This window comes from Calonectris borealis, chromosome 4 (assembly GCF_964195595.1).
Source record: "Calonectris borealis chromosome 4, bCalBor7.hap1.2, whole genome shotgun sequence".
Taxonomy (NCBI): Eukaryota; Metazoa; Chordata; class Aves; order Procellariiformes; family Procellariidae; genus Calonectris; species Calonectris borealis.
This window is the reverse complement of record NC_134315.1, coordinates 65,837,941-66,414,656: the sequence shown is the minus strand read 5'-3', so window position 1 is coordinate 66,414,656 and position 576,716 is coordinate 65,837,941. Positions and strand designations below refer to the sequence as shown.

At 43.1% G+C, this 576,716-nt stretch overlaps 13 protein-coding genes and 1 long non-coding RNA gene across 22 annotated transcripts; 5 read left to right on the top strand and 9 right to left on the bottom strand.

The window, feature by feature from the left end:
- The first annotated feature begins 8,687 nt into the window (after window positions 1-8,687).
- Window positions 8,688-31,712, top strand: ABCG2 (ATP binding cassette subfamily G member 2 (JR blood group)). 8 transcript variants are annotated; one of them, XM_075149938.1, is made up of 19 exons: window positions 8,689-8,930; window positions 9,239-9,362; window positions 9,452-9,602; window positions 13,567-13,674; window positions 14,774-14,986; window positions 16,913-16,972; window positions 17,453-17,567; window positions 18,735-18,887; window positions 19,534-19,691; window positions 20,441-20,592; window positions 21,059-21,163; window positions 22,618-22,868; window positions 25,347-25,429; window positions 26,543-26,632; window positions 27,259-27,383; window positions 28,528-28,682; window positions 29,612-29,701; window positions 30,379-30,476; window positions 30,962-31,712. In XM_075149938.1, the coding sequence occupies exons 5-19, from the start codon at window positions 14,781-14,783 to the stop codon at window positions 31,110-31,112; spliced, it is 1,992 nt and encodes a 663-aa protein (XP_075006039.1). In that variant the 5' UTR covers window positions 8,689-8,930; window positions 9,239-9,362; window positions 9,452-9,602; window positions 13,567-13,674; window positions 14,774-14,780; the 3' UTR covers window positions 31,113-31,712. The 8 variants fall into 8 exon arrangements, 7 of the variants coding, with proteins under 7 accessions (XP_075006041.1, XP_075006039.1, XP_075006037.1 ...); XM_075149936.1 differs by lacking the exon at window positions 13,567-13,674; XM_075149937.1 differs by lacking the exons at window positions 9,239-9,362; window positions 13,567-13,674.
- Window positions 31,713-60,268: 28,556 nt separating this feature from the next.
- Window positions 60,269-86,466, bottom strand: PKD2 (polycystin 2, transient receptor potential cation channel). The gene is made up of 15 exons (XM_075149934.1): window positions 86,058-86,466; window positions 79,240-79,353; window positions 76,227-76,360; window positions 75,619-75,869; window positions 74,644-74,868; window positions 73,811-74,039; window positions 71,847-72,017; window positions 70,498-70,679; window positions 69,279-69,399; window positions 66,756-66,854; window positions 65,695-65,816; window positions 64,770-64,887; window positions 64,352-64,515; window positions 63,412-63,559; window positions 60,269-62,395 (listed from the first exon to the last, which is right to left on the bottom strand). The coding sequence occupies exons 1-15, from the start codon at window positions 86,464-86,466 to the stop codon at window positions 62,162-62,164; spliced, it is 2,721 nt and encodes a 906-aa protein (XP_075006035.1). The 3' UTR covers window positions 60,269-62,161.
- A 502-nt stretch (window positions 86,467-86,968) lies between these two features.
- SPP1 (secreted phosphoprotein 1) lies at window positions 86,969-91,526 on the bottom strand. The gene is made up of 7 exons (XM_075150618.1): window positions 91,414-91,526; window positions 90,086-90,152; window positions 89,931-89,981; window positions 88,919-89,023; window positions 88,723-88,767; window positions 88,211-88,456; window positions 86,969-87,720 (listed from the first exon to the last, which is right to left on the bottom strand). The coding sequence occupies exons 2-7, from the start codon at window positions 90,137-90,139 to the stop codon at window positions 87,313-87,315; spliced, it is 909 nt and encodes a 302-aa protein (XP_075006719.1). The 5' UTR covers window positions 90,140-90,152; window positions 91,414-91,526; the 3' UTR covers window positions 86,969-87,312.
- A 23,955-nt stretch (window positions 91,527-115,481) lies between these two features.
- MEPE (matrix extracellular phosphoglycoprotein) lies at window positions 115,482-120,150 on the bottom strand. Its single transcript, XM_075150617.1, has 4 exons — window positions 120,073-120,150; window positions 118,437-118,490; window positions 117,575-117,667; window positions 115,482-117,464 (listed from the first exon to the last, which is right to left on the bottom strand). The coding sequence occupies exons 1-4, from the start codon at window positions 120,130-120,132 to the stop codon at window positions 115,482-115,484; spliced, it is 2,190 nt and encodes a 729-aa protein (XP_075006718.1). The 5' UTR covers window positions 120,133-120,150.
- Window positions 120,151-123,066: 2,916 nt separating this feature from the next.
- IBSP (integrin binding sialoprotein) lies at window positions 123,067-127,102 on the bottom strand. Its single transcript, XM_075150616.1, has 6 exons — window positions 126,851-127,102; window positions 126,720-126,770; window positions 126,521-126,592; window positions 126,275-126,331; window positions 124,160-124,261; window positions 123,067-123,845 (listed from the first exon to the last, which is right to left on the bottom strand). Exons 1-6 carry the CDS (start codon window positions 126,902-126,904, stop codon window positions 123,252-123,254), a joined length of 930 nt encoding a protein of 309 aa, XP_075006717.1. The 5' UTR covers window positions 126,905-127,102; the 3' UTR covers window positions 123,067-123,251.
- Window positions 127,103-136,217: 9,115 nt separating this feature from the next.
- Window positions 136,218-140,606, bottom strand: DMP1 (dentin matrix acidic phosphoprotein 1). Its single transcript, XM_075150478.1, is given in 7 exon segments — window positions 136,218-138,152; window positions 138,312-138,566; window positions 139,042-139,089; window positions 139,190-139,263; window positions 140,023-140,043; window positions 140,046-140,460; window positions 140,463-140,606. Coding segments are annotated over 7 exon segments (2,262 nt in total). The 3' UTR covers window positions 136,218-136,847.
- A 25,911-nt stretch (window positions 140,607-166,517) lies between these two features.
- Window positions 166,518-178,744, top strand: SPARCL1 (SPARC like 1). The gene is made up of 10 exons (XM_075150615.1): window positions 166,518-166,629; window positions 166,758-166,811; window positions 169,591-170,760; window positions 171,886-171,955; window positions 172,606-172,724; window positions 173,329-173,449; window positions 174,224-174,360; window positions 176,087-176,235; window positions 177,145-177,293; window positions 178,716-178,744. Exons 1-10 carry the CDS (start codon window positions 166,576-166,578, stop codon window positions 178,742-178,744), a joined length of 2,052 nt encoding a protein of 683 aa, XP_075006716.1. The 5' UTR covers window positions 166,518-166,575.
- A 17,259-nt stretch (window positions 178,745-196,003) lies between these two features.
- Window positions 196,004-209,636, bottom strand: NUDT9 (nudix hydrolase 9). Of its 2 annotated transcripts, none has more exons than XM_075149932.1 (8): window positions 209,505-209,636; window positions 207,159-207,395; window positions 201,232-201,327; window positions 200,362-200,448; window positions 198,959-199,070; window positions 198,388-198,534; window positions 198,058-198,142; window positions 196,004-196,635 (listed from the first exon to the last, which is right to left on the bottom strand). In XM_075149932.1, exons 2-8 carry the CDS (start codon window positions 207,350-207,352, stop codon window positions 196,466-196,468), a joined length of 891 nt encoding a protein of 296 aa, XP_075006033.1. In that variant the 5' UTR covers window positions 207,353-207,395; window positions 209,505-209,636; the 3' UTR covers window positions 196,004-196,465. The 2 variants fall into 2 exon arrangements, with proteins under 2 accessions (XP_075006033.1, XP_075006031.1); XM_075149930.1 differs by having other exon boundaries at window positions 209,117-209,512.
- Window positions 209,637-209,841: 205 nt separating this feature from the next.
- LOC142082136 (estradiol 17-beta-dehydrogenase 11-like) lies at window positions 209,842-218,128 on the top strand. The gene is made up of 7 exons (XM_075149933.1): window positions 209,842-210,150; window positions 212,220-212,327; window positions 212,972-213,103; window positions 213,949-214,055; window positions 215,381-215,518; window positions 215,793-215,909; window positions 217,441-218,128. Exons 1-7 carry the CDS (start codon window positions 209,941-209,943, stop codon window positions 217,526-217,528), a joined length of 900 nt encoding a protein of 299 aa, XP_075006034.1. The 5' UTR covers window positions 209,842-209,940; the 3' UTR covers window positions 217,529-218,128.
- Window positions 218,129-223,927: 5,799 nt separating this feature from the next.
- LOC142082134 (estradiol 17-beta-dehydrogenase 11-like) lies at window positions 223,928-231,987 on the top strand. Its single transcript, XM_075149929.1, has 7 exons — window positions 223,928-224,477; window positions 226,548-226,655; window positions 227,301-227,432; window positions 228,277-228,383; window positions 229,715-229,852; window positions 230,127-230,243; window positions 231,353-231,987. The coding sequence occupies exons 1-7, from the start codon at window positions 224,268-224,270 to the stop codon at window positions 231,438-231,440; spliced, it is 900 nt and encodes a 299-aa protein (XP_075006030.1). The 5' UTR covers window positions 223,928-224,267; the 3' UTR covers window positions 231,441-231,987.
- A 10,514-nt stretch (window positions 231,988-242,501) lies between these two features.
- Window positions 242,502-266,569, top strand: KLHL8 (kelch like family member 8). The gene is made up of 10 exons (XM_075149928.1): window positions 242,502-242,556; window positions 251,505-251,821; window positions 255,047-255,595; window positions 258,138-258,324; window positions 259,015-259,158; window positions 260,366-260,477; window positions 262,559-262,727; window positions 263,315-263,474; window positions 264,478-264,679; window positions 265,108-266,569. Exons 2-10 carry the CDS (start codon window positions 251,612-251,614, stop codon window positions 265,229-265,231), a joined length of 1,857 nt encoding a protein of 618 aa, XP_075006029.1. The 5' UTR covers window positions 242,502-242,556; window positions 251,505-251,611; the 3' UTR covers window positions 265,232-266,569.
- LOC142082133 (uncharacterized) lies at window positions 255,408-265,412 on the bottom strand. Its single transcript, XR_012673584.1, has 7 exons — window positions 265,077-265,412; window positions 259,931-260,033; window positions 258,814-259,110; window positions 257,128-257,527; window positions 256,122-256,182; window positions 255,607-255,720; window positions 255,408-255,493 (listed from the first exon to the last, which is right to left on the bottom strand). It is a non-coding gene; the product is annotated as an uncharacterized LOC142082133 (long non-coding RNA).
- Window positions 266,570-275,705: 9,136 nt separating the features above from the next.
- Window positions 275,706-404,886, bottom strand: AFF1 (ALF transcription elongation factor 1). The gene is made up of 23 exons (XM_075149927.1): window positions 404,720-404,886; window positions 398,792-398,854; window positions 381,990-387,137; window positions 346,141-346,261; window positions 344,674-345,585; window positions 311,639-311,683; window positions 308,838-308,924; window positions 308,007-308,043; window positions 307,578-307,629; window positions 302,459-302,513; window positions 302,290-302,327; window positions 300,688-300,844; window positions 297,144-298,061; window positions 293,012-293,109; window positions 289,172-289,418; window positions 288,057-288,148; window positions 286,978-287,041; window positions 285,995-286,131; window positions 284,565-284,636; window positions 283,860-283,953; window positions 283,717-283,760; window positions 282,099-282,328; window positions 275,706-279,353 (listed from the first exon to the last, which is right to left on the bottom strand). Exons 3-23 carry the CDS (start codon window positions 382,004-382,006, stop codon window positions 279,232-279,234), a joined length of 3,639 nt encoding a protein of 1,212 aa, XP_075006028.1. The 5' UTR covers window positions 382,007-387,137; window positions 398,792-398,854; window positions 404,720-404,886; the 3' UTR covers window positions 275,706-279,231.
- Window positions 404,887-426,525: 21,639 nt separating this feature from the next.
- On the bottom strand, window positions 426,526-525,628 carry PTPN13 (protein tyrosine phosphatase non-receptor type 13). The gene is made up of 47 exons (XM_075149926.1): window positions 525,514-525,628; window positions 515,898-516,067; window positions 509,420-509,485; window positions 506,742-506,927; window positions 503,907-504,000; window positions 488,446-489,006; window positions 479,159-479,254; window positions 477,236-477,335; window positions 470,514-470,733; window positions 468,964-469,038; window positions 468,680-468,854; window positions 467,523-467,676; window positions 467,229-467,367; window positions 466,659-466,811; window positions 465,061-465,243; window positions 463,709-463,871; window positions 460,480-460,903; window positions 460,210-460,307; window positions 457,753-457,809; window positions 456,437-456,529; window positions 455,002-455,109; window positions 454,121-454,252; window positions 453,249-453,715; window positions 452,102-452,245; window positions 450,125-450,218; window positions 449,221-449,306; window positions 448,187-448,349; window positions 447,039-447,253; window positions 446,851-446,949; window positions 444,991-445,349; window positions 444,621-444,795; window positions 443,149-443,307; window positions 441,184-441,355; window positions 440,869-441,079; window positions 439,860-439,930; window positions 438,208-438,269; window positions 437,354-437,510; window positions 436,815-436,991; window positions 435,408-435,487; window positions 434,132-434,187; window positions 432,896-432,999; window positions 431,617-431,765; window positions 430,956-431,046; window positions 429,903-430,240; window positions 429,132-429,347; window positions 427,964-428,026; window positions 426,526-426,928 (listed from the first exon to the last, which is right to left on the bottom strand). The coding sequence occupies exons 1-47, from the start codon at window positions 525,626-525,628 to the stop codon at window positions 426,848-426,850; spliced, it is 7,551 nt and encodes a 2,516-aa protein (XP_075006027.1). The 3' UTR covers window positions 426,526-426,847.
- Window positions 525,629-576,716: the final 51,088 nt, after the last annotated feature.

Sequence of the window (576,716 nt, the reverse complement as noted above, 5' to 3'; positions counted from 1 at the left end):
ACAAGGAGGTCTCAGCTCCCTACTGAGCTCATCAGGGATGCCCGGGGCTCCCAGCTCAGCAGTTGTCCCTCTTGGCCAGTCCATTACTGGGTCACCTCTGTGGCAGCTCCCACAGCTGGGCTGAGGGTCCCTCTTCGCTGTGGCCAGGGGCTTAAGGTGCAGTGAGAGCTATTGGGGTCCAGCCCAACAGTGGCCGGGGGCTCCCTGGGCAGAGGGTTAGGCCCTGGGTACCAGCAGCAAAGGAGGGTGGTGGGTGAGCACTTGATCCTCTCTGGGGGCTGGCTGGGCTGTGGGGCTGCCCCTGCTGCCTCTCTTGACACTGTATGAACACAGGTGTGGGGCAAACAATGCCCAAGGTGGGTCAGTGCCGTGTGGGGAGCTGCCAGAGCACTGCCACAGCCCCCCAGACCCAAGCTCCTCCCAGGAGGTTTGTGCCTTGCATTTGGGGGGCTGGGAGCTGCAAAGGGAGTTCAGAGAAGGTGGAGCAAGAACTGTTGGGGTCTGACCCAGCTGCACCCCATTGGCAGCTGTGCTGTGCGAGGCCGGGAACAGCCCATTCTCTGTGCTCTGCTGAAATGCACCCCGCTTAGCAGAGGGGTTTGAGCAAGATGCTCTTTCTTGCCTGCCCTTCTAGGGAGAAATGTGACTCTTCCGGCTGCAGAGGGCGACAGGCATCTCCTGTGGGGTCTTTCGGGCTGTGCACCCAGCAGCTCTGACTGACCGGTTTCTCTCCCTTTTTGCAGGTGCAGAGGAGACACCACTGCCTTGTGCTGCTGCCTCACCTGTACCCTCTCACAGCAGGGCTGCCCTGGGAGATCTGGGGTGACCCCCACCTCACTTCTGCCCTTGGCAACTGGACTGAGAGAGACCCTCCACACAGCACATGGATTTAATCTCCAAGAGAAGAGGCCAGGCTCCCTGCTGGGAAGAGCTCCTTGTAGGGGACAGCCCTGCCTGTGCCTGCCTGGCTCCTGGCTGACAGACCCCCTGGCTTGTTACAGCTCCAGCTGATAGACGCTCCAGCTACTGGACACTCTGGATTAGAGACACTCCTGGTTCTCACAGCTCTGGCCAACAGATGCTTCAGCTTCTTACAGTTCAAGGTATTTGAAGCTCCAAGCTATTTCAGCTCCTGGTTCTTACAGCTCAAACTCACAGTTCTGGCTACTGTACAGCTGGGATACGAGATGCTCCTGCTGACGGACGCTCCTGCCCTTATAACAGCTCGGGTTATGGACACTTGGGCTTCTCTTGAGTTTCAGGTAATTCCATCTCCAGCTCCTGGACATGAAATGCTTGTTACAGGCAATAGATGTTCTAGCTCAGGTTATCTGAAGCCCTGCGTTATTTCAGCTCCAGCACACTCCGGAAAAGAGATGCTCTTACTGCTTCCAGAAGCTGCTTCTTGGTACAAGCTAATTGAAGCTCCAGCTATTCGCAGCAGCCTGGGCTTTTGGAAAAGTTGTAAATCAATCACTGTCATAACTTGAACATGAACTGTCATAATTGTATGTTGTCTAAATATTGGCTAATTATTTAATAACTATTCCAGTCATTGTACAAACCTTGAATAAAGAGTTGGAGAACAGCACCTTTCCCCCCAGTCTCAGACACTGAGTTCGGCCTGGTGCATGCCAGCCTCCCTAACTTTGAAGACCAATGCAAGCAGATCCTCACCTCTGATAGGGATCCACGCACCCTGCCCTCCCAAAGTTCCCCCCAAGTCTCTGTTTCCACATCCCAAAAATGCAGCATTTGGGTTTTTTCTGAGTTCCAGAAATGCAGGACTTAGTCTTTCTCTGAGCTTCAGAAACAGGGCTCTGCTTTTGAGACCTGAAAACACATGGCTTAGTCTTTTTCTGAGCCTCAAACGCAGCACCAAACTTCTGTTTTCTGCCCCTGTGTGCGATGTGATGCAGGGCCCCACAGCCCAGGACCTCACATGCAGTTTTAGAGAATGCTTGGGACCTGGGGTGGGAGCAGCCCTCTCTCTTGGGAGGGCCCAGCCCTGTAACCCCTGCATTAGCTGGTGGTGAAGGCAAGCGGTCACCAGGCTCTAGCCTTTCAGACTTTATTTGCTCTCTGCCAACAGTGACCATCCCATAGAGCAAATCCAAGGGCAGCAGCAGCTTCTCCCCCCTCTACAGGGAGCTATGCTGGTTGGGCCCCTCACACCATAGGGGGTCCTTGAGGGGGCGAGGAACATTCAGGAACATCTGCTGCTCCTGAGGTTTGGGAAGAAGTTCCTCTGCTTCCTCAGCTAAACAGCCAGGCAGGGATCAGGGTGCAGGGCAGGGGGCTCCCCCTGGTCCCCCTAACCCAGACACAAACCCCAGCTGTACCAGGATCAGGAACCCCTCCAGGATGCCTTGGGGTGGCTCACAGCCAGCCCTGCAGACTGCTCCCCACAGGGCAAGCCACAGCAGGCTTTCCCCGTGTGGTTTCTCTATGGCCTCCCAGGCCAGGGCTACAGCCAGAGCAACCTGCTGCCCCCCGACCTGTGCATCCTCCGGGGCCGGGCTGTGCCAGGACTGCCGCTGGCAGCCCTCTGGACACGGGGGGACACACAAGTTACAGTACCAGCTCTCTGCCCTGAGCCGCTTGTACCCCTCCGATACCTGCACTAGCCCGCAGCTGCATTTCCCCGGGGGGGCCCCAAGCCCCCCACAAGCCCGTGGGCTCCTGCCCCACCTGGGAAGGGAAGAAAAAAAGGTTTCACACAGGGAGCCCGGCTCTCCCCTCCACCGGCACCTCCCCAGCTGGGCACAGCCCGGCTGTGCTGGAGCCGCCCTGCGGGGCCCGGGAGCGGGGCCCGGGGAGACCCCGGCCCTGGTACGGGTACCCCGCTGGAAGCCGTGCGCCGCCCCCGCACCCCGCCTGACACCCGCTACAGCCCGGAGGGGGGCCCGCTGCCCCGGCCCGCAGCCCCCGCGCTGGGGGACTCCCGTCCCGCCGCGCACAGCTTGAATAAGAGCCGGCCACCGACGGCCGCCGCCCGCGGGAGGCAGCCGGGCCCCGGACACACCGGGCCCGCCGCACACCGAGCCGCTGCAGCAGCTCCCGCTCCGCAGCCCTCCTTGGGGCGGGTAGGAAAAGAAGGACAGGCAAGGCCCTGCGGTCGATACTCACCTCCCGCCCGGCAGAGGCAGCCCGGCCCATGGGAGCAACCACGCTCCCCGGCACCACTCCCTAACCGGGTCCCGCCTGGCCGCCCCCGCCCGACTGAGTGCCCGCCCCCGCCCGCCGTGCCTGCGCCTTGGGGCCGCCCCGCCCGCGGCAGGTGCCCGGCGTAACGGATCGGGGGGGTGGGGCCGGGCGGGGTCACGCCACCTGCCGGGGGGGAGCGATTCACCACAAACACGGCCGTTAACACCGGCTGAGCAGCGGGAGCCTGACACCATCCCCCACCACATCCCGCCCGGGGACCGGGAGCCACCGCCAGCCCGGCCCGCCGTGCCGCTGTCCCTCCGCGAGCAGCGGCGGGGCCCGGTCCGGGTCCTGCGCGCCGCGTACCCCCTCAGCCCCGCCAGCCTCCCGCCTCTGCTGCCGACCAAAGCCAGCGACAAATACATGACTGCTTCCCCCCCAGCAGTGTCCCCCCTCCATGTTCCCAGGCAGGTCGAAGCACACACAGGTCTGACTGACAGTGACTCGTCCCCGACACCAGAAATTAAGTCTGGGGGCTGTTTGCAAACAATCTGAGGGGCTCCCAGAAACGGGAGAGGGCCTGCCAGTTGGGTGCTCCGGCCACTCACAAAGCACATGGTGAGGGGGCGGCTAGCTGGTCCGGGAGGCTGCGGCGGCGTTAAGAGCCCGGCTGTACACGCAGGGCCTCCTGTGCAGCTGGGGGGGAACCTGGAAGCATCACCCTATACGTTGTGTGCTTGCACGCACAGCCTGTACTGTGCTGCTGGCACTGCCCTGCTCGCCTGAAGCTGGCAAAGCATCAGTAAGAGCACACAGAGATGCTACGCACGTCTGGAAAGGCTCTGTTTCAGACAGGCGAGTTGCATACAGCGACTCACAAGCTCACCCAGGAGCCCTGGAGAGCAGCTGCACGCACACAAACACACAGAGCCACTGCACAGAAGGGGATTTTCTAGGTAGTGCCGCAGGAAAAGCCTCATCAGGCACCCGAGGCAGGAGTGCTGCAGCTTACGATGCAGCAGCTTAGCCAGGGCGCAGGCAAGAGGTGCCCCCGTGCAGGCAGAGCGGCCGGCAGAAGGCGAGCAACCTGCCTCAGGGCACACCACCTTTCCCACGGGTACGTGGGAGGCTGCAAGGCACGACCCCGAGCAGCAGCTCAGGCTCAGTTCTGTTGAGGTGGTCTCTTAATTAAAGGCTAATGCACCGTGACTGTTAATATGCTGATGGTGGCAAAAGCGCTGCTAATGCAAGCCCCTCCCTAAGAAGTTTTCCTACTTTTCCAGAGTGCTTCCCTAGACTTTCAAGAAGCATTTTTGCCATATGTTTGTTTTTGTTTCACCTGGGGCAAAGCAGTGGTGGTGTGCCTGCTTGACGTACAGGAAACTAAACCAGGCCGCCCAGTTTCACATCCCACGCTCTTACTAATGGACAAAGTCGATACTACTTATTTTCATCCCCTGGGCTTGGCCTCTAAGCAGCTCTGTAGTTTAGAAATCCTCTATGCAGAATGTGCCGGGAGAGCAGAGTGTCGGTCACTAGAGGGCATCACTTGCTTCTCTGCTTAATAGTCCAGCATACGGGAGAGAAAGAGTTCTCCAGAAATGCCCTCCTGCTGCTGCTGCTGCTGTTTGCCCAAAGGCAATTCCCTCATGACAGGACATTTCCGTACAGGCACAAGGTCACGGCAATTTAACAGTGGGAAGGAAACATGTCAGTCCCTGGTGCATCTTAGAACAGCAATGAACAGATGTAAAAACTCTGAGTGTATCTATCAAGTTCTCTTTGCCCCTCTACTCGCTTGTGTTTGTGACATTTCACAGTCGGTGCAGTGCTTGCCACCTATTGTGCTTCAACTCCCTCCCTGGGACTTGCTGTCTCAAAGAAATCAGACAGCTGGGAGGCAAAGTATGACCGCAGACACGGAGCAGGGTTATTAGAAGGAGCCTGTGGGAGAGACCGCTCTGATAAAGGAGCAGCATTTTTACACAGAACAACAGATAGAGCAACTTCTTCTGGTGCTCATATTGTCCGCTTCACCATTTCCAGTGTGGCTAGCAAACTGGATTACATATGCATTGGGCCCTTCGGCACCTCTTTTCTCTCCTCAGCTGTGGACAATTCCTGGACAACTGTTTTCTCCACGGAGTGGTGGGAATGCACGTCACTGAGTGAGCACGAGGGAACCACAGTCTGCCGGAGGCACAGTTCTGCGACACACTCATCCTCCCCAAGTGCCACCACAACCAGCATGCTGGGGCTGGCACGGCCGACAGGGTGGTCAGGTGCAATTTCACCGGCATGGGTGGTAGTAGCTCTAGGGACTGTTGAGTTCACTGATAGGAAACAGAGGTCTTAAATATTTCCTAGGTATGTTAATTTTCAAGTATGCAAGGCTTTGGTCTAAAAAGCGAAGTGGACACAAGACACTTGTAAGACAAAGGACGGCAGGCCTGCGGAGGAGTATAGCTCCGAGCCTAAATTCAGGAGGACGGAACATATCAGTGAAATGCAGCCCACTCCCAGCAGCAGGGAACCTGCTGGGAAACCTGCCACTCAAGTAAAATGTGTGATGTTAACATTGTGATGATTTAACTGGTACTTTTCCGGGATGGATGGATGGATGGATGGATGGATGGAATAATTCGATGTGTGAGATAACAGTATTTTTGCATCTATTTGGTCCACGAAGGATGAGGAAAAGGCTGAGGTACTTAATGCCTTCTTTGCCTCAGTCTTTAATAGTCAGACCAGTTATCCTCAGAGTATTCTGCCCCCTGAGCAGGAAGACAGGGACGGCGAGCAGGATAAACCCCCCATAATCCAAGAGGAAGCAGTTAACGACCTGCTACGACACCTGGATGCTCACAAGTCTATGGGGCCGGATGGGATCCACCTGAGAGTATTGAGGGAGCTGGCAGAGGAGCTTGCCAAGCCACTCTCCATCATTTGTCAGCAGTCCTGGTTAACTGGGGAGGTCCCGGATGACTGGAGGCTCGCCAATGTGATGCCCATCTACAAGAAGGGCCAGAAGGAGGATCCAGGGAACTGCAGGCCGGTCAGCCTGACCTTGGTGCCAGGGAAGATTATGGAGCAGTTCATCTTGAGGGTGCTCACAAGCCATGTGCAGGACAACCAGGGGATCAGGCCCAGCCAGCACGGGTTCATGGAAGGCAGGTCCTGCTTGACCAACCTGATCTCTTTCCATGACCAGGTGACCCACCTCGTGGATGAGGGAAAGGCTGTGGATGTGGTCTACCTGGACTTCAGTAAAGCCTTTGACACTGTCTCCCACAGCATTCTCCTAGAGAAGCTGGCGGCTCACGGCCTAGACAGGTGCACTCTTCGCTGGGTAAAAAACTGGCTGGACGGCCGGGCCCAGAGAGTTGTGGTGAACGGAGTTAAATCCAGTTGGCGGCCGGTCACGAGCGGTGTTCCCCAGGGCTGAGTTTTGGGGCTGGTCTTGTTCAATACCTTTATCAATGATCTGGATGGGAGGATTGAGTGCTCCCTCAGTGAGTTTGCAGATGACACCAAGTTGGGCGGGAGTGTTGATCTACTCGAGGGTAGGAAGGCTCTGCAGAGGGACCTGGACAGGCTGGATCGATGGGCCGAGGCCAACTGCATGAGGTTCAACAAGGCCAAGTGCCGGGTCCTGCACTTCGGCCACAACAACCCCAGGCAACGCTACAGGCGTGGGGAAGAGTGGCTGGAAAGCTGCCCAGAGGAAAAGGACCTGGGGGTGCTGGTTGACAGCTGGCTGAACACGAGTCAGCAGTGTGCCCAGGTGGCCAAGAAGGCCAACGGCATCCTGGCCTGTATCAGAAATAGTGTGGCCAGCAGGAGCAGGGAGGTGATCGTGCCCCTGTACTCGGCACTGGTGAGGCCGCACCTCGAATCCTGTGTTCAGTTTTGGGCCCCTCACTACAAGAAGGACATGGAGGTGCTGGAGCGTGTCCAGAGGAGGGCAACGAAGCTGGTGAAGGGTCTGGAGCACAAGTCTTATGAGGAGCGGCTGAGGGAACTGGGACTGTTTAGTGTGGAGAAGAGGAGGCTGAGGGGAGACCTCATCGCTCTCTACAATTACCTGAAAGGAGGTTGTAGCGAGGTGGGTGTTGGTCTCTTCTCCCAAGTAACTAGCAATAGGACGAGAGGAAATGGCCTCAAGTTGCGCCAAGGGAGGTTTAGATTGGACATTAGGAGAAATTTCTTTACTGGAAGAGTGGTCAGGCCTTGGAACAAGCTGCCCAGCGAAGTGGTTGAGTCACCATCCCTGGAGGTATTTAAAAGACGTGTAGATGTGGTGCTTAGGGACATGGTTTATTGGTCATGGTGGTGTTGGTTGACAGTTGGACTCGATGATCTTAGAGGTCTTTTCCAACCTTAATGTTTCTATGATTCTATGGTCATATGTGCACCTTCTCAAATGCCATAGACTATGCAATGGTCTTCACTAGCTGCTAGGATGCTTATAAGTCTCATATAAATACAGTACAGTTAATGATGATAAAATTAGTGATAAAGGAAGGAACAAGGTCCCAGGAACGTGATTCCTAAACGGTGAGATACTTACCCATCCCAGGTACAGCCAGCTAAAAAAGCTGGCCATGCGATGTTCTGACCTGGACAGCTCTTACAGGCAGCCTTGGTGTTTACTAATTAGTCATGAGTCTTGCTAGGAATAGGAGAGCATAAAGGTCATGCTTTTAACTGGAAACCACCTGTAACGTGTGCTCTTCTGTGTCCCTCTGCCAAGAACGACTGCGACCACATGGGTTCGTGCTCTTGTCAAAGCGCTGGCAGAGCCCTCCCACAGGATGGTGCCTGGGACGCTGGCCAAGCGCAGGCAGCCCAGCTGAACTGAAGGAGTTCCTTCAGTGTCCCAGAGAGCCTGGCTGACCTCATCTTCGGGATTACTGGACTCAGAAGCTACAGCTGTCCTGGCAAGCAAAACCGTGTCAGGGAGCAAATGGGAGAAGTGGTGTGCCCATCATTGGTGCCGCTCCAGATGTTAGCGCAGCTCCTGGAAAGCTGTGGCCTGCGCTGCCCAGCAGGCCCAGCCAGGCAGACAGCATGTGCCAGGGACCAATGCCCCTACCTCATATAGCAAAGGCTGCCTCAGCTTTGGTTCCCTCCATAGCATCAATTACATGCCCACATATAATCCTGTGAAAACCCCACTCTGATGGGCTCAGTACAGCCTTTGTATTATTGCAGGTATTTTGAACTGAAGGAAAACATACCAAGGTAGTACCCGTCTGCAGGCCACTGGGGGAGAAGACTTCACAACCAGCTGTGCCTCCTCTGACACACCATGCTGGCATTGATCACGCCCTGCCAGCTCTGCCAGACTCGGCCATCGCTGTGAGCCTCTGGCAGGTGGAGAGGCTGTACTCGGCTACCGAGGCGGTTGGTTTGGGGCGGCTCCCGATGAGGTGCTGCACTGCAGCTCGCTTACGACTTGTTCAGCTAAAAGAAAAAAAAGTGAAAGTTGTAGCTTATCCTGGCCCTGCCCTCCCCACGAAGCCCTCTGGCTTCCCCAGCGCATAGGGAGAGGGTGGAGACTCCCCGGGGTGACGGAGCGCGGGGAACCCAGCTGTCGGCTCACCGCTGTTTTGCAGCAGATGTGATGACACGGGTGGAAGAGCCCTGCCCTGCAAGCTGAGCAAGCCGTCGGGGCTACGTTCCTATACACCACGCTTTTCTCTTCGCTGGCTCCTGCGTCCTTTCCACCGCCTCTGCCACCTCCTCAGCAGCCCTGCAGCACGGACCCAGACCTGCTGCTGGTGAGTGAGTTGTTAGCAGCAGTTCAGGCCTTTGATTGAGATAGATTTAATGCGGTGTAGCGGCTTGCTTCCTTGTCCATGAATTGCTTACTCTGCCATTGCTAAGGAATTAGATTCAGCAGCTGTTTTTCTCCAACAGCCAAGGAAAACACAGTGAAACGATTGCCTACCTTTTCCCAGCTTTTCAAGGGATTTTACTGACAAATTTGGGAAGAAATTAATGAAAATTTGTTTTATAAATGAGGGACAAAATCTTCAAGGCTTAAAGTAAAACCAGTAAAAAGGTGAAAAGTTAGAATATTTTGCAGAAACTACCATACCTGGAGTTTGCCCACGCATGTTAATGCACTGCAGATAACACATGTGCAAATGCCTGCACACACAGAGCACTGCTTACTCGGTCCCCAACACACAGGGCTCTTTTCACAAAAGGTAGGTTACAAATCCCTAGTAAATTGGTTGGTAATTAACTTATAGATTGCCTGAATCGCATTATCCTTATTTACTCAATTTACTTACAGGTTTTAATTTCCTACATGTGTTCCTGAGAAAGAGGACCGTACGGTCCTGGGCTGGCAGTACTAGGCTGTACTGCCCTCTTTGTGTGCCCGCATCCATTCTCTGGCCAGTCTACACCCCTGTAAATTCATGCGACTAAAGAGGGGAAAAAAGGTATACTTAGAACTTCTGTGAATTTATATGTATCCAAAGTCTGAAATGCACATTTGTAGTACCTACTGTACTGTTTCAGCTTGCATGTTGCAAGACTAAACTTTGTACCCATTAAAAACAAGAAAAATAATGGCTCATTTAATTGTGGTTTCTCTGGCAGGTTCAAGTATTCAGAAAAAAGAAAACAGGCTATTTTTTTAAAGCGTTTGAGCCAGCTTCCTTTAGAAAACTCTGCTGAAAGCTGCTTGTGTCTCTAAAACTCTTCCTCCTTAAGTAATTTCAACGCTTATTCTCTATAGAGATAAAATACTTTGAATAACTGCCTGGATTTTAAAAAATCAATTAAAATACACTTCCGAATTTTGCCATCCAAAATTTTACTACCACTCCTATAGTATTGTTTTTTCTATTTGAACTGCAAATCCTTCCAGTGCCAAAAACTCTTCAGGAAGACTGGCAGGAATTTATGTTACATAGCTTTTTATATAGACACTATGTCTTAAGGCATACAAATAGGTTTATTGAAATTGCTTGAAAGAGCCCAGGTATGGTATTGCTGTGTTTCAAGTAGGGTTAAGTCAATGGAACTTTGTAGTACATTTTGTTGTTGTTTTATGTTTTTGTTTAGTGCCCCTGTGTATGTAGGGAAAATGAGACTTTGTACTTTAGGAGTCTCAGAAGAATACACGGGAAAGTGACCGTACTGAGTGTTTCCTTTTCTGTGCATCGAAACAGTAGGCAAAGAGATTTCATGATAGTTTTTAAGAAAGCAGTTTAATTTTGCCATTAATAAAAGGTTAAATCTCAAGATCCAGTACTTTGCCTCCTGACAAAATTTTCTGAGACTAAATATCTCTGAAGAAAAGGTTTTTCTATTAGGCTTGAACTGAAATTGATGCTGAAATCAGTGGCAATATTTTAGAAAGATTTGGGAAAACAAATGAAATTTGTAAAATTCCCCAAAAGTTCATACATTTTATACTTAGCTGATGCAAAAATGATGTATTATACCCAGAGCTGATATGATGAGGATATGAAACACTTTATCATATTAACGAATATTTCTGAATACAGCAGGCAGTACATATTATCATTGAATCTCCTGCTCATTTCTGATCTAAAGTAGATATTTGTAAGCCATTGGCAATGAATTCTAGGAAACTTCATTTAAAGAATTTTAGTTTGCATAGAAATTGATTTGATTAACATTCATCATGGTTGTTTCTTTGTTCCGCACATGCTCTGACTTAAAATGTTTCATGGCTGTGTGTCACATTAAATGCAATAAATAATTTTTTAAACAAGGCCTAAAGCAATATTTTAAAAAATCCATTCCTAAGGAGCAATTGCAAACAGATGACAATTATATTAGCTGTAAAGGAGCATGCCCCTGTATTCCTATGTTGAAGTTTATTGCTAGATCAGAAATGGGAAGGTTGGTTTGTAAAATACCAAACTGTTTCTCTCACTGCAAGTACTTACCCCACAGTGAAAAAAAGGTCTCCAAAAAAGAAAAGCAAATCAAAAGCCTAACTCTAGCACACAGGCATTATCTCCACTGTTAGCACTTCATCTTCTCTCAGCACACTGTTAGTCGAGATCCAAATAGCCGCTCTCAGAGATTTCCATGAGTTACTCAGGCAAAGCCACGGCTGCCCTGACCTCATATTGGCAACAGCCCTGCTCAGAGCAAGAAGCTGGGTTATGGGACTTACCCAAGGCCCCTTCCCACCAGCATGTCCAGAACTCTGTCATTTTGTCATCCCAAGGAGCTGCTGTGACGGAGTCCTTGCAACGGTTACGTTCCTTTGAGAAGAGAGACTGCTAACACAAATTTCATAGAGCAACTGATAAATAACCATTCAAGTTTTAAGCGAATGAGTACTCTGCAGTTTCTTTCTGCAATAAATTCTAGTAGCTCTGAAAGTGTAAAATGCTATTTTCAGTATTAACCTAACATCTGAAATAGAATTTTTTTACTTTGATAAATGGTGTATGCCCACAAATACACCTTTCCCTGAAGGGGCAACCATCAGGAGGAATGGCACACAGACAAATCTGTTTCTTCCACCTACAGCATCCCACCCTGTCGCTGTAAGCAGCACAAGCACACTGCAGCCATGAAGGGCCATACCGATTTAACACCAGATAGATTCAGGTAGACTGAGTCTATCTGTTCAGGTCTACTCAGATAGACCTGCATTCAGCCTCTACTCATAGCTGCCAGTAACCAATGACTTCGCAAGGGACAATATCAAAGAACACTATTTTTCTCTGGCAGATTTGGGCAATCAGTGGGTTCAGGCCTTCCTGAACTGGAGGTTTCCTGCCAACAGCTGCATTAAATAGCCATTGAGGGACTGTCTGCTATGGATATGTCTAATCCTTCTCGTAGCTGATTTATTTATCTAGCATCTGTAATGTTCTTTGCAAAGATGTGTACAATCTAGTCATAAATCAACTGGTAAATTAAATTTAACTTTGACGTATTGTCTGTTCTTAAGAGCGACTCTGTGAAAGTAACGTGATCCTGTATTTATGAAAGTAGTTTCTGATCCTGTGCTTATTGTCTGCCAGTCAAGTTCAGTCTGGAAGATTGAATCTGTTTGTTTTCTAAAGAGCATTTCTGAAATTTCAATGCAAGTGCTGAGTTAGGTTTTTATGCTGGTCTTTGGAAAAAAATTCAACAAACCCAAATGAAACAAAGAAGAATTTAGCTATTCTGTTGATAATGTCCGAGGTCAGACTCCACCTCACTCTCCCCCATTTGCTTATAACATTATATCAGAAATAGTGGAACATTAAGCTGAGAAAAAAAGCTGATCAAGTAAAATACTGATCTAGATACCTTATAGATGCAGTGATATATCAAGGTCAGAGTCACACAGTCTTCTGAAGAATTCTGCACTCACATCATGCTGCTGGTTATGCAACAGTTCAAGGGATTTTGTGATGTCTACCTGTGGTGTTGACCCTGTGGTTCAGTGTTCGGTACCTTGCTCGGCATGCTAGCAAACATCTGCTCAGCATATGGCAAGACTTTAAGTGAAAAGTTCCCACTGCAGTTCCGAATGCACATCTCTACTTTACCAAAGCATCCTTTCAAATGACAATAATTGATGTCCAGCCAGATTAGCCCAGAAACTACTATATAAACAGCCTTATAAAATTAGCTGCTCTCCTGCAGGTAGATAAGTCTTCTCCTGCACAAGTAGAGAAGAGTGTAGGCAGTTTATCAATAAAAGGCCTCCAGACTTTAAATGTTGCACATGTAATTGATGTTCAACTTCTTACTCAAAATCCATTTTAGCTTAAATTAAAGCTACTCCCATTATAATTATATTTGGAACACAGTTTCTTTTCATTGTAGGAAAATTGGGCCAAGATTACTGATTACTAAAATATTGAAACCTTATATTTTTGCCAGCACAGAAGACTGCAGTTTTGTCAGAAGAGGCAACCTTGGGCTAGATTTGGGATAGCATCGTTGGAAGACATATGAACCAGCCTTTACATGCAGATAGGCCTGTTGCTGAAAGTAGGGCTTCCAATGGTTTCACTGCACTGATAAGCCACAAAGGAGAGTTCCCCTGTCTGTCAAGCAACCTTAGCAAACCGACAAGATAAGGGCTTGGTTTTTTATGTGACCATATGACTATGTTAGATTAAACGGCATTTTTTGCGAGGCTCATTTTATTAACTGCTCTCAAATTCATTCAGCATGTCTGAAACAGTCTCATAATTTGCCTTCTTCCTTTCTGCAAGCAGTGTAACTATGCTATGGTATGGGACTGATCATCCCAGAGCTCCTAGCTGCTCATCTCCCCTCTCAGTTCCCATGAACTACTGCATTACTAACATTTCCCCTAATGACAATTAAAGTAATTAGACTCTGATGAGTCAATATGATAGATTAAGAGAGGCCAGATCCTGCCTCCCACCTAAATAACCCTGTGCCACTTAGGAAGCACAAAGGGGACAAAAGTCTGCATGCACAAGGGACAGCTGGGGATGCCCCCACGGTGCGGGTGCGGGTGATGGCTCACAGGCAGGAGCCTGGCTGACAATGGAGGTGAGATAACTTTATTTATTCCACAATTACCTTCTAGTTTTCACATGGAAAGTAAATCCAAGGAAGATAATTACTTGGCAGCAGTGTCAGTTTCCACGTTCCTATACCCTTGGCAAAATTATTTTGATTAAAAAAAAACCTAACAATTTTTAGATTTTGTTACCATTGCGCAGGAGTGCTAGAGGTAGGAGGAGTATCTTTACTTTCAAACCACCCCTTTAAGAAAGTATCTAATGGGCAAACTCTAAGCACATTCAAAACTAGAAAGAAGTCTGACAAAGTGGACAGACAAAAGGCCAGGTCCTTTTGGACCTCAATAATTTTAAGCCAATCTTTCGGTGAGTCCCCTGTTGTACCTGTGGTTTCCAACAAGCGAGCAGTTTATGTACAGACCTCTCTGCCAGGAGCAGCCCTCCAGAAAGATCATGATGTCCTGCTGGTGCCCGCTGTGAGAGGTACCTACTTCCTCGTACCAGCAGAACAGATGCAGTTGGTGCCCGTGGCCAGGTGCTGCCACAGGGGGTTTGCCAAGGGGGCCTCTGTGAGAAAGGACCCGGGGTTGCCCTGTGCCAGACAGAGCCGCCTCCAGCCGGTGCCTGCAGACCTGCCGGTGGCCAAAGCTGAGCATGTCAGCAATGCTGGTAGCACCTCTCTGAAAACCTATTTAAGAAAGGGTAAAACACGCTGTGCAGCAGCTGTGAGAGAGGAGTGAGAAAATGTGGGAGAAACAGCCCTGCAGACACCAAGGCCAGTGAAGAAGGAGGGGGAGGAGGTGCTCCAGGCAGTGGAGCAGAGGACAGCTGGGTGGGCATCGTGGTGGCCAGCCAAGGTCAACCCACCACGACCGACCATCAGGGTGGAGGAAGGCTCTTCTATCTCCCTAACACCGCATGTGGTCTGAAGCAATATGGCAGACCCACCTCCCCACCAGCTCCGTGTCATCTCAAGGTCTGAACCCACAGGACCCAAACTTCCTATCTGAAAGAGAGAGGCCTAGACGCACATCTGCAAGCCCCCCCCAGTGCCGAACACTGGGCCCAACAGACACATCTTTCCATACCTAATAAAATCTTCCCCCTTCCTGTTTATTCATTTATAGAGGAAAAATGGCAGAAGGCCAGCCACACCTAAGTATTCAGATGTCAGACTCGAATACAAATGGCATCCCCAGCAGAAAGCAGTCCTCTCCAGACTTAGCCGGCAGGGGAGGAAGCATACTAACTTTCCACAACATCTGCTACCATGTGAAGATGAAGACTGGGTTCCTGTGTTGTCAAAAAACAGCCAATAAAGAAGTTTTGAGAGATGTCAAGTACGTATTTAAACATCTTTTTAGAGTATGTGTATGTTTTTATTCTGTCCGGACAGTTGAGTCCACTCATGTCACTGAGCCACTAAGCACAATATACAGAATTTGATCGAGATTTAGAAAACTTATATGTATGTATGGTTGTTTCGTGTTTGCTATCAACTCTGCTTAAGCTTCCTGCTAGGCCCTAGTGGTCCTCAGTCATTAGAGCTGAGCCTGTACAGCAGAGAGCTCATGCTGCTGGGCGCCATTTCCCCCTGGCCCCAGGGAGGGACTGCCTTCCTGGCTGCTATCATCATGGGGGCACACGAGCCAGCCGTGGTCGTTTTACACTACCTGGCAAATCTCCCACTGCGCCGTGGTGTTTAACTGAGATACCAACAGCCTGTCCTCAATGTTTGCGTCTCCTTCCCTAAGGTGGCCTTTGGGAAGGTTAATTTGGGGGGTTTTAACTTAAAATGTTTAAGACAGTAATATAAACGAGGGTAAGGTTAACTTTGAAGAGATGAAAAGTTTTCTCTTTTTTTTGTTTTTTTTTTTTTTCAACATTGAGCACTACTGCAGTAAAGGAATCACGTCGTTATGACCTTTGTTCAATAATCTATTCATAAAGTTTGCCCATTCACAGTTCAGTAGTTAATCTAAGTGGCAAGTACTCATACAACATGCCATTCCAAGTCACCTGTGACTTTCAGCTCCCTAACTCCAATTTCTATCATAAATACTCACCTTTTTGTGTAGCGCTCTCTGTCCTGCTCTGTGCCCATGTAACTTCCACACCTCCTAAACATGAGCTCTTAAAATCTTTCCTACTCTCTTCAAGAGCCATACATTACGGTAACTCAATTGACTGACATTGGTCATTTGCAACAATGTGAGCAGAAGGCCCCTCTTGTGGCTTATTATAAAAGACCAACGTTTAACACACATTACGCTTTTCCCTTTTAGAAAAAGCAACACCTGCATTTGTTTTGTTACATGTTGGGGTTTTGTGTTAAAATCACATATAATGTAACATAACGTATGTATAATGTGTATGCTTCTTAATGTGTGGAACCATAAATTTCCATAATAAGAAATTGAAGAAAACAAATATGCATCCGGAAAAGCAAAACCTAGCCTCCTAGGTTGCATGTCATTAGACCCTAAGAACAGCTGTACTGGGCCAGACCCACAGCCAAGTACTCAGATCGCTGATACCTGGATTGCTGATAACAACCAGTACCAAAGTGCAGTTCAAGATAAACCTGGTATCATAACATACAGACAGGCATTTTTATGTACAGCATGATTCTTGTGTACACCAAAGCTTGTTGGGCGCCGATTTTAAGGGCTAGTCAGGAAAAATAGCAGCGACGCCTTCACATGCTCCAGCAAAAAGACAAAAAAAAGGCGGCAGTATTTCTATATACTGTATCATTTCTATAGGGTCTTTTCCCCAAATACTTAAAAACATTTTCTATCTGGTTTTTGAGTTTCATGTGGCTTAAAATCAGATACAGAGAAACTATCAACTGCAGTTTCTGTAAGCACAGACAAATCCCTAGTATGTTCTGTCTAGAGGGACCATTATTCTCTCTGCTAAGAGAATAGTACCTTTAGAACTGAATGTGGTTAAAGCAAGTGTGTGCTTCACTTCTAGAGATCCATGGGGGAAAAGCATGCATACAGGTTTTGCTACATTTTACTCATGTTTCTGTGTTGTCTTCATTATATGAAGATTAGTTCTCCTTGAATTAAGAATGAAAATTAAGGTGGAGTTTGACTGATCATAAATATTGTTTGTGATCAGGCAGCTTCATTAATTCAAAAAGTAATAGGATGCAGAAGGTGGTTCTACAGATAATTTACACTAGCCCACCAGATGAAACAGTAAGAGAGACAAAAAAACCCTATCTATTTGTAAAACCTATCTGTTTTGTCTTACAGTGGCATCATGAGACCAGGACTGAATGCAATTTTGGGACCCACTGGCAGTGGTAAATCTTCGTGAGTGCCCTCTTTGCCCTATGCAGAAATTACACCGAAGAGAAAATGAACCTGCATATATTTAGCAGTTATGAACAATACTTTCAGGGAAAGATTTTGTTTTCATTTAGGTCTGTGAAAATCTCAATGGTTTCTGAAAAATACCTGAATTCAAAAAAGACAATCAGCTTACATGAAAAAGATGTAATTCAATCTTAGTTCACACTTTCCTGATACACGATCTTTATGTATCATTCTAGGTTAAGCTCATATTATTCAACAAATAGACACAAATGCATTATGAAATTGCACAGATCTCATCTCCTTAGGAAACCAGGACAAAAGAAACTCAGCCCTTGAAAGTTGCTGGGGGTTTTCCAAATAGCAAATGTTTAACATGGGATGCTTTTATGTAGCTGTTTGTTCCATGAACTGGGTTTGTGGTGCAGAGAGCTTACCTCCTGCACACTCATCTGACAAAGTAACCAACTTTTCTCCTAGTCTACTCGACATTTTGGCGGCAAGGAAGGATCCCCATGGGCTTTCTGGCAACATTTTGATCAATGGAGCTCCCCAGCCTGCCAACTTTAAATGTACTTCTGGATATGTAGTACAGGTAAGAATTTTTTATCACTCTATGGATTTTATTGTCCCCTTCTGACTGCAGTTGTAAGAAGTTGCAGCTGTGTTGCAAGTACCTTGCCTTGATCCAAGAATAGAGGCTGGTGCAGTACCAACTCTCCACACGTCCACCCTTGCTGGGAATGAGACTCTGCTTTGTATTTGAGTCTCTTTCCTTAATGCTCTACAGTCAACGGGAGCAGACGCTTTGGATCCCTCCTTGTTCTCCATTTGAGGGAACAGCTGTAGGCTACTAATAGGCATGGAGTATTTTCCAAGTATGATGTTTTCTGGTAATATACAGCTTGTACCTCCTTTTGCCCAGGGACAATGTCACTAAGTCCCGTTCTAAGAAAACCTTTGCCCTGCCAGGGTGGGCTGGGGAGAAAGACATGTGAAGGACAAAAGAAGGAAAACCAGATCAATCTTTTCATTTCCGTCCCCTCCCCACCACCCATGCTCAGTAGCATGCTTGCAGTTTATCAAGACATGAAGAGGTGCATCTATAAAACCTCTTGTAAATGTATGGTCAGCATGTTACAGAAAGGTAGTCTCTCAAAATACACATAACTCTCTGAACTTCTCATATCTGACAGATTCCTTTTGCAAGAGACAAGCAGCTAATATATAACAAACCTACCCTCCTTCCTCCTTTGCTGAAACAAGCTCGGAAAACCTTTACTCTACCTCACATGGACCCAACCTCTCTTTTCCTTCCTTCTCTTCTCCCTGATCTTACCTGTGGTGGGCTGAGGCTGCATTAACAAACGCACAGTGATGGTGACCTGAGCTGTAGCTGCTCCTTAGGTCCCTTTAGCCCTTCAGTGTCTCACTCAACACCTCCAAAAAACTGAGTAAGTAAGAATACATGAGGGATAATTTTGCATACGTTGCTATTCATGCATTTTGATATCATGCATGATGGAGGATGTTCCTATACTGCATTGCTTTATGAATAAGGTAAATATAATTACGTGGATGAAATCAACTCTCTGCGATGACACAGTTATTGAAGATGCACCTTACCGCGTATTCTGGTGGTTGCTGCTGTCCCTCTGCATGCACAGACAACACAAAACACAGGTAGATGCAGTTCTCGGGAAAAAATAGAAATTGCTAAGCCACCACCAAGTATCTACTTTTTTTTTTTTTTTAAATGAAGGATGATGTGGTGATGGGAACTCTGACTGTAAGAGAAAATTTGAAGTTCTCAGCAGCACTCCGTTTGCCAAAGTCAGTGAAGGAACAGGAAAAAAATGAACGAGTGAATCAGATCATCAAGGAACTGGGTTTGAGCAAAGTGGCAGATTCCAAGGTAAGGCGTGTAAATATGGTGCTTAAATCATGAACAAATATTAAGTGATTTATTTAATTAACCTAATGGCTCAGCATGGCAGATTAAAAAAAAGTAAAATTAAACAGACTATTTCAGTAATACAATAATTAATAACATTTCTGTATGGCGATCTGTACAGACTCTGCGCTGATACTGCCATATGCTATTACATTGGGAGGAAGGGGAAAGGTAGTCTGTGGTTAGAGAAAAAGAGAACACTTCAAGTAATACTAACGTTAAGAAACGGCCTATTTGTGAGGTAACATCTACATTTGTACCTGAGAGTAGGGTCAAATTTTCTTAGAACTCTTCCCAAATGCTGCCATTTCATAGAATCATAGAATCATTAAAGTTGGAAAAGACCTCTAAGATCATCGAGTCCAACCGTCAACCCAACACCACCGTACCCGCTACACCATGTCCCTAAGGGCCTCACCTACACGTCTTTTAAATACTTCCAGGGATGGTGACTCCACCACTTCCCTGGGCAGCCTGTTCCAAGGCCTGACCACTCTTTTAGTAAAGAAATTTCTCCTAATGTCCAGGAGTTGGATTTTGGTAGGATGTTGTTCACTCATGTATTTGTTATCAGGCCAAATGAGACAAATTTCTTCTTTTGTGGCAGGTTGGCACGCAGTTTATTCGTGGGGTGTCTGGAGGAGAGCGGAAAAGGACCAATATTGGGATGGAGCTTATCACAGATCCTGCCATCTTGTTTTTGGATGAGCCAACTACGGGACTCGATGCCAGCACTGCTAACGCTGTCCTACTGCTACTGAAAAGGTGATGGCCTTAGAAACAGCTTCCTGTTTTCACCACTCAACTCTGCTACATTTCAGTTGTATTTGACTTAAATTACAGTTAGAATGAGGGAAATCAGACACGTAATTGTTTACCAGCGAGCCAAGGCTGCAAGGTAGGAAAAAGGCTATATGAATTCTCACACTCCAAAGCAGCTGCTCACAGCAGTTCACAAAGCGCCTTGCACAAAGCGTGTGCATGCCGGGACTGCAATTTGTCCGTGATAACTGTCACAGACAGCTTCATTTATTTTCATATATTTTCTGCCTGGGCCAGAAAAGTGATAAAAACGCCTGTTGTGCAGTCTGGTGAGGTGATGCATGGACAGTAGTTAGAACACAGCTAGCTGTTTCCCCATCACAAAATCTGAGGCCTATCTTTGGGAAAATAAGCACAATACACTATTTGCAAATTTTACATCATTTTGCATTTACTACAAGCAAAGAGGACTCAAACGCCTCTCTCCAGAGCTTTCTGTTTGCATCAAAATCTTCCCAGGATCTTCCCCTCCAACAACATTCGTGTGAGAGGGAACCTTGTTTTCTCACACAGACACTATAAATATGACCTAAATATTTTCTTTTTCTTTTTTTTTCCTTCCCCCTCCCCTCTCTGGCACGCCAAGTTAATAAAATTTAACCAAGGCTTAACTGAACTTGCAAATTCTCTTATCTAAACGCTGAATAGACTTGCAAAGCTAACACCTCTGTCATTCTTCACTTCACATTCAGGATGGCAAAACAAGGAAAAACAATAATCTTCTCCATCCACCAGCCTCGGTACTCCATATTCCGACTGTTTGACAACCTGACGCTGCTGGCTGCGGGAAGAGTGCTGTACCACGGGCCTGCTCAGCATGCCATCGAGTACTTCCAGTCTATTGGTGAGCACAACTCACAGCAGGGCCAACTGCAGCCACATCTTTAGTTTGCACTAACTTGAATAAAATGCCTATAGCGCTTGATCAGAATTGGACATAGTGTGTATTAGCAAGCCCGGGATTTTAACAGGCTAAGCATTTCTCTTAGTGTTTCACCTCTTGACCCATATGTGGGTTTGGATGAGAGTGTTGACCTCTAATCAACTGTTCCTGGGCACATCTTAATTAGACAAAGCCCAGGCTAGGGTTGAGAAGGGCGCATTGCCAGCTGTCGCCTTGCTTTCACTGATAGAGCTGTCTGGCAGTGCCGTTCATCTCTCGGGTAAGCATGGACCTTTTGAAGCCCGAAATGCTTATAGTGCAGGCTGCTCAACGGGGCACAATGGTGTGGCTGTGTTCGTGATGGCCATCCACAGCCTTCTGCTAGTCACACAACCACCGCTTAGGGCTTGTCATGCTGTCACCACAGGCTACGAGTGTGAGCCATACAACAACCCTGCCGACTTTTTCCTGGACATCATTAATGGAGACTCCACTGCAGTGGCAATGAGCAAGACTGATGAAACTAATACAGGTACGAAACCCAGAGCTGCGTGAAATTATCATAACATGTATTTTGCCAGAAGGTGTCCAGCACAACACAGAAAAATCACTTACAGGTGTCAAACAATCAATAACCGTGTTGTACAAGCGAACAGTTATTTGTATGCATGACAGCATTACGTACTGCTGATGTGTCACTTTAAAGAAAAAAAAACCCCACACTGTTCCTAAATCCTTTTTGTTTATACATGGAAAATAATTAGCATAAGCTGAAATAAGTACCAAATTCACATACAGCCCTACTATATAAAATATTTCTGTCTATGCAAGAATAGTTTGCCTCTCATAAATAGGTATTTAGTAATTTATCATTGCTATCCATTTCTTCATAAACTGACCTGTATGCTTTTGTGTGACACTCAAATTACAAGATATTAAAGGTGAAATAATATTTTCCTGTGTTGAAGTTATAATGTCTGGAAATATAAGAAACTGTTTTGTTACCTCTCAACACAGAGGAAGAGCTTATTTCATCTTCGAGGCAAACCAACTGAAGTCCTGCAGAAACAGAGACAATAAACCAGGACAATTGTCCAGTTAGGGACATAATTTGATGCAGTTATGACTTGTATTTTTTACCTAATGGAATGGTTTATCTGTTATGAAATTACTGTTTTCCTTCCTCTGAGTAGGGTGGGAAGCGGGCGTAGAGATAGGGGACCAGTGTTCTCCTGATGCTTCCCTGAAGTTGTGGTAAGGCAGAAATTATCCCCAAACTAACAAATCAAATCTCACCTATGTTCAGTAGCATGCTTTTTCATCCTGTCTGTTGCTACTCATTAATAGCATACTCTCTTTTCACATGAATGAAAAGAGTAATTAAATAATGAATATGCTATGTGCCCAAACACACAGTTTCACTATATCATTACCAAAGAAGCAACCACGATTTTACAAAAATGCTGACTGTGTTCAGGGTCTGACTAATATTGTAGCTGGCAACACACATTGTATTTGTCATTGGAAAAGCCCACACTGGATTACAGTCGAGAAAAAAAGGAACTCCATTTCTTTATGACAGACTCAAAAGTTTGACTAAGATAGACACATGCAGGATTACCTGGATCTAAAAGTCTGGGAAGCAGACTGTGAAACAGATCACTTACAGAAACCTGGGGGCGGAAAAAAATCACTTTTTGATTAAAACTCAGATCGATGCCAGTTTGAAACTTCATCAGCAGACAAGGGTTTACCTAGTGGGACAGGTTGCACAGACAAACACAGAGGTTTGGTCTTATTTATTCCAACTCTTTTGAATTGCATGCTATGAGACTAAGTGCAATGAATCACTGGAACTAAATGTGCATATTAATTCTTCTGGTTCGTTAGTAACTCTCCTACCCCAACATAACTCTCCTGGCTTAACTCCTAAACAATCTTCCCATCCCTTACAGAAACGGTCATATTTCTTTTTGATCTTTTCAGCAGAGGGCACTGAAGAACGCACTGAACATGATAAAACCTTGGCTGAGAAGTTAGCAGAAGAATACTGCAACTCTGCCTACTACCGAGAAACAAAAGCAGTATTACAGAATATTTCTTCGGGAAATAAAAAGAAAACAAAAGCAGTTTTACGACAAATCACATATGCCAATTCCTTCCTTCATCAGCTGAAATGGGTGTCCAAGCGCACATTTAAAAATCTGGTAGGAAACCCTCAAGCTTCCATAGCTCAGGTAATGCTATTTGTATCTATGCTTTTGTGGTATACGTTGAATTTATTCCACTCCTGTATTAGATAAGTCATTGGGACGGTTTTGCCTCTTGATATTTTGACTGCAGTAAGCATCTGAAAAAAGAGTGTTCCAAGGACTGGAAATCTGATTCACTAGAAGGTGTCCTGAATGCTCTCAAATGAGGGACTGTTCAGTAATTAATTCTGGACTACTGAAAGACTTTGGGAGGCAAGATCTTTTCCAGCAGGGTATTCTGCTGCTCCCAGCCAGGAGCAGATTATCTCCCAAGTAGTTTCACACATTTGCTCAAGGACATTCTTCAGATTCTACTCTAATTGTCCAGGCTTGGCATTGTGGGGTTTGGCCTCAAATCATCTCCCCCACCAGGGAAAGTTAACAGACTACACTTGCATACTTAATTAAACTTCAGCACACAGTGAAGTCCTGGCAGTTGGCTTAAGCGTAAAAATATTTTCAGTCTCTCGTAATGTGTGTGTCGTTTGGTCATTTGAATGTTCATAATGGTGATGATGTCTTCTGGAGAAGATGTGATGAAGACCACAATAGGGTCTAACACCTGCCACGAAAGAGGAACATGATCTACATGAATGGCCCCGTTAGTGCTGCTTTTTCAGAAGAGTCAACACCAAAAGTGTTGATTTCTTCAAAGCTGCACATTGCCTTCAAAAATAAAGAATGCCTGGCTAACCTCTACAGAACGACTAATCCTCAGGAATCCCCTAATTCACAAGCCAAACTCTGCAGTCCCAGCACCAGCAAAACTCCCACTGCAATGCTCAGCAATTCTAGAGGAGCCAATAGAAAATCGATCTCGAGCCAGGGGTATAAATTATCTTCATCATGGTTTATATAACGAGTGAACAAACGGCCTGTGTGGAGGGGAAATGAGTCCAGAATCCCCGAGGTTAAAAGGCTTTGAGTACGTGTGTTTGTCTGTATGTTGATACTATGGAGATCCTTAATAATTGCTTTGTAAAAGCTTGGCCTTGTGACAAGAATTAGACTCTCAAGGATCTCTTAATACCCCAAGGTTAATGGTCCTGACTTGTTTCTCACAATCTTTTCTATCTCCCCACCCTCATTAGGGATGGATTTTACAAGCATTCCTTTAGGGGTACATGGTTCATTAAGCCTTTTTTCATTAATCTGCTCCAAATTGGTCTTGATATGATCCCTGCTTTCCACTGCAATTGGCTTAGGAGCTGAATTACCCCTGACATTTGCTCCTTTCGGCAGAATCTTAGTGATAGGGTACCATGGATCAAGGGGTTTATGGTATTATGATTCATGCATTGCTCACACTTAAAAATGACAGAACTGCCTGATACCATCAGTTTTGCTGAGATTTTTGTCATTTGCATTTAGTATTAAAAAAGTGTGATGTACACACTTCAGTCTTTTAAATTATATCCTCAAGGCAGCTGGTATCTTTGCTATTTAAATTGTGTTACAGACTGCAAGTATTAGCACACCTATAGCCTGATCGTAGTATCTTGCTCATGTTAAGAGCAATTCCATGAGTAAGATATGTGATAGCGCCCAGCAATTACACACTCTGGAGCATGAAAGTAAACTGTCATCCCCAACCCGGCAGTCAGGAAAGACTGCTTTCGGTCATTGGTTGCCAAGCTCAAAGTAGCATTGAGATGGCTCCAGAGAAACCCCCGCAGAAGCACTGCACTGAAGAGCAGTGGTCAGCCCTAGAGCTGAAGTTACCCTTGTCGCTGACAGCAAATGGGGAGTCACCGACTGTCCCAAGGAGGATGAATGGTGGAGAGTATCAGTAGGGAGAGAGGAGAGATGTTGCAATACATCACCAATTAATGTAATCACGACATCCAAGAATGGCTGAAACAGTGGTGGAGGAAAGGAACTCGGCTGAGGTGCACGTGATGCTGGGGTTCCTCTGGGGAAAGGTGTTATTCCCTCCTTCTAACCTGCCCCACCAAGCCCCTGCTATCATCCTCCTCCCATCGCTGGTGCTAGCATCCTCCCAGCACTCCCAGAGCAGTTCCCTCAGGTCATAGATCTGGCCTGGCAGGAGGTCAGGGAAAAGCTGTGATACCGCTTTTCAGGAATATGCCTCCTGCCAGTGCCACCACAGAAGAGCGGGCAGCAGCTGAAGCTCCTGTACTGTCCCTCCTTTCTAGCTGTCCCAGTGCCCTGCCCGCGTGAGGCAGCAGTGGCTGGCCACCGCCGAGGGCAGGTGGCACTGGGGAGCTGCTGTGTCTCACAGACACCTCTTGAAGGACACCGTGGCGCAAGACTCAAAGTACTGCTGTGCTGCAGGTTGCTAACCGCCCCATCGGCTCCCTTCCCAGCTTGAATAGCTTTTCTCCTTTCTGAAAACACTTCCTGTCAATCTACACTCACCTGCTACATATTTCAAAAAAACTACTGAAGCTTTGAAAGCAATGAGAATAAGACTTTTCCTCTTCTTTTCTTTTTTACATTTAGCTGTGTGTTACAGCTTTCCTGGGACTGGTGGTAGGTGCCATTTTCTTTGGACTTAAAGAGGATTCCGCTGGACTACAGAACAGGTTAGTCAGTTTAGGTAAAGGATATCTAAAAATTTGATAAATTTTTGTGATAGGATAACGAACAGCTTGGAGGCTGAGAAGGAACCCGCAAGCTCTTTATGAAATGTATCTACCTCTTTAAAGCAAATGCTTCCCTTCAGATCAGGAGGTAAGGCCAAGCCCATGTTAGTGACTTCGAAGTGAGGATGATGTTCTGCCTCAGGGAAGGTCCCTGCAGAATTGAGAGGGGGATGCAGTTCTGCCCTGCCATGCTGTAACCTGGACAAGCAGTCCAAATGAAGTGAGTAACGCTACTTCTGTAGGATGACATTTTTCAGTGCCAGTCAGGTTGCTGAAAACGCTGAACAGCAGTCATCATATTAAAAAGGCTTAATTCAGCATGGCAGCATTTTAACTTCTTTGCAGAAAAGATTTCCCCAAGATAAAAAGATTAAAGATTGAAATATACAGACTTGGCTACATAAACCTAGGTAACTAAAGCTTTGATCTTGCAACTCTTTCTATATACACACTTGAGTTTACCTGCAGTAAGTCAGAAGGTGCATCTAAAGCTAGATTTTAAAGTTATTCTGGTCTATGTATCATTTTGACAGCTGTATGTACATGACCTGACAAATGGGTTTGCAACTAAGAAAGCTCTGGGTTCTTAGTCTTGAAACACTTCATAGTATTTACTTAAAAATGGCCCAGTTTTAAATTGGATATGAAAGTAAAGCCTTAAATTTTAGTGGAAAAGGTGAAAACAACTTCTCACGTTGCTTATTCAGTTCCTCACAGTTTGCATCAGACAAATGCCTCACAGACTGAGAATTTTTAATGTGTCAGGAAATTACATTAAAAAAAAAAAAGGAAAATCAGTTCATTTTCTATCCTTTGACTGCATCGAAGAACATACTATCCTTGCATGCGAATAACAAATACTGCCTGTACCACATCTACTTCAGGCTTGTTACGGACTCAGAGTTGTTGCCAAGCTTTTTCCCATGGAATTCGGAATGGGAAGTCACATACTACTGAGCTCAAGGCACTATGGCTGGATTTACATATGCTGTAGTGGAAACACTACATTTACATCATATTTTTAATAACAGCTTGCTGGTTTGCTTTTTGTAGAGTGGGTGCAATGTTCTTTCTGACCACCAACCAGTGTTTCAGCAGCATCTCAGCTATTGAACTCTTTGTTGTGGAAAAAAAGATATTTACGTAAGTAAAACATACAAAAAAGTTACGAGGGACTACTGTTAGAGAGTTAGTTTGTTTGCCCTGCTGTAGCTAATTTAAGTACACCTAGTGCAGAGTTTTCAAATTATTTCACTGTTAGTGCTCATTGCAAATGTACTCTTTTAGCCTGTTAGTGTGTTGTCTGCAAATCTCCCAAACGGTACCTATGATTGCAAACAGCTCAGAGTTTAAAATTAGTAACATATGTAGGAAAAAAACCTTGAATACTCAATTTAGGTATTGATTACTAAGTTTGTGACTTGCTAGTGAAGACAGTAAATACTATCTAACTGGATTCTTTAAAGCTATGCAAATTACACTATACAGAAAAGGAAAATTATTTAAGCTTTACCCTCTCTCTCTGTTTTGATGACACGACACATACATTTACTAAAAATTATGTGCACAAGTATCCATATTCATCTGCATATGAAAATGCCACCATTACTATAGTGTGTGGCTTACTGGACATTTGCATTACTGCCCAACCATGAAAGAACTCTTTTTTTCCACTTTGAGCTAGAATTCATTTGTCTCCAGGTGCAAATAATCTTATTGTTTTTTCGTGATTAAATTTGTAATATGCTGTATATATCTCTGTGTTCCAGCCATGAATATATCAGTGGGTACTACAGAATATCTGCATATTTCATCTCAAAGCTAATGGCTGATTTAATACCCATGAGGACTATACCAAGCATCATCTTCAGCTGTATAATTTACTTCATGTTAGGCAAGTATGGTGTCCTACAGTCCCATCACAACCCCCTCAATAAATCAACAAGGCACTCGCATTTTATATACGTGCATGTATACACATGTATTTATATAGGCTAAAGCAATACATCGGCATGGCAGTGGTTACTGTGCTTGCTTTTAGCACACTATGCTGTTTACAGAAAAGACACACTTTCAAAGATTTAAGTATTCATGTCAGAATCTGTGACATGTCTCATCTCCACCGTCCCTAGAAGGAAGCGTGCCATAACCATTACTACATAGGTTTGATTTATTCCTTTTCATTTATGGCTGTCTTAGCTTCCGGTGACTTTTACAAGATACTTTTTCCATCCTTGCAAGAACACCTATCAAAGAAAAAGTTTTGGTTTAAGAACTTAATATTGTGTGAATTAATATCAGCTTGTTCTTTTTGGTGAAATGCCTCCTGGTTAGTGAGCAAACTTTGAAAATTGCTGGCAGACTTTTACAACCCTAGAACATCTTTAAACGTCATCCTCAAAACATGTCCCAAGCAGACCATTTTCCTAGGGTAAGGTTTCAGATCACGACATCCTTTTGGGATGTCCCAAAAGCTTGAAAATGCAAACAAAATTTAAAAATAATCACTTTCGCTTTGGTCTGAGTTTTCTCCCTAAGGAATAAGAAACAAGGTCGCATCAGCAAGAGGCTCTCAGACTGTGAAACTGGAGTGAGATAGACCTTTCTACCAAATCCATAGCCACCCAAAGGCCACTAAGTCCATGAGGAGAGGTCTCTGCTGGAAACAAGTGAAGTGCTGTACAACCGCCCATGGAAGTGCACTACAATTTTCACCTTTGATAGACAACTTGAAGCCATAGTGAAGACTTCACCTTAGACTGTGTGGAGTACAGTACTGTAACTTCTACCCATTCTGCTATTTCCAGTGTTACTGCAGTTACAGGCATACTACTTATTCATCCTGTCCTCCGTTGACAGGGCATACACATGCAGGCTGTCACAAGTCCCACTGCAGTCTTGGGTCTCAGTGACATAGCCTATGTTGTCAGCCAAAATGTATTCTGTAAGCAGGATACACTACCTGAAGGATAGTATTCAGGTTATGGTAGAGCTTTTGGCAGGATCATACTGAAACCCTTCTTGTTTTCATCTTTAAGGTTTGAAACCAACAGTAGAAGCCTTCTTTACAATGATGTTTACCCTTATGATGGTGTCGTACACAGCCACTTCTATGGCACTAGCCATTGCAGCAGGACAGAGCGTGGTCGCTGTAGCAAACCTGCTCATGACTATCACATTTGTTTTTATGATTGTGAGTAGCACTATTCAGTTTTATAGACTGAACCCTGAAATCCTAGAAATGCTGAAATCTAGAAATCCTACCAGCACAGTGTTCAGCTGAATTCTGCAAAAAGACTGTGGGGTCGAGCATGTTGAATATCCTGATTTGTCTGATTTGAATATTCTGATACTGTGGTGTTGAATATTCTGATTTGTCCTTTTAACTAACAAGAAGCGGGGGGCCAGGGGCCTAGGTGTGAGGGAGAGGGAGAGCGGTTCCTCTGCCCTCTTCTCTGTGGCTCTGGCAGCCAGCGTACTGCCTGGAAAGCAGAAAAGTGGCCTAGAGCTACATTTCGTTCACTCTCCTTTAGCTTTGCCAAAGACAAATTTGGCTGGCTGAGGACATGACTCACAGCCTCCTGCTCTCTGAGACCACTACTGTAGTTGCCCTCCTCAGCTGCAGAGCCAACCATCGGGCATGTTAGAACTGGACAACACACAAACAGCTACAGTTAGAAGACAGGCACCATAAACAATGAGGCAGCACTGAACCAACGGCCACAGCCCACATTGCCTCAGACTCAGGGCACAGGCAAAACGGAGTGCACACCTCCAGCAGCTCCACACACCCGAGTAACAGCAGTTCATGTGAACCCATGAGGGACCCACAGACGGGAGGCATCTGGGTTTAATGCACTGGTTTTAAAGCGTACCCCGTTCCTCATTTCGGGAGAATGACCACATGGGTTATGGGCCAAAGCTGGGTAACAGAAATTATTCCTTCCCTCTCCCCTGTTCTTCCACTGGAAGACTTTCTTCTTCTAGAAATGCCTTCCCACTTGTTTTTAATCTGAAGAAGCAGAGTCAAGCGCTAAGGAAGAACACATGGTAACAGCATGTAATTTGTGATTTGCTTTTTTGTTGTTGTTGTTGTGGCTTTTTTGTAATCCTTGCCTCCAGCTTTTCTCTGGGTTGCTGGTGAATCTCACAAGCATCATGTCCTGGCTCTCCTGGCTCAAATATTTTAGCATCCCTCGATACGGAATGACAGTAAGTGCTGTATTTTCCTGTATACAGACTTGGAAAAGATTTGCTAGAAAGGAATCTCTTTACTCAAGATAAAGAAAACTCCAAACTTTATGGGCTAATGAGCAAAAGGTAAGCTAATTTAATACAGCAACCTGAGAAGGTAGTGCAGTATCTTGAAACAAGAAGGGCTTCTCATCAACTAGCAGCCACTGCTGTTTAGAAGAGCTCATTTCTGTAACTTGGAAACACCTCATATGAGAAAGGCACTAAAGAACTACATCCACTGGAATGCAGTTGGACAAAAACGATACAGAGTAAAGAACAACGTTATCCCTAAAAAACAATTCTTCTCTTTTCCATCAATCAGACAAAACTTGTCAAGCCAAAACTTTTCTCCTAATTTTTGATAATTTACACCAGGGTGATGTTTCACAGAGAAATCTGGGCTTTAATATGCTGTGCAGAAATAGTCTAGCCTGGGGGAGGTGTTAAAGCCTGGTGTGGACTGCATACATTCCTTTTTTAAAAGAAAAAGAACCGTACTGCTCAGTTAAAAAAATGGGGATTTGGCCAAAATAATAAATAGTGATACCATCACGTTTTTAGAATAAATTTGAACTGAATTATCTCTCATCTTGTTAATGTATCATTCCTTTACCTACTAATTTCTGTTGTCATTGTTTCTTTTATTTTAAAAGGCTTTACAAATCAATGAATTGACTGGTCTGAACTTTTGCAGCAGCAGTAACAACACAAATTTAACCAGCAATGATAACTATCGACAGATAAACCAGCCGTAAGTATTTTGGTACATTGAAATGAATCCCACCACCAGTGACTTACGAAGTCCTACAGCATTAGTCTGTTTGTGAGATACTCACTGATGACCAGCAGCATCGGTGAGTTTTTATATGGAAAATGAAGTTTTGACTGGGTTTTTGCATTCTGTCTGCAGAAAATACTCTGCTTATTGTCATATTTAATATTTATAACACTAGAAATATCTGGCATTATGCTTCTCACTTTTCTTTAAACTGCGTTTACTGAAACACATACACACACACTACAATTACACAGCCTCACAAAATCCATTTCAGCTTCCTATAGGAAACTGATTGTAGCTACAAGAAAAACAAATTTACAAATAGAAAATAAAATAGTAACATATAGCTGGTGTTTGCCTGGCCTACTATAGACATGAAATCACACTACAACTTCTAGGGATCTTCCTAGATACTTCAAACTGACTAAGTTTATAAATGTGTGTGTATTTATCTGTAGGTGGTGTACCGGAGATGAATATCTGAAAAATCAAGGCATTGTTGCGAGTAGCTGGGGCCTGTGGCAGAACCACCTGGCTCTTGCGTGCATGTCAGTAATATTCCTTACCATTGCATACCTGAAACTGCACTTCATGAAGAAGTTCTCTTAAAACCAGAATGAAAAATGCAATTCCCACTGTTCAGTAGTTTGATAAACTGACTGTGCAACTAACTTGATTCTTTTTTGAGACCTTAGTTTGTACTTCTGTTTATGACTACACAAGTCAACAACGTGATGCCATCCTTGTATGTTGAATACTTAGTATTGGTGTACTTTGCTGAAATGTCTAGCATGCCTCAGTTCTCTTTGCCATAAAAAGTATACAACTATTCATTTCTTCAAGAGACTACTCAGTCTTTCTGCATGTTCTACCTATGAATTTGTTAAACAATGAAACTAATATTTAATGGCATAACCTGAAAAAAAAAGGTAACATATTTAATTAGCACCTCCATTCACTGGCAAGTAATTCAGTCCAAAGGGATGCTTATCAGGACACCAATGCAGTCTCAACTGCTGATGTGGTCACAGCTATGTGAGACAGCGACAAAAACATCCTCTCCATTCCAGTGCATGTCTCATGCCCTTTTCTATTTGGGAATCATTACTGCTCTAGAGTGTACTTGATTGATGCCATCAAGTGTTTTCTTACCAAGCTTAAGTGGTAGAAACACTATTTTTTAAATAAAGATGACTGTGTACTTTCTTACTCTGCCAGTTTGCATAATCCTTGTACGGAAATTTGCATTTTCTCTGCGTAACTGCAAGTCATCTTCACTGTCCTGTTATTGCTGCTCTTGTGAGTTCTTAGTCTTTTTTATGGTGACCAATCCCAAGTGTACAGCTATGGTACCACATGTGGTACCACACTTGTAAGAATCCGTATATTACAGTAACTGTTTTCTAACAGGCCAGCTTTTCCCCTGGCCATACGCAGCAATGGTAGTTCATATCCTTCCACTTAGTACAGATGCAGCAGCACTTCCAACAAGGATCTCTGCCCTTATCACTCCTCATTATTATTTAATGCAATAAAATTTGCTCTATTTTAAAGACCTGTTGCTTAATTTTGGCTGTGGCCTATGGACTCTCCTGGACACTCACAAGTCTATGGGGCTGGATGGGATACACCCGAGAGTACTGAGGGAGCTGGCAGAGGAGCTTGCCAAGCCACTCTCCATCATTTACCAGCAGTCCTGGTTAACTGGGGAGGTCCCGGATGACTGGAGGCTCGCCAATGTGACGCCCATCTACAGGAAGGGCCGGAAGGAGGATCCGGGGAACTACAGGCCGGTCAGCCTGACCTCGGTGCCGGGGAAGATTATGGAGTGGTTCATCTTGAGGGTGCTCACAAGCCATGTGCAGGACAACCAGGGGATCAGGCCCAGCCAGCGCGGGTTCATGGAAGGCAGGTCCTGCTTGACCAACCTGATCTCCTATGACCAGGTGACCTGCCTAGTGGATAAGGGAAAGGCTGTGGATGTGGTCTGCCTGGACTTCAGCAAAGCCTTTGACACTGTCTCCCACGGCATTCTCCTAGAGAAGCTGGCGGCTCACGGCTTAGACAGGTGCACTCTTGGCTGGGTAAAAAACTGGCTGGACGGCCGAGCCCAGAGAGTTGTGGTGAACGGAGTTAAATCCAGTTGGCGGCCGGTCACGAGCGGTGTTCCCCAGGGCTCAGTTTTGGGGCTGGTCTTGTTCAATATCTTTATCAATATCAATATCAACGATCTGGATGAGGGGATCAAGTGCTCCCTCAGTAAGTTTGCAGACGACACCAAGCTGGGCGGGAGTGTTGATCTGCTCGAGGGTAGGAAGGCTCTGCAGAGGGACCTGGACAGGCTGGATCGATGGGCTGAGGCCAACTGTATGAGGTTCAACAAGGCCAAGTGCCGGGTCCTGCACTTTGGCCACAACAACCCCATGCAACGCTACAGGCTTGGGGAAGAGTGGCTGGAAAGCTGCCCAGAGGAAAAGGACCTGGGGGTGCTGATTGACAGCCGGCTGAACATGAGCTGGCAATGTGCCCAGGTGGCCAAGAAGGCCAACAGCATCCTGGCCTGTATCAGAAATAGTGTGGCCAGCAGGAGCAGGGAGGTGATCGTGCCCCTGTACTCAGCACTGGTGAGACCGCACCTCGAATCCTGTGTTCAGTGTTGGGCCCCTCACTACAAGAAGGACATGGAGGTGCTGGAGCGTGTACAGAGAAGGGCAACGAAGCTGGTGAAGGGTCTGGAGCACAAGTCTTATGAGGAGTGGCTGAGGGAACTGGGACTGTTTAGTGTGGAGAAGAGGAGGCTGAGGGGAGACCTCATCGCACTCTACAACTACCTGAAAGGAGGTTGTAGTGAGGTGGGTGTTGGTCTCTTCTCCCAAGTAACTAGCGATAGGAGAGAAAATGGCCTCAAGTTGCGCCAAGGGAGGTTTAGATTGGACATTAGGAAAAATTTCTTCACTCAAGAGAGGTCAAGGCTTGGAACAGGCTTCCCAGGGAAGTGGTTGAGTCACCATCCCTGGAAGTATACAAAAGATGTTCAGATGTGGGACATGGTTTAGTGGGAATGGTGGTGTTGGGTTGACGGTTGGACTCGATGAGCTTAGAGGTCTTTTCCAACCTTAATGATTCTATGATTCTATGATTCTATTCTATGACTCTCACCAGTCGTCCCTCCTCTTGAGTTTATTTAGGAAGCGCACGTGCAGTACAGTAACAGCATGGGGGAACACTTGCCTAGCTCTACTACTTCACCAGTGTACCTGCCATCTTCCACGAAAAATCCACACGCACGGCTTACCCTCTATGTTGTAGCTGACCCGCTTTTCTCCTTGTATGCAGCCTGTGCGTTGCAGTCAAACTACATGAGCGACCCCTAGCCGAGGTTTTGCCGTGTGAGACGAGGGAGAAGGGGATGAGGCGTGGCGTGCCGCCCTGCAGTGCCCCCTCCTCCGCCCACACCTTCCCCTCGTTCTCGGTTACAACGCGGTAGCCAAGGGCCGAGATGCGTTAGCACGCGGCCAGCCCTTAACCGTTAACCGGCAGTCGCGCACCGCCCTCCCGCCCCGCAACCAATCACCACCGGTCCGCCCGCCCCCCGCCCCCACCCGCCAAGGACGCTCCGCTCCGCCCACCTCCTGCCGCTGCCGCCCTGGCCGCTGCCGCCGGGCTGGGGGGCGCCCGCCGCGCCCGCTCCTCCGGGGAGGAGGGGAGGGGAGGAAGGTGCCCTCGCGGCCGGGCCGGGGTGGGGGGCGCAGGCGCAGATGGCAGGGCGCGCCCGCGAGCGCTGGGCGGCGAGGCGAGGGGCAACTGGAGCGATCGGGCTAGCGCCGAGCCCCGCAGAGCCGGCCGGCAGGTCCCTAGGTGCCGCCCGGGCAAACGCTCGCTGTGATCTCTGAACGCAGGTACTGGGCATAGCGGTTCCCTGTCCGAGACGTTTTCAGTTGTCATCTGATATAGAATCATAGAATCATAGAATCATTAAGGTTGGAAAAGACCTCTAAGCTCATCGAGTCCAACCATCAACCCAACACCACCATGCCCACTAAACCATGTCCTTACGCGCCTCATCTACACGTCTTTTAAATACCTCCAGGGATGGTGACTCCACCACTTCCCTGGGCAGCCTGTTCCAAGGCCTGACCACTCTTTCAGTAAAGAAGTTTTTCCTAATGTCCAACCTAAACCTCCCTTGGCGCAACTTGAGGCCATTTCCTCTCGTCCTATCGCTAGTTACTTGGGAGAAGAGACCAACACCCACCTCACTGCAACCTCCTTCCAGGTGGTTGTAGAGGCACAATTTCTCACAAAAGCTGGAGGGGAGAATAAATGCAGAAGTGGAATGCCAGTTCTGTTTTTTCTTTTACATTCAGGATGTCGAGGCAAGGGAGGAAAATCATCTTTTCCATTCATCCGCCTCTCTATTCCGTATTCAGAGTGTTTGATAGCAGGCCGGGTGTACCATGGCCGTGCTCATAATGGAGTTCTTCAGATAGATTGGTGAGCTTTCAACAATTGGGGGTTCTGGTCACAGTGACAGGCACTGACTAAAACAGACTTAAAACTTTCACCTTGCACTATGTTGATTGTGTTTGTAAAGAAAAATACTGAATTTTCATTAGAGTCCATGTGGTTATACAAGATAAATATTACTTAAATGAGCTGTAGCTCCCTCTTACGGTAAGATTTGAGATGTTACACTGCTGTGTGAAATGCCTATCCCCAAGACAAGAGCTTGCCATACAGCTTATGAGGAGTTGCTGCTTTCATTAAAATGTGACAGTACTCTGTAATTAAATGACAACACACTTTCTGTTCATTTAATTCAGATACTCCAGCTCTATTATGAAATGGTTTGCAGGAAACAATTTACCTAAATATTCTGGTACTCGTTCACTAATTCCTGGGATTGGAAAGGTTCGGTGAATAGTGCTTTGCAGTCAGAATGCCCCACCTCCATCTTCAAGGTTTAGTAGGATCCTACTTAGAATTAGGTGCCAAAGCACCTAAATGAGTTGCAGCTATTGGGAACAGATATATACAGGTATGTTATTCATTGTATTGATAGTTCAGTGTCTGAGTTTAGGGCTTATTTTAACATTACTTTCTGAAATATATGGGGAGCATATCATCTCCATTCATATCTGAATTTGGTAATAACTGAACTGTCATCTTTCTAACTTTCCATCTTTCTAATGGAATGAACCAACATGCTGAAACTATTCATGAACTTTAGATCCAATCCTGACCTGAAGTCTTTGGTTCTTTGCTATTTCTGGCAGTGCCGGGGCTTTTCTGGTTTGTTATCAATAGTACCTGTGTTACTGCTCTTTTAAGACTTTTCATAGCATTAGTCTTAGAGCATTTTGTACCCTTTTATTAAATCTTATCTTAGTCATTTTTGATGCCCAGTATTGTTTCAGGTTTTTTGCAGGTTACAAATGTGAGCCATACAACAATCCTGGTTTTTTTCTGAGTATTACTACTGAAAACTCAACTGCTGTGGCATTGAACAATGCACATGTGACAGTCCTTCCGGTATGACAAGATGGTTCCTTTGTGACAAAAGAACATTTCACAGCTTGAGGATAAGCAACAATAATACATTATTTGCAAGATGGTAATCTACTTCCAATAGAATGACAATAATCAATATTTTGTTAAAAATTTCTGAGGCTAGATTATTAGTTTTAATGCAAATTTAGAGGATACTTCTAAAACTCTGTATGAGATTTATATAGACAGCTGTAAACAAACTGTTAGGCAGGTATCTCACCATAAAGAGGTGAGACCCATTATAGAATTCTTTTTGAAGATTTCTCTTCTCCTTTATGTTTGCAAGTGTTTAAAAGCCTTTCAGCATGTCAGCTTCTGCTTTGTCATGAAAAAAGAAAAAAATTGCATTTGAGATTTGAAATTTTTGACATTTTGTATTTGTATTGTCTTCAAAACCCCAACATTTTTGTTAAAAAATTTGAAAAAATCTTTACATTGCTATTCCAGTATTCCACTGAAATACTGCACAATATTTCAATATATTAAAACATGATGACTAATTCAAGAATTGGGTCAGTCATTATTAAAAGAATTAAACTGAAGCAGATACTCAAACTTATATTCACAACTTGCATCCATGAGTACTTGTGGATACAATTAAGGCTTGACTGCTTGGCTCAGAGCTGCTAAGACTGTAACATAATATTGTATTTTAACCTCCTAAAGAATTCAGGGGAACTTTTTCACATCCTGAACATAAGAAGTCCTTTGTTAAATTTTTGAAAGCTGAATCACAGTGTTCATCCTATCAACTATGTCCAACATCATTACAGATGATACCCAAGAGAAATATGTGCTGTGTTAAATAAAAACACTTCAATTCTTACCGGTGAAGTTTCCTTGATAGTTGGAATAATCACAAATCGCTGAGGCATACAGAGAAGGTAATGTGGCTTTATGAATACTTTATTCCTGCCTCATTTAAGTCTCTGTCTCATGGAATCGCCCCAGTATGAATTTCTCCTTTGATTCCTTCCTTTGTGCAGAAAGCTACAGAGATGCAAATCAAGAAAGATAACAGAGCTTTCAGGAGTACAATCATCCATCGTGACTGTTTTCTTGAGAATGGAATTAGTCAAAATTTCTGGTTTGATGCTGAAACATGTACCTCCGAGAATGCACCATCATTCTTGGTGGTAAAATTCTGATCGTAAAATATAAATCTGTTCAACTCTTTCAGCTGTGTTTTGTATTTACAGATTTGGTTGATCTTCGATTTCAGTTCAGATTTTATCTTTCCAGAACATTCAGGGCTGGGATGCCACTTATAAGTAAATGAAAGGATCTAAGCTTTTGGACAGCTCGCAGTATGTTCTAAACTTAACATTTTGATACATATGAATTCGGGATTCTTGCTGACCTAATCCCTAATTATCGTATTGCTTTGATGGTAAGATATAGTGCTGCTGGGGAAAATGAAAGCTTCAGAGTACAAAAATTGGCAGAAAGTGTTCTGTACCTTTAGTTTACTTACACATTTTTCCTTTTTAAGCAGAAGGAAACAGTGAGGAGATAACAGTGATGTGGTTGTTGCAAAGAAATCGGCAGAAAAAGTACTCCAGGTCCTTGTACTACACAGAAATGAAAGTGGAATTAGAGAAGCTGTCTTTGGAGAAAAAAATCCATCAGCTCAGATTTAAAACTGTAAAAATCTACAGCCCAGGTAGTTGTAGCTGGTCCTTAACATTTAAATATTTAGAGAGCTATAAATGTGATCACACAGACTGTGTTCCAATCTGAAAAAATAAATTTCAGTATACAACAGTGGCTTCTGAGAAAGGAAATAATCAAATTAAGTTAAACTACTCACATTTTGAACAGACTTTGACACAGTATTGGACAGATAGTATTTACCAAGAAACTCTTTAACTTTTCTTGCTTTATACTACTCATTTTAGCCGTTGGCCATGTATAAGAACATATTTACGCAGAACAAATGTTTCTTCCTGCACAGTCCAATACTTAACTCTGTATTTCACTCTGCGGAGAAGTTAAAATACTGCTGGTATGATTTCATTTCCATTGAAGTGGCCCATGTGACCAGAGCAAATCCCAGAACTGCTGCCCAGGAAGAATTCCTATTCATCTCAATGAAAGGACAGACTCTGCTACTCCTAAGTGCATCGCTTTTTAGCTTATTTGTTCCCAGTGATTTTAATGAGAATGTCCGCACAATAATGAACTGTGTGTTCAGCAGCACAATCTAGCCGTCAAACTGTTAGCTGAGCTCTGCAACTCCGTAATGAGATTTATAGAATTCTATACCTTAGTTACATGAGCAGAAATTACAGTAGTAGTCATGTCAGACTTCACTGTCACACTATAGGCTTTAAATTAAGATTACCTTTTTTTCTTTTTATCCATCATTCTACTTTCCATATGTATCTGGATCAGAAGAAGATAGGACTAATAAATTGCTTGAAGTTGATCATTTACGGCAGACTATTTTCTTGTACTTTGGAAAAAGTCAAATTGGCAGTGGGCACTAATGCCAACCTGTCCTCATTCAAGATCAAAGTTAGAACAGCAGGCCCACTATGGCAGAGAGGTAAGAGTTTTCCTTTCTTTCTTCATTCCAACAGAGAGGCACACAAATCAAGCTGAGAGAAAGGCAGAAGTGAAATAATAAATAAAACCTTGGTTCTCCCCTTTTGTTTTGGCACTGACTAGTACAATTAGATCACTTGCACAAGCCAGGAGATAGATACATCATCTGTATGGGTACTATAACATGTACCTTTATGAATAAGGAAAGCAGGGAAAAAAAAGTGATTAGTAAGGAGAAGGGAAATGAGTCCAGAATCCCCGAGGTTAAAAGGCTTTGAGTACGTGTGTGTGTCTGTATGTTGATACTATGGAGATCCTTAATAATTGCTTTGTAAAAGCTTGGCCTTGTGACAAGAATTAGACTCTCAAGGATCTCTTAATACCCCAAGGTTAATGGTCCTGACTTGTTTCTCACAATCTTTTCTATCTCCCCACCCTCATTAACGATGGATTTTACAAGCATTCTTTTAGGGGTACATGGTTCATTAAGCCTTTTTTCATTAATCTGCTCCAAATTGGTCTTGATATGATCCCTGCTTTCCACTGCAATTGGCTTAGGAGCTGAATTATCCCTGACATTTGCTCCTTTCGGCAGGATCTTAGCAACAGGGTACCATGGATCAAGGGGTTTATAGTGTTAAGACTCATGCATTGCATGGGCTTAAAAATGACAGAACCATTGTTTTCCTGAGATTTTTGTCATTTGAACTTAGTCTTAAACAATTGTGATGTACAGAATTTAATAATTCTGATTATATCACTAACTCGATTGAAAATGTGTTTTTGTGTATGAAAATTCCTGTTTCAGTTTGCTTACATTTAACAGTAAGTGATTTAATCTGGACTCTAGGAAACTTTAAAAGACATACTTATGTTTAGCTTTTATGTGAAATTATTCAGTCTGGTTGAAGATTTTTCTTTTAAATCCTTCATCTGAACTACTTTAAAATAATTTAAAATAAATCACAAGCTGAAGCTTGTTACTTTCTAAAGAGGTGCTATAATTTGTTTGAATTGATTAGTTTGAACGAAGCTTTATGATAACAATAATCTTACAAGCTACTGCTTCTAAATTTTCTTGCTTTCAGTACAGAAAATAAGGTTTTTATATTTTCAGTGCCAGTAACTGAAAGTAATTCCTTGTTCTTTGTAATGAATGCTCTATTTGCTGTAATTAATAGCATAGCTATTTAGCTATTGCTAAATAGGAGGGGGTTTATGTTTTTACTAACCCTTGTTCCTCCTCAGCAAACCAGGGATCCAGTGGGAAGTGTTTTTCCCCTAAATACCTGCATATGTCATGTGAGGTACTAATTTCTGACTTGCTCAGTATGAGCATTCTTTTCGTTCATTGCCTAAATTACAACTTTTCCATCTGTTTTATCAGCTGTTACAATCTCCCAGCCATAAATTCTGTTACTAGCAAGCACCTAATGTTATTGCTACATAACAGCCAAGAACAGCCAGATATTAAACTGGCTAGGTACAGCTAATACTTCCAGGCATGCATGCTGCCCCAGTGCTGCTTGGGAAGCAACTTCCTCCTCTTTGACTTATTTTACAACAAGTAATTGACTGAAATCCAGTTTTCAAAGTGATAAATAATATAGAAAAGACATCTGATTCCAATTAGGATTTTTTTTGTGAATTGAAAACTACATCTTTTCAAGTGAATTCGAAGTACTTTTGACAAATGTATGAGTTTATCCATAAAGATGAGTTCAATATACTAAGACTTCTATCAGAGTTCTTACTTCTATCACAGGCCTTGTTGCGGTTAAAGAATAGGTGCAATTACAGCACCTAATAAATAGATTACAAGAGACAGATATGACACATGGTTCTCAACAGAATTATCATTTGATTTCATAGGGATCTAGTCTTGCCACTCACTCATCAGAAGATGTAAATGGCCTTAATAATCCTTAAGACCATTTACAGAATAAATTTACCGTGAATTTACATTTACAGTACCTCAAAAATGGAACTGTTAGTCAGTGTTAGCATACATCATCCAATTCAAGTGTTCACGTTTTAGGAAGAATATTTAAAACTTTTACAGGTTCCGAATGCCTCACTTCGGAGAAGCCTGAAAAACCTCTATGTTTGTTTATCAAGAAGAGGAAAAAAGTAAAAGGTGACCTGAGTGCTGATAGCAGCCTAAGGAGAAAACCTGTGTTAATGGAGAGCTTTTAATATGCAGAAGGCTACTGACAAAACTGAAATCATTGGTATCCAGTTTGGAAATAAATGCAGTTTAAAAAAAAAAATAACAAAAATTAAAACTAACTACAATCATTATACAAGTAACTAAAGTTCTGGTGGATTTCCCATTATCCTGAAATTTACACATCAAATTTGCATATGTTTCTGAAACAACCACATTTTGTTTATAACTGTCGTGGTTTAACCTGGCAGGCAGCCAAATACCACGCAGCTGCTCGCTCACTCCCTCCCCCCGCCCCATGGGACAGGGAGAAAATCTGAAGGGTAAGAGTGAAAAAAAATTGTGGGTTGAGACAAAGACAGTTTAATAGAACAGAAAAGGGAAGGGGAAAAAAAAAAGATAGAATATACAAAATGAGTGATGCACAATGCAATTGATCACCACCCGTGCTGACCGATAACCAAGTAGCGATCGCTACTTCCTGGAACACGCTTATCATTCATATACTGAGCATGACATCACATGGTATGGAATACCCCGTTGGCTAGCTGGGCTAGCTGTCCTGGCTATGCTTCCTCCCAATGCTTGTGGTTTTTTTGTTTGTTTGTTTTTAAGCTGAATGTCCTTGACTACAGGGTACTTAGCAACAACTGAAACATCAGTGTGTTATCAGCATTCTTCTCATCTTAAATCCAAAACATAGCACTAGAAAGAAATTTAACTCTATCCCAGCCGAAACCAGGACAATAACACATTAGCGAACTTTATTAAGGATTTACCATGTTGTAGCCTATGGTTAATGCTGTGTAGAAGTTCACACTGAGTTATCACAATTAAAACTTAGGAAATACATGAAACTTCAAAACATTACAATACAGAAAACAAAGTGCCTAACAACACTTACTGTGTACTTTTTTTTTGTTTTGTTACAAAGGAAGGAAGCTTATGAATTTGAAAGCACTTTGTGCTAATTACAAATAATGAAATAGAGACAAATAGCCTTTACTGACTATGCAAATCATCTGTGTCTGTAAGACTCATTGAAGAGTGACTTACCTTAAGATTACACTGTTATGATACTAATTAACCTCCAAGGTTGAAAAAATCTGGAATTTCATAATCCCTTTTTGTTGTTTGTTAGCTTTATTTGTATTTATGTTTGTCTTATATTGTGGTTATTATACCTTTGAACAAGATATTTCCTTTAACAAAACCCACATTTCTTACTTTTTTAGCTACTTCTCTGTAGCTAAAAAATATTTAATAATCAACAATATCAATTGTTGGAGCAATTTTGCTGCAATAAAGAATTATTCCAGTGGAATTTGAAGTACTTTAGTAAGCCTGGCAGTAGAACAATCTGAATGGCTTTTGATGAAGCAAGCAGAAGACTAGACTATAGAAAGCAAATTTCATTTTCAGAATTGGTGCCTTGTTTTCAAAACTGATGTTAGCAAGTGAGTTATTTAATTCATACTGTAAAATATTTACATGTAGTTGGGCAACTACATAGAATCATAGAACCGTTTAGGTTGGAAAAGACCTTTAAAGATCATCAAGTCCAACCGTTAACCTAGCACTGCCAAGTCCACCACTACACCATGTCCCTAAGCACCACATCTACATGTCTTTTAAATACCTCCAGGGATGGTGACTCAACCACTTCCCTGGGCAGCCTGTTCCAATGCTTGACAACCCTTTCGGTGAAGAAATGTTTGCTAATGTCCAATCTAAACCTCTCTTGGCGCAACTTGAGGCCATTTTCTCTTGTCCTATCGCTTGTTACTTGGGAGAAGAGACCGACACCCACCTCACTGTACAGTTGTAGAGAGCAATAAGGTCTCCCCTGAGCCTCCTTTTCTCCAGGCTGAAAAAAACCAGTTCCCTCAGTCGCTCCTCATGTTCTCTAGACCCTTCACCAGCTTCGTGGCCCTTCTTTGGACAAAAGGATGAGGAAAAGGCTGAGGTACTTAATGCCTTCTTTGCCTCAGTCTTTAATAGTCAGACCAGTTGTTCTCTGCTACCCGGAGAGAGCAGAATGAAGCCCCCATAATCCAAGGGGAAATGGTTAGCGACCTGCTATACCACTTAGACACACACAAGTCTATGGGGCCAGTTGGGATCCCCCCAAGGGTACTGAGGGAGCTGGCAGAGGAGCTTGCCAAGCCACTTTCAATCATTTATCCGTAGTCCTGGTTAACAGGGGAGGTCCCAGTTGACTGGAGGTTAGCAAATGTGACACCCATTTACAAGAAGGGCCAGAAGGAAGATCTGGGCAACTACAGGCCTGTCAGTCTGACCTTGGTGCCGGGGAACGTTGTGGAGCAGGTCATCTTGAGTGCCATCACACAGCACATACAGGACAACCAGGTGATCAGGCCAAGTCAGCAGGGGTTTATGAAAGGCAGGTCCTGCTTGACCAAGCTGATCTCCTTCTATGACAATGTGACCCGCTTAGCAGATGAGGGAGAGGCTGTGGATGTTGTCTATCTAGACTATGTTTACCTATAGTAAAGCCTTTGACACCGTTTCCCACAGCATTCTCCTGGAGAAACTGGCTGCATATAGCCTGGATGGGTGTACTCTTTGCTGTGTAAAAAACTGGCTGGACGGCCGAGCCCAGAGAGCTGTGGTGAACGGAGTTAAATCCAGCTGGCAGCCGGTCACGAGCGGTGTTCCCCAGGGCTCAGTACTGGGGCCAGTCCTGTTCAATATCTTTATCAATGATCTGGACAAGGGGACCGAGTGCTCCGTCAGGAAGTTTGCAGATGACACCAAGCTGGGTGGGAGTGTTGATCTGCTCGATGGGAGGAAGGCTCTGCAGAGGGACCTGGACAGGCTGGATCGATGGGCTGGGGCCAATTCTATGAGGTACATGATATACACTATTGACTTTTCAAATCACCCGTCTAAAAGCCCCATGAGTTACACTGACTCAGGAACTGGGCCTGTTATTTTTCACAGTGTACATAGGCACTTGTTAAATCTTTGCTTGAACCAATACAATTTATAAAGCCTAAGTGACTCAGTAGTTCTTGTTACGGACTTTACGTGTTTTGCTGATGAAGTCGCTACTCCTGGCTGGCTGCTTTGGGCTGCGCAAGAAGCGTCATCTTCCTTCTTGACTTCTGTGCTGGTAGATACATAAAAACCTTATAGGCCATATATTCACTACCTGTGAGGAAAGACATTTGTTTAATTTGGGTTTTCCGGGAGGCATCAAGGGAATTGTACTTGTAGAGTAGCATCCTACTGAGGCAGAGAATGGCAACCCATTCCGCAAGGAATCTGGAGTATGAGGAAGTGTAAACCACTAGTTCAAAGGTACAGAACTAGTTAGCTGGCTCCTGTCTGGTTTCAGGATAGAGACACATTTTTACCACAAGACAAAAAGATCTTTTTGTTATTACCAGTACAGTTGCCTCTTATATTTTATCCTACTGTAAACATGGCCCATTGCAATATCTTCTGCCTCAGTAACTAAAAAAAACCTGCAAAACTAATTTGTGGCTTTTAATTGTTCTTTCTTTAGAATCAGTGCTTTATTCTTTCTTACTACCAGTGAGTGCATGCTTATTAAAAAAAAAAAAAATCAATAAAGAGATTCGCAATTCAGGAGGTTGTTCCAGCACAGAAGAAGGATTTAAAAAAAAAAATCATAAAAGCCACGAAGAATTTATGTCAGGTAGACACTTGATGTTGACAGCCAATAAAGATAATTAATACATCTACTAGAGAATAAAGAAAGAATAGAATTAATTAAGACAGCAACATCACAAAAAAAATTAAATAACATGTCTATCTCTTTTCATCACAGAGACTAAATAGTTACAGATTAAGAGCTCAAAACGACACAGTTTCTTTACATAATGGGAACAGATGGATAAATTCAAGGGCAGCAAGTAGTCTCCACTAGATATTGTCAGGCAAGTATTTTGAAATACAGAATGTATGGACTACTATCAAAAGCCAAGAAGAAGAGTCAGATAATGGAGACGCACAGATATCTAAACCAGAAGTTACACAATTTCTTGAAATGACAGATCAGTGAAACTTTTCTTCAACTGAATGAATGTAATATGCTCTAGAGTCTAAAACATTAGTAAGTCCAAACCACCCTTGTAGAGGAAAAGCATCTCTGTCCATTTCTTCAGAATTCCTTAACCATGGGTCCCTTCCAACCCAGACTTTTCTGTGATTCTCTAATTTTGTATCAACAAATTCTTGGCTTGAAAGATCAGTTGAAATTACTTGAAAATCCCTTGAAAATTCAAGGAATTCCACAGAAGGTTACAAGGGAAATTAGAAATTGTAAAAAGGCAATGCAGTGCCTCAACAGATGGCTAAAGGAAGCAGGACTGAAAACAAATACACAGTTTCAACAGTGCAAGAGCAACAACAATAGAATTTGAGGCATGGAAAGGCTATGACATATACTAATAGACTGAACAGACTGGGATGATTTAGTCCCAATGTATTTATTAATCAGTATTGGGAACATAAATTGATTTTTATACTTACTTGGTAGGATTAGTTTCAGCAGTTCTTTTAACAAGTTTTTAATATAGTTACTGCAATTTAAAAAATGTTTTAGGATTCAAATGATTCTGTTTCTTTGAGAATCACTGTCCTTGTCTCTATAGTACACTTACTTTGCTACTAAAAATGATCCGAACATATGATACATAAGTATATATGTGGATATTACAGAGTGGCTGCTTATTTCTTCTCTGAGATACTGGATGATTAATACCCAGCAGGACTTTGCCAAGCATCATCTTGGACTTCAGCAAAGCCTTTGACACTGTCTCCCACAGCATTTCCCTAAAGAAGCTGGCGGCTCACAGCTCAGACAGGTGCACTCTTCGCTGGGTAAAAAACTGGCTGGACGGCCGAGCCCAGAGAGTTGTGGTCGATGGAGTTAAATCCAGTTGGCGGCCGGTCACGAGCGGTGTTCCCCAGGGCTGAGTTTTGGGGCCAGTTCTGTTCAATATCTTTATCAATGATCTGGACGAGGGGATCGAGTGCTCCCTCAGGAAGTTTGCAGATGACACCAAGTTGGGCGGGAGTGTTGGTCTGCTCGAGGGTAGGAAGGCTCTGCAGAGGGACCTGGACAGGCCGGATCGATGGGCCGAGGCCAACTGTATGAGGTTCAACAAGGCCAAGTGCCAGGTCCTGCACTTCGGCCACAACAACCCCAGGCAACGCTACAGGCTTGGGGAAGAGTGGCTGGAAAGCTGCCTGGAGGAAAAGAACCTGGGGGTGCTGATTGACAGCCGGCTGAACATGAGCCGGCAGTATACCCAGGTGGCCAAGAAGGCCAACGGCATCCTGGCCTGTATCAGCAATGGTGTGGCCAGCAGGAGCAGGGAGGTGATCGTGCCCCTGTACTCGGCACTGGTGAGGCCACAGCTCGAATCCTGTGTTCAGTTTTGGGCCCCTCACTACAAGAAGGACATGGAGGTGCTGGAGCGTGTCCAGAGAAGGGCAACGAAGCTGGTGAAGGAGCACAAGTCTTATGAGGAGCGGCTGAGGGAACTGGGACTGTTTGGTGTGGAGAAGAGGAGGCTGAGGGGAGACCTCATCGCGCTCTACAACTACCTGAAAGGAGGTTGTAGTGAGGTGGGTGTTGGTCTCTTCTCCCAAGTAACTAGCGATAGGACAAGAGGAAATGGCCTCAAGTTGCGCCAAGGGAGGTTTAGGCTGGACATTAGGAGAAATTTCTTTACTGAAAGAGTGGTCAGGCCTTGGAACAGGCTGCCCAGGGAAGTGGTGGAGTCACCATCCCTGGAGGTATTTAAAAGACGTGTAGATGAGGCGCTTAGGGACATGGTTTAATAGGCATGGTGGTGTTGGGTTGACAGTTGGACTCGATGAGCTTAGAGGTCTTTTCCAACCTTAATGGTTCAATGATTCTATGATTCTATGATTCAGATAGATAAATTATTTCACAATAGACAAGTACTCTGCAAAAGTAAAATGCATCAATATAATCCTTACCTATCCAGCAGACAGTTTTGGGCAATCACACGCTGTTCTAATTACTGTTCCTTACACAGAAGCAGTCCTCCCATTTTTATCTTGTCTCTCAACAAGCTTCAATTATAAAGAACTTTCTGAGTTGAAACAACAGCAACACTGCCAGCCAAACCAGAAAGCTCTGGCCTGGTGAAAGACCAACTAATGTTTTTATTTTAAAGGTTTCAAGCCAAAGCTGCGGCCTTCTTCGCCATGGCGATTACTCTCATCCTAGCACCTATACAGCCTATACATGGCTCTAGCAAAAGCAACTGGACAAAATGTGGTGAGCGTTGCTCATCTCCTGATAAACATTTACTTTGTTTTTATGATTGTGAGTGCTAAAAGATTTTTCAGTTTCTTCCCCTATATCTTTGATATCTCACACAACTAGATTACTTGAAAAAATAATTTCTAACATACACTTTAAAACAACTAGTGCAATCCCCTGGAAATTTGTAGTATGTTTATAATATTATTTGGAACAATGTCTGACAATGCTGTTTTTACTACATTTTCTACACTGCAAACCTGATGCCCATAATACTTGAAAAAGAGCATGTCAAAAGGGCAAAGGTGCCTTGTGCAGGAGAAAACTTATATTTGATGCTCAGGCCTAGTTACTGCCTCTGTATTCTCTGTTATTTTACACTTAGGTCTTTGATGGAAGCACTTCACAACCACATCACCAGGGCTGCGCAATTTCTGAAGTGCTGTTGTACTCTTGAAAACCATCCTTATCCAAAAAGATAGAAGCATTACATGGAATTGAAATAATCACAAAACAAGGGTAAAAGAAGTCATCAGACATACAGATTAATCCACACAGCTCATGAACCCAAGAACAGGCAGGTCAAAATGTGTTCATAGACCCAGACACTTTCCATCAGTTCTTGCCCCCATTTTTGACTACATCCCTGCTGCAGAAATCCAAACGTCACTAATGCCTAACCTGGCCTGTTAAAATAAGTAAGTAAATCATGCTTCTCCAGTCTCATGTATTGCCTTCATATTTTGAGAGAAATAATCTTTGCCTCCGTAGTGTTTTGAGTCATGCTGGCTAAGCAGACCATTTCATTCTCAAGAAAGCTGCCTTGCCAATATTCTAGGCACCCTTCTTCAAAGAATAAAACACTGCAATTATTCTCTCATTCTCCAGTGTTATGAAATAGCCACCTGCCTCCTGTAAGGCATTGCTTATACTTCCATTGACCTAGTGGGCACAGAGTCAAGTGCTTAGGATGCAATACCCTGCTCTGTATGACTGCAGACAGGCACCTCAGGTAACGTGACGAAAACTGTTTCTGGACACGCACTGGCATCAGGCCAAGGTGAGTCAAACCTCTTCAAACAATCCCTGTTATGGATTTGTAGTTGTATATTTTCTGTTTGCAGATTTTCTCTGGGATGCTGATAAGTATTACAAGTATTCAAATTTTTCTTTCAGTACTCGTTACAGCCTAGTGCTAGGTTTTCTGCACATTTTATTCAAACAATCTTCCAAAAGAGACCATCATTTAATTTAGAAAAAAAAAGGGAATGGTTTTCTGATATTAACTGGTAAACTTAGTGTTTAGCTGTGTATTTTTACACAAAAGATACAGCACAGAACGAGAGAGTACAATCTGATAATGTAAATAGCAGCAATGCCAACAAAGACTCCTGGAGTTGCTCCCCTGGATCTTCCATGCGACACACTTCTATTTTCTAAATAATCTGTGTCTCTGTGATTATGGTTCTTACAGACATAAACAACTTCTTTCAATCTAAATATTCCTCTCCTTTTTTAATGAGTTCTCCTTCTGTCAGATAGAGCTTACATTCATCTCACTGCTAGCTATCAAAAAAAGGGAAAAGACTTCTGAACATAACATAAGTGCTTTTTCTCTCCCGGCCTGAGTCTGCCTCCTATTACTTGCTGGGCATGAATTAACAGCCAGTTAAACAATTAAAAACCTTGTCAAACATGTTTCTTCACTTAATTGTTTTAAATGACTACGCCAGGAAACCCAACTGGCCTTTACTACACAGCTCTAACATCATAAGAACATTTTAAGAAATGGAAATTTCTTACCAGGAGAAATGCATGACTCATGCAAGGATTCCTTCCCTGCTTTCTGGGGGTCGCAATGACAAAGCAATAATTTTTCCAAAATGGAAGTTGGAGGTTCTTGCAAGGGGACTTGCTGCCTGTTTAGAAAAAGCGGGAAAAGTGTCACAAATTTTAGGCAAATTACCTGTGCTCAAGTTTCTAAAGCCATGCCTCAGTAAATCCACCCTGGTCCTTGATAAGCATTACTATGATGAAATGGGTCATACTGGGAAAGGAATTCCTGCTAAAGGAAGGACATTTACCCGGCTCAGCAGGACTAATTGGCCAAGCACGGCTAGTATCTTTACGGTAACAGTATTCAAAGCTCAGTAACATATAATAGTTTTAAAATCAAAACAGCTGCATGCCTTTTCTATGTGATAAATATGAAAACCTACTCAGCCAAGAGCTTTTCAGATCTGGGGCTGCCTCCTCCTGTGTCGGGAGATGGTTGGGAGGGAGCGAAGAGGCTGGGTGCTGCCAGCTGGGGAAGCAGACTGCCCGGGAAGCCCCGGCCGTGACGCTCACTGGAGTCGGCTGTTCCTCTGGGTCTGCAGCGGTGACCCCTGGCAGCTTACAGCTAAATGCTGCGTGTCTCCAACGCTCGCCAGGTCTGCCTTCCCGCAGCTTAAGGTTTCTCACAACTGCATCTCTCGGCATACAGCCATCTGTAACCGGGGAGTTAGGGAACGCGGTCTGTCCGTCTCAGCTGCAGGAAAAGCTGATAGCAGTACAGAAGTGTGCTTACCTCAGATGTTGGAATGAACAGGTAGTTGCAAGTTTAGCCTGAAAGGAGTGGTTTTTTGTTTTGAGTGTGTGTCTCAGAGTTTTCGTCATACCATTCTCCATGCACCAGTGAAAAGCAGCAGCCTGTGCAGGCACACACAGGCATTTCTGGCAGTCAAGGCACTGTTAAAGAGTATTTCGAAAATACTTTAGATGTGACTCACCTGAAAACAAAGCTCAACTCTTCTCAGTGGAAGGTTTTTTTTCAAAAGTAGAAGTCTCAAAATCTGGACAGCAGTTAAACAAATTCTAGTGCATTGTCAAAATGTCACCAGCAAATCTGCGGCTGATGTCACCATCAGTCCATTGGCAATCTAAGTATTGTATTTATTACTAATAACTTCTTGAGAGCCACACAAACTCTGGGTCTCAAAAAACTTCTTGCTCTCTTCCTAGCATCCCACTGCTGGTAGGCCTGCTCCAAAATACCTGAACACCTGGCTGCAGGAAAGGTGCTCTCACACTAAGTCCCAGTTCAGGTCTGTTACAAAAGGCACAAGTTTGCTGCCTTCAGGCCTGCTCTTTGCTTCCTGGGATGCAGTTTCAGTCTCCCTGAGTATTCCTTAGAGTAGAAGCAAAGCAGAAGAGCTGCCAGAAATCTCCAGTCCAAGGAAAACTTGCTTGTGATCCCACTGCTGTTTTAGCATTACTGACACTTAAGCACCAGCATGTTTGTAAGTCCTTTGAACCAAGCTGGGACCAGGTGAATTTGTGTGTTAACGGATGAGGGCGAGGCGACACATATGAAAGAGAGACAACTCTTGAATGTCAGTCTACCACTCGAACCATTAAGCTGTCCTTCCGCCTTTCTGTACCTATTTTGCATGATCAGTGCTGGCACAGGAGGTACACAGACTTACTGTGAAATCAGAATCAGAAGTCTTCTAATGCACTCCTATGTTCCCGAAAACAAGTCAGAACCCAAACTGCTATATTTGTTAGGATTGCACAATGGGAAAAAAGTTTCTGACAGTTTTTTTGCATTTCTCCATTGTAGAAGACTGGTTTGTTTTGCAAACTACTTATTTTCTTTTGAAATATAATGTATCTTTTCTGGAATATGAACTAAACTGTTACGGAAGGGGTATATAGCAGTAATGTTTTCTTCTATTTAGCATGCTTTAGTAAATAATATTTCATCATTTGTTTGCTAGCAATTGAGAACCAATTTTTCTTCCAGCATGTTTCAGGTAAAAACAGGGCATAAACTGAGTTACTACTAAAAAACGTTTTTAGCAAAATAGCAGACAACTTGTGCTTCTGAATTAATTCAGTTTGTGTGTAGAAAGGAAAGAATGGTATGCGAGCATCAGGATTTCAGCAATTCAGTTCAGAAAAAGACTGACACGACTTAAGCGTCTCTGGAATGTTAGGCTCTGCCTTCCCTCTTGAAAGCACTGCTGCTTATGTATCTTCTCACCACTAATTACTTGTGTTTCCTAGAGGGCTTGTCGCTGCCCTGGGGACCCCAGCAGGGCCAGAGATGCTGTATGGGGAAGGGCCAGGGACACAAACAGCATAAACCTTCTCCTGAAGGAGTGCTTGCGGAATAGAGTTTGGAGAAGGACTCCTCCACTTCCAATTGCTATCCTTTTCACTCACGCTGCACATTTTATAAGCAGGGAACCAAAAAAGCCCCAATGGTGCCTAAATATACAAGTAACAATTGCTTGGAGACGTTTTATCATAACATTAACTTTTTTCCCTTTTTCTCAGTTTTTTTTCTGGTTTAGATTTACTGGAGAAGAGTATTTGAATACGCAAGGCATCCAAGTGATGCCCTCGGGATATGGAAGAATTATGTGGCTCTTATTCCAAACATGCATCTCAAACTGCACTTCCTGAAAAAATTTTCAAAAGTCAGCAGCACTATACCATACACACAGTATTAAATAGAAAAAAAGGTTCCCACTTCCCACACACTGTGACTTTTATAGCGCGCTGACTAAAGGCTTAATATACTTAATAAACTCAGTATGTATTTATGTTATTAAAGACTGGGACGGATTCACATTAAGCATTCAATTTTCATTAATATGGTATACTTTTGACCTGGTGAGACAGCTGCCCAGACAGAACTATGGGGCTTATATGCGAGCCTGGGATTTCCAAGGACCATTCAACCCTCCAGATGCTGTAGGATTCCCTGCAACAAAGGCAAAAAGTAAAGGGGAATAGAGAAAAAGAGAAGAGAAGTTAACTTACACAGCAACTGTGAAGTAATAAAGCGACAGAGTTACTAGCAGTTGGAGCTGTTACCTGAAATAGCAGAAGATAGACCTGTGCATTTGCACAAATGCAAATGTGAAATAAAGTGTTAAAAAAAGTGCTGTTTGGGCAATGAAGCAGTACGATCAGCCCAGTCCTCTGTTCATTTACACCCTGTAGTCCCTTTTTACATTATTAGGTAATCTGAGAATAAGGTATGAAATAGAGGTAACACACACAAATAAAAAGGAGGATTCTTAACATTCTGTTATAAACAAACCAAGTGTATCACACAATGTTTGCTTTATAGATTATAGAAAACGTTTATTAGGAAGTAAAGTGCTCAGTTTTAGAGATCAATACATTCTTGATCACTGTAGACTTGCATAATTAACAGCTTCCTAATAAGAACAAACACTGTACATTACTATGCAAAAACCTTACCTTTGTAATAAGTGACAAATGATATTATAATCTAAAGTTGCAAAATGAAATAATAAAATGTTTGTAACATTTCTCAAGTGGCTATGCACTCACTGCAAGGCCCACTGTCAACACACACGGGTACCCCATGAAAACTTACTGCACTTCAAGATGAAGTTTGTTATTAAGTAACGACACGTTACAGAAATACACCTCAACAAATACAGCTATGAATGCAAACATTTTCATTTTCATAATAAACATATACTACAAATAACAGATGAACTGCGTGACTGAATTTACATTTTGAAAGCTACATTTTTACAGGAAACCTATTTAAAACCATACTGATAGGTTTAGTTTTGCTTTCTTTCCCCCCAGGAAGGCCCTCCATCACCAACAGATGACCACTAGATCACTTCTGCACACTTCTCAGTCCCTGCTGCCAGAAGCCTCAGCGTGCCACATGCTTTACAGGCCACAGGCACAAACGTTAACACCAGGGATTCTCAGTAAAGTTCCAGCTGCTTGCTGGAGAACTCAAGTTGGGTCATTTGACCAAAGTAATTGATTTTAAGTTTTACTGGTTTTGGCTGGGATAGAGTTAATTTTCTTTCAAGTAGCTGGTGTGGTGCTATGTTTTGGGTTTGGTAGGAGGGGAATGTTGATGGCACATTGATGCTTTAGTTGTTGCTAAGTAGTGCTTATCCTGGTCAAGGACTTTACATCTTCCCATGCTCTGCCGGGTAGACGAGAAGCTAAGAGGAAGCATAGCCAGCCATAACCCAACTGGCCAACGGGGTATTCCATATGATATGATGTCATGCTCAGTATATAAAATATATATAGGAGGCATGGACCAGGAAGGGGGATTCATGGCTCGGGGGTGGGCTAGGCATCGGTTGGCGGGTGGTGAGCCGTTGCATTGTGCATTGCCTGCTTTGTATATTCTATTGTTGTTGTTGTTATTATTACTACTACTGTTCTACTTTGGTTTTTTTTCAATTATTAAACTTTTTATCTCAATCCATGAGTTCTCCCACTTTTGCTCTACCGATTCTCTCCCCCATCCTACCGGAGGTGGGGGGTGAGCGAGCGGCTGTGTGGTTCTAGTTGCAGGCTGGGGTTAAATCACAACAGTCCTTTTTGGCACCCCATGTGGGGCTCGAAGGGTTTGAGATAACAACAGATTAACTAGAGTGTACTAAGGAATCTATATCTGTTAAGAGTTGTCAGTCGCAATATTGATTCATCTGTTCTCGTTATTAGTTTATCTGATCTGCACCATGCTCTTGTTTTTACTGTACCTGTTAAAGATTGGTATTGGTTTTTGCAGTCTGCTGTGCTCTGCAGTGATTAGTGATGTTTTGCCTGGGAGATTTGTTATTAAAACACTGGCATTGGGGGTTATTTGGTATTTGGGATTTGTAATGAAGCCATTACTGTACTTTGGGTACCACCTCATGGAGATAATTAGCAATTATACCTCTTCCTCTGCGAGGTTTTTTATGGAGGAAAACCAGAATGGCCTCTTCCCTACCTTCCTCTATGTTGTTTTCTCCTTTGTTACAATAACTTGTCAGTATCTTGAACATCCTGGTGTAGTTAAGACACATGTATTGGTATTTCTTGGGAATATTGTTTCAGTTCTGTCCAAGGTTAACAAGCAATTTAAGAATATCATCCAGAGATTTGCCACAAGGCTGGATAGTTATGAGTGGCAGGGTGAGTGGGATAGCATGGGCAAATGCCTAGATCGGTGGGTACCCCCAGTGTTTTGGAACTTCACCCTTGAACAAGTGCAGAATCCCGAAAAATTAGTAGAATATTTGGAAAAAGTATGCTGTCACCCTGGCCATTCTAGGGAGACACAAATCACTGCAATGTCCTGGGGCCTGGCCCATGCCTACCGAGCCCTGTTCAACACTATTCAGAACCCTCAAGGAGAAGAAAAGGTCTCTGGATCTGACGACAAAACAATAGGCACTGCGGCTACCCCAACCCTTGCGACAGAGAACCAACTCGTGCCGGTATCAGTCGCTCCTATACAAAAGAGGAAATACACAAGAAAATCAGCTCATTTAGTAAGGGATGAAAATGAACCAGGGCCATCAAGAGAACAGGAGGAAGAAGAGGCAGAACCCGTAAATGAGATGGTAACCACCCGATCCCTATCTCTGGGTGAGCTGCGAGATATGTGAAAAGACTTCAGCCGTCGTCCAGGCGAGCACATTGTCACCTGGCTGCTCCGATGCTGGGATAACGCGGCCAGTAGCCTGGAATTCGAGGGTAGGGAAGCCAAGCAGCTGGGATCCCTTTCTAGGGAAGGGGGCATTGACAAAGCAATTGGACAAGCGGCACAAGCCCTCAGCCTCTGGAGGAGACTCCTGTCAGGCGTGAAGGAAAGGTATCCCTTCAAGGAAGATGTTATATGCCACCCAGGCAAGTGGACCACCATGGAGAGAGGTATCCAGTACCTGAGGGAATTAGCCATGCTGGAAGTGATTTATGATGACCTGAACAACGAGCAGTTACCCAAAGACCCAGATGAAGTCAAATGCACCCGACCCACATGGCGGAAGTTTGTGCGGAGCACACCAGCATCGCATGCAAACTCATTGGTGGTAATGACCTGGAAAGATGGAGAGGAACAAACGGTGGATGAACTGGCTGGCCAACTCCGGCAATACAAAGAAAGTCTCTCTTCCTCCCTACAGGCCTGTGTCTCTGCTGTGGAGAAACTGTCTCGGGAGGCCCAGCAACTCAAAGAGGAGATGTTCTGCTCCCCACCTGCACGGGCCAGTATCTCAGCCATTAGGAATAAGCGTCCCTCTGCTCAAGAGAGGAGATACCGTGGGTACACACCCCAGGGCACCCTGTGGTTTTACCTGCGTGACCACGGAGAGGACATGAGGAAGTGGGATGGAAAATCCACCTCGACCCTACAGGCACAGGTACATGAGTTGCAAGGAAAAACAACCACAAAAGGGGATTCTTCCAGGAAAGCTGCTACTCCAGTCTCCAGTGAGCAGTTCCCCTGACAGAGTAGAAGGGCTGATTCCACTTCCAACCTTAATAAAGGGACTTCTGACTCATACTTACAAGAAGTGGGTAGCGAATACGATGACCAGGACTAGAGGGGCCCTGCCTCCAGCCAGGTGGAGGAAAGGGACAATTGGGTTTACTGGACTGTGTGGATTCGATGGCCTGGCACATCAGACCCACAGGAGTGTAAGGCTCTCGTAGACAGCGGTGCACAGTGTACCCTGATGCCATCAAGCTATAGAGGGGCAGAACCCATTTGTATTTCTGGAGTGACAGGGGGATCCCAAGAGTTAACTGTGTTGGAGGCCGAAGTGAGCCTAACTGGGAATGAATGGCAAAACCCCATTGTGACTGGCCCAGAGGCTCCATCTATGGAGCGCACCAGCATTGCATGCAAACTCATTGGCGGTAATGACCTGGAAAGATGGAGAAGAACAAACAGTGGATGAATTGGCTGGCCATCTCCGGCAATATGAAGAAAGTCTCTCTTCCTCCCTACGGGCCTGCATCTCTGCTGAGGCGAAACTGTCTCGGAAGGTCCACAGACTACCTTGGCATAGACTACCTCAGGAGAGGGAATTTCAAGGACCCAAAAGGGTACCGGTTGGCTTTTGGTGTAGCTGCCTTGGAGACAGAGGAAATTAAACAGCTGTCCACCTTGCCAGGTCTCTCAGAGGACCCTTCTGTTGTGGGGTTGCTGAGAATCAAAGAACAACAAGTGCTGGAAGCAATATCGCACCGAGACTCCCTGCTTCCCATCCATAAGCTGATTCGTCGACTGGAGACCATGGAGTGATTAGCAAGACTCGCTGACCCTTTAACAGTCCCATATGGCCAGTGAGAAAGTCCAATGGAGAGTGGAGACTAACAGTAGACTACCGTGGCCTGAACGAAGTCACGCCGCCACTGAGTGCTGCCGTGCCGGACATGCTAGAACTCCAACACGAACTGGAGTCAAAGGCAGCCAAGTGGTACGCCGCAACTGATATTGCTAATGCGTTCTTCTCAATCCCCTTGGCAGCAGAGTGCAGGCCACAGTTTGCTTTCACTTGGAGGGGCGTCCAGTACCCCTGGAACCGACTGCCCCAGGGGTGGAAGCACGGCCCTACCATTTGCCATGGACTGATCCACACCGCACTGGAACAGGGTGAGGCTCCAGAACCTGCAATACATTGATGACATCATCATTTTTGAGAAAGGGGAGAGAATAGTCCAAATCCTTCTGAAGGCCGGCTTTGCCATAAAACAAAGTAAGGTCAAGGGACCTGCACAGAAGATCCAGTTTTTAGGAATAAAATGGCAAGATGGACGTCGTCAGATCCCAATGGATGTGATCAATAAAATAACAGCCATGTCTCCACCAACTAACAAAAAGGAAACACAAGCTTTCTTAGGCGTTGTGGGTTTTTGGAGAATGCATATTCCAAATTACAGTCAGATCGTAAGTCCTCTCTAACACGTGACCAGGAAGAAGAACGACTTCAAATGGGGCCCTGAGCAACGACAAGCCTTTGAACAAATTAAACAGGAGATAGTTCAGGCAGTAGCCCTTGTGCCAGTCCGGGCAGGACAAGATGTAAAGAATGTGCTCTGCACCGCAGCCGGGGAGAATGGCCCCACCTGGAGCCTCTGGCAGAAAGCACCAGGGGAGACTCGAGGTCGACCCCTAGGATTTTGGAGCCGGGGATACAGAGGATCCGAGGCCCGCTACACTCCAACTGAGAAGGAGATATTGGCAGCATATGAAGGGGTTCGAGCTGCTTCAGAAGTGGTTGGCACTGAAGCACAGCTCCTCCTGGCACCCCGACTGCCGGTGCTGGGTTGGATGTTCAAAGGGAGGGTCCCCTCTACACATCATGCAACCGATGCTACGTGGAGTAAGTGGGTCGCACTGATCACACAACGGGCCCGAATAGGAAACCCCAGTCGCCCAGGAATCTTGGAGGTGATCACAAACTGGCCAGAAGGCAAAGATTTTGGAATATCCCCAGAGGAGGAGGTGACATGTGCTGAAGAGGCCCCACTGTATAATAAACTACCAGAAAGCGAGAAGCAATATGCCCTGTTCACTGATGGGTCCTGTTGTCTTGTGGGAAAGCATCGGAGGTGGAAGGGTGCGGTATGGAGTCCTATAGGACAAGTTGCAGAAACTGCTAAAGGAGAAGGAGAATCGAGCCAGTCTGCTGAGGTGAAAGCCATCCAGCTGGCCTTGGACATTGCTGAACGAGAAAAATGGCCAGTACTTTATCTCTATACTGACTCATGGATGGCGGCAAATGCCCTGTGGGGGTGGTTGCAGCAATGGAAGCAGAACAACTGGCAGCGCAGAGGTAAACCCATCTGGGCTGCCGCGTTGTGGCAAGATATTGCTGCCCGGGTAGAGAACCTGACTGTAAAAGTACATCACGTAGATGCTCACGTACCCAAGAGTCGGGCCAGTGAAGAGCACCAAAACAACCAGCAGGTGGATCAGGCTGCCAAGATTGAAGTGGCTCAGGTGGATCTGGACTGGCAACATAAGGGTGAATTATTTACACCTCAGTGGGTCCACGACACTTCAGGCCATCAAGGAAGAGATGCAACATATAGATGGGCTCATGATCGAGGGGTGGACTTGACCATGGACAGTATTGCCGAGGTTACCCATGAACATGAAACATGCGCTGCAATCAAGCAAGCCAAGCGAGTAAAGCCTCTTTGGTATGGAGGACGATGGTTGAAATATAAATACGGGGAGGCCTGGCAGATTGATTATATCATGGTCCCACAAACCCGCCAAGACAAGCGCTATGTGCTCACCATGAGGGAAGCAACCACTGGCTGGTTGGAAACATATCCTGTGCCCCATGCCACCGCCAGGAACACATCCTGGGCCTTGAAAAGCAAGTCCTATGGCGACATGGCACCCCAGAAAGAATTGAGTCAGACAACGGGACTCATTTCCGAAACACCCTCATAGACACCTGGGCCAAAGAGCATGACATTGAGTGGGTCTATCGCATCCCCTACCATGCACCGGCCTCCGGGAAAATTGAACGATACAATGGACTGCTAAAGACTACGCTGAGAGCAATGGGGTGTGGGACATTCGAGCACTGGGATGCACATTTAGCAAAAGCCACCTCGTTAGTCAACCCGAGGGGATCTGTCACTCGAGCTGGGCCTGCCCAGTCAAAACTTTTGTGTGCTGTAGAGGGGGACAAAGTCCCTGTCGTGCACATAAGAAATATGCTGGGGAAGACAGTCTGGGTCACTTCTGCCTCTGGCAAGGGAAAACCCATTTGTGGGATTGCTTTTGCTCAAGGACCTGGGTGCACTTGGTGGGTAATGTCAAAGGATGGGGAAGTCCAATGTGTACCTCAAGGGGATTTGATGTTGGGTGAAAATAGCTGATGAACTGAATTGTATGATGTTAATTGCTATATAATACTGTATGTCATCACTTCTGTGGTTGCTATATGTTGTATCAAGGGTATTGCAGTAAGAATCACCCCGATTAATGACAAATGAACTCTGATGAAACCGAGCAAAGTGCAATGATGATAGAACGGGATGAACGCAGCGATAATGGAACCAGAATTGACTTCAGCATGCAACAATCCAACATCACACACCATCTCTCCTGCCCTGAAAGGCTGTTATGACAGATGGAGCCCACAGTCATGGACTAAATGAACTCAAGGGACTTTTTAGAGGGATGGCCCACAAAATAAGGGAATGATATCCGTGTCTACGTATCAAAAGGCAGGAAAAATGGTGATGGTTATTTGGAATGTATTGGAAAAATGTGAGACCTGGGTATGACATAGATGGTATAGAGTAAGTGGTGGATACTGTCCTGATTTCAGCTGGGGCAGAGTTAACTTACTTTCTACTAGCTGATGTGGTGCTGTGTTTTGGGTTTGATATGAGAGGAATGTTGATGGCCCATTGATGCTTTAGTTGTTGCTAAGTAGTGCTTACATGGTCAAGGACTTTTCGGCTTCCCACGCTCTGCTGGGTGCACAAGAAGCTGGGAGGGAGCATAGCCAGGACAGCTAACCCAGCTGGCCAACGGGGTATTCCATACCCTATGATGTCACGCTCAGTATATAAACTAGGAAGCGTGGTCCAGGAAGGGGGATTTGCAGCTCAGGGCTGGACTGGGCATTGGTCGGCGGGTAGTGAGCAGCTGCATTGTGCATCACCTGCTTTGTATATTCTATTATTGTTCTTATTATTGTTATTATTACTATTGTTATTATTATTATTATTACTACTATTGTTCTACTTTGGTTTTTTTTTTTTCAATTATTAAACCGTTTTTATTTCAACTCACGAGTTTTCCCACTTTTGCCCTCCTAGTTCTCTCCCCCATGCGATCACAGGTGGGGGGTGAGCAAGCGGCTGTGTGGTGTTTAGTTGCTGGCTATGGTTAAACCACGACATAAGTACATGATTATTTAAATACTATCTTACCATTTAGGTAACCCTTGACCCTAGAAACCCAACATCAATTACATGTTACACACATGTAATTAGTTAGCATGCCTCAAAGTTTAAGCTGTAAATCATGTCAGATACTAACACGGTAGACATTTTGGATATGAATATAAAGACAATCCTATGTATATTTAAATTGTTTTGTATTGTATTTTCTATTTTCCTTGCACACTAGCTGGCCATGTGTACAGCTAGTGGTTTTTTGGTTTGTTTGTTTAAAGTCAGAAATGCCAGTTCAACACAGAAAAGCTTTTCTCAGGAAGGTTTCTAAGGTCCAAAAACTTTCAATCAAGGCAAGACAGAGCTTAATCTGAGTGTCTCTCATTTCATACAAATGCCCTAACCACTGTGCTGTCTGCTGTTTTGGGAAGCTGACGGGGTCTCTTGTGAAAGAGTATGAATTTCTTCCTAGTACCGGACAAAATAACCCACAGAAAGAAAAAATACTTCACAAGAATCACAACCTGTTTTCCCACGTCATTCTGTTCTAGAGTCAAAGCTACTAAGAAATTCCCATCTCCACACTGAACTTCCTCCTGCTCCACCTTACATTAATTAAGTTTCTGTGCATTTGGTTTCTTGTAAACTTAAAAATAGGGAAAGGCATGAAATCTATTTAGTTACCCAAGTTCTCTGATTAGACAGAAGGCATTCTGAGTCATTGTACGTCCAGGCAATGCAGTTGTAAGAACATATGCAACATGTAAGCTTTGCCTAAGCAGTACTACCACAAGAATGAGGCGCTAACTCCTGGCAACAACTGCTTTTTGAAATAAAAAGCACCAACATAACATATACGTGCTACTTATAGTTTGTTAAATAGGCATTTTTTCCTCTATATATCCTACTAATAGCTAATATGTGTTTGATTATGTCGTTTTCCATTTTCCTTTACACCAACTCTAAGTCTTTAAATACAAGACAACTGCCATCTTCAGGAAAAAAGCACATTTGACAACCTCCCTCCTGAACCAGCATTCCACATATAGAAACATGTTGCTAGGCAAAACTGCAAACGCAATGCCTCAATGCTTTCTATAGGAAACCAACGTAACTTCAGTGTTGCATCTCTTTTCAAAAACAAAGCTTCTATGACACTGAAAGCAGAGCAAATGAAATACTAAAAATCAGTGATTATACTACAAACACCTTTCCAAAGGAATCATGTGCTGCACCTCAGCAGAAAAGCATATCCAGAAATATACCTAATAATTTTAAAAGCAGTTCTGTTAAACGTAAATACAGACTTCATAGTTGAGACGCAATTAGAACGTAACAGAGCACGAGGTTGGATTTTCCCAACTGTCAGCATCTTTTCTGCCCCCCTCCCTGTCACACCCAAGGAAGAGTTAGTGTTTTCAATTTTATGTGCTTTTAAATAATATATTTTCTGCAAAGAAACCATATTCACCTAAGAACCTGTGGAATGTTTATCCCGGGAACACTTAGATCATGAAAACATAGCATTAAAAAATGGGCACTTTGCAACAATGCTGAAAATGATTACGTTAGTTGGGTGTGAAGAGGCAGGTCTCAAATATTACTTTTGAAATGCTAATGAAATGCGAAAACATGTAATGCATACAGTTTCTATTATGGAATAATGTGATTTACAGTTGTACAAACTAAGTGCACTTCCTTCTGTTTATAGAAACAGTATTTCTCAAAAACAGTAAAAAAATGAACATTTTAAGTTAAAATGTTATGTATGATTTTTAAATGCTTTTAAAAGGAATTTTTAAAAGAAGATGGCATCAGTTTATTGTCTCATTCATAGTTTCTACCTATTTTTCTGAGTTATTCTTGGTGTACTAACATCTTAAGTTAATTACACCAAGTTAAAAACTTGGTGTTTAAAGTGTCAGCTGTTATAATGAATGTGACAATAAACTGATACCATCTTCTTTTAAAAATCGCTTTTAAAAGCATTTAAAAATCGTATTTTCCAATAGAAAGCAGAAAACTCACAGCCTTTCATTTGAGTGTTTTAGCCACAGCACATTATTTTGTCTGAAGCTTGCTGCCCTCGTGAAAGTGTTCCCCATACCTGTATGGAACAAAATTCTGTCCAGGTAGATTTTCTCACACCTGGTTTCCACTCTGCCTCCTGCATTTTCATTTCCAAGGCTGACAGTCTCACTGCTGGTAACTTGAACGTGACACATGGCTTACATATGTCTGAAAATGCCTTATGAAGAGAACATTTACTTTTGCCCACCAGTGAAAATTGTCCTTAGTGGTCTGAGCAGGATGATCACCTCATGCTGGGAAACAGTGTAGTAGTGTATTTGCTGGCTTAATACTGACCTGAAACATTTAGAATCACCTACAAAGTTAATCCTACACATGGATGTTATTCCCCCCACTTCCTCCTCCCCCATCAATACCATCCGACTGGGAGGAAGATGGCCGAGAGTTCCTCGAACGAGGCTGGCCATTCAGCCCAAGTGGTGTTCCCAACCGATGGCTCATTTGGGATGCTGCATCATCTGATTCCCATCGCTCCAACTCCTCTCGCACAAGTCGCTCCATTTGTTCCCTGTGGATTTCATTGTCACGACCCAGTCTTTCATCCTAAACAGATCAAAAGATACAAACTGGAAGCACAGCTTCCAAACTCTAGTCTAAGCAAAACCCTATACAAACTTGCTGGGAAATTCTTATATCACTCAAGTATTTCCATAAGCTAGTGGAGAAACACAGCTAGTGCAGTAAATTGTTTTCTTTCCAGTGATGTAACACCCAGGTTGCCACCTTCACTTATGAAAGCACAATTTGTATTACAGTTTCTAATATTTAAATCCACCTCCAGAAATGTAAAATATACTGAGGAGAGCACACCCACAAGGAAGCCCCATCTCAAGAATCAAGCAGAATTATTGGCTGGAACAACAGTAACAGCCAGGAACACTGTATCTGTGACAGGGCAGCTAGAAGTCTGACCTACATAATCCACCAAGACAGTCCATCTCGCCCACCCCTTAACAGCCCTATTCAGGCTGTTCTTGCCCCATCAGGAAGCCAACAGGTTTTAGCATCCACGGAAATAACACGTTTGCCCCACTGGCCACTTTCAAAGGGCCCTCAAAAAGGGAAGGTGGGAGGGGAGGCAATAGAAGCTAGATAACCCTGCTTCCACCTGCCACACACAATCCCAGAAGCAACATAGGAGAAGAGCAGGCTGTACAGGCCTGCTGGGCTAGATCCCCCAGACTCTAACAGATTAGTCCATAAAAGCTTTGTATTAATCCCAACAGACACCAAGGGGTGAACAAGCTGCTTCAGCAACTACCGAACACCACTGCTGTCCAGTTCAGGGGTTTAAATGGTGCTCTGTTGCCTCAGTGTGACACAGGCCTGCCTGTAAGATGGGTTGTCATATCTGAAACTTGCATCATGTCCCTAACATTTCATGTTTTAAACTTCATGTTTTCCTAACACAAAACTGAAATCACTTGGCCACTGCCAAAGCACCCACCTCGTCTTTTACACCACTCCCTCAACCCTCCCAAGCCAAGCAGTAGGAAGAAGTGCTAACAGTAAGCAAGCCATGCAGGTTGTGACCAGACAGGAGAGAGTGGATTTCTTACCTCTGTCACTCCATCTAACAGTCTTCCCAACACATCTCTCCTTTTTAGTTTGGCTCTCTCCATTGCTTCGAGCTTCACAATAACCGCATCAATCTTGGAGACAATACTGCCAATAGAATGCTCCATGCGATCGACCCGCCTCATGAGTCTGAGGGCAACAAGCATGAGCTTCAGTGGCTCTGACATTTCTGCGTCAGTATCATTCTAGTATGTCAACACACAGAGCAGATAAGGATGACACAGCATTTTAATTCAAGCACGCATCTGACTTTCCACAAATGAGTCCTACTGTCCAGGAAGGGACAAGGTACACAAAAGCAAGAAGATAACACAGGGGTAAAGCAGATGGGAAAAAATTACATATTCCACTCTGTTTTCCCTGCTTTTAGGGCAATCTCGTCAAAATTTGTTGGTCCTAGTTACTCAAATTCTTTATTCAGCTAGTGTTGTTATAATTAATGAATATGGAGATCTACCATTTTAGGCAAAATACACACTCACAAATTAACTTAATCTTATTAAAAACAACAGCTGAAGTTCTCACTGAACCTAAAACAACCTCAAGGTTTTACTACTAAAGAAGTCAGAAAAGTCTTCATTATTGTAGCATGACCATTTTTTCTGTCTTTTCAATGACTAGGTTTTAAGGACAGGGTTATTTTTGTTGTGGTTTTTTTGTTTGTTTGTTTTGATTTGGTTTTGGTTTTCTAACTGATTCCCATGAGCCTCTCTAAAGTAATTCCAGTTCAGATATTACTTGAAAGCTACTAAAAGGAGTGACTTAAGCACCTTAAAAACATAACATTTACTGTTATGATTAATTTGATTAATATTCAGAGTTATAGGAGAGACTACTATATAAGTGAAAGAAGAAAACCCACAAGGAAAAAAAAATACCAAACACCACACAGATTCGCCCGCCTCAGAAGCATAAACTTACACTTGGAACTCTTCATAGGAAACCCCACTAGAGCTGCTGCCCCTCCTCCTGGAGCTGTGTCCACTGTCTTCATCCTCATCCTCCTCAGAGTCGTCCACGCTCCGGGGGAAGCTGCGGCTGCTCAGAGGACGTGGCAGAGAGCTCCTATCCAGGTCCAGATCCTCCTTTGTGAAAACACAAGCCACAGGCAGAGAAGATGTAAAGCCTTTCACCTGTACACAGGGGATGGAGGTGTCAAGCTCAAAGACCTCCTGCCCTCCATCAGCTCCCCCTTGCCTTTTTACAGTTCTGCTCAGACAGCCAGGGATGAGAGCAAATGTGAAGGGAAACAAGAGGATTCTTCTGGGGCAACAAACCAGCACGGGGAGAAGACGAGCAGACAGTGCTGGTGGCATACCACTCCTAACGCTGAGCTCACCCTCTCTTTCTCCAGGTCATCTCTCATCTGCTGATGTTCATGCTCTGTCAATTCCTGGTCCCCATCCTGGTCATATTTGGTAAATATTGCTTCAATCTCTGCATCCGTGTGCCCCTTCCTGAAAAGGCAGTAAAAACAGTTCCCTTACTTCCCATTTTTCAGATGCTGAATGAACTTCAAGTATTAGCAAAACATCTCACTCCAGACAGACTTTCATCCCCAAGCCAAAGACATGACTGATCCCAGTGCTGCCTATAAATTCACAACACTGATAGCAAAAAGCTCAGCCCTCTCCTTTCATTAGTTAATAGCACAAATCTCCCCTAGACTGCACCCTGCTCCTTCACAACCATCCCTTTTATACCTCCTTAATTTGTTCCCTTTCCTTGGACTCCTGCCTGTTCACAAACTCCCGCAGTGGCTCTGATAGAAACATTACCGTTTCCTCAAAGGCCTTAGATGTCTGCTTCCTCAGACCCTTTCTCCCCAACAACACAGCAACTCAAGGAGGCTGGGCCCCAGAACACCTGCAGCAACACCAGCCATTGTGCAGCCTCCAGGGGTCAGAGGTCAGCAGACTTCCTTAGCTAAGACTTCCCTTCCACCTCAAACTGACCATTCTTTTCCCACTCCTCTTCTCTCTTCTTCTGCAGTGCCATGCCACAGTTTGAATTTTCCTTTATGCAATGCCTGCAGACTCATATGCAAAGATTGTTTACCTGTACACATCTGTTTGTTTACACAAACCTCCCACCAGATACAGGAAAAGCACATTCTTTATTACCCACTGACCAAAAGAAAAGTACGCTGCTGTGTTTCCTTTATTCACATTAGCGTACTGTTAGAAAAGAAATTCGCATCAAAGACTTAACATCCCATGTCTCTGGGGATACTACTCAAGGTAAGAAGTAACAAACTTCCTTACCCTTTTAGATCTTGCCGGAGTTCATCAAAATTTAGTTTTCCCCCACCTTGTCTCAGACTTTCCGAAATGTCATCAACAGTAGTTTTCTTCAATTTAAGTTTGATCATGGCTTTGTTGTAACCCTAAAAGAAAAAGTGAAATTTCATGTTTTACTTGTCATGAAATGTTAACACTTGATTTCTAATAACAAAAATCAGCTAGTGTACACCATCCTTCAGTGTGTTCCAAAAGCGCTGCAAGAATCTGTCTTTTCCTCCAGTTTATCCATCTTTTATTTCAGCGTTTAAATGAGCAATTTATAAATACCTTCACAGTTAGAGGTAAGGCTTTCATCATTCAATTTGCACTGCAGGGCAGTAGGAATGGAGTATTTTGTCCCAGTAAGACACCTTTGGCAGTAACTGACAGTTAAGTGACAGTTTTAAATAATGCTGACAAAACAGGTACAACTTTCTGCGGTCATTTTGCTTATCTCTCATTCTTCAGTTGTAGGAATGACTTTTAAAAAAAGTCCTCATCCCAACAAAGTAGCACTTTTCATTTTTCTCTGCTCTGTTTTAATAACCAGTTTCCAAGTTTTAAACTCTGAGTTACTGGTCACGCTGAGTATACGTTTAGACATTTTTGACCACGGTACCACATCCATGCCAGAGCGCATGCACGTGCACATGTTTTTCCCAAACTGGGATTCAGGTCAAGCTCTTAACTTTGTATTCAACAACCTTACTGGCAGCTGCCCCTAGGAGCTGCCAACACATTATCCAAATAGCAGTTTAGCTTCATCAGTTCAGTATTTCTGTATGTACCTAGACAGACAAATCCTGTGTCATATTCAGTAGGCTGATCATTCAACGCAAAGTCTCAGATGACTAAAATACCTTGTGACAGAAAGTTTTCATTCATTTAATTTACACTTAGCTGTAAATTCATTTATTTTAACTAAGAGATGTGTATTTTCATCAGCTGCTGCCAGCTTGACTTTGTACGGTTTATATAGCATTTTATGGAGTAAGTTCAGATGTGAGGAATGAGACGTCAAATAAACAAAATGTTACTTTTACCTTTCTAATAAGGTCAGACAGTTCCATTTCTGCCTTCTGTTGTGCCATATCTGATTTGACTTCGGAGTATGTATCATTGATAATGGCCAAAAACATGTTCTGTTCATGAGAAAAATAAAAAAGCCCACTTAAAAATTTCAACAAGTCTGAGCCCTACTACTCCTATGACCTTCATGTGCAGACCTATACATGAGTTTTTTTAAAAAGGGCCAGGAGAAAATGGTACGCTGTTTAAAAAGCACTAACATCAAGAGCTTGAGATATTGAAGTATGATGCACTGCAGTATAACAACTTTTAATCAAGACTACTGGTTATTAACATACTGGAGAATTACATTTCAGAGAGGGTTCATGCCTACACACAGCAGTGGCAATATACATATGACATTAAACAGGCATGGTTTAAGTTTGGCGTTCTACCTGCAAGGCCAAACTTATACAGATAACAACTGTGAATTAATCTATGCAACACAGCTAGCAACAAAAGTGCCTGACCAATCAAGTTAACTATTCATCCCGTAATAACCAGCACAAACACGAGGTTCTTATCTAGTTACAGCTCTGCTTGCATTTCAGATTAAAAATAAAAACAAAAGAGCTTAAAATCAGACACTTGGCATGTATGCCACCAACTCTGAAAAGAGTTTGGTCGCTTGTTCAGACAAAAGAGAAAAAATTGGTCTCACTAACCCTGTGCCAAGCATATAATTTTCTTGAACCATGCTGTCATTACTGAAAGGGTCCTGCTGAACACAGAGTAAATATGACTGAATTGCAAGCTGGACATTCAAGTCCAAAAAGAATTACTCAATTTACTGGCACATTGAATGTCCCACTCTCATGCAGAAAGGCAGTGTTAACCTCTATCTCCTCATGGACTTAAAAAAATGCTTTCAAAGAACAATCTTTCAATGCTGTATCTTTATGCATTTTGCCCTACACCAGACTACTGCCTATTTTGCTTTCAGCTGCCCAATGTTAAAAGTTGGTACTTTCTGCCCATCTTCTCTAACTTAGTTTCCAGGTCTCAGACTGGTCTCAAGGAGCTTACAGCAACATTTCACTCCAGCCAAATGACAGGATGTGCAGATATTAATAAGCACACAAACTATAGTGAGTATTTTGGATAACCTGCCATGCCTTCACACTCCAGTGATTTTCTGCTACCCCTTAGAAAAAAATATTTCTTTGCCTTGCTGGACACTAGCCTCTGCTCCTCTGGATTTTGTGAGGTGCTTCAAAGCAAATATGAAACCCGCTTCATGTGCTTCTTTGGCCAGAGCGACTCATCCGTTATTTTCCGACTAGTCCATCTCAAAGAACACCTAAGATTCTCCACTTTCTTACTAACAGCCAAGATGAAGTCTTCTCCCACAAGTGAATGCCATTTCTCCTCATCTCAAAGAATAATAAAAAGCCTCATTAAGTACAAGGGTCATTAAATAACTCTAAAAGTTATGATGATACAGGACTGCTGTACCGTTTTAAGGTTAGTAAATTCCTTCTTTTATGCTTGCCACCTTATCGATCACCAAAAGACACACAGTTTGGGGAATAATCTGAGGATTTCTTGCTCACATAACAGCTTTCGTCTGGTGATATCATCAGAAACAAAATTACTATTATTAATGTTAGTACCAAACTAACTGAAAACTACATCCAGGTAGAAGATACTGGGGTTCTTCACTTGTATCAACATTTAAAAAAAAGAATTTACTTGGTCTCCTAGGCTTCTAAGAGAGAGATCTCCTCCCCTCTTCCTCGGCTTTTTGTTATAAAAATTATTAGTAAAACTGTAATATGGATTCAATACTAGTATTAACAGAGAGTATACAAAAAATGAGTACTCACAATATACTCACTGTTTGAATTTGTCACATAATCATGTCTACGTACTACCTCTCAGATAAGCTGAGTTGCTTATAAGACAGTCAAAAAGTATACAGGTAATTTGCACTGGGAAGGTGAGAAAGACAGAGCCCAACTCTGCCCTGGAGAAGGAAAAAAGGATAGAAAAGAGGCCTTTGCAGGCAAACCTGCGTATCTGAAAGCTGCTGCACTGCTGATGAATTAGGCTCTTCTAGCAGACAAGCTGTGTTTTGCATGCATGAACTAGGCTGTTGTAAACACAGCCAGCCATGCATTACAGCACTTTATAAACTAAGAGCCTGTATGGAACATTACAGTTACTTTTCACCAAAAGATACGGGCTTGCTGTGTATGCCAACCAGGCACTATTCCGACTTTAAAAATAAAAAATTCTTTATAATAAAAAAAAGATATAAATTAAAAAAACACAATGTGGAGCACTACATGGGAATGACAACAAACACACAATGCGAATCTATTTTAAATGAAGAAAAAAATGAAAGTGTGTAGTGACTGGCCATGTAACAGTCAGGCCCCTACATGGACTGCACACTCACCATTATCAAAAAAAGCCCCAAGTAGCAGTAGGAATCAAAGAACAAGAGATGCAAAAATGGCCACCTACCCACCCCGCATAAACAAAGGCGTACATACCAAAAGAATGAAGAACATAAAGAACACAAATGTAGTGAAATAGATTGGTCCCAAAATTCGATTAGCTTCTTCAACCTCTGTGAAGTTGAAGTCTCCCAAAATGATGCGGAACTGAGTAAATCTTAAAAAACAAAACATATCCAGGAGTTGAAAAAAAAACACTTTTGGAGCTGTGCAAGAATTCTCAATCTTTTCTCTATTTTACCCTAGCAGTCTGACTGAAAGGCAGCAGAGGTCTGCACTACTGTAATACTTCATCAGGCACTGCAATAGTCAATTCTTCAAGCCCATCTCTAGGCAACACCAAACTCACAGTCAGATGCCACACACACAGAACAAAACTAGGGTGGTCACTTCTGGCTTTCAGTCCCAACCGATAATGGGGGCAACAGGTAGCAGAGCAAACCAATGATTACTGTTGTGAAGCTTTACGACCCGCTCCCGTCCCTCTCCTATCCCTTCTGCCTCTCGCATACATACAACCCCAACCCTCTTCCTGTAAAGCTGTCTGTACAGTGCCAAGGCTGGAAGAGGCTTGGCACTGTACAGCACCACAAGCATATTTCAAGTTCCTCTGCTTCTCTACAAGAAACTTTTTGCAACACTGTCCCAATGTAAGGGGGCAGCGGAAAATCAATAACTGAACAACCTGGTAATTACATCCGTTAGAATCAGGTTATGTTGTACCAAATCAATAAAAGAAAAAACGATTAACAACCCTATATTAAGTCCTATCTCTCTCCTGGATTCCAGCAGATACTTACAAATTTACTAGTTCGCTGTCTAAGATGGGACTCCGTTTGTGAGTCAACCAACTACACATACTATCAGGAACACAGCATTATTATGTATACAACATTTCAGTAAGTATTACAAACATAAGTAAGCATATAACCATTCAACTGCTGAAGACAGAGTTATTGCTTTGTCTAGGAATGTGACCAACTGTTACAAAAACTATATCACTTCCACCAACCAAAACCTGCCATTTTTAGCTCACTGATCTAACTATAGTATATTTTTAATCTCACAAAGACAGTTTTGGAACTAAAAATGTTATAAAAAAATGCATTTGCTACTGAGCTACATCAACAGCGATAAGTCTGCAGCTTATCTGTTTAGATGGACATCATAGGATTTGTTTGGTCTCTTATGAGGCAACCAAATCCATTTACCAATATACTGAGAAATTATTTGCATTTTTTATTCTTGTACTTACATGCAATCCTGGAAAGTGCTGAAGTCATCAATTTGAGTGCCAAAGACAAGATAGGCCAACTGAGCATATGCTAAGAAAATAATAAAAAACATAATGGCAAAGCCAATGACATCTTTGACACAGCGAGACATGGTGGTGGATAACTGACTCATTGTTCTGTTGAAGTTAACAAATTTGAAAAGCTGTTAAAAAAAAAAAAAACAACACCTGTAAAGACAAGGAAGACAACAATTTTTTAACACAATCGACCTCCAGCCTATTACACATGAGATGTCTTACTGAATTTGACTGGAGACAAAGTCAGTTAATTTACATTTAGAAACACATCACTTCCTAAAAACACTGAGGCTTGAAATGTGAAGAAAATTCTGTGAGAACACCAACTTCTTGTTTGGGTGTGGGGTTTTGTTTGTTTGTTTGTTTTTTCACTCATCTATTTGGCACCCTGGCTTCAGAGCAGTGTTACCAAAATTCCATTTTGGTAAAAGCCCATTCATTTATCTTTACCTTCAATGAAGATGTTAGCTAAGAAGTAGTAAAATGTGAGAAAAGAAGCTCTCACAGCTGACTGCTCTTGGTTGGACTAGAGACTTCCCGAGGTCTCCTCCAACCTGCATTATTCTGTTACTCTGCAGTTTACCATTATTTCTTATAATGAGCCACTTTATTTCTTAAACCATCATGCAAAAATTAGATGCAACTTTGTCTTATAAAACAGTAAGAGATTAGCTAACTTGCTTGATAAACCTAAGTATCAGTTTGGAGTATCAGAGTGGAAATTCACTTATCATTGGTCTTGCATCCTCCCCTGTTAGAAGTTTATTCACTAAATGTTCCTCTGCAACTTTATACATACAGAGGACAGGAAAATGGGTATGGACATGAAAAGAAGTATCACTAGAAAGGAGGCAGTAAAACAGAGAAATTGAGTTTAACTAAAGTAATGTATCTAGTTTTCAAATAAATTGGACTAGCTTTACCAACCTTTGTAACGATTCAGAAGTTTTGAATAGATAAAATGGGCACAGTTAAACCACGCTAGGAAAAAGCAAGACCCAGTAAGAATTACTGACTTATCAATTCAGGAATAATAAAAATATTTCTTTACATGTCTGCTGTGATGAAGCACTAGCACTAACTACATCTTCTAGACTTAAACAAGGGCTGACTAAACCCGTGGCAAATTACAACCTTGCTTTTAATCTGCAAGAAGCTACCCCTGTGCTCTGACTTTCTCGCATGATCAATTTTAGGAGAAACACGACTAAACCTCAAATAATGTATCACGCAAAACTCAGAATACTGCTTACATTCTAATGTTAGAATAAGGATGTGTGTCTTGGAGTTACCTTAATCCAGACAAAAAACACAGTGACTGCAGCAATGTTGTTGAATTGCATTTGCCAGTATGCCAAAGGTTCAAAATTGGGGAACGAGTTCTGATCTTCCAGCAGCTTCTTCAAGAGCATATCAACAGTTGATGTCCTATAGATGCTAATTCCTATAGCTATCACAGAGAGCTGAGTACAAAAGAAACATACAAACATACGAAAGGTGATTAGGGTTTTAAAACAACTTGTTTTAGCCACATACGTCAGATAGTTAAGATATGAGGAACTTCATGTTATTTATAGCACCACCATAATGTGCGCTTTAAGTAAAAGCAAATATATTGTTTTCAAGGTGTCCTGACTAAAAGCTAAAGTTTCAAACAGGAAAGTAACAGCTAGGGATTGCACAGAGCCTAGGAAAAAAAAAAATATCACTGATAAAAGCTTCTCGCAGCCCTTCAGGGTCAACCCCACTGGTCACTGACCACATTAGTGCTTAGGGCCAGGCAGTTGCGGGGGCTGGAGGGGGCCAGGTTTCACCACCTTTCACTCAGGAGCAATTTAACAGCCCAATCGCTGCTATTTGAGATAGGATCCAAACTAGAGTTTCTGGACATTATAAGGAAATGCGTTTCACGACAAAACCATTAATAGTCCTAGACTACAGACAAATAGCCCGGGAATAAGAAGATTTAGAAATCTTTTCCTTGCCACAGTTGAAGAACAAAATGACGGTGAAGCGCAGAAAAATGAAGCTGTCACAGAGAAGGAAATATAGGGAAAGAAAGATGACAACTCAAAAAGACAAAGGTAAAAAAGAGTAAAGAGCAGAAAGACAGCAGTACCAAAAAAGGTACTAGAGTTTCTCCGGAGTACGGACTGACCAGTATTGCCCAGAACAAGCAACAGCAGAGAAGCTGTAGTTTACCATACAGCTTTTTATTAGAGACACTTCACTGTGTATACAGAGTCATAAAGTACATAATCCTAAATTTAAACGATGTCCCTCAGACAAGGTATAAATATAGAATTTGACCCTTTGTGCGAACTGAATTTTACACTCACACTTGAATACACTTCACTGACTATAACAGCAATAACTGTACGCCCCCCCGCCATTAAGTATAACAAACGGCATTCAATACATGTAAACATCCTCAGATATGGTCCTTCATTTACAAAGCACTGTGATGCAAGTATGATTTATCTAGATTACAGATACTAACTTCGAGACTTAAACCTTTGATTCGTCCAAGCCTGAAGATACAAAACAAGTGTGGGACTGGAATTGTTTCAGCACTGCTGGCTTTGTATACTTTTGGTAAATACAGCTTGATGTAAGTCCAGAGAGAATTATATTATGTAGCTTTAAAGCTCACATTTTCTGCTACACCAAAATTACTGATGTGCAACACTGTCCACTTAACGAAGAAAGCAGCCCTGACAGCTGCTAGCACTCTACAATTTTCAGACACTTCTTCAAACTTGGTATTAGTTGGTGAGTATTTTAATACCACATTAAATCTCTTTGTGGTTCTTTGCAAACATATTCAAATCCCAGTCCCATTCCTCCAAATGCAAATCGCTACTTTTAAAGCAGACGATTTTCTCACTTGAAAGCTACTGCAATAGTCTGTATCAGATATGTAGAAGAGAAATGAGGGCAAGTTTGTTACCTCCCATAATGGCTGTGCCTTTATACACAAAAACTGTGAAAAAGCATACTGGACAAATACTCTAAACTTCTCACCAGGACGTGAAGGTTGAAACCACCGAAGACAGAACAAGCAAGTTTGCAAGACACACCAACATTACAACACAGACTAAAATTGTCTTATTCAGACTGAATAGTCCAATAGTCTGTAAGTATCCTTCCTAATGATGTCCCTATTCCTTAAACCCACAATAGGAATACTGAGTCATTGACATCTCCCACAAAGTGCATTTCAGAAAGCAATTTTAGCCTTATAAAGATTACTTACCACAATGATAAGGATATCAAGGCAATTCCAGAGACTTCTGAAGTAGTGCAGTCTATGAATGTGAATTTCTAAGATCTCTTCCACCATATAATAAAGAACAAAAAGACAAAATGCCATTTCACAGGCTGCCAGAAAAAAATCGAAAGTGGAGATATAGTGAATCAGCCTCACTGGCTGAAACTGCCAAGATGTAACAAGGCCTCCAGTCGCTGGAAACTCCACTAACAACCTGCATTTAAAAAAAGGCAAAGAAAAAAAAATTTCATTTACACAGTGTTAACAAAAAGCACTACTAGAAGACACATGGTTTTGTTTTTTTATATATATTTATATTTTTATATATATATAAAAAATTATTTAAATAATGGAAACAGGCAAAAGCCCACATATGATTCAGAGAAGACACTACACAGAACAGAAGGTGTAAACCTGACCACACTCAATTTTGACTAAAACCCAAAGCATTTCAGGAACAGTGAGAAAACAGACACAGAAAGACCTGTCTTCATCTGTTTCATGCTGTCTAAACTAAAGACTGATGTTGTATATCCACGTATTTACTTTAACAAGCCAACTCACTAGAGAAGTCACTTGCAAACTACACCCAAGCCGTTGCAGGAAAGTCAGGAAAGTCAGAAGCACCTCCAGATGGTGAGCGCAGCCGCCATGTGGAGTCCTACTTCTTTGACAGGGAGGCATGCCACTTCAGTTATCTGCCTCCTTTATATAAAACATACGCTTACCCATGTCCTCAAAACAAAGTAATCACAAGAAAACCCCAAGTCTACAACCTATACTGTGCAGTTTGAACACTGTCATGGTTCTGTTCATACCTGACAACGCAGAATAGGTTGATGTTTGCATTGTATACGGAGAAATCAATGAAAGCTGCTCTGGTCCCTCTGTCCAGCCACAGGTTCTGCTTAAGGCTAGCAATCTGCACAGCTGTCACTTCTCTGGTCCTTGAGAGGTCTTGGTAATAACCAGCCCCACTGTATGTGGCAATCAAGCCCCAGTGGCTGCTCCCATTCAAATCCTTCTCATTGGTGTATGTCCAACTAGTTCAGAAGTAAGTGAAACAGAGCACGTTAGTCTTTCCACTTTCAACTTACAATTAACAAAACAGACATCAACAAAACCTGACCAAAAAAAAGGTATCAGTTACTTAAAGCTGCTTTCATTTAAGAGGTACTTGTAGAAAGTTTTGATGCTTGTACCCTGGAGAAAGAGCTTACAAAGTTCCTTTGACTAATACAACAAAATTAAGATAGAAAGGTGAGTCACAAGTATATTAATTGGGAAAAGGGAACACATCAATCCTCTCACACAGAACTTCTATCCTCAGGGAAAGAAAGAAAATTGGCATTTACATAGTTATGTTCCACCTCCAAAACCTTTTACAGTTAACTCACACATCATCCTCCAAGAGAGGCAGTGCTATTCCCATTTTTCGCCAGGGAAGACAACTCGGTGAAACCCACTGCAGTAATACAATCTGGAATTACAGAACAGGTGCTCATGAGTTGCACTGCTGCACTCAGACCACAGCGTGTCTCCCATGCATAATAGCTACCAATGGCACAATGACAGCACCTAAACTCATGTGGATGAAGACCACAGTCCTCTCCAAGTCTGGCAAGGTTTCTCCATGAGCAGAACTGGCAGCTGCTCTGGATTTAACAGGCTTTACAGACAGAACATACAGCAAATGCAGAGTTGCCTCTGCCAAGAGACTTATTGTGTAATTCAGCATAACCCAGGTCAGGGAAAAAAAAAAGAAAAAAGGTGTCTACAGGAATACTACGTACGCTGTTCCATTTCGAAGTCCAAAAGGAGCAGTATCTTCATTAGCTACAGAATAGACATCATAGCAGTCTTTGATTTCATCCTTTAAATCTTCAGGTATTGAGCACGAACCATTTCTTACTTTCAGCTGCCGAATGCGAGGCACCCCTAGGAGCAGGTTCTCATAATAAATGAAGCTTTTGTTTTCTGCCATGGTTTTGTTGTTGTACCACATCTCCCAGTAAAGACCATCCAGCAACGGGCCTTCTGTGAACTGGGGAGGAAGACAGAATTTTAGTTTGTGTGTTGCCAGCACTGTTTTTATAGATATTCGTTCCGTGGATGTGTTAGAATTGCAGTTGATAATTTTTCTGACATAAGGTCTTACTGTTACCTGTCCTTCAAAGACATTCCGCAACCTTGCCCTACCCTGCCCCACTAGAATTACCTAGGTTCTAAACTTTCACATATTAAAGGCCTACTTTGTTCCATAGCTTTGACATTGTGCACAGAGGTCTTCATGCACAACCCCCACCCCATTAGAAAAAAGATCCTGCAGATTAAATTTACAGGCCATGACAGGACAAGCAAATCACAGCAACAGAGAGATAAAAAATTGGTTTTGGATTACCTTCCAGAAGTCATCCATTGTGGACAAAGTTTTGAAATCAGTTTTCTCCATTTTCGATACAGGTGTTTCCAGGAAGAGCTGCGACATAATCCTTGTGTAATAGTACATACTGGAACTCACTGTCCCGTAAGTCACTGCAAAAGATTTGGTAAGGAGTGAGAGGTAAAGGCGTGGGGGAAATAGAAGAGAAAAAAAGAAAAAAAAAAAAAGAAGGAAAAAAAGAGTACTTTGCTTGTTTTGTTTTGAATACATCAGTTTGTATTTGTATAGATTTTCCACTGAAAAGTTTAAGCTTCAGAACAAAACAAAATCTACACCAAGCAGCATTTGTCTGTCAACTGTGATTAAAATACAAAAAGCAGTGAACAGACTGATCAATCAGTTTAAAATACTCAGTCCTCCTTCCCACACCTCATTCTATTATTAATGCTTCTACAAAAGCTAACTTCAAGAAAATAGCACGATTTAGCAGCCTGAAGGGAGGCAGCTACTGCCTTTTTAGGTGACTTGTGCTATCCAAGGCATCCATAGAGAGCTTGCATAGATGGCACAAGACCTCAGGAGAACTATGCCCTGCTTAAGCAGATAATGATGGTCAACCAGGATATCACAGGGCACTGCGAATTACACTAGCTGCCTATGGCTAGACAATGAAACTCCACCCGAGATGTGCCATGCTTCTAAGAGAATCTCCCCACAGAGAAAAAATGATTGTGTGTTACTACTTTTCCTCACACTGGGCCAAGCATTTGGCTGAGGACCACAGAGCATAAATTATAAAATGACATACAAAGCCAAGATAGCTTGAGAGAACAGTCTTTGGCACTGATACTGTTACTGCCTATAAATACTTAAAACCATTTTATGGCTAAAACTCAGAGAAGCCTGAAAGATTAAGTCTACACTGAACAATCTCCATCAGTTTTGACAATTTTATAAAAATATTTTATCATAGGGAAGAAAATGTGTTTTCTTTAGCAACTGGAGAACAAGTACTATTTTTAATAGACTTTTGCTGTGGCACATGGAATGTATCACATGACTGTCCAATACCTGGATTCTCTCTAAATACGTACTCTCAAAAATACAAAAGTACAAGAAATGCCCATAGCATTTAGCCTGCACTGGAAAGCGCTCTCCCAGGGCATGCCAAGCCACAGATGAGTCTCTCCCATAGTTATTGCTTACATGTAAAATTAAAAAGGATAGTACTTGAAAAAATACTAGTGAGTTAGCAATATCTGTAGATATTTAACACACTACACTTCTCCTTTTTTCTCTTACCAAAAATCTTTTTCTATAGCAAAACAAATTGTCAACAGCCTGCAGTCAAACTTTTCCCACTGAAACCAATTTCAGTTTAATTCCAGTCCCTCACTGCTACACCTGGTACAGCATACCAGCCACAAGCAGTCTCACACTACTTTGTCCATAAACCCGCACCAAGCATTCCTAAAGGTCTCAGAAAGGAGAAAACGCATGATATTTAGTATATAACCATGCTTGCAGCACAACACCAAACCAGTTGAGTTGATAGTATAAAGTTTGGGGTTTGGGGGTTTTTTAGTAATTCTACTCCAGACAAGCAAGGCAGACTTGCTCTCAGAGCCAGTCCACCAATGCAATTTTGCATTTTCTTTTCACTCCAAGATTCTCTCTCACAAAAAATAAAAACATCACCTTGTCCTATTACAACTGATCATAAACAACAACTTAAGTGTCACTGACATTTCAGGCATTTAGAACAGAACTGCCCTAAAAACTGGTGGCTTGAAACATATCGGCTTTCCAAACATATATGAACTTAATGCATACAGATTTTGTTGTTATTCTCTCTAGTAACCAAATAAAACATCTATTTCCCAACTCCATAGTAAGTTCTATTTGGCATTGTCTTGCTAATTTTTATGCAAATATATGAACATGCCTTGCTTTGACTTTTAACTTAAAAAACCCTAGAAATCTTGAAATAGAATTGTATAAAGGCTTCATGTTCCCAAGGCCAGAAAAGACGACCACTCTCAGAACCTTTACATTATACCGGCCACAACTGTTCACGATGCTGTGTGAGGCCTGTGATAAACATCCTGTACTATCTGTACTCCAGCATCACTAAGGTTCTTCACCCTGAGAAAAAAACAGCAAACTCAGTTCAAGCTGCTTTCTTACACTCCATTTGGGTCCAGGAATATTGTGTATAAAGTTGGAGATCCATCAAGCTCCTCACTTCTGTATTAAGTCTGTATTTAGTAGAATCTGCTAATATTATCTTCAGTGTTGATTCTAGAGCACCTACCTCAAAGCAGTCACCTACTTAAAAGCCAAATTTAAAAAAAAAAAAAAAAAGTAGGTTGAATGTCACTCTGTTCTGTGTTCTATAGTGTTATGGTACTTCATATCATATCATAGACAACAAAACAAATGACACACTTAAATCATGGAAGTCTCCAGCTGTGATCCATATCCACTTGAGTATACATAGGCTGCAGATGCATTTAAAACGTCCAGCATCACGCAAACCCAGATTATCAGATATTTCTAAGTAGCTAACGTGATCTCTGCCTTTCCAGCTACTATCAAGGATTTTTATTCTCAGAATGATCTGTACATAAGCTTGGTGAGAAATTTGAAACTCTGTGATCTAATTTAATTTTTTGTCCTAGATGACTAACACTTCACATTTTACAGTTCTGTTCATTTCACAATGCGTAGCAGAAGCATTACACTGCAATGTGATATTACATTAAAAAAAAACTCCCTAAAAACAAAGAATAAGTATATTATCATCCTGCTTAAAGGTTCAAAACTTGTTAAGGCACGGAAAGTTGCAGTATTTTCAATCTCAAGCAACAATCCAAGCGCAGAAACAAAACAAAGATTTAATTCCAAATATTTGCCTACACACCTGCCCATTAATTCTTCTCCCACATCACTGAAACAACCTTCATTCTGGAATCACAGATAGCAAGCAGATAGTACAGAACTGGATGCATTAATGCTGAACGGTACTTACGGACACACAAGACCACAAGGAAAATCATGTACGTAACCAACTCCCGTAAAATACTTTTCAGATATCGCTCTCTGCTGGTGTTGCTTTCTTCCATGAGTCTTGTCCCCCACAGACCTTAAAAGTAAAACATATATAATGATATACACAGATGTCTGATACTAGATACACAAGTGACATAATAAGTTAAGTGGTTTTGAAAACTTAACCTATGTCATGTCTGCTGCAGGTTCTTCTATGGTTTTTAAACTGATCTAAGTTCAAGCAAGAACAACTTCTTTGGGTTGCCCTTCCATAGGCTGAATGGGGCCCAAGGCAGTATTAGCTATTCACAAGATACCGTAATAATTTAGTAACAGCTCAGCAGAACTCTAACAGAATCTGCTGAAGATTTGCCAGAAGTGCTGTCACTTAAAACCACGTGGTATGAAAATAGATACCAGTATACAAAGACACGCACAGACAGCCATCCTTCAAGAAATGCAGTGCAGTGTGGGTTTGTTTTTTTTTTTAATATGAAAAGCATTGTTAGATGACTGAAAATGCACATTCAGTATCGACTCTTTATTAGCAGTCTTAAAGAACTTTCTACCTGAAAGGAGGATACGTCAGTCAAACATATTTTTAAAGAAAACAAATCGTAACCTTCCTCTCCCAAACAGGCAAGGCATATCCAACAGAGACAGCAGCAGGGATCTTGGTGAGTATTTCTACATGTTTTCTTTCCCTGCACAACAAACAGTTATCATGGAAACATTAGTAGTGGCCTAAATGAGCAACTGCTGTCTAGCTGTCAAACTGGGCAACTGCATTAGCTGAACTATTTCCGCCTATTACTAGCTTCATACTATACTTGCCATTCTCAAGACGACAGTGTAAGAGAACTTATTGAACTTCAGAGATCCCTTCCAAAAGGGTAACAGAAAACCAAAAGGATCTTTTAAATGGAGTCACTAGAAGAAACAACCATCTGAGAACAGAAAGCAGTTAGTAACCACCGTACTTACTTCCTGTGCCTAATACAGAACAGAAAAAAAGCTGGGAAGAGCTGCTGATGCTCAGACCAGAACTGCTACCTTCAAGGAACTTCTCTTCATTTAAGCCTAAATAAAGCAAGGCGATCTGACCTTAGTTTATGGTAGGAGAGAAAGCACATAAAAATAAAAATTCACCCTTACAAAAGTGCACCAAACTTCTACCTTTTTCCTTTTCAGGTATTTTAAACGGCCAACCCTTTAAAACATCCTTTACGTTCCCAGTAGATGGAAATGAAGTAACCTCAAACTCCCTAGGAAAAAATCTTGGATCCATCAAACATACCACAGTAATTTGAAGTCAAATGCAACAGCAACAAGGGATAGCCAAAACATGTTATAAAGCTGATAATGAAGCAAGAGTTGAGTTGCTTTGCAACCACTGCTGTAAGACTAAAACAGACAAAGGGCTAATCTGCCTGCTGCAGAACTTCATTTGCTAACAAAGAGATGTGAATAGGGAAGCTCTTCCCTCTACCTGCAAATACAAGGTTTATTCGGGGAAAAAATAATGTGTTAGATGTTTTTAGAAGCCTTTCAGCTACCACATTTTTAAGTTGTGACCTAACCACAAAGTCAACCAGGAAACTTCTCTGCATAGGCACAGAAAGCACTAATAGTCTTACATTAACCTCTGTTCACACTCCTTAATTAGTAACTTATAACCTTCACTAGTGTCAGCTCCCAAAACAAGAGAGCTTTTTCAAAGCTGTTTTTTAAGGCTAAGTCTGAAAATTTACAGATAAAGACTGCAGCTTTACTACACAGAATGCCAAATCCTCACCATTAGGTCATTTTTGAAGACAGAAACACAAACCCAAGAACCTTTACAGAGTCACTAATAATAAAGAACTCAAATTCAGCCTCTAACACAGCACTACGTTGCACTAGCAACCCTCATAATAAAGGCAGGAAAACATTACGGAAGAGAGGAAGAAAAGGCTGGAACAGCCAGTGAGCTAAGCTGGCAAGAGACCCGAGCCCCGGCTGTCAGCACATTACTCACCAATAAGAAATGTGGTGAGCAGAAAGCTTGCAAGCTCAAATTCTGTCATATTAGAATACTGTTAGCAGTCAGCAAGGAACAGAAAGTTACACGTGAAGAAAAAAAACCCAGCACCAGAGATCACACAATGATCTTTGTGTTAAATGAACTCTGGATTTGCCCGTCAGCTAGCTTGAAGCTTTCATTAGTTGCCACGTTTTTGGAAGATACATACATTATTCCCCTTTTTGCCTTATTAGAATATTGGTTTAGATGCATCAAGAATAGTGGCGGTAAGCAGTGCAGGATTTAAGTTGACGTCTATTACAAGCACCAAAAACATTTCGTTTCTAGCCTCAATTAATCATTTTCAGTTCATTCCTTATACGAATTTGCTATTCATCTCCTTTTTCACAGAATCTATGTACTCTTTCACTTATCAGACAAATCTGCAACTAATAATTCTCTCATTCTGTAGCCCAAATGGCTTACCCAAAAAGTATATCAACTTAGAAGAGTTGTCAAAAAATAATGATCAAATGCAAATAAAAAAATAGATGAAATCTCATCCTACAATGAAAAGTCTAGTTTGTTAGGTAACACAGGAAATAAAAATCTTTCTGTTTACACATATATAAAATGTTATATACGTGTAATATATATAATGTATATACCTACATAATCATAAAGCAAAGTTTATAAGGTACAGAACATACCTTATACATAGTATAAGTATATCTGAAGTAATTCAGATTTATATGAAAGTCTTAATTTCTGAAAGTACTCAAGCCAGGTTACATACCACTAACTAATCTGCCTACACAGAAATTCAGATGCAGGGGAAAGAATGGGGCTGGGGGAAGGAGAGGAAAGTGACCCTCAGGCAAAGATGCTTTGTCCCAAAACAACAACAAAACACAGTCTCACAAGCTTTAGTTCACATTCCTTAGGAAGGTACAATCGGAGCCTGCACTAGTTCAACTCAGTAAAAATGTCACGATGCATTCTTCGTGAAGGTACAATTAATCAGTGACTGGAAATGATATTTGATACTTCCATTTAACAATAACTAAGAAAATCTTTCAAGAAATACCCCACATACACTCCTTAGTATTGACGCACATGAGGACACAGCACTGGGTGTGCTTTGAGGGGCAGATTACCTTTCCAGCCTGGCCCTGGAAATGGACTTTGCTCTTACCCATCAAAACTTTTGATGACTTTCTCCTTAACAGAGTTGAATAGTCATCCCCTCCTCTCCCCTCAGCATCTGGGATGTTTGCTGAAGAATCTGCAAAACTAGAGGACTAAAGCTACTTCAGAGACTCACGTTAGGATCTGAAAAGAATCCACAAAAAGAAGAATCTAAAATACAGATAGTCTGAAATAGTTGACTTTCTGTTCACTTAGTAACTCCTGTTACATTCTCCCCGATAGTTGCAATTACCAAAATCCCATTACCTTAAATCTGCTCTGCATTTTTATTTCACAACTGACAGCAAATAAAGTGTAAGCTGTCATTCAATATCCCTCCGTTGATGCGTGGCAACTTGTTTAGCCATGGTAACACTATCACCTTTGATATCCAAAGGATTAATCCCTCTTGTTGAATTCTGGCTAGTGAAATGGAATTTCATTAAATAAATCTATGCAAACTTTCCTCTAATCACCTCGAAATAAAACCGAGTACTGAGTATGCCGTTTTCCAGTCTTCAAAGGCCCTCACAGTTATCCACGAAATGTCAAAAGAACTATTGAGTGCTCTTTCCAGTATTAAAACCTCAGTTATCCTTCAAGTGCCCTATATTAATTTTAGGTTTGATATCAGCCCTTTCGCTGCGTAGCCTGCAGCGATCACATTCTTCAGAGAAGGTTAGTTACCTATGCAGCAGGCAAGTACAGCACCCTGCAGCACCACCCCAGCACGGAAGTCATGCCTCGCCATTTACTGTGCCTATGAATTAATGGCAACATTCTCATGAAAGAGTCAGAAAAGGATCTGTCTACTACAGTAACTTTAGCTACACTTGTCTATAAACACAAAATGTACGCAGGTCAGATATCAACAGAAACCGTGGGTAATAACCACAGGGATAAATCTACTCCAAATATTCCTAGAATATGAAACCAAGTCTTTTCATTTTACAGCTAAAAATAGAATACTACCAGTGTACACTGACTGTCTCGAACAACAAAAGGCAGCTTTGTCCACGGCCATTACTGAAAATATTTTTCTTTTCTCGCACTGCAAGAAGATGTAACTTTGCACCATTCTCCACACAGCGCACTGTTGATTAATAGGCTCACACCCAGTAGTGTAAAGAGAACCCCGCCAGTCAAAAGGATGCATAATGTTACCACATCAAAGGCAGTCCTCATCTTTCAGCCTAAAAGCAGAAATTAAAAGTTCAAGCCACAGACATGCATCAGCTCCCAAACTGGTTATTCTAGCCCAAGATACATTGCTTTTAGGCAGCAGGACATGCAAGGGATCTGTCTATCAGAGCAGGGCCAGAACACCTTCTCTGGCAACATCTGCCCGATGCTGATGCCGCTGAAGGCTCATTCTGCCCAGCACAGCATGCGGCTTCACCAAAAGCCAATTCCTCTTGGTTCTATTGCTTGCTCAGCTGAACAAGGTGAAAATACATATATAGGCTTAAAAACAAAAAAACTGCTAGAAAAAAGCATACTATAAATAAGCAACCTTCCTCCACCAAAAACCAACCCTAAGCTGTAGATGCAGATGAACTATAGATGATTCAACAAAGCATTTTACCAAGCCTTCGTTAGCCTCCCTCATGGTGGGAGGAGACAGGGAGGAAAAAAAAGGTCTAATGGACTTACTTTCCATCTGCAAATACTCTGACCTTACACAAATCACATGTTATTAAGCTCTGCCTTCAGGGTCAAAATGGCTCAGAAACTAGCACCAAAATGAGTCCTAACGTGGATAATCTGTTTTGAGTATTACTGCAGAAACCATGATGGAGATGAAACAGTAGCAACTCATGCCAGGTCATCACGAAGTCACTCTCACACTCACCTCATGTTCAAACACGACTATTTTGCACCACAGTTAAAAGCATATACAGGAGGTTCCTTCTCGGCAACAACTAGTACGAAGGGAGCATCTGAACAGTCTACTTAGATAAGAATTTGTATAAATGGACTTCACTTTCTCCATGTGAAGCAGCTTCTTTCCTAGGCATTTACGTGTATCAGCAACAGACTAAACTAAACACACCATTGAAGACTCCAAACAGAGCACTGACAGTTCATGCACAACACATAATTATCACTGATATTTTTTCCTGGCCATTCTGGTCTCTTGTTACAAAGTGACTTAGTTCATTGAACACTCTCCCAATAAAATCTGCTGAAAAGAAAACATGCTCTATTCCATAATCGCTGCAAGTCTGACTTGCATCCAAGTAAAACACTGCAACGATCAAGAGGGATTCATTTTGGTGCAAGACAGCTGAAGTCACAGAAATCACTATAGCAAATGATTTTTGAATGCACACAAAAATCAAAGTGAAGACATACAGGACATAAAATAGCCTGATTTACAAGTTCCTGCTTAAAATTGAGTTTGTTTTGCCACCTCTGCTGATGCTGTGCCAGCCAGCAACAGTACTATCTATCACTTCAGAATATTCACATTTTAGAATCATAGAATCGTTTAAGTTGGAAAAGACCCTTAAGATTATCAAGTCCAACCGTAAACCTACAGTTGGACTGCAAAGTCCACCACTAGGTTTCTTTTTCTAAAAGAAGAATATTTTCTAATATTCTCTAAATATTAGAAGTATTTCTAATATTTTCTAAATATGGTTTACTTTTATTGCAGCTTTATAACTGTAAAGATTTTGTTGGACGCTTAAACAAATCCTACATTTAAAATCCTCATGACTTGATGCTGACATTTTAAGCTTCTCTGAAAAGGAAGGGGGGTTTCTCACATGTGCTCGCACAACCTTGAATCCAAAGAACTCCCCATCCACCATTTTCTCTGCTGTGTCAAATCAACCCTGTTCAGGGCCAGCTCAGCACAATTAACGCAGTAAGCTTAGAACGACACTCCAAATGCTCATTTGATGTGCTCCTGCTTATGCTTCAAACTACGTCCCTGGTCACCAGCTGTGTGTCAACAGGCAGCTCTCAACAATCGCGGGCAGCTTCAAGGCACTGCACAATATTGCAGAAAAGCAAAAATGAATAAAACACCCTCCCAGCAACCCCAGTCTAAGCACAAATGCTATCCTAACCACCTCTTTTATAGGACAGAGGATGCTGAAAAAGAGATAAAGACAATTATTCTGCTCCAACTCTCCAAAGACCTGGTGTTGGGTCAGAAAAGCCACATGTATCGAAAAACTGCTCAGAATTTCTTACATTGAAAGCAGCCACGACTAAGACCTGGGGGGCAGAGAGCTCTATGCTCCAGAGGAAAGGAAGGAGAGGGGTGTGCGTGCATTGGTCTGTGCTGGGGGGCATAACCAGGTCAGAGATGAGAATATGGATGTGCATGAAGAGGTGGGGACACAGACAGGGGCAAGCACGGATGGACAGACGGGAGATGGGAAAAGAACACGAGTAGATGACAAAGAGGACAGGTAGCAAAGGGGTGGGTGGAAGAAAAGGCAAAAAGGACCACAAACAACTCATAAACGTTCCTCTCGGCGACAGTCTGCAGGAAAAGGCAGCCGAGCTATAGGAACCCAGAGAGACTCGGAGCCCAGCTCCAGCAGGAGGGGCCAAGGCAGGAGGGTGGAGGGGAGGGGGGTGGAGGCTCTCACCTCGCAGTCGCCGCGCCAAGCGCTTGGCCCAGGCCGCTCGGTGGGGTGCGGCGCCGTCGGGCGGCACCTGGTGGCGGCTCGGCACCTCCGCCCCGCCGCACCCCACGGGGAGCCGTCGCTGCCGCCGCCCGACGGCGCCGCCGCCTTGACCCGCCGCGCCGCTGCCCAACGACGACGAAGCGCCAGCCGCGGGGCTGCCCCACTCCACATCCATCTCCAGCACCGGCCCTGCCGCCACCGCCGCCCCCTCCTCCTCGGGCTCGAAGCCCGGGTTGTCCCGGCTCCAGGCCTGCCGCGAGCAGGCGGAGAGCGGCGGCGACGGCGGGCAGGAGCCGGCCCGCGCCGCCTCGCCCAGCCGCTCCAGCTCCAGCTGCTCCCGCCCGCGCTGGCAGCCCCCGCGGCCCGCCATCAGCCCGCCGCCGCCGCCCGGGGCGGGGCGTCGCCGTCTCCGCCCCTTCCCCGCCCTCCGGCGCCGGTCCGGAAACCCCGGGGTACGGAGGGAGATGTAGTTGCCCTGCCTCCCAGCGGGAGCGGCGGCCGGGACCTCCCTCCCTCCCCCTGCCCTCAGAGAGGGGCGCGGCCGTTGGGGCGGCCGTTAGGGCCGCGCGCCCGGCGCGTGCCTCGCCCCCCCCCCCCCGCAAGGCTTGAAGCCCCGAGCCGAGCAGTGAGGCGGGAAGCCCTGGGGCGCGTCTGTGGTAGAGATGTAGGGGCCCGCACCGGGTATTTCAGGCCCGCTCGCCGCTCACCCTGGGTAAAAGCAGAAGGCGGCCCCGCAGAGGAGTTTTACCCACTTAATAAATTGCAGGGTAACACATAATTTTAAGAAGGAGAGGTATTAAAGCTCCTCACACAGCCAGAAAGCTCCCCCCCCCCCCCGCCCCAACCCAGCAAACAGCAATGCAGCCCACAGGTACAGGGTTTTGTGTTTTTATTTTAAGTCCAGTTACAGCAAAACACAGGCTGGCAGTACAGAGAGCAGCACGCCGGAGGGAACGCGCACTCGGTGCGTGTGACACCATTCCTCTCGCTTCCTCGCACCTCTGCCGACTGCACCCTGCGCGGCCGGCGTGACGTGTCGCGCGGAGGGCTGGCGCTGCTGGCAGCCGCGGAGGAGGCCGCCGGGTAAAGAAGCTGCCCCAAACCCGAAAAGTCACCACGCGCTCTACATTTACAAACAGTTACCCGAAATGAAGCTACTCCCTCCTCCCCTTAGGTAGGAATTGAACAAGGAGGGAAACGTTACGTATGTCTCCCTTTAAAGGGTGACTTCATTACTTTCGATGCTGTGATGATCTTGAGCATCCTCGGCACTCTCCAACGTTTGATTGCTGTTATCATCAGGGATCTCAGCTGAAACGTGGACCTGACTCTCCCTGCTTTCCATGCTCTGGTGGCTATCCCCTCTGACACCAGCCTTACTGTCATCTCCTTCCGCCTCACGGCTATCAAATTTCTGCCGGCTGTCGTTTTCCATGCTCCGGTCACGCTGCTTGCTGTCCAGCTCGCTGCTGTCCTGCCCGTGGCTCTTGTCAGCCCATTCCCCGCTGATGGCATGCTTCCCCAGGGAGTGGTGGGCAGCAGGATCCTCCTGGGAGAGCCCTGCTTGCTGGCTGTCTGCATCCAGCGCACTTTCATCCTCTTCAGTGGCATCATACACGGCAAGCTGTGTTAGAGGGCAAAACAAGAAAGAGCCGTTGTCACTCCTGAGGAACTGGATCTGTCAACAGGTGCTGCGGTACTGCACAAAAGCAAGCGGCGTAGGCTGCGGGGACACTCAAATCCTGCATGATACATCTTTGCCTGGAGACACTGTGGTCTTTTGTGGAGTTACATGAACCTTTCATATTACGAGAAACTCAAGTTTGATCCTAGCCTCAGATTTCATGTGTGCAAGTACATCATTATAGCGCAAATTGCAGTATTGCATAGCTTGCAGCAGCAGGCTACACTCCTGCCTCAGCACATCAACAGCCCTCTGGCCATCGATACTCCCTGATTTGGGGTATCCAGAGAAAGGAAATACATCCCTTCACTTATGCCTATTTTCCCCTCACCAATGCTTTTCAAAACTGACTCCCATAAAGTAACAAGTCCATTTTCAAGTTCACCACCCTTTTCCAAAAACCTGGGTACCACTGCTCATCGCTATTTACCTTTTTCGCAGCTTTGTTGAGTTTGCTAGACTTCACCACTGTGGCTTTTGCCCTTGCTCTGTAGGCCACGCTGTCACCTCTGCCGGCGTTGTCTCCCCGGGTGAAAGGAGGAAAGGGTACCGTTACTGGAATATCTGTGGGAAAACTCGTGACAACCTCATCAGATTCATCCGTGTCATTGGAATCATTATCATCGTCGTCATCATCCACATCTTCATGGCTCTTGCTTGATACGTCAGGAAAGTGCTGGAAAACATTTATTATGCATCAGGCAAATGAACATACATGTGTGATGTGCAGACTGGTATCTGTCCTGCTCACCTAGGGCTTATGCACTGTTGAGGAGCTACGTGCACGAATTGCTCCAAATTTGCCTCACCCTGCTTGAAGCTTTGTTTTACTTAGGAAGAGATGTTACCACAATAACCACATTTGACTGAGCAAAATGAGTGCTGCTACACACTGGCTGCCCTGCAGCACTCAACTTACATTTTGCTGTTCAAAACACTTACCGGTTGTACTGGGACATCCATGCTTTCTTCTGAAGAGTAAAGAGTCTGAAAACAACATAAAACTCACTATTAGCACACAAAGGCATATACAGTAGAGCTGATCAGCATGTTGACTATTCTTTAAGCACTTAATCTTAACTTGCAAATCCTGGCATTGAAAGAGGCTCTGCTTTCTCTTCCAGTTAGTTGCCCATACCTGCTGAGGTGACGCCAGGTCATTCTGTGGGTGCAGATTCTCCCAAGACTGAGAATTCATGTGGTGGTGGTGGTGATATCTGTATGAGTGACGGCCCCTGGGGTCCTTCAAGAGAAAAAAAAAAAGGGGGGTTTAATCCTCAAAGGAACATACAGGAGCAGGCAAAATTGCCTGCATCACAACCTCTGTTTTCAGGCAGATGTGGTATCTGCAATACATACTCCTTTTGTACAGGATGTGTCTTCAGCAATTCACTGCAATAGGAAGAGGACTCAGAACAAGCTGTGATCCCAGATGAACATTATACCCAAACAATATAATAGAGAAGATGTGCCTCTCCCACTGGCAGAGCCTGGGGAATTTCAGATCAGTTTCTCCAGCTTGTTTTTGAGTGAAATTTGGAGTTATATCTAACGACCATCATTTCTGCTAATTCTCAGGTCCTTTTCTCAAGAGCGATTTATCTCCCACATCATGAAGACTCTAAACTAAATGCAGTAGCTGACTCTCAGAGCAAAGAATTGATTTTACATGGGTAGTAGCTGGCAATGGAGTATAAATCAAATAGCTATATACAAGACTAATACCATTCACTCACACCACTCCAAAAAATCATGGGAATTGGATTAAAGTGCTCTTCTAACACCAAATATTGTCATCTGATTCACACTAATGAATGTGGGTTATAGTAGTTGTGTTATGCTACAGTCCTTTTCTGTTTTTAACTGACAGCTTACACATTTTTCATTACGAAAAAAGGTTTCCAGTGCTAGTCCAGAGATACAACTAATGAAAGTCCGCAACCAGGACGCCTAACATGGCAAAAGTCTACTGACGTCAGTGGCTCTCTGCTGTGGCTACCTGAGAAACTGGCTCATAACAGCCAGGTGAAGACATCTTCTGCAAGCAGCTACAATCATAAAACAAGTATCAGACACTGTGTATTAGAGAAAAAAAAAAAATCAAAAAGGATTTATTAAAGAAAATGAATAGACAGACAAAAGAATCTTACATATTTTTCTTCAGAGCTGGCAGAAATGGCATGCTGCTTGGATTTACTCACCTTGAAGAGAGAAAATAGAAAAAGCATTTGTCAGTATTAATTTCTTGCTAATATGCAAAGAAAACATGCAAGTGATTGCTGATATGCATTTGTGATTTACTCACTGGCCATGCCACAGTGACGCTGATAAGGCATAAACACAGAACTGCCACCTTCATTGTGATGTTTTACCTAGAAAATATTTTGGAATGGTGAGTCAACAAGGTAAAATACCACAAAAATGTCATAGGCTTTTTCCTTCTCCTGGTGTACTTCACCATGCCAAGGCCAGCTCTCTGCTAAGGATTCAACCTGCCCATATCAATCTTTTTGCTCTATCCTCCGTTACCACCCCACACCCAGCTGGTTTTGTAATGACTTAGCAACTCAAAAGCTACAAGAATTTTAAAACCAGGTACTGAAAAGTGCTGAGCAGTGGTGAGACCAGCCACACTGAGAAGGCGAGCAGACTCCTGCTGTCATCTACTGACTTGCACTGACAAAGGAAAAGCGTGTGAAAAACAAAGTGCTATAAAGATCAGCTTTGGTTTCTTTGTTCATTTAACATCATTTTGTCAGAAGAGACAGGACAATACAAACTCAGCTTGCATTCTCTTTTTAGTTATTTTAAAACTAGTTTTCATGGTTATTAACTGGAGTCGCTGTGAAAAACTCAGTTTATATGAACATAAACTGCTTTTATTGATAGACCTATATTTCCCCCTCCAGAAGTTTGAACAGAGTAACCTGTGTTTCCAAGCAAGAGATGAAGTGAGGTATTTGCTCACATTGCAGTTTTAGCAATTTAATAAATGAGTGATTCCTGCTGAAATTAGGAGAGTGCTAAGCTACAGTAAATTTTGGTGCTGACAGACCAATTCCCAGGATAAGGAACATCCCTGAGAAATTAAACCGATTTACTGATGAACAAGAGGCATTTAAAACTTCAGTAAATCATAGAGGAAAGAAAGGCTACTAAGGGCACATTTAAAATACATTAGTAAGGCTGGCCCTGAGACAGGACCCTCTAATAGAGGTACTGCAATTTCAAGAGTTACACAGAGAAGGGTGCATGTCCCATCCATTCAGTAGCATGCAGCACAAACTGCAAGCCTGCCAGGAGAAACAGGGACACTGCCAGGCAGTGGTTACACGAGGGAGGAAGCTTTCTGTGTTCAAGGACCCGCTTTCAGTTTTTAGTACTTGATTCAGTGGCAGGGTTTTCAGTAACCTCCTCCCAACATCTATCAGCACACAGGTTTAAAATTGTGATTATGTATAATACCTTGCATCGTAAAGCAACCTTGCTCCTATAAAAGCACACCTTTTTCCACAGAGAAACATCAAACGTCCCTGTCCAGTGAAGCAGTTTTCAAAGATCTCCTGCCCAACGCTTCCTTGACTAAAGCTGCAGACAGAATGGCACATGTCAGGTAAAAAAGCAAAAAATTACCTTTTCTGGTGCTGGAGAAGTCGGCTGCGACAAGAGCGCTCTTAGTGATCCCAGCAGCAGCTCCAGCCAGTTGGCTCCCAGCAGCTCTGGCTTTCTCCCCTCGTCCCCTGACTGCCTGACATCTCCGACCTTGGGGAATTTAAACCCTGTCCCAGGCACAGCCACCAATCCCCATGTAGCGGAAAAAGATGAGGTCATGAGGCTCCTGGCCACCATCCTGCCCACATTCTCCTACACTTCCTCTTTGGCTTGTGGCTTTTGAAGCAAACAAAAGCTACTGTATGGTTAAAACATTACTTATGGGCAAGATCATTAACCAGCAGGTCTGTTGAATGCACAGCATTTGGTATCGTGTAGGAGGACTTCAGGGCACGTCTGTCCTCCTTTTGCGAAAAGGCAGAGCCCAGTTTCCCAGAAATTTTTCATTTTTACCCCCCTACAGAACAGGGCATATGTAACGCGTGCAGGAAGAAAGAGATCTGAACATAAAACTTCCCAAAAAGGTGTTAACACTTCCACAAAGTTGTATATTGCTTTCCAGGGTATATATGTTGCAAAGAGAATCGCAAAGACAGGATGCCTTTTTGGTCTGAACTGGGTCAAAAAAAAAAAAAAAACAACAATATGAGTGTGTCTCAATAGGCATTCTGCATCCAGAAACTTGTTTGTAAAGGTATGCAAGAGCCACTGACAGTCTAATGAAAAAGGGTTTGTGCAACATTATCAGAAATTCTGACTCCTTTTCTATTCATTTGTATCCCTTCTGGATCCTTTCTAGTTTCATTGACTCTCTTAGGTGGTTCGGTTGAGTCACCTGTTACAGCTGTCTGCTGCACCAAACCTGCTCCAGAACCCTTTTCAGGGACCAGATGCCAGATATTTTTCAAGCTAAAAAAAGAAAAAGGAGAAAAAGAAAAAGCAGCTATAGCTCCAGTATGAGGAGTGCCATGACTAGCACTGGGAAGCAAGGAACATCATGGAATGAAATTCAATATCTGCTACGGAGCAGTGCATCGGCCCTGCTGATGGGCAACGGATCCATTCTGGCAGCGCCTTGCTTGGACGGCCATAGCTTTGGATAGATTCTGCCTCGTCTGTGATGTGCTGTAAGACTCTCAGACCCTTTTCCATTCAGTGTTTCTTTAAAATGACAATAAGGTGTCATTCAAACACAGGAAAACATTCCAAACAGCCCTTTTAGAAGGCAGAATATTTATAACTGTTTCAAAGTGGTTATCTTTCTCCTCATTTCTGATACCCAGCTAATGTTTGATGTGTCCTTCATTGCTGCTTGACTAAAGACACACCTTGTTGTCCCAGTCCATGTTACCAATTATCCTGTGCTTACTAACACTTCTGTGGCATGTTTAGAAACACTATAAGAAACATACCCAAGTTAGCTCAGCAACTGCCCATCACATCATCACACAGACCTATCTAATTACATTTTTGACCTGACCGCAGCAACAGCTAGAAATGTAACTTAGTCTGCTTAATAGAGTATTCTATACCCTAGGAGGAGAATTGCATAAAAATATAGTATATCATTAATAGTTCTGCATGTCCATAAACCCGTGTATGCATCCACCTAAATGAGGACTATCCTAGCTTTTATTTTTGGAGGTATGTAACCATTAATATTTACTTACTCAGGAAAGGCTTTTCAAGCAAAAAAACCTTCAGTAACTAGGATTTTAACAGTGTAATCTTCTGCAGATTTAGATAGCTTATATCATCTCCCATCATATCTGCAGCTCAGTGCTTCTAGAAACCAGTTTACTGAAGCCCTTGAATGCAGATGTAGGACTCGAGCTGTAAGTGGAAGTTTCAGCTTGAGCATTATGTAGTAGCTGATACACCCAGATTATAATACTATTACTTAGTAACTAGGACTGCTTCAAAAGACCACTGTTGTTGACGCCAGGGAACCCCAAACCAGGTCCTTAGGTAGCGGAGTACCTTTGATCCCAAACACCGATACAAATGAACAGTGCATCTTGCAGCTCCCCTGACTGGTAAGAAAAAACTACTTCCATCTGACAGAGTGAGAAACTGAGACAGAGAGAAGCTCGGTGGCTCACACCACTGAATGTGGGACTGGGTATGCTGCGTCCTGCTCTCCTGTCCACATACACTGGATCAAATTTTAAGCCTGCAAAAAGCTACTTTCTCTACCAATCATTCATCAAGAGACCCGGAACTGAAAACCAATATTATACTGAAAAATCCCCTAGAGCTGTTGTCTGGCCAAAACAAGAACCTTCCAGCACCTGCAATCTGCATAATGCCACATTACTGTCTATCAGACTTTCAGGAAAATACACATTATGTCAGGACATGCAAACAACCTGTTTCACCAAGTTCAGCCACAGTTGTTAGTCATGCTGATGGAGAAGCGCAGAGCAATTAGAAACACAGTCTTCCTGCAGTTTGTTAAAGACCTTCCTGTACAGGCCAGTTATCACTGTGGCTTTTCAAGGCAAATGTTTTGTGAGTACCTGGAACACTTGTCTCCCAGCAGAGACACTATGTGACCCCCAGGGAATTGTTTCTGGCAAACAACTGGTATTTCCAGTGTGCTGGGAAATGGCAGAGTTTCTGAATACCGTTTCCAAAGCTATATGGTTGATTTTGTAAGAACTGAGGAACAACAGTGATGTTTTGCAGTAATCCAGAAGCAGGACGTGAAGTGACAGTTATTACTAAATGGCTTCATTTTATGCAAGATCAGCCAGTACAGAGCTGTAGTAAATTTAGCACTTCTCTCATGCCCGTCATTATGTGGTTATTCATCCTGTAAATCATTTCGTCTGGCTGAGAAATCCTTTGCCTTGGTAAGACATAGTGCTTCTCGTCCTCTCAGAGGTAAGGAACAAGCAAGGCAGGAAGGGGGGAACTTTCACCATTTTCACTTCCCACGTTAAAATGCCAGCACTTGGCTGGGAGTGGCACAGCAGAAGCAACTTGCTTGAATTTGTACAAGTGGGAGGGTACATGATTTCGGCTTCCAAGAACTGTCAGGGTCTGTGCGGAGCACAACCGTGACAGGCTGTAATTTGTTGCATGTAGGTGACATTTTCTTCTTGGCTATGCTGTCAAACAAAGCTTTTGACTACAGTTTCTTCCACCTTGGGCTATGTTAGGAACACGTGGTTAGGCTGCCATTTCGTGTCATTGAGAAGCACTATCAGTGCCCCCCTGTGCAACCTCCAACACATACCCAAGATCCTGAGCTAAGACATCAGCACGATGCCTGCTGATGTCTCTGGCTGGCGTGGGAAACTCCACCCTGCCTGCAGTGACTTGTAATACCCAGTCTTTCAGGAGAACTGGCTTTTGTTTAGATTTGTTCACCAAAAAACAAGTCTTGGGGGAGATCAGAGCAGCATCTTCTAGGTGGCAAAGACTAAGACTGGGAGAGAGAGATTAATTTCTTCAGCAGCATTAAGAATGCTATCAAATAAAAGCCCCAAGAAACCCCAACTTGGCAGTGTTCTTAGAAACAACTGCAATTAGAATGTCCCAAAGAAAAGCAGACTCAGTAAATAGTGGTTTCTGTGAAAAACAGATGAAAACCAAAACTTTCTTGCATTGCTACCATAAAATACTCCTGAAGAGTACCTTGGAAACTCAGCATGTCAGCCAATATAATATATCCCCCAAAGCCCTTAAATTTTCCCAATTAAAGCTTCAAAAGTGGAGAAAAGCTCACATTCAGCAATTGGTAGGCTTCAAAAAACCTTCTGCCTCAAATAGACTACACAGACCACCATGGTGTTTGTGTCCAGGCCTAGGAGAATACTTGGTATGCAGAAGGGATACGGCTGTCAGATCTCTTCGATAAAGAAATTACAACAGAGATTTGCTCCTTGGATGTGTGAGCAGGGCGCCCAATAACGCACGCTGTGCAGCACAACTGTGTATCTTTTGCTTTGCACCACTTAGAGCATTTCCAAAACAGAACAGCAACCAAACAAGCAGCAGCAAGTTTCTCCCAACTCCGTCTCTCCCCACCTCTTGTGGAGTGATAAGGCAGTGCAGAACAACGTGGGGTCCATGACTTTCCAGTCTCCCTGCCACTTCTGGTCTGCAACGCAGCTCAGATGACTAGTTGGCAAGGTGAGCTCTATTTAACCCTCATTCAGGCAATAAAGGGGGTTATGGTATCTTACTTTCCCCAGAGTTGGCCCTACTGTTCCTGGGGGGGTTGCAGAACTAGGCACAACACTGACCTAGAGCTGCATTAGGTGATTAATTGGGACAGAACAGAGACTTTCTGGGAAACAACCCTACCATAAGCAGCCAGCATATTGGAAAGTACCAGTGTTTCACAGGTAGCCCAGTCTTTTGGCCTGTCCTTACCTCCCTTTGCATAAAGAGAGCCCACTCGCTTGTCTCCTCTGACTTCTGAGACTAGTTGCTACCTGTTACACATTTTCAAATGCCTTTTTAGGAACAGCTTTGGAAACTGAAATAAAAAATAAATATTTGAGAAACTGCCATATAGCTGTGGCCCACAAATCCTGGAGGCTGAACAGCCTCAGTCAGATCCCGGCTTTCACAGAGCCCAGTGGCTGCTCCTACTACAGCATAAATACAGTCCAGCTGTCTGTAGCTTCCTACAATAGAGCCCTACTGACATTCCCTCCCTTGACTTTTACAGCCAGCTAGAAAAAACAAATTTTCCAGCTCTTTTTTCCTGTTGAAATTCATGTATTTTAATACTGAATTCCATGGAGCAGCATCAGCAGGAATTAAAACAGCACAGAAACATTATATTATTTTCAGGTCATCATAGTTACCAGGGCGAAGAGCAAAAGACCAGATATTCCAGTGCTGTTTTTATGGCTGTGTTCCAGCTCTGAATTGACAGAAAAAGAATTGCATTTGGTTCAACTGGAAAATTTAATAAGCACAATAATAGTCTGAACTACTATTAGAAACAAAAGCAACCAGTGAAAGTATATATGGTGTACATCATGTTTTCATGACTATGCCATTTTGTGATGTACGTAACCTTCAAAAAGCATTTGTTTGAGAACAGGAGACTGAGACTTTCAGCGTCTCAATGGGAGCTGAGCTCAATCTGCTCTCTTAAGATGCTGGCTCTGACGCCTGAACACTGCTTCAGAGATAACGCTCCAGGATGAAGGAAAGCACGCAAGGTGCATGTGCTTAAATCCTCTGTATGCTCATAAGAAAGTAACCATCAGTTTGCCAGCTCAGGGCTCACAGTCTGAGTCCTGAGGGGAATTTGATAGTAGGAAATAGCTTCACAGACTTTGGACAAGCATTGCAAAACCTTTGTGACAAGTTGTTTCCCTCTCTCTCCCCCCTGCTATCTCAGTTCCCTGTTTCCTATCCTACTGCAAAATTCTCTCCTCCCAGCGAGAAAGGACACTAATGGAAACGTCTGAATATGCAGAATGGGTATGGAAAGAACAGCATCTTCTTGCTCTACATTGTGAAACTGTTGGAAAGTCACAAGGTGCCTGTTCCACTAGTGCAGGGACTTTTGGCAGGGCTCCACAGGAATGATTCTGCACACCCAGCACCCCTCCGCTTGCATCTTCACTAAGCTCCGCTGGCAAAGCATGAAGAGCCATCCCTTTGCTGCAAGAAACAGAAGAGATCATGACAGAGAAGAGGTGGATAGGGAAGATGATGGGCCAACAACTCCTCTGCAGTCACCCACACACTGCTGCTGTGCATAACTGAGGTGAGCGCTGCAACCCTATACTGCACGACAGAGGGAGAGTCCTAACTGTGCCCTGGTAATCCTTATCAAGCAGCCTTGATTTTGCATTCCACATATACTATGTTGAGCTCATGTCATGTTTTCACACACAACCACACAAGGCTCACAGCATGAGGAGCAGAGAGTCCAAAAAAGGTTGCTACCAATCCCAGAGACAAACCTTTTACAAGACACACTCCTGGAAGGGGCCAGTGCAAAACAGATAATTTGGAGGGGTGCCGGGCATTACGCAATGCAGGATAGCAGCCTGCATATCTGTGGTTATCTGTACACAAGGCGTCTTTTCTGCAGCCTGCCCTGACTTTTCTATTTCTAGAAGGTCTGGGGAAGGTGAAGCATGTGCTGCACAAGCAGTGCAGGACTGCTAGGACACGTTGTGACCCTGTCAGTAAACCTGACCTCAGACCCAGGCTGGGCTACACATCAGAAACCTTTCAGATTTCACGTGGCTTCAGGTTTTGTTGTGAGTAGTTTTCTTAACTCTCAGTCTAGGGCTGCTGTGGTCTGAGGTAGGACGGATGCAGAACTGAGTCAGTGTGAAAGCAAACATCTCCCAGGCACTGCGTGCCGGGGTGTGGAGCCCCTGCCGGTGGAGTGGGAGGAAAAACCCATCTGTGGGCCTGATGAAGGGAAATTAAAGAGTTGGGGACTGGAGTTGGGGAGGAAGTTGTTTGGCCGAGAAGCTGATTTGATTTTGTGGGGGAACCAAAAACCAGCAGGCTAGGGTTAAGGCCTCTGCCATCCTGGCTGAGTCACAGAGAGATTCCCCACAGCTTGCCCAAGCTCAGAGGTGATGAGGCTGTTTTCCCTCAAAGCCCATCCGGGCAGGAGCTCTGCAGGAACCAGGCTTCACTGCAGCAATAGATCATTTTGGTTCTGGCTTGGAAAGCTGGGACATCTCCTGCATGTCAGGGTACTTCAACTTAATTGGTATTGGGGTAGCCACCTCTTGTACAACAAGCAATCAATGTGCCAATAGAGAACATCACTCAGACCCAGCAATTTCTCCTTGTGTTTTGCGTATTAAAATTGTACTAATCCTTTCAATTTTTAAAAATTGGGGGTTTTTTGGATGGACTGGGAAGTAGTAACTCACACCTGACAGGTTACTATCAGCAAGTCAAAGGAGATGTTATTTTTCCTAATTGTATAATTTTTCAAGTAAATAGGATACTTAATAGTTCAGATGATGGGTAATACAAGTGTCTGGGAGAAAAAAGTAAAAAGGTTTCTTTTAATTAGTAAGGTACCTTCCCCTCCCCTCCCCACCCTCCCGGGGCCCCCTGCTCCTCTCTTGTTCAGTCAGTTTTCTTTTCCTTCCCAGCCTCCCTTTTAGCAGGACTGGAACGCAAAAATATTTTGTTTTGGAAAGTACCTGTGTACTATCTGCTGAACTGGCAGCCCATGTACGTGGGCAGGTACCCTTACCCCCCAGATTTGTCACCTCTTGAACCAGCCAGTCCCTGACCCTGCCCAGCACGGAGAACCAGGAGCCCAGCAGCCTGCAATAGAAGGGAACTGCACGAGGCACACTGAGCTTGGCTAGCCAGGAGGACAGACGGCCTGCTAGGTATGGGAGCACAGCAGCACAAACACTTTTGGCAAGCCCCTGCTCTCCTTCCTTGCTTACCAGCTCTCTTTGGAAGGGAGGTGCTTTTTTGGAAATACACAGTTGAGAGATAATTACATCCAGATTTAGGAAATAACATTTTGCACATAATTCATACTGGCTACCTAGACAGATTATTGGTTGAGCATATAGCTATAAATTTGGCAGAATAAATGGCAAACTGTGGTTGGCATATGGATGCAAAGCAGGAAGCAAACTGCAGCTATACATTAACCAGAGGAAAGGAAAGCCTAAGAAACTGGGTTAATCAGCAGCCTCTGAAGCAAACAATAAGAAGGGGCAGCTGACGGGGCAACTAACTCTTGAGGAGCATATGCTGCATCCGGGCTCTTTGCATTAGGAAGAACATTACCAGTCAATAAATAACAAGCCATAACTGCTATTTTGCTCACTGAGTCTTGTTTATCACAAAGAAGTCAAATGACTTCTCCTCACCCACGGAAAATGTGAACACAGAGGATGACAAGCAATTTTGGGAAGCAACATCCGTTCTGTATGGAGAAACTTGATCTGCTATACCAAAATAACTGATGTTGAAACACAGACTAAATCTCATCTAAGCAATTGATTAGAAAAAATGAGGAAGCACAACTGCTTGTTGGAACTGTGTTGGTCTCACCTCAGGCAGCAGGGCAGTAACAGGGCAGAGACACGTGGGCTGAGCCAGACTGGAAATCGCAGATCTAAGGAGGCAGGTTGTCAACGGCTGAAAATCATTTATTATGGCACCCAGTCCCTGAAGGAAGCACTATAGAAACTCTGGCACTTGCACCTTCATTGACACTGACACAGTTGCAGCCCACGGGAATCTCTTTGTCTGAGCCCTGTAGGACTGCGCTGTTGCCCGCATCCCTGACACTTACTACTCCTGCACTACCCTAATAGTGCAGGCAACTGCGTATCGACTCAGCTACACTACCTGGGCTCCCTGGGCGTGCTAATCAGAGAAAAGAAATAGTGTGGTGGCTACAGCAAAAAACAGAGCTGGCTGTAGGTCAGCATTCAGCTAGGAAAGCTGCTTTGATAAATGACTTCTGCAGAATAGGTTCTTCTATATTCACCTTTTGCAAAAAGAAGCTAACTTCCCCCGGGATAGGCGCTGGTACAGAGAGACATCCCTGTGTTTGCCTCCATGCACAAGGTGGCTAGAATTTTATGATTGAAAATCAGAGGCATAATTACATCCCAGGCTGAAAGTCTGATCAGAACAGGCTTCCTGCAGCACTGCTTCACTTTCACAGAAATACACACACACAGATGCACATATATACTAACATACATATGCACATACAGTTAATATTTACCACTTTCTGGACCAAATTAAATTCTGGAGTTCTGAGTCACATGGAAGTAACGCAAAATACCAAAAATCAACAGCAAAAGAGAGTGCTGGACCACAACAAGTCCCAGTGAGACTAGTCCGAGCCCCCGTTTCAGGCTTGCGTAAAGATGGAAAGAGGAGGGCTTAATTTCAGCAAATATTCACTGCCATGCATGTCTCCTTTGCCTCTGCCCCAGGCAAAGAAGCCAGGCTAACACACTGGGCATTTTTAGGTATATCTTCCAGATCAATCGATTCATTCATCCTACCTCTTTGCTAGGTGGCTGCTACCATGAGAGGGAGCAGTGTAACACAGCGGCAGTCCCATTTGACACAGATTCCTACAAGAGGAAATGCAGGACCAAGTCAGAGCCAAGGGCAAGAGGAGGTGGGCTGTCCAGGGAACACTCAACATGGCTTTTTTTTGGCAAGTGCCATGACTGTCATTGCTGGGATATAACTGCTGCTTTTACAGGCAACTTACAAGGCATGCTTACTGGCTTGTCTGGTGTCTTAAAGTGATAGGAATAATGTAGATTTTCCAATGATAACTAAAAAAAACGGTAGCATCAAAATATTAAGAAGTGCAAACTACCATGGCAAGATTTTTTTTGAAGTAGCCTTTCATTTAATTTCATGTCTACCATACCTGCCCTTCCCACGCTGATGTTATAGCACGACTTAAATAATTTTCAGCAAAAATAATATTTATTATGGCTCTGATCTTTCAAAGCTACTGTATGGGCACAAGCTTTCTCTTGTTGATTATACAGTTATCTGGTCCAGTTATTGGGCAAAGACAATAAATATATTTTAAAAAAGGGGGCAACTATAAGACTTGATGCGATAATAATTTGCCCGTTTTGTTTATCAGCCCCCGGCTCGATACTGCCCGCACATCAGACAAGGCATAGATGCCCGAGAGATACTAAAAATCTCACTCTGAACTCACAATTATGCTAGCATTTGTCTTAACACATTGATTTCCCATCATTATCGTGATGGAAAGCAAAGAACAATACAGAGGCAAAATAGCAAAAAAAAAAAAAAAATTAACCTGGCCAAGTAATTGGATTCTCTGGCTGTAGGTTTTAAATATCTTTCTTTAACATGAAGTCTTCCCCATAGACTCCAGTGGAAAACAGCTACGTTTGTACATACGCAGATTGCGCATTGGAGGCAGGGAAAGAGGGCGGCTTTTTTTACTACGTGGGCTAAACAGACACTGCCAATTGAAGCTTAAGACAACAGGGCTGCTCCTGTTTCACCATAATATGGCCTGCCGACAATTAGCGTGTCTGCTTGGGCTGCTCTTCTTCCCTATCCCATCCCTGCATAGCAATTAACGGGGGTGAAAGCAAGCCTGTGCTCTCCCTTGTTATATGTTGCAGCAGCTGCTTGGGCTATCCAGGGGGTCCAGGTCAATACCCAGAAAATCTTTCCTGGAAAGTCGACGACTCTTCCAGGCTGTGAATTTGTAATACAGCCAGACTAAGACAGTAAATTACCACAGTGTACAGATGATACATACCAGAAGGTGAGGATTTGTGGATTTTTAAAGCTAAAACAGACCATCTTCTACTTTGACCCCCTGCACAAATCAGACTGAAGGACCAACTCTAGATACTACTGAGCCTAACAGCTTGTATTTGGCCAAAGCAATTATTCCTCTTGAATTGGGGTTATTCTGTGTTAAAGCCATTTTCCATAAAGTCACATCAATGAGCGCTAACTACACTGCCCATCCATAACTCTAAGAATTAAATTATGCACAGGCTTTCCCATTGTGTTTTGTGGGCGAGAGATTATTCATGCCATTTACACAATTCAGCCGTGCATAAACACAGCAGCCTGGCTCACAATTACCAGTTGTATTCCAGCCCCTCCAGTACTGGTATTAACAAGTTATATTCTGCTTTTAACAGAGATAACCCTGACTGCAATGCTGGTGAGGTTTTTCCAGCACCCTTCTGCTCACAGCTGAGAAATCCTCCCCAGAGCACTGGCTTCTCACCCTGCCCTAGTTTCAGACTTTGCTGCCCAAGTCGTCTTTGTTTTACTGTTTGGCCAACAGGTCTCTATGTGCCCTCTAGGGAAAGAGGAGCTCCCCTAACTCCATCAGGCTGCATGCACATCTCCTGGCTTTCTGGAAATAAGATTTCTCCTCCCAGTGATCAGCTCTGAAAGACAGCAAGATGGTCAGAGTAGCTGAGCCACTGATGGAAAAGGGATTAGAAACACACAGCTGCTAAAAAAACTAGAAATTAGTTCTGGAAGTGACCAGTGACAGTATCTCTCCATTCCTCTCTCAATGCAACACCAGGAGTTCACTGATGTTCACTGTCTTTTTATCCCACTCCAAGTTTTTGTTATAGAAATCCAGAGGAATAACTTCTGGATTCAAGGGAATTAAAGCAGAAGTGTGGGGAAAATCTCTAAGTGGAAGATCCTTCCTGCCTGACACCTGTTCAGCATCTCTGTACACAGGAAACAATGTCACAGCTTTTCAGGTTACTCGGCATGGTCTAACCCGACCGCTCTATGCAAGGTGCCCTCCTCAGTGGGGTCTCACCCATGTATACACTCCCACTCGGTGAGGGCCTGGTAGGGTCAGCGTCTGTCATGCTGGGTCTACCAACACTTCTGTATGTTGCCATCATGCAGGGCCTGTGCCCAGCAGGAGCAATCCTTTGTGCAGCTTATTCAGCTATTACTCTCCAGGAAATCTCTTCATCAGCATAGGCTCTACTCTAATGAGCAGCAAGGTGGAAATTAGTCTCTCCAATGAAAACAGTTAATGGTTTATTTGTTTTTGGTTTTTTGGGGTTTTTTTGTTTTTTTTTTTTCATTTCAACGTAGTAATCTCCCTACAGAACGTTCTAGGAAAGCACAAGAGACGTGTTTCTTCTATGAAATGTAATTAACATAGTTTTCTTCCTGTTGCAAAGTATAAGTGCAAATATAAACCAAAGCACAAGAATGGAGTTATTTTGGGTGATGGTTTGTGCATTTCAAAATACTGTGACGAGTTTGGTTTGTCAAACTGAAGACAGGGCAGACGTCTCTCTCCCTTCCTGTTTAAGCCAGTGGTCTGGGAAGGGCTGCTGTAACCTATAATGATGGTTAGCTCGCCGAAAGCAACTTGTTTCCCCCCAATCTATAAATGCAGTTTTCCAAAGATTGAACATATGCCACAACATGCACATGCTTTGTGATCCTGTTTGACATGGCAAACACTGTTCCAATCTCAAGTAATATTAAAACTTACATAGAAATACTCAGTTCTAACAGATCTGATACGTATACCTTACCATACACAGCTCACATGAAGATACGGAATATTCCTTCAAAGTCAAACTTCTCTCTGGAAAAGCGTTTCCTAGCCATGGAAGAACTTGACCAAACATGGGACCATTTTCATGTTTCACTGTGTATTTGCAATTGCTCTTGAGGTGGCAAAGCATTTAAACACATGTACGGCTGAGCCCCAGGAGCTGCTGAGAGAAGCGAAGTGGAGGGCAGCATGACGTGGCTGCGCGGTCGCAGCCTAGGAAAGCAGTGGTAAGACACCTCCTGGCCAAAGGTCATTTTACCCAGATGGGTAATTCCCTGCAATGTGTCCCCACATGCAAAACCAAGATATAAACCAAGATGGAAACAGAGGACTGAAATAACAAATGGTTTATTTTCCCCTGCTCCCTAAACAAGGTCAATCATTAAACAAAAATGGAAAATTACATTCTGTCAGTGAAAAGCCTCACTAGTATAAGTAGGTATACTTACTGAACTTGTTTGTATCTGGGCTCAATAGTCAGTACTATAGATCTTCCTGAGCCAACGTACCTTGAAAAAAAAAAAAAAATCAGCTGCTTCCTATCTTATTTTCTTCAGTCACTGCAGGAATTTGCAAGTAAATACTCTGGTCTTCATCCATAAGAAAAGACACTGCAGCACAAGTGGCACGGCTGAATAAACCACTGGGCAAAAGCAGGCAACAACATCGCACAAAAACTCCTGACATTGTACATAGCTCAGGTAAAGTGAAACAAGGCTGGTCTGGCAGGGACCACATGGGAGCAATACCCATTTGCCTGAGAGCTGCTCTCCCTGACGCTTCGACACAGGAGAGCACTGCTGTGGCCCTGTCCTCTCTCTGCAGAGCCTGTCTGGGCGTCCCTCTGTGCTGTCAGGGGCCAGGTGCTCCGGGTGGACTTGCACATCTTGGCGAGAAGTGTGCTGAACCTTCAGCAGCAGCATCGCCGCCACTGCCCAGGGAGGTGGCAAAACGACCTAGGGACATTGAGGGATGCTTCTCCCAACAGTCAAGGCTTGTGTTAGAAGGCTATAGGAGTGCACATGACTAAGCGGAAGTAGTATATGCACATAGCATATATTTTTAAATTAATTTTCTAGATATCAGAAGATATCTAGATATCTACCAGAAGGTATTCCCATGCTACCTAGGAGGTTTTTGTTAAGATCTAAACCACATTTTCCAAAACAAGAGGAGCAACGCAGAAAAAGAAGGGAAGCTGGAAAGAAGACTAAATATTTTGATTTCCAGGAGTTGCACAAAGGCCACTGGACAAAACCTGAAGAGCTTCTTGAATCAAATTCCTGCTGAAAGCCAGGAACCTGAAAGGTGTCCCCTCATATGTGTTTTACAAGGTTTTAGCCCATTCAGTCTGTCGACTTACTCTGTCACAACATTGACAGCTATGGCTCAAGAAGGGTTTTCCCAGAGACCTGACACTTTGGTGCAAGCAAGCATTTAGTATCGGATTACTCTTCTAGCTCTGTTTGTGGAGCCTGTGACAGGTCTAGCCTTGCATCAGGAGCAGATGCCAAGGACAGAGATACTGAGACTGTTTCTCTCCGCAGCCAGTGCACACCCCTATCCCCCGGAAACACCATCAGCGTGCTGCTGTGAGCCGCTGCCCTCCTGCCCACTCCAATTCTGGCCACCTACGTCTGGGCAAGTGCCAGCGAGCTGCACACAGCCTGAGGCATCAGACGCATTTCACTCTTGCCTGCCAACACAAACCTGCAAGGAAAATCCAATCACAAGCACATAAGTCACTTCCTTCCTTAGCCACGCGTGTGAGGCACCAAATCCTAAACCAGCCCCATTACTCGGCAAGGCTTCAACATCCTGCTGTGCTTTGCACTAACTCAAGCAGGGTGCTGACAGCAGAGGATGCATCTGTAACACCCAGGGCCATGGTGGCTGGTGTGGTCCTTGCCTGGCCAAGGGGATAACACAGGCAAGCAGGTTTGAAGAGGGCGAGAGTGCCAGGCACAGCATGGATTTAGCATTCATCCGACACTGATGGCGATCACTGGGATTGCCACAGGGTCACAATCACAAGCACGTCTCCCCATGGCCTGTCAGGGTATACAAAAAGGCTTGGAGGTTTCTTAAGGAAAAAGAAGCAGGGAAAGGCACAGAAAATTTGTCAGGCAAATCACGGAGCCAGCCGACTCCTGGGGAGGTGGTTTAAGCCAACCATTGCATGCATTTGCCAGTGTAAGGGTTCTGCCTCATGCACAGCATATGAGGAGCTCTGCTTGTTCATGACCCCCATCCACAGGCTCCGTTTGCTTGAAGCCTATTGCAGGTACACATCTCTCAGGCCAAACACCTGGCACACCTGCAGGCTTTGGAGAAACAACCTGTCAGGAGGAGCTGAGGTCCAGATTGCCCCTTTGTATATCAAACACAAAGAAATACAAATCAATTCTGAACAACTCCAGAGGTGTTACAGACTGCTTTGTTGCAGTAACATGTAAAGCTTTTAAACTGGGATTTTCCAGCAGCCTTCCAGTGCCAGACTGGTGACTTATGAATCACGTTTTGACTGTCACATCAACAAGGTAAGCGTGTCAATTCCTGCAGCAAAGGGGATTAAAACTCTTTGTTGCTCACCCTAATGAGAGCAGGCTCCAGTCTGAGCAGTCCTTTACTCTCTTTAAAGAAAGAGGAAGATGCTTACACCAGCCACAAAACATCTCTCCAGTACAAGCTTTTCCGTCCTGGGGGTCTTTAATGACAGCATGCCATTACAAGACAAGAACAACCCCAAGTAAAAGTCTCTCTCAAGCAGACACTGAATGTCCAGAAGCATTAGGAAAACACGAGTAGCTATCAGTAGGTACTTGTATATGAACTGAATTGAATTATACCAGCACTTTGCTACCTACACCACAAACTAATTCTTTTATGGTTTTTGCAAGAAGGGGAGGTAAAAAGAGCACACCATGCCACATACCTCGAGCAAAACCTCCCCCTCATGCCTGGTATGCTGACTGGTCACCAGTCCTTGCTAAGGGTCAGAGCCTGCGGCATGCTCTGGAAGTACAGCTCCTACATGCAGAAGGGGTAAGAAACATGCAACATCGCCACTCCCCTTCTGATACAAGTCACACCCAGGGATTGGTTAACGGCACTGGAGGATCAGAGAGAAAGAAAATAAGTAAAATACCTTTTCTTTTTTTCACTTGTTTCTCATCTCCTGGAAAAGCACATCACAGTAGCTGGTCTAGGTACTTGAGTTGTTACCTGCACACAGACCCAGCTGTCCCACGCTGACCTGTTTACAGTCCCAGGGCTTTATCTCCCCTTGAAGAGGTTAGCTTTTGACCTGTGCCTTTGCACCTCCTCCATTTCTGAGCACTTAAAAACATTTTCCATGGTCCTCATGGCTATTGGAAATCTTCTGCAAACTCTGAGAAGCAGAATAGCTGTTTTGAAAACAGCCTGACAGAGCAAGACCATGCCAGAGCCCTGCACAGCTCTGCCTCCTGAGTCCAGCATCCCTGGGAAGGGGCTCCCTTGCTTTCCCCTTTAACAGTGCCCTGGATAAGGCCCTGACATGAAGTTGTGTATTAGTCAGTTTGTCCCTGACAGCCTGCTCTTTGAACAGGAGAGAAACAGAGGGTAACATCAGCTAGTGGTGAGGCTTTTGTACCACGAAGCAGAAGTATTTTATTGCTGTCATTAAAAATCCAGAGATTTAATCTCACCCGTGTCCTAATGCATACCTTGTTAACTTAATCTCATTTTCTAGTTAGTCGTGAACTCTCATTAAGGCATTGCTGTGGGCATTCATGCCTTTAAACGAACAGGACTTTCAGGGATGAAGTGTGGTGCATAGCTTGCTGCTGCCAAACCCAGCTAGTACCTTCCCCTCCCTTTAGGTGTGCCAGAGCAGACTGCCCAGACAGTACAACCCAAGACAGTGTCTGGCCACAGAGCTCAGTCCCTGGGGCATCAGCACGTCCGTTTCCCCACCCGAGAAGCAGATGCAGTGGCCATGGGTTGCGGCAGAGAGGATGAAAGCTTCTCCCTTGCCGCAAAACTCTGCTGGATGACACGGACGCCCCCCAGTTCCTCTCCACATCCCCAAGTGAAGAAACACAAGCCTCCACCTACCAACTCGGGGAGGTTTTTCTAACTCTAAAACCCCAGACCTGGGAGTGTTTGAGCCTCATGGAGAAAGGGCCCAGTTTTGTTTTTCCAGTGATTGTAGCAATGCTCTGCTCTTTTCTGGGGTCTGGCATTTTGTTTTAAGTGGCCCAGAGCCAGGCAGCACTAGTTAAGCAATAGCAAAACAGCTCTGGTCTAGCACAATCCCTGTTAAAATCTTACTCTTGGCTCAGCAAACAGGAAGCTAAAAATTAACTACCTCCCTCGAGCACACTTCCACAAAAGCCCCTTTTGTAGGGCACATCGGTAAGGGCAGGCAGGACAACACGGGTGCAGGGGGGGAAGCATCCAGAGCTTACAGAGAGGGGCTGTGCAGGGTGGCAGCAGGGAGCTGGGAGAGGGCAAGAACATGTTCGACCTCGTGTATCACAGCATCTCACCTTAAACACATTTGGTACCCACCACAGCCATAGCTGGTGACGAGGGAGAGGGCACCCAGGAGGGACGGAGATCACTTTTTCCCCCAGGAGAAAGGCAGAGTTTCCTGCCACCCATTTCCAGGATGACTTACTCATTGCTGGGAAGTGCTGAGAGCAGCTGCTACCGAGTTCTTGCACAGCAAATTCCATCTTGCCCCGAGGCGTGTGTCAGAGCTTGTTTCCAGCCACCAAAGGAAGCCCACGCAAGCTGGGAGGCAGGAGGGCAGTCACTAAGTCCAAACAAGGTGACAAAATCATCAGCTGCTTGTGACCCACCTCAAGCAACTTTGCTTCGGGCAATTAGCTTGCCCGAATATACCTGCCTGTTAGTGATTTACATTCATAATACCTTAACCTCCGTGCATGGGAGCTGCCTGTGAAACCCAGGGAGCCCGTCCAGGGAAACCCAGCCCGAGAGGTGCCTCGTTATCTGCAGCACAAGCCTCCTCCTGCTAAGTGGAGATGGGACCTGTGCAAACTAACCTACAGCTTGAAAACATCCGACTTCTCTCATCACCAGTATAACAGTTATTTACTTTTTTTACAGGTGACTATTTCACAGCAAGAACCATTCCTCTGCACTAATGATCTTGATTCGGACACATTAATAATAAGGAGGAATAAAGGCAAAGATTTTGCAGGCAGCAAATGAGACTCCGAGGAGGTCTGCCAGGCCACAGCAGCACTGGGTCTCTTGAGTGTCCCCCACAGCCTTCCCCACAGCATCTTCCTTTCATTCTTGTTTTGGCTTATTTCAAAAAGCAGAAAACGAAGCTTGGAAGCATAGAAGAACCAGATACACTGAATAAACAGGAAACTATTCCACAAAACTGATATCTAAGGAATTTCATTAAGGAATCCCCTGACCTCTGTTTGGCTGTGGATTTTGGACAGTTGGAGCAAGAAGCCAGCACCAGTTTACTCAGGATGGAGCAGAGGAGGTGAGCACTGACGGGGGGCAGAGCAGGGAGAAATGAAACACCAGGGTGGAAATGCATAGCAGAAGAGGCAAGGCTGAAGAAACAGGAGTGGAAAAAAGGTCTAAGGGAAAAAATGCAAATAGAGGAGAAAAATCAGAAGGCTCAGAGGGGAGAAGGCTTGGAGCATAGGTAGCTGAGGAAACTGAGCTGGAAAGCAGGGAGGGAAAGCAAATAAGAAAGAGGAATCCACTCCAAAAGGCAGAGCTGGTTAGTCAGAGGCAGAGCTGAAGCAGAGGGAAAGAGTACAGCTCTGAGCCATCCTGTCCCCACCAGAACTACACAGCCTTCTGCCCAAGTGGCAATGGTCCCTGCTGGGGGCAGGTCCATCAGCATCTATACTCCTGCATCAGCTCTGCTTTCATGAGCCTGATCACTTAATTATATATTATCCTCAGGGAATCAACTTGCAAGCTCTGCCTCACAGCTTGGTGTGATCTACATAAAAAGATTTAGAGTGTAAACTTAACTGCCATTTGTGGCACAAATCCTGGTGCTCACACAGCGCTCTAAACTTCTATAGCTTACTTAAAGGTGTCCCCTATCACTGGCATGTACAGCGTACACTGTCAGCAGGACTCCACTCAAATACATTGCCAAGGGCAACTATTTTATCCAATTTCTCCCAAGGCATTTTCCACACACACCAGCACCCTCCATCCTGCTCCTCTGCCATACGCCAGCAAACCCTGTGCTGGAGCATCACTTCATTTCTGCAGAGGCTCTTGGGGACGTGCCACCTCCTGCCAGCCCTCCTGGGTGCCCCCAGCTGCCCTTGCCTGCCTGCAAGGAGGCAGCCCAGCCCTGCTTTGCTCAGCACACAGCAGTGATCAGTTTGCTGCCATTAATGTATGCATTCAGCTGCTCTAATAGAAAATAAACAGGAAAGAATCAAAAGCCCGTGTGTTCCTCAGCTACGTGACTGATCCTGCCCAAGCATAAGCATCCCCTTTCTAGCCAAGTATCTATTTCCAGCCCTACAGATTCAACCTCCTCTTTACTTTCAGTTGAGCAAGATGCTTTTTACAGTGCTGCTTTGCACTGCTAAATCTTTGGCCTTCAAGAGTTAACGCTCCGACTAAAAACCATATATATATTTAATATATATTCCCAAAGCATGCTCCACAGCTCAGACAGAAGTCAGGTGTTTAATGCAGGAATTAATGGCTGCAGGCATGTCAATGCAGTATGTTGCGGTCAGTGATGCTAACTCCTCTGTCCATAACTTTCGGCTATAGGTCAGGTAAGGCAGTAGGAAGAGATGCTCCTCAGCAAGGATGTGGGATCATGACCTGACCAAAACAAACTGTGTTTAACATGTGATGGCTGATCCACATCATCACTTCCCACAGCAGCATCCCCTGGTCCCTGCCAGACAATCATTACATGCTTTCGTTAGATTTCTATATATGCTCTTTTCTGTAAATTTAAAGAGGACCTTCCCTTCCAGTAAATTACAGCTTTCTTTTGGCTTTCAGGCCAGTCTGCAGCTCATGTTTTCATACAGTCTGAGTTGCTCGCATTTGGCTTTTCTGAGGCACTGACTGCAGAGAAGGTTAAGCAGTTCAGCGGTTGAGTCGCTGGTACAAAAACAAACTTACAGATTTCTGATCCAGAAGACACACCAAAACAACATGCTATAGAGAGACAGCCCAGCTGGAGCCAAGTATACATGCTATCGCATTTCGCACCCCTGATGTTTATTTACAAGGCAAGCCAAGCAGGCCTCCCATCCCTCCAGATTTCCTTAAATATGTACTTTTTCATGTCCAGAAATTGTCCTTGGATAAGGATTTTTGTGAGAGGGGGGTGTAAAGCGGCTGTGCATGCAGGACCTGCAGACAGCAGACTTCTCCAGCGCATCTACCGAGAGGTGAAACGCAGGTGTGCCTGGGCAGGCTTGTCCACAGCTGCTGCGGGGTCTGAAATACCCAAGACAACAGTGGATTTTCTGCACCTGCACCATGGCTTTCCTCCCAGAGAGCACACCCATCGTCCCACCTGGGTGACCTCTTGTCACCACAGAAGAAAACACCTTTCAAGGGACCCTGCAGCTTCACACAGCCACCCTCCACACCACAGTCCACAAGCCACAGCACTGCACTGAGCTGGGTCAGCGCCTCCCCCCGCCCCCAATCTATAGGAGCATTTCCAACTTTTGAACTGGACCAGTCCAAGGGTTGTGAGCACTAGCAAGGGGAGGAAAGTGGTGGCAAAAATGCCCAAAAAGGGGAATCTCCCCTAAAAGCTGGGGAACTTGGTATCAGTACCTGGAGCTGCATGCCAAAGCCTCTGCTAGCTTTTTACAGTTTCACAAGAGCCTGAGTTTTTCTGCACTCCACACCCACCTTATTAGGGAAAAAGCACTTTTTTTCTCCCCAAGAGAAGAGATGGTTTAATTCTCACTTTAGCAGGGCTATACAAGTCACAACACAAGGCAGGTGAAAGCCCTTCACTGTATAGAAACACCTCTGTATCCTCTAAGAGCCGAAACAGGCTGAGTGTTAATAACCATTTTCCAAAACCCCACTGACATTCATTTGCACCATTTGTCCAAGGGCTCAATGGGCCCTTGGCTCCAGGGCAACAAGTTCCTAATTACCTAGGTTACAGCATCATCACTGCCAGATTAACGAGGCATTGGGAGGTGACCGAGGCCACGTTACAGACCATGATGGCGAAGAGAGGTGATAATTCACCCAGCACGCCCAGGGAGCCGAGGGCGTCTGCAAGGCACACGCAAACCCACGGCCACACAAGGTCCAGCTGCAGCATACGAAACACACACAGCAGAGCAGCTCGCTTCATCGTATAAGCCCTGATGCAGTCACAAGGCATAAAGCCACAAAGAGTAATTACAAAGAGAACTATTTTTAAGACATGTAGCAAAGGTTTAGTGTTTTTTTGTCATCCCCCTCCTGTCTTTACAGCAAAGGCATCGGGGAGTCAGCCAGGTTCCCAGGCCATACCCGCCCAGATAAAAGGAGGCAGGAGGCTCAGGAAAGGCAGGGCAGGGCAGGCTGGCCCTTGCTTCCTCCCTGCCCAGCAAACCCAGGGAGACACAGCCCTGCTCACACCCTGCTGCTGGCGTTGATACCCGCAATGCTGCCAGCCCCACAGCTGGGAGCACAAGATGCTGCTCCCATCCTGCTCCAATGGCACCCACAGCTCCTCAAGGCAGGGCTGGGTTTGCAAAGGGGCTGGTACCAGTGCCTAGGACAAAGAGCAGCTCACACCAAGCTGCTGCCATCCTGGAATAAATAAGGAGGCTTCCCCAAGGGGCTAAATACCCAAAGACTAGGTTCAGCAGGTTTCCTTAATGAGGATGCTGCTGCAAGATACATCACTGGAAAACCTTTGCAGCTGTGTGTGCTTTGGGGAAAGGACCTGACCTGAGCCTTGCCCAGCTGGCCTGCTGTGGAAATCCCCAATTAGGTGTCACAGCTCACCCTCCCCTCATCTGGCTTGCCTGACTCATGGCGGAGCTGACCCCCTTCTCACCCAGCGCCTGCTTTTTCCAGTACTGCTGCACGCGCCTGCCCACACGCAAAAGCAACGTTAACAGAAATCCACTTTTGCAAAATTGAATGGGCTTCCACTGCCACAGCTGCTTGCATCTCCCATGAGAGGGATTTTAGGCACTAGAAATTAGTGATAACCCACAACAGCAAATGTTTCTCTTCTAAGTACAACATTTACCTGAATAAACAACCACCCATACTCACCTGGCCACATCCCCACAATTAGTATTTGTAAGAGAAGCTGGGATTTTTAGGGACAGTTTCTTTCCACTTCTGTATCCCCAGAAAGTACTCTAGTGTGCATATCACTCTTCACTTGGGTTCACTTACAGTGGGATGAGAGACCCTAAAGCACTTCAGCAGCAGCCTCTGCTGTGCCTACGTGAAGAAATACCTGTTAACAAATCACCGCTGCCCTTCAGTAAAAAAACAAAACCAACACATGGGAACAGGAAGTAAATGCACATATATTAAAGGTCTAAATTAAAGTTTTCCCCAAAAATACACAGTTCAGCAGAGCCAAAGACCAAAGAGCCACAGAGGAACACCTCCCAAATCCGGTGGCCACATCTAGCCCAGCTGTAAGCTTGCTATGGGTGTCGGGGCACAAGGGGTGGCAGTGAGCCGCCCTGCCAGCTCCCACCCCACCTGCGCTCATCAGCCCAGCCGTCACCACAAGGAAAAACCACCTCCCCGCTTTGCTCCAATACTCCAGGAAAACCCTGTCCTCGGGAAACTTGCGCTTTGTCCGTTCAGTGGCCGCTTGTGCTGTTTGACAAGTGAGTTTTGGAAGAGCAGAGCCAGGCACCTCGGTGGTGGTGAGGAGGGGGCTCAGGGTGAGCATCTCAAAATGTCGCATGCCCCAGGATGTAGCGCCAGTCACCGCACAAAAATTCCAGGTGCTTTAACAGCAGCTGTGTGAGGAGGTAGTGCTGTTTTATAAATTTATGTCATTTATACCTGAACTAGCCAGTTTTATACCTGACCTCGCCGTTCAGGCAGGGTTCCCCAGGAGCTCAGGGAAGTAGAGGGGCGAGAGGGCAGCAGTGCCTGTCCCGGCACCAGGCAGAGCTGGGCATCATTCAACAGGCACAAAACGTTCCCAGCAAAAGACTTTTTATTCCACTAGATGGAGCCCAAGCCTTGCTTATGGGTGTTGCCTAACGGCGTGGACGAGGATGTGGCGAGGACAGGGGATGGAGCTGGCTGGGCACCACGCCGGGGTCCCCATGGTGCTGCAAACCTGCCAGTCCCAGCCCTGCCAGCAGCAAGACCCCAAAACCAACCCCTTCATTTGCCAGGCAACGGCATACGCCGAGCCTGAGCTCCCTGGAGCGCTGCCGTGGTCCATCAGGCTTGGGGTGTGACGTGCCGTGGCAATTCCAGGGGCTAGTCGCCCAGCCCAGGCTGCCAGCAGCCCTGTGGCCCCTTTTGCTCTGAGCTGGGTGGGCTGGCACAGGAGGTCCTTGAGTCTTTGGGGGTCTTGTGGGTGCTGCCCCACGCCTGGGAAGCTGCCAGCAAACCCCTGCCCCAGGTTGCTTAAACCTCCACGTCCCCGCAGCACTGGCACCAAGCTGCCTGGCGTGGCTCCCGTGGGGGCACTGGGGCCTGATGCCCTGGTGTGGGGTGCAGTAGGCACATGCAATTTTTGATCCTTTCCGCTGGAGAGCATAAGCTCTAGCAAGGCAGAGCCCCGACAGCTGGTGCTACCGATAACACCAGTGAGATATGTGGTGTTATCCTTGTCCTGGTGGTCCCAGCATCAATCACCCATGCACGATCCCTGAGAACCAAGTCTATGGCCCAAAACAGGACCTGCCCCTTCCCCGCGTGCAGCCACCCAGAGGACAGGGGAGCAGGCACTCTGCGGGTACATCACTGCCATCGTAGCTGCTCCCACCCCCTCTCACCGCATGGGCACAGCGCCAGCGGAGAGTCCCCTCCTGTGGTGCTGAGGGTGGCACCTATCCCCACGAGGCTCAACACCGCTCCCACCGTGCCGTTTGCTCCGGCGCTCTGCCAAGCGCACCCGTTTTAGCAGCTTCTTGGACAGAAAAAGCAACCTGCAGTTGCACAAACAGTGATTAACTTTGAGCACCACCGGCGGCACGGCTCCAGGGTGTCGAAGCCCAGCCTGGCTCGCGTGTGGGGGCCAGTGGTGGGAATGGCGGTGGCATGGTCGAGGTGCTGTGGTGCTGCTGGAAGGGCAGCGGGGCCGGCAAGCGCCCCGGCAGCATGCTGGAGGGTGCGATGGGGATTTTTTTTGTGTGGGAGATGGACGAACCGAGGGGGGAAGTGTTCTGTGGGTCTCCCCAGCAAGGACAAACTGCAGAGGGAGTGGGTGGCCCTGGGCAGGAGCCGGTGGGGTTTGATACCCCAAGGGAGGGATGTGTGGGGCCAGTTGGCCAAATTGCAGCCCCAGAGGTGATGGCTGGGCCAGGGATGTGCTGGGGCCAGAAACCCCGCTGTGCCTGGGGAACAGCCCCCCTGCAGCACGCTGCTCATGGCAAAGCAGCTGCCTGAAGTCCTGCTGCAAACACCAAAGTCAGCAGAGCCTTAGGTACAGAAATGCCTTTATTTCTCCATTAGGCTGGAAGTGAAACCGCGAGGACAGAGGCTTTTTCTCACTGTTTATTTACTCACTTTGCATCACTGCACGAACAACGCTACCCTATGCCGTGTAGCACGATTGCTGTTACATGGCTGTCTAGCACAGCAAACCCATGCATCACTGTCGCTGCGCTGGACACAGCCCCCCTCAAATTAACAGCAGGATTGCATCAACAGTGATTTTTGGCTCCTGGGCTGCGAAGCACCGCGCGACCCCAAGCAATGTGCAGGGTGCCCCTCACCCAGGCAAAAGCAGTGCCTGCAGCGGGGATGCTGTGGGGGGAACGGCATGTGGGACCTCCCAACTCCACCGCTGGAGCCTGCCGGGGTGGATGCCGGCAGCCCCTCAGAGGGTCCCTCGGCTCCAGCGGCCGTGGGAGTGCCCCGGGGCTCCCCACCCCGAGGGCTGCAGTCCCATCTGTCGGCTGTCGCTGCGGCTGCCCCGCTCCCCCTCGGAGGACTGGCTGCTGTCGTCACTCCCGAGGCTGGCATATGGGCCACGGGGGCTGCCTCCGGCCCCACCAAGGGCATAAAAAGACCGTTCTCGGACACGGAGCTCATCGGCGCGCTTCACCTGGTCCACCTGCCTGCTGTGGCCCAGCGCTGCGAAAGCCCCCGGCGCCCCGGCCCCCGGCCTCCTGCCATGCTGTCCAGGGAGGCGGCCGACCCCTGCCCCCGCCACCCCGGCCTCACCACCTCGCCCCCGCTCCCGGCCTTCGCCCGCTGTCACGCTGCCCCCGGCTTGCCCTGCCTGCGGAAGGAGGCTGCCCCCCACTTCGGTGGCACGCGGCCTGCCCCCGGCATCGCTGCCATGGCCACCAGGCCTTGCCTGGGCCCTGCTTGACGCCTGGCTGCCGGCTTTCCCGTGTGGGGACGGTGCTTTTTCTGTCCTGGGTGGCTTCTCCAGTCCTGCTCCCTCCGGCCGGACCCTCGCCCCTGCCCTGGGCCGTCCCTCCCCGCGGGGCTGGGGGGTGGCTGGCCCCACTTCCCCTCTCCCCACCACGGCGCTCTCGCCTGCCTTGCGGCCGCTGGCCATCCCCAGGGAGGTGGTGCAGTCCCCCTCGCTCACCCCGGGGGAGGCTACGGTGGTGCCCAGGCGGATGCTGGCCCCCTTGCCTGGGACAGTGGCAGCGGCCTCCTCGTCACCCCCCTGGTGGGGGGTGGTGACAGCCGGGTGGCCCGGCCTCCCCTCGAACCTCTGCCCCTCACCTCTCACCTCACCATCACTGTTCCCACGGATGCCAGGCCCTGCGGGGACGGTAACGTGACCACCAGCGACTCTCCAGGGGCCAGGGGCCACCGGTCCTTCTCCATCACCAACAGTGGTGGCACCATCCTCATTGTCTCCTGTGGGACGGCCACCCCCAGGGCTGCTGGTGACGCTGTCCCCATGGCTCGGCGTGGCTGTAGTGGCTGGTCCTTCAGGCTGCCTGCGAGCAGGGATGCCGTCATCGTCATCGCCATCATGTGCCGCAGTGACGCCCAGCCCAGGCAGGGAGCTGCTGATTCCCGCAGTGGGGATGCCGTCATCCTCGCTGCCAACAGTGGCACCAGCCTGGGTGGTTTCTTGTTCCCCGACATGGATGTTGGCCCTCCCAATGAAGATGTTGACCTCATCGTCATTGTCCGGAGAGATTTGGGTGAAGCTGGTGGCCCTCACTGTGCTGCCTGCCTTCCCGCGGGTGACAGTGACACTGCTCGAGTCGGGGATGTAAGCGTATTCATCCACACCTTCGGCGTCAACTTGGACATCCTCCATCTTCTCGGTGACAGAGGCGAGAGCGGGGCCTCCCATCCCTGTGCCCCGCATGGCGCCTTCCTGCCCTTGGCCAGGGACAGTGTCCTCGCCGCTGCCCTCGTCCCCAGCCCCTCTGGTGGCAGGGACCCTTTCCCTCCCGGCTGTCGTGGCCCCCTCCACTGGAATCCCTCCGGGGGCATCATCGTCCCTGTCCTCACTCCTGACACCGGACCTGTTCCCCGCCACGGCCTCACTGGGGCGTCCGCCCTGGGGGAGAATGGAAACACCACCATCCACTTCAACTACCAAATCCACGTCGCCGCTGCCCTCTGAGCTGGCCGGGGTGGGACCTGCGACGCTGACACCACCATGTGCTCGCGTGCTGGTGCCCGGGCGAGGACTGTGAGCATCCCTGTCAACGCCTGGGGCACTGTGGTTTTGGGGCTTGAGGCCGATCCCGTTCTCCATTGCATTGGTGCTGCCATTGTCACCTCGCTCCGGGGTCGCCCCGTCCTCCGTCGCCCTCCACCTGGCATTATCCTCGCCCAGCCGGTGACCGGGGACGGTGCTCTGGCTGTCGGCCTCTTCCTTCTGTGCAGTACACACAAGGGAGAGGTCAGGGCCAGTGCCAGCGCACACCGGCTGCGTGGGGTGCCACAGCCAAGCTGGGGTCCTGCCGTGCCGCCTGGCCGCCTCCTCACCTTTATCTGCGTCTGGTTCCTCCGTGTCGAAAATGAGTAGACATATTTGAAAACATAAAAGCCATGCTTGGAATTGCAGCCTTTCAGCAGTATCTGGTGGGTAAGAAAATAACCAAGATAACCACCAAATAACCACGATTTTCTTATTAAATGCAACGGCAGTAGCTTCCCTTGCTGTGCCTGGCACCGCAGCAGGGTCCCACCGCACCCACTGGGGCCGCAGCGTGAGCGGTAGCTCCCACCACCTTGTGGCTGCCAGCACAGGCAGAGACCTGGGCAGGACGTGTGTGTTACCCTCCTGGGCTCCGGGGCTTGTTTTCCCCTTGGGCTCATTTTCTGCCTTTGCTTGCTTTCAGGAGCTGTGGGGTTTTTTTTGCAAGGTAGCTTATGGCTTGAATAAACAACCTGGTTGATGGTCCCATCAGACATGAGTGATGGGACCAATGGTGACAGAAGCGCTGGAACGACAGCAGCTGGCTTCCAATAGGCAAAACCAGGCATTTTCTTCCATGCTACTCATCTGAATTTTGATACTGATGCATTTTACACCGATACACTTGAAAAAACCCCATAGCAGCTGGGCCTGGGACTTTTACAACCTCACCGGTGGGTACACCGAGCATTTGTGCTCTGGGGCTGGGCAGGGGCAGAGGAGCAGCCAGGAGGGGGGAAGCCCTTCCCTTGCCTGAGCACATCACACCTTTCCCCTCCCCTGTTCTTCGTAAGGGCTGCTCGGATGCAAGGGGACCGCCAGTCTCTTTTTCCACAGCTCACTGGGGTTCCCTCCAAAAGTGGCTTTTTCTCCCTGTACCCCCGGTGCAGGGCACCCCACGGGGTCCGGATGGGGCAGGGAGGGACGTACCCGGTGCTGTCCCATGCAGTTCCCAGCAGCTCTCCCAGGCAGCGGCGGCGGCACCTGCGGGCAGCAAAACACAAGCAAAACCCAAGGTGTCAAACGCTGCCCCGGCATCCAGGCAGCTGCCAATACCCGCTGCCGGCCACCCACCCTGCCCAGCGTGATGGGCGCATCACGGCGTCCAGGGAAGGGTGGGAAAACTGTGTTGATAAGCCAATAAATTCCCGGGCACTACCTGGGGTGCCGGCTTAAAGCCAGCAATAGGAAAGGTCAAAAACCCATTTCCAGGGTCCGAAAAGTATTGCAAATTCTGCTACAGCATGCTTGCATTGCATGCTACATTTAATAGGATATTGTTGGTCTGCAAATACCCTTTTACTGGATTCTGCTGCAGAGTATTTTTATTGCAGAGCATTTTTAATACATGGCACCACTGCTCACACCACAATGCTCCAACTTATGGCTGGGATCTGACTCCAGCCTGGAGCTGGTTACCTCATGGTGATTTCCAGTGTTTACTGGGCAACTGAGCATTGACACCGGTGCCCTCACAGCCAGGTTTCTATACATGCTTGCAAGCTTACGGCTTCCCATGATTATCCTGGCATCTTTTGGGATGTATTGGCCAGTGCATCCCTCAGGTATGGGGAATCTGGAGGTGGGAGCATCCTGTGAGCCCCACCAAGCCATTTCGGGGCATTCCCTACGTGCCAGAAGGGGAGACAGCCCCATGGAGGGGAGCCCCCTCTGGTCTCAGCAAAATCAGCCACTGAAGTGCCCAGCCGAAAGGGCCAGAAATCACCTCAGAATATTAAATATTCCTGGCTTACTCCATTGTTTGTGAACAATGTCAAAGGCTGGATTGTAGTGCCAGTTACGCAGCAGAGTATTAACCGGCTGTCTTCTGTGCCCCTATCTGAAAAGCAAATCTGCGCTGATTTATTGCCTTCCCCCATGCTGCCCTGGGACAGACCCGGTTGTACAAGCTTGCCCTGGGGGCTAAAGGACACACAGCTGGGGCCCAGCCCTCAGGGAAAAGGTAGTTTCCCTCCTCCTTACCCTGCCGGAAAAGCAAGCCTTCGCTAGGAGCAGATTTTCACTCTAGCTGTGTATTTAGTATGTTGGGCAACAGCAGGACAAAAATGGCTGCTATTATATTTATCTTAGTTTGCCCTTTGTTTCAGTTATATCTGTCCGAATTTCACATTAGGAGAGTTGGAATATAATTGCAGGCGCCCCTCTGACCCCTGTTACCCACATGGGTAAGGCGAGCATCCTCCCCGCGCTTCCCTTCCCGTGGCTCCGCTCGGGCTGTTCCCAGGTCAAAAGCTCTGGGCAGATCCCAAATCCGTAGAAATCAAGGGGAAGAGTTACAGCCACCCAGACCGGCCCTTGCACAATGCCCTAACTGCTAAGTTAAAGGGGCATGCTCAGGCACCTCAGTGCTAATTTTTCCTGCTATTTTTCCTGCTGGGTTCACCTCTGTGCCAGCACCTCAATACCCCCCCGCCCCCCGCCGCAAGCCCCAGCGGTGCTATATGCAAGTACAACTCATGTTTCTCTGCTGGGTGCCAGGGCGCACTGGGGGGTACAGCCCACGCTTTTGGCAGCACGCTGGGAAGCCGGGGAGAGCCATACTCACAGGTGTTGAGAGGGCCGTGCTGAGCAGGCACAGGCACAGGCACACGAGGGCTGTTTGCATCTTGGGCAGCTCCTGAGGGCACAAAGCGAAGCGTCACTGGAGTTTGTCTTCCCGGGACTTGCGGTCCCCAACAGTCCTGGTCAGTAGCAACCCAAAAGCTCCTGCTGTCCAAAGCCCCCATGGCAGCAGGGTTATCCAGTGACCCCGGCTTTCCCCAGCCTTTGCGGTGGTCCTCGGCATCGCTCTGCCTCTCTGCACTCCTCGCAGCAAGGGCGATGCTCTCGCCGTGTGCATACAGCGGCGAGGCAAGGACACGTGCGTGGCCAGCAGCACCGAGTGGGCGCTCTGACACCAGGTGTTAAGCTTCTTAACTCGCTCTGTCAAAGCAGCTTGGGTAGATATTTGCAATAAATGACCACCAAAACCGCTGCAGGCTAAGCCAGACAGTTGTAAGTCTGAATTAAGAAACTCGCATGCTGTTTTCAACAGCACTGATAAATGGCGGGAGACGATAGCTCTGTTGGCTAATAATTCTCATTTCATCCATCCACCCTGGCTTGGGCTCGCAGGTCCAGCCTGGAGACTATTTTCAGCCACACAAGCATTGCTACAGAAACCATCGGAAGGAAATTCATGCACAAGGATCAGCAGTACAAAGCAACGTAGGCTGAAGAGAGCACGACGCAGAGATGCGCACAGCCGAGGCTCGGGCCATCTCCCTGCCCCCACTGTGGCTTGCCCAGAGTGAAAACAGGAGATGCCCTGCTTAGGGAAGGCAGAGCCGAAGGGCTGGGGAGAGACAGGGCAGGCAAACTAGGTAAGAAGATTACCTTTCACCGTCGGAGGCAGGTCCCAGCGGTAGACCGTAGAGGCTGTGCCCACTTTGCTGAAATTTAAAGTTGGCCCTGGGCGCGCGGAGCCAATCAGCTCCTGCCCAGGGACATTTGTCAGGGCTGGCAGTGTCCGCAGATAACCAGGGGGAGTAATTTCCAGCTAAAAATGTGTTTGTGGTGGAAGACAGCTATCAAATGTTCCACCTGGCTGGATAAACAGAAAGCATGGTTTATAAATATCTGTTCTGAAGGCGAAATTGCTCAATGATTAGCGCAGATCTTAGCGTGGCACACATCCAGCCCGGTTATTGATAAGGGGATGCAGCGGGTTGTAGTGTGCTCACCGTGACCGACATGGGAAAGCTGGCAAGGCTGCAGAAAGGGAAGGGTGATATACTGAACCCGGCCCGGTCGTGGCCACGACCGGCACCGCGGGGCAGCGCTGGCCAAGCTGAGAGCTGCTGCCATGTCGTAGCCTCCGACACTTGCTTTTTGGGTTTCAACCTCAACCCCCCCCGAGCTAAGCCTGGTGGCAAAAAAGAAAAAAAAAAGGATTTTTTTCATGCACTGCTTGCAGAGGTCCCTTTGAGCCCACCTTTGCTGTGGAAAGGTGCTAGGAGGATGTGCACGACTTATATGCACTCCTCCTGCCCCACTCTAGCTTTGGTGGTGTTGCTGGTCGCCTACGCATATGCCAAGGGGGATTCCCCCTGCTGCAGCTGCAGCCGCTCACTGTGGTGATGGTGACAACAGCTCCCATCCCACTCCCCACCCTGCCCCGACCCAAACCCTGGGAGCTCGACCGCATTAACACCAGAAATGCTCAAACCATCAGCATCCAGCCTCAGGTGGGAGCAAATCTCGGAGCCAGGAGGAAACTTGCCCTTTCCCCCTGGCCAGGGAGCCGCGATCGGGCGCTGCCCCGCGGGTGCCGGAGCAGCTGGTCGGTGCGCCTTGGCTCAGGGAAGCAGAGCTTTGGCCGGCTGCCCAGGGGGGCTGACGCACACGGGGCCGGGCTGGGCACCCCATGGGAGCGGGATCCGGCCCCCGGCAGTGCCAGGGCCCTTTGTCCATGCTGATTCCCTGACGTCTTTGGGCACCCCCTGGGGATGTGAATGACGGGGCTCTCGTGTCCCCGCCGCTGGCCACGAGTGTGTGCAGGGCTCCCCAGTGCCACCATAGGGATTTGGCCCCGGGGGTGCCCACCCTGCAGGCAGCACCCCCTGCCAGCTGCAGCCTGGCTTTGGCACACAGAAGTGGGTTTTTTATTTTTTTACAGCGGCCAGCAGCTCACTGCTGCAAGAATAGAAACTTGTTTTGCAGTTGGACCTGTATTGGGAGCTGAACACAGGTTTCTTTCCAGGAGTGTGAGGGCAGCATGGTACCTGCCGTAACCCATGCATGAGGGCCATCGCTTTTCCTAAATGGGGGCACCTGCCTGGAACCTAGTGGGATTTGGTCCCTCCCCATCCCTGGTGCTGATCCCCAGTTGACCAGGGCCACGCTCCTGTGGAGAGGTAACTCTAGGCAGGGATCCTGGGGACCACAAGCCAGGCATCCCCATCCCTGATGCAGGAGGCGAGTGGATGCACTGCTGTCACTGTCACAGCCCTACCTTGCCCTGGGGACAAGGCTGTGTGGTGGGGAGACACATGGACCATTTTGGGCTGCAGTGCCAGTGTCCGAAACACATGTCCGAGGTGCCCAGCCTCGGTAGGACCCACATGTCTGGCGCAGGGATGCAGAAGCAAAGCTCTCATTACATGGGTGTCTATCTACAGCTAGTGATGCACAGAAAGAGAATTAATGTCTTTACCTTTATTAATATTGCCTGGTGTGTGGTCAGGCTATGGGAGGCATGCTACCAATGACTGGAAGACGTGGTAAAGTTATAGTCGCCCACATATTGCAAATTCATGTCAACGCTACATAAGACATGGCAGTAATCCCACAGCGGTGACCCTAAATATGCCCTTTCATTTTTCGGAGGAGAATCTACAGAGGCTTTCCTACCTCCCTCCTTTTGTGTGCACCTGAGCTGGAATAAAGAGATTTAACCCTGAGCAGCACGAGCACCTGTAGCCCCTCAGCCCACCAAGCGCTGTGCCGCCCTGCTGACCCCAGCAAATTCAGCAGCAAACCCTTCGTCACTAACGAGCTCAGTTCGGTTGCTTTATTTCATTTCGCTTTGCAAGATACAAAAAAAAGCCTGGGATGGAGCCAGTATGCACCACAAGCTGCCTGTCGTTCCCCCTGGTGCGTGGCGGTTGCAGTGAGCCTTCGGATGCACGTTCCTGAGTGGGATGGGACAGGTGAGGGGCAGCGCTGGGGCCACCCCCCACGCACTTACTGGCTGTAGTAGTAATCCTGGCCATACACGTCGTAGCCATGCCCCTTGTAGTAGCCGTACTCGTCCTCGTAGGCCTGGTAGCTGTCCCCGCGGGCATACTCGTCCTGCTCCCCGTAGCTGCCGTCAGTGGTGCCCTCGTCCCCCCGGCCGTGTCCCCCAGCTGTCACCTCGTACTCCCACTGCTCCCCAGCTGTGGTGGCATCTGTAGGTCCCCTGTCTCCTGTGGTGGTCACCTGGGACAGCTCCTCTTTGCCAGTGGTGCTGGCGACGGTGGTGGCTTCGGTTTCCTCCTCCTCCTCCTCCTCCTCTTCCTCCTCTTCTTCTTCCTCCTCCTCCTCTTCCTCCTCCTCCTCGGCTGCGCCGGTGCCCTCCTCAGCCACCGCAGTGCCATTGCCGTGAGGTCCATCTGCCCCCTCCGTGGTGTTGGTGCTTGTGCCGTTGATGCCATTCTCATTCTCAGCTACCTCTTCTTCCTCCTCCTCCTCCTCCTCTTCCTCCTCATTCTCGTCACTGTCTTCATTTTCAGAGTCGCCCCTCTTGCCAGCAGCGCTGTTCCTGCCCCCCTTCAGGGGCCCTTGGCAGCCCTTGCCCTGGCAGGGGGGAAAATAACACAGCATTAGTTGAGTGTTGAGAGGTTGCAGCTTTTCAGTGCCACATGGCCTGGGGCAGGTGTGGGCACAGCTGACTATCCCCCCACACACCTTGCATAGCAAGGCTGTCTTTTTGGGGGGCCCCTTCCAACCCTCCCACCAGGTTAATGCCCAGAGCTTGGCCCAGCCATGGGCATCTTGCGCAGCAGACCCCCAAGAAGAAACAGGGTGCAGGGCATCCCATGGGTGCAAGCGAGCTTGCAGTGAACATACCCCCCCCCATGGGTGCTCCCCTCCAGCCCCCCAAACCACACCTGCTGGGGGGATGCAACGTCTCCTCCCAGCCTGCCCTGGCTGTCCCCAGGGGCTGCTCCGGCGGGGTAGCCAGCTGCCTCCGTGCCAGCGTGGGATGGCTCCTGCGGGGACAGGGAGAAGATGGGGCAGGTGGTCAGCAGCAGAAGCGGAGCACAGCCCTCCCAGCAGCGAGAGGGACACGCAGCATTCCCCCGCGGCATTTGGGCGCTGCTTTCCCACAGGTCTCACCCCAGGCTGAAATCGAGAAGCTGCAGCAGGGCAGCCCAAGCCATGCAATTAAGTGGTGGCGGCTGGAGTCGGGTGTTCCCCTTCTGGCTACACATTTTGCTTTACAAAGCATCTAAAGGTTTGCTTTTGAAGTTACCTCTCCCAGTTTCCAATAAACAAAGCAAGCCACAGGCGCACTACATGCGGACACACCACACACCAGGTGTAGATAGCTGGCAAGAACGTGACGGCTCAAAGCCAGGTGTGAGCCCGAACCCCCCCAGCAATAACCCATCAGCACCGCTTGGCCCCAGAGACCACACAGCGGAGCGGGTCTCTCAGTGGGGTGCATGACAGTCCGCACCCCTAAAAAAGGGCATTGAATAACCCAAATGCAAGCAGAGCCTGGAGCAACCACTGAGGAACTGGTGGGGCAGCTCGCCCTGTCCCCAGCCTGGGAGGAGGAATACCTTGCCACTGGCAAATGAACCCAGCCGAGGTGGGGAGACGTGGGGTCACCGCCATCCCTGCCCTGGGCAATCCCCGCTGCTCGCGTGCCAAGACCAAGGATGCTCACCCTGGCGTTTTGGGCCAACTCAGACACTTAAAATATGGGTACATCTGATACCAGAGAAAACCCAGGCCGTTTTCCTCTCTGCTGGAGGAGCCACCAAATTGCATGGTGCAGCCGGCTATGCCAATGGGAGCGATGCCCCCCATCTAGCAGCCGATATAACGGTGCTCTTTACATACCCATAACTGACCTTGGGGCCTTTCATAATGATTTATCTTGCTGACCACCCCCTGCCAGTGAAGCCACACAGCATCCCTGCCCTGGAACGGCCACTGCTCTGGTGCCCTTGAAATGAAAGGGGCAGCCCTGAACAGCAGCTGCATTCCTGCATATCACTTGATTTCTTCCTAGGGAATGAAATTCCCCCTTTGGCTGTCTCACCCCACTACTCAAAATTATCCTTGGTGATTGCAGCGGTAGGGGATAGCACCAGGCAGAAAGGGGCAAATTGCAGGGAGGGTGCCGGGGCTGGCAGAGGTGCCTAGGGGACGGGGGTCACCCCATGCTGCACCCCAGCCCCAGGTGGGCCGCCAAAGGGGGTTTTAAGACCAGATGCCCAGGCTTACACTCCTGTTAAAAAGACCCCTGAAATTAGCATTCAAATCATTAAATTTAAAAAAAAAAAAAAAGGAAAAAAACGTGCGATTAGACCTGACACATAGGTTTCCAAGCATACCGGATCCCTGTCTCAAAGCACCTACGAGACCACTGGATTATTTTTGAGCATTTGCAGCCCTGTGAGGCACAAGAGACCTTTATCATCCCTGGTAGTTTAATTTTGGACCTGGGTGACTCCCGCAAATGCAGCGGTGCCTGAGCTCATATTGACCCGACAGACAAGAGCAGCGTTACCGGCTGGGCTGGTACAAACATGCATTTCCCAATATAGCATCAGTTTGTGTCCCTCCACACTTGCAGAGCGTAACTGTATTTTCCACAGCAATTTTATCAGCACTATGGGGGCAATCCACCCTGAAAGGGGAAGTTAAGAGGAGTCCCTTACAGCGCCTTTTGCCTTGCGGGTGAGCCTCCCTGCTTCTGCCCTTTGGCCCGTCCTGCTCCTTTTTGAGCCACTGAAAACAGAAACCTGGAAAGTTTGTCTCAGGGTTGTTTGGTGCATCCCCTGCCCATCCTCTTTAAAAAAAAGAAGAAAAAGGAAAAAATATACAAAAAATAATAAAATAAAGCCCAGAGTAGAAAATCCAGTCGCATCCAGAGTGCAAGGCTGTGGGCGGTCAGCGGCCACAAATGCTGATGAGCAGAGACTGCAAAACCAAAGAAAGCTCCCAAATTCCCGTATTTGTTTTGCAGGCTGCCAGTTTGCCGTACTCACCCCCCCTTCCTGCTCCTCCTCCGAGCCGTCCCCCTCTTCCTCTGAGGAGTCACTGCCCTAAGGAGAGGGAAAACCAAGCCGTAGCGGGGCTGGTGGGTCTCCATTGGTGTCATGAGCACGATGGTCTCAGCCCATCCCTGCAGGCCAGTGGCAGACGGGGCGCAGACCATGCCCCCATCTCATTTGGGCCAATATCTCCGCATTTGGTGGGCAGCGAAGCATTGGCAACTCCTCCGAAGCACCCACCTGGTACCGTTGCTGCGGGGGATATACGTAGGCGTATCTGTACAGGTAATACCGGTGCCTGTTCTTGAACACCTACCGGGAGAAGAAGGGGGTAAATCCCATCAGTCTGGGGGCTTGGGTACAGGAGCGACTGAAACATCCTCGTCCTCAAGGCCAGCGCCGTGTGGGGCTGGACACGCAGGGTGGGGGGAGACCCTACCGCGTTTTCTTCCGAGTCGTCCGACTTGGCTCGCCGCAGCCAGCTCTTGACCTGGGGGAAAGGCTGGGTTGGCACGCACCCCACACCAGCCCCGGCGAGGCCGGGGGGTCCCCCCACTGCCCGGCACTCACCGAGAAGGCGCACGCCATCCCCACCAGACAGGCGAAGACCAGGGCACTCCTCATGGCTCTTTCTCTACCAGCAAAACACAGCGAGGGCTTGCTTTTCAGCTAGAAAGCACCGTCACTCCCCCAAACCATACAGGTGTTTGTGTCCACTTGGGTGAGCGGGGAGAAGAAAGGCTGACCTCCAGCCACCTCTCGATGGGGTCACGCATTGCTTTCTCTGAGCAGGACTACTCACTCCTGCTTCCCCATCGCCTGCGATTGAGTGGGGAAAACCAAGCCCCGCTGGAGATGTGACAGGAGCAGCCGGCGGGAGCACTTCCCATTGCGGCTACCCACCCACAGCCCTGCAACCTGCTCAGGCTCTGCCCAGGGAGCAACACCCCTGGGAATTACACCACAGAGAGTTTAACCTCATTGAGGAAAAATAAATAGGCAAACAAATAAATGGATATAAATCGGCTTCTACAGTCTGCCATTGACAAAAATAGCAGTGGCAAGGCACCAATGCGAGGAACCCCCCCGTAGGCATATCCGAGGGGGAGGCTTGGCTCTGGGCGGGTCTGAGCTGCACCCCCTAAGCACCAAAACCCGGCCTGCCCTCCTCCATCCCAGCCCCAGCAAGAAGCACACCTGACCCCTCCTGCAGCGCGCCAGCCTCCCCCCAGGAAGGGATGCTCCCGGCATCCCCCTGGGCTCAGTCAAATCCACTAACCTTCCTTTTTCCTACCTTTCCTCTGGCTAAACCCACCATCAGCTGTGCTGAGGTTTGGGGGGGAGTTGTTACGATATTTATCTGCACTTGAAGTTTCCCCATCTTTGTTTAACTCGGGAAACAGCTGGCCACAAGCTAGCTTCCCTGGCCATGCAGCCCATGCAGTGAGGCTCTGGATGCTCATGCCCTCCACCCAAGTGCTTCATGAAGCCGCAGACCCAGGAAAGAGCTAAAAGCAGCATCCAGCCCTGCCAGCAAGCTGAGCCCTCCCATCCACCCGCAAAAAGCAGACGGCAATGCACAACCCAGCTGGGAAAAGCAGCAGCAAGCTTACCCCACCACAGCACTGACAGCTACCCGCGGAGTCGGCCGGCACAGATTTCCTCCTGCCGCTGCCCCGCCGGGATATAAGGTCTATTTTTGCCCCCCCCCCCCCGAGCCAGTCGCCGCCCTCCCCAGAGTGACGCCAGCCCACCGGCATGTGCCAGAAAACCCCCAAACTTCAACGCCGGCAGATTTGGTGCACAAACATAGTGCCCCGCGCCCCTGCCAAACCCGGAGAGGTTTGCACTGCGCCGCTTAATTAAGGGTCTGGCCTCAGAGGAATGGCCAGGAGGCCGGAGGGTATAATAACACTCTGGGTTTAAATTAAAATAAATATTGGGAAATCTGTTCTCAGGGGGTGTCTACCTCCCTTTTTGGGAAATTCTGTCACTGTTTTTTCAAGAAGACAAAAAAGACCAACCTCAAAGGCTTGGCTCTACACTCATTTGGGCATAGCCGTTAGACAAAAAAAAAAGGCTAAATCCAAACAAGTCCCTCTCCAGGCTGCCTGCAGAGGTGAAACAGGCCTTGGGAAGGGCAGGGAAAGAAAAGGGGACTCAGATACAGGTGTCACCAGTCCCCCTTTGAGAGCCATTTCTGCTACAGTGATACTACAAAATGCATGTCTGCTTCGTCTCTCATGCCTCCGAACCACACAGACCCACGCAGGGGCCAGCCCGGCCCCCCGCTCTCCAAGATCAGGTATTCCCCAGCTGAAATCTGGCAGCTCTGTACATACCCCAGGCAAAGCAGAATAACTGCCTGGGGCAAAAAAATGCAAAAAACATACCCTCATGGCCACCCAAAGCTCAGCGGGGACCTTGGTGGCAGGATACAGCCAGCGATCGGAGCCACCCCTCCTGCCCTGTGCCTGATGGCAGCGGATGGGGGCACGTAGGTGCTGCAGCGGCCCCCCTGCACCCACCTCTGCAGGGAGATCCTTTCTCCTTTCCCTATATTTATCATTTCCTGCTGGGATTTTAGCCGCCCAGCTCTCCAGTGCACCTCTGCTCCCTCTTTCCCAGATTTTTCTTGCGCTCATCAGCAAAGGCCCCTTGCCACTCCTGCACGCACCCGGGCTGCAGCAGCTCAGGGGAACAACTCCTCACCAAATGCAGCTTTGCTTTCCACAGTGGCAAGGAGACTTACAAATCCCGCCCAATGCCTTCAGCCCTACGATCCTCAGAGGAGGAACGGCGGGGCTGGAAAAGGCAGGTCGATGATGCGCAGGTTAGCCAGTGATAAAACTATGGTTATTTAGGGCAGAAAAATCCCCTTTGCAGTGGAAGACCTGAACGCTCATGTTTCCGCTCAAAACTCGGGGCTGCGCTTGCTGAAAGCTTCACCCACATCCAGGGGAGCCCAGTTTGAGTCTGAATTTGATTGGGAAGCAAAAAATTTCCAGTTAACCAAATTCCCAGGTTAGGACCAGAAAGACAAAGGGGTTTTTTTTGTTGTTATTTTGTCTTCTTGCTCATCAACAGGTACATCATGGGGAGTTGCTAACTGCTGACAAAACGCCATGCACATCACATGCTTTTGGGGAGGGAGAGGTCCCTTGCAGCCCCCCTGGGGGTCCAGCAGCCCTAGCACCAAGCCGGGCCGCGTGCCCGCCGTGCAAACCCCAGGGCTGCAGGGTGCAGCTGCGCCTGCCCCATGGGCTTCAAAGCCTGTTGTGTCACTGTGAGGAGCCATAATTACAAGGGAGGCCTGCAGCTGGCCATGGCTTTCAGCTGGCGCCTCAGGCCAGGAAAACCCACACACACACAAAAAAAAAGACAAAAAAAAAAAAAAAAAAAGGTAGTCATGCAGTTTTCCGATGCCAACGCAGCAGCCTCCGGTAAAGAGAGACGCCAGCATCGTGAGGGACCTGGTGCCCCCATCCCACTCCCCAGCCCCATGGGGCTGGGGCGGCTGGAGGGGCTGCCCTGCTGGGGAGCGATGCAGGGGGCACAGGACAGAGACAGCCCTGCTTCCCACTGCCCCACGCCGTCCTGGGCTGCCCTGCGCAAGGCAGCAGTGAGCACATGCCCAGTTTTGAGCTTAAATTTCATCAAGGCTGGGGAACAGAGAGTGCTGGTGGGAGGTGATTTTTAATGTAATTAAAGGGCTGCTGCTCCAGGCTGCTTAAAAAAAGAAAACTGACTATAAAAAGATGTATTTCACCCAAGATCCCTAAAAAGCACCAGGATAATTAACGTGTGCTGAAGTGCCTCGCACGGCCAGCACCTATGTTTAGCTCCTGGGCCAGGGAGCGGGTGCTGCCGGGGCAGGCCACCGGCAGCAGCAACCTCACAGCACCATGCAGGGACGCCAGCAGGGAAGTCAGCCAAACGCATCCAAAATATTTCCATTTAAACTAATAATAAAAAAATACATTTTAAAAAGCATCACATCTCAGGATTGGAGCATTGGTTTCTTAATGCATTTGCAAGAACTCCGGCTCTCCAAGGCAGCAGGGCTTGGAGAGGTCACCAGTTTGCCCAAAAGCAGCGTCTGGCATCTGTGATTAAAAGTGATCGCAGGATCTGACAGCTTCAGAAAATAATCTTGCCTTTGTAGACAAACAGCTGGAAACAAAACACAGAACAGCTCGCCTGCCTCCAGGGGATGTGCCAATAGGTGACAACAACAAAACCCCATTTTTCAGGAGCACATTGAGACGATGAGGCAGGCGCGCAGTACGCAGCCCATATGTGCAAATGCAATGGTTTCCTTTCTGCGCTCCCATCAGTTTTTTTAACGTGTACAAGTACGCTGCCGTGTTGCTCATTACATGTTTTGGTGAGTGAGCTGGGGGTTAGGCAGGCTGCCCGCTCCCCAAGCCCTGCATGGGCGCATCCCTGCCCTCGCACAGCAGACAATGGCGAACCCCCCAGGCAGCTGCTGCTGCACCCAAGCCCCACTGTTGGTCCTGTGACCCAACGCTGCTGGGATTTGCACCAGCCACTGGCACCAACTTTGCGCTGCAACTGGGTGGGCTTGCGCTCGGCATGGCCTGGCAAGGGCACTGCATATGGTTTTGATGTAATTGCCCGAGCCCGTGGAGACCTCATGGTCAGAGTGTCCCTGCCTGGCACAGGCTGACATGGCTCTTATGTCCAAATTTAATTATTATTTTTGCAGGGCAGTAAATGAGCAGAGCCGCGTGCTCCCATCCTGCCCAGGTCCACCGCGAGGCCGAGGCTGTGGTCGGGGCTGCACCGTCCTATTTCCACGCCCTGGAACTATTCTGGAAGGAAACCTCAGTGCCAAAAATAAGTAAAGAAAACAAAACCAGAAGGACACTTTGAGCATGGTGGGGAGAGGCTGAGGTGCTGCTGCAGCCAGGGAAAGGGGCACCCCTGCCATGCAGCACAGTGGCCAGGGCACCTCCAAAATGTGCATGGGGGGCACCAGAAGCAGAGCTTGCCCTGGCTTCCACCTCTCTCCATGTGCTGTCAGGGACAGGAGCATGTGTGCCACAGCCACAAACTGGGGAGCAAAAGTGATGAGCAAGGAGAGCAACAGCAGAAGAATAAGGGATCCCTCTCTCATCCCCCTTACCTCTCACAGCACAAACCCAAATGCAAACCAACATCAGCTGGGCATGCGCCCTGTTATTTTTTTGCAAGCAGTTGATTTTAGAATAAAAGGAGGAGGGGAGAACACCTAAAATGCACCACGTATCAACCTCAGTTATCAGTACACAACCTTTATATATTGGCCCTCTGCAACTAAACATTTCATATGATTTTCCTTTTTCTCTGAGGCAGAAAACCAGATAAAGGAAATTAATTCTATTTACATGCCTGGCAAAACATGGGCCACAAGTAGCTCTGTAATGCGAGCACTTTGAGGCAAACTGAACTCTGGGGAACAGAAACCCAGCAAATCACTGAGGCAAGGTCACAGCGTTATCACAAATCCCAGCACTCGCCACCACTGAGGTCCTCACGTGTTTGAGCAAAATCTGTAGATCATATTTCCTCTGGTTTTTTTGCTTGTTTTGTTTTTTTCAGAAGGAAGAAACTGCGCACCAGCTAGAGTAAGTTACCAGGACTGGTCCCACCACCAACCTGCTGCCTCCATCCACGTGTGAGAGCGCTCAAACACAGCCACACGACAGAAACAGGAGGAAAAAACTAAATAAATCCCAAAAAAGGCCCCATTTTCGGGAAGAGAGCAGGCAGAAAGCCCTGGTTCATTGCAGAGGTACCCACTGACAACTTGCACACCCAGGTCAGGAATTGAGCTCTCTGCCAAAGTCAATCAGTGCCCCCGGACAGTCAGGCATCTGGATGGCGTGGAGGCATGCTGCTCCTCACACCGTGCTGGCTGCCTACCTCCCCACCACTGCACGCCCTGATCAAACCTGCAAAAAAACCTTGAGTTTGGGCTTAAAAAGTTGCTATTTGCAGGAGAGGCAGAGAACACTGCATGTGTCAGCAGGGAACTGCTGCACTTGCACTGGTTATTTGTTATTGTGTACATACATGAGCTGCACAACACTTGTATACGTATCCATATATACACAGACAAGTACATATCTGTTGCAATAAGTATCTTAACACTCAGGCATTCATTTTATTTTCGAAGAAGGCGGCTTTCAAAGTTTTCACGCTATAATGAACCTACTTTTTGCTCTGCAGGTGAAACAGCGTTGGGTCTGGGACAGGAAAGGGCAGGTGCTGCCTCCGCTCCCCACTTGCAGGTTCAGCTCCTGTTTTCAGAAACCTGATGCCTTCTGCTAAAACAAAACACCAGCTCTTTGCAGCTTTGTATTTCAGGGTGTGAAAACAGAAAAACCTGAAGTGCAAACCACTTGCTCACTCTGCAGCATTAAGGTCTCCGTAGCGAGTGCGGGAGGTGCAGTAGAGGTGGATGCTAACGCTTGCACTTTATGTGCCATCCTGTGGTGCCTGACTCCTTGGGGCGGTGCTGGGGGGACCACAAAACTCCCAGGGTACGGCTGAGCCAGCGGAGGGTGGGGGAAGTTATTTGCCATCAAAGTGCATGGCAGTAAAGGGAACTGGAAGAAAAAATTTCTTAGACCATTCAAAAGGTTTGTAGCATTTTGGGGTTTCACTGAGGTCAGAGGCTGTTTTTCCACGGCTGAGACATTTCTTTTGTTCAGATTGACAGCAGCAGCGATTCCGTCAGAGGTTTTTCCTCCTCATTGAAAAGGGCAGAGAAACACAATCAAACTCTCCTGGCCTCACTGCGCGCTTGGCGAGGAGCGGTTCCCATCACGGAAATCCATCACAGGGGGCACAGAAGAGACAATCCCATTGGATTGTTTCTTCCACAGATATTCCCACTTTGCTAAAGACAAACAGGGGCCAAGGAGAAGCCCTGCAGCCGGCTGTGGCGCTCAGCCCGCCATGGGAAGACCAGGGCGCTTGGCTACGCTGCCAAAAAAGTCCCTGCTGGATGGAGAGGTGCTCTGCGGGTCGTAAGGGTCTCTCTGTTTCTCCCACCAAAGCCAGGAAAGTAAGGGGGTTGAATAAATGCAGCTTGCATGCTATGGCCGCCCCAAGTCCAGATAGTTTTTTTTCTTCTTGGAAAGGACAAAAAAATAAACAAGAAACCTTTCTTTTAAGATGATGCAGACTCGTGTTTTCACAAACCCAAATGCAACTAAAAATATCTGCTTTAAACCCCAATGCTGATTCCTGGGTAAATCACTGTGTTCAGCTCTAGAGGCCACCCCCAACACAAAAATTGCCATGTGGGTGGATAAGAAAAATGCATGCACCGATGTGAGCATTTTTCATCCTTGCCTAACCCACTGGGCAAGCTGACCCTTACAACTTCATCGCACAATCAGCCCGAAACGGGATGCAGGAACGCCTCCAGCGACAGCAGAGCCTGTGGCCGACCTTCCCAGCTGCTTCTCCTGCCTGCCCAACAGGAGGGAGTGGGAGCACTCCCCTCGGCTGTTCACCGCGCACAGGCACGTGCCGCAAAAACCAAACACACAGGCTGCTGCTAAAAATGCCTTAAAATCCTCAAAGCAAGCATCTTTTGGCCACGCTATCTCTGGCCGTACAAAACCTCACCCCATGAAGCGCTACCCGCCACCAAGCCCCTCCGGATGGCAAGTGGGGTGGACCCGCTTGCCCATGACGAACAGCTTTTGATGGGGACAGCCCAGTGCCACCAGTGTCCCCAAAAACCTGCCCGTCCTCGCAGACATGTGCTGCCAGGTGCTGGGCATGTCCCTGCACGGGGCCAACAGGAGCGGCTCCCTCCCTGTGGCCAGGCGGGAGGTTTCCCCAGCAAAGGGCTGAGTTTCCCACTCCCCGTGATGCCCGGGAGGGACAGTCCCGTGGGAAGCTGTCCCGGCAGGGCCGGCAGGCAGCAGCCAGCTCTGGCACTGGCTCCCTAGCCTTTGGGGAGCAGCCAGCCAGCGGGAGGCAGATTTCGGGCATTGCTGGCAGGGATATGCGTGCAACCGCAGCACGTCACTGGGAAGGCACATGAAGGGGACCCACGTGCAGGGGAAGCGCAGCCGGCTACCCCTCCAGCACAGGGTGCAGCAGGGTGCTGCATGCCCTGTTTGCAAGGCACACACCCTTCCCTCTCAAACTAAAGCCAAATCAACCCAGTTGCATGAAACAGGAGGAGGACGAGCACTCACCATCCCCTTTGCGGGGGAAAGGAGGCGAGTGGCCCCCTCCCCAGCTGTGCCATGCTGCCGCTCACCCCACTGCCACTCGCAGAAGGATGAGGTCGGAGAGAGGGTCACGCACAAACTGCAAGAAGCGGTTTCACAGAGCCTGTTTCATCCCACCCTTGTGATGTCTCGGCCACCCTGCTCACAGGTTGGGCTCACCGCAGAGCTGCGGGGCACCCCTCACTTTCCTGGAGGGACTTGAAAACAACCCGCCAGTCCCCATCTCCAGTTTGTCCCCACGCAAACGCCACCTCTGATGGCCCCGGGGATGTGACCCAGACCCGCGGCAGAGCTGGCACCCGAGGCACCTGAATCGTCCCCGCTGCCTGAGCAGCAGCACCGCTTGCTGGACAAAGGAGAGTTCACAGCAGCACCCTACCCTGCGCCGCTGCGCAGAGGAGCCAGGAAACACATCATTACTATAATTTTAAACCAAAGTGACAGCTGTCACCCAGCCCTTTTTGCACCTCTGGGCTGCAGTCAAACCCGTGCTTGCTGTCTTTCACCCCAGCGATGGGCCTGTGCACCAGCATTTTTGTACCCGTGGTCCTGATAGGCATCATCACCGTCACAGCACCCCCAACTCCTCATGCAGCTAATGCAAGGCGTCCAAAAAATAAGGGGCAAGTCACAGCCGAGGTATCCACTGTGAAGTGGGTACCAGTGGGATGGAGGAGGCAGGGTCAGGAAAGAGGCTCATTCCCAGGGCAGCAGGGTGGGGAAGCTTCACGTTTCGGAGCTGATCTCATACAGAAGTAGAAAAAGCTTACACAGGGTAGAAATTAAAACATAAATTCCACTAAAACCAGGAGCTGTTCAGCTCCCAGCTTTTGTAGCAGTGGAAAGAGTCTACAAATTAAGTACAGTTTTGCTATAAATAGTAAAAAATTATTTCATTTTTTTTACTGTTTCTTGAATTTGGTATTGCAATGCCCAGCAATGACACCGCTGACCCAAGGCAGCTGAAAGGCATGCACCCACTTGTGCTGACCCCTTGGAGGCTGTCCCCTGCAGAGCCACAACTCCATGCTGCAAAACCGTGCAGCTACGCAACAGCCCGTGGCTTCCTCCATCAGCATCGATACCCATGCTGTACAGCTCATCACACACACGTGAACAAGTAAGAAGGGCCTGGAAGGGATTTTAAACAAATCATGTGTTGTTTACTTGCTCGCTGGTAGGGGGAAAAAAAAACAAAAAGGCACACTGAGTAAAAGAGGCTTTACCCATGATCTACCAGCCCACGATAACCCCTTTTCCCTTGCTCACCTGCATCTCTGCTGCAGGGGACCTGGCGCCAGAGACCACCGTGCCCTGGGGCATCTCCTTCCCAGCACCTCAGGAAGAGCAAAACAACCCTTGCTCATATTGCAGCAGGTGATGGCCATAATATAGCAAAGCCCCAGGCCCAGCTCGTTGGGGTCATCAGCTAGCTTTTTCACCCCACTGCTGCATCACCTAGGGGCAGGGGTGGCCCTTGGGGTGCCTGGAAATAGGGGGGGTGGGAACACCCCTCAGCCTCTGCTTTCCCCCTCACGCCAGTATGCTGTAGCTCCCCATGCAAACAGCCTGCTCCTTGCTCCCCACTCGCTCCAATCCAACCCCAAATCGCAGCACTCGACTTCCCTGGGAGAGAAAACCAGCAACACCTCAAACTGCACCACTGTGGAGTCTGATGGTTTTAATGGTAATTAAAGAAATCAACAGGGTACATTTCAGCTTTGAAATACAAGTGCAAAAAGGATACAATATAATGTTTTCTGTACATTTCTTACAAAATATTACATACATCCCATCCTGAAGTGGTACTTCACACACCGCTGAGCCCATGCACCGCATGTGCGCACCAGCTGTACCTTTTCCTCCTTATGTGCAGGACGTGGAGCTAACGGAAAGCTCCCACTGGAGTCTAGGCAGACGCTTTTAGCGCAGTGGTAGGTAAATACAAAGGGTGAATGCAGGGACCTTTCTGCCCAGCATGCCCAGGCGCAGCTCCCAGAGTGCTGAGCCACCACTGTGCCCTTGTGGCAAGCGGGCAGCATCACCCTGCTGGCACTCACAGCTCTCGGCTGCTCGCCAGTTTGGTATAGGAAATGGCTTTTTATCGCTGTGGTTTGGCATTTTCTCTGTGTCTGGCATCTCCTCCCACTTTGCGCCCCGTATAGCGTGCCCAGGTCAAGCCCTGGCGAACCTGCCTCCATTTTATCCACAGCATCTTCTCAGGAAGAAGTCAACCAGGCTATATAGCAAATAAATTAAACCCCTCCTCCCCCGTACTCCCCAGCACTGAGGCTGTGGGGCACACGTCAGTACCCGTCCTGGCAGTCGTTGTCATCATAGTCGGCAGCAGGCTTGTTGCGGTAGGCACCCGGCCGCCGTTTGCGACTCCCGCTCTCCAGGCTCTGCAGCGAGCTGTTGTCCCCGCGGCTGCTGGACTCACGGGTGGCGTCCTCCTGGGAGTGGCTCTCCTCATCGTCATCATCATCATCCTCCTGGGACTCGCTGTTGTTGCTCTCTGTGGACCTGCTGTCCTCGCCTGTGTTGTCCTCTTGGCTGCCATCATCCTCCGGGGATGTACTCTGGCTCTCGGCTGATGTGCTCGGCACATCCCCATCAGGGTCGGAGTCATTCTCATCCTCCTTTGACTCCTCCACAGTGTCCTCTGTGGACTGGCTCTGGTCGCCATCATCTTCCCCGGACTTGCCGTGGTCGCCCTCATCTTCGCCGGACTCGCTGTCAGGCGTGGATGGCGCACTCCTGTCCTCAGCAGACTCCCGGTCCTCCTGCCCTTCCCGGGACCTGCTACCACTGCGTTCGCTCGACGTGCTCGCCATCTCCTGGGAGATGTCCTCCAGGGACTCCTCCGGTTCTTCGTCAGACTGGTCAGCGGTGCCCTCCCTGGACTTGCTGCCCTCGCCCTGCCTGGAAGGGCTGTCCTCCCCATCCCCATCCTCCCCAGAGCGGCTGGCACTGTTTTCCTCTGACTGGCTGGTGACAGGCTCTTCCGACTGACTGTTGTCCTCCGTGGATGGGCTGTCTTCTCCCGAGTCAGCATCCTCCACCTCTGGGGACCTGCTGTTGCCCTCCTCCCAGTGGTGGGAGCCAGCCCCCCGGCTGCCCTCTTGGCTGCTCCCCAGGGTGCGGGGGCCAGCACGGCGCCCCTTGTAGCTGCTGCCCGGGCCGTCGAAGACAGAGGGGTCATCGCCCTGCATGGCTTCGTCCTCGAAGTCATAGCTCTCCTCCTCCTGGCTGCTGCTGCTGCCCCCTCCCCGCCTGTAGGTACGGTCATACCGGCTGCCGAGGTAGTTCCTGTACCGCCAGTGGTCCGCCCCGATGCTCTCGCTGCTGCTACTGCTGCTGCTGTCACCATGACCTCTGCCATCCCTGACGTCCCCACGGCCAGCGTCGTGGCCACGTTCGCCTGCCTCATCGGCACCAGCCATGTAAGTAGGACCTTCGCCCCCCTCCTCTTCCCCGTTCTCGTCGAAGGTGTCGTCCCCGCTGTCGTCCTCCTCATCCAGGAGCCCGCCAGCGTGGGAGGGAAGCCCATTGACTTCAGTGCCACGGTGCTCTCCGTTGTCACCATCATCAGCATCACGTGCATCCTCCTCCTATGGAGGTGACAAATGGAGACAAATGCAAAGGCTTGCAGGTCACAGGCGCTGTCGGCACTGCTTGCTGCACAGGCCAAGCGCTACCCTGTCTGACACCGGATTTGGGGCTAAGTGCGCTTTCCTGGCAGAAAAAAACACCCCTCTCCACCCACTCACCAGGAAACCAAGGCTGTTCCCATCCCAGGCACTTGCATCCTCATGGTCCACCCAGTTCAGGTGCTGAGCCTTCCCAGCTCTGCCTGCCTTGTCCTGGCCACCATGTTCACCCAGCTCCTCGCCCACGGTGTTCCCACCAGCTGGGTCCCCAGCAAGGGTATTGTCCCCCCTCTCTGCACTGGCAGGACGATGTCTGCCATCTCCACCACCCAGGAGGTTGCCCAGCTTGTTGATGTAATTTTTGCTTGCGGTATCCTGGAGGCAAAACACAACATGGTGCTTTGGTTTATTAAACACCACAAAGCCCCATGTTTACTGCTACCGCTGCGGGATGATATTTCACCCTAAGCATGCAAGTGCTCCAGCCTTTTTCATTGCTTGCACCTCAGCACTTCAGTTGTTTCTGCTCATGCAAAAAAAGAGTAGCCACCAACAAAAGGGCAACCCAGAAAAGTCAAAACCGTGACCGTTCAGAGCACAGAAACTCCTTTCTCAGGACCAACACGGCAGAACGCATCAGGTGAATTGGGAACGTGCTCAGGGAGGCAAGGCGAAATGAGGTGAAACCAACCCAGCTTGAAAAGACTGAGTAGACAGGCAAAGCTCAAAGACCACAGAAGCAGCAGCTCTTCCCCCAGGTGCCTGGTCCAAGGATGCCTGCTCAGGGCTGGCTCCCCATCCCAGACTTGCTCCGCGAGCGGCTGCCACCTGTGGGGATCCCCCAGCTTACCTCCTGCTGGGTGCTGCGGCGGGAGCGAGCGGGCTTGCGGCCGGGCGCCTAAACACGTCCAGGAGACATCTGATCAGTGATCGGTGTGCCTTGGTTGGGCAAAACCACCGGGGTTTGGGGTTTGAATACCTGTCCAGTGGGTACTTACGGGGTAAGCGCAGGCTACGGCCCAGAGGAGCAGCACCAGGAAGACAGCCCTCATGTCAGTTGTGGTCCCTGCAGCTGCAACAGGGAACAAAGTATTTGCACAGTGGAGCAAAGCATTTGCACATGCCCCTGGCTGTAACTTGGCCCCACAAAGTCCCTGGCATCTCCTGTCCAGGAACTTCCCTTTAGTTTGGGATTTGAAATACCTGGCCATGTTCTTGCAGATTTTTTGTCTAAGCATCATTAAAGAGTGGGAAAGCTCCTCCAAATTCCCTGTTCCCATGGTAATGTTACCTGCCACCCAGCTGAGCTTGGTGGCCATGACAGGAGCCAGCAACTCAGATGGGCAGTGTCGTGAGACTGCGGGCTGCAGAGCTGCACCTCCCACCCGGCATGGTCCCCTCAGCCCCGTAAAACCTCCCGCCGCCCCAAAGCAGAGCACCCCAGTAAGATAACTCCGCAGAGAGCTGCATCCCCAGTGGCCACTGGGTTGGTCTGGCATCCCAGTGGCACTGATGCCTGTGCAGGCAGGTGAAGCAGCGGGGGGCTTTCCTCCAGCTCTGCTCTCATTTTCCAAGTCCCTTAAGCAGCCCAGCACCACGTCCCCGTGGGGCACACTAACTGCACTGCACATCACCCTGCACCCGAAACGTGCTGGAGCAAAGAGTCACGCTCCTGATTTCTTCCCTTACGAAGCAACACCTACATCCCAGCTTACAAGTCTCTCCTGCTTTCTACCAAAACTTGCAAGGAAATCTACAACCCCTGTCCCCAAACATTGCCATTTTCACTCCAGGCAATGCCAAAGCAACCCAAAGAAATCAAAACCTTTACCTTGAGGTGTGGTGCAAGCCGGTGTCTCCTCCGGTGCTCAGGATGGGGTGAGCTGGCTGCCTGTGTTGGGATGCCCCGAGCTGTGTGCCCTGGCGTGGCCGCGCGGGCATTTAACCGCTGGCCGGCGCCGGCCCCGGGCAGGGGGCAGCCAATGGCACCGGCGGGCAGCGCTGCTACGTGCGGAGGTGTCGCCGGGAACTGGCCTCCCACGCTTCCTCCAGCCTCCGCCGGGACGCCGGCCCTAAAAAAGCTCCTTGTGGTTGCAGGATGACGAGACGGGCTCACAGTTAATGACCGACTGCGCCGGCCCTGTGTTTTGACTGCTAAATTTATTCCGTTCACACACTTCCCGCTGTGACACACACAAACAACTACAGCGTCGCCCACGCCGAGCACCGGACCCCGTCCCGGGGATGGCATCCCTCCTAACGCGTGCACTTGGGAGCAACGTTTGCCCCGCGCCATGGGCCAGCGTGCTGAAACCCACGTGGGACCATTCCTCTGCCAGGACTCAGCCTTCCCGTGCGCCTCGGGGCAGAAGCACAAAACGCTGTGCTAGAAGGAGAGGACATGCTTATTTTCATGCCCACACTCATGCAAGGGAGAAAGGAAATACTAAATGGAGGTGCACTGGGAGGATCCCACCCCCTGCACGGAGGGAGCGTAGCACTCCCAGCACTTCTTCCAGCTGCTGGCCAGGGGATGAAACCTCTGCTCTGGAAAACACAGGCAACAACACGTGCACATGCGTATGGGCACGTATATGCACGGGCATGTACATGCAATTATATATACGAATACATATACACGCACCACATACCCCAGGGTTTCTTGGTGTAGCATGGATTATCTACTCCAAACAACGCAGTAAGCCAGCAGCGCAGGTAGCCCCTAGGCGCTCACAGATAGTATGAGAGAGAGTTTGCAAACCTCCGCGTGTGCACCCATGCACACACCCTGACACGGTGCAACCGCACCTCTCTGCTTGTGCAGTTTAGGACAGGACCAGGAGGCCCCAGCTGTACACCTGGCTTTTCCCTCTGCCCCAGCCCGGGCGGAAGGAAGGCGACTTCCTTGCCTGTATTTGGCCGTTGCTAAATCCTCCATGCCCGCAACACCCCCTCTCGGCTAATAAAAACATGCCACAAGTTTGCACGTCCTCCCCAGGTGGGAGAAGGTGTTTCTGCTGCCCTGCGTAGAAGAAAGAGGCCTTCAGACAGCAGAGCCCTGCTCCAGGGAACCGCCGTGGCAGGGGAAGCCCTTGGTTTGCCTTCAGCGGCAAACGGCTCCTGGCCTGTCCTGCTGTAAAGCCCCGGCAAACCAGTCACTTGCAATGGCCCCTTGGTGCAGGGACCCAAATTCCCAGAGGTGAGGGCACAACCCAGGAGACATGGCGAGGGCTGCAGGTTTATAGGGATTCACAGGAGACACCAGCGCCGCAAAATAAGTGACTTAAGGAAACTTGAGCAGGGTCAGGATTGAGCCAGGGCTCTGTAAACTGCAGATTATCTGAATTTGCCTGGGATGTATCATCCGCAGACAACAGCATGCAAAAAGCATCCCCCGTGCTGTGACACCACCGCAGCTCGACAGAGCATCTTGTGAAACCAGACATGTCAGTCTGCTGTTGTGGGTGCCTGCTTAATTTCATCCTCCAGAATCTCCTTTTCCCCGCATTGTTACCAGCCAGGGGACCGCGCGTGTCTGCCCTGTGAGGAGTGTGCAAGGACCACGCAGGTGCCGAGTGCGACGAGCATCTTTTTTCTCCTTCCTCCTGTCCCCCATGCAGGGAGGCCCCGGTGCTGCCCTGGCCCCGCTGCTCTTCCCACAGCCCCTCAGCCTCGAGACGGGCACCGTCAAGCCGCTCACTCTCAGGCATGCACACACCTTTGGCAGATGTTTTCCCTCTTCTTCCCTACCCGACCCCTGCCACAGATACCGTGGGATGTATTTTCCTCTCGACCTGCGACAAAATTATACCCCTGTCCCTGGCCAGATATGAGTTCACGCTGCCAACCTTTTTTAGGCACCTCCAACAATTACCATGTTTTGTTGTTGTTTTTTTTTTACATCAAACCTGCATTTAACTCAGCCCCCAAAGACCTGGTGCTGCCTTGCATCCAAGCACTGCTGTGCGAGAAGGGGATAAACACCGAGCTGTGTGTACCCGGCTTTTTTATAACACAGGTCACTTGCTGCCCCACCGGCCACCCGCCCTGAGGTCACCTCCCTCCCCTCTGGTGGCCCCAAAATGCCTGCGGCACCAGCGTACCCAACAGCGCTCGCTGCCAGCACCCCAACCTGACCCCAAGTCCCTGCGACCCCCAATAGCCCTGGGTCAAAAGACGAAGGTCTCTCCCCCAAATCCTTTCCAGAGAGCATCCCACAGCATCAGCCATGCAGCATCAACCATTGCCCAAGCAGCTCTGCCTTTGTTTTGCAAGGAAAGGAAACCCAGCCCACACATTGTAACCTTACAATAAGCCGTTAAAAAAAAAAAAAAAAATTTATTTAGGATTCTTCTTGTTACACCAGAGGTGAGAAATGGACTGAGGGTGGGGGAAGCAGCTGTCTGACTGGTGTTGAAATGCCACTGTACATTTCCCCAAGTCCTACTCTCCTGAGATGCTCGGTCCCTGGAGATGGCCAGGATTGGAAGCGTCAGGGCAAGGAAGATGGGGGAAACCTGGCCAGGCTGAAGCTGGCACCCTCAGGCTACCAGGAAGGAGATGGCTGAGTCAGAGATGAGAGAACTGGCAGGGCTGGTAAAAAGGTGCAGGAATATCACTCTTCTGTTTGACAAGTTGGACTGTGCGGTGTTCACGAGGACAGAGAAAAGATATGAGCACAGACAGCAGGAGGGATTAGAGACGCCAAAACCAAGATAGAAGTTGGCACTGCAGAGAGCAGCTGACAGTGGAGGCACATAACAACTGCTCTCCTCTGCCAATTGAGACACCTCAGCATTGAAAATTCAAGAAATTAATATTGTTCCAAAAATCCACCATTCCCTCTTTTTTTTCAGTCCAAGGTATTTTCATAGTATTTATGTTGCTGGTGCACTTCTCTCCTGACTATACCTATGGGTTTTGACAGCAGCATCAAAAGGAAAAGGATCAATGAACGAACTGGAGCAGGAGAGACCAGGATGAGAGCAGGACTCAAGGCACACATCCTCAGCCCTTTCCCAAACACTCGACTCCAGCTCCTGCCTTACGCTTAGATCCAGATCCAAATCCCTTTGCCGAGCGCTTACTGGTGACAGGTGCTACAGTGCTGCAGTGCTGCATTTTCAGTTGGGAGCAGGCAGGACAAACCTTGCCTCCTAAACATTCGTTTCCCCCGTACGTGCCATGTTAGCGCCAGGAATTACCCAGCGCCCAATCCCAAGGGAATCATTCCCACACCGCTCCTCTAAAAAAGGGTGCTCAGCCTTACAAACCAGCCAGGTTCCCACACCGCTACCTGCTTTGCAGGTGGACAGACCACAGCTGGCAGCTGTGGGCGCAGGGGGGAGAAGCAGCCTGGCTTTGGCTCCTCCGCACATGCAAGGGATCTGAGCAAAGGCGTCGTGCCTGTTCCCTGAAGTCTGAGAAAATATTACCTGCATTTCATAGGATTAATGTGACACATAATGCAGTAGCTAATGATAACATTTTAGGTGTTTGAAGAACAGCATTGATATTTCAACTCCTCCTGGCAGCAAGCCTCAAAGTTACAAATGCTGTGATATACAGCAGATGGAAGTTACCATCATGTTTTTCACAGCGCCAAGGCATGCACAAGTTTATGGTTTATGCTAAGCCTTTAAAATTTGCTATTTCTCCTCACTGGAAAAAACGACATTATAGCAGCCTGAGTCCTGGAGCCCTGAATTACAGACATACACAGGGCCCCCCTAACGCTATGCCCCTGCAGAAGACCAACAGCCCTCTCCCCTTGCACCCCGACAGCACAGAGGTAGGATCATTTACCCACCCTTAGGTGTCTACCATGGAGTTTCCTTTACAGCCAGAGAAAACAAGCACTTTTAAGGCACCAATCATTTGCGCTATTTCAGGTACCTATTTCAGGCTGAAATGCATCACAAACTGAAGCCTCCGTGACACTGCCGAAGGCAGGCAACCAGTGTGCTGATCTTGTCCTACCAACAAGATGCACCATGCTCTTTCCCAACACACGTACAAGGCAAGTTCCCGAAACCCCTCTCTCCCCACCTCCCATGGCAGCCCCACGCTCCCTGCAACTTCCATTTCTAGCATTTTTATACCACCCTCCTCTGGGCAACGGGCTCCAGGCTCTTCGCAAATATTTTTCCCTCAGAAGAAAATGCCACACAGAGGCACTTGTCAAAACTAGACCTGCGTGGCCACCCCCGTCTCTCCTGGAGGCTGCAGGCAGATGGGCTAGGCATCTCCTGCAGGCTGGGCTCCATGCAGAAAGCAGCAATTAACTCTTGAAATTAAAAACAACTAGGGGAGTAATGATGTGATTTCTTTTTCCAGATACAAGATGTGCTTGCCTAACAGGTGCCAGCTCCATTTCTTTTATGGGAGCCAAAAGGGCTACTTGTGAATAATTGGGTACGCTCCTATTGCCAGCTGCTGGTTTTCGGGCACACTCAACCATAAGATGCAAAAGCCCCTTCCCAAATGCCTGCAGCAGCCAGGAAGTACAAATGGAGGCTGCTCAGCCCCTTGCACCTACATTTTTGGGGACAGGACAAGGCTGGTCCCTCTGCAGCCTCCATCCCTCCTCACCACCATCTCCACGCACATGGCTCCAGCCTCTTCTGGGCAGGGGAGCAGCAAAACCCACACATCACCTTGACGGTCTGTTTGGATGAAGGCTCACAGGTGTTGTGCCTGTTCCGTGCTACTTTGCAGTTTGTGCTTCTACTCGTTGTCGGAGTAAAATGCATGGAGCAATAATTGGTATTCGCATTGTGCCCACTGCAGCTGGAAGTTGTGGCTGGGCAGGTACCTTGTGCCATCTCTGCCAGATGTGTGTGACCAGATTCTCGGGTCCTATAAATCCATATTCATCAGCCAACTTGGCTGAATTCACTAATTTGAGGCCATGACTTCATCAGCTGTGGACCAGGTGCCTAGTTTCTGTCTGGCCACTGTCAGATCTACCACGTCTTCCTGCACACAGGCACTACTGCAGCTTGCTGCCCTCGGTCAAAATAAGGGCAGGGACAGACACCTGGCTCTGCCTGACATTGGGGACCAGTGTTGACACTGCTGGCACGGGCACCGGGCAGCTCCATTGCAGCTGGGCTGTTAATAGCTCAGCACTGACAGCAGTAATCATAGCAATGGGTAATGACGCTCCTAAAATATCATTCAGAGTACAGTATCTTCTACAATCATTCCCTGCTCAGAAGTCAGTCCCTCGGGAGGTGGCAGGAATAAGTATTTGTCAATCACAAGCTGGAAATGGAACGGTAACAGAGCCTTAATGTGAAAAGCGCTCTCCAGCCATCTCCCTGCGCTCGCCCCTGCTCCAGCTGGAATTGCAGAGATCTGTGGCGGACGCTGGCACAGCAGCATGACGTCTGTGCTCCCGGGAAATAAAATACAGCAATGAGCGGGGGCCGGCTTTGCCCTTGCATCAGCTGGCAGCTTGGGGTGACCTGCTCCAAGTTGCAGGTTTGAAATACGGCCAGCTGCACTGCGTGGGCCTATCAGATGTCTATAAATGTTTCACAGTACCCTGATTTCTTGTTGGAGGGGAAAAAACCATCAGAATGAAATGACTGATTGACATGATTGTATGAAACAGGGACTGTGCGAGTGCGAATGGGTGATGCGGAGTGGGCAGAGAGGTCAGGATAGGGTTGGCAGCTCGAGAGATGAAGACATCTGTACGGAGAGCCAGACCCTCCTCCTGGCGGGTGGTCAGCACTCCTCTGGTTCTTGTACTGTCATTATGGCTCACTTGGTCTAAATTTATCCCTGCTTGATGTAGCTGGACAGGAAGCATTACCACAGTCCCCTGGGAGCCTGGAAAAGCTGGATAGACACCATCAACACAGCCCTGAACAAGAGACCAGCAGCAATTTGGCTCATACCTCCGAAAGACAAAAGCCAGTTTGCAGCATTTTCTCCACTACGAGCTTCATCCTGTGAAGATGCTGAGCAGCTGTGAGCTGGGGCAGCTCAGCCTTCAGCCAGCCTTCTGGGTGCACAAAATGCACAACTCCATCAGAGAACAACAGAGGAAGATGGTCCCCATCACTGACTAACCCTCTGAGTGGAAAGCCTGCCCCATAGTCAAAGCTGTCATGACAAGGTCTACATGCTCCTTGCAGATGTGTCCTGTACCAGGCCCCATTGGAAAGAGGGTTACCAGACCCTTGGTCTGGCTTGGGATGATAAATCGTATCTCCAAGTTTGTCCAGTTTGCAATGAGCTAAATCCCTGAAACGCTTCAGCTGAGATGTTCTACCCTAATGCTGACAACATGCTTTTCCTTAGCCTTACTCATCTTTTTTTAACCTTCAAAATGTTAATACCTTTAAAAAAAAAAGGACCAAAAAAGAATAAAAAAACACACAAAACCCCCCCCCACTATCAAACCCAAACAACCCCAAAAAACCCCAAAACCAGAGAAGTCTCAACCAATACAACCATAGAAAATAAAAGCAAGACAGAAGATACTAAATCTCTGGGACAGCAGAAGCGCTTTCCAACAGTCAAGAAGACCTATTTCTTTATAGGCAAATTTCCTCCTGTGCTTACAAAGTAATTGAACCCTCATTGTTCAAAACCCAACCCGAGCCCAACTGTAGGACCACATCGTGCATTGGGTGAGTTTCCCTTTGAGCTGAGCTCATTCAGCACAGCACCCGCGCCGTGCACAGCCGAACTGCTCGTCCCACAGCAGAGAAGGGAGTCAAACCTTCTGGGAAAAGATGTTTAGGGCAGAAGAGGCAGGAGAATAGGAAGTCCGAAGTTGCCTGCTTCCTTGGAATATGAAGGACAGAGGAGGAGGAGGAAGGAGGAATCCAGATGTCTCCTTGCTTACCCACAAACACTCTAGGCAGGTGTGAAGCCTACAGCTTTGCAATAGTTAAGGAGCCCCATCGCTGCCCTTCCACCCTCACCAGCCAGAAAGGCACAGTGTTTCTCCTATTTGATTCATCAGGAACAGCCTCATTTCCAATGCCAAAATGCTTAGCAAACCCTAAAGGCGTTCAGAGTGTTTTGGCAAATCCTCTTCACCTAGTTGATGATCTAACTCTTTATTAACTATTATTACATGAGTCCTATAGCCACATCTTTCATGATATTCCATATTGTATAAGGGTCTATATAATAAAAATCCCATAGAAGTTATTCTACATTATATAGGAATCTACATGCTTACGTTAAACCGCTTTCAGTAAGAAACAAGTATTAAATCCAGTGAGATGTTTCTTGGTTTTCCTTAGATCCTAAAAGAGTGTATAAATACTGGCGGAGGGGAGGGGACAGGGGGGAAGCAGTGTTTTGAATGTCAGAGGAAAACCTGGAATGATTAACTGGAAATACTTTTCCTGAAAACAACATGTGGGGTTGTTGGTGACCAACCCGTACGAGTGCTGGACCAGTGGCCAAAGTGCTGGTGTCCATTTCCCGGGGAGGCTGTGCGCAGTGCCCTGGCAGCGCACTAAAAGGCAGCTCAGGAACATCACCCCAGGACTTGACAGCAGCCGCCCCGATCCTGAGACAGGAATCTGCATTTCTGTTCCACATTCACACGGACTGCAATAGAAATTGAATCTTACTGCTTTTAAGACCTAGATTTAGAAGATCATCTATTTATTCACCCCAGGAATCAGCTTACCCAATTCAGATACTGGTTATAGGGCTGGATCAACCATTCATTCTCAACAACATGATGACTTTAACACTCTCCCTCCTTTGATCTATTAATGAATAAAGCTTTTTTTCCCCCTAGTTGTTCTTTGTAATTCTGTACCAATCAACTTAAATGAGCATGCTGTAAATGACAGACTGAAGTCTTGCACACCAAACTAATTCTGCTGGACAAGTATATTCACGCTCTGTTAAACTTCCAGCTGAATTCAATGGTACACCTCAAAGGAGTTGCGTGTGATTGCACGTGCTAGTCACAACCTTTTGACTCAGGCTATTTCCTCTTCACTATTCCTGCTGGAAACCCCTCTTGTCACACAATGCTTTTTTTCTGCATGCTGAATGCACAGAAGAATATTGCACAAGAGATAATACAAGCAGAAATCTTAAAAAAAAATGCTCATAAGAAATGAATACTGGACAAGCAATTACCCCCATGCACAGAATTCACACTTTTGCATAACCAGTCACAAACAAAAAGATGCGGAGATATGTTTGATAACCAAGCAGGGAAGACTGATGCAAACAAATGCAGGCAAGGTGCTGGCTGGGGAAGCAGGGTCAAGAACCGCTGCCTGTTCCCAACCTGCACACTCCTCTGCAACTTCTTTTTTTAGTAACTTCAGGGCTCCAGTCATTGACAAAAGCTTTCCTGAGGGTTTCTAGTATTTGTGCCTCTTGAAATGTCTGCAAGCTCCGGCACTGCCTACCTTTTCAAGTCACGTATGCTAACTGTAAGGTGCCTGTGCTGTGGGAGCAGCCCTGCTCTGCCCAGATGTAATTACACAGTACACTTTGTGGCTTTCTATAAGGAAGTGGCGTCACCACCTCTGTCTTCCGCTAGGCACCTCTCCAGAAGCAGCCCAAATGGGAATGCAGAGCCATAAAAGGACTTCCTCCATCCGCCCAGCCGCGCAGGGCAGGAGGATCCCTGGGAGCATCACCCCAGCTTACGTGCTGGGGCATCCTCTGCCTTCAGCGGCATCCAGGCCCTCCCCGCCGAAGAAATCGGGTCAGAATCATAAAAACTGATCCATCTCACCCGTACTCCTCTCAGCAGTGTGGGCTTAAACACTTCACTACCCAGCCCGTGTTCAAATCTTGCCCACAGCTGTCATCTCTTCATATGACTAATGTGCTCCAGCTCCAGCAGGTAAGCTTAAATCTTTCCATTCCCTCCAACGCCTGGTCACACAACTGAAAAATAAATGGAATAAAGGAAGGTTTTGGTTTGATTCTCCTCCCATTTTTTTTTTTCCTTTTAATGAAACCAAAACCCAAAATAAAGCTAGTGAGAGCTGGCCAAACATTAACGCCAACAGTGCGCTCGAATAGGCATCATCAAAAACCACTCACTTCTGTGAACTTTTCAAGAAAACACATTTCCCAGCGTAGATTCCATTAGCAAAACCAGCCCATGCCAGCTGCATGCTGTGTCAGGGCAGCCCCGCAACACGGCATCACCGTTGCAGCCATAATTTTTCTGCTGAGCTGGCGCGGGCTGTGGACTGACACCAGCCAGGCTTGCTCTCTCTGAGCTTTTCCTGACCCACCTGCAGCGTGTGTTGTACTAGGTTTGGCTGTGATGGCCATTTCTCGAGCTGCTCAGGTGCTCGCGGCCACAACTCCAACACAGTGACGCAGCGTAGGGAAATGCTGCCATCGTGGAGGTTTGGGATGCAGCACAAAGGGGCAGAGGTGTGGGGGGCAAGAGATGGGCACGTGCTGGGCGCTGCAGACCCCTCGGCTATCCACAGCTCGGCCTGGAGCTTCTGGCTTTAGGGGTAACAAAGAAACTAGCAAATGTATAGTATTATTGAGAATTTTACATGTAGAAATATTCTAAATTTTTATTCTTTCTTTCCTTTTCTGTAACAATTAGATCCTGATGCGATGGCTGTGGCGATCTTGCTCTACAATGTGTGGTGCTGCTGACAGGCTGTTTTTTTCTGGCTGTGGACCTCAGAGGCTGAATTTCTGGGGGAAGGCAGGCGACAGTTACAGCTCCCTGCAAGGTGGTGCCTCCCCACTGTGCTCTGTTTGCTCCTGGTTTGGGTCCTGCTTCCCTCTGAGCACAGGGAGACAGGCACCCGTGCCCACGCAGGGAGAAGGTGCAGCATCCTTCTCCTTCCCACCACCTCATCCTATGGGAAAACTATAATTTGATTCCTCTCCCCACAGCTATTTTTGGATTTTCAGCACTGAAGTTAGCGTAACTCGTTCAGACAGGAAGTCGTTGCTACAGCACTAGAGAAGGGTACTTGGAAATGAATACCAGTCTTTGATTAAAAGATAGATGTCTAAAACTCTTTCAATAAAACATACCGAAACAGACATATAAAAAAAGGCCAATCAAAAGAATGCTCTACTCCTTTATTCTTACTTCGTTTAGGCAAAAGGCAATGGAAACACTTTTATAACAGTACTGTATAATTTACCAAGGAGTTTCTGCAATGGCAAGGAAATGATCGAACAAAGCTCTTTAAATGAAAGTAAATAACAAGAAAATTAAATAAATAGAAATCAAAGTCTTACTATGTGAGACACATCTTGAATGTCCAGAGTAAACACAACCATCTGGAGTCATCCACAAAGCCTTCACTCAAAAAATAATTTAGAACCCATACAAAAGAGGTGAGATGGATTTGTGTGAAAATTCAAGGAATTGACTGAGGTCCAGTCAGACACACACCTTAAACCAGCTCAACTACATCGAGCCTTGACTAACCCCCAACCTTTGCCTAAAGGGGAAACGAGCCCGTGTAAATGCCTTCTGCGTTTCTGGTGCTGCGGGAGCTAGAGACAATGGACATCTTATGGCAAGAGCCTCACTCCTCCCTTCTCACCAGAAGGTCCCTGGCACCCTGTGAAAAGCAAGCTGCCTGCTTATTCCCTTCCCAGCTCACCCCATCTCATTGCCACTTTGCTCCCCTCTCCTTAATACAGATCCAGTGACCTGAGCTACCCCGAAGAGGCATTGGGACTGCAGTGAAAATCACCAGCTGCTGTAACACTGATGCTGCGTGAGTCCGCAAGATATTTATCCCCTCTCAGCGTCCTGTTCCCTTCATGTTTAGTTAATTTTGTTTTGAAATAAACGTCTCTTCAAATGCTTTTTCCATCAAAGAACTAAAATGTGCCAGGCGTGGACTGCTTCTAAAACTGCTCCCATCAGGTAATTCACAAGTGGTATTTTTAAACCCATCACTCGCTGAATGACAGACGTTACACCCACCCACCCGCCGACACTTTTTTGTCTTGTGAGAGGCTGCAAGCAACGAGACATCACACACGCAGATGGCAGATTTGATAGGAGCCTGACCTTCGTGCTGTCACGAATAACACACACGCCTCAGTATTTATTTCTATTTGCGGAAGAGGCAATTGAACAAAGTCGAGGATGCACGCAGCAAGGGAAAAACCTGAGGGAAGAGAGGAGCAGTCACCCAGGGCAGAAGCCAGGGGCACAATGCCGCGGGGGATACCGAAACCCTCCTGTGCCCTGCAAACCCCTGAGAGCAGCTGCCTGCTCCAGGGCAATGCCTAGCTGCCTGCAGCCAAGTGAAAAAAACCCAAGAGCTGCCAGAGCTCCTAGCAGCAAGGGAAGCTCCCTGAAATGTTGCCTTGGAGGCAAGGTAAGAGGGGCCCAGGAGCAGGGCAGGGCTTGTTTAGCTATACAAAACCACACTTGTTTTTTGCCGATTCCTGAGCAAGATGGAGCCAGCATTAGAGCTGAAATAAGCCACTTACAGGCTATATGGAATATTAGCAGCAGAACCAGGACCACGACAGGAGATGTTGATACTCCACGCTAAGGCCATGCTGTTCCTGAATCAACAAGGAACAAATTAAGTGCAATGTTGCACAATTTTTATGTCTCCACCAAAGCCTTTGTCCGTAAGATGACAAGCATGTCATCACCAAAGATCACAGCACTTATTAAATAAACAGTCTTGACAAACTCCTTTGTGAGTCTTGACATGCTTTTTACATCAACTTCCCCATCACAAGCGGTTATGGCTTTTTTCTCCGCTTAGATTTGTTTCATGGTGTTCCCAAACAGCTGCAGAGCCGCTTCACGTGGCAGTCGGGTTCAATACTGAATGAAATGGCATCCATCCATAATATGAAACGTGTTTGACCCCCCACCCCAAGACTTAAATCCCTCTACACAGCTAGTCTTAAGTCTCAGTGGAACACCAGCAACGAGGTAGATGAGCCACAACAACATCCGATGCTATTCAGACAGCAGTCTCCACTGTGTAACTGTCTGCTTCTGCGTTACGCTTCCCCGAAAGCCTCTAACTGCACTGTGTGTCTGAGATGATTAAGTGAAATAACCACCAACTCTTGAGCCACGCTTGGAGATCGCACGACTTGTGCGACATGAGTGCTTTCAGTAGAATTGCCCTTAAAACACCCATGCTTGGTCTCTGTGTTTCATTATTAAAGCAAATGCACACTTGAATAACATGGCAAGTCAAAGCACATCTCCGCAGCCCCGAACTACAGAAGGGTTCAGGTACAGATAAGATCTTTTCAGTTTAGAGCCATGTCTACCTCTTGCTGGTTTAAGGACTTTTCCTGTTCTTTTTTTCATCTTCTTTTTAAGAATTTGGTCAACAAAACATTTTGAACAATATAGACCATTAGCTGAGTCTGTCTAGCTGAAGGGCAAAAATAGCCATCCCTCAGTCTGAGCTTTAAAATAGCTCCTCCCCAACGGGAGTCAAATGTTCCCCGGCTGGGAAAGATGTTTATTTCTCTCCCTCTTTTTTAAACATTTAATTTCAGCTTATGTAGGCAATGTGGTCAAACATGACACAACCCAGTGCAGCAGCTCATAGGAGACAGGATGAGAGTCTCTAATACACCAACTGCCTCACGCCTCGAAAGACGAAAGCCTGATTTAGCAGCAGCACACGGGCAGCCTCATCAGAGCCTCGGCCCGTTTTGGAGTCAGTTACCGTGCACTGTAAGTGCGACTCGTGTCCATACGTTCAGGTTGGCACTTGTTCTCTTCTCAGGCATCATGAAAACCATACACAGAAATACATTCAGTACAGCATTTAATAAAGATAGATGAAGAAATAAAGAGCAGCAGTATTTAAAAAAAGCAATATATGGTTTTGACAAATCGAGATCGCTGAAGGATTGGAAAACGCCATGTAATAAAATAAAGGAATTATAATGTGCAAGTAGGCAGAACTCCTGCTATATGGAATAAAACATCGATGATAGGGGGCTCCCGGACTAGTGCATAAGATAAACTATGAAACCACATAGTCTATGTGAACCTGTTTTTAGACGCAGAGCTGACCAAGTAGCAGGCTAAAAAGAACGCATAGGAGGACTTTTAACTTAGTCTTTCTGTGATTTTTTAAACATTTTTAATGATATGCCACACTTTGTTGAGATTTTTCACTGAAAAACCTCTTAGGAGATAGCTCAGTTTCAAAATATTCGTCAGCAGCTCATATGCATTTATTATTATGCTCTATCTTAAGAGATGCTTGTTAATCTTGAAAGGACTCAGGACATTGCTGATCTCTAATTGAGAAAGGCAGCTTTCAGAGTCAAAAAAGCTGTGCTGAAATTTAATTTTTCAGAGTATAAAAATTTCAGTCCAAATTCAGTACAAGGAGCCTTCAGAAGGCAGTCGAGCTTTCTTTTGAGGTAAAATAGAAGGAAGGAATAATGTACTAATATTACTTAGTCCAGAGGATGTAATATATATGCATATATATACGCATATATATACACACATACATATTATATAAACACTATAATTGTCAGTGATAAATTAATTTAGAAAGCAATGCATGCAAAAAATACTTGGGCAAACTTCCCTATCAGAGTGTCTATAAGATACCTAAAGAGCCACAACTGGCCATAGACCAACATATCTAGACATTCTCCTGCCTCCTCAAGAATAAGGCACAGAAAACCCCTCTTTTGTGCAGCACAACTGAACAGAGGTTGAACAGAGCTGGTCAGAGGCACCAGCTACCTCCTTTCTCCAGCACTGACTCCAAACAGTTTTTCTAGCTGGCTAACTCTCGAGAAAACTAAACTCCCATGAAATACCTCAGTGGTCCACACCAACCCAAGCAACAGGAAAGGACAAGCGGTACTTGCCAACATTTCCAACGGGACCTGCTACAGGCTGTGGTCTTTTGAGAATCTAAACTATTTATATAGGTATCCTAAAGGAAGGCCATTTCACAGGCTCACCAAAGGCTTCAGGTGCACCATTCGGTAAGTAAGTTACACAGAGACTTCCCTTAATTTCCTGATCAGCTGGATCAGGAAACAACTAACAGGCAACCAGAGCTATGCTTAGAGCCCTATCAACACCATCTGGCAGACTATGATCTGCAACAACCTGGGAAGCCATGGCGCGTGCACGACAGCACTGCGTGAGCAGACTCAAACTGTTTCGTGTCTGACTGTTGTTCGGTGGTTCTTTTTTCCCTCCAGTAAAAAGAGAAAAAGCAGGGACACGTAAGTTAGGTACAATATCATGGATACAATAGCCAGTGTATGTGCACAGTTTCTTTATCTACTCTAAAAACCCCACCTGAGTTCCAATTTGCTTACATTTTTTCATTTCAGGGTAAAGCATATTTGATGGAAAAGTCAAACTTTATTTGTGACTCAGAACTAGCACCCAGGTTAAAATGTACTTTACATTTAAATAACCTGTAAATTGAACCCTCATACCTGGTATGGAAGTGGATGGCTCAACACCACTCCCTTGTGGGCAGAGGTCTGAAGGCCTATGGCTGTACGAACACGCAGCTGTGCAGACAGCTCCAATAAAAACAAATGTCTTTTCAGTCTAACTCCCTCTCCCCCACAAGTCAGTCATACCCACAGACCTTTTCTGCCAGGGGATACAATGCAAGACAGGCACATTAATAAATGTAACACAAACTTCTCTGAGCTTTTCCTCTTCTTCCTTTGTTTCAAGTGTCCGATTCGCAGCTGTCACAGTGAGACACGGATAAATAAAATTTTTTCACCTCCCTGTACTCATTTATCTTCTTTTTTCCATGCTTAGTATTTCTTTATTGTTTGCTGCATATTCTCCCTTTCACTTTCCTCCACATGTAGGTTTTTTCCTTCCAACAGCCATACTCCTCCTCACTGCAGGTTAGACTTACTGAAGACCAGCATGTAATATTGACCAGTAAGCACTCATTTTGCCTGAAAATACTCTTAAGGAGAACCCCACATGTCCAGTTTTCCCATCCTCCTCCTGGATAATGCATGACTTCACCGTAACAGTGTAGGCTGCAATTAAAGAGCAGAAGTCTAAAATGAAACTGGGCATTTCATGTGAGGTACAACAATAATTGCACAGTACGGCAGACAACCACTGATGCTCCAATCACAGGGAAACTTCAATGCTTCTCAAGCACACGTCGATGGAAGCTCTCACATTCACTGCTGTCTAACGGCCATGCATGGATTAGGCAATTTGGGGAATATCTGGTCTTAACTAATTAAATCAGGGTTTAGTCCAAAGTCTGCTTAAATGAGAAAGCATCTCTCCACTGACAGGGCTGCTGAGATGCGTCCCACATTTTTGTATCCGGCACACAGGCCACAAGCACATCACTGAAACACAAATGGAAACCAAAGCAAAGATCGAGCCAGGATACCAGGACCTCTGGAGTAATACTGGTATTAAATGAATTCATGCTTTTCTGTTGTTGAGCCAGAATTGACGCAGCCATATACTTCACTAAAAGGTCATCTAGCTGCCAAACTCGCTAGTGCTCAAGGCCTTCCTCCTGAGTAAAACAGAGGTGGGGAGAGGATATAATTATTCTGTTTCCAAATGAAATCATCTAATGAGTCACAACAATAATTTCTAGGCTGCAGTTTTCCAGCAAAGCAACTACTTGGCTTCCCCCTTACCCCCATACTTTACCACAATGGTACAGCACCCCTTTCTGGTGAGAGAACTATTAATCCATCAATGAAAAGGTTTCCAAAAATTATGCTACCTGACACAGCGGGACTGGCTACAGACTTCCTCGCTAGTACTGATGGCTCTGCGACAAGCTCAAGCCGCCTGATGACACTCAGAAAACAACCAGGGATCTTTTCTTGGCCAAAGCATTTTGTCATCAAACGCAAAACCAGAAATTTTGATTTAATGAAACATTTTTCAAATATGTAACACCTTTGATAATAATGTATAACCCTTCAACATCCTCAAAACCAAAACATTTCCTCCCCCACCGCCCTGTAAGTCCCCAGAAAGTTGTTTAAAAACACAGGCAAAGCTTAGAAATCACATACACGTTTTCCAATAATAACTTTCAAACCCCTACAAATTTCAGCTTCAAGTTCCTGCACAGTTCTTCACAGTCTGGCACTTTTTTGTGAATTCACAATTTCAAGTGTTAATAGCCATTATCTGACAGTTTTATGAGAAAAAGAGCTAAATACTTAGCTAGCATAAGATTAGCATTAGCCTATTTGTCCTAATTTCTGGGGAGCCACCTGAATATCTATCTTCTACTAACTGAGGATCTGTCCATACCTGGAATATTTAAAAATCACAGAAAAACACTTATCTCTGATCCCCTCAATAAAGCTAATCTGATAATACAAAGAGGGATGCTTATGGCACACAACAAAGTTTTGAATAGATAAAACCAATCACCTTTTAGCAATGCACAACAAAAGAAAAAACAAATGGGAAGTTCTGAAATATCACCGCTCCTTTCAGACGCTGACTGGCTGACAGACCAGCAGAATTTCAACTCCAATAGGCATGAATTAGTTTCCAGGCAAAGAAGCAGAGATAAAAGGGGAAGGGATTTAAAGAATTTCTCATGGGGTTTTGTCAAAGTTTTATTTTCTGCTTGGTCTACAGAGAGAGGGCTCAGCTGTGATTTCAGCCTCTCTTTTATTTATTTATTTAATTAATTAACAATAAACTTCACAGTTGGCCACAAAAAACATGGTAAATTTTCATACATTTCTCACTGTATCTTGTCTAATCACCTTCACAATGTCTATTACCTTTTGGGATGAACAGAGTAGAAGCTAGTAAAACTGTAACCTTAAAAAAACATATTAAAACATTATCTAAAATGACTGAATTTTCAGCATTTGCATTACAGTTCTTCCCATTCATACACTCTGTTTCATTTTACTTTGACCTCTCTTCCAATCATGTAAGTACAATATGCAACGCGTCCTCGTTAGTAAGAGATGCTATTGACAGAATGGGAAATCGGAGGCCTGATCTGCTGACTTCACCGCATACATCACTGGAAGTGCCGCTGTTCTTACATTGGTGCATCCACTCCGCTATTTCTGATCTGAGAACGACCCAGAAAGTATTCCAGTTCAGGAGGTGCATTTAATGGAATAATGAAATGAGAAGAAAAAAAGAAAGATTAAACTCATTTTCCCAGAGGAAAAGGACCTGGGGGTGCTGGTTGACAGCCAGCTGAACATGAGCCGGCAGTGTGCCCAGGTGGCCAAGAAGGCCAACGGCGTCCTGGCCTGTATCAGAAATAGTGTGGCCAGCAGGAGCAGGGAGGTGATCGTGCCCCTGTACTCGGCACTGGTGAGGCCGCACCTCGAATCCTGTGTTCAGTTTTGGGCCCCTCACTACAAGAAGGACATGGAGGTGCTGGAGCGTGTCCAGAGGAGGGCAACGAAGCTGGTGAAGGGCCTGGAGCACAAGCCTTATGAGGAGCAGCTGAGGGAACTGGGGTTGTTTAGCCTGGAGAAGAGGAGGCTGAGGGGAGACCTCATCGCGCTCTACAACTACCTGAAAGGAGGTTGTAGCGAGGTGGGTGTTGGTCTCTTCTGCCAAGTAACAAGCGATAGGACAAGAGGCAATGGCCTCAAGTTGCGCCAAGGGAGGTTTAGGCTGGACATTAGGAGAAATTTCTTTACTGAAAGAGTGGTCAGGCCTTGGAACAGGCTGCCCAGGGAAGTGCTGGAGTCACCATCCCTGGAGGTATTTAAAAGACGTGTAGATGAGGCCCTTAGGGACATGGTGTAGTGGGCATGGTGGTGTTGGGTTAACGGTTGGACTCGATGATCTTAGAGGTCTTTTCCAACCTGTATGATTCTATGATTCTATGATTCTATGATTAATACCGAATCATTACAAAACCAAAAGCCACAAAGCATCTGTTGCAGGCAGGCACTGCTCGTAGAGGTTTTCACGCTTAGACCAGCTTGCTCTGTACCATCGCTATCAAACAGACAGCACAGCCATGGCAACAGCTTCAAAATAGCTAACTCCTAAGAGTTATGCAAGACTCTCCAACCGATCCTACTTTTTACATTTTTAATTTAGAGCTTCGCTCTTCACTCCTCTACCTTCTTTCTTTTTACAGGCTTACATGCGCCATGTACAGTATATTGAAACAATACTGAAAAGTTTAGCAAGGACCGGCATTCTCTGTGCTTTACTTTCCCCCAGGCCCACAATGTGACTGCCCCAGCTGATCCCTTAGTTCAGCGCTTCTGGGGCCAGCCAATGCGGCAGAAACTATTGCATCCGCTCCCTTTGGCTCCCCTCCCCACAAAAGACTAAATATGTCCTTCCCACACAATGGCTGAGCTCCACTGGCCCACAGCCTGTGAACACTGAATGGTCTTTCTGATTCAATTAATTCAGCAGAATTACACTAGCCCATTACCCCCCACCTCATCCCATGGAAGCCTAGGAGATTGTTTCCTTTACTTTTACCAAGACCCATAGAGTATCATCTTCCTTCATTGAAGCTTACAGCAAAACACACTTGCTGAGAGAGTCCGTATCAGACACCAAAATACATCACAGGAAAAGCAGCAAGATTTTGCAAGGCTCAAGGATTTCCAGTTCATCAGTGGCTAACCAAGAAGGAGCACCTCTCCTACTGCTATGGTACTGTTTCTTCTTTATTTTTAATTAAAACCTTAGAATGCCTTGTACCTAACCCTCTGCGATTTTTTTTCACTTACTGTGTAATAGTTGAAGCTTTCATAGAGTATCGTTGTTTGTTTTAAGGATAAATCATTTCAGACGTTTATGCCTAGAACAGAAAGAATTGTTCTTTATAAGAGAAAACACTGTATAGTTATTGTGTTGAGGAGGATGACCTTTATCTTACTGCTGGAACCATTATTTTCCCTGTGATCCTGCAAAACAATAAAGCATTATGCGATGGCCAGCAAGAGTCAAGCAAAATACGTGCCTCTTGCAGAGGCATACAATCGTCCAGCTGAAAGCTGGTGCGACCTGATTTCCCAACACTTGTCACAATCTCCTGTAATATCAGTTCAGGAACCTTAATCCAATAGACAAGGCCACAAAAAGCAGATACACCCTTCTCTTTTCCCATAACGGAGAGGACAGATAGAAACTGTGGCTGGTCTTGGAGGAACCTTTCACAAAGGTGTTAGTAGAACTGGTAAAAACCTGTAGCAAACAGGGCATCTGTGAAGGAAATGCAGATTCTGGGAGATGACAAAACCCACCAATTGATATCAAATACAGAAATAATCCTGGCTACTAAAGAGGACTCATTTTGACCCTTCTCAAATTAAATCAAAGCGGCTCTTTTTGGCTTGAACTGGACCTAAACTACACACGGCTCTGAAAAAAAAACCCACCCCTAAAAACCCACATCTCAACAAGTAGGAAATAACATCAAATGGTAGAAGGGAAGCGTAACAGATCAAACAATTACATTAAGTTAATGTGAATGGTTTATTTTAAAACTGTTTTAACATGTCCTGAAATACTGGTTTTTTGGGGTTTTTTTGCATTCAGCCATCAAGGACTTATGGCTGATGGCTTTTGCAGCTGTAAAACTGGTAGCATCGGAGAGATCAATTCTCATTAGCAGCTATTTACTGGTACAGGATGAGTGGAATAGTTTTATGCTTTGGTATTTATTTTCTTATTACAATCTCTTCTTTTACTCAGATCAGATCTCTGCCTCAAACTCTGCCTTTTATTTTTATACATGTACACACATGAACGAGTTTATACACATATATAACATGTATACATACATGCTCTCACAAGGGCTTTTGAAACAGACCTAGACATAAGAATGTGCTGTACCAGTTGCAATTTAAGAGTATCATGTGTACATCTTGGTTATAGAAAGAACAGACGGAGAATTCTCCGTTTCCACACTTACGAATTTTCCCTTGTACACAAATACTTGTACACAAACCTCCACCCATTAGTGCTGTGATCATCACCTAGCTATGAGGACTACATCTTTACAGCATTTATCAGTGAGGATGTGGGCATCGACATCAGCATTTCTTGCTAACAAGCTTGACATAGCACCAAGCAGAGACTTTTTACAATAATTACAAGACGTCGAATTTTATTGCAGTCCAAAAAAGTTTCAATGGGGTGATTTAAAAAAATCACATTACATGGTTTCTTAATGATACTTTGGGGATATATGAATGAAAGCTCAATTCTGAAACTTCTCTATCATTTTAATAATTATGAAAATCATAGTGTCTTAAAACATTTCACCTGACTCAAGGCTTTGAAAAAGCTTATTAGCCAAGTCTCACCCTCATGAAATGAGCATTCATGCCCATTCTACACAATAGAGAAACTGAGTTCCAAAGTCGACCTGTTGTCTTCCAGATCTTTTTTCTAAATGCCAGACAACATCCACGCTCATTAGCGATGGCACGGGATTGGGCAAGTTCATCTTCTAGAGTTAGGTCTAACGACAAAAGCCCATGCAGAGTTTTCTGCCAGTGCTAGAGCTGAAAGTAGGTCAGTCTGCATGATTTCTTTTGTTAAACATGAGGCATTTGTCACCTTCAGCCACAGTCTTTGCATGCGGTCTTCCTGTCAGGGATAAGCTAGCAAGTAGTCTCTGATCCTCAAGAGTGCAATGCTTGAGTTTCAGCAAAGATGCCAGCAACTGCAGAACCACAAGGAGTGAAATAACCCCTGAGCAGTGGTCTCCACAACTGAAGGACAAGCAGTCATCTCAGCTAAAATTTGAACTGTTGAGTTATAACCTTTGGGTTTCCAAACATAAGACACACAATCATGAAGCTTTAAATGGCACTTTTTAAAATGCACTTATCTTAAGGATAAGCTGACTGATTTAACTTGTGATCCATTTTTCCAGCTCTCCTTACTGGAGGGGAAAGTGTTACTGTTTGCAAGTCCAGCAAATCAAGTAGATGGATAAGCATTCAATCTTTTAAAACCTACTGATGTATCAGAGGTTTCAGTTACCCCATCACCCACTTCTGTAGGTCTGATCACAGGCTGGGACTGATTTTTGCCATGCTCAGCAGCCCCTCAGATGCGTATAGAGATGACAATGCAGGGCTGTGCAGCCCGTACTCAGAGAGGCAACTCCTCTTCATAAAGCAGCTCTGCTCAAGTCCTGGCAGAGACTCTCACCAGCTGGATGTACTTCGCTGTGCAGCAGCTGCAGGATCCTACCTTGGAGCTGTCTAACGTGGCCCACTGCATCTGTGTTCAGTAAGACTGAGTGCACCAAAGCACCCTTAGATACATCTCAGCTCAGCAGCTGTGCACTGTCCTCTGAAAAAGGGTCATTCAGGGATTGTTTACTCAAGAGCAATTATCACATCCACATCAAGAAAAGCAATTTTTTTTTTTTTTCCATTTTAAGCTGAGCTACATGTATCCTGCGGGGAACCCACTGCGATGGAATAAACAGCTCGGAGCTTTTGCCTCCTCCAAGTTTCAGGCAAAACATATTCTGCTTTCCAAGCCTGAAAAAGGGGTGGAGGGCCCAGTTTAGCATTGCTTTCTCAATACCCCAAGCTGAAGTATTGTTAAATTCCTCATTTCTTGGTCAAAAAAAAAATCATATTCAAGAAATTTCATATTCATCTTTTGGCTAAGTTTTGCTACAGATTTTCCTGCAGAGTATAGTGACTGCACTTCTCCAGGGGGATGTCTGCTTGCTTTTAAAATAGCTTCTTGTGTAATAGTTCTTTACTGACAGTTCTATTAATCTTATACATTACAAAAGCTTGTTTTTAGAAATTCTGTTCTGTAGGACAAATTTGGAAATTAAAGTAAATTAATTTAATTAATTTAATTAATTTAATTAATTAATTTAAATTAATTAAAGTAAGAACACATTTAGATTTCAGTGTAACAAAAGTGAACATCACAATACAGATCCTTACATCATATGACAATTAGCTAATGCTTGATTTCTTCCATCACCATCATCTTGATTGCCATATATTACATATGACCCACAAGAGCTTTCTCATCTCTGCACCTGCTCAGGCTATTCTATTACTTCAGCAAAAATGACTTTTCCTTTCCAACACTGAAAGACTAAATGAGCAAGTACAAAAATCCCACTGCCATGAGCCACCACCTTTGCAGCAAAAAGGGCTGTAGGCTTGCAGGAAGAGTTCCTTGGGTTTTCTCCCTTCACTAAGAGCTTTACCCTTAAAGCTGCAAATCCCTTGGCTCCTGCTCCAGCAAACCACCTAAAACCCTTCACATGGATTACGTGTAGCAAGCAAAAAGCTTCTCCTAGATTCTGGCAAGAGGTCTTGACATATTGCACAACCAAGCCCCTGGACCCTAACCGGACACGGAGTGACACCAACAGAAAAACTCCTTTCACCCCTGGAGGACAGAAGGGACCAGAGTCCATTGTACAAAGATATATTATTTTTCACCCTGTTGAAGTGGCTGTTGTGATTGACTTTGCAGCTTTTGTAACAGTCATCCCAACTTCCCCTACTGCTCTCCCTTCATGAGTACTGCCAGCACTGGAAAAAAAAGAAATCTTTGTGACTAGGGCTATTGAATTTGTCTGGCAGTTTCCAGCCACCAGTCACAAACAGCTCCCTGTACTGGCTGCACAATGGGACTGGTATCACAGGAAGGAGGGACAGAATTACATGGTTAACTTAGAGCAGGTCAGGTCCACTACGAGGCACCATCTAAAGCGCAAAATTCCTTGCTCTGAAAACAGTGGGAGGAGACACTTACTGCATAGGAATTGGTATTGCGGCCATATTCAGAAAGGCAAAAACCAGGAATTGACACTGGCAATACTTGCACATGCATTAGAGTTTAAGAGTGTGTTTTGAAATGCTACTTAATGTTTGGGGCAGATTATCCTACTGGAGGAAATATTATAAATCCTTGCAACTCATTTGGACTATTGTGACTAGGAAAAAAAAGATACTCAATTAGACTATGTTCCTATACTCCATTCAAGGTGGTCAGACTTCCCCAATAATTAAAGACTTACGCTTCCTATGGGCCACTGTGGGCTAGTTACTAAGAGAAAAATACAAAAGCCCTGTCCTGCCACCTTAACTCAGATTTATTCCAACCACTTTTTCATTATTTGGACAAAGGTGGCAGAGGCAACTTTTACAGCCAGCGACAGAGCCAAATTTGAAAATTGTACTTATAAATAAAATACAGCATGCAGAGCTTTTCATTTATAGCTCTCAAACTAGTTTACCAAAACAAATTGACAAATAAGATTTTTAGAAAAAGAAACTCAGTTAAGTGACATGCCAGAGCTCACCAGGAGCAGAGAGAAACAGAATCACAGAATCATAGAATCATAGAATCATACAGGTTGGAAAAGACCTCTAAGATCATCGTGTCCAACCGTCAACCCAACACCACCATGCCCACTACACCATGTCCCTAAGGGCCTCATCTACACGTCTTTTAAATACCTCCAGGGATGGTGACTCCACCACTTCCCTGGGCAGCCTGTTCCAAGGCCTGACCACTCTTTCAGTAAAGAAATTTCTCCTAATGTTCAATCTAAACCTCCCTTGATGCAACTTGAGGCCATTTCCTCTCGTCCTATCGCTTGTTACTTGGCAGAAGAGACCAACACCCACCTCGCTACAACCTCCTTTCAGGTAGTTGTAGAGCGCAATGAGGTCTCCCCTCAGCCTCCTCTTCTCCAGGCTAAACAACCCCAGTTCCCTCAGCCGCTCCTCATAAGACTTGTGCTCCAGGCCCTTCCCCAGCTTCGTTGCCCTTCTCTGGACACGCTCCAGCACCTCAATGTCCTTCTTGTAGTGAGGGGCCCAAAACTGAACACAGTATTCGAGGTGCGGCCTCACCAGTGCCGAGTACAGGGGCACGATCACCTCCCTGCTCCTGCTGGCCACACTATTTCTGATACAGGCCAGGATGCCGTTGGCCTTCTTGGCCACCTGGGCACACTGCCGGCTCATGTTCAGCCGGCTGTCAACCAGCACCCCCAGGTCTTTTTCCTCTGGGCAGCTTTCCAGCCACTCTTCCCCAAGCCTGTAGCGTTGCCTGGGGTTGTTGTGGCCGAAGTGCAGGACCCGGCACTTGGCCTTGTTGAACCTCATACAGTTGGCCTCGGCCCATCGATCCAGCCTGTCCAGGTCCCTCTGCAGAGCCTTCCTACCCTCGAGCAGACCAACACTCCCGCCCAGCTTGGTGTCGTCTGCAAACTTACTGAGGGAGCACTCGATCCCCTCGTCCAGATCATTGATGAAGATATTGAACAGGACCGGCCCCAGTACAGTGCCCTGGGGAACACCGCTCGTGACCGGCTCCCAACTGGATTTAACTCCGTTCACCACAACTCTCTGGGCTCAGCCGTCCAGCCAGTTTTTTACCCAGTGAAGAGTGCACCTGTCTAGGCCGTGAGCCGCCAGCTTCTCTAGGAGAATGCCGTGGGAGACAGTGTCAAAGGCCTTACTGAAGTCCAAGTAGACCACATCCACTGCCTTTCCCTCATCCACTAGGCGGGTCACCTGGTCATAGACGGAGATCAGGTTGGTCAAGCAGGACCTGCCTTCCATGAACCCGTGCTGGCTGAAATCAAGAATACCTGACTAATTCAAATACTTCTTTCCTCAGTCACTTGCTAGGACTTCAAAAGCACGGTATACAGTTTTTAAGGCTATACATGAACTTGGATTATGCCCCTGCATTTCTGGCAAGTTGCCTGCATGCTCCTCAGTCTAACAAAACTTGCCTTGATCTGAAGTGACTGTCCATACACAGTTTAGTGAGGCATTTTGCATGTGCTCATTAATGGCTTTTGTTGTATTCTGTCTTTCCCTCTGAAAACATTTTAAATAACTAACTCTGGATGCCAAAGAGATAATAGATAATTAGATAAGAGATAATCTGGGGACTAAATCAGTTCACTGCAAGAAAAATGGTTTGCATACTAGATATGTCCCACTAATAAAGTATTTTGCTCTTCATTAACTAAAAGATATTGACATTAAATAATGTATAACACTGGGATCTTCCAAAGTGTACACTTCCCATCTAAGCACAGCAGTAGCCGGATGCTTTTGCAAGCTTCTACACCAAAAATCAATGTAATGCTCAAAGTCCTTGCTTCTTCCTTCACCATTCTGGCTCCCATCAACACAAGCTCCCCTGGAATTCTCCTTTTGGGGTTTTGGGTTCCTCCCCCTCCCCAAGAAAAAACATCTGGGTGAACAATATTTTAAAACCATACATTGAGCCTCATGTGATTGAATACGGTTGACCTGACTGAAAACCACTGCCAGTTTCTTCATATGCCAGTGAGTTCAACACAATGTTCTTCAACTAAGAACACGGTGATACGTGTTTCATTAGGAAAGGAGGAAGCAATGAAAAAGGACATACGTTAGGTGGAAAGTGAAAATATTTTAAAGGGCAAGGGGGGGTGAAGACCAAGAAGACAATTTCCAAGGAAGAACAGCCAGTAGAATGAGAGCAGAAACAGAAGCGGAGTGAAAATCCTACTGATTCCATATGAATACAGAAAAAAAACCTAGGAGGAAATGAAAAAGAATAAGAAAGCAATACAGTAAAAAAAAGGGGGGGGGGGAGAACAGAAACAATATGACTTGTTTATTTTTGCTTCTCCCAGTGATACAGCTACAGCCATAGAAACTTCCAGTTCATGTGCACTGCAAAAGTAAGACAATTTGCCTGCGACATCCAAGGTAAAAATGAGTTACCCGTCTTTCGCTCACATGAGAATATTAGCATAGACTGAAGAAATTCCTAATGCATTGCATGTTCTTCCAGCCATCCATCTCGAACACATCCAGCCATCAGTGCGCAGCTGAGTTGGGTTTGTTGCTTCCAAAGCAGGACTGCATCTGTCCGTCAAGCAGCCCGGACAGCATTTCTGGGCTTTGAGATCTGCTGAACAGAACTTCACCACTTAATTCTTTCTACACAAAGGAGAGCGGCCAGGAGACACCTTGGCCATAGAGATGCCACAAACAGGCATTGTCTCAGAACTAAATAAAAAGGCACATTTTTCACAAAGTAGTATCTCAGAAGAGCGGATAAAGATTTATAGGGCTGAATCTATGTACATTCATAACTCTGCCTTTCAGTAACACCACTAGAGTTTGTGAACACAGCATACAGTTTAAGTCCTGTGAAAGGACTAAGACGAAAGTGTCCTCTAGATAAGCTGGTCCAACACCTGAGTTTACATACAACTGGACACTGCGTGGAAATTTTGTGGGTCTTCAGACTAAGCAAGTTACAGCAGTCACTACATTGCTTCCATCAGTCATTTCTAGGCCATTTTACTCAAATCCTAATTTTATTTCTTTTCATGTTGCTTGCAGAAAGGAAACCTCTAAACCCTACCACTATACCATTAACTATTGTCCTCTACGAGATCTGAAAAGCATGAAGGCTGTAGCTCTCTTCATTTGTCTTGTAGGATCAGCTTCTGCTATTCCAGTAAGTCCTCATCATACTATTATTACCGGGCACTTAATTTCCCATACTGTGAATACTCTATGTTATCCTATTGACCTATGTAAGATTTTTATTTACATGCAGATATTGAATATATTTGTCTATTCTAGACCCATCCCTTAAACTACAAACTCGGAACCCATGGACAGAAAATTCCAGAAAAGGTACTCTTCTTGTTCTTTAAACATTAAGAGGCAACCTATATTATTAATCTCAAATATATAAAACACATTAGCACGTATGTAGTGGTTGGCAAATTGATTTAGGTTAAAAAAATATAGGCCCCCTCACCCCAAAAGTTAGTACCAAGCATCTCATGCCTCGCATATTACATAGCTAGAAACAGAACGGGACGAAATCTAAAACTCACAACAGAAGTTTCACTTATTTGAAAAAATTATCTTAAATTAATCCCCACATATAATCATTACACCCATATTTGTACAAACAATAAGCTCCATTGACAGTCGAACTTGTAGTTATTGCTGCTCCAATAAACAAGGAGGATACAATCCTCCATTTATCACACCAAGTGATCATATGCAGTCTCAAACATGTAAGAATTTTAGCCACCATATGTTTCATTATTCACAATACAGGGCATTAGATACAGCTCATCTTGGAAAAGTACACTGTGGCGAACAAGTCAGATACACATCCCTGATGGTAATGAGACCGACGACTTCAGCAACCCTATGCCATATATACTTGCTAATGACAGAGCTCACAATTTTGCATTCGTGGTTGACCCATATTAAAATTCCTTTTTATTGCACCATTCTGGTGAGCATTTGTGGTTCAGACACAATGGACCATGGCTCCAAGCCAATGAATGTTTTGGAACAACTAAATTCAGAGCATGCTTCGTAGTAAGAAATGCAAAATCCCAACTCTCATGCTAACCTTTTTCTTTAATTATGAATTATATCCCACTCTGTGCAGCTTTCCAGATGCATTTCATGTCAATCTGGATGGTGTTCTGCATTATGAAAACCAAAAAATTAACCTTTCCTAATGAAATACCCAGCAAAACAAATTATGGTATAAACACTAGTTTGCAGCCTACAGCTGTCTCCCAGAAACAACTCATACAGAAGACACTTGCATCAAAATAAATCATTGCAATACCTGACAAATCTTCAGTTCCAAGTGAATAGGCAACAACTATCAAAGGCCAGTTGTCCCCTAACAGTACCTAATTACAGCTACATTGACTGAAATTTGCCATCATATTAAGAGAACCAAGTATCTTCACAAGCAAGCAAGTTCTAAAAATTTATTTTATCCTGGGGACAAAGATATAACAAAAAGCAGCAGCTGAAAGCCACATCCAGGCACATCTCTGCATTGAGGTTGTGGCGCATAACGAGGCTTCCTGTCAAGACATGAGCCACATTTTTCTCAAACTACTGCTTCAAATACAAGCACACATAACAGACAATCTTAATGACTGTTTCGCCTTATATTTTCTAACTCTATAGAACTGGATGCCCTTCACAGAAGACGGCTTTTTGCTTAAAGACATATAATATGTTCTACACAGCAGTGCCCAAAAACACATGTGAAAAAAACCTGTTCTCAAAACTTAATTTTCAAATGTTTTAGCATCAGCTTGAGATACTTGGTAACACATAGATCACTTTTTATAAGGACTTCAAGAAATGTGCACTGAATTTCTGTTAGATTGGAGCAAACATACAATCTTTCCCTGAAAAAGTTGGAGTTGGAAATGACATTGTGAATATATTGCCTAGGACTTTTCCTGCACCAGCAAGTATGCTAGGCAAAACACAAACTTGTAAAACATTCACATACCACCTTGACATTAGGAAATAGGATATAGCTGATCTGCCAAGATCCAAATCAATATTTCTAATCCTACCATTTTTTAAAATTTGTATAAGTATTTGTTAATGGAGTGTTTGTTTCCAAGCAGTCATGACTCTGCCTACGCTAAAAGAAATGCTATTCCAGCAACTTGAGCACTAGAAGGTCTCATCTTCATAAATAAACCCCGCAAAAGCTTTAGGGAAAATTAGCATCAGGTGCTATATTGCAGTAAGCAACAAGCAACATTGAACATCCGTAGGTGTTGTTCAGAAATACATCAGATCTTGCTGCTATTGGAAGTGCCCGTACTCACCCAGCAGCTGCTGTGATGCTAACAGCAGCACAAAGGCAATTGCTGCAGCAAGAGCTAACAGTCATTTTAGTACCTGCTTTCTCCTTGAGCATTTGAATCTTTTCCACTGAAGTTACTAGTTTTGTTATTGGCTTGACAGCATGCAAAAAGAAAAAAAAAAGCCACTCAGCAAACACTTACAACTCCTGCTAGTGAGCTTGTGATACAGAAGTTGCCACCAAATACAATAGTTCCTGATGAATTCAGCTAGGAAACAATGATGTATCAGACTCAAAGTAGATTAATACATTGCTTATGAAATAGTTAAGATGCAGTGCACTCCTCGGGAATTACTACCACAACACCTTGTGAAAGGTGTTCTCCTTTCCCTGCCCCTCTTTTCCCATTTATCTGTGCAGGAAGATGAGTATCACATCCCCCTTCTCTAGGGTAAGGGATAATTACTGCAGCCTACAAGTGCCTGAAGTTATGACACTAAATTACTAACAAAGAATTTTGAGATTTCACAAGACACCCATATGCATGTATCTCATATGACATCTTAAACAGATTTGCATAGACTCCTTCAGAAACTCCAGCAATAAAAGAAGGGACAGATAAACAAATTTGCTGAGAAATGGAAATTACATCAGCTGTGAATTTCATGCTCTGGGCTAGCTTGAGAGGAGCATTTACAAAGAAAATAAATAAAGTCAGTATCATGCTTTGCAATACAAGGCAAAAATAACATTGCATTGACTTCAAATAAATTCTAAGATTTATTAATCTACTTCTTATTTTAATTTTTTTTTTTTTTTAAGACTGAAGATATTCATCCTGAAGCCCTAAAGGAAGGGAACGCAGGGTATGTAGACAAGGGTGATTTGCTGCCCAGTCACAAAAACCTAAAACCAGAGGTATCAGTACCAGACACTGAGCACAGGGATGAGCCCCAGACCACTAGAAAACAAGGAAGAACTGGTAGTGAGCATCAAGTGAAAAATAGCCTAAAAAGCATCAATTTCCTTGTGCTGCACAATAAACCAGGTTTGGCTTCTGATAACCAGAACAGTGACTCTGGAAGCAGCAGCAGAGAACGGTCCAGCTCTAAGCATTACCAGTTCAGGAGGCATGAGAAACACAGCAATACAGCCAATCGACACGTTCTGGGCAACGCAGAAAATCCAGTGGATGCTCTCAGTCTTGATCGTGAGCATAACACGTGGAAATATAATAAAAATACAGTTGGCCTATCTGAAAAAAACAGTGAAAGTGATGAAGAAGGTGTGGAAGAAGAGGATGAGGAATGGGGTGAAGAAACTGATTACAGAGATATGAAGCACAAAGGCCACCAGACCAATCAAGGTAACCAATACAAAAGACAGCAAAATGAAAACAGTATGCAATCAGATGAAATCCTGAGAGATTCGAGTCAACCAATCTGGATAACCAAGAGACATGGTGATAAATTTGACCTAGAGAAAGAAGAAAGGGAGAACAGCCAGAAGAAGCCCTATAAAGAAGAAATCCCCCTCTCTCCAAAAACCCGTAACAAAGATCAGGATGACAAACGGCAAAGCCAGGAGAGGAAAGACAGTATTCAAGTAAACTATCAGGGTGATCACAAGACAGTGGTGAAGAGCCAAGATACGGAAGGCAGTAATGTTGATGATGATGGTCACGACATCAGTGATGTTGATGGTGAGGAAGATCTCAGCAATACCTGGAAAGAAGCTGCCTATGAGGAAGAGGAGAGAATCCAGAGTAATGACCAGGAGAGCACCAGTACTGAGCATGAAGGGGAAGGAACCACCGAAGATGATGCTGTAGTTCGTAGAGAGACCGAGGATTACCCAGATGTCAAGATTAAAGACCTTATTCACTCTGAACAAGATGATTATGATCATGAGCCACCTAATTCTGACAGTGAGCAACAACTGGAAACGAGTAGCTCTGTTCAGAGCATGAATTCAATGGAAAGTGAAGACAAGGTAAATTCTCTTTAAAATAAAGTTGGAATACTAGAAAAAAGGGGGGGGAACCAGTCCCAAATTTAAATTCCTTATGATTGAAAGGACATTTTGGAGAAACACAGGTGTAATAATTTATTAATATGCAGAACTCTCATCTCCCCTTTTATTCACTATTCATCTGGTTCATGCTGTGTCACTTCACATATAACACTTAGATTAATTGTACCAGAAACGAAGTGAGCACAACTCATGTAAGAGCTCCAGCCCCGATGAGCTGTGTAATGAAACATACAAATAAATATGGATACACAGATAAAAAACCTGGAACCCAGTCTCAAGCGGACTAGGAAAGCCTGTTCACTCCTCTCTCCCAAAGATTTTAAACACTACCATACAAAAGTAAACACCTTGGAAAGGCAAGGCTAGAGTCCCCGGAATAATTACCACCCTAGTGGCTGGGGGACTTTCACACAAGATGAAGGATGTGAGTTTGTCTCTTCAGACAAAGGAGGATGTTGCACCCAGATCTCCCCTACCCTGGTCAGCCATTAGATAACCAGTGGACTATCAGGGGTGTTCTTCAAAAGGAAGGAGTGAGTTTTCCTATGGGTGTTAAATAAGGATCTGTAATATTAAACAAAATGATAGGAGGTATCCATTTGAAAGAGGGCAGGCACCTTCCCACAGCAGCAAAGAAGATTCAGAACTGAAGATGTGTCCTTCCCTTCTCCTCCTGCTTCATGTGTCTGGCCTGGCAGCTCACGGTGCTGCTGCTCCCAGACACTATTGAGAGGCAGTTCATGCTCACTGACCTGGAGGCTAAAACTTGAAGCACCAATCTGCCAACCTCGAGGCACTACACTGCTGTATGTCAAGTACTGCAGAACTCCAGGCCTTACTGAGCTCCTGTTTCTCTCTCTCCACCTCCTACTTTTTTTTTTTTCCCAAATAACAGAGCGCCTTAATATTACGAGAGGCTTTATGCACTTCTCACACATTTTGCATAGCAACCTCTTTCTGCCGCAAGCAGAGCAAACTGTGCCTCAGTCAGCTCTATATTTGTACCTGAAAAAATTTTGTCCAAGTATTTTTTCCTTCCCAAGATTTACCACAACTTCTGCTTATGTCTCTGTGACTGTACAGGTTAAGACTACAGGCAGTTCCTATGGTGAGATGGAAAGTGCAAGCAACAGGAGTGAGAAGGCTCTCCTGGGTAAGCCACAAGCAAAGCTATCATGTAACTGCTAACTCTCTGCGGCTGGGGAATCTGCCCGTCTGCATTTCTTTTCTGCTTTTGGCAGCACGCGATTTCACATGACTGAACTGTGCTTATGCATAATCCTGCATCGCAGTTATGTTCCCAGAGAATCCCTTCCACAGACCCTTGGATTTACTCATTTGTTTGTGAAAAACATTTGTAGACAGTGCACACATTTTTGTGTCAGTTATACAGGAATGGGAATTAACTTGCATTGAAACCATTCCGTTTCAGAACAGTAGCTTGAATTCAACCAGAACTGGGACAAGTGCCAGTGCTGGATTCAGCAGATGGGATATGTTTCACCAAAGGAAGCTGCAAGTGAATGTCAGTCCTTAAAGAAGAAATAGCTTTTTCTGAGAAATTTATTTCCCCATCCAACTCAAACCTGGGACTGCTAGAAGTCTCACAAAAATCCTCATTTAAAGTTTGGCTTGCTTTATTCAATAAAAGATCCAGCTGCATTTTAACAAACTTACAAAAAGCTCTTGACTTCTTGGTGAATATTAGGCTGTATTTTGCTTTGACTGTCAGTAGTACCTGACAGAAACACTTGGCTTTGTCCCATCCCCTCTAACAGTCCCTCCTTCTTGCTATGATGCTAGACCCATGTAGGAGCTTCCACTGCAAAAGAGGTAAAGTCTGCCATGTGGACAAACAAGGGAAACCCAGCTGTATTTGCCAAGATCCTGCTGCTTGCCCTTCCACCAAAGACTATGAGCATGTAAGTATTTCATTCAGTGCACAGCATGGGGGAAAGCCAGCTAAAATGTTTACAAGATAACACATTCCCCTGCTATTATTTAGAATCATTCTACCCTAAAAAGCATGCAAGTGGGTTTGGGTGATTCCAGTAATTGTAAAAGTAAGTATAAAGTACCCAAACTCACTCACTATAGCTTGAGAATAGTATGAACACATGTAGCTACGTAGTACCTAAAGTGATTTGCTTCACTTAGTCTCTCAGGGATCATAGCTTTTCTCTGTCACTAAAAGTTCTATTTATCCATTTGATGTTTTAGAGCTTATACTGAATACTAGTACATATCTAGTGCAATGAACCTGTACCAGCTCAGAAACCATATTACTACCTCACAAAAATAAATTCAAGCGTCTTGAAACTGGGTATGCAAGTACAGGCAACTAATCCTTATGTAGGCATATAACAACTACAATTTTCAATACTTCTGATCACATGTATTCCCTGTGGGTATCCACAGCTGCTACACCATACGTTAACAATACTTCTATTATTGTAATGCCTATATGAGTGACCAGAATTTCTCTCAACACAGTGGTGGTAGTGGTTTTGTTTTTCACTCCTCTAGGTTTGTGGTACGGATAATAAGACTTATGAAGGCACATGTCAACTCTTTGGCACCAAATGTCAACTTGAAGGGACAAAAATGGGACGCCAGCTGCACCTAAACTATGTGGGCTCCTGCAAATGTAAGGCTTGTTTTTCTATGAAGAATTCAGCTACGTATAAAGAGCCAGTATACTTAACCACCAGCTAGCCCTAAGTTATCTGCTTTCTTCCTGTGCTCTCCCCCTTCTGCATCAATTATCTGCTAATTAAGACCTTCAAACCCTAAACATGTTAAGGGTATTAAGCATCTGAATCCTGAAGACATCCCTCCTGGGCTTACACCAATTTGTTGTCAACTCTGTCTTCTCTTGCACTGTCTTACATGCTCACGTTGCTATAGCATCTGAAGATGTTTTTTTACTACCTTGACCAGAAAACCAGTATTTACAGCCAGTTAATAAATAAAAATGTCAAGACCAAAAAAACCCCCAAAAAACTACTTAGTTGTCAAATGCAGAAGTCAGGATCTAAAAGCCAGAATTGATTTCCAAGCTCTTCAATTGTTGCATACTGTGGGAGGAAAGTGCACTTTCAGCCAGAAAATTCCTTTGCTGTCAAGAACTCTGCTTTCATGCAACTGACTGATAACAGTTTCACTGCACAACTCTGCTGAGAAGCTGCACAGATATATAAAGGTTGTGGCTTACACAACTGTTTAAGCATGTGCACCAACGAATTGTAGATTTATAATTGAACCCATTAGTTGCATTCCCAATTTTATGTATTAACAGCGCCATCAATTTTAAGCTTAACTGGAAGTTTGCTAGTGAGAATAAAATCTAACTTGGCTCAGAAATGCTTGAATGGGGACTTAACAGATCACTTGTTAACAAAAGCTTTCCTGTTTGGCACAGACATCCCCCACTGTACTGATTATGAAGTGGATCAGTTCCCCCTCCGGATGCGAGACTGGCTCAAAAACATCCTAATGCAATATTATGAACGTGATCTGGATACTTCTGGATTTCTAACCGAAAAGCAAAGGAGTAAGGTCAGCAATCCTTTTCAAATAAGACCATGCAGTTGCATTGTTAGAGCCGGACTAACCATGTGAAAAAAAGTGATTCACATTTTATGAGCGTTCCATGTCCTATGAGCGTTTCTTTTCTGGTTACGGTAATTCAGACTCAATTAGATTCACAAGTTGCAAAATCACTTACATGTTCCCTTGCACTCATTTAAGCTGAGACACATTTCTGCTATGAATGTTCCTTTTGACCAAGCAAATGCAAGCCAAGTGTATTACTTTGAAGTCAGTGTCTACAGACAAGAAGCAGAAAAGTCAGAATTAGAGCACACCTAGATAAACATCGTTCGCTTGAGAAGACATGAAACAGCTTCTGTTCAGGGAAGTGCTTTGTGACAAACCTCTTGGAAAGATCAACCAATGCGTAGATAAGGATGACCCAATTCATGGAGTCAATGCCATTTTCCAAAGGACTTGAGGAAACTAAGCAGCTGTAAGTTGGAAGGTCTGGGTATGGATAACTAATTAAAAGACAGAGTAAGAGGGAAGAGCCAGCCAAGAGCTCACCTGTGGAGTTCCACGAATTGAAGACTTGTGCCATTCAGCTCTCGTTAAGTGATCTGGAAGAGGAAAGTAGGGGACAAAGTCTATTGTATTCAGGTATTCAAAGGAAGGAAGGAAGGACTTGGACTCACCATGAAGAAAACTGCTCAAGGATCTCAGGAGACTGAGTGACTGGGCAGTCACACAGCAGGATTCGAGACAGAACTACAATACAGAGTTTAGGGGACCCTCATGGTGGCAGGGGATCCCTGCCTTGGACCGACCAAAAGTAGCTCATCTTCTGTTCTTGAGGCACACCTTGTACTTGGCCATCAATACAAAAATACCTGAAAATGGACTCAACAGTTAAGGGTATCATTTGCACTTTTTAATCCAGCCACATACGCTGTCCATCTACACCATGATATTCGAGGGCTATAAAATTACACAAGTCTGATGCTCAGTTTTAAGAGAAAAGAGCTGCTTTCTATCATCCAGTAGACTGCAGAATCACACTACGTTGGCTTAAAATGGAGTAAGCATCTATTACCATTGGGCCTTTTTTTTAGAGAAGGATTTATGTCAAGTGAATTGGTGACAGTAGTTTGTTTTTGAAGATATAGATCCCATAACTGCCTAAAAAGCCATAACTGTTAGAAAATAGTTTAAGTTGAACCAAGACCTGGGCTGCTCTAACTCTGGAGTAGGAGGTGCATGCAGTAGGTCACCGCAGGTTTATACAAAATATGCTTGAGCAACACCAAGGACTACTTAGACAGTTACCAAGAGGGACATTGACCTACCCAGAACATCTCATACTAAATGGTACAAATTAGATGATCTCTTATTTCACACCAAAAGCTGAGTTGCTTGCCTCAGGATAGAAGATCAACAAATGTGGTAAAATTGGTTTCATCTCCTACCAACTTGATGCTACTGCCCTGCTTAGCTGAGTCTGACGATTAGGCCACAGGAATTTCACTTCCTTTCCAGTTACTACCAAAGTTGACATGGACAACAACAAAAATCATCTGGACTACTTGAGGCAAGCTTTTCATGCTGTGTATGGTCACGAACACTAAAACCCATTTCCCCAGTGGTATTTTATCAAGTTTCATTTCTCCAAACCACCTCTTTGCTGGATACTTCTCTTCAGGACAGATCTTTATCCCTAAACAAAAAATATCAATTTCTGTGTTGTGTTCAGGTCAAAAAAATCTACCAGAATGACAAGCGCCTCGTGGCTGGCAACCATACGGTTGAGCTGCTCCTCCACGACTTTGAGAAAAATTATCATATGTATGTGTATCCTGTGCACTGGCAGTTTCATCAGCTTGATCAGTACCCTGTTGACAGGTAAAAAAAAAATCTTTGTGGGTTCAGTTCTGATTTGCTGTTTAAGCTCAGGCTGTTTTACTTTTCTAAACCACTCAAAGGATTCTCTACACACAGGACCAGTCCCTCAGCTAATAGAAGCCAGCATCCCCCTCTTTCTAAGGAGGCATTCATCTCTAACACAGAACTTCTCTCTTTGTTTTCTTGTCTCTTAGGTCAGAACCTTCTATCCTCTTGCCTTTTATAATCATCCTGTATTACACCCTAAGCTTAACAGTGTCTTAATAGCCCTGATGCTGAAAGAAAAGAAGGCTCATGAGATCCTGTTATTACTGAAGCTAAGAGCAACAGGCTAAGTACAAAGGGCAGAGGCCTGTCAGCAATAATTCACTAGTGAGATACCTATAGTTTTCAACTAGTACTACGGAAGTCTCTCAGTTTAAGGAGCAGATATGGTAAGACAGCACCAGTGTCACAGTTAGAGGAAACCCCCAGCTTCTGAGAATGTGCCTCAGATTTCAGGCTGTTGGTCATGACACTTGGTGGTGGAATCCATGTTTCAAGGCTGCAGGCCCTCAATACCTCGTGCTGATCACACCTACTGTCTTAGAACATAGCTAAGAACCTTTGCAAGCTTGATCTCCTGAAGAAAACTCCATAACTGATGAGTTGTGAACAAGTCACAGTAATACTTGTTCTAGAAAAAAATGTCAGCGAACAAATAGCAGTTAAAACATTTTAGTTTATCAGATATTATATATCATCGTACGACCTGGGACAGATTCACTACAGAAGCACCAAAACAGAATCCACTGGGGCATCTCTGTCAAAGCCATCTTTGTTGTCATCTTCTAGCAGCTTAGATCATTTTTGATGATCCTGACTATTTACTAATGAAATACAGCTCTACATACCTGCTCTTTCTTTCAGATTATTAACACACTCGGAGCTCGCGCCTTTGAGAGCCTCCCTTGTTCCCATGGAACACTGCATAACCCGTTTCTTCCAAGAGTGCGATGGAGACCAAGACAAACTCATTGCTTTGAAGGAATGGTGCCACTGCTTTGGGATTAAGGAAGGTAAACCTAAAGAACAGGCAGATGTACAGGACAAAATGTTCCTATCAAGACTAGGCACGTTCTCAGACCACAACATACGGGAAAGAAATTGTAGCAAGAAGCTCATGGCTACTGTGCAAGGAGGCAAATGGAACAGTAACGACGAGATTGCAAAAGGTGCAAGGTTCTTAATTGTTTTATAAAGATAGGAAAAAGTTATCTTTTCCATGAAGAAAAATTTGGGAAGTAGTTTGTCAAATATCAAATCATTCCTGCGTGGTGTCTGAACCTACATGTTCTGCATGTCTGCCTCTCAAGAAACACTCAATTTTATCCTTCAGTGCCAAAGGAAAGGCAAAGCGAGCTTGTACTTTTAAATCAGCGGTCAAAGCATATTGATTGAAAATGCATTTAAAGATCTCAAGCCAAGTAGGGAAAACAATCGAGATCTCTCACTGATCAAGTAACTATGCTCACCTCTAGATTACTATATACAACACAAATGCTGTCATCACGCTGTAGCTGCAAGCCAGACTGTCTATTTTACCTAATCTGTCAGATGCAGCACATGCTTAGATGGTGCCCACCAGACTGCATGCATCAGGAGGCTTAGGCAGAGGCAGGAACAGTTTCTGAATCCTAAATGGGCTAGCCATATGTTCGGTTCAGCTCAGTCCTCGTCAAGACTTTTCTAGGAAAGTGAAAAGCTAGGCACTACTGTGCTGGTGATGTCTCTAGAATCAGGCAGCAGCTGAGCAGAAGCCGTCATGATAGCAATTTGAGATTTACATGGCTACGTTCAACATAAGGCATTCTTTCGCAATCTACCTTCTTCTGATCTAGCCCTGAGTGACAGCTGAACAATACTGCCAGTCATTAAGCAAGGGTAGCAGTAGCACAGGTTAATCCTAGAACAGTTATGTGACAGAAGGCATTTGACTAAACATGTGGACTGAAGAAATGTGTTCAAAATCCTACTAGCAACTCTCTAATTTTAAGTGGAGGCTGATTGTGGTCAGAGGTCAGACATGCAGAGCCTTCACTCTTCCCAGAATTTTTTCAGCTCTTCTGATGACAATTTACCGGTCACAAACCATGTGTGGAAGTAAGCTGCGAGGAGTTATCATAATACACATGTACTGCTGCCAATGATTGTTCATCCAAAGAGGCGTTTAGGGTCAGTCATTTTTGAAGAAGGGAGTGGCTCACAAACAGATCAAGGAGACCTAACACTAGAAACAAGAAAACACCTATCAAGAAGGGTCTAAATGAATGGCTCTTGAATATGATAGCAGCAGCTATACTTGTTTTTTTGTTAGGGATAGCGTGCCCTTACATGAGCCCTCAAAACTTTATAGTGTATCACTTTCTTGATAGTGATACAGCATAAAAATGTCTCTTTGGCATCAAATGTTAATAACATTATTTTCTTCTTTATTGCAGAAGACATAAATGAAGATCTCCTGTTCTGAGCCTGGCTGAACAGAATCCCAGTGCTGCACTAAAACTGGTGAAATAATGAATCCCATTTATTTCTGTAATTAACAGCTTCATAGTTTTCAAGACAAAGGTGGCATAAGGTTCACTGCATTCTTCTGAATAATACAAGTGCAGAAAAGTTCTACATTCATTAACAGCAGAAAAATTTAACTACTCCAAGTGGTTCATAGCTAAACGATCAGTTTTCCCCCACATGTACCCATGATCTCTCTGAACCAATAAATAGTACTAACCTGATGACTGAGCTGTTCACAAAACTCTTCAGTAGAATTATACGATGTGGATTTTACCATACACCGAAGAAAATTACCTTGAAATAGGACTTGTTTCCTGTATTTACTGTACTGTCAGTTTAACATTTTGCATAGAAGCTTCAAATAAAAGTCTACCTAGATATATGGGTTTTGTCAGAATTTTGTCGAAGAAAAGGCATTAAGGCAACAGTTCCATGGAAATTTCATTTTAGATTTAAGGGAGGAGACGAAACAAAAGTATAGATCATATACACCAGTCTTTAAACCATAATTCCTAAAATACATTAAAAAATTAGTGCTTTTCAGGTACTTCTTCCCCCACCTCCTGAAACGCAACAGTAATAGGACCAATGCCACACAGCAGAATTCCTGCTGTCAAACTGTGTAATGAGCTAATTGCATGAGCATGGTGAGTGTGGATGCATGTCAAAAGACTGATTAGCAACAGGTCTACCATCACAAGGAGCAGAGGATATCACAGCTCCAACACCTCCGTATTCTCCTTCGCAGGCACGTTATTCTTTCCTCCCACAGAAGCACCAACTACTGCTACCATTTTTCCTGAGAAAGAAATGCTAACTATTTCTTTCACCATCTCCCAACTTTTGCTTGCCTGAAGACAGGCACAATTTAGGCATAAAAAACAGGACAGAATGAGATTATTCCTGAATCCCATTAACTTTGTGATTTTAAGCCAAGCACTTCACTGAAAACACTCCAGGCATGCTCTGCTGTAAGCAAGAAGCCCCAAATGCTATTCCTACAAAGGAAGATCAGAAAACGCCTTTCACCTCAACCATGTCACCTTTCCAATGAAAAGAAAATGGGATTCAGAGATGCTGTTTTGGTAGTTCAAATAGTGGAAGTCAACTTGCCCGTTGCTGATTTGCTCTTGAACCAGCAAGGGCTGCTAATCCTAGTCCAACTCCAGCCTGAGACCCTTGGAGACAATGAATCAAGCTATGATTATTTTCAACACAGGATCTTCCTACACAAACAAAAAATTACTTCCCACCAAAACCAGTTTCAATGATAGTTTCTTCCATAAGCCTGACTTGTCACCCACTTCACATTCTGTAACATCACACAGCAGTGTATATAAATCAACCTGGATTGCATATACAAAAGCATATTCTCTGTGCTAATTCCATTGCAAAAAGATCCTTTCTCTGGGACTTCAAATGTCTCAGGGAAAAAGAAATTTTGACAGCATTTTTTTTCTGTCTGCCTGCAGCCTCTTGCTCATTTGCTCCTTCTACAGCCGAGAGTCAACCACCTTAAAACAATCAAATATTGTTCACACAAGGCCAAGTCACAAGGGATTGACCTATTCTCTACTTAGGCTAATACTCACCATTGCTCCGCTCAAACTAAGTACTAGAAAAAGATACAATGAAATTGAATTTATCAGGGCAAACAGGGAAGATTTTCCTTTAAACAGTCCAAGTTCTGCAGGGCAAACAACAACCATCACCAAGATGATTACAGCTGTGGATATATGAAGCATCTAACGTATTAAGGAGCAGATCAGCATCCCACCTGTTTTGAAATTCTCGGTGATGCTGCCACTTCTACTTTTCCACTGCAAGACACAGAAAAGGAGCATTTGCTAATGTATGCATAGATAGATGCTACAGTCACAGTACGAGAAAAATTTTCACCTGAGCTCTTGTAGTCCCCGAGAGGGCAAGCACCACCAATATTTAATCTACAAATTATAAGAACATTAAGAGTAAGGATGATAAATGAAAGCTAGTTTCCCCATCACTACTTTAACTATATTGTTATAGTCTAGCTTAACTTATAAATATTTTAATCTTTATCATTTTTTCATTTTGTGAAGTAGATAAGATAAAGTTAGTGATAATTTTATTGACCTTCTGTAGACTTGATTGTTTCCATTTAGTTTTAATGAACCTAAATTAAACATCTGTTTAGTCATAAGTATTTTCCCTCTCTGCAAGAGAGAATCAACAGTGAAATCACATTCCTGCCAAGACTCAGGCACCCTTTGAGACACACACAGACACACACATAGTCACATACATATGCACTCATTGCTCACACTTAAACCACGGCACAATCTTATCCACTGCGTGCAGCCAGTTATAACATGAACGAGACTAAAATTATCTGACCTACTGACTTTCCCTCTATTTGAGCTAAAACAGCTGGTCAATGTTAAGTGAGAAGAAAAGCAGATGGGGATAGATGTTTTTAGACAGGTCCATTAAGGGATATCAAAGTCCAGGATGCAACCATAACTTCCAACCCTAATAGAAGACTGACAACACGTGGGATATTCCAGAAGAAACATCAACCTGCACTTCCTCTCTCCTCATATTCTAAGCCAAAGCATTCACTGCTACAGACATAATACCCGACCAGACAATCCTTCCCTCTGATCCAGGACAACCCCTGCTAAGTCTTCTGAAGATCAAGTCTGTCCTCAGGACCTAGAACTGTATGTGTCAGGGCAAGCGTCCTCATCAGCTACATGCACTAATCCTCACGACAATAAATTCAACAGAAATGGCCTGCTCTCATCCATTTAGGTCTCACCTGCTATGAGGGAGAATATTCAGCTCTCAAGGCAAGCATGAGCTCCTTTTCCACTAAATGTGGCTTCTTCGAGTCACTGCAAATAAAGCTTTCAAGACAACACAAATAGGCTTAAAAACAGAAAAAAGTTTAGCTATATTTTGTTAGTTTCGGTTTAAGAACAGACAGAACATCATAAATACCACAAATGAGCAACACCATCTCTGCCCAGTTTCCACGAACTGGCACTGAACAGCCGTTAACTCGCAAAACCTTTCCTCCAAAATTTAGTGAAATTGCTCAGTTAAGTGGGTTCCCTCTGTGCAAAGAGGTGCAAGGATCTGATCCAACATTAACAAACTAGAAGGATATAGCTGCCAAAGACAAGCTGGCTTATCTCTTTCCACTGACTTGGCCATATAAATCTCCTTTTCAAAGGAGATCAATCTCCTTATCAGTGTTTTACTAATACCAGATGTGTTTGCATTAAATTTAATTTTCAGTCCTCCTGCATGGCCATATGGAAGACTCCAAAAAGAAGGAAGTACAGGTGACCACCACCTTACCCGTGGATTTTGGCTCAATAGTCCATGCCAACAGGTGTGGTGTCACGATTTTACACTTTGTGGCAGAACACTGATCAACTTTGCATGAATGCTTCCCCAAAGAACCGTCCTTATGCAATAAACTCCGGATAACATGTTCTTCCTCTCAATCACCTTGCATGTACTCTACAGGAAAAGAACCGATTAGCATTTCAGCACATTTCCCAAATATTTCTGAAGTGTATTTCCATTTCTGTCTGGTTTTGGGTTTTGTTTGGGGTTGGGGTTTTGGTTTTTTGGTTTTGGGTTGTGGTTTTTTTTTTTCAGTCACTGTTAATAGTTATTTTCATTGACGACGAGGACAATCTTTCCAACTAGTCAACAAATAACTGTGCAAACACAAACATGCCAATGTAGAAAATCCTATTAAAAGCATGTTTTCTTCTTTCTGTTCTTTCATCCCTGTGCTTTATGACCAATATCTACTCTATTGCCTCCACAACAGGCAAATAGGATGCTTTGTAACAAATTTACAGTTCACCTTGCATCCTTATTAAGCTACAAGTGCACGTGTGATCCAACAAGTATGTATTATGTTTTAAGCCCTCAGACACATCCCCAGAAAAGAGCATGGAGATGAGCTGTTGATGTCAGTGGTGTCGAACAGATCCAACATAATGCCAACTTCTTCTGAATTGCATCCTACAAGATTTTCCCCAGATACATGTATTAATTTAAACTTCTTATTTACCAGTTCAGACTTTTCTACTAAAATAATCACCAAACAGAAGGACCAAGCAAACACCGTAATTGAAAACTCAGAGACTTGTCTTTCAATAGCTTTTTGCTTAACCTGCATATAGTCAGATGTCAGAAAGCACAGCTCTCAAACTGCAAGTATGCTGTCGGTATACAGCTGGCCTCAAAAGGTAGCAGTGACTTTAATTCACAAGTTCCCATTTCTTCAGAAAAAGGAGGTAATTTTTGAATTTGTAACACTCCCTCTCAGTTAGCAGCTTCAGTACTCTAGGCATTATCACCCAAGTATTCCTCCAGCATCGCTAAAGTGCAGAACCCTACAGTCAGAATATCTATATTGAAAAAATACACAACAAATATTCCTTTTATAACACACGCACTTCCATTGCCAAACCCGTCAATCTTCCAAGGATTAGTAGGGGTCATATAAAAAAAACCTGGCTTCTCTATCAGCTGAGAAGTAAATTAAACATCCAAAAGGTCTTAAGAAGGTATGATTCATGACATCTTGCGGTTTTCTGATGTAAGCCATACTACTTAAAACGGTATAGACAGACACCAGCCATTCGCACAACACTATCACTGCTGCCAGCCGACTTTGTCTGATCCACTGACCAGCTGTTCAACATGCAATCCAAAGGTAATACAGATGCTTTAATGTTACCTGGACTAAATTTCATAACAAAAATCATTTGGGGTATGGCTGTAGACTGCATGACTGTGAATGGGAAGGAAAAGCTTTTTTCCATGGTGAGAGTGGTAAAGCACTGGCATAGGTTGCCCTGAGAGGTTGTGGATTCTCCATCCTAGGAGATGCTCAAAACCTGACTGGACAGTCCTGGACAACTTGCTTTAGCTGACCCGGTTTGAGCATGTCTGTGGAATGGACTAAACAATCTCCAGAGGTCCCTGCCAACCTCAACCATTCTGTGAGTCTGAAAAAAGAGCATGGGACAAGAACTACTCAGAGAAATACCAATGCTCTGCTGCTATGCCTGTTGCTAAAAACAAAAAATTGCAAAAGGCTTTCATAAGCATTATTAGGAAAGAATAAAATTAGGGAGAGGTAAAATCAAAGACAAAAATCATGAGAAGTAAAATGCTGACAAGATCTCAAAGCACAGACAAGGCAGCAGGAAGCAGCAGCATAGCAAGCTTTATTCCATGTACCTGAGCAACTAAGATACAGAGATGACAGTTAGGGTCACACCACAAGCCGTACTCAACTAGGAACAGCTCCTGCTGTCTGATTTTCCCTTCTCTTTACATGGAGAGCCATGGTCCCCCCAGATCTTTCCTTTTGCAAAAACCAGGAGACTGTAACTCTTTGTTTTCAATCTGCTTCACAGGACTCTCTCTGAAAATGAAATTCCTGTTGCTTTCTTGTGTTCTGAGCATGGTTCTTGCTGTTGCGAACGCAGTAAGTATTGAAGAACAAACTAAACAGACATCCAATGTGGGAAATGTTAACATTGTAAACTGGAAATCACATGCTTTTAAACTAACACAGCAGCCTTAAAAATACTCTATTTGGTACAGGCCAAAACTTATTTATGTTATTACCATTCTAGATTCTCAACTTACTATTGAGCCCTCCTTAAAATCTAAAGGAAAAAAAAAATTGTAGGCACTAGTAACAAACTCATACCAGCCCAAAAACAGGGCTCATATTTTCTCCATTAGCTATTTCAGCTGACAGTATTACAGACATTGAAGATTAGTAAGTTCCCTTTGCAGAAATATCTTTGCTTTCTAATAGGAAAAGAAAAAAATCAAAACCAAAATGAAGTACTTGATAATTTTTAATTTTTTTAAAGAAATACAAGTAGGAGGAATTATAGCTCACTCTAAAAGAAAACTCATGCTTCTTCTACAGGATAGCAATAGTGAAAGCTCCAATTCGGACAGTATGGAGAATGTAAGTCTTTTCTTTGTACATTAACAGAATCTCACTAGTTCTAACATTTGTACTTAACTGGTGATAATTTTTTATTTTTTCAAAGAAATACAAGTAGGAGGAATTATAGCTTACTCTAAGAGAAAATTCATGCTTCTTCTACAGGATAGCAATAGTGAAAGCTCCAATTCGGACAGTATGGAGAATGTAAGTCTTTTCTTTGTACATTAACAAAATCTCACTAGTTCTAACATTTGTACTTAACTGGTGATAATTTTTTATTTTTTCAAAGAAATACAAGTAGGAGGAATTATAGCTTACTCTAAAAGAAAATTCATGCTTCTTCTACAGGATAGCAATAGTGAAAGCTCCAATTCGGACAGTATGGAGAATGTAAGTCTTGTCTTTGTACATTAACAGAATCTCACTAGTTCTAACATTTGTACTTAACTGGTAATAATTTTTTATTTTTTTAAAGAAATACAAGTAGGAGGAATTATAGCTTACTCTAAGAGAAAATTCATGCTTCTTCTACAGGATAGCAATAGTGAAAGCTCCAATTCGGACAGTATGGAGAATGTAAGTCTTGTCTTTGTACATTAACAGAATCTCACTAGTTCTAACATTTGTACTTAACTGGTGATAATTTTTTATTTTTTTAAAGAAATACAAGTAGGAGGAATTATAGCTTACTCTAAGAGAAAATTCATGCTTCTTCTACAGGATAGCAATAGTGAAAGCTCCAATTCGGACAGCATGGAGAATGTAAGTCTTGTCTTTGTACATTAACAGAATCTCACTAGTTCTAACATTTGTACTTAACTGGTGATAATTTTTTATTTTTTCAAAGAAACACAAGTAGGAGGAATTATAGCTTACTCTAAGAGAAAATTCATGCTTCTTCTACAGGATAGCAATAGTGAAAGCTCCAATTCGGACAGTATGGAGAATGTAAGTCTTGTCTTTGTACATTAACAGAATCTCACTAGTTCTAACATTTGTACTTAACTGGTAATAATTTTTTATTTTTTTAAAGAAATACAAGTAGGAGGAATTATAGCTTACTCTAAGAGAAAATTCATGCTTCTTCTACAGGATAGCAATAGTGAAAGCTCCAATTCGGACAGCATGGAGAATGTAAGTCTTTTCTTTGTACATTAACAGAATCTCACTAGTTCTAACATTTGTACTTAACTGGTGATAATTTTTTATTTTTTCAAAGAAATACAAGTAGGAGGAATTATAGCTTACTCTAAGAGAAAATTCATGCTTCTTCTACAGGATAGCAATAGTGAAAGCTCCAATTCGGACAGTATGGAGAATGTAAGTCTTGTCTTTGTACATTAACAGAATCTCACTAGTTCTAACATTTGTACTTAACTGGTGATAATTTTTTATTTTTTTAAAGAAATACAAGTAGGAGGAATTATAGCTTACTCTAAGAGAAAATTCATGCTTCTTCTACAGGATAGCAATAGTGAAAGCTCCAATTCGGACAGCATGGAGAATGTAAGTCTTTTCTTTGTACATTAACAGAATCTCACTAGTTCTAACATTTGTACTTAACTGGTGATAATTTTTTATTTTTTCAAAGAAATACAAGTAGGAGGAATTATAGCTTACTCTAAGAGAAAATTCATGCTTCTTCTACAGGATAGCAATAGTGAAAGCTCCAATTCGGACAGTATGGAGAATGTAAGTCTTGTCTTTGTACATTAACAGAATCTCACTAGTTCTAACATTTGTACTTAACTGGTGATAATTTTTTATTTTTTTAAAGAAACACAAGTAGGAGGAATTATAGCTTACTCTAAAAGAAAATTCATGCTTCTTCTACAGGATAGCAATAGTGAAAGCTCCAATTCGGACAGTATGGAGAATTTAAGTCTTTTCTTTGTACATTAACAGAATCTCACTAGTTCTAACGTTTCTATTTAACTCAGGATTTTGGTACTGAATAGGAAAATACTGACACAAGATGACTTTCTTTTCACAGTGTCGTGGTTTAACCCCAGCCTGCAAAAATAAACTCCACGCAGCCGCTCGATCACCCCCCCGCGGTGGGATGGGGGAGAGAATCCGGAGGGCACAAGTAGGAAAGCTCCCGGGTTGAGATAAAAACAGTTTAATAACTGAAATAAAACTAAGTAGAACAGTAATAATAACAATGAGAACAACAACAATAACAGAATACACAAAGCAGGCAATGCACAACACAACCGCTCACCGATCGCGTGTCACGAACGGGGGGCGAGCCCCCCCACACACCTGGTTTTTATACTGAGCCTGATGTCACATGGTATAGAATACCCCATTGGCCAGCTGGGTCCACCACCCCGGCTGTGCTCCCCCCTCCCGGTGCAAGCATCACCCAGCAACAGCCAAAGCATCAATGGGCCATCAACGCTCCTTTCACACCGAACCCAAAACACAGCACACCCCCAACCTACGGGGAAGAAAGTTAACCCTGTCTCAGCCGGAACCAGGATAATATCCACCCCTTATTCTATACCATCTACATTATGCCCAGGTCTCACATTTTCCCATACATTCCAACTAGTCACCGCTACTTTTCCTGCCTTCTGATATATACACACCCAGAGATATCATTCCCTTAGTCCACGGGCCATCCCTCTAAAACGTCCGTTGAGTTCATTTAGTCCATGACTTCGGGTTCCACCTGTCATAACAGTCTTGCAGGGCAGGAGAGATGGTGTGTGGTGTAGGGCTCTTGCATGCGGAGGCCAGTTCTGGGCGCTTGTCCGGTTCTATCATCGTTGCACCTTGCTCAGTTTCATCGGAGTTCATCCTACATTAATCCAGGTGATTCTTACTGTAATACTGTTACTATGGCATATGGTAACCATAAAAGTGATGACATACAGTACTATGTAATAACTAACATCGTACAATTCAGTTCATTGGCTGTTTTCACCCAAAATCAAATCCCCATGAGGTACACACCGGACTTGCCATCCTTTCGCATCACCCACCCAGGTCCCTGAACAAAAGCAATCCCATGGATGGGTTTTCCCTTGCCAGAGGCAGGAGTAACCCAGACCGTCTTCCCCAGCTTATTTCTTATGTGCACAACAGGGACTTTATCCCCCTCTACAGCACGTAAGGGTTTTGACTGGGCAGGGCCAGCTCGAGTGACAGATCCCCCAGTGTTGACTAACCAGGTGGCCTTTGCTAAAAAGTGTGTCCCAATGCTTGAATGTCCCACCGCCCATTGCCCTCAGTGTTGTCTTTAACAGCCCGTTGTATCGTTCAATTTTTCCAGAGGCTGGTGTATGGTAGGGGATGTGATAGACCCACTCAGTGCCATGCTCTTTGGCCCAGGTGTCTATGAGGGTGTTTCGGAAATGAGTCCCGTTGTCAGACTCAATTCTTTCTGGGGTGCCATGTCGCCATAGGACTTGTTTTTCAAGGCCCAGGATGGTGTTCCGGGCAGTGGCATGGGGCACAGGATATGTTTCCAGCCATTCTGTGGTTACTTCTACCATGGTGAGCACATAGCGCTTGCCTTGGCGGGTTTGTGGGAGCGTGATATAATCAATCTGCCAAGCTTCCCCATATTTATACTTCAACCATCATCCTCCATACCAAAGAGGCTTTACTCGCTTGGTTTGCTTGATTGCAGCGCACGTTTCACATTCGTGGATAACTTGTGCAATAGTGTCCATGGTCAAGTCCACCCCTCGATCACGAGCCCATCTATATGTTGCATCTCTTCCTTGATGGCCTGAAGTGTCATGGGCCCACCAAGCTATAAATAATTCACATTTATGTTGCCAGTCCAGATCTACCTGAGCTACTTCGATCTTGGCAGCCTGATCCACCTGCTGGTTGTTTTGGTGCTCTTCACTGGCCCGACTCTTGGGTACGTGAGCATCTACGTGACGTACTTTTACAACCAGGTTCTCTACCCGAGCAGGAATATCTTGCCACAATGCGGCAGCCCAGATGGGTTTACCTCTGCGCTGCCAGTTGTTCTGCTTCCATTGCTGCAACCATCCCCACAGGGCATTTGCCGCCATCCATGAGTCAGTATAGAGATAAAGTACTGGCCATTTTTCTCGTTCAGCAATGTCCAAGGCCAGCTGGATGGCTTTCACCTCTGCAAACTGACTCGATTCACCTTCTCCTTCAGCAGTTTCTGCAACTTGGCATATAGGGCTCCATACAGCAGCTTTCCATCTCCGATGCTTTCCCACAAGACGACAGGACCCATCAGTGAACGGGGCATATTGCTTCTCATTTTCTGGTAGTTTGTTATATGGTGGGGCCTTTTCAGCACGTGTCACCTCCTCCTCTGGGGATATTCTGAAATCTTTGCCTTTTGGCCAGTTCGTGATCACTTGCAAGATTCCTGGGCGACTGGGGTTTCCTATTTGGGCCCGTTGTGTGATCAGTGCGACCCACGTACTCCACGTAGCATCGGTTGCATGATGTGTAGAGGGGACGCTCCCTTTGAACATCCAGCCCAGCACCGGCAGTCGGGGTGCCAGGAGGAGCTGTGCTTCAGTACCAACCACTTCCAAAGCAGCTTGAACCTCTTCATATGCTGCCAATATCTCCTTCTCAGTTGGAGTGTAGCGGGCCTCGGATCCTCTGTATCCCCGGCTCCAAAATCCTAGGGGTCGACCTCGAGTCTCCCCTGGTGCTTTCTGCCAGAGGCTCCAGGTAGGGCCATTCTCCCCGGCTGCGGTGTAGAGCACATTTTTTACATCTTGTCCTGCCCGGACTGGCCCAAGGGCTACTGCCTGAACTATCTCCTGTTTAATTTGTTCAAAGTCTTGTCGTTGCTCAGGGCCCCATTTGAAGTCGTTCTTCTTCCTGGTCACGTGATAGAGAGGGCTTACGATCTGACTGTAATTTGGAATATGCATTCTCCAAAAACCCACAACGCCTAAGAAAGCTTGTGTTTCCTTTTTGCTAGTTGGTGGAGACATGGCTGTTATTTTATTGATCACATCCGTTGGGATCTGCCAACGTCCATCTTGCCATTTTATTCCTAAAAACTGGATCTCCTGTGCAGGTCCCTTGACCTTACTTTGTTTTATGGCAAAGCCGGCCTTCAGAAGGATCTGGACTATTCTCTCCCCTTTCTCAAAAACTTCCTCTGCTGTGCTGCCCCACACGATGATGTCATCAATGTACTGCAGGTGTTTGGGAGCCTCACCCTGTTCCAGTGCGGTGTGGATCAGTCCATGGCAAATGGTAGGGCTGTGTTTCCACTCCTGGGGCAGTCGGTTCCAGGGGTACTGGACACCCCTCCAAGTGAAAGCAAACCGTGGCCTGCACTCTGCTGCCAAAGGGATGGAGAAGAACGCATTAGCGATGTCAGTTGTGGCGTACCACTTGGCTGCCTTTGACTGCAGTTCCTATTGAAGTTCCAGCATGTCCGGCATGGGCAGCACTCAGTGGCGGCGTGACTTCGTTCAGGCCACAATAGTCTACTGTTAGTCTCCACTCTCCATTGGACTTTCACAATGGCCATATGGGACTCTTGAAGGGTGAGCGAGTCTTGCTGATCACTCCTTGGCTCTCCAGTCAACGAATCAGCTCATGGATGGGGATCAGGGAGTCTCGGTTGGTGCGGTATTGCCGCCGGTGCACTGTTGTGGTAGCAATTGGTACCTGTTGTTCTTGGACCTTCAACAAGCCCACAACAGAAGGGTCCTCTGAGAGACCGGGCAAGGTGGACAGCTGTTTAATTTCCTCCGTCTCCAAGGCAGCTATACCAAAAGCCCACCGGTACCCTTTTGGGTCCTTGAAATACCCTCTCCTGAGGTAGTCTATACCAAGGATGCACGGAGCCTCTGGGCCAGTCACAATGGGGTGCTTCTGCCACTCATTCCCGGTTAGGCTCACTTCGGCCTCCAACACAGTTAAATCTTGGGATCCCCGTCACTCCAGAAATACAAATGGGTTCTGCCCCTTTGTAGCTTGGTGGCATCGGTACACTGTGCACCAGTGTCTACGAGAGCCTTATACTCCCGTGGATCTGATGTGCCAGGCCATCGAATCCACACAGTCCAGTAAACCCGGTTGTCCCTTTCCTCCACCTGGCTGGAGGCAGGGCCCCTCTTGTCCTGGTCATCGTATTCGCTACCCACTTCTTGTAAGTACGAATCAGAAGTGCCTTTATTAAGGTCAGAAGTGGAATCAGCCCTTCTGCTCTGTCTGGGGAACTCACTGGAGACTGGAGTAGCAGTTTTCCTGGAAGAACCCCCTTTTGTGGATGCTTTCCCTTGCAACTCATGTACCCCTGCCTGTAGGGCTGAGGTAGGTTTTCCATTCCACTTCCTCATGTCCTCTCCGTGGTCACACAGGTAAAACCACAGGGTGCCCTGGGGTGTGTACCCACGATGTCTCCTCTCTTCAGCAGACGGACGCTTGCTCCTAATGGCTGAGACACTGGCCCGTACAGTTGGGGAGTAGGACATATCCTCTTTGAGTTGCTGGACCTCCTGAGACAGTTTCTCCACAGCAGAGACACAGGCCCATAGGGAGGAAGAGAGACTTTCTTCGTATTGCCGCATTTGGCCAGCCAGTTCATCCACTGTTTGTTCCTCTCCATCTCTCCAGGTCATTATTGCCAATGAGTTTGCATGTGACCCTGGTGCGCTCCGCACAAACTTCCGCCACATGGGTCGGGTGCATTTGACTTCATCTGGATCTTTGGGTAGCTGCTTGTTGTTCAGGTCATCATAAATCACTTCCAGCACGGCTAATTCCCTCAGGTACTGGATACCTCTCTCCATGGTGGTCCACTTGCCTGGGTGGCATATAACATCTTCCTTGAAGGGATACCTAGGCTGAGGGCTTGTGCCCCTTGTCCAATCGCTTTGTCAATGCCCCCTTCCCTAGAAAGGGATCCCAGCTGCTTGGCTTCCCTACCCTCGAATTCCAGGCTACTGGCCCCGTTATCCCAGCATCGGAGCAGCCAGGTGACAATGTGCTCGCCTGGAAGATGTCTGAAGTCTTTTCGCATATCTCGCAGCTCACCCAGAGATAGGGATCGGGTGGTCACCTTCTCATTTACGGGTTCTGCCTCCTCCTCCTCCTGTTCCCGTGATGGCCCTGGTTCATCTTCATCCCTTACTAGATGAGCTGATTTTCTTGTGCATTTTCTTTTTTGTATAGGGGCAACTGATACCGGCACAGGTTGGTTCTCTGTCGCAGGGGGCGGAGTAGCTGCCGTGCCTGCCGTGGGGGGTGAGGGAGCCGCTGTGCTTGCCGTGGGGGGTGGGGTAGCCACAGGGCCTGTTGCTTTGTCATCAGCTGCAGAGACGTTTCCTTCCCCTTGGGGGTTCTGAGTGGTGTTGAACAGGGCTCGGTAGGCATGGGCCAGGCCCCAGCACATTGTAGTGATTTGCGTCTCCCTAGAATGGCCAGGGTGACAGCATACTTCTTCCAAATATTCTACTAATTTTTCAGCGTTCTGCACTTGTTCAGGGGTAAAGTTCCAGAACACTGGGGGTGCCCATCGCCCTAGGCATTTGCCCATGCTATCCCACTCGCCCTGCCACTCATAACTGTCCAGCCTTGGGGCAGATCTCTGGATGACATTCTTAAATTGCTTACTAACCTTGGATAAAACCGCAACAATATTCCCAAGGAGTACCAATAGATGTATCTTAATTACCCAGGGATGTTCAAGGTACTGGCAAGTTACTTTAACAAAGGAGACGACATCATAGAGGAAGGTAGCGAGGGTGCCATTCTCTATTTCCTCCATAAAAAATCTCTCAGAGGAAAAGGTATAATTGCTAATGGTCTCCATGAGGTGGTACCCGAAATGCAGAAACGGCTTCATTACGAATCCCAAATACCAAATAACCCCCAATGCCAGCGTTTTAGTAACAAATCTCCCAGGAAAAACATCATTAATCACGGCAGAGCACAACAGACTACAAAACCCAACTCCAATTTTTAACAGGTACAATAAAAACAAGAGCATGGTGCAGAACAAATTAAAATGTTACCAGATATAAATTCCTTAATATGCTCTAAATAATCTGTCGTTATCTCAACCCTTCGAGCCCCACGTTGGGTGCCAAAAGGACTGTCGTGGTTTAACCCCAGCCAGCAAAAATAAACTCTACGCAGCCGCTCGATCACCCCCCCCCCGGTGGGATGGGGGAGAGAATCCAGCGGGCACAAGTAGGAAAGCTCCCAGGTTGAGATAAAAACAGTTTTAATAACTGAAATAAAACTAAGTAGAACAGTAATAATAACAAGGAGAACAACAACAATAACAGAATACACAAAGCAGGCAATGCACAACGCAACCGCTCACCGATCGCGTGTCACGAACGGGGGGCGAGCCCCCCCACACACCTGGTTTTTATACTGAGCCTGATGTCACGTGGTATAGAATACCCCATTGGCCAGCTGGGTCCACCACCCCGGCTGTGCTCCCCCTCCCCGGTGCAAGCATCACCCAGCAACAGCCAAAGCATCAATGGGCCATCAACGCTCCTTTCACACCGAACCCAAAACACAGCACACCCCCCAAGCTACTGGGAAGAAAGTTAACCCTGTCCCAGCCGGAACCAGGACACACAGCAACCAAATAGGCTCATGAAATGCCTCTTCATACACGTAGGCCCGAGGGCTGCTCTGCGGGCTTGTCAAGCTCAAGTCTGAGGTAATTGAAGTGTCCAGTAGTACAACGGGACATAAGACTGCAGGAAGCTCTAGCTGGCCAAGGAGCACTCCATCGGGGATATTGAGAGAGCAGCTTCTGAATGACAAACCACCATAGAAGGGAGCTGGAGAGGGACTGCAATTTATCTTTGAAGCTCGACGACAGTAATCCACTTTGCTTTCTAATTAGCAGACATGTATTCTATGGGGTAACTTTTTTTTTAATACAAAAAAACCTCTATTTCTTCAGCTTGAAAAGAGGTTACAAACTTTCTCAAAATTATGCTGCCGTTCCTTAGATATTCTTTGAGTATTCGTCTGGGTATCCCGATCCTTGGGGATAGATGATCTCTTAGATATTTAAAAAAAGTAGTTTAGGGTAAGTTAGAGACACAATATATAGGGCTGAAAAAACACACTTTCCAACACATCTAACTTGCATTAATATACAAGCTAACATCACTCATATAAAGAAGTTGACCATTTTCCAGAAAATTTGCCAAACGAAAAGAAATGCCACTACATTTGCTTACTTATAAACTTTCAATATTGTAATTATGCAATAAATTTCAGGACACAAGTAATCATCAAGACCTGATTAGTAAGGTACTGGGATACGCATAAAGTAATTGCATTCTGTACAGCATACAATCTAAGATTACACACTCCAACTGAAAATTGTCTAACCAGAAAGCTTTCCTGGAAACATGACAATTAAAAAAATATATAGCCAGGTCCACTTAGCCTGTCAAAAAAAAGGCTTTAACACAAGACCACTGAGGACTGAAAAGATTCTTTACAGAAATTTTGCTTTCCAGGAATAACACACTGGCTATGGAAACAATGCAGTTTTTCTATCTCATTGAGTATGATACTTTCAGAATTGAAATTATTTTCTCCTGTTTTCATCTTTAGTACTGTACATTATGTTAAGTGCTTCACATGTAAACAGTAACATTCAAGAAAAAAAATGCTATTTTGACATGCCACAGTATAGTCACCCTTGTTCTCAGCCATGATGAGCTGCACATTCACCTCCCATGAACTTAAGAAGGGTCTGCTCTTGTGGTCATGCTTTCAAAACCCAACTACACTGCTAGGGGCCTGCTCTACATAATGTATTAATTGCACATTAAAGTAATTAACTGCTATTAATTCTAACCTGCCATTCTCTTCTTACTCTGCAGATACCTGGAAAACTATGGATGTCTCCTACGGAACATTGATGCTTCTAGATAATCTTCAACTTCCTACAGCTCCTTCCCACCTTTTGTCTCACCGGTGCACTGGAAACTGAGGATAAGTAACAACCAAGTCCTATTTCACCCACCTCTGAAGCTGGTACGGGTTATAGCGCTCAGCTCTCTCAAACCTTGTCTGATTACTTGTTAAGCTTAAATAAATGCTGAGCATCAAATTTCTTAGTTGTCTTCATCTTTTCTTAAGAAAAAATATACCCAAGTCATTTCAGTGATCCTGTTTCCAAAGACCAGGAGTAGAAAGGAAAGGGAACTCCTGAAGCTGGCTATGCTTTTTGTCCATTCTGAGTTTCACAGGTTCTCTAAGGTCTTGATCTGACCCTACCAGATATTACCCAGTCTCTATACTATACTGAAGACAGATTAATCAAAATCGTTTCCTAAGCAACCTACGATTTGAAGAAAGATTTTTGTGTAAACCAAGTCCATGGAAGCTTCTACTGCTACAGAAAGCATTTATGCTGTTTTAGTAAGACCACAGAAGAAATTAAATGTGCAGGAAGAGGTAAGCAAGGATTGAAAGAAAAAATAGTAACTCTCAGCATTACTTTTTTCTTTGAAAGGAACATACTAATAACTCTACAACACTCCCAGGGTTCCCCATATAAATGCACATGATTCCTTCAGATTTCATTAGCTAATTGGGAGGAAGGGGTGGTGTTTAAAAGAAGCAAGCCCTAAAATCATTCATTGGTTAAGCAGGATGTGGCCAACAGTCTCAACAATGCATGAGCATGTCACAGTACTGTTACACAAGGTAATTCCAGACCATGACATTTATCAACCACCCTACTTCAACACATGGCTCAAAATTCATTAAGATCCCCTCCTTAGGTCTCAATCACAACTTCTAGCTGTTACTGTTACCAACTCTTGACACTATTACACAATTAACAGCAATCACCCCTTGATTAAAAACACAGGGAGAAATGTCAGCAACTGTTGCGCAGCTCTTGTTATCAGCGTAAATGCCACAGAAGGCCCACATCAGCCTCCTGACTGCAAGTTACTCACATTATCTAAACTGTAAAAAAACCACCACAATTAACAAGATTATGCTTTAAGGCTGCTCTTTCCAATGATCCTGTTTATGGCACAGTCTCCCCAACAGCTGTACTGCCATAAGCAGTGGGAAGAGAGGAACCTCAAAATCCAGCTCCCAAAATCAGTGATCAAGTTACATCCTCCAACAGTTACCTTTTTAGATGGAGGCACTGTCAGACATTCAGATGTGAATACCATCCATACTGTAAACTAGAAAGCAATTAAATGCAATTAAAACGAATCTTTCAAAATAGAAAATCACTGAAAAGACATGTTAAGTGAAACAACTCAGAAAAAAAACTTCACTTTATTATGTAGCACTTAATTTAAATCATTATTCAGGTTATCATCCTACAAGTCTCGCATCCCTTAAAGATTCATAATCCTGACAAGAAATCAGTGCAAAAATACAGAGTTAAAGTGAACAGCCTCTGCAGTCAGAATCCCAGTGTTGTCATGCAAATCTGCAAATATCATGAAACTGCTGCAAATAATGAAGACAAAGCAAAACCAGGTAACAGCTCCACATTCACCTCATTTCACACTAGCTGAGAAATCAAAAGAAGCAATCTGAAGTCTCTGAAAAAGCCTCTATTTATCACTGCCAAGTGTTTTTGCCAGTTGAATTTCACAGAATTTTCACTGAATTTCCACTGAAAAGGACAATGTTATCTGTTTCAAAGCTGGAAAACGTATTCTCCCCTTGGTGTCCGTCGGTTCCTCATTTACATCACTCTCAGCACTCAGGACCAGGATCCTCACTCCAGTGGGCTCCCCGTTTCTCAGTCACAAGCTTAATGAAGTAGCTATGACTTGCATACAGCTTGAGCTTCTCACTGATGTCAATCCACTTCACTATTCCAGCATCATCACCCGCTTCCAGAGGCAAATTATCCATTGCCTCACCTGTTCACAAAACAAGAGTTAGGACAAGCTATTGCATCTTCTTTCCTGCTTTTTCTTCTCACATCTGATCAGTTCCATCCTTCTGCATGGCTCCTTCACAGGCAGGAACCTTCAACTGCTTCTCAGAGAGAAACCAATTAAGTTGCTCACTGATTCTGTACCAGAAACCTTTTTCATACTTGCACTACTTTAAGGCAAATCTGAGTGGTAAAAGTGGTGTTAACTCCTTGTCACCACTCCTAGGGTACCATCAGTAGCATGACAAGTTACTAGAAATCATTATTGAGTACAATATGTACTCACTACCGCAAGTTTAGCCAATCCCTCTGCCTTGATTTTTTTCTTGTTTGTTTGTTTGGCTAACATTTGGCTGCTTCCTTTCTCAGATACTACTCTACAGGACAAACTGAATTCTGAAACTTATATATGCTTGTGGAAAACCAGAATAATTAAAATTTTACTAAAGGCCCCAAAATCAAAAATAATACTTAAGGAGGGATGCAGAAAGGCTTCTGAATTGCTCTCCAAAGTTTCTTATTCTGTTCCCAAAAAGAATCCCAGGACTTCACAGACAACAACCAAAGAAATGCTTTTAAAGTATTACAAAACGTGTGTTAGAAACAAATACCAAAGGAACAGTATCTTCACTGTTTCTGGGGGGCTGATAAATCAAGGACCAGTGACATGCGAAACTTCACCACCGGTATCTACCACCCAAAACACAGTGGAAATGTCACTATATGAAGTCTGAGACTTGAACAAGTCAGAGACACCTAACTAGACTGATTTATCTTAAAAGGTGAGAGATGAGAATCCAAGATAACAGATCAATCTAAGAACTAGCAATGTATGCCCATTCCTACTGATTTATAGAAGTAAAATAAGGTCCAACAATTACTCTGGCAGAGTAACCGAGATAAAAAGTCTCAGAGCAATTACAACACCAAAGCAATAAATGCAGTGAAAATCTGCCAGCGGCCAGAGGCAATGCTCCTGAAGCACACACTAGCTACTAAAGGAAAAATAACAAAAGAAACAGACTATCCTTCCACGCCAGACTCATTAAAAAGGGAAATTAAACCAACTCAAGATAAATACAGTGACAAGAAGGAAGCCTTGTCCAATGTTCAATCTCCATATGAAGGCACATGGTCCATAGCTTAGAATTAGCTAACAAATGAATAAATAATTTTCAGGGAAAGTCCGTATGTTCCTTATTTGAAGAGTGACAGAAACGAAAGGGGAACAACAACTACCTGTCACGAACATCTTAGGAGACAAAAGACCCTCACTCCCATTGGTTTTAGTCCAATATTTTAAACCTGACTTGCATGCTCCCCCAATTTCATTGCCAATCTCAGCCCAGTTTCAAACCAACATATAGACTAAAAGGCAACTAAGAGCATACATGGAGATACCCACCAGTTTCATCATGATAGTTCACAGCCTCCGTCTCCATCCAGGCATTATCAGTGTTACGAGGGTCATCCACATATCCTCTGTACACCTAAGGCCCCGAACAAACCGAAACAAGCTCAGTGTCACAATAAACAAGGTGGCATCGATAAGATTTTTTCTTTTCCTCTGATACATTTGCCCTTACAGAGTTTTCAATAGTCCCTTCCATTTCCTACACCATGACAACCCAAGCATCACGGCTTATTTTCATTTCAGCTACACTTTTTCAAGTTCCATACAGCTGCGAGTTACATGCAGAGCTCAAGGGGCTATCACAAGAGACACAGAGCTCACCACAAAGTGTTCCTGGCTGAACAGCTTGTGGAGTTGCTTCTCCAATTCCGCTTTCTCCTCAGGTGACTTCTGCAAGGAGTTCAAGGCCTCCTCCTCAAATTCTCGCTTCAGGGTAGCACTAATCTTCTCCCCTGGGTCAACCATCCCCTTAGAGAGGGGAAAAGAAAAAAAAGGTGACTATCCCTCAGATTCCACTTGTTTTTACTCCCCTTTGATTGGCTCTTAGTATATTACGTCCACTTGCATCATACTCTGGACATGGGAGGAGCTTTACACTTAGTTGTAAAGAGCGAGCACACACATCCTTCAAAACCTGCAACCAACTAAATTGTGCCTGCATTAAGCAAAAGACATGGTCAGAATTAAATACAAATACCACCTTGCAATGGACAAACAGCAGAAGGCATACCAGCTGATGCTTGGGCAAAGCCAGTTTAAGGAGCATTTCTCCTCACCTCTGCAACACAAGGTCGTTCATCAAAAAGCACACTTTTGTAACGCACATGCCAGTTACCGCCTCGTGGCCTTACCAGCAGGGAAATGTCTACTGTCTCCGGAGCTGTGTTCTTACCCCTGGAATGGCCCACTCCCCACAGTCTCTCCTTTTGATAGCTACGAACTGCAAGATGTTTTTGCCAGTAACTGGATGAGCAATTTTATTGCCACTTCCGTCCCTCTTCCACCTGCAGCAAACGACAAACAAGAGCATGCTTTGCTGCTTCTTGACACAATGGCCTGGAAGAGGAACAGCAAGGCACCCGTGCCATCACATGTACAGGGGCAAATAAAGCGGAGAAGGAGTCACAGGGGGGTACCGATGGATGCCATCCGGCAAGATCGCAACCAAGGGCAAAACATTGAATTTTTCGCACACCTCTATCAACTGTGTTTTCCTCAGCCAAAAGGGCAGAAGCCACCCAAGAGCAACATTTCTGTAGCCATGCTGATAGCAGTAGCTCCTTTCAGAGCTACATTCTATCAGCTGCAACGCTCACTGAGCTGCACTTGTGCCTATCCATAACAAGAGGATAAGTATGCCTTCTGCTAGAACAGAACATACATGCAGGCTGCAACACCTCCAAACCGCTCACCCAGCACCAGCACAAGGCCACAAACACCCACCGTTGCCTTCAGTAAAGAATTAAGAAGAACTACCAATAGTTAAAGCAAAAAGCTATCTAAACAAAGACAAAATAAAAATAGCATTTCTTTTACTTTCAAGGAAACAACTCAGTAGCATTGGCAGCCTTCTGAAAAGGGGAAGAAGTAAAATACATTAGGATGATTTTCACAATGGTTCTATCTTCAGCATGGCACTTCCTAGCTTGCACCTTTGTTAACTACACAATCTTTTCTGAATGCTTTCTTTGTGTAAAATAGTTAGCAGGTACACACAGATCCTGCTGGCAAAAGCACCATTACAACAGAGTATACACTGACAAAAAAAAAGAGGAGTCTAACCCCCGTCCTCTAATATACTAGGCCAAGTTAGTATTTCTTACAGAGCAAAAGCAGGCACACTGCTTTTTTGTTTGCAGTTGAGTCATTATGACAGAAAAAACTATTCCTGCAATTTAACATGCCTCACCTAAGGCCTTTTGGCATATCACATAATCCTTTCCGTTTTTACATTCGTTACTGAAGATTATTTGTATAATGTATTTCTATTGAACTACGCTTCCTGGGTTGTTTTTCTTAAATCTGCTTCCTCAGCATTTCAGAAGCAATTGCTTGTCATTAGCAGTGAGTCCTTACTCTTTTCCAGAGACAAAGACTAAAAAGTTATGAAATTCGTGTTCCACTTGTCTATATATCTCTCCATTCAGATACCCATATCTGAATGGGCTTACACATAGAGGAACACACACAAAAGGCCCGTGAAAACTAATAGCCTGTCCAGAGATGCACAGAAAAAACAAAATGCATGGTTTTGTTCCTCTACTGCAGAGCACCTTTCAGTCACCTGTCCCTTACCTAGTTACAACAGGATCAGCAGCATGGTTTGGTCCCCAGCGCCCTAACAATCCTCTGCCTGTGAGGCCAGTCCTTCCCACCGGATTTCTGAAATAAGTGGCACAGTACATTAAACATATTTACTTCCCCGCATTCAAAATATGCTCCAAGTATTCTAAAAAAGCAGCTTTAAAGAAGCTTAAATAACAACAAAGGAAAGGATAGCAACATACATTCGGTGCCACCATATGCTTTAAAGAGCAAGAGAGACAAAGCATGGTTTTCTCCTTAATCAACCTCTTTTTGTGTTTGATAATACAGGGAAAGGAAATATACAAAATGGCTTTGTCATTTCCCAGATCTTGTGTCCTCCCGATCTCATTGTGCACACAACTTTGTCTGAAAATGGAATCTAGTTTCCAAGACTATAGATGCACAGAGCATTCAATTATGTATAAATGGCAGAAAGAAAAGAACTTATTTATAGGTGAGATTACCCATCTGTGCTATGCCAGGATTTGCCAGTGGAAGGAAATACTTTTCCATTCTGCCATAGCACACAAGTGGTACAAAAGCTTCAGAACCTAACACCTGGTCAAACTGTGGAAACAATTAATTATACAGACCCTACTATTAATAGTGTTAGACCTCCTCTGACTCCAGTGTCACCACAACCCTCTGTTGTGGTAGTACTGGCTAACCTTTTAGTGCCTCTCTGCGAGAACCTTCTTCCAGAAAGAACTCTCTGGTCCTGAGATATCATTTTTCCTGTCTCTTCGGGAGACTATCTTGATCTTGATCTAGCAGGCACCATGTATCAAAACTGGTAGACCTGTAAGAGTTCTGAAACTATATCACTGAAATGAATATCCAAACAAAAAAAACACTCACCGAGGCCTCCCGTTTTCAACCACATACAAGCCGTTCAGACTCCTCCTCTCCACTTCTCCATCTCTCTCATTGAATTTGGGAGAAAAACCTTTATCACTGTGTGGAAAAGAATAATTTAATAGAGATAAGTTATAAAAAGCAAAACACCCCTCTGCCCCACAAAAGCTTGAAGGCCAGCCACCAGATCAGCAAAATACATTTGACTAATGAACAAAAGTTTTTACCAGAACTTAAGTTGCAGGCCCTCCCTTTTCTATAGGAGGCTATAAAGTCTCAACCCTTACTGATGAAAGTCTCTCTGTATTTAGTTCCGCAGACATAAGTGCGCCCCTCTAAAGCATTTAACATTGCATCTCTCTAGATTTTCATTTAGACAAAGTGTTTCAAAGGTGTTTTTGTTAAGGTTAGAGAACATAGAAGGACGTTATCCATTGATAAAACTAAAAAAGATTTTGCTAATTAAAAAAGCTGAGCAGAAATTTTTATTAGATATGATTTATCAGAGTTAATAATAATCACTGATTTTCAAAATCAGCTTAATGCCAATCTCCTATGTGCACCTCTGAAAACTGGCAGAGAAGCGGCTACCTGTCTACTGACATGTATTTCCTTTCCCAAAAGCAATTCCTCTCAAACCATCACAGGTTTCAAACTACTTACTAGCTTCTTCCACACATAATTCATTTGGGAAGTTACACTAATACCTAAAAAATGACCCTGCATTTTCAAGTATTACCAACACCTACTAAAAGATTACCTGACACTTTCCCAACTATGACTTGGCAGAACATCAGCAGCCCTACAGAGTCTGAAGAGTAGTGTACCTTGCAATCAGCAGAATACTAAACCAAATTAAGAGCAACTAGAACCACATATTCACACAGCAATGGGAAACAAAGAAGATAAGGCTGAAACTTCAAGTGCCATTATCTTCTGATCTTTCTACACAGATGTTGCCCTGGTTTCTGCTGGGACAAAGTTAATTCTCTTTCTAGTAGTTGGTGTGGCACTGTGTTTTAGGTTTGGTATGAGAGGAGTGTTGATGGCACATTGATGCTTTAGTTGTTGTTACGTAGTGCTTACACTGGTCAAGGACTCTTCGGCTTCCCATGCTCTGCCAGGTGCACGAGAAGCTGGGAAGGAGCATAGCCAGGACAGCTAACCCAGCTGGCCAACGGGGTATTCCATACCATATGATGTCATGCTCAGTATATAAACCAGGAGGTGTGGTCCAGGAAGGGGGATCGCAGCTTCGGGGGACTTAGGCATCAGTCGGTATCATGCATCACCTGCTTTGGCGCCCAACATGGGGCACGAAGGGTTTGAGATAACAACAGATTAACTGGAGCATATTAAGGAAACTTACATCGGTTAACAGTTGTCCGTCGCAATATTGATTCATCTGTTCTTGGTATTAGTTTATCTGATCTGCGCCATGCTCTTGTTTTTGCTGTACATATTAAAGATTGGTATTGGTTTTTGCAGTCTGCTGCTGCGCTCTGCAGTGATTAGTGATGTTTTACCTGGGAGATTTGTTATTAAAACACTGGCATTGGGGGTTATTTGGTATTTGGGTTTTGTACTGAAGCCGTTACTTCAGGTACCCCCTCATGGAGATAATTAGCAATTATGCCTCCTCTCTGAGGTACTTGTCCGTACCTTGAACATCCTTCGGTAGTTAAGGTATATCTATTGGTATTCCTCGGGAATATTGTTTTGGTTTTATCCAAGGTTAGTAAGCAATTTAAGAATATCATCCAGAGATCTGCCCCAAGGCTGGATAGTTATGAGTGGCACGGGCAAATGTCTAGGACAGTGGGCACTGCCAGTGTTTTGGAACTTCACCCTTAAACAAGTGCAGAATCCTGAAAAATTAGTGGAAAATTTGGAAAAAAGTATGCTGTCACCCTGGCCATTCTAGGGAGACGCAAATCACTGTAATGTGCTGGGGCCTGGCCCACGCCTACCGAGGCCTGTTTAACACTACTCAGAATCCTCAAGGGGAAGAAAAGCCCTCTGGAACTGATGACAAAACAACAGGCTACCCCACCCCCCACGACAGGTACAGCGGCTACTCCGCCCCCTGTGACAGAGAACCAACCCATGCCCATATCAGTCGCCCCTATACAAAAAAGAAAATACACAAGAAAATCAGCTTGTTTAGTAAGGGATGAAAATGAACCAGGGCCATCATGAAAACAGGAGGAGGAAGAAGCAGAACCTATAAATGAGAAGGTAACCACCCAATCCCTATCCCTGAGTGAGCTGAGAGATATGGGAAAAGATTTCAGCCATCCTCCAGGCGAGCACATTGTCACCTGGCTGCTCCAATGCTGGGATAATGGGGCCAGTAGCCTGGAATTCGAGGGTAGGGAAGCCAAGCAGCTGGGATCTCTTTCTAGGGAAGGGGGCATTGACAAAGCGATTGGACAAGGGGCACAAGCCCTCAGCCTCTGGAGGCGACTCCTGTCAGTGTGAAGGAAAGGTATCCCTTCAAGGAAGATGTTATATGCCACCCAGGCAAGTGGACCACCATGGAGAGAGGTAGCCAGTACCTGAGGGAATTAGCTGTGCTGGAGGTGGTTTTTTATGACAACCTGAACAACACGCAGCTACCCAAAGATCCAGATGAAGTCAAATGCACATGACCCATGTGGCAGAAATTTGTGCGGAGCGCACCAGCATCGCATGCAAACTCATTGGCAATAATGACCTGGAAAGACAGAGAGGAAAAAAATGGTGGATGAATTGGCTGGCCAAATGCAGCAATACGAAGAAAGTGCCTCTTCCTCCCTACAGGCCTGTGTCTCTGCTGTGGAGAAACTGTCTCAGGAGGTCCAGCAACTCAAAGAGGATATGTCCTATTCTCCACCTGCACAGGCCAGTGTCTCAGCCATTAGGAGTAAGTGTCCCTCTGCTCAAGAGATGAGATACCGTGGGTACACACCCCGGGGCACCCTGTGGTTTTACCTGCGTGACCACGGAGAGGACATGAGGCAGTGGGATGGAAAACCTACCTCAGCCCTACAGGCACGGGCACATGAGTTGCACGGAAAAACAACCACAAAAGGGGGTTCTTCCAGGAAAACCGCTGCTCCAGTCTCCAGTGAGCAGTTCCCCAGAGAGAGCAGAAGGGCTGATTCCACTTCCAACCTTAATAAAGGGACTTCTGATTCGTACTTACAAGCGGGTAGCGAGTATGATGACCAGGACAAGCGGGGCCCTGCCTCCAGCCAGGTGGAGGGTTTACTGGACTGTGGGGATTCGATGGCCTGGCATATCAGACCCACAGGAGTATAAGGCTCTCATGGACACTGGTGCACAGTGTACCCGGATGCCATCAAGCTATAGAGGGGCAGAACCCATTTGTATTTCTGGAGTGACAGGGGGATCCCAAGGGTTAACTGTATTGGAGGCCGAAGCGAGCCTAACCGGGAATGAGTGGCAGAAGCACCCCATGGCGTCTGGCCCAGAGGCTCTGTGCATCCTTGGCATAGACTACCTCAGGAGAGGGTATTTTAAGGACCCAAAAGGGTACCGGTGGGCTTTTGGTATAGCTGCCCTGGAGACGGAGGAAATTAAACAGCTGTCTACCTTGCCTGGTCTCTCACAGGACCCTTCTGTTGTGGGGTTGCTGAAGGTCAAAGAACAGCAGGTACCAATTGCTACCACAACAGTGCACCGGCAGCAATATCGCACCAGCCGAGACTCCCTGCTTCCCATCCATAAGCTGATTCGTCAACTGGAGATCCAAGGAGTGATCAGCAAGACTCGCTCACCCTTTAACAGTCCCATATGGCCAGTGCGAAAGTCCAATGGAGAGTGGAGACTAACAGTAGACTATCGTGGCCTGAACAAAGTCACGCTGCCACTGAGTGCTGCCGTGCCGGACATGCTAGAACTCCAATACGAACTGGAGTCAAAGGCAGCCAAGTGGTACGCCACAACTGATATCGCTAATGTGTTCTTCTCAATCCCTTTGGCGGCAGAGTGCAGGCCGCAGTTTGCTTTCACTTGGAGGGGCGTCCAGTACCCCTGGAACCGACTGCCCCAGGGGTGGAAGCACGGCCCTACCATTTGCCATGGACTGATCCACACCGCACTGGAACAGGGTGAGGCTCCCGAACACCTGCAATACATTGATGACATCATCGTATGGGGCAGCGCAGCAGAATACGTTTTTGAGAAAGGGGAAATCCATTCGTGGGATTGCTTTTGCTCAAGGACCTGGGTGCACTTGGTGGGTAATGCGAAAGGGTGGGGAAGTCTGATGAGTAGCTCAAAGGGATTTGATTTTGGGTGAAAACAGCCAATGAACTGAATTCTATGATGTTAATTGCTATGTAATACTGTATGTCATTATTTCTGTGGTTGCTATATGTCATATCAACGGTATTGCAGTAAGAATCACCCAGCTTAATGAAGAAGGAACACTGATGAAACCGAGCAAAGTGCAACGATGATAGAATTGGACGAACGCAGCGATATTGGAACCAGAATTGGCTTCAGGATGCAACAATCCAACACCACACACTACCTCTCCTGCCCTGAAAGACTGTTATGACAGATGGAGCCTAAAGTCATGGACCAAATGAACTCAATGGACATTTTAGAGGGATGGCCCATAGACTAAGGGAATGATATCTGTGTGTATATATTTATATATATATGGGCAGGAAAAGTGGTGGTGATTAATTGGAATGTATTGGAAAATGTGAGACCTGGGCATGATATAGATGGTATAGAATAAGGGGTGCATACTGTCCTGGTTCTGGCTGGGACAGAGTTAACTTTCTTCCCAGTAGCTGGGGGGGTGCTATGTTTTGGGTTTGGTATGAGAGCAGTGTTGATGGCACATTGATGCTTTAGTTGTTGCTAAGTAATGCTTACCCTGGTCAAGGACTTTCCAGCTTCCCATGCTCTGCCGGGTGCACAAGAAGCTGGGAGGGAGCATAGCCAAGACAGCTATGTCACAGGGTATTCTATACCATGTGACATCATGCTCAGTATATAAACTAGGAGGCGTAGTTTGGGAAGGGGGATCACAGCTTGGAGGGACTGGCTGGGCATCGGTCAGCAGGTGGCGAGCAATTGTATCATGCATCACCTGCTTTGTATATTCTATTATTGCTGTTGTTATTATTACTACTGTTCTACTTTGTTTTATTTCAATTATTAAACTGTTCTTATCTCAACCCATGAGTTTTTCCTCACTTTTACCCTCCCAATTCTCTCCCTCATCCCACTGGAGGTGGGGGGTGAGCAAGCAGCTGTGTGGTGTTTAGTTGCTGGCTAGGGTTAAACCACAACAGATGTGCATACACAGGAATAACTATTTCACATTATCACAAGTTACAGTAGATGCATGTATCTAACTTTCTAGCTAAGAAGCATACACCATTCCTTGAGAGGAGAATATATTCACAGAATCAATAAAAATGCATACACACATTCACCAAAAAAAGAATTACAGTCATGCATTCAACCTGTCACATTTCCTGAGTCAGAGTGCTCAACTCAAGAACTACAATTCTACTTTAATTCTTTTCTCATCTTGCATTCAATCCACAAACAAAAAAACATTTCCGTATTATGAAAATGTTCTCCCAAATTCTTAAGGAGAATTAGGAGATTTTTACTTAGCTCACAACACAGAGAAGCAGCACTACACAGCATCAACAGCTGTCCATTATTCCAATTAACACTACTCTTATCTCAATCACCAGCTGAGTAAAATCATGTGTCAAAGACCTTAACAGCTAACCCAAACCATTCAGTTCTCTAACTACCATTTTTCTAGGTCTTCACTTTCACATATCACTGTGGAATCACGTCACTTAAGCTGATGATCTCATTAACTCAGCTGATCACTATTTCCTGCTTCCATGTTCACAGGAGAGGAGAAAAGAGCCACAATTTCCACTCACTTGATTTGGGGATCTGCCCAACTGGGTCCAGCCAAAACAGACATCGCAGTATACTCCACAGGATTATAATCTTTCCACTCAATCAGCCAGCCCACTTTATCTTCAGGAACTTGGCTACGCTCAACATGTGATCCTGGATACGGGGAGGTGAGAGCTTTGCTGTGGTAGAACTTAACATTATAACTGTTGAACATGTTAACAGGATGAAGACAGGACCAACAGTTTGCAGATGAGTTACTGAAAGAAAAAAAAAAGAAAAAAGCACCTCATTCATTAGGCTTTAACCTTGTTATTTAATCTCAGATCTGCATAGTACATTATAGCAAGTGGGACAGACTAGACTTTCTCCACAAAACAGCTCTCAGTAATATATTATTGCTTCTTTCAGACATCATGCATATGTATGCCTGCACCAAGAAATTCTAAATTTTACCTTTACTTTTGAAGCAGAAGAATACTCTACTAGATACACATGAAGATTTCATAGTGTGCGTGAGAAGCTGAGAACTGGAACTGCCATTCCGGACTGTGTGGAACACTGACCAGTTATTAGTCATATACAAGGAACACCTCAAAGATATTTACCATAAATGCAGCAGGAAGGCCTGCTTGAGCATTAAATCTCTATGTGGGCATTTCATCAACAAACCAACCCAGCCTTACAAGAGTCCTGCCCTCACATTCAGTGGTAGCCCAGGTAAGAGCAAGAATGAAAAATCCAAATGCCTGAGCAACAGAGTTCTACAAGTTGCTGTGACCACCAAAATATAATTTTGTACAATACCGAGTAGGATAACACATACTTTGTTTTTCAATTTCAAAGAAGGCTAGAACTATGAAACTAGTTAAAAGAAGAAAATACTTGAGACCTCTAGTGATTTTATTTTGCCATGAGTTTTCCAGCGCTGAAAGACTAGTCAACAATAAAATACTTCATAGCAGATTGGGTTACAATGCCTGATCACCAGCTCTTAAAAACTCTACACAGATTTCCTTCAACACACAAGGCGGCCTTCCTGTACTCTTTTTTTTTTTTAAACTATTACAAAAATAAAGACAATTACTCTAGATAAGAGGCTCAAAGCTCAGCAAGAGGCTATAAAGTACAAAAGTACTCTAAAAACAGGATATTTGTAAGTTCTTAGTGAAAAGCTTTTTTTTTTTTAAATCAATAAAGAATCACTTCCACCGTATAAGGAAATACATCTCTACGAAAATGCATCCACGTTTTAATTTAACATCTGAGCAAGGTGATGATGGACCGGAGTTTCAGATAAAAAAGAAAAAAGCAACTCATACATTAAGTATTAACCCTGCTATTTGAACCCAGATATGAATATTAGATTATAACTAGCAGAACAGGCCAGGCTTTTTCAAAAACAGCAGTTCCAGTTCTAAACTCCTCACTCATGCTATGAAATCTTCAGGTGCAGCTAGGAGAGTAGGTTCTGCTTCACGCTGAAGTTGAGAATTCATTACAGTTACAGCATGCATGTGCTGTCACATTCACTGCTGAAGTGATGTTCTCAACAATTCAACTCACAAACCACTTGAGGCTCATAAAATCTTTAACAGAGATGGTGAAAAGGTCAGACTTGATAGGATGCTCAAACTCCACCGGCAGGTCAATGTTACATCACTTTTGTATTTCTCAATAACTGCATCAGTTTATTTTTAAAGGACAGCCTGATTTTTGTTTCTGCCATGTCCAAAAGAAACGCTCTCAGCTACACAGCACATCCCGTGCCAAGCTCCCCCTCAGCCGGCAGGGGATAGCAAGGCAGCCTCGAGATCTTGGCCCAGCGATGAGGTGGCTGCTCCCTCGAGAACAGGGCACCACCTCAACAGGGCCAAACACCAGCAAGAGCCACCGACTCAGGTAGGCTCCGATACTTAGGAGCACCAGCCCCAGCCTGGCCTGGGCACCGCCCAGCTTCACCAACAAGAGGCCACGGTACCTGAGGGACGGACGGCGCTGGAGAACACACCGGGCAGACTGGGTGGACAGCGCAACAGTGAACGAAAACACGGCGACTGCCCGAGCGAAATCAGGCACCGTCGCCGCACGTACGGAGCCGGCGAGGAGTAGCATCAACGGCGCCTACGACCCCACCTCGGCTCTACAGAGCTGGGCGCAGGACCAGGCCTCAGATGCAAGCGCTGGACGGCTGGGCGAGGCAGCCCGCTCCGAGCTACGGCCCCCTCCCCGAGCCCTGAGCAGGAATCCGCCGGGGCCCCCCGAGCACCGCCCACCACCTGCCGGGCCGCCCCCCCGAGCCGCGCTGTGCTGCGCTGCCCCTGCCGCCCAACGGCCGCCGCTGCCAACGGCCGTCTTTACAAACTCACCTCTCATTGGGCGGAGCGCCACCAATCGCGAGCGCCTCCAGCCCACCCGCTTCCCCCGTGGACACGCCCCCTCCCCAAACGCCACTCTCTGACTGGTTGCTGCCCCCCGCGAGGTGTGGCCGGGCGCGGGGACGGTCGGGCCGTTGGCGGCCGCCGCTGCTCGCGCCCCGATCGCGGCCCCGCCTCGGCGACCGCGGTCCCCGCGTTCCACGGAGCCCCGCGCGGCGAGGGGGGCCTGGGGCCCGGCCGGGGCGGGCCGGGTGGCGCGGGGAGGGCGGCGGCGAGGGGGTGGTTCCTGCCGGGGCAGAGGCTTGTGACTGACAGGACGAGCGGTGCGTGCTCCGGCGGGCCGCGGGCTGCTGGTAAATCAACAACCCACATCCCCGTCAAAGAGATTGAAGTTCAGTCAGGCAATCAAAGGACTTTCAGAAAAACAATGAATCCGTTTCTGGATCTTCTCCTGTTTTTGGCTACGCTCATCTACTCCTACTTGGAGGCTTTTGTGAAGCTTTTTGTCCCTGTGAAGAGAAAGTCTGTCAGCGGAGAGCTTGTTCTCATCACGGGTGCTGGCCACGGCGTAGGGAGAGCAACTGCCTTGGAGTTCGCCAAGCGTCAAAGCAGACTGGTTCTGTGGGACATCAATAAGGTAATGGTACAATTCACGTCTTGACTCGCTAATCTCCAAGGCCACTGGGGTTTTAATAGCGTAAGAAGGGCTGCATACAAATTGCATTCATGTCACCTCCTTCCACGGCCGCTCCCATCGGCTCACGATCAGCTCACTGAGTGGGACGCTGAGCGCCAGTAGAGGGTTTGGTCCCACTTGCACCCTGGGTGTCTGGGTCCCACAGTCACTCAGTGGTAATCAGCGAGGTTGCATGCACAGCACGTCAAAGAGTGCAGTGGTCAGCAAGCCGCTGTTGGAACCACTGCCTAGGCTGGCAGAAAAAGGCACGCTCAGACCAGAAGCCTGTTCCTACAGAGAAGCAGGTTTACCTTCTGCTCGCTGTCTCTCTAGCCTCAGATCTTCCGCGAACGTTGCTGGAGACGTTGCCTCTTTACTCATCTTGACGGGCATCACTGCGTTGAGCTGACTGTGAGCCCTGCTGCCCTCTGGCGCAGTGACACGTGTCGAGGGTGCCTTGCTAAATGTTTACACTAGCCCCAACTCTTTATTTCAGCTAAATTGACTAGAATGCAAAAAGACCTTGGCAAGTGGAGGGTGGACAGATACAAACATGCAGAATGTCCTTCAGCAGGGATCAAGGCAAAGTGCTGTGCGTAGGAGCGACGGGCTGTACAGAGGGGGTGAGTGGCTGGGCAGCAGTGCGTGGGACAGGTTTCTGACACAGTGGATCAGAAACTGCGGAGGAGTTCATCACGTCATCCTGAAGTTGCAAAAAAACCCAGCCCACCACAAACGAACAAAAAAAAAACCAACCCAAGACAAGCCTAGCTTAAGGGGATGTATAAATAGGAAGGATATTGTCGAATATTTTCAGTGTCTCTTCATGCTACTCATTACGGCTAAGGCCAGACTCCTGGCCTGGAGTGGCAGGAGGCGTGGCACCGGTCTCCCGATGTGTAAAGGGCTGCTGCCAAGTAGAGTGTTGTCCATGTTCACTGGAATGGAGAAAGAAGGAAAGAAATACTCTGAATAGCAAGTGAGTGAGCTTTGCTGCTGGGAAATGTATTGTAAGTATGGAGAGAAGCAGGCAGTGAAATACATTGCCAAAGGAGGCAGTGGATCCCGAAGGTTTTAAGAACAATTTAGATGGTGATAGAAGGTCAGAAACAGCATGACCCTGTTGATCCTGCTTTGAGGCAGAAAGATGGGCTTACTATTTCTTTCACTCTAATATAAAAGATGGACATCGCCAGATGCTCTTCACACCCCTGGTCACATCCAACAAAACCTCCAAAATGTTTAGACAAATGATGAAATGCCTAGACCACACTAATGGAGAAAAATGTGGCTGAATGAAAATAGCATCTTTGGATTTTGACAGTCTTCTGCCATAGGAACAGATGTTCAGAACCAAGACATGAACTGAGACAACAGTTCATATTTGCTTGTTACTGCGAAAAAAAAAGCTGACTTTGTGTCCAGGGAGCAGTGCTTGGGCTCTGGCATTCATCTGGGAATCACAGTTTCAGTTCTTCACTGAGACAGGCAGCGTCCACAAATGCATCTTAACGGAACATCTCTTCCATATGTGTCAAGGCTGTTCTCGCCTTTGAAACGTCTCTCTGCATCGTGCACTCCAGAGCCCACCTCTCTTCTCATATCCAGTCTGTGAATACAGAAATGCATAGAGTCACTTTTCATATCTCGGGGGTGTCAGCTGGGCCTGTGTTTTAAGAGCTCTGCTTACAGTCATGGTGTCTGCCTGCTGTGCTGTGAAAGTCACCGAGTGGCCCTTTCTGCAGCCTAGCTACGTGTGCTTTACCGAGGCCAACTCTCTCTTGTTGCCACATGCCCTTTCTGGCAGTCACTTCTATGCAGGTCCGAAATTTAAGGTCGGAATACTAGTCCTCCCACGGACTCCGGCTACGGCTCTTGCCCTGGGAGCCACAAACCGTTCAGGGACTTGGCAAGGGTTATGCGATCAGGACAAATCTTCAGCCTCTAACTGGTCTGCCGCGGTGCCCGCGCAGCAACATGCGGGCAGGGTACAGTTGCGCATGCATGTCTTTCTTTTCTGCCTCTTACAGCACGGCGTTGAGGACACGGCAGCAGAATGCGAAAGGCTGGGAGCCAGTGTTCAAGCCTACGTGGTGGACTGCAGCAAAAGGGAGGAAATCTACAGTGCTGCAGAGAAGGTAGGGGAGCAGGGGCACGTCCAAAGGCTTACCCAAACGTGCTCGATTTTCAGAAAAGTCAGGAAAACAAGAGAAGAGGTATTGTACGCAAATCATGCAAGGCCTTGGAATCTCCCCACTTCTTGCTGCTTTCTGTACAGAGAGCGAAGTAGCACTTCCGAGATCACAGCCAGTCTCATCCTCTTTTGTGAGGCTCCGGCGTATCACGCCTCGTTGCCAAGTTTGCTCTTTAGACTTCCAGCCCCTGAAGGAACTTCTTCCTTTTAGCTTCCTGAACAGCACACAAACAACACTGGGGACATTTGAAACATTTTGTTGTAAAGGATGTGGTCCAGCTGGCTCAAAACAATCAAAACGCTGTACGTCCATAGTCCCAACTGTGACTACACAGAGCATACTGTGTCTGTGGGCAGTGTGTGGAAGACTATAAATACTGGCAGTAATTAAGGGAGAAGCATCAGATCTAAACCAGATTTCATGGTACTACTGCACAGTTCCTACCACATCTGGAAACGTGGCGCGATCTTCCTCTCCCTAAAAGAAACAACGATAAGAATTAAAGTAGTTGTCGCTCATCTTCCACAGCCTTCCATTTTCTTGATAACGAATGACACCAACCTTTCTGGTTTTTTTCTGTCCAAAAGGTGAAAAAGGACATTGGGGACGTCTCCATCCTGGTGAATAACGCTGGTGTGATTACAGCTGCTGACCTGCTCTCGACTCAGGACCACCAGATTGAAAGAATGTTTGAAGTCAACATTCTTGCTCACATCTGGGTAAGGGTCACTACCATCTTCATACCTACCCTTTTTTGGGAGCGTTGTCGAGGAGGCATATTTAGACTAACAGTTATTTTCAGCTACCAGTGAATTACAAAAGCGTCTTTCGGACGAGTATAGCACAGGGGCACCCAGCTAGCACAACAGCTAGACTGACTGTTGAGAAAGTTGATTAGCCTCTCGCTGTGTCGCCACCTTCCCTCCTGGCTCCTTGAGCTACTTCGGAGGCCACCTCCCATCAGTCCTGCCTCTCCTCGTGACTGGTACCTCTCTCATCTCTCTGCGGACTTTCTCACAGCTTTCTCCCAGCAGTCTGAGTCGAGGTGACACAGCTGGGCCCTATCAGAGCTGGGCCTTGGGTCCTTGGCACACCCACAGCTGACCCCTGGGGTAGGGCAGCTCCAGCAGGGGTTAGAGAGTGGGAGGGTTTCAGCTGGTAAGGGCTTGTTGTTTGCAGCAGAAGAAAAGAGATGCCACAGATTGATGCGTGTTTTATTGTACGTGCTGGCGTGAGACCCTGGCAGCGTTGCCGCTGACACCTGAAACCTAAAAAGCAGCATGGGAAAGATGTGAGCATCAGCTCCTGTTTATAGCCGACTTCCTGAAACATACCTGTTTGGAAAATAGGTTGCCAATTGTACCAGCTGAACGGAGAACGGCTATCTCTGTGGCTCTCAGAACCTGAGGTGCTGTGCAGCACATCGTAGCATTAGCAATAGCATTAGTCGCTTAATTAATGATAGCCAGGGTCAGTGTTGAATATGCCTAAGAAAACATTGTTCTTTTCCTCCTCTGCCGCCCCCACCCCCCATTTTTGCCCCTTGGTTTAAATGACTTTCAAGACCACAAGAGCTTTTCTGCCAGCCATGATGAACAACAACCACGGTCACATTGTCACGGTGGCTTCGGCAGCAGGTCATTTTGTGACTTCTTTCATGGTGGCTTATTGGTAAGTGATTTTAAAATCAGCTCTCTTCATGTTTTTATTTTTAACTGCGTCTTCTCCATCAGCAAGCACAGAATAACCAAAATAATCCTCCCACTGAATATGGTACGTCCAAAGGACCGTACTGAGGAGGAAAAAAACACAACAGCCAGCGCTTCAGGATGCCTGGAGGCTCCCGCCAATTTGCCTATTAGCTCTGACTGAATCAGGAGCAATGCTTGTATGAAGGAATAGTCACGTGACACATCAACTAATGAAAGCTTCTCCTTTTATCTCTCCCTCACTGATCCAGACTTTTGCTTAGCAAAAAAGGTACCCTCTTCCCTTCTCCTTCCTAGAAAGTAGTGCTTCTGTGAGTTGTTGTAGTGTTGTCAAGTAAACCCCTGATGAGTAGCTTTTGATCTTTCTACCCTTGTGGTAGTGACCGTAGTGTATAGAAATACTTCTGCCATCATGAGATAAAATTGCTTCTTGACTGTAAAACCACCTTTTGGAAGGTAAAAACATGATAATACTTACTGTGTTGTGACCAACCTTGCAACTGAGAGGTCGATGCGTTGCCTGTTTCTACTAGAATCGCTTGAATCACGGTGCATGAACAGAAAAACTGTTAGATTGCATATTGTCATTCTGCGTCAGATGTAGCCGTCTATAATAGCAGCTCCAGACAGAGCAACCTTCCCTTGGGAACACTCCTTCTTAGAGAGTCACTCACTCTTGGCAATGCGAGAACTCCCCAGCCAGGGATTTTACTGCGATTACACTGTCCAAATCAATAGCAGTCAATAAACTAATTCTCTGGTTCTATTTTCTTTAGAGTTGATTTATTCTCCTGGCCTGCACCGATTTCTGTGGCATTAATTTCCTCGATTTTGCATGCGTAATGCTCCTCTATTTCAAAACTCACACGCAAGTGTCAGAAGACATTCCTAGCGCTACGAGAAGCAGTAGAGGGTTGTTCTCCATTTCTACCCTGCCAATCCTTCCTAATTTTAGAGATTCAGGCTGCATTCCTTCTAAGAATCTTCTCACATGGGAAAAACGGGAAGTCCATCGATTAATGTACATTAGCTATCATTTTCTAAGAATTCCTGACATTCATCTGTCTGTTCCTCACTAAGGCAACTTTTCTGAAAGACACCCACTCTGCGTTCCACAATTACTCCCCCAAGCAGCAATATCTAATCCAGCACTACACTCTGGCACAGGGAAAGTTAGAATTATTCCCTGCCCTCTCTTCTCTGTGTGATCTTTTAGGCCATTTCCAGTTGTAGAAAGTTAGAAATAGTGTTTTTGCCTTCTCATTTGTGCTTTTTCCCGTCCTGCAGTTCAAGCAAGTTTGCTGCAGTTGGATTTCATAAAGCTCTGACAGAGGAACTGTCTACCCTGGGAAAGGACAGAATAAAAACTACGTGTCTTTGTCCGGTTTTTATAAACACTGGATTTGTCAAAAACCCCAGTACAAGGTAACTATCAAAACTCTGCTTTCCTGTCCTTCCTTCTTTGCAGGAAGGCACTACATATTACCCCCATCTTTAGGCCTTGTATTCCAACTGACTATATAAAACCGGAGATAAATTGGTATATAGCATTGGTTAAAGAAAATCTGCAGTATCATTTAACCCACATAATGGTTGCATTTGAATTACCTGAGTTTGTGCATATGTGAAGCATCCTACATCAGCTAGTACCACCCCTCTTTTACCACCGTAGCTCTTACATGTATGCTTTCCTGTCTAGGCTTGGAAAGATTTTGGAGATTGAGGAAGTTGTAGAGGCCCTGATGGAAGGAATACTGACCAACCAGAAAATGGTTTTTGTTCCATCACATCTAAGTATTGCTTTACTTTCTGAAATGTAAGTAGCAAAAGAAAAAAAAAGGGGAGGGGGGGCGGCGAGGAGGGAAAAACATATCAATGCTCATTACCTGAGTATAAAACCCTCAAACTTGTAACATCTGATTCAAGATTAATTTTTATTTTATGACGAACTGCGTTTTGCACTCATTGTACTAAAAGATACCGTTTTGCAGCATAGAGAAACCCTGGAATGACAGCTGGACAGCAGAAGTTCACATTCAACCCAGTTTCATTTATTTTGTATTCTCTTCAGTGTTTGACATCACTATACTCAGTTATTTATCAGTCCAGGTTTGACATCAATATGCCTATAGTAACTAGATAATGTGTAACTGTATGCAGGAAAGAGTATTATTTTTTAAACCACCACCCATCTGAAATATTTTAGTAAGAAACGAACACATAACAAGTTAATGAAATAGCAGTGTTTCTTTCTAATGACAACAGCAGACATCATACGGAAAGATTTTTTTGAGCCCTCTCATTGGTCCTTGTGATCCACTTTCTGCAGCTAACTGTAGAACTCAACCGCTCTACAGCCTCATAGGCAGGGAGGGGGAGAAGAGAACACGTTTTCTTCACAGATCGCCATTTCTCTTAGGCTTGCGAACAACGGTTTCTCTGAACCAACAGCCCCAGTGTAGTTCCAGAAAGAACTGAGGACCTGCTGCTTATTAGTATTTGTTTCTTCATGTCAACACCAAAGACTGAGGTCACAGAGGCTGGGAAAGTTGCTTCAAAAGGGCTCTACTGCTTCTCTCTGCCACATAAAGCAAGATTTGTCCTCTCACACATCTTTAATATCTAGTGTAGCTGCTCTGCTGAGGAGGTGTTTTTACCAGAGCTCAGGTTCCAATTCTGGAATTCACATAAGAACAACTAAGTTAACTTTTCAGTTAACTTCTACAGTATTTCATGAAATGCTTGGTAATATCTTGTTTGCAAAACCCGACACCACACAGTGGGGAAAAAGCTTTTAAGTCTTTTTGCATCACCAAGAGCTGCATGCTGACAGTGCAAGTCTGCAGAAGCATAGACCAGTCAAACCTAATGCTGTCAAAGCCCTTAGGATAACTTTGCTTTTTTCTCTTAATTTGAGGCAGGGGGACATAAAGATACATGAGTCATAAGAGAAGAAATCCTAGGAGAGGAAATGGCACCTCAGTTTTAACATCTCATCCTTCCATAGGCCTGCTTTTATGCTTTTCAGAGCATAAAACACTCAATACGCACCTATCGCTGTTCAATACTGAACCTGCTTGGATCCTGCAGCAGTATTGCAACCTAAATACTGCCCAGTAGATACCCGGCCTTGGAACTGTCATATATAAGGGACTGGAGTTAAACTAGACAGAGATTGATGAGGGCTATGTATTCTTTGGAAATAACACACAGTTTAAGCCTTGGTCTTAATCTGTGTGTGCATGCTTCCACTCCCAGATTAGCTCTTCCCTCACTTGTGGTGCCGCTTTTTCCCATAATTTAAGTTTCTCATCCTACATTTAATTTCATGTTATTACCTCTTTCAGGTTGTTTCCAGAACGCGCCCTGGATTTTCTGAAAAAGCTGACCAATACGAAGTTTGATGCAGTCGTTGGGCAGAGAAGCACTCAGTGAAAAGCAAAAATTAATTTCCCAGTAGCACAAATGAAAACAGAACATGTGCTGAGCATAGTTCAGCTGGTTTGATTCAGAGCAGAACCAAGACAGATTCTTCCAGGCCACCATTTCCAAGCACACCTAAGGGTTTATCCCACACCTGCAGCAGGGACATACCTGCATAGCCTGGAGTGTTAACAAAGCAGAGATGCAGCTCTAGAAGTCTAAAGGGCTGCTTTGGCCATATGTCGCATCGCCTCTATCTCCTAGTGCTGAGGCAGACAGGAATTCCCGCAAAGCCCATCTTTGGGACAGCACAGCTGCCTACTCGAGTGCAAAGGGATTGCCTGAGAATATGTTAACCTGGACTCATCCCTGAGCAAAAGTATCTTGCGAGAAGCAATTTATAGAGGAGGTGGGTGGCCTGTTTCACCTCAATTTATCCTTTTAAATTTAAAAAACGCTCTAATGCACACTGAATTTCATGTGCTTTTGTAGCAAGTATCTGAAATAATACAACCTTGTTTGTAATGTAATACCTAATTACATCGATTATCAATTATGTATTAGCATCGTCAACACTCCTTATTCCAAATAAATACAGTGCTCTAACCCAAAGGTGTCTCTGAGTAATGAAAGTGGTAACCAGCTCCGAGCAAGGTCAGCGGAGCAGGTGCCGCAACAGTGAAAGGGTCAGCCAGAGTCTGCCAGCCACCAGGCCAGGCTTGCAGGGACGAGGCAGGTCCCCGCTCACACCGGGAAGCCGCATCAGGATCAGAGAGGTATAGGGCCAGGCACGGCACGCCGACAGTGCAGCCCACACAAGGGCTGGGGCCAAGGCCAGGGCCTCAATGCTGGCAGTGAGGAGGTTGCAGAGAGAAGTCCCGAAGGGATCAAAAGGGACTTCAGGGCACTGGGGCGACTGGTGGGAGGATCGGGAGCACAGGTAGTGTTTTCCTCGATCCCTTTAGTGGCAGGGCGGAACACTGAAAGGAACAGGAAAACTCCTCGGATCAACACGTGGCTCAGGGGCTGGTGCCATCGGCAGAATTTTGGCTTCTTTGACCACGGGGAGGTTTACATGGCACCAGGCCTGCTGGCGACGGACGGAGTTCAGCTGTCTCGCAGGGGGAAAAGGATTCTCGCGTGTGAGTTGGCCGGGCTCATCGAGAGGGCTTTAAACTAGATTCGAAGGGGGACGGGGATAAAACCAGGCTTGCTAGAGAAGAGCCTAGGGACCGCATGCCATTGTCGGGGGAGAAATCGGCAGCCCAGCTCAAGTGCATCTACAGCAATGCACGCAGCATGGGCGGCAAACAGGAGGAGCTGGAAGCCATTGTGCAGCGGGGTAGCTATGACTTAGTCGCCATCACGGAAACGTGGTGGGATGAGTCTCACGATTGGAGTGCTGCAATGGACGGCTATAAGCTCTTCAGAAGGGACAGGCGAGGAAGGAGAGGCGGTGGGGTAGCCCTGTATGTTAGGGAGTGCTTCAACTGTCAGGAGCTCGATGGTAGTGATGACGAGGTCGAGTGCTTGTGGGTAAGGATGAGGGGGAAGGCCAACAAGGCAGATATCCTGCTGGGGGTCTGTTATAGACCACCTAGCCAGGATGAGGAGGCAGATGAAATATTCTACCAGAGGCTGGCAGAAGTCTCCCAGTCGCTACCCCTTGTTCTCGTGGGGGACTTCAACTTTCCGGACGTCTGCTGGAAATACCACACGGCAGAGAGGAAACAGTCGAGGAGGTTCCTGGAGTGTGTGGAGGATAACTTCCTGACGCAGCTGGTAAGCGAGCCCACCAGGGGAGATGCCTCGCTTGACCTGCTGTTCACGAACAGAGAAGGGCTGGTGGGAGATGTGGTGGTCGGAGGCCGGCTTGGGCTTAGCGACCATGAAATGGTAGAATTCTCGATACTTGGTGAAGTAAAGAGGGGGGCCAGCAAAACCGCTACCATGGACTTCCGGAGGGCGGACTTTGGCCTGCTCAGGACACTGGTCGAGAGGGTCCCTTGGGAGACAGTCCTGAAGGGCAAAGGGGTCCAGGAAGGCTGGACGTTCTTCAGGAAGGAAGTCTTAAAGGCGCAGGAGCGAGCTGTCCCCATGTGCCGTAAGAAGAACGGGCGGGGAAGACGACCGGCCTGGCTGAACGGGGAGCTCTGGCTGGGACTCAGGGAAAAAAGGAGAGTTTATCACTTGTGGAGGAAGGGGCAGGCAACTCAGGAAGAGTACAGGGATCGTGTTAGGTCGTGCAGAGAGGAAATTAGAAAGGCAAAAGCCCGGCTAGAACTCAACCTGGCCACTGTCGTGAGAGACAACAAAAAATGCTTTTATAAGTATGTTAATGACAAAAGGAGAGCCAAGGAGACTCTCCATCCTCTATTGGATGCAGGGGGGAACGTTGCCACCAAGGATGAGGAAAAGGCTGAGGTACTCAACACCTTCTTTGCCTCAGTCTTTAATAGTCAGAGTGGTTATCCTCAGGGTACTCAGCCCCCTGAGCTGGAAGACAAGGACGACGAGCAGGATAAACCCCCCATAATTCAAGAAGATGAAGTTAATGACCTGCTACGCCACCTGGATGCTCACAAGTCTATGGGGCCGGATGGGATCCACCCGAGGGTACTGAGGGAGCTAGCGGAAGAGCTTGCCGAGCCGCTCTCCATCATTTACCCGCAGTCCTGGTTAACTGGGGAGGTCCCGGACGACTGGAGGCTCGCCAATGTGACGCCCATCTATAAGAAGGGCCGGAAGGAGGATCCGGGGAACTACAGGTTGGTCAGCCTGACCTCGGTGCCGGGGAAGATCATGGAACAGTTGGTTTTGAGGGTGCTCACGAGCCATGTCTGGGACAACCAGGGGATCAGGCCCAGCCAGCACGGGTTCATGGAAGGCAGGTCCTGCTTGACCAACCTGATCTCCTTCTATGACTAGGTGACCCGCCTAGTGGATGAGGGAAAGGCTGTGGATGTGGTCTACTTGGACTTCAGTAAAGCCTTTGACACTGTCTCCCACAGCATTCTCCTAGAGAAGCTGGCGGCTCACGGCTTAGACAGGTACACTCTTCGCTGGGTAAAAAACTGGCTGGGCGGCCGAGCCCAGAGAGTTGTGGTCAACAGAGTTAAATCCAGTTGGCGGCCGGTCACGAGCGGTGTTCCCCAGGGCTGAGTTTTGGGGCTGGTCTTGTTCAATACCTTTATCAACGATCTGGACGAGGGGATCGAGTGCTCCCTCAGTAAGTTTGCAGATGACACCAAGTTGGGTGGGAGTGTTGATCTGCTCGAGGGTAGGAAGGCTCTGCAGAGGGACCTGGACAGGTTGGATCGATGGGCCGAGGCCAATTGTATGAGGTTCAACAAGGCCAAGTGCCGGGTCCTGCACTTCGGCCACAACAGCCCCAGGCAACGCTACAGGCTTGGGGAAGAGTGGCTGGAAAGCTGCCCAGAGGAAAAGGACCTGGGGGTGCTGGTTGACAGCTGGCTGAACATGAGCCGGCAGTGTGCCCAGGTGGCCAAGAAGGCCAATGGCATCCTGGCCTGTATTAGGAATAGTGTGGCCAGCAGGAGTAGGGAGGTGATCGTGCCCCTGTACTGGGCACTGGTGAGGCCGCACCTCGAATACTGTGTTCAGTTTTGGGCCCCTCACTACAAGAAGGACATGGAGGTGCTGGAGCGTGTCCAGAGGAGGGCAACAAAGCTGGTGAAGGGTCTGGAGCACAAGTCTTATGAGGAGCGCCTGAGGGAACTGGGACTGTTTAGTCTGGAGAAGAGGAGGCTGAGGGGAGACCTCATCGCGCTCTACAACTACTTGAAAGGAGGTTGTAGCGAGGTGGGTGTTGGTCTCTTCTCCCAAGTAACAGCGATAGGACAAGAGGAAATGGCCTCAAGTTGCGCCAAGGGAGGTTTAGATTGGACATTAGGAGAAATTTCTTTACTGAAAGAGTGGTCAGGCCTTGGAACAGGCTGCCCAGGGAAGTGGTGGAGTCACCGTCCCTGGAGGTATTTAAAAGACGTGTAGATGAGGCCCTTAGGGACATGGTTTAGTGGGCATGGTGGTGTTGGTTGACAGTTGGACTCGATGAGCTTAGAGGTCTTTTCCAACCTGTATGATTCTATGATTCTATGATTCTATGAATGTGAGGGCCAGGCCAGCGGACAGAGGGTGCAGGGGGGAAGGCTCCAGGTGAACCTTTTCACAGCTCCTCATCACAAGCTTGCGGCCTGCTCTGATGGGACTCACCTTGACCAAGAGGTTAAACCCCCAAAGGTCTTTGGCCTGTGGTACAAGAGAACAGCACCTGATGAAACACGAGTCAAAGACCTCTTCAGAGCACAGATTATCTTTCCACCCACTTGTGCAACTCCCAGCTGCGCCACGCACTTGCTGGCTCGCAGCCACCTGAGGGAGGCCTGAACACACTGCCACCTTCAGCACAGCTGGAAATGGGTGGCTTCCAGTAGAATCCACCCCGCTCACCTGAGCATTTCATGTTGTTCTGTAAACTGAGGTTCTTCAGAAAAGGGAGAGCCCTCGTCACCCAGCTCCTCCTGCTGGTAGGTGGCAACAGGTAGAAGTTTGTGCTGCCAGCAGCACAAACGGTTGCTAAATGTGCTAAATGACACAAAAATATTTTCCTTTTTGCTCATGTAACATTCATGTAACAGGACATTCAGGGTGTGTCAAAGCAAAGTTCCCAGCTTGGAAACTTCTGCTTCACAGTGGAAAATTCCTGTAGCCAAGAAAGGAAAAGAAAGAAGGGGTTTGCAAATTTCAGGGAATGAAAAAAATAAAGTTACAAGCCAATTAAAGAATACTTAGACATGGTTTCCATTTAAAACCAAAGCCAAATTGCATGTTTTGTGCTGGCCCTGCTTTTTTTTTGAGCTGCATATTGCCCTCTTGTTAAGATGACAGTCCTGTCACATATGTGAGACACTTGAAGCCAGGTGGAGCACTTCCACCTATTCTTACCTAGTGAGAAGTCAAAGAGTCTAAAAATACAGATGCTTCAAAAGCACTTCAAAAGGAGCAGCATACTGGCCAAAGTGTTTGTCCTTAACACTGGAGCCTAAAGGCTAAATCAGTATTTCACTTACGTGTAGGTATTTGTCTCTTGTATTGCTGGCAAACATTCTTTCCACCCAGCTTAGCCTCTCCTGGTACACACCTTTACGTTTCTGCTATTTCATGGCTTGAATCCTTGCTCAAAGGAAGGGTACAGTACAGTCCAATGACTCCAAAGAAAAAGCTCAAAAAGACCGCCGAGACAGACAAGTCAACATCCTGATGAATAGGCCCCCTTCTCAGACAGGGGAAGGACTGGCTTCAGTAGGACACATCAGACAAGACATCTGGCCTCTCCTGGCCCACTATTCCCACTAGCCCTGAGGATCATTCAGATTCTGATGGCAGCATTAAATTGGAAGACAAAATCCATCTAGGGAATGATAGACAGCACTCTCCTGCAGAGTCTGTTTCTCAGCACACTTGCACCTAAGGAAAGGGAGACTGTGTTCACTCCTGCTTTGCCAGATCTAGTCCAGTCTCTCAGAGCCCAGAGGAATTACCAGGCAACGCACCTTGTGCACTACTCTCTATGTGGCTATGGTTCCTCTCTGTGACTCCTATGGCTGCAAGTCTTCTGCTTGGCATAAAGAAACAGATGCAAAAGCAAGGATTTAAGCCTTCATCTCCTGAACGCCAGTGACAGAATTGAACCATCAAGCCTTCTGGGCTCCTCGGTTCTCTTCCTGCCCACAACAGACAACTGAGGCTTAGCCCAAAGTCTGGTCATTATGGGTGCCTAGCAGGACACTATGCGAGCAAGCTTCACATAGCCACCTACAGCTAAGTCCCAAAGTTGAAGAGTGGTACCTCACATCCTGGCTTAGGACTCTTTAGGGGTCGGGTTAGTGACTCTGGCCTTGTGCTCTGCCTCCCTCTGAGGTGTCTCTTGGAGTTGGCACTTCTCTGCCCCCCCGCCTCCTCTGCCTCGGCCACAGCACTGACTGGAGCCCCGTGCCAGGAAAATGACAGCCCGGCTGAGCTGTGCAATTAGGGCCTGGCCCAAACGCCGATGTGTTAATTAAGAACAGAACGAAGTTCCAAGAGAGAAGTAGGCAGTGCCTAGCTCTGAATCTCTCTGCTGGAGCTGACCCAGCCTCCCGCAGATAAAATAAGCAACGGTGCAGCCAAACCACCAGGACAAAAAAAAATCCTTTTCAACAACTCTAATCCTAACTGGAGACCGGTTTTGGTCAGAGGACAGATGTTCAGGCAACCTTCACTCTTCCCCAAGCGAATCAAAACCACCCTGAAGTAAAATTATGAACACGACCTGGGTGGATGGCGAGCGCCTCCAGCCCACCCGCTTCCCCCGTGGACACGCCCCCTCCCCAAACGCCACTCTCTGACTGGTTGCTGCCCCCCGCGAGGTGTGGCCGGGCGCGGGGACGGTCGGGCCGTTGGTGGCCGCCGCTGCTCGCGCCCCGATCGCGGCCCCGCCTCGGCGACCGCGGTCCCCGCGTTCCACGGAGCCCCGCGCGGCGAGGGGGGCCTGGGGCCCGGCCGGGGCGGGCCGGGTGGCGCGGGGAGGGCGGCGGCGAGGGGGTGGTTCCTGCCGGGGCAGAGGCTTGTGACTGACAGGACGAGCGGTGCGTGCTCCGGCGGGCCGCGGGCTGCTGGTAAATCAACAACCCACATCCCCGTCAAAGAGATTGAAGTTCAGTCAGGCAATCAAAGGACTTTCAGAAAAACAATGAATCCGTTTCTGGATCTTCTCCTGTTTTTGGCTACGCTCATCTACTCCTACTTGGAGGCTTTTGTGAAGCTTTTTGTCCCTGTGAAGAGAAAGTCTGTCAGCGGAGAGCTTGTTCTCATCACGGGTGCTGGCCACGGCGTAGGGAGAGCGACTGCCTTGGAGTTCGCCAAGCGTCAAAGCAGACTGGTTCTGTGGGACATCAATAAGGTAATGGTACAATTCACGTCTTGACTCGCTAATCTCCAAGGCCACTGGGTTTTTAATAGCGTAAGAAGGGCTGCATACAAATTGCATTCATGTCACCTCCTTCCACGGCTGCTCCCATCGGCTCACGATCAGCTCACTGAGTGGGACGCTGAGCGCCAGTAGAGGGTTTGGTCCCACTTGCACCCTGGGTGTCTGGGTCCCACAGTCACTCAGTGGTAATCAGCGAGGTTGCATGCACAGCACGTCAAAGAGTGCAGTGGTCAGCAAGCCGCTGTTGGAACCACTGCCTAGGCTGGCAGAAAAAGGCACGCTCAGACCAGAAGCCTGTTCCTACAGAGAAGCAGGTTTACCTTCTGCTCGCTGTCTCTCTAGCCTCAGATCTTCCGCGTACGTTGCTGGAGACGTTGCCTCTTTACTCATCTGGACGGGCATCACTGCGTTGAGCTGACTGTGAGCCCTGCTGCCCTCTGGCGCAGTGACACGTGTCGAGGGTGCCTTGCTAAATGTTTACACTAGCCCCAACTCTTTATTTCAGCTAAATTGACTAGAATGCAAAAAGACCTTGGCAAGTGGAGGGTGGACAGATACAAACATGCAGAATGTCCTTCAGCAGGGATCAAGGCAAAGTGCTGTGCGTAGGAGCGACGGGCTGTACAGAGGGGGTGAGTGGCTGGGCAGCAGTGCGTGGGACAGGTTTCTGACACAGTGGATCAGAAACTGCGGAGGAGTTCATCACGTCATCCTGAAGTTGCAAAAAAACCCAGCCCACCACAAACGAACAAAAAAAAAACCAACCCAAGACAAGCCTAGCTTAAGGGGATGTATAAATAGGAAGGATATTGTCGAATATTTTCAGTGTCTCTTCATGCTACTCATTACGGCTAAGGCCAGACTCCTGGCCTGGAGTGGCAGGAGGCGTGGCACCGGTCTCCCGATGTGTAAAGGGCTGCTGCCAAGTAGAGTGTTGTCCATGTTCACTGGAATGGAGAAAGAAGGAAAAAAATACTCTTAATAGCAAGTGAGTGAGCTTTGCTGCTGGGAAATGTATTGTAAGTATGGAGAGAAGCAGGCAGTGAAATATATTGCCAAAGGAGGCAGTGGATCCCGAAGGTTTTAAGAACAATTTAGATGGTGATAGAAGGTCAGAAACAGCATGACCCTGTTGATCCTGCTTTGAGGCAGAAAGATGGGCTTACTATTTCTTTCACTCTAATATAAAAGATGGACATCGCCAGATGCTCTTCACACCCCTGGTCACATCCAACAAAACCTCCAAAATGTTTAGACAAATGATGAAATGCCTAGACCACACTAATGGAGAAAAATGTGGCTGAATGAAAATAGCATCTTTGGATTTTGACAGTCTTCTGCCATAGGAACAGATGTTCAGAACCAAGACATGAACTGAGACAACAGTTCATACTTGCTTGTTACTGCGAAAAAAAAAGCTGACTTTGTGTCCAGGGAGCAGTGCTTGGGCTCTGGCATTCATCTGGGAATCACAGTTTCAGTTCTTCACTGAGACAGGCAACGTCCACAAATGCATCTTAACGGAACATCTCTTCCATATGTGTCAAAGGCTGTTCTCGCCTTTGAAACGTCTCTCTGCATCGTGCACTCCAGAGCCCACCTCTCTTCTCATATCCAGTCTGTGAATACAGAAATGCATAGAGTCACTTTTCATATCTCGGGGGTGTCAGCTGGGCCTGTGTTTTAAGAGCTCTGCTTACAGTCATGGTGTCTGCCTGCTGTGCTGTGAAAGTCACCGAGTGGCCCTTTCTGCAGCCTAGCTACGTGTGCTTTACCGAGGCAAACTCTCTCTTGTTGCCACATGCCCTTTCTGGCAGTCACTTCTATGCAGGTCCGAAATTTAAGGTCGGAATACTAGTCCTCCCACGGACTCCGGCTACGGCTCTTGCCCTGGGAGCCACAAACCGTTCAGGGACTTGGCAAGGGTTATGCGATCAGGACAAATCTTCAGCCTCTAACTGGTCTGCCGCGGTGCCCGCGCAGCAACATGCGGGCAGGGCACAGTTGCGCATGCATGTCTTTCTCTTCTGCCTCTTACAGCACGGCGTTGAGGACACGGCAGCAGAATGCGAAAGGCTGGGAGCCAGTGTTCAAGCCTACGTGGTGGACTGCAGCAAAAGGGAGGAAATCTACAGTGCTGCAGAGAAGGTAGGGGAGCAGGGGCACGTCCAAAGGCTTACCCAAACGTGCTCGATTTTCAGAAAAGTCAGGAAAACAAGAGAAGAGGTATTGTACGCAAATCATGCAAGGCCTTGGAATCTCCCCACTTCTTGCTGCTTTCTGTACAGAGAGCGAAGTAGCACTTCCGAGATCACAGCCAGTCTCATCCTCTTTTGTGAGGCTCCGGCGTATCACGCCTCGTTGCCAAGTTTGCTCTTTAGACTTCCAGCCCCTGAAGGAACTTCTTCCTTTTAGCTTCCTGAACAGCACACAGACAACACTGGGGACATTTGAAACATTTTGTTGTAAAGGATGTGGTCCAGCTGGCTCAAAACAATCAAAACGCTGTACGTCCATAGTCCCAACTGTGACTACACAGAGCATACTGTGTCTGTGGGCAGTGTGTGGAAGACTATAAATACTGGCAGTAATTAAGGGAGAAGCATCAGATCTAAACCAGATTTCATGGTACTACTGCACAGTTCCTACCACATCTGGAAACGTGGTGCGATCTTCCTCTCCCTAAAAGAAACAACGATAAGAATTAAAGTAGTTGTCGCTCATCTTCCACAGCCTTGCATTTTCTTGATAACGAATGACACCAACCTTTCTGGTTTTTTTTCTGTCCAAAAGGTGAAAAAGGACATTGGGGACGTCTCCATCCTGGTGAATAACGCTGGTGTGATTACAGCTGCTGACCTGCTCTCGACTCAGGACCACCAGATTGAAAGAATGTTTGAAGTCAACATTCTTGCTCACATCTGGGTAAGGGTCACTACCATCTTCATACCTACCCTTTTTTGGGAGCGTTGTCGAGGAGGCATATTTAGACTAACAGTTATTTTCAGCTACCAGTGAATTACAAAAGCGTCTTTCGGACGAGTATAGCACAGGGGCACCCAGCTAGCACAACAGCTAGACTGACTGTTGAGAAAGTTGATTAGCGTCTCGCTGTGTCGCCACCTTCCCTCCTGGCTCCTTGAGCTACTTCGGAGGCCACCTCCCATCAGTGCTGCCTCTCCTCGTGACTGGTACCTCTCTCATCTCTCTGCGGACTTTCTCACAGCTTTCTCCCAGCAGTCTGAGTCGAGGTGACACAGCTGGGCCCTATCAGAGCTGGGCCTTGGGTCCTTGGCACACCCACAGCTGACCCCTGGGGTAGGGCAGCTCCAGCAGGGGTTAGAGAGTGGGAGGGTTTCAGCTGGTAAGGGCTTGTTGTTTGCAGCAGAAGAAAAGAGATGCCACAGATTGATGCGTGTTTTATTGTACGTGCTGGCGTGAGACCCTGGCAGCGTTGCCGCTGACACCTGAAACCTAAAAAGCAGCATGGAAAGATGTGAGAATCAGCTCCTGTTTATAGCCGACTTCCTGAAACATACCTGTTTGGAAAATAGGTTGCCAATTGTACCAGCTGAACGGAGAACGGCTATCTCTGTGGCTCTCAGAACCTGAGGTGCTGTGCAGCACATCGTAGCATTAGCAATAGCATTAGTCGCTTAATTAATGATAGCCAGGGTCAGTGTTGAATATGCCTAAGAAAACATTGTTCTTTTCCTCCTCTGCCGCCCCCACCCCCCATTTTTGCCCCTTGGTTTAAATGACTTTCAAGACCACAAGAGCTTTTCTGCCAGCCATGATGAACAACAACCACGGTCACATTGTCACGGTGGCTTCGGCAGCAGGTCATTTTGTGACTTCTTTCATGGTGGCTTATTGGTAAGTGATTTTAAAATCAGCTCTCTTCATGTTTTTATTTTTAACTGCGTCTTCTCCATCAGCAAGCACAGAATAACCAAAATAATCCTCCCACTGAATATGGTACGTCCAAAGGACCGTACTGAGGAGGAAAAAAACACAACAGCCAGCGCTTCAGGATGCCTGGAGGCTCCCGCCAATTTGCCTATTAGCTCTGACTGAATCAGGAGCAATGCTTGTATGAAGGAATAGTCACGTGACACATCAACTAATGAAAGCTTCTCCTTTTATCTCTCCCTCACTGATCCAGACTTTTGCTTAGCAAAAAAGGTACCCTCTTCCCTTCTCCTTCCTAGAAAGTAGTGCTTCTGTGAGTTGTTGTAGTGTTGTCAAGTAAACCCCTGATGAGTAGCTTTTGATCTTTCTACCCTTGTGGTAGTGACCGTAGTGTATAGAAATACTTCTGCCATCATGAGATAAAATTGCTTCTTGACTGTAAAACCACCTTTTGGAAGGTAAAAACATGATAATACTTACTGTGTTGTGACCAACCTTACTGATGCAACTGAGAGGTCGATGCGTTGCCTGTTTCTACTAGAATCGCTTGAATCACGGTGCATGAACAGAAAAACTGTTAGATTGCATATTGTCATTCTGCGTCAGATGTAGCCGTCTATAACAGCAGCTCCAGACAGAGCAACCTTCCCTTGGGAACACTCCTTCTTAGAGAGTCACTCACTCTTGGCAATGCGAGAACTCCCCAGCCAGGGATTTTACTGCGATTACGCTGTCCAAATCAATAGCAGTCAATAAACTAATTCTCTGGTTCTATTTTCTTTAGAGTTGATTTATTCTCCTGGCCTGCACCGATTTCTGTGGCATTAATTTCCTCGATTTTGCATGCGTAATGCTCCTCTATTTCAAAACTCACACGCAAGTGTCAGAAGACATTCCTAGCGCTACGAGAAGCAGTAGAGGGTTGTTCTCCATTTCTACCCTGCCAATCCTTCCTAATTTTAGAGATTCAGGCTGCATTCCTTCTAAGAATCTTCTCACATGGGAAAAACGGGAAGTCCATCAATTAATGTACATTAGCTATCATTTTCTAAGAATTCCTGACATTCATCTGCCTGTTCCCCACTAAGGCAACTTTTCTGAAAGACACCCACTCTGCGTTCCACAATTACTCCCCCAAGCAGCAATATCTAATCCAGCACTACACTCTGGCACAGGGAAAGTTAGAATTATTCCCTGCCCTCTCTTCTCTGTGTGATCTTTTAGGCCATTTCCAGTTGTAGAAAGTTAGAAATAGTGTTTTTGCCTTCTCATTTGTGCTTTTTCCCGTCCTGCAGTTCAAGCAAGTTTGCTGCAGTTGGATTTCATAAAGCTCTGACAGAGGAACTGTCTACCCTGGGAAAGGACAGAATAAAAACTACGTGTCTTTGTCCGGTTTTTATAAACACTGGATTTGTCAAAAACCCCAGTACAAGGTAACTATCAAAACTCTGCTTTCCTGTCCTTCCTTCTTTGCAGGAAGGCACTACATATTACCCCCATCTTTAGGCCTTGTATTCCAACTGACTATATAAAACCGGAGATAAATTGGTATATAGCATTGGTTAAAGAAAATCTGCAGTATCATTTAACCCACATAATGGTTGCATTTGAATTACCTGAGTTTGTGCATATGTGAAGCATCCTACATCAGCTAGTACCACCCCTCTTTTACCACCGTAGCTCTTACATGTATGCTTTCCTGTCTAGGCTTGGAAAGATTTTGGAGATTGAGGAAGTTGTAGAGGCCCTGATGGAAGGAATACTGACCAACCAGAAAATGGTTTTTGTTCCATCAAATCAACGTGTTGCTTTACTTCTTGAAAGGTAAGTAGAAAAAAAAAAAAACGAAACAAAATACCCCCCACATGTATCAAATATAACTTGCTGACTGTACAACCCTCAAACTTGTAACATCTGATTCAAGATTAAGTTTTATTTTTGAACACATCACAAGGTAACCAAATAGTGCAGTGGTTCTTTCTAACGACAACAGCAGACATCATCTTACAGAAAGATTTCCTTGAGTGCTCTGATAGGTCATTATGATCCACTTTCTGCAGCTAACTGTTCTCAGTTGAGAACTCGACCGCTCTTCAGGCTGATAGGGAGGGAGGGGAGAAGAAGAGAACACGTTTTCTTCACAGATCGCTATTTCCCTTTTTCCTGCAAACAACAGTTTCTCTGACAGAGCAGCCTCAGAGAAGTTTGAGACAGAGCTGAGGACCTGCTTCTTATTAGTGTTTGTTTCTTCATGTCAACACCAAAGATTGAGGTCACAGAGGCTGGGAAAATTGCTTTAAAGGGGGTCTATTGCTTAGCTCTGCCATGTAAAGCAAGATTTGTCCTCTCACATGTCTTTAATACCTAGTGTAGCTGCTCTGCTGCAGAGGTGTTTTCATCAGAGCTCAGGTTTCACACCTAGGATTAACATCAGAACAACTAAATTAAGTTTTCAGTTAACTTCTACAGTATTTCATGAAACACTTGATAATTTCTTGATTGTGAAACTTGGATCTAACCCCAAATTTCTTTTTATAAGAAGGTGTAAAGATGTTTCGTTTTTTTTTCCCCCAAGAATTCCCCAAATTAACCAGATAAGGTTTTGAAAGCAAAGAGAAAGCAAATGCATGTGTCTGTGTTCAATATTAAAATTTCCTGGATCCTGCAGCAATATTGCAACCTAAATCGTGTCCAATACATACCTGTCCCGGAATTGTCATAAAAGGAGATGGGCAGGATTAGAGTTAAAAATAGTCAGAGTGATGACAGCTATGTATTTTTTGGAATAACGCCCGGTTTAAGTCTTGGTCTCAGTCCGTGTGTATGCACGCATTCTGCTCCCAGACCAGCTCTTCCCTCACCTGTGGTGCTGCTTTTTCCCATAATTCAAGTTTCTCATCCTACATTTAATTTCATGTTATTACCTCTTTCAGGTTGTTTCCAGAACGCGCCCTGGATTTTCTGAAAAAGCTGACTGATGTCAAATTTGATGCAGTCGTTGGGCAGAGAAGCACTCAGTGAAAAGCAAAAATTAATTCTCATTTCCCAGTGGCACAAATGAAAACAGAACATGTGCTGAGCGTAGTTCAGCTGGTTTGATTCAGAGCAGAACCAAGACAGATTCTTCCAGGCCACCATTTCCAAGCACACCTAAGGGTTTATCCCACACCTGCAGCAGGGACATACCTGCATAGCCTGGAGTGTTAACAAAGCAGAGATGCAGCTCTAGAAGTCTAAAGGGCTGCTTTGGCCATATGTCGCATCACCTCTATCTCCTAGTGCTGAGGCAGACAGGAATTCCTGCAAAGCCCATCTTTGGGACAGCACAGCTGGCTACTCGAGTGCAAAGGGATTGCCTGAGAATATGTTAACCTGGACTCATCCCTGAGCAAAAGTATCTTGCGAGAAGCAATTTATAGAGGAGGTGGGTGGCCTGTTTCACCTCAATTTATCCTTTTAAATTTAAAAAACGCTCTAATGCACACTGAATTTCATGTGCTTTTGTAGCAAGTATCTGAAATAATACAGCCTTGTTTGTAATGTAATACCCAATTACATCGATTATCAATGATGCATTAGCACCATCAACGTGCCTTATTCTGAATAAAGACCGTTCTTTAACACAAAGGTGTTCTCGGCAGTGAAAGTCATAACCAGGTCCTAGCGGTGCATTTAAGGTATGGTATCAAGTAAAATACCCTTTCCCCGTATCATTTCTCACACTGCTCCTCTGCAATTCCCAGACACTTTTAAAACACCTTCCTGTGAAAACAGTGCAGTATTTCTCTACAAATTACTGGGTGCCCTTCTGCATTTCATGCATGCTAGAGAATGTGATTTATTACGTGAGAACGCAGACCAAGTTGGACTATTTTTCTCCTTACAAGGCAAATAATCCATCCTAATGAAAATTCTGCAGCCTGGCTGCTTCAGTATTCGTAAGTCAGACTCATGTATTAAAGAAAAGAGCAAGGTTATGCTAAGCCAGGAAAGCCTTTGTTCACATGCAGCGGACTTCTGCACCTGTGTACAGTGCGAGAGAAGGCCTGAACTCCTGGAAACTCCTGAATATGTCTTCGTTTCGACTAATTAGCACATTCATCACAGCACAAAGTTACACCCATACAGACACTGGATAACACATGTGCCTCCACATGCCTCTTTTCCTTCTGTCTCTTCAAACACGTGTGCGCCAGACTGAGGGTTTATGTATTCCACTCCTCTGAAACGCTGCCTTGCTGACTGGAGAAGATGCTGCAGCAGCAACATCTCTGTGTGACCCTGGGCTTTACCTTCCCAAGACTGCTCTGCCCCTTCCAGGTGCAGGGGAGCAGCGGAGCGGGGATTCTTGGCAGCAGGAGGCACAGGTGGGGGCGAGGCAGGCATCGCACCGACAGGGCACTGCCCCGCAGCTCCCGAGCAAGGTCGGCAGAGCAGGTGCCGCAACAGTGAAAGGGTCAGCCAGAGTCTGCCAGCCACCAGGCCAGGCTTGCAGGGACGAGGCAGGTCCCCGCTCACAACGGGAAGCCGCATCAGGATCAGAGAGGTACAGGGCCAGGCACGGCACGCCGACAGTGCAGCCCACACAAGGGCTGGGGCCAAGGCCAGGGCTTCAATGCGGGGGCCAGGCCAGCGGGCAGAGGGTGCAGGGGGGAAGGCTCCAGGTGAACCTTTTCACAGCTCCTCATCACAAGCTTGCGGCCTGCTCTGATGGGACTCACCTTGACCAAGAGGTTAAACCCCCAAAGGTCTTTGGCCTGTGGTACAAGAGAAGAGCACCTGATGAAACACGAGTCAAAGACCTCTTCAGAGCACAGATTATCTTTCCACCCACTTGTGCAACTCCCAGCTGCGCCACGCACTTGCTGGCTCGCAGCCACCTGAGGGAGGCCTGAACTCACTGCCACCTTCAGCACAGCTGGAAATGGGTGGCTTCCAGTAGAATGCACCCCGCTCACCTGAGCATTTCATGTTGTTCTGTAAACTGAGGTTCTTCAGAAAAGGGAAAGCCCTCGTCACCCAGCTCCTCCTGCTTGTAGGTGGCAACAGGTAGAAGTTTGTGCTGCCAGCAGCACAAACGGTTGCTAAATGTGCTAAATGACACAAAAATATTTTCCTTTTTGCTCATGTAACATTCATGTAACAGGACATTCAGGGTGTGTCAAAGCACAAGTTCCCAGCTTGGAAACTTCTGCTTCACAGTGGAAGATTCCTGTAGCCAAGAAAGGAAAAGAAAGAAGGGGTTTGTAAATTTCAGGGAACGAAAGGAAAAAAGTTAAAAGCCAATTAAAGAGTATTAGACATGGGTTGTATTTAAAACCAAGACCCTCCAAACCCCAAAACATGAGAAGCATGCTTTGAGTCCTGAACGATAAAGGACACCAATTTGCATGCATGTTCAGTGAGTTATTTTGTAAGTCTGTTTTCCCTGCCTCAGAGGTATCCCCCAAATCTGACAGCAGTGATTTAATGTCTACTCTGAAAGAAGTTCTTTGTTTTGTGCTGCTTCTGCTTTTATTTGAGCTACATATTCCACTCCTGCTAAGAGGACAGGCCTGTCACAACTGAGAACCACTTGCTCTTCTCCATGCTGCCTGAGACTGCAAGTCTTCTGCTTGGCATAAAGAAACAGATGCAAAAGCAAGGATTTAAGCCTTCATCTCCTGAACACCAGTGACAGAATTGAACCATCAAGCCTTCTGGGCTCCTCGGTTCTCTTCCTGCCCACAACAGACAACTGAGGCTTAGCCCAAAGTCTGGTCATTATGGGTGCCTAGCAGGACACTATGCGAGCAAGCTTCACATAGCCACCTACAGCTAAGTCCCAAAGTTGAAGAGTGGTACCTCACATCCTGGCTTAGGACTCTTTAGGGGTCGGGTTAGTGACTCTGGCCTTGTGCTCTGCCTCCCTCTGAGGTGTCTCTTGGAGTTGGCACTTCTCTGCCCCCTCGCCTCCTCTGCCTCGGCCACAGCACTGACTGGAGCCCCGTGCCAGGAAAATGACAGCACAGCTGAGCTGTGCAATTAGGGCCTGGCCCAAACGCCGATGTGTTAATTAAGAACAGAACGAAGTTCCAAGAGAGAAGTAGGCAGTGCCTAGCTCTGAATCTCTCTGCTGGAGCTGACCCAGTCTCCCGCAGACAAGATGAGTAACAGTGCAACTAAAGCACCGAGACATTGGCTAGAGGTCTGTGGAGCTCCTTCCCCAGCTCTTGCAGCTGTTCCACATTCAGAAAGCACAGGAGTGTGACACATGCCTCTGTTCCCCAGCGCGGGAGGCATGAAAGAGAACTATTGGTATCACAAACCCTATAATCGTGTTTGTAAGCTACATGGCCAGCCACCACGCTCATGCACTGTTTTGCAATCATCCATACTGTCAAAGTGTTAGCATGCTTCCTGGCATAGTTTTGGCCCATAACCGTGTCTGGCAGCACGTACTCTGGCATAGTGTGGGGGCAGTGCACCCCCGGGTACAGAGCTGCTGGGCAGGCAGCGTGGGTGAGACCACCTGCTTTGCAAGAAGAGTGGAAGTTTATGGGCACAGAAGCCTTCCAAGGACACCATCCAAATCAACACTGAATAAAACAAAGGGGCAGCTGTGATAGTTTCCCTTTTTCCACTATATATGCAGACCTGACTGGTCTGAAATTTGAGAGGCTCATTATTAGAGGAAAGAACAACATTTAACAACAGTATTTAACGACAATATTTAACATTCATAATTACTGCCTTCATCATGATAGGTAAAATTTTCGAGAGTCTCTAAGTGGCTTCAGCTCATCTCGGTCACATCGAGTCTTACTGAATTTCTAATAGCATGATTAAAGCTCCCCACAGCACTGCAGCCTGATCTCTTTAGCAAAGTCTGAAAGTACTTCTTTGGAGACTGGCTCTGCTGCATTTTTCCAAAGTCCCTGAATCCTACTCAGAATGTTCTGAGAATCATCCCAAATTGTGTTTCTTGTCACAAACCTAGGCCACTTACAAGTGAAAATCATGGCTGTACATCTTATTGCTACTGTCTGCTAGCACTGAGGTCCCAACCTCATGATTGGGGCAATACTCATAGTATTTTAATGCTTGCAGGTAATGCCAGTATGCATTAAAAAAAATATGCAATTTTAGGCAGCATTTCAGAACATGTATTTCTAAATGCACAGAACTTCCTGAACCCAGCAGTTTAATGAAAAGGGTTTTTGTTTTGTGTTTTGTTCCTGCCTCCCCCCGCCGCTCCACTGAAATTAAGCATCTGAGATCACTGGCTGTTCAGTGTGGCAAAACTGTCTGCAAAATTCCATTCTGAAACAAAACCTTTCGGATTCTTTCATTCTGCATCTAGTATCTAGCCATGCATTTTGCTCTTTTCCAAGCAGGTCTCTTGCTTTCTGTACTTATGCTACAGTTTGAGTTCACCACTAAGAGGATTGCAGTTTTACTGAAAAACCTCTGCTAGAGTATGAATAAGCTTTCATTTATCCAACAAGCCAGGTGTTACTAGGAGTAACCATGCTCTCATGCAAACTATTTCCCCTCTGTGTTCTCAGCCTTTTAATGTTCACAGCTGGGAGCTGATCATTTTCCAAAACATCACAATCAAAATGTTTTTCAAGAAACACTCTAGTTAAACAGATGCTGCAACAGGAAGATATGCTCATTGCTCAAAAATAATCCAGTAACAATAGTGACTGTGTTTTTATATAAAGGTATTCCAGACACTCATGTTCACTAGTACCTACCAGCTTGCTAATCATGAGGTAATCCCTAACAGGAAAAAAACCTAAACACTGATCAGGAGCTTGCACTAATCTTTTGATGACCACATAGCTTTGATGATGAAATGCTGCTGCTTTCTTTTGAAGAGTTGTCCTGGAATATAGTACACAAGAAGTTCTTCGAGCCTTATAGCACTGACACCTGCACTCGAAGAGAGGTGAAAAATTAAAGATCATGTAATAACTGTTTTTAATATTATGCAGAGGCAGTGGTCTGCAGTTACTCTCATCTAGTGATTTCTGTGTAGTTACACTGAAATTATACTCGCAAAGGACAAGAGTCAAGTCTCTCTGGTATGAAAAACAATGAGGGGAAAAAACCAGTATTTATCCGGAGCTCAGTTCTCAAAGCCCTTAAAGCATACACGTGCAGTATGTTCCGGTTCTGGAACAAGACCAGTTCTGGCTGCACAGCCTAATCATCAGTGCTATCTTCCCAGCTAAACACTTTGTTCATGTGGCACATTTCCACTTCCATCCTCCTCTCTCTCTTTGACCTAAAATAGTATCAAGAGCCCTTTTAAACTCAAGCACAATTCCAAGGGGATTTTAATGAGCTTGTTTGGGAGGAGGCTACACCATGACTTACAGCAAGCAAAGTACTATAGGACAAAAAAAGATAAAAGATTTTAGATGAATTGGTTATTTCCTTAGAAGTACCTTTTTAGGTCACTCAGAGCTACATGTCAGTTCTTGTGAATTTAATGAATACTTTCAGCCAAAAAAAAAAAAGTGTAAAACATTTTGATGAAGATAAATTGAGCTAAGTTTAATTTTACAGGGGAAAAACAAATGCAAGATTTTTTTTCCTAATTATGTCACCAAGACAAAAATTGTGATTTCCATGGCTCTGATATAGAAAAGAAAACCTTTACTCTGGGATATGATGATGCAGCTCCTGCTTCACAAAGGCTGTGCATTTTATACATACAGGCTAGTTGGTATATGACAGACCTCTGTTTTGCCAAGGAAACTCTACTTGGGCCAGACAGCTAACATTAGCCACAGGACATACCAGGATCCTACTGTGCCAGTTTAAAATGACACATTTGATAACTTTTTCTCATTTTAGGAAGTTTAAAAGAGTACAAGTGCAGTAAGAATATTCTGCTGAGCACGAGCTAAACTTTATTCCTCACAAGGACAAAGAATGTAAGAGCAAAAATCTGACATCGGCACACTAATTGACAGAGGCACAGTTACAGCTAACACAGCTACGTTGCTCCTGAGATTCAAGTGAGTATCTCTGCACAGGACTATGGAGATACTTTGTAAAGGATACTGCTTTTATATCTGTTAATTGTAATGAATGCAACATCAGGAATGAGTGGCTGAGAATCGTTCAAAAAGGCAACATTTTATGAACGTAGTTTATACTCACTATTTATATGTTCATTTTCTAGGTAAAGAATTCCTGACCGTCAAGGATTATTTTGTTCCTAATCCATACGGTTAATCAGCAACCAATTTAGGGGCAGGAGTGGCTATAGCTCACTTCATGCTCTCTCTCTTCAGGAGCAAGGAACAGATAAAAAGGAAGGAACGGCAGCATGTGCCAAACAGAGGTGTATTCTCCTTTAGCAGGATGACGTAAGTCCATGCATACCCCAGGCCTATATATAAGAAAGGAGCAGCATAGATTTTTCAGATAATTATTCTTCAAGCCATGGATTGTTTCAATCTTGCCCTGTCATACACTACACTGTCTTTACACCTGCAGCCTCAGAAGTCATGAAACTTAGGATGTTCCGTACACAGTTACATTAAGCACATATCCTCCTCTCAAGTTCTTAAACACATAACATGGCTCGCAGACAACCAAATCCTAAAGCATGATCCTCAAAACTCTAAAGGCAGTTTTAGATAACATCTGTGCTATGCAATGCTGAGCTACCTCAGCGCTAGCTCAAAGGCATTGAGAAAGAGATATTTTGCATATATAGATAGCCCCATGCTTATCTGCTACCTTGGAGCCTGGCAGTGGTACAGCTGTGTGAGTGCAGCTCTGTACTAACATCTTTGGGAAAGGGATTGTTCTTCATTCAGCAGCTAACTCGAGGATCTCTGGATGATGCCAAGTGACACAGTGCAAACCTATACTCAGTGCATAACACCTTCTTGGCAAGATACAACTACCTGGCATTCAGTCTCTGTCTGAAGCCTCCTCAAGGTAGGTGTTTATGCTCCTGCGGGATCTCCCCCTGTAGGCATACCTGACACATTGATTTAGCTGAGCTTAGCGCACAAAGCCACAGTCATTCAACACCCAAAGATCCTTTTCACCCAGGCTTATGTTCTGTCTCTGAGCTGTCAGGTTATGATTTCTTGATTTCTCTTTTGGACCAAGTGAACGTCATTTTTCCCCCTGAAGTGTAACACTGAAAAAAAAAATCAGTTATTTAAGCTTTCACAGTTGGCTCTTTAATCATACATCTGCTTTTCTCTCTCTTTTTTTTTTTTTTTGTTTGAGAATTGTTACTGTCAGAGAATAGCAATAGTTTTAAATTAGTTTTTCAGAGGGCACTCCTGTTCTCAAAGCATCCCTGCTTGATAAAAAGTCTCTATCCCTTGCCTGACTGGGCACAGCTGGAAACTATTTCTTAGTTTGTTAACATCAATCCTGGATACAAGATGTATTAAAAATACACAGCAGAAAGATACATGACAATAAATGCCAGTGTTAAGAATGTAAGTTTTAATTTGTTGTATTTCTCAGTTTAATAAGTCAGCCTTTACAGCAAGGAGATAAAGTATCGAAGTCTTACAGATCCCTTAAAGCCAACTAATCAACAAAGTAGATTAGCAGCCATCCAGCAGCCATCCTTTATTCTTTTGTTGTAGATTATTTTAAATTATCAGTAATCCTGCTATGAAACTTCCAGTTCCATAGGCTCTACATTGCCTAACTTCAGATACAGTCCAAAGCCTGGAGTCTGAAGTCCCTTTCACTACTAATATGCATCATGTAGCATAGCATACACAGGCTAGTCTTTTGTGTTCTTAAATTCTTGTTGCAGAGCTAAGGAGATGGCTGAATAAACTTCTTAGGATACTAATCAGATTTCCATTTCCTAAAATGTAATTCCTGACCAGTGCAATTTTAGAAATATTAACTGCATTTTCTAGAAGATGTTTTCTGATTCTACAATTGCTAACCCAACGAGCCAATATAGTTTTAAACTCAAGTCTTTAAGAAAACCCAATCACATAAGTTATTTTATATTTACTAACAGAACAGAGGAAAAGCATTTACCAGAACAGTCACAATGGATCGCCAGGAATTCAGCCTCAGTGTCTCTCCACATTCAGGAAAAGGTAACCTTTTTCTGTCATCAGAGATTATACATCACACATATAAATCACTACTTGCAAGGATTTAGTAGATACATCTATCTGAGGGCAGGAGGGGAACACTGTGCCAAAGCCCCCAACAGTAGCAAAACTAAACAACGGTGTCTTTGTGGGTTGAAGGTCTGATCAAACTATTACTGAAGTCAATGGGAGCCTTTTTGGTGGTCTCCAGGGGCATTGGATGAGAGCCACAATACATTACAAGCAGTATCGCTAACTCTGAAAACCAGAAATAAGAGCACAAAGGCATTAGTTTCTCATTTAGAATAGCAGTCTGCCCACTGATTCCTCCTACCTTTTTACAGAGCAGGGTGACAAACTTGGTCCAATCCCCAGTGCTCATCTCAGGAAGCTGGGAGGTAAGATTTCCTAAAACTTCTTAAGTGTCCAGCTTTCATCTTGGAAAGAACCAATCTGGGAAACCAAAGCAGCTGCCAGGCTGGACACTGTGGACATACAATGTAGAAACTATAAGGCCAATAACGAATAAAAGCGTGCACTACAATAGAAGGCAAGGAGAAAACTGCAAAACACAGAGTTCTGACAAACTTGTTCCCATCAGACCATCGGCTGTGTGCCTGTGGTTCCCGAGGCCTCCTGGGAAAGCCCCATTCTCAACCCTCTGACCAAGGGGTCTGTCTGTATGGGTCACTTGGCCCATCGCAGCCTTCTGGAAACTGCTCATGGCCAGGAGCGTCTCTGCCACATACATATAGGTTAGTTTCAAACACATGGATGGATTTGGGGAGGATTGCTTGTTTTTCGTATTCAGAAAAATAGCCACTAAGGCATTGCTGAATTGGGATTTTCTGAGATGTATTTATGCAAAACCTAAAATGTTTGGGGTTGATCACTAGCGCAGCTGTTTACTACTGAATTTTCACCACCTCTGACCTCTACAAAATATGTGGCAGGGGCGTGGGGAATAACAAGCCAAACCCATTGAATAGTTATATTTTAGATAATAACAATTATCCCCATTTTCCCATGGATAGTGTTCTGATTCTTTCTCAAACAGGCCAGCTCAAATAGCAATGTTATTTAGTTGGAATTTTTGCCTTTAAGAACTCCAAAATAAATGTGCATCTCCTTCTAAACATAGCGTATGTGTGTTCTGTGTGGAACTGTAAACCTCCAGCCACTCATTCTCAAATAAGAGTGGATTTATAAAACACCTTCCTGCTTTTCAGCAGAATTGTGTTGTATTCAGGAAAAAAGGAAATCCTGCACATCTATAGAGGTGAATTTGGCATGCAGCATGAGAGTCCAGCTTTCAACTCTGCAGTACATAACTGGAAAAACTATTGAGCTATTTAGCTGTGGGGCTGGAGGCGGAGGGCATTTTCAGTTGGCTAGCTGTGCTTGCTTTTGTGCAAGGCAGTTATTTAAGAAGACACTGTACTTCCCAGGGCATGTATTTCTTTAATAAGGTCTTTCTTCGATTCTAACAGCCTGTAAAACATTCCTAGCCAACTCTTTTCAAGTCCTCAAGTCAAGCTTTAAGCAAAACTTACCCTTATTGCTCCACAGGCAGAGAGAGGCACTACAAAGAGACGGAAACAAACCTGGGGGAAAGTGTGTAATGGGGAAATGTATTCCTGCACTGAAGGGGGAGACATCTATACATATACTGTACGGGCCAGACCTCGTGGACAGGAAGGAGCTGGTACAGCCTTTTCCTCTCTCTCCTACATCCCTCTTTCTCTGAACTCATGGAGAGCAGTTCCTTCAAAATCTGAAGCGGCGTCACTCTGATCTGTATTACCTAGGAGATTGCACTAGTTCAGATTTTGGGGGGACAAGGCGATGGTATTTCTCAGGAATTGTTCTGCCTGCCTCTGCTCCCATTGAAGGGCGGCTTTTTTATGTGCCAAGAGGAAAGGAGATAAGCTTTGGTACGTGGCATTGAACCAGAAAAGGGAAACATGGTTATGAGAAAATAGCAAGCCAACAGACTCATTGTCACTGTGAAACTGTCCTGGGATGGATGCCTAGCATGTGCTCCAGCAGCACTTGTGTGCCTTTACTCATGTGCAAATCTGTTTTTTTTTTTTTAAATTGGCCCGGAAAATATATTTTTCACAGAAACCGCTCTCTAATGGAAAGAGAACAGTCAAAGTAAGAGACCAACTATAGCAAGAAGAGTAACTATTCTCACATGCCGCTTGATAAACGAGTGGAGCTGGCACGGGAGGATTAGCCACCCTGCAAAGCCATCAGCTCTTGCCAACCTCTGTGGTTCCCCTCTGCCCGAGAAGATGAAGCAAAGCACGGCCAGAGCAACTCACGTCAGCAACACTGCATCAAAGCCTGCCCTTGGAGGAGCAGCACCGGCTGCTTTGTGCAGTCACCGTAAACTGCCTGCACTAAAATAAACTCTGCTGCTGGCCCACTGTTAAACAGCAAGGGAGTGCACGTTCCTGCTTTTACTGCAAAGCTTGCCTTCTCCCGTTTTCATCCAGCACATCCCTTCACAGCAGCAAAACCTTCACGTGCAGCCGCCTCCCCTCAACGTGTCGTTTTGCCTACGTTTCTTAAAAGGCGGCCCTGGCACTACAGGTGCTGCAGCACGCCCGAGCCCTCGCAGCACGAAGTCCTGCCCCCTCAGGTACAGCATCGTTCCGCTGAAACGCCACGAGGAGTAAAAAAAAAAAATGGAGTAGCAGCTTAGACACGGGCCAAACCCTTCCTTCTCGTAACGGGGCTCTTGGGGGTGGGAAGAGAAGTGCTGGGTTTTCCTAACCTCACGGGCCCAAGGTTGAAGGAGCACTAAATCGAAGAGCCTCGCCGGAGCGGGGAGCATAACGCAGGCCTCGTCACAAACGCCGGCGGAGCTGCCGCCCCCGCACGAGGCGCCGGGCCGCATCCCCAACGGCCGCCTCGCTCCGCCCTCCCTGGCGCGGCGCATGCGCCCCAGCCCGCCGCCCTGCCCCGCGCGGGCGCGCGTCCCCTTCCTCCCGGCCGGCCGGCAGTCCGCCGGACCCCGGCTCTCCGCGGCGGCGGCAGCGCAGGTGAGCGGGGCGGGCACCGGGAGGGAACCAGGTCTCTCGTCCCAGCCGGCGGGGCCGCCGCCCCCCCCGCCCCCCTTTCCCCCGCAGCGGGAGGGCTGCACCCCGCTCCTGGGCCCTTCCCCCGCGGCCGCGCTCCTGCTGCCGCCCCTCGCCGTCGTACCGAGGTCGTCCTCGGTCAGGGCCCGCCGCCGCCATGGTGGGTTGCCCCTGCCTTTATGTAACTCACCCTCCTCCCCTCAGGTGTAACGGGGAGCGGTGCTGCTCGCTTTGGCGCGGTCGGTCGGGATGGTTTTTCCTCCTCCTTGCAGCCCCCCGCGTCTGTTCTTACCCCTGAAACACCCCTGTCCGACTCGGCGGGTAGGACGGCCCGGACCCCGCTCCTGTGAGGCGCTCCTTCGGCCGCGGGGCGGGGGGACGGTAACGGGCCCGGCTCCCTTTCATTGCAAATGGTTATAGCCACGACCGGCTTCAGAGACCCGAGCCGAGCGTGGATTTCTTGTAAATTAACCTAGAATTGGTGCAAATCATCCAGGGCTGGATTATGCACCTTGCAAGAGCACGCAAGGGTGGCATGCTGCCCGGGCTAGCCTCTCATCAGCATCAGAGGGCTTATTCTTTGGGAGGCACCCACGGAGTCCTGCGCTCACAGAGCTCTCAGCTGCCATACGATTCAAGCACAGAGACAAAACCGCACAAATAAACTGAGCTGGGAATCCACACATTTCAAGATACTGCATGTAATTCACTACCATAGAGACCGCAACTGAAGAAACTAGTGCCCTGATCAGCTTACTATTGACATCTTCTAATGGATAAGGAGTAAAGTCACTTCAGTTACCCCAAATCAAATATTTCTTGTGTTAAAAAACAGCAAGAAATTACCTGTTGCTATTGGGGAGAGCCTCAGGAGTTCCTAACCTCTCCTTTATTCTCAAATAAATGAGAACTTCAGATGCCCTAACTCCACCAGCTCTTTATATTGCCTGCTTGAGTTTCCTTCCTGCTTTGATAGGTTCCATCTTCCCATCTCCACTCAAGCCGATTGCTTTCTGGCTGCTGGGAAGTATCAGCTAATCAAGGTCTTACCCATAAGGGATGTGGAGGTAGTTCACAAACCAAGTAGGACCTCCTAGTTCATAGATCTGCATTTCCTCCTTTGCCTAGTCATTCCTATGTATTCTGCAGTAGTAAAAGCTATAAAACTCAGCGATACCTTGCTTTCTGTGCCTGTTGCAAAGGCTTCTGGAAGTATAGTCAAGAAACAATTCACATGTGTGACTATAGAAAAGTATCACAGCAGGTAAAATAGCTCATCAAATGTTAACAAGCTGAAACCACAACAGGTGTGTCACATGGCTTTGATTGCTTGTAATGGAGGTTAAGCTGCAAAAGGCTCAGCCACCTTTAAGGAATTGGGTCTGAGGTTTTTGAGTTAGTTTGGGCTGATTCCCCTATAATCTCTCTGTGAACTCTTATGCTATGTAAGAAGTGTGTCCACTTTGTAACATGCCAAGATTGTACCTGTAGTTTCTGTGCAGCATGTGATGAGCAGTGTACTCATGACCTGGTTTATTTTGTAAATTGTTAGTGAGATGTCAGTAGCCTGGCATCCAGTTTTCTAGTTGTCCATTTATTTGTAAAAGCAAGTTCAATCAGTGTTGTCACACAAGAGGAGACAATCATTGTGCAATTACTGCCAGTAATTTGATGCAAGGCAGCATAGTACCATGTTAGCCAGTGTCTTAGTTCTTCCTCAGCAGGTTTCACCAAACAGATTTTGTAATAATTTCCTGCATCAATAGTTGTAGCTTCTTGGGTTGTGAAGCCTTTTATCTTGTATTAATTCTGCCCCCTCCTGATTTCAAACAGATTTTGAAGGAGCCTTACAGCTCTGGGACAAAAGGAAGATGATATTGCTTTATAGTTTGAGCCGTTTGACTTGTGAGCGTAACATGAGTCTGCAGCCTCAGTGAATCTCGACTCTAGATGACAGAATATGATGACGGTTGGCAACTAAGGCAGAGAGCCCTGAGAGGATGGGGCAGGTGGGTGTATGGGAAACGGCGTTTGGCTACAGCTCTGGAATGCTCTGGTGGGTACCATGCCTTGATTTACACGCCCAGGATAAAGGGTAGCTGGCAAATTACTTAGAAATTATTTTGCTCTCCGTTAACACTTCCCAGGAAGGGCTGGACTAAACACTGCTGTGGAGACCATTAAACTACTGTTATTTTTAATCAGGTCCATCAGAGAAGACAATAGTGCCTCTCCTTGGTAAGGGCCTGTTCTGTGTTCTTAGGAATGTAAAATACTAATTAAAATTTTTATTATATATCTATCAACACTTCACTATGCTCCCAAGAATTGCACTGATTTGCAGTGTTTTTTCTTTTGTGTTCTACTTTTTGGATATTCCCAAGGTTACCTTGCATAAATAACTAACTTAAGTACACCTGCATCTGCAAAGCAGAGTCCTTCTTCGCTGTTCTGGGGCTTCTGATGGGTTTTGGTGGTTGTTCTTAAGCAAAAGTAAATCAAGTGTAAGTAAATCGTGGCATATTAGGTTGTTTGGTTGGTTTTGATTATGCAAAATTGAACAAAATTGTCAGCCTGTCATCCCATAAAGCCCAGGCCTTTCTGGTGTTTGATGGAAACTGGGATTAAACCTCAGTAGAACTTTGTTGAGCGTATTCCTATATTGGATCAAAGGAAGCAGGGAAGAAGCTGTCTCAAAACAAGAGTAAGGGCAGAATTATTTCCAAAATGAGATTTTATCTGACTATGCTTTTCATGCTCAAAACACTTTTTCTGTCCTTTTTCTGTTGCATTTTTCCAAGAAAGAGCAGTCCTCATTCACTGTTTGTGTGTCTACAGCACTGATGGGGTTTTGGTTATAGAAGCAGATGAAAGATGGTGCCAACTGTACCCATTTCACTGTTTTCTGAACTACCTGTGTGACAAGTAACACAAAACAATAACACATCTCAGTTTTTGCTAGAACTTTTGCAAAGAACCTTTGAAAGGGTCTATAAATTTTATATTAGTGTTGTCTAAAAAAATTTTTTATGAATTTCTACAAAAGGAAGCCTGGTGGTTTTAAACTAGCTAAACCAGTTAGATGTGTGGTTTCTGATTTTTTTTTTTTCTGTTAAATTAACTTTCTGCTGAAAAGTACAGTAGGCTTAGCCTTGTAATACAGTGTGTAACAAACTTTCCCGTATTTTCCAACCTTGTCTGATTTGACCCAATTAGCATGGGCATCTGAGCAGTTTTGCATTAGGTTTCCATAACTCCTTTGATAACATTGGTGAATGGAGAAGGGAAGAGCACTGAGGTTTTTCTACACCATTTTGTCTATCATTTTTTTCTCCCCATGTTCCTTCTTCATGATGCAGCTGTAACCAGAATGAACAGCGAACAGCTGCTTGTGCAGTCCCTGCCAAAGCTGCTGCTTGGCTGCAGTTTGCACTGCAGCTGCCTCCTGCCCTTCCCACTTCTCTCCCTCTGTCTCTTCCTTAGCTCTGCCAGCTGCCCTCTTTTCAAATGTTCAAGTTTTCTAGTACAACACAGGACAACAGCTAGACTTGTTCTGTTAGCTAGATTAAACTGGAGAAGATCATTGCATATGCTCATCTAATCTTGTGGTCAGCAGCACCAGCATATACTTACCTGCGGAGACTCATTCTGCTCTGTATTAGACAAGTTAGTTTTACACAGCTACACGTACAAACTTGTATATATTTATATGCATGCAGTCTGTTCGTACTCAAGTCACTTCCAAAACCTCCCTGCTCATAGGGCTACAAACTTTGCATTTGCAGAAGGCAAATTTCTCGTCACCTTCAATTGGAGGGCCCTTTTGTTTTCTGAGTGATGCTAACTGCCCTTCTCTGCACAGATCATGATGTGATTTTTGTTCGTCTTGTGGATGGGTAACCAAAATTACATACAAGATAGTTGGTGAAACTTCACCTGTATCTTGATTTCTCCTGGACTTCTGCCTTCTTTTTTGCAACTTCAGAACCACTGCTCATAAAGAGCATTGGATTTACAGGTATCATAATACCTCTCATCTGAACACTGCCTAGTTGAGGTTATAGTGGGAGTCTTGGTTTTGTTTCTGTTCTGTATCACTGAAATGTCTTCCTCCCTTGTGTCAGTGGAAGAATGAGGACGATCCCCTCTTCTTGGGGCACTGTCTCCCACGGTACCTGATGGGGGAGGAGGCCATGTACTCCCACATCTAGGTTGGCTTGTCGGCCAGGATTCCTGGGGTTTAATTTCATGACAGGGGAAAACAGAGTGATGTTCATTCATGTCCTGCCACTGTAATGTTTTCCATTTCTTTTTGCTTCAAAATTATTTGAGGTATTTTACCTCTACTGAACATAAGTGAGGCATTTTACACTTAATTCAGTTTCAGATTTAGCTAGAATGTCTGAGTCAAAATTGCTTCACTTTAGAATGTTACTGTTATCTGAATTGCAGCAGATAAAAGATAATGTGCTTATGCTGTGACCTCCCATCCCTGCTTGCTTTTCTAAGTTCGATAGTGAGGAATAGCTAGGAGGGGATCCTCGGTCCCTTGCCTGAGGACCAGCACTGAGGACCAGAACACCAACTCTGGGGTCTGGAACAGCTGCACTCTGGGAACAGCAGACATCATCAATATTTCTAAATATTTATCTTGAACAAGAAAATTGCTGACCTGCTCTCAGCAAACAGTGGTGAGCTATAAACAATGTGTGGTTTGTTTTTTTTATTCAGTTACTCCTTCATGGAAAGTGTCGAGCAGCTGTCTACAGGGAATAACAGATGATGTTATGAGTGAGGCACTTCCTTTAGTTTCCTTAGAGTCAGTTACTTTCTGTGATGGTTGCTTACACTCTTAGTGTAGTCAAAACACTAAACTGTACCGAGGCTGGAAGACTGGAATTGCCAAGATGAAAAGGGAGCACAGGTTTTGAATGGCCATGTCAGTGTTTTGTTCTAGAGAGGAAAGACTGTGTGCGTAAGTCTGCAGCATTCACCCAGTACTAAACTAACCTCAAGTAGTTGGATATTATTGTTGCATTACTGTTGATTTGGGGAACAAATCTGTAAATGGCTGTTCTCAGTTTGTAGATTCTTAGTACATAATTAACAGAGCATCATGCACGCTAACCTAAATGCTGATCAATCCTCCTAGCTACTGGTTCTTAAACTAGTGAACTTCACAACTTCAACTTCTTGGCCTTTTCCTATGCTATCCCTTTAAGGCTGTGCAATGACAAAACTATTCACCATTCCACTTCAAGCTGGAAGGAGGAGTAGGTCTGGAGTTGAAATATACTGACTTTCATGACTTCTGCGTGACCGTCAGTTTTCCAGAGTTTAGCATCTTGATTCAAGTGCTACTAAAACTCATTTCTGTTCCGTTTAAAATCTGAGAACAGTAAAGGCCTATAGCTAAGCACGCAGATCAGCCCAAACCAGTATTTTCTGCAAATGAAACATCTGTTCTCTCCTTCTGTCTGGGTCGTGATAGATTGTATCACACACTTCAATAATTATTTTAATATTGTGTTTTACATCTGTTTTACATGTGTAATATTACTTCTCTTTGTGTTTAACTCTAGTAGTGCACCGTGTGGATAAGACTGGCTCTTTACAGAAGTTAAGTATGGTAGTGGTTCTTGACTTACCTTAAACTTCTGATTGTGAAAATCCCTCGATTTTTCAAATAGAGATATAATTCATAACAGTGCTATTTCTCAAGCCAGATACAATTAATAGCCAACTGGATATATACAGTGACCTGGCCCTCCTTCAAAGTTAGCTTTACAGCTGTCTCAATGGCTACAGCTGGTACTTTCCATAGTAGATGATGATTTGTTTGAAGACTCAAACTGCGAGATGCTGTAATTAAGACAAGTGGAGGATTTGTGGATAGCTAGCTAAAAAGATTTGGATGATTGAGATGTGTCACAGAAACAAGATGCTCCTGAATTGGTGACTTGGGGGAAGAATAAAAATCTTAGATAAGATACTATTATCTGTTACAAAGTCTCATCAAAATGAAACTGAAGCGTGTTAGACTATTGCTGTCTGAATATTTCCTTAAGGTTATATTAAACATGTTAATTTTTAACATATCGCAGAAACTTCTTTTTACCTGAGGAGCAATAACTGACTTGTTCTTATGTTCCCATATACTTATTTGATATTGCCATACTGGGAGCTCCCTCGTACATGTGATTCTCCTATCTATGGCTATGTGCCTGAGTAATGGCCTTGGTCTCCTCTGGAGTGATTTCTAGTTTCTTCCCCTGCAATATCAAGTGTGTACTTAGTATGTACTAAATATATAAATCCAAATACACACTCAACTTCTTTTCTTACAGGTGAGAGCTCAGAGCATCTCCAAGAGCTTCATTTGATATAAGTGTCAGATACAGGTGAAAAGCATTGCTTAAAATCAGTTATGTTTGGCTTTTGTGTTATTGCTCAGTTTATTAAAAACATAAAAAAGTCACCCCAACAGCACTGATTTATCTTAAGACTCATGGGTTTTGTGTTGGTGTTTACAATGGCATACCCAGAATAGGTAAAACGTACACCAGCAGCCTCTTTTACAGTGAGACACAGAATAGTTTTGGAAAGTATGTGTGCAGTTGCAGATAAAGCATAAGGATAAATGTAGCATATATGCCAGATGGAAAAACCTTACGACTTGGAAGCTGCCAACTATCATTTAGTAGTCAGTGGCAGTTCTGTCTGAAAGCAGCATTTCTACTCAGCTGTAAAAATACTGTTAGGTGTGAGTAGCTAGGGAGCGGTGAAGTAAGAGCGTCAGTTAAGGACCAAAATAAGCAAGAGTTCCATAGAAGTGTAGGCTGTATCTTACCTCCGAATGAATAATGTATGATGCTTTTCAAAACCCTTGTACAACGTTTCAGCTTCTCTTTTTTCCTCTTCCTTGTCTATGTTCACTTTTGTAACTTCAGTAGGCTGCCTCTGAAGCTCTCTGTTAGCTTCATATCTCAATAGTAATAGTGACTTCCTTGAAGAGCATGTTAAACAAAGCAAAGGTGGTGCGTACCAGTAGCGGAAGATTAATTTGAAGTTAAAAGAGGAGAACCAAAATATCAAGATTTTTCCCCCTAATGAACTAGAAAAAGATTTTAGTATAGTAATTCGTCAAATCTGGCATAATAGAAGTTAAGTTTTCAGCAGTAAAAGGTATTCCTTGCTATAAACTATATAAGTATCCTGTGATCCGTAAAATCTTTGAGCTAGTTTGTGGTTTTTGAAGAAGTAAGATCTTTCTCTTAGATATCTTTTAAAGGAAGAATACTTACCTTGCTTACAGTGCCGTTAGTGAATATTCTAGGCACGTTTGATCTTGCTTTAATCTGCCTGGCCCAGTACAGCTAACACCCTTGTCACCACACAGGACATGGAGCTGGCAACAATCCTGTGACCTACAGCAGAAATGAGCATGATCACCTCAAGTCACTTCCTGCTCTTTCTCTGGTACCGATGCATGAGGAGTTGTAAATTTAGTAAGAGGCGTGGACACTTTCAAATATCCCAGAAGAAAATCAGTTCTGCTCCCAGACATGCGACTTACATTTTTATTGTAGAATAATTTTTTGTTAGTCAGTCCACTTCCTCCAACACCAGAGTCCATGAGCAGAAATCACTGAACTACAGCAATCATCCACTCTTAGCATAGAATGAAGAAGGAATGCATAATAAATTAACCAGAAAACAGGAAAACCAAAGCTAGCCAGTGTAAGACAGGAACACGCTACTAAATATGCTCTCCAGAGACTTTGTCTTAAAACCTTACAAATCCATTTGCTTCCCTTGCAAAAATCTAACAGATCTCTGGCTTGTAAGCTGATTCAGTAACTCATTTCATTTTTTCTTGTGGACTTCATAATCTTCTGCAAGGCATGTGGATGCACAGCCTAAATCTCACTGAGTTGGCTTTCATGGCTTTTAGACACACAGAGCTGAAATTTAAAATATGCTACTGAACAGGAAAAAAAATTTGCTCTTCCCCTACTACTTAACCTTTTTTTGCAAATAAAAAGGTGGATTTCAAGCTTAACCTAACTGAAGCTCAGAGCAGCAGGAAGAGTAAAATATTTGAGTGACAGAAGCAGAAAAAGTCTTCTCCCCATTGTCTGTGGTATCACTGATTTGTCTTTCAGCCCTGGGAAAGCTGTGATGTCAGGATAGCTAAGATTCCTTTAGTCCGAGCTGTATAAATCTTAGACACCTTAAATATTTTCAGCTAAGCTGGGTCTAAACGAAAAGCTAGCAAGCAGGAGCAAACTTTTGCGTAACACTCATTGTCATGCTTTAAATATCAATCTGTTGGATTAATAAGGTTGCTAGATAAAAGGAAATAATTTTCATTCCAAGATTTTTCTGTAAGTGTAAATTCTTGTTCTCTAGTTCTGTCGAAGCTTTTTATATTTTGCTTACATTTGCATAAATGCATAAAACATGTAAGGATTGCTTTAGGTTTTGAAGTAACCTAGGAAAGCCGAGTAATAAGTATGTACAAAATACCTATCGGGGTCAGATCAATAGTCTGTCTCTGGCAGCAGTGATGAGAGATGCTATTTAGAGACCAAAGAAGCACAGCTGTCTTTGTGCCACGTCCCTTCTGTTCCTCTGCCATCCACAGCAGTGAGATCAGGAATATTGGAAGATACATCCTTGCCTTTTCTTTTTCATGTCTTTTTCAAGAAGCGTGGGCAACAAGTTCACAAACAATGGCTTTTCTTAAAGGCACCTGCATGGGATTCTTGACTGTGGGTCTTTTTCCCCCCCTTCTCCTCCCACCTTCCCCAAGTAAGATTATAGGTAGTATTTATAACATGTAATCAAAGTGTTAGGTATTAGCAGTACCTAATGTCTCATCTGCTTTTTTTGTGGTTTTTTTTTAACAGGAAGATGAACAAAACTTAACTGCATTTTAGGACTTGACTCCTGATGGGCTGGATTTTCTCTTGGCAGGAGTTTTTGAAGATTCACGCAGTGAAAGAAGAAACAGCCAATGGCTTCAGAATCTATGGTCCCAGAGCAGGCAAAACAACATCTGATAAAGGGAAAAAGGTGGCAGCAACAGCAGCAGCAAACTAGGTCTTCCAACAGTGACGGTGAAGATGACATCTTTGTATTTGAAGCAAATGAGGCTTGGAAGGATTTTCACAGCTCTCTTCTTCACTTCTTTGAAGCTGGAGAGCTCTGTGATGTTACACTGAAGGTGATATTGTCACACATCCATTGCATTTAACAGTCTGAAGATTAAGCTACGAATAAGTGTGCTGGAGGTGGCTGTGAATTTGGGCAGGGGTATGGAAGCCACCTGTTGGATCTGAGGCATCTCTAGATATGCTCGTGGTTTTTTTCTTATTTAGGAAGTTTACAACTGAAACGTAAACGCTTAAGATACTGACAGTCCGAGAGAGGAAGTACATTACTTTGACCTAACCCAACTTGCCTTTTAAACAAGTTCCCACTGTTGATCAGTATATTAATGTGCAATTTCAGTTCCTTGTAGCCTCTTTGTTCTCACACACTTTCATCCCCAATTTTACCTCTATTTTTGCATTCTGTATTGCTCTGCTAGATCTTTCCTGGCAAACAGGATTTCTGGAACAAATCTAACTTCCAGCATTCTCAAAGAAAAAAAAAAAAAGCAGACAATTATGTTCTACAGCTGATCAAAGAGTAAAGGAGGAGGAGGAAGCCAGTTCTATGATTCTTGCATAGCATGGCTTTAATGCATTCTTTGTAACTCAGCTGTATATTACTTATATCCCCGTCACAATAAATTTCTATCTAGCATCTGTAACAGTGGTTGCCAGCATGTACAAATATTAAGTATTGCTTAGCTAGACATCTTAGTAGTGCAAGATAGCTATTTAAGGAAAAGAAATGAAGCATAGCTCCTATACCAAGAACAAATGACAGATGCCTTTAGGAGAAATTGCCTGCTGCTTTTTTGTATTAGATATTAACAGGGAAAATCCTTGACAGATGTGTGTCCCTGGTGCCTCCCTCCCCAGTAGGCATCTCATCTCTCTAAAACGCTTGGGAGACAATGGAAATCTCTGAGAGGAAGAGGGTTTCTCTCCCTTCCGCCCCAGTGGACAACAGGAGTAGAATAAGCAAGAACATTTTTCTGTTCTGCTTCACAGCAGATATTAAATTGCCTGTCACCAGGCACTGAGCAGGCACTAGATGCAGCAGCGAATAGGTCCAGTGGCTCGTAATAGTTGAGTTAATGCTCACAGAACGCTGAATGACAATACTGAAGCTGCACGAGAGCCCTGAAACAGAACTTGCCTGAGAGCTCATCATCTGCCATTTTAAAAGGCGTTTTGGGCAAGAAATTTTATGTCAGAACTCTTAACAACCCTCCTCTTCCCTTTTCTTGACCTCATCCTCGCCTTTCTCCCTTTCTCCCACCCTTGCAAAAAAGGCAGAAAGTCTTATTTTATAAACATAGTTAAATTTATACTCCTGCTAGGGAAACATGGCTTGGAAAATACACTTTACTGTGGCTGCAATTTAACTTTCCCTAAGTTAGGCTTGTATTAGCATTCATTTGTATTATTTGTGTGGAGCTGCTTTGGTAACTTAAGACTATTAGATTGCATGACTTGGCTTCCAGTCCTCGGGTAGAGAATATAATCTATGGAGGCTAGAGCAACCTATGTACATCTTACCGTAAGGCTTCCTAAATCAGTGATTTTCAAGTAACTGGTAACTATATCTTGAACTAGAATTTTCTGGAGGGGTTGATTTTTCTTTCTGTAGTGCTCAGGCATTTCTCATGTTTTAAGAATAATTACTTCTCTACTGAACTTTCTGCTTTTGTGCATGACCGCTCATAGTGAGCAATTCTGGCATTGTTATTGTCAGACCAATTATTGATTTAACTGCTGGCTCTTATGATAGTTACTAACTGGAGGGGAACTCTGATTTCAAAATACCAAGACCATGCTAGATATTTAAAATTAAGTGGATTTGGGTAAAATAGTGAAGCCACTTAATTCAAAAGAAAGATCTAATTAGAGAGTGGGATGATGAGCAGAATAAAAATATCTGAAGGTGAGAATGGCTTGGGAGCTTTCCCTGATATAGCAGACGAGCTGGTAGCATCTTTTTGCATCTGTACTATAATTAGTTGGAGTGCTGACACTGTAACAGTGAAACTGTGGGAGCACACAGGGAGAATTCGTCTTGCTCCGAAGAGTTAAAATCTGGAATTTACCTACAGTACTGGTACTGTCATAGGAACAGCTCCCTGTTGAAGGCGGAGAGTGGCAGGTGCATACCATCTGCATTTCTCCCGTTGATTTGGTTTTTTGTTAATTTGGTAGGTTTATGAATTGTTCCTTCTGGAGTGATCTAATTAACTCACACCAAGCCATCCATCTTTTCCTCTCTTTTAACCTGCGTACTCTTTCATGTGTGTTGCTTTCTGTACTACTGCTCACCAGGCAGGTTACACTTGTGTTGATAATACACGCTTTTTAAAAGGGTAGAGCAATTGTGTATTGAATCAGAGCTAGAAAAAACTCCCAATTATCCTTTATAATTTAATATCCTTTTTTTTTTAAAATTGGAAGACAGTTCACTGTAGCACCTTCATCTGAAAATGAACATGTAATTCAAGTCTGTCAGGGAAGCTGGTTGCTTAACTTGACCATCCCTTTAAGTTAGTGCAGACTGCAGAATGACAAGGGCTGTAAGAAAGCACTCCTGTAACACAAATAAGTAGTGGATTGTTCATTTACCTTCAATATTCACATTCTCTTTTAATGTAATTGAATTCTAGAATTTTGTAAGTGAAAAATTTATTTTGCGCTTTCTGATCAGAATTTTGAAAAAAACTTTGTCTTTATGGGGAATACTCTATCTTTTGTGGCTAAACAGCTTCTAAAAATCTTGGATTGGTAACTTTTAATAATCTCTGTAATAGCTGTTATTACTGTGGTTTTACATGAATTTGCTTCTATAAACAGCATTATCAATTCCTCAACAATAGTAGAAGTCCAGAGGTTTAAATTAAGTAAAGATATCACTTTACAATTTCCTGCCCCCCCGTTAAAGTCTCTGAATACACATAAAACAAACAAGTGCCTAGCAGTCTCCTCCTGTCTCCAAGATGCATCTAGAAGGTTCCTAAGGATGTTTCTTTTAAAAAAATAGGACATGGCTCTTAAAGAAAAGCAAGTTCAGTGCATCAGTGCTATTGCTTCCTCTGGTGACCAAGTTACAACTCAGATCTGCTTGGGATACATTGATCTAATGTCAGAAGTACGGAGCAAATGCAGTTAATTTGTTTGAACAAAATACAGTAGCTCAATGCATGTTGAGTTCACAATTCTTATTTCAGCTTAACTATCTGTCCTTTCATAGCTGAAACTGACATTCCAGTAAAAGATTGGGGGGTGTTGTTTGTTTTTTTTTTCTTCAGGTTGGTTCAAAGCTTATCTCCTGCCACAAACTAGTGCTAGCTTGTGTTATACCTTACTTCAGAGCCATGTTTCTTTCGGAAATGGCTGAAGCCAAGCAGACGTTGATCGAGATCAGGGACTTCGATGGCGATGCCATAGAAGACCTAGTGAAGTTTGTGTACTCCTCCCGGCTTACTCTGACGGTGGATAACGTCCAGCCTCTCTTGTACGCTGCTTGCATTCTTCAGGTGGAACTGGTAGCAAAGGCGTGCTGTGAATACATGAAGCTGCACTTCCATCCCTCCAACTGCCTGGCAGTCAGGGCATTTGCAGAGAGTCACAACCGCATTGACTTGATGGACATGGCTGATCAGTATGCCTGTGAACATTTTACAGAAGTGGTGGAGTGTGAAGACTTTGTGAGTGTGTCACCACAGCACCTCCACAAACTCCTGTCCTCCAGTGACCTGAATATTGAAAACGAAAAGCAAGTTTACAATGCTGCTATCAAGTGGCTGCTAGCCAATCCACAGCATCATGCTACGTGGCTGGATGAAATACTTGCGCAGGTAGGACAGACCGAGGTGCCGGGTGCCTGTCTTGTCACTGGTTTAGTTGTATCATCAGTTGTGAGTTGACAGTGGAAGTAGGTTAGATCTCTTGACTATCAGGAAGAAGTCATATCCTCCAGTTTCTGTAGAGAGAAGAGTACTCACTTTATGCTCGTGGCTGGGGGGTGGGAAGCCAAGAAAAAGCTACTTGTGTGTGTTAGAGCAGAAACTTCTTTAAATTTACACACAGTGGAGAACATAAAGCCATCACTTCACTTGGTTTGATACTACTACAGCTTGAAATGCTCACTTCCCTTGCCAGTAAGTATCTGTACTTAAGAAAGGAGAGCAAAGCTGTTGAGGAGGTTTTTTACATAGCTGGAAAAGTAAAACCGTAACAGAGATGTGTCACATCAAGTCGTGCTACTCGTGGAATGTTCCATATATTTAATTAACAAAAGACCAAGATGTGTTAGCCCTACGAGCAGGCTAGGAAACATATGCTAGACCTTTTAATGCTCCATAGACTAGCACTACTAGTTACCTGTAGGATCCGAAAGCAGTTTGCAGTTTAATCGTCTAGACTTGATGCAAGTCCACTGCTTCTGAAAGAAACACATATAGGTATCAAAAGGTCACTCAGCTGAACTTATTTAGACGCCCATTGGACCTCCTCCTGTCAAAGCATTGGGTACTTCAGTTATTCAAGCTCCATGTGTGCTGGTTATGGGAGTTTAAAATATGGTATTTGAGAGAGGTATGGAGAACCTATGCTGGGGAGGAGGGGGGTACATGCCATGCGCTGCAAAATGCCCTACGTATCTTAGCAGGTAGGATCAACTGTGCTGTTTCAGTTGTCACTGAACTCCAACTTGAATATTTTGCATTTGGCAGAATTGCTAATATTGGCATCATGTGAGTAATGAGAGGTCCATTAACATGCTGCTGTCATTGTCTTCATGCATCATTTTTCACATTTCCTGGTAAAAGATCACAACTGTTTATTAACTGTCTTCCAAAAACCTTCAGTTTCATCTAGACTAGCATGAGGTTTTTGGTACAAAAAAAAAATTCTTTAGTATACTATAATTAAATTTACAGGAAATATAATTTGAGATTTAAAAAAAAAAATTAGATTGATTTTTTTATTACCCAGTTCTGCTAGCAGATGAGATCAACAGCTTTATTCTATTCATGGAAACCAGAGTCTAGAACAAAGCAATGAAAAAGTAAACCCCTTCCTGTAAATATGGGTTATTTGCCAGAGTATATGGAGCCATCAGTTGATTCGGACATCAGAAATTTGTAGCAGAAAACATGACTGGGCTTCTTGACAGTTATTATCCACATCAGGCTTATGGGTTTTGGTGTTATAATGGGGTTCTGAATTTGTCAGCCTTGAGTTCTTACCGTATCACTAACCTCATGAGTCTATTAGCAGGGCTATGATGGTGCTTTTAATCAGCCTAAAGTAAGCCAGGCCAAAGTAAAGGAAGAAGTGGGACTGAAAGCAAGTGGGTAAGGAAAAGCTGGTAGAGATACTTGCTTACTTGAAGACAGGGACACTTGACAGCCATGTAACAGCACCATCCTGCTGCTCTGAGAAGCACCAGAGATACTGGACTTCTCCTTCACCACGGCTGCTGAGCTAACTGGGAGCTGCTTGACAGCGTTGACTGCAAATCTTAGGAAGTCAGATGGTGGTTTACTTCAGTTCCCCTCTGCTAACACCTGTCCCATCTTTGTGCCTGATTGTACTTCGTATTTCTCACTGTTTCTCTCACAAGGACAAATGAAAGGTTTGCTGAAATAAATGACTCTGGAGAGGAGAACATTTCAAGGCAGTCTTGGAGAGGCTGACCTTATTTCAGAGATTGCTCCGGGCAGTGACCACGTGTAGCTTCACCCAGAAAGAGCCTTGCATTCCTCAGCCTGGTCACCAGCTCTCTTCTGGGGAACCACAGGAAGGATTTGGAGAAAGAAACAATTAACTCTCAAACTTTTTTTTTTTTTAAATTTAATCCTGTAGTCTGTCAAGTCCACACTAGAGACAGGTGTTACTGCACTAGCAATACCTCCTGAATAGACACTTCATTCATGCTGACAGCGTTTCCTTTTTGACTTGCCACCCAAAGAAAATGAACCATTCTAGCAAAAGCCCTCTTACGCTGGCATAGCAATGAGCTGAAAATGCATACCCTCAGCAGACTAACCCGACACAGGCTATCCCCATAAAGTCTCAGATGCTGCCTGCGTCACACCGGGCAGGCGCAGTTGCAGTACAGGCAGCGGCACTTCTTCTTCCTCCGCTCAGCCTGGGCCAAGGGACAGTTCTCCACTGCTGCTTAAATGCAAATGGTTGTAGCAAGCATTTGTCACTAAAAAGAACTGTTCATATCACTGTTATTCTGGAAAAAAAAATATGAAAGGCGCTCTTTTTAGTGAAGAGCGTGGGGCTGGCAGCTGGCTCAGAAGCTGCCGTCTGTTATGCGTGCGTCACTGTAAATAGTGAGACTGAGTCAGTTTAGCCAGTTACTCCAACTGTGTTCATTTCTGTCAGGTACGGCTGCCTCTCTTGCCCATTTGTTTCCTTATGGGTGTTGTGGCAAAGGAAGAGATTGTCAAGCAGAATCTAAAATGTAGGGATTTGCTGGATGAAGCAAGAAACTACCACCTTCACCTGAGCAGCAGGGCAGTGCCAGACTTTGAGTACTCCATTCGCACAACACCAAGGAAGCAGACTGCTGGTAATTAAATGTGTGTCTGATTATCCAGTAGGGAGTGGTGTGGAGAAAAGGCGGCAGATCTGTGCAGGGTTAGATAGCTTGATATAAATGGTTGGTAATGACTTAATGCAAAATTGGGAAAGCCATTGTGTACCTTTAGTAATTAGGTAATGATGTGCTGCGTTCTCCTAGCAGAATTTTAGCAGTCATTTTCTTTCTCTAAAGCATTATTTATTTATCCTGACCGACCCTATCTGTATTAAAGCTAGAACTGTTAAGTACGTTATGACCAGGCAGTATGCTCAAAGCTATATTGAAAACAGCGGACACATCTTTTGGAGCGAGAAGGTTGGGCTAACTTTTAAACTCTTTGGCTAACCTACACCAAAAGTGAGTGATGAATATTAGACTGCAAATCTCAATTTTTACATTGCTATATTTAAAAAACAATCTGTTTATCTCCCTAAGCAAAATCATAAAAAGCATATTTAAAATATGCATTGTTCTTACAAGAGCATAGACAGTTAACTGCCATAGCAGCATGCCAAGCAAAGGCCAAAATCCAGCATCCTATTATGCAGGGCGATGACTGTGCCCCTTGACGTGAAATACGACTTCTCCCGAACTACGTAATTTTCAGTTCACTCTGCTATACAACTTCAACCCCCATCTTCCTGCTAGTTTTCTGAAAACTGGTTTTGTCTTCTTCAGGTGTGCTGTTCTGTGTCGGTGGTAGAGGTGGATCGGGTGACCCATTTCGCAGCATTGAATGTTACTCTATCAGTAAGAACAACTGGTTCTTCGGCCCTGAAATGAACAGCAGGAGAAGGCATGTGGGGGTGATCTCTGTGGGAGGTCAGTAACCCTATTCAAGCAACACTATTCAAAAGGCACTTCTTTGCTCCTTTTGCTGGAATTGGTACTTTTACTAAATAAATCTCTCTTGCAATGGCTTAACTGTTGAATATTCTTCAATTTAGTAAAGCTTCTTCCCCATGAAGAGGTTTTTGATTCTGAAACAATCTGAGAGCATGCTTACTGAAAAGACATTACTGTGAACTGAGGAAGTTGGGGTTGTTCAGCCTGAAGAAGGCTCCAGAGAGACCTTATTGCGGCTTTTCAGTACTTAAAGGGTGCTTATAGGAAAGATGAGGACGGACTTTGTAGTAGGGCCTGTTGCAATAGGACAAGGCGTAATGGTTTTAAACTAAAAGAGGGTAGATTTAGACTAGATGTAAGGAAGACATTTTTACCATGAGGGTGATGAAACACTGGAGCAGGTTGCCCAGAGAGGTGGTAGATGCCCCATCCCTGGAAACATTCAAAGTCAGGTTGGACGGGGTTCTGAGCAACCTGATCTAGTTGAAGATGTCCCTGCTTATTGCAGCGGGGTTGGACTAGATGACCTTTAAAGGTCCCTTCCAACCCAAACCATTCTATGATTCTGTGAACTGTATATAGTCTCTTGCCTTAATAGGTGATTTAATTTTTTTTAATCCATTTATAAAGAAATGACCTTACACAGCAGAGTCACCCAGAATTTGCTATTACTCATACTAGCTCCCTTCATACTTAAATCCGTACAGGCAAGTCGCTAAGACTATAACTCTTCCAAGAGCAGACCTACCGTTATTTTTGGGTCTCTCTCTTCTGAAACCAGGTCCGAGCAGTCCAGAGCAGCTTAGCACCAATGATGCAATTTTTCCTTGTACATGGTAGCCCCTGTGTTGCTGCAACAGAACAGAGATCTTTTTTTCCCCATAGAAAATCTGGAGAGACTGATACAAATGTCCAAAACTGATCTGACCTGCAGTACTCAAGTTATGGGAAGATTTTTTGTCTACGTATCTCAAGCTTTCTATAAATGTCCACGTTAGAACAGATCTCTGGTTGAGTACAGCATATAAAAATATGAAGTCTGTCCTTATTAAAATCCTGATATTGAAAACATTTGAAAACTTCAACCTTTGTTTGAGCTTTTTGTCTCCTTATAGGCAGGGATAAGTGAAAACCGAAATGTTGCCAAGCAATCTCTGTATCGAAAGATGTGTATGTGTTTCAGGTAAAGTCTACGCAGTAGGTGGACATGATGGAAATGAACACTTAGGAAGCATGGAAGTATTTGATCCTCTCACAAACAAGTGGATGATGAAGGCATCAATGAACACGAAGAGGTACACTTAAATCCAAAATTTATGTCCTAGTCTGTGATATATCATTTCTTGCTGATGCTGAAAAACATCATGTATGTCCTGCCTTTATTTGGGTTTCCAAACTATGCTATTTTTAGGAGTGTTTTTTTTTTCCTATTTTGGGGCTTTGTGCTATCAAAGACCTTTATTTACTAGCTGTAAAGCAAACACAAAATCTGCCTCACATACTTTCATACAGCACATATTTGCACAAACACAAAGTTGCGTGTAACGTAGTATTTCAGTGCAAAACTGCATAATCCCTCTCTCTAGGGAGAGGCCCTGGCTGGTAACATTGGTTATGTTCACACTTTGGCTTTCTTTTGTTGTTCTATTATCCTTTTCTTTTTTTCTTTTTTGGGGGGCTGGCTTGTGGAGCAGAGAGCTCTTCTGCTCCAGCTGTGCTTACATTCTGATATCTAGGGCCCTTCTGTTATGCCCTATAAAGAACTTGAAACCGATTAACTGCTTCTGTGGGTTTTTTGCTTTTTTTAAGACTGAGCAAGATAACTGCCAGCAAAACATGCAGTGAAATACTTCATGCCCAGGAAACCAATAGCTGCCTATTTTTTTGCCACAAAAGGCTGGAAGCACTAAACCTTTGAAAGGCAGATTGAGGATTTTTCTTGCCTTTTGACATTTAAGATTCTTTTAAGGAGCTACTGGACTCAGATCTGTAATTTTTTGTTTCTGCTGTAATTTAAATCAGCCTCCTTAATTCTACATTCCATTTTGTTATTTGTTTTTTCTAAAAGCATTATGTACAAGTAGGAGTAAAATACTGAGCATGGCTAAGTCCTAAAGCTATTTGTAGCTGTGACCTAATCAAAGTAGAAGACCCAGACTCCTAGAAGTGGCTTCTTGCTCCTCTTCCTCCCTCCTGCCACCACCCCAGCGCGTATTCTTGGCAAACACCAGCCCGAGGTATCTGTGACATTTCTTACTCAGTGCCTTGGTAAATGAAAGGGCTGCTGTGCCTTGGCTACGCTTCTCTCCTATTCACGAAGTGGTGTCGGAATACTTAGTTGAGAAAAAACTGCCACCATTGATGGTGTCTACGTTATCTGCTAAGGCAATTTAAGGTAAAGCCAGGATATTGCCACAATGTTTGTCCTATAGAAACATCGTGCCTCCCTTGCTCCTGCCTAGGTATCTGTGAACCTGCCCTCTGTGTAATGAGACAGGGATGTTCTCAGTGAAATGGTAAATCACCTGTATTGGTAGTTAAAGCAGAAACTTAATGCTTACATTCTAGACCATAGTTTTCATTTTATAGTACTGATTACTCTCATATTGGTAGATTCAGTAGAAAAAAATCTGACAACTATTTTAACACAGACTTAATAAAAAACAGAATGGAAGAAGTTGCAATTAAAACTTGCTAGAGTTCAGTCACCTAATATCTAGCACAGGTTTGCCTTTTAATATGTATTACTATCACCCCCCAAAAAATCATTCCCAAATTGTAGCAGCACCTATACCAACAAAGTTAAAACCAGCAGGTTTTGGTTCTCCATCAGATTCAATAAAACAAGGTGAGAGGAGTAAAATTCAGTACCGAGAGAGAGAAATCAAATGACTAAGACAATCTCATATATCCAAGCATGTAAGTAGAGGACTTGGGCCTTAGCTGACATTCAGTCAAAACAGTATTCCATGCCCCCCACCTTTTTTTTTTATTTTTTTTTTTTAAGCAGGAGCTTTGTCTTTTTGCAGTCTAAAAATATTCTAGCTGAAACAGTCCTGTTCATGGATCACACAATAACATACAGGTGCCTGGGAAAGCTGAGGTGAAGTTAAGATAAAACTCTAGAGCCCCTCTAATGAGGCTGTAAGCATACAAAAGACTTTCAGGATAAAGCTGCAAGACTGACACAGGTGTGCAGAGGTTCAGCCACAGTTATTGGTCATTATTTATTATAAACTTCACTTTTTAAATTTTCATTACTTTTTTCCCATAGTTTGAAACAGGTGCCAGCCAGGTAACATTGCCCTTGATGTGTCTTTCCCATTCCCTTTCCTTAAAGATTTGCACTGAGGTATTGATTCTATGGTTTTCTTAGGAGAGGAATTGCTCTTGCCTCCCTTGGTGGCCCCATTTATGCAATAGGAGGTTTAGATGACAACACTTGCTTCAGCGATGTGGAAAGATATGACATTGATTCTGATCGATGGAGTGCAGTCGCCCCAATGAACACTCCCAGGGGAGGAGTCGGCTCCGTAGCCCTTGTGGTAAGTGATTGTTTCCTCCCAAGTCGGGGCCAACTCAGGAACTGACCTGCTTTTCAAATCTGCTTTTACAAGGCAGAACACAAGATTTTAAACAAAATGCAGCTGGTGTGTCTGAGCACCTCTGGTAATCAAAATCCTGTGGAACTGTGCAAAAAGTGAGGATATTTAGGATAATACTCACATCAAATTGAACTGTGCTCCCTGTTTCAACAGTATTTGAGGTACTGGGAGCAAGTACCAGGACCATTCTAACAATATCAGGCTAATGCTTCATGTCTCATTCAGAAGACTCTTATTTGTCATGGTTACTACGTTTAAAGATACTGAATGCATCTGCACTTTAATCCCCCTGTTGCCACGTATATTCTGCAAAATATCTGCAACGCTACGTAACTTTTTCATGTCTTTAATTGGAAGATAGTGTTTACAAGTTGTTAGATAAAGTTGTTGGGATTCTTAAATAAAAGTAAATAATTAGGACTGTATAGATATACCATGTTTTCCTATAATTTTAACATTGCTTATGAAAAGCTGAGTAAATAGATAATACATTACAAATAACCTTTCTCTATACAACTGTTTTGCAGAACCATGTTTACGCTGTGGGTGGCAATGATGGTGTAGCATCTCTTTCCAGTGTGGAGAAATACGATCCCCATTTGGATAAGTGGATAGAAGTGAAAGAGATGGGTCAGCGAAGAGCTGGCAACGGTGTCAGTGAGCTCCATGGCTGCTTGTACGTTGTCGGTGAGTAGGGATGTGGCATTTTGTAGCGCTGTTTCTACCAAGTACTGGCATTTGGAAGAGGCTGTTGTTGCTAGAGGAACTGGGGAACAGATAGGCCTGACCTGTACTTTGTGTTCTTGGGCAGGAGAAGAAAGCAAGCACAACCAGGGCATGCTTAAACGAAGGTATGTTAGCAAGGAAATAAAAAGCAGTTCCTAACCCATGTTTCAGGAGGGCTATACTGTTCAGGACAATATGTCTATACAGAAAATCCTCTCGAGACTTCACTAATCTCGAGTTTCTTTTTAGGTCTTAAGTTTACATACTTTTAAAGCACTCTAGTTTTATTTTGAGTGTAGACAACAGTAGTTTTTTTGCACAGTGATTACACTTATTCCACAGCTTGTTGTCCTAGACCTGTCTTGTTCTGCTCTACCTTGCATTTACCTGCGTTCCTGAGGGAGGAAGATGCCAGGTAGGTATGCCATAGTGATAGTTGCAGAGCTCTACCTTGAGTATTATCATAAGTGATTAAAAAAGTTTCAAGTAAAATGCTCCTCTGACAGCTGCCCCAGCAAGGGGAATGCATCACTGAAGTCTTGATTTTTTTTTTTTTCCTCCTACTCAAGTATTCAGCAGTGCTGTAATTTGAAAACACTGCAAGAGTGTGTTTTGCTTACCAAAATAAGATTAGGACCATCCTTTTACTGGTCTTAGTTTTTTTTCTATTCCAAATTAGACGTTGTTTCATTATAACTATGTGTAAGATTAATTCAAGGAGAAAAATAATAGAAATACCTCTCCTTGCAACTTGAGTAGAAGAAAACTGTCACTCTTGGTGGTGCTTGTACGGTGACAGGAGGGAGAGCTGTTAGACTAATTTTTAGGAGCTTGTAAAATTCACGTAAAGAAATAGAGCTGGACACTAGCCCACTGAATGCTGAGAATAGCCTGATAATACCAGTTCTGGATATCACCAGCACTAGAAGTGGCTAAAAACTGACAATGTGATGATTCTTTGCAGGTGGCTTTGATGACAACTCTCCGCTGAGCTCAGTGGAGCGGTTTGACCCACGCAGTAACAAATGGGAATACGTAGCAGAGCTTACAACTCCGAGGGGTGGCGTTGGCATAGCGACACTGATGGGTAAAATTTTTGCAGTTGGAGGTCATAATGGCAACGCGTACCTGAATACAGTGGAAGCGTTTGATCCCATAGTAAATAGGTAATTTAGAATTTTTTATTTGGCTTAATAAGACAACGCAATCTGCCTATATGAAAACACAACATAATAGAAGTAGTGTGCAGCGGGAGTCTAGCTGTTGTTTCCTGGGAAGAATTGAGTAATATCCATGACTAGCAATGCAGGAGTGCTGCTTACGCCACTAGGTTGTTCTTGTAAATATTTAAGCACCTCCTCCTCTCCATCCCTTCTCCTCTTCCCTTCATTCTACATTCCTCTGGTTGTTTCAATCTGATTTTGCATTAAATTTACCAGAGAAATAATAAGAATAAACTAGCGGGGTGTATTTTTGTGCAGAGTAAACAGCTAGGCTGTATAATAGAATTTTGGACACAGAAAAGAAATACTTTCACGTTGCTCAGAAAGGACAGGAACTTACTTTTTTTTTTCTCCTCTGCCATCTTCTTTAGGTGGGAACTCGTCGGCTCTGTGTCACACTGCAGGGCAGGGGCAGGCGTGGCTGTGTGCTCCTGTCTCAGCAGCCAGATCCGGGATGTGGGCCAAGGATCCAGCAACGTTGTTGACTGCATGTGAGCTCTGCTGCCTCTTATAAATTCCAGAGAAATGATAGTAGGGAGGCACTGCAGAGCTTTTAAACACCGTGTTTTGTATGGTAGGTTAAGAAATAAAACCAATATATTTTCTTTGTGAAAATGTTACCTTCTGCAACTGTAAAGCTTTTGGCGGCTTTCTATCAATAGTGATACAGAAGAGCCTGTGAAAACATGGACTAAAACTGTGACTCACAGGAGAAATCCTGCCAAGAGCTGCAATCATCCCATTTTTGAGAAGCTGTAATTTCAGAATGATTTGAGGCAGCTGTTGCAGGGACTCATGATTGAACTGTGAACCAGGCATTGGGTAAGGAGAGAGAGCAGCAGTTAGTACTGCTGAGCCTTACCCAACAGCCCTGCTACATGTTTTCTGGAGGACTCGAGTGCCATTTAATATAACTTATTTTCAGGAATGTAGTCTTAAACGTTTCCTAATTGTACAAGAGCTTTGTAATAACAAAGCGTCTCAAGTTTTAGAAGGTAACGACATCCCTGTTGCACACTAAGATAACTGGCGCAGAGAAGTTCACTGCTCACCTCCCAAGGGACCTCTGAAACCTGTCTTTCAAAGTACTTTCTCAAGCTAATACACTTGTTAGAAAGCCGAAAAGATTCTTGACCTGAGTTTAGCCGCTGGAAGACTGAATTCTCAAGTCTTCAATAAAATTTGTAGTAACTACCCACCCCTCCCCAAAGGCAAGCTTCTGTTGAGAGGTCATTCCTGAAGTAACCAGTATAATTTGTCCTACTTCGAGATGATTGTGAAAATGTAGGCTTCAGTGGTGTCTGAATCACCATTTTTATACAAAATGGAAACACATAATGGAAGTTGCAGTATTCTGTAAAGACCTTTAAATGCAACTCTAGGAGATGACATCTCCAATTTCAGTAACCAGTAGCAACTCTATGGTAATTCTAGAGGTACTGGCATCAAAAATTGAAATAGGAACTTGACAGTGCTGTGTACAAAGGCATCTTGTTACGCAGCCAGAAACCCTGAATTCTGAGTAAAGCCCAGGTGGAAAGACTGCAGATTCCTGTTCCTGCATCACCTTGAACAGACCAACAACTGACAATCCTTTGTGACCAAAGTTTCACATTACCGGGTTGATCCTGGAGAGCAGCAAACTTCTCTGCATTCAGTACCAGGGAGGACGCAGGACAGTACAAGCATAAGGCACAGTCATGTTTTGCTGTTGAGTTCCCATCATTTAGCTTTTCTGTTTCAAATGGCTTGCACTTTGGTAGCAACCAGGGACAAAGTGAACGGTACTGTAAATAATGAAACATTGCAATAAAACATTTGTACTTCAAAGCACCTTGTTTATAGTATGACTGGAGCATGCTATCGTGGGGAAAGATTACAACAGAGTATTTTTTTGTTTCTGCAGAGTATAATTCTCAACAGGAAGCCTTTGTCAGCAGGGAAAATCCTGTGTTACAGCCACGAGCCATACCATCCTGCTACCGCCCTTGCCCCCGTGCAAGGATGGGGTCACCCTTGTGGTAATTCTGGCTCTTGATCTGGCTAGAAGGGGTGGAAAGAAGAGGTGCAGGTTCCCTCTCTGGAACCAACCAGGTTCTTCTATGGATGTCCTGGCTAACAAGAAAACTTAAGAAGAAAAAAAAAGACAAGTTTTCCATAAAGTAACACTGACTGTGAAACCAAGTAGCCTGGCAGTGCTGCTTGCCAGCTGATACCTTTCTCCTCTTGGTGGGAAAGTGCTAGCACCCATGGGTGCCGCCTGTGAGTAACTCACATCTGGACCAGACTGACAGCTATCACCTTCCAGGCACCAAAGGGAGAAATAAAGTTACAGCAGGGAAATAAAGTTACAGCAAACACACTGGGATTCTGTATGGTGTTGTCCCTGTAGCTAGAAGTTGAATGGTATTAGGTCTGGACACAATTGTAAGACAGACACTTCGGTTGTATTTCAATTTGTACCCCACCAACAGCATTTGTGCTAGGGCTTCTGGAGGCCTATTGTTAAGGGCTGGCAGAAAAACTGCAAAAAAGGTTTACAAGGAACTACACTGTTGCCAGTATAGTGGTGTCTACATTATTAATCTTAGATGGCACCAGAACTACAAATATTTTGCACAGAACTGTTTTTAGAAACACTGCTACTGGAAATGTGATAATGACGTCAAAGTATCAAAAAAAAAAAAGTATAGGATTACTGTGGCAACAAACAGTAATGACTTGCCTGCATATAAAGCTGTTGTGATTTAACACCAGCAAACTCGTTTTTCTTCTTCCAGTACTGGCAACAGGATAATGATGACAAAGAAGTAACTCCCCCCCCCCAGGCTGAGAGAACAGAGCAGCCCACCCCGGTTCCCCAAGGTGAGGCAGCCTGCCAGTGGCAGCAGGCCCTAACTTCCACCGCATCTTCTAATTTAAAACTAAACCCGGGAGTTGCAACAGCAGAAGTCTTTAAACATTCAGGGTCGTGAAATCATTGCATCTAAACATTATGCATGTCTGATCCCTAATGTGGAATTGTTAGTGCTTCGGCAATGTTGTTTTTCCTGCATCTAAAAAAAGCCTTGACCTCACCCATAAAAATCATAAACCCAAAGATGTCTATTAGTACATCCTCTAAACACAAAGAAAAAATAATTTTGGAAGAATCAAGTGTGGTCACAGTTATTCACATGAAAGTTTAAGCCTGGGCTTCTGGGAGGAGCCTCCTTGGCCGTGTTTCTCCAGTCACGTGTGCAGCCAGTGCTGACAAGTCACACTGCTGCCTGTCCACCCCGCTGCTGCCCCAGCTTCTGCGACGTGCTGCTTCCCCGCCTCAGCTCTCCTGCTGCCCCAGGGTAGCCCTCTTGCACAGCACTGTTCCTCGCCTCAGGACTTGGACTGTGGCTTCCCAATTCCTCCTAAACCATACTGCTGCCAAGGGCAGCGCATAATCTGCTGTGCCACCCACAGCTGTTTGTCACCAGGAATTTTAATCTGAGCACTTTTATGTATGGAAGATCAATATAAAAACAAAGATTTCCCTTTAAGTTAGATTTCTGATTGCTATATTAAAATAGTAATTTCTGATTCTATTTTTATCAGGACATGCCATAATGCCATGATGATGCAAGGATCTTGCATGTATTAGTGTTTATTTCAATTTTGTAAAATATGTCCTTTCAAAATAATCTTAAATTCATACCTTATTATTTATGTACAAAGGGGATTGCGAGAATTTGGTATACTTTCACAGCTTTGGATACTTTTTAATACTGCTCTTCCTCAAAGGCATCTCATTCCCAATAAAGCCATGCTTGCAGCAGAACTGTTTGGATTAGACATCCTGCTAAAACATTCAGATGTGGACAGAGGACTTTAGAAGGCGATGCACGTGCTACTTGCATATTTTAAAACCTAAACAAAATATATGCATGCACTCTTAGTCCCATCAGAAGGACTACAGATTTTCCTCCTGTTCGAATACCAGCTGAGAGAACATGATTTCACTGAAATGTCCGCCTGTAGAGGGGGATGCAGCCCTGCAAATAACCAACGCTTCGCAGAGGGCTTTGCACACACCTACATTTATGCAACATAACCAACAGGCAATCAACCAATGGCCTTGGGCTGCTGCACAGAAGCAGGAGGTAACAATGATCCCAGCCAGGCACTGGAGGGATCCCATGTCTGTCTCCGGGATCTTCTTTCAGATGTGGTGGGATTTAGGGGCAGTTATTCCAGTCTCAGTGTTGTTAACCCTTGTAGCATGCACGCATGTAGGGCAGACTAAACACATCGGAAGCAATTTATTATCAAAACCAAGGAACTTCTCTTGCTTGTGATCTGGTAACACAATTCTTTTTTTAGAGCAGTGGGAAGGTAATTAAATAAAAGCACAACTGCCGCCAGCATGACTGGCAGTCGATTCTGAAACCAACATTTGGGCTGAACAGCCTTTTCTTCCATGCTTGATGCGACTGCATTCAAGTGTTAGTAACAGAGATACAGACAGTCCAGCAGCAATAAGGCTATCAAAGCCCCAGGAAATTTTATGAGATCGCTTTGCTGCTCTGAACTTTTGTGTGCACTTACCTGAAATAGGCTGCCTTCCTGCGTCCCAACTGCACGACCTCAGGTCTGTGTCTTACCTCCATTTGCAACAACATTTTGACTCTGGAGTGATTCCGTCTCTTCTAGGAGTTCGAAATGAGCTGCATGAGAAAATTCACGTCAACAGACAAAAAAAAAAATCTACAAAGAGCAAACACTGAGGAGTGGGGGCAGGCCTTGCCAACTCAGGGAAACTCCTGCATAAATAAAGGTTTGTTAAAGATAAAACTGAGTGCTCAGAATGCAACACTGATTGTGCAGCTTCCCAACAACTCCAGCCCAATGTAACTGCTCTGAACCACAACGAGAAACAGAAGCGCTTGCGTTTACCTCGTTTGCTGCGTGTCCGCTCTGTCTGCTGAGGCAGCTGCAGGATGCTCAGCGTGATCTTGTGTGATGGGACCGTGGCTCCGACACCAAATGACACTGAGATTCATTTTACAAACCAGTTGTCATCAGGTGACAAAAATTCAGCCAATTAACCTGTTCAAGCTTAATTAAAACAAATGCCTGGAAAGTCCATAACTCCAGATGACTCCCACAGTTAAATGGGGCTTTCTATCTTCATTTAGGCTGAAACTGCTTTTAAAACTATTTTCAACATCGCTGCAGTGCAGAGTTTTGCAAACCCAAGTACTTTATTCCAGATGCTCCACTTAAATTTTTTGCTGGCTGCTTTTACCACATCTGTATTTGTTTTCTAAACCTTTGCGTGTTCTCTTGACTGGAACTGGCAGCAAATAAAGCACTCCTAGCCAGGAGATGAAACTTATAGTTGTAATTCTTTCCTGGCTCTGTCAGCAAGGTTGGTGTTGCTGCCACTTCGCGGCATTTTAATGCAATTCCTTGGATTCCAGACAGTTTCATTTTAAAGCTGTTCCAGCACACACACACAAAAAAAGTCAAGAGGCAGCTATGTAATTGCTGCCATCTGACTCGTCTGGTCTGCAGGGGTTGTCGTGTTCCATCACTTCAGGCAAAAAGCCCATGCAAATACATACCTGCCTTAAGTTTTCTACCAAAATGGTGACTCGATCTTTCAATGAGCGCACACAACCTACGTTAGGTGGTGTGGCAGCCAGCATCCTGACAGAGATACGACGACACACGTGCACTGGGCTGTGATGAAGAGAATGCACGCCTGGCTACGGCTGTCTGCCTGGCTTCTGACGTGCCCCTACTACCTGGCGGCATCCCACAGAATTTCTCTGATGCTTATTAAATTAATGAACCTGAAAATTAATACTCTAAGCAGGCAACTATGCAGCTGTAGCCATTCCTGGGAGTGGCAGCAAGGCACGGCTCTGGTTACACAGCCAACGAGAAACATTTTTGTGTCTTCATTTGCTTGATGGGTTAAGGCTTAACTCGGGCCAAGAATCATAAGTAAATTATCTTCCCCTACACACATTTTCCAAGAAAGAAAAAAAAAAAAAAAAAAGGACAGTGCAAGTCAGCACACCTAACTCAGTACAGGCTCCTGGAAGAAAGTAATTGCAAATCCATGCACTGTTCTGACACAGTCCGAGTCAAATCTCCAACTGAACAGCCGCCAGATGAAACAAACAGCACATTACAGCTGCCAGTATGATTGCATTTGGATGTCACGTCATCGCACGTTATGCCACAGGGCAACCTTCTTCCCCCACTTCTCACTTCTCTTTTGTACAAGCAGCTGCCCAGCCAAAATCTTGGTCAATGCAGGACAGAAAGCACAGGAATGGAAGAGCAGAGCCAAACAGCCCTTCTCTCTTCCCGTCCTTAGTGGACATCCTAGCTGCTCTTGTTACTGCCGTTTGGTTCCCAAGGTCTTCCTTTCACCTCCAAGAGACCGCCATGCCCCTCTCTCTCTTTACCTCTTCCTTTCCCAGTCCCTCACACCTGGCTCTGCTTCCCCCCCAGCTGGTTTCCTTGCTTTTTATCACTCCCCACCCGATGTGGGTTGCTGGAGCACCCCTAGGTCAGCTAACCATAATCCATCTTACCTAATTATCACCAACAATCTACAACTCCATGCTCCCCCAAGGGCCAGCGCCCCTCTGCTCCACACACTCCCTTTTCCTGCTTGCAACGCCTGCAGGCGCATGCACTTGGGCGTTTAGATGAAGCCTCTTTAACCTTGGCACCAACACTGCTCTAAGGCATGCCAACACTCCCTGTCAGAGGGGAAAAAAGGAGAGCTGACGGGGGCACACACTTGCCCTGCTCTGTAAAGCCCGCAGGCACAGAAACACCCAGCACAGCGCTGCCGGAGTTGTTAGCCCTCATCACAGCCTGGGAGCCAGGGGCTGCCATCTCCAACCCCTCGGGATCAGGCTGAGATTCATCCCTCTGTAGGTATGTGGTGCGATTCACACCCACTGATGACTGGTTTTTAGCAGAAGGTTAGTTACCGCCCTTAATTAAAGTTTTCCTCACTGAAAGAAGGTCAAAGCTGTCAGACAAAACAAACCAGGAAAACAGAAGACTAATTCTGTTTTCTTTTTCATGTTATCAACCAAAAGAGAGAGGCAGCATCAGGACTACTATGCATGCAGTCATTAGGAGAGAGGAAAAAAGGAAAATACGTATGTACTAGCTCCCAAAGACTTTTACTTGGCCCAGTAAAACATGCCCCATCCTCAGACAAAATAAATAGGATTTGGAAATATGCTTGAATATTTTGCCAAAGTAGTACTTACAAATGAATCCCAGCATCGCAGTCTCATCAGGATGGACACCTGAATTGCAAACCTCAAGGTTGAAAAACTTGAAACACATCATTTTGGTATCTTCTCTCAAAAGGTGGCAATGAGGTGAAGACAGTGGCAAGTTCGTGCTGTTGAATATTTCAAGAAATTCAACCACATACCAAGGAAGATATGCGGCACAATCACAGATTGCACGGCCACATCAACCCTCGCCTCCCAGCAAAGCTGCACCCAGGGGCTGTGCTTGTGCAACTGTGTGTGAGCAGAGCACAGGGGAGGGTGAGACATCTCAGCTTCAGATCAGCAAAACAAGAAATTCCCCCTCCCCAGGCAGCTTGTTTTTCATTTCATCTTTACAATTTTGACCAACATCTCTTTCATCTGAAGAACTTGAAGACAAGCAAGTCAAAATTCATATTTTAATTTTTTTTAATATATATATATATACACACACATATATATATATATACACACACGCACGCAGCAATTCATCCTCAGTACAGAAGACAAACAAATGAAAGATCTGTGGCACAATTTCTTTGGAAAGATTTTTTTTTTACCTTTTTTTTTTAAGCTGTATCACAGATCTGATTTTTTGTCTTTTTTAAGGACTATAAAAGGCAGTACTTCTTATTCACAGAAGCCTCAGAGTGCGGATTCAGTGCTGAAGTCAAACACATCAGTCTCCTCCCCTCGCTTATTTGCACATCTTTTCCCACTGGAGACTCCATTTTGCAAGAGGTTTGGCATCCTCGTTTCTCCGTGGGGCTCTAAGGCACCGCGCCTCTCCCAACCCCAGGCCACTGCTGTGAGAGGGAGGACTGGCGTGTGACTCCCACGGGATGACAACCGTTTAACAGATTTAAGACCAATGTGCCATGTTCAGGAAACCTGACAGTTACTTTTTAAGGATGTTTTCACTGAGAATTGCAGATTTTATATACGCTCTAAGATCGTGAGTGAAGTAGGGTGAAAAAAAGGAAAAAACCCAACCCAGTATGATAACAGTTGAAATAGAGATCTCACAGAAACAATGCAGAAATGCAAGGAGAGGGTGGCTGGCAGCTGAGCAGGTGGGCAACGGCTTGACCAGCGTGCCATGATTCACGTACTGCCCGGAGACCTGGTGACACGAGCCCTACAGGCGCCCATGGCACTACCGTACACATTCAGGTCACAAAGAAAACTCCCCTCACGAAACCTTCAGCTCCTGCCCTGCTTTGCAGATTGCATCTCACTCCCCCCATTTCCCAGGGCCTTCTGGAAAAACAAGACAAAGCAAAAGCCTGACCCCGAATCCTAACTAGCTCTTCTCTGAACAGCGAGGAGAGCTCATGGGCAAGTTCAGAGCTTGCTGCACCTCATGTGTAACAAGCAAAACACTGCACACGTTGGAGCAACTTTCAGAAATACCTTTCAGCTGCCACAGACTACATACGGGCTGACACGTGCCTTCAAATATTGAAAGAGTACAGAAAAAAGCTATTGGTTGGGATGCAGTTTTACTGGTTCAACAGAAGCGGACAACATTGCTGTATTGCTATGATATGAAAAGTTGGACTCAAAGAAAACGTTAACCTCAGCAATACTGAGTAGGAGAGGAGAGAAAAACCCAGTGGGAATTCCAGGAACCCTGTACCTTGACAAAACACATTGCAAAACAGCAGTGATCGCACGCTGCCATTGTAACATGCACGTGTCCTCATTTCAGGAACACAAAGTTTACAGAAACACATTCAGAAATGCTGATGATGGCCCAGGAACACTGTTGGGTTTGGGTAGTGACAAGGGTTACTAAAAGTGCAATTAATATAAAGAAAGCACAGGCTGCCAACAGGCTATTTTAGTGTTTGGAGAGCAGCACAGGGCTGAGAAACTGCAATCAAGTTTAATGCAGCTGTTTTGCCAAAAATAACATTTGTCTTTGAAAAGGGTAAGCCAAGCCAAAGAGAGAAAGCAAGTTAATCTGTAATAAATTAAACACGGTTGCAAAATTAGGTTTGGTCAATAAAGGCTCAATAAATAAACAAAAAACAACAACAAAATATTATTGGAAAACAACCCCAAAATACTTTTGGCCATTTTAGCCCAGGGGGGCCACTGCCCCGGTCGGAAAGCTGAGCGGGGCAGTCGATGCCTGCTGCAGCTCCATGGCCTCCTGCTCCCCCTTCTCCCTCCCTGGTTTTTGGATGACCTCCCTGCTAGCACGTCCCACCTCCTTCCTCTGCATCCCTCCTTCCGCTCCCCATCTCCACCCCACCTCCAAATCTAACCCTCCTTGCTTTTGCCCCAAGCAAGAAGTGTGGGAAACATACCTTTCAGGGTGCAAGGGGGAAGGAAATGGTGGGACAGAGGGTGCGAATGACCCACGAAAAGTAGCTCCACCCCAGCCAGCAGACAGGATGGCTCGCGTCCAACTACCCCTTGCACCCAAAATTCACAGGTGCTTTATCCAGATATGTACAGCCACAACCACAAGCTATCTTCCCATGCTCTTTTCTTACCCTCCATGCATCTTGCAACCAGCCTGGGGCCGACCTCGTTTCATCCACTTGAAATACTAATTGATGGCAGTGAACTGAGTCTCACTCCCACCTCGCCTGAGCAAACGCACCACCAAGCTCCTCCTGGCTAGTCTGTAGCTAAAAATCCCACCAGATGCTCATTTGGGGACGTTTCACGTTTTGTTTTTTTTTTTTTTTTTTTTACTAACTAGATATTTTTTCCTTTTATTCTTACTTCAATACCAATTTTGCCATTGGGATTTTAAGCATGCTGTGAAAAAGTGCACCGACCCAAAAAAAGTATAGATTTCTATATACAACATCTGTAAGAGCAACCTATCTAATGGGTATTAAAACAGGTTTCAGTATCCTCTACAATTTATATACTACATTAGAAAACCACATCTATTATTAGCAAACATCTTAGGTGCAATGCCTGTTGCAGGAAGGACCTGAATTATACACACGAATTATATCACAATAGTGCATAAAGAGATGCAAAGATCATTCTTCAAGGAACAGTTACGTGGCCGACATAAAACGAAAAGTGGGAAAAGCCCCAAACAAGAAGTGTAAGGCCATTGCAAAGAGATCATCTTGCATAACCAGCGAGAAGCAGAGCTACCACAGGGCATGAAATCCTGCGGGATTCCCTGAGGGAAATCCTCCTTGCAGCACTTCAGAAATGTGTCCATGAACTAGACCTGAGCAGATCCTCCTCCCAGCACCGAGCCCCGCAACACCTGTGTGGCAAACGCGGAGCAGAACGCTTCAACCACCACTTCTGCGCCTTGTCTGCTTCTTTTCTTAACTTGTTCGACTGCATGAAACCAACCCGTGGGATTTTCCTGTCAGCAAGCACTCGGAGCCAGGCTCTGCTGGCCGTCAGCAGCTGAGCCCAGCACAGTCTTCCCCAAATCCGTTTCGGGAGGACAGGAGGCAGATGTCTTGAGTCATGACCCTCCTGCCACTCTGCGCTTCTAGATTTGCACCCATTCTTGTTCCTAAAGGAAAGGGCAAGGGGCGATAAACAGGGGAGCAATTGAAACAGGCTTCTTGTACAGAAATTCATACTTAAACCTCATTCAGCAGGGAAACACTAAGACCATTCAGAAAGAAAAGGCAAATTACAATTTCTCTACAAGAAGCTGAGAACACGAGGACTCTTGCAACAACTCATAACAAATAGGCTACTTCATTTATTGTTTATTTCCCCATATGAATGAATCAACCATCTTGGAAACTCCATCACACACAGGGCAGAAAAAGTTATTTACAAGAGGGACATACATCCCCAAAATAAGTTTAAGATGTACAGATTTATAATGGGAACCAAGAGGGAGGGGAGAGGACAAAACCAAAAATGACGACATTGCAGTCAGACTTTGACTTTCAGTTACAGAAGAGATCTCTATCTCCATATAAGTGGGGTTTTCAACTATTAAATAAATGGCATCTTAAAAATAGAACATTTGACAATTTCAACACATGTATTATTTCTTCTAAATAAATATTGCATGGAAATGATGCTGCTTTGCCACCATAGCTGCCTCCTCTCCTTCTGGGACTCAACTATCACCTCTGTTTTTCCTTGGATTCATGGTTTTGTTTCCTAATGGCAAATGCTATTTCCTCCACTTATGTTTTGGTTTGAGGTTTTTTTTTATTATTTTTTTGTTTGGGGTTTTTTTTTTGTTTTTTTTAAAGGCCTGAACAGGCCCAAGTGAAAACAATGAGCATTTTTCCTAACCCTTTGCAGGCCTCTGACCTGGCTCCAGGTTGAAATACGATGGCTTTTTAAAAATTACCTATTATTTAAACAGTCTTCTCCATGACCTGAAACAAAACATAGCTTCCTGCTATGTAGCTTGGAACCGATGCTTCCACACATCGCTTTTGAAATGAGAGCCCCCAAATAGCCCCCCACATGCCTGTGACACGAACTGCCCATGATCTCCTTCCCTCCAAAGCCCGGGGGAGTTTGTCCTGGGAACGTGAGCAGCCCTGCACGACTGCCTCCACACAGTAGCAGAGCACGTGCTGCCTTTTCCCAACTGTAAAGCAGCAAATACCAGTAGTTCATCTGCCGTCACTGGGTAGTGATGACTGACTGACTTTGCTCGCCCGATGCCCTTGCGTGAACTTTCCTAGGAGCAGGGCAACAGATTACCTCTACCTGGGCAGCAAAGTGCCCAAAGGGCAGGCGAGGACAGGACCTGGTGCACCCGTGGGATGCAGGATGGGGGCAGCTGCACGCCCTGCCTCGCGGGCTGCAGGATGCCATCCCCCCGGGGAAGCTGGATGCAGGATGGGGGCAGCTGCACGCCCTGCCTCGCGGGCTGCAGGATGCCATCCCCCTGGGTGGGCAACTGTGAACAAGCAGCTCTCTGATGGGAACCTGGCCTGACAGTAGGAAGGGAGATGGGCGTATGCGAAATGAAAGTACTGGGGGGACCCGTGCCCCTGCTTCACCTTAGGCTTACCCCTAACACTCAGCTACAGTTCTTACAGACTCCCATAGTGGTTTTCAGGTTCAATAAAGCTTTCTTCCTTCCTTCCTCCTCCTCAGCTGGTGATCCTAAAAATAGCTTTGTTTGAAGATGAAGTCAGAAGAAGACATTGACCCACCAGTCTGGAATTGAGCTCCAAAGTGGACGTCAAGCCTTCAGGCTGGCTGGCCATCCCCGCCCTTCCTGAGAACAAAACAGTTAACGCCGAGCCTCTCTCTTGTCCTGGCTTCTCGGAGCCGGGAGCTCCTCCTCCAGGGAGGAGCAGCGCAAGCGAAGTTTGAGAGGTAAAACAGGGAGCGGGGGGACATGGACCTTCCTTCCACTGGTTAGGACAGCTTATCCCTGAAATGCACTAAGGCTTTTAATAAAGTGAACATAAAAGGACAGTCCCTTGAAGGTGTGGGAAGACCCAGCCAGGATCCCGGCGGTCCTGCGCTGTCGGGGGGGGGCGAGAGAGCTCCCTTGTGCTCGGGACTAGAACGGAGCTGCAGCATATTCCCGCCAGCTCCTCCCAGAGGCAAGATGACTCCAGGCTTCCCCATGGCAGAGGCCATTTCTACAGAAACTACTTTTGGAAATGCAGACCTTTTGCTGATATTTATTTACTGTCCATTTTCGTGAGCCTCAAAACCACAGACAGGTATTTTACAAAGCGGGTACTGCTGCACATGTGCAGACCTGTTCCTCCATCCTGAAATTATGTGGAAAAGGGAGCTAATTCTTTCCTGTAAACACAATTATTTTGGGATACCATCCTTCTCTTCGCCACTCCCATGGGTCTGTCGGAGATAGGGCGAGGGATGCGAGAGAGGACCAGAGAGCTAAGGCACACTATTAGATATGAGGATGGCAGGACGCTGCTGTCACACAACAGGAAATCTTTGGGTAGAGAAGGGTGTCATCTTACTGAATACACGAATGTCATGGATGCTGCCTCCACTGTTACTCTCACCTGCAAAATCGCAATTTCAAAAATGCAGCTCCTGACAAGGAAAAAATGCTTGCAAACAGCTGATTATTCCCTTTCGTGTTCCCTTGACAGATTTCTAAGTCACTGGGCCCATCCTGTAGTTTGGTTGAGAAAGAGGACATGAGTTCTCTCCCACGTGAAGGATGCCCTACTTTGGTACCAAATCCTGCTCTTAGATATTCACTAAGACCAGCAGTGGTTGCAGGCAAGTATCCAAACGCAAAATTTGTCTTACGTTCCACATTCAGCCACTTAGTCCCTCCTTAAACAGAAGTGATTCCTCCCCATGTAAGCTCTCAGACTCATAAAAATGTCCAAGCAATCACAGTGACCCAGTACAGCTGTCCACCCCCAGCCATCGAAACAACAAAAAGCAACCGGAAAAGGAGTCCTCAGTGTGAGTGACATCCCTCCACCGCAGAAGAGAGGCAAGAGCTGTTTCCAACCACACCTGGTCATTTTGCCACCCGAACTGTGTTTGGCTTACAAGGCTTAAACCAAGCAAGACCCTAAGTAACACAGTTTTGAGTGCTAAGGGCATGTGTGTGTGAGTGCATGGCAAGGAGGACCAAAGCAGCCATGACTTAAAAAGTGAACTTGCAGCACTGAAGGCAGTGGCTTCCCCTGATTCTCAGGGCAGCATCTGGCTGACAAATGCAAGAGGATGAGGTTGGAAAGCAGGCAAGGCAGACCACTTTGCTGTTTTTATTGTAACATAATGCTGTTCGGTGCTGATGAGGTTGCTACTTGCCATCTGAGGAACAAAGACACCAAAGATTGCATCCGTGCTTGCAAAAACACTTCTCTGACATGTCTTCTGGGCACACAACTGTTGCAGACTGTGGGATGTTGCATAATAACCTCTGGAGGCAGATTTCCTTCTTGTCGGCACTTCTTCATGTGTGATTATTGTCCTGCTGGTTATTCATAATAGAAATGTTTATAGACCATCAATACATTGAGCCATTCAGACAATTCATTGCACTTCGTCGTTTTAAAGGAAGGTGCCATCAACGCTGAGGCTTTCCTCCATCTCTTCTTTTTCAAGGCAGCAAAGTGCTACCCTAAAACACAGTTCAAAGTTTTTCCAGTGTAACCAGATTCCTTCCACCTTGATTTATTTTCCCTTGCAGGTGCTTTGTATCCAACGATTCAACAGGTCAGCTGTTTCTGAGGCTTCAAAAGTGCAAAAAAGTTCAAGGTACTTAACCACCTTGAGCACCAGTTAAGGCGTATTTGTTTCCAGTCTCAGCCACTGTAAACCCTGTCTAGTGTAGTGTACCAGTTCGGTCATGCTACTGTTCAGTGCCAGAGCGCATGTCGCTGTGCTGAGTTCAGCAAAAAACTCTGGAAAAAGCGGAGGGAGAGAGAAAACATTTGGTTGGTTTCACACAACAGGCACGTCTGACAGGCGAGGGGGCAGCGAGGAGCGACAACAGCAGCACACTGTCAGTAGGCAAGTCCCGTTAAACACATTGTTAATGCAGAGAGCTCAGCAGTATTAGAAGGCTGGAAAGCGTAACAAGCACATGAGGCAGGGCACGTGAGAGGAAAACGCACTCACACATGCATACACACACTGAACCACCTCCCCAAGCGCTGGCTTTAAAAAGACATCGAGACTCTATGGTAGGTGGGCAAAAGTTCGGGTGTTCACACCCCAGTCCCCGCTGCGTGCTTCTCTCAGATTTTAAACAGGTTATATTTGAGTGTCTTTCTGAGCGATGCCCAGAAGCACACGCAGCTGTCATCAGACGGGTCCCTTCCCTTCATCCATCCTCAAACCTTGGAGACATCATAATTTCTCAACTGAACAGGTTTAAAAATTTGTATAGCTTGCTAGGCTATACAGCTCTGATTTGGATTGCTTATAGCTGGGCACGTCAGGTAGATTTAACAGAATCCTCCTATCCTGCCACCAACTGCGCTCCTCCTCCCGCATGGGCAGGAGATGGCTCTTGCAGCGTATCTGAACCTGCACGCCCTGCTCTGTGCTGGCCATCATCTGCAGGTGACAGTGGGTTACAGGAAATTATCACATCTATTCCTTTCCAGTCACCTTTCCAAGACATTCCTGCATGACCTGCATTCCAGTGACATGACCTCGTCCCAGTCCAGCCTCGATCATGTTGCCAGGTACCTTTTCAGAAACTGGCCATTCTCAGCTCTCCTTTTTTACACATAAAGATTGAACCTGGAGGCTGAAAATTTCTACCTAGCTGTGCAAGGAACTCTTCAGAAGCAGAGAGCACAACGTTTTCTTTCTAATACTTTCCAATTCAGAAGCAGAGAACACATTTCCCCTGATTTTCCTGCTTTTGTTTACAAAATGGGTATCCATTCCCTCCATGAGGAACAGAAGAGCTGTAAGCAGAGACAAGGAGTCCAAACCCCCTGCCTGAGCAAATAGAAGATAATCTGATTTGTGAAAGGAGAGTGACTTCACATGTACACATGCAGCCTGAGCTTGTCCTCGCTGTGGGAGATCAGAGGCTGGAAGACAACCTGTTACAGCCTCATGATCCATGGTGCTGCTCTGAATTATGGCAAGGAGCCTGAGTCCTGCGCTGGAAGCACCTGTTTGTGGACCCGCCAGAAAGCACTTCAGCTCTGCACAAGTGACTTGGACATCAGTTACAACTAATTGCTTTCCACTAACTTATAACTTCCGTTTTTAAGAGAACTTGATAGCTGAAGGCCACTGCTCTTTCCTCCTCTTCTTATGCCCTATGAATTGCATAAAAGAATCAAGGATGTGGCCTTTTTTTTGTTTTAGTTTTATGTATTCACTTTCTGTACCTCTTAGCATCTGTATGTTACACTGAATATCGACAAGTTCCAGTTCTGAAACTCCTCCACTGTCCTGAACAGTGACAACAACTGCCAAGCCTACATGAGTATTTACTGTCCTCCTGCACAGATCCACTCCCTTGGGAGTATTTACTACCCCCCAGTCATCATTCCCCTACATTAAATCGGCAACACAGAGCAGGTTTTGAATTTAGTCTTGTTTGATGCAAGATTGTGCTCAGGCTGCCCTCCCACAGGTTTTTCTCCATGAGTCATTCCTCTGGCTTACCAGCAGCATCCACCGCTCCTTCTGTGTGACAGTCTTATCAGCCGTTTGAGGATATAATCCAAAATACTACAAATGAATTGCTGCTGTGAGCACAGATTTGCTCAGAGGACAGCCAACAACTGGAGTTACTTTATTCAAAGGTGACTTGCAAAGCCTTTTGAATTTCAGCAACTGCCTCATTAGTGTGAGTATTTTTACAGCCTGCCAACAATTCAGCCAGGCACATCGTGCTTAGTTTCTTTTGCAAGTTTGCCAACAGATCATGGCAATACATCCCTTTGCCCACAGTAGCTCACAAAACTTTGTGTTTTATGAAAAATGACACTGTTTTATGAAAAATGCCACATGGGATGGCAGGTTACAGACTGAACTGCACCCACTGTAGGGCTTTTGCTTATTCACCACTGCTTGTACCACAGGACAATACAACATTTTTAACAACAAAACTGTAAAGTAAAAAAAGTAGCAGCAATTTTAGGAAATGCTACTGGCAAATACTGGTCACGTGCCCAGCAAGAACTCCAATTCAGTGCTACTCAGCTTCTCTGTTATGGACAGAAGCCAGCTTCACCATTTTCAAGACAAAAATACCTGGAAGTTTGACAAACAAACTAAAACACAAGGCTACAGGCCATAAAGCTGTTTTTAAAGAAAGTGAACCAACTCAGAAAAGCTAAGTGCCCCAAAGGGAAAAACAAACAGCAAAAAACCCCTTACGCTTCTTGTGTTACCGTAAAGTGAGTTGGCAGGTTTCCTGCACTTGATACCCTCATCCCTTAGCTCTTAGACATTTGAGGATGCCAAGACAACCTTTTAATTGGAACACTCATCAATATATCACCATCAAGTATCTCTGCCAATAACCTGCCAATATGCCCTAGATGTCTATTTCAACATACTTAATGCTTTGATCTTTAGGTATGGTGTTTGCTACGCTGAGTGTTAGGATTTAAGCAAGTACATACATATAATGACAACACATAAGACAGAAAAGCCAGAGGGCAAAAACTTACCCTTATTCTTCCTGGCCAGTGCATCAGCCTGTTCCCAAATATCATACGCATAGAGGATATAGGAAGTGATGTTGACGTAGGAAGAGGTGATGCTTGGGATATTATAGGGGACAGTGATTGAAGAGCCAATGCTGTTGCCACTGCAGTTGCTAGCATTTGATCCTGGCTGAGAACTCACAGAACCGGCAGGAGAGGGCATTGGAGAAAGAGGAGAAGGCATGCCTGTGCTTCTGCAGGAGAAAGAAACACCACCATGAATGTTTAACTTCAGAGTTAAAAGTCTTGCCACAAGACTATCTTATGCCAGCAGCTATCTGGAGTCATCCAGGCCTGCAGTATGGAGTGGAGTGTTGAAAACTGAGACGTGTTCAGCTACATAACGAGTAATTGTCCTTTGAGTGCAAGACCAAGGTTTTTGAAGTGATCGTGACTCTAAGAACTCCTCTCGACAAAAGAAAATGCGGGACTAGACATCAGAAAGGGCTACCCACCCACCTTCCAAAATCTATACCTACTTGTGGAAGCCTTCACCAGATTATCTAAGTATTTTTTTCTAATGACTTCCATTTCGGGCATGCTGAAGCTCCCCACCTATGGAGGCTGGAGCTTTCTGACAGCTAGTCAAAGCAGCCAGGTCAGCCTACACACACTTATTTATAGACCCAGGGAAGCTAAAGGCAGTCAGCTGCCCGCCTTCCAGACACAGGGTGGCTTCATCACATCACTTCACCCCCACCACTTCACCCAACCTAATTTTAGTCCAGTGGTATGACAGGGCTTCCATCACTGTTCTTGGGAGACCATTTACTTTCCAATAAACTATACTGTCCAAGGTGGCAGAAAAATAACTGGAATTTCAGCATCACTGTTAAAGACCAAACAACCCTCTCTCAACCGCAGAGTTTAAAAGGGACAGACGTGGAGCCTGGTAGCTATCTGCCAAATGCAATTACCACAGCACACAGAAAAACTCTTTCTTACTCCTTGCCATTAAAACACAGGCCCGGTCTGCTGGGCATCAGGTCAAACCCTGTTATGTGACAGCTTGCCTTTTACTTTTGCTGCCACATACACAGCAACACTGCTGCAGATACACAGAAAGGCCAAAATGCTCAATAACTCACAAATTAGAAAATGAGTTTCTTTTTCTTAATTGGTGACTGAGCTAAAGAGAAAAATGTTGAAATATCACCTCAAAGTTATGCTACCACAGGGTGAAGGCATAATCCTACTGGACAGTGGCCAGGGAGATGGGGATGGTATCCCATTAAGTCTCAAGGGACCTCTAACAGAACAAAGATGACAACAACAGAGGCTCTGAAACAGCATAGTGATGATACCTTCCTTGCTCCTCTAACCTGCTTCTCTGGTGGAGAACTGCTCTGCTTGATACGTGGCAACTCTGGATCTCATAACAAAAAAAAAAAACCCTTTCCAACGAAAAAAGACAGGAGAAAAAGAGCAGAAACGTACTCATGCCCCCTAACAGTATGATTTCAGGTGGCAAGAAAGAGCGAGCGGTGAGGCACCCTCAAATGCAGCTTGCAACTCAAACACTCCGGCTACCGTTTTCACCCACACCCTTACAGACACATTACAACATATTTTTAAATCTTACCTTGCAACACACGGAGAAGGTGCTTGTGTCACTCTGGAAGAACTCTACAGCAAGGAATAGAACTCGTTAGGGTTTGGGCTATTCAGCCGACATCAGTAACTACTGCAGCCATCCAGCTGGCAGCTTAGTAATACGTGCCCTACCTTGAAGTGGTCATTCAGGATCCTGGAATACTTTATTGCAGTGTCTTTTTTGTAACGAAACATAGCCATGTGCAGAATAGACTGGCAGCGCATGCTGTGAACAGAAACACACCCAAGCGTCAGTGTTCACGCTCGCTGCTGCCTGCTCAGCAGTCATCAGCCTTGTGGGACGGAGGCAGGCACATATCAGCTGTACTGCAAAGTCAAGAAAGCTGAGAATTTCTCCTCCTTCTGCTCATCTTAAAAAAAAGACTCTGTGAAAAAATCACAAGGGAAAAAAAAAAACAAACGAGGAAGGGCCATGTCTGATCTTTTATCTAAACAGGTGCCCAGCCTCTTATAGATGCCACAGGCTGAGTAAGCCCCCGTCCAGAAGTGCCTCAGCTATGTTCAGCTACAGCTACAGTTACACGGCTTAAACATGGGCTGCCAAATCACATTCTTTCACCTTAGGTGTAAGCCCTTATGCCCTCTCAAGTTACCAGCAGATCAAATTTTAGAGCCTGTGCCTTCCATGTGTGGTCCCTTGTGATATCCCAGCTCACTTTAGAGATGTTCCAGTTCATTCTGGTTTTTGTATTGTGATTTTTTCCTTGCGGAACTCTGATTCCCATTTAACTCATTCTTTTGCCCCTGAAAGTAATGGGTCTTTCACTCTATCAAGTCTAAAAGCAGAATATGAAGGCACAGAAAACAGTTACCCACCATAATACAGCAAAGATTTTTTCATGTGAAGACGCTGAGGAGTCCATAAAGGATTTCAATGTCATGATGAATCTAAGGAAACAAAATAAACAGAATCTTGTCAGCCATCAGTGCTGAAGTCCCACTGTTTATGAAAAAATAGTGCATGCCATTATCTCAAACACCGGTCCAAAAGTCAGGAAACCTGCCCTGAGTTCTTAATCCTAGCACCGAGTGCTTTGTATGACTTTGAGCAGAGGACTGTGTCTCAAAATGCCTTGTCTTCCATGCAGCGGGAACAGATATTCCCTTATGTGACTCACTCTCCTCTTACATTGATGAACAGGCAACATCCCTACAAGTAGATGCTGCTTGTGGGCCACCTACAGGCCTGCGGCCCAGAAGAGGTGTCCCTGTTACTGAAGGTGAAATATTAATTCAAGTGTTTCTGGACAAGACAGACATCTAAGTGGAAATATTTCTTTTGGCAAAAAACAAACAAGCAAATCTCCTTTTTGAAAACAAAGCAACTCCACCATCTTGGAAATACATCTGGTCCATCAAGACCAGAAAGCAAACAATGTAATTTAAAAAGTTTGAAGTCTACCTAACAGCTGTTTCAGCTCTAAGGCAAGAAGTCAAATCAGCTCTCAAAAACACATAACCTGTAATTTCAATATGAATAAACTGATACCTATCTCTCTTCTATCTACTATATGGTGCCTTTGGTTGTGCTGCCTGTATATGTCATACTATCTACTATTTACATACATTTACTACTCTTCTATCTACTATATGGTGCCTTTGGTTGCGCTGCCTGTATATGTCATACTATCTACTATTTACATACATTTACTACTTTTCTATCTACTATATGGTGCCTTTGGTTGCGCTGCCTGTATATGTCATACTATCTACTATCTACATACATTTACTATGGCTGTGAAACTAAATGGGGAAGGTTCTAAAAGAAACCCTAATAAAGTGTACTGGTAGAAAGACACATGGGAGAAACCAGTAAAATTTGCCTTCAATCAAGCTGCAAGACCTTTGGGGCACATACTGTTCTTCCACACACTATATTGTTGCCTTGCTTTTTTTTAACTGAAATACTACGGAGCTCACATGCAAAAGCAACTTCAGATCTGGATAAAGTACAATCTCCTTCGTGTCCCTGACTGTCATAACCAGTGTCCTCTGGTGTACCTCAGCTGCAAGGCTCAAATGCTGAGGAGGACACAGTGCCTACTTCTTCTGAGGAGCAATGCTGAAACATTTCAAGGGATTTGTCTCTGGTGCCTCTGGATGGTCTGTCTGTCTCGTGCTTGTACAGCAACCCGAACTCTGCTCCATGGTGGGAATCCGGAGCTGCTGCAGTTGCAAACAAGCAATGCAACTAACTCTTCCCCTCCAAACATGCTGCCTAACCATCACGCTTTGAAAACGCTTACTTGATGAGATCTATGGTGTCGCTGAATATGCTGTAAGCTGATTTTGGTGCTGGCGCATCCGATTCCAAGGCAATCCCATATTCAATGAAGGAAAGGGCAGCATCTAGGTACTGAAAGGCCTTTCCAGTCTTGTCGGTCTATTGGGAAGAAAATTCTCATTTTTAGACTAAGGCAAAAACTACTTCTCTCAAGTGTACCCGAATTCCTTTTTTCTCCCTAGTTAGGCAGGATTTGAAGAAAGAAAAAGATGCAAGTCAGGGCTCCAGGTGATAATTAAAGGGTTCTCAGCAGAACCTCTAATGTGGTCCCTGTCATCAGCTTTGTGTGCTCTGGCTCTTTGTATCTCTTCCTCTTGCTCAATGTTTTCCTCGAGTAATTTATTATCTTCAGATTTTTTGGATATTATTGTCTGGTCTTGGAGGCCTGCCTCGTGAGAGGCAAATGGGGCTTTCCCACTGCAGTATTCCCTCACTTCATTTTCACAGGTAAATGGCAAGTAGCAAAGGTACATTATCTCACTGAGCCATAATTAGCAAAAAAGTATGTTCAGTCATGCATGCTGTTAAACTGCACATAGCAGAGAAAGCCAGTTACATCTGAAAAGGGCACTTCCAAGTCTTGTTCACCAGCAACACAATTACCATCAGGATCCTGATGTTTCAGAGTAAATGGTCTTAAAACTAACTGTTCCATCTATCTTCCAAGGACTTTGTGATAGCTCTGCAAAGCAAACAGGTCTGCTAACCTCAGACAACGTCAGTTCCGAATCCTATTCTCTAGGCATATTATCTAGATGTGTTTATAACAAAGGGAAATATCTGAACATTTGGCAAATAAAGACAGCCTCCCCACATATGACTTAAACATACTCCAGTATGGAGCATGGAAATAATGTTAGCCAGTGAATCTTATTCACATGCACTCAGTTATCAGGTCCGAATGCAAGAGCTGGTTAACTTTTCTAGCACAGGGCTAAGACTTACCATTGCATCAGCTTTGTGCTTCAGCCTCTTGGCCTCTTCTATGTAGTATTCCATCGGATGCTGTCTGAATTGGGGACAGAGAGAGGGAAAACAGAAAACAGAGAAAAAGGGTAGGATAATTATCAATTTTACCTTCATATCTAGAGGATGCTATGAGTCCAAACATCCTGATTTGGTGAGCTTGTTACAGCCTTATCAAACACACGTTACAATTATGATAGTCACTAAATGAATGTTGTCTGCATGTTCAGAAATACAGAGCAGCTGAATGCACAGCTAAAATAAATTGATTTCTTAAAAAATGTATGTTAGAAACAACATTGAAAACTTACATTTTGAAATAAAAAACCACCGGAGGTTAGGCTACTATGAAGCCAAGTTTACTTCTTCGCTCCCATGGAAAGATAGTAGTTACGTGATCTTCTATCACTCCTCAAGTACATTCGTGGTACCACAAATACATTTTGATTGAAACATATAGTAAACTTTGCAGTACCACACACTCACCTCAGACCAAAAGAGCTTGCACTCAGGTTATCTGCTTACAAGAGATATGGTCACCAAGGCTTCTACAGGTCTTGGTCTCACTCAACACATAAACAATGATAAAGTTGGACCACACACATTTCTTGTGCACTGGGATCTATTCACCGTGCAAATAGCACACAGCCACCTGTGCACTAACAAAACGAGCAAGTAAAGAGTCATGCCCCCTCAGAAAAAGTCAGTTGCCTGCACAGCACCTTGTCACAGAGGAGTCTGCCACTTTTCAAGAATCAGACAAATCAAAACCCATCACTTCTGGGCAGGCACAAGAGACACCTCCTCTCAGAGTTAAAAAGTACCTAATTTCTAGAGTAGCTTCCCTCAAACCAAGAACCGTTGTAATGAGACCTTTGCTTTGTGGTGGGTGCGCTAAGTCCCAGACACGAGAAGGCAGTACAGGGCAAGTCCCAGACATCTCTTCCTCTCTCTTTCCTCCCAAAAGAAGTGCTCATTAAGAAGCAGAAGCCAGGGTGGCTGCAGGGCCAGCCTTGTCTTCAGAAAGTACAGACGAGGGGTGTAAAACAAAAACTTACTTTTCAAACTTGAGTTGAGGTCTCCTTGGCTTGGAGGTACCATTTGGCAAAGAAGGCACTGGGAAAGGATTTGTGATATCCCCTGCAGATCCCTGAAAAACCACAGAGCAGAGATAAAGCCGGTTAGAGAGACACGCCTAAACCAATTCCAATGCCTGGCTTTCCTAAATTTCAAGCGAAAATTGTCTCAGGCACAGTCTATTCTCCAGGCTTTCCCCCTTTTCTTACCTTCTTCCCCAGCACCATCTCCAATAATAGAAATGGCTTCTTACCTGACTGCTAGTAAGGCTTAATGCCATTCAAACTTTTCCCAAGCATGGAGAAATTAAGCAGCAGGTTTCCCTGCGCAATGGCTAAGATAGCAGTAAGGCTGCAAAGCAGCACATTTTTCACAGCCACTAGCCAGGGCAGGAATGGGTAATATCCATTCATGCTTATTTCCAGTTTAACCACACAGCAATTGCTGATTCTCCATTACTAACTACATCATCAGGAAAAAGCAAGTTAGAAGCCAGCTAAAGCCAGACTGTGCACGCTGTATAACACACACACGCACTACAACATCCTAGACCACCCTCACCCAGCCACTAGTAAACAGCAATATAATTGAATTTTATAAACCAAAAATGCAAAGATCCAACTGCAACGATCATTAACAATTTTGTAAGGAAGCTATAAAACCTTATACCCAGGCTGCAGTCAAAAAAACAGGTTGCTTGTTTCTTGTTTGTAAGCAATCCACTCTTTCTTTTTGTAAACACACTTATTTTACACCAATATTGTACTTGCAGTTGCCTACAGTCAGGAACAGTTAGTACCAAAAACATGATTCTCTTGCCTTTGGTTTTTACATGGTCACTCCTTCTCACTATGTTTCACTGGTGAGATGAAAACAGATGATGGAAAGTCAGCAGAGAAGTTACAACGCAGGCTTTCAGGCTAGCAACATATGGTTGCATACAGCCATTAAAGGGGTAAAAATGCCTCAAAGAGCTTTCTCTGGTGGCTGGTTTATCTTCCTTCCTTTTTAATATCCTCAGAGCATGTTTCTAAAGAGAATCACACAGCACCCATGGGTCGCAGGAAACATCCTGCCAGTTATAACGGATACCTACTTTGACGCCCTTCGACAGTTCAGCGTGATTTCTCTCCACTTTCTTGTGCTTGGAGAACAAAGGATCCTTGTGGTTGCTTTTGTTCCTGGCAGTGTTATCCATGGCAGGCAGCTCGCCGCTCTCACTTCTGGGTCTCTTTTGGGCCACCTTGGTTGACTTTGGTGCAGGATGTGCAGGAGACATGGGTGGCAGTGGCGGGGGTAGCAGGAGATCTTTCTTCTGGGTTTCAAACAAAGCTTTTGATGCTCTGGAGATGGGAAGCGAATTCAGCAATTGGGATGAATACAGTGTACATATAATGTAGGGATTTTTTAAAAACTTAAGTTACCTCATGTACCAATTCTGTTTAAATTTCTCTGGAACTATGAGATGATTTGTTAACACAAAGAATCCAACAAAAGCAAAATGAAACTTCAGGGACTTCATCGTGCATTAGATACCACATCTTCAGCTGCCAACAACATACAAGCAAGTTTGCTTTTCAAGTAGGAATAAGTCTCAGGATTTGCCTTTGGAGTCAAGACTTGCAACCAGAATATCAGGATGTTGCAAAAAAGCCATCCCTCCAACACAGCCCCTCTTCACTGAAAAAGGGAGAGAGGTAATTACAGCGACTAAAATCCCTAGGACAAATCACCCAAGAAGGCAAATGAACTGCAGCAGTGCCTCTCTCTCCCCATTATGGTAGAAGATATCTTCTATGGTCAGAGATACTAACCCTGACACTTGATCCTGTACGTGCTTTGACAGAATTAAACTGAGTTGCTCCTCTAAGACTTGCCAGCTCAACTAAGACAACACTTATAAAGTTGAGAGGATTCAAGTGAGAGAGTCTTAAAATGCTGTGCTTTTAAATGGCAGAGGCTATCACATTTAATAATATGGTGGCATATCAGATTTCTGATCATCTGAAGTTAGGATTACCAGGGAACTCCAACAGCTCTAAGCAGCACCAAATAGCTCTAAACCTTGTTTCACTACTGCTCATTTACATCATTTTTATTCAGCTTCTCAAAGTTTCCAAGAAAACACTGAGCAGTGAATCCCAACTCACAGACTGCAACTTCAGAAGAGGAGGAAATTAAGTTAAACACAGTGAGAAGACTGAAACAAGACGTTGCACATCTTGCTTCATTCTGCTGTGCATGGGACAGCCCTGCCACTCTTCCACAACCCACTTTTCCCATGGTACAATCCCTACTCACTGCACACATGCTCCCCAGCTTCACTACTGGAGCATCAGGTACAGCTGATGCTCCAGAAAGGACTATTTTACACAGAGCACAGCAGCATTCCCTGACCTGATCCAGATCCCTCTCTCTCCAAAAATGCATCCTATCCTTCCCACTCTGAAAGCCAGAACATTGCTAAAAGGCTGCTTGTTTTCACTGAGAAAAAGGGGGGAATGAACCCTAGAATTAAAGCCCTTCCATTATTACCGCAGCTGAAACATCCCTTCACCTAACTAAATGTTAGCCCCAATGTCTCAGTGCTTTAAGAGTACGTCAGTGCTTTCTCTGCAGAAAAGCAGTTTACTCATATTGTCAGGACACAAACCTCAACACTACATACCAATCCAAGTCAGTATCTCCAATTCAAGCCACAAAGCAAGCAGGAATTGAATGCAGTAGCCCATGACTGACGCACGAGCCTCCCCTCTCGGGAACACTGTCCATTTGAAGACATGCTCTTGGAAGCATTCGCTCTAGCAAAGACCTAGTCAAAATGCTGGCAGTACACTGGTATGCAAATTATGGGGTAAGTTTCAGCAGATTTACCAGAAGCACTGCAAATGCTATGCTGGAATAAATGAGAAATTCCTGGCCATAAAGGCCACCTGAAATTCCAGACAGAGTCGTGATTTAAAACGCATGCTGGTGTGTGTCCATTAGGTCACATATAAAAAAGACAAAACCAACAAGATTATTTTAGTGGAGAAGGGAAATGCTCCCTACCCCTACCTACCTATACATATAAATCTGTTTTCTGGACTGGGCTTTGCACATTTCACCCCTACACAAATTTGGGCCAGTCACAGTGAAAAGCCTATTGGCACTGTGGCATTTTGGTTTCGTTAGAGAAAGGGGGAACTGCATATCCATGTGCTTCTGGAGCATCCCAGTTCAGCAGCCTGACACAGCAGCAAGGTGAGAAAACAGAGCTCTGCAATATCCATCACATACACCTCTGTGGTCTCAGCTGGGAGAAGACAGGTCCCACCTAGCACAGACACCGTGTGCACCAGCAGCCAGCCAGTAAGTGCTATTCAAAGCCTGTAACTGGTGACAGCAAAAGCAGCTGAGGGAGCAGACAGTATCAGCATTAACATGTGACTTTTTTCTTTCAGCAGGACCTGTCCAATTAAGAAAACAGCAATGATCACCAAGTCAAAATTTATGGACACACAATTACACTTAGTACAACATCCTTTCCCAAGAGGCTGCCAGAGCTCTCTCTGCTGTGGACATGATTGCTTAGTCACGGGAACGAGAGTCACGACTTCCAGGCCACACTTTCAGCTGTTTCACCTGTTCGCAGCGGGAGTCTGAGCAAGCAACTCAATTTATCTGCACCTCAGTTTCTCCATGTGCAAAACATGTTCACATCATCTTCTCACCTCACAAAGATTAAGAGCTTTAAACGCATGTGAAGTATCATGAATCTGACAAAAAGCTTTCTGCTGCTTCCCATGCAGTGAGAGCAAAAAATTCCCCAAAACAAGTATGACAGCAGAACCCAGAATGAGGAAGGCATAGGCAAAGAAAAAGAAGTTCATAGAATCATAGAATGGTTTGGGTTGGAAGGCACCTTTAAAGATCATCTAGTCCAACTACCATTTTAAAAGTATATTAAGGCTAGTTCCATTTCTCATGAAAGTAGAAATAATTGATACTTGAACTCTCGAGTCTTACCTAGAATCACAGAATAGAATCATAGAATGGTTTGGGTTGGAAGGGACCTTTAAAGGTCATCTAGTCCAACCCTCCCTGCAATGAGCAGGGACATCTTCAACTAGATGGCAAATTCTCTTGCCATCCCCTGAAACCCCTAAACTATCGTGCAGAACAAGCATACGCCACTCCCCACAGAACAGCTGTCACCTCCCAAATCATCTAGGGCAATCATCTACTGACAGATTACCACCACTGTAGTTTGGAGAAGGGGAAACGACTCCTGAATCCCAGCAGGCAGGCAGTCTACCACACTGTTTGCAACTCAAACAACATATAATTTTTTTGCACAAATTCGTTTCCTGCATCTGGTCTGAAAGACAGCAGTGGAAATGGTTGCCTACCAGCTTAAAAGGAGAAGTAATATGGGCACAACTGGCAACTAAATTTCTTGCAGCATAAACAGATTTTTTGAGCTACATGTAATGTATAGATCAGAGCATGCAGGATGGACAAGTTCGTGTTTAAAATGGTGAAGTCTTCATTCCCATCTCAACTGTTAGAAATCAGGACAAATGCCACAACATTCAATGCTTTTGCAGCAGTGTAAACCAAGTATGGGAGGATGACCAGCCACTGAAACATCAGCTTATGCTTGAATGATTAGAACCATAATCCTCAGCATTAAGGAGGGAGAGGAAGATAGGTGACACCCAAGTATCACTTCACATCTGCAACAAATAAAAAGGCGAATAAATTACATTCCCATAGCCATGTGGTTGTTCCAGGATGTAAAGACAAATCTGCAGCAGATTAAGTTTCAGAAGGCACATTATGTTGTAAGCAAACTCACAAGTATAAGGACAGGAGACACAACTCCTCGCCTTAACCTTTTTAAGAAAGATTCAGTTTTATGCGTCTTTCGGTCAACCCACCACTGTATACTCACTTCAATTTATTGGAGTCTTTGTTAGCTGAAGACTGCAATAATTTTGTTTCTTTCTCTGATTTCATTTTCTTCCTATCGATCTCCTTCTCCACTTCCCTCTAACAGGAAGAAAAAAAGAAAGAAAAAAAAAATCACACAGGTTTTGAAAGTTCATGTAAAGTACAGACCAACACAGCTAAGTTTGATCAATTCTGGTTAAAAAAAAGAAAAGATAAGATAGTGGAACCAACGAAGTGGAAACCCAGAGCACGGCAGATTTAGATTTCAGGCTTACTGACAAGTATCCTAAAATGACATTTTATCTACTTTTGCTTGATAGATTAATTATTTTGTAGTGGCGGGGATGGAACTGCTAAACCTCTTGTTGCCAATAGTAATCAAAATCAAGGCACTTCCATTGCTGAAAATAAGCATTTCATCTGTTCTGGATAGGCTTTTTTCTCCTACTCAGTATGAATCGTACAGAAATGTATTCAGATTCCTCCTGGCAAAGTCATGAACTGCAAGCAATTGTGTTTTGTGATAAGCCTTATCAAAAGGAAGGAAAAAAACTGCATTCACAGGAGAGTTAGATCACTCTGATTTCCCAGATGTGCAGGGATTTTTAGTTTTATTAACAAGAATCTGATATAGGTGAAATTTTAAACAGTCAGTTAAAATCACTGCCATTGTCCTCCAGAAGAACAGGAACCATTAAGATAGAGTGGTAATAAATAATACTTTTTAATTGTACTCCATAGCTCTTACAATACAAAGCCTGCAATTCATCAGCTCACCTGAATGAAAAACTTCAGAATGCGAGAAGCCAAGAAAATGTAAAAGAAACTGCACTTATCAGTCAGCATTACCCATAGTGTGCCTGGTGGTAGCCAAAAGCATTCCAGGACTTTCTGTCTCTCTCACAAGAGTACATCCAGGTTTATGTCACTGTGATGGAGCTCAGTGTGTTGTGCTTGGCGCAGACTCTACCCCTGGCAGTGTGCTCAGGGCAAGGCTCCAGCACCTAGATCATGTCCTTAAACTGTTTCTCAGGTTGAGTCCACACTGCCACAAAAGATGTCTGACAGCTGTACCTGACCTAGCTGGCTGCGATGAAGCCTGAGCCTCCAAGGACACTGATGCACGCTGACGTAATACAGACAATGAGGCTCTGAGGTGGGTTTTCCTGCAATCAGACACTCAGACCGCAAGCGAAGACATGTCTAACATCAAGTAACTCCTCTTGGGTCTTTGAGAGATAACAGGAGAAGCGACAGATTTACTGCCTGTTTACCTTTCTCCCGCTGCTCTGCAAGAGCGGGACTGCCGGGGTCTCTCAAGTTTCTTCACCATTTCCCTGCTCTTCTCAATTCTCCCCCACAACTATGGGAAGTTCAGAAAATGACAAGACTAAATGAAACCCATGCAGCAACCAAGATTATTCACCCACACATGCTAAGCCACCTGCTCTGTGAGGAGGACCAAAAAGGTATACAGGTACAAGGGAAAAAAGGAAGACCCGGGGAACTACAGGCCAGTCAGTGTCACCTTTGTGCCTGGGAAGATCATGGAACAGATCCTCCTGGAAGCTATGCTAAGGCACATGGAGGACAGGGAGGTGACTGATGACAGCCAGCATGGCAAGTCCTGCCTGACCAACCTAGTGGCCTTCTAGGATGGAGTGACTACATCAGTGGACATGGGAAGGGCTACAGATGTCGTCTATCTGGACCTCTGTAAGGACCTTTGACAGGGTCCCCCACAACATCCTTCTCTCCAAACTGGAGAGATACGGATTTGAGGGGTGGACTGTTCGGTGGGTGAGGAATTGGTTGGATGGATGCATCCAGAGGGTAGTGGTCAACGGCTGAATGTCCAGATGGAGATCGGTGATGAGTGGTGTCCCGCAGGGGTCCGTACTGGGCCCGGTACTCTTTAATATCTTCATCAATGACAGACGGTGGGATTGAGTGCATGCTCAGCAAGTTTGCAGATGAACACCCAGCTGAGTGGTGCAGTTGACAGGCCTGAGGGACAGGATGCCATCCAGAGGGATCTGGACAAGCTTGAGAAGTGGGCCCAGGTGAACCTCATGAGGTTCAACAAGGCCAAGTGCAAGGTCCTGCTCCTGGGTCAGGGCAACCCCCAGTATCAGTACAGGCTGGGGGATGAAGGGATTGAGAGCAGCCCTGCCAAGAAGGACTTGGAGGTACTGGTGGATGAAAAGCTGGACATGAGCCAGCAATGTGCACTCGCAGCCCACAAGGACAACCGTATCCAGGGCTGCATCAAAAGAAGTGTGGCCAGCAGGTCAAGGCAGGTGATTCTGGCCCTCTACTCTGCTCTGGTGAGACCCCACCTGGAGTCCTGCATCCAGCTCTGGAACCCTCAGCACAAGAAAGACATGGACCTGTTAGAGCGGGTCCAGAGGAGGGCCACGAAAATCATCAGGGGAATGGAATGCCTCTCCTATGAAGAAAGACTGAGAGAGTTGGGGTTGTTCAGCCTGGAGAAGAGAAGGCTTTGGGGAGACCTTATTGCTGACTTTCAGTCCTTAAAGGGGGCTTATAAGAAAGATGGGGACAAACTTTTTAGTAGGGCCTGTTGCAACAGGGCAAGGGGGAATGGTTTTAAACTAAAAGAGGGTAGATTTAGACTAGCCATAAGGAAGACATTTTTTACAATGAGGATGGTGAAACACTGGAACAGGTTGCCCAGGGAGGTGGTAGATGCCCCATCCCTGGAAACATTCAAGGTCAGGTTAGATGGGGCTCTGAGCAACCTGATCTAGCTGAAGATGTCCCTGCTTATTGCAGGGGGTTGGACTAGATGACCTTTAAAGGTCCCTTCCAATCCAAACTATTCTCTGATTCTGTGAAAAAGCCAGAGTGAATACCCATTCACTGTAAGGCCTGCAGCCAACCCTTTGTGCAGCTGAACCAGCTGGCTGGAATTATATTCACAGTCCCCTTTGGGAGTGAGCTTTCCAAAAAACACTTGTGAGCAACTACCACCTCAGTTAAACAAAGGGCTGTCTTGTAATTCAAGGGAAAGCAATTATAGCTGAATCACAGAATCATAGAATCATTTACGTTAGAAAAGACCTTTAAGATCATCGAGTCCTACTATAAACCTAACACTGCCAAGACCACCACTAAACCATGTCCCTAAGCACCACTGAAGGACTCTGCAAAGGGGTCTCTGGAAAGCTAATCTTTTAAGCATTAGCATCGCTGCTAGCACCACAACAGCTCCAGGGAAAACCAAAGTAGTTTTCTATGTATTTATCCAAGTGCTGAGATCCAAAGCAGGGTTTAGTGATGATTGTTACTATGAGCGAACCTGGTTCAGTCAAAAATCTGCATTTATGGAAAAGCAAAAGGCACAGGGCTGCTGCCACCACCCCTAATAACAACACAGTTCACACCTGCAGAATTTGTTCCTCTTTGTGTAAGCAAGGAATCACAACTGTTTCATGGAAATGAATGACTCCACACAGGAAAAGACTACCCTACTCAGACTGAGGTTGCATGGCTAAAGGCAACAGAAGATGCATACATGCACAAAACCAAAAACCACAGACTGGGGTGGCCTGGATTTGTTCCCCCTCTGGTCACCCCCACAAATGGCAGGGAAGGTGTCCTCCCACAACAGACATTAAATGGATAGCACAGATGACTGCACAGTCTGGGAGGTGCTTCAGATACCATGCTGCTTTTAAAGGGTTTGCAGCAGGAGGGGGCACCACAGCCCTACAAAGTTCTGCTTGGGTTGAATGCTACCAGGGGGCTGGCCAGCCACATGCTGACACAGCCTGCTCCCAAAAGCTTCTCTGATATAGGAGGGCTGAGGTTTTGTTGTCTGAGAAAACTAGTATTTCAAGAAAATACAGCAAAAAAATGTTTTAAAACACCAAAGCATTCATTAGACAGCTTACAGGGCTTTTCATTTGCTCAGCAGGGGATCTGTGACCAACAAGAAACATCTGTGGACAGTTTTGATACACATTCCCTTTAGAAGTTTGATAACAGCTTTATAGGAGGACTGTAATGGGTCCACTCCCAACCTATGAATCAGAAATGAACTCTCCGCGTGGGTTTTTCAAACGCCACCTTGGTCCTTGTACAAACCCATGTCCACCTCCACCTCTCACCTTCCTCTTTTGAAGAGACTTGTCAGGAGTGTCCGCGGTTTTCCTCTCCAAGTCCTGCTTCCTTGCACCTGGGAGTTCCTTGGCCTCTGCTCTCTTCTGGTGACTGCCTTTCCCGGGGGGCTGGGGGACTCTTGACAGGAGAGGGAGATCTATTTTCACCATGAGGGACTGAGGGGTGGGGGATTCCCTCACTGGTGAGAGCAACTTCTTCTCCCTGATAGGCAAGGGAAGTTTCTCCTTGTGAAAATCCTCTCTGGCCACGACAGCAGGCCTGTGGCCGCTAGTCCTGGTGGGGGTTGTGCCCTGACCTTGAGGAAGGGGACTGAGAGCGAGATGCTCCTGGGCACTGCCAAGCAAAACACCTCTCGTGGGCTTGGGGTCCAAGAAGAGTTTGGCGTTGGCCTGGTGGGAACTCTTGTGCTTTCTGTTCTCGGGGGGCTCTTGCAATACCAGCTTCAGGTCTTTTCTGTCACTGGATTTTGGCTTCCCTTTCGTTTTGACTTTTGGCTTGTCTCTGGAAGACTGGTCTCTGACTTCAAAAGGACCAGGATCACTCTCCACCTTCAGGCCTCCCTTGGGCCCCTCGTGCACCGGGGCCTTGCCGGGCCTTTTGATACCCACAGTCTGCCTGGGCGAGGGCTCCTCGGTGCACACAGGAGACTTCTGGCAGCTACGTTTGGTTGGAAGATGAGTGTCCTGAGGAGCCCTGGCCGCTCGGACAGAGCTCTTGTGATGAGGCTCCCTCAGCTCAGCGCGCTGGTGGGAGGAATTGCTGCTGACGTCCTGCCCCTGCTCCTTGCCCTCCTCACGTCCATCCCCATGGGCGATTTCGCTGAGACTTTCTGTTGGTACTGCTGGTGGGTTCACCTTGGTTAGCCAGTTGTCGAGCTGCCACTTATTAGAAGTTGGTGGGTCGGGCTGCAGACAAAAAGAAAAGGAAGGATGCAAGACTGATGCCTTTACGGGCTATTTCTGTCCTAGCACAGCTTCCCAGAACCCAGTAAAATTTCCCCTTACTGTTAAAAGAGCTTGAAAGTGAAAGACCATGAGACAGTGGGGATGCTCTAGCATGTGCACATCAACACTTACTTCAGAAACACAGACCTCGTTTGTGCACAGGATCAGTCAAATGTGTTGCACAGCACTCCTGGATCTCTGCTAGCCCTATCTGTCACTCAGTAAGAGACCAGTCTACACGAAAGCTTCACCTTGGTTTGCCACTAACCAACATATAAAAAAAGCAGCAATTGTAAAAACGGGTTAGGTGCTGTCCTTGCAACGCTTTTGGCAAGTTATTTGCACACAGCACTGCTTTCAAAATGGACAAGGAGCTGTGCCAGCTATCACATCTCATTGAAGTCTGACAGGTAGTCTGTCAGGCTCCTGTGGTTTAACCAAAAGAAAACCATTTACCAAAAGAAATTGTATGGCTAGCACATAAAGCCCAGCCTCTTCCGAGTCCTCTGCCTACACAACCCAACACTTGCTTCCCTCTGGGTCAAGCAAGGCATGAGCAACGACTGAGGTCTGAAGGCCTCTGGAGTCACAGTCAGATAACAATGTGGTTGCTACAAGCCCTGCCTAATCTAACGGACAAACTACTAGAAAAACAAACCCAACTAACCCTAAAACAGACAACAGAAGCTGCAAATCAGGGGCATTATTCTCTGAGGCCCGTTCTGAAAACACCACATATGTGTCAGCATCACTGAAAAGTGTAGCTCATTATCTGGGCAACACCAGAGCACAGCTACACTCCCGCCCTCACCGATTCTCCCCAGTCACAACCCTTGCTTCTGAGAAGAGTCACAACTCTTCCCCGAAAAGAGAAAGCTTAGTACATGAAAGGTTTTCCAAGACTAATGAATCCCTTCTGCATTAATTTTCTTCTCTATCCAGACTCAACTCACTGCAGAACACGTGGATAAGCAAGACATGTCTTCAACTGTGTTTGAGTGAGTCAATCTAAAAACCTGGTTTAAAAAACAGAGTTTGATTTTACCATGGATTTCTAAGTAAAATTAAACCACAAATTCCATTATACTTTTCAGATAACACAAATTTGCTTTATTTTCATTAGCCACTGAAGAGCATTTTTTTTTGTCAAACACTATAAAAACATGGCGAAAAGACTTAGTAAACTTTGGTTTATAATGTAGGTAGCTATCAGACAGTGGCATAGTCTGATCCTTTTCTAGCACTTCTACCATCTGTTATCTTGTTTGTGGTCTTCACCATCATATGGGTTTTCATTAGGTTTTCCAAACAGAAAGGATAGTAAGAGACTTTAAAAAAAAAAAAAAAAAAGAACTATTGCCTATAGGTCTTAAAGTCTGTGCCTTTGCATGTGAAAAACTGACTATAAACAGGCCATGTGCCCTAACTTGCTCCTTGAGCACCATGGACGAACAGTTTGCTGAATAAAAAAGGATAAAATGGTCAATGGCAAATAGCTAGGACTTCACTGGAGTGAGAAGGATCTTACAATCTAGTATTTTCAGGACAAACCAGGCAGGATTTGGTAAAAGAGGAGAAGTATAACATCTGTTTCCTTCCAAAGGCACCAACACTGCGGAGGGCAAAGTCTGTAACTGAACTGCTGAAGGGTAAAGTGTATTACATGTGAGATGAAAAGATACACCTTCTTAAAGCTTGTTTTCTGCACATAAAATTCTCCCTGTTCTTCTAAGGTAAAAGAAAGGAAAGCTAGGGCTGGGGGAGGAGGGGGAGAAATAAATTACAAGGTTTCTGGGCTTTGTGAGAGTATCTCAAAACTGTCAGTGGTTTACATCAGCTGTGGTCCATAGGATATAACCATGCACTTCCCACCAGCCTGAGAATGTTTTGCAAGCTGGAGGAACTGTTTGAAACCATGGGACATGAACACTTCTGCAGCAGATTTTTAAAAAATGCATGGTTTCAGTTATGAAACTTTAAGGCACCAAGTTCCGTTTGTCTGCTTTTCCCAATAAAAGCCTCAGAAATGCCAGTGCAGCACTATCCGAGCCAAATTCAACAGAAGCAAGTCTAAGCACATTCCAGCCCTTCCTGCAGGTCTGATCACTTCAGCTGTGATCTGAGAGAAGCTGAATCTGTCACTCACGCACAGGAGCTGCAGGGAGGCAGCGGCTCCTCTTAACGTATCAGGGTCTCACCCTGAAGCAGCCCATAGCCTCGGCACCCAGAAAAGCCACATGGGCAGAGGTGGGCCCCAAACACCCCAGACAAGCCGTGCTTCTCATCTGCACCTTGCTTTGTGTCTTGCCAGTGAAGGCACCAATTCCTTCACGAGTGCTAGACGTTTACATGTCTAACCTAACTTCAAGGTTAGACATGTAAAAGTCTAACAACCAAGGGTTATTTAATTGACAAACTCTAGAAGGGAAGCAAGGGGCAAGAAAAGTCTGATGATGCAGCAAAGATGTCAAGGGGACACCTGAATGATGACAGCATTTCAGGTCTCCTGTCCTGATTCCATTCAGACAGCAGAGAGTCTAAGGCAAGAGGCTGTATTAAACAGCCTCTACATTTTATTTGCATTCACCTCAGGTGCTGATGCTCTCGGAAGGTCGTTTGCTTCACCATCACTTGAGTTGCTCTCTGTCTCTGAGTCTGAAGAGCTGTCTGAGTCACTGGTGCTCCCTGACTCCGGGCTGCTGGAATGTGCTGATGCCACACTCTTGGGCTGGGACTGCAGGGCACTGCAAGGCCACCACGAGACAAAATTAGAAAGCAGCATGGGTGAAGGTTACTTACTTATTATATTGACATGGCAGGATTCAAAAATAAAACTGAACCCCCATGTTTTGGCACTGAGGGGAGAAGGGAGAAGGCCAAACGAATACATTTCCTTAGTCAAAAGATAAAGCACTGGAATAAAAAACCTCTGGAAATTATAAAGCCTTCAACTCCAACCCAGTCAGACAAATATGTAAGCAAGACATCACTGCTACAATATGAAGCTGCATTTAGCCAACCAAAGTTTAAAAAACAACTAAAACTGACAAGTGCTTTTCTGAAAGCCCCAACCCTCTAAAGAAAAATCTCCAATAAAGGCTAACAAGACATAAACATAAATTCCAGGATGGTTTCTCTTTTTTGTATTCTCCCCCTTAAGTTTTCACTTCTTCATCTGTGTTACTTGGTCAAGGTGCTGTAACCGTTTTGTTAACAGCCATGTCAAGCAGCAGCATTTTTTGCAATACCCTCCCCTACTCAAAAGTATTTTCCTTCAGCACTGACAATGGGAGTGGATGGAACTGAGGGAGAGCCATGACTTTTATGCACAGCTTCTTTTTGTTTTGAAATGGGTTTACGAAATCAAAATGTTGATTTTTTTACTTTGAAAACTCTTTCCCACTTCAGTACCAACAAATTTCTATGATTTGGAGGCAAGTTCCTTGCTGATCCAGACTGATATCGTGAGAACACTATTTCAAGAGCTTGCAGAGACGCAAATCATGCCAAGAACTGGCGTGGCATTCTGCAAGTCTGACTTTGTAGACCATTACCCTGTGCTTGAAGAATATAGGTATCAAGCCAAAAATGTATGTCAGTGCTCTCCTACAGGAAAAGTTCTGGGTTTCTCCACCTTTCTTCCTCTAATGCTGGCACGTGGCTGTTCAGTCTACCTTGAATATTGCTTCTGACTAACGCAGGAACTTCTGACTAATGGCAGGACCTGCTTACAATCAGCTGCCTTACCAGGAGGAGCTGAAACAGCCTCAATGAGTCTTCCTAACCCGTTTCTGTTCTTCACCCGCTTGGCTGTTTTGGGCTTCCCTCTGAACTAAAACTGGACTCACACCTCACCCATCACTACAACTGAAAATCCCATTAGCTCCAGTGTGATCTACATATACACTGGTGGAGGGGAAGAGGAGAAAAGAAGGAAACAGTTGGGGAAATACAATTCTGGTTCACAGGCAAAATCCAGCATGCCTGGATTATTCATTTCTGATTGGAGCTTTCTGTAAAACCCCACACAACTAAAGCCAATTTTCAACAGCGGCTTCAGCAGCTAGAAACCAAAGCCTGTATCTACAAAAGAAACCAGGAACCCTTACCCATCTATCCCATACATAAAAAGCAGTTTTGTTTTTCCTCCTTATTTGGTCTAGCTAGTAGTTTGGGAACAAACCTGTACCTTGGAGGAGCAAGTGAAGAAGATGGCTTTTCAACAACCTGTTTTGTTCACAAAAACAAAGAGGAGAGGGGGAGGAAAAGTTAGCTTAAGGAACTCGGAACAATGCAACAAGTCATGATGATTTAAAGGGATGTCTGTGTGCCTAGTGTATAAAACATCTAAAACTGACTTGGTCGTCACCACTCTCTTCACTATCACTGAGCTGCAGGTCGTCCTGGAGCATTCTGAAAGACAACCAGAAGATAAATATCAGCCAAGGCAGACACATTTTCAAGCAGCAGACACTGAAAAAGACTTGGTTTGTGCTTGCCAAAACAAACCAACCTCCCACATCCTTTTTGAACATTGGGCATGCTCAATCTGCTAAACCCTGTCATTACCTGAACGAATGATAAAGTGATAACACACAACCTAGGCATTTTACTGTGCTTTCCAACCGATCTCAGGATATTTTGGAGGTCAGTATCATTGGCTGCCATCTACAGACAACAAAGGCAAAGTTCTGTGAGGGGAATGCTCCTCAACAAAGGTTATCTAGCACATTAACACAGCAGGGCAGGATGGAAGAAGTCTGATCCTTGTACAGCAAGGGACTAGCACGCTATTAGCCTGCACTGGCTCCCCAAGGGGCAGAAAGCATCTTCTCTGCACCAGAAGCTGTGCATGTTCACGCTCTCTGCTCTTAGGGGCTGCGAATATTTCTTCTGTCACAGGAGTTCTCTTTTTGCTGCTGAAGTCTCCTATCACACATATGTAAGTAAATGCCAAGGTCAAGCCTATCTCCTGTTTCTTCTCTACACAACGAACTTCATGCTCCTGCACATCTCAGCAGTAACCGTAACATCGAGCAGTTCAGATACTCAAAGCAGTTTACAAGTGGGGAGGCACAAACTCTGTTTTACTATTGCTAGAGAGCAGGCTGCCTGCAAATGTTTCCAAAAGCATAATTTAGTCCTCTGTCTGCAGGTGGTAACTACTGCTTGCAATTTCAATGCATTACTGAAGTCCTCAAAAGGCTGGAGGGGAAGGATTTGTGGGGAGGGACCCAAAGTTCTCCCAAATTGTTATCCCCCTCTTTGGCAATCACACAGGCATCCCAAAAGGAGTTGGAAAACAGACAGGCAAAACTCTTGCTATTCAAAAGTATAGTGATTCAAATCTTGAAACTAGCTGGAGACTGACTCCTCAAACCAGAGGATTACATAAGTGTCATTCCAAAAATGGGATAAAAAGCTTGGGAACCGAGACAGGGATTTTAATCAATCCGGTCAAAACTCTGTTTATTTCAACCTCATTTCAAACGAAGGGCTCTCTGTGAGAAATTTTTCTCATGCCCAAGTAAGAAAAATAAGCCTCCAACTCCTCATGACAACAGATTTTATAGCAAGAAAACAAACATGAGAGATCCCCCGTGAACCACATCAACTTGGAAAAGTGGGGAGAGAGTTAGCGTCCCTGATGCTTGTTAGGAAAAGGAAAACTACACACACCTTCACACTCTTTCAAGCCTTCATGTCAAATTATGAACAAAGTGAAAAAGATTTACAGCTCTGTGAGTCACCTCTAATGACTCTCAGCAGTTTGCTTTATGATTCTGTGACAAAAGAGGAGTAAAAACCTTGAATAAAAAAATGATTCCCTTATTTAAACACCATCCCTACTAACTAGACAAATTATTTTACTCTCATACCAAAGCAGTTGACATGCATGGAGATATTTTCACTGAAATAGGACCATGTTTACTGCCAAAGCCAGCCATGGTCTCACAATGAACAACAATTCCACAAACCAGAAGTGATGAATCTGCTCTTGTCCACAGAGCAGGACAGCATGAAGAAACCCCAAAGGTCTCCTGTGACCACCAGTACAGAGCCAACCGCTCCAGCGGAGGTGATGCCTCCTGCAAGAGTACTGACCCCACAGTCCCCGAGTACCTCTCACTGATGCAGAAGAGGCTCTCAGTGCCACAAGGGCTCTGTCTAATTACACTCGAGAAGACCTAGGTGCTTTCTTTGTTCAGGCATTTTGACTTTGCCATTCCCCTGTGACTATCCTCCTCCACCTCCCAGCCTCCACTGCCTTATTTCCTCACACACCTTCTCAGTGGAAATCACCTCTTGCCTCTTCTTTTAGAGTAAACACTGAAGGGAAGCACTATGAGACACCACCTTGGAAAACGAGGCCCCTGAATTTCCTACAGAAGGCAAACAGCATGCAGTCTGCAGCAATCCTGCATGTGCCAATTTTGCATGTGGGCTAGAGCTGAAGCTCACTGCCAGTCCACTGAGACACAAAAAGGAAAAAAGAATAGCAACAATACAGCCACTCTCCACACTTCTGGGCAGTTCGGCCAAATGTCTACTGGCACCTCAATGAATTTTTTTTTTTTTTTTCCAAGACGTTAGGGGAAGTAGTCCTTCAAAACTGATAATGAACAAATTTCCAGGGATACAAAAAAGATCTGAAAATGTTTTCTTTTTTTGTTTTGTTTTGCTTTAAGAATTGTGGACTACAGATGCATTTCCTTCAGAGGTAAGAGGATAATACAAGGAAACACTACCTAGATCTTCTTTTAAATCTGATTTAACTGTTTGTAATAAAAAGGACGGCCTTTTTCACCTGAGCTGCTGGTAAATAAAATGCATCAGCATAAAAGAACACTGTGACTATTTAAGTTCAATTTAGAATCAAGGAAGAACACTAAAACTTTAAATGAGTCATACTTCTGCAAGGATAGACAAAGCCAGTTTCCTCAAAACAAGGTTTCAACAAATTCTTAAATAGCCTCCTTAAAGAAAATAAATCTGCTTTAATAATTTTAACGCTTTAATTAGCTCAGGAGTTAATAGATGCCAAGTTTTCATTTGCAGGACCTGTTCATTTGCAGCTTATATACACACCATCAATCTCTCTGTAAAGCTATTTAAAAAGAGCTCTTTTAGCAAGGGAAGCAGCACTAAAATTAATATCACTTGCCTAACAACCCCACTGAAAGCACAGGCTGGTCCCTCTCTGCCAGCTGGGTTAAAGATGCATCACCAAGAATGAGTTTGGCATCTCCCCTTTTAAAAGAAGGGCTACTTCCATTCCAGCGCAGCCAGGTGCTAACTTTGGGACTGTATTCAAGAATGAAAGCCATCTGGGAAACCCTTGCATATTCTGTAAAGCTGAATGCTTAATTTGGGCACACAGATGCACCGGGATTTCAACCTCTAATTAACCAGCACAAATGCTGTTTGTTTTCAGCCAGCTACACTTTGTAATGCGAGCTACTCTAGGCAGCTGAATTTTCAGACAGTCACGTGCGCTTTGAACAGCAAAGAAAGCAAGCCCTGTTGTGCAAATGAAAACAAAAACACAACAAAAAAGAAGGGATGCATCAGTTCAAGGGCAAGATGTAGAGGAAGTCCTTGGGCAAATCTTGCTTGTCTTCATTTTGGACATAAACCTAAACCACACTGTTCCTCCTGCTTCAATCGCCTTCGTTGATTGTGGGTACGCATGTCCCTGGTAGATGAGCGCTGGCTCTGAAGTGCCTGCAAGGATGCTGAGCAGAGAGGGGATGTTGGCTAAGGACAGAGCTACGTACCTTGCCAAATTTACAGTTCTGGACCTTTGGGCTTCAAAGGAGTATTTTCAGATTCTTGTCTACAGTAAAAGTCTCTTCTCTCTCTGCTGCCTGGACAACTAAAGTGCTAGAGGGATTTTTACAAGCAGCTGAGAAGAGTTGAAATAAAGATGATGGTTGTAGGGTAGCTGAGGAGGAAGGCAGAGCCTGGAGCAGTTGAAATTAGTATTTTAACAGTGCAATGAAAATTTCCAGAAATCATTCAGGAGGGGCAAGCTGGGGTGGAAGAAGGAGGAGCAAAATAAATGGATTAAGGAGGTAGTTGACTGCTCAGCAAGACGCTATCCCACGCTCACAGCCAGCAAGGGCTCCTCTGCATGATGCTGGAACTGTATGAGAAGGGTTGTTTTACAGATCTTACGGAGCTTGAGTGCAAAATCCTACAATCTCAACCAAGATGGAGAGATGCTCTTTCTCTTACTTGTGACTAGCCCAGTTTTGGGTTTTTTTTTTAATTAAAATGTTCATGATAAGGAAAACGAAAACAGGTGGAGTAAGCTTTGTAGTCTGTAGTTTGCAGCCTTCCATGGAACAACATATCATGGAGTAACATGAGATCTTTATATATCACCTGAACTGACTGGCATTTAATGGTTCAGCAATTGCCTTGCACACAGACCCCTTACACTTCCAGACATAGAAAGATTTCTATTTATTACTCAGGGCTCAGAACCTATCAATGCTGCCATCTGGCCAGGTTAATCCTGAAAGACCAATGTCAGCCCACACAAAACTACTTTCAAGCGATTTCTATAATTAACCTAATTAATAGATAACCACTTTCACCTACAAGGACAGTACCAAGTTATTTTATCCACCAACTTAAAATTTTCTATTGGAGCGATTAATTTATTAGTTGGCACTCCTTCCTAGCCTTGTAAAACTTTTGTAATGATTATGAGTAAACATCTTACACTGAGACTTAAATTCTAAGAAGCTTTCTTCTGAGAGAAAACATAACATGATAGGGAAAAGAAGAAATACATAGAGAAAAGTAGAAATATATAAATACTATTACAACAAGCTATAGAAATTTCATCTTCACCCCACTTTGCAACTAGCTAACATCATTTGAATATAAACTGAGGTTTTTAGAAAGTCCACATGAAAGTTTTGTTTGTTTGTTTGTTTTTAAATAAAAATAAAAATAAGACAACACTTTTTAGAAAATTTTTCCTTGGGCAACTGCAGAAAGTTATACCATACAACTGCTTTAAAATTTCACCCCTAGTTTTCACAGTTTTCATAGCTGTAGCTTTACTAACCCTCACAGGCTTCAAAATGATATGCAGAATAGATCAGATTCCATTTGTATCCCTTATAATTTATGTCAGTTGAATGCATGATTAGTAGTTTGAATAGCACTAAGTGTGACAAGATGTTAAGTGGCCACAGATTAAAAGAGCAAAGAAACTTCAATCTGGTACATTAATAGTTGGGGTTTTTTTCTTCAGTTTTGTTTAGTTTTTAACACAGTCATCATAATCATGAAACAGTAATGTTTCTGTTGGTGAAAATTCCCTGCATTGAAATTTTCTCAGAAAAATCAGCCTGATAAAACCTTAATCTTCAGAATCATCAAGTAAACCAAATTTTAATTAATTCCAGGTTCTTTTAAGTAACTGCACAGTAGACACGGGAACCGAGTCTGGTTACTTACGATGTTCTTGGTTGAGAACTAGGCAACGTTTTTGAAGGTGCGTCATACTGTTCTGTAAATCAAAAATGAATTGGTTGGTTTTATTTGCCTCACTTGTAGCATATTTTACCCTAGGGTCTCTGAGCATCAGATTAGAAAGTCACTTTCTTCCAGGACGTAATTGTTTGCTATTGAGATTATTCATCACTCCAAATGGGGTTTCCTAACGAAATACTGTTTGTTCTCTGCTGAACTGCTGCCTTAATTTCTAGGTAATGAATATATGCAATCTCTTAAGCATTTTCTAAATTCATCACTGTTCAACAAAGCACAGGAAATCATGCTCCTTAATCAATGTAAACACTTGATGTTCTCCTCAACGTATAACAAACAACACACAAGACTATCTGTCAATATACACATAACTGTTTTCTTTGGATTTCTACTTACTCTGATTCTGTGCTACAGATCCAACATGCTGCGATTCCTAGAAAGAAAGGACAAAGCGCAAATTAAAAATAAAATAAATCAGCTCTCTCTTAATAGCAGCATATCGATGATCTGTTTTCCACGTGTTACTTACTGTAATAAATACTATGACTAACTTGCCAAAGTATTACTTTGAAGTGTCCAATAGTCTAAGCTGGCCTGACATAGCTTAGCATGGACAGAAATGATATATGCTACTGCCACCAAAAATGTGTTGCTAGCACATTAGTGGTATGTGCATTTTTGAAGAAATATTTTTTAAAAAAAAAATTTATAAGAGCTGCCAAACACTTCTGTTTAACACAGTCAGCAAACATTTTTGTTGACAACAAAGATAAAATAGTTTTTGTTCTGCAACAGAAATGAGATGCTTAAAATGTTTCTGAAAAGCAGTCACATTTGAAGCCCACAATTATAACAAATGTGTAAGTCACTGAAACATTATTCATTCATCCCCCCGCTCCCCCCCGGCTCAAACAACTTACAATTCTAAAAATAGAAAGCTTGCTTAAAAAATAAAACAGAGGAAAGATAATTATGCTACCATATAGCCCACTCAAAAACAATTACTCAGAAGCACAATCTGATCTAATTCTCAGTAAAACGATGCATCTCAAGCAGCTGTTACACAACTCGAGATCCATTGTGCTTTAATTTGACTTCTTCTAAAGATAATCTCTCCTAACAGCCTTTGGCTATGAAAGGGAGACAAAATCAGATGAAAACACATGCAAGAGCCGGAAAGCTCTCTTCTAATTTATCAAAAGCCCTGGCAAAAAGAGGGTGTTTTACCTTTGTTGGGAACGGAAATTTGGAAGGCTCTGCTGTACTAGGCGTATGAATAGCTGTCAGGGGAGGTGGCCATGAGTGGGTCATTTCCTGGAAAGACATTGAGAGAAGCAGAAGCAGCTTACAGTATTTTTGCTGATAGACACAGATGAAGTTTTACGCTTAAGAGATTCATATGGATCTACCAAAAAAGTCCTTGTCCACCCAATCATAAACTCAAGAGACGGTACCGCAGTGAGAAGCCCTCCTCTGAGTGCAGCAGCCAGACCATAGTGAGGACTTGCTCTTTTTCCGCAAGCATACTTGCATTGCCCAAGTAACAGCAATCTCGGTGAAGCTTGTGGAAAGTACTTACTGTGTTTGCAGGACTAGGCCTCAGCCTTACAGCTATCACAGTTAATAAAGGGAAAAGTAAATAAAACCTGTATATGAGTAGTTCTGGGGTTTTTCAAAGCGAAGGACTTTCCTATTACGGAAGTTCTTACATCCCCTTACAGCAACAACACTCCAAAAGGCTTTTCATAGCTCGAGGAGGTCAGCCAGAGAGCTCTGACTGCCAGCCATTCCCCATGCTATTCTGCCTGAAACACTGGCTTTTGCTCCGACTGACCAAGACGTCTTTGACGCAGAGCTCCGGGACGTGGCTTCAAACCAAAGAAAGAGACCGCCCGATGTGCTATGTCTTTAGGAATACTTCTGCCCTGTTACCCTGCCCTTACTCTCACCCACCATCACTACCAAGTACCGGCTTCTTGGGCTCAGCCATGGTCCAGGTGAAAGCAGAGCACAACCACCACAGCCGTGGGATAGGGCTCGGCAGGCGAGATCAACCTCCAACCTGCTTCTTCTGGCACCACAGCCAGGCCCAGATGAACGTGCTAAAGCCTTGGCTTGCACTGCAACAAATACACATGAAAAGCCTAGCACAGACAAGGATCTTTGTCTTGAACATACGCTAAAATACTTTAAGGGGGGTTAATCTAGATGAGGCCTTTGGGGAAGTTGGGGCTCAGAAATTCAGAATCACCTTGTTGAAATCACAACAAGACTTTCCTTGGCTCCTGATCCTCAAGTTTTAAATCCTGAAGAGCGTTATAGTCACTCCAAGAAGTAAGTGAATTCATATGGCCTACCATCCTCACTGCCTTTCCAGGAATAGTTAGCTGAGGATTTTCCCCCCAGCCCAACATCACCTTGGTACTCAAGGGTGTGCACCCACCATCGCCATCCAGAGTGGCTGTCATTACAACCGTTCCCTGCCAACTTCCTGAAGAAAGAAGCATGCAGAGTAACACAATACTAGCACTTTGCTCAGCTCAGAAAGTTGGGAATTATGTTCATGTGGAACATATCTCATGATGAGCATGCACCACATGCAGTTTGCTCAGGAGCTTAAAAGAAATTCATGAGGAACGTGTCAGTGCAAAGTACATTTTTGTACTTTCGGCACCAAATAGACTGACATATGAAAATCTCTACATCGTGTCATAATTTACAAGTGCCATTTTTTCATCAAGGCACAAATATGAAAGTTTAGAAGCGTCCCTAGTTTCCTTATCTATTAGGAATAACATGAAATGCAAAGATTTACAGGGAATGAAACCATATGGCTACCTTTGGCTCTATAACCAGGGATCAGAGCAATCTACAGGGGTTTCTGTGCAAGAACTAGAAGCAGCCTACAACTAACCTGGCTAACTATTTGATCGCATTGTTACCACCCCTGACGTCTCCTTTCCCCCCTCCCACTGTTCAGTTCATTGCTCACTTCGCTCACTAGCTGTGCAATCTTTCAACAGATGATAAACTCCTCAATATACTGCACTACACCTCTTCATGTATTTGTACATGGTTCCCTGTGGTTGCTAGAAAAATATTGTTATGCATTACTGACAGGCAAGAAAACAGGATGTCTCGTGAAACACGAAAGGATGCAGTACTTCCAGGTGGAGCACTCGTGCTGCAACACCAACCAGCACACAGCAGCTTGTGAGCACCTGTGCCCAACCACCTTTCAGCTAAAACGCTGCCCCCAACAACAGCTTCTTGAAAGCAATAAAGGCTTCAGGATTTTGCAACCTGAAGCAACAGTGAGGGAAGTGAATCACAGAAACCAAACACCTCCATTAGGACTTCAGTGTCTCAGAATAATATTTGGCATCAAGGAACTGTCTTCTCAGTATCAGCATGACCAGCTTGAGATCACAGAGCATTTTCACACCGTGCACAGCGAATGGGTGACACATACTCACACCCAGCTACCGGGAGCCTGTGCATTGCTCACAGAGCCACTCTGACACAAGGTTACAGAGACAGTTTGCATCAGAGCTGGCTTAGCTTTGCACGAATAGACTAGAATTACAGCGAAGGAGAAGCAGCCCAGCAGCAGTGCCGTGCACAGGCAGGTGGGAAGGAGGCAGGGGCATGTTCCCGTTCAGGGCCATGCTGCTGGGGCTGGCAGCACGGGCAGGAGTCAGCACGTCCAGCGCCTTTGGAGGAAGTGCCCTCAGTAACAGCAACCCCCTGACTTGACAAAGGAGCAGCTCTGGCTGTTTCGGATGATTTGTCAGCCTTGCTCTTGGACTGGACCAGACTATATTACACTTACATACTGATAGAAAGACTGGTCTTACAACTCCCACTGTATCCGAAGCTAACTTTTATCTTTACTTCTCCACAGTGTACCCCAAAATACACTTTAGTGATTGCAACATCCGCTGACAGAACATTTTTCCCCACACACACTACTTTAACGTGTGCAAAATATAAGCAAACATAGAGATCTATTATTTAAGAGCACCTACCTTCAAAATTTCTTCAATGGAGTGGACATCACTGGGGAAGGTTTGCTACAACAAAAAAGAGGGAAGCAGCATGAGTTTGTTTTGTTTTTACCAACTGAGGCGAGACAAACAGATGCACTCATCAAACATTCGCTTACCAACAGTTCTATAAATTTCATGGAAGCCCATTAATAATAAAATGCTAATAAGAATTAAAAGCCCCATCAGAAGGGCAGTTAATAATGCACTTCTACAAAGCCTATTGTTTTCAAGTCTTTAGTAGAAGATATATTCTAAGAAAGATGAGAAAGAAGGAAAGTGTATCCAAACAGCATCTCTTGAAGAAATCACTGTGGTGTTGCATTTCCCCACCTCTCCTGGACCGCTCTATGATCTCAGGATTTCCCATTAGGCCTTGGCCTTTGTGTAATCAGTTGGGCAGTTAAGCATCCCTTGACCATACCAGGAACTCTTGCACGGCTAAGGCGGGGAGCGGCACTGACTGTACCAGCAACTCCTGTTGCCTGGCCAAGGTGGGGAACGAGAGCAGGATAGTTAGTCATCCCCTGACAGCTTTGAAACATTCCTTACCTGGATCGTAGCTCGAGTGGAACGGTACCATTGTTACTATTCCGGATTGTGGCCAGGATGGAAATTTACGGATGACTAAAGCCAATCATCCTGCAACCCTATAAACAGCAGTCCTAAGTGAGGCCCTTGGAGCTCTCCTGGGCCGCAGCAGGCTGCGACCAGCATCTCCCTCTGAGTGGGACACCTCTCAGAGCTCGCGAACTCTCAAGTTTGCTAAGTTCAGAGGACCGTCGCCAAAAGTTGACGACGGGACCTGGGCTGAAACCCTTCTCTCCTTGAGGCTCAACCCTTGCCTGTTGAGAAATGCTGAGACATTTGAAGTGAATATTTCACTGAACTCGAGGGGAATTTTTAACAGATATACATTTGTACATTTATATATCTTTGTATCTGTGTGCGTGCGTGTGCTAATTGATATAGGTACCCGATAGCAAGTATAGTATAAATATTGCCATCTCAAACCTGTAATTAAATCACTGTTGTGATTGGAGTAAATTCTATTGACTCACTTTGTAAATGTTAAATTAGTCAATGATTAAGTGCTGTTAAAATCTTGTGATCCATCTTGAACCTGTGAACGAACCTTAGACTGCTAGTAGACACATACAATCCCTTAGATATAAACTGTTGACCAAGTCTGGGACTAGGAGTGGATCCAGCCACACTTAAGCTCCATCAGGAGTTTAGAAAGCAAGGGGATCTTCTCTGAACCTCGTGACTCAAGAGGAGGGTTTCCCTTACCCTTTTGCATCTTTGGTCTCTATATAAATCATTCTAGCTCAATTCTAACCCGATTTTTCCTTTGTATATTTCATTCACGTAGTAAGTGGTAGAGTGAACCTTGCCATCGAACTTTAAGTCGCACTTTCATAAATTCCTATTAAAACCGCCTTTCTGCTAATACCTTTGACAGTGATTCTTTAGGCGTTCTAAATCGCTCATCCGTGACAATCACATAAAGAGAAACAGAGCTCATTAAACAATAGTGCTCATTCAGCTGACAGGATTCCTCTTGTTTCATGACTTGCATTCTTCTATGGACCGATGTGCACTCAGCAGAAAAAGAAGCCAGTATAAAGCCCTAAGCTTGGAGAAGGCAAAGTAGAGGTAGTTTTACCTGGAGGAATCATGCACCAGGCCCTTTAATGCCAGCTCTTGGACTCATGGGAACATCAACCACCATTACAATCGTAACTTGTGCAGTTCAGAATAAAACTTTGAAGGTACCGCTCGGTAGGAGCAACGTGGCGATTTCTGGAAAAGCCTGCAGGTGACCTGGATCTGGATCGAGGGACTGCCCCTGTACCTCCCCCACCCGTTTTGCTGGAGCCCAGGCAGTGACCACCACATGCCCGCCTGGCAGGGTCCAGGGCTCCCCAACACAAGCATGGTGAGGACCTTTGAAGGGAGGCCAGCTCCCTGGAGTGTCCCGGCACTCCACCAACACCACCTGAAGGGGACCAGGAAACAGCCGCGGCAGCGCCTACAGCTGCCTTCAACCAGGCTCACGAGCCCAGGCACGATGAAACTCTGGGGAAGAGTACAAAGAAAAAACAATGCTAATATTTGCCAGTTATATAACAAACAGCAGACACTGCAGCTTGTGCAAACACATAAATCTGCTTTTAATGTATCAGCAAAACCACTTAGCGGCTCCTGGCAGGACACCCCCCTGCACACACACGACACCACGCATCAGCAGTGTGGGTACTGCTGGGCAAGGCAGGAGCTGGGACAAGTGCAGCGAACGCCTCCTGCTCCCCAGGCATGTGGGGACGAGGGTAACCACACAGCCAGGGTGAGCAGCGATGCCCCCTGATAGAGCCCACCTGCCCCACGCCCAGGCTGCGCGCAGCAGGAGAGGGTGCAGCAGCAGTGCCTTCCTTCCAGCGCTACCGGCAGCACTAGGTGCTGGGGATGCTCTGCAGCAAGACCCATGCTGCTTCTGTACACTGACGGCCTCCTGGCCATGGGGAACACACTTCACAGATTGGCTTCTCATCTACTAGCAAGGCATGTGTTTTGAAAGTACCTGTCATTTACACATCCCTTCCTAACTGATATCATGAAAGGAAATTGAAATGAAAAACAACCAAAGAGCTGAGTAGTTATAATGAGCAAAGTGCATCCAAGACCAGCTTCTTGCCTATAAACAAGAGATTCAATAGAAACGTCCAGCGATCGGCATAATTGCTGAAAGGCCAGGAAGATGTTCCTCATGTTAAAGGAAGAGGGCAGTGAGCTACAGTGCCTGATCAGAAGAATCTTCCCCAGAACAAGGTAAACAGCAAAGCAAGCAAACACTTTATTAAAGTAAAAAAGCATCGTCCTTAGCGCTCTCACAGAAAGTCCCTCATCTGTTTCCCATATGCTGCACTATTTACATTGGAGGGAGAAGAGGAGATGAGGAATCTCTTTTCCCTGCAACCTCATTTGTCTGTGTCTACATAAAGCTCTCATCGAGGCAGTCCTCATTTGACAAAGATTTGACTTTTCTTCAGAAAATCACGCACGGATAGCTGCTTCTGACCTTACTCACCCCAAGACAAACGGAAGCTGAGACACAGACAGATGAGTCACATGAATGAAAGCAAGGGGCTGGGATCTAGCAAGGCTTGCAGAAGTACCCCACAGCAGGCAGGAGGGGAGAGGGAGAGCAAACAGCAGGGAACTTCTACCATGTGGCAAGAGATCCAGATGCTTCATAACTCACAGTGCCGAAAAGGGATCCCTCTATTCCTGTTTTTCTTCCCAGCAAGCTTAACTGGTAGCTCAACCACCTAATTTACTTCTTAATTTAATAAGTGGTGAACAGCAGACAGAGAAACTTGCCTCTTGCTGTTACAGAAAAGCAGCATTCAACTAGCAGATTGTTTCAGAAAGCTCCTGGGATAGCCCATGAGCGCACCACAGTAAAAACCCTTCCCACAAAACAGATAAGGAATCCTGCCTGGACAAAGTATTCAAAAACTCTACAATGGATCGATGACAACAAATCAAAATCAGTTTCCTTCTCCCATTCCAGAAACTTAAGTTTTATGAGGTGATAACTGATGACAAAAGTGGAAGTTAATTAACCTGAGAATCAGAGAATATCTGCAACAGCCAGTTTGGACATCTTTTATCCTTGCCAAACAGCTCACACCCCTTCCTGAAGTTCTTTCAGACAAGCCTGAAGAGGCTTTGAAATTGATACAGGTTTACAATGAGTATTTACAGTGCAATTGTCAGGAGGATTCATTGTAACCCTGAAGGGCACTGTTCAGTGACTGCCTGCTGTTCGTCACAGGTCTGGTGGCTGAGCAGAAACCACTTTCTTCTTCATGGCACAAAATTTAAAGGAAAGCAAACACACGACACTGAACAAGTACTGCAGCAGTCTGCATCGACAGCACAATGAACTCTTATTTTTGGGTTTTTTTTAAAGACACAAGGTTTAAATGTGTGCCCCCCAAATATATGCAGCTCTGGAGATACAGAACATAAGGTATCAGGGATGTTCAGGATTGTTTTCATCTTTGGCTAGCAGTTTACTCCCAGAGCCACTAAGTTGGGAAACGCTAGGAAGCCCATGCCCCTGCTGGAGACTCTCCCTGAAGAGCATGGGTTTTCAGGCATCTTTAATCTCTGTTCTGCTATCCTGCTGCACCCTAATACTGAAAAACTGAACGACACTTTCACCAGCAGTGAAATGTGCAAGGGGCAAACAAAACTGCTGCCCACAAATGGACTTGCAACATCTGCGTCAAATACATGGTGAAACGTTTGCTCTAGAGACCAAAATCACAGACTGTTCGGGACACGCACAGAAAAATCATTTTCAGTGGCAAAACCACAACAAAACTGGTCAGAGCCATTTGACTGCACCAGGGAACCCTCCTGTCTTTCAGGTAGGGCTGCGACTATCATTTCTACCGCGAGGCTGCAGCCCGTCGCAGTCCCTGTGCCCCAAACCCGCTGGCCCTGGAGAGGGCGGGCACGCACCCTTTCACTCCAACCCAGCTGCAGTGTCCGAGGACTCCTCATCTTTTACAAAGCTATGCATCCAGTGCCTGAAGGAGGTGGGCTTTTCTGCATGCCGAGTAATTTTTTGCCCCCCCCCCCCTTTTTTTTCTTCAAGTCACATCTCAGCTGTGTTTCAGCCTGTAAACTACCATTAAACCACAATCACCACCCAGCAGCAAGGGCTATCCTTGACAGTTTTTAAGAGAAGAGTTTAGGGAAAAGGAGAAATACAATGTTGCTCGAAGAAGAGTTAAAAAGCCCTAAAGCCAAAGAAATCATTGAAATGATACAGTGATGTAATAAGTCCTCAGTTCCACTGAGGACTGTGGGTGTAGAAGATCAAATATTACACGCTGCTGTCTATCCCCACTAGCAGTTTTACAGCCTTTACAGGGAACACTGTAACGTACTCCCCACAGACAACTCGATTTAAGCCCTGTGCATATTTGCTGGCTTACACTGACATCTGCACAATCTCCAGCTAGGATTTCCTCATGCCACGTTCATACTCGCTGTCAGTTTGGGAATGACGCAGACGCCTCTGAGTGCCACTCACAAAACATTTTGATGGCCGAGGTCAAGTGCAACCATGGGACATCCAGAACTGTTGGGTCACTGGGTTTTTGTTTTGGTTTTGCTTTTTAATGCCAACGTTCCCATGCAAACTGATGCTGTGCTTCAATAACAGCCACCCCCCTCAGCAATAATACTAATTTATGTTCCAAAAAGTCTGGTTTTGCTCAAGCGAAGGCCCAACTTCCAGTGATCTTGCAGCCTCCAAAAAGGTCTGCAGAGCAGCATGCTTCTCCATTTACCATCTCCGCCAGCAGAAGGCACCGCCAGAGCCAGACGCGCATGTCCAGCCGCCAGCGGGCACTCACATCTGACCCAAGACTCCAACCCCGTTCCTCTACTGATGCAGGCCCAGAGACTCTGGAGAGGTTAAATAAATGGATGTAACTTGGAAAGAAATCTTGTTCAGAAAGACAGAAAACTACTTTAAGAGAGCAGGCAGAAGAAACTGCAACCTTTGTAATTTGCAGTGCTTATCCACAAAAATCCCAGGGAACAGCTAGACACAGACTGTGTAACATGGTTCATGCCTGCTACGTGACTGATAATTTAAGGGACAAATTTAAAATTATACTCGTATGATAACATATGATGGGAGCAGAATCTGGACTGATGAATTTCCATAATAACTTTTGCAAGGTTAATTTAATAGATTACTTCCTTCCTTGCAAGCTTAAAAAGCAAAGAGAAAGGTTTAAAAAGGTCATCAAGACAAAACCAAGTATCTCTTTGATGACGATTCACAGACTTGATTGGCATAACAGACATTTCACAATGTCTGTCAAGGATAAGTTTGGTTTTAAGGTTTTTGGAACAAAAAGCTGGATAAACATAAAGCCAAAGATATTAAAAAAATTTTGACTACAGAAAAATGCAGAGACTGCCATTAATATGACTTTTAAGCCTCTCTCAGTTACTAAAAACCAAGCAACATGCTACTAAAATGGTGAGACACTGCCACGTTCTCTCCTTTTTGTAATTTTTGCAATATATACATTTTTCCAGTTCACCAACCTGCACAACTGGCTGATGAAGGCCAAGTAATATTTTTCAAAGACATATCATCTCAAGGTTAACAGAAGACAGTGCTACAAGGCAACATGCCTGAAGTACTGTTAAGTATAGCTGAAGTTGTCCGAAAAGGACTTCACTCAAACCTTTTGGTTCAATATAATTTCAACATAATAGCTCAGATCAGCATGACCTAAAACCCACATCCACTTTCTCCTCTTGGTAGTCGCACAAAATCACGCACTTCCTTTTTCCTCACTACTACTGACCTCAGCCAAGAAGAAATCTCTATGCAGATACCTGTGAAAGTTGAAATAAAATTTAAAAAGTACCACCATATATTTTCAGGTTTTTGGTTTTTTTTTTTTTTGGGGGGGGGGGGAGTGTTTTGATTTGGGTTTTTTTAACAAAGAAGTTGTGCACTGTCATTTAGCATCTGCCGTAGGTACACCATTTTGGAAACCTCTGGTGCATGCAAGTGCATTGCCCAGGTGATGATGTGGGGAAGGACATGCAATTCTGAGTCATTTCAGACAGCACTGCTATACTTGTTTTCCTTCTAGGAAAATGCAGTTGAGGAAGTTACTTCAGAGAGATTAATTGATGAATTCCTACAGATTCCAGCAACTCCCTTTCTGCTCACTTACATGCACACAGCACAACATAATAATGTATCCAGAAAGCCAATGTATGGTTACAGAAAGCAAAAATGTATATAAATGCCAGATGCTTAGGTGATAAATTTTAATGCAGTTTCTTTACCAGAGTAATAAAGACATTAATGCTTTCACTTTATCAGAGTATAAACAACTCAAAGGCTAGAGAACTGCAGGAATTACAATCTACATGATAACCTACTGCAGCTGACCAGATAAAGTGTATTTTGCTTTGCTCTATAGCATCATGCTTCCCCTGAGGAAGTTAAATGTTTGTCTCCTGTACCATAATGCATTCAATCACATGAAAAGTAGCTTTCCTTATGCTAAAGGAGGTGAAAAGAAGTGGAATTAACAGTTAATGCATCTATTAGAAATTTGGCTGTGAAAGATTTTGCGTAATCCCCTCCCCATACGTAGCACACAATCTACTGATTTGACTGTGCGATGGGATTTAGCCTTGCCCACTAAAAGTCAAAAAAACGAACCACTGAAGTGGCTCAGTACTACTTCAACCCTGAGCTGAAAAGGACTTCAGGATTGGGGCCAATATAATTTCAAGCATCTACACAAACATAAGAAGCCCTAGAAGTTACATGAAGAACTAGTCTGCCTTTACTACAACAGGCTTGCAAAAATGCACAGGTGCACGTACCCGCAAAAGAAGAGAGGGAGCTCTTAATTTAGAAAACAATTTGAGATCTGCACAGGCACTCAATTCAAGTTGCATAGCAACTGTTTGACAAAGCTCTCAGAAATACCTCCAAGACCCCTTCTTCACAAGCAATTCCAAAAAACCACGAACTTTCATGAGCACAAAGCTCTGCTCATGCCCTGAGTCTTGCACAGCTCTGTTACACACGCTAAAGAGAGATGAATGAGGAAATTGGGGTAATAAGAATCAACCAAAACCACACTAAACTGCTTGAGGAACCACCTGGTGCACATATGAAATGCCCCATTGGCCATGATAATATGCGGGCCAGACACCAGCCGTCAACCAGAAGCGGTGCAGTGCCCCAGCCAGGGAGTAACACAAGAAAGGGACAGCATCAACCCTCCCAGCGCTGCGCTGTTTTCCTGCTGACGCAGTTACACCTGCTAGACTGTCACAGCAGGAGGGACCAGCAGCCTGCTCCTCCGTCTCAGCGTGATGGCTAGAGGGGGAAGGGAAAAACGAGAGAGACATTGAAAGGATCCTTGCAAAAGCCTGGCACAACACAGTCAACACTGGCCAAAGCTGAGTAACTCAAAAACTGGGCATCTTTTTAAAAATAAGGTTTTGCCATAGATACTACAAGGAATAAGCAGTGCTTTTTTTGCTAATGAAAATGGGGTTGAGAGCTTCTAAGGCTGCTTCTTTTTTTAAAAGCTATTCTGTTAAAAATTACAGCACACATTTTTATCCCACTCTGTGCCAAATGGAGCTGAAGGACTGTACGCACCGTACGGCTCTCACACGAGGGAGTGGGGGGCTGAAGCTTTCTCCCTGGTTTTTAAACAGTTTGCCTCATCAGGAGACTGTGGCAGAATAGTTTCAAGCAGGCTCTCAGAAAAATAATCTCCAGGAGAGAGTTGGCCATGCATTATTTCAGAAGTCACAGAGTGGCACCGCTGAGATGTGTGGGCTTAAACAAGGTCAGCGGCAGTAACAGCATATAGATTGCGCAAAGACGAGGACAGGAGGTCTGGAAGCAGTTATTAACTGGAATGGATACAGGCTGCCTTTCAGGCAAGCATTAAGGTGTTGCAGACCTTTCTGTTCCTTCTCATCTCAGTAATTTCCACCCGACTGCTTATTTCTGCTTATTTGCATGCCTCTGCTGTCACAGCCCATTTAGAGCTGCCCCTCTGACATCCTGCGCACAAACAAGCCCCGTGCTTCTCCGTCCCCTTCATCTCAGGTGAAACCGGTGCCTGGAGATACCCAGGCAGCGTAGGTGAAGAACAGCTACAACATGCGTGCGTTTCATACGCTGCCTGGTATCTCCTCCTAATTGAACCGGATTTGCAATGTGTGTGTGTAGTTCAAGTATGCCAGCTATTGCTCTTTGCCTGATTTCAGACTAAATTATTAGCGCTGAGAAAACCCATGCGAGCAGCGCAGCAAGGATGAGAAAAGCCAATGACAAGTTCCATGCCCTTCACCGTCTTGTCAGTTTTCTTTGTTTCCTAATGAGAGCTTTGCCACTGCAACTATCCGCAGAGGTCACCTGTTCATGCTAAAAAAAAAAAAAAAAGTCACATTTACAGCTGCTTCCCATTTAATACTATATTTTAACATAAATATTTAGCTTTGAATTTATTTTTTCATGTCAACTGCACAGGCTTTTGCCATTTGAATGCAATGAAGATCACAAAATTGCATATGCGTGAAGGGTTAGTTTGAAAACAACAGGCAGGAAAAAAATTGGACCAAAACTTACCATCCTGTCCTCACTTCACCCATATGTGCTTAACCGGCTCAGAGCAGGAGGTCTTGCATATGGACTCTCCCACTCGCACACAAGTCACACTAGGGACAGCATGCTAACTTACTCTTCAAAGCAACTTTCCACCTGCATTTTTGTGTAGTTAAAAATCCCCCCTCTCCATACTATAGAGATAGATGTGAGATGCACACACACGCAGAGCACGTTTCCAAAATGACCCAGCCAACAAAAAAGACAATACATATTTTAAACAAGCCTCTACTAATCTTGATTATGGATGCAATAATGTTCTGCCGTGTATTGAAAAAGGCTGCCAAAATTTGAAGCTTGAATTACCTTGTTGATCAAAACAAACACATTAAACACGTGTTTTCATGCTATGAAACATAAACGTTTTCACATGCTATTTGAGGAATACCAGACACCAAGCATATTCTCTGCCAAGGATGTTTAAATGTTCCGTATCACAAAACAGATTAAAATACATCTATGATACAAAGACAGGTCCAATGATCTGAAACCTGGCTTACTCCATCTACCTTTTTTTAGAGGATGTGGAGACAAAGCTGCTTTCAGGGAAAGCTGAAGCAACAATAGTTATCTATTCAGGAGAGCATTTATCAGAACAAATATGAAGACTGTGTGAATACATTTGTGATTAAAATCATTTCTAGTCAGACAGGCGCCACCCCGGGAGCAAGCTATCAGCGTGGGTGGTCGTTAAGCACATTTTTAAAAGATGTTTATATTTTGCTGCAGACACAGTGCACTTGTTCAACAGATCTCTTTCTTTCACGCACTTACTGATTCCCAAAAGTGTCTGATGCATGAGGAACCCTGTCTTAGGAGGGCAAACAAAAAGTTTTTCCAACTCAACCAGCTAAAGGTTTATTTTGCAGATAGATAGGCTCCCTAATAATCTTTCAATCGGTATCCACTCAATTCGACAAAATTTTCTTACCATGGATAACAATTGTTAAGATATGCTAAAAAAAAAAGGGGGGGGGAACAGAAATGCAAACCCAGACTAATTAGATAGCAATGCTAACATTATTATCATGCCTGTGAGCTTTACATTTTGATTCATCTTGTGTGATCTCAGCCAGCATTAAGCATGAACCTTACAGTAAACAATATTTGTTTTAGCAGTAATGGATCTCAGATAATAGACACAAAAGGAACTGCTATAAAGTAATCCCAACTATAACAGTAGCCTTGAGGCAAAAATCAGCCCCGAAAGTCTTTTGGACAGGCGAGTGAGTCAGCCGCCCGCAGAGTCACCAAAAGCAGGACTCTGCTTTTGAGCTTTTTGCCTCGAATGGGAGCCAGGGAGGAGAAGGGAAGATAAAGCAAAAATAATTTTGAAGCAGAAACAGCTTGAGGCTCAGGGCTGAGATTTGACGGTGCAGGGAAGGCGATGCAGCCCTCAGTGACTGCCAGGACAAGTGACTGCATGGTCCCTGGCCACATGCACCCCTCTTCTGTCCTTCCTTTCCCTTGGTACTGGCCTGAGCCTGCACTGAGACAGTCCAGGACTTAATCTGGCAGACAATCATTCCCTTTCTGTTGATTCAGCTCCTTTGATCACCTGGCCACAGTACCAGATGAATAACAGAAGTGGTGCAGCTGAGGGGAAAGCAGAGCACATTCCCACTAATGCTCAGTGCACCTGGAGGGAGCAAAGGTCTCAATTTTACACAGCTTCCAATGTTTGGTAAACCATTTGGATCCAGAGCCAACCACCTACAGTCAAAATTATCTCCGGGAGCAGACAGTTCACAGCTTAACCCTGCTACTACAGTGGTAAAGATCCTATGAACTGCAGTGGAAAAAGTGTCACAATTCTTTGCATTTTACAAATCTGAAGTGCCTTGTATATTGCACCTGATACTGCATAACTTGAAAATAATAATTTCAAAGACTTTATGAACCTGGTATTTTAGATTTTCAAAAAGACTAAAGAAAACCTCCCATGCAATCAATGTACGTTTTGAAACCAGCAAATTTCCTTTTCCCTAGAAAGCATGCAAATAGGTAAGATTGTGTCACGACGCTCCATTTTCTCGCAGGCACTAACCTAGTCCAAGGCACTGGTTTTGCCTCAGTACTCTGAACTAAGGATCAGGTTTTTTTTAATTGCTTGTAGCTAAACAGATTGGAAACAAACGAAAGTGAAGTTCAGGACATGCTGGTGAAACTTATTAGCCTCAACAGCTCTCTGGGGCATAAAACCACATTTTCATTTCCAACCCACAGGTTTTATCAGCATCCACCCCTTCTAATATAATGCAACTTGTTCAGATCTGGCACCACCAACCACTTAGGTGAACCTGATTTCACCTACCGAGGGAGAAACCAAACAGCTACTGTCTGCTACCATGCCAACTTTCCCTGCCCGCAGGTGGGTTGCTTGGCTTGTGAGAGCAACCTGAAGTCAAAAGCAAATCTTGCATCAACGTCACTGGTGGAGCACCGAGATCAATAAAGAGCCCACACACAAGGAGCAGAGATCTTTAAGCCAGCTGGCTCCTCTTCACAGCGCTGCGGGACTGCAGAGCCCACAGCGCTGGGAACAGTACAGAACAAGCCCTGGGCGCTCTGCAGGGCTTCACTAACCGCAGCTCAGAGCGGCGGCATCCCAGCTGCGCAGCAAGCAGCTCTGCTGAGCGGGCAGCAAAGCGGTCTGCAGGGAAGGCACAGCCAGCACTCGGGATAGCAGAGGAGCTTCTCTACCGCATTCCTGCGCCATCTGCAATGCTGCGAGGATTCAGGAGCAGCAGGAGAAGCCGATTCAAAGGGCACGTGGTTAACCCAAAACACACATACATAAAAGTCAAAATGATTCAGATATGTCACCTGCATTTGTAAACGTGTGTTTTCGCAAGAATATACGAAAGGAAAACACCGCTATCACAGCTGCTGCAGTAAGAAAGTTCTACAAACCACAGGAGAACTGACTACACAGGGGAAACAGCGACACTGATGAAGAGCAAGCGACAGCAGCAAAATTGCATCAAATAAGAGAGAGGTGCAGGCAGGTAGTTAATACAAGATTTTCTTCTCATTTCTTTCAGGTTCAGGAATTGTAGGGGTAGGTTTTTTTGTTTCTTTCTTTCTTTTTTAAAGTTCATAGAAAAAGTATTAGCATTTTTAAAAGGAAAAACATGGCATTCAAGCTAAAACTCACTGAGATGAGTAAGTCTTTGCACTGTTGCCGGTGAGCTTTGCATTAAGTCAATAACAAATCAGATAAAAGAGCGTGCAAAGACTTTGAAACAAGCTATATTTTAAGGATGAGACCATCCCTTCCCTGACTTCAGTGTGGGAATACTTGCATAGATTTAGGTTTTCCTTGGTGCTGTTTTTGTATTAAGCTCAAAAACGTTTATTTCACAAACTTACAATAAAAAGGGACTGTTATCATCTAGTTGCGAAATCATCGTTGATATCATTTGTTTAAAATCTCAAATTGTACAGAGCTAAATATGTCCTTAATGACTGGGTTCATAAATTATAGCTACAGATTTTAAAGGCCATTTTGTTATGCGGAATATTGCCTGAAGTTTCATTACTACTGTAAAATAATGTACAGATGCTATTTGGCAGTCCCTGTAACAGCAGCTTGAGCTGTTCTAGGAAATTCAGGAAGCTGCTGTCAGAGAACGACAAACCCGTGAGAAGGGAAGGCAATTTTCTCAGCAGGCTGCCTAAGACCAGGATTAATTTTCACAGGAGGTTAAAAATTACCGCAAGACGCATCATTTTTAGCACAGAAAAAGAAAGCTCACCTCATTTCAACAAAAACATGACAACCACAACAAAAAAGACACAAGAAGGAAGACGAGAGAGGGACAAAAAGAGGAAATGAAACACAAAGAAAACTAAAATAGAAAACCAATTTTATAAAACCCTTGTTATCGGACTATCTTTGTGGAAAGAGAAGAAACTTGGTTCTAGTGCAGTACTAACAAGGCACAGCACACCGCAGCAGCTGTAAAAAATACACGTACGGGGATGCACTTGTTCGAGTTTTGTTCTAGCTTCAGGCAGCCAGCTGGGTGGGTTTAGTGATGAAGGATGAGCAGAAACAAGCAACACGTCCTATGTCTCCCCTCTCACCAACTTAGTTCTTGAACGTAATGGAGCAAGACTGGAATAATTCCAGCAAATCAAAGCAAAGCTAAAGTAGGTCTGCTTGCCATTGCTTACAGCATTAAGTTTCACTTCTGTATTTAATGAAAACCATGTTACTTTTTGCTTTATGCACACTAAAACAATGCTGAGGCACCACAGAAATGTACAGAAGGGCTCTCCCTTATCCAGCGAGACAAAAATCTTCAAAATGTATTTGTTTTCACATTTGTGTTTATGCTGCTTGCTTGTTTTTGACCCACAAGACTTCATCGTAGACTACAAATCCAATCCACCAGTCTCAAAGTCCACAGGAGCCTTCTAAAATAATTTCTCTGGGTGCTATTTCAGGTCCTCTGTGGGCACCAGCATCTAACCAGCAGTTTGCATGTAGCCAAGTCCCCTGTGGATGGCTTCACAAGTGCACTTAACCCATTTGAGTCCACTCCTCTCCTTTCCAAGGCAACGCCGAAGTTATTCCACCGAAACAATGCCGCACCACCAGGCACTCTCCTGCTTCTGCCCCAGCTTCAACCCAGCAGCCCAGCTCACAAGAGAAGACAGCAGCTCCGGCCTGCCACCACCCTCATCGCAGGTTTGAAAACAAATCAAACCATTTCCATGAACTTCTACTCTTGCTTTCTTCAGCTGACACTGAATGATCCTGGCAATTTAAGCATTTTACATCAAAATGCTCAGTAAACAATGGTTGCACTGTCGTGTTCCTGCGTGGGTGCCTGGAGGAAATAAAACATTCTTTAAAGATTTTACACGCTTTTCTAACTCTGAGATGGATTATTTTGCTCAATCTAAAAATAAATGCATGGGCCTCCTTCTTGTGTTCAAATGGCATAAGAAAAAAAAAAATCGCTATTTTGTCTTCCTTTGTCTAAAGGAGCAAAGGGTTTTCTGTTCTGGGGGAACGGACTGTTGATACGTTTTAATAAAGGATTCTTTAAAAATCTTGAGTTGCTGAAAGCAATTTGTGCACCCCTTGTCAGCCTTCATCTAATAATAATATAATTGAAATCCAAACACACTAAACATGAAAATTAAGTGCAGCATCACCTGTATACAGCCATGTAGACCAGAACTCCAGCCAAGCTTGATTATCTCACTCGTAAATTGCTCTACATAAGAACCTTTGCACAAAAGCACCTCCCCATTGTAACTACCATCTGTATAATACCTCTCAATAATTTAATTTCGACCCCTTGATCCTGCAAAACTTTCTTACCTACCTGAAAGTCTCTCCAGTAAATAATTTTTAATACTGCTTAACATGAATCTCTAAGTATTGTGTCCATAACAGGCTGAGTCTGTGTCCTCTTGTTTCCTTCAGAACAAACACAAGGTGTCTTTCAATGTAAGTGTTGAAAGTATGAAAAGCATTTGAGTAAGAGCAGCAAGCCATGCTTTCAGGTATTTTCTCATTTCCAATACCACCTCGTCACAATTTACGCTGTTAGATATACTTTTTACAGTATTTTGAGTAGCCTGACTCCTAGTCTACTCCAGAAAAAAGCTGGTCATGGCAGCTGATACAGATGAAGCCGCAGAAGTAGCAGAACTAAACAGAACTCGTGCCACAGAAGATTTTTGTTGATAATATCTGTCAGATGAATAAATAAAATAGATCTGTACTCACATAACTAAATTTACATATGAATTTTTGCTAATATAAAATAGTCACAGGAAAGGAGCAGGGCAGGAGAAGAAATTACAGCTTTGATGTTATCATTCTGGGGGCTGGAGGGGAAAACAGCTCAGACCTGGTTGAAAGAGAATGATTTTTAACATTTTTCTAAAGAAAAACAGCATGAAATCATGCATTAGGGTACATCAATGTTATCTGCAAAATTTAATACATGATCATTAGTAGGAATGTTGTATCAAGGCTAATACATATATATGCGTAAGTGATATATCAACTAAGGCAAAGCTATTTGAAAACCACAAAGTGCCATAATGAAATAAATATGCAGTACAAGTTAGAAAATTCAAACGATAGGGTATATATTTCAAAGGTTTCAAGTTTCTCAGAAGCTCTAGCTTTACTTCCTAAAGTGATTTAACCATTTAAGGGTCCATGTTTTGCTGGAGGTCAGCAGGAATTAGGCTCTTAAAAGTAAACAGCGTTTGCAAGTAAATTCTATTCACTTAGATCCAAGCCAAGCATAGCTACATTTTGGTTCTTTTTTTTTTTTTTTTTTAATCTGTGCATTAAGATACTTGTTAACAATATGAGTACAAAGGATGCACTTCAAAACAACTGCTTTAACCAAAAAAATCTAGCAACACCTGAAAAACTACACATGCTTCCCAAACTTCCACTCTTTCCCAACCTATTCTTGACCACTACTGTGTATCTTATGGATGCTCAGTGCCACTATCACAAAACCCTGGGTATTCATACTGGAAATAACTTCAAATCACATAGAAACTATAGTCTTCAAGCAGGCTGACTTCTGGTGTCTACCATAATTTTGTCACTAGTATGGCTTCCCTTCCATGGAAACAGTAATGTATGAGGCATTATTTTATTACAGCTAGTATAATTCATTTCCAAATCCCCTAATGTAAGCTTGAGAAGTTATTTGACAGTAAATCCTGATCTTCATTTGAGTTCAACGAAAAGGTAAGAAAACAGTAATTACATTTGTTAAGACCATCAAGGAAATTGGGGGTTTTAGTGGTGAGAGGTGTCCTGTGGTTCTGGGGATCACCTCAGATAATTAACTGCTGCTGTCTCTCAGAAGTTTTTTCCCTTTCCAAACACCACTTTCCCCTTGGAAAATGAGCCGAGTTAGATTTATGATGGCAGTGGTGACACTTGATGCACTTCCCCTTAATGACTCAGTAAACAAGACTTGGAGATACAGGCTCTCGCACTGTTTTAATACTTAACAGGACTGCTTTTCTGAACCAAGACCTTTTATTTGTCCGTCATTTTGAAAAGCAGTACCCCATGCCACCTCTCTGCGTTGCCACCACTGAAAATAAAAATTTGGAAAACAAAGGAACTGAAGAGGCAGGCTGGAGCCTGGAGCAGCATCACCAGCCCCAGGCCGTCAGCCGGCAGAGCTCTGCTGCTGCCTGGGACAGGCCACACAACTTGGAGGGGAGCTGGAAGGCATCAGTCACCAGCACCCGTGCATCAACAGAGAAGGCAAGAGGGAGGGAAGTGAACAAAGGGATGCTTGTTAGTGGGTCCAGGGATAGTCTTCCCAAAGGAAAAAAAAGAAGAAAACGCGTGCGTTGAGAGGACAGGAGTTTTATCTCTCTCCTTAAGAAAGCAAAGTTCTTAACTGAGAAAGAGCCTAGGTGCTATTTTTAAACCTTAATGGAAATTTAAGAAATATTTTTAAATGCTTCCAAATCAAGGAACTTAACCTGTGGGAAAAAAATAGCAGGATATCCTTTTGCTTGTAAAGGCAACTTTCGCCATTGTTTTACAACTGACCTAAATGCAAACAGAGTATTTCTAGATTTGATGTTTTGGGGTTGGGACAGCAAAGTGCCTTATTAAGTTATGTATGTACAGATGAAACCTATCCTCCCCAAGATGAGTATTGGACAAGTCTCTTAGAAAGCTCCCCTATCTTGCCATAGAAGACTGGAAGCCACAGCAAGTCCTGTCCACCAGTTACCTGGTCACCCTTTCCAGTATACAAAACTATCTGTTGGAGTAGCTTAACCTAAACTTTCAGCTTTAAAAGCAGGGTCCAAGGCTGACAAGGCCTGCTCCTAGGAGATGATTATTATTACTTGACTGAACACACACACAGACACTTTCATCCTCTCCTCAGCAAACAGCTTTGCGCACTCAGTGTAAAGCCCACAGCATGCTCAGCTTGTTTGCCAGGTGGGTACAGAGGCCAGGGCTGGACACAGCCTTCTAGGACCTGTTTTGCTCGTGCTGTGCCTGGAACAACCGGTCTACAATTTAAAATCCATATGTAGAAGATACTTGCCTCTGTTATGATTCAAAACGTAAGCTTCCTTAAAGAACATTTTTATTATCCCCTAAACTCTGCATTTCCCAAGTCTCAGAAATTCTTTACGGCCAGGCTTATGCATTGCAGAGCTGTCACATACAATTTTCAACCGCAGCTAAGTGAAGCAGGAGGTGCTGAGCTTACGTACCTGGCTGGAATTTGAAAAGTGATCCCTCTAAGTCAGGTGTATTAGGAAGGCTACGGGCCATCAGCCTCCCAGGCTCACACAGCTGTCAGAAAACAAAGCGATGCTGAGAGGACAGGAGAGGGTCAGTTCACTGTTTCTTTCCTTGTCTGTCTAATCCGGAGGGAAGAAGCGGCTTTTTTGCTTATTTAACATACCATCTGAATGGCTTATAACTGAAATCCAACCAAAGGGAGATGCTTACAAGAATTGCCAAGACACCTCTGCCTAAGGAAAAGCTTTCTGCATCTTTCCCTGAAGCAGCTTTTGGGGACAGCAAACTGGAGACGACTTAATTACTTGTGGCTGTCGTCCACTATGCTTATTTCCAGATTTTCTGTATTACTGTTTCACTGCCTATACTTTCCTTCATACATAATTGCTCATATGATGGCAATATTTGTGTGAAAAGTTCCCACGAACCAGTGGCAAAATACTCAAACCATTTGAAATACTTCAGGGATGTAAGCAGGCAGGTTAATAATTTGTAGTCATACAATGGATCGGGCTCAACATCTTTGTGTAATGCAATTTGTTCTTTATGTCCTCTAAGGCAAAGTCGCTACATCGGGATAGTTTCACACGCAATCACCAAACGACCTCCTGCAAGCCGGACAACAAGTGTTTCCCCACACGCGCACCACAGAAGGCTGTGGGCTACAGGACTCCGATGAAATGTCTAAGGAAAGGGTAGGACATACCCAAGGGGTTACCGCTACCATAACAAACAGGAAAATAAATACCACACTGCTTCTCTTCTTGCTTTCATTACGGAAATGTGTAGTATTACTGTGGTAACACGAACGCTGTATTAGCAGAGAGGGGAAGGAACGGAGCTGACCCTGCTCTGCAGTACAGCAAACCAAGGAGGGAAGTCAGCCTGTCCTCTGCATCGGTAAAGCACAGATGGTATTCTTTCAGCACATCCAGCCAAGGATTAACAAAGCAAAACTGCAAATAGACAAGCAATATGACAGCCAAGAGCACCTTCAGTAAAACGCTTGCTTCAAGTGAAAACATTCAGGCTGAAAATACCGCACCTTTCACCTTTACCGAACAGATGGTGTCCAACCAAGTCTGAATTACAACTTAGTCTGAACAGCAGTGAGTTGACAGGCTGATGAAAGAAACCAAAATACTCCTTTTATAAGGAGGAGTAGGTTGGCAGGATCCAAACCTGACATGACTTTGTCTCCTGTTACGTGAATTCACTCTCCATCTTCCAAAACCTACAGCATTCTTCATAAGCCACTGCTATTCAAAATGCAACGTGCATAAGGCATATTTTAAAAAACTAGTGTTCTTATGCCACGTTAAAAACAAAATACTACAAGCTTTAAAAGAAATATATACCACAGCATTAATAAGGAATCGCTCCACACATTGTTTATTTTACAACAGACTTAAAATGTGCAGCCACCCTGCCAGTGTGTTCATTCTAGAGACACAGAAAAATACTTTCAAATACATACAGCAGTTAGCCTTAAAAATTGTGGGGAAGTGCTCACTCAAGATTTTCTGCATTTCTGTGGGTTTGATCTCTAAACTTTAGGAATTTCTCCCTTTGGGGGTGCTTTGCTTATTGAATTTAATAGTGTATTAAAACAAATATTTGAATTTAGGCTCTGATTGAAGAGGAATAAGTTCTCTCAAAATTATGCTAATACAGAAACTTAATTTACTCAACATCTCTCAAGAAAGGAAAAGTAAGTATTGCTATGTTGTCGCTATTCTTTCTAAATTCAAGCAGTAAAAGAGGAAAAGAGATCTGAAAACTTTAAACTGTTTTTTTTTTTTTATGGACACATTTTTCTTTTGACTTAATGAAGCTTAATAAGCTAGCCAAGATAATATTTCTGACTGTGGCATAATCTAAGCTATACAACAATGTATTAAATAGCAATAGTTACTATTTATTTTGAAAGGAAAGGGCACATCTGGACAAATCACCAAAACTGGAGTTTCTGTAAGTAATGGGAGTTTAGGTAAAGTTTCATATTTTTTACTAATATCGAAGGTGACTAACCGGTTAAAAATTAGTCCACGAGTCCAGTACTATTGAGCTCTATTTCCTTAGCAGCCAAGGCAAACTTGTTCCTTACTCCTCTGATTCAAGAAAAGCTCCATCTTAAGAATAGGCAGAAAGGCCAAAGTGATTAAATTCCGTATCCTGGAGAAGCAGGACTGGTAGAAAGCAGTAATGCCTTTTATTAGATGCAGGTAGCTGCAGGGGAGGGAGGGGGCAGAGGACACTTTCCAGCATCAAGCCCTTGCCGGTCTGAAACAAATGCTAAGTCATATCCACGGGCAGCTGCAGTTTGTTTTCCGTGTGGTTGGGTATATGCAAAAGCAGCTGGGCTGACAGCAGAGCCTCTCTGGGAAATACACCCAGTCCTTTTGCTCGGAGCAGGATGGACTGCCAAGATCACGTCTCACGTTATTTGCTACACCTGACCGCATGCAAAAAGGGCAGCTCAATATCTGATGATGTTTATGAACCGTTCGACCAACTGAACAATTTGGCAAGAAAATGTAACACTGCTAACGCAGTTTAGAAAGAGAAATTAGTATGTTGAAAAGCAGGAGATCAAAAACGTAGGAATATCACCTTTTCCAACTGGGAATTAAAATATTCTGCTGCTTAAAACAATTAAGCACTAAGTTATTGTCTAAGTAATAAATGCTTATCACTATGATGATGAAAACTGGCAACTAAAGCTTGGGAGGGAGGGGGATATTAAAGATAATTCAGACAGCAACATCATTAGACATTAGTGAAAATGAAAAATGAGACCTGTAACTTCGAAGCACAGAATAACCACACAAGGAAACAAATATCAGAGGCATAACTGACAGAAAACAGACTACGCTGAGTGGTATGCCAGGGCAAGAATACCACTACTTTCTGAATGTCATTTCAAAAATTAACATATTGGTACAGTCAAGCTTTGGAAACGGTACAGCACGTCAGCCAGAGATGTTGAAATTCAGGATCGGCGTATCACTGGTTTAGTAGCAGCCATCAGCTTCAGAAGCAGCCCATGCTGGAGATTGCACAGGTCAGGTCCCCGCACGCAGGGCTGCTCGCAGAGAGCTGGACCCTCACTCTGAGCCCATCCCTGCCAAGGATGCTAGAGCTGTGCTCCAGCCAAGACTGCTGCCCCTAAGGCGGCAGTGGTTACACGCTGCCTTCTTCGGTGAGCTCTGGCAATCTCATGCCCTACCAGGTAATATCGGGAATCACTTCCGTGATACAGGACTGTACCAGCTGCCCTCTCAAGTTACCATCAAAACAGCCGGAAAACTTTTCTCCCCTTAATACTCATGCTTATTGGAAACCAGAGAGCTGACAAATACTTCAGTGTAGCAACTTCTCGCTGCAGTGCCTGTACGAGGCAAGAGCACTGCAGTCACAACAGAGCCCAAGAAGCAAGAGCAGTACCACCAGACTCGTCGTAATATGCACCATTGTGCTGATGCAGAGGATGCCTATGGACCAAGCTTAAGCTTCAACATGCCACTTCCACTGTGATTCACTGGTACCCAGTAAAAATCCTGTGGAGTAAGAAATAAAACACAAAGCATGTGCTAACCATTTCCCTTCACTCAAACAATGCAAAGAATCAGATCAAAGACCAGAAGGTGCTCAAAATAGCATTAGGAGAGTATTAATATGATGCCCAGTGTAGGCAGACGAATCTGTGTTTTATTCCTGAAAATACATCTCTTGAACAAGACACCAGAGGTATACTGCCAGAATAATTCAGAGACTTGAAAAAGGCAAATTCAGTCTCTGAGGAAACATCTCCAGTGGCATTCAGGACCACCAGAAGAATGACCCCCAGCCTGGCACTCAGCTATGAAGTGCTGCTTGGCCATGGAGGAGCACAACTATACACAGGTGTTTTAAGACTTGCCTTGTTTATAAGCTCTTTCATCCTTCAATAACTAGAGAAGTTAACTTGATTTACGTGAGGCAGCCTGCAATTACAAGACTCACTGAAAACAGCCCCCTTTCCCCGCCAGCCCATACCTGCTCCTAGCCAGATGCGAAAGCTGGAGCCAGGCAAGGCCCCCCCGCCGGACTTCACGGGGCTCGGCCACCTGCCCGGGTTTCACCTCCTCCCACTAAAGCCAATGCCTGACATCGCCCTGGCAGAGGCAGCTCAGTGCCGAGCCACATCTGCGGGGTGCACTTACCTCCGTGAACATGTCTTACTGCCTTCCTACATGGCAGGGGAGATTTCCTGTTTTCATACATTCCCTTGTCAGCCCTAATCAGTGTCAATAGGTTATGGTGTCTTTTGTGCTGGCGGCGTCAGCCCTGACAGGAAAGAACTTTTAATCTCTTCCCTCGCACCGAGCCATGAGAAACTGCGAGTGCTCCCAGGCATAACTCCCTTGGCTCCTCTCTGAAAAACGCTCTCTCAAGCACACGGTTGCTTAGCAATATTTGCCTTCCCCCTGTACGGTTCAAATTGGCAACATCTGTCCCTTTGGCACTTTCCACTTGTGCAAGAAACAGTGCGGAGAGTTTAAAAAAAAATCTACAAACAGGTTGGCAGAGGACGTTCCGTGTGAGCTATTAGAGCTGCTTTGACATTTTATTGCTGGTTTATTTCCAGTCTGGATAAAAAGTGTGGCTTCTTCCAAAGGAGAGGCACACAAGGGAAAAAAGTCTTTTGCATCCAGCGGGACTCACCTATTAAATCAAATACAACAAGTAGCTTTTCCTGTTTACATAATACCTGCATGCTATGGCTTGGTTTAGGGAAGAAAAAGAAAAAAAACAAAAACAAAACACAGCACTGCCATATAATTCTCCCCTGTCCACTGGGATTGACTTCAATTTCTCCTAAGATACTGCATGCACATCAGGTGAGAGAAAACAAGAGAAGCCAAAATCTGTTTATGTATTTAAAAATGCAAAAGCTGTATGCAATCCTGACCCCACAACCAGTAGCACTCTGTCAAACCCCCAAACTGCTTGTGTCTATGAAACCACTCCAAGGAGCAGTGATCAGGGTCAGCAGTACCTGCAATACAAATGAGGGGAAAAAGAAATGAAATTAATGTAAGAGCATAAAAGCTACCAACTGCTTTCACTTCTGGGAGCCAAAAAGCGCCATGGAGAAGACTCAAGTAAAAGGATACAACTTTGGGCACTTGGTAGAACAACAAGCAGCAGAAAATCCTGTAGTTAACCTTCTCTGGCTGCAATTCCTTTCAGCTCATGCTTACACTGCCTAAGGGTTACAAGAAAAGCCTTGGATCCTACAGCTTTGGATATTTACATGCAAGTTATTAGGGATATTTACTGGGAATGATGTAGCTCAGTTTCAGTCCTTATAGTGAAGTTGAGGTTTTCTTTTTTTATTTTAATTTTTCTTATACAAAACAGAGTCAGAAAAATAAAATGGAGTTGATCAGACTAAGTGCTATTACAACAAGCCTGGGTATTAAAGTAGACATGTGAAGAAACTATAAAAATAAATGGTTTTGTCAAGTGATTTAAAAAAAAGTAATTAAAACCCCCAATCCTCCTAGAAATACATACAATCCATTCTCTTATGGATGCGGGTGAACACCCCTAACGTATTCCAAAGGGCCAACCACTATGCCCAGTAAGAGTATAGTGGTGGAATCAAAGTTCAATTTCTTCTAAGCTAAAGACTCGTGTTTAAGAGCGAGTGCCATCCCAGATCTAGGCATTTTATGCCACAATATAAACCCCGATGATGAACTCTACCCTGGTTGTTAAGAGATGCTTATAACGGGAAGGCTGATGAATAGCTAGCTAACTGTATATTGTGAAAAGCTGATGTATACTTTAATCTACAGAAAAATAACTTCAGGAGCTGCCACCATGTTCAAACCCCCTCACCTTGCACACTGTGCCCTTCCCACTGCTCCCTGGCTTGGTCCAGCAGGCAAGGCGGGTAAGAGAGAAAACACTGAGAAAACCCAATGCAACATAAATGCAGGAGGAGAAGAGGGAAAGAGGGAAAACAGAATTGTGATTTGCGGTCTCCAACGAGCTGTTTATCCTTTTTTTGCCTGTTTCATTTTATTTTAACAGAGAGTAAGATACTGCAACTTCAAGGTTCCATTGAAGCGTGCAGTTTTCCGTAAAGGTTTCCAAAATATGCCTCAACCAACGCAGTCTGGGTTGCAGAGGACTGATGGATTAAGTGAGCCGTGTCCAGGACAGAAAAATTTTCTACTTTAAACTCCAAAGGAATTCTTAAATAAATCATAAATAATTTTTAACAAACCTTAGATATATCTCACATTTAAACAGACAGCAGGTCAGAAATAAAGCTGCTTCTCAGCTTTTCATTTTAACAAGCTTATTGCCCCAGGCTAAAAAAAAATTGTCTGTCAGTACTGCCCAACATCAAGTACAACATAGATTTTCAAAAGATCATGGGTTTGTGTTTTAGTTTTTTATGCTTTCCAGAACTACATCTAAAATTAAAAAAAAAAAAAAAAAACCCTTTTATACTTCTTACAATCGAAGACCCTACAACTGCAGGACGATGGAGTCCGGAGACCAGGCAGAGGAACAGTTGAGGCCACCACAGTCACCTCCTCCTCCTCCGAGATAAATGTCTCGCTTTACTTTTGAAACTGGCAACGATAAGCTGTCGGCGGCTGTGTTTTGTTTTGAGCTCATTAACATGCATGTCACCTGCCACCTCTCCCTGCCTTCAGTGCTTGCTTTGAAGTTGCCTTGTTGGAAGGATTGGCTGTCATCTGCTCTTAGCCTTCTCTTCAGGCTTTCCAGATCACTTCTCTTGTTTGTTAGTCAGAATATTGGGCAGTAACAATCATTACATTCGCAGTATGAAATGCCTCTTGTAATGTTTCTGCTGCTAATCACAACCTCCTTGAATTTCGTTCATCATGTGCGCCCACAAGCAAGGAACCCAAGTTCTATTTTGACTTGCTGTTTCTTCCCCACAACAATTCCCTCTTTGAGATGCCACTACATGAGTACATATTACACTGTTCGGACAACAGTTTTGCATACCAGCAGTCACCACAGGAGACCTGTATGAACAATAACCAAAGATAATGATGACACAAAGTTTTTTTGTTTCCATACAGATTTTTAGCAGGAGTGTCAGGCAACTACTACAAACTATTACTATCCACGCAAGGTTTGAAAACAACCACTTCAGCTTAACAAAACAGTTAAAATCAACCAACCAATCCCTCCCTAACATGCCACCCCAGCAGCTGGTAGTTCATTTCCTCCCTTCCAAGCTTACTGTCCCAAATGAGCTGCTTCGCAAACCAGTAATGCTGATGCAACTGTAGTGCCCACCTGACAGTCAGGGAATGCTGCTTCCATTCCCAAACTACTTTTTTTTTTTTTTTTTTTAAATATTTTTCTGCAGTCTGCTCCCTTCATTGAATTTTGCTTTCCTTAAGTTGCTATCGAAGCAGCTAAGCTTTTTCTGCAAAGGCACAGGCTGCCTCTGCATTTAAAAGATTTGTGCAGCAAACTTCATTACTTTTTTTTTTTTTTTAAAAAAAAAAAAGAGAGTTAGAAATAATAGTTCCCAATTCTTCTAAGCCAGTTCTAGAGAAGCAGTAACATTTGTCATTCACCCAACTAAAATTAGACTCCTTCCTCTTCAGAAGTAAATAAAGCTGGCTATAATGCAACCACCTGCAAGGTGCAGTTTGATGCTTGGCTTCAAATTCAGAATACTGTTCAGGGTCATGTAATTCATGCTGGACTCCAGGCTGGGACCTTCTGCCAAAATTTAACTTTCACTAAGCAGCTCTGGCAAAGGACTTTACCATCATCACTGGAGGGGGAGAGAGGGGGACAGCACAGGTTTAAGTAATGACAGCAATGGTTAAGCCTTAGAGGTAGAAGATGGGACTTTTCTGGAAGAGCCAAAAAAAATCCTTCAGAGGAAGGAAGAGACCCACCACACAACTCACAGTATTATGGTTTTACTCCTCTTTTGAGTTCTTCAATGTAACTGTTACAATCAGTGAAACCGAAGCAATGATATTTCTCAAAACACATGATTCCAGGTTCCCAGAAAGAGATACTACTACTACTACTTTAGCAGAAAAAACAAGTCAGGCGTTCAGGCGCACAAGCTCTTCTGAAGAACTAAAAGAGACCACAAACTTCAAACTAAGCACAGCTTGTGGACAAGCTCTGCAAGTTTGATTTGGCTTTGTTTAGCAATTATAGCACAAGGAAAACATCCTCATATGAAACTCCTGCAAGATAGAGCAGACTCTTGAACAACATGTTTTCAGCCACCTTCAAATGATGCTTCCTTCCTTCCCTCTCCAGGACTCACGGGCAGCACCAGCAAAGCCCACAAACTCCGTGCTGTCCCTCAAACCACAGCTACGCTAACGTAACTACAGCCCCAGCGGCACAGGCTACCTTCCCCTCACTCTTTCTAGTGCGTACAAACTCACACAGCTGGCGCTAGACAATCATGGCTTGAAAAAGAATTAGGAAACCTGAGGGATCCAGCAAAACTGTCTCACTGACATTTTCCATACTCGCTCACATGCCAGTCACTCAATTCCTGCTGCCCTGCGTTTCAAGAGTATTAACCTGACAATGTCAAGTGCTCAGGAGAAACGTGAGAATTTGTGTCATATAGATGTTTTGCCATTTGCTGCGTTAGACAGACGGAGCTTTACAGAGCAGCTTATAGCACTTGCTGGTTTTCCCCTCACTTCCAAACCATTGCTTCTTGCTTGACTTAGCAGAGCTCACTAACACCGTGCTTTGAAGACAGGGTTACCAATTTCATTTTGATACCTTCTCCGCATTGCTACATCTGAATGTTTCTACGCACGTTTATTCACTTACCTTCGAAAAACTTGTGTGTTAGTCCCCATTGTACAGATGAAGGTTTGGAAAATTACTCATACACACAATTGCAGGATATTCATTTTATCATTAACATACAGCCATTGACACAAAATGGGTTATTACAGAAAAAAGTAACCGTTTACATACACAACATTTAACAAACACTGATTTTGTTCTGCACAGCAATAGTAACTAACAACAGAAGTGCTCTTAAGTTCTCCTTAAATTCAGCTTGTTGGCTCCTGACTTGGCAAACTGCAGAGGACCACAAGTTTTCTTTCGTTGCTGTTTTTTTTTTTTGTCCCTCCTTTTTAAACTCAGCACTCTTTACAGTTGCCAATGAGAAAGGCAATGGTCTAAATGCTGTGCTGGAATCATAACTGATTCCACTAAGGATGGCTGATTACAAGCCCTTCATAGGAAGAACAACAACCTAGAAAACCCCAACCAAAAAACTTCCCAGTGATTAATAAGCTATGGCAGCTCATTTAAGCATGAGTTTCTCACAGCAGTCCGGATGAGACACTGACTTCCGAGTCATCTGAAAAGATGCAATGCAGTTTATGGCAATTCTTGCCTGACCTTATCTACCCTGCTCTTGCTCTCTGCAGGATTAGCAAATTCCCATCCAACTACTCTTTCTCAGTCTCCCATTGCTTTGCGAAGTGATGATTTTAGCAACCAAGTTTGGACAAGTGTTTTGCAATGGTGCCCAAGGACACTCTATGGAGAGAAGTCGGGTTTGGTGTAAGCCAAAGAGCTAAGTCCATCCATACCTGATGGGAGAAGATGGCGAGGACTCAGCTGCTCTCTCAGAAACACTGTTTCTTGGCACCCCCTCCTTTCCCTCCTCACCACACACTCCAGGCAGAGGCAGGATCCCTGATCCTTTCTTCATACTGATACACCCTCGCTGGGCTTCCAGGCAGCAAGAACAAAGACTATCCGTTTCTAGTGGCCTGATGCTGCCTTTTTTTTTCTTTTTTTTTTTTTTTAATAAAACAATTCCCCTATTAATTGGGGAATTGCACAAAAACCAAGCCCAGACCTTGGAGCCAAGTACACAAGCAAGGATCTCAAACTTGAAAAGCCTGGTAACTGAGAGTTGGTAGTTGAACACTGGACTTGAGTGTACTTTCTCCAAGCATCAAAGAGGAAGATGAACAAGACAACTTCTAATTTATTTCTTCTGCAGTCTGACACATGAACTTTGAACATCAGAGTCTTGTTAAACTGAAGTAACAATACAAGATGTTCTTTTGGCTTTTGAACCAACCTGCTCCTTGCCCCACACGCCCTCACCCTCCAGCTCTTCCAGAGCGCTTTTTGTTCTGGAGACCATAAGCAAACATTAAAAATCTAGTAGTAACAACTGTCATTTGTGTTTGATCTGCTGCTTTAACAGTTGCACACCAACAAGAAGACAAATTTACACAATGCTTGTGGTGAAGCAAGGAAACCCTTCTCCAGTCTCATAAGGCGCTTCTGACTATAAAGAGGTCAGCAGAGGAGAGACAGAAGTAACACCTTGTTACCTATCTTGGTGTAAAGCAGGGGAAAAAAAGAAAAAAAAAAATCGAAAAAGGAATACAAAGGGGAGAGGGGAAAAAAAGCCCAATCTCCCTTCTATTTAGCAAATGATAAATAAATATAAGGTTGGTAGAAAGACAACAATAGCAGCTTAATGCTAAATACTCTGTATTCATTAGCTAAGACTAATGACAGTGCTATATATATTTTTAAAGATTTTAATTTTTAAAGGATGCAGGATTAAAGCAATATATTTATTTCTAGTTTACAGGGTTCACCTGTCTGATCACTCCTGCCAGTAGAAAAGCTCAGCTGCCACAGAGAGAAGTCAGTGAAAACTTATTTATCTAGAACAGACTTCCTATTTCTGTCATCCAAACTTCTTTCTAGGTATTTAGTCATTACTATATACTATGCAACAATCATGTGTGATTAATAACTGGTGACCATTCATAAATGTTTACTGAGGTGAAGAGAGCTCGATGACAGCAATCCCACTTTGAACACAGAGATCTCTGTGTGTACCCTGTGCTTCAAGAATGTTACCAAAAGTGTTAACCAAAGAGACTTAGCACGTCTGGGCTCCTCCATTGTTTGTTGTTGTTTTGGTTTTTTAAATTGGTTGTTTCCCTATTTGCTTCCCAGTTTGTAGGTGAAAGAGGAGAGTCCATGAGGTCTCATTACATGAGAGAAAAGGAGCTACTCCCTAACATTTATGAAACTGCCAGGAAAACAAAGCCAAATCTTCAGTGAGCATCAAGTGCTATACACTCCTCCAGACACTATGCCCTTAATAATGCTTGCGGATTTATAAACACTCTCTCTCAAACCAGCCTCACTGCTTCTTGGCCCTGCCGTCAAGCCAATTCCCTTTAAGACATCACAGTCTTCGTCAATGGAGGTAATACAAGGGTCTCTGTTGGTGCTGGCTCTCCTAAAGACATGAAAAGAAAGAATGGCTTTAAAAGCATCTTTGTTTAGCTGCTGGGGAAAGAGGTAAAACCTGGCACATTAAGAGAAGGGATACATCTAAGTTTCACGTATGCTACGTTTTCAAGTCTTCTCACAATAAATTTGGAAAGATGCCTTAAAGAGATAGGGATGACATTTGAAAGCGAAGGTTTTTATTCGGGGAAGAGGGGAAAGAGCTGCTCAGTTTCTTTATGTAAATGCAAAGTGAGTCACTGCACAGTTATCCACTGTGGATTAATTCACTGTACAGTGAATCTGCTTGTCTATTCAGACTAGAAGGCTTAACTTGTCAGTGTTGCCATGAACAGAAGCTGTCAATAATGAATTCACAGATGCCGGTGATACACGCCTTAGAAATTCAATTAGCCAAAAAACGTGGTAGAATAAATGGCTTTCCTAAATGATGTCAAGGGAGATCACAGGAAAAACTGTATTTGGCATGTGGCTGTTCAGTATAACCGGGGCCAAACAGTTTAAATAAAATTTGTAAAACCATGCTCCCAGTTGCTGGGAGGAAGAGGGAAGAACAGCGGAGTTTCTGCTAGCCTAGACCTATTCACTGTCAGGGTCATGGGAGGGCAGGAGCCTCCCTGCAGCTCCTGTTTCACCAAAAACAAAAAGGAGGGGCAACCTTTCAGCCGAAGGACCCCCTGATTAGCCTTCCCAAGATCCCTTTTTCGGGTGAATCTTTCACCTGCATGCAACATGCCTCACTGGATGTCTCCTAAAAGCAAACCAGCTCAGCTCTGTTCCCCAATCACCTCTCTTGTACTGCACATCCAGCACACAGGGAACATATCCAGGTGTAAAACCACACTATTTCTTCCTCTTCACTCTCCAGGCTTTAGCACTGAAAGACTGTATCATCAAATATATGTTAATCATTGAAACCGAACAGAAGTGAGTAAATATGGTAATGATAAGCCTGAAACAAGCAGAAAATGAAGTCATGGATTTTTCAGCAGGGCTTACAGAGCCATTATCCAAAACGGTTATGCACAGAAAACAGTCAGAGGTCACAGCCTAAAGATACCTACCTCAAAAGAGCATCATTCAGCACATTCACAAAAGGTTTCATCTATCTATCAGCTTCGAAATGGACTAAGCATATAATTAAAACCAGGGTTTTGGTTTGTGCAAAACCATTTCTTCCATTATCTTCAATTCCCTTTTTATTATGTTCTTACTCTGCCACAGATCTAATAGCACTCCCGCACTAGCATGGGTAATGCTACTGGCAGCTGTAGGATTTTTATGGATTCAGAGTCCTGTGCTCAATGGAAAGTGAAAAAGAAGTTTCATTCAGCATACAGCATCATAGCTAACGCTGCCCTATCTAAAATCATATTAAGCCAGAGATACACAAGATGACATAAAAAGCACAGGGATGGGAAAAGAGATAGGATGAAAATAGAAATGGGACCAGAAGAGTTGGGGAAGAACAAGGAAATCTCATTTCTGAAAAATAAGCATGCTCTCTCTCAAAAAAAAAAAAATTAACAACAACAAAAAAAATTAAAAAACCCTACACCTAAATGCCAGGAATTGCAAAGAGTTTTAAACCCAGAAATGCCCTTTATCTTTTTGGCAATGGATAATGAAGAATGGGTAATGCAGAAGGTACGGCCCTGCACTACTTTACTTCTCCCCCAGGAGAAGTAAAATATCTGGTCAAGCAAATAATGAAATGCAGACCACAGTGCACCTCCTATTTTGAGGTATGATGTGCAATGCCAAACCTACTTTGAAGCAAATAAAGTCTCTCAGCATGAAAGTATTTTCACAACTTCTCAACAATGTCATTTTGCCAATTTCCTCTCATTTTCCACGAGAAATTGCCTACAGCAATTTGCAGCTGATCAACACCCTTTTCCATGAAAAGCAGACTGTACCCACACTCTGCCTTTTTATTACAAAAGCAAAATACAATTTGAAAACTATCTTTGTAGCTCTCCTCACCCCGCTGCCTTAGGTCAGCACTGTGGGATCCTACGTCCCATAGGGCATAGCAAAATTCTCAGCGCTGAAGGATGAGCATGGTAAAACTGCCAAACGTACCTGGGAACCAAGTGCCTTTGAATTTGCATGAGGCTGAGCCACAAGGCAGGCAGAATCAGTATGCTGGTCCCTCAGAAACGCTGGAACAACGGCCTTCGAAGGGCACAACAAAGAAGAGCGTGCATTTGCTGAACAACACAGGTACAACAACACTGCTCCTCCTCTCCCACTGCTTTACCAGTGTGAGCTTCAAGCCGCTTTAAGCTACAGCACGCATCTGAGAAATCCAAGGCTGCTGCCTCCATCACACATGACAAACGAGATAGGTGGTCTTGGGGTCAGCAAAAAACAGATGGAGTACAACAAGGAATCTTGCTGTATCAAAATAATTACAAAGGAAAGAACCAGGCAGTTAAGAAGCAATTATAATTCCCCCCATCCCCTTCCCCTAAAGTTTCCTAATAGTCTCCTAAAAAACACACCTGCTGCTTGTGAAGCCATTGGACCTCACTGCAGGGCCCAAACGTAGGTGAGAGATGCTTTCTGAAACCTTCAGAAAAGCCTTCCCAACCACTCTGACCGCTGTCCTTTCCTTCTTCTCTCAAGTGAAAGCTAGAGCAGACTAATCTAACCCAGCTCAACTGCACCGGTCTCTACCACACACTGCATATGATCTCTAACCAACTCAAGGTGCAGGGAGAACTACACAAAAAAGAAACCCCATATTCTCAGAAGTTTTCTTCCCTCTGGCAAGAGGGCCACTTAAGTAGTACAAGAGCAACAGTATTATGTTATGAATTGCACCTGCTAATCTGCAATACCCTGCACTGAACCTTACTGCAACCAATTGAAATGTCTCAATCTGGAAAAGAGCAATCCATGAAAATGACCAAAAGAACAGAATGAAAGATGGAAAAGCACCTGAAGACAGAAATCTAACCGCAGATTGAAACTGCAGATCTAACTGAAGATTGAAATCTCAGTCCCAAAACATTATTCATTTTTAAAAGGGTGGCAAATGAAGAAGCTAGTGTTTCACTCTCAGGAAAATAATACATATTAGGAAGAAGTTGTTCTCAGATGAGCAGGAATAACCAAAGTTTAAATGCAACACATTTTGGTCTTTGGCCCAACTGCCACCTCTTCACTGCAAAAACTGCAGCTTCCCATCCCACGTCTTTTGCAATATCCTTCTCAGTCCTTGGCAGAGCAAGGACAAGTGTAGTGACTAGAACGAAGGTATGCTTGAGCTTGCTGCCTCGGCTGCTTTCTGTTGCTAAGAACAAACACACAGCAGAGTTCTGCTCATTTTGCTCATAGTTGGGACAAGAAAGAGGGTATCTTCTTTGCTCAAATGCAAAATTTTACAGAACTTTTAGAATCTTGCTTATCATTGAGAATTCCACCTCTGCACTAAATTTACTTACACCTTCAGAACTTGCTCAAAAGGCATTTGATGAAGCAGGAGACAGAATGGTGTCATGCTTCCCGAGGAAGCTAGGCTAAATCCATCTGGCAGAAATCTACAGGATGTTTTTTGTTCACATTAAGACTTTCCTGAGAGTCTACAGTGAGATTTTACGAACTCACTTAGGAGAATCCTGTGATATTCGCAGTCACTTGTCACAAAGCCCCAAAACCTTCAACCTACGAGGTGACCACAGAATTCACTGCATAGTCAACTGTCGTAAAATTTAGTGAGGATTTGAGGCTTCTACCCATCAGCACTCAGACTGAGTACTGACACTCTGCACGTACTAACCGCAGGTGCATCACCATTTGACCTTCTCAGCATATCATTTCCCCCTTCTCCTTTTCAACAATCTTTACAGGCAAAACAAAAATCATAGCAACAGAAGCAGTCTCTCTAACCATAAAAGCTGCTGCAGCCTCACTGAGAAAACCACAGAATCATGGCAAGCATTGCATTTTCACCATCCAAACAGGTATCTCACCCAGGTCAGCAAAAGCCAACCTCAAAACGCACTTTCTAAACACAGTAACGCGTGCACAGCCATCATTGCTTCCAATAGTCTCTGCCCTTCAACGACCTGTTCTCCCACAGCTGAACTTATCCTGCCAGCAACAGAGCCCCCCAACAATTGCACTCACCTCTATAGGCTCAGAAGGGATTTCCAATTTGGATAGCTTAGCTTTGGCATTTGCCTTCAAATCTGAGATTTTTTCATAGGGTTCTCCGTGGTATTCCTCCAGGAGAGGTTTGAGCTCTGGTGATTCAACTGGTGCCTGATCTTGGCCATCCATTGGTCTGACATAGGCAGTTGGTTTCTGCTGCATTGCACTGGTTTTTGATGGCAAAGGTGGGGGAAAAGTCTGAGAGGAAGGCTGAGTGGTGCTGGTCAGGTTAACGGCTGAGCTGTCCCGACTTTCCTTCTCCTGTGATCCTGTCACTAGGTCCTGAGATGATTTTGTTTGACTGTAGGTCGGCCCATGACTTTTGCTGCTGTTCTGTGACCTGGAATTGATATGCTGGCTGGAATGTAGAGGTGACAGGGGTGCCAGTGGAGAAGACAAAGATGACAGCAATGGAGAAAGCGCCAAAAGGGAGGCCTGCAGTTCATTTGCACGACCTTCACCAACCGCACGCCTGTCATTTCTCTTGTGGTGAAAGCCTGCGTGACTCTCCTGGCCACCGCGACTGTGTTCTTGACCTTGGCTCCGACCGTTGGATAAGCTGTGACTCTTGGCGTGCAAACCTGAAGCTGATTCTGGTTTTGATTGTGCCTTTTGGTAGTGAATGGAGTGGCTTGGAGGGGGAGGAGCTACAACTGTAGGTCCCATGGGTGGATGGCGGGTTGTGCGGTGGAATGAAGATGGTAATGTATGGCTGGTCTTTTCAGGGAAGTATGGGCGATCAGGCTTTCCTTGTGGGATCAGAGGAGCAACACTTTCTGGAATCCCTATGAGATTCTGATGGGATTTGTTGCTGATGAGCTCCTTGACCTCCTCATAATTGCCCAGCATGTTCTGAATTCGGCTTGACAACTCATCTTCTTTATTAGTCTGCAACAGAAGAACAGAGAGGGGGAAATTTAAAAAGCACAACCCCCTACCCCAAGAGATCCAGCTCAAGAAGAGACATTCTTCAGGATCTTATTTTAATCACCGTGCATCGCAAGTGAAGTTATGCAAGCTCATCTTGATCTTGCATGCAGTCTCTCCAAAGCAAGTAGGACTGCTCTAGTCATTATTAGTTCTTCTGAGCCAAGATTGCAGGTGTGCGTGCAGGCTTCAGGAACACTAACATCAGACCAGTTTGTTTCAACCACAGCTGCAGACAGACAGGCAGCCAAGCTGCTCTTGAGCACTCTCCCTCAAACTCCCAGACTACAGGAGGCCCCCAAATGAATCGGACCAACCCAAAGTCTGTACTGCGCTTGCACCATCTACGGAGCTTTAAGCACATACTCTGATGAATTTAAGTTAAGCAGATGGGAAGATGCTGTGTTTGCACGTATCATGTTCAAGTCTACTATACTGTACGCAGAGGCCACAGCTCTCCTCTTCCACCTCACCTCTTTCCTCCTCCCCCTCCACCACGTGCCCCCCTACCATTACCTTGTAGGGTTCTGCAAAGAGGGGAGTCTTCTCAGGGAACTTGTCTTTCTCCTGCAGAGCCTCCTGATTCCGCCTCTCTTTCTCTCGAATACGCAGCAAGTTTCTGTCCTCGTTGTACAAGCTTTAGGAAAGAGAGAAAGAAGGGATAGTTAACCCTTTACATCAGTGTTATCAACAAGTATCCATTTTGTGCAGAAACCATGGTTTTCAGACAAGGGTATACGTCCAGCATGAAAGTAATTTTGAAATCCACAGGGTGGTTATAGCTGACAAATCAGTTATGTCAAGTATTTGCTGTACCGCATAGTAATGTAACATACAAGGTACAACACGCATCCTTCTCAGTGATTTCTACTCCTGATACTATACATCAAGAAGGCTGGGAAGGGAAAAACTATCCGCCCATTTAATTGTGAAACCCAAGTTGAGAAGTCAACGTGGGTGAAAAGCGCACAAGCTGGCAAACCCAGTTGCGATGATCGATGTGAAAACTGGCATTCTTGTTCTCTTCCAGACTTCCGCCCCAACTCCTCACCTGAGAGTAAAAAAAAATCCACTATTTTGAAGATATTGCCACTTTCAGAGATCAAACTTTGCCTACTTTATAAACAGGCTTGAAAACTTACTCTCTACTTTAAATTAACATTTAGAAAGCTGCTTACCTAGCAAACCATGTAGTTACATTTAAAGCAATCACATAAATGTATTTAAAGAGAAGGTCTCAGAAATTTGAAAAACACCAGGTCAAATCCCCATATCCCTCGTCACCCACATACGAATGCACTCAATTCCACCACATCAAAACAGCAATAAAGCTGTCAGATGCACAGCAGGATGACTTCATGGAAAACCAGATCCTTTAAACTACATCTCCTCTGTGAAATACTACTGCAAAAAAAGGGAATCTATTGCTCTAATATTTATGGACATTTGGGAAGAAAAAGCGTGCAGGCGTAGTGTGTGGATGCAGGAATTTCTCTCCTCTCCTATTTCTACTCTACTGCACAGTCTACTGCATACATACAATTCCTATATTCTTCTTAGTACACTGAACTTCTCAAGTGTCCCAGTTTGGAAGGGAAGAGCCTTGTCTTCCTCACCAGTGACATTTTCTCAAATACCGCCCACATAATCATCTACTGAAAGTTTAAGCATCCCTACAGCAGAGGTAGAGGACTCGCTTTGCTGTAACAGTTAACCAAAAGGTCTGACTACTGGAGAGGGGGTTTCCTGACTCAATGGGAGCTCTGGAAAACGATGCTGTCTGATGGCAAATTTCCATATAAGGAACTGCAGCAAGGATGTACTTGTGCCACTAAGTCAGAAAAACATATTCAGGGGTTAGACTGTGCACATTTAAAATAGTTTCCAACTTTGTTAGTGCTGAACTGTTTCCAAAGATAGCAAAACAGAAGTTTCCAGTAAGCTCTATGTACTCCACTTCTGCAAAAGATGCAAACGATTTTAAAAATTAAAAAAAAAAAAAAGGAATCACAGATTACTGATTCAGTAAATATACCAATCCTTCTGTTACAAACAATATATAATAGAAGCATTTCCTCTGTACATCAGATGTCATTTTGCATGTAAGCAATTTCATATCTATAATCACTTAGTTGGTCAGTTGCTCTGTGTGTGCCAGGAAAGCTTTGTGCAGCCAGATATGGGAGATACCAACTGTAGAAGACAAAAAACTAGGAGGAATTATAAGGCAAACTAGAAGCAATCTTGGCTACATCTTGAAATTCTATGCCTGCAAATGATTTTTTAAGTGAATGCATTTCAAGATTTTAAACATTTTTTAAACATATCTGTTCAAGTTCTCTGAAAATTTTTTACTGAATGAAAAACTATTTTCCAAACATTCCAGGAAGTAAAAAATGCTTCTGTAAATATCCTTTATATAAACTTCACAAAAATTCCCTTAACAGCAAGCATGAAAAAAACACAAAAGATGGTTTTAATAGCTAAGACGCTGGCTTTTAGCATGAAGGAGACCTCTGAAACCTCCTCTTCACCAATCTGTGACACTGTGGCCCAGTGTCAGGAACACCAACGCCAACTGTAGAACAAACTTTTTTTTTTTTTTTTGGATGGGCACGATTTAACCTGGATCAATCAGCTCCTCTTCCCGCACCAGTCCCCAGTCCATTTCCCCCATGGCTGCAAAAGCACTCAAGCCAACACAGTGGGGAGGGCAAAGGAACAAAACCCTTGGTGGCAGTCCTCGCTTCTTGCTCACTAGAGATGAGCCTAGGGGCGGCACGCCAATGTTGGGGGCGAAATCGATAGCCCAGCTCAAGTGCATCTACACCAATGCACGCAGCATGGGCAGCAAACAGGAGGAGCTGGAAGCCATTGCGCAGCGGGATAGCTATGACTTAGTCGCCATCACGGAAACATGGTGGGATGAGTCTCATGACTGAAGTGCTGCAATGGATGGCTATAAGCTCTTCAGAAGGGACAGGGAGTGTTTCCGTTGTATAGAGCTCAATGATTGTGATGATGAGGTCGAGTGCTTGTGGGTAAGGATGAGGGGGAAGGCCAACAAGGCAGATATCCCGCTGGGAGTCTGTTATAGACCACCTAGCCAGGATGAAGAGGCAGATGAAGCATTCTACAAGCGGCTGGCAAAAGTCTCACAGTCACTAGCCCTTGTTCTCGTGGGGGACTTCAACTTACCGGACGTCTGCTGGAAATACAACATGGCAGAGAGGAAACAGTCGAGGAGGTTCCTGTGTGGAGGATAACTTCCTGGCACAGCCGGTAAGCGAGCCCACCAGGGGAGGTGCCTCGCTTGACCTGCTGTTTACAAACAGAGAAGGACTGGTGGGAGATGTGGTGGTCGGAGGCCGTCTTGGGCTCAGCGACCATGAAATGAAAGAATTCTTGATTCTTGGAGGGGGGTCAGCAAAACCACTACCATGGATTTCCGGAGGGCAGACTTTGGGCTGTTCAGGACATTGGTTGAGAGAGTTCCTTGGGAGACAGTCCTGAAGGGCAAAGGGGTCCAGGAAGGCTGGACGTTCTTCAAGAAGGAAGTCTTAAAGGCATGGGAGCGGGCTGTCCCCATGTGCCGCAAGAAGACGGGCGGGGAAGACGACCGGCCTGGCTGAACGGGGAGCTCTGGCTGGGACTCAGGAAAAAAAGGAGAGTTTATCACTTGTGGAGGAAGGGGCAGGCAACTCAAGAAGAGTACAGGGATCTCGTTAGGTCATGCAGAGATGACATTAGGTCATAAGAGATAACAAAAAATGTTTTTACAAATATATTAACGACAAAAAGAGAGCCAAGGAGAATCTCCATCCTTTATTGGATGCAGGGGGGGAACATTGCCACCAAGGATGAGGAAAAGGCTGAGGTACTTAATGCCTTCTTTGCCTCAGCCTTCAATAGTCAGACCAGTTATCCTCAGGGTACTCAGCCCCCTGAGCTGGAAGACAGGGACGGTGAGCAGGATAAACCCCCCATAATCCAAGAGGAAGCAGTTAACGACCTGCTACGACACCTGGATGCTCACAAGTCTATGGGGCCGGATGGGATCCACCCGAGGGTACTGAGGGAGCTGGCGGAGGAGCTTGCCAAGCCACTCTCCATCATTTGTCAGCAGTCCTGGTTAACAGGGGAGGTCCCGGATGACTGGAGGCTCGCCAATGTGATGCCCATCTACAAAAAGGACCGGAAGGAGGATCTGGGGAACTACAGGCCGGTCAGCCTGACCTCGGTGCTGGGGAAGACTATGGAGCAGTTCATCTTGAGGGTGTTCACAAGACACGTGCAGGACAACCAGGGGATCAGGCCCAGCCAGCACGGGTTCATGGAAGGCAGGTCCTGCTTGACCAACCTGATCTCCTTCTATGACCAGGTGACCCGCCTAGTGGATGAGGGAAAGGCTGTGGATATGGTCTACCTGGACTTCAGCAAAGCCTTTGACACTGTCTCCCACAGCATTCTCCTAGAGAAGCTGGCGGCTCATGGCTTAGACAGGTACACTCTTCGCTGGGTAAAAAACTGGCTGGACGGCCGAGCCCAGAGAGTTGTGGTGAACGGAGTTAAATCCAGTTGGCGGCCGGTCAGGTGCGGTGTTCCCCAGGGCTCAGTTTTGGGGTCGGTCTTGTTTAATGTCTTTATCAATGATCTGGATGAGGGGATCGAGTGCTCCCTCAGTAAGTTTGCAGACGACACCAAGTTGGGCGGGAGCGTTGATCTGCTGGAGGGTAGGAAGGCTCTGCAGAGGGACCTGGACAGGCTGGATCGATGGGCCGAGGCCAGTTGTGTGAGGTTCAACAAGGCCAAGTGCCAGGTCCTGCACTTTGGCCAAAACAACCCCATGCAACGCTACAGGCTTGGGGAAGAGTGGCTGGAAAGCTGCCCAGAGGAAAAGGACCTGGGGGTGCTGGTTGACAGCCGGCTGAACATGAGCCGGCAGTGTGCCCAGGTGGCCAAGAAGGCCAATGGCATCCTGGTCTGTATCAGAAATAGTGTGGCCAGCAGGAGCAGGGAGGTGATCGTGCCCCTGTACTCGGCACTGATGAGGCCGCACTTCGAATACTGTGTTCAGTTTTGGGCCCCTCACTACAAGAAGGACATGGAGGTGCTGGAGCGTGTCCAGAGAAGGGCAACGAAGCTGGTGAAGGGCCTGGAGCACAAGTCTTCTGAGGAGCGGCTGAGGGAACTGGGGTTGTTTAGTCTGGAGAAGAGGAGGCTGAGGGGAGACCTTATTGCTCTCTACAATCACCTGGAAGGAGGTTGCAGTGAGGTGGGTGTTGGTCTCTTCTCCCAAATGACTAGCGATAGGACGAGAGAAAATGGCTTCAAGTTGCACCAAGGGAGGTTTAGATTGAACATTAGGAAAAATTTCTTTACTAAAAGAGTGGTTAAAGATTTGAACAGGCTGCCCAGGGAAGTGGCTGAGTCATCATCCCTGGAAGTATTTAAAAGACATGTAGATGTGGCACTTAGGGATATGGTTTAGTGGGCATGGTGGTGTTGGGTTGATGGTTGGACTGGATGATCTTAGAGGTCTTTTCCAACCTTAATGATTCTATGATTTCCCAGCCTCTTTGCCCTGCAGTCAGTATTCTTCCCTTAAGAAATTATACAAGTCTCTTGCAAGGAGCTCTTCTCATGTGTTCGGACTAATCAAGACTCTTACTGCAACCAGGTGCTCAGCTCCAGTTCTCCCCCACCCACCTTGACTTTTTCCTTTTGAAGCTACCACCAAGTATGTTTTTGAGCCTAATGATATTATTCAGTACAATGCTGAAGGTACAAAAGGACAATTTTAAGTTAGTTTTAACTCCTCCTCCTTGAGTATCAGCTGTTTTCCCAGTCATGTTTTTCCCTGTCAGTTCTTCAGCCATAATTTTCATCATTCGATAGACAGAGGGACATACAGGAAATTAAAAGACACAAAGGGGATCTACTTTTTACAAGTGTGACAACTGTGTTAAAGGGAGCAGAGCTCCTTCTCCTGCTTTGTGTCTTTTGATACACATACACATTTTGGTCTGCACAACACTGCCGACATCTCAGCCCTCCCTGTTACTGTTTCTGTCTTGATCCACACCATGAATGCCAAGCACTTAGATCTATACAGAACTTTTTAATACAACTGCAACATTAACTATACATACTCGGTTTTCTTTGTTTTCTCCCTATTACTTATTAAATTCCTTATGGTGTTGGCTGGAGTACACAGCACACACAGATACTGTGCTAGCTTTCCCCAAAATAGATTTTGCTACTGCAATTTGCAGATTGTTGCAGCACATTTCAGAACCAGGCCTCCTGGAGACAAGCTGTTGAGCTGGCATAGCTCTCTGCTGAAGCCCAAGATGATAAAAAATGAAAACAATTTAAAATGCTCATCTACACAATACATAATGACAAAAGCCACAGCCAATCCACCTCTTTTTAAAACAGATTGTTTTAAAATAAGCCAATCTCATTTTATCTTCCTAGGTAAGAGATTGTTTGCCTCTTTCAGAGGGGATAGAGAAAGACATAAAAGCCACGAGGTTGAACACAAGTCTCTTGGGGAACACTGTCAAAATTGAAAGAGTTAACTTCTCTTCTAACAGACCCATTCCCAAACTCCCTAACAACCTCAGTTGCCTTTCAAAAACTCTAACGTCACTACTAGAGCATGCCACATCCCTTTATAATCTGCATTATTATTTAGCAAGGCACATGCAATAGTATTTGAATACTTGAGATCTTTTAAGGTGCACTACTGTAGTAGTGGCCATTCCAATAAAGCACTGAGGACTTTGAGTAACAGCCCCCTCACGCTACTAGAGTCAAGCATCCTGTCCTGTAATGACTTCACTACCCCCTCCTTATCTAGCTTTCAGCAGTAATCTAAAATTTGCTCCTCTTCGCATAAGATTTATTAACACGGAGATAATGTAGATCAACTTTCTTCCCTGGCTGGAAGAGCATCGAGAGGTTGAATCACTCCACAGTGAGACTCTGCTGTGAAACAAACAAGTGGAAATTCTGACCTAGAGGTTTTGTGTTTTGTTCAGATGTTTCAACTCGCAGAGCAGTGAGCCAAAGCCCACTGAAATAGGCAAAAAAATTCTTATCGGTTTCAACGGACTGCGTGTTGGGCAATGAGAGTGCATTCTTCAGTCATGCAAAACAGACCTGACCTTGGGCACACATGAGCAAACCTCTGGCAAAATGAAGGGAAGTCATCATTTGGACACTATACATCAGCTCACAAAGTTCAGCTTCTGCACCTTTCAAAAAGAAAAAAAAAAAACAAACCCCCCCCCAACCCCCAAAAATGAAACAAAAACCCCATAATATCCCAAAAAACCAAACAACCCTCAAATATTAAAAGTTTATTTGAGTTCATAAATGTTAATCATAAACCAAAGCATTAGCACAATATTACTACTCATATATTTCATCCTCCTTACCACAAACTCTCTTAACAATAACATCAAGTCTTAATTATTAAGACAAAACAGAGTATGTATGTGCACATACATGCACTAGCAAAAATTTACTGGAAAGGAAGCAAGCAAAACATCAGTCTGACAACTGGGGAACTGGGGAAAACCTCATAGGCTATTTTTATGTGTTCTCCCAGGATAAAATCTGCCGTCAGCACTGGCCGATCAGGGTTCTTGTTTTACATTATGCCTTGCTGTAAATGTCTCACTAGATCTCAACTTAGAGTAAGAGAAGTCCATAACTTGCAAGTAGTTTAAAAACTAACAGCAGCAATAAAAAAAAAAAAATTAAAAAAAAAAACCCAAGCCACATATTATGACCCTGCAGATTGTTTTCTACTACAACATTGTGCTACGTCCATATGGATTACAGATATCCTTCTATTTCTAGGCTGGCAAGCTTCCAAATTCAGAGCAATCAAGCTGTTTTGCTGAGAGGTTCTGATTACATTAAAACAAAAGGAAAATCCTAAACAACTGTAACTTGTGTCTCTTGCAACAATAATATTTACAATGAGAAGTAGCTATCTTTCCTATATGCATCCCAACACTGAACGTAAAACATCTTACATGCCGCTTGCTGCAAAAACAGCAGCTGTAATACCTTCTAAAGGCCTTTTCTTTCCCTGAACCTTCCTTGACCCCAAGCTCTCTTCCCAGCAATAAATTCTTTTTAAAGAGTGTGTGAAGAGAAAGAGAGGAGGGACAGAGGGGAGGGGAAGGGACTCCGCCTTTTTGCCATAATGCCAGTTCCTGCAGGTTTAAAAGAAAACGAATGTGCCTGCTCCGGGACAGCCCGGCGGACACGGGTGCTCTCACACGTACAGTACTACCGGGCGCTGCTCAGCGAGGTTAGTCATGCCTTGTTACTACTGCAGACCTCTTCGTGCTGTCATGGTGACCAGTGGCCCACGCTGCTGGCTGTGCACAGCTGACTACCCATTCAGCCAGACGAGGGGTCACTGCCTTCTGTTTTGCTATTCAGGATCGCCATCCATCCTCTGCCTCCCTTTCTGAAATGGATCAAACCAATTTTCATTCAGAGTTTTCCTCCAACTTCAGTGCACAGAAGAAGGTACAGTTTTAAAAGCAGAAGGATAAGGGAATAAACACTGAGTAGCTACTTATTTGGTCATGCAATTAGGAGCACCAGCCCTCCCTTCTCTAAGTTACAGACAAGCCCTTAAACTACCTGAAGACAACAGCTAAAATTCATTTTAATGAGTATATTTTATCATGTAGGTGTCAAGTTTCCATGCACGCTGCCTCATCTCATACTAAGGGGCTTTTATTTAAAAACAATTAAAGTTGTACTGCACTAGATGGCATTCCTAATTCAGAGCAGAAGCATCTGCTATCTACTGAAATGTCCACTTTTTTAATATAAACTTGTATTATCCTAGTCCCAACATCTGGGGAGACGCCGTTTCTGTCCACCATTAACCTGGCCATTTAAGGTATTTGTAAATATGCTTTTTAAAGTTTTTGAAAACCTTGGCCATGCTGTAACTCATAACACTGCAGTTTCCCCAAAATCAGTGTTGGGAAGCCAGGCAGAAAGCATCAGAGAACCACAGTCAGCCAGGCCCTGTGTGGACCCGTGCCAAGAGGAGAGGAGGTCTCCGCAGCCTGCCAGGCGCCATCAGAGGAAACCCGTGCAGCAAAGCCACCTGCCAGGCTCCAGCAAGCTGTCCCTCGCACACGCATAGACAGAGCCCTCACCTCGCTATTGCCAAAGTTGCAGGGTGAACCCCAGCTCCTGTTCTTCAGGAAACTCTCCAGATTAGCAGCTTTCATATTTAAATTTTCTTGAATGAGAACTCAAAAAACCTCCCCCAAGCTCTTCCTTACTGATTTGTGGAAATGCTTTGGGAAACTGGACCTCCAGGCTTAGCACCAACACGCCAAGCACATGGGAGTCTGGGAGCTGGGGGACTCCGTGGTCCCATCCTATCCATCTTCAGGGGGAAACAGTTCAAAATTTGAGAGTTAAAAATAGTGCTGCACTCTCTGCAGCTGGGCTACACTTGACATGGCACCAGGAAAACCCAAATACACCGTGTGTTCAAACAGGCAGAGGAGACTGAATGTCTGCCCCGAAATATTAGTTCGGTCTTGATCATCTTCAGACATGTTCCACAAGAAGTAAACACATGCACAAATCACCCCCCACCCCCAAAAAACCCAAATCATGCTTTGCTACACACTGAAACAGTAAAAAACTCCTAGGCTCAAAGCAGCCCATGGTGGAAAGGGTAGTCCACTGGCTCCAGTAACAAGAGATTTGGTTCAGAAAGTTCAGCAAAACGTATACCCTGACCCACGACATCATCCAGGCTTGGGTCTGTAACAGGAACCATAAAAATACCAACGTGCTCTGAAGCCACTCTCAGTGACATGACAATCCTTACTACAGAGTTTCAAATGCTGATATGTGACAATCCAGCCCATGACAACATTTTCAAAAAATAGACTGGTGCAGGAAGAAATTCTGCCTCTCCTCCTGTCCTGAATCATAACGTTCTCTGAATCATAATGAAATGAAAATAAAAATCTGCTTTAGTTTTAATTGTAATAAGATCTGTGGCTGGCTCCCAAAAGGAATTATTCCAGCAGCAGGGAAGGGGGTGGAGAAAGGCTAAAAAGCAAACACACAAACGACACTCACTTCCTTCTGAACGCACCGAACCTCTTCCTCCAAAACATTAAGAGAGAACATTTCCTTTTAGTACAACTGCAGGAAATCACAAATTTATTGAAGCTGTTTTGTCATTAAAATGGACTCTTTTTCATCATGAGAAGCTGCTGATCAACATTTCTCAAGATTGAGAGACATATTCTTGTTTAATTTCAAGGCAAGACACACCACCCCCAAAAAAGGTTAAACACAAATCACACGGATGCACTGTCACAGCCTCACTGCAGCGCCCCAGCTCTGCTGCTCTAAAAGTCTCCATAGAAGAATCGCCACCAATTGATACAGCCAGGATCACATCTACAAAGATTAAACATGCAGTTTCATTCATCAGCCCATCAACTTGAAAAGAAACATGGATAAACGCATGGCACAGAAAGTTACCGAGCATCACAGATGTGCTCAGCTCTCACACTGTATCACCTAAGCAGCTTGCCTGACAGTGACTGTAAGACAAGCAGATGAAAGGACGACCTTAAAGTAAATACCAAACAGCATCAAAAATGCCTCGTCCCAACCTCTGCTTCCTTTCCTTTATGGAAACATCGTCAAGTTGTGACTTGCGGGATATTTTTGAGTTCTGTTTCACATCAAACACTATTTCACAGAACATACACAGTTTGAACAGAAACAAATGATAAGAGGAAAACACATGGCAGAAGCGCAACAGATGGTACAGTTAGTCAATTATTTTCTGCATCATCATCCAGCAGCTTTGGTATATGCTTTCCAAAAATACATATCTTCACACTGGAGAAATATGAGTTGGAATTTGTTTTTCAAGTTTTTGCTTCCTCTAGCTCCTTCAACTCATCAAGTCTATCCAGCCCTGTTTACTGACTGTACGATAGCAGCATTAGGCTGCTGAGCAAGAGATCAAGGCCTCACAGCCCATCCGTACTTCCACTACGATTGTAAGAGACATCCTGGCAAATATTTTTGAACAAAAATAATGTTCCAAGAAAATCCAGTGCTGCTGCAAGCTTTCCTTCAAACCACATGGAAAAATGATGCTGAATACACCTCTTCTTATGTTTTAAATACACAGCCCTCTAGGTTACACCAAAAAATTGAAGTGGAGAATGGCTGGGATGTTATAACAGGTAGCAGGAAATGCCAGTTTGCTTAAATAGAAGCTAAGTTAGCTTTTGCCAGCAAAAAATCAGTTCTACCTATGTAACACTAAGCATCTTCTCACTCTGCCTCTTCCACGGTGATCTTTGGGTTCAAATTCTTACTTATTCGTTTCCTATTGCTGTTGCCAAGTTTAAAAATATATTCATTACTCAGCCATTAAAAGGTTTTTGCTTCCTTTTGGCATCAATAAGTCTTTCTTCGTCAAGCAGTTCCCAGGAGTAAGCCTGAACATTTCCTGAGAAGAGTTGAGCCCCTGCAGCGCCCAGTGACTTTGGCAGGAATTGGGAACTCTCAGATGTTCTTCAAACATGAAAAACCCTTCACAGAATTGAGCCTAAAAACCCCAAATCCTCAAACGGTTATGTGCTTAAAAACACACCCCAGGCTTTGGAGCAGTATTTCTCAGCCTATGGTCTACAAACCACCGAAGGCTCAAAAGAGGAAAAAGAAGATTTGTGAAAAGATGCGAATAATTGACGGTAACAACCTCTTCTCCGCCTACCCAAAAAAGGCAAACAAATGAAAAGTTTTGACTTGGATTTTCCCTCATGCACTGAAATGTTTAAAATCTAACTTTTATTTAGTTGTAAATTAAAACCATTATAGCAATATCGCACTAGACAGATGTCCTGGTTTCGGCTGGAATAGAGTTAAATTTCTTCCTAGTGCTGTGTTTTGGATTCAGTATGAGAAGAATGTTGATAACACACTGATGTTTTCAGTTGTTGCTAAGTATCCTACCAGTCAAGGACTTTTCAGCTTCCTGTGCACAAGAGACCGGGAGAGAGCATAGCCGGGACAGCTGGCCCCGCTGGCCGACGGAGTATTCCATACCATGTGACATCATGCTCAGTATATGAATGGTGGGCGTGTCCAGGAAGTAGTGATTGCTGTTTTTTGGGCATTGCTCAGCAGATACACTCATTTTGTATATTTTATCATTATTATTACTATTATTTTCCTTTGCTTTTCTGTTCTATTAAACTGTCTTTATCTCAACCCACGAGTTTGCTCACTCTTACTCTTCTGATTCTCTCCCCGTCCCACTGGGGAGAGGAGGGGGGGAGTGAGCGAGTGGCTGTGTGGTCTTTGGCTGCCTGCCGGGTTAAACCACGACAACAGGCCTTGGATACTTTCACAAAAGGTGTGGTACTCTCCAGCCGAAAATGCTTCCAACAGGAGTGCTCCAAGCTGCGGTGCTCCCCTGTGCAGCAGGGCATCCTATTCCTCCTCCCCTCCACAGTGACGGGAGCTCTCATACCCGGGTCAACAGTTCCTCAGTCTCCACAGACACACCATTTACCCTACGAGCAGTAAGCTTTTGATTGCAAGAGGCAAGAAAGTCTCATGGTGAATATATAACACAAACAAACGACCCTCTCCCAAAGTGGTGAACCCCCCAGAGGCCAGAATACAGCATGCAAACAGTCAGACGGTGTTAGCAGAAAGATGTTCCCAACAAAAACCAGGAGCTCATGCTGAAGGCCAGCCGCACTTAACAGCTGCATACAGCAGCAACTTAGAAAATTTGGAAAAAGTGTGACAATTGTTTCAGTTTATGCAATCTTTACTTAGTCGTCTTCAATAACAACACTTAACTACGTTGCCGTAGTCGAAGCACCTGAACAAACCAAGAGGCAGTCTCTCCACTCGTGATGCTGCGGAAATGAAGTCTCTAAAGAAACCCAAGCTTTCAACCTCACCCCATGTACACTGATGTTAATAGAACGCTGTCAGAGAAGGTGTTAATTATAAGTTACACGGGGAACATGAAAGTTGTCATTCTCCATCTAAATGCAAATATATTAGGAAGACTTCTAAGAAGGTGTGGATGTGTGAAGTGTAATTACAAGGAGAGCAGACAAGGAGTTGGAACAATGATGAATTTAAGGCTTTGTTTGATCTGGATGTGGCAGGCAAAGGAGGAAATGTGAAAAATTTAAATCACCAGGTACGTGCAATGAAAAATCCTGACCACTTCACCTCTCAGAGACAAGGTGTTCTGTATACAGCAGTCTAATTCATCAGGCACACATCTCAGGATTTCCCCAAGCCAAGTAAGTGGCCCGACTGCCTTTCAGCCCTGAAGGCACATATGTCTTTTTGGGTAGCTGAGTAAAGATCTGCAATTCGACTGCTATTTCAGTAATTGAGTATGCACAGAAAAATTCAGACAAAGCTGCTGGTGCCTTGGCTGCAGCACTGATAGAGCAGCTCTAGATGTGCAGCCTAGGATGGGACCTGAGTGCAGGACTACTCCCCAGGCTCCGAGAGTCTCCTAACAACTGCACACCAAGCAGCCTTGGTTGTGGTGACCCAACTGTGACAAGACTGAGCTTACATGTGAGCAGCTTTTGCGGAGGCGACAGCGAAGAATGAGTTATTCTAAACTTCACTCTTTGTATCAAAATGGGAGACTTCAGCCTATCGCTAACACAGTTGCACTCCTCCGTTGCACAGCTGAGCAAACATTTTCACATAGACCCAAGTGCCTCCAGAGGTGCTCCCACAGCGCGCTCTCAGACCCAAGACCAATCCGGTTAAGCTCAGCTGGTACTTTGAGAAATGCACACCCAGATCCCTCTGACAGCGTGTTACATCCTGGCTTTGTCTGAGAATCGGTCTGTTTGGAGAAACGGCATTCCCTGCTGAGCAGATCCTGCTCTAACAGGGAGGGGACTCTGAGTCACCCACGATCACCCCAAGACCTGTCTGCAAAAAGGCCTGAGGAAACGATCGCACAAACAGAAAAGACATTTACCCTTCAAAGGTACTTACAGCATGCCTTCCTAGATCAAAGGCTGCTGGAAGTAAATACAAGGCCTTGGCACTATCAACAAACATATGGGGTGTAGCCTTTCTACCAGAATGTAAACTTTGGGTCTGCTTGGAAGTTTAGCTCAGAGAGAAAACATCTACCGTCAAAGCACAGGAAAACCAGATTTCAAAGGCCAGCCACTCTGTTCCTCTTGCTGCCCCCACAGCAGTCATGCAGCTAATTCACATTCTTATCCCACTGCATTCTACTTGTCTTCTTTCAAGTGGTCCCACACTCACCATTTCTAAGCATTTCCTGCCTCCCCTCCCAAAACCTGCTTCAGCACGCAAGTTCATAAGCTATTTAGAAAGGACTTCTTAGAAGACTCTTTGCGTAGCCTTCATTAGGCACCATCCATCACCACAGTGACTGCAGGATCACATTCGAGTTTTCATCTATCGTTCTTCTTTCTTCTGGATTTGTCTTGGAATCATCTTGCGTTAGCTTAGACCCATTCTGACAAGCCTTGGATGTCATCTTCCTGATGGTTCATCTGTGCTGAGGCAAACTCCTTCCATGTTAGCTTATTTTCCAATGAGAACAGCCATGCTGCGTAATACAGCCTAGAGCATCTGCATTCACACCACCATCTCAAGTGCCTCTACATGACAGAGCAAGCATCAGCAACATTTCACCTTCCTTCTAAGCCCCAGCAGGTCCACCAAATGACCAAAAGACATGAGCTGCCTGGTTGAATCAAGCTAAGGGCAGCTGAGTTGAACCAATTAGGAAACATTGTTGGTTCAAGGCCACAAAACGCTTTTGACGTGAGCAGAACAGAACCTTTTTCACTGACATACCTGATGGCTCTAAACATCTTGGAAATTGCTATGCACAGACTTACTGCAGTAACTCACCACTCTTTGCATATTTTGCATATACTATGTTGCTTAGAAATTCATCTAGATTGCCTAAGACACAGCCAGAAACAGGCAGATTCTGACGTTAAGTGGACGAGCAGGTAAAAGACATCGCTAAATAGGTTTGTTTAGTTTACACAGGAGCATGTACTTGGTGGATGGCTTTATATCCTCCCATTCTTCTCCTGTCCCTTCTCCTATCCTGAAAAGCATGTTTCCTGAGTTGACATTGTCTTTTTTTTTCTTACAGAAACTCTAACATGTGCTCATTATTCTAAGATAACAAACACAAAACAAAGCAATATTTTTTTTTTCATTAGAGCATAGTATGACAATCAACACAAGAATTCCATTTACGTTTTTTTTTCCTTCAGGAGAGTTCTATGAAAAATTAGTGCAGAAAAAGGACTTTTACACAAAAGGTGCAGTCAATTTTGCATTTAAAATACTGTCCGTAGAAGATAATTTCTGATCAAATACTACATATGCACATACAATGATATCTTATCTAAGGCTACGCCCCAGTAGCAAGCTTTCCCCAGTTATGAACAACATATTATCAATAGCTATGGAAAGATATCCCTAAAAGCCTATGAGTCACCTTTACCACAAAAACCAGCTATTTCTTTTTTGTGTTTTTACCTACCAAGTGCCACACACACTAGGATAGCAACCTTACTAGCACTTACACCCATGAAGATGAACGTATTTTTACTTGCCTTCCTAAAGCCAGCAGAGCTTCCCACATAAGAACTGTGACACATTTCCAGATCAAAGCCCAACTTCTACCAAATATTATACATGAAAAAAAATTATCACAAAGCCCTCACCAAATGTCACGCGTGCCTCTATAGAATTAATGCAAAAATGATGTGAGGAAGTAATAAGGAAACAAGAGAGGAAAAAGACAGGGAGAAGTAAGTCACAGAATTTTCTCCAGGATTTCTTCTTCCAGAAGAATGCCAGATGTTGAGAAACCCGCCAAATAAAACTGTCAATGGGCAAGGGAGAAATTACCTCTAAGGATGTACTCTTATTTTGATTTCCTCAGATAAGGAGGTAGAAGATAGCGACAGCTGAAAAACACATTCATGCAATGCGCAGTCACTTTCCAGGGCTGATCAGAGCTGATCTTGCTCCACCCGGTCTAAACATTACAATACAACATAAATACAAAGTAACTTTAAAAGGAAGTGTCCTAGGATGAAATCTCACTAGGGAAAGTGTGTGTTTAAGTAACCACAGATGTATCGTAGTAACCCAGGGTTGCAAAAGAACTGTTGTCATAGTATAAAGCCTTCTGAAAAAGTAACCAGTCTTCTACTTAAGTGTGCTATCTACAGGCTTGATTTTGTTAAAAACTTACTGCAGTTAAGACAAATCTTCCTGTAGCCAGAGTTCAGCTTTTAAACCAGCTGTTTCACATGCAAACCCATCCTGAACACAAGATCAAGATCTACTTCTTGTCAGAAATGACCTTTTCCCATTTTTATGTATTTAAAAATCAAAGGCGGTCATACAGTCTCCCATCAACAAAAAGCAACCTTGTATTATTCCTAACTTGCCACAGGGCAAGTGCAGGCATGCTGGCAGCAGGGTAACAAGCTACCGTGCGTCAGCTGCTGTTTAAGCAACTGTTTCAGTGGTACCTTACCCTGCCTCTGCAGCACCAGGAGCTTGCTGCAAGGTGTTTTTTTTTTTTTCCCCTTGATGAAAACAAGCACTTGTAAAGCACTTAGCAACTGCCATGGATTAAGAATGTATAAATGCACCCAAATGTGGCCATGTTAGAGCAGCACAGTGGCAATTTGTTTGGATAAGTCAGTGTTCAAACAGTATGAGGGCAGCAAGAAAAATTAAGGTGAATACACCCATCAGAGACCCAGCTCACCAGGATTTCAGCACCCAGAACAACTCTCACCGCTCACGAATGGACTGCCCTGTAGCGTTATCCCCTCCCACAATGTTTCTCCCTCTTGATTATCTACATGCCACTCATAATAAAAACAATTGTGTACTTCTCCCAGTTGTTTAAGTCAGCCTGAGACACATCAATAAATCTAACTCAAGTGTTAGCTGACAAACCCCAGCTCAGGAAAATGATGTGACTGAAGTTAAATTGGTGGAAAAGTGCCAAAACTCAAGTTTTGTTAAGCCCGGCTGGATCCTCTAGCACTCTGCACTTCAGTGCACCGCTTCAGCTGTTATCTCCATGCCAAATCTTTCTGTTACGGCTCTTTAAGTCAGTTATATGAGCACAGGAACAGGGTAACTACTATGTGGTAAGCAGCAAGCCTTTCAGATCAGGGATGGTCTTTCACTGCCTGCACATGTGCGCACAACTGCCCGGCACAGCGAGAAGGTGTTCCCCAGTGGAAACGCAGAGGCCATAACTGTGATGTTTTATCAACTCACCCACCGCTAGCAAAATATCACTGTTTCTAATGCTGATAAGGCATACTTGAATAGACAGAAGTGGTTATCAGCTGCTGCCCAATCAGTCTGAAGGCTTTCTTCAGTGAAGTGCTGCATGACATCCCCCACCGTACCCATCTGCCTCTGAATTCCTCCTCTCAGCAGCAGAAATCCAGCACCTTGGATGAACTGTTCCAGGTTTGCCTGGGAAAACGCACAGGGTAAAACCTCCATTCTACCCTATATAAGACCCATCCTACCTGTTTAGCCTTGAAATATCTTTTTTGTTGTTATTGTTGTCCAGTACAATCAATTTATTGGTACTAGGTTTAAACGCAGCAAGAGAATCGTGCATTCACAGCAGCAATCTACAAAAAATGGAATGTAAAAATGAAATTCATGTGTGTATTTCTTTAAAATAGGCTCCAAAAGAATGTCTTGTACTGGCAAATCTTGGAAATCTGAGAGATTAGGTAAAAAGGCTGTTGCAAACTAGTACTGGTTGAGAAAGAGCCAAATAATCAAGTAAAGGATCAAGAGAAAAAGTTTTTGCCATTAATATTAATTTCCCAGACCTATTCACACAATTACAAGATTTTGATTCACACACATATTTCCATCTTACTGATTATAGGAAATGAAACCATGATTGTTTAGACCTACTGTTTATTTACACCAACTGTCCAAACATTTTATTCCCGACCTAGCACAGAAGTACTCAGTAAAACAAAGCCCAGTGGTCCCCCCCCAACCAGTTACTGTTTCCCCAGGGTCCTCATAAAAATGATAAGCCTTTCAAAGAACTATCTCAGTTAAAAGGTCTTCAGAAAAATGTAGGTTACAGCAAAGTAAAAAAAAATAAAATCTAGATGATATCAGCTATTACATTTCAGAAAAAAACCCAAAGTTTAATTTGCCATGTGAAATCATTTTGCAAGTTAAATCAAGGATTCAAGTCTTAATCTATTTTTCTACCTCAGTTCTTCGAGTATACATAAATGCTTACTGCAGGTGCAAGAAGTCAAATGCAATAAATTTTCTACTTTAAGACTACATTAAAATTATTCAAGCAGACGTGCCTTTTGTTCACTGATTTTATAGAACTGGCTTCGTAAATGCTATTAAAAAAACCACATTATTGTTCTCCACTACACCAAAGAAGAATTTTAACAAGATACATAGTTAGTAAAAAAGAAACTGAAATGTTTAGTGAGCAGCTGCTTCACGTGTCTGCATTTTAAATCTCTTCTCACATAATACTCCTCCTCACATAGCTAACATCCCTGTACATCCAGCTGAGTGAATACATCACTGGTTTTCCATAGGAGCCTGCTGTCAGCTGACCTTCTCTATGCTCCGCCAAGCAGCTCATAAGTCCATCAGCCACATTGCCATGCGGTCCACAGGTGCCACATCATACATCTATTGCCACACAGTGCATGACATCCTCATTTCACACGCAGCTCAACTTCAGCACCATTTCTCCACAAAGAGCCCCTGCACGCTCCCCACACCATGTCATGCGGGTGGAGCAGCAGTTTCAGCATTACTTCATCTTGCTTCGCATGCCACACAAATACATGCACATACATCACAGCTTATCTTTTGTCAATTCTCCTCTTGAGGCAACAGAGCTGTCCGTACCATTGTAAAGCGTGTAAGCCTGTTCCCTTAAACATTTCCAAAAAACCCCTGTGTTTTCCAAAGACCTGATTTCACCCAGCCTTTCCTAAATGCTGTCAGACAGTTTGCTGACAGCGAGACTGCTGCAGAGCCTAAGAGCCTTTCACCTCCTATTTCCTGCATATTCGGAAGGGTCCTCCTTTCTACCCTCTGCTACCACCCCAGCTGTGGGCTAACATGTACTCCTGAAGCCCTACGCTTAAAGTAAAGAAACGTAAAAAGGAATGTAACATCAGCCTTTGCGTTTGTTCCTCTTATGACTGCAAACCTGAAGTTATTTAAAGAATAAACTACACATCAAATGCTATCAGTGGTTTAATTTGCTATGAAGCATAACAAAAGCAAAACCTACAAATATGAGCATTTGAAACTGTCTCAGAAATATGGATATGTGCAATTCTACCTCCTGAATCTTTAACCCTCTGCAACCTATTAAGCACATGAGTAAATCTGTAATATTTTTTACACTCTCTGTGTAAAATCCTTCCCAAACAATTGACTAAATCAGATGCAATGTGCTATGAGAACAGGACAGTACTGTAACTAATTTGAAATTAAGAAAAAATTAAAGAATATTAAAGACCTAAATTCTTTCATACTTTCACAGGAATTAGCAGCAAAGAAATCATGCATGAATGAAAAGATTTCCTATTCTTTTGAGTTTTCCACTACATAACAGCATGTACCGAGTAACAGGTTGGACAAGTCTTATCTGCATAGCAAGGACTAAGTAGGAACAGAAAGAGATTAGCAATGTTTGTAGAAAAGATCTGTTTATATGCTGAAAAGCCTGCTTAAAAATCTTTCCTGCAGTCTCTGCCAGACTATAATTATTCCAGAAGTATTTCCTAATTTTTCCATCTACACACACAAGCACCTGCTAATTTTCCTATGGTTTGTAACTGTTGTTCAATTTTATTAAGAAGCACACATGCTCCATATCTGAGTACCTCTCTATGCTGGAGTTTCAAACTACATTTGAATCATTAGCCTGATGTCTATATAACAAAGCATCTCATTGTCATTCAAAAGGACTTGGAAAGCGTTCAAACTATGCAAGAGCAATAACCCATGACAGGGTGCATTAGGCAGGTACCGATGCATGCCTAATGCACATTGCAAAGCATATGCCGCTCCAAAATACACTCTGAAGTATCCTATCTTTCCTTTTTCCTGCTTTTAAAAAATATTTACATGCAGTTCATTTTACACAAGCTATTACTTTTAGCAACTACAAAAAGCTACTCCTTTAAGAGAATAATAATAAAAAACACTACAAATACTTTTCCCCTTCAATTCTGAACACGTTTAGTCAACATCTTTGTAATTTTCCAATTTAAAAAAGGAAAAAGATCATTTTCTCACATCATCTGCAACTCTATTTGACAAGTTCCTATCTTTCTCTGGGTATTGGAAGCCGATGAGAAACAGCAAACTGCTCGGCTTTACCATCGTTAGCAACACTTGCGTGCAGGCAGTGGGAACATCACACTCTGGCTCAGATCAAAAGTAACAGCTAGCTCTGGTTCCCACAGGACAACAGCGTGGATTTGACAGCGCCAAGACCCACTGCAAACACTGGAAACCTCTCCGACTTGCTTGGTGCAGGCATGGCGCTTGGTCCGCATCTGCGTGCACCAGAGAGAGAAAGAGAGAGTCCAACAGGCACGTGGGTGTCCCAAACATGCAAAGAAAGGCTTGAGCAACAGAGGGGCTCCTGCAAGCTAGGTGAAGTCAGACATCCTTGTTCTTAGGCAGCATGGGGAAACTACGCAGTAAATTGTGGGAAAGGGGAGTGCTGGTGGGAACCAGCAAGGCCACTTCGAAAATACTTACCTTGCCTCCCTGAGCAGCATGTGCTCTTGGAGCACTTATTCACTGATAACTATGCTCTGTTCTGGAGAGTACACAGCTGTACACCAAATCAACTGCCAGCTCAATACCAAGCTAATCTTTTTTTACCTGCTGCTGCCTAACCTAGGCGAGGTATCTAAAAGACGGACACAGCTTCTGTAAGGACTAATGTGTCTTGAAAGGCTTGCAGCAATACCAAAAAATGATAATGTCAATACCCCTTGGAGCACATCTCCCTTGCTGCTTAAAAACATGAGGTATTTTTTGTGAACCATGTAACACAGCAAAACCCATGATTTTTACAGGGAGGCAGAGGGACAATGCATTTTCTAGCTGAAATGGCAAACTCCTACATACCAGGAGTTATCTGCCAATAATTGGGCAATGTGCTGATTAATACTTTTTCTGGGTCACCTAAGGACAGTGCATGCACGAATATCTCGCCACGATTAATTAATCGCTCTTTGTGCATTTATCCTGGTAGAATTTACATGTCCCACATAGTGAATACCCTGAATGAGGCAATTTCTACCTCCAAAAGCACTTACTATTGTCAGTTTATTTGCCCTGCTTAGCCTGATGCTCAGATTGGCAATAAATCATCGTTCTTAGCAGCTGAAGTGTTTAAGCGTCTTTCATTCAATATTCTTTCCTCCCCACTGGCCCCCCTGCAAGTACAGTAATCATGTGCTGAATAGTCATTTACAGCACTGCAATTAAGAGATTATTCCATTAGGCTTTGTATTTCTATCCGGTTTTACGTTTCCATTAAAAGCACTTTGTTAAACAATTGAGCAACAAACATAATGCAAATGCAGGAGTCTCATGAGCAGACGCCTGTCAGGCAGAGCCCCTGTGAAGCAGCCCAGGAAGGGCAGGCAGTGCTCATGGGGTCGACAGAGACACCCTCTCTCATGCGGAGTCCCAAAACCAGGGAAAGGACAGGTAGCACGACTACAGATGGGCCAATGTGGAGCAAGCAGTGGAGGTGTTGACTGTCTGCCAGGAGTTTGGGTGAAACTGGGGAAGAGTCACTGGCTAGACACCTATGTGTGGGATGAGTTCCTCTGTAAACACAGCATCGTTGCTCTAAGAGCAAAGAAATGTCAAGGAAGCTTTACTTCTGTAAAAAGTGACCACTCCTGTCCCTTACATTTCAGTACGCGCGTGGGGCTCGGGAATTCAAGTATCTGACATCTCCAGCATTCGTGCAGCCTCAGTCAATACATTTACCACCAAGAAAACTGAACTATGAAATATGTTTTCCGTTTCTGTGGGTGGTTCCCCTCATCACCCATTTTACAGTTTGTTATTTAGTTTTCCCTCTTTCCTTCTTTTTCTGCAGCATAGCTCTGCTGCTCTTTCCCAAGTCCTTGCCCTCTGCCTGATCCATTTTAAGCCTGTGAGAACTGGAGGTTACTGGTGAAAGCCCCCCGTTCGTCATGTGCACAAAGTTTCAGTCCTTAGAAACAGTCAGTAACAGTGAAGCCCTTGCAAAGTAAAAAGTCTGTGACGAATGAGGAAGATGCGCTTCCTCAGACCTTGCAGGAAGGACATGGAGCGAACAGATGTTAGTGCAACTCCTGCAAATGGAAATTAGAGAGGAAGCTCAACTTTAGTCGTTTTAAAAATATGCCTGTCTCAGCTATGAGAACATACAGTCACATCACAGCAACTTTTCTATTCTTCTAGCTTCCAGATTCTGTATCATTTTGTTTTCAGTTTTAACCTTCTAAGGGATTGGTATTTTTGCAAGACTGTTCTCAACTGGCTGTCCTTTTGTCTGGGGAAACTACCACTCTCGCAGGAAGTTACGTCTGCCCAGACAATAATGGTGGTGATTTCATGCCAAGCTTGCAACCAAGGCTGGAAAACTACACCAAAGCACTGCAGGAATACACAGAAGGAGTTTCACCAGGAATATGCAGCATTTTGTTCACTCAGCGGTGACTCAGGACGTCTTCCAAGGATACACTGCCTTCTTTGATAAAACCCATCAGAGCCTCTGCCCTTACGAGTATTTTCATGGTAACAATCAACAGCCTCTTAGAGTCCCTGTCCTCAATGCCACGGTGGCAACAGACGGTTTGGAAGGAGAATGAATCAGCACCGCCTCTCCCTGGGGTTCCTCATCCCCTGCCCTCCCACACATGTTCCCAACGACACTTATTCATCCCCCTGAGCACAAGGCAGGAGGTCTGCACTTTGCTCTCTGAGGGACCGAGCAGATGCCCTACGTAACCATTGCGTCAAACTTCTGAAGAAGGTTTTAAATTCTTCTGTGTAGGCTGCTGCATTTTCCCTCACCCCGTGACTCCGTCTGTCTAGAGCTACATCCAGTGTCAAGCCTGGTAAGCCTCTTGAACAACCTGCTTCCAACCAGCCAGCTTCCTGCGTCATCGCAGGGACGCGCTTCCTCTGGATTGCTTCATCTCTCTGTAGTCTCTGTCCCAGAGATTCATTAATGAAGCATCCACCAACACGATGAATAACAACTCCAACACCAGCTAACACCCCAAATAACCCAAGTAACAACCACCCAAGTAGAAAGCTAGGTATTTTCAAAACACAAGCCGATCATGGGGATTGGGAGTAACTTCTTTTTTTTAAACCACAGGATAACTTAATCTCCCTAAAATCTCAGCACACACTTTCTAATACACTCTGTATCTTTTCCACCTTACTCAATTGCTTAGTTGTCACAGCTACTAAACATGCAACCACAAAAGAGTAGACATTTTGCACAACAAACTTGTTACGCACAAGTACTTCTGGAAGCCACTTGAAAAACGGGAGGAAGGAAAGAACAGAGAGAGTCACTATTTCTGCATTTTCCTATTCCAACCGAAACTTTCCTTTTATCCGTCCTCAGAACAACTCTTAGAACCCTTCCCAGCCAGCATATTGTGCCTTAGCCCCACATTTTTTCACTTAACACAGCCCTGCTTAGAAATATGATGCTTGTAGCAATACACACAACGGAGAAAGAACAAAGGAAATGGTAAGGTTAATATCCCTCCCCTCTCCCACATCTCTTTTTCTCTCTGTCATGCACACATGTAGAAGTCATTCCTCAGTTTCAAGCTGTGAATCAGGAACCCATTTTGAGCACCTGCTTATACACATTCACATGCAAAAACCATCCTCCGTGTAAAGGTTCTCCAGGTCAAGAATTCATTTTGAGCACAAGCTCGAGCACAGCTCTTTAACAGGAACACTTTCTTGAATTGGACTTGAAAGCTTAAAGCCACGGGAAACTAGAAAACTTGTCTAAATTCCTCCTTTCACCAAAGAAGTTCATTGCCTTATAATACACGGTTCAAGCCTCTCAAAAGATGTGGAGGGAATAGATCAGCTGGAACCGAGCATACATGCTGAAGGCTATGATTTGGCCCCGAATGAGACCGACGCAGAAAAACCCAGAGGAACCCATGAAATTCAGAGCAGCAGCTGTAACAACACCTTGCACGTACACCCTGCTGAGCCCTGGCGCGTCGCCTCTCGCCGCTGCCTCAGCTTCCAGCACACCCTTGGCAGGCTGAACTCACACAAACCACTTCAACCCTTCTCTGGTTTCCTACTTTCCACTGAGACTTCGCTGCACATCAGCAGGATCCAAGACCTGTATCTAGTCAGTGCCTGCACCTCACTTGCTCTCCATCTTATTTGCACTTTATCACCAAAGGGAAAGAGAAGAGGAAGGGGTGAAAAAATAGTTCAAGGACTTTCTAAGAAAACTGCATGACTTAATTAAAGGCCTTTTAAATGCATCATATTAAGCCCAGTGACTGCTACTGGTTTTTCAGCCCTCACACTCTGGTTCTTCTGTGCTCAGGGACTTTTCTAGGGGAAAGAAAGAAATATTGAACAAACAAAACCAAATCATTATTTGCTTGGCAGATAACTGTACATAAACGGTCTTTAAAGTTGTTGCACTCAAGTAAACATAGCGTATATCAATATCATCTATACATTTCCGTCATTAGGCTTAGAGGGAGGAGGATGGCTCATTTTCAAGGAAACAATTTTTTAAAAGGAAACCATTAACTTGATATTCAATCAATGTACAGAGGAACAGAGAAGTAAAGAAGCAATTTTCCCAATATTTCCCCTGTCCATAAGTTGCATACTTTTTCATCTGCCCCATGCATGACACCCCTCGCCCACCAAATTAATAGCCAGAAAGCAATGGACCGTAGGAAAAAATGAAAGGACGGCTAATAGAGAAATCCGTCAAAAGAAAAGCAAAAAACAGGGTTGGGACACAGAAAGAAGAGAGTTTTCTTCACAATACCTTCTTTTATACGGCATTTCTATCAGACTGTTTCAAGGGGGGAATATTTTTAAACATGACTTTTGAGTTTTTCTTTTCTATAGCTGAAAGAAGGACTTTTTCTCCCTCTCCCCACTGTTTTGGCTAGCACAAATGATTACTGCCAAATCAGAAAGCTACAGGCATAAGCACTCTTAAGGGAGCTGAGTGGAAACGGTACTGAATGCAAGACCTTGACTGAGACACTGCACGCTCCATACATGTCTCTTTATAATTAAGTACAGCACAGATACCGAGTCAGTTCTTAGGGTAAGGACTGAAACAACTGTATTTGGCCACAAGGTTCAGCCCAAAGGATGGAATGTCAACTAAATGTTCATTAGGTTTAAAAATTAATCCAGATCACATCCGGCTTTATAAGTATTACAGGATGGGCTTTTTTTGCATGTGTGATTTTCTTTTTCTTTGTTTTGAGGTGTTTTGTTTTGTTTTTAAATAGCACAGTTCCTAAGTTTTCATGATAAATTCTCTCACAAGTTGTTCAAATAGCAAAACAACATCAACACACACCAATACAGCTGCCAAAACAGAGCTTGAGAAGCTTTTGGTTGCAATTATCAGATTATGTTATAATTACAAATTGTTTTCATTTATTTAAGAATTACAGAAAGGAGGTTCTGGCTGTGAAATGCAGTGCTAGACTACATCAGCTGTCTACATTGTAAGAGAAAGGAACAGCAATAGGCTTCCTGCACGTAAATGTAGTCTGTCCCTCCAAAGATGTATGAAAAAGGGATGCGTAATGAGAGAAACCTATCTACTGTAGGTCAGTTTGTTCAGTTTATTTAACTGACTTGGAAAGAAAACACACTTTCCAAATCATTAGGAACCAGACTGATTCACATATTTAAGTTATGGAAGAACCAGCTTGGGAGCCAAGTTTTAATGTTATCATTTCTGCAGACTGACAATTTCATCCATCCACTTTAATCCGCTGTGGTCCTACTTGTGCGGAGTTGCGCTGTCCGTGCACCGCAGCACCGAGCGACAGCACTATGCTACGCTCAGCAACATGTCAGGATAAGTACAGAAATTCCTGTTTGGGGCTGTCTCATTTTGGCTTGCTTGGAACCAAGGTCGAGATCATCCCATTTACCCACCAAGAGTTTGAAGCTGGTCTGGAAGGAAGAGGGAACAACATCAACAAAAAGTTAAGGGCATCTTCAGAGGGAAAGTCTAGGCTTTGCTGAAAAAAGCTGTTAACATTTTCTCCTTTCCCGAGTTAAATTCTTCATCCCAAACTGGCTAGGCTGCCTTGTAGGCACAATTCCATGTATGTGCATAGAAAGTCTCTGATAAAAAATGAGTTTCCAGAGTGGTTTATTCTTGCACAAAAGGCTGCAGTCTGTAGATAAAATGTATAGCTATTCACAACCAAACCTTAAGCACACCTTTGTACTCAGAGATACTCGTTTTTGTGAGAGATGAATTTAAGCCATTAGCTTTCCCTTCAGCTGTTGTTATTAATGGTTCCCTAATAAGCTATAAAACTGCTCAATACAAACATTGGTATCCTGCTAAGAAAATCTAGAAAGTAAAGTGCTTTTTTCCCCCAAAAGAAACTTGCTGAATGATATGCTAAAAATAAGGGTTTTTTCCATAGCTGACTTACGGAAAAAATACTCTAACATCTGTTACAGCCAGATGGCACATCTTTACAGCATTATTACTCTCAACCATGTTCTCTTTCAGCTTTCTTACTTGCTACTTCTTGATTACATTGTACCATCTAACTTACCAACTCTGGGTTTTCCCGGCAGGGAAGAATTTCTGCCAGCTCCTTCATATATCGTATCAGTTTTATCCCGATAGTTTGTGACATTAAAAATTCCCTATACCTAGAAGAACAAAAGCCATACAAGTACTCCTTTATCAGCATATGCTTTTAACAGAAAAGGCTGGGAGTACTGATACCATTTTTGTTACAAATAAATAGAGAACTGCAAGGGAAAGCTTTGTGGCACTTAATTCACTAAATGACCAAAAGTCTTTTTTCAAAGGTGAAGCACTGAGTTACTGAATTTTTCCAAGTTAGCCAATTTAGGAAGTTTCTTTGGTCTGTTATTTTTAATGCCTCAGTGTATGAGTCAACTGCTTTTCATGCAGAACGCAGTGGGAAAAATCCCCCATCTCATTATTATGGTGTTCCTAAAAGCAGATTAGACTTTCTTAAAGAACAGAACACAATTCTACCTATCATTCTGTCTCTCCCCAATTTGGGCAGTTACACAGAATCTTCTTAAGCTCTAGACTAGTAGGTTTTTTATTCCTGTAGTCCATTACACAGAACCAGGCATTTCCTCTTAGGAGGGTCACAAACACTAGCTAAGCAAAAAAAGCCTATTACTAGTTTGCTGAAGCCAGCCCATGGAAAATAGATAAGGGTTTGCAAACAAATAAAGATCGTTAACAGAGTTCCAAAACCTTGGCAAAGTGATCGCATTCTCTTTAAATATTAAGAGACTCGTTCATCTTGTTTCCAGAATGAAAGTCATAGAATATCATGTGTTAAATCAGAAACCCAAAATCAAACCCAAAACTTCACATATTTAAATATTTCTGAGACACAGAACATCTAAACAAGTTGAAAATCATGAGCTTTCAAAAATGAATGTGCAAAAAACATACTCACAGACACAGGGAAAAAAACACGTAAATTCCACATGCTTCTGAACTTACATTCTTAAAGCTTTAAAACTAGACAACTATTTTTGAAGGAAGAAGCACTGCTTCGAGTACTGCCGTAAGTTTCCTATCAGCCTGCACAAGAGACAACCACGGGGAAAGCATCCTACAGTGAAGCTCCCTCTCCAGACTGGGATGCACCTCAAATCTGGGTGCCCATTAGCCAAGATCACCCTGCAGCACAGACCGAGAATTAACTGCAAGCCAGGCTGCGACTGAAAAGTTTACAAGTGGGCTTGGGCTTTCTGGTAGCAAACACTAAAGAGAGGCACAAGTGAGAAAATGGCAAACAGACCAACCACAACCGGGTATCGTGCTGTTGAAGGCAGGCCTTCTCCGAGAAGGGCAATGAGTTTTATTTCTCATCTGCTAACCCAGGCAGTAATCACCGTTTAGCACAAGAATCACACGAGACAACGTGGTACAACGTGGTACAAAGTCTCAAGTATCATCACGTTATTTCTAGTGACTGCTCTCCATTCTCCCATTTCCCGCCCAAAACAAGTACCAGAACCAAATGCAATTACCTCACTCATACACTGAAAATGCAAGGGAAAGGTTTAAAAAAAAAAAAAAAAAGGAAGAGTAGCTGTACAAATTATTTTTGCCAAAGGACACCCAGCAGGAACAGAGAAGTAAGTGCATTCCTCATGTCAGACTATATTGCACTAGTAATGGAAAAAATGAGTTTCTCCAAAAGAGGCACATACTATGAACCCAGGGATTTATGCATAAGGAATCTTCATTTTTCTATCTCTAAAAACCACGGGAGTTTTAGTGCTTTTTAAAATTTATATAGATAAACAATTCTGGAAGTCACTTTAAAAACATTAAAAGGCAGGTGTAACAGTTCAGTAAAATTGAAGAGAGGCTTTCAGGCTGGACTACAGGAAACATCATGGTCCCACTGGACAGAGATAGAATCATAGAATACCAGGCTGGAAGGGACCTCAAGGACCATCTGGTCCAAGCTTTCTTGGGAAAAGCACAGTCTAGACAAGATGGGCCAGCACCCTGTCCAGCCGAATCTTATCCAATGTTGGGGAATCCACCACTTCCCTGGGGAGATTATTCCAATGGCTGATTGTTCTCATTGTGAAAAATTTTCCTCTTGTGTCCAGTCGGAATCTCCCCAGGAGCAGCTCGTACCCATTACCCGTCATCTTTTCCACGTGATTCGTTGTAAAAAGGGAGTCTCCATCTTCTTTGTAGCCATCCTTTAAATACTGGAACATGGTGATAAGGTCTCCCCTAAGCCTTCTTTTCTCAAGGCTGAACAAACCCAGAGATGGGTGTTTTCTCTCATCAATTAAGAGTTAACTGCTGGACAAAGCAGACTATCCCACTACAAGGGGTCTGCAGATGCAGAGTCTCAGCAAAGAAGGGAGACGCGGTGCTCCAGAAGAGCTCTTTAGCCAACACAGCTTACATCCACCATCCCATACCCATCCCCCCAGAAGCCGTAAGCCAGAAAAAGCAGCCTTATTCACCAGAATCATGGAGTTTACACTAAGCTTTGGCCAACACAGTTATCTCACCTCTGCAGTATATTTGTTGCTTGTACTTTTAGCTATGCCAGCAAAACTTTTCATGGTAAACAAGGCCTCGGAAGCTGCAGTGACAGACAGACATGGTAGCTATCACGGATGGGGGCCTCTAGGTAAATGGCAATGCTAAGAGAGTCTTCAAAAAAACCGAGCAAACCTCCCTGCTCCGCAGCACAGCTAGCCCATGCTATCTTTCTGTTAGCACATGTTATTTTAGCAAAGGTATGAAGAAATAGGTCCCCAGACTGACAGCCTGTTCTCAGCAGAACCACAGCCTTACTGGCACCAGGAAAACAACTTTTACTAGAACAACTTGTTCTGCCGAGGGCTGTGGGGACAGGGAAAAAGAGAGAAGCATTTCACCAAAGCACTTCTAAACTGCCAGCATATTCCCTGTCTTCAAATTAGGATGATTTTTCCAAAACAGCCTACCGGGGGGAGAGGATTCTTGAGAAATAGCTGCAGACCAGTTATGAGGGAGAGTTTCTAAGCTGTGCTTGCAAAGATGAATTATCTCGATAATATCTTTTTAAGCACAATGTAACAAACACAAGAAAACTGAAAGCAATTTCTTACCATATGTCTACAACTCTCCAAAGATGTAAATATCCCTTTACTGCTATACATTTTAATAATTCCTTTCAATTTCAGATGCTAGCAGATACCCATATTTCAAACTGTAATGCCCATAACTCAGCCCAGGGAAGAGGCACATGCACTCATGCTCTCTCACATACCTCACATACATACACCAACTGCTAAACACTACTGTGCCATGAAGGAGCTGTTCATACATTGATGAATACATCATTTGCTGCTTATAGACTACACAGTATATGGTATTCTAAGCAAAAAATGTATAGAATAAAAATACTACCATATGCTTGTGAGTTTGCTCTTTTGTTTCTTTTTAAAAAGGGCTTCTACTATACTCTTCCTGCTTAGGTTTTGGTGAATTGGGGGTAGGGGTGGTTTTGTTGTTTGTTCTTTGTTGGGTTTTTTTGTTGGTGGTTTTTTTTTAACAAGTAAAAAAAATGAAACTCACATTTTTTACAGTTCTGAGAATAAGTTTTACTGTTGTCTCTGAGGTTAAACATTAACAATTTGCTTGTTGAACTTTCTCTAAAAATTCAAGCGGGGACATTATTTTCTCTTAACCTGACGGGTAGCATTGCAAAAACAACACTAAAGGAAAACTTTAGGTCACTGGTACAATAAACACTCAGTACAACTAAAAATGACAGCTCTACACACTAAGCAATATCTAAGCCTAAACTAATCCAGAAGACAAACATCCTCATGAAGCATATGGCAGTGATGAAGGTGGCCTATTCCAACCTGCCTAGACACCTCAGCTCGACAATGCTGAAAACAGTATTAACATTAGCAGAGCAGTTTTGTGCCCACACACCTGCTTTTTCTCCCTGCCTGCCACCTCTCCCTTCCCCTACAAGGGTAAGGCAGCAAAAGAAATGCACTTTTTAAAACCTGTGCAGTAAAACAAGGTGATCAATAATTTCTGCACCTCAGCAGTGCACAAGAGAGCTGGGGACTAGCTCTGCACAAAGCAGCCATTACAGCCGAGAGGAAAGACAGGCGGGAAGGTTCTGCCTCTCACCGTTTTCCACAGCCGCATGATTCTGCACAGATCTAGAATGCAACTTCTCTTCCCCAAATTGTCTGTGAATTTGCAACTGTGGAAAATCTGCCCATCGCACATGCAATAGCTCTTGTCTGTTCCCCATAAAAGCATTCTGCTGGAGCAATGCAGCTCTATCTTAATCCACCTATGATAACACTGCATTTTGGAGCGGTATCTGCCCCAGGCAGTTGCTCCACCCCAGCCAGTGCTACGTGTGCCTTCTCATTTTTATCATGGACACAGATGAACTGCAGCAGCCAAAACTGCAAAACACAACATAGCCAGTACTTTTTTCACTATAACATACCACATGGAAAAAATCTCCATGCTGTGTTCAAGCCTGAACAGGATGAGTACTTCCCGTTTTTTTTGAGGCTCAGACATCTCTACATTAAAGTAACTCTTTCGTCACGTTGCTCGCGAGCTAGGCAGTAAACCAGGCTCTGCGCTCCCGACCACCCTGCGCCTGAGCTAGGCCTTAGGAAGACGCTTAGTGGAGAAATCTTCCTTGCTTCACTGTAGTCCACTCACGAAGAACAATGTCTTCATAGCATTCTCATGTTCTTTACTGAGACAGCTTTTCTATTATATTTTAAAGACATTTAAAAGCTTCATGCCGTCATTCACGTATGACTACACTCAGAAGGAAAGTGCTGAGGAGAATTTATGCAGTTCATTAAAAGCTTGTTTCCTGCTATTCGTGCCGCATCTTGCAGTTGAACTAGCAAATGATTTTCTCATAAAAAGCAGTGAGAAGAGGCCTCTCTCTACAAAACAGATTCAGACCCAGGAAAATTACGTGATCGAAGGAAACATTCCCTTCTGTACCAACTCAGGTATACCATGACAATAGTATTTCAAAGTTTTCAAGGGCCTATTACAACCTTGAACCCCCACTGCAAAAAACAAACAAAACAAAACAAAACAAAAAACCAAACAAAAAAAAAACACAAAGCAAAAAAAAAAAAACCTCAAAACCAAAACCACAAACACAAAACCCAACAAACGTACTTGAAAAATCCACTTCCCTGTGAGCATCTCTTCTCTGTGGGGGAGCTTCAGCTGGAGGCCTGCCCCAAAGCAATAGACTCCAGGCTCAGAAAGTCCAGGCAATAAGGAACTATGAACTGAAAATCCCCAGCAGCCTGCAAAACATGCCGTGGATCAGCTAGGCATTTTGTTCTGGAGAAAATAGGGTTGTATTTCTACAGGCAGGGCTAGTAGCAGTGTACAAGCAAAACCGACAGGGGGTTCACAGGATGTTTTGGCTTTTAATAGACAGGTAAACTCCAACAAGACATTGTTTCAGCCCTTTTTCACCTACATCAGCTGACTGGAATGCATCATCACCAATACTGGCATTTGCCTGTATCAACAGGACCCACAAAACAAACAAGTTATGAAACATGTCTTTAGATCTGGCCTGGAAAGCTGTGAAACGACACGGAATGACATCAAGCTGACTCATTCAACGTAGCTTCTCCTCAGGGAAAAGCCTCAGCATTACCCCCTTCAGAAGAAACAGTTTTGCATTTACCATGTTTTAAATGCAGATATGGCCACAGCACCACCTTCTTTTTCTACCGAAATGAGAGGTACAGCCTCATTTCAAGACTCTTCTGGGTTTAGCTGGTACACCTTGGCTTTAGGGGGTGGAAACAGAGGGCTTCCCAGACTGCTGTCCATCATTACCTTTCCCTTGCAGGGCTGACTTGGGAGAAAGAGCAAGGTGAGCCCAGCAGGGATGACAGCGCAACACTCAGATTTCCTGTTGCTCTGACTGTGCTACTGTATTCACCTATGTACAAAGATTAGGAAATTGCATTCATTCTGCATACCTGCAATCATACAAATCATGACCACTTCGAAAGGCAAGTTATATGACAACTGGAAATTCTCACCATCCATAACAACAAAGTATTTATTTATCCACCAATTTTAAATAAAATAAGTGTAACTGACAGGGTCTACAGATAATTTAAAATGATCCCAACCAGCCCGAGAAAAGCAGCCTACATCTTCAAAAAAGCAGCTATTCATCTAAAGATCCTCAGCTTGCGATTGCTGCAGTAGAGCACACATTTTAATGAAGGAGGAAGCAGAAGAGAGGTGGGCTCCACCACTCAGTCAAGGAGCCATATCCTCATGCCTCACTGATCGCTGGTAGTAGCTGGTAGTGAGCGCAGGTGCCAGTCTGTCCCACATACCTCCTTAGGGGTCCTGCCGTATCTCAGAGCAGCTGAATGGCACGTGATGAATATCACGCCACATTTAACAAGAAAGTAAACTTGTCCTCATTCAGATCGATTCTGCTTCTGCTCGCACGTTCCTGAATATACCATAAAAACCTGACACAAGCCCTGTTGCCCAGGGACACTACAGGCATCAGATCATCCACACATTCCAGAAGCGAGTGCATAGAAAGCCACAACCGCAAACCTAGAGCTCAACTAGCAACTTAAAAAAAAAAAAAAAGAAAATCTACATTATACACAAAACAACGCTAACTGGAGGATAGTTTCTCCACCTAATGGCTCTAGATACAAGCTCTTTACAGCAGCCATTGGTAGAAGCTGATCATTCTCAAACAGCTGAAACAAAAACATACCCAACTCACCACATAATAATTTCTTAAGATTTACTATTTTAAAAAATGTTACAGCATCCATTAGCACATCAGTTTCTCAGTCATCACTATTACAGTTTTTAAAATGCTGAAGTGCAGCAACAAGCATGTTTTATCACCTTGTTTTCCTTACCCTTCCACCCTTCAAAACAGTGAAACCCAAATGCTAGGTGAGCTGCCCAGGATCATAACACTGAAGCTGAAGAAAGGATGCAGGATTTTCCTGTTACCAAACAAGCATCATCCCCAATGTCACCTCCCTTTCATTAGCTGAAACATACAGCATGTGAGAAATAGCAAACCCAAGAAGATGGAGGAGTGCCCGAAGGCCTCATACAGAGTGATACCCAAAACGCTACAGTGCTCTGTATCATACCACCTCATCAGTAATTTACTGAGCTTGCAGAAATTGTTTGTATTTTTTACAGAGGAGAAATGAACACAAAAAGCTCACCCACATCTTTTGTCAGCTACCTAGCAGAGTAAACCCTCCGTCATGTTTTGGCAAATGAATTCTGGAGATGTGGCCTCTCAGTCCCACGCAGTGTAACTCCAATTATTTATTGTGAATATGAATTCTCCCTTCACTGTTGAATAAAAGCTTCTATGCACCCACAAAGTACAAATCTCTTGGACTGAGATGAATACCCCTGCTGACCTGTGCCACCAAAACAGAAATACCATAAGCACCGGTCTTTCTGGCAAATGTAACATCTCTCCTGCAAGAGATTCATTTCTGCTGTTCATATTCACTCCTACTCTCTTTTAAATGTCTTAAAATGAGCAATAATCATAGACTTTAACACTGATGTTCAAGCATACGGAGGTTACTTTCTTACTCACTATGCTGAAATGCTCTGACGCAGTTTTACAGCTTGAGCGCCTCACAGCACCCTGACAAAAGCAAAAGCCAACGCACTCGATGGAGGAGAAGGGAGGGTACAGAACGGCAGGTGCACATCTTGTCTCCATGCCCGTCTCAAATGGCAGGTGTGGGGCACGGTCCTTTCACCTACCCTGCAGTACCCAGCCCCATGGACCCAGCCCTTGCTCCATTTTCCTCACTTTTAGTTTGAGCCACTCAACGTATAAAAAACTTCATTCTCTGCGCCGTCCACCTTACAGGTTAGGGATGTGGTTTGCTGACCCCAGTGCCAGCCTTGCCCTTTCTCGGCCAGTTTGCTGAGGCTGGGGCTACAGTTGGGACCCGGCTCCCATGTGCCCTCCTGCCACCCAAGAAAATGGCTGTGCGACCTCTGAGACGTCAAGCGTGTCCCTGGCCTTGGAGCCAAGCCAAGCTTCAAGGCCAGCCAGCAGCTCTAAGATTTATGCTGTATCCTCTCTTAGCATCCGGGCCTATTAAAGCAACGCGCTGATAATGCAGGCCAGTAAATCATGCGAATAAGCGATCATACAAAGGAAAAAAAAGATGCTGAAAAATTAAACCTTCGCCTCTTTGTTAAGTACTCCCAATCTCCCCACACGCAGAGAGAGCAGGCAGTCGGAGCTACAGAAGAGTTCAGCTGTTAACGAAGCAATCAATCTTCCCATCCTTCCTCCCCAAACCTCAGGGCTCTGTCATTTTGCAGTTTGTAATTTAAAGCCAGATCTTGGCTTCAAACCTGCAGAAAAGCACCACTGTGAAAATACACTGCGAGTTCCAAACTTCTGTGTAGGATATGCCGCCCTTTTTTTTTTTTTTTTTTTTTTTCCCCCTGCCTGGAGGAAAGGGGCACAGGGTGGCTGTTTGGTATGGGGCTAAAGAGCAAAAAGAGCAGTTTCTCTCATCGGCATTTCTGAAATGCCCATTAAAGCATCGTAAAAGCTAAAAGGCATTTAACAGGTACCTTAAATAGCACTGCTTCATCAAGTACTACGACTTAAGAAAAGCTGCCTCCCCCCATGCTGAGTGTGAAATTTACTTTAGACAGGATACCCCCCCGAGAGCAGGCAAGAAGTTGCTTCTTTAAAAACACAGTTAGTTGAAAAGTATTTAACCAAGATTGGTATATTTGCTTGAATTTTGCTCCCTGACAGCAACTACATCGGATCATTCTTTTTCATACTCTTCTCTACAACCATTTTCTACCCTCCCACCTATCCAGCAAATTTGCACACACACAACCTGCTTCCATTTTATACAGCCAGCTCTCCAACCCAACCAAATATAAACCATTTACCTTTTAAAATATTGCTGTAAGCAATCACAGAAACCTGTTTACACTAGGCTGGTTACAGGGGAAAAAACCAAACAAATAATAGACAAGTCCACACGGGAGAAGAAAATGAGCTTCAAAAAGCTATTAACTTGTTGGATAGGGAGAGATTTGACAGGGAGCAATTAAGACACTGTTTTTCCTGTTACAAGAAAGTTTATGCTGAGAGGAGGTAGTGGACACTTCAGTGAACAAAATACACGAACAAAATCTACCCAGGACGCGTCTCCAGACACATTTCTGTAAAACACAGTGTAAAAATCAACAGCAAACTTGTGCCTGAAAAGGAGCGAGGGCACCATTAACAACACCGGACTATGAAAAGCCCTCCATGAAATCTAGCAACAACGACAAAAGTTACTTAACGCCGTACCTCGACTGGGCAGCCATCGTGAAGTTTATACTGCCAAGCGTCCTCTATCCATGAGCTCTTTCCCCAGCTGTCCAGGCTCTACCCCCCCGCCAAAATCTTCTCTTCCATCTGCCGGCTGCCTTCCTGCCCGGTGCCCGGTTCCCGTGAACGTGCCCCTCTAACGCGTCACTGAGCCCCTCGCCCGCCGAGCCCCAGTTTCCCGAGCCCGGGCTGGCTGGCGCAGGGTTGGATTACACTCATTTTGATCGACATCCGGGCACCCGGGCCCTCCCCCGGCTCGATGCATTCCCGGCCGGCAGGGAGGGGGATGCGGCCCTCGCGCTCTCAGCGGGGGGGACCACACAACCCCCGCCGAAAAGCCAAGGGCTGGCTCGCAGCTGGCGAGCGTCGGCGCCGCACGCCGCCTGGGCCCGCTGCTCTTTGACTCCTCTGCTGCTTTTTGGCGAGCGGGTCTTGCAGCAGCTCCCACACCCCAGGTGCCCGCACTGTGCGCGCCTTCCCCTTTTTAGCAAAGTTTTCATGGTACGACCCAACCTCCTTAAATGGACATGTTGCGCTGTCAGGCCAGGAGAACCCAAGGATTGGGTCAGAGGCGCGCGGGCGCTGCCGCCGTAGCCTATCGCCGGTGCGGCACCGCGGGCTGCCTGCCCGTTCCCTGCCCGGGCCCGCGCCCCGGCACCCACCGTCCGCGAGCGCAGCTCTGCGCAGCCTGCCCGCCCCCCCCCCCCCTCCCCGAGGCGCTGCCGGGGCTGGGCGGGGACGGGGCGGGAGGAAAAGGGTCGAGGAAAAGAGGACGCTTGAGATGCGGGGCCTGCGGATGCTACTCCGAGTACCAGCTCCCTGCCATTTGCCGCATCCCAGGGGCTGTGGGGGTTTTTTTGTTTGTTTGTTTGTTTGTTTTTTTTTGTAGAGAAACAAAAAATGGCTCACATCGGTTTCAAAATTTTCAGAACAAATACAGAAGCCAGATGTAAACATGAATCCCATCTGGCCACACAGATGTAGCAAATGAAAACCTGAGTATACTACTAAACTTGCAGGTGCCCATACTTGCAATTAGAGGCTAAGAAACTTTAAAAAAAAAGGAAAAAAAAAAAAGTTATGCAATTTCTCCTGGGCTCTAGTCCTGACCACAATTTGTAGACTCACTCAGAAAGCAGCAATACCTGTCCTTTGCTCTGGGTGTTCCTTGGCACGATTATAAAAACAAACTACTGCAACTCCTTTCAACCAGTAATGAACCAAGCATTCAGCAGGCAAAAACATTTATCCAAGATTCCTTCAACTTTTCTCAGCAGACTATATATAGCTAAGATTTCTACCCACACTGCCACAACATTACATTTCTCCTAATTTTCTGTTTTAAAGCACAATTTGTGTCAAAGTACTCAGCGGATACCAGGAGAAGAGTTTATACCCCAATTCATAGCAAATAATAAATTATAATTTTAAAAGGCCGTTTATATAAAGCTTCTACAAGCATATAGCTTTAAGCACATAGTTTAAAAATATTAAAATGATCAGAAAATGTTTGGTTTTTTCCCATTCCTTGTCTTTGCCCAAAAAGGAAAGATTGTGAATAGAAAACTGCAAAAGAACAAGCGGCTCTGATTATAAAGTAAGCAGATAATACCATTGTTATGTCAGATAATCATGGACTCAGCTGCTCGTAAGTGAGTGGGGATTTGAGGAGTCATCTTGATAATGGACAATGTCTATTATGAACTCCAAAAAAACACCCTCAAAAACCAACTCAAACAAACAAAACCCACACCCAGCATTTTGTGAAATTGTTTGAAGTCCTAAAAGTGCCTGTAAAATCACTATCATCTCTGAAGACAAGATGACAATTTCACAACAATTAACAAGTAAGGAAACCCAGGAGAGCTGGACAAGATAATAAAAGAACAAGTTATCCAAGCAGCAGACACCCATCACTGGAAACAGTAACTGTAACACAAAATCCCTGACTCCCAGCAAACCATACATTTCACACTTACACAAACACTCACTCGCATACACATTTTTTAACTTAAAACTAAGCTTGCAGAATTAGCTATTTAGTGCAAATTTCATATGTAAATGAGATAGTACAGAAGGCAGCAAGAGATGATTACAGTGTATGTCCTGTGGTGTGGAGGTGACAAGATTAACATGAAATCCTTATACAACAATTTTTAATAAGGGCACCTCCAAAAAGACCAGTGTCAACCTCATCAGGTTACGAACAGGGTACAGAAGACGGGTGCCATGACTTGCCCAGCATCACCCAGGTGGCCAACAGCAAAGCCTAGAAGGGAAGACAAGCATCCCGGATTGCAGTGGGGGTCTTCAAAGAGGCAAACTAACTACCAGTATTAGAGTTGCTAACGTTGGTAGCTAATCCTTCTTATTTCACAGCATTTTATAAATTCGAAGCACTGTAGAAATATTAGAGCTCCGTCAAGAAGGAAGAAGAGCATTTCTCTTTTCCCTAGAAGCCTAATTCAGGCTCTTAACCCTGATAACTTGATACCGGTGACTACAAGATCTTTCAGTCAGGTTTGTAGTATGTAGTTTACTCCACGTGGTAAAAATGATAGTTTTGACTTTTTTTTCCCCTTGGCTTTATTTGAAGAATGGCTCCAATCATCTCAACTCCAGGTCTGGAGTTCGCCATTCTCTGTATTGTATGAATTAAAACTCTTCTGCGAGGTACTACAGAAAAACAAGCTAGAAAATTCCTGTCTACATCCTCTTGCTGTTGTCTTCAACTGTGTCATAACATGGAGGGGGCTTTTTGCTTCTTTCAAGTGTTTTTGTTTTGTTGAAGCTGAATTCATTGATTTTCTAATCAGGGGATTTTTATCATTTTCAGATAAAACACAGCCCCAAGGAAACACACCCTACCCTCAAGCCTCTTTTCTGCTAGGAAAGGGCCAAATGAATAAAGCAAGCAATAGCGAGGCAGGAATGCTATGCAGATATGCGATGTGCAAGCCTTTGTCTTTGTCGAGAATGGGTGATTTAGATCCCTTAAAGAACCACTGTCAAAGGTATTAGCAAAAGTGGTTTTAATATGAAGTTGTAAAAGTGCGACTTAACATTCGATGGCAAGGTTCACTCTATTACTGTATGGCACAATCATTTGAACAATGATTCAAAACTACCAAGGCACAAATCAAAGTTAACAAGACCAAATCAAAGTTACCAAGGCACAAATCAAAGTTACCATACTACAAGGTTATGCGCGGTATCAGTCTCTTACCAAAGATCTGCTGTTGGTAAAAGGTCTCTCTGCTTGAAAGGCGTCCCAGCTCAAGGGGCGATCACCGCCATGCAGCCCCGCTGCCTAGCAGGGAGAGCTCAGGGAAGGCTCACTTAGGCTGTCATATTTATGGAATAGAATGGTTGGCCTGTAGTCAAATTACATGCAATGGGAAAGGTATGCACGAGACTCCTTGTACCACAACTTTCTTTGTTCCTTGATAAATGAGTCTTGGAAAAGCCACCTGCTATTCATGTATTAATTGCATGATCGGTGTTCCAAGCTCGTTATGCATCGATGCTCACTGTGTCACGCTGCTCCTTTGTGGGTTTTCAGAGAACAGACTGAAACTAGAGGAGTTCTTGGCCCATTTACAGCTTAGGCCTCTACCTCCTTTGGAGCCTGTTTGGTTAAGGGGTCGAGTGTACCCATCATGCTCCACCCTGTGACTACAGTGAATCACTTTATCGACTCATGGAGTGGTCGTACCGTTACCTCTTGCCTCTATGTCACAAATATGTGGCGTATTGCAGATCAGCAGTAAGGGTATAATTATTTGATAAATTGTTTAGTTTAAATGTCACAATTAATACTAGTTGTATACCATTTCACATACAGAATCGGTATATGTTTTACATGTTGGATTTTGCCAAACTTTGATATACAGATGATGCCCACGGCAGGGGGGTTGGACTAGATGACCTTTAAAGGTCCCTTCCAATCCAAACTATTCTATGATTATAAGCAACAGACATAATAGGGTCAAAACTAACAAAACTACAATTGGATGCAGCATCAAATTCAAAATTCCAGTTGCTGTTGGTGACCATCCAAAAAGAGTTTCCCACCAGTGATGTTCTCCATCTTTCTTCGCTCTTTCTAGGACATGGTGTATCCTCTCTGCATCATGATGGACGGTAATCAGGGTTCTTTGTCTGTTGTTCCAAATTCGTTTTAGCAATTGACCCAGGTCATCATATTGCGACAGTTTTCTTACCGATGTGAGATTCATTCCAATAGGGGTAGGCAATAAATCTTGATACAATGTATAGTTAGATTGTAGCAATTGGTGGGTTGTGACAGGAGCTGAATAGTTAAAGTCGCATCCCATAATTTTGGTAAAATTACAAATACAGATATTTGAGTGATTATGTGTCTCTACAGTGGTGTTGTCTATAAGTATAGAATCACAAAGGGCTCTCATACAAACACATCCATTTCCAACATATATGAGTACAGTTTCAGGGGTTTCATCAGGATGTACTTCAAAATGACAAACATTTTGTTCTGTGTTAAGACAAATGTCTTCGGCCTTAATGGTATTACTTTCACAAAAAAATCCATGTTGTTCCCATACAACACATGCATCAACATCAACAGTTTGCCATTTGTTCCCATCGTGTTGTCCCATACTCTATGTTCTAACAGATAGACTTCCACGGTGATTTAATCCCAGCACAGTGATTGGGTATATGGTGTATATTGAACCACTGCATATTGTCAAAACAAAAGCTGCGGCTTTGCACAGTGGGGTCATAAATGAAATTAACTGGATACTACCAGGGTTGGAAATCCTTTTCAAATTGAGTCACATTATCCCAAATTACCTTTCGAATCTCAGTGGGCAAGGTGCCGTCATCACCTTCCCTTTTAATTGCTGTTACAGTAGATTGCACCCACAACTGAGAAACATGTACAGTGCAGGATGTACTATAGTTACCGTATTGATTAGCACAAGTAAAGGAAGTGAGGGTCTCCACCCCATGTGTCAGGCTTGTTGGCATATAAGCTAAATTTGGTCTGTGCTGACAATGATTGCTCCTGCCAGAAGGATAAGCAATCCTCTGATGGTTGACCCAATCTGCAGGAGAGGTGTGCTGGTATCGTTCCGGGTATCGTTCCTGGAAAGGGAAAACAATACAAGTCTCGATGGGGTTTTTCCGGATGGGTGGCTCAACTTGTTTAACTGCTTGGACTGAAGACAAAAGTCCCTTTTTCCCCACTCAAAATATCTCTGTTCTGTCTCTTTAAATGCAGTTGAGTTAAACATTAAAGGCCTTTTTGGCCCACTTGGCCAGGTCTGGAACAGATTGCAGTAAGTACCATGTTCTGCAAAACCCCATTCTGCTATAACAGGGTTGTGGGGGTGTACTGGCCCCAGTGACTGATATGTCTTTAATTCCTATATTAGAGTTTTGACTGCCTCTTCATGTTCTGGGTTTCATTTCCACGGTTTTCCCTTTCATAAAGTGGGCAAGCAATGATAGAAAATCCAGGTATACGTTTCCTCCAGTACCCTAAAGTACCCATAAGCTGTTTTAATTTTTTCCTAGATTGTGGCATCTGCAATTGTTCTATTTTACTTTGGGTGTCCAGCGGAATTGCTGCACTACCTGCAATCCACCAAGTACCTAAAAATTTAACTTCTATACTTGGTCCCTGACATTTTTCAGGTGGAACTTGAATAGCTTTATATAGTGTTTGCTACACTGCTGCTGCTGCTTCCCCGACTTTTTCAGGGGAGGTCCCTCTGATTAGAATATCATCTACATATAGGTACAGTTTCACATCTTGAGGGAGTGAGACTGCCTGTAAAAGTTCAGCAAGTGCAGCATGAGCAATTGTAGGTGAATGTTTATATCCCTGTGGGAGTCTGTTAAAGGTGTGTTGTATAACTTCCCAGGTGAAAGCAAATTTCTCTTTATCCTCCTCCTGCAAGGGGACCATAAAGAACTTATCTCTGACATCTAGCACTGCCATCCATGGGTGTGCAGCTGCATGCAGCTGCTTGTAGTGTGGCTGTTAAAGTTGCAATATTGGGTACTGCAGCCATTAGCAGAGCTGTGTTGGCATTTAGGTGCCGATAATCAATTGTCAGACGCCATCTCCCATCCAGCTTTCGTACTGGCCAGACAGGTGAATTATACGGGGAGCAGGTTCTGGAAATAACGTGCTGTTTTTCCAAGTCTGCTGTTACATCAGGAATTCCATTTTGTTCTGCAGCAGAAATTGGATACTGTGGTACATTGGTAATTTTTGAATTGGGGAGTGCAGGGGCTGCATGGAGTACACACACTGTAGCCTCCCAATTTCTATCGGGGTTGGGGCCGGTACTTGTACTGAAGAACTACATGCTGCTGTCTGGCAAGCGCCAGTTCTGTCCAGTGAAAACATCAAACCCCAAAATATTTTCATTGTGCTTTTTAACTGCAAAGTGAGTGGACTACATGCACTTCTCGCCAGGGAGCCATAAATTAACTTTCACGGTTTGGCAAATAACATTTTTTCTGTTTACTCCAGTGACTTTAACTCTCTGCCACCTGGGTTGCATACCCAGCTCCTCAGCATCCTGTGGTGTTAGTATTGAAATTTGTGCTCCCATATCTATTAGAAATTTCACCAGTTGTTATTGAGGGCCAACTGGAACCAGAATGTATTCTGCTTTAATGATGGGTCTAACCTCATATTCAGAGGAATCTGAGGGGAACAAGGGAGAGCAGCTTAAGCAGGAGGGTTTCAGCACTTTACAGTCAGCAAAAAACCACACCACTGCTGTGGGGATGACCACTCCTGGAGCTGGATTCACAAATGGCTAACTCTTCTCAGGGGAAATATCTCCCCTCTCCCCAACCTTAAAAAAAAGGTTTCAGATCCCAGATGAGTACCCCAGTCCTTGGACCCCTGCTGGTTTCCCTAAGCAGCTGTCACATTTTGACGAGTTATTAGATAGCGATGAGGGAAGGAAGAGAGACTGAGAATAGCCAGGCTGTCACCTGGGGGCACAAGAAACTGAAGCTTCTTAAATAAATATTTCAAAAGGTTTAATTTAAACAAAATATAAATTGACAACAGGTCTTAAAAGATTTGTGGTTTTTTTTTTTTCCATTTTTTCATTTTGCAAGACAGAATCACAGAATAATTTAGGTGCCTGGGTTATCCAGCCATCAGTTAATCTAACATCTGCCCTCAAAGCACAACGAACTTATATCAAGTTGTACTGAGGATGGAGATCCTACAATCTCTCTGGGCCCCTGCTCTTACTATCTAATTGCAATTTCCTGTGTTGCAAAATGCATCTGTTGCTTCCCATCCTTTCACTGTTCACGTCTGAGAGAAGTCTGCTCCTGCCTGCTCTCTACCCCCACCAGGTAGCAACAGACAGGAATAAAACCCCTCTTGACCTTCTCTTGCCCAGGAAAACAAACCCAGCTCTCTTGGCCTCTCCTGCACTTTGTGCACTCCAGCCCAGTCCTCCTGGTAGCTCTGCACTTGCATTTCCTGTAGCACCTCAGTGTCTTGCCTCTACTAGGGAGCGTGGTCTCCCCAGCATCAGACATTGGGGAGGAATCCCTCCCTTGTCCTGCCAGCCACCCTCCTGCTAACGCAGCCCAGGCAATGGTTTGCTGCAAGGGCATACTGATGACTCCTCTTCATCCTGTTCACCAGGACGCTCAGCCTGCCTTACGTAGCAAAGTCTGGGATTCAGTGCAATGGATGTTACCAAAAAGAAAAGAAGAGTAACTGCAGCTTTCGAAACGTGTGCTTTTCTTCTTCTTAGGGCTTAATGATAGCGTTTTAAATCATGATTTAAAAAAAAAAAAATCCCACATCCTCTCTCAAGCTCACGCGTCACTCCAAGGAACTTGATTCTTCTCCCTACGAAAAGCTGTGGAAAATAATAATGCTGAGAGTCTGACAGCTTCAGAGAAGAGAATGACAGCTTCAGAGAAGAGAATGTATTTAACTGCTGCTAGAAAGTTCCTACTAAGTATAGCCAAAAGCACTGATAATTAAACATACTAATACCAGCACCAAAATTGCATATCCAGCCAACATTTTGGAGAGGTTTTCAAAAAAAAAAAAGCAAAGAGCCTATTTGCCCTGGAGAATTATATATGGAATTATTTTCTGCAATTTCAGCTGAAGAAATTAGAAAACCGAGAAAAAAGGAAAGGAGGCATTTAATTATTTAAGACTATCTACTTATTTTTAAGTAAAGTAATTAAGAATTCATTTAGTCTTCTTCATGTATATCTTTCATGCAAGCAATAACAAAACTCTCCTTTTTGAAAGAAGGGATACTGTGCAAAGAAAGGAAATGAGTTGAAATCTATGCCTCTATCTCAAAGTTTCATCAAGCTTGGTTTTTTTTCCCCCTATATCTATCTAGACCATTATAGTACTTTAAAAGATTTGTAAGCTTTTGATAGGAAGAAAGCTCTACCAAGCTAGCAAATTTGGGGTTCCTCCAACATGCCATTCTGCTGTTTAAACAAAGAAACAAAAATACACTGCTATACTAAGTTGAACACTGTGCACATCCAGCGCTGCAACTGCAGAATACCAACATGGGGAATGACACTTTTGGCTACCCCACAGTTCTCACATCTTGCTAAGACCTGTGGAATCCACACCTCCCTGAGAACCTGCTAACTGGTGTTTTCCAAGGCTACTCAAACACACAGGCTGTAACTATTTCCTATATGTTACAAGAGATTTTGCACTTGAATCAAAGCTGCTACGAAATATTCCCATTGCATAGATGGGTAAGTGTACGCACAAAGCAGGCAATCAAATTGCTTCATGTCTATCCTGCAGAAATCCTGTGACAGAAATGATATTCAGCATTTCTCTCTCCAAGACCTACACTTCAACTAATTCCACCCTACCTACCTGGGTGAAGAGAATGTGAAGTACTCCAGGCTCCCAAAGCACTTAGGTAAATATCAAGACTTTGACCTCACATCAAATCATCTGCTTGACTAGAGGTAATTTGGACCAGGGCCCGCAGTCCAGACTACATTTCCAGATGTATAACATCCGGAAAAATCATTAAATAAAAGGGTCAGTTTCCTTTCCATGAGATCAGTTTCAAACTTTCTGAAGACACACCTGGATGCTTCAGTCCAGTATGAAGAGACTAACAGAGCAGTACAGGATATCTTCAACCCTTTGCCTGCACTTAGCCAGGCTGGAATCTGCTCTCTATTCAAGAAAACTTTAAAAATTATATACTTCTAGACTTTTTCCTTGTCTCCAATACTAAACAAAGCTTTTGTCCGTACAGACTGCACAGATACACTACTTAGGAAATTTTCAGGAATGTCATTCGTCGTCTTCTGGCTGGTAGCAGGTTCCATTGCTACATGTGGACATACATACACCATCTAATATCATGGCATTTAAAAGTTTATGCAGTGAAACACAGTAAGCCAACTTCATATCTACACAAACACTTGATATATGTAGCAGTCTTGCACTTGCTATGTGCTCTGCGGTTTAAACACACATTCTCTTAACGACCCAAAGCTTTAATAAGATATTTCTCTGCATACAAAATCATGTAGTCATCGGAGAAGCCAGCATTTTGACTATGATACTGAATGCAATTAAATTTTTATTTGATAGTTTCAGGATCAATAAGCAGTAAGAGATCACTGCTACCTCTTCCCTAGGATGCGAGAAGGGGAGAACATAGTGAAAACAATCAAGAAACCCCTAACTAACATATATGGATATACTTATGCAACATATGTAGGTTTTATTCTATGTTAGGAATGCTTAAATTGGGCAGGAGGAGGAGTTTCTCTAGGTCATATAAGCACTTTCACTGTTGGAAAGAATTTGCAAGGTGGAAACAAAGGTAAGAAAAGATCAGAAAACCCTGCCCATTTCCTTATGTCCTCCCATCTCTTCCATGACTCTATGGTAGTCAGTCACTTTTGGCAACAAAATGCATTTTCCCCCTCTTAAAGCATTAATCTGACCTATCACTAGCTTAATTTCTGTTATTTATTACAGTACAGTAATGCCTAAGATGACGAGTGTAGCTCCACTTGTCTACATAGGTACTAACACATGGACATTGTCCTTGTCCACTGGCAAAAAAGGCCAAGGAAAAAGGATAAACAAATAACAGGCAGAGCTGCTTTCTGTTTTAAAACCTCTCCAGTTGATCATATAAGTTTTCTAAATCCAGATACCTCAGACTGGAGATTTCCATACAGGTTATCTCCCTGAAGATTAAATAAAATTCATCTCAGTTCTTTCGCGCAAAACAGTAGATAATGGAAAAAATATATAGACTTGCCACAACAGCTAAGCTTTCTCCAGGAAAAAACGTCAAGAACAACATGCTTTGTTTACATCAAAAATTTCTAGCAGTTTTCCACCACCCCCCTCCTTGAAAAGCACTCGTTCAAGTGCTTCTTGATTCCGGTATTGTGAAAAGGGATTGATGTTTAACAGGATGTTGGCTTTATGGCAAGGCCTTCTGCATTGATCCAAGTAAGGCACCTGGAAGCACAGAGGCATTCCAAGAGAGCAAGAACTGTGAGGAAATGGGGCAGAAGGAGACAAACCTCCAAGTCATTATTCAACTTCTACATTTCAGCGCTCATCTCAAAAATGCCTATGCAACCCTCTGAGACAGACAAAGAAAATCTAACCCCACTTCACACTGCCAGGTGAGGACTGCCTACCATCAATTTCTTCAAAGCACACAGCAGAGGCCTCTGCTGAGGCTCTGAAGAGATTGCAAACCTGGAGGTAAATCAAAAGGATGACCAAATAAAACTGTGGCAAAGAAATAGCTGCTGGCCTTTTTTTTTTTTTTTTTTTTTACATATCCCTTAAACACAGATACACTGTGATGAAAAGGATGCCATTATTTTTGCAAAGGCAAGCACTCAAAAATTGAGAAATGTTAGTATCACTGACACTCAGGCAATGACGATACAGCCTTTCAAGACATGACCACGAACCACCTAGAAACCACTTGTTAGTCCTCAGGACAAACCTATCCTGGGAGCGAAACACCTGCTTACAGAAGAAAGGGGCCTAATGTTCATAACAAGCTCTTTGGGCCTTGTTCCTGAAGCCTCTACCTCATTCCTCGCAGTCCACAGCTCAGCTGGGCTTCCCGCAGCAGTAGCGCCGCTATCCTGAGTGGGTCCTAGACACAGCCTTCCCAGAGCGTCAGTGCCATGAAAAGCACAGTGCTGCTCCGAGAGGCTCCTGCAGCACTGACACTGCGCTACAGGCCCTGATACCTGGCCCTACACCTGGCAGAAAGGCTATTTTATTAGACAGTATCGGACCAACAAATGCAGCAGAAGTCATTACCTTCTACTCATCTCCAAATCTCTGTGCCTCATTTGCTTGTGAACCCCTGACTCCTAGGGACCCTGCTGTATTTACAGAACAGCATTTAATGGCAAAGTTGGTAGGGAAACCAAGGGATGGATAAAGGCAAGCGCCCTGGGAAATCCTGCCTTTGTCACTAAATTGTTACCTGAATCTTATTTAAATCATCTAAATCTTGATATATGGTATTCTTTACCTAATGGTCTCCTCTCCCCAGTTGGTGTCACGCTGAGTTTGGTTTAACAGATCAAATAAAAAGTGCATTAATATCAACTGTTAAAAAATATGAACAGTCCCCATAACGTCATGCTACACATACCCCCTGAAAAGAGCTTGTAAGTAAAATCAAATACTCAAATCACTTGAGACCAAAAACAAACAAACAAACAAACAAAAAAATCACACAGCACAGGTGGGGAACATCAAGATCCTGCCAACTACTGGAAGAAAGGAAAAACAGTATCAGGAATCGAAGCAGGAAAGGCCTGGGAGACACTAGGACGCCAGCACTGGACTTCCGCTAGTGCTGCTCACAGTGATACTACTTCTGAATTGCAGGGCTTTTTTTGTCTTCCTTTCCGAGAAAGAAAAGGCAAAGAACACTGGCAGTATCATGTGTGGAAAACAGCATCTCAAGTTTGCTGAAGATACAAAAGGAATTTTAAAATAAAAGAAAACTGAGCATTCTCTCTGTCAAAACTTTAACAGGGAAGATAATGAACGGAACAACACCACTGTATTACTTTCAGATTTTCTGAAACATCCCAACAATCCCACTTACTTACTGGGGTTTTCCAAAGAGCGAAGGCAGGCAGGTGCATGCTTTCTCCTAACAGAGATAAGAAATAATTCCTGAGCTGTGCTGGCAGCCACTTTCCATTTTTAAGGAAGAAGAGGTGGGGCAGAGCATTGAACATCCCACCCAGAATAAAGCCTCAGAAATCCTATGCCACAAATGTTTCACGTTAAACAAATGCCATTCTGATGCTTTTTTTAAAGTTTCAGACACACAACCAAGGGAACGGCCGAGAGGCCTCGCGTTCCCCGCCTCTGGTTTCTAGCTTACCAGCTGCCCCAAGAACAAAACTATGCCATTTTTGTTGGAAGATTTGATGAAAACTGATAAGTTCCTGTGGAACATTTCGAGTCCAACAAATCAGTGTTTCCCCGAAGAAAGCTTTCTGTCAGAATATATCCTGTCAGCTGTAGACTCCTTCCTTACATCTGTTTTGAAGATTATCAGACTGCAGCTTTTCCCACCTGTTTTTTTATTCACCGATCAGAGATACAAGTTTCCCCTTTTTCAGGTCCTTGTCTCTGAAAGATGTACTGCAAATGAAGGAAATTGTCTCCATTAAGTAAGACGCAAACAAAACAAATCAATAAAATAAGCTTTTTGTACTCTTCAGCTCATCATAAGCTCAGAAATGCACTCCTAAGGTGAAGAGGATTACCAAAGTAATGCTTCTTAAAAACGTAACAGGAAAAGCTTTCTACAGGTGATCATAATTCCAAACGTATTTAAGCTATTTATGAGCATTTTAATTTTAGAAGATCCATTCTTATCTACGTATGCATTAAATGAGAACGGAGTTCTCCAGGGATGAAGCTTCTGATTTAAACACTGCATAGAAATACAAATCCAACCCAAAAACAAACGAAGGTGTGCAGGCAACCTGGATGCAATTGTTTCTTAATTTTGAATTCCTGAAAATGCCAGACGACTGACCTCAGGCATCAGTGGTAAAACACAGGATGTGGGTACATTGTGTGCATTTTATGTACACAGCACCATCTCGCTGGCCATATACCTACCCATATCCAGACATGCTGACCAAAAGGAAGCCAAGATTTACAAGGAAAAAAAAGACTCCGAAGTTTCAAGCATAAAGCGACAACATTTTCAGATAAGGTGCAGATGCTGATACATTGCCAAAACCAGTACCTACAGCATCTACAACAAGGTCTGGCACTCCTACAGAAGGAAGATCGGTATCTCTTTGCTCATCACTAACAATGCCTGCCATACCTCAGTGTTGGTTCAGTACTACGCAGTTCACACACCCATGGATTTTCAAAGTAATTGCATGGTATTTTATCTCAAGCCTTGTTCATCTATTCAACTTACTCCTTCTGAAGTATCTGAAAGTTTTCCACACCTCTACATAGCTTGAGGAAGCCATTCTTTAAGTTAGTAATTTTTCACCTGCTATGAAATTTAGTTGCTCCTGGGCCTTTTCTGTTATAATGCTATTTTGGCGGTTGGGTGGGCATGCATGGGGGTGGTATTATTAAAGAAATCTTTGCACATCTTTGTTTTCAAGAAGTGTTAAATAAAATAAAATAAACAACAACGAAAAACCAATGTTAACAACAGCAATCAGTACCTAGCTTGTGTTGCAAGATTCCAACAAATCTGAATCAGGGACTGTTCAAAGGGGAATACAGCATCCCTTAACTCAGGAAAAAAATGCAGTATGACATTATACTAATAAAAGTATGATAATCCATTAAGTTTGTGGGACAAATCCCAGAAGCTTACAGTATTCTGAAACAATTAATCAAGCACACAGTAACAATGAAGAAGGAATAGATACCAAGCTATATTAAAATAATTAGATTAAATACATGGCCAGTAAGCTTTCCTGAAATATATTTGCTGTAAAGTAAAACATGTATTTGTTTATACCCAGAAATAGGTCAAATTCATGCCCTTACCAAGCTTTTCAAAACATCTCATTGCACTGTACCGCATCAGGTTTTTTAAACAGACACACACCCTTACTTTCAGTCTTCAAGAGTCACTGCTGTCCTTTAATTAAAATGTGTTCTCCCAGCTCTGTTGACAAGAAATCCATCTTACCACTGCCATTTATTGCCACAGATGAGTCCTTCGCATTTGGAGGTGAAAAGGGTCAAATGGATATTGTGATTCCCAGCCTGAAGCAGCTGCGGGTAGCCTTTTCATTTGCAAAGGGGACTTCTGCACCAGCTCAGAAGGCAAGGACAGCACTCCATAAAGGCTCTGCTGCCCCAGTCCAGCAGGACAATTCTTAACCTCTCAGCCCCAAAAGCCTCCCTGGCTGTCGGCAACCTTCTTCCTTGCATCTCCTCACTACCTCTACAGAAAACCAGAAGCAGCATGCCTGCAGAGAGGTTAATCCTTAAAGAGTTGCTTACATTCTGGTAATCCCAAACCCTACACAAACCTGTCAAGGGCTTGATACTCTTGTGTCTTTCTCCACCAGTAGTCGAGGAACTAGCCGTGCAACAAATACATACATTGCTACTGTAAAGCACAGGCTACAACCATAAAACATAGAATTTCAAGGGCTCCACATATTTGGAGGAAAGGAGATAGATTAATCTTATCCCCAAACTCCTGCCTCCAAAGTACAGCTGAAAAGCAAGCAAAATTCAGAAACTCATACATGCAAGCATACACAAAAACCAGTTTAACGAGGTAAATGAAGCTGTGCACTATAAGCAATGGCAAGTCTGAAGAAGGCTGAGGCAGCAAAACTCTGTTGACCCTGATTCAGCAAAGCACTTCTCCATAGGCTTGCTTTATAGCACCTTCTTAAACTTAGCACTTTCCAGAACCAAAGCTGACTGCCAGCAGCATATCCTTGCCGGGCAAATCATGAAAAGCACTTAGATTTCACCGAGTCTAACCCACACAGCATAGCTACAATGAAGCTAGAGGAGCAGCAGGGCAAAGGAAAGAAACCAAGCCGAGTACAACACTGAAAAAAAGGGCAGGGAAGAATATAACCAAAAGGATATTTCAACTTTAACAACAGAAGACTAAGTTGGATGCAGCCTGTTATGAAAGAAATTGCTCTACAGATGTTAGGAATCAAATGTTTCTGAGAAAAGGGAGAAAAACAACCCTTCACCCTTCAATATTTAAATTGAAGGAAACAGATTTAAAAAATAAAACCACCTTCTCCCAGGAACCAGACTGCAGTAGAGGCTGCACCCTACGAACTTTTGGCAGCCATCAGGAGCAATTTCCATCATTTTCCTTGGCATTACTCACTTATCACTCTGAATGCCTTAAAATGTTCCATAACCAGTATGAACTTTCATAAACAGTTAAAAACAACAGAAAGAAGTTTGTAGTCCTTGTTGGCTTTGGCACTGGAGCTGTCAGAAACCACTGTGAAGAGTGTTAAATATCCTGATTTATATTCCAATTGAATCAAGATAACATCTATGTACAGAACACAATGTACCCTTCAGATTCACTACAGCTGTCAGATTCATTTTGTGGCGATATCCAATCCCTAGATGAGGCAGAGAGGTATGGAGGACACTGAGCAAGTAAATGGCCATGATTTTGGTTTGCTTTTTGATCAGGCTGCTATACACAGTATTCCAACCAGAAGCCATCCAGAAAACAGATTTTTTTTTTTAAGGTCCATTCCTTGCAGATGTATTGCCAAAAAAAAAAAATTAAGTTAGATGTACTTTGGAGAGTGATAGCAGAGGAGGTGGAGTAGAGGGTTTGTATGTCTTCGCAGTATCTCTGTCCACCCATGCCTCCCCCCTTAATGTGATTGTGCAGTGATCACTGTCCTTTCATGCCTCAGGATGGCATGTATAATAGGGGAAAAGAATACTGACCTGTATGAGTATAAAGCATAGCGGCAGTTGTAAAGAGCTAAACAAGAAAGAAATGGGAACTGCAGAAAAATGACCCCCTTTGGGGGGAGAGGGGGAGGGAATCAATTTTGCAAGTTAGGTGTCTAAGTGTAAAACCCTCATTGCCCAAACTTCCAAAGATGTGTACCTGCAACACGCAGAGCCCCGAGTCAGGGCAGGATTGCCTTTCTCAATTGAAATGCGTTAAGAGTGCAGAAATGTTTGTTTTAAGGGCTGGGTTCCCTCACACAAGCCACTGGGATGGCAATGTTGCCCCCTGCTACACTGAGACTGCGAACAGGAGAGGGTGTGAAGCAACAGGGCTGGTGCACTAGAGATCAAGGCATGACGTGCTGTAAGCACACACCTCAACTCCATGTGAAGAGTAGAGTTTCCACAGTACAAGGGGCCACTCTTACCAGTGAGAACCATAGAATCATTTAGGTTGGAAAAGACCCTTAAGATCATCAAGTCCAACCATTAACCTAACACTACCAAGTCCACAACTAAACCATGTCTCCCAGCGCCGCATCTACATGAGGGTCCCGTTGACGCTCAATGTCAAACACTGTTCATTTCACAACAGACCCGTTACAAAAATTCATCAATTCTTTGGTAAAAGACAGCATGTTAGATTTGAAATTCTTCCTCTCCCACTCAGTCATTACAATTCTTGCATTGAGAGGGGGATTATTTTTTTTAAACCATCTCAAAATTTGTCATGGCACCTGGGAAGCCAGGATTACATAAAATTACTTCCTACCCATTGCTGCTGCTCTGGTTGTCTGTAGGTTCCATTATGATGTTTCCATTTGAGTCAGCTCATCTGGAAGAGAAAAAGAGGTATTCAACATCTCTTTTACAAAAGAACAGCACATTGTACTGGGTAGATGCCACCCAAGCTTTGCTTCAACAGTCACAAACACCAACCCAGGAACATTCTTCCTCAGAGTCAGCAGAGGGAAAAAAGGGAGAGTCAAAAAAGCAAACGTGAAAAATCTTCAGCTTCCAAAGTAGCAAGTCATTACAGTATAATGCTGCCTGGAATGTTTGTTATAGCCATCAAAAAATGAAATCTAAATGTTTATTTCCTTTGTCTATGTGTGTCTGTGCATGCACTCTGCATTTAGGTTTGTATGTCTGTTACACCTGAAATCTCCATTTTAAATTCTCTCCAAAATCATTTTGCACTGCAAAATGATAAGATACACAATACTCGCCCCCAACACTCTCCCACAGATATTTTCAGAGTTGTGTGAATCCCTCAATTCTTCCTAGCAGTCTAAATCATCTTGCAATTACATTCAGGATGATGGTGTGAAATACTACACAACAGGAAGGTTAGATGTAACCTAAAGAATAGATGGCTTACCCAAGGCAGCAAATCATTTGAATTTTTGCTGTTCCCTGGGTTGACAGCTTTCTCCACAATCCTCAATACTAATAGGCTGAGGCACAATCTCTGCATCAAACACACTTACAGTTCAAGAAACTGAGTTCTGGAAAAGCTTGTAAATGCGGGAAATGCTCCTGTAAACACTTCTGTTGGTTTCAGAGAGACCTGTTAGAGCCACAAACACTCATGACTATATCGTAATGAGTGTTTGCAGAAATTGGCCTTAACTGTCTAGGAACAACAAAATACATTTAGTAATCATCTGTCTGGAGCAGCAAGGCAGCAGGAGCCACCATGTGACACTGGCTCTCCCAGCAGGTTTTTCAAAGGACTAGCAGCTACCTAAGCCAGCATCTGTGCCGATCTCTGCTGAGCTCTTCAGCATTCAAAACAGGGAGCTGAACTGCAGCTGGATGAGTACCTGCCTAAAGCAGGGAGACTGGGTCAAGATCTCTAGGGACAAGATCTCTACGCACAGAGCCTGGGAAGTCCGACTGGCAGTCATTGCAGTGCACCTAAACACATGGATCATATGTAGCTAAGAATGGGAGAACCAAGATATCCATTTTCCCCTTCCCCCAGCAGTGACGCTGCATTTCAGGTCGGCTCTTAAAGAGAACTACAGGCTTGGCCAAGAGCATGACAAACCAGCCTATTGCTATAGGCTCTAGAATATTCAGTTCAATTTTAAGAATAAATGTGCCATTTAAGGCACTCCCTTCAGACAAATAGCCCTCTGATGAATAGAAACATTTGTGGAAAGGGGAAGGAGAGAAGAGAAAAAACAAGCATTAAAAATACAGCTATAGATTAAAAGGTAACACTGGATAAAAATTCAAAGCAGCAGCATTCAGGAAGCAAGGAGGAAACAGAAGGGGAAGGATGTTGCAGCAATTACTGCAAGAGAGCGAGCCCCTCAAGTCACTGTAACGGCAGTTCCACCTAGCAGGGCCCTGAGAGACAGCTAAGTTTCAGCCACTACATAACTAGCGCCATTTTGGCTGATCACGGGGGGGGGGGGGGGGGGGATTTCCCTTTGCTGACATCCACACAAAAGAGATGAACTCAGAGCATACTCTCACACAAAGCTCTTCACTCACTCTGTGTCCAATAGCTATTTCTCACCATCCCCTGTCTGCCCCAAACTCGTCTTCAGTTCACAGTAGTGCAGACAAAGCAAAGCCTGTGCAGAACTGATGGCATCAAAATAGTTTTCATGATGCCTGCCACATGGATGCCCTGTGCAGCTAAGACGTTGTCTACAAGGACTTATGAAGAAAAGAAACATGTCTGGAAACACAAAGACACAGTAAGCAAGCCTAGATTAATTAAAGTGCAAGATCATCTCAGAAGAAGCAAAATATCTCCAACAAGAAGAAATATGACTGAAAATGTTTACATTTCGATTTGTGACATTCATTTGCAGCATCTCACACTCCTGAGGGAGCAAAATGATTTACGGCTGGGGGGCAGGCTACAGTAGCATTATATGAAGCCTTGTGAAGCCTCTTAGAGCAACTGATATTAAGCAGGAGCACAGATGCTTTGATGATTAGATGAAGCAGGTGACCTCTAGGTCACAGTTTTAACCCCAGGTAAGATATAATCAGATAACGATTCTGTAAGCCACAGAAAGACACAGGCCACTAAAAATGGGAATCCTGTTAGACACCCACCTCAACCTGCAGCTAGGAAGACCAAGTAATAGACACCCATACTAAGTTTAGAGTACAGATCTGAAAGCAAACCAACCCTTAATATTTGTTCCCTCCCAAGAATCATGAAAACCGTAACCTTCGCTGGTAAATAAACAGTCTTAAAAGAACAAGGTGCCCACTTGAATTTAAAAATAAATGAAGGTGGGAGAAGCAGGAAGCATGTACTGGAAGAAGTCATTCCAACTTTCTTTCAACTTTTGTTTACTTAATTCTACATTCCTGGTCTTCAAATGTTCAGAGGAGTTTCCTCAGCCATTGCATGGACATCACAGTGTAATAACATAGGCAGACAGAGATGCATGCACACATTTGACTAAACAGGGTGGTGGGGAAGTCTGCTCTGTTGCCAACTTATCCTTAACATGGCTATAAAGCTTATGAGCATCCAGAAGTAAAAAATCTAGATTTTCACTAAACAATCTACAAGTTTTGCAAATGCCTTTGACAGGGCCAGGTTTTCAACCATACTGATGCAGCATGGATTTGAGGTTGCATGGGGATTATTAATCTGTCATATTTCAACAAGTTACAAATGCTTTTGCTTTTATTTTCTGCAGCCAAGCTATGTTTATAAACACAAGCTTTCCTCTCTGATGTCAATTAGCCTAGCTGGTTCATTTAGTTAGGATGCCTTTTCTTGTTCTAAAAGTAACTGCTCTGTTATTAACAGTGCTTTTTGCTCAAAAAGCTTAAAATAGTTTCTTCCTTCACTTATTTTCAGTGATGTGTATTGCTTCTTGCCCTGCAGCCCCACACACCGCTCCCTGATGTTTCAGGAACTCTAGGATACCAAGGTTTTCCTTCTGAGTCAGTCAGGAAGCACCCTTGCAAAAGACTGGTAGAAATCGCTTTTTAGATATGTAAAATGCTAACCATTTTTGTAAAGCTTGTTTCTTTAGTGGGTTGTGGTTTTTTTTGTTTCATTCTTCAAGAACTTCAGATTGAAAATAGAAATTAATACCTGTGTGCATTTATACAAGCTGCTAACTTGTCCTCCAAAAATGTTGCCACTAACAGTCATGCAAAAATAAGGCAATGCAAAAGGAGACAGACTGAGTTTGCTGAATGGGAAAAGGTCACATTTTTACTATTTGCTTTACTGAACTCTTAGAAATAGCAATTCTAACAGTACTTAGGATACATCATAACTCTTAAATGAGAAAGGGGAAAGATTAGCACTACACATCAGAGCATATGCAAAAATACTATAAATAAACCCCTGATAGTACCTGGAGGATGAAGCAAAATCACCCTGTCTCTGAGGCCACACTGCACGAGGAGACAGTGCACCACCTCCCGACCATGAGGTACAGCTCATAATCCACCTGCACTGTACCCGAGTGAGCCAAGCTCTGTTTTACATATTTGGGTACAATTAATCAAGAGATTAGCTAAAGCTGAAAAAGTGGAGAGCTGCCAGGGGAAGAAACTGTCCACATCTGCCCCCAACCCCAGGTGAGCCAACAATGCCTCCTAATCCATGGGGCTGAGGACAGTTGGGGGCTAATTACTCAAATGCCAACACCTGAGCTGCATACCTCAGCAAAACAGCCATCAGAAACTCAAGACCAAGCAGTTTCTGTTCCAAAAACTCTCCCTAAAGTCATGAAAAAATAAGATATTCAGAAGCTTATAGATTGCTCATCACAAGCTAACCAAGACATAAGACTGCTTTGTGACTGGCTAGGTCATTAGCATTAAACCCCACCTTTTTAACAAAAAACATGCCAGTATTGCCTTTAAAAGAGAAGCCTGCCTAAGTTAAAGATACAGTCCAACAGGGAGATAGATCAAGTGTACCTTGTGCATCTTCAACAGGTAAGACAGACATGGATTCAAGGATTTAGCTGTGGAAGGTAATTTTATGTACTGAGAGGTGACAGAAATGCTTATAAACTGACTCTGCAGGAGCTCAGACTTTTACGAAAGGAAGGCAACTTAGTTCTGCAAGCTGGGAAATTTACGCAATGCATTGCAAAGCTTGTGGATGCAAGTGGACTTCTTAGCTGAATATTAGGTTAAGTTTCCCACCAACAAGTAATTTTCTACCAATCTACCAGAAAATGTATCCAAATGTAATGTTATTTTGTATTTCCCATCAAACTGTCCGGAAGCAAGTAAAACATACATAGAGTACCATAGCTTAAAATTTACTAATAATGAAAATCCAGGTGAGATGCACATGTACCTACCTTATCTAAAATAGATTTGAACACTGCAACTAGTATTCATCAACAGAAAAAACTGTTAGAGCTGAGTCTGGAAAGCTCCAACTCTGTATACCAGGAACTGCAAAAAGTATTGTCATGAGGGATACTAGCAGTCATTTGTTTCACTGGCTTTACCCCGTAGATAGGCTATTTGCAGCTGTCAGTTTTCTATTGCTGCCAATTATTCATTTCTACTTCACATTTATCCCAAAAGGAAACACAAGGCTAGTTGTTGGTAGAGAAGCTGAACTCTTCATAATCACTGTTTCTCATTTTTAAAAAGCTACTGTCATAGACAGCCACAGCATACAATGGAGATGAAAGCAGGCACCCAAGTGGCCCTTACGTGAATTTGTACAAATTTCTTACAGTGCTGTATTTGGCAAAACTAATTTCTGTACCCCTTAGCTGGACATATTTGTATTCCTCTTCTTTCTGCCTTTCTCCATCAGCTGCTCTGATGAAACAGGGAAGCTGCTTGGAAAGTTAAACCGTATGTACCCATCTCAGGAGTTTCCCTTCCCTTCAACACTGTTATTACTAATATAGATATGATATTATTATGGGCAAAACTTGATGTATTTGCATACATAAAAATTATCTGAAGGGACATCTCAATGTACAGTCACAGAAGACTTTGGATTATTACAACTTAAAAAAAAAAAAATCAATACTTTTGACTTCACTTCTCCAATTTGGGTTTTTCCACATATGCTTTACCATCTTCCTCTAGAGCCACAGAGTGCTACAGCTCGACTATAAGACCGACTAATACCCATGCCCGAGTGAGAGTAGTATTACTCACCTGAGTAAAAATACCCAGGATAATCTCCTTGCCCAAGCAGATCCCAAGCTAGTAAGATCCCACTTACACAACGGGGGGAGGCGGGGCGAACAGACAGAAAAGACTCCGCAGCAGTCAAGGAAAACGGTTGGGGAACATGGATACAACAACCCCGATAAAATACCCTCCTGCAAACAAGCCGGGTTTCAAGCTATCGCCTTGTTAACCTGAACGGATACAGCACTTCTGTGCCTAACGTCACTTTCCATGTAACAACGCAGCAACTTTTAGCAGCTAATTACTGCGCTACAGCGTGCTGTAGCATTGCAACGCTCGTCAAGCGCCGCAAGCGCTCGCGTAGGCGGTTGGAAACCGCCCCGACCCCCGCCCCGACCCCCGCCCCGACGAGCAGCTGCGCGACGGCCCCATCCGAAAACGGCGGCGGGGAGCCCCGGCTGCCGCTTGCCGGGGCGCCCCAGCCGCCTTCCTCCCGCCGGCTCCGGCCCCTCCTTCTCCGCGGATAGTCCCTGGCAGCGGTAGGCGCCGGGGCCAGCAAGGGAACCCGCCCCCCCGTTCAGCTCACCTCACCTCCCCTACCCTCCGCCGCACCGCTGCCGGCCGGGCTCCGCGGGAGCCGTCCCCGCTCAGCGCTCCGCCTCCCCGACCTGTTGCGTGGAGCCCCGGAGCCGCCCCCTGCCGCCACAGCGCGGCGAGCGCCGCAAGGTGAGCGGCGCCGGGCCGCCCCGCCCCGCCGCGGGGTTCCGGGTGCACCCGAAGGGTTCCGGAAGCACCCGAAGGCCGGGGGCGGCGGCGCCCCGCGCTCAGGTCCGTCCCGGCCGGGCCGGAGCGAGCGATTTCGGACGCTCTCAGCGCCCCGCGTTGCGTTTTGTTGACGTCTGGATGAAGAATGCATTTGAAGAACGACACAAAATCCAGGGGAATAGGAGAGATTATGATTTCGACTGTGCCGAAATAAACATCCCGACTTCTAGACCTGTTCAGGGCTCGAAAAGGCAAATTTCACAAATTGCCCTGGGGTTCTAGCAAAAGGCAAGACGAGAGCACAATTCCAGTCAACACTACAGCAGCCCAATAGTAAGAAACCCTGCTTCTGCCAGAACCAACAAACTTACTTTTTCCTTCAGATCGTGAATCAATGTTTCTAATTTGACACTGAGGTTGACACAAAAAAAATGTTTATTTTCTGAAGGGAAATGGATGCAGGCTGATTTTCTATCCTAGAGCAATGCAACCCACAGGGTATCTCACATACCAGTTTTGCAGCCACCTTCATGGGTGACCACCTCACAGGGAGCACCTTTGCAGGCTGAACCCTCAGGCACTGCCAGTTTCACCCAACTCACAGGAACCTCAGCACTTTATCAGGGCTTCTAATCAGCTTCCAACCCACTGAAGTTGATGGTACCTGCTTAAGGGCATTGCTTGGTAAAAGCTGCTGTAAGTCTTAACACAGAAAAAGGTGCAAAGAGTTGCTCTTTCCACAGATCTGATTGTCTTCTCTCAACCATCTCTTTTTCAGAAATGTCACCTTTTGGCAGCACAAAGACCAGAAAGTTCAAATTTGAAGTGTCAGCAGATTGTCTAACAGGACTGTTAGGCGCATAATTTTGGAAACACATTTTAATTGTCCTAATTCTCAGGCTTGAGGTAAGAAGGAGAAAAGGACAGATGCCCTCCACATCATAACACTATTTCTAAGATGAAATGTTTCTGTAAAACATGGTGTGTGCAATGTCTGCATGCTGGTTTGCTGCGCCTGAAACATTGCAACTGCTGCATCAGCTCATGCTCTGACCTTGTTTAAATTGCTTGCTGGGGGCAGCTGATTCAGAGGAAACTTCAAGAAATCCTCAAAAAGCTATTTTTGAAATCAATAACTGCCCCAGTGGTAGCGCTACTTCCTAACCACACGCTAGCCCTTGGTCTCTGCTTTGATACACTTCTGCTCCACTGGGTGTTGAACTTGGCTGACCTTGCTCACACAAGCCAGGCAACTCTGCAGGGAAAGACACTTCCAAGTTGGCAACCCAAGTTAAAGGGGCAGTTTTATGGTGGAGATGTGTTCTTGCTGCCAAAAGTCACACCTCTGGAAGTCCTTTTTGTCTACCATTCCCCTAACAGAGAAATATCATGCATACGATACAGAACTTGTACTCACTACACAGCAGAGTCCTAGGATTACAGCACAAACCTATCACTACAGAGCACTCAAACAAGCGGGATTACATGGCTATCCTATTCCTCAAAAAGACTTACATTTAAAGCTGAATCAGCAGCAAGACCTCCTGGAATCTTACCCTCTCCACTTGAAATTAATTTGACACACTGCAGGCTGTTAAATAATAATAATAACAATTTTTTAAAAATCCATAAAAATGGAACCCGCAGTTTGCATGGTGAGGTGACCTCTTGCAGAGAAAACGATTCACAGCATCCAGCTTGCAGAGCAAAGTCGTAAGAATCTGGAGTTAAAGCTGCAGTAGCATTTTTCTCTCCTAAAAAGGAAACGAGAGAAATCCAGGACTACTGGAAGAACAGCAAAGAGTCACCAGGTTCAGTGTCCCTTATCCTCTGTATTGTATGCACAGAGATCCAGGTCAAAGATACTGTCTGTTTTCTGTGAATGACAACTAAGGGACGGGACTGCAAAGCTAAGCCTATGAGCATTTCCCAAGCCGTCTGTAAAAGGAATATTCAAGAGGATGGATATAGCTGAACCTGTGGATATTATGTTTACAACTTTTGAAATCTTCCAGAAGTTAATGCTGAACTGTTCTAGGGACAGGTCACAATTTTACCATATTTCTAAGAAACACAACCCAAAATTTAAGTAGGCAAATACACCAAACCCAGCATTTATGATTGTTCTTGAGGCCTTAATTTTCAAATGAGCTGCATGATTCTGATAGGCAGGTGGATGATGGCATGACTTTTAAGGGGAGGTACTGATAAAACAGTGCTTCACATGGCACAAGAAGGTAATCAAGCCTTTTCAAGCCCTTGTATTCCCCAGTCACCTGATCCCTTCCACTTCTTCTCATGACACCAAATTTCTTCCTTTTCTGTATTCTCTATGAGAATGGAAACAAAGAATCCCAAGTTCCTTCATCCTGCTAGCTTTCTATCCTGCAGGCAGCAGCAACTGCTGATGTATGCTTTGGTGTCATACCCGCTATACTGCCCACACCAATTAATCCTGTGATAATACAAGCCAAGGTAATGGACAGCCGTGGATGGTCTTTCCTGAAGGTTCATACCAGATTGTCCATGACCAAATACACAGCACCTGACTTTGAACTTGTAGGTGCTGCCCTGGCTGCACAGCTATCTTCTGGGTTCCTGTCAATCTACACTGATGGAAGGGAGAGGAGACTTAAGTGCCTGCCCTTCCCCCCCCCCCCCCCCCCCCGCTTTCAGATAAGCAGAAAATTTCCTTGGAGTCCCTATTCTCTGATGCACAAATAGGCTTCCCAGACAAGGAACTCTTTAAAAAAATTAGAGAAAAGACTTAATGAGAGACATACTGCCATGCATACCTTCTAGCTCTGCCTGAAGGAACTGGTGCTACGTCCCCACGTGCCCAGGAGCCAAGAGCCGGGATGTCATAAAGGTGTTGCTGGAGCAGCACCGAGCTGTGTGGGGCCAGCAACCCAGGGACAGGTTGGCAAGGCTGGCCCGATCCACAAACCCAGCTGAAGTTGGGGGAACTTCAGCACTTCTGAACATGAGGACAAAGGCATGTCACTAAGGCAGTAATACTGCACAGACCTGTATGACAGAACCTCCCAACCCCCCTGCCCAGAAGCTGATAAAAAGCCATTTAAGGAACCCTTAAGTACTAGGACCAGCCATGCAGCTTCTTTTTCCACAGGCTGCAGTCTCAGAGGGATTAAATGAAAAAAGAAAGGCAGGAAGAAATTAAATTACATGACTTGCACATTTTGTGTGGGCCTGTGCACTGACAGAAATGCAAGGAGGCTGTATTTACCAATCTAGACAGGCTAACTACTGGACCAGATCCTTTGCCACAAGAATTTTGTGTATAAATTCTTTGTCAATGGAATAAGAAAAACAAAACACCACCGGAATTCTGTAGCCAGTGAAACACCACAGCAACCCAACTTTGAGCAGGTCTATATGATTCACAGATTCTTTATGTTTCCTTCAAGTACATCTAATTCTGGAAAGACTTAATATGAGAAAAGGCTTCTGCATCAGATTGTGAATGCAGTATTAAATCATCTCAGTCAAATACACACAATTAATCTAAAAAAATTTTAAAATTAACATATCACTGATGAGGTACAAATCGTCAATTCAAAGAATCCCTAATTTGCTGAACAAACCAAGGAGATGATTTGCTCACCTCTACACTGAAAAATACTTATCAGATGATTTTTTTATGAAAGCTGATTCATGCAGCTCAATTGCTCTAATTGCCTGCAAGCTGCACAATCTTTTTACATTTGGTTGCTACACTGTAAATCTACGTCAGAAAATTTCCTGTGGAAGGATGGAATCCTGTATCAAATTCCTATTTAAGATAGCTTTCAATCACAACAGTAACAGCACTTAAAAATCAGATCTCCTTCAACACAGCTTTGCTGGAAGAGGTCTTGGCGTGTTAGGTGATTAATTGGTCTCCAGAGGGAGCATTGCTAATGCTCTGGAACCCAACAGGAGTGGAATGCTTTCATGTCATAAAAATGATACCATTTAAACAACTTAACAAGAATATTCTATGTCTTTCTCTCCATGACCTGTACACACAATAAAACGAGCTGTCAGGCTTCCAGCCTTTTCCATGGGATATTAGTGTAAGATGTCTGGCTCACGCAATGCACTCAGCTGCCTCATTTTCAATCTCCCTGCACACAACTCGACATTCCTTCACATTTTTTTGAAAGAGCCACAGATTCTTTAACCAAAACATACTGCTTGAATGATTTCATTTCGGTGCAGTTTAACCTGTAGTTGATTATGGAGCAGTTCATCTTCAGTATATCACTTCCTACAAGAGACTTGAGATCCATCAAACAGCACTGAATTCAGAAGCAGAACTGCACGATCATTTCCAGCTTGAAAGTCCAAGGAACTTTTTTGCTGCCTGTACTGATCAGAGACACGATAACTATTGCCCAGCCTCTTTCCACCTAACCCAGTTTCTACAGTCACTGGAAATAAAATCAGAGATTTAATTCCACTTCACATTTTTTTAGTTTTGTTATAAAATTTTCTACTTCCTCAGCTTTAAATGTGCATTTTGTTTTAAAGGACATAAGCTCCTGTGTCCCATTTCCCCATGCTTAATGTTGGAGTTTCAAGGAGAATTAAGAGGTATTTCCTTTTGCCCTTGCAGTTTTTTAAAAAAAAAAACAAAACCAACACATTTATTTCTTCACAAATGTTCTTGCAAACACGCTTGCTATTTCCCAGTTATCACCAGTCATTGCACACTTACACTGCTCCCCTTCACACAGGTCGCTCCCCTTCACACAGTCCTAAGGAATCAGTGAAGAGAAACCACAGGCAGCTTACGCACCAGTAAGATGTCCACACTGTACCATGTCAGTGCTAGCTACCAAATTGCAGTGTGCGATTTTCATTTTTTCCAGGGCAAATCTTTCTCTTGCACAAAAAACAGCAGGGGGAAATAATGCTTCTGTCCGTAGTGCTTCTTTTCCTCCACTAGAAACATAAATACTATGAACTGTTTGCTTCTATGAACTGTTTGCCTCTTGTTTAATAACCATCATAGAAAACCCAGGGGGTGTCAAGAAGCAGGTTTAGGTTTAATGTGCCAAAATAAATGCTGTGTCTGTGATCTGCAGGTTTCTCTTCAACTTTAATAGAGCCAGCCTGTTTACTCTAACTTACTACCTGCACTCAGCTTACTATTCCAATTAACACTGAATATATTCAAAGTAAAAGGCTCATTTCTCCTAGCTGTGTGGGTTAGCAAAGGTTTCGTGCAATGACTTCAAGATATATACCCCTAATGTATCTCCAGTTCTGATCTGCATGCACTGTATTTCACGCACTGGTCTGTAGCACAACTACTTTTTGCCCACAATCTCTTCTGTGGTCCAAAAGATCCTAACTACTCCCAAGAGACAATATGTTGTCTAAATAATGAATCCTTTACAATCATTAAACCATAAGTATTTTCTGGTTCTTTCAAATAAAAATTAAACAAGAACTTTAATTTACCATAGCGATAGTTTCCAAGTGAAACGGGACAGCAGGCATCTGGGGGGGAAAAAACACAATGCAACAAGTGAAAAACAGATGCATTTTATTACTTGGGAACTGAAAAAATAATCTGAACTATATTTTCCATTTACAAACATTTTTCCAAATGCTCTATAGAGGCCAATGACAGGAAAGGACAGGGCAGCAAATGGATTTCAACTCTAAGGAGCCTAAGAAAACTCTCTCCTGGTGTCTTTCATGCAATTTTCCATTTTGTTCTGTTCTCCCTGCTGTTACCTAAGCATTCTAGACCAAAAAAGCCTAATGCAGGCCCACTGGATTTAGGAGAAAATATTTTCATCGATTCTTTCAGCCTTTCATCAAGCCTAAAAGTCAGTTTGCCTTTTATGTATACAGAAAATATATGAGCAAAATTGAAGTTGGGATTAGAAAGTTTGTTCATTCTTCTCTTGATGGTGTGTTCAGAATCAGGTAATTAAAACCAAAAAAGAGCTAAGATAGCAGGCAGAATGTGTCTTCAAAGCTAATAGGAACTCATTTTGTAGGTGGGCACTGAGGAAAAGAAGGCAGTTTACTTCAGTGTTTGCCACATCTACAGAAGTGAATTTCATTAGGTGTAGACTATGGAATACAATTTACACAAGGAAGACGACATTCAGAGCAGCACAGCATTGTTCTTTATACTGCTCTATCATATTAATCACTAGTTATTAAGAGACTGTGACTCGAAAGTGTTGAGCAGCATCGAAACACATGATAAAAGAGAGTTCAAGTAGCCTAAGACACACATAAAAAAGAACAAGTAAAAGGCAGGGAGGTGATTTTCCCTCGCCCAGGTAGAAAGACAGCAATACTACTAAGACAAGAACACCAACAATGGCAGCTTCTTGCTCACGATTCCTGGTGACCCTTCACACCCTTTGAGTGTCAGAATCATGGAAGGGGAATTTTTGGCTTGCTAATGCCAGGAAGCTAGCTAGCTGAGAGTGCTGAAACGGGCTCCAACACATCTAAGATATAATGGCAAATCATACGTAACAGCAAATACTAAAAAAAAAAACCACCAAACACCCAAGCCCATCAAGAATAAAGGTAGATTATAAACATATAAAAACATATATAAAAAGTAGAATTAAGAAAAAAAAAATCATTCAATTCTGTGTCAATCTGAATCAACTGCATGATTTCTCAACCTACAAGTTCTTATTATAGAGCCTTAATTGTAGTTGTATGAATTTTCTGCTACTTCACTGATGTGACTAGACCTCCAGTGACTGTAACATGAGCACAGACACCAGGCTCACATGATGAAACCTACCTTGTTTCTCATTCATCAGGAATCCTGAGTCCTGTCCTCAAAAAGGATGTAGGTGCCTCCCGTTAGTGAAAGTGAGTGGGAGATAGGAGTTGACCTTCAGAACACACGCTGCCTCTGTTCCCTGTATTAGCAAATGGGGTGATGGGAAGGGGCCTGGGACTGGAAGAATTCCATAAGCCTCTGGAGCCAGTCCCTCACCATCACTGCTAAGAAGCAGCTGCTGTGTTCAAAGAATATTTAAATCAACAATGGCACTCAAGGAGACATAACAGTACCCAAGATGTTTATGAAGACAAATCAACCTTCTCTGAGCCCTGCAACGTGCATATGAGCAGGGGCTCTTGTGCACATAAATAATTTAGTTTCCCCAAATCTTTTCCAAGAGCCTTCAAGCTCCTAGAAAAGGATAACAGAGAATGTATGTAGGAAAATTCTTCTCTTCTCAGAGTTTAACAATGCAACCAAATAGGCTTAAGTACTGTTAGTGATTCTAAAATCCAGGTTACAGCTCTATGTCTCGGGCTCCGCTTTATGCTAATTTGGATAAGAATTGATTTGGTTTGGACTCATTCTTACTGTTATATGGGTCCTGCTAAGCACCTTTCTCGCAAGACAATACCTATGGAAGAAGATGAGCCACAAAGCTGCATTATCTGGAATGGCTGCAAATTCAGAAGATACTGAAAATTTTCTTCACAGAATGTGAAGACTCCCCAGATTTCATGTTTTCATTTCTGTAAGTTCTATTCTTTCTATTCTACTGGAAATGTCACTGGCATGACCCCATGGAACTAGCTTTGCAAGAACCAGGAAAGCATCCAATGACTGCTCGTCAAGACATCCCCAAGAGACATGCTGTCACACGGCAGAGAGCCGTAACCATTGAGAAAGGCCTGATACCACCAAAAGAAGGTATTGTTTGCTTTCTGAAGCAGCACAGGACCTTTCTGATTAAGAACTTATGATCGCAAAGATGTGCCTTTGAATCTGGTTGACTTGAAGAGACTCTACTATATTGGTCCCTCACACCTGTGACAATGACACTGATTGCAGCCTTGAAATAGTCACTTGGCATGCGTAAAATGTGGATACTAACAATTAGCTCCAGTGGTGTCTTCTTAAACAGGATTAATTACTTAATGTTGAAGTAAAACATGTTGTAAATTGAAACGTAGCAAAACAGAGCTCCCGCAGGGCTTTCCATAAGAAAATCTCAGGGTGCTAATCAATAAAATGAATTCTGGCATTACTGTTTTACAAAAGGAAAACCAAAGTACAGCATGGCTCTATGACTCGTCGTAAGTTGGAATCTGACGCAGGTCTACTCAAATCCTACCAGAAGCCCCATGCAGAATGCAGAGATACAGTATAGGAATAAAAACGGATATGGACATGACATGATAAAGTGCAGAAGTATTTGCACTTGCTTGATTCCCAGTTTTGCAAACTCATGCTTACTTTACAGATAAAAAACATGCAGGCACATCTCAGCTTCTCACCTAGTAAAAGTTCTGGGAGGCCTGAAGCCTGAGCTAGCCCCTGGCAGGTATGGAGATAGCTTTTGATAGCTTTTCAGTGGACCTGAGGAGTGGGGAATTCAACTTGTCAATTTTACCTCCCACAGGAAATCCCCTCTGTAAGTGTTAGATCACTAGTTGCCTCTCAAGGGCAGTGCTAAAGGGCATGAAAACTGGATTGAAGCTGGGCAAGATTCTAGCTCAAAACTCCTACTGTAATCATTTAAATAAAGAGGAAAAAGCAAACCCACTTCTCCAAATCATGCACTAAAGCACTGACTCTTCATTCTGTGGCTTAACTTTTAAAAAATACTTTTTTTTTTTTTTTTTTTACAATGAACTTTATTTTTAACTTCTGAATTTCGTATCCCCCAACAATCCTATCAGGATTAATGATAGCATTGAGTCAGACTCCAGAATATAAATGCCAATGAAGCTGTATTGCTTTCTGTAGAGTTTAATTCAGAGATGTCAGATGAAATGGGCCTATTACTGATAGAACTGACCTAAACCAGTTGCTTGACTAAGCCCTTCCAGCTTGTTGACTAAAAAAATTGTGTATTCTTATACTTCAGCCTCTTTATGTGTTTTTGTGAACATAAAGAGAAAGTTTCTTTGCAACATTAAGCTGTAAATTGGAATCTGATGGTACTTGCACATGTTTGGCAAAAGCTCGTCATTAAACTCAGACTGAAAAATATGCCAGTAGAAGAGTTCCTCTTAATATGCACAATAATTATTTACGCAGAAGATGGTGAAGGAAAGGGTAGGAGGAAAAATTCTTGTGTTTCCTCTATCTTTTATTCCTTTTGAGACCTCCTGTCCTGGTGAAATAGATAAACACTCACCAAAACCACATTTGCAGTAGATAGATAGTGCTTTCCTTAATTATACCATGAACAAAACAAGTTTCCAATCCTGGGAAATAAAAAAAAACCAAAAATATTGGAAATCACCACCTCCTTTTTCTGGCAGAACCCAAACATTACAGTTTCTATTCAGCATACTGTATATGAGTGCTGAAAAGATTTCAGTGTATTTACTTTTTCTCTCCTTTCCTCTTATAGCCATAGAGGCTGGAAGGACTTCTGAATTAAAAAGATTAGCTAAAATTTAATTCCTCTGTCTTTACCAGCACTGGTGGGCCACAGGCCTTGGGAACAAAAAGTTCAGGTTGATGCAAACGCAGACCCACCGTCAGTGAAGGAAGAGTTGATATGTGAACTATTACAGGAGTTTGACCTCCACAAATAGATGGGCCCTGACAGTGTCCACCCAAGGGTGTTAAGAGAGCTGGCTGACGTCCTTGTGAGGCTGCTTTCCATAATCTTTGGGAAGTCATGGAGATCGGGAGACATCCCAGAAGACTGGAAGAAGGCTAATGTCACCCCCATCTACAAGAAGGGCTTAAAGGAGGATCCAGCAAATTATAGGCACATCAGTCTTACTTCAGTCTCTGGGAAAGTATGGAACAAATCCTCCTGGGGGCTATCACAAGTCAAATGAAGCACATGATTGGGAAAAGCCAGCAGAGATTCACCAAGGGCAAATGGTGCTTGAGAAACCTGATTGCCTTCTACGACAAAGTAACCTGCTCAGTCGATGTGGGGCGAGCGGTGGACATTGCCTACCTGGATTTCTCCAAGGCTTTCAATATGGTTTCCCACAGCCTCCTCCTAGAGAAACTGATGCGTTACGGTCTAGACAAGTGCTCTGTGCAGTGGGTGGGGAACTGGCTGACAGGCTGTACCCGGAGGGTGGTGGTAAATAGCTCCTTTTCAAACTGGCAACCTGTCACAAGTGGGGTCTCCCAGGGATCAATATTGGGCCCAACACTGTTTAATATCTTCGTAAGTGATCTGGATGATGGGCTAAAGTGTACCTTGATGAAGTTTGCTGATGAGGAAAGGCTGAGAGAACTGGGTATGTTCAGCCTTGAGAAAAGAAGGCTTAGGGGAGACCTTATCACCGTGTTCCAGTATTTAAAGGATGGCTACAAAGAACATGGAGACTCCCTTTTTACAACGAGTCACATGGAAAAGATGACGGGTAATGGGTACGAGCTGCTCCTGGGGAGATTCCGACTGGACACAAGAGGAAAATTTTTCACAATGAGAACAATCAGCCATTGGAATAATCTCCCCAGGGAAGTGGTGGATTCCCTAACATTGGATAAGATTCGGCTGGACAGGGTGCTGGCCCATCTTGTCTAGACCGTGCTTTTCCCAAGAAAAGTTGGACCAGATGGTCCTTGAGGTCCCTTCCAACCTGGTATTCTATGATTCTATGAATAAGCTCACACAATAAACTGCATCTGATCTGCAAGGCACAACAATTGGTGCAAGAAGACCCCTCCCACCCTCTGAGCGCAAGCTGAACCCAAACCCTTGAAGTCCTGACTCCAGTTTTATCACACTTTACTCAGACCTCTTAACCAGGCCAGGCCCCCCAGTCCGCATTTACATCAACCTAACTCAGACCTTTCTACTTCTGCTCTGAACAAACACGAGTACCAAAAAACCCAACTGCCTGAAGCCTTCTCACACAACACCCACTTGTCACAAAAGCTGCTTGAAAGATTAAGGCAAGAGCTAGACGGAGAAGGAAACTTGAAATAAACATTACTCTTTGACCAGACCCTTCATAAGGACTTTGTTACAATTATGATTGCTTGGCACATTTCACTCTTGGATCCCTCTCCTGGAGGAGCTGATTCATACACAGCGAGTGAGGCAACTTTATGTTTCATAGGAAGGGGGAGATTTTACTACTTTTAAAATGCCATTTATAAAATCCACTTCTTTCCATTCTAGCCTTTCAGCCGTGTTTTCACACCACAGCTCCTTTAGACCTCAAGGTAAATTTTTACAAAAAGAAACTGACGGGAATATAATATAATCCATCTCTCCGCACACTTAAGATGATAAATTTCTCGGATCAGGTGCTGATTTGTGTTTTTACCTAGCACCAAGAACACTGGCAAATCTCAACAAATTAAGTGAATGAGACAACTAGACAGCATGACACAGCAAGAGTGCACAATAAATTGTGCTAGGGGAGCCGGAGATTTTGGATGATAAGGTACCTACATGCTTCCCTTGGTTGTACTTGTTTTTTGCCCAGTTCCATAACCTTGGAGTGCAGAAGAAGGTTATTGTATCATCTTTAGGAGCTCTGATACCATGCCTGAATCCAGAAAAAACATCAGAAAACTGTTCTCAAAATTGCATTATCCCTGTGTGTTGTAAACCATCAAGTCACTGGTCGCACAAGAGACATGTAAATAATGTCTCTCTCACATAAGAACCTCAATAATAAAAAGAGAAAGAAGGTGATTTTGGGGCTAAGAAGGTAAATGCTCTTAAGGTAAACAAGACAAACATTCCTACTAGCACATCCACGTGGCTAGACACACAAATCACACTCAGGCAAATGTGTCTGTTGAATCCTGCCCTAGGATAACGGTCATTTCTAAAGCAACCATCACCATGCCAATGCCACACGTCACTAGACAAGCAGTTTATATTCAAAGTCCATAGACCAGAAGGCCCAGGGCAAGTAGCCTGGGCTGCCGGGAGCACAAAATAGTCATGGTAAGGACTTATCATAGCACATAAGAATTGCTGAATGTTACAGTGATCCAGGGATTCAAAACAAAAAAAAAATTCGTGCTCTGCTGGGAAGAAAAAGCATCTGTGCATGAAAAAGCAGGTTACAGGAAGGGGATGAATGCAGAATAATTATCATACGAATGGACAACCTTGCTTGTTTAACTATGCTTGGCTCGCATAAATTTAGCCTTGCTTGCTAATGCTTTGATTCACTAAGAAAAGCTTAGCAAAGCAGGTAGCTGTGCTTCGGGAATCATTTCCATTAGGGCACTGGGTAACATGATTGAATTGTGCTGATGGGAAGACTGGCAGTGCTCTAGGAACACTACCGTTGAGGAAATGCCTCCCGATAACCACTCACTTCCCTATTATCTGTAGCATCAGCACGATAACCTTTTCCACAGTAGAAACGGGAATGATGCCTTTGTGTCATTATACCAACAACCAGCTTTAGGAGCTACCAGGCAGTGTTACAGCTGCTTCAGAATATTCAGCACTTGTTAAAGATACTGAGATAAATGGACTTGACCTTACTTTATAATTTCATTTATTGTAAATGAAGATTTTTCTCATGGATACATCAAGGAGACCCAGACCAGTTATTTTAATTATCAAGTCAGAGGTCACTGGTCTTTGAGACATTATTCTTCATTGTTAGAGAACTAAGTGCTAAAAAAAGCCTTGTCGCATAGTAAGACTACACAGAACAATGCCAGAACCTAAAGACAGATCTGACCTCAAGAAACCCGCAGCTTATATATTAAGAAGCAACAGAATGACAGCAGACGGACAGGCAGCACAGGAAACTAAACAGACTATATGTGCCAGGCTGACAGTCCCTATTTTGAACATACCAGTAGCCTGTGTGGCATCAGAGCAAGGATGAACTATAATGAGATAAACAAGGTGACAGGCAATCAGCTGCCTGTGTTCTTTGGGGCCAGCTCCAACAGGGTTGAAAGATCTAGCTTCAGATGGTCCTGTGGTGGCCATACCCTAGGGGCAGTCTTCCTTCTCTATCCCAGAAAAGGCCACACACAGGAGATATGAGGAGATGCAAGAAGATACAGTCGCTACAATTCTGCTGCACTCCCGATTCTTGACTATTCAAGGCCAGGGTATTTTTAAACCCACAACTGTTTGACATGAGAAATTTATTTGCTTGACAAGTGTCAAAGTAGCTGTGGAGAAAGTGATCCCATTCTACAGTGCATAGCCAAGTACTCTTTTGCTTTATCCTCTAACTCTGTCCAGCTTCCAAAAGACTCCCGCAGGCTTGCTCAGCACATCGAGGTTGGCTTGACCACCTCAAGGAGACAGAATTGTTACATGCAAAATGCTCAACACACTTGGCTCCACTTTCAGTGGGCTTCGCCTGAATGCTCAACACTGTTAGAGGTGGAACCAAAATCAAGCTCCTTTACTGAAGCTTTGAATTCCACCTCTGTCAAGACTTCAAGGCAAGAACAATAACTTGAAGTGTTGACTGCTCTTCATGAATGATCTGCTCCTTGCAATGACAACTACACCATGCATAGCTGAAGGCAGAGCTGCAGCTATGATCACAGATGCAGTACTGGGGAAATGGGAAAGCAGAACCCCAGAACTCCTTTGTATACTTTCTGAACAACTTTGCATACCTTCTTTAACTAAATCTATATACTAAGGCAGGTTATGAACCATACATTCAGACCCAGTTTTGCTGTTTGCGAAATAACCTTCCACTTTTGGAAAAAGCAGTGGCTGGAGCAAAAGCTTATCTCAGCACTCTGTGGGATTTACCCATTACCGAAGGCACAAACAATGTTCTAGGAGTTGGAATGGAGAGTTGTAGCAAAAGGAGATAAGAAAAGAAATAGAATATGACGAAGAGGAATGGGAATGTCTTCTGGGCACATGAATAACACCTGCATTTGGGATTGCAGTCTTAGTCAGAGACATGGAATACATTTAGAAGCATGCACTGAGAGTCCGCCAGTTCTCTGTGTGATGCTGAGATGATAAATGGTCACGTCACAACACATCTGCACAACACTCAGGGATATTTTGCTGCTGTGAGAAGTGACTTCTGACAGGCTGAGTAATCCACATGGGGTTTGCACAGACACTGTACCCATTACCCATGAGGGGCAAGGGACTTTCCAGTCCCAGCACTCCAGCAGATTTTCTTTAGCCAGTTCTCAGTTTGCCACATGGTACAGAGAGATGCTATCCAAAGCATATTTGCTGTCTACAGTACTACTGCATAGACTATTCAAGTATGGGAGTCTCATATGATTCTTTTATGCACGGTTTGTCAGGTGTACAAGCAATTAACATACATGTGATGAGAAAAATGAAATGAAACTACTGGACTTCATCAAGTGCTTCAAAAGACCAACAGATTTCAAGGGGAACAGGCAGCATTACTGTCTGAGGAAGATGAAAAGAGCAGTGAAACTCAGATTGACACTCACCCTAAAGCAACCCTAGCACCACTGGACTCCATACCTTTGCCAAGGTGCAAAATTGGCTCTGAAAGGCACTTGAATTTATTTGAACAAAATACATCAAAAAATGGAAAATCAGTAATAAGAGTGATCTGAGGTAACACTGAAACTTTTTCAATGATCTTAATGCTAAAAGTAGGAAACACTTTCTGATATGGTTTTCATGCTTAGCCTTCAGTGGGCTACCAGTGATGGCCTACACAAATTAGCTACAATTTCTGTCCCAACCTTCCCCAGGGATTTAACAATCCCTGTAATTCTGACTGACAATACCAAAAACATTACTGATGTTGGAGACGTGAGAGGTAACACAACAGACTTATACAGCAACTTCTTTAGGAAGGAAAGGCTGAAAAGTTGGCATGCTACCATATTTTCCACAGCAAAGCAATCACCTCAACTTTTATGACGAACAATAAAAATGGTTTATAGTCTGTGGAGGAAAACCCAGCAATAGAAAAATGTGGTGCTGAACACGTACTTCCCCCCAAAGAAATAAAAAGCATGTATATCTAAATATATGTGATTCAAAGGAATTATGAGTACATATGAAGAGAGAGCTTAGGACAAGACATGTATTTTTTTTATGGGATATCCCAGTGTATCTGTTCTGGAGGACAGTGTGAAAATATGGCTTTAAAGAGAGCTGAGAAGCCAAATTAACGCATACAAAGCTCCTTGTTACTGAATACCAGGCTGCTTCTGTGACCAGGTTAACTTGTTTAGAGATAACACTTTGTTTGGGAATCTGGCTATTATACTGAAGTAGCAGTCAGAGCCCTACCAGAGAAAAAAATTGATTATGGAGGTCATCACAGTACAACAAGGAAGACAAAATCCATTTCCTGGGACCCACTTGAGGAAACTAGCAATTAAGTCTGGTCTGAGCCCAATGATTTATCCTTCAGATCACATTCTCTTAGCCAGCAAGATCTTTCCAGCACTTCATTAAAACAAAACCAACCACCCCTTCCCTAACATCTCATTAAGAAACAAAGCTCCCCACAGAGCCCACTTGGCTGGCTGACACAAATCAGTAGAAAGAAAGCACAAGTGATGTTCAAATTCAGGTCTGAATGCCAGCTGCAGAAGGTGGTGTTCTGCCCTTTCTTTTTTTTTCTTTAGGCAAAGCAGCAATGTTCCTTACCCCCACCCCAGACTTCAAGGTGAGTCACTCCCTCACCATGGAAAATAGCAATGCCACCACAGCGTGCAGCTGGTTTTCCCCTTACAAAGAGAGCTGGCTGAAGGTAGTGAGCACTGTTCTGCTCCTGGAAGAGGAAACAATTTCCCCCAAATGAAATAATCTGTTTCCAAGACTCAGCCCCACCACCTTCCTCTCACAAGTCCAACCAGGATTTCTAAGCCACCTGCCTGCCATGCTGCCGTTGATGACCAGGTGCCAGGCCCTCTTTGAGCTCTGCACCACCTCTGCTCTGAAATTCTTAAAGAGGACCCGAACATGCTTCTAGGAGATCATCCATGACTCAAAAGGTGCATTTTTTTCTATGGACCCTTATATCTGACAGCATCTTTGACTTACCTTCAGACAAATGCAGACCTCTCTTCATTGTTGCTGGGTTTATTTGCTTTCTTTTGCCTTGTATCAAGTTTGATTGTGAAACATTACTGGGGGAATGCATTGATTTGCTATTTCAACTTCTAGACAAAAAGACAGTCTAAATTCAGTAATGGAGATGTATACACCTGTGTATCAAGCATTTCTTTGTTTCACTGCTATGCTTTTTTTTTTTCTTTAGTGCATTTCTTCTCCCCTTCAATCAACAGGTACATACACTTTTTTCACACTTTATGTGAAAATAACTGCTGGATTACATCAGACACACTTATATCACAGGTAAAATGAAGTAATATACCAATGAAACCCCACAGAAATCACTATGCCTTTAAAATGCGAGCCCTTGCTATGCTCTCCTCTCCAAGCTGCTTAAATGATGAGCAACATTTCCCCGAGTTTACCCTTCAGTTGGCCAAGATCAACTGCACTAGGAAGGCAGCACAGAACAGATTCTCCTCTTCAGCAGTGCTAACAGCCACAAACTACTTGATGTTTGCCCCGGCTTTGTTCTGACTTGACAATCAGTGGATGTCATAAAGTCAAACTTGATGATGGCTCACATTCTTGAACATTAGCAAAGTGCCTTCCACTCCATTAATGAAATTTGGCCCTCAGCTCATAGGGTTCTGTACTCCTGGATACTATAGAAAAGACATCACAGACGTCATGTGTATTAAAAGCATTCATTTATGTGAGAAATACTGAGAAGACACAAACTAGAAACTTGCTTGCATAAACAAAGGGCCAAGCTGCTTTGGTTTCCCAGTGGAAGAGGAGGGGTTGTTTTTGTTTGTTTGGTGGTGGTGTGTGTTTGTTTTGTTGGGTGTTTTTTTTTTGTTGTTGTTTTTTAACATGAAGTCAGAAGCACTTTCTAAGCAAGTCAGCCGTTTTGGAACCTTCAAAGCTTAGATTAAAATTTTCTTCTACACTGTTAAACATACGCATTACTTATCCTGGCCCAACTATTAGCTTATACCTTCATTTAAGAGGTTTGCAGGGGTGGGTATTACACTGGCTTCCGCCACACATGCAGAGTCACTACAGAACACCTTCACTACGATGTAGTTCACCTTACCAAAAGAGTTGTCCAGCTCCCAAGATTTCTCCCATGTCATCTTTCATTGTCCTCTTAAGTCCCATCTCATCATACAGACAGAAGACTTTTTGCAGCTGCAGAATCACCTGAAGACCCAAGAGAATAGGCCTCTATTTGGGCTTGCACCATCAGAGGATGATGTACAAGTGCTTTAACAGAAATACAGGCTCACACCTCAGTTACAAGCCTGCTTCCACTTACTTAAAAGGAGATATTCAAATCTTTTCCTACCACCTTTCAGGATCTTAGAATCATAGAATTATTAAGGTTGGAAAAGACCTCTAAGATCATCGAGTCCAACCATCAACCCAACACCACCATGCCCCTACGCACCTCACCTACACGTCTTTTAAATACTTCCAGGGATGGTGACTCCACCACTTCCCTGGGCAGCCTGTTCCAAGGCCTGACCACTCTTTCAGTAAAGAAATTTCTCCTAATGTCCAACCTAAACCTCCCTTGATGCAACTTGAGGCCATTTCCTCTCGTCCTATCGCTAGTTACTTGGCAGAAGAGACCAACACCCACCTTGCTACAACCTCCTTTCAGGTAGTTGTAGAGCGCGATGAGGTCTCCCCTCAGCCTCCTCTTCTCCAGGCTAAACAACCCGAGCTCCCTCAGCCGCTCCTCATAAGACTTGTGCTCCAGGCCCTTCACCAGCTTCGTTGCCCTCCTCTGGACACGCTCCAGCACCTCCATGTCCTTCTTGGAGTGAGGGGCCCAAAACTGAACACAGTATTCGAGGTGCGGCCTCACCAGTGCCGAGTACAGGGGCACGATCACGTCCCTGCTCCTGCTGGCCACACTATTTCTGATACAGGCCAGGATGCCATTGGCCTTCTTGGCCACCTGGGCACACTGCTGGCTCATGTTCAGCTGGCTGTCAACCAGCACCCCCAGGTCCTTTTCTACCAGGCAGTTTTCCAGCCACTCTTCCCCACGCCTGTAGCGTTGCCTGGGGTTGTTGTGGCCGAAGTGCAGGACCCGGCACTTGGCCTTGTTGAACCTCATACAATTGGCCTCAGCCCATCGATCCAGCCTGTCCAGGTCCCTCTGCAGAGCCTTCCTACCCTCGAGCAGACCAACACTCCCGCCCAGCTTGGTGTCATCTGCACACTTGCTGAGGGAGCACTCGATCCCCTCGTCCAGATCATTGATAAAGATATTGAACAGGACCGGCCCCAGTACTGAGCCCTGGGGAACACCACTCGTGACCGGCCGCCAACTGGATTTAACTCAGTTGACCACAACCCTCTGGGCTCGGCCGTCCAGCCAGTTTTTTACCCAGCGAAGAGTGCACCTGTCTAAGCCGTGAGCCGCCAGCTTCTCTAGGAGAATGCTGTGGGAGACAGTGTCAAAGGGGGGGGGAAGGGGGGGGCGAAGGGGGGCGAAGGGGGGGGAAGGGGGGCGAAGGGGGGGGAAGGGGGGGGAAGGGGGGGGAAGGGGGGGGAAGGGGGGGGAAGGGGGGGGAAGGGGGGGGCGAAGGGGGGGGAAGGGGGGGCGAAGGGGGGGGAAGGGGGGGCGAAGGGGGGGCGAAGGGGGGGCGAAGGGGGGGCGAAGGGGGGGGCAGGAAAGGGGAAAGGAGATGAAGAAAGGGGGATGGGAAAAAGGGTGATGGGGGGAAGGGGGGAGGGAAGTGAAGTGCAACTATACCCAAGTGGTGGCCAAAACCTGCAAGTAAATAAACGAGAAACCACCATTCGCACATTTGCCTTGTTGAGAATATATTTGGTGTGATAAGTTTGGGAAGGCCACTCTGCCTTCGGCTGTTGTTTTTGGTGGTTTGATGGGGGGGAGGAGGGGGGCATTACAGGATTCTTCAAATTGGGATTTGAAGGGGGAAAATCCCTCATTTCTTCATTTCTTCAAAGGGGGCATGAAGATTTTAGGTAGCCTAATCCTGTGGAAAAAAAGATGAGTTTTGGTGCATATTTCTGACAAGGTTCCCCATAGAAACCCAGCTTAAGCAATCACACTGTGTAAGCATGTCCATTTTCTTGTAGTAAGTTTTGAGCTGTGGGGTCTATTTCAACCAAACTGACCATATCACGTGTCACAGATGGGAAGTTCCACCTGCTTAGCAGAAAACAGACACCCTCTCAGTGTCCTCAACAAGTATTAGACTAAGGAGCACTGCATGTTTATTAGATATCAAATTCCTCAAGGTTGAGACAAAAATACAAAGAAATTCAGACCACTTCTCAAAAGAGGCCAATGCCACCTCTCACCATACATGCATGACTTCTTAGGAACACCTGAATGCTTCCCATTGGAGCCCATCTGTTTTATCATGAAGTCAGGGTAACTGGGAATTTTGGCCAAGAAAACTTCACGGTAGGAACTCCATATTATTCCTGCATGAGCTTGTTTTCAGCTACATACTGATGGTACTGGCAGGATGATTTCAGATGGAAAGAGCTGGATCAAACAGATTGAAGGCAGATGTAGAAGGGCCACATTTATCCTTTTTTGTTCAGACAAGGATGCTTTGTTCCACAAGATCCCCAGTTTCTTAACTATTTTAAGTCTTTTTAATAAGTGAGTAGGGACAGCTGGGTTTCCCAGCTGGACTTCTGGGGTTGGGGTCCAATACAATACCTAAACATTAGCAGGGTGAATAGACAGGTCTATTTATTCACTAATCATGTGTTCACCTTCCAAGAGTAATCATCTGAGAAACTGAAAAGACTGTCTGGGGGGGTGATTCCTTTTTCTTAAGATGGGGGTGTTAGGTCAAGATAATTATCCTCTGCTTTTCTATGCACCCATCATTAAAAGGAAATTGGGTGTAACATACCATACCATAGATCTTCATATTTGTGAGGACAAGCAGCAAATCCGGGAATCTTGTACTGATTTCTGTTTCCCATAAACTGTAATCTGATGCAAATTGTTTGTGTCGTACCAAAGTGGGTTTGATGTAGCATACTATACAAAAATCAGTTCTTGTTTCTACGTTGTTTGGCATGTATCTGAAAACATCTAAAGAAAATTCAACTGCCTTAACCATACTGTCTAGTTACCATAACCATTTTTTTGTTCCTAAAAACCAGACATACCCAAATCCTCTGAACTCGCTATTTATGTTAAAACAGTAGCAGCAGTGTATCAACTAGCTGTGTTTTCTTACTTTGCCTGTTGACAACTGTAGTCCTGAAAAATCATCTGTCTTCACGTTAAAGCTCCTTCATATAGGTGCACTGTCAACACGGCTAGTCAATTTGCCTCTGCTTCCATTTACACAGAATTTTCCTTCCTCAAACTACACTGCTCAGGCACATTTTTTCAACTGTGCTGGTATGCTGGAGGGAATAAAAAATCATAGTATTACTGCCACAAGTGAAAAAGGCTCTTTTCCTTTTTTAAGTTATGCTATTGCTGGCTAGAACACCATTAAACAAGCAAGACGGTGACTGGTTCAGTTTTGGGACACCAGAACACTGTGGGCTACTATTTTGAAGAGTGAAAACCTTGGATAATCACAGGCCTCTGAATTTATTTCCACTGTTGAATGCAGAATGCTGTCAAATTAGTACTCTTATACCCTTCCTGACAGCACAAGTCACAAACTTCTGTTCTGGTAAGGACTGCTGGGACAGGAATACTGCTCAAACCCTTGAATGGTCCCCTGTGCTGGCTGATGGCAGTTATTCATCATCCAATGTTCCCACACAGCATAAAATGAAGATTTCCTTTCAGAACAGTTTTGACTGTTTACAATATCACTAAAACACTGAGTTACTTATATCCTGCCTCCCATCTCAAACCTGGTTGCTTTAAGCAGAGTAGATTACATTGTTGTCAGATCACTGCCATAGCATGCAAGTGCAAACATGCCTAAAAAAATGTGATATGGGTCTCAGTGACCACGTATACTGAAAAACAAGGCGAGAAGGAAAATATCCTCTTCCTTTCACCATAGTGTGGAAATTCGCCAGAAAGGAACCCACAGTTCTGCAGGTTTTTTCAAACAGACACTGAAGAACAGAAAGACATGTGCGCAAATTTCTTAAGAAGTGCAGCAACCACAATGAAGGATTCCATCTAAGGCCAAGAAAAATCAGTCATAAGGACACAAAAATACCCAGACCCACTGATCAGTGTACTTTAGGTCTATTTTTTATTTACAGAGTGGAGATGCCTAATCAGTTATAAGGTTAGACACCTGATAATTCAGCTTTTTTGTAAAAGTATATAAATATATACATGAAACTCTATGAAGTAAACATTATTAACTGTGATACTCACAGTAAACATTCACTACCATCCTTATGCTAACAGGCATCTCTTAAAGCTTAAATGCTGATTTCAAGATACCCTCTATAAAATAGCTGTAACTGTACTAAAAGGGTAAAAATTCTGTGCCATAAACAAGCTTTTAAAAGAGACTAGTAAAATGTCTTTGTAATAAAGTTTGCCAGGATAAAAATACTGCTTCATCCCTCCCACTCCCCCACCCCATAAGAAACAAATACCCCCAAACAGTTGCAGAACTGCAGGAAGTATTATAAGATTACTTTTTTTTTCCTTTACTTTTTTTTTTTTAAATTAAAATATTTTTATTTCAGTATTTTATCACATATTAAGGAAGCTGCAAAAAATGCAGCTTTATTAAATATTATTTACTGTTATACAAAAATCTCACATGTGTGTCCATGGGGCTGAAGACATTAGTGGTATTGTATGAGCTATCCCTTTTCCTTATAACTATATACCTTATTTGGAATGATGGAGAGACTTTATAGAAAAGATATTTGACAGCAACTGAAGAAAGGGACTGGAAAACTATTGGCAGAACAAAGAAAACACGTGAGAGCCTCTAGACCTCCTTGCTTCCTTATTTTAAAAGCACTTCTGCTTCAGTATTTTATTTGCCTCTCTGTTGTTCTTCATGTTGGAGATGATTCAGGACATAAAGGACAACTTGATAGCAGAAAATGTACTGATCCTGCAAGGGAAAGGAAATCACAGAACATGTGAAAAATGCTTGCAGCACCTAAGCAATTCACTCTCACCTGCACTTCACAGGTGCATAGCACTTGACTTCAATACTATTTCTACAGTTAAATTAAAAAAAAAAAAAACACAAAACAAAAAACCCACAGTGGAGAAATATGTAATCACAACTTAAAACAAATATAGGCACTCTCCTGCCACTAAGGATGTATTTTTATATGGGACATTTATCCTCCTTTCACTCCAAAACCACCTCAAGGAGAGTAAGTACTTTACGTAAGTAGAAATGAAGACAGCAAGTGAATTTCAAGGTCTTGCATCAATGCCAACTAATACAGAACTCAGATGACAGTGCAATTTCTTATTTTAGTATCACTGATAGAGGTGTGGAGGCTTATACATGTTTTGGGGTGTGAGGTGGGGCTGATAGTTTTGTGGTTTGGTTTTCGTGTTTTGTTTTTTTTTTTTTTTTTTTTTTTTGCCTTAAACTATGATTTGACAATTCCTTCACATTCAAAGAAAAAGTGCAGATTTTAACAAGACCTTGTGACGTCCATCTCTAAGGTAAAATTAATTAGCTCTACATCTAGATTATTCCTAAAACATTCATTTAACTTCTGGTTGAATATCTCCCCAAAGGAGATTTCAAGACATCTCTGGTAGTATCAGTGATTCATAGCAGCTACAGTTAGGCCTTCTCTTCAGCTTATAATGCAATTTTTAGCCAAAAAAGCTCAGCTGATTTCCTCTATAACACATGTTTTTGAAGACAAAAACTCCCAATTTTTTTTTTTTAAAAAAACCATAGATCAAAACAGCATAGCGTGTTAAAAATTGCATGCATTTATAACTATTAAATACGTACTGCTACTCACTGGTATGCATCTGATTTAATTCTCATGACACAAATGTTGCATCAGAGGGCACAAAGACAATCATTATGTGCATCACAGAAAGTTTCCTGGCGTATCAGAGTTAGAATTCCAGTGTCTTTCCTTTAGCGTATACCTGGGGAAGCCAGACTCACCTCTGTCTGAACCATCCCATGTCTCTGCAGACGCATCGTGCGCACCAGGTCTGAGATGTCAAACTACCAAAACAAACAGCAAGTTAAACATTCAGAGAGACATACATGCATATAAAGGAAACATCCCCAGCATCAAACCAAGGAATCCAACTAAGTACATGAAACATTTAGTAGTGAAAGAAATAACAATTCACTATAGCCTATACATGTCTGGTAGATAAGCAGCATGTGCTGTCTCTGGGCCATATGGATGTGGCTCTCCAACATCAGACACCCTCCTTCTCTTGGTTTCTTTCTCTGTGCACAGGCTCTCTTGCTTACTCTTACTAGGAGCTGAGTGTGCAGAAAATAGAGCCCTTAGGTCCAACCTAACAAAACGCTTTTTATTTCACCAGGTCTATAAAGTTCTAGACGTTTAGTGGGTGCTTAGAAACCCCGCTGAGCTAAGCATGACATAGCTCATCTTCTCCTCAAATTCACAAAAAGATTTGCTATACCAGGCCACTGAAGGACATAAACATAAAGAAGCTAGCACCCTCCTGTGGATCACCCTAGAAAGCATATCCCTGGTTGTGCTGGAAAACTTAATTTACATACCCTCATCTCCAGCTGAGATGTTTGGACACTAAGTTTTTGATTCAGTTGCCTAAACAGATACTCTGGTTGGCTTGTAGCTGCCCTCCAACAGTTCATGGATCTCTGACCGACCGAGCGCCACAACTCAGCCCAAACGCCATTTAACACGATAGTTCCACTGAGTACATCCAGCCAGGTAAGGCAGGCTTTTTAACTTTTCCTTCAATTGCCTGAGTCATCATGGCAACACACTGTTGTTCCCAAGCCGTACACCAGAACTCTGCTGTGGTAGGAGATGTCCTTGCAACATAGCCTAGAATGTCTCAAGTGGCACCTAACAATGTTGGATTGCTGAGGTGTCAACAAACAGGACACTTAACAAGATTCCCTAAGCTAACTCAAGAACTAGCAGATGTTAGAGCTCTTCCCCTCCAGGACCACCAACAAAGAAACATTTCACCGGTGCTGTTTTACACCCTGATTTATGTTACATTAAGATATGGCCAGCATGCTACTCAAATTGAATAGACCCAATGGAACACACTTCCTGTAAGTCAAAAGCACAGCTTAGCCCATCCTCTTGGGTACTCACATCGAGGTCTCTGCTGATTAACCCTAGAACAACGTCTATACAAATAAGGGTCCCCGATCGTCCAATGCCTGCACTGCAGTGAGTTATGATAGGTCCTGATTTGTGAACATGCCGCATGTAGGAGATAAAAGTAAGCAGGTCATCTGGTTGAGAAGGGGTGTCATGGTCAGGCCAGGCAATGAAGTTCAGATGGGAAATGTGCCGTACTTCACCTGTCTGAGGTTTAAAAACAACAATAACAACACAATGTAACACATAGGAAGAACAAAAAGACAAAAGGTGAGTTCCCAAAGGAAACAGTCTCAGAAGAGAGGGATGTGCCCAATGAAGGTGTTCTGTAATTCAGTAAAACAAGAGAAACAATGAGCTAAACTGAAAATAACTAGCAAGTAATTCAATAGTATAAGGTTCACTGTGCAGACTGAGCTGATCACACAGAGGAATGAACCAGCCAGACGGAATTATTAGTGAATTTCATATTCCTATATACATTTCTGTGGCCAAAGGCACCTAGGGAGCCAAAATTTAGAATCTCATTAGTATAATGAAATCATCTCCTGGCCCAACTGCCTTCTCCTATAAAGGTCACAGAGTAGCACAAGCTGCAATGAGGAAGAGTTGCCCAGTGATGATCACTGGGCAAAGAGGAGAAGCTCTGGGCTACCTCTTGATGTAGACATTGCGATTGAAAGCAGGCAAGCCAGAAGTATGAGGTTAAAAATGCCAACACTCAGAAAAAAATTCTCAGCATGCAGAAGTAGATTCACTTACCTGAATCTCTTCTAGCTCCAGCACTCTAATGATAAAGCCCTTCAGCTGCTGGAGTCTTACAAGAGCAAGCCGTAGTCTATCATTTATCATGGTGGTTTTATTGAGTACATCTGGCCAGTAACGCTGGCATTTTATCTTTTCTCCTTCAACCTCCTGAGTCATCATGGCAATCACAGTACAGTTCTGCTCCCAAACCATTTGCCAAAAATCTGCCACAGTAGTAGGAAGAGGTCCTTGACATGCAATGTAAATGAACTCTTCATTCCCCACTGGCATGCGAATGAAGCTGGCATTGATGTATCCACCTTCAATCCCAAGAGGTACTCTAGTGGTATCATCTGCAATCCCCACACAACAAAAACACTTCAATTTTGTGTGTGCACATAATTAGACCTTCACACAATAGAGCCTTACACACTCACATAGTACTTATCTCCACAGATGCTTCCAGATCTTATTTTAAAAAAAGAAAATCACTACAATACTTGCTTTAGGATACTAATCAGGACTTCTTTTTGAATAAAAAAAAGATGGCTAGGGAAGAAATCTACATCAGCAGACAGGCAAAATACGCAATTTGAACTGCAGCACCTCTGAAACCGAGGTTGAATATTTCTCACTCAGAACTAACTTTTGTCAGTTCTCACTTCTCCTCCACACATCTCCCACCCAACAAACAGAATTTTGTTGCAGGAAATTTACTGACAATAGTATACATGTTTGTTTTTCCACTTTTACATAGGTAAAACTGAAAAAATCCTTTCTGGCTCCATATGTATATCTCATTTAAGACACAGGATCTGCTGAAACAACTGAAGAATCTGTGAACATCCATCCCTATCTACTACAGTAGTCTATTGTTCACCGATCTTAAACTGCTTTATAAATGCTTGCTTTAAATGTGCAGAAAATGAGTGGCAAATTTTTTTTTTCCCCTACTCAGTAGCAGAACTAGGATTGGGAATCAAACCATCCCACTTCTGATCCCATTCATCTGATCATACAAGTGATGACAAAATATCAACAGTGAACTTCAGATTAGTTAGGACTTACAAGGAAGTATGTTTTTATATCTGTTCTTTTTCCTATTCTCCTTTGCTTGTCCAATCAAACACTGATCCAAAGGTTTTAACTCCTGAAGGTTCTGTAAAGCAGCAATTACACGTGCATTAGAAAGCGCTGAATGGTAACAAGTGTTAAGAACAGTTATGTAACCAAGCCTTTAATAGACAATCATTAAAAAAAATCCTAATGCGGATATGCAAAATAATTCAGTCACAGGAAGGAATCTGATTTCACATAGCTAAGAAAATGAAACAAAATATTAAACTATTATCCAGTAAATATTTTATCTCATTCTCCCAAAAAAGAGATCGTGTAACATGGTGACTTAAGACTTTGGAAAGGCTGTTTTCACATTCTGCAGCCTTTATTTACCTTGTCTATGCCTGTTAACATGATATTCACTTGGTAATTACCAGAAGTAAGAATGATGTAAACACACTTTTGAATTGAATTCCTGGTTCAAACTAATCTTATCTCTCAGCAGCTAGTGGCAGGAAGGGAGAGAAGTCTTCGGTAAAAGAAGTCTTTTCATCCCTTTAGGGCTGCAAATTAAAGAGCTGTGGTATTTAAGGCAGTGATGAACCAGCCATTCTATTTCTAACTGTTTCATACTAGAAAAAAGGACTTTAAAGGACAAATAGTTACTCACTTCAATCTCTTTAGAAGGGACTCCCTGTTCCAGCAATCCACGCAACATCCTGATCACTGACTTCAATTTGGCTCCTGAGTACTTGCCTCCAGGGACCACATTCACTGTAGGGAGTGCAGAGATCTCTTCATTTGTCACGAAAGGGAAATCTAGCAGAAGAACAAGACTGATTGATATAAATATAAATAAATAAATACATAGCTAAAACTAGGGAAATGTAAACACAATGTTGGATTTCCTTGTTGCTGTTCACCACTGTACTACCTGTTTTCTCTAGAATGCCTCCGTACATCAGAGAGAATACACAGATGTGCTCTCAGTTTGACAGGCAAAACCAAATTAATTCAAAATCAGCTCTGATGAATCCAGGAACCAAAGGGAGTATTTTCCTGAACTTCCTGAATAAATACACTGAAATAAACTTCAAATAGTTTTAAAATGTAAGTTCTTCACACAGTAACCTACAAAATCGATGAATGCACACAGGGATGAATTCAGAACTCTCCGCGTAAACATCACAGCCTGTGACTTCATTTTTAGCACTTATACTCAACATGTCTTTCAAGTGGTAATTGTAAGATGTGTTAAATACATCTTTTTTTCCAATAAAGCTTGCTTTCTATCAGGCTTTCAGTGTTTCGCTGAAGCACAACAAAATTAATAAACCAAGAGTCTCTCTGGTATTGTGATTAAAAGCGTCCTAAATCTACTGACTTAGTCTAAAGGTTTACACGGATTATCCTTTTTTCTTTTAATGAAAGCAGACAAAAGGCTGCTGTATATGAATTTCAGGAACTGGCGTTTCTAATGCTATCTTAAAAAGTAAAGACTAGATTCTGCCAAACGCATCAAATTGAGTAGTGTTCCACTCTGCCACGTTGAGCAGCAGTGGAAGAATGAGAGTGAAGATAAAGAAAAAATATTGCCTAATTTGAGCATGGAGTAGCTGGTATGTGAAGCACGTAATATATTGATCCAATCATGGTCAAACATCTATATTGTTACAGCTTTTGTCAGACAGATACTATGGAAAAAAGCATCTCAGCTGGTTTCTACTACAACTACAACATTGCCAATACTTGTTCCTATTAAGTTTCATATATTTATTACACAAAGCTGTAAAGATCCTTTCCAGTGGGTTGCTGAGCTGTTAGATTTCCCATTATACCTGTCACTACACCCTCAAAACATACCCAGGACATTTTAAAATTCACTTCTGACATTTTGTCTATTTAATGTGATCCTCAGTTTTCCACTGATTATTTGTTAAAGTTCTTGCCTTTATTTACATGTTCCTGGCTGACTGATTCAATCGGCAGTTCATCACTTCCCCATGTGATTTCATCTTCATCTGCTTGGCTCAAGGGAGGTTGTGGAGGAGATCTATGAGAGGACAAGGTATGGAAATAAGAAAGAACACCTAGAAATAATCAACACATTTGCAATCTAATAAACAAATCGCCAAAAAGTAATTTATAGCTACAAGTATTTCTGGACTGAATCCATACCACTAATCTCAAAAAACCACGATTTTCTTTTCCTTTTTTAAATCCCCAGAGGGGATTTGGAAAAAGTAACAGTGGAAAAAGAGCCAGGAAGACATGAATCTAGTAATAACTATCACTGTGATTACTTTTCAAAGGCTAAGCAGTCAAATAATGTCCAAAAGCAAATTCGTACCGTTTACATAATTCACTACCTATACACTAGAATATCTATTTTCAATTGCAAGTTTTCTAGCTTTGTTGAAGATGGTGATAAACGTGTTAAGTATTCTAGGTCATAAGGTCTCTGCTTGCGCCAAGTCTCAATGCAAAACTTCCCAAAAACTTAATCAAAACATAAAAAGAAGTATACGCACTTTGACGGAAGCTTCACTTAGAGTAAGGACTAAAATTATTTCACAAAGAAAAACAATCTTGGGCATTTCCAAAATTCAAGGTGGCTCAAAGGGACAGCTAGTAACTTGGCCAGGCATATCCTTAGTAAAATGTAAAAAAAAAAAATAAGCCCCAAGTACCCAAATGGGAACAGATGGACTGGTGGAGCTAAATGGTTTCGTTTCTGTGCTCTAAAACCAGAAGAAGTAACATTAATGAAGCTTGAAAAGATTCAAACTGAAGACAGCATTGTTTGAATGTTTTCTTCACATGCAAGTACCAAATCGTTAGTACAATGCAAATAAAGTTATTTGGAGCCATTTGAACACAGCCCAGTTACTTGTTATAACCACATATCAAAGAAATAAATAAAACTAGGGCATAGTAAACCACTTAAAGCTGACTAGTATTCAGGCAAATTATAACCTTTTAAATAACAAGAATAGACAGAGAGCAATTCAACAAGATATTGCACCAGTATTTTATTGGTTTGTTTTGGTTGGGGGTGGGGTTTTTTTTTTGTTTTGTTTTTTTGTTTTTTTTTGTTTTTTCCCCCTCTCATTATAACATATCCCTCTTCAGAGTTTCAGACTTCACAGGTTTGCTTTCAAGCAACGCTAGAAAAGAAATCTTACCTTTCTGGCATAGCTTTTACTTCGCAATAGTCTTCACAACCATTTACATGTGTTGGCTAGTGGAAGAAAAATTTCAAAACACATTAAAAGACACAGTTAAAACACTCACCCACTGTAAATTTTAAACAATTAACAATTACATGGACTATTTCTGAAGGTTACTAAGTTCAAAGCAGCACATAATGAAAGACTTCCCTCGTTTAGACATCTCATTAACCCAAAATAACAGAGGACAGGAACACTGAGCACTTGGAAAGAGGCTCTACTGTAACAAGGCCAAAAAGCTAACTTAAAATCATTCCTGACTCACAGCAGCAGTAGAGCCATCTAAATTCTCTCCAGTTGACCTTTTTTGTATCTAATACTTAAAAACCCTTTATGAGGTAAGTTTGATAGTGAAAACTTCTGCCTCTTGTCAAGCCACCATTCCTATATAGAACAGAACAGGGCTTTACCTCTAAATGACAGGTACTCCTACATACGCCTTCCTCAACAGACGATGAAGACTCAGCGGACAAGAAGGCATTTCGATCCTCCTTTCAAGAAAAACTCTACAAAACCATTTATACTTATTAGGCCAGCTTGCAAGTTTCCACTGCCATACTCAGAGAATTTTACTTGTGGATCTCCTAGAGCACACTGACACAGAGCCAGATTCCTGATTTGACTCTCAGCTCTACTAACTGGACAGAAGGCTGCAACAGCCAGGACGTGCTGGATAGACAGAGCTCCGCTGATTTGAAATATGAGACAAAACCTGGGCATCTAGTGACTGATGTAAAACAGGACATGCAATAATGTAGGGTAAACCACATATAGAAGATATTCAAGTTAATGAACATATCCTAGCAAAAAGTAGGAAGAAAAGAAATCTCAAATTTACATTTTGGACAGTTAAGCCTACACAGCATTCATTGTAACTGCTTCCCTTCTTTGAGCAGGAATCAAGGAAACCTTTTAGATTAAATGCCTGAAATAGCATTAAGAAGGTATTTTATTATCGCCCTTTTTGAAAAAAAAAGGCTGTTGGGCGAGAAACATAACTCTATGCTTTGTTCTCTTATATAGTTAACTTATGATAGAATAATCATATACTATTTAAAAAATAAATGTTTATACACCATTTACAGCTACTACCGACAAAGATATTTTCATTTAAAAGATATGTAAAGTTATTTCCACAAGTTCTATGCTAATAAGGAAAATAATAAATTGAAAGAGCGTCTGAGAAAGCAAAATCAGCAGACAAATGTCTGCCAGCTTCTCGCCATCCCACCTCCGAAAAATCTTCAGGTAAAGATGACCCATCACAATCTGTGTCTTCAGACTTCTCTTCTGACAGCTTTCCATTCATCTCTATTGGAACAGGAAAATCACGAGATACAGCATAAAAACACCAAAAGATGCCCAGGAGTCACCTTTTCACAGATGTGAATCCTGTTACACCTGTCTGGCACTACACAGGGAATACAGGTGCCAGAATAACCAAGAAACATCTTTTAAGTCCCTTTGCTACCAGTGTGTTGGAAAAGAGGTCTTACTGTACAGGATAATCAGACTTTAGGCTTCTTTCTTTTTTAACTGGAACAGCTGTCATTACCTGTGAGGTTGTTTGCACAGCTAACAGAATATCTGTGCCACAGCGTAATGGACAGACATGCTAGTGCTAGTAAGTTATTAGATTCCCATGTCAATAGTGTTTCTGCAATGCAGTTACAATTAGACCAGCAGTAGGTCTAAACCACAATTCTACTTGTTCTTTGTATTAAACAAGACCTAATTAAGATGTGCCGGATAAAATCTGACCTGTATCTGTCTGCTACAGTAGTTCCCTGCTGCCGTATCTTACGGATCCAATTCATCTTCAGTTGCAAAGGCCAGATCCTAGCTACAAGAAACTGGAAGTAGTGGAGCTCCAATGATATTCCTCAGCTGAGGTCCTGGCACAGCCAGAACATCAGTGTTCCCTGATTTCTAATGTAATGACCAATGACAATAACTCAATGAACTTGAAGAGCAGCAAAAGAGCTGAAATAATTATAATTTTGGAAGGTATATTTTGAGTTCTAGAAGGAACTTCTACAGGAGTAGCAAGCATCTTGCTTGAACTTTTGGAGCATACATACATAGTATGACACCACAAAGGAACTACAAATCTTACTCCACACTAAATTTCAGTTAATAACAACTGGAGCTGAAGAGATAGAATGAAGGAAAAGAAAGGTGTATAGACAGAAGCAGGTAGTGAAAAAAATAGTTTCTCTAAAAGAGACAAAGCAGGTTGGCAAATCGCTTGGTTTTGAGAGATCTCAACACATTTCCAAGTTGTGCAATCTGCAATCAATGAAATGTTGAAACGCTTCAGCATTTCAACATGACTGTAGCTGCAGAACCAGGTACCTAAACAATATGAATTCCACTCGAGATAACGCCAGAATGGGATTCATTTTCCCAGATTACTTAAAGCAAAATCTAGATTTATCAAACCAGAACATGATTAAATTGCATCTGAAGTTCACTGGAATCAGCAACCATCTGACTGTGTTCTACTTGGGAAACTTTCAGTTCACACATCAATTCAATGTCAACTCTCCTCCTTATCAAATCAATGGCTTACTTGGCACCTTGTTTCAAGAAGTATTTTGCTCTTAATGGCTCTTGATTTTTTAATGGCTTATGTTACCTGGCAGGTGATCTTCTGATGTGGCCTTCTTGAGATGTAGAAAACTCTGAGCCTCCGAAGTTGCATTATTATGATTTAAGAGGTTTTGGGCTTCCTCATCTACAACATCCAACAGATACTGGACAACTTCATTGTGATCATCCTCATCATAATATTCATCATCTGGAACCTCTGTTTCTGAAGAGAAATAGTATAAAGTGACATAGTGAAAGTCAGTGACAAAGTGAAATAGTATAAAGTTTTCCCAATATAGGATGTTTTGGGGGAAAAAAGTTAAAGGGGCAGACATGATGGCATTATTTCTAACTACTATCATGGCTTTCCTTCATTTCTCTTTAACACAGAATCCAATTTCCATAAATCCACTTCCAACATCAAATAATTCCTCTAAAGCAGAGCACACGACATGGAGATGTTCTTCTAAAATTGACTGCCAGCCTAACATTGACTTATTTCAGCCTATTCAACAATGCCTTGATTCTCTTGTACTTATACACTAAAGACTGAATAATGCTGTCCCCCATCTCACCTCCTCTTACCTGATTTGTCACTGTGTTTAGAAAAATCTGACATCTGATTGGTAAAGCCCAGGAAAGGTGCATCTCCAGATCCTGAGATATTCATTAGTCCTTTTGCATGATGGATATTGTTTTCTGTATTTGCCTGAGAAGGTCCTAGGATGCCATTGCCATTTATCTAAGAAAGCAAAGAACAGCACAAATTAACTCTTTATTAAAGAGTCTGGCAGTTTGCTGAAGCAGCAAGAAACTCTTAAAGAGTTCGCCACTCTACTTAGCAACAAATAGAAAACCCTATTCATATCATATTCTCATCTGAGATAGCTGGGTGATGGGTGGGCAGCTTTTAGGTGTGTTAGATGTTTCCCATGAAAAGAGCAAATCAAAAAATTTTAACCCAACTAAGAAAAAAACCACATGGTGATGAAGAAGCAACTACTAAAAGAGAACACATGGTAGTAATATTTAACATTATTAAAACCTCTACAAAACATATGCAGGCTCCAATATTTTTGGTCCCACAACACACCATTTCTCAGAAAAAACAAAGAGGGGAAAAAAGAAAGAAAAAACATCTAGTAAATGTAACATGCAAGCATCTTCAGAAACTGTGAACAGAATGGAGTTTTTGGATCATAGCCTTGCATCCTTCTCATAAGACCATCTGTCTTTCGATAAAGCAGTTCCAAAGAAAGAGAAGGTCAATTCAGAAAACTTGCATATTTATTATGATCACTGCTTATTCACATCAACTGACAATAGTGGGTTTGCATACTTTCATTAACAGATTGTTTAATTTATTTATTTTAAAAACGTGTGTAAAGTAGATCCTTTTCTCTGGTTAATGATAATAGGCACAATAAAGGAATATTTACCTTGGGGCCATAAGCATCAATTGTCTTTTCTGTTTTATCACAGGGATCACCACAGGAACAGCCTAAACAAAAATGGGAAAAAACAACAACTTCACAGCAACTTTTTCACAGAAATTAAATTAGCCCCCATCAATTATTTTTATAAAAGAATACCTTATAAAAGGTATTTAATATTATGTTATGACTGCCTGGTTACTGGGCATTGCCAAAAGTTACATCTGATGGACTATACATTATAACCAACTCTAAGCAAAGAGAAATGTTGATAAATAGCTTAACAACATACAGTGGAAACATGCACCTTCGGGAAACAGGGCATGATTCCCTTTCCCTTGAAATGAACAAAATACAAGCCTGCAATCACTTATCACTTTTTTTTTTTTTTTAAAAACATCATCTGACATCTGGGTCCTTGTTCAAAGGTACCTTTCTCTTCTTGGTAAAGAAAAGAGTGATACTATGATATCAGAGACTACCGCTTATCCTAGACATCCCATTACTAGTATAATAAATGAGACAAAGTGGAACCAGTAGATGTTATATACCTAGCTACTAGTGAAGTTCTGGATTTTCATACACATTACGCTTTTACAAACGAGGAAAATTGTAGATGAAATAACAAGACTAAGAATAAGCTTGTATCTTGTCATGAACCTATGCATGACAAGTCATCTACAGGAAGGGAGTTTTAAGTGGGGTCTTCTAAGATTTGGCTACAGGGCTTGTTCCTAATGAATATCTTGACCAAGTTTTTTGAAACAAAACGTGTAGTGTACTTGGAAAATATGTGAGCAACACTAAACTGTGAGAGTTGCAATAATTTCATAAGGCAAGATCAATACTCAAAGTTAGCTAGATACATTAAAGGAAGCATGAAAAACAAAAGACAAATGAAGCAAGACAAATGCGAAGTGCCACATTTCAAAGAAAAAGCAAATGCTTAAGATGGTAAATAACTGCATAAGCAGTTGCTCTGCACAGAAGCAAATGTAGGTGGTAAAGGATCCTGAGTCTAAGTGAGCAAACAAGGAACTATTTAGCAAAAGGAAGTTAATCTCACTCGGGATGTATTAACAGGAATGCTGTCTACACAACCCTGGAAATAATTCTTCCTGTCTGCTTGGCACTGGTGAGCCTCACCCAATGCCGTGTGTGTGACCAGAAGCACTACACTCGAAGAGGAAAACAGCGAGATGTAAGCAAACTGGAGGGGAGCAATAAAATCAATTTGGACTCCTTTGGTCTTGAAAAAGAGAAGACCAATGAGACACCTGAATCCCTTTCAAATGTAACAAATAGGTATTTTTATGCCTGGTCAGAGGAAACAACAACAACTTTATTATTATTAATAACAATGATGATGATGATAATCAATGGATTGGTTTTTTTTAACTCCTTGAAAGACTTAGGCTTGATATTAGAGAGAATATCTAAACTACAAGAGAAATGGAATCATAAAGAGACTATTGTTGAATCTCTTTTCGTGGAGCTTTTAAAAGAAAGATCAAGCAAACACCTGCTGGAGCTGATCTCAGTAAGTGGAGTTCTAGTGCAGCCACTGGACTAGAATGGTAGCATAAGGCCCATATCAGTTCCTTCATTTTTATAAACACGTGCATTTCACTTGCAATAAGAAAGCAGGCAAATCTTACCATTAGCTTTCATTGGCCATGGATTTGAGCTATCGGGGCTTTTGGATTTTGGAAGCACTGCATGACCATCTCTATGAAAAGAAATGTTTACAGAAATTTTTATTAAAAAAAACCCATAAATCATGGTGATAATCAGATATTGATGTAAATATGTACTATCAGTAAAACTGCTAATCATGCTTTCTATTACAATAGTTTTGGAATACTTAAAATATTCAACGAGAGAGATTAAGCACTGGTAGTTAGGTTAGTTCCTACTTCAGGGAGCAACGAAGAGTTCATTAGAGCTGGACTTTCCTTCTAGATTCTGACAAAAAGATTTGACCTCGCAGCCTCAGGACCTTGCAACTCCTCTCCCTTCTGGGATAAAACAGAGTGGGAAGGAGAAAGGGAGAGAAGAAGCAAAGAACGGCAGGCATGGCTGGAAGACTTCAAAAATGAAGTAAATGTTTCAGTCCCAAGTAAACATTAAAACAGAGTAATCTGGAGAGTTTTTTTTACTGCTGTATTGCCATAAAAGCAGCAGCAGGGATCAGTGAAAAATACAGTGGCGCACTAGGATCTGCGCCATAGGATTTTGACATTCACCAGTGTGCTGGGACATCCGTGTTGACAGTAGAACTATTTAAGCACGAAACAACATTTTATCTCCTTTTTATGATTATAGAACCTTCAGTAGCAGTTTTAAGAAAAAGGAGTAATTGTACTTAAATAACCTGTGTCATATTTTGAAAATTATATTTTGAACACTTGCACTTCATAGCTGGACACAGCCTTGTCTTCCCAAGAAACACAAAGCTCGGCAAGTACTAAGTACCCTTCTGCTCCACTGAAGCACAAAAACTGCAAATATAAAGACCCTTTTTGTGGTGTCAGTCCTCAATAACATGCCATCTAGTACCACTCTAGTGAATTAGTTGTCATACCAGGAACATGTTTTACCCATATACTCATACAATCATGTGAGAAAACCAAAAAGTACAGGGAAGCATTTGCTTCCAAAACATACCTGGTTGCTTTGAGCACCACTTTCGGAAGATATGTTTCCAGCATTCTTTTTGCTTCTTTCAGAGTCATTCCCTGTGTGCTTACTCCATTAATGTAATGGATAATATCTAGTGCATGGAGACTCTCCTCTCTGGCAGCAACCGATTTGGGGAGAATGTCACTAATATATACAACTTGGTAAAGGCTGTCATGACCTCCTGATAACAACAAACCTTTGCAAGAAAAAGGGGGAGGGGGGGAAAAAATCAAGTTGTTTCTTTGTAACTGAAGGGAAAAATTTTGCTTTAGAGCAAAAAGCAGTATACTTCTGTGTTACCTAGCTCCTCCTTATGGCACGTTAGTGTAATATCAGGCAGTAAATGAGGCAACACTGGCATTTTAGGTAACTCCAAAACACGCCCTAGCACTAATCTGACAGTCTTTGGGGCAGCGCGGAGAAAGTTTACTGCATCGGTATGACTCATGTTAGTGACATCGATGTCATTAACCTGCAAAAATAAAAGCAACAGAGATCTCCTTGTTAGGTTCAAGTAAAATGGCATTACTGCAGAAACATTTATTACTGTTCCTATTGATGACATTTGACGTTAAAGGACAAAACAAAGATGCTTTATCAACAACAGTTGCAGTTCATCATACTTATCCAAGGAGACAGAACACACAAATGTAACTGAACTTTTGCAAGTGAAGAAACAAGTTTACAGTCCAAATATCAAAATACTAAACAATCTGAAGAGGTATATTATTTTACTCTTCCTATTTAAAAAAATGGAATGCTATAACTGCATAGGCCAACACCTGAAAGTCTGACTCACAACCTAATCCAATTTGACTTGTATTTGCCTAACTTTATTAAGGTTTTATAGTATTCAGCAGTGCGTCAGTGTCCTGATCTAGCAATGATTCACACATGTGCTCTGTGTTTTGCACTTCATCCCTATTGCTCACAGTCCCTGTAAGCCTAAATACAAGTTTTCAGTTGATCAGAAACTAATACCATAAGGGATGAGATGCCATTCAGAGGGACCTGGACAAGCTTGAGAAGTGGGCCCATGTGAAGGGACAAGCTTGGGAAGTGGGCTCATGAGGTTCAACAAGGCCAAGTGCAAGGTCCTGCACCTGGGTCAGGGCAACCCCCAGTATCAGTACAGGCTGGGGGATGAAGGGATTGAGAGCAGCCCTGCCAAGAAGGACTTGGGGGTACTGGTGGACGAAAAGCTGGACATGAGCCAGCAATGTGCACTCGCAGCCCACAAGGACAACCGTATCCTGGGCTGCATCAAAAGAAGTGTGGCCAGCAGGTCAAGGCAGGTGATTCTGGCCCTCTACTCTGCTCTGGTGAGACCCCACCTGGAGTCCTGCATCCAGCTCTGGAGCCCTCAGCACAAGACAGACATGGACCTGTTAGAGTGGGTCCAGAGGAGGGCCACGAAAATCATCAGGGGAATGGAATGCCTCTCCTATGAAGAAAGACTGAGAGAGTTGGGGTTATTCAGCCTGGAGAAGAGAAGTCTTGGGGGAGACCTTATAGCAGCCTTTCAGTCCTTAAAGGGGGCTTATAAGAAAGACAGGGCCAAACTTTTTAGTAGGGCCTGTTGTGACAGGATAAGAGGGAATGGTTTTAAACTAAAAGAGGATAGATATAGATTATATACAAGGAAGAAATTTTTTACAGTGAGGGTCGTGAAACACTGGAACAGGTTGCCCAGAGAGGTGGTAGATGCGCTATCCCTGGAAACATTCAAGGTCAGGCTGGACAGGTCTCTGAGCAACCTGATCTAGTTGAAGATGTCCCTGCTTATTGCAGGGGGGCTGGAATAGATGTCCTTTAAAGGTCCCTTCCAACCCAAACTATTTTATGATTCTATGATGAACACCTGTACCACATGATATGTACCTGATACTCTTCTACAGCAAATCTCTTAAAATTTATTTCCTAACAATATGCTAGCCATAGATGTATTTGACCAACAACTCCTCCACATATTTGAGCAACCATCTTATTTAATCCATGAATGCTTTTCTCTTTAAACCATTTTTTGCCATCACGAATAGTGGTTGCACACATGCCTAGCTGTGGGACATACCGTAACTCCCTTCAGCAATCTCTTTTCATACTTGTATTTCTTTTGTCTAAGTGCTATCACATTATGTCTCTCAGAAAGTGCATGCCTTTGTTCCTTAACCACATTTCCTTTAGCCCACAACAGAGTTCACTTTTTTGACTCGAAGTTGTCCTTTTCATGCAATCCCTGTATCTGAAAACATTCATTCCTCTCACTTTTATCAGTCGGTCTCCGGGTCGTAGTCTCCCATCGCTTTTGGCAGGATCCTGAACAATGTCATGAATGTAGCAGCCAACGTTATCATTACCTTTGGTCACTGTAAAACCCAGACTACCCTTTTCCGACTTTGTCATAGTGACTCGGAGCTCTGCTTCCTAGGGGAAGAAAATAGCACTTTACAACACAAACAATTTGAAGCATTGAAGAATTTAAGACAGTTAGAAATACACAACTGATTTACCTATTGATTTAAGTGGAACACAAGCCTGGACAGTACCAAGACACGTGTCTCAGCAGGCTCAGCTTAGCTGCTTCAAGTAAGCACTTCTAATGAATTCAGACAGACTATTGTTTTGCATGGAGCTAAACTTGGGCCAAAGGCCTATGATCTAAACAAAATTGTGAAGGCACACACCAAAACTGACACCTTATTTTACCCTCAATAGCTGCCATATATAAAAAAGGCTGTGTATTTTTCAAATAACACAACACATCAGGAATTATTCAACTGAAGAAAGCAGGTGAACGTATTTTCCTACAATGAGACACAATACCATAGCTTATCTCAGAACTGAACACATGGACATGTTTTGCCTGTTTTAATTTGAATGAATTTTGATTTGAAAGATACAAATTTGCCTCATTTGCATAGAAACTCACAGAGCACCAGGAAGGTTTGAGAAAAACTTCTGAAGAAGGGACTAAGAAAAGGACAGTTTGTTTCTTCTCAAAATGGAGTATGAGCTACAATAGCTTTCTAACCTGAAAGACCCTCACGACTGAGACATATCAACGCTCAATTTTCATTTTTTTCAATCTGTGAATAGATTATGTGAGGATATGGAAGCAGAAGTCCCTTCTGATACATAACACATCTCTGGGGTGGCAAGAAGCTATTTCAGAAGAGTCAAAAATATGCTGCATTTTGCAGCAGAGCAGAAAGTCTTTGGGATTCATAGATATAAACGCAGCAAAGAACAGGGTCTCCTGATGACCCTGCTGCCCCAATTTATCCTCTGATCTCTGAACAACCACACAGAAAACTAACAGGGCAGAAGCAAGATATCTGCCATTTAAGCTTCCTCTGAGTACATGGTTTAGAGATAGGTAAATATTTAATGCCAAGTTTTCCAGACTGAAATGACACATGAAATAGACGTATACACATCAACCTATGTACACATGGATGCCTCCACATTCAGAGACGGAAATACATCAACTCTTCAAGAGCCCAGACAGAAAATGCCTGCAGACATTTGTATGAGCAGCTGCAGTTCACTGGTTACAAATGGCACAGGTATGTGCACCATTTATAAGGCACACGCCCAAGTTAGTGCAACTATCCCATTTGTAAATTAATATACCTAACTTCTATCCAGTCACTCCCAATACCATGGCTAAAACAACTTCCAGTTGGCCACAGCAGTAGGTACACCTATGCTACTGAAAGACAGAAATAGTAAATTACTGGCTCATATTCTTCAGCATTTTTTTCCAACTGGCTGAGTAATGAATCCATTCCTCCCAGGTGCGAAGTCAGCTCAGAAGCAGGAGTCGCATAACAGTCATTTATTAAAACGGATGTGGTAACATCAGGAACAGTTCTACAGGTTGGGATCAATGGCAAATCCAATGGCAGATTACTACAGATAAACAAGCAAAAAACAAGGATCAGCTTGTACAATGTGGCTGTCACCCATAAATGAATATATGAACCAATATTGACATTATGCAGATCTAAAAAGCAAAACAAAAAAAGTATTTCTATGAATAGGTCCAATAAACTAGTTTTATAAACACCTTCTGCAATATTAGGAGGATCATTATAAACAGCATACCTGTCCTCAAGCTCTGACTTGCTAGAAGCATCTTGATCAGAATATAAGATGGTGCGAACAGCCTCCTCCTGACCACTGTGTGCCTCATACTGATGTGCCTGTGTCATAGCTTCATCTGAAGTTTGGTATAGTGCAGAACTCCAGCCAAGGCCCACCTGTGCTGGCGAGTCTATCACCTCCTCATCACCACTCCTGCTGCTGTCACTGTAGCTGTCTCTTCTAGAGGGAGATTTTAGCCTTTTCTTGCTCAGATCAGTAGTTTCATTTTCATCTGAGCTGTCACCTTGTTCACCATTTGATGGACCAGAAACTTCTCTGCTGACATCTGGAAATACTTGTTGGAGTGAATGGATGGGAGTCTACAGAGAGCAAGGACATTTAATTCATCAAACTCCAGTTTTGATGACAAAAGAAAGTTGCAAAGACTGCACAAAATTACCAAAAGCAATTAGTCAGTGGCTCCTTCCATTTAGATGTTGCCTCAACTGTATAAACGTATCACAGCACAGTTTCACCAAATTCAATGCATCTTGGCCACGACTAAGTGTGCAAAATTTTGAAACGTATATTGCTAAAGAACTGCAAATTCATCTAAGGAAAACAAATATACTCTTGGCTTTAGCCTCAGAGAGCCTAATGACAGATGCCTTTAAGCTATGTCTAGCAGTCACCTAGGCAATTACCATGAAATCCCTTCCAAACAGAACACACCGCTGATGCTTACAGTACAACTGAAGTCAAACTAATCTCACAGGAGGGAAACAGGGAAGCTTTCAAGAAAAAGCTACATAACAAACTACAAAAACGATGATAATTTACGCCAAACAGAGACTGTTCAGCCAAGTTACTAACTCCCATGAGAATGAAGAACAGTTTTGCCAATAATGACATATTCCTAAGAATGATATCAGCTAGCAGACACGCAAAGTTTAAAAGCTTCATTTATGCTTTTATGGCTAAATTCTCATGTTTATGAACACACCAATCTGAGATAATGTTATAAACAAAATTGTCATTTGTTTATGGTTTTTCTCTTAACATATGCGCTGTTTTATTAAAGTTATTCCATACTACAAACAGGTTCATTACAGGACTAGTTATTTGTATTATTAGTTTGTTCAGTTGCTTATCTCTTACTCTAATTTTCACTTCTCTTAAATTTGTATTTATACATTTAAGTTTCTGTCATCAGACTTGAATGGTTTTTATTGTTTGAAAATGATATTAAAATAACTTAAATTGAAGACTTGTCTCCATTAGTTTTACACTTTCCTGTATTATGGACAGCCTACTTTTCAGGCACATTCCCCTCTACATTCTCTTTTGCTGAAACACATTTAATTTCCACTTCTTCCAAGTATCCTAAAATGGCCTTCTGTTCTTTCAATTTACGTATTGGAGCATTTTGAAAATGTTCTTTGGGATACCTCTAATTTCCAGTAAGTAAATATGGCAATCTTTTCCCTGGTTTTACATGCACAAAAACCAGACAAATTGCTGTTTTGCAGAATATTCTTCACATACGTTATAGAAATATCCAATTTCTATTTGAGATCAACTTCAAACCATTGGGCTGCAAAGAAACCCCTGCCACAGAAACAGTGTATTAAGCCAATTTCCAATGTCTTAAGCCACAAAATGGAGGGAAAAAAAAATTATTAAAGCCCTGCATTTATTTCACATTTCCACAAAATGCTTAGTACGCTCCTGAGGGATTTACTACAAGAACCACGTTTCTGTGAGCACCCTCTCCATCTTTCCATCTGCATCTTGCATTTAATTAACCCACCCACCAGACTGAATAAATGAACCTTCAAATAGCAATTAAAAAAAAAAAAAATCATATGCCATACACCTTACCAATAAAGAAGGATCGATGTCTGGTAGTATACCAGATGGTGGCCGACAAAGGAGAAGAGAGACTTCTGGAGATGTTCCTCTCAGAGCAGAGATGACTTCCTGTGGCCACAGTGGGATTCATTATTAGACACAGACCCCCAAGACTTGCAGGACTACCAATGCATGAGTTTCACTATTAAGATACAAACCTGCTGGGATAAACCCTTTAGCGATGCCCCATTCACTTTCAGAATGACGTCCCCAATTTCTATCTGCCCACTTTCTGCGGCGGGCTGCCCAGGGAAGAGCTTTTTCACCCTCACAATAGTTGAGCCCAGTTGCTCTGGGGTAAGGTTATCTTCACGGCAGAAACTGAACCCAAGACCTGAGCTATTCTTCAACAGTTTTACCTCAAATGTGTTCTCTGCAAAAGAAATATTAACTTATTATTTTCTACAGCACGCTGGCCATGAAAAAAGTGGGTGGCGCTCTTACTCCAGACATGACAATGCGCACTCTCCCCCTCACAGGGTTCTTCCACTTTACTGAACTCAAGCGTTATCTAATAGACCCCTCCAAGTTAAAGAGGACAAAAAGCTGATCATGACGTCTCAGTCTGCTGACTTGCCCTGACAACATCCACGCTATATAGAAAGCCAGGGTGTCTCCAAAATACTGTTCCCCAGGAAGTCTGTTAGGAGCCTGTTAAAGCAGAGTGACACAACCTTTCTGGCCACTGATCAGACATTAGTGAGAGCAGCAACTGGAGTTCCTGGCAGACAGGACAAATCCCATGCAGGAAGACCAAAAGGCATCTGCAGTGGTTTCCCCATGTGGGTAGGTTTCCCTCCACTTTCACAGGTCTCCAGCAAAAGAAGCTAAAATATGCCAACATCTAGTCAGCTACACAAATCCCTCTTCTCTCTTCATCCAGATCTTAATGTCTTCTCTTGCCTAGACAGGAACAGTAGGACCTACGGAAGCTCTCATTTATATATGAGTATCTTAACCTCCTCTTGGCATTCCCCAGCAGCATCAGAGATAGCAGCACCCCTTTTACTCCAACCTTGCTACAGCCCTGGCCTGCAAGGCTGGTGAAATTGGGAAACAAGAAGGAACAGTGAGACAGCAAACAGTTAATAGTAACTAAACAAAGTTACCAAGATGTGAAAGGAAATCTTAAAAACAAATGCAACAGCACAAAAAGGAAAAGACTGCATTACGTGCAGGGGCTCAGTAGATTCCTACCAGCTCTTTCTCCTGTCTGTCTTTCTATTCTACAGAAAATTTGAAGAAAAATATTGTAAAAACTAAAGGATGCTTTGAAAGTTCAGACAATTGTCCTATGTGACCTGACCTGCAGTGACAAAGCTGTAATCTTTGGCATTTGTAGTTTTTGTCGCTGGTTTCTCCTGTGGCTCACACTGCCCCACCTGATTTGGAGGTGTGCATTGTGGTGTTACTGGAGCATGAACCTTGGCCACTGAAAGCTGACCTTTTTCCAACAGCAGATGCACCACCTAAAGAGATGAAACATTCTCCAGTTAACTGGCAACAGTCATGGAGATAGCACAGTCTAGAGTACATGTTTCTTTCTAACTTGTCAGCGTCCCAAGTTTTACAGCAGTAAACTTTATAGACACCTCCCTCCCCATACATCCTCCATTTGTTCCTTATTTTAAGGGCTGTTAAGTCACAACCTCCAAAATACACTAACGGACTTGCAAGATACTTGCCAACACAAGAGTAAGAAAGGGTTTTCTTCCAATAAGGCTGTGAGGGGGTTAAGAAGTGTCAAAGACCGTGTCATTTTCACATGCATACAGGGAATAGAGTTAAAAGCATTTTATAAAGTGAGCACAAATAGTAGTCCTTAGCAGCTCTGAATGTGTACGTTCACTGACTATTTTCAGGTGTACATGTACTTCCACATATGAATCAGCTGCCATAAATAGCTCTATCAAATGAGGAGACAGCATTGACAGAATTAAGTGCTATCCAAAAAGGCCAAGACTCAAGTAAAGCTACCAGCACAGCATGCAAACACAGCTGCAAATATGGATGCCCTTTCCTCCTCAGTGGTTCAGATTTGGTACCCGTCTGTAGCGTGCTGCTACAACTGCTTTCCAACCCGTGCACCTGGGCTTCCTTCCTATGAAGCCCAGGGACAAGGAGAAACAAATTCCATGCAGATTCTCACCCGCACACGAAGCCAGAATTTCACTAGGGTGGGCAGCGAGACTCGGGGCCCAGGAAGCCAAGGAGCCTAAGAAAGTACACCTAAAGCAACCAGGACACCGGGGAGAATTCCAGTCTTCAGGTTCCTTTACCTCTTTTCACTCATGAAGATCTGGTTTACTACAGATAGGAGTAGCACTAGCAGCCACTTACCTGCCCAGTGTTTCTCAGCGTTTCAACAGCTTGCTTATGGGTAGCACCTTCCAAACTAATCCCATTGACGGAGAGCACACGGTCACCTACAAATGATTGATTATTAATTTAAGAAAAAGTAGGCAGAACGTCATCTATAAAACATATATGATGCACAGAAACCTTCAAGTCTCAGCTAACAAGGACAGTTATTGAAGTAAATTCTCCCTCCCCTCCATACTCTGAGTCACGAAGAGAACTTTGCAACTAAACTATATGGTTGGACTCAATGATCTTAAAGGTCTTTTCCAACCTAAATGATTCTATGGGATAACCTCACGTCAAAGCCAGTGTTGACCATCAGACTGATAGCCTGCCACAAAGCTCAGACTCTTCATTAAAAACAAATCTTCATCTACAGTGGGAATTCTCACTTCAGTGAAGAATGTGGCCTCACTTACAAACAAGAAAAGCACTTACAAACAATTACAGTGATTTTTATGCATTGAGTTGCCCAGGATGCCAAACAAGAAGGCCAACAATAATACAAAGCCCTCTCTCTCCATGGCTGGAATAGAGAAGTGTTCTCCATTAACACAGGCTGCATTAGGAAAAAAAAAAAATCCTGCAGCTTATCTCCTATTTTTCCCCTCCACAGTCCCTGTTTTCTGTTGGTTCTGCAGTTGTTCTACACTTTTTTTCAATCTTCACCTGCAGAATTAGCTATCAAGACAATATTTAAAATGACAACTGCAAATGCAGCAGCTTGGAAAAACAGCTCTTCTTCCCTGTGAAAAAGGTACACTGAAAGGAGGCAAACAGAGTTCCTAGCTTCTAGGCCACAGTGTATCATCAAGTCCACCACAGAGAGTTATCTGCCCTTTTTTCACATTAAGAGTCCCAACTGAAAGAACTGAAATACTACCTTTTTCTATTCTGCCATCTGCTTCTGCTGCTCCCTTAGGAATAATCGCTTTCACGTAAATACCACCATGTCTTATGCTAGTATTTACACCGCCCTAAATAGAAAGCAAAAATAGGATTTGTTAGTCTTTTTGCAGTTAGAATACTTAGTAATTAAACACAGTGGCACACAAGGAAAACTATACTCAGGAAGCACTTGGGCTACTGGCATATAAAAAGAACAGCCAAACTATCAAAACCAAAATGTTACACAAAGCATGTTTTCGCAGTCATGCAATTTATTACAAATGAAGTTGGGGTGGGAAGATTGTAAAAACACGATGCATCACAATGCAAATGCACCCAAAACAAATAAATGTCCTTCAGCAGAAACATGTCTGCATTATGCCGGACTTTACATCCTTGCATGCATATCAAAGCTCAGAGATGTGTGAGAGCACAGCATGCCAAAGCAGAAGATTCATACCCATGCAGTGTCCTACTCCAATACACCCTCTTTGATGTAACAGGAAACTAAGAAGTACTGCTTTCTCTCAGCTCATACAAGTTTGAAGGTCTAAGCTGAAAAAATTTGCTCAAGCTCAAATGGTGTTGTTTTTCGAGGGCCTTAGCCTTTCTGCTCATTGCAGGGGGGGCTGGACTAGATCATCTTTAAAGATCCTTTCCACTGCTGCATTATCAGTGCTTCTCCACAAACTTGGAGGGAAGAGGGAGACCAACAGTGTATTAACGATCACTCCCAAAGCACACAGCATTACATATGAAAACTTATAACACCTTTTCACCACTGTACAGGATAGCAATGCAAGGGACAGAATGGAGGCTTAAAAAGGAAAGGTCAATGAAGATACCATTTGGTCATCCTTTAAGGGAAATCTTTGCATCGGTTGGCATCTTCTAACGTTTTCTACAAAGCCAATGCAGCAGGCTTGATGCTATTCAATCAAGTTCCTCCAGCTGTCTCAAGTTATAAGCTTGACAAAGCAATATGACTTTGAATAGACTAGGATGCTAAAATAATAGAATTTGATTCTGCTCCTCTTACAATACTAGCCACATATATGAAAACAGTGCTAGGCTTGCGAATTGACACTGCACCTACATGCTTATCTGTATGGCCACATTTGGGAAAAGGCCAACTTAGTTTTAGGTATAAACAGCCAGTGAAAGCCACCAGTTTTGAACTACAACTAATAACTGCTCTCTATTGTTATAATTTAAGCAAGTTTTCCTTCTTCAAATTACTGTGTAGACCGGCGATCAATCAGAGATATTTGAATATTAAAATACCAAAATGTATTTTTGAACACAATACAAGAACAGGAGCAGTGAAATATGTGTGCATCTCAATTATAAATCACTCTCTTCTCCCTTGAAGTGCCACTCTGCAGTACGGCAGGCCCTAAACATAAACTACTTTCAAAATTTTATAGCCCGAAGAGAAATTAGTCCATTAAAAATACAATTTTGTCTCATATTGCAAGAAAGCAGTGTCAGCCAGGTCTTATTTGGATTTAAGTAGTTTTTTTGCTTTTTGCCTTTTATCCAGCAGAGGGAGAACACTGAACATGGTGTATGTGTGTGGACGTGCATAGACACTCTTAAGTAACACTACCGCTTCCGCTGCCTGTGATGCCAGTCAGGGAAGGTCTTATTTCTCTCCCTTGTAAATTTGCCACATTATTAGGTAGCAAGGGACAAAGACCATCTTGCTTTTTGTACTCACAAAGCAGTGTCTGTGATAAGATTCTATTACGACTTTGGGGCTCCACCATAAAACAACAAACAAGAATTACTTAAAGGGCAGATGACAAGAAAAGGGATATAAAATAGTATTACTTTTCAGCTTTGGTAAGATTAATCACACATCAGTGAAACTATATACTTAACAGTGACTCCAGTAAATATTTTGCTTCCTTGTAATTTAGCAATTTAATGGGTTGCTGGGAGTAGAGAAAAAGAGAAAACATCTAAAAACCTTGTCAAACAGTACCGTGACACTTATTCCCAAGCCGTTATCTTTTTTGGCTAGTTCAACCTCAAAGATATCTCCAGGTTTAAGAATTGTTGCAGTAACCTTTTTAGAATTCATTTTGTTTGCTGTATTCGCTGAGGAAGATTCCTTTATTTAAAAAAAAAAAAAAAAAGAAACAAACAAACAAAACAAAAAGAGAGAATGATTTGCCATTAGAACCGAAGTTTACAGTTAAGACCCTAAAGGGTGTGTTTTTGAGTCACATGCAGTCAAAAGGAGTCCACATGGCAAAGTACCTATTAGTAAGACTCATAAGGCTCATTGCTTTAACTCTTCCATTGCTGCCATTGAACAGGCTTAGCAACAGGCTTAGCAGAGAAATATGCTTGGCCTTCAGCAGCCAAGTCTTTATTGTCAAAATGAGTTGGTCACAGAACACAGAAACTATAGTACTTCAGTATTACAGCAGCCTAGGGTCTGTTGGATTAATTCGCAGGAGCTGCCACAACTTGACTGAATAACCTCCATCAGCTGAAAAGAGGAATCACTGCAAGTTAGGAATTAATTTGTAGTACTTGCCATTGTGTACTTTTGGAAAGGTGAAGCAGCAAGCTGTCTCTGTTCAGAGCATGGCTCACTGCTGAACTTCACTACACAAGAGCAGTTTTCCATGGATTAGATCAATCCCAAAAGACAGTAAATTCTGCTGCTACCTATTCCAGATGCATCACTACTACTTTAATCTAGGAAAAACTTAATTTATCTGCCACGTGAATAAACTTACCTCTAGGGGTGGTCACTAGACTATGATCATATTGGACAAAAACACAGAATTGAAAGGAGTTTTTCTACAGAAAAGTGCACTATACATTCATCCCAAAGCACAATCTGCCTCTAGTAAGACATGCCCATCTTGTGATATTGGAAAGCTGGGAAGTTGTTTCAAGTTAGAGGAGTGATTTTCTCCATTTATTTTGAACAAAATCACCAAATTATTAGAAATTAACTATTAGCATTTGCCATTAGAAGGATAAGCTGCAGGCTAGGCTGTCCCTCCCCAACATCCTTTCACCTTATCCACACCCACAGTCAGCTATTTCACTACCACTATTACACTGATGGGGAAATATTCATATGAAATACACTATGCCTTTTTAGCTGGCTGTTGCTCCTGACTGCTGGAATAAGTTGCTTCATCCATGTCAGAATCCCCTCGGTCAGAATATTCCACAGACTCCACTACCCCTGGTCTTTTATTTTTTGCTCGAGTACTGTCAGACAAGGATCTTCTCTTCTCGTTCATTTTAGAAAGCCCAGACTGGGAATCACTATAATGCTGAGGATCCTGCTGGGCTCTACCACTTGCACGTTTGCCGAAGAAGCTGGCTGTCTGGCTCTGAGACAGGCTGGCGCTCTCAGTTCTGGAATCCTGGGAGCTCACACTTCCATCCCGCTTGCCTCCCGACAAACCAGACAAACTCCCCGAAACAGGCCTCTGGTGACCATGGGACTGGCTGTGTTCTTCTGAAGAGGATTCTGCCTCATTGTCCTGCACCGATGATGGCCTCCTTAAATAACCCCTGGTTCCATTGCCAATGTGTGCAGCGTTAGACGATGCTGAAAACCAGGAGACAAGACAGTCATCAGTAGCTGGTAACATCTTATCTGCAGTATGACACAAATTCCTCAGCTTACAACCACATGAGGTTTTACTTGTTCATATTATGCAGAACATTTTCTGTTTACGATGCAACTGGTGTGTCCTGAACCAAAGGTTACCGTAACACACTTCTTCGTTCAGTCTCAGAACACAATTTCAAGCATTTCAGCTAGCATACATTAGCTAGGGTTGCTTACAGAAGTAACCGCAGTTAAGGTGATGTTTTATGGCTATCTCAGTTGATTAGATTAGTAATTTTAAAGAAACACAGAAAGTACTTTACAAAAGGTGTCAGAGAAGGCAGAGTGCTCAAACTCAAAGAACAACTCTTTAATAATAATAAGGAATATTTCTCTCCATACCTTTGGATAGCTTGTCCTTGGGCTGAGAGATAACAAGTGTCACGTCTTCAGGTGCGTTCTCCAAAATTTCTAATGCTGCATGATGGCTGACGCCTTCTAAACTTGTGCTATTTACAGATATTAGTCGGTGTCCTGCACAAAAGGGTGTGTTCAGATACAATCTAACATCTACATTCTTATCCATCAGTGAGAATGTGGAGTACAAGTCTGAAAATCTCTACACAATGCATGGATTAAAAATTACTAAAATTCAAGTGATGCTGTAATAGGGAACCCTAATCATTAAAAAAAACAAAAACACAAGAACTGGTTATGAATATTTCCTCTTTTTAAACCTGCCAAACCTTTTCATATTATGATTTCTACCTTCTCTTCTGCTGTAAGAAAAATGAATGCAAAAGCAAAAATCAAGAGGTGAAATAAGCAATACACTGTTCAGTTCAAGGCACAGACTAAAATGAAAAGAAAAAAAAAAAAGCAGATATTAAATAAAATAAATTTTCTTTCTCCCCCTACCCCACCCCTCCCCGGTATAGTAGCCATATGGTTACATTCACTTTTTCCAAAATCAAAGTATGGATTTGGAGTTTTAAAAAATTAAAATTACAAAGCATCTATAGAGAGTCAATAGCCCTTATCTTTATCCTTTACTTTAATTTTCTGCTACTTCAAGCTTTATCATTTTTCCTTTGATTCGAATGATTTTTGTTTTCGTATAGTTTAACAAAGAAGTATCATCAGTTTTCAGAAATTCTCCAGAAGGTAACTGAGAGTCAGCATTTGTAAGGGACTGATGCCCGCAGCCATAGATGGGAATGGTACTACATACGTGCTTGGCCTTTTCTTTCATGTATACACCTCTTCTTATTTACACTATTCACCTGGTTTTAGAGATCCTTCCAAATCAGCTGGCCCTCCAGGAATAACTGAATGAATAAAAATTCCCAGATCAAGTTTCCCCGTCTTCTCTCCGCCGACTATTTGAAAGCCTATTAAAAAAGGCCAAGAGCAGGCAAAAATGTCAGTGATCACAGTGTAACTTAATGCAACACAAGTCCGTATTTCAGAACGGACAAAAACTTAGTCTAATAAATGTAAAGTAAAAGAAAACTATACATCTCAAAGAAGTCTACGTGAAAGTAAATGGTAAAGCTTTTTTGATTAAGCTTTATTGCATTCTCCGTTTTGGAGCAAGCAATTCAGACTTTGTCTAGCTGGCTTCCCAGAAAACTCCAGCAAAGGCTACAGAAGGCAACTGTGGCAAGAGAAACACACGCACAAACAGATGACATTAAATGTACATGCGCTGAACAGATGAAATGTATTTTCTCTTACTTAAAACTTTCTGGTTTTCTCCATTGTTAAATGCTTCACCTAAATGTTTGACGCTGGTCTTAAGAACTGAGTTTTTCAACTCTCCATTTTCTTTTAAGGCTTCTAATCTGTTTCTGCTAATTCTACCAGGTAAACCTGGGAAGGATGTTCAAGATGAAAAAAAAAGAAAATAGAAGATATCAAGTCTTCTCTATTCTAGTTAAAACAGCAAAGTACCACAGATTGCATGGGGAAGGAAGAGAATAAACGGTGCATTTCATGTGAATTTCTTTCCTTTTTGGTCAACTCTTAAGTTACTGTGTAGGGTAAACACTAAATGTTATTGTCTTGTAGGCTTTTTCTCCTCTTCAAATTTACGCAACAGTCCTATTTTGAATGACAGAACAATGTCCTTAAGGACTCTTTAGAGAGCCTCCCTAAAGCACAATACTGACACCAAATTATTCATTACTCATACAGGGAAAAATTATGTGGGTTTATGAAAAAACTCAGCAGTAGAAGGAGGAATGGAATGCAAATATCTCATCTTCCAGGCTCTTTAAACCTCAAATTAGTGTTCCATCTGATGATATTATGAGAGTAAGAAAAACACTCCACAATTAGCTCATAATGGCTTTATAATGTCTTTTTTTTGTTTAAAGCCTTCAAGCTGTCACAGCTGCGAGGTGTCCACATAGACAAAAATCTTGTACTTGAACACAGAGATAAACTTTAATGGTCAACTTTTAGGATGACTAGTTCATAATATAAATATTATCCTACACTTACAATATGGAAAAACTGAGAAACAGAGTTGCTTAACATCACTCAACAAATCAGTAGCAGGCACTATCAAGTAAGTCCAGGCTTCAGCATCTTCAAAATCCAGCTACTGTCTGCATCTCAGTCCTACAATAAATACTTAAATACAGACCAGAAAACTTTATTTTGTTTTTGGCTTCTAGGAGCACACATGACAACAACAATTTTAAAGCCACTTACCTAACCCCAATTTTTCATCCTTTTTCAAGTTCACCAAAGTGATTTCTCTTTCTGGTGAGGCAACTCTGTTCTGTGTTGTTTGCAGAGAGTCAACTGAAAAGCCAACATTTCGTGATCAGACGCTACCTGAATGCTCCCCTTCAGGTTTGTGTTGAAGTTCTATTCCATTAAAAATATTACTTCTCTAATAACCTGACAAGCTGTTCTGAACTAGTGGGTCCAACTTTCATCTTCCAAACCATGTCCAAATAAAAAAACCCACGCCACAGTTATAACTCTCTCCCACCTTCAGCAATTAAAATCTTTTATTCCTCCTAAGAAATGCACCTAGCTTAGTATCTTGGAATCACAACACAACTGAGCCCTAGAATCTTCAAATTTATCAGTCTCAGTTCAGCAAAGTATTTAGATCTGTGTTTATGTGCCCTGCTCAGGTCAGCAGGACGTAAGCACGTTGTTAAAAGTGAAACTGAGGCTTATTATATGAAGTTACTAAAAGGTTACTCAGTGAGTTCTCTTAATGGTCCTCCTTCATTAAAAAACAACCAACATTAGAAACATCTACTAAAACCTATCTTGTTTAAATATATTCCTCATTTGCAACTCCACAGGCTGCTGATTTTGCCTCTTCCAAAATCTGAACACCCTCACAACAGATTTATGTGACTCCTGAGGGTTCCCAACAGGCTGAAGTAGACCCAGGCACTTAAGAGACAGAAGGAGCATGATTGGAAAAAAACCAATCTCCTGAAACTTCATGAAACGCCAACATATTGCAAGTCTGAACTCATGAATTTGCTACCTAGAGAAGATACAACTCATTTGGTCTGGAGTGCCTGGCGTACTTTTGCCCTAAGTGGAACATGCAATTCCACAATGGCAGAAACGTACTGAGCTCTGCACATTGGTACAAGCAGAAAATAGTGATGCAAGAGTGCGACAGAGTGCGCCACCTGGAGAAGGAGTTTTTCTCCCACAAAATCAAGTCAAACCTAGAGTAAAAGAACTAAAAAGAAAACACAGCCTTCTCGGACTCTACAGAACCAGTAACCTCATGAGTAAAGGAAATGAGCTGTGAAGAGCATGGTATGTTGGGTAATAGCACCCTTCAAGTCTCAAACTAAACAGACACTATTCATATTTGAAAAATATTACACACAGATGTCAAAATCTCCCTCAAGAAGCAATCCAAAAGAAATATTAAACGTTGTTTTTAGGAAAAGGTCCTATCCAACTAACTGGGAGAGGTATTTGATTTAAGAATAGCGAAGAAACAGGACAGGTGGAACAGTCTGAATTATTATTTATCAACTTACCACTCTCTTTTAACAGCGTCGATGATGGAAGGTTTCCCGAAGTATTCATGCTAACGCCTGTGACATGAATGGAAATATTAGACATTGTTATCAATTTTTATTTTTAATACGAAAGCTACCAGGAAGTATTTCAAACTTTACACAATACACATGAGCTCATTCACAATATCGGATTGACTGCTTATTTTAAAAATGAATAAACATGAAAGTAGTTTTGGATTAGCAAATCCAAATTCCTCATGTACTTTGGTTGTAGTTCAAGGTTCAGATAGATAGCAGCTCATGCAAAGGCAAAGAATTAAAAGGAAGGACAGAAGTTTGGCCTTTACAACCACTATTAACTTCAGATAAAATTAATGGATCTTTAAGAAGCTAAGCCAAAGCCTAAATTTTCTTACAGGATTGGATGAATATGCCTAACCTAATAAACCAACACAACAGGAGTCTTGTAAGATTTTGTACAGTAACAAATAAGTTGCTGCAGTAACAAGTAATTTGAACCAAGTATTTCTATTTAAATTGGTTTGCATACAGAATCATATTTTCTTTGGAATGACCAATGCCAAACAAATATGGCCATATTTTAAAGAGGATAAAATAATAAATGTACTAAGTTATAAAAGTAAATGAGGTAAGATAATTTAAGCTTCTTAGGAAAGCAGTCTTGGCCTTTTCCAAACCTCTGAACCCTAAAGTTTCAGCTGATGAGTTTCATCATGCAAAGAATGTGTGTCCCCCAGCACAGGCAACATGATTCAGCAGGACCTTCTGACATGTAGCCAAGATCCTTATCAGAATTGCTACCCAGAAGATTATGGGTAAGCACATGATAACGCTAATTGTAAAGCTAAAAGCGTAGGATAAATGGCTGCAACCAGCCACTACAGAAAATGCATGCCTCATCTCATTCTACAGTAGCTTATGCTCTTGGTACTGAAAAAGTATGGTTCCCAAGTCAGTCCTGGTTTCAAGTGAAGTGGGAGCAGATGCGGTAAGTATTTGTATGTCACACTCTCTTTTGTTTTGGTTTTGTTCAGGTTTTTTGCGAGCTTGTTTATACCGACCCCCATACACTTAACTTTCTTCCACTTTTTCTGATGTTCTGTAACTAATCAATATTTTAATATTAAGCAAAAGCAAAGCAACAAAAGCAAGCTAAGGCTGCAAATGATTCAGTCGTAGTTTCTAATATTATAACAGGGAACCTCCTATAACCAGAAACTGATGACACAGATATTAAAAATTAATGTACAATAACCCAATGCGCGAGTTTAAGTCTATTTAGCTGCTCTGAATCTTTTTTTTTTTTTAAATATGAACTTTGTATTTTTACTGCCTAGTAAGACTATTTGTGTGCAATCCAATCCTTGCCAAGAAAATGGAGTAAGTACATCTGGCTTAACTCACTATAAAAGTGCATTGCAAGAAAATTGTACCTAATTTATTATATCCAAATGAGACCAAACAAAAAAGAACTGTGCAGTTACTGCTTAGAGGTACTAGCCAGTAGGCAGCTTATGCCAAACTGAGTCCCCTTCCAACTGAGTCCCCCTGCAACTTTTCCACAGAAAACACTAAAAAAGTTCAAGCTTAACAAACAGACTGAAGACTAGCAAATTATTAAAAGATCCATACAATAAAATGGGACTCTGAAGTGACAAAATGGAAGATGTTTTCTGGAACAGCTTTTACTGTCAAGTACTAATACTTTGCACACCTGTGTACAGACTGGTGTTGTCCAAAGGAGAATTTTTTTGATTCACTGCAACAATTATTCAAGAACAACAGGCAATTGGCCTGGATTACTTTAACATGTGATACTTTGCTCCCTTTTTCAAATCAAAATATTACAATCAGTTAATAAACTGTCCTGGTTCCAGCTGGGACAGGGTTAACTTTCTTCCCAGTAGCCTGGGGGGTGTGCTGTGTTTTGGGTACGGTGTGAAAGGAGCGTTGATGGCCCATTGATGCTTTGGCTGTTGCTGGGTGATGCTTGCACCGGGAGGGGGGAGCACAGCCGGGGTGGTGGACCCAGCTGGCCAATGGGGTATTCTATACCATGGGACATCAGGCTCAGTATAAAAACCAGGTGTGTGTGGGGGCTCGCTCCCCCCGTTCGTGACACGCGGTCGGCGGTCAGTGAGCAGTTGTGTTGTGCATTGCCTGTTTTGTGTATTCTGTTATTGTTGTTGTTCTCATTGTTATTATTACTGTTCTACTTCGTTTTACTTCAATTATTAAACTGTTTTTATCTCAACCCGGGAGCTTTCCTACTTGTGCCCTCCCGATTCTCTCCCCCATCCCACCGGGGGGAGGGGGGGGTGATCGAGCGGCTGCGTGGCGTTTATTTTTGCTGGCTGGGGTTAAACCACGACATAAACATATCAAAGCATTACACCCAAAGCAATTTTAGAGGTTAGTTAGTAAATACAGTAATATTATTTTTTGCTTGCTGACCTACAACATAGGCTTGACCGGTATCTTCAATGGATGATGAGTCCGATTCATTTTTCTTTCTTTCAGGGCTTCTACTTAAACCTGCATGAGATTTTGAACTTCAAGGGGAGAAGGAGAGAAGGGGAACCAGACAGAGGGAAGAGGAAGTTGGGAGAGGGAAGGGAAGGATCAATGTAATAAAATAATGGTATGAATAATAAATAAAAACTGATGCAAAATGTACATTGACTGTACACAAAGATATTGCAGGGCGGTCAGAGAGACTCTTACTTGCTCAGTTTTAATGCTCCTGCTGCTGATCCAGTATCAAATTTTGGCATTTGCTGAAAGACTCTTCCCATTATGTCTTCTATTTTTTGGGGGGAAGAGTCCAAAGCAGTAATAACATTTTTCCTTGGGGGGTAAACCGAGATGTGGCTCTGACTCAGATCGTGAAACGACTTGCTCATAACCCTGGGTCTTTCCTCCCACGAAGTCTTCTCGTTCTTGTCCTTTGAAGACCCAGGAAGCGGCTGGAAGAGTGAGAGCTCAGAGCAGGACAGCCTCTTCAGAATCTCTGCTTGAACAGACAGAGGTCGAACGGCAAGTCGGTTCAAAGTGCTGCTGGCCAGGCTACCAGTACTGATTGCTCGTCCCATGTTGAAACCTTTGACAGAGTCCACATGAAGGTTTAGGCTCCTAAATGAAGCCCTTTCTGTGGATTTTTTTTTTTTAAACAAAAAACAAACAAATTTAAATTATACAGTTATACACCTCCTTGTGTAAAGCATACATTTTAAACAATCAACTCACACAAAGCATATTTTCTCTAGATGCTCAGAAGTATGTGCCATCATCAGGTACATATAAACAACCACCATGTAGTTTGCTCAGGAAGCAAAGTCTGGAGTTCATGACATTGCACTAACCTGACAACCTACTACATTGAAGTCCAAAAACACAGAATAACAGAATATTTACCCCCTTATTAGTATGAAGACTCATATACCCCGTTAAACTGCTGTGCTTTATACACAGGCACATCATCTCTTTCTGCAAAGCAAATAATACCCTCAATCCAAGTGACCTGGAAGACTACACTTCCTTTAACCTGCCCATACAAGTCTTTTCCAGAATTTGAACAAATAGGGCTTCCCCACCTCTACACTATCAGATCCTACCAAACTTCCATCCATCCATTGCTTAGTTTTCTTTGCATGAGTCCCTGACACACTTGCAGTACAGCTGCAAAGTTGTGGGGGCTCGGCAGCATCTCTACCTGGTTAAAGAGCATCAGTTCATTCAGGTGCACTTGGGGACTTCCCTTGCCAGAAACATCCTAAATCTTTTAGCACAGAACAGAAAAAGTGTTGACTGCGGTTTGCTAGACTTTTTGACTCATGAACTAGGATTCTCTTAAGCAGCAGAGAGAAACAGGTTTTGGATTGTAATTAAATTACTGTCAGCTGAGTCGTGGGAACTGTCTGGGTGGATGTTCTTAGCTGAAAGCAAATGCAAGATAATACAACTTAGCCTAACCCCCTCTTAATTCAGAGCAAAGCTGAGCAGGGCTCATTTCTATTAGCCTAACTGCCTCCTAAGGCTAGCAGTTAAGTTCCTGTGGCTTGGCTCTCGCACAGAAACTTGATAAGCTGTGGCAACATGTTTGCTGGTTAGAGCCTTTAAAGGAAATCAGGCCACCTGAACCCTTCATAAACTTCACTGATGTCTTGGAGTCAGTTCACAGGGAAGTCTGAGGAAAAGCAACCCTCAACTGCACAAATATTTCTGATTTAGGGTTAACTAGTGTTTTTTTAAACTCTACATATAGCTAGGAAACAAGCTGCTTTAGGAAGCTGCACTGTAACTCAAAAGGAAAATGCTACTTTTTGGTACACATCACCCATTAGCTTTACTAAACGCCGAAGTATTCACCATGAAAGAGTGCATTTGGCAAATGCAACCTCAGCACTGCCGTTCCAAAAGACATTCCTTCCTCCAATACCTAGGGCAGGAATTAATTGCAACAGTAACTCATGCTTTCTCTATAATAGGCATACAGATTGAGAAGATTTAGTTGTGGAAGGTATTTTTTGTCCTTTTTAAAAGTGAATTAGTATACAGCTACCACTTCCTTACCCACACCAAATACCTCCTCTAGCCATAGCCACCAGACAGACTAGATGAGCTACATAAGAATGGTTTTGCTCGATCAGACCAGAGATCCACAAATCTCAGTTTCCTGACTCTGACATAAGTTATTAATGACACTTGCTCTTGTCGTGTTCCCATCCTGGGGAAGAGTACCTCAAAAAAATATTCTAAGATCTCTTCTCTTGACGTCTTACCTTCTGCAAACACCAAACAGGATTTCCCTATGGATTACAGATTAATACTTTCACATCATTATCTACATATACATTAGGCCTTTCACACCTTCTGCCAATCCCTTAACTGAAAATTCTCACGTGCTCAAAACCTGTCCTTCGTAAGGCTGACTTAACGCTCACTTCATCTTTGTGGTTTTCGATATGCCCTTTCAGGAATCCAAACATCCATCTCAAGACTCAGTGCTTGGTTCTGTTCACTGCATAGCCACAGAAGTTGTGCAAAAAAGAAACCATCATTTCTCATGTTCTTATCTCCTTTCTTATGTACCATAAAATTGCTAGTTTTTTAAATTAGAGATCACAATCTCCACAGCAATGGGGTCAAACTCCATCCCAGCTATGCCAGTGGAAGTCTGGATTAACAGCAACTGGAATGAAGACAGATAAAAACAGGGAACAAAGAAAGAATGAGCAAGCAGACTGACCAAAATAGCACTTCCAGGCTGCACTGAAGACCAGCCAGCCAAGTGAGCTCTATTCCAAATAGTGAAGAAATTAGTACAGACGTTTTTTTCAACGATTGCATTCTCCAATTAGTATTTTCTACCTAAAAAGAACACCTTTACATTTTCTATTATACACACAAATTAGATGGCAATTCTGAAGAAAATTGACTAGCATCAGTGTTGTTCCTTACTAGGTCCACCAAACATTAAGTGGAATAAAGACAGCTACACCCACAGCTTACAGATGCAGCATCATGAAATGCTCCCTATTGTATTTGCCCTCGCATGATCATCTGTAATTCCACATTATCAAACTAATTCATTTCACGTTAAGTAAAAGGTAAAAATCCTATTATTGAAATATCTTCAAGTTATTTCTGAAAAAAGCCAGAAGCCATTAATCAAATGGGAAAGTACTATTAGTGACCTATTTTTAGATTCCTTTTATTTTAGAGGAGGTCCTGTGTGCCAGCTCTGTGTGATCTGCCAACTCTCTTTTTTGTTTTCCCCTTAAACAAAACCTAAGCAAACTTAGCTAGTAGATTTTCTTTATCGTGTAAACACCCTCCAAATGTACACATATGTAGCACTCAGCAGAATTACTGAAGCTCAAGTTCAGTTTTTCTCCTTACAAAAATACATGTAGATTGTTATTAAAAACCAACACAGCATCACAGTCCTTACCAATGTCCTGAGTGTCTTGGTTGCTCTGCCTGGTTCTCATCTGTAGTTGGAACTTATGCTGGGAAGAGCAGAAATGCAAAAGGTACTGGCAAGTCTTACTATTGTCAGTCTGAAATGCATGCTTGATACCATCTGACATGTTCTGCAAAGTTATTTTCTTCTTCTACACAATGGAGAAAGAAAAAAGTTGAAGACAATTATTGCTTTTAGTCTACAAAGAATTTTGTATTTGTGTGTGCGCAGTTATAGCATTCAAACTTTCCTGAAGCAAAACGCACTGATGGGAGAGATTTCTGTTAAAATAGGGGTTGAAAGTAATTTGAGATTTACAAAGTAGCACTTTAAAGCTACTTCTGGGCTAGATGAGATGGTACTTTATTATTATTTAATCCATCTCTGTTACTGTTAGTGCTGACTAATGACAACCAGTACTATTACATTTTGCAGGACAGGGTTTTCAAAACCCTCTGAGGAAGTCACAAGGGCTGCTGCCACTCAAGAGAAAAAGAACGAGATCACTTAATGTTCCAGGTCCTAAATTTATCTTTTTAGTAATTTTTAAACTTCAATTTACCAATTCTAGTTAAAATCATATCACAGATGAAACAGGCTGTAGCTTTTCAAAAAGGTATTGAAGGTATTCTAAGCCAGAGTTAGAAGTACTGTTTTCAATACCTGTATAAAGGTAAGCATTTGAAGCTCAACACCTCATTAAAAACTGACACACAACCACCAGATTACGGTGTACCCATTAAAGTTGGCGGTATTGTCCAGATCAAGTGTCAGCCCCTGTCATCCATTATTGTTTAACTTAACTACTCTTGGGAATACAACAACTTAAAAGCAACATAGGTGCATCTCCTAGTTACACTGAGTACTGGCATTTGCCAGTACCCAGTCTTCTAATGCAGGATTCTCACTCTGGTGCTCCTTCACTACCCATGTCCCATACAGCAGCATGGGCAGATTGCCCAGAAATGCAGTAAATAAGCAGAGCTTCTCCCCATGCTAAGAGAAGCCCTTGACCTATCTTCGTAATAGGTCTTTCCTAGAAGTCATGGAAGCCATGTTTCGCATCAATACAGATTTGCCAAAACACAGGCGCTAAACTCTCTTCTGAGGCTGTAACCTCAGCAGCATAGAATACAAGCTGATAAAAAGAAAAAAAAAATCATCTTCAAAAGATCAAAACTCCTATTTCAATCCCATAACACAACTCAGCCACATAAAATGTAGTCAGATTACACTGTAAAACAGCAGCTTAATTTGCAAAAATAACAAACACACAAAACCAGTGTCGGGAGATACCAATATAGACATGTACACACAGATAGAGGAAGAGACTGACTTACACTAAAGGATATTTTCTTTGTCTCTCTCCATGGGAAGCGTAGCACAGGTGTGCGGGCACCATTGTGAACTTCAAAAATAACAACTCCTTTGGAGCACACTCCCAGAAGGATACCTGTTTGGGATTTCTTCTCAGGCAACACATGATGAAGATGAACCCCATATTCTGTGAGCCTCTGACACAACTGTACAGATCAATGCAATGAAACTTCTAAGAATATGATGTTAAGGCTATTACAATTTTTTTATACCTCTATATAAATGTTATACCTCTATATAAATATTTTAATATATGAATATATATATATTTATATATGGATTTTAGAAAAAAAGATTCCCCTCTGCCTCGTGATTCCACTTATACAGTTTACAGATGTTACAACAGAGACACATCAGCTGCTCTAGAGGGTTATAAGTCTTGGTAATATCTCTTGACCTGCCAAACACTACAGTAAATGAACTTAGCATTTATTAGAATCAAACAACGAAAGCATGAATCAAGAATGCCTGTGAGTAAATCAAACTTGCACAAATCAATTGTTGGCAACAAACTGTAACTAGCCAGATGCACTTATTATCGACACATTTCTTAAACACAGAATTAGATTAACACTGCAATTCTGTGACCACATTAAGGCATCATAACTGTCAAAAGACACAGTTTCACTCACTTTGCACTCCCAGTCACTCATTCCTGCTGTCTCTTCAGTACTGGCATAAGAGATTGATGTAATGAATCAAATGAGGGAATCTAACTGCTCTCCCCACTCCACCTCCAATCAGACTAGATTTAGCTAGGATCAAGTCCCCTACTCTTGTTCTCTGTGGTTAAGTTACAAAAACACTTCTGCCAAACGAGCAACAGCCTTAGAAGGGGCAAAGTCAGCTGAGTGCCTCTTTCATCACTTTCTGGAAGAGACTGTGGAACTACAGTGTGACTGTGGAATTACAATGGAATGCTTATCCAGTGTCTCAGCAGCAAACCATCATGCCCTGAACTCGTTTGCAGCCATTGTATCAAGGCTGGACCTGATCATCATCTCACGAGCAATAGCAGCAAACCCCATAACTACATTTCTTAATGGGTCCTTTTAGAATAAACCAAATATATCCGTGATTATTGTTTTCCTATCATCTTACACAGTACCTGCACAAAGAAGTTTGCTTGGTAATGCTTCTGGCTTGCTTCATACCAAGCACCATAAACAGTATTAGCTGTAACAAAACTTTTCATAATTTAAATGTATTTTTTTCTCAACAGAAAGAACAAAGGACGTAGAGAATGCAGGGCATGCTGCCTCATAATCATAGCTTCCTTTAGACTAAACACAAGGATCAATAGTTGCTTTTAACTAGTTTGAGCTAAAGCAGTAAGACAACTGATTGGAAAAAAAGTGAAAGGACTTCCTTCCCATCTATTACGATTTCTTTTCACTTGTAATTATGTGTCTTTTGAGAAGATCATTTCAGCTTTCTTCCTTTCAGTGTTATTCAGAACCTGAGCTGTTTTCCTGTGCTTTCACTTGAAGTCCATGCACCCATATTCCCACAAGGAATTTCTTAAGTCACAGACTAAGGAAGCAAACTGGTGGCCACTTACCTTCAAAAATTCTAACTCTGTCTCTTTTTCAGATGCACCCACGTAAGTGCTATGCAATTTTGGCAGCTCTTCCTTGATGTAGGACAGATCTAGTTTCTCCATCACTCTAGCCGGGACATAGTGTTCTAGTCTGAAATATGACATGCCATGCACCTACAACACAAAACATTTTTGTGATGGCATCTCCATATACTACTCTATGAGCACGAATGAAGCATAAACATTCATTTTACAGAGAATCGTACATTACAGCTGAGTAAGGGGAGGGATTCAGAATTTCAACCCTGACCCAGAGCTTCATTTCACATATGGTTTCTTCCTATTCAAGCCTGACTCTACTTCCACTGAAAAGAGAGGATTCAACACCCAGATGTTGAACTAGATTCTGCTAAAAGAAAACTTGCCCTGTGTTAGACTAAAAGAAAACTTGCTCACAGCAAAAATTGCCAACAGCATATCAGCTGAGCTTCCAGTCCAGGGTAGAGCTGTGAAGCATGTGTGGCAGCTCACAGCCCATGCTTTAATTAGCAGCAAGAATACAGTTTGTCAAAGGTGAAACTGATGTTGTACCTCTGCCTGGTAATCTCCATACTCAGCTTGGAGAGCTAGAGATGCTAATAATAAGGCTGTCTCATCATCACAGTGCATCCTGTCTTCCAGGATGTCCTTCCGCAACTGTAGATAATACTGGTGACAAGTCAGCGTATGCCTAGAACAGGAAAACAAAACAAAAACCACAAAAAACCCCACACCTTCTTTGGTACTCTTCCTGGTATAGCAAATTTCCAGTATTTAATTAATATCCAATTTCTGTCCATAAATTCAGGGCTTAAGGGATTAAAAAAAAAAAATTCATACACTCACTGTATAAGACTGACATCGTCCACAAAAAACTTTATGCGAAAAAACAGAGTGAAGTTGACCGGGGGCTTGTTCTTTTTCTTTGGTTCTTCTTTCCATCCTTCTGGAGCTACTTTACTTAGCTTTATGTCAGGATCAACGAAGAAAAACTCATTGTCTGCCATGAATGTTAAAGGGAAGCACATGGGTAAAAACATTAAAACCAAGTATTTTCTCCAGCTGGAGGATTAAGACCAGATTTACAATTCTGAAATTTGGTTTTGAACAGAAGGTTTTCTGTTAATTAACAATGGCTTATAAGCACAATAGCCATTAAAGGGATCACTGAATAAGGGCAGAAGAAATAATTTTATAGTTATCCCGAAGACACCAGCTACAAAATAGGAGCTAGGGTTTCTTTAAAATTTCAAATTTCTTATCCCATAGGAAATCGAAAATCTGTCATTCCTTCCTTCCCTTACTACTTCTGTCCCATTTACATTCCTGCAAAATGTTTTCAAGGCTTTCTAAATTGCCAAGAGTGCCAGGAGCCTGCCAGGAGCAGCTCTTGGGCTGCTACGGACTTCTATCTCACGCCAATATTCTGAGCACTACAGTTCTGCAACAGCCTGGCAAGATATGCCAACAGGAAACTTGGATCTGAACACGTAGTTCTGCCACAATGATCTTCTACCCAGTGGGGGAAAAAAAAAAGTCCAACTTCTGGTCTGTTCTAATAGCAAAAAATTACCAGCTCAGGAGCAAATTCTTTTTTCTTAAGGCAACTCCCTCTATAAAAGGGGCCCTCCCATGCATCCCAATGGGTTTGCCTTCACAAGAGGCTGCAACATTGCCTAGAGCATATTAACAGAACCCAAAGCCCTTTCATGTCCTCTGAGGGACACTACTCAGAGTGAAGGCAACAAACAGCAGGGAAGAAAACTCATCAAGCAGAGGGAAAAGGCTGACCAAGATGAGCTGCCATTACTCAGGCAAACGTAGAATTTTATTGTGCGAAGTTGTTCTTCATCGAGGAATGCATTTTGCCTCAATACAAGAGAATGTAATTCAAAGTAAACGCTTTGTAGATGCAAGGCAGTCTCTGCTTATCTTTTCTCAACACCATGTAACTAATTCTTCTTATTCTGTACCTGTCAACCACATCAAATCATTATTCTTACCTCTTAAAGTAGCCAATCCAAACAAGTGATGCTCCACCAAGCCAATATGGGCAACAACCATATCAAAGACATCTTTACATATCGTTTTGGTATCACAGGTCAGCTCCAGCTTCTGCCCACTTAGAAGCATCACATTTACTTTTCGCCTGGTGTCATCATTCTTGCCTTTCTTAGTCTGCATTTTGTGAAATAAAATATCCCAACATTCACATTTGTGATAAAAGTGCACTTGTTGGTTTAACATACTCCCCCTGCCACTGATTGCTGAATGGCCCCTTACTTACCAAGATAGACTTCGGTAGATCCAAGGAGATGAAAGGCTCAATCGTCATTTTCACAAATTCAGGGCCAAAGAAATTCTGCAAATCAAAAGAGTATGAATGAACACTGTGTTGCTGGAACAACAGACTGAGGCACAGTTAACTCCTGCCCTGCAAATGCCAAAGAGGAACCAAGGGCCGAAACTAGAAAATTGTACTGAATTCTTCCCATGAGCTGGTAAGTCTGAAGAACCTGATTTTGCCAGCACGCATTCCAGATACCAGTGGCAAGCTACAGTGTTGGTGACATTATTACTCGGTATAAAAAAGCCAACACTGTAATATTATTTGTCTTCCTTTAAAATACAGGGTGTGGGTTGCATATTGAGACCATCTGGGCTTATCTCAGTAAGCAACTGCCTGACATTACTAAGGTTTTCTGCATTGGTGGCAATTCCGCCTTGACAAATCTCTGCCTGTGACACCAAGTGTCATCTCCTGAAGACTGAAATGTTTCAGCGTAATTCTATCTGCTGGGTTCAAGTAGAGATCCTGGCCAATTTCTGTCTGCCTGTAGACAAATAAATGTTCTACTAATTCTGCCCTGTAAATCATCGGAGGTTACCTGTCCAAACTGTTAAAGGAAGTCCTCTGCACAATACCCACTTCAATACCACATTAAAAAAGCGGCCCAAGATTCACCTTTTGAGGGAAAACCTTCATTGGCTACTGCCTACTACCTACTGTGTACTGTATGTAAAACATCTGTATGTAAACCTCTTAAGGGCTGGGGGGGAGGAACCAACCTAGTCAGTTAAAGCCTACATGAACTAACTGGTCAGAGCGATACGGACTGGAGACAGATACAGGAACTACTACACTGGACTAGGACAGCAAATTCACCTGAGTCTTGTTTCAAGTTTTCCCATCCTTAAAAAAAAAATCCAGTTCACTGAAAGCAGCAGCAGAGGGCATCAAGCCATCACCTCTTCTAAACATCAGCTACTCTATTTACCTATGCCTCTGTCTCCCTCTTTCTCTGTAATCTTATATTTCATCCACATACCAAGACAGCTGGGAAAGGAAAGAGGAGTTTGCACAGTGATTCAGAGTGAACCAGGGGCCAAATGAATCCTCTCTGCCTTTCTTTACCTTCCCAACTTGTTCATTTAAGAACCTTTGATGCTGGTGGAACACATCCACATTGCACTAAGAGAAATAAATGCAAATCGAAGTGGTTGAAAACACCACAGAATACAGGAGAAAAACACACCTTACCTTTGTTAGGACGCTATATTGTTTAATCAATGCAATCTTTAGTCAAGGCTTGCTGTCTGTTTTAGCATCTCTTGATACTGCTTTAGGCTACATAGCCACTAATACCAGAAAACTTCAGAAGTTTACCCTGTGAGAGTAGGTCTTTCCTATCAGGACAACACCAAACACCTCGTATTTAATCTGTTGATGACTGTTTATTACAGGACCCAGTTTATGAATCCCACATATTAGAGTTTCAGTCAAGACACTGCTCTGTTTCAATGAAAATAAGAGTTCACTTGAGATCAGGACATTACCCTCAGTTTTCTTTGTGTCATAGCTGTTTCCAGGGCTATTTCTCTCAGTGGATCTCTGGTGATGTCAAGCATTGAGGACCTAATTGCATCTCCTGAGTAGAGGTTAGGTCGTGACTGCCTGAGAGCCATTCTAGCTTGCAGTTGCATCATTTCTTCTTCCTGATGCTTTAGCATCACTTCTTGACTTATTAGATTGCCTTCAAATGGTGCTTCATGTTGTCTATTGTAAAGTCAGAGGGGATGAAAGCATTAGTAGGTATGCCTAAGACATTCTGCTGCTTTAAGCACTTACCTAAGTGGAAACCCAGAACACAAAAACTAGTTATCAAATACTATGTTAAACACAAGGTTTTTCAGTGCCAGGAGAGTGCTACTCTACAGCAATCCATCAATACAGAAAATGAGCAAACATACCAACTTTCTACTGCTGCCTGTCATTTATTCATATGACAATAAAGGCTCAGCTGCAGTCTTGACATACATACTTGACACTACAAACCCAGTGAATCAGTACAAAACCAGTGAACACACAGGAGGAAGAAAAATATTAATGCTTTGAAAATATCTTAACTTCTTTGTTTAAACAGGGACTGTGAAAAAGGCATGCTCGAAAACATGTCGTTGAAGAAAAAACGAAAATAATAGCATACTTTATATAAGTAAATATTGCTCCAATCACTTTCTCTGTAGCAATTCTTTACGAATTCTTTGCACAGCACTGTTATTTATTCCCTGATTTTTCCTGAGCAGTAGTATAGCTTGAATTATTTATATAAATATTTATATGTATCAACATCCTATATACTAAATTATTCTAAATATCATACCCTAATGTTTTCATCATCCTATTTTGATGAAAAAAATTCCTTTTCTTTTAAATTCCTAAGAATGGCTTGGTTGATACACAGCCGCCAAAAAAAAAAATTAGAGTCTAAATTAATAATCTGAAGGACAAAAAGAAAAAAAAAACAAACAAAAAACTCCATCAGTATTTCTGAAACACACAGCAACCTATGCTCCAGTTCTATTCTCAGCAAGTATGGATCCCCAATGTCCTACCAATTTTATTCTCTGTGAAAGGAAAAAAATCTATGTCCTCTTTTGGGTAACAAAAGCCATTTTTTACTTGAAAATCAGGAGGTTAGGAAATGTGAAGAAAAGAGAAATCCAAGAAAAATAAACCCAACTTACACTCCCCTCCCCCTGTCCCACGCTTATAGAAAACACCGTTAAAATCCAAACTAAATATAAACCAATCAGGTCTTCTTTAGAAATCCTAAATCAAGGAAAAATAATGTTCTCCCTCTGTTAGTTAACGTAACTATACAGAGGCAAATTTTTAAACACAAATAGACAGGGAAAACTAACAAGACTTTAATCCACCAAAATACACTTTTAGAAATTCTAAGCTAAGTATTAGTTTAGATGGTACACTAGAGTAATGAAAAACATGAAAGAGCAATGAAAGTGTTTTGAAGCCTGCATATCATTGCACTGAAGTTTAGGAATACAGATAAATGTGAAGTCCTGCACTGACACTGACATACAGCCCTTTGTAGTAAAAGGTAATCTACAGACTTTTACAGACATTGAATTTATATACCTACTTTTTAAAAGAACCTAAAGATATGTTTGGTGAATGTCAAATCAGTTAATAAACTAAGAGAAAATGCACCTGTCCAGACAGTACAGTTGTCTATGCTAATTGGTGGACATGATTTCAAATCTTTTTTTTCATCTTTTTACAGCAAAGTTTCTAATGAATGCCAATAATGTGAACAGTGCATTGCATTCTCTTAATTTTAATACTAAAGTTTCATTAGTTAGCATACAAAATCAGCATTAAAATAAGAGTTTTGTTATCATGAGAGTCCAAACCATAAAACGCCACTAATGTGCCACAAACTGAGCAAAACAACACTGAAGTTCCTCAAATGGAATTTCAGGGAAGATATAGGGTAGTTACAGAAAAATGTATTAATGTAAGCCCATTATCCTTTCCATTGTGCAGGGCTTTCATAGCATCGCTTCCCTTCTCCCTCCTCTGTTCCTTTGTGCAACAGACTTCATACCGTGCACCTAAAAGGACAAAGTAATGAGAAAAGACTTCAGACCTGCAAAGACTTGTGCACATGCTCAGCTTTTCACCAGGAGGAAGCTTATTAAGATCGACATATGTGGGAATATTCACAATGAACTAAGTTAAATACACCCACCCTTAAGAGCACCCTTAAGATCAAGGTCTAAGGATGGGCTCTGAAATAAAACAAAAACAAACACTTTCTGAACATAAATATCTACGAATTATCAAGATGATATGAAAAAGGTAGACATGTTGCAACTGGCTGTATCTGAAAACACTTGCTAATGTGAAAACCCCTACTGCAGAAAAAAATTTTGCCTTTTTAATAACATACAGCTCTGTGCAATAGAAGCAATCATAAGTTACTGTGTAAAGGATTATCATTATGTTGGTTTATCATCTTTGTTGACATGTATTAGTTTCTCTGAAAATTGGGGTGGGTGTGGGGTGTCTGAGGAAGAAGCTTAAAAACCCAACGGTTTAAAAATTTTCCTAACTTAGTATATAACCACTATCACCAACCAGAAATCAGCACGCTTCAGCATCCTGGGTAAGTAAAACTAACTCTGGCTTAGTCAGACTATCAATTTTCTATGGAGGGTACCAGCATGATTCACTCTTTAGGTTCCAAGACAAGCAATGCATCTCTCATTCTACAGAAGAGGAGATACTGTTGACAGATACAGATAGAGCTCTTCCCATGAAGTTCAGAATATGCAAGTATTATTAGTCCAACAAAAAAAAAAATCCAAATTACATTCCTAACAGATAACATCATAAAAGTGTGTTTCCTATGGTACTTCATCAGACAAGAACTTGGCTGGTACTCTGTATTTTCATCAATGTCTGACTGCAAACCAGAATCTCACAGTTACTTACTAACCTGAAGACAGTAGGTGAGCAGCCACCTGGAAGGCTGACTCCTATAAAAGAGGGAAGCAAGTTAACTCCCCACCTAGTGTACTTACCAAGAAATTAGCAGGTATTGGATCAGAGAAGGAAGTTGGAAGAAGGGAAGCAGGTAGGCATTCTCTAATGATTAGTGCAGTGGAAAGGTCAGGAATAGATTGAGAAAGACGGATGCCTTTTGGTAAGGTAGGAAGGATATGGAAATCTAGTGGAAGGAAAAGGCAACAGAAGGAAGAGATCCGTGTCAACTGCCGCTCCTAGAGAGAAAAAGGAAGAAACAGTAAAGGAAGAAGAAAAAAGAAAAAAAAAGAAAAGAAAAAAAAGGGGGGGAAGGGACGAACGACAAAAATAAGGAATACAAGAAGCAAAGAGGAAACACAGACACAAGTATCCATTGCCATGATGAAAGCATTCCAGGAAGTTTAAAGGATAACAACAGTCCCAGACCATGAGAAGGGTTTGAGTGTACTCTGAGTGTACTACTGAAAAATCTATGGCTTCTGCTAGTTTAAGAGCAGGCCAGCCCACCCAAACAGCACAAGTCGTGCTGGCTGATAACTCTGAACAGCTTCACTGTTGTTTTTTTTTTAATATTGGTGGCAAACTCTCTCAAATCCAAATCTCCCTATTTGATTTACAACTCAGTTTTCAAGGATAATTCCATAGATAATTAAGAGACTGTCTAAGGACATGCCACAGGAGCAGTAAATTTCTTATATATTGAAGTACAGACGGTATCTCTGAACACAGAGGAAAAACCCTGAAACATGCTCCCAAGTGCAGATGGAATTCAAGTAATGGATTAAGTTGCATGTACTTCCCCAAACCCTGAAATCAAACGACCAGCCAAAAAAATGTAAACTCTGAGAATCCGCTCCTTGGAACTACTTGTTATCAAGAGTTTTACTTTGAGAGCTTAAGTTTCTGAAGTTATAAAAGCCATGGTCTTCTGCAACACAGGACATTTTAAAGCAGCGACAAGCAATGCTCTGGATAAAAATATTAAGTTACTTTCTTAGAAATCTCCCTGCTTAACTAGCTACCATCTTTGATAGTATTCCTTTTTACACTTGTTAGCACTGAAAAGTTTTACAACTGTTGGAGAAAGACAGAGAGAGAGCACGCACTGTTTTCTATTCAGCTCACATAATTAACGGAGATATTATCTAAGTATTATTTTACGACCAAATTCTGCTCATGGCTGCTTTCCAGTTTCTCAGTAGGTCTACAAAAAAAGCTAGTAAAACTAGCTTTCAGGAGTTCAGCCTCATTTTTCCGTCTTGGATATACTTACTAGTCTGGTAAATAGATAAAAAAAAAGCTTTTTCACCTTATGAAAATGAGGGAACAATTATGAAAATCAGTAAAGAACTATCTGTGGTATCCTACCATGACATTTTTGTGCAAGTGCAGAGTGGTATCTTTTAGTAAAGGCACAGAGAGGAAGCCAAGCAGAAACAGGAGATTCAAAAAAATACTAAGCCTTGAAGTAAGACTGTATATTACATACACGTAAACTTCATTCCATTGCTAAGCACAACAGATAAGTCTATGCCGCACTTACAGAACAGTATTTTCCTTCTAGATTTCACACATATACAAATTACATCCATTAAAGGTACCAGTCTTAACAGAGCAATATAAAGTAAAATAATGTAAAACAAACCATGAGAAAGTATGTACTGTTTTACCATGGCATTTTCACTCGCATAATAGGCCCGATTCATTTGCAATAATGTGACTCATTTACATACCACATACTACCTTCTGTTTCTGAAGCATTTTGTAAATAGAAACAAAAGTTCTCTATCAGTGTCCGCAGATTACTGCTGTTTTATTCTGAAGCATAGCTACAGTGTTGAATTGGCAACTTTCCTGGGTTCAAGTCAAAGAATAATGAAGGTTGACTTAGCAGTATTCACCAAAAGAAAAAAAACAATGGCAAATAAGTTAAGAAAGCTATACGCTCATTTTGTACACACAGTAGTAATAGTTTACTTTGCTATTTTAGTGTGGTGCTAAGACAGCGTAAAATGCAAAGCAGAAATTTACAGCTCTTTAACGGGGTTACATGGAACATAAACCTGTAACCTGAGCCCTTGAAAATTTGCCCTAAAGCTTCACATACTAGCCAAAATCCTCTTACGTCAAGACAGGCTGGATTTCTAAGACTGCTTGGACACTGCAGTTTAATACATATGCTGTTACATGAATAGATACCATATTCCTGCCAACAAAGCAGTGTTGACGCAGCTAAGCAATGCCTAAATACATCTTCCCTGCAAGAAATGCCAATATATACATTTCTAAATGACTTTGCAATTTTTAGGCAAAGTGCAAGTAGTAAGAAAACCAATGCAGCTGCTCAGCAGATCACTGAAAGCTGTTAGATTTCCAAGTAACTGTTCTTTTGTTCATCTGCACTCAGATACAGCTCATCTGAGACCCTGCCTATTCAGATCCATTTAAGGCACACAATATAGTGCAAGAAGCAGATGTTAATTTATTTTCATCTCCATGTTCAAAGCATGGCACTAAGCCCTACTCACTGCACATCACCCTGTATGATAAATGAACACAGAGGACACATTTGACAGTCTTGCCACATGACCTGGAACAGTTCCAATCTTCAGACACCTCTAAGTTTCTTTAATAGGATAGAGCAGGATTCCCATCCAACTTATGCCAAAACCATATAAATTTCCTAAAATATTGAGCACAGCACCAATCTTTCTCCTGATCTACCCTAAACAAAGCAAAAAGCTGCCCAGAGAAGACTTTGTTGTTGTAATGTGGTGAGGGAAGAGGGGGAAAACACATGTCCTTTTTTTTTCTTCTTTTCCCCTTACTATAAAAATTATTTGAATCATTTTGATAAAATATTCCAAGGTGATTCAGCGTCTGGCAGAGACTAGAAGAAGATTTTCCATCCAAAAGGTCAATGGCAATAAAAATTCTCAAACATTTAGAATGGAACCACTCTCAAAACTAACAGGTATGGCAAGAGACGCTTCTGCTGTACAAAGATGCTGTATTAAAGTGATGTACAAAGCAGAACCTACTTTTTAAAGCTATATTGATGAACAGCATTAGAAAAATAAAACCCAAACAGATGTAATATTCAAATACACAGCACAGCAAAACAAATTTCAAAAAGCATAAATTGTTACTGAATTGGCCTGCCTAATCAGTGCTGAGGTATTAAAAAAAAAAAATTAATCCAAACACAACAACACAAACTAAGAGTTTGCCAGAATAACCAACCAAGTGTATGGCTTTTGGCTTATTTCAAAGAAATAAGCATGCTATCACTTCCTTATTCAATGAAAAAATTGCAAATTAATCTGTATTAATATCAATACTTTTCAAAACTTTGGTTTAGAAAAGTATAATTAAAATAAAAATTATTAAATATTTCCAAGCAGAACACAGCCCCTGACCTTCTGACTGATACAGCAACTTGATAGAGTACAACCCAGTCTCCATTAAATATGGGAACTGAATTTGGACTCCTAACTGGTATACTTACCTCTACACCACAGTGCATCACGAGACTTTTACTTCAGACTGCAATATGCAATTCTGAAATGCTATTTTCTTTCAAGTACAATATGCCATTTTTAACTTAAACAGAAGCTAGGATGGAAGTGAAAAGTTCACTTGCAGATTTAGAATACTTCCTTTGATAAAGACAAAGCACTCCAAGACATACTGTTTTCACAGGGTTTACCTTGCCCTCTGAGAATTAGCTTGACTTGATGTGGAGATATCATCAGCACCTGGCAGAGCACCACTGGCATCATCTCTCTTGAAACCTTCTTTTCTTCTCACTAGCAAACCAAAAGACAAATTAATACCTGACTGGGCAACAAAGCACACAGAGTAATCCTGTCTAAAAATCATGGACTTATCAGTCATACGAGATTACTTAGAAGGAATCAGATTCATGTGTTCTGCACAATGGCATTACAGTATTAGACAAACTAGCATTATGAAGTTGATTTCAATTTTCAAAGCAATTTTATAGTTTCCCCCAACGAAGATAGCTGCACTACACAAGTCCTTTGAAGAAGAATACTAAGGAAGGCCTAAAAGAAACCATAATAAAAAAACCCCACACAATTGCATAGACACCTTTCCGAGGTGACACATTTCTTTGTCTGCCATGAGTTGAGACACATACATGGCAGAGACATCATACAAAACCACTCCAGAACAGAAATAGAGCACCTAAGTAAAGTAATTATGCATCCAGTTCACAAGAAGGGAGTTAAGAAACCAGTATACATATTGCTGAGCTCCTATGCTTAATTTTTGTCCCTGGAATCTGACTCCTCCTTATATGTTATCAAAAAAAAAAAAATTTTTTTTTCTTTTGGCAATATACTAACCTGCTTTTTGTAATATTATCTCCTTTGCTGGTACGCAGTACCTGAGATGCTACACTTAGAGCTTGATTTTGCAAACTACTTCACTTTCATCTCTTACTGTACCCTCAATAAACAGCTAGCAGAAGAGCTCTTGTAGAACACATTACAGCCACGTTGATTTAGAAATAGTTCTTTTTGACAGTCATTTCACTGAGTCCAGCAATACTACTACTAGTAGCCAGAAAGCAGCTCTCTCTTGCCTGTACAAACTTAGGAGTTGTTGACTTTGGACTGGAACACATAAACAGCCTGTTCTAAACAGCAAGAAAATGAAGGGAAATGCATTACAGGAGCCTTGCTACTTGTTACTGCTCCTTAGGTTGGGCTTAGTCTTCTGACTAAGACAATGAAGGTTGAGAGAGCAGCGAGTACAGGGAGACTGGATTGGAATTCTGTGCGTAGAGAATACATATGGTGCAGCTATACTCTATTTCTTTCCTCATTTTCATCAAATGGTTTGTCTTCATAATGATTCTGCAAAGCTGATCGTTTCGTCAACTGTGCTCTCCTGACTTCTTTTCACTTCTTTCAAAAACTGCTCCAAGCATTTCCTTCCATGTGTAAAGAAAATCCTTCCTGCCATATATCAGCGAACAACCCTTTGTACCATCTTCTGCTTTTCCAAGCCATTGATTTCATAGAACTTACTTAAATTTATCATACAAACAGCCTGTACTATGTGCTACTTTTGCATGACACTGAAATCCTTGGCCTATAAATTATCAACCATTTAACCCTCATAGTAAAACCCACTGATATAAAAATAATTAAACCATGTATGTTTCATATAAAGCTTTTGTAATTTACTGTTATTGTACACTAACAACAACTCGATCATTTTTGCACCTCTGAAGACAGCATGTTATTTAAAACAAGCACTCCAGTAAAAAGTTAACCATTTCCAGCCTTTCCTACCAAGTTCCTTTCCAGAGTGCTAAATGTCAAACTCATTTCAGAACAGCCTGCCAATTACTTTCAGAATAGACTGCTGAACTGTACACAAAGTTGTAATTACATGAGATCATCTTACAACTTCATATTAGTGGTAATTATCAAGCCTCCTACTAAAGATTTAACTTCGTACTTTTGGGGTCTATTTTTCACCTTGAACTTTTGTCTTTACGTTTTTTGTTTGTTTGTTTGGGGTTTTTGGTTTTTGTTTGTTTGGTTGTTGTTGTTGTGTTTTGTTTTGGTGTTTGTTTTTTTTAAAACACAGGTCTTACCTTGCCTGAAATCTGGTTCCGAAGAAATAACAGATGGACTTTCACTCGAAGTACTATAAACGTCACTGTGGTAAGATTTGTACCTTCTCAAAGGCTCTGAAAGTTTAAATCAGGATATCAGAAGAGTAAAAGAGCAACAGTTCTAACGCAAAAATCAAACGCAAATTAACATTTGAAATTTTTTGAAATCTTTTCAAAACATTTTTAAATGCCCGCCTGTGGCTATGGAGTCTGAAAGCAAACACTCTGTGGATCCTGTGCAGTCCCATTCTGTCCCCGCAGCCTGAGAGTTCTGCAGTCTGCCTGGCCTCTCTTGGGTATCATAACAGAGCCACCGCTTCTGAACTTCTCTCTCATCATCACTTCCAAGTTAAAACTAATATTTAAAAAACCAACAAAACCCAAGACAAAAACGAATCCTTCCTGCAAACAAAACTGATGAAAACATTTGGTGTGCACCTCTTGCATGTAGAAAGCAACCACCAGGACTCATGCCTTCATGATGAAAAAGGAAAAATATCCACAGAGACAAAGCAGGAACTGGAAAAATATAATTCATTCAGCTCATCTTTGACATCCACAAAATATGATTAACAATCAATTAATAAGCCCCTATAGGATATTTAATTAACCAGAACAGCTAAATGCATGTGATGAGAAATCAATATAGCAGTCGCAGTTCCTACTCTCAGTGGATTCTTTAAATAACATACTGGAGCAAAGGATTCCACAGAAGGGGTATGTACTTGACATTTGCAACGATCTCTCAAAACTTTCCTATGCACAAGCCAACAAACCACCACATAGCGTGCATAAAAGCAGAAAACAAAACAAAAGAGTCCCTTCATTTTGGGATTACCAATGCTTCACTGTCTATGTGAGAGAAAACTTCAGGTGTCTTTATTTGCAGAAGGCTGTCTCTGGTCCAATTACAGTTAATGTTTTTGAAAACAAAAGTGATATAGAGAAAACACATGTAATGGCTGTGAAGACAAGTCCAAATCACTAAAGCAAGGAACATAAAATGTAAGAATAGAAAATGGCGAATACATCAGCAGATGAGTCTGGACGCTGCAAAATGGAAGTTGGAGGTTCCAACTTCCCACATTCAGAAAATAAAACACCTGGTGAAAAATCCTGCGAGAACAATAAACCCGCGGCATAACCTCTTAGGTCAGAGGACAAGTTAGACATGCAGTCAACAGCACTACTCTTTCAGACTTCCTACAGAAGCAGGGGAAACTCCAAATAGGAAAAAGGCACGAAAAGATATAATGCAGTAGACCAAGACTAAAGACTAGTTTATGTTAATCTTGGACTATCTGTTTCCAAAACCTTCCTCCTTAAAAGGCAGTATTTCCCCCATTTCTACCAGCTCACTTGAGTTGTGCAGTTCCCCATTGTCCCACCAAATACAAGATTCTTTAAGAAAACTGGGAAAAGTAAAAAAGTCGCCAATCAACCCACGAAATCAACTGCTCCTGCCAGCCCATCCCAGCTGCACAGTTTAGCAGCATAAAACCCAATTAACCCTAAGGACATTTCACATTACTCTCAGAAATGAGCAATACTGTTTGCACATTTGCAAACCAACCTACAGCAAGATGAAGAGAATTCACTGGTGGAGGGTTGCTTCAGTCTTTCACAATGGCTACTTTCAGCATTCTGGATTTTACAACAAAGAAATCTACTGCCAATCTAGCAATTACTTGCCTAACAAGGGAAATAAAAACCAAATTCAGTGGGAAGCTTTTGGAGATGTATTTTTAAAACGCTCCCAGCCCTTTAAGTGTGGCATCAATCCAAACATGATACTGGAACTACAGTACAGAAATGTTTAACTGAAAACAGATCTCTTCTTTACCAGTAGTTTTATTAGCTGTAGTTTTTCAAGTCTGCTAAACTGACTTTGAAGCAAGAGGATGGAAAGGGAACAATAAAATATAACATGAGATTTTAAACAGATTTATTTTTTTCCACCTAGTCAGCAGCCTGGGCTTCCTGAATCAGACGCAAATTGTGGCTCCATCCTGGTTCTTTGACACATTAAATTTTGCAAAAAATGAATGTAAAGTGGTAAAACAGAAATATGCAGTTAAAACACGAAACAAGTGTTTGTATGTGGTAGCGCGATATCTGACTCTGCAGGGTATTTGACTTTTTCTTGACTCATCCTGTTAGCAGGAGTTGGCGCCCTGCTGTAGGCCAAGGGGTAAGTTCATGAGCCAAGAAACATAAAGCAAGATTCCCAATCACTGCTTATCTCAATGTTTTCACAGACCTCCACATGAGGCCCAGCTAGGTTCAAACCTATTCTCCCAGCATTCACAAGTAGAGACAGAGATGGGACCACCCTCCTTTCTTGTCACATCTTTCTCCCTAAGCAAGACCACACAACTTATCCCAGTAACACAAGCAAAGGTATTCTTCTCATCTTCTGGAGGCATTTTACAACCCTTCCACATGGGGCTGCATCAGTGACTATCAGCCTGTTCAGCATAGGGACAAAAGTTTAAAGGCAATTAAGAAGCTACAGCCTGAAATTCGGAGTAAATCCTCCAGATTTTTCTTCACTTTGCTCAGTTTAGGGAAAATACATACAGATGTGGAACTGTTTGCTGCTGGGGTATCTTCTCTTTGACAACCACCTTCCAGTTCTCTGCTGGTATATACACATGTCTATGTACACCCCCTACACATCCCCCCAACACCGCACCTCCTCTTAACCAAACTTAATCTTTTCTGAGGCACGGACACGATATGTACTGTAGACCTGCAAACGTTCAATTAAATTGTAAACATTGAGACTACTGTATCTATAATGCTTGCAAATAATTTATGCTGCCTCCTCTCTTCCAGCAAATTCTCGTCAATTCTGAGATAACATGTTAGGATTTAACTTCAGAGAAGGCACTTGGATCATGTCCAAGCCAAACTTCTAATTAAGAACTGGCTTCCAAAGGTCAGAAAGTCCCAATTCTGGGATCAAGTTAAAGTTAAGCTTTTCATATAACAGTTTCAAAAATGAGGACAAACTTCTAGCCTGTCTGTCCGGGAAGGAACTGAAAGATGACATCAGTAAAAGCTAAAAACAACAACAAAACAACTTGCCTCCCACATTTACAATTTTCCCTGGGATTTCTGAATGGTCTTAGCTTGTTGTTTTGTTTTGGGGTTTTTTTTGTTTGTTTGACTGGTGTTTTTTTTTTTATTTTTGGTAACTGAAGAGAGAGTTCAGAATTGATTTAACTTCTAGAAACACCAAGCACATTGTAGCAAAAATTATTCTACCAGTTATCCTTCTTAACATTTCAGTGTTTAGATTACAGTCTCTTACCAGAACACTTCAAGTCATTTCATACCTTAGTAGAAAAACAAACCTGAGTTTAAGCATCTTTTAAGAGTCCATAACTAAAATGGATATTTAAAACTTGTACTAATAGTGTAAGTTAACATGCAGTAGCACCACGATGCAGAGATGAACGAAGCATTACAACTTGGAGAACCTATGTTTGTGCTGCTTAGTGCTGCAGTGGTGCTTTTTCAAACTCCCTATCAAAGCCAGCAGAGCACAACCTTACAGGCACCTAACGCAGCATAAAATAACAAAACACACTATTTACCCAAGGCAAGCCATGCAAGCCCAGACAAGTAATTTACAGAAAGCCTCATCTCAGCCAACTTCAACAGAAATCAGAAAACCATATTTAGCTTGGAATTTCATTATCCTGAACACATGACTTACATTAGATATACAGGTTTTCAAATACACATTATTACAGAATTATTGATAATCTCAGCTTGTGTGAGCTGCTGAAAGCTTGATAAAGCAGATGCCACTTTGCTGTGCAATTATGGAATTTTAAGAGCTGTTTTACTACCTTATGTTAAACTATGTAATTCAGGACAAAATAATAGTGACTGCTGCCAGAGTACTTGTACTTTACAGAAATCCCACAAACATTTCTTTTTCCTTGAAAAGCCGACTTCTGTAGTCTCAGTAAAATTAACAACTGAAAGTTTTCTATCTAAAATAGTATCAGTCCATTATCCTACCCTTCAGCTTCATTAATATGATTTCTAACATTGTTCTGACTGAACCTAATCTTCACCAGACATACCAACCACATGAGAATCCATTTTGCCACCACTGAATTTAAATCATACCGTAGCACAATGATCGCAAAGCCTGTGTAAACTGAGGCTTAATTTGCTTTCACATGCAAACAGATATACCATTGTGGATGACTCGCATTTCCTCTGCTTAGCCTACACATGAACTGAGTACATACAATTCAAGAGGAAAAGAAAGTATGCACACTTCATTGAATTTACAGAGGTAAGTTTGTAAAGCAGCTACTCCTCTTTTGCCCTAAATCCAATCCCCCATTTAACCCGCTTCTACAGAAGCTCCCAAATTCAAATCTCTGGGGCTTCATTTGCTGGGATAAATTTACTACCAACAGCTGCCTGATTACCTGCAGAAATTTTCCCTTATTCAAACACGCAGCTTCAAACTAAGAGAGCTTTTAAAATCCAGACATTTAGAGTATCCCTAACCATAACTCCCCACTCATGCAGTCATAATATCGAAGTTTTATAAATGGGGTCCAAATGAGTCTTCAGGGTAGCTAATGAAAACACTGTTTTGTAATATAAAGACACAGAAGACTTAGGAGGCAGACACCCATGTCTAGAAACACAGAATATTACTGCCTCTTCTTGCTGACTGTATGAAGCAGAGAGCAATAGTGGACAAAAAAAAAAAAGAGGACTTAATCATCTCGGTTCTCAGTTGGAAAAGTTGAAGGTAAAAAGAGAGAGTGATAAACACAACTTGAGGCTCTGGGATTCACATGGTTCCCAACTGCAAAAACATTTAACAAAGGCTTGAAAATATTCCCAAACCACCCCCATTCCTCCACCCCTGGATTCAGCATTCCAAAGCTTCAGCAAGATCAGCTTTTTTGGTATCCTCCCCTCTTTTTCCTCCCTGTCTGCTATTTAACCCACAGCCAGCTACATAACTACTCTCTTAACTGGTTTTTGTGCTCCTGTATTCCACCAGGACATCAGCAATTTTTACACCTTGTTCCCTCGTGCATCTCATTTACCACATCCTCAGAAGCAAAACTGCATATAAAAAGAAGGATGCACATTCACTCAAGTAACACATAAACCAATTCACTTTGAATTATGCACACACTCAAAACAAGGAGGGGGAAGCTGTCTAAGCAAATAAAAGGGAGAGATTCATACAAGGCTACCGTCTCATTGTCTTGTGCCTTACTATTGTGCCATTTGAAGGTAGGCCTGAGATACAAAAACTGAAGTGTGTTTACACTTCATAAGTCTCAGAAGATACAATCAGTTTTGTGGGTGAGAAGGCAAAGAAAGCTGGGAGCAAGGGAGAACAGATGACGCTTTCACACTCTTGAGCAGCAAAGCAGGCTTGCAAAATATAAAAGGTAGAATTATTTTCTCTCTACAATGGGACACTTTCAGTTGGTGCCAAGCAACAATTTCCAAATTTCAAAAGAACAACAAAACCAAAATCTGCTCTCCTGGTACAGATAAACTGCTTGGGTTTAACACCTCACAACTTCACAACACTAAACAATTCTGCCTAAGCTCACAAAACCTACATAACAAAAACAAGAATGAACAATAACAGCAGAGATGCAGAATTTACTCTCCCATCTCTTGGCAAGATTAACACATATTTTTGGAGTCCATTTTTAGTGTTCAGAATTGGCTACACCTGAAGTCAAATAGCAGTCTCTTTCCCTTCTCCTTACCCCCATCTGGCTAAGCACCTAATCATAAACAATCACCTTTACATGCAAGAGAGAAACAACTTCAACCCTGAAACTGTACAGCAGAATAACATATAAAACAGCAAGTTCACGAGCAAGGCACTTGCAATGACACTGTATTTCAAAGGCTTGCGAGGCTAAATCCGAGGTGTTCCAACTGTAGATTATAGAGCAGTTTAAATGGTCTGCAGCTCACTACAAACTACTCTATTACAGCACAGCTGTAATTAAAGCTCTGCCATTCTTTCCACTATAAACTCTACTTTTCATGAGTTTATAATTTGGATCGTAAAAAACTGTTCTGATTGAAAGCTTGGCATACCAGAGCCTGTGCATAAGAACATTTTCTTTTTCCAAGACAGTCAGCTCCTTAAGGTTTTATGGATAACAAAAAAGTTTGCCAGCTTAACCCAAAGTAAGTTAAAGAAGAAATAAGCCACGTCACTTAAGTTCCTTTGTAGTTTGAGGAGAGAAGTTTTATCTGTCCAAGTTTAACCCACAGAGAGTCCAAAGCCACTTCACAATTCAAAAACTGAAAAACAACATAGAGCCCAAAGCAGAGGCTTACTACAATTTACACAGACTTAACTGTAATCTAGACCTGGACTCCACCAAATTGAAAATATCCCCAAACCTACCAAAGAGAAGGCAGATTGTGTCCTCTCTATTAAACCCAACCACCAACCCTGTTCCCATGACTCCTTGCCCATTCCTCCCCCCCAAGCTGAACAGAAGCCTTATTCCTGACTACACAAGCTTTCAAAATACCTTACTCTCTCCATTTTTTCTTTCAATGCCTCTCCTTTGAGGTCATGCTGTGTCCCATGTAGGGAACGAGTAGTAGTTGCTGTCATTTTCTGTGGACTTCTTTCCACTCCATTTCTAGTTGTTGCCCACCTATCAGCTATGTGACTACCAGCTGTAGGCAGGAAGATACCCTTGCATCAAGTGCTGCCCAAGAAACTGCCACCACTACCTTTATCAAGATAAGTGACATATTTTACCACAGCTTTCCAAGCAGTTGCTCATATCTCTCAGCTAGGCTGGGTTTATGTCAGAAAAGCAATTCCCCACACACTTGATAATGCCTGACATTTGGAAATACCTGTCTACCCACCGAGTGCTTGAAAATTACACACAATAGTAACGCACAAAAAAATTACAGACTATATTTTTCATTTCTTTGACAGATGAAACTAGCAATAGACTTTTTATGGAAGATCTCAGGGGACTCTTCTGTTGTAAACAAGCTGTGAGATAAGGGACCTATGGAACAAAAAAGGAAAAGGAAAAGGGAAAGAAGTCTTAATAGACTTGCAGGCTTTATGTATCAAGGCTTTTGTGAATCTACTCATTAAGGCGGAATAGAATACTTTCAGTCAGGTTTCTCAAGCCCTGTAAAACACAACAGCAACTAACTCCTATGTGAAAAAGTATTCCCCATCCACCTTACTAAAATACTCCTTTAAACTGACTCTCACTAAAAATTCACATTCACAACTAGGTTCTGGCCCAAATTTTTTTTTTTTAAGTGGTTAACTGACAAAAGAAAAATGGACAGCCTAACATAAAAGAGCAGAGCACACACTCCTAATTTCAACTCAAGAGTGAAACATATCTCCTTCCTCTGTTGAAAGTAGAAAACTCAGAAGACAAGAACATTGCCACCCAGCTATCTGTTGGGAAAGTATCTTCATTTTTTTCTAGCAAGTAATGACTGTGAATTCAGAAGGATGGGCAGTGAGTCATTAGCTATTGCTTCAATCTTCCCTATACAGATTTGTCACTCAGCTCTTGTGACTATTAAGTTCCAGTTCCCAGTTTACTTCGACTACACTTTCACCCCTTCCCTTTATGAATCGAGTAGTTTCACACACTTGAACTATATAAGGCATGGACACGTTATGTTTTCTGCCATCTCCCAATCTGTTTGAATGAGAATGATAAACTCTTGCTCATCAATGGGTTTGGCCAAGCTTTTGGTTTTGCTGTTGTGCAACACAAACCTGCACAAAACTGCACTCCTGAACAACAAGGCTATTGAGCTTTCCCAATGCAGGGAGTGGCCTCCTCTTAAACTTTGTCAGCTGCCTATCTCCAAAGATCCGAGCTGACTCATATACTTGAGATGGTCCCCTTCAATTTCAGACTCTTAAACCAAAAACCAACCAACCTTCGCCGTACCTCATCAGACATCTCAGTAGATAATGACAGATGATGAACTTCTATTGAGATAAACAATGGTATCTCCACAGTACTACTTCCATCCGTGTTCATTCCTTCACATTATAATGTAACCCTCATCAGAAGATGCTAATTTGATAGCACAAAAACACTCCAGCAGTCTTGTCTGTACAACTTGTACAGAAATCACAGTAGCTTTTTAAACTGCCTATGCCATTTCAATAACACTCCTTTCTGGAGCACAAGGCTCCCATGCATAGGAGAGAAAGAACTGGCTTCCCATGCTAACTGCAATATAAGCATCTCCCAAGATGGCCACAAGGAGCATGAACAGGCATTTTTAGAAATTCAACCTTGATAAAAGGCTTTATCAACTCTCCTTAATAAGGAGGTGTTTACACCTCAGTGCAGGAAAAGAAGGCAAAAGTTGGTTTTTTTCACACAGTTATTTCTGTCACACAACAGACAGGCAGTCATGAGTTTTCAGCTGCATGGATTTTGAATGCACCTGAATAAATGACTGAGCTAGCGCCTGTACATAAAGCTCTTCTATCGTATACCTCAGATGACTAAGTTATGCCTTCTGGCCCATCACAAGCAGGATCCAACTCTGTCTCAGTTTCTATTCAACCGTCCCAAATTTACAACGCCTGAAAATCACGTCACATTTTCAAAACAAAAACAAAATATGCAGTTCCCCTTATAGGGTTCTGCATAAAGACCGTTTTATAAGTTTCCACAGAAAAAATACAAAGACTTTTTTCCCCCCCATGAGTTCTTTTAATTAACTGATGGAACCTGTTTTCAAGTATTCCCACTGAGGTAACGATCTTAACAGGAGTCCAAAAAAAATGTCTTGTTTAAGTGCTTAACTGCATCATCCAGAGTTATACAGTGCAAAAACGGAGAGATCTGGAGATGAAATTCTCCCTTTCCTCCAGGGTATAAATCCATCTCTAATAACTGGAGATGAAGATTTTCCTTCAAGGAAAATTACTTGACAATTGGCTGCTACCAACTTTTTTTTCTTTTCCTAATTTTAATTGATGAACTTGATACCAGCTGACTTACAGAGATCAACTGTTTTCACTGAGTAAGCAACCTGGACAAGCACATTTATTTTCATCTGCAACAATCATTCTAATGCTTTCACGTTACCTGAAAAAAGAAGACTAAGTGAAGATCTCAGCAGTTTCAAGAGCTGCTGCAAGAGAGCTCAAATTTATCATAAAGAGAAATCTTTGTTTAATGACTGGAATACTCAGAAAATCAAAAAGCTTCACTAACCTTCTACATTCATAGCTTCCCTCAGAAGCTGCAACTTCTTCTGTCTCTCTCTTATCCTGTCAAAGGCACTTGATATTGCTGCAGAAGTTGATGTCTCAGGCACATGGCGCGTTTGGTCCAGTTTTTGTGGTCCAAAGACATCTAGTGCTATGCTCCCATCAGAGTATCTTGCTTCCTTGTTTCTGGTAGTAGAAGTCCGTACTGTAAATGCTTCACACAGATGGTTTTGCTCATGAGAGCCTCCAGCATGGTCCCTCTCAGCTGCCTTGTCAGTTGTGCAAAGCAAATCTGTGGAGGAAGCCCATACTTTCCGCTTGGGAGTGACATCTGTATGAAGGTGACCTTTTTTTTCAAACTCACTGGCTTTACATCTATGAGGACAGAAAACATCTTCCTGTCCCAAGTTGTAATCTGCAGAAATGCCCTGGAAAAACTCTTCCTCGCCTTGTGTTCCTCTAATGGACAGAAATCCCATAGACTTGCTAAGTCCTTTGTTAAGCATGGTCTGCTGAGAGAAGTGAGCTTTGTGTCCATCAGGTGCATCGACCACCAATGTTTTTCCTGGAATAAGGAGACATTTCATATATGTAATTTTGTACTTAATACACAAGAGTGCAACACAAGTTACTTACTATTAAAGTGTATGCTGAGCACACATTTGCCAGGCAAACCATTGAAATGGCTACTTAAAGGGCTGCCTCAGTCAACAAAAACAGAACTCCAACTACTTCATATCTGACAGGCATTTTATTTCCTTTATTTCTGAAGTGTTCTGAAGAAAAAATTATGGCCTACTATAATTCAGCATTAGGATTTAAAAAAAATACTTACACATACATGCTGAAAGTTGTTTTTTCATTAGTTTTATTTTTAAAATAGTTTGGACTATCACCAAAAGTACTGTTTAATGATCAATCTGAAATCAGCCATTCCTCTCACCTCTCACGCCCAAAAATACCACCTACAATTTTTAATGACAAGTCCAGGTTTGTTCTACAGATTTACAGATGCCCTGCAGTAGTGTCAGTAGTAAGAGAAGAATGACTGTGTAGTTAGGAATTTTAAAAATCCTGGATCTTCCTTTAATGACGATTTTTGGTGATGACAGTTCTCTCCAGATAAAGAATACTCTAAAACAAAACGAACACAGCTTCTAAGATCAAAGTAATTCTATGAGCCTGTGGACTTCATGTTTCGTTAATAAATGGATCAGCCAATACTAACGAACACTCTCTCTTCTCCCTCTCCCTTACCATGAAATTAGTTCCAGAACAAAAGAAACTGTCAGAGGTGGAATAATATCAATGAAATATGTGCTCTCTGAAGAATATCATATCATGGTCACCAAGAAGTTTTGATGACCATGTATGTCTCGGGCATAAAATTTTCTCAAAGTATTAGCCCGCTTTTACAAAACTAATTACAGACATCAGTAAGTACAATCCAATTTCTTAATATTAACAAATGACCTACAAGTTTACCTTTCATGTTCTTAAGCCTTTCTGAGATCAAAGAATTATAACCATTATAAGAGTAACATCCCAGAGAAAAACCAGTATCGAAGACTACCCAACTGCTACTTACTTTCTGTTAGCAAACTAAGATTTTTTAATGCTTCTGCATTATTAAAGTTGCAAAAATCCAAACTCTATTGTAGATATCACACAGGCAATAATCTACTCATAAGTCCAACTGACCAAGTAATTGCAAAAATTTTTATGAAGATGAGGCCTAACTTTTCCAATCTGCAGCATATACGCTGCATTAATATGGCAATCTCAATCTCATCATGATACCCCTGACGGGAAAACCCAACTAAAAATATTCCATGCTGGTTTGGCTAAGCAATGGCTGCTCACCCAGGTGGAGTCAGTATGGCATGTGATGCTTAGAGCTAGATCCCTCTCTACTGTCATATTACCATGTACATCTTTTAAGAAGCAGCAGCCTTGAAGACATCCTCAGAAAAGAAAGCAGTCATGAGCTCAAAGCAAATTACTGCGCTGTATCTACTCTCTCAAAGATGGCTCTATAGTGCTGCCAGCTGCTTTTCCAAAGTCGATTGAAATCAACTGTCCCACTTGCACAGTGGGCTGCTGCTGATCTTTAGAGTCTATTATCCTTTTGAATTGAGTTTCACAGAACGCTTTAAGGATGCTCATAATTGTACTCAGAAATGCTTTAAAAGCTTATGGCTTTACACCTTTCAATTCTGATATTCTACTTGAAGAGGGGCTGTTAGTTTTCAGTTTCTATTTCTGCAATATTAAACTAACAACAGGTGTTTAAAAAAAGGCAAGACTAAAGTCAACTGCGACCAAGAAGGCCTTTGCTTCTTACCAACACACAATTACATGATTATGTAAAATGTTAAATGTTAGGGTTAGAATTAAATGGTAAAATGTTAAATGGTAAAATGTTAGGGTTAGAATTGTCTAAAAAGTGTCTTGTAAGAAATTACACAGTTCCCACATGTTCCAGCCAAGAGAATAAAACAAAAACCTTTGTCAATGAGAAGGAACTAATCTTCTGAAATGATCTAACACATCACTTCATGTTTTACAAATACGGCTTTAATCCTAAACTCAGGTAAACATAATTATCTTTGTGGTCAGGTAAATCTTATGTTATTATCTTATTCTCAGACTATACATCCCTCATAAGGCTGGTGAATTACATACAATATTCACAGACACAAAAAAGCCTTTTAAAAATAGCCGTTCACTGTGAAGTTCCCAATATCTATCTAAAGCAGCGGGATGATATCCATTCTGCAAACACATACTTCACATTCACGTACATGCTTATCAAGGACAGACATTCCTAGCCAGGATTTTAACTCAGTCATTTGTGAGAGAGACAAAAACCAAAATACTGCAGTATTTAAGATGGTCACCAAAAAAGCAAATCAAAAGGAGCTCTGAGAATCCTCCCCAATAATGAGAGTTCCAAGATAATTTTAGGCAGAAAAAACCAAAACAACCTCCTCTATACACTGTTTTCACATATTTTTTTAAATGTAAAAAAAACCCCAAACCCGCCTTTTCAACACTGAAAGTATTTACACATCAAGACCTTAATGAACAAAACAATAGCAAACAAAGCAGAAAAAACAAAGAGAAACTGACAGCTGCAACTCCAATATACTACCAAGGCTGCATCATCAGTCATGACTCAGAAGAACATTCCTGGTTCAAAAATCATGTAGGTCTCTGCATGTTGAAGCGTTATCTTGTTTCAGGATCACATCCAGTGAAGAGCCACAATGTACTTAAGTACCAGTGGGTATCCTCACCATAGCACACGCAGAGACATAAATGTATCTGTTGTACGCTGGTGAGAACTGCAAAGAGCCCAGCTGCCAGTGAAAAACAGTGCTAAAGGGGAAGGAGCATCCTTCTCACCAAAGCCGTAGTTTCCATGGACTAGATGTAACAGAAGCTGCTTCCAGTTCATGCAGAGGCTCAGAAGACACAAGCTCCTTGCCTCAGCACGCAGGAGGTGCTTTCTGTTCCCCAAGTCATCCACCCACCTAGGGCTTCCTCCTGAGGAAAAGTGAATGCCATGAAAGCTAGCTCATCAGCAGTGACTGGGAAAGTACTCGTTGCTACAGCTTTGCCACTCATTTGGCTAACTGCGTGATGAGACAGGAGATGAGCTGTCCCATCAGGAAGCAGTGCAGGAGGCATTCCGCTTCCACACTGCTCATCCATGCTGCTGACTGGAGATGTCTACATGTCTGTCTAACTCATATCCACATTGACTTATGCAGCCAACATGAGTTTTTAACATAGTACCAAAAGGAATCTACAGCTGATCTTAGTATTCAGACTGTAAAATTCTCCTGGACATCTTTAATCTTTCCTTTATTACTCTCCCCATTCCCACTTCTGCTTTTCACCAGTCTTGGCACTTCTTCCCACCTTTGCAAAACCGATCCCTCTCTACATAATGTCATTTCAACAAGCTCTCCCCAAACTGGCTCACAGTGTCAACACGAGCTGTTTAAAAATCATCCTCAGAGAAAGGTAAAGAGACTAGGGGGCAAGGGGTGCACAGCCTGCTCAAGTTGGGCATCCTGAGAAGGCAAAACCGAAACAAAGCAGTAATACAGAACTTTCAGATCCATACTTTATACCAGCCAAGAATGCGTGCTGCTCTTGGCACCAGAGAGCAGAGGTCAACGATCAAGGACAAGACTTCTCAGTGCAGAAGCAACTCAACTGCAGATACCAGTGAAAAAGTGGATTAGGCAACCATCAATCAGTCCAGACCAAATCTTCTATTTATAATAACTTAAATCTGTCCTCATCCCTCCTTCCTTTTTTTAAGTACTATTATAGACTTTAAGTCACAAAATCAACTGTTAAGGTATTTTCACTTTTTTTCCCTTGGACTTCTTCAACACACTACCCCAGCATTAGTTAGATCAAGGGTCTTAAACGAATGCCAGTAAGTCTCTTTCAGCACAAGGCTCATAGTCTAGCTTTCAGCTAACAGTACACCTCCAGAATAGAGCAGACAGGAATCATATGCCATTCTTTAATACATGTATTTTCAGTTGAATGGCGTACACAAGTCCAAATTCATTAAGCCAATACATAGTTTATCCATCAACATTTTTTCTCCAGCTTTTATGATGAAATATGTGGGAAAATGAAGGGAGGAACTACCAGTAAAAAATTATATATGAAGAATAAAGATCCAACTAATGATCAAAAGGAACCTAACTGCATCATGGAACTTTTACGTCTTTAGATTATAATGGATGGAGAGACTCATGTTATGACCTTCCTTTAAAAAAAAAAAAAGGCTTGTATTTGCAATGGAAACTCTGGAGACCTATCCAAAGTATCTTGCTCCACCAAAGACATTAAGTAACTCACCTGAGACTACACAGAGCTACTCCATGCTTCAGTTACCCAAGAGTATAACAGGACAGAGAAGTGCTTCCCTACTTGTCAGTGATGGTGATAGGACAAGCCAATAGCAATTAAGATACTACAGCATTAAGTAACTTGAAAAGGCGTGCTTTCCCCTTCCCCAATTACTTCTCTGTTGAACTAAACTCTTCATGCTCATCTGAATAGTATCTGGGTTCTTGATTTCACATATCGCCCTTGGGTGTTTATCCTCTACTCAATTTTACATTAGTACAATTATTTATAATTACTGTAAATAATTCAAATGCAATTATAGTAATTGCATGATTCCAAAGTATAATACATAGTGAGGGAATATATACAATAAAAATAGCAATTAATCACCAAGAGTTCACAATGAAATTCTCTTGTGGTGCTAAAAAGAAAATCTAGTTTTCCACACACCTTCAACTGGCAGATGTTACATTTGCTAGATGACCATGGATCTGCTTCCTTCTTCCTTTGGTGTCTTCAGCTATGAATGCAACTACACCCTCTTTGACACCAGTGTCATTCATAAACCATCTTTTACTCACACTGACAGTAATCTGGTTGATTTTCCTCTGAGCAAGAGTTGTTACCTGGTCCTAACTAAATTCAGTCTGTCTGCAATTACTTGTGTACCAGCTTGATCATACAGGCAATTAATCAAATATTATGTAAGTGCAAACACAGTCAGTGCCATCACATACTGTATCTGATTTTACTGAATAAACTCAGCTCAAGTTTCTTTAAAGTCTTTCTGATTGCCCCCTTCTTTTGTTTGCACAAAACAGAATACCTTTTTCAGCTCCATGTTAGCAAAACTTATGGATATATACATACATATACACACATGGCAGGGGGTGAGGAAGAGACAGGAACTGGGGGAGACAGAGAGATTGCCCACATGTGCATGAAAGCCCACACCATCATTGCCAGACTGGAAGGTCTGAAAAGAGGAAATTATTTTACAGGAGTTTAAAAAACATCTCCCACACCATCTTTGTGCAGAAAACAGAAAGACAGAAAAATCCTTATCCCAAGACAATGCAGTTAGTTTCTCAAATATGAGTGGGCAGCTGATGGAGGAGTTGGGTTTGCAATCCCTTTGGGGCAGGCTAAGAGCCAAACAGAAGACAACAGAGCCAGATGTGGCCTGTGGGTTGACTGCTTTCTTTTACTTTCTTAAATTGCTGAGAAAATCCAAGTTTCGGACAGAAGTACTCCTAAAACAATGCATTCTTTGTGAAGGAAGAAATGAGCTGGACACAAGGACTGTTGAAAGCGCTGTAAGTAATGGCCAACCTATAAATCCTGTAGAACAAATTGCATTCTGCTTTGGACTGACATGGCTTCTCTATCAAAAAACCAAATAGCTCCAGAAACCAGGCATCTTGTTCAGAACAGTGGGAGTGAACCTTGACAAGTAGCACAAGTAGTAAATGCAACATTTTACCTCTGCCCTTCCTCAGCACCTCTGCAGAAAAGACAACTGCACCATTGCTCTTTCCCGCTCAGGTTTATGGGCCAATTTTTTTTGGTACATTTCTCAACCAAGTAGGCAAAAGGGCCACCCAGCTATTCTCTTCCTGGATTTCTGTGTACCCCAGGAGAAGCTCGGTGATACAGCTGCTTTTCTGCACAGAGACAGCATTTGACATCTCTGGTTTGGTTTCCTCACTGATCTTTGTGTCCATTCTTGTTTTGTCTTCAGAGGTCTGAGTTTGTCCTCAGCACCACTGTGACAGTACTTCCAATACCGCCAGGTTGGAAGCTCAGTAAAGCAATAGTGACTATACTTAAATTTAAAAGATCCTTACCAACACCAACCACCAGTACTCCTAGATGCAAACAGAAACACTTATTGGAAGAAAACAGGCATAGTTTCTGGAGTGTGAAAGAATTTTTTTTTTTTTTTAATAAAACAAGAAATCTTCATCTGGCTTCCATTTGGTTTTGCTGAACTCTGGAAATTATTCTCCACTTACTCAGCTCTTTTTTCCTAGTACTGAGGAGACAGGGGAAAGAAAAAAAAAAAAGATTATTGTATTTCCAGATGAGAGATCTTCAAATCAATGGAATTAAGTTTGTGCTGTATTTTTTGATAAGTTAAATCTGTATGCTTGGATTTAGCAAGAAAATGAGTAAGCTGTTTCAGTTCACATGTGGACGTCATCACTATAAACCATTTCTTTATAGACTAAAAGCTGCATTTTCACCCAGATCAGGAAATAAAACATAATCCACAATCAATTTCCCTGGATCAAAAGCAAAAGGGTACATTTTCTTTTGTCTGAGGGTTTTGCTGGGCAGCTACATTAGTAATTGATATTCCAGAGAATGGTAACCAAATGCTAGAATTTCTTCTTAAAATTAAAAGCAACTTCACTTAGCCTTAGAATCTTTGATTTAGTTTACAACGCCTACCATTTTTGTTGCACCTGACAGAGTGTATAGTCTAATTAAACAGGGAGTTTATCAACATTTAAAATTTTGTTCTGTATTTCCAATTATTTCCTGTTACATACAGTTAAGGTGAACGTTAATGATCTTTTAAATTCATTTCAAGCCTTTATTCATGTGGCATATATTCTTTTGGCAGAGATGAAGGTCAGAATTTTGCAGGATACAACTTTAATATGGCAAGATACAAGGTTAATTCATCATAGTCTACCACATTGCACAAGTCAAGTTAAAATCAGAGACCCTCGTGATAGGAAAGCAAAGCCAAGACACCTGTCAGCTAAACTCTTTAAAAGATGAAATATCTCTGCAAAGGTCTGTCCTTGGTGTTCACAGATCATCAGCATAAGTTGGAACTTTGTAAATAAACACAAAAGGTGCGGGATTACAATTAACAGAGAGCTAGGAAGCAGGCTGTCAGGCACGTACATGTTATGGAAATATCAACTGGGCTTTAAATAGACTACGCATCCTTTTGAAGGATGAGTGCCATAGTTTGTGGCAAAGAGTAACATGGTGAATTAATTCTTGCTTTATGTTTGGAAAAGTTTGACAGTTACTTACACTTTTGTCACACCAAAGAATTTTATCAAGCAACTTCCACAAATAGTTCTTGAAATAAGGACTCTTAAGGTCTAAAGTGTTTTGAGTATGAAACTTAAATAACACTCATTGGTTCAGATGACTCACACCACGTTTTACCACTTCTATTTCTGCTGGCTAAGTCAGTTCCTAAATACTGTGTTCCTAGTATGACTTGACTAAAAGCAAACATATTAATTTAGAATAAATTACTTATGCAGTCAGCTCTGCCATAAAGCTCATTCACCAAGATGGCCATAGAAAGTGAGTCATTAAAGAGACAAAAAATAAATTTAATTGGAGAGAATATTAACAGGAAGCTATTTATTAATTTAATAATTTTCTTCAAGCCAAAGACGGAAATGAATAGCTGAAAATATCCAAGCTTGGTACATTAGAAGAGCAAAATATCTGATTAAAACACGTGAAGTGTTTGAAAAACATATTTCAAAACATTTGTCCTAAGCCAACAATAAAGCCCCAGCAATTATAATTTTGGATGACCATGGTATGGAAAACTGATCTTAACATTAATGACTTTCAAAGACTTAAAGCAAAAATCTTAGCATTTTTCAAGGACTGCAAATATCTAAGGTATTAGTTGGCTACCCTCCAACTAGGAGCACATCTCTCTTGCTAAATCATCTCTATATTCATGAACTTAGCATGATTTATCAGCTATCTTAAGTTAGATACTCATAGTAACATTCTGATACTCTTGAGTTCATAATAAATGCCTTAGCTGTATTCTGCTTTGTTCTTCATAGAATCATAGAATCATTAAGGTTGGAAAAGACCTCTAAGATCATCGAGTCCAACCATCAGCCCAACACCACCATGCCCACTACATCATGTCCCTAAGTGCCACATCTACACGTCTTTTCAATACTTCCAGGGATGGTGACTCAACCACTTCCCTGGGCAGCCTGTTCCAAGGCCTGACCACTCTTTCAGTAAAGAAGTTTTTCCTAATGTCCAGTCTAAACCTCCGTTGGCGCAACTTGAGGCCATTTCCTCTCATCCTATGGCTTGTTACTTGGGAGGAGAGACCAACACCCACCTCACTACAACCTCCTTCCAGGTAGTTGTAGAGAGCGGTAAGGTCTCCCCTCAGCCTCCTCTTCTCCCAACTAAACAGTCCCAGTTCCCTCAGCCATTCCTCATAAGACTTGTGCTCCAGACCCTTCACCAGCTTCGTTGCCCTTCTCTGGACACACTCCAGCACCTCAATGTCCTTCCTGTAGCGAGGGGCCCAAAACTGAACACAGTATTCGAGGTGCGGCCTCACCAGTGCCGAGTATAGGGGTACAATCACCTCCCTACTCCTGCTCGCCATGCTATTTCTGATACAGGCCAGGATGCTGTTGGCCTTCTTGGCCACCTGGGCACACTGCTGGCTCATGTTCAGCCGGCTGTCAACCAGCACCCCCAGGTCCTTTTCTATCAGGCAGCTTTCCAGCCACTCTTCCCCAAGCCTGTAGCGTTGCATGGGGTTGTGGTGGCCGAAGTGCAGGACCCGGCACTTGGCCTTGTTGAACCTCATACAATTGGCCTCAGCCCATCGATCCAGCCTGTCCAGGTCCCTCTGCAGACCCTTCCTACCCTCGAGCAGACCAACGCTCCTGCCCAACTTGGTGCCATCTGCAAACTTACTGAGGGAGCACTTGATCCCCTCATCCAGATCATTGGTAAAGATATTGAACAGGACCGGCCCCAAAACTGAGCCCTGGGGAACACCGCTCGTGACCGGCCGCCAACTGGATTTAACTCCGTTCACCACAACTCGCTGGGCTCGGCCGTCCAGCCAGTTTTTTACCCAGCGAAGAGTGTACCTGTCTAAGCCGTGAGCCACCAGCTTCTCTAGGAGAATGCTGTGGGAGACAGTGTCAAAGGCCTTACTGAAGTCCAGGTAGACCACATCCACTGCCTTTCCCTTATCCACTAGGCGGGTCACCTGGTCATAGGAGATCAGGTTGGTCAAGCAGGACCAGCCTTTCACAAACCTGTGCTGGCTGGGCCTGATCCCCTGGTTGTCCTGCACGTGCCTTGTGAACGCCCTCAAGATGAACTGCTCCGTAATCTTCCCCGGCACCAAGGTCAAGCTGACCGGCCTGTAGTTCCCCGGATCCTCCTTCTGGGCCTTCTTGTAGCTGGACATCACATTGGCAAGCCTCCAGTCATCTGGGACCTCCCCAGTTAACCAGGACTGCTGGTAAATGATAGAGAGTGGCTTGGCAAGCTTCTCTGCCAGCTCCCTCAGTACTCTCGGGTGGATCTCATCTGGCTCCATAGACTTGTTGAGTGTCCAGATGGCGTAGCAGGTCGTTAACTGCTTCCTCTTGGATTATGGGGGGTTTATTCTGTTCTCCATCCCTGTCTTCCAGCTCAGGGTGCTGAATACCCTGAGGATAACTGGTCTGACTATTAAAGACTGAGGCAAAGACGGCATTAAGTACCTCAGCCTTTTCCTCATCCTCGGTGGCAATGTTCCCGCCGCATCCAATCAAGGATGGAGATTCTATTGTCCATACTGCTGTCCATATGACAGCTATTCTATTCATTAAAAATTCTCTTTAAGATTTTCACAGACTCAACAGAACTTCACCTCGGTGAGTATCAGACAAGTCGTCTGTCCTCTCCAGGAAAGACTTCTGCTCACCATATTTACTTCCTTAAATATGCTGGTAACATGACTGGTAAAATTAGACACGTCTTTATGTGCCCTCCCCTCCCCCCAACTGTCCCAGTGCTAAACTGGGCCCAGAATGTCTTCTCAGAGGAAGTTAAACCCAAACGTTTAGATAAAAGATGACTGACATAACTTCCAACTTATTAGAAAGACAGTTCACTCAAAATCATAATCCTGCCTGGTAGCTTCCTACATTTCTAAGTGTTTGCCATTTTGCAATTGGAGTAAGAGGCCTATATTTCAACTACACACAGCAGCAGAATACTACAGTGTAAACAGAGGGGAAGAAAGGACTCCACACTTTTCTGAGTTTGTTCTTCATTTCTGTTCTTTTTCTTTTACCACTACCCTTTTTCTTAAACCCTCATCTGGCCTTCTACTTGTGGCTCCTCAATCTATGAGATTATCATCAGTATAACTAGTACTGCATTCCACAGCTCACTTTTCCAGAAATCTAAAAGCTGTGCCCCCAGGGCAGCTGATCTGTGCTATTATTGACAGAATTTGCACCAGCAAACCAGCATACCATTACAGAAAAAGAAATAACCAAACATTAAATTGCCCTGAATCAAATGTGAGTGGTCTCATTAATATCTCAATAATACCCATTCCATCGGGTTCTCACTAACTTTCAAATACATAACTCAGTATACATGCTAAGTGGAACTGAAAACAGCTAGAGCCAGTTTGGTTATGTGGAGGGTTTTGTTTTGTTCTGGTTTGTATTTTACTGATACTCCATATTCCCTGAGGTCTCAGTGAAGCTGACATCAAGGAATGTATCTAAGATCTAAATACAGAGAAGATGGTGCTATTAAGACATACCAAGAAATGGGAAGTAGAATTGGGAAATGTTTTTGGGAAGCTAAGAGGGTTGTAAACCCTCTAGGGAAAATGAGAAAAATAATGAAAGTTCCACAGGTAATGAATGTGATACAGAGAAATTGAAACAGGTTGAGTGGAGGCAGGACAGGCAGAACATAAAAAATAAAGGAATGATTGACTTCAATTTATCTTCTTTTCTGAAAATAAAGACTCAAATAACAGAAAACATGAAAAAGATTTTCTACTTCTAGGGATAGGGGTAAGAACGAAGCATAACACCAAAATATCGTAAAACCTACACAGTAACTGAAAAGCATTTTTGCTGGTTGACAGTTCATCTTGACAAAAATAGGAAAAATCAAGTATTCAAGAGCATCTCATTAATAACTCGTACCTTCATGACTGTTATTGTTTAACCCAGCAGGCAGCCAAACACCTCACAGCTGCTCCCCTCCCCCCCACCCCCCCCAGCCCCCTCCCCCACCAGTGGGATGGGGAGAGAATTGGAAGGGTAAGAGTAAAAAAAAATTTGTGGGTCGAGATAAAGATAGTTTAATAGAACAGAAAAGGAAGGAAAATGGTAATAATAATAATAATAATAGAATATACAAAATGAATGATGCACAATGCAATTGCTCACCGCCCATGCTGACCGATAACTAAGTAGCGATCGCTACTTCCGAGAACACCTACCATTCATATACTGAGCATGATGTCACATGGTATGGAATACCCCCTTGGCCAGCTGGGCCAGCTGTCCTGGCTATGCTCCCTCTCAGCCTCTTGTGCACTTGGCAGAGCATGGGAAGTTGAAAAGTCCTTGACTAGTAGACTACTTAGCAACAATTAAAAACATGAGTGTGTTATCAACATTCTCCTCATACTAAATCCAAAACACAGCACTAGGAAGAAATTTAACTCTATCCCAGCTGATACCAGGACAACGACCAAGCTTGGAGTGATGCAGACAAAATAATGTTTGCACTGGAACAGCGATGCACATTCATTCCCTGTGGTGCCACACATTATCTGTAACACTCTACGCATGCATGCACTTTCCATCAACTTAAGAGAAACAAGAGTTAGAGGATGAGGACTATTCAACTTTATAGTCTGGGGGTTATCAAGTTCACTCATTTCGCAAATATTATTTGAGTAAAGATTTTGTTTAGAGATTTAGACTCTAGATTTTGTTTTTAAAGATTTTGATCTTTTCAGACAACGTGATGTTCTCTAAGAAGAGAAACCTTTCAAAAAGTGATTTTGACTGAGGTCACTTAAAACCCTGTCTTGAATTTACTGGTCAATAGCAGCTGAGCCAAGTGGATTACTCAGTTTCAGAGAACCCTTAACTCTGGTTGTTCTTCCCCGACCCAGTGATTTCACAAGCACACACACTGCAGGGAACCCGTTCTGCGTGGCACCCTGGAAATCCCGGGCAGAGCCAGAAGGCAAGTGAGCTCACAGCACCAAGACAAACATTCAGCTCCACAGCCCTTCAGGGATTCAGATGCTGCATCCTAACTGAACTTTTGGTAATTAAAATAAAAAGCAACACCTTTCAACCATCTCAGAAGCAAAGTCACACGTACTAAGCGATTCAAAAAAAGGAAGGATAAGAGGAAAGAATATTCTGTTACATTTTTTTCAAGTCAGAGGATACAGTAGGAAAAAAGCAATTAGATCATCTAGTCTATATCCTTTAAGTTAAAGGCGTAGTCCTCAAAGAAAGTTTCAGACATTACAGGGATGTTATTCACCCTAGTAGTGAGCGAGAAAGCCATGGAGATACTGGCTGGAGCTACTACATCAATCTCCAAAATTTAGTAGAACCTAAACCAAATGCTTTTTTGTTAAGATATACTTAAGACTTTGGGGACAAACATTACTTTGGGGGGGAAGGAGGGGATGGTGTGGAAATCTGCTAAAAAGCTTAAACAAAGTTGTGGATAAGAAAACAAATGAACAAAAAAAAACCCTTCAAACCACACAAACATTTAAAAAAAGTTAAGGATTTTCTAAGAAAATGAAAATCAAACCAGCAAAAGACTGTTCAGTTGTATTAGTGAAAACAAAACGAGAAACCACAAAGAAAAGAATAATCAGGGTTGCTAATGCAGTGAGAACGGAGTTTAAAGACAACCTTGCTATGTCTCCAAAACTTAACAAATATTTTGACCATTATCAAAACATGCAGTTTATGATGATCATGGAATAAAAAGCAGAATAGATGATGGAAAGAAGGTATGGAAATGACATGTGTAGTGTGCTCAAATAAAGTTTAAAAAAAAAAAGGTGAGGAATATGGAATAGGTTAGTACTGGCAAAAGAACAAAGGTGTGTAAAGAAACTCTGAATACGACAACACTGGAAACTGAGAAGAATAGGGTTAAGAATAAACTAACAATTTAACAATCAGAATAATAATGTTCTGGTACAACCCTTATAAAACTGGTGGGAACGAGGGAAAGAATTCATTTTAAGAAAGAACTTAAGTTCAGAAAAGAAAGGCATTACACGGTCAACTAGATTGATCCATTTCCAAACCCTGTATTCCTACAGATCTTCCTATTGCTACAGAAATATTCTGGAAAAGAAGAAGAGAAAAAAAAAGCCAGTAAGAAAACAAAGGTCCTGAGAAAGCAGTCAGAACAGTGCATTTGTGCCAGAAAATGAAGAGACAGCTTGTACCAGAAACTATTCCTAAACACATAGTGCCGTACTGGAAGGGCTGGCAACCACTGACATAAGGTTTTTATATCAAGAAGTAGCCTAATCTAGGACTCATCTCAAAAGGAAGACCACCAACGCCTTGCCAGACTCGTGTCTAACTTTTGCAGTTTCTATTGCCACTGACAACTCCATGGACTATTTCAGTTCCTGCAATTCACTGCACTGTTGCCTGACACAAAACTAAAAATCAGAGGAGCAACTCAAGCACATAAACAACATAACTTTGTTCCAAGTTTACTGGTGGTACATAGGCAGAGAGATAATGTGAGGCGGATAAAAGCCCTGTGTCACTAACACTTATGGTGTTGAGTATTTGTGGGTGATGTCGCATTCTGGCACCAAGATACTCAACTTACAGATGAACATTTTAAGGCAAGAATGGTCTCACCCGATTATCACATCTCACTGCCTCCATCACAACGACTTAGAGTGGTCCAAGCTGATGCCTTATCAAATGCTCCTACCCAGCCCCACAATTCTTCCAGAAAAATATGAGACCAATCTTTTGGAAGAATACATCCTCTTGTTTGAGAAGCCTAGCACAGAGCTGATGCTGCCACTCACCTTAAACAAGGACATCTAAAGAAGTCATGGCCAGCATCAGCTGTCAACCTACACTACTTTATCCCTTTTCCTCCCTAGTGGCAACAGCAACAGTCTGCCTCTGAAACAGTCTGTCTCCTCCCTGCTCCCCCAGTTTCCTCTTTCCTTACTTCCCTGAAGTAACAGTACAACCCTACCTGGCCTCCATGTCCACCTCACACTGTCAAAGCACAGCAGAACTGTGATGGAACACATAATACCTCTCTTCAGGAAAAAAGAAGAGGCAGAAAACAGCTTTGTGTGCAGAGAAAAGAGTCTAGGGCTGCCTAGGAAGTTGGGAAAGAGGCTGTGGGCAACTAGAGCTATGAAGAGAAAGCAGAGTCCACAGGAAAGAAGGAACTAAGAAAAGCTGCTTCCTGTTCCTCTAGCTGACCTACCTTCAGCTGGAGATTCCCTTTCTGCAGGAACAAAACTTTTGGCCAAGAACCTTTAAAACCTGTTCCTACCATCAGGACCGAACTGGAAAAAGACATGTATTTTCTTGAAACAATTATTCTCATGTCATCATTACCAACACTTAGCTAGACACTGAACCATCAGAGTTCTGTGAATGTCAGCAAGTCCTCCACTATTCAATTCCTTTGACCACAAAATCTACCCAAACTTGGTCTTCCACAGGGCTGTATTTGTTGTCATAACCCTTACTGCAATGAAGCACTTACCTGTGGGAAGTCCTTTTCCCCTCAGCCTCTCCCGAATAGCCTGGCTCCTGTCTGGCTGCAATTTTCTATCTCCATTGCAAGAAAGTTGATCCACCTGCAAAACAGGCAATAACGCAAAGTCAAATATTGAAAGAGCTCACGTTAGTATGAAACAAGTGTCTGTTTCGTAAATGCACAACATGTCAGTGCCAAACAGTTAAATTCAAGTTCAGCGTGGAAGTTCAAAATTTTCATAAAAAACAGGTTCATCAGTGAGAAGATCCCCTAGAATTATCCGTATTTGAATAACCTGTGCATTATTTTTACTATACATTTGGTCTACTTTTTTCCATTAAGTGTAAATTAAGTTCACAAGCATGTAACTTAAATACATTCCACCCCTACAGCAAACTGAAGAGACAGCAACACTCGAAAACCATGTTCCATGGTTGCAACCTGACTGGAACTTGTGATTGGCCTGATGAGTTTTCTGTGTAACAGAATTGTCTTGTACCTGATAGTTTTAGGCTGATATCCCACACAGCTTATTACACATGTAAAGTCTCATGCATTTGTGAGAAGTCTCTTCTTTAGCCCCTCAAGCACATTCCTTTCGTGTGTCAGGCTTAACTACTCGCATTAACTTTTAACTTTGGTTTTTTTAATCACTACTTCCCTAAAAAAATTATTTCACATATACAATCATTCAAAGAAGAGCTTATTTGCTACAACAAAGAATCTTCAGTGAGATCTTTTGATATGGTGGGAATCAGCATAACTTGGACAGTGGCTTGGCTGGGAGGCGGGAAGGAGAAATCAAGCAGCCTTCTATCCATCACAGTTACAATGCAAATCAATCAACATTGAACAGATTGAATCAGTCTTGTGCCTTACTGCCCTTTGCAAAGCATATTAACATGGAAAGTGAAAACATTAAAACAGGACCCTCAGCTGTGCTTCATAGACTACCAAATGACCAGTTATAGAGCTAAGACCTTTCTAGCCTTTGATAAGGCCAATCAAGATTGGAGGCATGCTGATCTTGGAATAGCAAGTTGTACTATGAATGAAAAAACAATTTTATATGCTTTTCTTATTAACTTAAAAATTCCAGCACACATACAGAACACTAAACATTAAAAACAGCAGGGATGTCTAGCTAAGGTGCACGAAAACACAGCAGCACAGCTATGTCGTTGTTCTGTCAACACTCGGTTCTATTCGGCTATTTTGTTCTTGTCTTCTTGCAAAGCCAATGCAGTGACACGTTATGAACGTGGTTAAAATGGTTACTGGCAGAGGAAATCTAGAAGATTAGCAAAACTTCAGCACTGGATAACCTCCAGTAGTCCCACTCCTTCATTATCAACATGGTATAGGAGACAGGAACACACTTGCTGGATTCAGCTCTCCACTGGATTTCAGTACGTGCATTTGGAACCACTACTGCTGTCTTGGCAGGCCGGTCTAGATCAGTCTGTCACACTAACCTCAGACTCCCTCTGAAAGCCTGCTGACAAGAACAAGATGAGGAAAAGCAGAAAATTTGCTAAGCAGAAAGGGCCATTAAGAACATTAAGAGACTAACGACTCACTCTCCACAGTGGCTGTTTCTATAGCTCATGGCCCGATTTAAGGTTTGGATCTTTATTTTAATAACTTCACTGATTAAGGCCTTGTAGGCCTTTGTTTCATTGAATCACAGACTAGCTCCACTTGGCAACTACACAAGACTTCAGACATTACAGCGAGGAGCACCAGACTGACAGACGTAACCTCACAGACTAGACAATGCTTTGTGCACCTCAGGCTCAGCACTGTTTCTGGAGGCCTGTCATAATCAGCTGCTGCCAAATATTAGACAAATGCAGGGACCTCTCACCTCGTGCAAGTGTTTCCAAACCAGATTTATAAAGAAACTATCTAACAATTAGATCATAACAAATTTTTTTTTTAAAAAAGGAAGCATTATCAAGTCAAACATTTTTCTTGCAATCTCCAGACATCAATTTTTACATCGGTGTAACCCCTATGAGATAAAAAAAAAAGGAGTTTCAATGATATAAAACCGGATAAAATTCAGGACCATCACGGGATATCATTCCAGAAATAATAATAAACCACTCGGCATTTGTTATAATTATAAACAGAACACAAGGAAAGCAAGTATTGACCAGAGAACAATCTAACAATGTTTATAATTTATGGCCTTCCTTTCTACTCAGAGCCTTGAAATTATTTAACTATTCTAAAGTTATGTTGTAATGGTTTAGCTGAAGGGAGAGGTTGCCTGTCAGGAATAGTAACTTTGCAAGATGAGTTCATGTAGTTTCTTTCACTTCTGAACACAGTTTAACGCATTTGTCATCATTAGACAATAACGTCCTCCACAATTATCATATCCAAAAGCTGAGCAGAAGTGCAAGAGAATTGGCATACCACCTAAAAAGTCCCTCTTCCTGTTAATAAGCAACTCTCCAAAAGTCAAGCTTAACTTTAAAAAAGAAAATTCACAGCAATCATTTTTTAAGCATTTCAAGTAGTAACAAGTCTAAGGCTTGCCTCAGAATTCATCATCGTTTTTGTTCTCCCGTTTTTCCCTAATTTTCTTTCAATGAAGACAAACAGTTCACAAAATTATCTTCCTCAGAAACAGCAGTCATGACTGCATATTCCAGGAGAATTGTCAAGTGCACTAAGGGGAGAGAAGCAATTCTCTCCTTTCAACACTCACCCTTATCAAAATTGCAACATAGTAAAACAAGAAGAAGAATGACTGCAGAGTGACTCTGAATTAGCACCTTTGCTCTCTTCCTGCTCATCTCTATTCTTCCTCAAACGCTGACACAGACTTACCCCAGACAGGCTTCCCAGAACCAGTCTGACCAACTGTTTCACATATGAAAAAGAAGGGGCACAGTTACTGTTCCTTATGTGGGCACTGCAAGCATCCAGAACAGTCCGTACAGATACACGGGCATAAATGACATCTTCACACATGCCAAGGAGTATGCTGTTGAGATGATCTCCAAGCTTGATTGGCTAGTGACAAACAAAAACAGGAGGGACAGGAAATTAGTTTTAATAGTGACTTTAGGTACACATGGAAACAAAAGACATTCAACACAGTAAAATAACGATTCCCGAGACTTATTGCCCACATTATCTGAGTGCCAATTTGAAAGTCACCATCTAGATGGCGAAAAAATAGCGGTTGTAAATCAGGGGACAGGCATTCAGCACCTAGATTCAATTCCTACTCTACAACAATCTGGTCCAAACAAGCTGCCTGATCTGTAAGGTCAGGACACCAACGCTTTCCTTTCTGAAGGACTTAATGACTAGTAAAAAGGTTCAGAGGAAATTTTCTTTGTTGTTTTTGAACATTCTGTCAGTCACAAGCATAAAATTCAATCCTCATTACAATCATTTTGTAACCTCTGTCTGCCACACTCATTTTCTGTAGAAAAAGTATTTTGCAGCAGCAGTGTAAGCATTTCCAAAAGCCAGTGACATCATCAAACAATATCAACAAAAAAGTAAAGAATAAACCAGCAAAGCCACTGGTTAAGGAAGCAGAGCTTCATAGTTGCAGGACAACACCCATATGGTTAAGAACAATCTAGATTTAATTCTCCTCTACCCATTCAGTTCATCCAGCACACTGTACGTGGAATACCACTCCTCAGGGTATGCAATAGTGAGTGATAACACTTGTTCTCAGACACCGCAGACACCTGGGACTTGAGCTTTCTGATCTACAGCTTTCCCAAAGTGGGTGGTTAGCCACAAAGTACAAGCATTGTTGTGCTTTTTGCATCACAGAGCACTTCAAACCATTACGATCTTCCAATCTTCCCTGTGTTAGAACTCTTAAACTGTACCATAAAAAAAAAAAGTATTCTGGACCACCCCAATTTAATGAATGTAGGCTTTTCCTATTATTTGTTTAGCACTTCTAACTAATCTTAAAAATGACACTTGTGTTCAACCACACTCCTAGCAGAGAAGCAGTTAATTAACCAACACAGGCAGGCAAATATGAAAAAAAAAATAATTAAAAAATGTAAAAAACCGCACATGCAAATTAACACTTGAAAGTAATGCCATACGCAGACTGTCCTTTTGCCTCCACTCACTCCACAGGGCAGAGGCACTGCATGAGAACATCCCAAAGGTAAATTCTAGACTTCTGCTCCCCCTTTCTTTCCAGGCATACCTCACCACACTGTCTTTGGAAAAATACCGTTATATCAAAAGGTAGAGCACTCCTTCCCATTGCGTTACTGTGAAACTGTTGCTACAATCTAAGAGGATTGTTGCTACAATCTACAGAGGAAGAAACAAAGAAAAAGGTGACTAAAAACTCATGCCTACTTTCTGCTCAACACCTACCTCTACCTACCTTAAGTCACTCTCCCACTACTGCTGAATACTGTTCCTTTCATCTCCTACAAGACAGGAGAACAAAGAAAGGGGATAGCTGGCTAAGAAAATACCGGGGCTTTTTGGACAGGCACAGTAGGCATTACAAATAAGTATCCCTAAAACAGTCACAGCTTCAAATTTTCTGACTTTTGCATTCAGGCAGCTACTTCCAAATCAGTACATCTGAGAACCCAACTATCACTCTATTAAAGAAAATATCAGGAACTGAACACTTAAATTGTGCTGAACTTTCAAAACTTCCTTCCTTACCCTTACACATAACGCCAACTGGTAGGACTGAACTCAAATATGAAACAGAAATAGCTTATCTCCTTGAACTGCACAATGCTCTGCCAAATCTCGCAACTGCAAGTCCATCATTAAAAGTTTTTTTTAGACACACTTCATCTTATTTTCACTTTTTTAGATATTGACTTCTAAAATTTTAATTGGGGGCAGGGAAGGAGCACCCAGGAAGATGATGAATCACATCATCTTCAGTCAGTTTTGGAAAGACAGTCCAAGAGTTCTGCTGGATGTGTGAAATAACCCCATTGAGCAATAACACTCGACTCTAAGCAGTCTGCAACTGTGTCTGCATTGACTGACAAGTCAATAGCAAGAGTCTACTCCCTGTTCCAAACAATTCATACCCTTTCTTGGCCATTGTGTAACATAAGTATCTGTATGTGCCAAGTTCAGACTCACAGAAGTTACGGCAGCATAGAGAACAAGTTGCTTATTATAAGTAAAGCAACAATGTTATTTAAATATTTGTTTTTATATAAGCCTAAACCAAAACAAATAATTTTCTCCTTTGTCAGCAGCTTAAACTGTTGTCTTTCAGCCTGTGACACTACAGGATAGACTAGCCCAGATATAGCTTCATGGAAACTAACAGAAATGTAGTATCAGCACCTTCTTTCTGCAAGACGACACAACCACCCCCCTCATACACTCCACAGGAAAAAGCTCCAAGTACAGGAAAGAAATCTTACTCTTCAGTGTCTCATTATGACACCCTGCCATGTTAATTCAAATGCAGATTCAGTCAAACTATCAAGTCTGAAGTTGCAATATTAAACATAAACCAAATCTAAACTTACCTGACTTTGAGGAACTTCATGGTCAGCTCCCCAAAAGAGTGCCATACCGAGAGAATAAATATGGACCTGTCATAAGACACAAGACATTTGTCAACTCATTGAACAGGACTGGAAACGCAAAGCACAACTTTAAAGTAGAGCAACTAACTTAACATCATTTTGCCTATATATATATTCCTGATATTTAAGCTCAATTGTCTTTCAAATTGTTCTTCTCCTTTGCCATAAGGGTCAGAGAAGCAAATCCTATTGTTACAAAACGTACTGCATCTAACCAGTGCCTCTGCCTTCTCTGTTCAATTTTAAGCTTTCATCTCACATTGAAGGCAGAAGCACATGTAATCCATGCAATCAGCCTGGTGTGGATACAGACTGCATAGTTGTGTCCAAGGATCCTTAAAACTTTAGTCTGAAGGCAAGGCAGACCTTAGCAGGACTTAAACAGTGGGCTACTACTGTCAAGAGATCCCTGAGATTGGGATCAAAGGAAAAAAAAGGAATGAACAGCAGTCACCTTAATCTATTATTGATATTTTAAGATTCAAATACATTAATCATTACACGTATAATTAATGATTAATATCAACATTAATGACATTAATACATCTTTTACATATTAAGCCCATCAGGACAGAGAATGAAACCTTTAAATACTGCAGAATTAAGAGCACAAACACATACTGCCCCTGTAGGTGACTGTGAAAACAAAACAGGTAAGTAAGTGCAGAAAAAAAAGCAGTTTTTCTGGACTGTATTAGTAACATACACTAGCAATGGCTCTTTCTACCAAGTTATTAGTAATATTTGTGCTACTTAAAGAAACAAGTTTATTAAATAATTGTGCAGGCAATGAACAACAATTACAGGGACAGCGATAAATTAAAGGTGATTCGCTTAAGTCAGCCTCTTCCACAACTAAAAGCAAAACATCTTACTTAAGTCCTAGGTATATACATTGACAAGATCTGTCCAGACTCAGGTACTTCATATACAGATTTTAAAAACTTAGGTGTAAATTGAGTGTACAAACATAATGGATAGACTCAACAGAACCTATGAAATGATAAAAATAATTTTCTTCTTCCCATACTAAATACATAGAGTTGTTAAAAATTACACATCTAGAACTAGCTTAAGGTCATACAAGAGAATTAATCTCTGTACTGAGAAGTCTCTTAGCCTACTCAAGACAACAAAATATATTCTGGAAGACTCAAAAAAAGGATGACGCATAAATGTTTTTCTTTTTAGACCAGACTGCTTGAAAGACATTATACCATTACTGCACTGTGCCAGGAATTAACCCCAAACACAAGTATGATGTATTTTTAGATTTCTATTGTAAAACAGAAAAAAGTTTCCTTTTTACATATTCGGAAGAGCAATACATAGCTTCGTGACAGGGTAAGGAAGTAATTACTAAATACACTTCAAGCAACACATTATTAAAATTGTTCTCGTAAATTCCATGTGCTTTATTCACATAAAATTGGAATTCAACCTACTCAGAGAAGCACTCCAATCCTAAGCTTCTGCCACTTAAATCTTGTGGGATGGTCTCTGTCTCTAAATCAGCACAGGCAGAAAGGTTTCCATCAGTATAAGGCAGCGATATACCAGATACTGCTGACACATGGTTACTCACTGGTGCAGTTCAGTCCAGCTGACTGACAAACACTGAAGACAAAGGAACAGGGTCAGCTGGTGTGCATTCAGACACAGATGTGCCAGAAGGATATTCAGGTAGAGAAAAATAGAGAAATGATGTTTTTCTTCGTGATAAAGCTAGAGCAGAACCATGGAGAATTTCTTTGCAATCATGCTCAGAAGGGAGAATAAGGAGGCAAATTTTGTTGCCAGTGGCATGTTCTGGCATGACTGCAGCAGTGTGTACGCAGGTGCAGATGAAACACAGCTTTATGCTAGATGCAAATATGTAGCCAGCACTGCGTACCTAAGAAGGGCTCACCCATCAACCTCCTGTCCCAGAAAGAAAGCACTGGCCACCAAAGTAAGGAGAGACTGTTCCATGCAAAGAACAGAATAGGACAGAAGTCACAGGCAAGCATCACGGGTTCTCAGTTATTCAACCAGAAACATTGTCTTTCAAATACTGAGAAAATTGTTCTGTATCTGGTTTATTACCCCTTACCCTTTCAACTGAAATACTAGAAAGTCTTCCTTGCATATCCAGATATACCACAGCTATATAGAAAAAAGTAAATATACTTTCAGGGTAATAATGCATGCAAAAAAACCTTTTCAGAAAAAAAAAACAAACAAAAAACACCTCCACAAAAACAAACAAAAAAAAATTCAAACAAAAAAAGACCCCAACCCTTCCCGTCCCCCAAAAATGTAAGAGCAGCACTTAAAAAGTCTACTATCAAAATTGTCAATTCTAATCAGAGGAGTGGTCATAGTCCTAAGTCTGTTGATGTTCAAGAAGCGTTTGGACAACACTTAGGTATATGACTTAATTTTTGGGTTGCCCTCTGTGGAGTCTGGAGTTGGACTCGATAATCCTCATGGGTCCCTTCCAACTCAGCTTATGATTCTAAGCTTCAACATAATGGAAGATATTTCCAAAACCAAGAAGTGCATTATCCTCAACAAAAATATTATCGTATATGCAATCAGACCTTTAAACCAAAACATGCTACCCTACTAATCTACCTGAAAACAGCTTTCAAAATAAAAGCGAATTGTGATGCGGTACTCCATCAACACCATCAATGGTATTTCAGGCTTTCTATTAACTTAAGGAGGTTTTCTAAGTACAGCATTTCAAAGTTACTTGCAAGCCAGTACTACACAGAAAACAAAAATGTATCCGCTACATATCAGTTAAACTCATTTTTGGATTTTAACGTAACATCTGCACACATATCATGCAACTCTCTCCTACTTCACACACCTTAACTTCAAAAACCAGATAAATAGTCATATTGCTGCTTGGCTGGTGTTTGACAGTTCCCTTTACGAATTTCTAACTGCTTATTATAGTTTGACAGCCTTAGGTTGTGTTAGATAGTCAGGAGGGGAAAAAAAAAAAAAAAAATCCCACAACAGTCTGTTTACAAGATCATCACTGCTTGAGGTTTGTGCAGCATTACGTCAAGTTCCTTACATAAGGGATAATTCCAGCACGAAAACTAGGCAAAAACCATTTATTGAAAAATTGTGTTGTAAAAACCCAATTTTGCTAATTTCAGATGATCAGTAACTCGTAAGTGTTTTTGTACAATACCACTTAATAAGCATTCATATTGAAAATACCCAGCTCTCTCTCCAGATGAGGTAACCTTTGATTTAGAGGCACATAACATGCATCTCTTAAAAAATGAAAGCTTTTATTCAAAAATTCTAGTTCATTTTTGTATTATGATACTTCTAATATTTTCCACAATATATAAATCAACATCAAATTCATTTCCCAAATTAATTTTTCATTATAATTTTGAACGGTTTGCTTACTCTGTTTCCAATAAGCTTGCAGTTATCTGAGACTTATTTTGTATTCAAATTGGTTGTGTGTCTTGGAATGAAAAGGGTATTCATTGACTGACTATCATTTTTTCTAATATTTATCCTTGAATACACTGTTACTTATGTTAGCAAGTAAAGTCATAACTCAAGAGACGAATGCAACCCTGTCACTGTCTGTATCAGGTCTTAAGAAACAAGACATTTTTCTGCCTTCAGCAGGTTTTACACATGGTCTGATTTCAGAAGAACAACCAAAAAGGAAAACACCGAAGATTTCCAGTAAATTAACTCAGTGAACTACAACAAGTTGTGACAAAACCAAAAAGTTTATACTGCAGTCGGCATGTGCAAAGCAAGATCTAAGAAACATGAAGTCAACATATCAAGACAAATAACCAGTGTACCATCCAACACATAGTTTAATACCAATGTAAACGGAAACTGTCAAAAAAAGAAGGGCACACATATAAGCTATTTATCAGCCCTACTAACTTCAACTAATAAAGCCATAATAGGACAAAAGTTTTTGTACAAAGCTATGTTTCTGGTAGCTTTCTCCTTCCATATAAGCAAGTAAGCAAAGAAACCCAAAACGACTGATATGTTTGAAGCATTTCGCACAAATGTGCTATACTGTGTCATTCCCAATCGGAGGTTTATAGACCAGTACTGCAGATACTCCAGTCTTTTTTTTTTTCCTGGTGCATTATCAAAGATTATTTTTACATATACTGGTATATACGATTGCCATCATGAAAAAACTTCAATTCTTTGTACAATGGTACATTTCTAAGAATTCAGCTGGAGGGTCTCACATGAGTGAATGTGGGATGAGTAACTCACAGATTTCATCTTCAGATTTTGGCTGTCCTTCACTGCACCTAGAAATGACTACCACACTGGGAGAACAGGATTTTATCCACAAGGCTTTAAACTGAGAACAAGAATGGCAGCAGCAAGTTTTCTTCAGATATTTTTGTACCATCCCAGGCTATCAGAACAGTTAACTTCCCCTCCCCCCGCCCCCAGTGTGTGCAAAACACACGCAGAAATCAAGTAGAGTTCAAACACAAAACAGGTTAATTCATCTCAAGCCCAAAGCCTGAAGCTTCAAACTAATGCTAAAGCTGAATACCGTAAGCTAAAGGGTTTTATTTAGTTTATATGACTGTATGAGTAATTTGCTTACGTAAAGCCAAAGCTTGTCTATTTCCACATCCAATTGTTTCCCAATGAAAACAGCAATACAGTTGCTGCAGCCTAGAGTCTCAATTTTGTCATCACCTTCCAGCAAGCAAGGTTATACTGATATCATGAAATAAATTCACACAGCCATAATCAGAGAGCATTAACCAGTGCTGCATATGTGCAGAATGCCAGTATTTGGTCATTGCCTATTGATATGCTCTGTGCTGGAGTTTACAGGCCACAGTGGTCCTTCTGAGTATTTCCTTCCTAAAGATTAAGATGAAGAAACATCACAGCATGGCTTTTAATAGTAACAGGTCTCTATTTACTTCAAAAAGAAAAAAGTAACATACTGAATGAACACTTGCACGGAACAAAGAATGCAATCAGCTTTGACAAAGGTCACAAACATGTAATTTCAAAACTTCTTCCTGGCGTTTTAAACTTTTTCCTCCTGTTTTGTATATTAACTTCAGAGTTGGCACTAGAGGTAACTTTACTGTCTTCAACAGTGTTGTCCCTCTTGAAAGAAGATAATTCCAACAGTATGACTACAGAGCTTAGCAGCTGCATCCTACATATCAATGCAAATTCGGGATCAGTTATCAATGTTATTTTTACTTTTCTATTAAAACTTTCAACTTAGGTTGCTAATAGTTTTGTCATAGATAAAATTATATACATATTTTATTATACCATTAATTTTGACTATACTGCAGGGCAAGAAGGATGTCTAAAGGGCTTGTGAGTAACTGAGGAAGCAGTGATTTTCGGTAGATATTCGATGATACAGGCCTAAAGAAAACTGACTATATACAAGGTTTAGAAGAAAAAAAGCTGCAAACACAAAATATTCAACACAGAAAAACATGTTTTAATAGTCCTTGTGCACACAACAGCAATCGATGCCAATACCAGTTTCCTCTGGAGTGAGAGCATGTTCGCTGTTCTTCCTGGAGGAAGACTGCCAAATGTCATAATTGTTCCCAGATTACAACACTGGCTGTGGCTAGCTTTCTTCTCTAAGGATTATCAATCCAGAGAAGCCAAGGAGATGGAAACAGAGCTCAGCTTCCTTCTTACTCCCACCTCTAAATATCTTTGACTAGGCCAAGGGAATGGTTTTCTGGGGAAAGCGTTACCATTTGCAACACATTATTGTTAAGAAAACATTTGAGAAGCTAGTCATTTTGACTGTGCGTATCAATGACCTGGAGGAGATCACATATACAAATTTTACCTGCCTGAACATCTACCCTCGGGGAAGAGTTAAAAAAGGAAGGTGGAAAGGAACAATTTTGCACACAACTGAGGAATACTTATGTTAATTAAAGCAAACTTTTTCTTCTGAGATGAGTGTAGGAATATCCCATTTTTTGAAGTCCTGGACTGCTTGAGTAATTCCTTTGCTTACCTCTCGGATGCATTTTGCCAAAAAAATTTTAAAAAATTAAAATTGTTTTTAGAATCTTTTAGAAAAAGCAGGCAAAGTGTTGCTTACTACTAGTTCGATGGTCAGTTATTCTGTGCTGCCGTTGCCCAAGTATGGCTGTCAGTAGCACACACATGACAGGGACCTGCACACAGACACTTCTTCATAAGTGCATGCAACCATACTGACTATTCCACTTTTATGGACAAAAACAAAGTAGGAGGATCCCTCTCCCTCTCACAAACGAAATCAGTAATTACACATACATATCAAGAACCACAGGGAGACAGAAAGGACAGTTCAAAGCTATTTTGTGAAGGGGTCAACAGCAAAAGACAACAGCTGTCTGCCAAGGAAGAGGTACTGTACCTTTTCAACATCCGACAGAGATGATAGAGAATGGTTCTGTAGAACCTCCGGTGCTGTGAATGCTCGCAGGTCTCGTTGGGAGACATTTTCATCAGTAAATGATACACTGCCAGATGGAAGCAACAGGAGAGACCACGGAGAAATGATGAATCCCAGAGCAGTAGGATCCGCTGTATTTGAAAGGAGAGAAGAAAAAAACCCTGAAAGTAAAGCAAAGTTGTTTGATGCCCTTGCTTGATGTTATTTTATTTGCTCAAAAACACATTTAATATCAGCCTATGTATTATTAATGCAATAGATTCATACTTCCTTTGCCACCTGTGGTGCTTCATAACCACAATCACCACCTCAATTTTAATCACACTAAGGAGTAACACCTATCTTTTTTGACCACTCTTTGCTATTATTCATACCAGCAAGCTCAGGAAGAGCCTACTAAAATACTCACAAGCTCTCCTGAACTTAGGTTATTTCATTTATGTTACAGTCAACATATAAAATGATCACATTTTGTCGTGTACATATCATTAAGGCTAATTCCTACGATAAGAATGGAGTCAACTGCTATACTAATATAGCACTGCTGCAGCCACAATGATGTGAAGAGAGAAGACAAAGTTAGTAGAGAGAAGAAATACTCCTTATTAGAGTATTATTAGCTGATAGAACTGGACAAAATGGAAAAGTTTTGGGGCACAGAAGTCCTTTTTAGCCTAAAGAAACAAAAATATTTCAAAAGTGAAAAAGAAAACAATATTCTAGGCAGCAGTGGAAGTGGGCAAAGAATAAACCTGCAACCTTAGTAAGATTGCCCATTCAAACCCTGTGAATAATACTTGAAAATAGCAAAACAAGCACTGAAATTGGAGAACCAAAAGTGACAAAGAAAACTTCCTACTTCATGAATATGCAATTTGCCAGCTAGGTTTTTGACGTTTGATAATACTGCTGTCAAACTTGTGGCCACAGACTTACTAAAAAAAAAAGGGGGAGAGAGGGGGGAAGTGGCTGCACACATGGGGGAAGGTTTTAAACCCCAAAATCTACCCTGAAAGTTGAAAGTAAAAGTTAACTATGGCAGGAAAAGATCGACCATTTCCTTGAGTCAAAATATTTTTTTCTACACCTCAAACAGTAAATCAGCTCAGTTTCACTGAAGGAGGCATAAGCTTTTATCTAAGTAAAAATAAAAGCTACCTGTTATTTTTCCATAGGCAAAGAGGCAGTTGCTCTGTTTTCTGCTACATGATATATCAAAGACCTGAGGAAACATGCATTTGAAGGATAAGTCTTTCTTTTCCCTCTACATAGTAAGCAACAACAGCAGAAGAATAATTTCCTTCTTCAGCTCCACCACTAAACATTTGCCACTCTCCTATCAGCTCAGGATGTTCCTACAGCACATTATCTTGTAATCTAGAATATTTCTAATCTCCTAGGAAATGTATTAAATTACTGCTTGCAGGTATCAGATGTAAATGGATCTATCAAGTAAGTCCTTCAATTTCTTCAACTTCCCTTCCTCCAAAAGAAGCTAAGAAATTGCTTTTATGCTTTCTACATTCCGTGATACCAACGCAAAACTGTATTAATAACTTGGTAGTACAATTATCCAGAAAAACGTTCCCAACTTTCAGATCCTAAAGCTCAGAAAGTTTCCCCTTCTACCAAAGCGTGCAAGAAATATCATTCAGTAGAGAACCCAATAATTCATTTTTCAGTCTAAGACTAACATACACATTTTTCTGAACATACCTTAAATTGCTATGCAGAATTTTGCTTTAAAGAGGAAAAGAGACCGTTGAGAACATTCTAGAAATGGAAAGATCCTACAGAGTCTACTTTAAGTAATTATTTCAGGTTGTTTAATCACCTGAGAACCAAAGAAGTTTGTTACAGTTTTTCTAATGGATTTTAAAGTGCCAGTGTGTTTTGCAGAAAGCCAGTATGACAAGCTTAGGATTCACAGTGCAGAACTGGTTTCCCCCTGCTCTGCTTTTTATAACATACAAGAGAGACTCAGTCTTCTTGCCTCAGGGGAGTGTATTTCATGGCTCTGGCTTTCTCCCCCGGATCCAAAAGAAATAAATAATTAATGGATGGTATCTCTGATCATGTAGGCTAAACCAATTTAAGCTCTCACACAGAACTGCTGAGCTCCCCATGGAAACCAGAGGTCTTTGTCACATACAAAAAAAAAAAAAATGCCCCAAAACACCCTAAAAAATACCAAATACAAAACCACACATGATGATATCTCTCTTATACACAGAAGACAAGATCTCAGGGGCTTTTCCTATCCTATTCAGCAAGTAAAATCGCAAGGGACAAAGCAATATATGTTACTTGAACCTACCAATGTCAATATAAGCTAAACTAAATAAAACATATGGCTCAACTAACAAGCTGTACAAGTATCTTTCTGTTGCTAGACCTCCTGCAGTGTGAATTCAAATACTTCCAAATATTGAATTTATCAAGGTATTACTAAAAAATAAAATCCAACCAGCCCCCAAAGAATTGCATTTGCAATTTGCTACTTGAACAACATCGTATAAATTTGGTCAAGCGAATTTCGTGCAGACATTAACTACCAATCCTTACACTGCAGTACACATTTTCCCTCTTCCCTACAGCAATCCAATCGACCCCTGGCTACAAGAAGATTTAAGCCTGGAATCACTCTCTTTAATGGCCACAACAAAATATCTGCTTGACACAGTAAAAAATAAGCAATCATGTCCAAGAGCATGGTTTCACTGCAGTGTGTAGCAAGACACTTGGCATGAAGCAAACAACATTACCTCTACAGACACCTTCTCTTAGCATGGCCAACTTCAAAACCAGAGTTTAGAAATATCTCATATTGTGAAAAAGCCATCAAATACATAAATTTAAAAATAAGATGAGCTGAAGAAAACTCTCCCAGCAAGAACTTTAAACACCATGTATGGCAAAAGTAGTGGAAATTGACTTCAATCAACTGATATAAATAAAATTTTAATTAAGAATGAAAATAACATTATCTGTTACTCCCAGCCCCAAGAGATGACATTTTACACTATACCTCTAACCCCACTTCCTCTAAAACAGAACAGAACAACTGCTGTTCTCTGTTGTGGCAGTTAAGTTCAGATGCTAAACAAAAGAAATGTAAAGATGGAAAGACCCTTCCTATTATACGTACATAAAAAAATATTACATTATATAGCAAAGCATTGTTAGAAAGAAGACCTTTAGTTGGCCATCAGCTTCCAAAAATAACCCTGCAGGTAACTACTGGATTTTTTAATAGTTCTGTGTATATATACACCACTGATATTAAAAAAAAAAAAAATTTAAAATATTACAAGATTTCTGCTTAAAAGCCCCAACTCAGGAACCTTAAGTAACGTGGAGGCTTTACTCTTAACTTAACATTTTGTATGACAAAGACTTTAAATACATATGAACTCTTCATATTCTGAAACATACTACAGAAGCAAGAGTTAATGAGATGGAAACATGATTTAGTTTTAAGAACAATAAAAAACCCCACATTTAGCCTAAAGTCTTCCCAATATTAATTTAAAAAAAACTTTGGAGCCCCTACTGATGTAGGGGCTGAATTTATTGATCCACTTGAAATACTTCCATCCACACTCCACAATCCTCATAATCTGAAGGTATGCACAATAAATGTGATTAATTTTAAGTTTAGAAAAAGGGCTGATTCTGCCAAGCTCATTTTGCTGACATTTTCTTAGCTTCCTCTTTCAGTAGCTTTTAACTAATATAGCAGATCATACTGCCTACATCACAACTTTGGGAATCTAATCGACTGTTACAAAGGATGAGAATAAAATAACTCATTCTCCATTTGCTTCCTTAAGGCATGCATCGCAAATCAAAATAACTGTCTCAAAGCTCCTACTATGCAAATTTAACCTAAGAAAAATATTTTTAAGTAACTCTACTCTTACCCTTTCACATGTTTGTACCATGGGGGAAAAAAAGTAACAAAGATGCAACGCATCAAATAGCCAGGGACCATAGGAAAACAACAGAAGCTAGTTTCCACTCACAATATTCATGTCATCTTCTGTTTAGGCTTTCAGAAGAATTTACAAGAGCAGTAAGGGAAACATACTCCCCAAAATACAGGGGAAAATGACAAAAAAAGAGACATTCAAACCCCTCTTTCTAAAAGCATTGGAATCCAGGATATGGCTCCTGGTCAATTTTCTATCCACGAGGCTTTCAAATGGGCTAGAGCTGCCAGCCTTCTGAGTTAACTCCAGAACTATGCAACTTGGTAACAAAACACTTGTGAGAGCACAGTTTTTCAAGCAGTGCCAAGACAGAGATAAATAGTGTGGTCTTACTTAAAGTGAGTGAACTGGTTTTAAATGCAGTAAAAACTGAAATAATCTTCAGCTACATAGCATCTCCCAAACAAATGAAAGCCTTTTAAAACAGTCCTTTATATGGTTTAGCAGGATACAAGCAGCCAAAGACACACCACATAACAAGAGACGGTAAGTTCAGGTAGAAATTTAAAATGGATCCATTTTACAATCTTGATGGCAGGTAATTTTGAATTCCCAAACTACATACACAATTCAAGCTCCTTCAGTTTTGTTTTTTTCCTACTTCTCTCTTCGGCCATAGCCATTAGCAAAAATGGTCAGAAGTGTTGTACATTTCAGCTCTTTCAGGACACAAAAGAAACACCTTAAAAAAGCACAACCCAAAAACATACACAAGGTTTTCAACACTCATCTCATCTTTCTCTTTGCTTTGCTCTATAGCCCTCACTGCAACAAGTAAGATTTCTCCTAGTGCAAAGGAACCTGAAGATTTTTATGCTTAGGCCAGGCTGGAGGCAGGCAGATCACCGATGCGTCCCTAAACAGGCCAGGGTTACACCAGCACAAGGGACCACTTACGCTGAAAGTCCTATACTCCTTTGAGCTGGTGCAGCGTGTCCCTGCGTGCCTGGTGTGCAGGGGGAGCGGCGTTGCAGTGCTTCTGCTTCCTCTCCCTTGGGCACAAAGGGATGGGACTGAGCAGAGGTCTGATGTGATACTGAACCACTTGGAAACCAGCAGCACAGGGAGAAACACCAAGAGGCAGACTGGAATTTACTCTTTCCTGAGAATACTGGGGCAAGAAACAGGGTGAACAATTAGTTTCTGAGATCACCCATGTTGTTCCTGAGATGCTCCCCAGTCAACATACCACCACACTATACTTTGTTACCTTGACCACATGCAGTAGAAAGTTCTGGAAAGAGTGTAAGTAGTAACCAAGCCTCACTTGGGGAGGGAAGGAGGGGTTTAAAAAAAAAAAAAAAAATCGCCAAAGAACTGCAAAAACCTGATCGCCTGATCTCTTTCCTTCTCAGCAACCAAAAGATCAATGTTACCAGAAGGTGAAAAAAAATCCTTCCTCAACAGTTATTGGTAATGGGAAAAAACAATCATTTAACACCTGCCAGCAAGGAGTGGCTGGAATTTCCACCTCCCTCCATTGCGTTTTCCCTCTCGTCAACCATAACAATCCATTTCCCCCTCCATCGCAACTAGGTCTATGACTACTTGGGACCCACCACCATTTTCCACCAACACATTTCACATTTCGCCTTTCTTCTTTTCATTATACTTACCCGAGCTAAGCAGTTGCAATACTATGGCTGTCGACAAGATCTACAGGTTCCCAAAAACCACAATTGTCCTTCTTCACATCCACTTTCAGATGGTATCACTTTTCTTTACATAAATCATTTCCCATATACAAATTTGCAAGACAGACAATTTGTAAGGCCTCTCTTTCTTTGCTCAACCTGCCTTTCTATTATCAGACACTCGTTTCTATTATCAGACACTCTTTTTTCCCCTTCTCTTCCCCCACCCTTGAAACACATGTCTTGAAACATAAGGTCCAGCTATTTTCAGAATCCACAATACACACTTTAGCATAGGAGCGGCCTAAGTGACACAGGAAGTCTTTCCTACTTTCAAGTTCTGATAAATCTTTTCCAGTTAAATCTATCAAATTAGAGGGACGCCTAGTTTATAATTCTCAGCAGCAGAGAGCACAGTATTCTCCTCACACTTACATGCTCACATTTGAGATACTTCAAAGACCTGTTCCTTTGACCTCATGGAGTACTGAGTACAAGATACAGCATGTCTGAAACAGCTGATACACCCTTTCAACAACAAAATAGTTATTGCAGATAATTAAACAGATGTAAGAAAAGGGCAGGTCTGGTATCGGCCTTTTCAAATCTCCAGATTAATCTCAACGTCACTAGTACAACTGATGTCAGATCTGCAACTGAGTACTAGATTGTCTTTCTCCTCCATTTAACAGCTTATAATATGCTGACAAGACAGCTACCAGAGTTGATCTTCTAAATCAGTGATCAGCAACTGAGCATTTCAATCTAATCTTTCATTGCTTACAATGATTGAAATCAATTTGTAAAGTATTTGTTAAGACATGGATTTTCATTCTATGCTTCTTTCATTCAGTGCTTTGATGGATAAGAAGATGGACTCACTAAAAGACATGCAGAACTTTATAAATCAAGAATTCATCAAATCTGTCACAGAAGCTTGTTTTGTACATTTTTCCCTTATTTCCTGAACTAGTTTAAGTAACAAATTAATTGAAGAACACGTTCTCATTTGATGGAATAATAGCAAGGATTCTCAGCTTCAAACAGACTACCAAAACTCTACCAGGATTACATAAATAAATAAATGGTTACTTGGGCTGGTAATTCCTTTAAGAGTGTGTGATTGCTGGGCTGGTGTGGGGAGGTTGCCAACAGACGGCAATTTAAGAGTTGATGATTTCCACGGCCTTTTTATCTTCAAAACAGCTGGACCATAGACTGTTGAACAGTATGCCTTATTTTATTTTTTAAAAGAAACTTAATATAGAAAACGCTCATCAAAGCTTAGATTTTGTTACAGAACAACATGTTCAGGGACTCCAGAGCTCTACAAGGAGGAAGAAAAGAGCACCTCTGAGACTGGTCAGAGCTGAGCATGCTGTGAACTTGCAGAAACTAAAAGCTTGCCTCATTCCCATCTGCCCAGGAGCAATTGGTCAGTTCTGAAAAATTTTGGAAACTCACTCTCTGTCATAGAACAGCTCTTCCATGCCGTATGTTAGGTCTGAAATTTGACCAAGGAAAACAGAATTTCTCTAGGATCCCATTTGCTACAAGTCCTCCACAAATAAAGAACAAAATTGAGTCAGACAAACCTACAGGAGCCTCTGCCTTCTCTTCCTGCATCTCTGCAACAAGCCAGCACAGAAACTGATATTCAAAATGACCAAAAAAGGTTTCTAGATCATTTCCTTAGTGAAGCCAAATCTTCATTAAAGACTGTCTGGTTATCCTAATCTTGCTGGGAGGAATTAGATTGCCTTTGTCAACCTTAGCTACATAGTAAAGCTCTTTCATTTGGGTGTCTCTTGAAGTGCATTTTACCACAGGGCTATATCCCAGGTTAATTAATAGCATGCAACTGAAAATAGTTTGCTGAACTAGCAGAAAAACAACTCAATAAAACAGCTTCATCTCCAAGAAGAGACAGATTCTTCTGGCACTGATTTTATCTGAATTTGTGTTTTGCTCTGATAGGAAGTAAGACCAGAAGCTTCTGCCACCTTAGCCAGTCTTGGCTGGCAAACATTTCCCTACCTTAAAAGCACATACCAGAAGTCCTGGGGCAGATTTCCATTTTGTGTTCTCATCTTTCAGAACTTGTCCCTCTGAAGGAAGGGCTGACTGTGTTCTCATTCTCAATGCTTTCATGCAGTCTTCATAGTAATTACAATAACTCTTTTCTGCACTACTCTTAGGCCAAGAAAGGGTGAGCTCTTATTTTCAGTGGAGACTTCCTTCTTGAAAATAATTTAGACCTAGGATAATGTCTTAAGTGGTTTCACTACTGTGTACTCATGCTACTGTAATCTTTCAGGTGGATTTCAAAATGGAGCTCAATGTGTTGATTCCTGTAAAGAGTACAAGAGTAAACTTCTAATAATTCAAGATCTCTCTTTAGTCAAGGTCTCACTTGGTCTCAACAACCTGCCCTCTTAAAAAAAATAATTCCTCTGATTCTCTCTGAGAAACAACAAAGAGAGAGAGAGGATGCCAGCTTTCCCCTTCTTGTAATACAAGAAGCAGAGGGACAGGACAGTTGGTCAAACTGCAACAATAAACTCAGCATTCCTAATAGGGAACACTTCTTACCATGCATGGGCTGTGAGCTCAATGGAAAAGGGGACAAGGGAAATTTGTGGGATATCAAAACTACCCATAATTTGCCTACCAAAAAATATTTTGGAGAAATTGATAAAATTTCATATTTATAATGCTAAGTCAAGCTTGATCAGAAAACAAAGGCCGTATGGCAGTTTCTGCCCACATCTGCCTTCTTTGGAGTCTTTGTGAAGTATCCAACAGAGACCACTTTCAGAGATTGTGCAACGTACGAGACAGACCTAGTGTATGAATTGATTGATTGTTTAAACCAAATCTTATTACAAAAAAAAAAAACCAAAACAAACCCAAAACAACTTAAACGTTGAATCTTGATGAAATTGTAAGCCAAACACATGCAAAAAGTACAATAGATTTTGCCCTCAATAGTGAAGATGTGCTCCTTGCACAGTAATGTGGCAGAACAATGGCTATTTTCTGACACAAAAGTGTGAGCTTTTGATTTTTCCTGAATAAAACTGAATAAGCTTACATATGCATGCTTAGATATGAGATGACCCCCATAAAGTTGCTGAAATACTAAAATGCATCATGGGAACATATACTCTAATGAGGCCAGGTTAAAGATGTCACCGAAGTTCAATATTTGAGTTAAGCTTTTATTGCTATAAAAAGCAAAAAAGGGGGGGAAGGGGCTTAAGGATTTGCAGATTTTAAAGAAAAGAAAGGAAAACACAAGGAAGAGGAAGGGTTCCATACTTAGACTTAGTGCTAAAACATATAATTATTAGCAGTATTGCAGATGCTCAACTTAGAACCTACTAAGTTGGGGGAATGGAGAAGAAGAGATACTTACTTTAAAGTACAACAAGCCACCACATTCCTCTCAGTAGTTATATATGTCTTGCTAATTGCATTCTGGGGAATGATACCTAGCCCCGTGGTCAAGTTTTCAGTGGCTCACCTTTGCCTCACTTGAGACTAAATCTCTTCAGAGCAGACTGGTCATGACTGCACTATACTGTACTGCACCCATTTCTATGTCCCCTTCAGGACCAAAGTGCTCCAACGATCTAAGACTTATTTATCATTTTTTCTATGTTTCCATCTCATTTCAATGAGTCTAAAATAACGCAAAGACTCTGTGGTAGCTTCGTACCAAAGTGAAGTTGTCACCACAGAAACTGAATGTGCCACGGGTCCTGACAGAACACGTTGAAAACATCCTTTGGGCTGGGGTGCAGCTGGCACTTTACCCAAAGATAACCTAGGAGCAAGTTATTATTTGGGTTTAGAGCCTAGGCAAAACTAGGGAGTTTACTTATATGACACCTAAACATAACCAAGATGTTTCCAGTTCTGTATATATAAGTCTTTAAAAATGCTTACCTTTTCTAAATAGTTCTTGAAGGCTCTCTGCACTTTGATTCAAAATAGCCCATATTTCTTCTTCTTGCAATGGCCCGCCCCGAACCTCCAGAGCCTCTGCCAGTGACACATGCATGTTACCTGGGAAATGAGACAGTCTGATTTAAGAATACATAAGAGTTATTTTCTCCTTACATGTAGTACTCAAGTAGTAATAACCCATGTTCAACTTTCAGTCACAAAAATTCTCTAACATTAATAGCACCCATCAAATATAAATACTACAAAACATTCACCGTGACGATAAAGGACTTTGAGCATCTGCTATTATGAAGAAGAAAAACTTGGGTTAAGACACAATGATCCATATTAATATCGTAGGCTACTAAATCAATAAACTCAACAAGCTGGCATTAGTCCATATGCTATGCTCTGTTTAAAAAAATGACAGAATGATTAGTAGTTACAGGTTTATTAATGTAAATCAGCTATTAACATTATTTTGACAGGTTTAAGTCAGTCAAGCTACTGTTAGGAAAGGAAGCTCTTCTTCTGATATATATTCACAGGGCTGTTTATATTATCTCATGACCAAATAATAAGAAGCACTACCTGCAAACATGCAAGCAAGCAAGCTATCTGGAGAACTGATAGTTATGTCCTTTGTTCAGCTTCTTCATACATTTAAGAAAACAAAGTAAAACTGTTAGTGGCACTCTGCATATTACATTCCCAGAAAAAAAAAAAAGACTTCCTTCCCCAGCTAGAAGAGGTCAAGCCTTAATATTTTTTCATAGAGTTAAACTATTTTCACCATACCACAATATGATATTCAGTTATCCGAAACCAAAACCATTTTGGAAACTGAAGAACACACCCCTAAATATTCTAGCAAAGTCAAAGCTTCACCATTTTGGTAAGCTCAGGAGCAAATAAATCATGTGTCTGCTTAATTACTTCAGCTTTCTATGCACACTAATTGAGCACTCACGCCAATTTATATTTCTGACCGAGATGCAGCTGCAGTCACTTCTCTCTCTGCTTCTCTCCAAAGCCCAAAGAATAAAATCTTGAGGCAGTGAGCTGCAGTAAGAGCCTAAGGTATATCGTCAATCATCAGTGACAAGTTTGCTAGGTCTCAAAGGCTCCAAAGTTGCTGCTAGAAACAGAAAAGACACAAAATGGAAATGCACAAGCAATGCATATTGTCCCGAGATCAGAAACTGATATCAGCTTTAGATGACCTAACAGTACTCCCCCTCCCTTGCAATCAACCAGCTGGAGCCTTCCCTTCAGCATACAATCCTGGCTCAGATGTACACTCATGGATATTAATCTAACAATTTGCAAGGAAGACAGGCTGACTAGCTATATTTAGTTTCCCAACTGTCTAGGTGTCCTGGTTCTGGCTGGGACAGAGTTAACTTTCTTCCCACTGGTAGAGGGAGGTGCTGTGTTTTGGGTTTGGTATGAGAGGAGTGTTGATGGCCCATTGATGCTTTGGTTGTTGCTGGGTGGTGCTTGCACCAGACTTTTCATAGCATAGCCAGGGCGGTTGACCCAGCTGGTCAATGGGGTATTCTATACCATATGATGTCATGCTCAGTATAAAAACTAGGGGTGGTGGGGGTCCCCTCCCCCCGCCCCGTTCGTGACATGCGGTCAGCAGTCGGTGAGCAGCTGCATTGTGCATCGCCTGCTTTGTATATTCTGTTATTGTTGTTGTTATCATTGTTATTATGACTCTTCTACTTTGTTTTATTTCCATTATTAAACTGTTTTTATCTCAACCTGTGAGTTTTCCTACTTATGCCCTCCCAATTCTCTCCCCCATCCTACTGGAGTGAGGGGAGTGAGTGAGCGGCTGTGTGGTGTTTAGTTGCTGGCTGGGGTTAAACCACGACAGTAGGCAGTTTCATGCCTTCCATGTTTTTTTACTTCCAGATAACCAGGCTCATACACATATAATGCCAATATAAAAGGATGATTATCCTGCAGTTTCTAACTGAAAATATGGGCTGTTGAAGATACTTGCTGAAGTACTACCCAGAGCCTTTTCAGCTAGAATTCTATACTATGCTACAGAAAAATTATATATTGTTGGCTGCATTTCATCATAGACAGGTTATTTTTAATTACTTCACACTTGCCGGTTTCTTTTGAAAGAAAGATGAAATCTGAATCCCCAAAGAGAAAAATAAATACACCAATCAAACTGAATTATTCAGATTAAAAGATCTCATCTTCTCCCAGGGACTAAAATATATGATCTGCAAATGAAAGCTTTTTGTGCTAAGTATTCTAAAGGAACTATGCTGAGCATAACACCAACAACAAAAATCCTCTCAAAAATACTTCTCTGCTACTCCGCTTTTCCCCATCCTGCAAAATCCCGATTCCTTTCAGCTGTGATATGTGTGGACTGTTCTGTAGCAGATATAAGTCAATTTCCTGTTTAACATCACTGCAGAGACCATAAGCATGTCTGCTCATACTCCCAAACATGTTACATCAACAGTAAAAGAATCCCACAGAAAACAATTTATTGATCACAGTAACTGTATGAATATCCACCCAGCCACGCAGGCCTCAGCTGTAGCAGTGTAAGCAACAAGATCCACTTGTATATTACAGATAGCAGTAGCTTGACAAATAAAAACAAAATCACAACACACTAACCCCAAAACATTTCAAATTGGTTTTGAAAGCCCAAGCAGAGTACAACAAAACATCAATCATTACAAACACAGCCACATGCAAAATGGCATGAGCTGGGATTTGAGTGGGACCCTCATTGAAGCATATCTGTTTCAGTAACTTTTTGGTAACTTTGTTGTGGTAACTTTTCCTGTAACTTTTCTTCCTCAAAACTATCTTGAAGCTACAGTGCTTGTCTGTCACAGCAAAGAGCAGGCCAACACAGTGGTTATGAAGATTAAAGAAACTTCCATGAAATGGTTCTCTGTCATGGAGGAACTGACTGAAGCAAGTTGGGGTGAAGTGTTTGGGGGCAAATGCATGGCCAGAGTTCTCCATCTGTATAGTCCACCTGTTAGCAGCCAGGCACCATTAATTTAACAGAATGAAGCCGAAAGTGAAAGTGCCTGGCTCAAAACATACTTCTTCCCCACCAGTGTGTTTGCGATGAATGTTTTTCGCAAGGAGAAAGGAGAAATTTGTAGGAATGATAATGTTTGCAATACATAATTCTTCCGAATTTGCCGTCCCCTTAGATGCTGGAGATAATGTTTGCAATACACAATTCTTCCGAATTTGCCATTTCCTTAGATTCTGGGAGCCTTCAATAGTGTCTGGTCCTTTGTGAATACAGAAGCTGAAGTGCTAAGTGCTCAATACATACAAAAGTTTTTGGGTTTGTGTAATGCCTGAACATTTTGATAAATTGCAACATAATGACAGTATCAAGTAATTTATGTAAGAGAAAAACATATAAAGCTTTTGTAGAATACCATATCAAAACTATACGGACTGCCTATCTTCACATCCTAGCCCTCTAATTGTAGTTAGGTGGCTATATAGTGCATACGTTTATTTTCCAATTAAAATGAATCGCCATTTAAAATGTGTATTTAAACTCCTATGGCGAAGAACTCAGAGAAAGGAAGTTGGGTGATAGCAACAGGGGACAACAGACTAAGAACAGCAACCTCGTAAAATGCGGGAAAGAGAAGACGGAGTAAAGATGAGTTATCTCCTTTAAGGGTAAACTTAGCTGATTTCAACTGAGCAAAGAGGGGCTAATCCAAGGAGAGAGGGTGAGTGGATCTCAGGAAAGCTGAATAGTATTGGCCTAAAATGACAGAATGCAAAACTGCAAGTAAAATGAAGAATTTTCTCTTGTACTAATGGTACAAACTAGTCTGCTTCAAACTTCCAAAGATGCTCATGGCAGTCCCCGTGTTTTTCAGCGTATCAAGTTAACTGGCGAAGAAATCTAGATGCACTGGAGAGTTCTCCATGGACTCTGAGTTAGGTTCCTGTCAGGCCACTTTCTTGCAATGAGTCCTCTCCCTGTCTCCTCTTCATTTAAGGTAAGCAAGAGCTGTTTTTCTGGCATCCTGTGCCCTGTTCCTTTCATTCCTTGTAATAAAAATGGACAGATTAAAGAACATTGAAAGGTGCACCTTCTACGGATGAGTTCACTTCCTTTTCCTTAGGACAGCATTATGATGGCATCTTAATATGAAGCCACACCGACACTTAGCTAGAGATGGAATTGGGAGGCTTACAAAGCTAAGCGCATCCTGCTTCTGCACCTTGCTTCACAAGGTGAGAAGTCCAGGTGCAGTCACGATCAGGAGGCACGTCAAAGGGCTAGGTGGTATGAACTCAGCATGAACTATGAAGGCGTGGATTCCCCATACACTCAAAATCCACACAAGATCATAGCCACAGAACATGCAAAAAGGGACATTCACACAGCAGAGAGCACAGCACAATGTAGGAAGACAGTGGACAAATTAAAATAGTTAACACTGCAGAAGCATAGACATGAACATTACTTTCAGGTTGCTTGCTCTGGGACAGAATTTATTCCTAGACCATACAGGAGTACAATTTCCACAGGAAAGGAGTTGCATCATGTGGAGGCAGCTCTTTTTTGCTCCAGGACAAGAGAGTAAATTCAGGTGTAAATCATTTGTATCAACAAGCCCTGAGTGCAATTTCTCACCCTCCACACCATTCAGCCCTGAGCCATACAGGCAGCACAGTTCCAAGAAAGAATGCTGCTTAAGCCAAAGGCCTCTCCCATATCTCAAACACTTCCTTTAAAAAGCCTGTTTACCTCATGAGGACCAACTGCCAGCTCCTCCCTCTAAGGCAGACAGATTATACACTCCCTGATGAGTGGGATGGTTAGTTCTGTCTCTTCCGTGTAAAGCAAGCTCAGCGACCTCCGCGCCCCTATACTCTACAGTCCCAACAACCCGTGTTAAAAGCACACTACTTACGGAGCATCCAGGCAGTGCCAACATGGCGCACGAAGCAGCCTGACGCTTTCTCAGTCCAAGGTAAGAGGGAAAGCACAACAGGAGCAGCCCCTTGCACTGAGTAATACTGTCAAAACGACTATTTTTTCCCCTACAACTTGCAAAGTTTTCAAAAAACACCTCGCTTTTTAATTATTTATGTATACAGCACAGAAGTTAAATGCTCAAAATTCTCATTTCCCCCAACCAACAACTTTTTTCCTTATGCACTTTAAATTTGAAATTGAAGGTCTCCAACGGCAACCAAGAATTAGGAAAAGTTTAATGGCCTATTCTTTCCAGATTTTATTGAACTCTTGCCAGCTGAAATACTAAGAAGCTATTGCTATAACCAGGTTTAATAAAGACTATAATATCAATAATTTTGTCAAAAAGTTCCTAAAACCAGACTGAAAGTCAAAAGGCTAAACTGCTTCAACTTAACCATTCCTTGACAACTTTGCGTTTTGATTTTAATAACACATATCCCTTGCTTTTTTCCTTACCTTCTGCATCAGCATTTTTCCCCATGTTGTAACTTAGACAAAACTTTAAGTCAAAAGCTGTGCTTTAACAACATCGGCTAAGATGCCTACAATACCTCACACTTATTTGATATCTCATCGGAATACACTGCCAAGAAACATGGAGAGCAGCTGCTCTAGTCACACACTGTAGATGTGCTAGAAGCAGTGAAACAAATCTAGAATATAAAAACATTGTTAGAGTTTCTAGATAATCACATAAAATACTCTGGTATTCGTTTTTATCCTTTAACAAAATTTAAAACAGAGAAAAGAGATAGCAAGAAGGCTCTATATACATCCAATACATTTTCTGTGGTGAAAAAACCACCTCATTTCTTCCATATAGAACACTGCTAGCTGACACTATCTGTCCTGAATATGAGCATTATTGCCTTTTTGCTCCACAGGTATACTTAGGCAAAAAGTGGCAATTCCCGAGGAACACTTTTCTCTTAGCGGATAAGCAAAGAGCCCTTTCTCAGCCTCTCCTCTAGATACAAATGCCTGAAAGCAGAAGCACATTCAACAAGACAATTCTGTCCAAAAGGACCTCTTAAAATTCACCTTTCTAAAGGCATGATTAGCTGCCTAAAAACAAAGCACTGACACTTTTATTCAGCACTCACTGAGTGTGAAGTGCTTTCTAAAAGCACTCAGCATGCAGAAATCCCAGTGAAACTGAACAGGAGCTACACCTGAACAGTTTTGAAAGTCTGGCCTCTCCCATTTCAGAACCTAAGCATCTGGAGTCATTACCATACCCTGTAATTTCAGAATGCTGGCATCTATCCTATTTATTTACATTGACCCACATCTTACACCCCTGAAGAAGACCTGGAATGCATCTATCAATTAGTTTATCCCCAGTAATACTGTTGCTGAAACTGTGCTTAAGTGCAGAACCCTGGAGCCAAGTTAGAAAGCTTGCGCTTCAGTAGTCTTTGAAACTTTATTTTCAAATACGCATGTACTTAGATGTGTGCACATAAAATGTGGTTTCCTATAGCTGCAGGACTAATTTGCATACACTGTCCACAAAATAAGGCATTATTTGCAAATATTCAAGTCAAGCACGCAATCTAAATAAACATACAAGCTAATCAAGTCAACTGTGTTTAAAGAATTTTAATTTTTTTTAGAATCCTACTCTCAACTTAATTACTGCACATTATTCTTGTTTATTGTCTTGAAGGATAAGGAAACAAACCCTTCTGCCATGACCACTTTTTTCACTTCTCCGACAGATACAAAGAGGGGACAAAAAGCCCCACATGATGCAAATCCCATCTTCCCCCTCTCTTTTTAAATCTCTAAATAGCTGCCAGAAATCGTGTGAATCTAAGTTTTTGCGAACAAACACACTTCCATGGTGCTTTTCATTCAATCAGCTACCTGAAAATAATATTATCTTTGCATAAGCACTATTCCTTCCTCCTTCATTTTGGAGAGGTCAGCAGAGATTAGTATTACCACCCAAGAACTTCCTCCCCCCAGCTGTGGAAGAGATTAGCTTCTTCCACTCACATTTTTCCTTCCATGTTCTCCTCTTTTTTTCTCCTGCAGGCAGACAGGATGAAATGTCAGCAAAACAGTCCCATGCTCCTGGGCCAATCCTCAAACTATATCAAGAAAATTTCTTTAAAATTGCATCTCCTCTTCAAACTGATAGCTTGCTGCTTGAGGTCAAACCTCCTAAGTAAAGGAAGAGAAACTAGCTCAAATTTGTGATAAAACACAAAGAACATGAGACACTCCCAGAAGTATAGGGCACTGTTCGCCTTTTATTTGAGCATACAGTGATGCTCTCGCACTCACTGTAACAGATGAGATGCTAGCATTTCTCCTTCCAAAGCCTTAAATCACTCTTATATTCCCATGTCTGGAAGACAGAAGAATGTGACATATTGGGAACCTTGGCTTGCACCTCCAGGGCAAGCAGTGTTTATTTTACTTGAGAAGTTGCTTGCTTTCTTTCCTGGAAGGTGAAAACAGCTTTTGGCATTGGACTGAACTTGCAATGGAAGACAAGCAAGGGTTATTGCTGACTCCCTCCCTTGCTTGCTTTTCTGTCTCTCTATCACCAGAACCAGATAAACTTGTTTATCTGAGGCTTAGTGTAGGGCAAACTAGTAAATCCAGTCCAAAATGTATATAATAATCATGAAAGTCATGTTTTCTAGGCAACTGTAGAATGTTCTTTTATACATCAGGGTAGCTGATGTTTCACATCTGATATTAAAATTGTATTCAGAAGAGTATATAATTATCACTACAAAGTAAGCTTAATCCACATAAATCGGGGCATGACTCTTGTATCCCTCTCTTAGTTTAATTGTCAGTGTAAGATCCTTGGGCAACTCCCTTATTTTGCTGTTGATCTGCTCCACCTCGGAGAGGCACGTCTCCTTGGTGCGTTTCTCATACTTGCAACTTTCATTTTAATTGCTAAGTAGGAACACAGGACCTGTGACTAAGACAAGCTTTATAAATGGAAAAGCAGAAATTTCAGGACTGCAAAACAAAAAACTGCTTGGCAATAGTAACACTCCTCAAATAGCATATCAACCAATAATACCCTTATTCACATGTAACAGATGAAACTCTTCTAATGACATGAAATAATCACAAGCAAAACACATCTTACTATTGTCAACATAACTTCATGATGTAGTGATGTGCTGTCTATCATATAACTTCACTTATGACAGACAAATTCCAGACTGTGCAGCAGTCTTGATGAAGATGCCTTGCTTGGCATCCTTCCATACTGTTTTTTTTCAGTGCACAGTGACCGTAATGCTCTTCATGAAGTACACTGGGCTACACAACTGTTGCTAGGTCTATGCGGATGACACGCATTATCACCACAGCAAGGACAGACTATGCTGAGAGAAACTAAGAATGGCACCTCCAGCTTTAGTCCAGCAGTTATTCCATTGTTGCATGCAAAAGCTACACATTCCTCACATTCTATAAAAAGGTCATGGCTGAAGTCTGTCCTTATTCACTTGCAGCTCTTAGCACAGCTGAAGAGGGAATGAAAGTTATTGTCAGAGGAGCAGAAATAGTAGCATGCACATGATTTAAATATCATGGAATCACTAGGACGCATTATTCTAAGTCAATAAGTACTACTTCCCGCCATCTGACGCATTTTAAAGGTATCTACAAGTAAGACAATAAGGCTCTGAGGAGCAAATCAAGTAAGTAGTGACAATTGTACAGCGTAACTGCTTTTTTGTATCACTATGAAGGTAATTTTCTTTATAATCAGTCCCCAATGTTTGAGAAGAATAATGATCAAATATTTAACACCAAGACATAAATTGCCACAGACTAAAAACTCAGTGACTCTATAATTAAGTTTCACTGATTTAACGGGTACAAATTAAGCCAGTATGGCTCAACAGATAACTTCCCTAATAGACAAACTTACTCTCAAGTGGGTTTTTAAGCTTAGCTTAAGGTCTCTCCTGTGGTAATGAAGTGATACAAATTTAATACATTAGATAAATTCTCTAGTACTGAAGGTTTCAGATTCTGTTAAGATATTAATCCTTTCAGTCTCAGTAACAGAGAATGGTACCTTGCTTTATAAATGCCTCTTCTCAGTACGACAGCCCCTTGCAGCAATGTAATAAACAGCATAAATGAAGGCAGCACAACTGGATCAGGTGAAACTGAGCACAATACGCCAAGAGAATAAGAGTCCTCAAATTTCTTGGATGCGGCATTAGAAAGATAAAGTCAACTGCAGGAAGCTTCATTTTTTTTTTTTTTTAACTGAGAAAATTTCTGGCTTTCAGATAAGTGTAGAAATATCATGATGTTAATATGCTAAAATATTGGGAAAAAAATAATTTTTAATACCCAGCAACCCTAGTCGTAAAGAAAAATGTTAGGATTGTAGTATATTTGTAAATCACTGTTAAAGTCAACATACTCTTAACAAGTATGAAGACTGACCCCACCATACGTTATTTCAAACCCAGATTCTAATCCTATATATTCATCTCCAATCCTTCAACAAATGGCTTTTGCTGTTTTTATGGTGGGCGAATTGCAGGGTTCACTTTGTTTTTTAGATTTCTTCCCCCTGTGGGAGAAGGCAGATGTAAGCAAAAAAATCTTTGTCAGCCTCATACGTTTGACTACCAGACATTTTGGAAAAAGAAATTAACAGAAGAGATACTTTACTATGGAACCAAAACAGTTTCTCCATAGTTAGAACAATCTGATGTATGGCACTCATGTGAGAAATGCATCGTTTTCAGAAACAATTCTGTTGTGTTTTTAGTTTGAAAGCAGCACCCTTGCATACTCACGACAAGAAAGTGGTCTGCTAGCAGGGAGCATAACTTGTGTACTCAACCACAATAAACCTCTAGTATCCAGAGGACAGTTCATACTAACAGCTACTTCATATGTCCTGCCTGGGAAGGAAACAATATCAGACAACAGACAAAAAACTAGCCGAGTAACAGAACAAGTTTGAAAATGACATCTCTCTGCATCTGACTCCTCCAGCACTGCTTTACCTTAGGTGTATACAGGCAAGAAGCTGCTCTACTACAACACAAGGATTTTTTTGTTTAAGTACACATTTAGCTCAATATGAGAGCTAACAAACTCCCACATGGATCACCCCACCTACGGATATTCCTACTAAACTGCACTTGTACGTATATTTTTTGCTATGAAAATGAAAAAAAAAACCAACCAATTTAGAAGTTACCACCTAGCAAGTGTTCTCTTCAGCTAATCAGTTGCTATAAATAGTCCAATGGCTTTCTTACCCAATGCTCTAAGTCAATCTACATCCTCACTCACATTTTTTCTGCTTATGACTCACGGTGAAAACAGCTGATGAGAGTCCAAACAATTACTGATGGAGATGGACCATCTCCCGAATAACAACAGTCTCCTCAACCGTGAGCCTGAATGATGTTTTAGTTCCTGGTAACCGTCAGGAAAAATTCTGAAGCAGCCCTACAGCTGGGGGAATATAATGTTCTCAAACTTTAGGATGCCTGAGAGTGCTATCCATCTGGAGGGTCTATCTTTCACCATTCTTGAGTCTTTGATGCTCAAGACAGTAATATTCCCAACTCCTTGGAAATTTAGACTCCTTCAAGCGACTGCATATGCTCTACAACACAGGCAACACCACAGAATCCCAGGACTTGCAGCACAAAAAAAAAAGTGTGCTGCCTGCCCAGACAGTTATGATTTTTTGGTTCATTTTGGGGGGGGGCGGGGAGAGTGGGGAAGTGAGATATGGCATAAGGAACAGAACATTATGAGGTCTGCAGCTAGATGACACCACGGATATCTTATCTGTGAACTCACCTGTCTGGGAGTAAAGCTATTACTCACACAAGTGATGACTAATTCTTATTGTGAAAGTCTGAATTTCTACTCTGAAAAACAGACAAGACAGAACATAGGCCTACATTTCAGCTGTCAAGAACTGTATACACAAGAGCAGCTGCATCTTTAGGACCAAGGCGTAAGCTGAGAGATCCTTCTCTACTTATCTGTAAGTTCAAGAAAACGCTAATTCAAGCACAGTAGCAAATATCAAGCCTTATTCAAAGAGCACTGCATTTTCTTCACTCTTCTGTAGCAGAAAAAAAAAATAGTAATTTTCCTTTAAGACAGAGGGCCTTTCTACACTCACACATAGTAGTACAGGGCATGAGATTTATACTTTTTACCCAAAAATACAATTGAAAAGGACTATGATATATTATCCTTCTGTTAGGTGTGAAAATCTGTACAAAGATTTATGCTAAAGGATCATAGAATCATAGAATCATTAAGGTTGGAAAAGACCTCTAAGATCATCGAGTCCAACCGTCAACTCAACACCACCATGCCCAATAAACCATGTCCCTAAGCACCACATCTACACGTCTTTTAAATACTTCCAGGGATGGTGACTCAACGACGTCCCTGGGCAGCCTGTTCCAAGGCCTGACCACTCTTTCAGTAAAGAAATTTCTCCTAATGTCCAACCTAAACCTGCCTTGGTGCAACTTGAGGCCATTTCCTCTCATCCTGTCGCTTGTTACTTGGGAGAAGAGACCAACATCCACCTCACTACAACCTCCTTTCAGGTAGTTGTAGAGCGCGATGAGGTCTCCCCTCAGCCTCCTCTTCTCCCAACTAAACAGTCCCAGTTTCCTCAGCCGCTCCTCATAAGACTAGATCTTCACCAGCTTCATTGCCCTTCTCTGGACACACTCCAGCACCTCCATGTCTTTCTTGTAGTGAGGGGCCCAAAACTGAACACAGGATTCGAGGTGCGGCCTCACCAGTGCCGAGTACATGGGCACAATCACCTCCCTACTCCTGCTGGCCACACTATTTCTGATACAGGCCAGGATGCCATTGGCCTTCTTGGCCACCTGTGCACGCTGCCGGCTCATGTTCAGCCGCCTGTCAACCAGCACCCCGAGGTCCTTTTCCTCTGGGCAGCTTTCCAGCCACTCTTCCCCAAGCCTGTAGCATTGCATGGGGTGTGGTGGCCGAAGTGCAGGACCCGGCACTTGGCCTTGTTGAACCTCATACAATTGGCCTCAGCCCATCGATCCAGCCTGTCCAGATCCCTCTGCAGAGCCTTCCTACCTGCGAGCAGATCAACACTCCTGCCCAGCTTGGTGTCATCTGCAAACTTACTGAGGGAGCACTCGATCCCCTCATCCAGATCATTGATGAAGATTTTGAACAGGACCGGCCCCAGTACAGAGCCCTGGGGAACACCGCTCGTGACTGGCCGCCAACTGGATTTAACTCCGTTCACCACAACTCTCTGGGCTTGGCCGTCCAGCCAGTGTTTTACCCAACGAAGAGTGTACCTGTCTAGGCTGTGAGCCGCCAGTTTCTCTAGGAGAATGCTGTGGGAGACAGTGTCAAAGGCTTTGCTGAAGTCCAGGTAGACCACATCCACAGCCTTTCCCTCATCCACTAGGCGGGTCACCTGGTCATAGAAGGAGATCAGGTTGGTCAAGCAGGACCTGCCTTCCATGAACCCGTGCTGGCTGGGCCTGATCCCCTGGTTGCCCTGGACATGGCTCGTGAGCACCCTCAAAACAAGCTGCTCCATAATCTTCCCCAGCACTGAGGTCAGGCTGACCGGCCTGTAGTTCCCCGGATCCTCCTTCCGGCCCTTCTTGTAGATGGGCGTCACATTGGCAAGCCTCCAGTTGTCTGGGACCTCCCCAGTTAACCAGGACTGCTGGTAAGTTAACCAGGACTGCTGGTAAAGAAATTTTAAGCAGAGGGAATCAGTGACTAACTTTATAAAGCAACTTCATACATTTCCAAGTGAGAATCAACTTCAGGTGAACTACCTCTTCAGAACAGAGACATCTGATGATACCCCACTGAGACCTGATCAGGAAACACGTACACTCCGAAGGAATAGCAGAGATGTGAACAGACAGCTGGCTGGATTTGACTTGTCCATGGAACAACTGTTTCTACATAGAGCAATTAGAAAGACAACAAATGATAAGCTGCTGCCTCATAACATTCTCCTTAAATGAAGGCAGACTGATTCTAAGGAAATGAGAAGCACTGGCAAGTGAGATTACATACCTGGCTCTCTGAACTTTACATCAGCCTTCAGGAAGGATGTGCTTTTTATAGTGCATGCCCATGTAAGAAAGCATGTGTGTCCCCACACATATATATGTGCATATACATATGCATATATTATGTTACCATCTACCCATATAAAATGTATACGTGCATTTGTGTGCATGTATACTTCATATACACAAAAAAATTCACTTTTGTTTTAAGTTTCTGACAGGAGAAACACCCTGAAGGACAAACGGAGTTGTAAAGGGGCAGGACCACCGATCTATTTCGAGAAGTCAACATCAACTACCTGAAAGCCTTGTTAGATGGTCTCTAAAGCCTATTAAAGGTTTTGGCCAAGGCAGCTTTAAAGTAAGATTCTGTAAGCATTTGTAAAAACAGATTTGGTACTAGCAGATGGGCTGCAACTGTAGTAACAGACCTCCATCTGTCCAGAAACCAGCTCTCCATTCTACATGCATGGTGCTGCAAGTGTAGCACTAACAAGTCTTAAAGAGTAGAACCACTTTCTGAGAAGCATTTCAATGGCATTCATCATCTGTGTATACACCTGTCGTCATAAGAGACTGCTGTTCAAGTGATGTAAAAGATGTTTCCCCTTCCTGAAGTGATGCTGAGCTGAGGAGCAGACTGTTGGAAATTCACTAATGTTGTCCTTGAACAGGATACATCTCATTTTTTCACTAGTAACTGAGAATCTGTCAATGTAATGTAATTTAGGTGAGCTATCAATAAGATCCAGACATGAACTATATTAAACAGTATTCAGTGAAACGGGTAATGAAAAAAACCCCAACTGGGTAATATAGAAGATAATTGAGCTCCGAGTTAGATGCACACAGTGCAAACATGGAGATTCCTTCTTCTGTCTAACACCTGCTTGTCCCAGGCACAGAATCTGTGACAACTAATGTGACCATTTGTCCTCTCAGATTGCAGATCCCTTATTTCTGCACTTCCTTCCATTCTCACACATACAGAAATTAATTTAAGACTAAAGTTGTATATATTCTCTGCAAACACACTCCCAACCAGTAACCAATTTGCAGGGCACACAAAAATCTGAGAGAGCGCAGAAAACATGCAGCTTATACTTTCATGCTGTGAAACAGACCCATTGCCCAGAAAAAGGAAGACAAGCTTTATAGGAAGGATATTATTCCCTACTGGTTCATTATAGGATTTCCCAAAATTCTCAATCATCTGCTGCTGGTGTTTCCATACTCCAGTATTTCTCAAGCTCTCAAGTTGTTTATGTTCTCTGTTAAATCTTAGTAGGGTTTCTGAGCACATTACTCACCACCATCTTGCAGGTATTGAATAAATACTGTTTTTTTTAAAGGCAGACTTCCTTTATCCAACCATCCATAGTTGATCCATTTCCTGCAACTGATAACACATATCAAGATTTACCTACTGTTTACCCATCTGCTCCACTCAACTCTGTAGATGTGGTATAGACCAAGTATTGAGAACAGTACAGTCCATGTGACCAACTATCACCAACTAATTTAGCAGCATGTCTAGAGATACCCGTCAGTTGAAAGATTCCACACAAAACATGAAGTTTTTTGCTCACGGATGCTTGCTTTTCAAATGAGCTCTTTATGGAGGCCAAAACCTTCCCGAGCAGCTTATACCATCTAGTTTAAATCCTGCAATTAGAAGGTTTTAGCTCCAGATTAATTAGTAGACAAAGCCACTTGAAGACTTGGAATGCCTATGGTTAGGAAATCACAATCTTGCTCCAAAACACAAGCTGACACAGCACATATGGCTTTGTACCAAAATTATACAAGTTAATCGGAACCTGACCAGTTAACCAGAGTCCCTCAGCCTGTCACTCTGTTCACCACACTGCAGAAAAATATATAATTATATACTGCATGATTCAGTATGCTGTTTACAACTTAACAATTGTTAAATTGACTATACTGCCCCTTGAACAAATTTCTAACACACACCCAATTTATGATTCATCTTAAATTCAGAGGCTACGCATAATTTATTCAGTCCTACAGCCATGATATTCTCCATGTCTTAACTGCCCTGAAAGGTGATGTGATTATTAGTCCTTTTCCTTTTAGATGGGAAGACATGCCATTTCTCTTTCACAAGAGATTCATCTACCTGTTATTGCTGCCCAGCTTCAAATCCTTACCAAGCTTATGGTTTCTGAGCCAAGAAAGCAAATGGGATTCAGAGTGTAAAAAGGACCCTCACCACAAAGGACATAAGCTTCAGTATCATTTGATAGCAACATGAAAAATCTGCAAGGGTGATTTATAGAACTCTTAACTAGAACTTCCACACAAAACAGACTGCCTGATCTATAGTAAAGACAGATAGTCCATGATATAACAGATTTGATTTAGCTTCACATACTAGAATGGACAAAGACTCCATCTGATCATTATCTGCGCTCCATAATATTTTGGTACTTGGAGAGATTACAGGACAGAACAAGCTACAGAAGATGGCATTGCCAAAAATAACAGGAAAAACAAGATAGCAGCACCTCCTCCCATGACACAACGCCAAGCCCGCTGTCGCCAAAAAACAGAGTTCAGGGAAGTTTTGCTTTGTCTGGATGATAAACACATTCATATTAGTAGAGTTACAGGACAAAGAGCCATATTACACCCTTGGCTGCATAACAAGGACAAACTAGCAGAAACTTTTTATCTAAAGGTCTAGAAAGGAGAGGGAAGAGAGTCACAGCATCATCTTTCTTTTCTTTTAAGAACATTCTGTGAACAATAATGGAGAGCTAGTCAGACTGAAGACACACGCAGATAATGCCCATGTACAAATTATACTTCCTATATTGGAATGGAACCAAGCAGAAGGTCGTATTAACCTCTGAACCCACTGCCCTAGTGAGGGATTAAGTGAAAGGAGAATAGAAGGATAATATAACAGCACTTGAATCTTTTATTGATGCAGCTGGACCACAGGGAGTTAGACCAGTTAAAGAATGCATCAAATTTTGCTGCCTTCTTAATCAATTTGGTAATTCCATGTACAGCAGCTTAACCCCATAACTCTTATTTCATGGAGACCCAAAAAACCACTAACTAGAACCAACTAAAATAAACAGAAACACCACACTGACACAAAAAAAAATTTCATCCCTCGAAAACCTAAAAGCTCAAGTCTTATACAATATGGTCTGCATACAACATACCAACTTTCATCCTTTCCATGCATGGCTAGAACTTTTACAACAATCCAAATTTTCTTCCAGTCCTGAGTACAGTATTTCAATTTTAGTCTTGCAAACTTAAAAAAAAAGGGTATGTTATAAAAAAATATTATTTACAATTTCAGTATATATAAATGGCACAAACTTCTAATAGAAAGTGCTGCTTTTAGGAAAAAAACTTCAAAATTCTGTGCGACAAAAAAGATGGGCTGAAGTTCTTCAACTCCTATTTCCATCTTTCACTGCTAAATAAACACTTTGGAAAAGAAGTGAAAGAGATTATTCATTGATACAACACATAGAAAATTCATAAATGTAAGGCTTTAAAAAGGCATTTGGGCAGTAGTCTGAAACTGATTTCAAAACTTTAGAATGTTTTATCAATAGTTTCAAAACATTTTCAATTTTGATATACGTTGTCTTGCTACCATGCATTCCCTATAAACTATGCTTATAAAATACTGAATTTTAATGATAGTTTATCAAACTGGACCAGTTGTATTGGTTTACCTCAAGCTGCATACACTTCTCTGAGAAAGAGTAGTACTAGATAATCAGTGACAAGCATCAAGGGTTCACCACTTATAGAAATATCCAATTTTATATCAATGAAAGGGGGTGAGGAGAAAAAAAAAACAGGGAGGGAAGGAACAAAGTTTTACAATCTTGAGATTTAAATCTCAAAGACAGGAGAATGTGATACCTTCTCAGTCCAGAGCAGGAGGAATAATCCATAGATTCTTCACTGTGCAGAAGCACAGAAGCTGGAACCACGACTTCATCAGACAGTAGAGAGAGAACAGAAAGAAAGCATGCTTGCACAAAAGCATACACATACTATTTTAGCCAAGGAAGAAATACCCAACTTACAAAGTAGCAGTTAGGGGCATCGCAAACTTTCACATAAGAAAAATAAATTAAAAAATCATTATAGATACCAAATCTTGCTGGCAAACCTAAGGCATCCTCTGGACCATTACTAACCAATTACAGAAGAAAAATACTTTTTCCTCAAATAATTGTTTTGAGTATTTTTGTGATTTGGTTTACTCCACTGGCCATTTTTCATCCACTTACCTAGAAGCTGAATATTACCCTAGTCATTTAGGGAGAAATAAATGCATAGAACCATTCACAGTCTGCATTTTAAAAGGTACAGATTTACAAATTAAGATTTTGAGTTTTGGCAAAAAAATTAACTGAAGACAGCTGGCACTAACCTAGCCTTTGCCTTTTATCATGCTGATCAGCGACCTCTCCAATTTTTTAGTGATAATCTTCCACAATAATAGACTTCTGTAAAAGTGGCTGTAAGACTTCACCCTTTATTTTACACCAACAGTCTACAAACAGGCAATAAAAAAAAAACAAAACAGTTTCTCCAACTGACAGATGGGGGGAAAAAAAGGAAGGAGAAGGAAACCCAAACCTTCCCCACCCAGAAGTCACACACAATTTACAGGTGGTCTATATCAAAGAGCCTGCTGGTCACTAATTAGAGCTTTTGTCACACAGAAAAATCTAAGTTCCACAAATTCTTTGAAAACAGTTTAAAGACAGTATACCACAGGGTTCCAAAACTATTACAAAAAGCAATAGCTTTTATTAGATGCATATTACTTCTTGGCACAACAGTTGCGTTGTGTTGTAGGGGTTTTTTTTGTTTGGTTTTGTTTGTTTGTTTGTTTTGGGTGTTTTTTTTGTTTTGTTTAGTTTCTTTAACTTGCATTTATAGCCTACCATTGAAAATATATCATAAACGAATGTTGTCTACATAAAAAGTAAATTTATATATAAATTATTGAAGTCTAGACAGACAATAGTTTCTCTTCCACTTCTCCAAAACCACTGAAGAGGGAAGCAGAGCAAACAGATTTTGCACCATCAGCAGACTTCCCAACCAGCAGTTCATACTACGGTGAAAAGTTAAATTCTGTGATCTTCAGATCTTTAACATTCTCAAAGCAAAGGCAATGGGTGGGACAGAATCAGTGTGAATTAATGCATATATCAAAGAGTTCAGTTAACGTCAAGCACAAAAATATTTTCTATTATATTGCAAACTACATTCCCCACTGTGCAAGCACCAGGGAAATTTCCACATACCACATTAAACACAATTTGCTGATTGTATTCTGCTCTTTAATACTCGGTACTGAAAAACACAAATTCCATGAGTGTCTGACAACATCACAAAACTAAAGAGTTTGCACTGAAAAATGCTCTTTTTGACTATTCTATGCTTATTTCAGCATGCAAGGCCGAAGAGCACACAAAGCAGAACAGCACACGTACTAGTATCAACAGAGAACAAAAATCTGATGTTGAGGCAAGCAAGAACAAAAAGAATGCCTTTTATCATTGCAGAATGCCCTTCAGTTCTTAAGTAACACATTTCTCATCTATAAAAGAAATCAAACTATTTACGTCTCCATGAGTTGTTTTTTGTTGTGCTTTTCATGTGATACCATTTAAAATGACAATTATTTATATAATCTATTTTATTATTTCATCAGTAGTATATTTTCTCTTTCCTCTTTAACAACAACTAATACTGCAACCAAAACTTTGTAATATCACCAAGATATCTTTTTGTCCTCTCTTCCTGAGCAACTATTTTTACTCTAGAGTTGTATGCATGAAAATTAACTCCCTTGATTACTTGACTATCCATCCTTTAATCCCTCCTTAAGGGGTCTGAAAAAAAGGAATAAGGATTCCATGACAGAAAGGATGAAAAAACAAGCAAGGAACTGCATCTTGAACCTGACAGCTCAACGTCCTGTTTACATTTTTTCAGCTAGGTGGAAACTTCTTCCATCTTTCAGGTACAGCCATGACCACTGCTGATGCATCTAATCCAGAGCACTGACCTAACTCCAACCAACACACTGCTGTAACGCAGACTTTCATGGATAGGATGGCAGTTCCCAGTGTTTGGATTCCTTCGATTCCTAGGGTTCTTCTCTGAACAGCAAGCCAGCCCATGCAGACACACACAAGCTTCAAAGGCAGATCACAGAAGATTTCTTATTAAGCTTTTTTTTAAAAAAGGTTAAAGAAGTTTTCAGTTTGAAAGAGCTTCCTACTTCTTTTGGTATTTAGAAGCTAAGCAATGTTCAATGCAAGAAGTATTACACCCGATCAGACCACCTCTCCCATCACCCTTCCCTGGCAATCACTAGTTTATTGAGTTCCTGAGCTAAAGGTTAGAGCTGCATAGTCAAATCTCATAGTCACTAATGGTCTCTGTTCTGTTCATTTCTCTAATCCCTTTTTGATCACATTTACACTTTTACTCCACATGACATTTTCTTCCAGTAACACAGCTGTAATTAAGCAGTTCACAAAGAGTATTTTCTTTTGTTTGCTGCGAAGACAGTAAGCTATCTTCTCAAATTTCACTAGAGAAGAACATGCTAAGGGTCTTGAAGGACCCCATAAAGCCTCATGTTCATCTGATTTTACCAGCCACTCAGCAGTAAACGTTTGCAGCTACCAAAAATAACAGAAAGTGTTTTTTTCTGCCAACCGCCACTGTGTGCAGTACTACCACAGTAACTGACAAATCCAAACAATCTTCCAACATACAAAATATTTTCTATTCTGAAGACAATGCATGCAAATAAAATTACAAAATTATAATAGAAACCTTTTTAGGGTTTTTCTTAGTATTTTGTGACAAAACAACAAAAAGTAGGCTTTTCTTTCTTTACATACCGTATTCCTCAAATTCACAGAGGATAGAACTGTACCAGGGAGCAAGGAAAAACGGAGAAAACTCTTCTTGGTGGAACTGCTTCCCAATAGATTAAAGCAAGCACTAATACTAATGTAATACAATAGTATCAAAAACTACTGAAAACAAACAAGAAAAAAAACGAGTTAATTTTTACAATGTATCACACTCTCCTGAAACACCAGAGTCTTGTAACAATCATTGTGAGCACACACATTTTCATTTGACATAAAGGAGCTTTGCAAAGCTATTTCAGTAATACAGTTCTGCACGTTAGCCCATGCGCATAAACCTCCAGGCTGATTTGGCTGTTCCAGACAGTGATAACCTAACTGCAAAGCCACTCAATAAATGAGTCTATACAGCTGATGAAACAAACTTTCATCACTGCCAGCTAGCAAATCTTTATAATCAGATAATCTTTAAATTCTTTATTAAGGTCATTCGAGGGATGGCAATGACAGGGCACACTGAAAAATTAAGCTGTTCAAAATGTAAGGTTCTCAGGAATTAGCTTGTTTTGCTAAGCATGTACATTTGCCAGATAAATAGCATCAGAAGAAATCTCTTTCAGGAAACATAAGTCTAATGTTTTGGGGTTTCCTCAAAAAATTACAGTGTCTATTTCTTGCAATTCTTATTAAATGGATTATTATAGCAGACTTCCCAGCAAATTTCTGATTTTTGGAGTTTTAACAACCTTACAAATAAAAAGGGATGAGGACCAACAGTTCTAAAAAAACCTACAAAAAACCCCAAGAAAATAAGCAAATGAAAAAAACCACACCACACATCAGATAATTATTAACCCCTGAAGGCCTTAAACATGACCACTAAGCTGGGAGACCCAAAAGTACTTGCAAGTTAGAAAGTCTGAAAACTCATCCCAACCTTTATCAGGAAGAAACCTCAGCTCACAGAAACCTCCACCACCAGCACATGAGATGATAGGGACATTCTGGTAAGGCTCATAAACCTGGACAAGAGGGAACTGAAGGTGCCCCAGTACACCTTGAATGAGCCCATCCTTTTTTTCTCCCTCCCTTCCCCCCTTCCTTCTTTTCCCCACCTTCCTTTTTTAAACTGTGTGCACTGCCAAAAACCACTGTTTTTCTAACACTGTTTTCACAAGCTAAGCCTTCTAGGTCAAAGTCTTCCAGGTGCTGTACAGGATATTCTAGCTAGCTTGTTAAATAATTTCTTCCCTTTTCAGATACAAGCCATTTAACATTTCATAACTACTATTTCTGTGACAGAACACTTTTTCTTAATTTACAGACATACAGATATATACTGCATTGTCTATTGTAATGTTACATATCAATAGGGATGTCAACAGTGTTTGTATTCCACTTGCATCCTACTCAAATTTCCAGTGAAGTTAGCAGGGAGATTCTCATTGCTCTTCAGGGTGTATCAGTTCAGATGCCAAACACCAGCATGCACAACTGTCAAAGTTACTTTTACGGAAAAATATAATTAAAATCTTAATTTTCCCTAGATTGCAACATTTTTTTTTAATATGTCAGTGGATTCATTAGATGTGTTATCATTTTTTGCTGCTACTCCTTGTACAGATTTCTAACGCTAATCAATAAGCTGACTTTTTCTGCAAGCATTTCTGAAGCTCTCCTTCAAATGGCTAAGAGGAAATCCATTCAAGTGCAGGGCACTGGTGTAAGAACAGAGAAAAGATGACTGAAGATACACAAGAACTCTAAAAGACAGAGTCTATGAAGGCTGGACAGAATCTCTTTCCGCCTGAAAATCTATATGAGATGATAAATGCTTTACTGAAAAGTGCAGAGAGCACTTATTGACAAATAAATCTCTAATTAATACATGCATACAGACAGTACTCCCTTATTTCCTGTAAGTCAAATTAATGTGAAGAAATCCAATTTTGAGACTTACAGAAGATGAAAGCAAACTGGCTTCAGAAGAACAAACAAAAAATGCACCTCAATCATTGAAAAATAGTTAAAACATACTAAGGCACTTGAAAGAAATACCATAACAAAACCTCTGAAGGAGAAAACAGTATTTATCACCTGTTGAAACATACCATTTAAGGAAGTTATATATAGTCTTTAATTAGGCTGCTGGAGGGATAACTCTACATAAACCTAACCACACAATTGTCTAGTCAGCGACGTGTATTACAGAGATGTCTCTCGAAGTAACACATGTGCTGTTACTCACTGACATTAAAAAGTAAAGAATAAAAGTAGCGCTGTACAGACCATTTGCTTGCCTGGGATTCAAACTCCCAAGTTAATTCACTGAGGGCAAATACAGCTTTGCACTGACTTGGGAAAAGCGAGCTATTATTTCACTGATCGTAATCCTAAGCACTAGGAAGGGATTTTCCACTTACTGATTTTACAGTAAAGATACTAAAAGGCAAAACATCCGCTCCCTTTTCCTTCTCTAACTTTTCTCTTTGCTGAAACACTAAATTATGCAAAGAGAGAAATGAGTAAAATCAGTAATAATATACTGTTGCACCTGATGAATTGTGACAAGAGAAGAAGAATCAGCAATATTTTTTACAGTACTGAAACTCTGATGATCAAACTAGGTAGAAAATTTATATAAAGTTTAACTATCTACATATGACATGGATAAAAATTTAAATACTCGATTTTTTCACACCTCTATTACTTAAGGCAATATGCAAGACCAAATCTTTCATTATTTAAACCAGGCATGACTTTGCTAGAAGCACAACTATTTCTAACAGTTTAAGTTTCAAACTCTAATTTAGCCCCCTCTTCAGCCTATTTAATCTTTTAAAATTACAATGTATAGAAGTGGTTAGCAGAAAAAGTCAACAGCCCCATCAAGGAAGATGGAACACATTTAACACCAAATAAAGTTGCTTACAAGTTTGAAATTTTCTAGTTAATATTTCAACAGCAATGTCCTATAGGGTCTCTGAATACCTGCTGTGCAGCAGACATGGCTTTATGAGTCAAGTCCCATTACCTTTCCCTGGTGACCCTAAGGAAGCCCTGGAACCACCAGCATCGCAGGTTTATTGGGGTTTTTTATGCCCTCCTTGTAGCCACTCATGTCTATACAAAAACCTGAAAATACAGTAGCCAATCTACACACATCATTGAGATGCTAAAGAAATTAATATTAAAAAGGGAAAAATCCTCATCCGAAACGTAAAATTAATCACTGGGAACCAATTCCCCTGCAAATAAGAGTATCTATAACCCTTGAGATAATGAGATAAGCCACGTTCCGCTTGTACTCAGTAATAAATTAGAAAGCCTTTGCACTCAGTTCCTTGGTTTTTTTCTATAACAGGTTTTGAGGGCTTGCCCACTACCTGAGTACAACACTAGCTATTACATGAATGAAAATAAAGACAGACTACAGAATGGACATGAGACTCAGAGAAGCTTACATCTCCAAGCATGCAACTTTACTGTAAGTATTATTTACATTAACAACTCTTTATGCCTTTCAATGTCGATTCTGAAATAGCATTGAAGTAAACAGAGAACGCAACAATTTCTAATACATTGGCATAACTATGCTATTGCAATGAACTAGTATCGTTAGTTCTATACAGCACACAGCAGTGGTGGTAAGATTCCAACACACAAGGACATCCTGGAACCTACTAGAAGGGCTACTGTCATTTGGCTGCTAGAGAACATCAGCTGCACCTACACACATATATAGATGTAGTCAAAAGAGCTTTTACAGGTGTTGTGATACTGGATACAAAACACAGGAGAACCTGGTATTTCCACTGATTTATCCAGCACATTCTACTCTCAAAACATGAGGCATTTGTACGATCTAACAGCTTTCTCCCCTCCACAAATTATAGAGCAACAAACAAAATTGGATTTCAGGGAAAGAGCCTCTAAGTTCACTTACTTGAGAAAGAGTGTATAACAGGAGTGTTTCCTATTAAACTCAGCATCGATTTCAAGCTTACAGCACAAATATAAAACGGCTGCAATGGCATTGTTCAAGAAAAGTCACCCAAGTAGCCTTTCAGCTCAGGATTTTTTTTTTCCCTAAATAAAACAGACTTCAGATATGCTACTACTGAGGTACCCCTTTGCCTGAAACCAAGTACCTACATTACATACAAATACTCAATTAGAGAAGATGTCAACACCATACAAAAACCATTTTCATATTCACTTTCAAAAATTTCAGCAAGCTCTGTAAGAAGTCCCCTCCCATATCTCTCCCACAGACACAGATGAATGTTCTTTACTAAGACAATTTTCAAGAAACAAACAAAAAAATTCTTTATCCAGAGTTGGGAGAACACCCCAGAAAACCATGTCCTTCCTCTGACAAAGTAGAAGCACACAGAAATTGAAAGTTTTTTCATCTCAGAGACTTTTTCAGAGTCTACTGAAAAAAGGGGTAAGTGTTTTTCGACAGCATCGGATTAGTTCATGAAGCGCTTTGTATTCAATTCCAAACTTGTGCATTTAAATTTTCATCATTTTTACCTCAGTCAGTTCTTCTCCCCGTGCTTTACTTCTAGCTACAAAATGGGAGATGAAGCTTCCCTCTCTTTTCCAAGTGCCTCATCTCCTCTAATTTAATGACAGACTGTTTGAAGCAGGAACAATGAGCTGACACAACACCTGGTCCTAAATCTGACATTACCCTATCATCTACAAATCCTCAATAACACTCAACATCCTGCAAAACTACAGTATTCCCTACAAACACCAGCAATCAAAAATCAGCAGTTTTAATATTAGGTCTCCTTTAATTCTTGACATATTACTTGCAGACATTTCTGTGGCATATTAAATTTACACATAAAAGATAAAGAACAACAGATGAAACCCTGAGAACAAAGCCTTCTCACCTGTTATTCTTCCTACGGAGTTTCATAAGCTAACTGGAGCACCTCTCTTATCCTGGCAATTGGATTTCAAATTCACAAGGCATATCATTGTCCCAAGGCAGCCTACTCAATTCATTGCCTTTTATGAAAGCATTTTAGTAGATAATGATGCACAAAGAATATGCCTAGTTGCTCACCAGGTATTTAACTGGCATAGGAGAAAGAGAAGCCCGGACAAAATAAAAACGGCACCAAAGAGTCGTCTTCTGCCCTTCCCATCTGTAAATGCCAGCTTCCTTCTCTACACTTCAGGAGGAGGTGGGGCTGGGAAACACTTCTTTCAGAAGTTCCACGCTTCTTTACAGATGCACAGATTTCATTAATAGTTAACTGGCGACATACAACATTAACTTACTCTGGTATTCATAGCTTTCCATCCATGCTTGTCCCATGGTAAGCGACAGCTTAGGGCAACTGCTTACAAATATTTTCTGCATCATGACACAATACCCCAAGACTTGCTTTCCAGTCTCTTTGTCTCACTGACTAGCTCATTTTAAAACAGTAAAATTCCAGCCAGTTTTTCTGGAAGCAGAGAAAAAGAAGGGTGACTGACAGAGCATCGGCCTGCTAACCAACACTCGCTCTCAAATATCCAAAATGCAGCAGGCAGATCACTACTTACATGTTCTTAGGTTTAACAGGCTCCTGGTGAAATCACTTTGAGTTTCATCAATATCATCAATGGACTAAAGGTTCTAGGCTTGTCGCGTGAGTAAGCTGGAAAGCTCTTCAAAAGAAAATCATTCCCCTTAAAGAACTAACCTTACTCTTGTTCAAGTTAGTAAGTCTTGACAGGTGCTCTGGAACCATCACTAGGAGACTCTTGAGTGTAAGGTCTCCTTAACTACGAAGGACTTGGAACAAGAGGATGCCTATATTAACCAGGCCCTCTAGGCCATATTGTCATGTATTTCAACACATAAATATTTGAAGCCATTTAATATACAGCAGTATCCAGAGACTTCAGTGATAAAGAAGAGCTTTGTACAACTGACTGGCACTTCAACAATAAACTCCATTTAAGAGTCTGCCCAGTCCCATTTTATCTGTCTAATTACTTACCTCTCTTGCAGGAATAGCATGCTATTAAGGCTTGCTGATTAAGATTTGAAGGCACTTTGAAGATTTATTGTACTATACAACTGCTAATTATTATTGTTCATACCTGCATTCGGTTGGTAGGAAAATAGCCATGTGCCAAACAATTTCTGTTTCACATGTAAAAGTGAAAATATTTGCTTTGCTGTGCTCTTGAAAAAGTTGCTGCATTTTAACTTGCAGTCCTTCACTGTGATACTTACTCTATATTTATAAGAGCCACATGGCTGAAAAAATCCCACCATAAAGGAAAAAAAGCAAAGAAACACAACACCATCCTTTCCACTGGAAAAGGCAAATGCAACATTTGTGCCTTGGTAACTTCCCACCTGCAGGAACGCAATCTCCTCCCTTTCCAAGGCTTCTTCACTACTTCCCTTCAAGGCATCCAAAACGACAATGCTATGCACAAGTTATCACAGGCTCAAGATGACCAGTTACAGTGGTTATTTACCAGTCATCCATATCACAGCCCATTTTTACTTTCAAAGGCCTGTGAAGCTGTGAATAGACTACTGGATCCCATCCTTTCCATACACTCTGTTATCCTGGTGAAAATATGTGCTGTGCACTCATTTATCCCTTAACATTCAGCCCATCCTTCTCCCACAGATACTTCCTTGTTTCATGCATGCTCTTCCATCCACTCAAGTGTCCTTGAGTCTGTGGCTCTCATACCTCCAACTCCACCCAACAACAGTCTCAGTATGAAGAGGTTTTTTTTTAATTAAGCCCTTATAACAACACCCTGTGATACAGCCTATCTCCTTTTACATTCGATATATTCAACAGTACTTACTTTTACTGGACCTTTAACTTAAAAAAAACAATAACAAAAAAAAACCCCCACACTCTGAATAGAAAAAAAAAACCAATACAAAAACCCTCATCTACAGAAGGTTCAATTTTTTTGTCATGCAACAGCAAAAGAAAAAAAAAGTCCCATTACGGGAGGAATATCTCTTATGTGCTTTTCCAGTCATCCGACAGGATTGTTAGGTTAAAAACAAGTAATAAAATACCTTAAAAAGTTACACTGTAGGTTTTTCTATCTCTTGCTGTCATTCTTTTCTTTCCTTAAATTACTGCTTACATTGAAAAACTGTTTATGGAAAGACGTGCTTGTTGGCAGAGAAAAAAGACACTCCAGATGAAACACAAATGCCCAACATGAAAGCTGAACAGATAGGTACGTTTGATAGCACTAGGAGTGGTAGCAAATTCTGTTGTAACTCCACTACCAAAAGATTCTAAGACTAGATTTATTCTTTCCTCATCAGTATTTCTTGCACAAGAACCAAACTATTTAAGTTGTTTTCCTATTTGTATCTGTACCCTGGTTGATTCTAACTCTTGCAGAAATGTCTTTAAAACATATTTCTGGTCATCCAAAGACAGACTTGCACAGGCAGAGTATCAGTCAGAGGCCCGATACATAATTTGAACACAGAAAGCAGTCCTGCTCTGGAGTCATTACTTTAGGTATTAAATGTCAACAATTCACTAGCCCGAGCCCAAAAGAATGACCTGGGAGTCAAGACACCTAGGAACATATGTATTCAATGACAGCTTTCTCACATGAGGTTCAGCCCCCAGGAGAAAGCCTGCGTATTCTGACCCAGTTTCACTGTACTGTTTCATAAAACATGTTCTCTTCCCACTGAAAAGGCCTCATGAACTGATCACAGCTACTGCCCCAGCTAGTTCCACATGCAAAGACTTTCATATTCCCTTCTCCAAAACTCACACCTTAATAAGATGGCTAGACACAGATTACCTGCAACCAACCTTACAGTTTTCATGTCCTACATTTACTTCTGATCCCACCTACAAAACCAAACCGGTTCCCAAATGTTTCCCCAATAAACAGGAGGGGTACAGAGCAGCTCCTGGCGGTTCCCTATGAAGTCACTGCCTTTGTTGTTTTAAACATGCAATTTAAAGAGAATGACACAATCTAGAATATGAGAGAGATTATCCTGCGGTCTGCGGAGGTGTCGATTGCTAGGAGATAAAAAGCCAATGAAACCTACGCTATTTCTCATCACTGTCCAACAGATTTATACTTCGTTTTTGTTCCTCCAGAAACGCTAATAAGGCAAAAAGTTTCCTTCTGTTTAGACAGTTCGGGGGATTGCTTTGTTTGGTTTGCGTAAGCAAAAACGACCCTTTCACCGTCGGCAGACGCAAACCCCCACGCATGTACTGCTGTTACTGAAAGTAACAGTTCAATCGCAAAGGCGACCCGGACAGGAAGTCCAGGGGGAGAACCAACACCACCCGCCGCGCTTTGTGCAGCCTTTCTTTCCCTCCTCCCACGCTCCGCGGCGCCTCGCGGCCAGGGCTGCCACCCAGCGCTAATACCGTACAGGCGCGGGCCCGGTACTTCACCCTGCCCGCACACCTCCGCGGCGCCCCGCCGCGCTCCGTCCCCAGTCTGCTCCCTCGCCGCGGGAGCTGCCGCTTACCTGGCGCCGCCGGCACCCCCGCCACCCTGAGAGGAGCGAAACGGCCCCGCCACAGTAGCGATTAAACGGCCACCAACGGTCGCCCGTCAGCGAGACCCCCCTCGGGTGAGGCCGCCGCGAGACTCCCTCCGCCCCCCAACGGCCACGCACCTCCAGAGCGGCCGCCAAGGGCTCCCCGGCGCGCAGAGACGAGCGGCCCGCGGACCTACCGGCCAGTCTAGAGACGCCGTTCGCGCATGCAGGGCGGTGATGGAGCCGAGGAACCCGGAGCTTCGCTCTCCCCCACAGCAGCGCTCGCGTAAGGTTGTGGTCGGCGCCTGTAAGGGAGCGCGTGGAGGGAGTCAGAGCAAAGCAGCATCTCCTCCCGCGCCGGTCGCCAGCCCCGGCACCTCTCTCCCGCACGGCGCGGAGAGGGCGGGAGCGGCGGCGCTCCCCGCCCCGCAGCTCCCTCCTTCTTTCCCTCCTCCTGTGCACCGTTGGCCCGCCGCCAGCAGCCGCCCCTCCGCCCCGGCCAGCCGGCTCGGGTACCCACCGCGGCCGCCCGGCCCCGCCGGCCCGGCCCTCCCGCTGCCTGCTCCGCTCCACACCGCTCCGCCGGCCGCTGCCCCCTCAGGGCCGCCAGCAGCGCGGGGAGGCGGCCGCGCAACCGCCCTCCGCCCCCGACAGCCGCTCCCTCGCGCCCCCGAGGCGGTGGGGAAGCTGCTGACACAGGCCCGGCCCCGCCCTCTCCCTCAGCACCCGGCCCGGCCCCGGCTCCTTCCCGCCCTCTGCGCCCCGCCTGGCTCCAGCCCCTGCCCCTTCCCGCCCTCGGCGTCCGGCCGGAGCTCCAAGGTAACTTGAGAATTAACTCTCTTGGGGGTGAACTAGTGCGCTGATAACGGCAACATGTTCTGGGCCCCAAAGGCGGTTTTTTTCGGGGATGATTTTACCTCTGGCTACTCCCAGTCCTTGGCGCTTAAACTGGCAGTGTTGGTTCTCTATTACAGGAGTCCCGTGTCCTTTCGTACAGTCTCCCGTCCTGAGGGTACTGAAGGGATGTGGAAGCCAGGAGGGGAGCCATCCGTGAACAAACATTTCATTTCCCATCACTAGCCAAACCGTTGCTACATTGTGCGGGGGGAAAAAAAAAGAAAAAAAAAAACAGTTGCACAAACCAAACATACAAACAAAAGCCTTAATGGCGAAGTTTGCAAATATGGCCGGTTATTTTTAGCCTGTCAGACAAATTGTGGTGAGGAAAAGGTCTACTTGGCTAGGTGAAAAGTTTTTTTAAAAATAAGGTTTCTTGTTCCACTTTGAATGTGAGATCCACTGTGGGGACCTACTGACCACTTGTGTCATGGGGCTGGAGTTTCTCAGGTGGGTTCCTCTGGGGTATCTGCACGAGCTCCCTCCATTGTGGAGACAGACTGTGAAAGGAAATAGTCGCAAGGTAGGAAAAGTACTTTCAATTGCAAAGAATACTGTCACCACAGACGTGGCCCCAAATTCAGGCTATGTGAAAATGAACTTTTTCAGAATAATAGCCTAGAATAATCGTTTCTACTTAAAAAAAAACCAAAACAACCAAAAAAAAAACCAAACACATTTTTGTGGAAACAGTTGCTTTAGAATAAATAAATGTTTGGCTGTAACTGCTTCATAAGTAAATACCAATTCCTTTGTACTAACTAAAGTATTAAGCTCTCAACATTAAAGTGAGTCTGCCATAAGTAACAGTGTCAGTGACTTTGTGTAAGTCATAAGAAAAATAAAGATAAGTAGTAGGACTAATTAACATTTTAGGGGCTGCAGTAATCTGAGATGTTGTTAGTTATGTAATTTAAATATTATTTTCTTGTAACACAAGTTCCTTAAGTTGATAACTATCTACTTACATTTTAAGGTGAACTGAACATATTGGTATCCACATTTACCAACAAGAGCTCATTTTGGTCTCTATACATTTACACATTCCATGGCAAGGGCCCACCTCTTTCTACAGGTTAGTGTCTTACTGAAATAAGAATTTATTTTTGTGGATGTTGATGATCTGTAGTAGATTTTATCCTAAAACTCTGCTTCCATGCATCAGGTCAATTTATAGTTGCCATAAGCCATGTTATTATATATTCTGTCGTTTTTACTGTATTTGAAGATGGGGCACAGAAAGAACTCTGTGTAGGAAAATGTTTTTTTGCAAAGATACATTATTAATTCAAGTAAACAGCATGAATAAAATGGGACTTACAAATGTGTTAAAACCCAGCCTACATAATAAGGCAATATTGTCTTCTCATACTAGAATATGCCTCTGAATATAGAAGTCTCGTCCTCAGAAAGTCACTTTTCTTAAAAGACTGCAAATTTGATTGTAATTTACTTTCCTCTAAAGAAGATTTAGTTCTTTGTTCTTCATTCTACTAATGAGCATCTGTTTGGGACAGCATTTTCCTTAGTCTTGTAAATATATGTGAATGCCTTAACAATCATTTCATTAGACTATTTGATTATTTTTTTTTAATTAAACATCTTCAACAAGGAAACTTGGACCTTAGGATCAATGAAAAATATAATTTCCATCTCCACCTACTGTGCATTTTACAGGGATGCAAATACATGGAAAACATTGTCATAACTTCAGAAACTTCTTACATCACTGACTAAAAGAAAGACATGACACATTGTGCACAAAGACTGATGCCTTGGATTGCCTCCACTGTGGAAAAATGAAATTGCTTTTGTCAGTGTGGTACCTCTGCCATTTGTCATGAATGCAACATACATTTACTGCAAAGACTGACATGCCAGTACTTAACTTAATAGATTCCTGAGTGTGACTTTTTCCTTAGCTGTTTAGAGGAAGTTTCCATGCTAACCAGACTTACAAACTTTAAATTTTCCTCTGCAGAGTGTCTGGCAAATAAATATACTCCAGTTACTCCACCATGTAAATCTTGGATCATTTACTCACAGCTTTTGCTTAGTGTAGTGCAACTTTGCTTAGGAAAAAAGAAAAAGCCAAATTACATTATCTACTGTTCTTGTTGAAACTTCTTTAAAAAACAGGTGTGCCTTTATCTATGTCTAAACTGGGGGATTCAAGAGCACCTCCAAGTTCCTGGTTTGGGATGCATGTCTGGCTACACCTTGACTGTGTATTTTAGGACAAAACCTGTACATAAACTAGAACCCTCCCTTAATCTCATGCTTACGGGTAACTGAGGAGTCAAAAATTATGTGGTACAATGTGGTGTACATGTAAAGGTCAGTTTAGAGGAAGACTAAATCTGACTATTCACACTTTGCGACTAAGGAAAACCATAAAAAAAAAAAACCAAAAAAGAAAAAAGCCCAACGTAACTGCATCTTAGGGCAATTCACACACAAGTTCTTGGGCCACAAAGCACCTTCTTTTTGAGTTAGACTGTATTAGGGTATTAGGTGTTGTCCTTATATTATCTAAAAGATCCTAGAGAAATGACATGAGTTGCACAGAAAGAAGCAGCAAGGAGAAATAGCTACCACAAAGATTAAATCTCTGAGAAAGATTAAGATTTAGTACAATGACTGTCTGGGATTTTCAAAAGTGACAATTAATTTTGGGTGTCTCCCAGTTTTGGTGCCCAAACAGGGACCTTATTTTCAAAAAGTACACAATAAGTGGTGTCTGAAGTTTGGCAGCTTGATTCACAAATTCCTTTAGAACTATTAGCCATTTTATGTTCTTTGGCTAAATGACAATCAAGGGACAAGGAGAACACTGCCTACAAACATTTGATGAGGCTGAATGCCAGTGAGAGAAAGTAAGTATTTTTGGTCCCCATCTGCAATGAAATCCATCTGGTAGGCTAATGCCAGTGAGGTTTAAAGTGTGCTTGTTGGCCCTACATCGGTACAGTTGCAGAAAAGAGGCCTGAAACATATTTGGAGTATAGTTACGTACGTACCATGTACATAGTTATATATGTACCAAAATTAGAGATTTTACTAGGAAAATATTTCCTACACTAAGACTTACAGCTCTTGAGGATAATCTTCAAGAAAATCTAACTTACAGAAGCTAATTATCTTTAGATACTTAAAACCAGACTGGTTGAAATAGTAGTATATATACAGTAGAGAACAATCTTGCCCTGACAGAAACTACTTGTTCAAACAGGTCCTTTCTGCATTTAACTTTGGAGTCTATCTTAATGAAGGTTTTGTTTGGGAGTATTACAGTCAAGAGTTAAATCAGAGCAGCGAACAGAGATGTTAAAATGTATAGGGAGAGTAGGAGAAAAGGAGTTGTTTTATTTGAGATTTGAAATGAGATGAAGGGTCACCGAGGCTGAGAAATACACAAAGGCTGTCCCAGACTACAGCCTGTTTTGTAGAAAAGGCTCTCACATCAACAGTAGCTAGATTGTGTGGAGGGACAGACCAAAGTTGTGGGGGGGAAAGGGGGGCACAGAGAAGAGAGAATTTTTTCCAAAATTGTAGTGTTTCTGTAATTCCATAATTGATGACTCTCGGCTGACCAAATTTTAAAGGCCAGGCAGACAATTTGGATTTTGAATATTCCTTTGTTGTAGCTCTTCGACATCTAAAAGCATTGTTTTTATCTTCAACGAATTCATTGCTCTTACTGCTGCGACACAATTTAGCATCATCCTGTGTGCAAGTGCTAGTATGACTTTTGCTGAACACAGTAAGAACTTCAAGTTCCCTTAAACGGAGAAGGCTCTGACTTGTACAAAATGACAGCTTTATATTTTGCAGTGATCTTCAGTACTTACATGTCAACAAGAAATTCTGCTTATCTATTTGTAAATTCTATAATCTGGGGGTCATCCTTTATTTCTGTTTTTAATGTCATGCAATGAAAGTTGCACAATGACAGTTTCAGTAAGTGAATGTCTGCAGGCAAACAATCCAACATGTAGATGCAGCATTTACAGCTTGTGCACTATTTTATTACATTTCCAGAGCTGTTGAAATTCCTGGGGCGACTCACATAAGTTTTTCTGCTTAAGCAAATCTCACTTTTCTAAGGTGATAGAAATGACTGGAAACTAAGTTTTTTATACTAATCCTTAAGGATTGCACAGTTTTGCTATTTTTGACTGGCGAATTTGTGCATATTCAGATGCATGATCTTAAACCAAATTGGTAGGGTTGGGAACAGAATATATTAATTGCAGTACTTTTCATTAGAAGGTAGCAAAAACAGTAAAAGAAATACAAACCAGGTTAACATAACCCAACTTTTTTTCCAGAACTTTTTTACCACTGATTCTCTTTGTTGACATATATGAGAATTTTTTGCAATTTCTGTCATTGATAACATTCACTCGGGGACACTGATTGTAGCAACAGTGTAACAAATTCTCTGGTCCTAGAAATTGTGCTTAGTATTTTCTTTATGCTTTTTATATTCCCAGTGCCATCTTTTCAGGGACAAAACCTGGGTCATGGCATTTTTTGGTAGCAGCAAAGCATACATAAGGAGATGGCTGACATTACAGGTGATGAAATATCTCGGTAAAGATTAAAATGTTCATGGATGAAGAGATAATGGTAAGAGACACTGATGCAAACATGTCTGTCGAATCGTTAAATGCTTTGAAACAACCAGCAAAAAAAAGCTGAAGATAAGACTCCAGGGAAATGGAGTGAGAGAATCACAGAATTAAAGAAGAAGAATCCCTGTAAAAACTACTAAAAGAACTATCAAAGAGTCAAAAGAACAAAAAAAAGAAAATACATCTAATGCCTTAGAAATATTGTACTCCCTTTAACGGTGCTGGAATTTATTTCCGTACTTAACCAAAATCTCTTCTATCTGTCTGTAAATCTCTTAAGGGTATCATTCTTTACAAGAGTTCCACCAGAGTAAATGCAGAGTAATTGCATTGAAATCTGCAGAATTACTCCAGATTTACGTTGATGTTACACTGACCATAATCTGACTCTATAGGAGACAATTACTGTTTCCCCTACTTACTCTATAAACTACTGTAATTTACATTTCTACTCATTTTTGCCATAAAAGCTGTGAATTAATTTGACCGAAAAGCTACTTTGTTCCTAAGAAATGCTTCTCTATTCTTATGTAAGAATAAGGATTATTTTAATACACTTTTTTAAGTTGTTGTACAAAACTGAGCTTTTAAAAAGCTATGTGCTGGGATTATAGTTTTTTACCTAATCAAACAAAACTTATTTTGTCAAACTAAAGGGACTGAGTTCCACCCCAGAAATTGCAACCTTTTCACACAGTTATGCCCACTGAAGTGGTTTACTTTTAATTTTATTGGAGTAACTTTACATAGTTGTGCATTTTTGCAGGCATTTTTTCAGGAGTTTACCTTGCTTTCTTAATTGCTCACTATCACCAAGCTTTCATGGTAATGTTACTTTTTTTGTAATTCATTACCAATTAGTTTTACTCTCATGGATTTTCTATCAAGTGTCTAAAAAAAAAGAAAGACACTTCCTTTTGAAGAAGAGAACTCCTCACACAGAGTAAGTGGCATCCCTTTATTCTGGTAAATTTTATCTTCAGTAATACATATGCCAGCCACTCTAGCTGAATTCTGTGAGAATTGCATGTGAACATCTGTAAAGTTCCACATTTACTTTGGCGATTAAAAGAATTATATTGATTAGTATAATTATATAATCATTTTTGGACACTTCTTTCCTAGTTCTATTTAGCTGGGTCACATTGCTTCTCTTAATAATGTTTTATTGCTTTGTTAACTGGAAATTATTTTTGAACTATGAAGCAGATGAAGCTGTATGTTGAACAGCCTTTTTTATGTTGCTCTTGTACTATATATTTCCACAACTGGAAATCTTACAGAATTTGTAACAGTCATTAGCCCCAAAGAGGAATTTCTTTAGTATCCCCTGGCCATAAATTACTTTTAGAACAAGCAGAGATGGAAAACAATTCGCAGTAGAAACATGCCCTTGGAAAAGTTTCTCACTTCTAAAAGCCAGGTCATTGTTTAATTCCTATAAAGGGAACACTTGACAGTTTGGGTCAAGTGTTAATGAAGTACTTAATTTTCAATTCTGGCTTTATAATCCCAATTATATATTTTCGTGTGTCATTCTATGCTCGATAATATTTTGACATCTGTAACTCCTGCCTCTTGAAGCTTTCAAAGCAGGTCGCTATACTGATATGCTAAATCTTCCAACACATTTGGAAAGGTAGTATTATTCACATTTCAAAGAAGGAAAAACTGAGGCATGATCCGATATATTCAGGGTTACACAGGAGACTGGGTGCAAAATACTGGAAGTTTTGACTTCCAGTCCCACGCTCTTCCTACAGAAGACCTGATAGTCCAGAAGGAATTAGACTCTTGCTTAGTCTCTGGAAGGTTTTCTTCTGGCTACACATAGCAATAGTTACTCATCTATTTTCACTTCACTACCTTCCATAATATGTCCTGTACTATTTTGAATTTAAAACATGCCCTTTTCTCCCTGCAACTGTGGAGATTGTTAGGTAGAAGACTATCTTATTTACATTTCAAAGGGCTTCTTTGTAAAATACTTCCTTATGGTGGAACCACTAGTTTATGCTTTTAAATAAAATCTTTACTCAGCATGTTTAGAAATTACAGGGCATTGCACACAAAGAGCATTTCAGGCTACATTTGCAACAGAATTTAGTGTGTACAAGTGCAATCAGTGTAAGAGTGTTCTGATCTTTTGAGTAACTTCCATTGTTCTGAGTTTGCAACTCTTTGGCTTGACACTACTTTAACTAATTTACCCATGCCACCTAAAAATCAAAGAAACTGTACCTCATTCTCTTTGTTTGGCAGCTTGTATTTTTAAGAACCCAAGCATAAAATGTACCGTGTATACTTATCACATGACGAATTACAATCCAACTACTTTGCACTCACGGAATGCATCTTATATCAATTACAGTCAGTCATCGTCATTAACCACGCAACGATGGCTGAATCCATTAATAGGAGAAATAGCAATACAGAGTGGACCAATGCAACAGCATGTGGTGGTACCTTTCTTTTCCTAGCTTTATTAAATTCACAAGCACTTTATACATCCTCTTTCCCTAGTGAACCACGGCAGTCCATGGCACGATATCATCAGTGAACAGAGACAGAGGTTGTACACCAGCAAAACCACCACGTGTTCCTGTATCACGCATCTGAGAATTCAGGCCTTAGCTGCTCCTTCTGCCTGCTTTCCTCCCCACATAAAGATTGCCGTCTGAAAGCAAGAGCTGCTGGGACTAGATATGTAGCTAATGAACTGGATATGCATTGCAAAGGTCAGAGTGCTTAGCTGGAGTTTGAGTTGCTGGGGCTGAGCTGGTTGTGTGCCAGGGGCCTATGGAGGGAGATGTGCATGGGAGGGCTGGGTGTAAAGCCTGTGACAGGAAGCAGAGCTGTGTCATGGGTTGGTGCGACAGCTTGAGGAGCATGTCAGGGAACTGTCAGCAGACTTATTTGGTAACGAGGCTCGAGGCACAGTGCTTGTCTGCCACATTCACAGCAGCTCTGGAGGCAGGCACATCCATGATAGACGTAGAGTTGGGAATGAGAAAGTCTACTAATTCAAGTGTCTGCTATGTGTCTGGACAGTCACTCTACAACTACCTGAAAGGAGGATGTAGTGAGGTGGGTGTTGGTCTCTTCTGCCAAGTAACTAGCGATAGGACGAGAGGAGATGGCCTCAAGTTGTGCCAAGGGAGGTTTAGATTGGACGTTAGGAAAAATTTCTTTACTGAAAGAGTGGTCAGGCCTTGGAACAGGTTGCCCAGGGAAGTGGTTGAGTCATCATCCCTGGAAGTATTTAAAAGACATGTAGATGTGGCGCTTAGGGACATGGTTTAGTGGGCATAGTGGTGTTGGGTTGACGGTTGGACTCGATGATCTTAGAGGTCTTTTCCAACCTTAATGATTCTATGATTCTCTGACAGCACAATCTGTGCCATGACATTTGAGTGATGAGAAAACAGAGCCACCAGTGAGACATTATCTGTCTTTTGTTACCACTGGTGCAAAGAATAATCTCATTCTAAAATGAGAGTCCTCAAAGAAGCTTTTTAAGGTGTTTAATTCCCATTTAAGCAGAAAACGTGTAATTTTTCGGTTTCTTGTGCTGGGATTTGATTGTGTTGTCCACATCTCTGTGTAATTTACCCCATTGCATGGAAACAGAAAATAATAGTGCCCCAGAGAAGGCACACTTGCCATGAATGCAAAATATGTCGAAGGGGTGTATTCAAATCGTATAGCATGCCATGACAGCAAATCATAACCATATCACCAGTTAAAGCTGGAGAAAAAAAAATGTATAGAGGTCGTCAACAACGGAGGGCTCTTATTACTTAGATTATAATATCGCACAACTACAAATAACACTTAGTCCTCTGTGATACATATCATAGTACGTCTACCTGAGGTCAGATTTGGGAAACTGCCATTATTTACAGAGAAAAATATTGGCATATGTTTTTCCACAACATATTTTCTGACCCTCATGAACCAAAATTCCATAGAGAAGTACCTTGACAACTTGAAGAACAGCAGACTATTTCTGGGCTTGGGAACGGAGCAGTAGTACATTTTCTTGTTACTGAATTTTTGTGTCTTATTAAGGAAAAGCTGACTCTTCTCCATCTATAGACTTGCATAGAGATAGCCCATTTCTGTAATGACTCTTGTTTTTTCTGACTACCCAGTATTTTGTCTTTCTGCCAGTGGATGCTCTGCTTTTACCTTTATCTATCCCCAGCTGTGAACTTTTCATTTAAGTGTTCAGAGATTGTTCTTCCTTAGTTCGGACGCTCTCTGCCCTTTCTACAGACCATCAATAGTGAATGATCCTCTAGAGAGCCAGCACCAAGGATTTTGGAGAACCAGAGCTCCATGCCCATGTGGTAGACAGCAGTTGTCCAATGACAAAGGGTCTGCAGTCAGTAAAAGCAGTTTAAAATGAAGCTTAAGATAAGGGGGTTTAGCATGTAGTATTTGATCAGATGCTGGCCCAAACCCTTAGCTGGATGCGACTGTGGGGAAGTCTCTTTTCTATTACAGGAAACTATTTGGCGTCAATTATTTCCTTTTCAACTTTTAAATAGAACCATTGTCTCCAAGGCTTATCAGGCAGAGGTTTAAACAAGGAAACTTAACCATACGTTATGCATGTACAGGAAACAAAATATGAAAGAGTATATTTTTCATTTCTTATTTTAATCTGAATGAATTTATCATTGCTAGATAGCCATAGGAATACATTAGATACGAAATCGCCAGAGGAAAATAACCACATTTTTTAGGCTATGTAAGAATGGGAGTAAAAATGTGAATTAGGGAAAATTAATTTTCTGGAGATCACTGAAAATTTGAAGAATTTATCTTTTCATAGTCCTGGGGGTATATATTAGTATTTTTAAAAACAGTCTTTAAGATTTGTATTTGCTGCTGGTACGGCTGCCTTATACCAATATGAGCAGTGTATTTTATATAAGTAAGCCTGACAAGTTCCAGTATTACTTTGTCATTTTTCTTTCTTCTAAAGAGAAGCAGACATGACATTACTCGATTTTAATATGAATCAACTATCTTCTTTTTGACAGTAGGCTAGTTTGTGTCAGCAATGCTCAGGAAACTTACCTGGTGAGTGGAACAAGGCTGAGAATTGAAGCTACATTAGCTCAAAAGTTTCTGAAGTATTTAGCTGGAGAAGGCTGCCTTCTGATTTATGACTTCTGTGCATGTAAATTGTGAACTTATTTTTTAAGTGGTCTGATCAGTAGTGTGTGTAAATAAACACGAACCTGCGGATGGCTCATGTTTGTTCAAAACAAGTATAGTTTGGTTATTCAGTCTTTGGAATTATTCAAGTGACTACACACCCAAGTCAAATACTGTGGTTGTTCTTGCATGAGTAGACAACCCAAATTTGGGGGCTAAAAGCAGATGTACTTTGCAATTAAGAAAAACCAAGATTTTCTTGCTTGTTGGACCCTAAATCAGAGTTCTCTGAGTATCACTATGCATAAAATGGTACTCAGAAGAAAAGTACTTACAAAAAGAAAACAAGGGAGGACCAGAGTAGTCTTATGATGTAATTTGGAAAAGGCAAAAAAGGAGGAATTCCTTCCAAAATTCCACTGTGTGGGCGGGTATTTTTTCTTCTCAAATCCTTTGTAGTTAAGAGTTGTCCTTGTGTTTCTTGCATGGAAATAATAAAAAAAAAACCTGTAGGGAAGTCTTCCTAATTTAAAAAATACCACATACATGAGCCATCAACAAATCAGCAGTCATTTGAGTTGTACACATTAACTCCCCCTTAGCCCACTCCAGTCCAGAGCAGGGGTTTTCTGTTATATCACTGCACCTGCAGTCTTCTTCCCTGGTGTAAACTGACATGGCACAGGAGACTTCACTGGATGTCCCACATGCAGTGAGAATGTGATCTGCTTTTGGAACTTAAACACTTAAGAAAACAAACTTATCCCTTCCAGTAGCACAGGGTAGTTTCCTGTCTTGCCTGTCTGATGCTACCCTGCACTTAGACTCTGTCCTGCCTTTCTTGCAGCTTTCCTAAGAATTTCCAGATTCAGGGAGGTTAGAATTCTGTGGCACGACCACACTTTTGCTCCAGGAGTGGGGATGAGATGACTTCATTCGTGGTTGCCGCCTTAGCCATTTCTGTGCCTGACTAAAACTTGCTGCTCGTGTGTTTGTAATTCTCTACGGACTTGTTTCACCCTTTGACTTGAAACATCCTGTAACATCACCCACTGTCTCATCTCTTTCCATCTCTTTTCTGTCCTGCTCTAGCTGGGAGTTTCTTTCACCAACGGTGCAGCATCCACTTTATTTCATACCTAGAAAATCTCATTTTAAAGCAGTTTTTGTTTGGTTTAAGTGCATTAGTCTACTCCAATACCAATGTCATTCATCTATCTTCCAAACTAATACTTCCAATGTTCAAACATGGTATGAAGCGTAGGAAGCATAACAAGCATTATTCTGTGTTAGAAAATGGAATGCAACGTGGTTTTTCTCTGAAGGGGGATGTTGCAAGTAAGATCATTTACTGATATTGCCATAAATACATGGAAGTCAATGGAGCTGCACTGATTAACTATGCCTGCTAAAACTCAGAGTAAAGTCCTTGTTACCATTAGTTGTGTAATTATTACCCAAGAAGGGGTCCAGAGGATATTTTTTACGACACTGCTGGAGTCCTTTCTATTACAGAATACTAGCAAAACAATAATCCAAAAGCAGGTATTTTAGTGTACTGCCCACTTGTAGCTGGCTTAACACTGTAGATATTCTTTTCTGTCTCAGAAACATACTTCACTGCAAAGCACAGACTGTTCTTTAAGTCAAGTGACTTAAATGTTCAAGAAAACAAATCTGAAACTCAGCTAATTTTGTTAGTTATCTTGGCAATGCTGCAGAACTGAAATGTATTCCTTACACAAGGGACTGCAGTCTGATGTGCATCTGTTATGCTCTGAAAAAAACAAAGCAGCTCCCTTTTCACCCTGGACATCTTTTCTTTCATTGTTAAAGCAAATAATGAACAAAATTAGATAGTCTAAGAAATGCACTTGAAATTAGCATGCTACTTAATCTTTTAGTCTAATATTTTGCCATCTGCATGCTTGGGTGTTAAGCCTGTTTTGTATTTCATATAATATGCTTCAAGTACTTGCAGCAGAGTGACACCTTCTTGGCACAGCTGGCACACCATTGGCATGGATGCTGTGACGAAAACCTCTGTCTCTTTCAAAACACCAGAACAGACATCTTTCTGGAATAGCATGTTTCTCCCCAAAATCTATAGTCCCGTAATGCTATTTAAATAAACAGATGAGCGTGGCTGAAACTCTGGAATTATTTATACAAAATATTTTTATACGTGTATTTTCTCTGTACCATCTTTTACTTTCTTTGTAATTAAATTTACCTTCAGTATTTTGCTATCTCCTGCAACGCTTTAGCGTTCATAGATGAGTTAAACAGAGACAAATCTCTTACCTCTATTTCTCTATTCTGTAGGAATGCAAGCTATCTTTTTATAATTGATAATAAATTAATATCAGGTTTTACAGATTCTTAAATACAGGGAGGCCCAGGCAAATTTTAATTCAGACTGTGTGCAGGATAACAAAAAATTTGCATCATCAGCATAACAAAAGTTCCTTAATGGACGTCTTAGTGTTGTTATTTGTGAAACCTTTGACAATTTCTTATTTCTGATAAAAACAGGTGGGGAAGAGGGAGGTGATTGGTTTTCTGCACATGATTTTGAGTGGAGATGTAGCCGTCCTTCCCTTGTAGGGAAGTTTAGCTCCGAACGTAGGAAACTGAATTTGCAACTTGTTTAAGGTATGCTCTCAGATGGCCAGTCCTGATTTGTAGCACTTCTACTAAGACAAGTGAGGAATCACAGGGTGCTACAGGTAACAAAAGAGCCATAGGATTTATGCAAATGACCAATCTCAATGTATGGCAGCACTCATAATATAGTAACACATGAAACAGGAGCACACTGTAGATAACAAAATGGACATCCTGACAGCCTAAAAAAAAATACATATAATGTTAGTTATTAAAACAATAAGATACACTGTGGTTGTGCTGTTTGTGCCAATGGATCTGTCCTTGACTAAAAAAAAGATGTAAATAATTTTATAAAAATCTAATGTCAATATAGAATGAGTTTCAGATTTCCCTCTATAAAACCTGATTTAATTTTTATCGCTTTGAAGAAATATCCTGGTGGTACTGAAACTTCAGAACACTAGTGGAAATGTTAGACATTTCATTTATGTCTAGTATCCTAACCAAAATTGTGAGATAACAAATGGCCAAGATAAAACATGAAAAGCACTTCACTTTTTTTTTTAAGTCAGAGTACCTTCTTATTTCCACTCTAATTCAGTCTCTCATTGAATAAAGGTAACAGCTTTGTATAAGAAGTATTTATGTACAATGTCTGGAGGAAAAACAAGGTTTTTCCTCAGCACTGTAGTTGTAAATGGATTTGAATTGTTAGAGAAACAGTTGTAATCAAAGCACTGAAGTAAGTATAGCTAACATTCTTACACCATTCCTGAATACCAAAGTATTAGGAAAAAAACGAACCAGAATTAACCCTGGCAGTAAATTGTTTTCTAGTTCAGTATATTATTCAATCTTTAATTCTCTTGTTAAGGAAGTGGCTGAAAATATTATATCATGTCAAATGTTTACCACCAGAAGCCAGAGTATTACCACTATATGGAAATTAACTACATCCAGTATCTCTAAATCGCAAGGCAAATTTTTTTTATTTGCTTCGCTGTTCTCCAGAGGGCAATTGCCAAACATGATTGCACTGCATTTGATAATAATAATACTCTTGAAAAGCAGGGTTTGAGAAGTTAAAGTGTATGAAGCAGTCCACACTATGGTTCTGATTTCAGAGACTTGCTTTTATTTTCAATCACATACATATAGTAGTTATTCATACAGAGGAACTTTAAAATCTTGAGCATCTTTTTGGTTCTTCCTTCTAAAAAAATATAATTAGTTCAGGATAGGAGACATAGGTAAGTCGTTTCCTGAAATTATTATACTTTTCTGAAAAGTCTGGTGGTGGTTGGAGTTGAAATCCAGGTAGCAGAGAAGGGGATGGGGCTGTCAGACTCTTACACTGCATTGCTGTAGAGAAACCATGCATTTAACTCCTTCTCACACCAGAACAAAATCAGTCACAATCAGTACAAAAGAAAAATGAGCCAAAACCGCTTGAGCTATTTATTTAGTTATTTCACAGAAAATAATTACATTTAGTTTCAGCAGTTAAACAGTTTCTTTCTCTGCCTCCATCCGTATATAAGGTTTGACTTCTGACCTCCTTGTTCAGCTAAATCTCCTCTTAGACAGTGAAGGAGGAGTTTTTGCCTGAACGAGGGATACAGCCTTGGACCTGTCTGAGTGTTGTTAGTAAAGGAGGATGTACACATGGGGTCTGCGGTGCAGGAAATGAGTACCTGAGTCTCCCTTTCTCACTCTACGCCGCTGTGGTATCCATCATTGTGATGAGGAGGAGACTGTAATGCATCACACTAGTAAACTCTGCCCCTATAACATTTTTGTCCTGAGAGATTTTAGTGTGTCAAGAACGTGGAGGGAAAGGGTTAAACTTTAAAGGGTACTTTAAAGGATAAAAGTACACCACCCATACTTTTATTACCATCATGTTAGTTCTTTTAATTGCTATTTTAAGCCCTGCTCAGTTGAAGAACAGTCATTTTCTTTCCCAGTCTTAGGAGCTGCTTGCCTTAGTCTTTTAAGTTTGAAACTATCTGAATGGGTAGGTCAGAGCCACGTGAGTGAGTTAGAAGAAGCCTCCCACAGGCAAACCAAAGACTAGTTCTGTGTGACAATAAACATTCCAGTTCGCATTACTGAACCTCAGGGAAAGCATCATGTGCCAACTGAAGCAAAACCTACAAGCTGAATTATTTGACATCAAAGGCCACAATCCCCAAACCAGCAATTGCTCTCAGAACACCGTGCAAAAATGGAGAAGTCCTCCTGGTATGGAAAGGAATGATGGGGAGAACACTGCTTCTCTGCAAAACCAGCACGCCTGTATTCACATGGTGAGACAATGTGTTGACCATCCCCAGCTCTCCATTCTTCCCTACCCTGATGCGCATGCATGTGTGTGGGTGTTTCAGGGTAATCTTACACAAGGTTACAAAAGCCTGATGCTCCAACAGCACATACAGTATTTAACCAACTTCTGACCTGGGCTGAAGGTGAAGTTCTGATTTGGCATTATTTACAACCATTTGCCTACACAGGGAGACTTTTTCCAATTAGCAGGTATTGCTTTGTTCTATTGTGCTCATTAAGCTTGGTATTTCCTAAAAGAGTGATGACTGTAACCAGCATGGCTGTCAGGCGTTCATTCATCAGTCCAAAACGCTGAACACAGCGTCAACAAACAAATTGCTTATAGTGTCGGAACTGTTTCAACCAGCTGCTCAGCAGTCCAGTAGTGTATCAGTTCATTAGTGTTGGTTATTTGCACAACTTGGCTTAAACAATTGTCCCACATTCTTAACAACCTGCTTTATTTTCTTTCTACTTATAAAAACTCCTAAAACCATCCAATGCATTCTCACATAAAGACTTGAGTAATTGCAAAAAAAGCCACTATGGTAGATTAATTCGTTACTACTGCTGAGACAACTATACTCCTCAGCAGTTAAAAGAATAAAAGGAAGAGAAATATCCTCTGCATTGTGGTGACCTAGGGGCAAGTCAATGGCCATATTTCAGTGTTGTGTTATAACAAAAAAAAGAAAAAGCTATTGTGCCAAAATGTTTCCAGGAATATTTCCCCAAAACACCACACTAATTTGAACTGCTGCCTATATACAATTGTCATTTACTTTCCTAACTAGCCTTTGAACATATTAAGCATTGTGATATGACTTACTCACACACACGTAGCACACACAGTAGGTAATTCATACTTGAAGAAACACCTGATAGAAAATCATTGCCTGAGGCAGGCCTTACTGGATTCTGTTTTACAAAAAATTTGGTAATTAAATATTTTCCATTTAGCTTGGTGAATTAATTGCAATTTTTCAGGTAGTTGCTATGTTATTCCTCTGCTCTTCACTTAATGCTCTTTTGTGAAGAAAAAAAATGCTCTTGTGTGCACTTGCTATGTTATGTAGCTGTTCCCTGCATATTAACTGTACATCACCTACACCATCAAATCAATGAAAATATTAATTCCCTGCATGCACTTCACTATGAAGTGCAAAGTAATTAGCTCCTCACAGCAAGATTGCAATGTTGATGCAGTAACATTTTTTTCTTTACTTGTAATACACTTCTTACAGGCAATGTAGCAGGAATTTGCATGTAATCATCATTTTAAGTGGCTTCTCTGACATGGTGAAATGAGAGATGTGATAATTACTGAATGCTATTATCTTTAAGAGAGCTCATTTCCTGAGCTGGTGGAGTAGCCCCTAATAAATAAATGCACTAGAGCTTAAAAAACCAGAAGATACAAACTGTATCACTTGGCAAGATGAATGTTTTCTAAAATGTTATTAATGTTTGCTCTGTGTGGGACCATCAGGTTCAATTGTATAGATCTAAAGGAAAGTTTAGCCTAAAGCAGTATTACTCACAGTAGTCATGTGTGATTTCTTTCAAATTCAGTCTGCCACTCCTGACTGTTTCCACTGCTATAGAAGTTGTTATAGAGGTAAGGACTAACTAATGTTGTGACAAGGTTGATCTCTCTGTAGTTTGGTGGTACTGGTGAGACCCCACCTGGAGTCCTGCGTCCAGCTCTGGAGCCCTCAGCACAGACATGGACCTGTTGGAGTGGGTCCAGAGGAGGGCCACAAAAATGTTCAGAGGAATGGAACACCTCTCCTATAAAGAAAGGCTGAGAGAGTTGGAATTGTTCAGCCTGGAGAAGAGAAGGTTCTGGGGAGACCTTATTATGGCTTTTCAATACTTAAAGGGTGCTTGTAAGAAAGAGCATGGATTTGAGGAGAAAAGAACACAGAGCAATTTCCCAGCATGATAGTGTTGTCCAATTTTACTGCTGTCTGATGGCTGAGCTATCTAAAGGGAAGAGAAATCTGCTTACATAGCATGTCTACTTGGACATATCTTTGTATGCTCTGTTGGAAGAAGTTTTCACTATGTAATTTCAAGTTGGACACAGACCAGACAGTTTATACAAAATTCATAAAAGGTAATTGCCTAAATTCTTTGTGGCCTTTTACTTCGAGGACTCCAGATACTTTTGAGGAGATTGATGGTGGCCAAATCTACCCACACGCCCAATCAGTTTAGCACCACTGTCATCTACCCCTCAATTCTGCTCATTTAACCATCTTTCTTGTCATCCCCTGTGCTATGGGGAGCGATTTACACACATTCATACACAAAATTTATTGGAAAACGAAGAAAAATTAACGAAAACTTACTGAAAATGTAGAATTATGCTTTGTCCAAGAAACGCTCCAGACCATCAAGTACACGATGAACTGTCCAGGGTCCATCTGGCTGGAGAAGAAATGCAACAAGCAGATATTTACAAGCTGAAGGGTTCGCTCAATTTTGCCCTTGCTCGCGCCTTCAGCACATTTTTGCCTTTAGGTGGCACTCTTCACCTGTATTGTGAGTCTTCCTTGCTGAAGGGAGCTGTGTCTGTACACCTCTGCAATACCACATTCAGAGGAGTAAGGTAAGCGCAACATTGACTTGAGATAAGGGAACTGATCTAACACAGAGCAGAAGCTGGAATAACCATGGTTGCCTTCCTCCATCAGCTTTAAAAAAACTCTTTGCACTGCACACTCTGATTTTTTAATTTTTTTTTTCTCCCCAGTTACTGGATGGTCCTGTGAACTGGTTGCAACACAGTGCAAATTTGATGTGGAATCACAGTCCCTCTGGATTCAGTGTTATATAACAGTGGCAGTGAATTTCTGCAGTACATGTGAGTGTTTGCTTCTGTCTCTGTGCTAACTCCTTAAAAACACAATGCTAAAACCTATGGACAGCTTGGTTATCCTGTCAATTTGCTCATGCTAATAATTATGGCCAAAAAATGAATTTAAAACTTCCTTTATATATTTCAGAAAGCACACGACACTGTTGGCAAATGAATTATTTTAGCAATACATGCTGTAATTTTATTGCCATGTCCGCTAACCCTATCTTGTGCTTGTGACAAAACTGAGTCAGAAAGCTAAAATCAATGAGTACAACTGTGCTGAAACCTGGCCAGCATTCTCCGACTGACCCACCTGCCGTCAGCAGCATGGTATTGTGTTGCAGTGTTGTTCAAGGAGATGTTACTTTTCTCATTTCTGGTGAAAAAAAGATGAGTGGTCTGCACATTGCCAAAAATTAGTGTTTTCCTTTATGCAGAGAATGACAATAATCCTTCAACTAACTGACATTGCAGAAAGACATACACTAAAAATCTCAGAGGACTCCTGCTCTGAGAACACAGCTATGCATTGTGATCTGTTACATGGCATTAGGCTTTTGAAGAAGAATTTGGACAATGTTCTGGCTGTTTGGAACTCTGAAATTCAGTGGTATTCAGACATGAGGTTTGATTCCTTCACTATTTCTCATAATGTTCATTAATTTTAAAACCAGAGCTTCATCCTTCAGTCCACTCAGTTATGTGCTGGGCCCTAGAGTACTTCCAATTTTATTGAAGAGGGCTTTTGTACATTTACCTGTGTTCAAACCCTGTTAATTCTGGATTGAGGCTGACATTAAGAAAGAGTCTCCATTCCCCCCGAACACCTACATCCACAAATCTTTCCCTGAAAGGCAGATTGCTCTCTGGAAAACAGGTGTGGGGTGGGCACATTTAACAGCACCCTGTGGTGACATACCTCCAGGACTTTTACTTTTGCTATTAAAGTACTTAGGGTAATTATTCATATAAAAAAGAAGAAAACCAAAAAGTGAACATTTATTCTAGCTGTGATTTAGCATTCTGATGAGGACACTTAAAACATATCCTTTCCCTTCTAAGATAATGCAACTGAAGAGGTAAGACTATTCCAAGAGCAGGAATATCATCTAGAGAATGCTGAAGACAAATCCAGCAAAGCACGGGCATAAACATATCTTTCAAGACAAAAAATTCCAGAGGTAATCTTTTTGAACATTTGTTGATGACAAATCAAGACTTAAAGACATTTTCATAGTATCTGCCATCAATTTCTTAGTCACTAACACAGCTTAATCTTGTAACATCAGACACGTCTTTACCTAGCTAGGGTTAACAGCAGGAAGGGGTCACAGCTTTTTACCTCATCCACACATTACACCATTAATTGTTCTGGAAAATGGAAGGGGTATTTTGTTGCAGCGGCTACTTCTTTGTAATTTCTGCTTCATGAGTTTGTAAGAATCAAAGATAATTCCCCTTATTCTCCAATGTTAGATGTGAAGTAGAGGTGGGAATAATTTCATACATTTCAAATCTAGCCTAGAGAAACATTAAGTGCCCCCATTGTTAGTTCCAGGCTTATGATGCAAGAAAGGCTAAAATCTTCCAGACAGCAACAGTCAGCCACTCCCTGTAATGGGACTTACTTAACAAAAGCCCCAGTCTATCCATTAAATAGACATATTCAGAACGAGAGCTATTTTCTCCAGCACTCTAATTACTATCCCATATATAAGTGCTCCGGGAATGTGGACAGAACATCATACGGAAACATCAGGAGACAAGCAACATTTACTTCTTCCCTGCAGTCAATTTCAAAATAAGAAAAATACATTAGGAAATCTGTATTAATTTAACCAGCTAAACTTCCTCCCTGGCTCCTTACACTATACTGATAATCATGTTTCCTTGGAGGCACAGCAGATTTGCAATTCAGGCTCCAAGCTATACCATTAACAGCGGGTTTGGGAGAGCATGTTGAAAAGCAAGATAATATCTGTCTTCATCTGTAAGTACTTGAAGAGAGTCCCAGCCATAGGGCAGTGAATGGAGCCTGCAGAATTGTTGCTTTCTAAACATCATGCACTCACATAGAAACAGAGCCAAAACTGAACAGCCTCCAGCAGAGGGTTCCACAGGAGAAGCAAAACTTCAATTCTGTCATCAAACTAGAAAGTGACTCCCACATGCAGATCACAACAGCCATACATAAGGGGGCTGTGAATTGGTCTCAGTGCGTTTAAATGGGCCTCGCAACACCATAGTGAATGTTCATCAGTTTGAGCACAAAGGTTGTTCACTGACCTTCATCCCATTCATTTGCCTCAAGCGGAGAGGGAGGGGGAGTTTTGCAGAGGCACTCTGATCTCCTTCCTTCAATTCTGCTTCAACACAGACGATTCCATTGATTTGCTACAGCTCATCAGCATGCAACACGTCCTCCCCCTTGCCAAACAAGAGTTGTTTAGGCCATCACGCAAGCTGACTGAAGAAAAATTCCAAGGCTGGTCTGTTGCTACAAAAGGTACTTCCATTGAATATCAAGGAGCATTATAAGAGATAAACCCGTCCTGTTCAAATACAACTTCAGATTTTCTGAAATTTAGGACTTTGGGTTATTTGAAACTAAATCACAGTTACAGCTTCAGATCTGGATTCGATGATGTGTAAATCACTGAAATATGGTCATAAAAATTCTGGCTCCTGAAAAGGGCAAGCCTCTCAAAAAAAGATGAATTTTCAATTGTCTCAAAAGGTACCCAGTAAAACAAAAAAGCTGGTCCCTATCCTTCCCATTTTGCAGTAAGAATCACAAACGCAAAATTCCCTAGTCACTGCGAATCAGAGGTTTGTATTCTATATGTAGCTTAGCCAACCTCTGCATATACAAACTGGGAGAATAATAGACCTTGAAAATTGTCTTGTTTTAGCAAGTCAGAGCAAGAGTACCAGCTCTGCACAGTATGTTTGAAATGGCATTTAAGTACCAACAACTCTAAGAATTTCTTTCTTTACAGTGCTTACAAGGTGCTTTAATTCATTCTTTTCTATAGCTCCCCCCCTTCAAATTGTTTTGACAGAAGGCTGTTTGTGATTTTTCTTTTCATCTCAACACATGATAAATCCAAACATAAAAATGTCCTTTGTGTATTATAGTTTCACTTGCTTGGAAATACAATGAGCACAGACAGCTTGTGCAAAAATTGAGAAAAATAGCAGTGTTTTCCAAAAGGCAGCACCTCTCTCCTTTTTGTTCTTTTTTAACTTGGAGTGAAGTGTGTTTAACTTTTTGAAAAATCAGTCCCCAAATAGTAACTGCAGTTGGTATGGTGGTTTGGGGTTTTTTTTGGTTTGGTTGGGGTTTTTGTTGTTGTTGTTGTTGGCTTGATTTTGGTTTACATTTTTTAATGGGGGATGAGATGGGAGAGGGACTAGCTTTTCCTTGGCAGTTTTTCTTCATTCTGTCCAGTTATATGGTCATTTTTTCCCCAATATTTTTAGGCAGTCAACCAGAGGAATAAACTCTTAAGCTACTTAAAGACAAAAAGTCTGAGTCTTATATGCATTAAGATCCCTTTACATTTCAGTAGCGCTGTAAATGCTTCTTAAATGAATGGTGGTATACAGGATTAAGCCTATGAAGCACATCAGAAGGAGCACTAACTGGATTTTTTAATTCTGGCAACTTCCACATGTTTATAGCTTTATCTGTGTCCCCTAGCAAGGGCTGAAGGAAAAGAAACAAGAAGCAGGAGAGCTGTACGAGCATACTTTGTATCTTCTTCATTGATACCCTTCATGCCATTCAAATAGGACTCCGGAATACACTATTTTAATTAGCAAAGCTTGTTTTAAAGTAAACAACACAAACACTCCTTATGGAACAGTCACAGTCTCCCCTGCTAGATATACAGGCTTTTTGGCAAGATCACATTCAAACAGCATGAAATTCACCCTTGTGCACGGCCCCCCAGAAGGCCCTTGCACTGCTTTAGCTTCCACTTAGCTGCTCTGGATAGGAGCGAGTGGTTTGTGGGATAAGGACCAAGGTTCACTACAACTTTCCTCCAAAAAAAAGATGTTCCAAATCCACATCTGTAAAGATCAGCAGTTTTACCACTATAAGGTCATAAAGGTGTAATATAGGCGTCATGCATAGAGTAAATACCGTATTTCAGTTGAGTCCT

Bases quoted from the DNA above. Each gene is read 5' to 3' on its own strand.
- ABCG2 (XM_075149935.1), top strand. From the start codon at position 14,781: ATGGCAGAAGGCCAGCCACACCTAAGTATTCAGATGTCAGACTCGAAT. The intron at 14,987-16,912 runs GTACGTATTTAA...TTTGTCTTACAG, and splicing joins GAAGTTTTGAGAGATGTCAA to TGGCATCATGAGACCAGGAC. The intron at 21,164-22,617 runs GTACGAAACCCA...TGATCTTTTCAG, and splicing joins GACTGATGAAACTAATACAG to CAGAGGGCACTGAAGAACGC.
- PKD2 (XM_075149934.1), bottom strand. From the start codon at position 86,466: ATGGCGGGCCGCGGGGGCTGCCAGCGCGGGCGGGAGCAGCTGGAGCTG. The intron at 79,354-86,057 runs GTGAGAGCCTCC...TTTACTTTTAAG, and splicing joins CTTGGCGCGGCGACTGCGAG to GTCTGTGGGGGACAAGACTC. The intron at 65,817-66,755 runs GTAAAAGTAACA...TTTTTCTTTTAG, and splicing joins TGTCTGACCTTATTAGAAAG to GGTTACAACAAAGCCATGAT.
- SPP1 (XM_075150618.1), bottom strand. From the start codon at position 90,139: ATGAAGGTGGCAGTTCTGTGTTTATGCCTTATCAGCGTCACTGTGGCA. The intron at 89,024-89,930 runs GTAAGATTCTTT...TTTCTCTTGAAG, and splicing joins CCAGCTCTGAAGAAAAATAT to GACCCCAGGGGCCGTCACTC. The intron at 88,457-88,722 runs GTAAGTGTTTTG...AATGTTTTCCAG, and splicing joins TGGATGTCCCAGTACAACCG to CACTTTCCTGACGTATCAAG.
- MEPE (XM_075150617.1), bottom strand. From the start codon at position 120,132: ATGCAAACAGCCCTCGTGTGCCTGTGCCTGTGCCTGCTCAGCACGGCC. The intron at 118,491-120,072 runs GTGAGTATGGCT...TGCTGCCCGCAG, and splicing joins GCACGGCCCTCTCAACACCT to GTGCCGCCGCCGCTGCCTGG. The intron at 117,668-118,436 runs GTACGTCCCTCC...CTTACCCACCAG, and splicing joins ACTGCATGGGACAGCACCGG to ATACTGCTGAAAGGCTGCAA.
- IBSP (XM_075150616.1), bottom strand. From the start codon at position 126,904: ATGAGGAGTGCCCTGGTCTTCGCCTGTCTGGTGGGGATGGCGTGCGCC. The intron at 126,332-126,520 runs GTGGGTGCTTCG...CCCTCTCCTTAG, and splicing joins CCCCGCAGCAACGGTACCAG to GGCAGTGACTCCTCAGAGGA. The intron at 123,846-124,159 runs GTGTGGTTTGGG...CCCCCCTGCCAG, and splicing joins ACGTTGCATCCCCCCAGCAG to GGCAAGGGCTGCCAAGGGCC.
- SPARCL1 (XM_075150615.1), top strand. From the start codon at position 166,576: ATGAAGGCTGTAGCTCTCTTCATTTGTCTTGTAGGATCAGCTTCTGCT. The intron at 166,812-169,590 runs GTACTCTTCTTG...TTTTTTTTTAAG, and splicing joins GACAGAAAATTCCAGAAAAG to ACTGAAGATATTCATCCTGA. The intron at 177,294-178,715 runs GTAAACCTAAAG...TCTTTATTGCAG, and splicing joins CTGCTTTGGGATTAAGGAAG to AAGACATAAATGAAGATCTC.
- NUDT9 (XM_075149930.1), bottom strand. From the start codon at position 209,250: ATGCTACTCCTCGCCGGCTCCGTACGTGCGGCGACGGTGCCTGATTTC. The intron at 200,449-201,231 runs GTGAGTGTTTTT...CACTTATTTCAG, and splicing joins GTTGAAAACGGGAGGCCTCG to AAATCCGGTGGGAAGGACTG. The intron at 196,636-198,057 runs GTGGGTATCTCC...TTTTGTGAACAG, and splicing joins GAACTATCATGATGAAACTG to GTGAGGCAATGGATAATTTG.
- LOC142082136 (XM_075149933.1), top strand. From the start codon at position 209,941: ATGAATCCGTTTCTGGATCTTCTCCTGTTTTTGGCTACGCTCATCTAC. The intron at 214,056-215,380 runs GTAAGTGATTTT...CCCGTCCTGCAG, and splicing joins TCTTTCATGGTGGCTTATTG to TTCAAGCAAGTTTGCTGCAG. The intron at 215,519-215,792 runs GTAACTATCAAA...TTTCCTGTCTAG, and splicing joins GTCAAAAACCCCAGTACAAG to GCTTGGAAAGATTTTGGAGA.
- LOC142082134 (XM_075149929.1), top strand. From the start codon at position 224,268: ATGAATCCGTTTCTGGATCTTCTCCTGTTTTTGGCTACGCTCATCTAC. The intron at 228,384-229,714 runs GTAAGTGATTTT...CCCGTCCTGCAG, and splicing joins TCTTTCATGGTGGCTTATTG to TTCAAGCAAGTTTGCTGCAG. The intron at 229,853-230,126 runs GTAACTATCAAA...TTTCCTGTCTAG, and splicing joins GTCAAAAACCCCAGTACAAG to GCTTGGAAAGATTTTGGAGA.
- KLHL8 (XM_075149928.1), top strand. From the start codon at position 251,612: ATGGCTTCAGAATCTATGGTCCCAGAGCAGGCAAAACAACATCTGATA. The intron at 262,728-263,314 runs GTAAGTGATTGT...ACTGTTTTGCAG, and splicing joins TCGGCTCCGTAGCCCTTGTG to AACCATGTTTACGCTGTGGG. The intron at 264,680-265,107 runs GTAATTTAGAAT...CATCTTCTTTAG, and splicing joins TTTGATCCCATAGTAAATAG to GTGGGAACTCGTCGGCTCTG.
- AFF1 (XM_075149927.1), bottom strand. The intron at 298,062-300,687 runs GTGAATGCAAAT...TTTTGTCTGCAG, and splicing joins CGAGAGCATCAGCACCTGAG to CCCGACCCACCAACTTCTAA. The intron at 282,329-283,716 runs GTAAGATTTAAA...TTTCTCCTGCAG, and splicing joins CCTTCTCCGTGTGTTGCAAG to AAGCACAGGCATGCCTTCTC.
- PTPN13 (XM_075149926.1), bottom strand. From the start codon at position 525,628: ATGCATGTGTCACTGGCAGAGGCTCTGGAGGTTCGGGGCGGGCCATTG. The intron at 467,368-467,522 runs GTGAGTGTATGA...TTCCTGTTCTAG, and splicing joins GACGATGTCAGTCTTATACA to GCATACGCTGACTTGTCACC. The intron at 428,027-429,131 runs GTGAGTACCCAA...TTGTTTTGGTAG, and splicing joins TAATCAGCAGAGACCTCGAT to TTTGACATCTCAGACCTGGT.